The sequence below is a fragment of the Peromyscus californicus genome, unplaced genomic scaffold, assembly GCF_007827085.1.
Source record: "Peromyscus californicus insignis strain IS unplaced genomic scaffold, ASM782708v3 Scaffold_23__1_contigs__length_62951481, whole genome shotgun sequence".
NCBI classification, from domain to species: domain Eukaryota; kingdom Metazoa; phylum Chordata; class Mammalia; order Rodentia; family Cricetidae; genus Peromyscus; species Peromyscus californicus.
Genome location: NW_026294534.1, coordinates 49229824 through 49806539, shown reverse-complemented (window position 1 = coordinate 49806539; position 576716 = coordinate 49229824). Strand labels below are relative to the sequence as shown.

At 37.0% G+C, this 576716-nt stretch overlaps 1 protein-coding gene, 1 long non-coding RNA gene, 1 other non-coding gene and 2 pseudogenes across 3 annotated transcripts; all 5 read right to left on the bottom strand.

Annotated features, from left to right (window-relative positions):
- Positions 1-98291: 98291 nt before the first annotated feature.
- On the bottom strand, positions 98292-145179 carry LOC128119322 (SAP domain-containing ribonucleoprotein-like; annotated as a pseudogene).
- Positions 145180-153084: 7905 nt separating this feature from the next.
- On the bottom strand, positions 153085-405857 carry LOC128119412 (uncharacterized). Its single transcript, XR_008221534.1, has 3 exons — positions 405657-405857; positions 405331-405383; positions 153085-154355 (listed from the first exon to the last, which is right to left on the bottom strand). It is a non-coding gene; the product is annotated as an uncharacterized LOC128119412 (long non-coding RNA).
- On the bottom strand, positions 274133-274288 carry LOC128119411 (putative 60S ribosomal protein L39-like 5). The gene has a single exon (XM_052752806.1). It carries the CDS (start codon positions 274286-274288, stop codon positions 274133-274135), a length of 156 nt encoding a protein of 51 aa, XP_052608766.1.
- LOC128119517 (U6 spliceosomal RNA) lies at positions 313065-313167 on the bottom strand. Its single transcript, XR_008221551.1, has one exon. It is a non-coding gene; the product is annotated as a U6 spliceosomal RNA (small nuclear RNA).
- Positions 405858-551447: 145590 nt separating the features above from the next.
- On the bottom strand, positions 551448-551776 carry LOC128118847 (mitochondrial pyruvate carrier 1-like; annotated as a pseudogene).
- Between the last annotated feature and the right edge of the window lie 24940 nt (positions 551777-576716).

Here is a 576716-nt window from a genome sequence, read left to right as displayed (position 1 = left end):
CTTTTACTGTTCCAAGAATGAGATAAAATAGTTAAAAATATTGTTTTCTTGCTTCCATCGTGTGGTATTAAGGATAAACTATTGAGTTTATTCAAGCATTTTCTCATTTTAATGAAGTTGAAATATAGAATACATTATAGTACTTTACAACAGAAAAAAATCCATTTAAAGCATTTAAAATCCATTTAAAGGTTCCTTTAACTCCTGCTTCATTTTAGCTTGTGGGGTGGCTTTTATTTGACTCATTGTTTTCTGCAGATGGGTTCCCTGTTGTTCAGTAGGAAAACAAGCACCAGACAGTTCTAAAGTTCTCTAAAACTACACAGGAAAAAAAAAATCACGAATAAGTTTTAACATTTACCACAAGGAAATTTAAACCAGGATTTGCGAAAAATTACTAATGGTTTAGAGAGAAGATAGTTTATGGAACAGGAAAATGAGTGAGGATAAAGAAAATATCATTAAAAATTCCTCTTTTTTGTGAGGTTTCAATGGAGAGAATGAAGGCTTTGGGAAAGAAACTCTTCTGTGGGTTTCAGAGTTAATTTACATGCAGCTCATATTTCTGTCTTCAACACTCGCAGTTTAACTCCATATTTAACTGATTAAACCCACACATGATTTGTAGATGCTGACTGTGCTTGATGCTGGACCCACATAGAGATAAGAGCACTGTTTCATGCGTTTGAGAACTTGAGTGACTTGTCCAACTGTGCGTAATGCATAATCTGCCATGTGGAAAGGGGGTGAAGTTCAGCCTTTGCTGGTCCCTGCTTTGAAAGACTAAAATTATTAGTATTTCAAATCACTAAAATTATCACTTTTAGATTCAGTAAATATGATGTGTGTACATACATAGTACAAATATCGTTAAAAGAGGCCATCAAGTTTATATAATTTAAAATAGTTAATCAAGAGTTGTTTGTGTTTGACTGTAGAGATGATGGAATTTTGAGAGACAGTTTGGATTGGTATACTGAGCATACAATTGATTATCCATTATTTTGAAGATATTTAACTATTAAACATACTTGAAATGATAATCCAGTATTAAATAACCAAAGCGGGTTTTCTTAATCAATAAATTACTGTAACATTTCATTTTTTAGAGGTAAGTGGTTATAAAAAGGAATCTATTTTCTCTCTTTTATAGAATTTTAGCCTGAACAAAAACTTATTCTGTATGATTCAAGTGGGGTTATGAGAGGTTAATTCTGAAGTATATAGCTTGAAAGCAAAAATAGAAAATACCAAGGTGTACATAAACATTAGAACCTCCAATTTTGGTGCACAGACAAAAGAACCACAAGTTAGATTTTTAAAAAAATCCTCCAGCCAGGATATTACACAGCTAGAATTTAGAAATCCACAAAGCAGTCCACTCACTCTCCTGTACCATTTTCTTTAATAATCTGAGTGATTAAATATCAGGTTTTTGTAATTTTTCCAGCTGAGGCCCAAGCCCATGCAGATTAAGCTTGGAATTTGGTTTGCATCTTTAATTGGCAGATTTGCTAAATGGCAAAAACGGAATCTTATAAATTTGTCTTCTCTTAGATGTAGTCACTCAATTTAGAAAGATGGATGACAAGAATCTCTTCTGTTGAAGAGAACTCAAGAGCTGAGCCAGATCAGTTTTAATTAGTGAAAGATGATCTGTCTTTGCCCCCTCCAGAACACAACCATCAAATAACTTGTTCCTTGGCAAGAAAATAAATGAGATTCAGTGATTTCGGATAGAGCTTGATTGTCAGCAATGTAAATTCATCAGATTGCTACTAACCTCTTTTTCCATTTGACTGTTTGGGTGACAGGCTTTCTGAAAGATGACGACTTGACCTCAACAACAAACAGACAAATGAGCACAAGGCACACAGTTCAATAACCATAAAGTGAAAACCCAAGAAACTTACTAAGAACAATGATTAAGTCTTTGCGATAATATAGGTTAAACCAAATATTAGAATAAGATCCTCCCAGGCTCATCTGCCAATGACACATCATCTTCAATAACTGCCCACCCACGCAGGAGGCCATCCTCACAAGATCTGAAGAAGTGGGTAAGAGTTCACAGTTTATGTGGCATTAGTAATAAACTGACAGTCATAATAATCTCTCTCTCTCTCTCTCTCTCTCTCTCTCTCTCCTCTTTTTGAGACAGGGTTTCTCTGTATAGTCCTGGCTGTCCTGGAACATGCTCTGTAGACCAGGCTGGCCTCAAACTCAGAGATCCATCTGCCTCTGCTTCCTGAGTGCTGGGATCAAAGATGTGTGCCAACATGCTTCATAAAAATAATGTTAATAATAAGAAAAGACCCAAATGCTAGAAAGAGAAACCTGACTGAATTGTTACAAATTTTCCTCTGACCTCCACGTCTGCATTGGTACCTGAGAGTATTCATACAGACATTCTCTCTCTCTCTCTCTCTCTCTCTCTCTCTCTCTCTCTCCCACACACACACACACACACACACACACACACACACACAATTTTATTTGAAACATCAGAAAATGAGAATGAGAAAAACAAAAATCAAGGTGTTAGGATAGCCTAAACAAAATTATGTGTAACAGTACACCGAAATAAGAAGTGTGGACATGGGGGACATGGAAATGTATGAGGAAGACAGATTCTAAATTCAATATGATATAGGAACTGATGTATGTCAAGAGACTTGGAATCAAACTTAGGAGAGACTTAGGGATACTTTGTCCTCTGTAAAGGAAATCAAGAGAGGCTCTAAAGATGCCCTATTTATGCACAGGCAAGGAACAAGGCTGGCTTAACTGTGGATGCCAGACATAACAAGGAACAAGGGATTTGGATTTTAAACTCAGTTTATCATGACACACAGCAATATGAGAGTGTAGTGTAATGTGGAATTCCTAATCTCAATTACTGCATGTAGCTTATGTATGAGCGCCATATAACAAATACCCAGTTGAAAGCAGGTCTTAAGTTTACAGGGGATTTAACCTGCATCACTAGAGGACTTCTAAGAGCCATGGGGGGTCACTATGGCTGAAGCATCGATTGTTTGTGTTAGTGGTCTTTCTGAGTTTGCAGTCCATCCTCAGGTTTTTCTGCCCTGTTTTCAGGTACAGGTAAGTTTTCGAAATCCATAGGAGGGGTGGGTGATTCAAACAGGGAAACAAAGTATAGAATTTAGTAGTTTTTCATGACATGTTTCACGACAGTCTTAATGATACTACTGTGTTATACTGGGATGACTAGCCTCTGTAAAAATAATAAGACCCAGTAGAACTGGATATAAAATACATAAAATTCACAAACACTTATTGTAGAATATTATTCTAAGGTGTGTTACTTTTGCTTATGTTGCGTTTGTTTAACTCTGTGAAGCTTTGCTACAGTGCTTGTCTAGAACACCTGATGGTCTAATAAAGAACTGAACGGCCAATAGCAAGGCAGGAGAAAGGATAGGCAGGGCTGGCAGGCAGAGAGAATGAAGAGAGGGGAAATCTGGGAGGAGAAGAAAAGAGATGAAGGGGTGAAAGGAAAAAGAGGAGCCAGAGAAGGTGGAGGACACCAGGGGCCAGCCACCCAGCTACTCAACCAGCAAGCCACGGAGTAAGATTTACAGAAGTAAGAGAACAGGCAAAGCCCAGAGGCAAAAGGTAGTTAAGGAAAGCTAGCAAGAAATAAGCCAAGCTAAGGCCGGGCATTCATAATTAAGAATAAGCTGCCATGTGTGATTTATTTGGGAGCTGGGTGGCGGGTCCCTCCCTAAATATCCAAGAAACAAACAACAAACATTCTAGATGTGCCAAATGAAATACAATCTAGAATAAATGGCAAATATTAAATTTATAACTCAGTTCTTGCTGTATGACAAATTACCTTAGATGGGTGCCTCACCAACAGTAGGATTTTCTTTCTCATGTTTATGGAGTCTTGGTGTCAAGGGTGAAGGTTCCAGCAAGAGAATATTCTGGTGAGGGCTCTCTGCAAAGCTGTGCTGTGTCCCCCCATGGTTCAATGAGCACTTCAGAAGGTTTTTTTTTAAAATTAGTGTTTTTTATTCCTTGAGAATTTCTTACAGTGTCCTTTTCATACGCCATTCTATGAAGGTTTTGCTCCTTCCTATTGCTTACTTCTCCATACTCCACATCTCAATTCCATCATTTCAATTGTTAGTATTTCAACCCATGAACAGAAGAAAGCTGCAAACTGATTTCCATTGAAACCTATTATTACAAACAGATACAAATAACGTATTAGTCACCATGCCATGCAGCACTGAATGAAGATGTGACATTCAGTGGTGAGAATCTGCTCTCACATGCAGTGCTCTAGGGTTTGACTCTTTTCTGGGAGACTTCAGTCCAAAGTCATAAAGACAATCAAGACTTTCTCCGTTTTTGTCTCTATAAAGAGAGACTTAAAAAAGTATTTCAAAGTGGTTAAAAATGCTCATTTTCATGAATTAGCTTTTCCTTCAGTGGTTTAAATTAATGAATCAGAAGCCTTCTGATTTTCATCATGAAATGCCCACAGGGCTCAAGCTTAGACACTAGAGGTAGGAAGATACACTTTAGACAGTCACACTCTGATCTTATTTTAAGTTGTGTACCTAAAAACACAACTTTAGCCTCAAAGGTGGCAATGTTGTGGGGCATTCATCATAGAAGACTTCTCACACATAGGTTTAAGCCAATAGAAAGTCTTTATTACTTGGCTGGCAACTACACAGGGTGTTTAGGATCTCTTGTATCACTGCACCTTTCTCAGGGTGAGTTTTTTAAGCACAAAAACCATGTTCTGGGTTGGCATACTTCAGTTAACAAGAACAGTTAGCCAGAAGTGGAACTACAAAAGCTAAAAAGCCAGGTTAATGCTTTCAGAGACTTTCCCAGAATTATGGACTTCCATGGATTAGATCTTTGTTTTTGTTTTGGAAGTTGGTACTGTCTATGTGCTGATTTTTATGGCCTAAATGGTATTTCCATCATGGAGTCAGTGGTGCTAAGGTCTGGGGGCCTACTAAGGTCTTGGACCCTGTTATATAAATATGAGTGACCACAGCCTAGAAACACAGATTTAGGCTACCCCAAATTTCATGTTCTAACACAGAAGCAGCTTCGTGAAGTTTTACAGTAACAGAACAAAGAAAAGTCGTAAATAAAGGCACTTCCCAGCTCATTGGCAGAAGCACTACAGTAAGTAGTTACAGTGAGGTAGAGATAGGGCATTTACAGGGCTTGGATGCTGGCTGAGTGAGGGCTGTGAGCCTTAGGAGTGGTAAGAACCACAGTTGGTTAAGTTGTTGCATTGCAAAAGGTTCTTAGTCTTTTAGCTACTTAGGGGGCTAACATTAGCCTAAGACAGATTGTAACTAATTGCAAGCCTAAACTCTGGGCATGAGGATTTTAAATTCTCCATTATCATTGAAATTCTAATGAGTTAATCAGCTTTGCAGAAGGTTCAAGTTTGAAGGTGTGACTTCTTCCTGTGAACTGTTATTCTCAAAGTGGTGAGACAAAAACAGTTTTAACAACTTGGTTAGCATAATTTCATTCCAATTTTGCCTTCATTCATAATATTGTAAATTATAGACACAAGATAAGAATCTAATTAGGTGATCATTCCTTCTTTTTAAATTTAAAATTTTTACATGACAACAGAAGTATTTGACAATGAAAAATAATTTGGGAGTTTGATATTATTAACAGAAAATTTCTTTAGATATGTAAAACTTTATATAATTTCCTTTCTTTAATCTAATATTGGTTATATTTTCTCTTTGTCTTGTGTCTAAGCTAGATTTGTTTCTCCAAGTAGCATATGTGTCTTGTTAGAGCAATAAAAAGAAATAACATGTACATACTTAACAATATTATTAGTGAAACACTACAAGGTCAAACTCTTTTCATACACTGTCTAAAATGGCTGCTCTTAGGGAGGTGGAGAGTGAATGACTTGCATTTCCTACTCTGTTGCAAGTAAAAAATCGGTGGAGCAGACATTATAGTCTGGATGCTGAGCAACTGTGCTGAAAATGGAGGGAGAACGTGTAAGTTATCCCAAGTATGGTGATATGTCTTCTCTGCTCTGTCATTTGGGTCATGGCAGGGGACTACTTTTCAAACAATGTCATTCTCAGACCCACAGGAGTGACAGCTAAGCCTCCGTCATTTAAGAGATATGAAAAACATCATGATGGTGTATATCGAACTTTTATGTCTAGTCAATGTTCTGTCAAGATTTAGGAAAAGCAACCTAATATAATTTTATCATAGAACAAGCAAAATAAGGAAAACAGTTAAAGGTTTTTTCACTTAAGAATTATACTATTTTTTAAAGAGAAAAATCCACACCTTTTTTTAAGTCAACATGTTCTAGTGAAGTGTCTGTCAATTACTATTTAAATTATGTAACTGGAGTCTATCTTCTGAAACTAGACTAGAAATAGACACCCTCATTTAATTAGCAGTACATATTGAGGAGGGTTATAAAGAGTGGTGGTTTCTGTCTAACAATGAAGTTCTAAGATCCATAAAGGGCAGGGAATACTAAACAGAATTTCTGTGTCTTTACTTACTAGGTTTCAGTATCTTGTTATTTCAATAGTCTAGTTTCACAACATATGAACACCAGTATCTTTTCCCTAACATGTTACTTTTTCAATTTCTCTTTGAAACCCAAAAGACATTGGAATTTATCTATTAAGTTTGTACTTATTTTAAATTCTATTATATTTTATAATGTAACTGCCAGAATGCTTTGAGAGTTATGAAACTATAGTTTTGAAACCCACCAAATTGCAAAATTTGACAATAATTAGAATCCTGTTTATTGTTCTTAATATTCCATTTTCTGTTTACTGAATTCCATATGACTAATGATTTTGCCCCGTGCCAACAGCAGTCAAGTATCTACTTGATTTAACATGTATTCACAACCTTGGGTTACATACATAAGAAATCTGCCTGTAGTCTGTGCATGAAGCAACACACAAACAGGACAGCAAAACATCTTAACTAGTGTTCAGTGGGAGAGGTACAGAAAGCTTCCTGGTAGAAATAATGCATCAACTGTGGCTTATTGCAAAAGAAAGAATTACAACAACATCTTGGTAATCCAAGAGAAAGATGAGAAAGTCTAATTCAGCAACTCAATGCAAATTAGACCTTGGAGTCATGGTGTGAGGATGAGGGAGACAAAATTGAGATGAGTGTATCAGGTGATGAAGAACCCCATATGGCACTTTATAAAGGATACTTCGAATTAACACCAATGAAAAACTATTAAAAGATCCGAAGCAGGGGGCCAACATGATCATAATTGCATTATGTAAATGAGGTGTGAGAATGATAATTTTATGTTTATGTTTATGCTAAAGCCTCAAGACTATAAGTATCAAATCCTCCAAGGAATAGGCCCCCTGAGGAAGAACAGCAATGGGTTTCTCTAGCAACAGCTTTTGCAGTCCTTGCCTGACCATCCACCTGTGGGCTGTAACAGCAGGTGGAGACACTGAGCATGTAGAAAGGAGACTCATGTAGGATTAGTGCGACAGAAGTTACAATACAGCACCTCTCATTCTTAGAAAGTTGACATTCCCACCGAGAACAGTCCAGATAATTTAATTTGTGGCCTTTGTAGTCTGAGGGTTGAAGGCCTGAGAAAGATGAATAATGATTATCTAGTTCTAGTGTCCAGAAACAATGACATGCATGCCGTGGCTTGGGTATAACATGTCCATATGCTCAATTCTACTGAGATTTTTATCACAATACAAAGCCCGGGCAACAACCAGTAAGGTGTAAATGACCCAGTCAAGAGAGATTTTTGTCCCGTTTTATCCTTTGATTTACTTCAGTCACACAAATGCTAAAAAACACAGTGAGAAACCTGGCATTCCTTCCCTCCTGCGGCCTTCCCACACACTGCAGGGAGGGCTGATAAGGAACAGAGCTCTAAATATCACAGCTTTTATTATTTCCTTGGACAGGACAGATTAATGGACTCTTTTGGGGCATTTTAATATGATAGGGCAGAAGGAAGGAGACCTAGCTCCACAAAGCAGCTTTGTAGGGATAGATGGGGAAAGGAAATTTGACTTATCTCTGCAGTTTGTGTGGTGAGTTTCAACACACCGGTTCGAGAAGGGTGTCTGATTGCCATGTGAAAATACTTTTATATTCAACTGTCTTGATGCTGTCTTTTAATGTGTTTATATATTGAAGATTCTTATACCTTTCTAGAGAGATGCCAGCATTATCATTATATAATGCTAACATTATATAATGTTCCTCTCTATCTCAGATATTTTCTTGTGTTGCTCTTAGTGAACAGAGTGGTGCCAGCTTCCTTTCTTGTTTTCGTATCACCATCTTACTTCTTTTCTCCCACCCCTATTTTAAATATTTCAGCTGGGGTGATAGCTTAAGCCTGTAACCCCAGTTCTCAGAAAGCTGAGGTTGGATCACTTTGAAATGCTGGAGGCTATCTAGGAATAAGTGTGAGTTCTGGGATAGTCTGAACTACAAACTAACATCCTGTCTCAAATAAAATAATAAAAAGTTATACTTTTAGAGAAGTTTTGGGTTTATAATGAAATCTAACAGGAAACAGAGTTCCCATCTATCACCTCCACCTACCATCACAATCCTGCATGAGTGGTGGATTTGTTACAAATGATGGGAGCTGCCCAGCCTTCTCAACTAGCAACATTTGCATCACAGTGGTACACTGAATACTAATGATTAAGCATCATTCTGACCCAAAATCAACAATATGTTAGGGTTCAAGGTTGTTGTCTTATATCCTATAGATTTTTAACAACTCTATTGTAGCACATCTGTTCATAGTTTTGTAACACATCATCATAGTACTGCACAATGAGGTTCACTGCTCTAAAAAGCCCCTGGCTCCATTAATTCTTCCATTCCTCTTATTACTGGTGGATGACTATTGACCTGTTTACTGGATTTATAATTTTGATTTTTCCAGAACGTCCTGTGGTGTGTGTCCTAGTTGACTCTGTCAACTTAACATAGCTTAGAGTCACTTGACAAGGGAATCTCAATTGATGGATTGCTCAGGACAAATTGGCCTGTGGGCATGTCTTGATTGTCCATTGATGTTGGAGGGTCCAGTCCCCTGTGGAAACACCATTCTCTGGGAAGGTAATCCTGAACTGTAGAATATTGTGGCAGTCCACAGAAGTTTTTGATCAGGACAGATTTATTAAAGGATGAAATCGATACAGCACACTCACAAATACAGGACAAAGTGGCGCTGCTGCTTCTTCATTCACCAGGGAGAGATGGGGAAACTCCAGATAAGGTCACCACACTGTGGTGTCAGGAAGCCTTCTGCAGTCCAAAAAAGGGGATCCTAATCAATCGTCCTCCTTCGATTCTTAAAGGGTCTGTATCTTAGAGACCATGCCCATCAGGCCAACCCGCTTCATTCCATTGGTCATTAAACCGAATGGCAGAATTCCTACAACACTAGAAGAAAGCTACTTAAGCGTGAGCCTCTTAGAGAGTCAGAAAGCCGAGTTCCTCTGTGGGCTCTACTTCATGATCTGGCTTGTATTCCTGTTCTGACATCCCTTAATGATGGACTGTGACCTGTAACTGAAATAAACCCAATCACCCCCTGAGTTTCTTTTAGTCATGGTATTTATCCCAACAATAGAGTTGAAACTAGAAGAGTGAGTATCTATCACGTAGTATGCATCCCTTTCAGATTGACATCATGGCTACCCAATTTTACTTTTAATATTCTTTGTGTATTTCAGAAATTTAAAAAAACACTGGAAGACAGTACATTGTCTGTACATTTTCTTCTTGAAAGGTATCTTGGTTGTTTCCAAATTTGGCAATTAAGAGTAAAGCTGCTATAAAAATATATGTGCAGCTTTTGCGTGGACATGGTTTTTAATCATTTAGATTATTTGCCAAAAGTATGTTTAACTTTTATACCAGTTGGGCCGCAAGACGGATTTGCAGGTGAAGATGCTTACTGCCAAACATTATGATATGAATTTGAGTCCTGGAACTCACAAGGTGGAAGAAATGAACCAACTCCTTCAAGCTATCCTCTGACTTCCACACATGTACTGTGGTGTGTGGACCCCTGAGTGTACATGATCATACACAATCAAAATACATATAAAAAGCAAAAAATAATATGACAGTCTTCCAAATGTGTGCTTTGCATTTCCACAAGTAATGAGAATTTTTGATGTCCAATATTCTTGTATGCTTGAGTTCTGGATTTTACACATTCTGGCAATGGCATCTCAGTGTGGTAGATTGATGTGTCCATTATTTTGTTGTTTCTGTGGAGGGGCCCCAAAACAGCTTAATCACACAGCTGCCATGACAGGCTAGAGGCCCAGACACTAATTCTGGAAGGCAACACCTGGACCCAGGAAAAGCCATAAGCTGACCCCACCCAGGGAGGGCCTGAATCTAAGGGGAAAAACCTGACATTCCAAACATTCCCTATACCCCTACACAAATGTCAGCCAATCACGGTTCTGAACCCTGGAAATCCCCTCACTCCAACCTCTGCTATGATAAAAACTCTACCCCACCTGAGCTCAGGGCTCTCTGTTCTCACTGCTGCAACGGATACACACAGGGACCAAGCCCTGGAGCTTGAAGGTAATAAAGGCTCTTGGCTTTTACATATGGGATTCTGTCTCTCTGGTGGTCTTTTAGGGGTCCCGACAATCTGGGCATAACAGTTTCAATTTGGAACTCTGATGGCATACTATAAAAAATGTCTCTTCATGTGTTTATTAGCTATCAGTTGAGATCTACGGACTATGCTTATTTGGTGTGATTATTTTGATATTGTTTAATTTTTGAAAGCTCTTTGTGTATTTTAGATAACAATCATTCATCCACTAGGTCTTGTGCAAATGTTTTCTGTAAATCTCTTGCTTTTCTTTTCACTTTGTCAACAATGATCTTCACAGATCATAGTAATAATGCAATCTGAATTATCCATTATTATTATGTTTTACCTAAAAATTTATCACTATGAACAAGATCATCGATGGCACTTCTTGTATCTTCTAGAAGTTTTGTAATTTTGTATATGGTCTGCTGTCTTGTGGGCTACTTGGGGCTATGCTGGTGAAGAGCTAAGGTGTGAATCTGGATGCATAGTTTGCACAGAGAATCACAGCTGCTGAGTTGCCATTTGTTAGAATCTTTTCTGTGGTGATATTTTATTTGTGCTGAAATGTGGTGATATTTTATTTGTGTGTTAACAAATAAAGCTTGCCTGGAGATCAGGGAGAAAAGACCAGCCATTTTAAGTAAACAAAGACCCTTAATCCCTTAGCAGGCAGAATCTCTGTGTGTTCAAGGCCACCCTAGGGAACAGAGTCAAGCTGGTGATACATGCCTTTAATCCCAGTACCAACCATAGAGACCTGGAGGTCTGTACAGACAGACAGTGACAGAGCTGTGTAGGAAGAGGAAGTGAGGTAGCTGGGCTAAGAGCCAATGAGAGGGCAGAAAAGCAAGGCATATAAGCCTGGGTAGATAGGAAGTCACTCCTTGGAAGCTGTAGAGTTGGTGAGGTGAGGTTAGCGGGTGACTTTCTGGATTTCCCTGACCTCTCTAAGGCTTTAAACCAAATTTCTGGCTCTGTGTTTTTTATTTAATAAAACCATTTAGAATTTCGGCTACACTTTTCTTTATTTCCTTGGCTCCCTGTCCTTTGTCAGGTTACTACACTTATGTGGGACTACTGTGTTCTTTTATGTTGACGTGTCTATCTTTTAGCCAATATTATGCTGTCTTGATTACTGTGCCTTTTTAATATGTATTAATGTCAGTCCTTTTACTATTATATTTTTTTTTCTGGTTCTTTTCATATAAATTATCTCATCAGTTTTTCACTACTCACAAAACAAATTCCTATACTTCTTTTTATGAACTTACTCACATTGAATCTACAGATAAATTTAGGAAGGCTTCACAGCGGGGTAGTGTTGATTCTTCTCATTTGTGAATAGGGGACATTTCCCTGCTTATTCCATACTTGGAATATTTTTTATCAGATCTTGTGGATTTTCTACTCCTTTGCCTTCAGTCTGATTCTTTGTGCTTAGGATGTCTTTCCTGTTGACAGTATATAAGTGTTTCATATTCAATGGACACTGAGAATCACTTTAAAATGGTTATCTGGGTCATTGGATCAATATGTACCAAATTTACAAGACTTCTATTTTTTCTTGTGTTTGTACTTCCCCAGTTTTTTTTTTTTAACAGTTCTCCTTTGTTCTGACTTATTTGTTTTGGAGAACTGTTCTTGCTTAAGTGTTATCTTCTTTGATACACAGTTAACTTTTAAAATGCTTTAATGATTGCCCTGAACTTTGCCACATGGAGTTCTAGTTATTCTAACTCTATAGGCCGAGAATATTATATCACTTCACAGAAGTACGGGCATCTCATAATAAAATTATTCTCAATGTTCCCTTTTCATTCCATATGATATTGATGTTTTTATTTCACATATTCAGAAGTATTTCCTTCCATGGTTGTTAGTATTATTCTGAACGGCTATCTTTAAATCAGTCAAGAACAGAAAACAAAAACTTTCCTTTGTCTTCTTTGACACTCTCATTTTTCTATGTGGATATAAATTTCTGATAACTTTCAGTTTCCATGAAGATTTTCTTATAATATCTTTGGTATATTCCTTGATTGGTGTTTTCTTAGCTTTCTAGGTATGTAGACTGTGGTTCATTATTAATCTTATAAAAGTTTCTCAATTGTTTTTTCTATTTCTTTGCATCTAGTTCTTTCTTTTTCTCCTCTAATATTCTCAATTGCACATTTATACAAATATGGAATTATCTCTCAGCTCTTAGATGTTCCATTTCTCTATTTTCTCAGCATCTCAATTTAGGAAGCTTTGACTGACAAATCTTCAAGCTCACTTATTTTGCCCTTGCCAGTCACTGGTGGATATATTAAAATCATCATTTCGGTTACAGTAGTCTAGCATTTTTTTTTTCATTAAAAATTATTTAGGTAAGTTCGATTATTTTGCTGTTGTGGTTTTGTTTTTCAAGACAGGGTTTCTCTGTGTAGCTTTGCGCCTGTCCTGGAACTCACTCTGTAGTCCAGGTTGGCCTCGAACTCACAGAGATCTGCCTGCCTCTGCCTCCCGAGTGCTGGGATTAAAGGCGTGCGCCACCACCGCCTGGCAGTTCCATTATTTTTTAAATCTCATTTTATTCTTCTACCAAAAGCATGACATTTTAAAATCTTCTTTTATACTGGAAATTAACACAGTTGACCACACAAATTAACAGTGATTTGCATGTTCCCTGTCTCCACAGTGCTCTTGAACTTCGAATTCAAAGTCAATTTTGACACACATTTGCACTGCAAATTTGTTTAAATCTAGTTCTAGTTTGCGTTCTCCTGCTGTGACAAAACACCCTGATGAAGAGCAGCTTGACAAGGGAAAGGTTCATTTCAACTCATGGTTTATAATCATGAAGGGAAGCAAAGGCAGGAATTCAAGGCAGGAACTTGGCGGCAGGAACTGAGGCAGAACTGAGGCTGCTTGCTGACTTACTCCCCTTTGCTGGTTCTTATACAATCCAGGGTCCCCTGCCCAGGAGTGACATGACCTGCACTACAGGCCAACCTGATGAAAGCTGTTTTCCAGTTGAGGCTCCCTCTTCTCAGGTGACCCTAGCTGTGTCACGTTGACAAAAGCAAATCAGCACAATCTTAACCAGGGTATTTATTTCCTTCATAACCATTTCTGATACATTTTCAAAGATGTATTCCAATGCCATGTATGAATTCATTTGTGTTGATGTGACAAAACTCTTGATATAAACAACAGAGGTAAGGGAAGCTTTGCTTTGGTTGCTAGTACTATTTATGGGATACTTCCTTATAATTCTTTGGCCAGAGAGAATCCAGAGGGTCCCCAAATATTATAGTTGCCATTACTCTTGGTTAGCCACTAGAAATACTCCATTGCTGAAGATACCACACACTTGGATATGAGACACAGAGAAAAAAAGCTGGAAATGAGCAACTGGAAGTCTCCTCCCAGCTGGCTGTTGTTTCTAATGCTACTGGAGAGCATTCATCAATGTCTTTTCCAGTTATGGGCTTTTGTACACTATAATTCTGATGTGTCTGGCTAAGCATGCCCACTGGTACAGTAATGGCATGATTGTTATGGAGTGAAAAATTGTTTCTTTCTCAGGATTGAGACCTGGCCCATGGGACTGGAAGCATGTATATTACTGTAAACCTGGACACAAGCCTCAGGCCAGTGAGATCACAAGCCCAAGGGGAGATTGTACTACTGATGTTTTGCTAAATGGATGTGTAGCCAAAGTGCCTGCTAAATGAGTGTGTGTGTGTGTGTGTGTGTGTGTGTGTGTGTGTGTGTGTGTGTGTGTTTATACCCACTGACTAGTGCTACTCTCAGTGTGTATCAGAGGTGCTTCTTTTTGCGGAGGATGACAGTTGATGTAAAGATTCATAACTGGTGAGAATGCTGAGAACAAGTGCCTGTTCAGTTCTTGGCCCTAAACTAGATGCCTACATCATCCCTTTCGAGACTATTACATAAAATAAGCAGGAAGGGTCAAGAGGAGCTCTGTGACACTGTGGCTGGAGCAGGGCTGTCACAGTCACCAGTACTGCAGATGTGGCCACAAGCCCAAGATCTGCACATATATAGGAAAGAAGACAGAGGGGGAGTAGAGGAGGAGAAGGGAGTCAGCACAAGTGGGAGAGGAATAAGGACAGAAATGAGGGGTGAATACATTCAGAGTACATTCTACACACCTATGTAGTTATCATCAGATTGATAGCCTAAGCTAGATAGTTAAGTGTATAAATAGATGTATATTATATATACTGCATGGATGTGCATGCATTTGGACACTAAATGTAATTAGAGTTCGGTTGTGGTGGTGCACTACTTTAATCCCAGCACTCAGGAGGCAGAGGCAGGTGGATCTCTGAGTTTGAGGTCAGCCTGGTCTACAGAATGAGTGTCAGTCTACAAGAGAATCTCTGTCTCAAAAACAATGTAATGACAGACATCTTTTCCTTTTTAGTACTACTTAAAATACAATTGCAAAATTTCTCCCTTTCCCTTTCCTAGCTCCAGTCCTTCCATTCCACCTAATCTCGCTTATATTCAGTAACTCTTTTCCTCTATTGTTTTATATAAATACATTATATATAAATACATATGGACACACACATATATATGCATATATATAATAAAAATACAATCCATTGAGTTTCTTTAGTGTTGTTTGTATGTATATGATTTCAGAGCTGACAACTTGGTATTGGATAATCTACTGGTCTCATCCCTAGCAAATACTAATTCTGTTTCTCTAAACCATCACGAATTGCCTATAGTTATTTATCTAGGGGTAGAGAACCTTGAGATTTCCTTGCTCCATGTTATTATGTTAATTAGTGTTGTCATTGTTTGGGTCTTGTGTAGGCAGCCATACAGTTACCATACCTTGGGTGTGGCTTCCCTGTCATTCCTAGGAGACAGCCTCACAGCAGGTTTCCTCCCTTCCTCTTCCCCAATGTTCCCTGAGGCTTATGTGCAGGAACTGTGTTGTAGATGGAGCCATTGGGAACTAGGTTCCCCACCATCACTTGATCTCTGTATTTTGACCAGTTGAGGTTTTCCGTACTGGTCTTTATCTGCAATGAAGAGAAGTTTCTTTGATAATGTGTGAGAGTTACACTTAGTTGTGATTATAAGGATAAGTATGTAGAATTCAGTTAGGAATTATGCAGGTGTAATACAGTTGTGGTAGTAGGCTCTCCTCTAAGAGACATGACCACAGTAGCCCCAAGTAGCTGGCTAGGTTTCCAATACTATACATTATTTCCGTCCTGTTGAGTACGCCTCAAGTCCAGTTAGACAGCTAGTGGTTATTGGCAAGATATGGCAGCCACTGCTGTACATTTAGGGATATCTTACTGTGATGGTCATTGTCATGGTCCATTGTCATGATATTATTTTCCTCCCTTGGGAGCTTGCTTAGCATCTTCTAATGCGCTGAAAGATTGTCAAGGAGGAGGCTTTAAGATCAAATCTTCAGAGTCTCGTGTCTCTGAATTTTAAAAAGAATTCTCAAAAGAAAAAAGAAAGTGTTTTCTTTTTTGGCTCACAGTTTCAGAGGTTTTATCCATCATGACCAGGAAGGGATGATGGATTAAAGAAACTCACATCAGACAGCCAGGAAGCAAAAAGGAGTGTCCATTTCCCTCTTTTGTCTCATTTTGTTCCAATCCTACAAGATGGCGCTGCTCACATTCAGGGTGATTTTATTTCTCATTTAACTCACTGAAAATGTTCTCACAAACATGCCCAGGGGTATGCTTTAGCAATCTCCCAGGTCTTTTTAGTTAAATCAAGTTGACAATTGTGATTAAACACCAGAATTTATGAGTTTGATTAAGAGATTTGGCGATGGGTTGTGCCACTAGGAAAGTAGCCGCCAGCCTCTCTGTGGACTGGGCTCCAATCTGTGCTTGACTTCTATGTGGATGGGAATGGAGCTGCCTCTCAAGAGCAGATCCTCTTTTGCATGACTTACACAGTGACTTCTCCCCCTTCTTCTGCTTGAATTAGTAATATGCTCTTTATGCAACAGATAGATGGCACATGTAGTAGATGAAATTGATCTTGATTTGTCGTAGAAATCTTGGGTCAGTTACTGTGTTGCCATGGATGTTCTAAAATTGGACAACCAATTTGAACTGCTGGTGGAAAGAGGCCACAGGGTGCCTGTTATTCACTTTGTTTCTCACCTTATTTGTTTTTCTCCAATGTCCATCCAATATCTGGTTTTCTCCTGCTTGGTTGTTGTTGAGAGGTTCTATTTATTGTTCAATTTATTTGAAGGGAAGTTCTGATGGCATGTACCTGTAGTCCTAGAATTTGGGAATCCGCGGAATCAGCTTTATCTATGTAGCAAGTTCCAGAGCAGACAGGGCTACATTTTTAGGTCCCATTTCAAAAAAACAGAGAGCAAGGAAGAGAGGGATGGGTAGAGGTGGAAGGATAAAACATATGAATTGATTCAAGGAGACCATTTTCTTACACTTACAAAAAATTTCAATGTGACAATATAGTGCTGTTAGCAATTATATTGATGGTAGTTATGTACTTTGTATTTTCAGATCTCTGTGGTTCTGAGCTTTTATTCCTAAAAATGGTTATGAAGAGCAATTTCTTCCTCCATAGGATGCTCTGGATATTCCTGACTGGAAAATAGGTGCACTAGGTAATTGCTAGTGCTGGTGACAATGATGGTGAATCTGGGTACGTAGGGTTGAAGAAGAAAATGCTTTCACATTTTAGCATGGCAAAGTCCTTATTCTTCTTTCGCCCAGGATTGTTCTGTGCTCAGAATGATCACTGTGACACTTTAAACCTTAAATTTCTAGAGCCTGAGATAGATGGTCAATTTTAACACATACAATTTCGAATCATTTGACAAAAAAAAAGTGAATACTTTTTTCTCACATAATTCGATTTTGTTTTCATTTGACCACACAATCATCACTAACTTTATCACACCTAACTTTTTTTTTTTTTTTTTTGAGAAATCAGGCTAACCTGACCATTCTCTCGAAGTGAGAAATTGAATAATAATGATTATCCCTTCAAAATCTTTCAACCACTTTCTAGGGATTAAGTCAAAGCTTTACACTCTAAGCTCCCTGAAAAACTGGCTTCAGCCTCACTTTCTGGTTTAACCTGCCCCTACTCTGTGCTTTGCCCCCAGGCTATTCTCTGAAGGCACAAAGTTCTTTACATCTCTGCTTCAAAGTTTTGTACAACTTCCCTCTGAAGAAGTGTGTGCCCTGTATACCTTCTGTTCTAGACTGACTTGCCCTCTCTGCCTCCAGTGCTGTTTCCTTGACCTCGTTTCTCAGGGCGCAACCAGGACGATCTTGGAAAAGCATACTGATTGTGCCATTCAGTACAGAAATACTTAGGTAGCCGACTTTAATTTTTTTAAATGTAGTTCGCGATTCTCTCCCCTGTTCTGAGTCCACCTCTGTTTAGACTTGCCCTGTCTTGTCATTCCAGTCTTCCTGCTTTCTCATCTCAAAATGGCCTCTCTTGTTTAGTCCTGGTTTTTAAGGGTAGGATGATTTCTGTTTAATCCTGCCCTTGGATTTAGGGTGACCAAAGATCACCTGCTGGAACTTGAATTTCAGATAAATGGCAATTAGTTATTAAAATATGAAGACATATTTAGTAATTGCTTGCTTTAAAATTCATCTGACTTCCTGTATTCATATTTTCTAAATGCAGCAGCTTGTCTGGGATCACAGCTGAGCCTCACTGCAGAACACAGTCAATGTAATCATGTGACTTCTTGCTGTTAAAGGCACACATCACAATCATTGAAATACTTACCTGTTTCTTCCACTTGCTAGTTTGCTTTTGGGGACTAAAGTTAACTACCTCTCACTGTTTTATCTACAGAATATGGCAGGATTTAGTGCCAGGAATATAAAAATCACTGAAAGAAGTCTTACTGGATAAAGGAATGAATTATAGACAACTGAGAAAATGGATGTGTCAGTAATACTATCACGTGCCTTTTCAGTAAAACTTCCCAGCCATTTTCTAGAGTAAAATAATGATGTCTGAGCTTTCCGAGCACGTTTTTTGTGTATTTGTTTTCTAGCTCTTATACTACACACACCATGCATGATGGTTAAAACTATTTGCTTGTGTATCTACACTCCTTGCTTAGTGAGCACTAGGCATTAAGAGATAGAGGCATCATCTTCTTACTGCTACACTTTCACCTTCCACACTGACTTGCTAATCCCTGCTAAGTACTGAACAATATTATAATATAATAGTTTAGAGAAGGAACTTGCAGACAGTTTTTTTTAAGGAAGGTAGTAATATAATCTGTGATTACTGATAAAGAATATGTTTTACAGTTATGATAAGAGTGTGGTGCCTGTCAGGTTGTTTTTAAAGTAACCTGTACAAATTTGAACACTGTTTTAAGAAAGAATGCAAACTGAACATTATCCAGACAAAGGGTTCCAAATAATCACACTCAATGCATTCCAAGCTGCATGCTGTGATTTAAGTGCCTGCTCTCAAGTAAATTGCATAACAGTCTTATGAAATGAGCACTAATCTCTCTATAACTATGTGTTAAGGTATGAAAATTAGGGTTAGCTATATCCCTAGGGTCCTATATGGATAAGTAATGAGAAACAGCTAACTTCTTGCTCCTTAAAAATCTCCACATTACATTATATGACAAATGCTTGAAGGAATAGAGCTTGTTCAGCAAGAAAAGATAAAGTTCTGCCACACAATTTGATGACAAAAAGGCTTGCATGCTTCCAGGAAACCCAACTGAGTTCTATGAGGATGTATTTGGATAAATAAGAATGGGGATTTCCTAATACCTATTGTTGTTAAGTATAAATAACTGATTAAGAAATGGAATAAATGTGTTAATGTTATAATTGGTTTGAGCCTTTCCTAAAAACTGCTTCCCACATTCCTAGAAACCTTAGGAGGTGATGCAATATAGAAGATATGAACAGGCAGTTTACCTTAGGAGGCTATATCATTTAGATTTACAGATGAAAAACAGACAGTCCATTCGATACTTTAAAGATGTTAGATTTAATGATTATATCTGCCATGTGTTCCCTGGTTGAAACTTTAGGTATTTTTGTAGCTTTCCACAGAGCTGGAAGAATCTGGGAAAAGATGACATTTTCAGGCTGATAGCACTTCAAATCTCGGATGTAAAGACTTAAATACCCCCTATTGGACTTTCTGCTTCACTGTTTATAATAACTATCTAAAAGGATCCTCTATCAATGTGAAGTAAGCCTCCTATTGTTCTGCAGGGAAATTTTCAAATAGCTATTAGCTTTAATGAGGAAATTTAGAATAAGGAGGGAAGAGGTTCATCTAGACTTCTACACAGCTCAGTAGAGCTGAGAATGCAGAACTCCGAATTTACAGGTTGTTCATCTTACCAGGGAGAGAAGTGTCTTTGCTCTATGAAGATTTACACAATCTTTTGACCTAAAGAGTTGGTTTTCATGCTTGTTCCTGGTAGTCTACTGACAGGAAATATGAAGCAATACTCTAGAAGGTTCTAGAAGGAAATTGTGTTAGACTGACATAGTTGAAATACACCAAGAATTAATAAGCATATGAAGATGAAAACAGTAATCAGGAATTAGTGGGATGGTATCATGGTGGACTAGTTTGTTCTGACACTTCTGAGTAAGAATATGTGCACGTGTCTAGATTTCTTTTTCTCTTTTTTTCTTTGTCTTCTTGTGTGTCTAGATTTCTTACAATGAGGACTATTATTTCCCATTACCTATGATTAAACATTAAGGCAAATCTAGGCATGGACCTCTTTTAGCTTTTCTTGTTGGTACTCACAGTGGTGAGATGGATGAAAACTTAAAGGGAAAGCAACACTTTAAATACGTAAATATGAAAGTAGAATTTTTAAGGGGATTTGCTCACAGGATCTGAAAATTGATACAAGTGGTACTGAAACCAACCAGGGACATCCCTTTGATCCCAGTTTTTAAGATGTGATTCTAAAGTTTAGCTTTCTTTTTGGTACTCTCAGTGGTGAGAAAAATGGAATTAAAGGAGTTTAAATAATTAAAGTATGCTCAGTAGATAAGAGCATACTTTGCTCTTGCAGAAGACCAGAGTTCATTTCCCAGCACCCATGTCTGATGGCTGAAAATAAACCATAACTCCAGTTCCATGAGATATGTTGCCGTCTTCTGACCTCTGCAGGGAATTGCATGAGAACATATCCACATACAAACACATATACACATAATTAAATGTAAAGTAAGATCTTAAACAAATAAATATTTAACACATTGCAAATGATTTCCTTCTACATCAAGAGAACTAAGGAAATGATCAATAGCAGATATAGGGTACAGGAAAGGGCAGGTCACAATAAATTACTCTTTTACATGCCTTCTTCATTATCCAGAGACAGTGTGTCAGTAAGAGAGTGCTGTAGGATGGTGGGTACTTTTAGAAATGTCTGGGTTGTTATATAAGGAAAGAACAAACTAAAGGGCTGTATAAAGTCGTAGAATGCAAAAATAAAGGCACAGGTCAACATAGACAAAGCTGTTAGATTCCATCGTATCTATGGACACTATTAGGAAAGACTAGAGGCCTGATTTAGAGAAGAGAACACTACCAAAAAATATCCTGAAAGTCCCATTTTCAGGGACTGATCGGGCCAGCACTGCCCATATGGTTTTATATAGAATGAGTGTCAAAGCTTTGATTTTTACCAGGATGTTCCTAGCCATTTTGTAGGCACAGCTGATGGATGAGTACTGGTCCTTCTCTATGGTACCTAACTCTATCTAATGGATGATTTCAGCTTGATGATGTCACAGTGGACTGACTTTCAGTCTTCTGAAACTTAACTTCAGTCTGAGATCCTTCTGATAGAAGCCTTCTCCCTCTTCTTTTATACCCCTTAGACTAGAATCAAATGCTGAAGACCCTATGTATTTTTGATTCCTTTCTTTTAGCATTCAGGGGGTGTTAATTTTTTCATGAGACCCTGAAGGAGAAACTGACTCCAGGGATACATGTTAATAAATATTGTTAATGTTGAAGAGAACAACTGGAATGTTGGAGTTAACATAAATTTGAACTAATTGAGCTAGAGACTTTCAGTAATAGATACTGTGTGTGTAGCGTGTCAAGTTGAAAAGTCGATTAAAGTTAAAGTTAGTTTAGTAAAGGAGTAGAAAGTTGAAATTGATGTCATTGGTATTACTAAAGAACAGGGCATGCCTGTGGCAAAAATAAATACTGAAATGGGTGAAAAAGACCCATAGATATTAGAAGCCTAGGGCAAAGGGTGGAACTAAGAGAATGTATAGATGCAGAAGAACAAAGAGGTGAAAAAAAGCTTCAAAGTGTGTTGTGGTTCAGGGATAGAGTGTAACAAAGATCAAGAAGATGAAAAGGAAGAAAAAAATCCAGGGCATGGATAAAAAAATAAAGATTCTAGAAAAAATTTAGAAATAGAAAAAAACATTGTGATTTGGAGATATATATATATATATACATATATATATATATATATATGTATATATATATATATATAAAATAAACAAGCATAGAAGCTTTTATCAGCAACGTTGCCTGTGGAAAAGAGGCAGAGAAACTAAAGGACTCCTTGATACAATTACTTTTAAACAGGACAAAATGGGTCAGACTAGAAAGGGTCAGGATGAAGACCAATATAAAGAACAAGAGTGAACTATTGTTTGCAATCCACAATTCATCCTACTCCAGCTGCCCTGGTGGGTTCAGGCTGCATCTCTTCCTATTAATAGATGACAACATGAATGTTAAAGACTTACCGTTTATCCTGGTGCCTTCTTATGTTAGATTGGCATGTTATGAAATGATTCACTTAAGTTGTTAGCTGCTCGCTGGTTTCAAGCAAAAGGAAACTTCTAAATAACTAATGCCAACAATAGCATGGTTTTGGTATAATGAATTACAGAGCGTGAAAATAATGGTGTTTAGTTAGCGCTTCCTTAAAGATAATTTCCTCTAATGGTAGTTTTTTTTGTATACATCTGAATAAACTACTAGCCATTTTTGTCAATTGTCACTTTGTCATCAGAAGTCAGGCACTTGAAGGTTTGGGGTCAGAAGTGAGTAATCAGAGATTCTCTGGGAACAAGAAAAAAATGATCTTTTGAGTATAAACCAAAAGAAATTTGAATTTGCTTGACTGTGTCTGATAAAAGGCATGAATAACATCTAACATCTAATCAGACATAAATTGATAGAATTAAAAGTTTTCTATTTAATAATTTAAAACTATTAAACAAAGAAAAATCTCTTAATCATGCTCCCATATCCACTTTCCTTGAAGTGCTGGGAAATTTTTGATTGGTTTCAAATGACCAGTGAGGCCATGATTTCTGTGACCAGTAGTTTTTGCTTCCTCTGCAGTTAAATGTGGAGCACTGTGTGTGCCTCATCTAGTGAAGAAAAATGCCACGTGGGTCGTGATGACTTACTGAGCTGTTGCTATGGACTTAGGGGGAGTTAGATATTAGGGGTGTCACCAATAAACATGAACTGAAGAAGAAAATGAGCAAGACTGATATCAGGGGGAAACTATAAAAGATATACAGAATAAAAAGCCTAGATCAGAAATTTAAATCAATATCACCAAAACAGGATAAAAACACATACCATCAAACAAATCTAAAGGAGACCTTCTGGAAGAGTGTGTGACTTATGCAGAAGAATGGGCAGTTTCATAAATGTATGTGAAGTGAGAAGGCAGGGGAGGAAGCTTATCAGCCCTGTGAGAGAGATTGAAGTGAATTCCATGACACAGGAGGAAAATGCAATGAGAAAAATGAATGATTTATTTGTTTCAAAGCTCCATGGGGGAGATCTTGATGTGCTAGTGAGTGGGGAATGGCAAACTTCTAAAACCCAAGAACTGGAAAATCATTTACACAAATACCATCTTACTACAGTGAACCACTTCCAAGTTGCTGTATGGAGAGAAATTTTTATTTAAACAATTTAAACTGTAATTACCATTATTAATTGAAATGTCTCGTATCAGCAGTGCTGTAACCTGACAACAGAGGTCTGATGTCATTTGCATAACTGGCCTTGATTTGCATGATTCCTGTTTGCAAGGTGGAAATTGCACCTGGTATTATTACCTGCACACCCAAGTCATCATTCTTGGCCAATCTGGACTGTCTTCCTTGACACAGGACAGACTGTATGTCAAGAAACTGCATGCACTGTGACTCCCCCTACAGTGAAAATCTGTAACTTTGTTCTCAACATTATAGTAGGTGGGTAAGCTGAGTACCAGTTGCACAACAGGTACAGCTTAATAGTTTCTTCTTTTGTTACTAAAGATGAACTTCGTGGGGAATTATTCTAGAGCTACCTGAGATGTCGAGGTATCAGTCTATTTAAAGAGGTCAAGCAAGGTCTTAATTCAAGTCCTCTATTAGTAAAACCTAGGAGAGAGATTTAAGATGCCAAGTAAGTACACTCAAAAGAAGAGAGGTGGCAGAGACACAGGTTCAGGACAGGAAATAAATAAGGAAATGACCCCTTAAGTGAGGATTAATTTAATCCATTCCCAAGGGGAGAACTTGGAGAGAGTGACTTCTGTGCAATCATGTGTGAAGTTTGTAACCACCAGGGAATTATAACTACTCCTTTGCCCGGGACAATCCCAAGATGAAGATAAATAGGTGTATTTAGCACCCATGAGCCAGGGGATAGATCGCCAGTCTAATGAAGTAGACTGAGGCAGGACCCCACAGAGTGTTAATCTATTTTTTTTTTAATAGGTAATGATCCCTTAGGCTGGGTAAGTTTTGAAGGAGTGAAATTCATATTGGCTCACTGCTCTCAAAGTGTGAGGTTGAGGCATTGGGTGATAGCCTTTTTGTTGGCACATTTTCAAGGCAGTGCAGGGCAGCAAGATGACTAAAGAGATCAAGTGTGCACACATTTGTGTCTGTGTTCTTCACTGTCACACCATCATGGTGCCTCCCCTATAACCTTAACAACGAAGTCTCACTTCTAAACACTGCATCCAGGTTAAGAATTATCTTTCTGAACACTTCCTAGTAAGAGTCAGTTTCAAGACAGGAACATTATGAGGACAGATTCAAGCCATACCCAAACTACAGTAAACAGCATCCAATACAGTTTTTTTCCAGCTAATTTTATGCCCTCCATCCTTTCTCCTTTCATTTTTGCCTTTCCTCACTCCTTTTTCTGTTCTCTTCCAATACCATGACATCATTCCTGGGTGTCCAAATATCAGCGTTAATACTTTCTCTTTCTGAGGCACCTAAGTTTTATAGAAAGTAATGTAGTCTCCTGGTGGAGGCATACACACCTAACATTCATTCTTCTTGAAGCCCCAAAGGGAGAAGTGGTTTGATTGATTATAATTTTCAGCATAAGTTTGTTATGATTTTTGAGAGTGTTAGACATGACCTGAAGTCTATTCCTCTGCTGTGAGAGTCAATAGCTTCTTAAATAGACTTCTGACACGTAATGCTGTCTTTATTCTCTTCCTACCCCATGTCTATGCCTCAGCAGTAGCTGGTTTTCCTAATCCTGGGATGATCTAGAGCTCTGCAACAATTGTGATTTTTTTCTCCCTTCCTGACTGCTGGATCAGTACCCAGCTCACTCTTTCCTGTTTAGGAAGTTGCAATGAAACGTTCAGCTCTCTAGCCTCAAGCCTCAAGCCTCTGCTAGATACTAGATGTACTGTCATCTCTTTCCCATTCTCAATTTCCTTTGATGAAGGTTGACTTTAGAAAAATACTTAAGTCATTTCAGCACCTTAAAATAAAGGCACTCTTATTTCAAATAAAAATAGCTTTTTAAAAATTTTTATTACTAAGAAATTTTCTATTCATTTTACATAGCAACTGCAGATTTCCCTCCTCTCCCTCCTCCAGCCCCCCAGCATTTCTCCCCAACCCACCCCCCATTCCCACCTCCTCCAAGGCAAGGTCTCCCTTGGGGAGTCAGCCCAGCCTGGCACATTCAGTTGAGGCAGGTCCGAGCCCTTCCTCCCTGCACCAAGGCTGTGCAAAGTGTCTCAGCACAGGCACTAGGTTCCAAAAAGCCGGCTCATGCACCAGGGACAGATCCCGATCCCACTGCCTGGGGCCCCCCTAAACAGTTCAAGCTAAACAACTGTCTCGCCTATCCAGAGGGCCTGGTCCAGTACCATGGGGGCTCCACAGCTATTGGTCCACAGTTCGTGAGTTTCCACTAGTTTGGCTGGCTGTCTCTGTATGTTTTTCCATCATGATTTCAATGTCCCTTGCTCATAGAATCCCTTCTTGCTCATTGACTGGACTCCTGGACCTCGGCCTGGCGCCTGACCGTGGATCTCTGCATCTGCTTCCATCAGCTACTGGATGAAGGCTCTATGATGACAGGGTATTCACCAATCTGATTACCGGAGTAAGTCAGTTCAGGCACCCTCTCAACTATTGCTAGTAGTCTAATGTGGGGGTCATTCTTGTGGATTCCTGGGAACTTCCCTAGCACCCTGTTTCTTCATATTCCCATGATGTCTTCATTTATCATGGTATCTCTTTCCTTGTTCTCCCACTCTGTCCCTGTTCCCTTATGTTCTCATCCCCCATCCTTTGCCCTCTATTACCCTCCTCATCCCCAGTTTACTCATAGAGATCTCATCTATTTCCCCTTCCCAGGGTGATCCATGCATCCCTCTTAGGGTCCTCTTTGTTAGCTAGCTTCTCTAGAGCTGTAGTCTGGTTATCCTTTGCTTTATATCTAGTATCCACTTATGAGTGAGTACACATCATGTTTATCCTTCTGAGTCTGGGTTACCTCACTCAGGATATTTTCTAGTTCCATCCATTTGCTTGCAAATTTCATGATTTTATTTATCTACCTATCTATCTATCTATCTATCTATCTATCTATCTATCTATCTATCTATCTATCTATTTATTTTTTGAGACAAGGTTTCTCTGTGTAGCTTTGGAGCCTGTCCTGGAACTCACTGTGTAGCCCAGGCTGGCCTTGAACTCACAGAGATCCTCCTGCCTCTGCCTCCTGAGTTCTGGGATTAAAGGCATGCACCACCACTGCCCGGTGATATCACTGGTTTTGAATACTGAGTAGCACTCCATTGTGTATATGTGCCACATTTTCTTTATCCATTCTTTGGTTTGACGGGCATCTAGGTTGTTTCCAGGTTCTGGCTATTATGTATTGGTTGTAGTATTAAGGCAACTGCACGTAGTTAAAAGGGGGATTTATTTTGTGGGGTAACTTACAAGTAAAGGGATACTTTACAGGGTCCAGGAAAGATGTAGCACATTCCAGCGTGTTCTCTGGAAAACTCTGCTCAGTCTACCTCCAGTGTCCAGGATCCAGGAACCAAGAGAGCTGGCACATCCAGATCTCAAGTCTTAAGGGCTCCTGTCTCGGCCCTGCCTTGTAGGTGTGACAGTTACCGAAGTCTCAATGGGGGTAGTATTTCCAGGTCAAAGCTGGAACAGCTACTCACTACAAATATGAATAATGCTACTATGAACATAGTTGAGCATGTGTCCTTGTGGTTTGATTGAGCATTCCTTGGGTATATGCCCAAGAGTGGTATAGCTGAGTCTTGAGGTAGATTGATTCCCAATTTTCTGAGAAACTGACATACTGATTTCCAAAGTGGCTGTACCAGTTTGCACTCCCACCAACAGTGGAGGAGTGTTCCCCTTGCTCTGCATTCTCTCCAGCATAAGCTGTCAATAATTTTTAATGGGCTTAATTTTTTATTTACTTATCAGTAATTACAAAGCAAATTGGTAGTTAGATTTTAGTTACATCTTGAGCATCCTAAGATTGTCTGTGCCAAGCAAAGTTAAATAAAATGATCTGCTCCCTTCCTTAGCAACGAATTTATGAGCAGGAATACATACTTGAGTTGGTGGCAGGAACAACTATCACTTGCAATTTTAGAATGTATTCGTGTGAACAGTAATACTGTCAGAAATCTTGGTTGATGCTGTGTCTCAGAAGAAGAATTCTTTGCGGAACCTCAGTGTACCCAAACTTTGGGGTTTTGTAACATGTAAGTCAAAGTGCACTTACTTAAAAGTAAGTTTTCAATCTTTTGTTCTCAGAATAAAATTTTCCAGACTGTTTCAATATATGTCCATAATAAAAAGCAAGCACTTCCTCTCCAGAGACTAACTCGGCCAAGAAAATTCCATTTTTATGAGAAAGCCGAGTTTCCCTTGAGAGAGTCAGTCGGGTTGGAATCTAAAAACAGCTCATGGTAGAACAGTGACAAGAGCCTCTCACAATGGCCCTGTAATAATATGGTACTGAAATCAATAAAAATTGTTAATAATATGTACAAGATATAATGTTATAGTTTTAGGGCAATTTGCATTTGTTACAATATTCTCTCAGTAGTGGCAAACTTTATTATTTTTATGGTACGGAGAAGAATAAAATGGACTGTTTTTCACGCAGGACAAAGGAAGTTACTGTTGAGTGAGCTGTCAAACTTACTACAGAATGCAAGCAGCAGAACAAAGCCCGGAATTCGGTTCCTTCGAGCTGATTCCTACGCTTTCACCACAGCCCTCTGATTCTTTTCTGTGACCTGCACTGAAGACATCTCACCTACTTTGTTCTGAGATTAATTTATGGGATTAAAAATGTGTCTGTTGATTTAGAACCACTGCAAGTGTCCTTCCAAGCAGTACGATTATTCTCTTGAGAGACTGGATCAGCTGTGTCACTCACGGAATCTGTTCTGTCTTCTGTCAGCAACGGTTAATAGGTGAGCCGTTTGCTACTTACGTCTCCGTGAATTGTGAACTTTATCTTTCTTCACAATTTTGAGGTGCCCGCGTGTATCTGCTACCTAAACTGTTTCTGTCAATTGATACTTATCTCTCTCGTAAGTCTTTCTGGGTTGAGGAAATATCATAAATGACTAAATGGGCAAAACATATTGTACCCATTTTCAAAGAACTGGTAAAAAACCTATATTAATTAAAAAAAATAAATGCCTGTATTCACAAGCTCATGATCTTGTTTGTGGTTTGAGAGATAGTTTAAAGGAAACTAGAAATTTATCATCTAAGACATGTTGGGCATTGCTGTGGGAATAATAATGCCTACTACAATATGGTTTGTATGAGCAGTAAAGAATCATAAAATTAGCATCAAAACTGTTACTAAATGGCTTGTGGAGATTGCTTATTATTAAAAATAGATTTATCAGTAGATGCAGTACCAAAAGTAAAGTTTTTTTTTTAATTTTTCTATTTATTTTTGTGTGTGCGTGCTGGGTGTGTGTCATTGTGCACAATTTCAAGCAACACAAAGAAATGGCTTTACCTTGGAATCCTTACCTGTGGTTTTGGAAAATAGTAGGTTTTCAGCACAGAAAGACTGTCCAAGGTAGTGTTGAGAACATCAGGGTTCCAATGTTGTTTGCCATTGGAGAGGTTGTTTCTGAATGTAATTGCTAATTATTGAGGGGAGCATCCTAACTGGATTTGACTCCTGCCATGCAATCTACCCATCTTCCCAAGTCCTAGTTAAATTGGAAACATTCACCATGGACAAGTCATAAGCTACAGCATTCAGCAACTGTCTCAGAACGATGGGAACAGTTGGTTTCTTAGCTACCATCAGTCCTCCAGGATGACTGTTCATAAAGAGAAGCCCAAGATTATGGCACCGACATCGTTAGTGCCTGTTGGAAGACTGATTATTTTTTATTTATTTAAAACAATTTTTAAATTTAAATACATTTTGATTATATTCTGCTTCTCCCCCAAGTCCTTCCAGATCCTCTCCCTGCTGTAGGATGTTCTGTATGCCATGAATGTGTTGCTCTGATTGGTTGATAAATAAAAAGCTGATTGGCCAGTAGCCAAGCAAGAAGTATAGGTGGGATAAACAGACAAGGAGAATTGTGGGAAGGCTAGAAGGCTGAGTCAGGAGACATTAGCCTGCCATCTAGGGAGCAGCATGTAATGACACACAGGTAAAGCCACAGAACATGTGGTGACATATAGATGAATAGAAATGGGTTGAGTTTAATTGTAGAAGCTAGTCAGTGGTAGGCCTGAGCTAATGACCAAGCAGTTTTAATTAATATAAGCTTCTGTGTGTTTACTTGGGTCTGAGTGGCTGTGGGCTAGGCGGGACACAGGAAAATTTCCAGCTACATCTCTCCCTCTCTAACTACCCAACTTACGTTCTTTCTCAAAATGCAAACAAAAGCCCAATACAACCCTCTCCCCGAAAAAACTAAGAGAACACAATAAAACACCCCCCAAACAAAAACAAGAACAAAAACCCACTGAACTGTAACTGAATAAAAGCATACAAAGTACCCTCCAATGTTGTGTACATTATATGTTGCTTAACTACTCCTGAGCATGAGGCCTGTCCTGAAGTGATTGATATACCCAGTGTCACTATATTGGAGAGGACTGATTTTTCCCTCTCTCAGAAGGCATAAGTGATAGGTCAGTTGTTAACCTTTACCCTAGTGAAGACATTATTATTCATTCACTCACTCACTCACTCACTCTTCATTCATCCATCCATCATTTTTCTAAATATAGCAAAATAAAATACAATATGATAAAAAGAAAAAATTAGTGATAAAATGACCCCCAGTGACAGTGTGCTATATTTATAGATCAGTGCCTTGTTCAGCCATCATTAGAGAAGCTTCCTCTTGGTGCAGATTGGAACAAATATAGAGAGACCCACAGCAAGAGGATAGAGTGAGAGACTTTGAAATACTCAGCCCTAAATGGGATGTCTCCATCAAATCCCTCTCCTCAGAGCTCAGGGTACCCCACAGAAGTGGAGATGTAAAGAGGGTTCAGAGTCATAGAAACGGAAGACACCAAGAAAACAAGATCCTCTAAATCAATGGCACAAAGCTCATATGAACTCACAGAGATTAAATTAGCATACACAGGGCCTGTATATGTCTGCACCAGGTCCTCTGAATATATTTTATGGCTCCCAGTTTAGAGTTTTTATGGAATTCTTGAGTGAGCAAAACAGTGGGTCTCTGATTCTTGTGCCTTCTCTTGGGCTCTTTTCCTTTTGTAAGTTTGTCTTATTCAACTCCAAAAGACTGATTCTTAGTTCATAGACAGAGTTGACTTTCTTCTGGATGCATTCTTGCTATATTTTTGCTGAGGAAGATGTAAGGGATCTCTGGAGGGACTCATTTATGAGTACAGATCGGAGTCTTGAAGACTCTCTTCTCACTGGTAGGCAAAAGGCTCCTAATACACTGGGGACCATGATTTCAAGACATATTTTGAAGTGATGGAATTATCTAGACTATTGGAGATGGGACTAAAAGAACCCTAAGCCATCAATACAAAATTGGATACCTCAGTATTGTTTATGTTACAGATATTCAACATGAATGTTGAAGTGTATGCTTGTTATGAATCAAAACAAACTGTAGTGTAACCTTTTAAAATGTACAGTTCTTTTATTTTTTTTGATCTTATGATATTTCCCTTGTGCCAAGTACAACAGATGTTTGATAAATACTCGCTCTTATTAAAACATTAAGAGGTTCTTTCCATGAGGGATGATATTTTAATGAGCCAATTTTAAAGAAAAATATGTATATAACTCTTTATTTTATTTCTTATATTGTTTTTGTTGGTCTCTACTTATCATTTACAGCTACCCCTAGGCTAATTGTGGACATTGGCCCATTAGCTTCCATTGCTTTGGGAATGAGTAATCTGTTTTGTAAGAGAGCATTTACTCTGTGCTACTTAGTTTCCTCGGGTGGAATAAAATAGAAGATTGCAACAGGATAGCCAGATCATTTATCTATGTTTCCCTTCTGTGTGCCTTGAGTTCAAGCTACTCCTAATGCGTAGGTAATTCTTATGTTTTGTAAATATTCCCTTCTCTCTGAGCTAGATTTCTTTGTATTTATTTATTCTCATCTTTGTACGTTAGCTATTTATGAGGAGAGGCTGTGATCTGCACATGTTATTATAATGATGGCTTCTTTTGTTCTGGAATGCACTTAATTCCAGTGTGGCTACCCACTTCCTTTTTCTTTGTTTCTTTGCTGTTTAGTGTGTAATCTCTCATGATTAGGTTGAAATAAATTTGTTTGTCTGTCAGTTGTTTAGTGGGTCTCAGGACAGACATTCCATTTTTACAATTTACTCCTTTTCCCTTATTCCATTTGTACAATTTACTTCCTCAGTGCAAATATTCTCCAATGATACCTTTTGCATTTTCTATAGGTTTTTAGGGAGATTTGGCCCATTACAGCTAATGGACTGCTCACATCATTCACTAACTCCTGCAAAATTATGTGTGTCTGTTTTTAGGAAATGTAAAAGTTTATTTGCCCAAGTGATGTGATCTTTTTCTTTGTGATTCTTTTCCTTCTGTTTTTACACTTCCAACATGCTGAGCAAACTCATCTTTGCCACAGTAATTCTGGGTCTCATGCTTTGCCATCTGTTGAGTACTCAAGAAAGGAGTCTTGGTGGAATTGAGAAATGCTGGTGTTTGCCTATTTGTTTCTTGAGTTCTGCCCTTTTATGCCTTGGTTTTCACAGATGCTTGTTAAGGTGAATTCATGTGTATGTTTTTGTGAACAAAGCACAAAATATGTTTTGTAAGACTAAAAGCAAATAGGAATATTTTAAAAGGTTATAATTGAGAAAATTGGCAACAATTTTGCTAGAATAATTTTTATAACAAGAACATATAATATTTGATTCATGTAGCTTATATTAGAATACTTAGAATTAAGACCATGAGGAACAAAAATAATTAAAGAAGTTTGGTAAAGTTAGTAAAGTTTTTTTTATTGTTTCTTTGTTTTTAGACCATGTTCATTCTCATAAAAAGTATCTTTCCATTCAAATTGATAAAATATCAGGCTGTGGTCTTAGTTCAGTTTGCATTTCTTATTTCTTTCTTGAACACTCTTATGGTTTTAATTATTATTTTGCTTGCAAGTTTGTGAGTAGTGTGTATATGTTCATGCATGTTAGCAGGTAGATGTGTGAGTGCATGCATGTATATGGAGAGATTCAGGCTTAAAGTCAGATATCTTCCTCCATCTCTCTACCATATTTACTGAAGCAGGGTCTCTCACTGGATCCAGAGCTGTTATTTCTTCTAAGCTACTTTCCTCTACCGATACCTTGTGTCTACCTTCAGAATCCTGGGATAACAGGTGGGCTGATACAGCATCTCTGCTTTTACAGAATTTGAGGGATCCCAACACAGGTCATCACACTTGCACAGCATCACTTTGTCCACTGAGCCGTCTTCCTAGCCCAGGTTTTTCTTAATCATAGATTGAGTGATCACAAGAATGGACAGTACTTCAAATCATTTAGAAGAACTATTTATAAATAGTTCTTATGTTTATTTATAAAATGTTTTCTTATATTTATTTATAAATAAATCAGAAAATAACTTCACCGAAACGAAGTGGGAAAAGTCCAACTAAGATTGCTAAGAACTGGATCATCACATTTCCATTTCTCTTTCCATTTCTCTCTCTCTCTCTCTCTCTCTCTCTCTCTCTCTCTCTCTCTCTCTCTCTCCTTATTTCTCAGCTCAGGATTCTCCTTTTGCTTTTCTCTGTTATCTTCATTTTACTCTCTCCCTACAACCTGAGTCTTTTTTTTCCCTGTCTATAGTCCATCAGTAAGCAACATTTCTCTCACACCAAGCCTGGAGGAGAGCCTTTTAGGACCCAGTCTGCTCTCTAGACAAGGCTCTGAGTCCCTCAGGATCTGGGACTCTCAGTAGAATGGGCTTTAGATGTTCAACCAGATTCAAAGTTAAGGCAATCCAGGCTGCCATCCTTCTGAGCATATTCCACTCAGTATATGTGGACATTCTTGAACATTAGTATTGATATGGGATGTAAGTTTGCAGGAAGTAGATGAACCTTAAATATATGAATGTGCTTTATTGCTTTATTCACAAAGCTCTATATACTCAGGGGGAGGGAGTAGACTATGACTCAGGAGCACTGTGTTTCCAAATTCTTACTTGAAATTTTGTGGGTTCTGAGTATTCTGTACTCAAATATATCACCATAATTGTAGCTAGAGTTTTCCTGCCTGGCCCACAGTCAGGACAAATCTCTCTCATCCGCCAGTCCCAAGCCGCTCAAACCCGATCAAGTAAACACAGACACTTATACTGGTTTCAAACTGTATGGCCATGGCAGGCTTCTTGCTAACTGTTCTTACAGCTTAAATTAATCCATTTCCATTAATCTATACCTTGCCACATGGCTCGTGGCTTACCGGCAACTTCACATGCGGCTTGTCATCATGGCGACTGGCAGTGTCTCTCTCCTCAGCCTTCCACTTCCCAGCTCTATTCTCCTCCTTGTCCTGCCTACACTTCCTGCCTGGCCACGGGCCAATCAGTGATTTATTTATTGACCAATCAGCAACACATTTGACATACAGACCATCCCACAGCACATAATTATATGTCAACATGAGAAACTAGAACATATTTATACTGTGTCTTGGTTAATGCTATAGTTCAAAATATAAGATTCATGACATACAGGATTCTATTTGTAGTTGTCCATTGGACTAACCAAATATTAAGAGGAAGTCATGATGATGAAGATATCTACCATAATTCTTTTGTAACTAAGTGACATTTCAAAATTTTATGTGATAGAAACTTTTAAAAATTTATTAAAATATTCTTTCTTAAGTGCTATACCTATCAAACTTAATTGCCTAAAAATAAATATGTTAAATTGTGTCCAAATGTGATACTTTTACATTTCTTTCATTGAGCACATTTTCTTGAGAATTATTGGAGCAAGATACTTTATTGACCTCTGGGGTAAAAATATTGAGCACATCTGTTCATAACTCTTTTTCAGATGTAGCCTGAAAGAGATTTCAGGTGTAGATTACAAAAAAAAACCCCACCATTTACTTTCTCATCCAATCTTGTTCTTAAAATTATATACCTTTGCACATCTTTTTTCTTGTCTATTATCAGTTACTATTGTTTTACTTCCTAACACTTTAAAAAATATTTTACTCATCTGTACGACCACTGTACTAATCCTGTGTTAATTTATTTTCTTTCAGAAATACTTCATCTTATTTTTATATCTTCATTATTAAATTTTTTCTGAAACACAAGACCATTGTAATACTTCATTTTTATTGTCAACTTGACAAGCCTGAAGTCAATTCAGAAAGGAATATCATTTGAAGTATTGCCCATATTGTCCTGTGTGTCTGTAGGGTATTGTCACGACTATTGTTTGAGAACCCATGCTACTATGAGCAGTACCATTCCCTGGGCAGTTGATTCTGGATTCCATTAGCGAACAAGCTGAGTATGAGTCTGAGAGATCATTCCAGCAAGTGGCATCCTCTTATGTTTTCTGCTTGAGGTTCCTGTCCAAGTTCTTTCCTTGGCTTCCCTAAATGATGGGCCATAACCTGTAAGCTGAAATAAATGCTTCCTTCCCATAACTCACTTTTGGTCTGATTACTATATCACAGTAACATACAGCAAACTAATATACCCACTATCTTACTTGTTATTATAACTATGGATATTTATGGGCTAGTATTTATTACATTACTACATTCACTCATCCACTCTTTCCTAACACAAGTTCATAGTCCTGAAGAAACAGAGGTTTAGAAAAAGAACCAAAGCTTAACTCACTATGGGAGAAACAATCCTCACAGTGATTCTCAACCTTCCTGATGCTTCAACAATTTAATACAGTTCCTCAGGCGACCCCCAACCATAAAATTATTTTCATTTCTATGTTGTAACTGTAATTTTGCTACTTTTATGAATCATAATATAAATATTTTTTGGAGATAGAGGTTTGCCAAAGGGAGTGCAGCCCACAGGTTGAGAAGCACTCATAGAGTCTATAAGCATCTGGCATTTAATCTTGTTCTTCATTCTCCGAGTTATTATTATCTCACAGTATTATTATTGTATTTCCTTTTTAAATTTCTGTTATATTCTCTATTTACCATCTCTTTGTCACCAAGATAGTGTCTTCTAATTTCACCTACCTCATATTCTTAACATGTGTCAAATGGTTGGGCTGTTGTTCTTAATGGCTTTTGTTGGAAGGACTCAAACTCACAAGTTTACAGCATCTGAAATAGTACCTCAACACACATAAACACTATGTATATGTGTGCATGTGTATAATGCATATGTAATATCGTATCTGGGTACAAATTGATACATTTCACAAGCTTTTCACTATTCAAGGAGAAGCACAGCTTTTATGTTAAAGTGTGTCATTAATAGCTAAAGAAATTATTTGTGTAATTTATGGTTGCTAGAGTCGAGCAATGTGTTTTACATCATTTTAAGACTGACTTTGTTGCTTTTGTTCAGTTTGTCATTCTTGTAATAATTTCTCCAGATAAAATGCCGTTGTGTAAGATAAAACCAGAAATAGTCCAGGAAAGAAAAAAAAACTTTAGAAGCAAGCTCAGAGATTTTTCTCACCCAGACTCTTGTGTGTATACTGAATGAGTTGAAGCTGCTCGTCCATGTCCAGAAAAGGTGGGCGGAGGGAGTCTTCATCTTCAAATACCTTCTGCTTGAAAAGTAGGGAACTTCATCTTAACCATCTTAAACGTGTATTACAAACAAACTTTTACCATCACAGGACAAGAGGACTCGCCAAGTGCAATATCTGCAATTGGTGGATCTGTTTCAAGTGTCTGATTAAGTACATGCCTTTCTAGAAACCCAATTCTTTAGTCAGGTGACTTAATAACTCATGGTATTCAGTATTCCAATATCCCTTAGATAGATATCATGTTTTATTCATCTGAATTCCATGAATTGCACCATGATTTGTCTGTTCAATTTGAACATTTAATTCTAAGTACATAAATCACAAATTTTGCTGTGAAGAATTAGTTCCTTACACTTCAAAATACTTTCAAGTTCCCAAATTACAATGCAAGATTACATGGAAGATTATATGAGTTAGCCTTATATTAAGATATAGAAATAATCCTCATTTTGTTTTTACTTACAAGGTAAGGTACATGCAGGTTTTCTTTCTTTTTTTGTCAGAAACTTGTGTATTTTTATGGTTTCTCTCTTATTACCTGTAAACAAAAAATTGGGATTACTAGAGTGATGTCATAGGGTCAGAGGAAGTTTAAGGACTTTGACAATAAAAAGTTTTCATCAAATTTGGGGCATGTGAAGAAAAACATCATTAAAGCCTCACACAGCAGTTTTAAGGCTTCATCTTAATTTAAAGTTCATGTAGATAAAATTCTTAATTACATCACATTATTTTGTAGCATTATACCACATCTCCGTGGGCCTAGAGCCTCCTTTCTGAATACTGGTAATCCCAATCTAAACTAGAGGCAACTTATACAACCAATGAAAGTCTGTATTTCACGAAAGTTTGCACCTCATTCTTCAAGTACGCACCAACCCACAATAGCAGATGTCGATGTGTAACTGGTACCTCCCTAACCAGGGACTGCACAGGCAAAGAGCAATATGGTCTCTAGATAAGAGTATTATTATTTTGTTTTATTGAGCACTTATCTCCTAGGAACTCAAATGATTTACCAGAATTGTATTATTAGTTCACACAATATTCCCACAAAGCAATGAGATCACAGCTGATGTTGTTACCAGTTTTAAACAGAATTCTTTTAGGTATCGCCTGGGAAATTTGATTAGTTAGATGACACCACAACCCAATCTAAGGGATGTTTTCTATCAAATGTGAGAGCATCATTAACGCTCAAAACCCAATTTTATGAGTACTGATGTTATCAGAGAATAACCAGCTAAAGGAAATAGCTGCATCCACTGATGGTTTTTGTCAAAGTACCTTATTATGAGCTGAAATATTTTAATGGATTCTCTGTTAACTGCAATGAATATAATGCAGAAATCTGCCATAAGAACATGGTTTATTTTCAGAGGTATTATTATTTGTAAACTCAAATATACAAAAAAAATACCCTATTATTTAGGACTTCCTACATATATAACTTTCCACATGCGTATATTTGTACATTTATGTATGTATGTATATATATATATATATATATATATATATATATATATATATAATACCCAAGTAAATGTGGTAATCATAGGGAAAACTTTCTCCCTTGATTATATAGACTTCTATAAGCAGATCATTTGAAAGAAAGGTTAAGGTAACTTTTGGTCCTAACAAGGGCACAAACCCCACTAATCATTTAATTAAATTGGTGCATCTTTTCTCAGGAACAGCAAAAGAAGCATATAGCCAAAGATGTGGGTCTAAGAAGGAATAAAGGACTCAAGAGTGCTAGCTACTGTTTACACAGCACGGCAAGGCTGTTGTTTACTGTGTTCAGTTTGTTGCTGTTTATGAAATTCAATGGAGATTCTGTTGCTGTGATCAGACCACAGAGAGCTGGTGTTAGTCACTGTGTTGTATTTTCCCATTGTATCACTGCTTTTTGTGATTATATCATTCATATTCATATCCACATATATGTATATAGTGATACATATCATTCATACATATAGTCACAGATATATTTGGCATATATATGTCAATATATATGAATGATATACTTACAAAAGACAGTGATATATATACTTATATATATATATGTGTGTGTGTGTGTTCACATATGTTCAGAAAAATATATTTTCTCTTAAGTAAATATAGCAATAACTCTACACACTGGTAGAATCAATGAGGCTATTAAAATGCACTGTAATCCAATCATTCTGCTTGTCCTTGATAATTTTAACTAAGTATAAGACTTAACTTTCAAAAAGTCCAGTTGATTCATAAGCAAAGAAAAACTGTTTGATAAGATACATTTCATAAATTTTGATGATTGTTCTAAGATATTAGTTGCTTTATTCTTCTTTTCCAAATGAAAATAATAGACTGTTAAACAATCCAATGCTAGATATAACATTTAAGGATGTGGAGGATTATATCCCCAAAGGGAAGATCAGTTTCAGATAGCTTCAGCCACAAGGACGAAGAGAGACATTTAAATGAGAAGACCCACATGGAGGGTCAAGTCTGTCCAGGTAGATTTGAAATGTGAACTGAATATCTAATGGTGGTTGATCACATTTCTGACTGCTATTTGGGTTTCTCTAGGAAGAAGTTGTTTGGGCAAACACACATGAAGTAACTGTTTAACTTTCTTCCTAGACATTGGTATGTATGATGCTGCTATAAAACTTTTAAAGAATGCTAAAGTTAACCAAGTTTAAGGCAGATATTAGGTAAAGGGATGATAAACAGAATCATATGGAAAAATTCATGTGATGTGGTATGTCATCACTCTGCCTCAGGATGACAGGATGTCGGTCTTAAGTGACAAATTTGATGAGGAGAAAGTAAAAAGATAATTGTAAATAGACAGGTCTAAGGATGACATTTTCAGTGTAGAAAGTCAACGCAGAGATGGTGTAAATTCTCTTAAGTCTGTAATTTTTTCCATTTCTACATCTTTGTATCCACTTCTCTTTATCTACACATAATGAGACAGCTAATGGTGGTGGCTCAAGAGGTATCTTATGGCCAGGCGGTGGTGGCGCATACTTTTAATCCCAGCACGCGGGAGGCATTCTTACATGTAGTCAGACATATATTTGGCACATATATATGTGAATATATATATGAATGATATACTTACAAAAGACAAAGATATATGTGTGTGTGTTCATATATGTTCAGAAAAATATATTTTTATATTTTTATATAGGTGATCTCTATGAGTTCGAGGCCAGCCTGGGCTACAGAGTGAGTTCTAGGAAAGGTGCCAAAGCTACACAGAGAAACCCTGTATTGAAAAACAAAACAAAAAAAAAGGTATCCTATGTCTTTCTTGAATATTTCCATATCTGTATCAGTCAGTGGGCAGAATTTATATGCTTTGAAAAGCAATCATGGCCATTATATTATGTGAAATAAAATGAATTTTTTCATGATTTTTGAAGAAAATGATAACTTAAAATTTTAAATATCAAATTAGTTTATGTACCATATTTGCTCTTAAACACATCTTAAGATGGTATTTTAGAAAATCATGATAGCTTTGCTCATTCAGTAAAAGTTTAGATTACAAAAGTCTTTGAAGGTCTGTTGTCTGTGACTGTATAACAGTCCTGAATCACCTGCTAAGACAACCCAAATCTCTCTCCTAGGAAGAAATCTGATTGCTGTAATAATAATAAATACAGAATATATCATCCTAACTTTCTATTTTCCCCTGTTGAAAGCCTTGGAATGGCTAAAGATCTATCTATCTATCTATCTATCTATCTATCTATCTATCTATCTATCATCTATCTACCTATATATATACACACACACATATATAAAATAGTATTTATATATTTGGTTTGGTTCTCTCTATATATATTTTCTATATATATATATATATTTGGTTTGGTTCCCAGCACCCACACTGAAGGGACTCTAGCCAGTTGGAACATGGCAAACATGGCTCTGGCAGGCCTTGCCCTTCTTCCCCATTCTCTCTGTCTTGCTAAAAAATCATTAGAACACATTCTTAAAGCTAGCCGCAAAGGTCATTTCCTTATTTGGCCACTTCCATGCCCTGAGGCTGACTACTGAAGTTCATCTATCAACATATTGAAGTCCAGTAATCTAAAACCCCCTTTGGCTCTCCTAATTACCATGATCAATGAAAATGAAACACGTCTGGTTCCCTTTTACCTTTATAAACCACCATTTGCCTATGGGATACGTCTGCTTCCTCTTTATCCAGAGGCAGTCCTTTGTCATCCCTTCCCCAATGACAAATCCCCCTCCCCTCTCCCTTTTCCTTTCCCTCATCCTCTATGTCCTGTCTTTGTCTCTTAGTCCCTGCCCTCTGTCCCTCTGGGACAAATACATCTCCTTTGTGCTGGGAACTTGGTCTAGGGGTGTTCTGAGCCAATACTGATCCTTTCACACTCCACATGGCAGCTTACAACCATCTTTAACTCCAACCTTGAGGGATCCAACACCCTCCTCTGACCTCTGCAGCAATCAGGCAAACAAGTGGAACACATACATGCATAAAGTCAGAATGCTTATACACACAAAATAATAAAGTATGTAAGTAATAAAGTAAGTAAATAAATATTTTTACTAAAAGAGATGTTCTCTTTACCCATTTTGTATCATATCTGTCAATGTATTTACTAGATTTGTTTACTTAGGCATCTACAAGGTGTCTCAGATTGACAATATTCCAAGTCATGTTCATTATCTCTCCCCTAAATCTGTTATTATATTTTTTAATTCAGTTGATTAGTGGTATAGTAGTTTGTTCCCAGAAAACAAGCATCATTTTAACTTATAACACCTTCCCACTTTCCTACATATGATTGAACTGGAAAGATAAAAATAAATTAAAGCATAGAGCTGTATACACATCTCAGTGTATTGTTGGGCCAATATATCTGAATATTTAGAGGACATTTATGTGCTTATTTCAAAGAAAATTAGTTTTGATACATTCTGAGCAAATGTCCCTCTAAGCACTAGTCAGTGTTCCTTTAAGCATTAGTCAAAATAATTGGTGCCTGGTTATATTTCAAGGAAGCCAAAGAAACAGGTAAATAGGTGAACACCTGTAGTACCTGCCTATGGTGTTTGATTGCCCCCCAAGATCCATTTTACACCACCAGTATAGAATTATTTACCACTTTTTAAAAGTATTTTTCTAGTTTTCTAGTTCCATATCATTTTATTCAGTGAAGTGTTTTGATTTTATATATTTCTTCGTTGAAAGAACCTAACCTCCTTTATGAAAGGTAATATATCTTTATTCTTACATCTTAGTATTATTTTATGAGTTCCTGTCTGTTCCTTGAATTCTCTGAATGTAGTTACACAGCACAGCTTATAGTAACCAGTTTTGACACAACTCTTTCAGCTTCCCATCCGATGGAATGTGTTTTAAAGTCTATTGAAAGTCTAAAAAAACAAAGTCTATTGAAAGTCTACCTTTGAGGAACAAGACAAGTTCCTTCAGTGCTGTCTTTGAAGATGTTGATATTGGATGATGGCATGCGAGTAATGGCAAGAGCAGGTAGGTGTGAGTACCATCTCCTGGATTCATTCCTTTCTACTTACTAGAGATACTGCTTTCCAAGTTGGTATTCACTATAAATACCATTTTGAAACTTCCTAATGTATTCCTATTCCCAAATCTTACCTATAGAGTGAAAAATTAGAATTTGCTCTTAAGTTACTCAGTTGTTAAAGCTTTTAAATCTTGTATGTAATTTATATGAGTACAAAGCAAAATAAAAACCTTTCAAAAGTTCTTACCCGGCTGCTTTGGCCAAGCTAGAAAAATCATTGTTACACTGTTTTGTTTTGTTTTTTTCTTTCTACTAAGAAATTTTTTTACATTCAACCATTTCACCCATGGAAGATCAGTTACTTTGATGATCCTTCATGCTTGACATGACTTTGAGAACACTCGAAAACTCGTTCTTAAATCAACTGTAGCAATTTGAGATGGAGGGCTGATTATCTTCCTCAAGCAGTGATGGGGCCAGTTCTCCGATACTGTTCCTAATCTTCCAATGTGACCGCTGTACCAGTTGTGCAGCTGACTGAGAGCGTATTACAAAATGTGCAGATATGATATCTGAGATAAAGATGCAGCCAACATTATTGCGGCTTACTCCCAATGCAATCAGATAGGGAATTGCCTATATTTTACTTTATCACTAATCCACTATAATTCTGCTTAAAACTGATTGCTTTGGTTACAGACAGCAGCTCTTCTTATAGTGCACATTTGTTTTGTAAGTACACCGTATTTTGCTGGTGTTTCCAAAAAAGCATTCTCATCTACCTTTTCTGTATAATCCCCGTGAAACACACTTTGTAGTCTCATCCGATAAATACCCACAAAACAACACATTATGTTTATTGTACTCAGTTTTGGCCCTCCAATGTTAGTATGAAAAGGATGAGTCAACAATGCTTTATGGGGCTGCGTTAGTTCTTTGGCTCAGTTCCACTTACATCGGCGTTTCAGTTTGTCAGTTTTCCTCTTTAAAACTTGGCCCAACATCCAAAACATGATATTCTATTGAGCAGTTGAAGAACAAACTTGTGGTTTATTGTTCTTGATGAGCACATGTTTGTGTCATTGCATTGTAAGGTCACGTCAGCCTTTACAGTGACAACATGGCACATTTGACTTGTTGAGCTCAAACAGGACAAAACGCAATTTTATTTTTTTTTCGGATACATTCTGCCATGAATTCAGGTTTCTCTTACGCTCTAACTTTTCTTTCAGAGTAATATAAAAATTCCCTTTTGTTAGTTCAAATTGATCGATCTACCTGTCCAAATTTGTTTCAGTATATATATTATTCTGTTGCAGATTATTTAACTATGAAAGTTGGGAATGGGAAGAACAAAAATGTCAATGCTTAGTTAAAATAGCAGGTAATGCAAGTTGATTTATACATTAAATTATACATTAAAAGTATAGCATTTGCTTTCTATTACTGTTAAGGTTTGTAGTTTGCTCAAGAAAAGAGAAAAAGGATGGAGTGACCATCCCCTCTCAGAACAGCATGACTGTACTTTCTTGGTCCCTCTATGGGCAATCTCTGAACTCATCATTTCCATTGTATTATCCACTGTGGATTCTATTCGTACACTTAAATTGTGAGGACATGCTTAAGCTTTCTGAGATTGAGTTAAAAATGATTGTGTTTGTGCATACAGTGGCCGCTGTTGTGTAGAACTCTCCGTTTGAACCCCTTGGTGACTTCACCCCTTTGCCTTCACGGCATAGCTGGCATCTTTCCTTAGAGTCTGCATTAGTGCCCAACCTCCATTTGGAACCACCGAAAAGATGAGTTAGTTTAAATGATAAGTGTTATCATTCTGGACCCTAAACTTCTGGGCTAAATTTAAAATATGTTGTGTGGTTAGAAATTCAGAATTTAACATAAGGGCTTTGTCATCGTTAGGGTTTCTATTGCTGCGATGAAACACCATGACCAAAAAGCAAGTTGGGGAGGAAAAGGTTTCTTAGGCTTACACTTTCAGCTTTACTCTTCATTGCTGGAGGAAGTCAGGACAGAACGCAAACAGGGTTGGATCCCGGAGGCAGGAGCTGATGCAGAGGCCATGGAGGAGTGCTGCTTACTGACTTGCTTCCCATGGCTTGCTCAGCCTACCTTCTTACAGAACCCAGGACCAGCAGCCCAAGTATGGTACCACCCACCATGCCCCCCACCACCCGGCCACACCATTGATCACTAGATGAGAAAGTGCTCGATCTCACCTAGGCATTTCCTCTTCTGAGGCTCCTTCCTTTGATGACTCTATAGCTTGTGTCAAGTTGACACACAGAACTGCCCTGTACAGGCTTCAAAGACACTCTCCTTGGCCAGCAAATTGTCTTGGTGCTTGTGGTGACACCTGACAACTGTCTTTTGATATCTGGATCCTACATGGCATTGGAAAATAAGTGCCATGAATTGTCCTCTAACCTCCACACACACAAAATAAAATAAAATAAAATAAAATAAAATAAAATAAAAGCAGCCTATGTGACCGCCTTCCATAAGCACTTTTTAAAATAACCACTGAGGGCTTCACTGGCTCTGACCTGTGACATTGAAGGCACTCTAATGTTGTGTAATCAGAACACATTGGAATTATTTCTGAAATTAAGGTTTATTAATGAAACTATGTTATTATAAAGGGCACTAAATATTGTGTAATTTTCTAGTGACAACCTCAAGATAAGTGAAGTCCCAGGTTTATTAGACTTCCAATTAGTCTGGGATTCAGAAAATTATGTTACACTAATTTTTCTTTAGAAAACCCTGAACAAAATTCTCATCTCTAGAATGTTTGACATTTCAGAAGTGAATTAGTAAACGTATAGAAAATACAATGTTATATCTCATGGTTAAAAATAAAATTTAATTATATATATTTTCAAAAGTAGTTGGAAACTATTGCGTTAGCGCAGAGTTCTAAATCATTTTCTTTAGGGTTTCGTTCATGTTTCAGGGTCTGATTTTTTTCCCACAGGATTTCTGGGAAAGTCTTCATATCTGCATAGCCTCCAAGATACTCTAGATTGGATCAGTGTCCTTATTTCTCTATGATTTTTTTAGTCTTTTCAGTTCATTTCTAGGTTCTCATTGGATGAGTAGCTCAGAAATGATCACGTCTAAGCTCATGTTTATTGACAACTTTTTCTCTCATATGTTTCAGTACTGTGTACTTCACTAGATTGCCTTTCAGTTAACTCCATTCTGCTTTGTGAACATAAGAGTCTTGTCTCCTTTTCTGTGCTGTTCTATAACTACAAGGACTCTCAAGAGTCTGTTCACTAATTCTTCCCTATTCTTAACATGAAACAACTTTCCATTTTTTTATCTGGCTGTAGCTTAGATTGTTTGGAAAGAAAACACAGACATATTCCAGCCCAGGGTCTCTCCATTCCTTTTCTTGTCCTCTTGGGAGATCTGTTGTTTTTGTCTCCTTCATTTCCTCTGAAATATGCTGTAGAAGGAAGACTCCACTCTCTCAGTGACCTAGGCTGTGTGTTCTTGTCTCTGCTCTGTCTTAATTCTCTGCTGTTCTGTCTTCAGGGGTTAGAAAACTTGGACTTTGTCTGAATGTTGGAACTTTTGAGTAGGAAGCTGTTCTTCTTGTCCTGATGCAAATCTGTCATTCATGCCCTACAATATCTGTACCCCCCTGAGATGTAGGCCTTTGGATTTCAGAAGTCAAGAATGATGCTTCTATTTTATCTTCCTTCTGATGTGTCAACACTTTCATGAGTGAACCACAAAAAGAATGCCATAGGGACTGCTCTGAAAGAAAATACACACATCCGTAAATCTATAAAAATATTCTTTCCTGCTACAGATATGTTTGGCATATAGTGTGTGAATATACTATTGAAATACACAGATGCTGTGTTCCAACTGTAATGAAAACATAAAATGTCTTGTATATGTCACCGTTAGTTCTTAATATTGCATGTAGAGAAGATGGTGACAAGATCATAGTTGAGTTTCTTCACAGTCAGAAATAACTTGATAGTGTGATCAAAATACATTCCTTTTTATTTTGTGTGTAATTATGTTGTGTGTACGAGTTGATGTGTATGTTCATGTGTAGGTGTGTGTGTGTGTGTGTGTGTGTGTGTGTGTGTGTGTGTGTGTATGCATGTGAATGGCATTAACACACATCTGAAGGCCAGAGGTTGATGTCAGAGGCCTGCTTCAGTCATTCTGAACTTTATTTTATTTTGAGATATGTTTTCAACTGGGGCTTGATAATTTGGGCAGAGTAGAAAGGCACACATCCCTCGGAACTGCCCTGTCTTCAGCTGTACAGTTGTGGGATTGTAAGTACATCCCTTTGCACACTTACCATTTTTACTATGTGTTCTGGGAGACTGAAACTAGTTCCTCACTCATATGACAAACCAATTCACTAACTGGATCTTCTCCTCATTCAGCCCACATTTTACTTTTGATGTACTAAAGAAGATAACACATTTCAAACTTTAAAGTAAGTGACTTTGAGGAAGTACATAATTCTCAGACAGGGAAGCCGTTCTTTGCCTGTATTCTTTCCCCATCTAAGATGTGGAAGCCATGAGAATACACATGCATTCATGAGTTACCTTTGCTTATTGCTAGTCACTGGCATCACCCATGCAAAGAATGTTGATTTGACTGTGTGGCCACCGGAAGTGAATTCACGGTCACCTAATTATGCCTCTGTCTTAAAACTTCCAAAGAATGTCCCTTCTCCTCAGCAGCTTCTAAAGTGGATAAAGCAGGACTTAGTATTAGTTCTAAAGAGGACTGGTCATCTATCCCAAAGGTGCAGTGTTCAATAGAAGGAGAGAGGATTGTATTTATCCAGATATAGAGAATTCTAAAACACATGACCACTTGCTCCCATTTGTTAATATCTCATCATTTCCCCATGGCACATACTTAATGCCAAAAAGATGAAATCATAAGGAATATGTTCTTTAATTGGATGGTCAGAGCCTATGGGTCTCTATCTGAAACCTCAGAAATTCTACCCTTCCCGATTTTACGTCTTAGAGTTTCATACACTTTCATTCTGTAAGATTGGTAACTTTCTAAAGTGGATACTATTTCCATTGTGCAATATAAACAAGAAAATGTCATTCTTATAAATTATTATTAAAGTTTATTATTAATAAAGATAGAGTTGTTAATAGGAATTAGACATATTAACTAATAGTTAGGTTCCATTGGTAAGGCATCACAGAATTAAACACATTTCTAAAAACAAAGTTAAGACTGGGCAACTGAGATATGTGTGGATGCACATTCCTGTAATTCCAACATTTGAGAGGTGGAGGCAGGACTCTTAGGAGCTCAAGGTCATCCATAACTATATAATGAATTTGAGACCAGCTTTGGATACATGAAAATCTTTCTCAAAAGTCAAAACAAAACAAAAAACTTTGAAGTCAGAAAACATGAAAATTATTGTTAAAATATATGTGTATTTCAAGGTGTTATGAATATGGGGTTGCATAGTGCTCCAAGAGATGGGTTGGAGAATATGCATCTGAAAATAATCGATGGATGGTACCTGTCAGAGTCAGGTTCAAGAGGAATGGCATCCATGTGTGCTGCTGGGAGCATCATGACTGTGGAGAGGGTTGGCGATGTTACTTCATTTTAATGCTATGTATGACTCATCACCTCTGCTTTCCCCATCAGACTGTGAGCTTTCAAGTTAATCAGCTGTTACAAGCCTGATGTGGTCCTGTGACACATGATCTGCATTTACTGTTAATTTCCTGCGCGATGCTTTTGAAAGTTCAGAAATGATATGATATTACTAGTCCTTTGCTGTGCCACTCTGCGTCTTATTGGTCGGTATCTTTATTTTTTGTACAATGCTAAGTAATCTGCTTTGTAGTCTGCTTATTTTTTACTGTGCAAATTGCCATTCTAAAGGGCAGTCTCTTAGCTTCACACATGCAGGAAAGGAGCCTACAGTCAAACCACACTCTCAGTTCCAGGAAAATGTTTCTAAGGAACTTCACTTACATTTTACAGGTAGAGTGAAATGGTGTATTCAACTAAGATTCAGAAATTTGATTTAGATAAAGCAGATTTTGATTTTTGGTTAAATTCTATATATAGCAAGCCAGTAGGAGAGCCTTAGTAGAACACAGCAGCATGTCTTCATTAGCACACGATTATCTTACTCAATTTAAAGCATTCTGTAGAAGGAGTTGAGGTCATTGCTTTTCAAAGTGTGCCCTCATTTGTCATAAGACCAAGTCTCATAGACTAAAGTTTATAGCATGCTGTAGGTTGTTTTGAGATGGTTGAATATTTTCTTTTGGCTCTCTATAGTTATACAAAAGCTATGCCTTGGTTCATTGTTCTTTAACAACTGATATTCAAAGGTACAATGTTATATAACATTATTAGACAGATAAAATAAAGACGAATAAATGTTAGGTCCCTTAATTGAAGATCATTATCAGTATCATGGTTCAGCTAGTCTGGCAGGCCAGCAAACCTTAGTCTTCCTCTTGTCCCCAGAACTATGGATACATTATATGTAGTCATATCTGGTTTTCTATGTGGGCATCAGACATTCTAACTTAAGGCCTAATATTTGGATGAGTGCTTTTACCCACTAATCATACCCTTAGCCCTCACTTGGCCTATTTTTTATCATTTCTAAATAATCCACATAAAGGAAGGAAAACTACCCCATTAGCTTTATAATTGATGTCAAACACTGTTTTCCCACAGAAAATATAACTTGTTTATCTAAATTCAAAGCACACATTGTATAACAAAGGACTTATTAGAAAAAAGGCACGGTTCTCTTGCTTGAATTCTTGATTCCCAATCACAGACAGAATGATCAATTCAGCAATCATTCAATGTACTCTTATCAATATGGCCTTCCATATGCAAATCTCCAGTCTGAATAATGTGACTGATTAAATCAATGCAAAACCAAGTTAAAATTTATACTAATTTTCTGAAAAGTATTATTAGTCACTATAATCAATTATTAACATTTAAATATTCCTCCATTTTATAATGCTTATAACACAAAGTATAAATAATTATATATTGGCTCACATAGAACATTAATACTTGGTAGCTATGTGGTAAAGGCATGAATATAGTATAAGGAGAATGCCAATTCTTAAACTGACATCATCTGTTTCTCTGGCTCTGTGTCTGATGTCTTAACCTCTCCTTTTAAGTATCACATTCTTTCCTAGGCATTTTGGATTCCAGGAACAACAGGACGGACTGGTACACATATTTGTGACAATAAATGAAATTACACCTAAGAGAGGTACTACAGTAAAATAGAGGCAATTATCCATGATGATGAAAACACATGCTAGAGAATAAATATTCACCTCTGAGAAGCAGATTACATCTCTTCAGAAATGACAGTGATAACCATTTCTTGGGGACCACCTTACAGATAAGAACGAGGAGAATGATCAGCCAAACCAAATCCTGAGCAGGAGCATTTAATTATACATTGTAGGTGAATTTCTAAATGGTCTTATTAAATAAAAAACACAGAGCCAAATATAGGTATGAAAGCCATAGAGAGATCAGGGAAATAAGGAAAGCCACTAGCCAACCTTACCTCACCAACTTTACCTCTGCAGCTTCCAAATTCGAGATACTTCCTGTCTACCCACATCTATATGTCTTGCTGTTCTGCCATCTAATTTGCTCTCTCTGTTCAGCTACATCACTTTCTCTTTCTACACAGCTCTGTCATTTCCTGTCTGTCTGTACAGACCTCCAGACCTCTACGGTTAACTAGTTTTGGAATTTAAGGCATGTGCTGTTGTGCCCAGATCGAGACCCCCAGAGAGACCACCGAAGACAAGCATGCTAGAATGCAAAAGCAAGGTTTAATTCTGGATATCCAAAAGCAATACAAGCCTAAGCAGGGACTTCGTCCAATACATCCAACGCAGTGGAGGCTGGAGGAAGTGCCCACCTGTCTGCAAGCTCAGTTTTTAAAGTCAAAAACCACAAGGTTACATCATTTAACGGTGCTAGTACGGGTACAATTCTGATTGGCTCACTTCTAGGGACTTTCTAGAAATTATGGCTTAATCTTTACTTCTAAGGGGGTGGTTGCCTGCCATCATCTCTCATTGGTTGCCCTCAGGTGGGGACATTTCTATGGTCATTTATCTTGGAAACCAGGGTTGGAAACTTCTTTGGTCAAGTAGTTACCTAGGGAACCAGGGAAAGGACATTTCATAATCCAGCAGTCATTACCTCGTGACTACCTTGTGATTCTGTACTTTTACACTTCCTGGTTTCTGGAATCTGGACTGACCGGTTTCAGTAACTCATGGCCTATTCCAGTAACTCATGGCCTATACCTAAAAGGAGAAATCTTAGGCCTTATTTTTAGGGTGAAAGCATTTTGGTCTTATTTCAGTTTATCTGTTTGCCCTGTTAGGAGTTTTACAACCCATCTCTGGGGTCTGGTCATGTTATCTCCGGAGAGGGGCATCTCATGGTTAATCGGTCACCACCAGACATCCTAATTTTGTTCTTTTGAAAACACCTGACTTCACCCTCTCCAGGGAGGGGAAACTGACTCAGTTCTGTTTATTTTTAAGATATTTCTTCCCTCAGCTCTTTTTGGGTTTCTAGGGGGACTGTGTCTGGGCTTTTGGTGGGGGTCTTTCATGTGCCACCACACTTGGCTCTGTTTCCAGTGTGGTCTTGAACACACAGAGATCCTGCCTGCCAAGTGATAGGATTAAAGACATGTGCTAACATGACTTCTGTGTTATGGCTGGCTTTTTCCTCTGATCTCCAGGCAAGTTTTACTTATTAAAGCACACATAAAATATCACCACAATGCATCCTTCTTGTCATGGCTCCCAAATTCGTTTTGTACTCACACCTAAAGCTCACATCAGTCCCATGCAGATGAACTCAGGGTCACTGGGCTCTTTTACTTATTGTTCTTCCCAGCACATTGGTTAGATTTACTTTCTGCTTTTCACTGCTCCTCATCTCTTCTCCTTGGTGTTTTAGGACAAGTGGCCAAGCCTACCCTGTTAGCACTGATGGAGCCAGGGCTCTTCCTTAAAACTGCACAGAATGAATCTTTATGAAACATGGAAGGAATGTGATGATTGTATGCTCCTATTTATGAAAAATATTTTCAAATATATAGATCAACTGTGTGTGTATGTGTACCTGTGTGTGTGAGAGAGAGAGAGAAAGAGAGAGAGGTGAATGTGTGTGGTTTGTGAGTACATACATGCTCAGGTAGTATTAGGGTAATCTGAAATATATGAAAGTCACATGTTGCTTAATGACAGGTCATGTTCTGAGAAATGTAACTTGAAGTGATTGAATCATTATGAGGACTGACGTTAACAGAGTAATCCTGTAACTGAGATACATAATGATTATATCTAGGACATGGGCTATAGGTGGTCTCCAACTGACCAAAACATTATTATACCATTCCTGTTTGAATATGTATTTATAAGTTTAAATCAGAGCAATATAAACATTTGAATAACGTGAGTTTTAATTGTGTACCAACTAATAATGCATATATATATATCATAATGAAAAAGAGAACACAAGTCGGCAAAGATGGCTGATCTTACTTATTATCAAATCATTTAAGTAATTTAAGATGTTTTTATAATGGTAACTGAAACTTTTATATTGGAAAATTTTTTACCTCTTACTAAATAAAGAGTAAAAATATAACGTGTATTCCTATGTTTGCATTAGGCACTCCCCAGGTAGACGAACTCCATGGAAAATTTCTAGGAGAGGAATCATGACACATGTGGCCCCCCTTTGCCTTGCATTCTCTTCCAAAGTAGGCTTTTAAATAGTTTTAAAAATTTACTGAGGCCTTCACGCAATAGCATGAGAAAATTGCCTTCAAGGCAGGCTACTTGTGAAGGCCAGCATGCATTTATCATACCAACAAGACACCCTACCCTTCTCCAAATGTTAGTGATCCACTGCTGCCAGACACTTCTAGTTGTCATTCTCCACTCTTCCTCCCAAACATCTAGACTGTAAAATTTGACTCAAGCCTCTCAAGCATTACACGGAAGTAATTATTTCTCAAACAGCAAAGGTGAAGTATGACACTCCTTTCCAATCAACAGCCTTTCCAAGCCTCATAAAACTTTCAGTTTTCTTTTTTTCATTCTTCCCTTACTCACCAGTCAAAAGAAAAGAAAAGTCGAAGTACCCATACACATAATCTGGACACTTGGAGATACCCCTGTGTCCTGTCCCTGAATACCTGATAGTCTCTGTACTCCCGATTGACTGGAATTAAAAAAAAAAAAAAGAAAGAAAGAAGAAAGGAGAAAGAAAGAAAAAAGAAAAAAGAAAAGTCAGAGAAAGTGTAACTGAGTTTCTTTTTATGCTATTGTATTTCTTCCATAAAACTGTTTTCAAATGGGACTTTGTAACAAGCAAAACTAAAACCCAACTTAGGGTTTTCTGGGTTTGTTAAAGATGATTGTGATATTTTATTGCCCTCAAAAGCACCACTGGTTTAGTTGTGTTTCAAAGAATAACTATAACAATGATACAAAAATCTCCATTGCTTGAATTACATAATAGTTATTAAAGAAAAATTCATTGAAAATTAGAAATGTTCATGTTCTTTGTCTTGTGGCCTTAATTTTCACTATACCAATGTTTAAACACGGCAGGCATGTTTTATTTTGTTGGCAGACAAGAGTTAATCATGCAAGTGAAATGCCAAAAAATTCTATTCCTAAAATAATTTACTTAGGAATAACGTGGCAAAATTTTGTAACTTCCATTACAGCACATATTTTCATTGTAAGGTCAATATTTCTTAAAATGTGTAGTTGGTGAGACAGCCACAGGAACGGATGTTAAAATGTACTTTCCTAACTCAAGTATTCAGAATTTGAAGCTGTGAACTCAAAGGAAATTCAGGCATTTGCATTCTTGATGAGATTTATCCTTCGACCTCTCACTGTGCTACTAATGTACACTAAAGTTTGAAAACTATTGATTATGCACAACTCAGAAGTAGCTTTAATAGCTTTAAGAAAAACAAGCATGCTGGATCAATTTACATTCCTGTTAAAATGGTAAGGTTTGCAAATGGAAGAAAAATGGCCTCATGTTTCACTTATATGTATTTAAAAAGGGTATCTTGAGAGTAAGGAGGTACAGGGGAGAGGTTGGAGGGAGATTACTTGGGAAGGTCTGGAAAGAGGAAGGGGAGGGAGAACAGTGGTATAGTTTTATTTCAATTAAAACATATCTTACTTTTAAGGCAAAGTGTGTGCTGGGATTATAAAGAATGGATCTCCTTTGTCTGAACACTGCCACTCACCCTCCTCACATCTCATATTGAGCTCCTTCTTTTCAAGGGCATAGCGTTAGTGGTATCGGCAGCTTTGGTTACTACTAGTGCCCTTATAAAGGAACTCCAGAGAGCTTCTGCACCCCTTGTACTATGTGTTAACTCACTCTATAGAGCATACAGAGAGAAGATGCCATTTATAAAACAGAGAATACACTTTCACCAGAAACCAATTCTCCTACCCTCTAGAAATGTGAGAGATAAAAATGGGTCTGACAGGTGGGAATCTGGATCATGACTCTAATCACAGAAATCAACAAATGGAAAAAAAACCCCTCTAAGTGTCCATCAATGGCTGACTAGATAAAGAAAATGTTCATAAACACTGTGGATATTATTCAACTCTAGAAGAAAATAAAATCATATAATTTGTGACAATGTAAATGGAACCATAGGCTACTATATTAAGTGAAATAAACTAGGCACAGAGAGGAAGATGCCACATTATCTCACTCTTATGTGGATATAAAAATATTGTTCTTGTATAACCTGAGAGTACAGCAGGTCATTACAGAGATGGGGCAGTCTGATGGGGAGGAAGCAATAGGGAAACTTATTTATAGTCTCAAAGTAAAATTAATATAGAAAGGAAAGTCGTGATGTGCTACTATATAATAGAGTGACCATATATAACAAATATTCATTATATAGTACAGTAAGCTATAAAAACAAATTTGAATTATTTCATCATAACTAATTGGAAATATTTGAGGAGGTCCACATGCTTAGTTTAATTTGGATACCACACAATGTGAACAGGTATCAAAGCATGAAGTTTACCACATTAGTATTATCACTTCATTTTATGTGTCAACTAATTTGATTATAATTTTAAAACAGACTCACTTGTTGAGGCAGTATTGCTCTGGAGTTTTGAACTCATGATTCTTTTGTTTCAGCCTTCCCAATGCTAAGAAAAAAGACATGTGCCTGCATATAAGTTATGATTTTCCCAATTTTCTTTTATTTTACTCATAAGATGCCAATAAAACTTTAAAAAATCAATTGTTTTAGTCTTTCCACTGGTGAGTCACAATGCTTAGAGTACACTTGGAATATTGGGAAAAATATATAACTGTAAAATAAATGCCTGAACAATGGCACCCAATATGTATTAGAATAAATATCTGAATATTGGTACCCAATATGTATACATAATGAATATTTATGTATCATTATAGTCACTAGTATTCATCCCTTTGGTTGACTCCTATAATCCTATAATTCCTTGCTTATCATTTATTTAAACTAATCAGTTTTCTCTAAGTTGAATTTTTGAAATTTCCTATTTTTTATTTGTTCTCCACACCTAGGTGAATGTAACATAGATGAACTAAGTAGAATTTCTATAATATTATTATTTAGCTTTTATTCTGTCCAAATTGCTAGGCATTGTGCTTAAGAGTTTGTATAAAGTCCTCAATTATTTCTCATATGAATAGGCATCTCTGTTTCATAATTGTAACCTTCATGGTTCAGATACTTATGTAACTTACAAAAATGACTGTGTAGCTGGAACAAAAGTGGATATTCAAAGAGAAGTGTGACTTACCCACAGCCTGTGTGTTTAAAAATTATTTAACCATGTTTATTGAGTATAAATGCATGGTTATCTCCTGCCTGCCAATTCTTGAATAACCACTCAGAGGCTTGATATTAATTGTAAATGCTTGGCCCATAGCTCAGGCTTATTACTAACTAGCTCTTACACTTAAATTACCCATATTTCTTACCTATACTTTGCCATGTGGTTCTTGGGTTGTTACCTCATTTTGTACATGTCTTGCTTTCTCAGGGGCTCACTGGCATCCCTGACTCCATTGCTCTCTTCCCTTCCACCCATACTTCCTGCCTGGCTACCAGCCAATCAGCTTTATTATTAACAATGAGAGCAGCACACATTCACAGCATGCATCAAGGACATCCTGCAGCAAGTGGGTGTCACAGTATAGCAAGGAAGGGATTTTTCTCAAAACAAGATGTCCTGTTCGTCAGGATCAATTCCATTTCTCCCTGATTCATTTGGCAATCAGTATGGCCTTTCTTTCACTCTTCATAATTCATTTGTTTACTCGTTTAGGTTATGGTTAATAAAAGGAGGTACAGTAGAACACACAGACACACAGACACACAGACACACACACACACACACACACACACGCGTGCGCGCGCGCGCACACACACACACACACAGTTCTGGAGTGCATATTAGAAGAAAAGGTTGAGATAAGGAAATTAAGGAATGAGCAATGCACATCCATGAGAGAAAATTGTTCAAAGAGAAGAGAACAGTACGTTCAACTGCTCCCAGGGTAAGTGTGATTCTTAAGTGTTCCAGAACGAACAGGAGTTGCATTTGCTGAAGTGGTAGAGATAGAGGGCAGTGAGCTAGTAGAAAAAGAAGACAAAGACTTAAGATTTGATACAGACCTCAGGGTTTTTTCTTCTGTGTGAGGCTCAAAGTCATGAGCACATTTTAAACAAACAACCAGAAGACAGTATTATTTCTGCCATGAGGAGACTGTTTTAGGTTGTGTGGAAATGGAGGAACTGTAGAAAGGTTGGAAGCAGAGACAGCCAAGAGGGAATGGTCACTTGACTAAGATGGATGGACCCAAGTGGTTAAAAAAAAAAAAAAAAAAAAAGGATGACCTCTGAATAGATTTTGATCCAGTTTGAAAGGATTAGGCTTAAGGCATAAAAGGAAAAGAAAAAAACAAATTAAGAAAAGTTATAGAGCACCACAACAAGCATAGTCTTGTGTATTAGAGCGCCAGATGGGTTTTTTTTTTTCTTTTTGGAAACAGGGGCAAGCCAGTAGTCCTGGTTTAGACATGTTAGGTTTGATGTTTTCATCATTTGTAACAGATCCAGCAAGCTACTGTCTGTGGGTCATATCCAGCTTGTGATTGTTTCATACAGTCTGAAGCCTAAGAACAGTTTTGTCATTCTTAAATTTCTTAAATTGTTGAGAAATAAATAAGAGTTTGTGGCATGTGAGAATTACATGCTATTAAAGATTCAATTTCAGTAAAGTTAGATTTGAACATAGTCAGACTTAACATGTTCAAGTTTTGTTTATGAAAACCTTTGTGCTGCAAGAACAAAGTAGAGAAGCTGCAGCAATGTTTACACAGTTTACTAAACTGAAAACATTTATTGTCCCTTTTGTGGAAAAATTTGGAGAGTGTGGGTTCTGATGCTCCATGACAAAATATATAGCTCGAATGTTAGGAAAGTGGTGCAACTTCTGCATCTTTATTGATTAAAACACATCACCGCACAGTGTGTGCTCATTTCTTGAGAGCTTATTTGGAGATTCTAGCAGGGTGCACAGCTACTCACATACCCTTGAGGAAGACCAGTTCCTCCTCTATTCTGGAAGGTTGTCCTCTTCAACCTAGACCTCAGCTTTGGGAGGGATGCACATGGAGCAGTGAGGAAGGAAGTGGACACCCACTTAGCCAACCAGACCAGCCTAATCAATGCTGGCAGTCAATGGGGTGACAGACTTTACAGATTGCCCTCACATCCTGTTCATATCCTAGAAAACATGATTATACAAATCTATGTGTGAACTGTCATTTGTACGCCAGCTTTTCAGCCAGAAGTAGATTGATTGTAGGAAGAATACAGTTGTATCAGGTAAGGGAAGAGATGTGGTTTCATAAAAGAATCTTTATTATTCCCCAATTGCATTGTGTAGAGTCTGGTTTATTTCACACAAGGAAGAGCTTTAAGCTCAAGCATGATCACTGCCGCACAGACTGCTTGGCATGCCAGTTTTGCTGTCTGTTCCTGACATTACATGGAATTCTGGGAAGTAGATTAAAGGAGGACTTTGTTTCCATCCATGGACTTAACACAAAGGAGAAATTCATTATTTCAGTTCTATAGAGTTTTTATATTATCTCCCTATACCTCCTTAAATAAAGCATAAGGATTGTGCTTATTTAATTTTAGTAAAGTATAAAATATTGGCATTGCATATTAAAACTTCAACCTTCTGTTGATCCAAACTAAATAAGGCTGATCATTTGGAAGATTGAAAAATGATCTTCCTTGTATGAGAGTTGTTTGGTGTTCTTCCAGGAATGTTAGTATTCAAGGTCAGACATATAAACTGCAGTCTCCTCTGACCTCTGAATCCATTTTAGCATTATTTTTAGGAACTCATCAGCTCCATATATATAGAATCGCTTCATAGAGTCACATGTGCACACCTTTGAAATACGTTCAATATGTGAATAGATATTTTCTTTAAGAGCTTTTGCATCCAGTGAAGTTTTTCTCTCCTTGCTATAAAAAGATACATATGGGTGGAGAAATGATCAAATCCCCAGCACAAAGTTAATACCTACTGAGCTCCTCTGACAGCCCCAAGACTCCTCTAAAGCCGCATAAGTGTGTGAGATCCAGTCTTTGTAAAAATGAGTCAGGGCTTGCTTGGTGACAGGTACAATCTTCGATTTCTTAAGTTATTTTTAACTTTAGAACATGTTTTTGTGAATTTTATTCTATCGAGCCTTCTTACTGCATAATCATATGAGCAGTTTTTGTAAGAATATAATACGCAATTTGCCTTTTGAATATTTGATAGCATGAAGCAAAAGAGGAAAATGTGCACTCATGCACCACAGTTATTTATTTATTTATTTTTACTTTTCTTTTTCCTTGTAAGCATTATATAAGTTTTAGTAATACCAAATGGATATATTCATATAATGGTCAAAAGCTGTGAAATACACTCAAATTCTCCATGAATCAAAATGTAGTCAGAATTCATTATTTGTTGTTGATGCATTCTATTGTGTCAATTTTCATTATGATTATTGACAGGTTCATTAGAAGGCTTGCCATTACTATTCACAAGCTACCGTGTGGACATAATGCTTTCCCACTCACCATAAAGATTAATATTTCTATCTTTATTTCCTTATTTCAGTGATCTATTTAGCTTTCAATTTTAATAGAAGCAAAATTCCATTGATGTTTCATAGCTAAAAATCCCACTGGTAACATTTGATAATTAGGCTTATATGTGTGAAAGAAGTCACGAATCCTACTAACTAGATAGAATGACACATAAAAGTTTAGTAAGTATTAATCAATTTATCTATGCGGGTGATTGTATCATTAATTTACCAGGTAATTGGTAGAGAAGACATAGAATGTAATTGGTCTGTGTCTCTGGGATTTAATAATATGTAAGTGGGAAAAAACTCATCAGATCATCTGGAATCCATTCATATCACCATCTGTTGTGTACATCTTCATTTTATATATTTTCAAGGCATTTTAGAAACATGTGATTAATTCTTGATGACTGTGGTGATGTTTGTAATCTAAGAAATAAAGCTTGCCTGAAGATCAGAGGACAGAGCCAGCCACAGAGTTAAACATAGAGGCCAGGCAGTGGTGGCACACATCTTTAATCCGAGCCCTCAGGAGGCATAGATCTGTCTGGATCTCTGAGTTCTAAGCCACCCTGAACTACCTGAGATTGATCCAGTCCAGGAGAGAAACAAAGCCATGCAGTGGTGGCACACACCTTTAACCCCAGTATTTGGGGAGCACACACACCATTAATCCCAGCACTAGGAAGATTGAGACAGGAAGTGATATGGCTGGGCAGAGAGAGTCATATAAGCCCTTTCAGTTGAGGACTCAGAGGCATTCAGTCTGAGGGTTCCTTGAGACAGGATGGGATGAGGAGTTGGTGAGGTGAGAAGTGGCTGTGGCTTGTTTCCTCTGATCTTTCAGCATTTACCTCAATATCTGGCTCCGGGTTTTTATTACAAGACCGTTTAGGATTCCTGAAACATATGATTTTGTAATAAAATTCTCAAAATGCAATAAGAATCCCAACTTAGTACCAATTTTTAAAAATGTGAGATTTTCTTTTCTGTTTATAACCTCACAAAATAATTTTTTACACGTCAGGGTGCAGCACGGTAAAGCTTTAGAATACTGTTCTTCAAATGGTAGAAGTAGAGGTTTTTGCTGGTTCAGTGCTGCATTTCCTGTCCATCTAGGCTAAGTTGATACATTTCATTGGCACTGTTCTTTTCCCTCTGTTGTTCAGGAATTGCTCTCCCGAATCATATGGACTGACCGTGATTACAATGTAGACATAACGAAGTTTTCAGGAGGTAGAAGGGTCAATGACAGTGGAGAACGCAAGAAAGTTGATGTTCAGGGACAAAGTAGCAAAGAGAAATATCTTAATGCAGTAAACTAGTTGATCAGTAAGATAACCACTTTTAGAGAATGGTGTTCCTGGTTTCCTTGTAAAGACTCCAGTCCTTTAGTACTGTTAGAAGTATGGAGTTGCCAGGGGAGGAGCAGCGTGGGTGTGTGATTTATGCTCATTTGGTGCAAATTTAGGACACAAACTTATACTAAACTGCTCTACATTTTAGAGCCCAATAAAACATGGAGAAGTCTTTATTTCTCACATAGCTATCTCATTATTCTGTATATTTGCAAACCTCAGTGACTGATCAGTTGTCACAATTACATCTCACAGAGATTGGTAACCTGGGTGTACACCAAAACAAGGACACAAGGCATGTGAGATAATGCCTGAATCACCAGGAATATCTGGTGATTTAAACAAACAAAAATAGCATTTTTAGATACACCTTGAGCCAATGGGAAGTAGAGAGCTGATAATTCAAGTATTTTGCTTGTCCAAGTCTCATTTCATACCTAAACACTGGAGAAATCCTGTTGTGGCAGCAGACACAGGTTGCCGGAATCTGTAACCACTTCACCAAATCTTACGAACTTTGGCATAAATTGTGTCATCCACAAAAATGATGTTACATCTTTTCAGACTGATTCATGTTCCATCCTTAAAATTTAGTGTAGGATACAATAGGAAGATATTTTCATTCTCATCAGTAATTGAGTTCAAAGGTAGTTTTCTGATGGAAGTGTCAATGGAGTTCCCAAACTCCCCTTTTTTTTTTTTTTTTTTTTTGGTTTTTCGAGACAGGGTTTCTCTGTGTAGCTTTGCGCCTTTCCTGGGACTCACTTGGTAGCCCAGGCTGGCCTCGAACTCACAGAGATCCGCCTGGCTCTGCCTCCCGAGTGCTGGGATTAAAGGCGTGTGCCACCACCGCCCGGCTCCAAACTCCCCTTTTACACAGTAAGAATCACTTCTCTCTCTGCTTTTGAAAGCTGGAACCTCAGTTTAAGACAGCTTGAGCCACCAAGTGAAAGACTGCTCTAAATAAACATTGGAGAAATCCGGGAGACGTGACAGATGGATTATTACATATTTGGGAAAGTAAATGAAACGTGTGTTATGGAAAACCACTCAAATAGTTTAAAATCTCAGTCTGTTGAGATGGACCAGCAGGTAAACGTTCTTACCACACAAGCCTGATAATCCCTTCTAGGAGAGATGCCACTGTCAAATGTTGTTATTTGAGGTCTATGAACACATCATACACAGAGAGACAGACAGACAGACAGGTACACTCTCTCTCTCTCTCTCTCTCTCTCTCTCTCTCTCTCTCTCTCTCTCTAATGATTAATGAAATTAGAAGAATCTATAGATCTTCTTGATATACCTAAGCCAGAGTTTGAAGATAATTTCATCTCTGAAAATTATTTGTGGACCAGATTTTGATACGAAGGTAAAATGAGAAAGAGGACTGGAAATACGCAGGCAGGATGGGACAGTTGTGGTAGCAGTGGGTAATAAAAAGTGAATGTGCTCCAATCATAACCTATAAGAACAAAAATGCCATTATGAAACCATTATCTTTATTCAGCAAATATACACACTAATATAAAATTAAAAATATTTTTCTTATGTTGATAATACCAGACATTTTCTTTCCTGAATTATTCAAAAATTTTGTTATTATCAAATTCTGTTTTAACAAGAGCAGAACTAAGCCTTTTTTGTCTAAAATATGATATCACAATCATGAAGTCTGGCTTCTGACTTATATGTTATCAATTTGTTCTGATTTGGATATGAAATGACAGCACAAAGGCTGTGGATAAAGGCTTGTATGAGAGCTGTGGGTATCATGGGAGGTGGTGGAACTTTCCAGAAATAGGACCTAATGGAAAGAAGTGGGTCCCTGTGGGCATTCACCCAGGTATTTGCCTTCTTCCATACCCTGCTATTCTCAGCTACTTTATTCTCACTGTGTGTATGCCCTTTCTTCACTACAAAGTGAGGCGCTTCCCTCTGCCACATTTTGCCTGCCGTTATCTCCTGCTTCACCATGTCCCCAGAATCAAGAGACACAGGGTGCATAGCCTGTGAAACCAGAAGACGCTTCTTCCCTTACATTGTTTCGTCAGGTAATATACAGAGATTAAAAGCTAACACATACTTTATAATTACTTTCTTCCACCTAGCTATATGTGTAACACACACACACACACACACACACACACACACACACACACACACACACACACACATTTTGAAACTTATTAAAATGTATGTAACTGGCAACAAATACTATTGGGGTGAGAGAGATGGCCCAGCTGTGACAAGCACTGTTGTTCTTGCAGAGGAACTGGGTTGGATTTCCAGGACCCACATGGTGATTAACAACCACCTGGAACAGCGTTCTCCTCTGGCTTTCACTGGCACTGCATGCTTGTGGTACACAAATACACATACAGGCAACATACCCGTACACATAAAATATCAACAATCACAAGCTAAAATAATGCAACTTCAGAAAACATGACTTTACTGGCTATATAGTTTTGATAAGACTATGCTATACTTACTTAAAATAACTCAGGCTAGATTGAACAAATCTGCATTGAATTGAGAAAATAATATTAGAGAAAGAATAGATCAGGCAAACAACCAATGTTTTGCAACATGAAAAATGAACTTTATGTATTAATGAATCAAAAAATAGCAATACAGTAATGAGCGTTCATTCCTGAGTTGGAAAGGAAAATCAGGCAGATGTAGTTCAGCATGTTGGAACAAAGTCTACTTAGAGAACATGTTTAAGATCGGAGAGGTGAATGTTATTCCAAACAAGATATAAAACCTTTAAATTGATAAAGTAGGGGAAGATTTGATGTTCTTGGTGAGGTTCCATTCTAATCTCTCAGTTTTGACAGTTGAATCTTGGAAAGGATCTAGGATCATAGCTACAATCTAGTTGAGCATGTTGTAGTTGTTTATGCAGATGCCAAATTACTCCCACTAAAAGACCTTCCACACCAGTATCATTCTTAAGTTTGATATGTGTTACATATGTTTAGAGAATTATAAATACCTGACTTAGTAACCTCAAGGAGTTTTAACATCTAAACAATGAAATCTGATTATTCCAATTGACCACCTTTTCTATCATGTGCACTTTACTCTGTGTATAGACATAGCTTTAATTATGCCATGATTTAGCTTATTTGAAAGAAAATTTGATAGTGTTTTAAATTGTCTATTGTTAAACACAAGCAAATTGTTATGTTTTGATATATTCCAGTGATGGCTTTTATAGGCCATGGTAATGCTATGATGTCAACAGTAAGAAGTGATGATGATGGAGCACATCCCATGCGCTTGTAATCCTGGAAGAAACCCCCTGGAGATTAGCATAATGTTTAATTTTTTGGGAATCAGAAGAGTCACAGATCTTTCACAGCACATCATGTTTACTGAGGTTGAAGTCACTTTCTGTGCACAAGTGGTGTAACTCTACATATATTAATTTCTGTTCCTTTATTTTTACCCAATCATCTCCCCTGTCTATACCTCTATCCAAGCAATTACATGAAGACACATGGTTTGAATATGGCTGTTTCCTTAATGAATTTAAATATATGATATGCTTTCTTTATTAAATTACTTAAGGAAAGCAAAAACTTTCAATAACAGATAAGTCCATATCTTTGCATCTACTCCTGTTTTTTTCCTTTTGCTTAGATGTTTCTCCTTTTTAAACCTGTTTTAGAGAAAGAACCATGTGCACTGCTCGCTCTATTCTCCATGGCTCTAGTAGAGTTTTATGAACAGTCCGCAGCTCAATAAATACTGTCTTGTTGATGCCATGGTGTCTGGCCCTAAATCTTTGGAGAGTCTTCCCTGCCTACATAACTGCAGGTGCCCGACACCTAATAAATATGGTTTCCTGACGTTTGCCCTGAGTCTTAGAGACACTTCTGGGTATCCAGCCTTAAACTTTGCTTCCCACTCTGTTTGTTTCTTCCCAGCACTCAGCCATATGTCCTGTTTCTGGTTTATGATACTATGCTAACTGCCAGGGCATTGGTTAACAAGCTACTGTTCCTTGGTAGTAATAGTAACAATTGAAAAACAAACAAAGACACCTTTAAGTGGAAACACTAGGCGATGATCTACCATTTCCAATGAGATTTCACCATCTTCAAGCCTCCAAACTGGAGCCTTGGAAGAACACCGAGCATGAGGGTGGCATTCCAGCTAACAATACTTTCTTCATTGTCCCTTAAAGTGTACTTTTTTTTTATTTTTATTTGTCAAAAGGGTCCATTCTCATTTGCTACCACTGTTTTACCTTCCCGTGTGGCTATACCCTAGATCACTTGAGAGTGCAACTCAACCATTTTTCAGTGATTGTTCCCTGGATCCTTGTTATTTCTGGTCTATGTTGCACTTACTATTTTATGTCTTCTCGTGAAAATGGCTGTTGTGCACGTCTCCCTCAGGCTGCTGATCCCCAAACTCACTTTTGTAATTTCGAAATGCAAGATACTTCTATTGAAGTTCCTTTGCCTTTCTGTATGGGTGTGTTTATATGAATGTATGTATGTATGTATGTATGTATGTATGTATGCATGTGTATGTATGTGCACTCCAGAGAAAGAAAGAGAGAGACAGGGAGGGGAGAAGAGAAAGAGAGAAAGAGACAGATCGAGAGAGTTTTCTTTTTTTCCCTTCTTTTAAATTCACCTATTTATTTTACAATCCGGCCCTAGTCTCCCCATCCCTCAGCCTCCCCTCTTGGTCCCTCTCCCCCATTCACTGCCTCCTATCTCCTCCAATACCCTCCTCTTTTATCTCCATCCGGGAAAGAGCAGGTCTCCCACAAGTATCAATAAAACATGGCATATCTGATGAGATAAAAAGGTAGATTATTGAATCTACTTTTAAAAAACAACTACTAATTTTAAATATTTTACAATGGATTGGGTTTTTGTACATTGTATACAAATTATGTATATTGCTACAAATTTGAGATTGATTTTGCTAGAAAATACTGTACATATATATCTAATCTTGTTCAAGTTATTGTACCTATACAGTTCATTTAACAATGTAATACAATTTCCTAGTCCTTGAAAATTTTTACCAACTTTTTAAGATAATAAAGAAATGCAGGCTAGTAGTATATATTTTAGATAGACAGGTCATCTTCAAATACTTCAGAGATCTACAGAATATGACATTTAAGATGTTTTAATAACAGATTTTTTTTCTTTTTTTAAGACTATGAGATATATCTGCTCCTGGCAGCACCAATCTGCTTCAGAGAAGATGATGGGCATTGAATAATCTTTTTATGGAGTTTATTTTCATTGTGGCAAAAGTTAGCCACTGGGCAAGAAAGTGCCCTTGCCTCGATTGCTGACAGTATGCTGTCCAAAATGGACAAGCAGGACACAAAACAAAGGACTGCCGATTCTTTCCAAGACAAAGTAGGAAAACTCTTTAGAAAATCCTGCTTCACAGATGAGTCTGTCAGATATGCTAGGCCTGTAGGCCAAAGATGGATGCCCCAACATTGGGTGCCAGATGTAAGACGAATTGCTAAACGATCTTATTAATAAAAAACCCGGAGCTAGATATTGGGGTGAAAACTGAGAGATCAGAGAAGCAGAAAGAAGCCAGCCACATTTTTACCTTTAGGAAATCCTCAGCCCAGGAAAGAGCTACTTCCTGTATACTCATGCCTGTATGCCTTTCTGTGCTGTGCCATCTTACTTCCTTTCTCTGCCCAGCTTCACTACTTCCTCTTTCCTTCCAGATCTATCACTTCCTGTCTGTCTGTACAGACCTCCAGACCTCTTTCGTTAACTAGTACCAGGATTAAGGGCATGTGACACCACACCTGCCTCTGTTCTCAGTGTGGCCTTGAACTCACAGAGATTCAGATGAATCTCTGCCTCCCGAATGCTAGGATTAAAGGTGTGTGTGCTACCACTGTCTGCCCTCTATGTTTAATATAGTGTCTGGCTTCTTCCTCTGATCCCCAGATAAGCTTTATTGCGGTACACAAATAAAATATCACCACACATATCAGTTGCAGTAAGACTAAGCACCTACCCATGTATTAAGCCTGGGCAAGGCAACCCAGTATGAGGAGTAGGGTCGGAAAAGCCAGTAAAAGAGTTGGAGAAGACCCGTTCCTGCTGTTAGGAGTCCCATAAGAGGACCAAGCTACACAACTGTAACTAATATGCAGAGGGCCTAGGTCTGTCCCATGCATGCTCCCTGGTTATCCCTTCAGTCTCTGCGAGCCCCTATGAGTCCAGGTTAGTTGATTGTATGAGCCTTCCTGTGGTGTCCTTGACCTCTCTGGCTCCTACACTCCCTTCTTCTCCTACTCTGCAGGATTCTGGAGCTCTGCCTAATGTTTGGCTGTTGGTCTCTGCATCTGCCTCCATCAGTTGCTGGGTGAGCCTCTCCGATGACAGTTGGGCTAGGCACCAATCTGGTCACAGGAGACGGTCAGTTCAGGCTACTTATCTGCTATTGCTGGAAGTCTCAGCTGCAGTCCTCCCCATAGACTGGTGGGAGATTCCCTTGTGCCAGGCTTCTGCCTAGACCCCCAAAATGCCACCCCAGCGTCCCCCTCAGCACTCTCCCCTTCCATTCCCCCTGAACCCAGTCTCTCATGTTCCCATCTCTACTTGCCCTCAGTCCATTCACGAAATCTTTTCTATTTCCCCTTTCCAGGGACATCTGCATGTCCCCTTCAGGAACCCTCCTTGTTACCTGTCTGTGTTACAATCCTTAGTCTGTGGATTGTAGCATTGTTTTCCAGTATTTTACAGCTAATATGTACTTATGAGTGAATATATATCATGCTTGTGTGGTATTGTATTCCCCCAAATATTGTGCATGCTAATAAACTTATCTGGGGTCAGAGACAGAGCAGCCACAATATTAAACATAAAGGATAGGCAGTGGTAGCACATGCCTTTAATCCTAGCATTCCAGAGGCAGAAATCCTTGTATTCAAGGATATAGACAAGCATGGTGACTCATGCCTTTAATCCCAGAAAGAGAGGCTTTAATCCCAGGGAGTGGTGGTAGAAAGCAGAAAGGTATATAAGGCATGAGGACCAGAAACTAGAAGCATTTGGACTGGTTAAGCATTTGGCTGGTTAAGCATTCAGGCTTCTAGCACAGTTCAGCTGAGACCCATTCGGGATGAGGACTCAGAGGCCTCCAGTCTGAGGAAACAAGACCAGCTGAGGATCCGGCGAGGTGAGATAGCTGTGGCTTGTTCTGTCTCTCTGATCTACCAGCACTGACCCCAATAACTGGCCTCGGGTTTGATTTTATTGATAAGAACTTTTAAGATTCATGCGACATGTTTGTCTTTATCAGTCTGGGTTACCTCACTCAGGATGATTTTCTAGTTCCATCCATTTGCATTCAAATTTCCTGGTTTCCTTGTTTTTCACAGCTTACTAATTCTCCACTGTGTAATGTACCACACTTTCTTCATCCATTCCTTGGTAGAGTGACATCTATGTTGTTGATCTCTTTTTGATGTCTTAACTGCATTTCCTCCTCTTACCTCTTCATTTGCTGTTGTTCTTACTCTTGTATATCGTCAGTACCCCACTGTCGTGTGGATACCTAGTAGTCTGGGCCCTCAAATCCTCAAAATATTATTGAATATATGCTTGGAGGTCATGTGTATTACCTCGGTTGTATATGATTTGCATATAAAGTTAAAACATCATAAAAGTTAGTTGATTCTAGTTTTTTATTATGAAAAACATATAGGCAGTACTTTTAAAGACCTCAATTATAAGATATTCAGGAGTAGGGCGTGTCATTCGAGCAAAGTATCAAAAAATCTAGAAGTAACCCAGCTTCAGTAACCTGGGAAATCTGCATGGCTTTGGCTTCACAGTCTGCTTTGGTGTCTAGGAAGGGAGTAACTCAGACTTTCTACAGAGAACTTGCAGAGTTCTATGTGAGTAACTGAGATCTAATGTCGAGTTTATAACTCTGTGTAGTTTAGGGTCGAATATGAACAGATTTGATTGTTTGTGCTTTAATATCTGAAAAATGTTCCAGAGAAGTTGCCAGGTAAGATGAAATGAGTGGAATTTCCAAGCCACTTCACCTAAAAGGAATGATTTCCTTCATAAAGCCCTAGAGCCCTGTCCCTACATTTCTTCCATAGTGCTCCTTACTTTCAGCCAGTTAACAGATATGTCCAAGGACAATGTGCCCTTTCAGTAAGAGAACACACATGCAGATCTTCAAGCTTTGTGACAAACTTAACTACATATGTGCATACATGCACAGAAATAGGTAATGGGCAAATTTCAGTTGGCTATCCAGTTACATGAAGAAGGTTCCTATTTAACCGCCAAGCAAATATGTAAATTTTAAAGATCTGATGGTTGTTTTCCAAATGGGTTCTAGGGTGAAGGCACTATAAGCCTAATTTAGTACCCTTTCAAACAAAGTAACTCCGAGACAACGCCTGGTCAGTGGCTCAGCAAAAGTTTCCGTTAGACTTGATAGAACGAAAGATTTCATAAATGTGGGCATTTTTTAAGTGGAGTCAAAATTTTGGAACTTCTTATATCTTTCATTGTGGTGGAAAATTGATCATCTGGGAGAGGCATTAAGTGAAATCAAATCCTTCCTTTTATTGCTGGGGGAGATGCACTGCTTTCATTTCCTCACACATTAGACTTCTCGGAGGTCTTATGCGCGAAAGCATATTTTTTGAATTATCCAAAAGGGTCCTGTTATTTTCCTCATTTTAGTTATTAGTCTGAAAATTGCCACCATTCTGGGATCTCTATGACATTTCTGTATTATAGCCAAACCCAAGAGCCAATTTACTTATTAGTGGCAAGTGAGAGAAGAGCGAAGAGACCATAAAGTTGGATAATTTTACATTAGGGTTGGGAGTGGTGCCCAGAATTATCACTTATGCAAGACCTGCATTCTATGTCTTGTAGCTACTATTACCTCAGGAAATTCAGTGAAACACCACCTTTACTTGAATTATCACAGTACATTTTCCGTCTATAAAAAATTAAACATGTATGTTAACTTGATAAATATTTTTCCCTCTGTGGAATGAACTGAAATTTTCTTCCTAATTAAGGCAATTTTGCCCTGTACAGTTCATGTACTCATGAAACTATGTCAGATTAAAAAGAAAAAAATCACTAGGATTTTCTCTCTTCTTCTGATATTATTGATTAAGAACAGTTTGCCAAGAAGCCATATATATGCAGGAAGCCAAACCCCCTCACTCAGGTGTATGAAAAAGGCACATGGTGGCTATAATTATGCCGCTCAAGGTACATCATGAGGTCCTGTGCTCCATCATCATGGAATCATTCAGTGACCCCTGGAAAACTCCATGGTAATACATCACAGTGTGCTTTATAGTTTTAAGGTAGCCAAAATTTTTTGGGGGGAAGATATGGCTTGTTTCTACACTTCCTCACATGCTCCTGGTTTCATTAACTCAAAGACGATTTAAGTAAGTGAGGCTATAACATTATGAGAAGGAATAATGGATTGTTGCAGCTAACTGAGAAAGCAGATTCTGAGCTGTTCATTTTTAAGAAATACTTATGAAAATATGGCATGCTTCTTGAGAAAGTTATTAAGTTGCCCCCAAACCAATTGAATTCCAAGAAACATGTGGCACCTCACAATCATCTGTAACTCCAGCCCAAGAGATCTAACACCCTCTTCCTGGCTTCTGCATGCATGTGGTATTCAGTTATACATATAGCAAAACACTACGTGTATATGTGTGTGTGTGTGTGTGTGTGTGTGTGTGTGTGTGTGTATGTGTGTGAATTTTGTTTTAAAAAGCAGTTGAAATATAAGAATGTATTGCCCATCTGTATTTGAGTAGCAATCTGAGAACAAGAAAATAAAGCCATGTCTGATATTCATCTTTGAATAATTGATTTAAAAATAAAGAGCATCAATCATTTATCTTGAATCATAGTTTAACTATGAATCTAGGCAATGTTCCTAAATATATGGCCAACATAGTGTCTAAGATCCACCTGTCTGCCTCCCCTACATAAGGAGTATACGTGCTGTTCTGTGTGACATTGTTTTTTTGCATGGATGCTGGGACTCAAACTCAGTTCTTCATCTTTACCAACTGAGCCACCTCCCAATCCCCATAAGTCCCTCCCCCTCTTTTTTTTCTGAAAAACATTGTCATTATGTCTGCTGGAGCTCCAGGTACAATAACCTCACTTCTAGCTAAAAGGGTGAGGGAAAGAAAGTATTTAAAGGGATTATTTTCCTGAATAATTTGCTCAAAAGGATTTCCTGAGAATCCTAAAACAGTATTTTTTACTGGTTAAATCTACTTCCCTCTTACTATTTGAATGTTTGTGTCCTCACAAAGTTCATCTGTCAAAATCCTAATCTGCCAGAGAGGGTTAGGGTTTGGGGCCTTCAGGACACGACAATCCCTTCAAAATCAGGGACAACGTTCTCTGGCCATCACGCCAGCCTTTGTGTATAGTGAAAGACACTTATGATCAACTCCCAGGTTGCAGCCGAGAGCACAGAAAGATTTGTTACCAGTTTGTTGAAGATCAAAGTTTTCCTTGTCCCAGATGTCAGTGTTTTGTGTTGCTCAGGCATATGTAGCTTAGGCCTCTCATGTTCAGAGAAAGGCAACTTTGATAAACCCAATTAAGAGCAAGAATTGACTGTCAAAAAGGAGTTTGCAATCAAAGGCTTAAAAACATCTGTACATATAAAAGTATGATCCTTAATTCATCATCATTCCATGAAAACTTATTATTTTAAATGTATTTGAACCCCATATTCCTGATATGTCATGTACTAAGGGATTATGTTACTACATATTGCTTGTCAATTCAAATGAGTCTTGAAAATTGATGTGAAGTATCTATAATGCCTGTGGTTTGGGTCATTTCCTGGGTAGTAATAAAATAGTGGGCTTAATGGCCCTTGGCATTTCCATTCTTTAAGGTTATTTATTCGAGATAAGTGGCCAGAGGTGAAGTCATTATTACTTAATTAGTATACTTTTAAAAAATTCTGCTGATGATCTGAGAATAGAATGGCATGGTTTGGAATCCTGGGCTTTTTAATTTTTATCCAACACTGGTAGACTTGATATTTAAAGAAACATTATCTTCTTGGTAGAGGCTAAGTTTTGTTTTGTCGTCCATGTGCGGCTCATGAAGGAGTGATGGGTTCCTTTGTATTACAGACTGAGACCACTTGACCATTTTGTTCTGTACAGTTATGTATGTCTCTAAGTGTTTAATGTGATCAAGCCATATATTTTTGAAAGCATAATATTTACTTAGTGTAGAACTTAAAATAGTACTCATACATTTCTTATCATTTAAAATCCTCTTGGAAAAGTAGAAGTAAATACGTTGATTTTGAAATGTGAATATGGTTTTAAGAAGCTTCCTATACTGGACATATAAATTTATATTTAATTTTAATTATTAATATAATTCTAACATATGAGTTACAAATTATATTGGGTTTTACAAGTCATACTTAAATTTCATTGCATAAATTGTAAAACAAATATTGAAAATTTTAGTCACAATTAGAAATTGCTTGAAAGCTGCCTGCTTTCCTATTTGATCACCCTTCATTATGAATGTCATAAAGCACCACACTTTGTGACACCATTGCACTATTCATCAAGTGTCAGCACAAACTTTACAAGAGTTCACAATCTCAAACAAGACTACCATTTCTTTAGATGTGATCCCTAAATTTAGAAGACCTCAGGTCACTGGTACTTCTAGCTTCAAAATAGGGAGTTCCCATAATTTCCTCATGTTTGTCCCAAAGAACTCAGAGAAACACTATGCTAGTGAAGATAGTTTCACTCTGAAGGATTCAGATAGATCAGAGCAAGTCCAGAGAAGACACCCACATGAAAGGTTAAGAGGTTCACCAAACATAGGTCTACTTTCCTGTCTGCACTTGGATCGGTATGAATCATACTCCCAATGCCCTCTCATACATTGAAGACCTCACTAATTTGGAAGCTCCAACATATAAAATTGTTACTGATGCTTAATTATGTGTGGATGATTGATTGTGTAATTGGTCATACTACTGGGCCCATCCTCCATCTTCCGTCCTCTGTCTTCAAGAAGTCACTTGACTGATGCCACCTAGCTCTAAAGTTCAAATCTCTACTCTCCTTGCTGGTGTTTTAAGGTGATCTGCTTCTGGCTTGAGTCACATCTTTAGCATAGACTCATCCATGATTGAAACACCCACCATGAATAAAAGAAGATGTACAACCAAAGATATACAATTGATTTACTAAGACTAAGTAAAGACAAGGACTAGGAAAATTCCTTGCTGTATAACACATGTTCCACAAATATTTAATCATTACATTACAGCAACTCTCTGGTAGGCATTTGATTGGAAATTGTGTAATTTTGAAATGGAGGCCATAGAAATGTGCTCATTTTATGATTCCATCTCAACTCAAAGTCTGCTCTATTTATGTGTGCACCTATATAGGACTTCAGATTTGTTCCACCTTACTTGATACTATATTTTGCCAGCCTAGTTAGAGTTCATGTATAGTTCAGGCTTAAAAAGATTAAACATTTTGATTGATTTCCTCCAACTAGGGAGGGATAGTGCTCCAATTTGATCCATTCCCTCTTCTACAGTGACTACATACTAACTCTATAAGGAAACAACAATAATAATAACAAAGACCAGACCATACAGGATAGAAATCTTATGTTACAGAAGAAGAAATTGTCCTGTTCAAAGGACATTTTGGCTTGAGTTTCTTAAAAAATTCACTAATAAAATTAACACCTTTCTATTTCCTGGAAAAATTTATAGTCATAGATTGTTAGAAAACCAAAACACAAAATAAAGGTAATTGTTAATGCAAATGAGAACAAATGACAGCTAGAGTGTGGGAACAAATACTGATCTCCTATTTGTAGGAGATTAAGCATAGTTTAACCACCATCTAAATCAGTGCATAGGCTTCTCAAACAACTAAAAGTAACAGCAGCCAAATGATCCAACCTATGGCATTATTGAGCACAGCAAAGGGCTCTACAGCCTGCCATAGAGATACCTGCTCATCTACACACATTGCTTTTCTAGTGACAATAGCCATTAAATGGAATCAGCATGGATGACACAAGAATGGGTAATGATAATGTGAAATATACACACGAATGGAATTTTGTTCAACACAAAAAATGAAAATATGAACATTTTAGAAAATGGCTCACAAAGACAACTGCTACATGTTCTGTCTCATACCTTCTAATCATTAAACATTGATATTTACATGGAAATAAATGTAAGTAAAGAAATTAGAAAGAGGTCAATTTGACTAGAAAAAAAGAGGCAAGGTGATAAGAAACACCAAAAGAGTAAAGGAGAAGGGAGAAAATGGGTTGAAATGCTATAGCATGGAGAAAGGGGCTCTGAGAGATGAGAGCAGAGAGTGGGTATCAACCAAAATGAAATGTATTTGAAAGTGTAGCATAGACATCTATTATTCCTAAGATAATTTCAAGTCTTTTATTTGATTTTTTTTCTCATTAGTTTTCATTCTGCACCTGCAGATGACAAAAGATTGCTCCAACTTACCTCCTATCTACAATATGAAGGTATTGTCTCTCATTCTGTGAACCACTCACTTTAAAGTGATGTGCCTCCTGATCCGTCAACGAAATTAATGGCAGAATTAAGAGTAGAGTTCAAGTCATTATAGACTGAACGGGTTATTTAATCCGAGTTCCTCAGTCTTTTCCTGACTGTAAACCCTGAATGTGAATGCACTTTCCTGTGTGATGCATTGTATGGCTTTCCTCCCAGCAAGGTAGCTATGTGTTCCCCCTTTCCTTGTTATCTATTTGGAATAGCCAGAAAAAAAAAAAAAACTGTTACTGCTCATTTGCTGATGTCATATAAAACAGAGAGTCAGATAGACAGACAGACAGACACACAGGCAGACAGACACAGAGGCACACACATACACACATGCACATACTTGTGCATGCGTGCACACACACATGCGTGTGCATACACAGTTGGGTCTCAGGTTTTCTAACAGTTGTGGAAAGGCATATTTAATACATCAACCAGCAGAGAGTGGCAACTCTTACTCCTTTAAACTTTACTGATACAGTTTCAAAGAGTAGGCACGTCTGTGACTGCCCCAAACTATAGTTAAGTCACTCTCCTGATCTCAGTCAAGTTAATTAGGTTTCCTGCTGATGGTAAGAAATTCTTCAGACCTCTCTGCTTTTGGGATATCTCATCAGGGCTGAAGCTGCTTGTGCTGTGATGCTGCTTCCTCTTCCTCTTCGTCTTCCTCTTCTGTTGCTGCTGCTCTCAATTCCTGGGCTGTTCTAACACAACTTCTTCCCATTTCCATCTAAAGTCCAGATCTGTTCCACAAATAGGAAATGAGGGAGCAGAGCAGTTACACACATTTGAGTGAGAGTTTGCAGTTTTACCTTTTCTCTTTGCCAACCATACTCATGCAGTCCATATTAAAGTACACACTTTGAAGATTTAGATACACACACACACAACACACACACACACACACACACACACACACACACACACACACACACACACACACACACACACCGTGCTCTAGAGGAGGACCAAGTATCCAAGACTATAAGATCAGCACAAACTATACTTTTTTTTTTAAAGATACAAGGTTGGATGTCCATCTGGTTGAAGCTGGGTGGGAGTTGTGAATATGATCAAAATCACAAATATTCTCAAACAACTAATAAAACCTAAGAAAACACACAGCAGTTATGCATATGTTACGTGATAAGAACATATTTCCAATTATAAAGTACTAATTGATGTAGGATTCATTTTTCTAAGTGATTCTGTTTGATCATGAGACTTCCAAGATAGCTTCACAGAAACCATTGGGGTTGCCCGTCTTTTATAAAAATTCTGAAAATGAGAAATTTATCATAACAGGAGGCAGAAAAAAATCTCAAGTTGACAGATTTTCCCTAAATTAGTAGACATTTTTCTCTTTTATAAAAATAAATAGGACCATCAATTGTTAGCAATGATTCATTTTGAAGATACAGCATGGAATTTGCCACCAATATACTGGCCTCATGTCACTGAAGTTAATTGCTGTAGGATTATCATAAAGACAGCAAGGAAGAGAAGTATTTCCCAGGTTCCAAAAAAGAAATTCCCCACTAAGAAATAGAGGAGTACATGAAAGAGTATTGCTTAGAAAACAATATACGAAATAAGGCTATGTTCAGTCACCTTTTCTGTGTTCTTTTTGTCTTCATAATCAGATGTTGAAACTACTCTATACTCATAAGAGATGAAAGAGCAGCCCTTTCACAAGCTATTCTTGTTGGGAGTTAATACCAGCCATTGTTTTCTGTCAACTTTCACTAATGGTCTCACTACACTTTAATTACTGAAATATTTGCAATAAAATAAATACTCTCTGGAATATCAAATGAATACAGACTGTAGAATACTTTGTGTTCTCTTGTTTTATATTCAGTGTATTTTGAACATGTGTTTAGTTGTTTGGGGAATACAATATAATGAAAAATAGAAGTTGAGAGTGTGTGTGTTGTTATCCTACAGATGTGAAGTAGGAAAATGGCATGCTGCCTTTTCACCCTTGACTTACTGTGGTTGATATATTGTACACCCCAATAAACTTATCTGGGGGTCAGAGACAGAATAGCCACTATATTAAACATAGGTTTAGGCAGTGGTAGCACACACCTTTAATCCTAGCATTCCAGAGGCAGAGATCCATCTGGATCTTTGTGAGTTCAAAGCCACACTGGAAACAGCCAGGCATGGTAACACATGCCTTTAATACCAGGAAGTGATGGCAGAAAGTAGAAAGGTATATAAGGCATGAGGACCAGGAACTAGAGCCTTTTTAAGCATTTAGCTTTTAGCAGCAGTTCAGTTGAGATCCATTTGGATGAGGATTTAGAGGCTTTCAGTCTGAGGAAACAAGATCAGCTGAGGAATTGGCAAGGTGAGGTTAGCTGTGGCTTGTTCTGTTTCTCTGATCTTTCAGCATTCACCCCAATATCTGGCTCCCGTGTTTTTCATTAATAAGATCCTTTAAGATTTGTGCTACATATTACCTTAAGGCAGAGAACAGTCTAGTATAAGTCAGTAGAGAAAGAATACAAGGTATTATAGGATATGCATACTTGTGTTCATGTTCAGCTGACATGTGGTCTACACAGGTTACTTAAATTATATCAACCTCATGATTTTGCGTTGCTAATTATTTGTCCCTTAAAGGCCTGGCCCTTATCTTCACCAACAGAAATGTAGACATCATGAACCATTGCAATATACTGGTTAAGAGTATTTTTCTCATAAAATATTCTTCTAGATTTTGTCATCCTGAAGGGTGTCCTTTGCGTTCATGTTTTGGGCATGGACTGCTTGTACAAATGAATAGAAAATGATAACTTAGAAGAAAGGTAATTCCAACTGTTAGGAAGTGTTGTTTTTCTTAAAAGAACAGGGACATAACAGTATGGATGTGCACTTAACTCAGGTACTAGCTCTTAAGGTTTTAATTTTGTTCCATGAGTGTGTGTGTGTGTGTGTGTGTGTGTGTGTGTGTGTGTGTGTGTGTGTGTTCGCATGCTGGGTATTGACTAGGTCTTTACACATGCCAGACAGATGCTTTGCTGTTAAGCCATAGCCATGTCTTCAGTCAAGATATTGGTGTTAAAGGTTTTTCTTCAATGAAAGGAATCAAGACTTTAGGAGACCCATCTGGTTTCATGGTTGGGGCAAGCCCAGTACAAGACAAGCATAGAAAAATCTGTTAGACCAAAAACAATAATTATAATACTACAGCCAAACAGCAACAAAAAAATGCTAAGAGGATATTTTACCATGGCAAATGCACAAAACAACCAGCTTTTAAAAGATATTTAAATCAAATATGGAAAGTTTCCTATCCCAATTAGTAATTATAAAAAGTACCTAATAACTTTCTGAATAAATTATTTCACAGATTTACATTTATATAATTATTGATGCTGTTGCATTAAAACTCATAGAACAAAATGAGTATCCATGAGTCAATTTGGTGAAAGCAAACAATTGAAGAGTCATATTCTATTTTTGGCATAATAAGTATTGGAAAAATAAGATAAAATGTTGAATATAATTTGTACACATTAGATTCTAAATACCTCTGAAAGTATTAATTTATTAAAATTATGCACCATCATTTTGGTGTATTTTTAATAAATTCAAATTAAATATATGAAATATTAATGATGAATGACTCAAAAAGCCAATATAAAATTATTTCTAAATATGCTTCTTTGAACATCCTTGAAATTAATAAAGTTATACACTTTCCATCCTCATATATAATTTGATAACCTCTAAAAATATATGCTGTTTTAATTTATTAGTGAATAGTAGGGAAATAATAAAAACCACAATGCAATTATTTCATAACAGCAGTAAATGAAACTTTCCTTGAAAGACTTTTCAGCTACTCCTGAAACAAAAGTAAATTGCCCAAATGAACATCTGTTGGCTCATACTTTAATAACATATCAACTTTCACTCTGATTATTGAGTGAATACTGAAACTTTTGGTATATGGATAACTAAAATTACTTTAAATATTGTACGCATCCTTTTATCCCAGCCCCCAACTCCAGCAGGCATTCTCTGGGAACCCTCCAGCCAAGACTTCCAGGGAATCAAGGATGTGAGCAAATCAGGAAGGTGAGCTTCAGACCTTCACTCTCTCTCCTCTCCTCCATATCCAATCCCCAGTCTCATGCCCAGCTCTGTAGCAGACTACATGTTGTGACCAATCATTATTCTCTGTACCCATTCCCAGACAACTAAGCAGATCCTGATGGAACATCCTGTTTTCCTCCTTTCTGTGGACCCCTTCATAACCCCTTCTAGTCCCTCCCCATTCTTAAGTGTCAGTTCCCAATACCTAGAAAGTCATTTTACCAGCAACCTCTAGTGACCAAACCTATCAGGATCCCATAAGAATTTCCTACCAGGCAAACAGTTACCACACTCTCCAAGGAATTAACAAAAAGAGAAATGAGAAGGGAAACATAACAACAGACACTGAGGAAATTCAGAAAACCATAAGGACATACTTTAAAACAGAGCAATGAACAAAAATGGAAAATCTAAAACAAATTTATAATTTTCTTGATATTTACCATGTACCAAAGTTAAATCAAGATCAGATAAGCAACCCTTAATAAAAATAGAAGAAGTCATTAAAAGTCTACCAACCAAAAAATAAAAAAAATAAAAGCCCATGGCCAGATGGTTTCAGTGTAGAAATCTTCCAGATTTTCAAAGAACAGTTAATGCCTCAAACATTGCCCAATTTGTCTTAAGAGGCCGCAGTTACTCTGATATCCAAACCACATAAAAACCAACAAAGAGAATTAGAGATCAATTTCCTTTATGAACAGAGATGCTAAATTTCTTCAACATAATACTTGCAGACTAAATTTAAGAACATAACCAAAATATCATCCATCAAGATCAAGCAGGTACTATCCAGGAGATGAAGAGATGTTTCAACATACAATAACCGATAAAAATAATTGACCATATTAAAAAGACTGAAAGTCTAAAATATCATGATCACCTCATTAGATGCAGAAAAGGCCAGTGACAAAATCCAATGTCCCTTTATGGTAAAGGTCCCAGAGTTATTAGGGATAAAAGAAATGCAATTCAACATAATAAAGGCAGTTTCTATCAAGCACATAGCCAACATCAATTTAAATGGACTCAAAGCAATTCCACTAAATTCGGTAAAAAGAAAAGGTTGTCCACTCTCTCCATACCTTTTCAATATAGTACTTGTAATTTTAGCTAAAACAATATGACAACTGAAGGAGAACATGGGAATACTAATTGCAAAGGAAGAAGTCTAAGTGTCTTTATTTGAAGATGATATGATAGTATACACTAATGACTGGAAAAAATTCACTGGAAAAATTCTACTGCTGCTAAACATTTTATACAAAGTAATTAGATATAAAATGAACTAAAAAAAATCAATATCCTACCTATATACAAATGACAAAGAGACTGAGAAAAAAATCAGTGAAGCAACATGTGGTGGTATTGTGTTCCCCAAAATATTGTGCACCCTAATAAACTTATCTGGGGTCAGAGAATAGGACAACCACAATATTAAACATAGAGGATAGGCAGTGGTAGCACACACCTTTAATCCCAGCATTCCAGAGGAAGAAATCCCTCTGGATCTCTGTGAGTTCAAGGCCACATTGGAAACAGCCAGGCATGGTGACACACGCCTTTAATCCCAAGAAGTAAGCTTTGAATCCCAGGGAGTGATGATAAAAACAAAGATATATAAGGCATGAAAACCAGGAACTAGAAGCATTTGGCTGGTTAAACTTTCAGGCTTTCGAGCAGCAGTTCAGCTGAGATTCATTCTGGATGAGGACTCAGAGGCATCCAGTCTGAGGAAACAGTATCAGCTGAGAAATTGGCAAGGTGAGGTAGCTGTGGCTTGTTCTGCTTCTCTGATCTTCCAGCATTCACCCCAATACCAGGCCCTGAGTTTGTTTTTATGAATAAGAACTGTTAAGATTCATGCTACAGCAACACCTTTCATGACAACTTCAAATAGTATAAAATATTTTGGGGTAACTAACCAATTAAGTGAAAGACTTGAATGATAAAAATTTTAAGACGTTGAAAAAAGCAATTGAAAGAAATATCAGAAGATGAAAAGAACTCCAATGCTCATGGATTAGTAGGATTAATATGGTAAAAATGGCCATCCTACCAAAATCAACCTACAGATACAATGCAATTCCCAACAAAATTGTAACATAATTCTTCACAGATCTTGAAAGCACAGTTTTCAGCTTCATGTGGAAACAGAAAAAGCCCAGGATACCTAAAACAATCTGGTATAATAAAAGAACTGCTGGAAGTATCACCATCTCAGATTTCAAGTTGTACTACAGAGCTTTAGTAATAAAAACACATTGTATTGGTAGGAAATCAGAAATGTTGATTAGTGGAATCGAATTGAACACACACACACAAATCCACACACCTATGGACTCCTGATGTTTGATAAAGAAGACAGCATTACATACTGGAAAAAAAGACAACATCTTCAACAAATGTTGTTGATCAAATTGGATTGTTGCACATAGAAGAATCCAAATAGATCCACACTTATTACCTTGCACAAAAGTCAATTCCAATTGATCAAAGACTTCATCATAAAACCACATACATTGAACTTGATAGAGGGTAAAGTGGGGAACAGCCTTGAACTCATTGGTCAGGAAAAGACCTGAACAAAATACCATGATCAACAACTATTAAATGCATCTCATGAAACTGAAAAGCTTCAATATGGCAAAGGATACCATCATTCAGACAAAGCAGTAGCCTACATAAAGGCATAATTACCAAATGTACATTTCTAGAGAGCTAATATCCAAAATATATAAAGAACATAAAAAACAAGATATCAAGAAACAAATAACCCAATTAAAAATGGGATACAGATCTAAACTGATATTTCTAGAAATAGGAAACTCAAATGGTTGAGAAATGTTAGTCACACAAATACAACTGAAAACTTCTTTGAGATTTATCCTACATCAGTCAGAATGGCTTAGAAAAATAAAACAAGTGACAGCTTATGCTGATGAGGATTTGGAGTAAGGAGAACTCCATTGCTGGTGTGAGTATAATCTGGTACAGATACTATGGAATTCAGTGTGGCAGTTTCTAAGTAAATGGAAATCAGCCTCCCTCAAGATCCAGCTATACCACTCTTTGTCTAACACCCAAAGGATGCTTAACTCTACCATAGAAGCTCTTGCTCATCCATATTCATTGTTGCTCTATCCTGTAGTCTGAAGGTTTCTCAGGTCCCACCAAGCCCCAGCAGTCCCATGGCCTGCTTATAGAATAATCACTCAGAAGCTTATATTAATTATAACTGCTAAGCCATTTGCTCAGGCTTATTATTGACTAGCTCTTACACTAAAATTACACTTAAACTCATAATTCTTATCTTTGTTTAGCCATGTGGCTTGGTACCTTTTCTCAGTTCTGCCTTGTCATCTTGCTCCTTCTATGTCTGGCTGGCGACTCCTGACTCAGCTCTTCCTCTTCTCAGAATCCTCACCTGCTTACCCTGCCTATACTTCTTATCTGGTTACTGGCCAATCAGTATTTCATTTATCAACCAATCTGAGCAACACATATTCACAGCATACAGAAAGATATCCCACAGCACTATCTATAATAGACAGAAATTAGAAACAACCTAGATATTCCTCTAGAGAAAAACGGATAAAGAATATGTGTTACATTTACATAATGGAGTATTACTCAACTGTAAAACAAAACAAGACAAAACAAAATGAAAAAAACCTGAGACCATTGAAATTCAAAGGGAAAAGGATGGAAATAGGGGAAAATGACCTGAGTAAGGTAATCCAGACACACAAGCTCAAATATGCTATATATTTGCTTATATGTGGGTATTAGCTATCACGTCAGTGATAACTAAAGTACAATCTGTAGACCCACAGATGTTAGGTATAGAGTAAAGGACTAGGTGGCGACAGATTTATCTCCCTACAATAGGAAAATAGAGTAGATTTGGATGCATGGGCATGGGACTGGATCTGAAGGATCAAATGGAGAGTTTGGAGGGAGGAGGGGGCATATACAGGAAAAGAGGTAAAATCAAAGGAGTATTTGAGTGGTAGTCTGGAAACATAATACAGTAGAAGCTTTACTAAATATATACAATTAAAAAGGCAATCTAAATGAAATTGCCAAATAATGTGGGAGACTGAGCCTCAACTGCCTATCGCTTGTCACCAAATGAAGCTCCAATTAATAGTATTGGGTTATATCTGATTGAGATATTTACGAAAGGGGATCCTTGGGAATCCCCAAAGAATTCAGACTTTTGCCAAGTTGCTCTTCACAAACTGACTCAAGTTCCCATAGCTGAAGACAACATCTACACAACTCATCAAATATGGAGAAGCTGGGTTGGTGTTTACATAGAGCCTTCACCTCTACCTGCTAGCATCTTTATGCTATCAAAGGAGAAACATAAACATCAAACTGGCCACAAAAACCTTTGATCTATAATGGTGTCCTGCCTATTAGACAGACTAGTGCAGTAGTGGCATGAGGTTTGTGGGAGTAATCAACCAATATCTGATTTGGCTGAAGACCCATTCCACAGATGGAGTTCATACCAAATACTACTTTGGTAACTGTATTAGTCAGGGTTTTCTAGGGTAACAGAGCTTCCAGAGTGAATCCATATATATAGAAAGGTATTTATTAGAAGGAGGTACAGGCTGTGGCTCAGCTTTTCCAACAATGGCTGCCGATGAACAGAAAGTCCAAGCATCCAGTAGCTGTTGAGTTCACAAGGCTGGATGTATTGGATGGTCTTCAGTAAGTATATGCCAGTATCCTGAAGAAGAAGGCTATAATACCAGAGAAGGAATGGGTATGCTAGTGAGGGCAAGAACATGCAGGCAAAGAAAGACTTCCTTCTTCCATGTCCTTTATATAAACTTCCAGCAGAAGGTGTGGCCCAGATTAGAGGTGGGTCTTCCAACCTCAAAAGATCTGGTTTAAAGGTTTGTTTTCCCACCTCAAAGATCCAGATTAGAAGTAGATCATACCATTTCAAATGATTAAGCAAATAACCCTTACAGGTATGCCCAGATATTTGAGTATTTTAGGTAATACTGGATGTAGTCAAGCTGACAACCAAGAAAAGCCATCATAGTGCTCAAGAAGCTAAGACTAAATAACCCAGGGACCTAGAGTAAAACCAAATACCACAGTTATAAAAACAAAAGAAAAAGGTAGCAAAAAGATGACATCTAATGACATTCTGTACTCATTGACCAGTGCCTTGCTCAGTCATCATCAGAGAAGCTTCCTCCTGCAGCAGATGGGAACAAATGCAGAGACCAAAGTCAGACATTATGCAGCAATTGAGAGACCTTGAAACCCTCAGTCCTAATAGAGATATCTCCATCAAATTTCTCCCCCTGGAAACCTGAGAAAGATAAGGCAAGAAAAAGTGTAACGGCCATAGGGGATGGAGTATATCAAGGACACATGGTCTTTTAAATCAACATGATTGATTAATGAACATTTGAAATCACACATACTGAAGCAGCATGCTCAGGATCTTCAAGGGTCTGCACCAGATGGGGTCCTAAAGATGAAAGATGTGGACACATGTCCCTATCCTTAACCCAGAAGCAATTTACTGTAGTATGAATTGTTAGAAGGTTTTATTAATAAAAACAAACCCAGAACCAGATATTGGGGTGAACGATGAAAGCTCAGAGAAACAGAACAAGCCACATCCAACTTTACCTGGCCATTTTTTTAGCTGATCTTGTTTTTTAGACTGGAAGCCTCTGAATTATTGTTAAAAGCCTAAAAGCTTAACAAGGCTCTAGTTTTTGGTCTTTATGTCTTATATACCTTTTTGCTTTTTTGTCATCACTTTTTGGGATTAAAGGTGTGTGTCACTATGTCTGACTGTTTTTAGTGTGGCTTTGAACTCACAGAGATCCAGACGGATCTTTGCCTCCAGAATGTTAGGATTAAAGACATGTGTTACCATTGCCTAAACCTATGTTTATTAGAGTGGCTGTTCTGTTCTCTGAGCCCAGATAAGTTTATTAGGATGCACAATATATTGGGGAACACAATATCACCACATATCCCCTTTTTTGTCTAAAATTTAAAAAGCTTAGAACTAATACAAGAAAAACTATATCCAATAAGTGTATAAAATATATACAGTCAAGAATTACATTAACAATGTCTAGTCCATTAACATTTGACAGATTTGGACAAAAAACTCCATTATATACATTAACAATGTCCAGTCTATTAACATTTGACAAATTTAGACAAAAAACTTTATTTCTTAGCCTATTTTGATGAGTCTGATACAAAATTTGTATATAATATTAAAAAAATCCCGATCCAGTGTAAAATACTTAAAACAAGTAGTTTCTTTTTTAAAGTATGTTCAATAACCTACCTTTTTTCATCATATCCATATTATCTCTTTTTTCTTTTCTGAGTAAATTAAACAATCTACCTTTTATCATTTCTATATCTTCTCTTTTTTCATTTTAGAGTAGATTCAATAATCTACCCTTTTATCCTATTATCCTTATATCCTTTTTTAGAATAGATTCAATGATCTACCTCATATCTATATCCTCTTTTTTAAAACAGAAACCCTGAATCTAATCTCTTTGTTTAGCTTTTTTTGACTATTAACAATTAACAAGTTGTAACCAACCATCATAAACAATGACAATATCCATAACTCAAACGACCAAAAAACACCCATCCCACTTCTTGGGAATGTGGGTGTCATGTTTTTAAAATTACTTCCTGCTTTCTGTGGGCAAAGACATCTCTAGGGGATCCTGAAAAGAAAATTTTTGAGTTAATTTTTAAGTCCTGTATCATTGTCTAGTCTATACATAATGGGAAAGTGTGGGGTTGTCTCAAGTTATTGTTTGAGTAGTTTGTCACGCTAGATTATTTTAGCTAGCCATTTTGAAATTGTCCTGAACAATATACAGTAGAAAACCACTTGTAAATGAAAATATAGTTTCTTCCAAGGGCATATCAATTGGGAAACAAACTAGTCTTAAGGGTATGCCATTTGTCCAGCACTAGATGGCCAACAGAAAATGAACTCAATGGCATCTTTGAAGATTCCTTGTCTCATAATGACATGTCAGGGCTTTAAAAAAATATTTTATATTAATTTTATAATATATCTTTATATCAAATACATACAAAATATAAAATTTATATTAAATATGTCATATACACATACATATATAAATTTCTTCTCTCTTTTTTAACATACCGGTCCTTTGTGTTTATATTATGGCTTCCAGTCAAGTCTTTTTATGGGATTCCTGAGTGTGTGAATTCGTGAGTCTGTGTCAGAGGCTCTCATCCAGTGGGTCACAACCACTTTGGGGAGTTGAATGACCCTTTCCTAGCGGTCGCCTAAGACTACCAGAAAACACGATATTTATATTATAATTCACCACAGTAGCAAAATTACAGTTATCAAGTAGCAATGAAAATAATTTATGGTTGGGAGTCACCACAACTTGAGGAATTGTACTAAAGGGTCACAGCATTACGAGGTTGAGAACCACTGGTATATTCAGTTTTTTTGTGCCTTCTCTTGAACTTTTTCTGCTGTTACTTTGCTTTGTCAAATTCTATTGTGTTAGTTTTTGTCTTATCTTATGAAATTATATTATGTTGTATTATTATCATTTAGAATCCTGATTGTTTTCTAATGAGAGACAGAAAGGGAATGGATCAAAATGAGAGCTGATGGCAGGAAGAAGTGGGATTAGTAGAGGGAGGGAAAACTTTGATCAGTACATAATATGTGGAAAAAAAATCTATTTTCAATAAGATGGGGAAAAAGAGAAGAGATTGCAATTTTTCTATACTTTGTAGAACAGTCATGGCAATCCTTTTTTCCAAATAAGTATTGTGTACTAAATTTCCAAATGTATTTCCGGGCCCCATGTTCTCCTTCCTAGCCCACTCTCCAGTACTGTGTTGTACAATGTTTTATTACCAGAGAATGAGTACTGTTCTATTTATACTTCCTCAAAATTTTTTGCCATAAATATTTGATCCATCATCCTCTTGTTGGCTATTTTGTCATTATAATTTGCCTATTGTCTATTATATTTTATATCTAACTATTTTTACTATTAAAACACTACTAATTTTTATTGGATAATTTATATTCAGTATGCAAAGGGGAAAGAGAATAGATATCACAGGTGGAGGGGGAGAGGTCTGGATGGGCTATAGGCATGGGAACAGAGGGATCAGGTGTGGGGAGGATGGAGGGAGAGAGTACTAGGAACAAAAACTGGAATTAGGGGCATCTCTAGGATGAGCTAGACACCCAGTGCAATGGAAACTATCAGGAATTTATAAGGGTGACTCTAGCTAAGACTCCTAGCAATGGGAGATATAGAGCCTGACCCAGCCATCTCCTGTAACCAGGCAAGACTTCCAGTGGAGGAATTGGGAACACAATCCAGTCTCATAATCTTTGACCTACAATTTGCCATGCTTTCAAAATATACCAGTCAAAGATGGCACAGAAATTATGGTATTGTCCAAACAATGACTGGTTTAGCTTGAGACCCATGTAAAGAGCAAGCCCACCCCTGACACTGCCTGAAGGGCTAGGACCCAGATGCTGGACAGCCCAGAGACGTAGGATAGAATCAAACATGACTGGCAAAACAAAACAAAGCAAAACAAATCAATGAAATGATTCCTAATGATATTCTGCTATTGTCATAGATTGTTATATAGATCAATTGTCATCAGAGGAACTTCATCCAGCAGCTGATGGAAACAGATGCAGACACTCAGCCAAACATTAGGCAGAGATCGGGAATCCTATTGAAGAGGGAGAGGAAGGACTGTGGGGAGGCAGAGGGGCCAAGGACCCCACAAGAAAGCCCACAGAATCTACTAACGTGGGCTCATAGTTGCTCACAGAGACTGAACCAACAACCAGGGAGTCTGCATGGGACTGACCTAGGCATTCTGAACATATGTTACAGTTGTGTAGCTTGGTCCTCTAGTGAGAGTCCTAACAATGGGAGCAGGGGATTTCTCTGACTTTGTTGACTGATTTTGGGACCCTTTTTTCCTACTGGGTTGCTTTTTCGAGCCTTAATAGGAAAGGAGGTGCCTAGTCTTACTGCAACTTGATATTCCATGACTGGCTGATATACATGGAAGGCCTATTCTTTTCTGAAGAGAAAGGAGTGAATGGGGGGGGTTAGGGAGAGTGACTGGGAGATGAGAAGGTAGGGAAGGGAAACTGTGATTGGACTGGCAAAAAAATAATTAATTAATGAAAAATAAAAAAAAACTGACCCATTTTGATTTTCTCATTAAAATTAAAACTAAATTTAACTAATAAATAAATAAATATTTTTTCTCTGTAACTTATTTATATTTGCCCTTATTATAAGTATCACACAATTATTTTTCTTTCTTGTGGTGTTTTTAGTACAGTTATAATTTATTTTAATATTTTTAAATATTGCATTGATTTCTTCATGATTCAAATTATTTCATAGCATATTTCCTTTCCAGTACTTCCAAGATTTTACCTAGAGTTTTTATTTCCATAGAAATAAGTGTATAGTTATTCTTCACCAATAATGACAACCTTTAAAATTAAATTCAAAACAGTGATTCTCTCAAACACTGAAAAAATTAAATACTATCCCGTGTTAGCCAACCAACTTAGAAACTTCTTGTACAGCTCAAAACAGGTAGCTAGCTAAATAAACAAATATTTATCTGAGAGAAATGCTAATGCATGTCAACCTATCTAAATTCTACAAACAATTTCCTCTTGTGAATTTATCAGTATTCCTTAGGGATTTAATTTTTCTAAAATATTCCCTTAATGACTGGAGAGAAGGTTCAGCAACAAAGAGTTCATATTGCTCTTGCAAAGGACCTCAATTTGAATACCAGCATTCATATCAGGCAGTTCACCCCTACCTGGAACTCTGGCTCCAGGGATATCTGACACCCACACTCATATATGTACATGAACACCCACCAACACCCACACACAGGCAAATATTTTTCAAAAGTCTTAGTATCTCCTCAAATAATTAATACAGAAAATGTCCTCTCTGTTGAACACACAACAGAGTCTTTCAATCTCAGTTCCCTAAACCTCTGCTCCCTAAGCCTGTATGTTGAAGGGTCCTTAGACAATTTTATATTATTACTAAGGCAGAGCTGAGTCATAAAAACACTGTGTCCTCTTATATTATCTTTTCTCTACACAGCAAACTATATGTTAAATTATTGACATGTAGTTTGACCTCCAATGAGTGAAACTTCACATAATTTGTACTTCAAAAGCATAGGAGCACCGAGAAGTTGGTGCACACTTGCAGGGGAAGGTAAAAAGGAAAGAATTAGTCTACAATCACAATTCATTGATTCAAGCATACTTGTTCAGAATTCCTATCTTCATCTGTAATAAAATTGCATGAGCTAGGGTGAATTTTTAAACTATCTAAAAATAGCGTCCTTTCTGAAGCAACATTGAGTGCATAGAAATAAATAAAGGCAGGGAAAATGGCTTGGTTAGTAAAGTGCTTGCTTTGCGTTTGTGAAGACCTGATTTGGATTGACAGAACCCACATAAAACCTTATGTAGTAGCTTAAGCCTGCATCTAAAGTCCTTACAGCATGAACGGAGACAGGGGTAGGGAGGAGAGTCCTTTGAAAGTCGTGGGAAAACTAGTCTGATAAAAGAGAAGACACCCTGTATCAAACAAAGTGGAAGGTGAGGGCTGGCACTGGAAATACATGAAATTATGTATATACATGCATTCAAAGGATCTGTTCCCAATTAACATATATTAAACATCTACTGTTATTAGCTACACAGATCTGAACCACTACTATGAGCTATACAGGTACAAGAAAAGCAAGGAAAACACGGGCTTCAACATCACTTAAACCTGTTCTCAGTGGACCAGTGAGCTGACTCAGCAGGTAAAGATGCTTATTGTGCAAACTGCCAACCTAAATTTAATCTCTGAGTCCCATGTGGTACAATGAGAGAACACATTTCTGCAAGTTGTCCTCTTACTTCCACATGTACCCACCCACTTCAACGCCCTCCCACCTCCTTACCTCTCTACCCACCCATATACAGGAGCACAGACATAAGATAACCAAAATGCAAAGCTTATCAAATTTGTTCATACTAAGATTTTATTGTAGATCCCAGCTCAAGAGGATTATACATCTGAGATAAACATAATTCTGATGTAGTTTTTGTGCATTCCAGGACAGGATTTTAATTTTTCCAACAAATGAGGACATATGAAATTGAAATAAAATAAAATATCAAAATTGAAATATTCTGGTAAGTGTGTGATTTAAAAAATATTTTTTACTCAACTTCATAACTTATAAAGTATAGACACACCCAGCACTTAGTACAACACTAATCCTAGAAAAAGAGATGTGTTTCTAATTAAGAACTCAATCCACACACTATAGTTTCAAAATAACGGCAAGATAAACAAAAAAGGAAACAATAATGAACTTAGAAATCTCTTTGATAAAATTGATCTAAAAGGATAAAAATGTCAGTCAAACAACAAACTAAATCATACTCAAAATAAAATCAAAATGTTCCTATCAAAAAATCCTGGTCACATATCAATTTAACACTTTGCACATTTTTGATTCTTATAAAAATAAGGAATAAGAAATTTCCCATCACATTTTACAAATTCAACATACAAATTAGAGTGTTTCTAATTATATTCCAGTGTTAGTGGGGAAATAACTTTCAAGAGTTGGGTAACTGTCAGAAATCTAAACCTGTAGGTTGAATGTTTCAGAATATTATAAGGAAGAATAATGGATAAAAGCTTGATTATTCAGCCTAAGACTGCAGTAGTAAGGATTTTAGTTTTATTTTTAAAAGTATATATATATTTGGGGGGCTGGAGAGACTACTCAGCAGTTATGAATACTTGCTGCTCTTCTAGAGGACTCAAAGGTGGTTTCCCACACCCATACTGGGTTGCACAAAAACTCCTGTTGCATCCTCTTCTGGCCTCTATGAATGCTATTCTCACACCAACACACACGCATATACTAATAAATTAATGGTAAAGGGAAAACCTGTGGCTAGGTAGATCATAGTCCACAGAAGGTGTCTCATGACTGTGGTTTTAGCTACAATGACACGGAACCAAACTGCAATATAAATATTTACCTTTGTGCCATAGACAAATGCTACTCTCGTCCTTAGAGAAGTTTCTCTAATGATCAGCACTGAGTGCAGAGATTAGTGCCTGCTGGAGATCTTTATTTTGGGGACTTAGTACTCAGTGCTAGAAAGGATGTTGATAACACTCCCTCCAAGATTCAGGAAATACTGCAGAAGAGATAGCAGAAAGAATGTAAGAGCCAGCAAATAGGGAACAGTGATGAGAAATGTGATCTTCAGGGCATGACACAGCCATAGCAAACATAATCTCACAGTGGTTATGGCTGTGGTTACCAGGCATGACCTGCTGAAATCTGGAAAAAGTCAACACACAGTCAGAGGTAGGGAAGAGATCCACGTGGCCTATACCTTCTTGCTAAACTATTAGCAGCTGATAGATTCTGAGGTAAGGGTAGTCATTCACTTCAGTTATGTACCAAAAGATGCATCCATGGTCTCCAAAGGATAGTTGAAACCTATGACCACACAGGTAACCTTGGTTAAAATCAAATGGTCACAAAAGAAAACAAAAAGGTATTAATGTGAGAAAGAAACCAGCAGGAAGGGTGCAGGGATAACAGAGATGTGGGAGACTAGAAAGTGGAGTTAAGGATAAGCAGACTGTACTATACATGTACAGAATTGTCAAAGAGTACATTTAACCAAATAAAATTAAGTTTTGATCCATGGAATTCTCAATATTTCTTGAAATACGCATGTAGCTGGAATTTTCCCCAGTGTCCCCCCCCCCCCCCCCCCCCGCTCTTGCAAGCTGCTCACACCCAAATAAACACACAGAGACATATTACTTATAAACTGTATGGCCATGGCAGGCTTCTTGCTATCTAGTTCTTATATCTTAAATTAATCCATTTCTATTAATCTATAAGTTGCCATGTGGCTTGTGGATTACTGGTACTTTACATCTTACTTCTCATGGTGGAGGCAGCTGGCAGCTTCTCCTCACTCAGCCTTCCACTTCCCAGCATTCTCTTCTCTGCTTATCCCACCTATACTACACCTCCTGCTTGGCTACTGGCCAATCAGTGTTTTATTTATCAATCAGTCAGAGCAATATATTCATAGCATACAGAAAGATATCCCCAGCATACGTATCACATTTTTTTCTTGGTGTTGAGAAAGTGTTTGAAAACAAGTATATTAAGGCCATGGAGCACATTTCTTAGAAAATTCTTGGATGCAAATAAAAGCACAGCACCTGTCATGGAATGAAAGGGGCCAGGTGAGGGGCTGGAGAATAACATTCCCAGAGTGAGAAATCACAGCGCATTTCTTAGCTATCTGTCTTGTTGAGGAATCAGGAAATGAGATTCAATGTAATGTTATTGATCTGAATGTGGGGAGTTGAGTTTCGTCTCCTATGGACACTAACCTAGTTTTAATATCTGCAGGTCCCATGCTGCCAAGCTGGAAAATGCATCCAGGTATTTGACAATGCTTTACAATGTGAAGGAACTTTTCTTCTCTATAGGTGAGAGACTGAGAATACTGTTAGTATTATAATGTTCAATTGTTTTTAATTTATAAACATGAAATTCTAAAAGTAAGGGAAACTACACCCTTATTTCTTCCTCATAATGCAAAGAATTACAATGAGCTGTTCTGGACTGGATCAATTGTAGGACTTATTCTAAATAAGAATCAGTAACAGTCATTCGAAGCAAGGCACAGTTTGTGATTTTCTAGACTAACATGCTACTGTCTTTTGTAGTATACCTATTAATGTATAATTTTTTTCTGACTCAGAAAGATTTCACAAAATTTACAATTTCATCTACTAGGATGAATTTAATAAATACAAGGAAAAACAGTGAAGGGAGAGGTGCATGACTGAACATGAATATTGACAATGCAATGCTGAACCAGTTTCTGTAGTCTGTATCTGCCCTGTCAGATTGAATCATCAAAGCTTACTAACCACATACCTTAGGATGGCTAGACATACTTTGTTTGCCTGATTGAATCCACAGATCAAATCACACACTTGAGATTATGGAGGTGCTAATCAGTGCAATACATATTGAATAAGTTACATGGCAGCAGACAACATATGGGTTGTATACCATGGAAATATTAGTAGGCTTACTATCTTATTATTGATTTTTCAACCTTATAATAATGTTCTCACTTCCCAGAGGAGAACATCAGGGTCTCATTCATTAAGAGGCATGTAGTTTGCACATTGGCATACTGTTTTATTCTTAACTCCTCTATGATAGGATTTGATGATGGTAGTACTTGTTATTTCAATGAAAACACAGTCAGAGGTAAGTTGAGTAACTTGAGTGCTCTAATTAGTACTTGACCTTATATATCTCTGTGGTATAGACTCTATTTACATTACCTTAACTTTAATAATCAAAAGTTGGAGATTATAAAATATGAAGCAGAAAATAAATGAGAGAGAGAGAGAGAGAGAGAGAGAGAGAGAGAGAGAGAGAGAGAGAAAGAGAGAGAGAGAGAGAGAGAATATTGAACATTGACTTTGCCAAACAATGTTCACCCAGAACCTCAGCCTGTGAACTTACTTGGAAATGGAGACTTTAAATTATACTTCTGAGGGAATCTCAAGGTTAGATCTTTCTCTATCCATTCTGGCTGCAATCATCCCAGGCCCGGATTCAAATCCTGTTGTGTTTGTTGAGGTGAGGGTTAGGCAGGGAATTTATTCTTAGAACTGAGAAGAAGGGAGTGCAAGGCAGGGCATTGTGATTGGAACAATACTCTTGTAAGTTACAGAATGACAGACTCACTGGAAGTGGCAAGAAGCAGGGTGGACTCTCCTTAGAGTGTGTAGAGGGTGATTCTGCTGATAAATTCACTTCAGAAATCTGAGCTTTATTATGAAAAGAAACTGAATTTCTGTTTTGTTAATTTTTTATATAAAACATTTAGTTTGTGATAATTTATTATGGTAGCCTTAGGAACTAGGGAACTAATACATCATAGAAATCATTTTACTCCATGTAATTTAGGGATTGTTTTTAATACAAGAAGTGAAAAAAATGGACTCCATTTTAAAATGAGACCAATGTGTTGTTTGCACAAAATTATGAGTAGATTATGCATTTGGAAAACACTTGTCCATGTACATATGCAACCATAAAGTGCATCATCCAAAGACTCCAGTTCACAGATGTTAAAGAAGCATGGCCAAATGAGTTATAAAATCCTGACATTGACTTAGTGATACACAAAAATTGCAAAATTATTCCTTAGGATCACTATTGCTTTATGGGTGACTTGGCTAGATAGATAGGCAGGTAGATTAAATATAACCAGTAAAGGGAACACGAAGGCAGCTTCATGGTCAAGAGCACTTGCTGTGCTTGCAGAAGACACAGGTTCGGTTCCCAGCGTGTAAATCACAACTGACTAAATTCCAGCCCAAGGGATTCCTATCCTCTCTTCTGACTTCCATAAGCACTTACACACATGGTACACATATATACAGGTAAACACACGCACACACACATCACATACACACATATCATATGTTAACACACACACCACACACACATACTGAAAGACCCCACTTATAGCAAGCTTTTACTCAGCCTAAGGAACGCCATTCTGCAAGGCAGGGAAAACAGGGAGTTCATGACTGTGGCTGGCCACCTGGCCTTGGTAAAGAGAGCTGTGGTCAGCCACCCAGCCTTGGGAGAAAAACCGTTGAGTCAAAATAAGACATCTGTGGTTAGCTACCCGACCTTGGGGAATAAACAGTTGGGCTGGGAAAACACCCACAAGGCCAAGTCAGACACACACATCAAATTCCCAAGAAGTTTAAGAGTTCACCCTGACCTTAATTGAATCCACCAATGGGAACCCTGTAACTATGCCTCTCGCTTCTGTAACCGCACTTCTGCTCCTGGAAACCTATAAAAAGTCCCCCTTACCCTAGGAGGGCGCACAAGTCTTCTGAGAGACTTTGTCGCCCAGGTACCTGTGTAATAAACCCTCTTGCTGTTTGCATCTGATCTGTGGTTTCGGCGTGTTCCTTGGGGTTGGGGTCTCTCCTGAGGGAAGATCTCCTCCGGGGTTCTTTCATTGGAGGTCCCACCGAGATCAGAGACCCCTCCCTGGGACCACCGACCCACCGTCAGGAGGTAAGCCGGCCTCAGTTTATGTTGTCCCTGTCCTAACTGAGTATTGTTTGTCTGTCTTTGTCTGTCTGTGTGCATCTGATGATCTGTCTGTGGCGGTGGGGGCTGAAGGAGCTGACGAGCTTGGACTTCGCCCACCATAACCCTGGAAGACGTTCCACGGGTGTCTGAAGTCCCCTCAGGGGCACAGTTTTTCGGGGCCACTCACGTATCCGAGGGATACGTGGTGTTGGTCGGAGACGAGGAGTCCGGACCCTCACAACAGTCTCCCTCTGAGTTTTTGCTTTCGGTTTGGAACCGAAGCCGCGCAGCGCGTGTTAGTCTTATTTCTGTTTGTCTGTTGTTCTTCATTTTCTGTTTAACCATTCTCCTCATAGAAACAGCCATGGGACAGACTGTCACCACCCCCTTGAGCCCCACGCTCGACCACTGGTCAGACGTGAAGGCACGAGCCAACAACGAGGGAGTTGTAATCAAGAAGAATAAATAGATCACCCTTTGCGAGGCTGAATGGGTCATGATGGATGTAGGATGGCCTTGCGAGGGAACTTTTAACCTCAGTCTTATTTCACAGGTGGAGGGAAAAGTTTTTGCTCCGAGCCCCCATGGCCACCCGGATCACTATTGGCAACCGAACCTCCCCCATGGGTTAGGCCGTTCCTCTCCCCTCCAGTGCCCCAGGCTTCCTCCCCCACCCCACGGCACTGCGGCCCCGCCCTGCCCGGCCTGCGCTTCCCGCCGCCGCCGACCAGGCTTCCTCCCCCACGACACCGCCGCCCCCCCTCGCCCTTCCTACCTCCTCCCTTTACTCCAGAAGGTAGGGAGCACCTACGTCTCTATCGCCAGTTGCTCTTAGCGGGTCTCCGGGGGGCTGCTAGACGCCCTACCAATTTGGCTCAGGTTAGAAATGTGATCCAGGGAAAGGACGAGACACTGGCAGCATTCTTAGAAAGACTTAGGGAGGCCTATAGAATGTACACCCCATATGATCCGGAAGATCCAGGACAGGCGCCGGGCGTCATTTTGTCTTTTATCTATCAGTCAAGTTCAGAATAAGGGCCAAGTTACAGAGACTAGAGGGATTGCAGTCGTGCAGTTTGTCAGATTTATTAAAAGAGACAGAGAAAGTGTTTAATAAAAGAGAGACAGAGAAAGTGTTTAATAAGAGAGAGGCAGAGAAAATTCCCGAAGAGCGGGAAGAGAGGATGTGACAGAAACAGGAAGAAAGGGACAAGAAACGTCATAGAGAAATAAGTAAAGTCCTGGCCGCTGTAATGTCTCAGAGACAGGGCAGAGAGAGAGTTAGGACGGGAGATCAAAGAAGGATACCGCTTGATAAAGACCAGTGTGCTTACTGCAAAGCGAGAGGAACAACAGCAGGCCTTTCAACGAATTAAGAGAACTTTACTCGAGTCACCAGCCCTTGGCCTACCAGATCTAACTAAGTCCTTTGAACTGTTCGTGGACGAGAACTCAGGCTTTGCAAAAGGAGTGCTGGTACAGAGACTGGGGCCACGGAAGAGACCTGTAACCTATCTATCCAAGAAACTAGACCCGGTAGCTGCAGGTTGGCCCCCTTGCCTGCGCATGGTAGCCGCTATTGCTGTCTTGCTCAAGAACGCAGGGAAACTGACTTTGGGACAGCCATTAACTGTGTTATCCTCCCATGTGGTGGAAGCTCTGGTCCGACAGCCCCCAGACCGAGTGATGTTCGGACCAGTTGTCTCCCTCAATCCTGCGACCCTGATGCCCTTGCCAGACCCATCCGAGGAGCACAACTGCCTCCAGATTCTGGCAGAGGCCCATGGTACCCGCTCCGACCTCACAGAAGGGCCGGAGCAGCCGTCACCACCGAATCAGAGGTCCTTCAACAGACACCTTTTCAGGATGGACAGAGGCCTTTCCTACCAAGAAGGAGACCGCTAACGTGGTAACCAAGAAACTCCTGGATGACATATTTCCCAGGTATGGGATGCCCCAGATATTGGGGTCAGACAATGGGCCCGCTTTCGTCTCCCAGGTAAGTCAGAAGATGGCCAGGCTATTGGGGATCAATTGAAAACTACCGCCCCCAGAGCTCAGGACAGGTAGAACGCGTGAATAGAACCATTAAGGAGACTTTAACCAAATTAACGCTTGCAACTGGCACTAGAGACTGGGTGCTCCTACTCCCACTAGCCCTCTACCGAGCCCGGAATACTCCTGGACCTCATGGCCTAACCCCATTTGAGATTCTATATGGGGCTCCCCCACCAATTGTAAATTTCCTCCACCCTGATATCTCCTCTTTTGCCACTAGCCCAACCCTGGAGGCGCACCTCCAAGCCCTCCAATTGGTACAGAAGATGGTGTGGAAACCCCTGGCTGATGCCTACCGGGAGCAACTGAATCGCCCGGTGGTGCCTCACCCATTCAAGATTGGGGACTCTGTCTGGGTTCGACGCCATCAATCCAAGAACCTAGAGCCGAGATGGAAGGGACCGTACACCGTCTTGTTAACAACTCCCACTGCACTCAAGGTTGACGGGATAGCAACTTGGGTCCACGAAGCAGAGAACACCGAGACGTCTACATGGAAGATTCAACGCTCTCCAAACCCACTAAAGATAAGACTCACCCGTGGGCCCCCTAATCATCCTCCTGCTCATTTTAATATTTGGGCCATGCATCTTCAATAGATTGGTCCAATTTGTCAAGGACAGGGTTTCTGTTGTCCAGGCTTTGGTCTTGACCCAACAATATCAGAGGCTAAGACAGTCGGAGATAGAGATGACCCCTTATTCTCCATCCTAAAATGGAAGATTCCATTTTGGGCCCATAAGAAAATGGGGGAATGAAAGACCCCACTTATAGCAAGCTTTTACTCAGCCTAAGAAACGCCATTCTGCAAGGCAGGGAAAACAGGGAGTGCATGACTGTGGCTGGCCACCTGGCCTTGGGAAAGAGAGCTGTGGTCAGCCACCCAGCCTTGGGAGAAAAACCATTGAGTCAAAATAAGACATCTGTGGTTAGCTACCCGACCTTGGGGAATAAACAGTTGGGCTGGGAAAACACCCACAAGGCCAAGTCAGACACACACATCAAATTCCCGAGAAGTTTAAGAGTTCACCCTGACCTTAATTGAATCCACCAATGGGAACCCTGTAACTATGCCTCTCGCTTCTGTAACCGCACTTCTGCTCCTGGAAACCTATAAAAAGTCCCCCTTACCCTAGGAGGGCGCACAAGTCTTCTGAGAGACTTTGTCGCCCAGGTACCTGTGTAATAAACCCTCTTGCTGTTTGCATCTGATCTGTGGTTTCGGCGTGTTCCTTGGGGTTGGGGTCTCTCCTGAGGGAAGATCTCCTCCGGGGGTCTTTCAATACATACCACACACACATACCTGTGGTATTGTGTTCCCCCAAATATTGTGCATTCTAATAAATTTATTTGGGGTCAGAGAACAGACAGCCACTAGATACAGACGCTAGAAAATGGTGGCACTCATGCCTTTAATACTAGCATTCCAGAGGGAGAAATCCATCTGGGATCTCTGTGAGTTCAAGGCCACATTAGAAAGACCCAGGCATGGTGACACATGCCTTTAATCCCAGGGAGTGATGGTAGAAGTCAGAAAGATATATAAGGTGTAAGAACCAGGAACTAGAAGCATTTGGCTGGTTAAGCATTTGGCTGGTTAAGCATTTTGGCTGGTTAAGCTTTTAGGCTTTCGAGCAGCAGTTCAGCTGAGAGCCATTGTAATGAGGACCCAGAAGCTTCCAGTCTGAGGAAACAAGACCAGCTGAGAAGTTGGCCATGTGAGGTTAGCTGTGGCTTGTCCTGTCTCTCTGATCATCCAGCATTTCACCCCAATAACTGGCCCCGGGTTTGATTTTATTAATAAGACTCTTTAAGATTCATGCTACACATACCACACACACATACACACACACCACACACAGGTACACACACATATATATATACCACACACACCACATGCATACACACACATAAAAATAAATAATTTGAAAAGACATAACAAATACAAACAAAATAATAAATTTGCTTACTTGCTCTACTTAATTTCATGTGCATTTATTTTATATATATATATATATATATATATATATATATATATATATATATATAAAAGCTAGGGAAATATTTCTGTAGGTTAACTCTTATTTAATAGTAACTCGATTGGAGTTTAGACTTTATTTTAAGGTAAAGTACAGTGACACACAAACACACACAGATACAGGAATAAAAGATATGGACAGCTTTACTTTTATCCCTTTGAAACATTTCTCTTCCTGTTAATTAATTAATCTGGCTTCAGCCACAGCCAGGAATTGGGTTGCGCTGGACTAGTGAGATGGCTTGCAGGTCGAGAGGCCTGCAGCCGGGCCTGACAGCCTGAGCTCTGTCCCCAAAACCCACATCATAATGAGAAGCGACTCCTGTGAATGCGACGTGACTGCCACATGTACTCTGTCTTAGATAGGGCTTTATTGCTGTAAAGAGACACTGTGACTGCAACAACTCCTTTATTTATTTTCTTTCTTTTATTAATAAGCAAAATAGTTAAAAACAAAAATACAACAACCTTAAATGCAAAATGGCAGTTAAATCAAACTGCAGCTGGAATTCAAGGATACACGGTTTCTTACTTTGATACACATGACTGCATGTAGGTGTGTGTGTGTATAGGTGTGAGTGTGTGTGTGTGTGTGTGTGTGTGTGTGTGTGTGTGTGTGTGTGTGTGTGTATGTGTGTAAACCAAGAAGAATTTGAGAAATGGAAAACACTATGGGTTAGAAAGCATGAACTTTTCATTATGCAATTCCAAAACGCTCTGTGCTTTTCCTTTACTCTGTGTCTGTATTCTCTGTGTTTCCAGTTTCAGGTGAACTTGTCACAATCCCAAATCATTCTTCCTTTTCTTTTCAGATTCTATCCACCCTCAGACTTTTTAGAGATGGAAGAGACATCCAAACAAAACCCTGTGCTCTTTCCTTTAGTCTACCCAGGTTAACCATAGGCTTGCTGTGAGATGACGGATCTTCTGCCGGAAATGAAGAAATTCCAAACCCAACTGCACAAGCATCCTTCTTAGTCTCCAAGCTTACAGGTACACTGAATCCTTCCTTCTCTTCTGCATTCTCTTGGTCTGAGGCATCCAAGATGTCATTTTTCCATGTACTTTTCTGATGTCACATCAACGGCTTTTTCAAGAGGTTCTTCCTCTTTAACAGGCAGTTCTATGGGCTTTGATTCTTCTTCCTCCATATCATCTCCCAGTACATCTTCTTCACTTCCTTCCTCTTCAGCACGTTCTTCAAGATATGCTTGGAGCCTAAAGATAAGATCTTGTTCTATTCCCTTGGTCTCTAAACCAGGAGCAAGATATTCTTGCTTTAGTGCAGCAAGCTTCAGCTTGTGGAGCTCCACTGTCTCACTGTGCCTTACAGCAACTCTTATAAAGGTAAACATTTACTTGGGGCTGGCTTACAGTTTCAGAGGTTTAGTCCATTATCCTGATGGTGAGAAGCATGGCGGCAATGCAGGCAGACATGATGCTGGAGAAGGAGCGGGGAATTCTTCCTCTTGACCTACAGACATCAGAAGGAGGCTGTGTGCACACACGAAGCACAGCTTGAGCATGTAAGACCTCAAAGCCCACCTCCACAGTGACACACTTCCTCCAACAGGGCCACATCTACTCCAACAAGGCCACACCTCCTAATAATGCCACTCCCGATGGGTCAAGCTTTCAAACACATGTGTCTGTGGTGGCCATTACTATTCAAACCACCACAACATGTGACCACAAACGCACACATTCAAATGCATTACTTAATTGGTTGTTTAATTAAATATTAAAAAATAAGAGATACATTTCTCTTCTTTTAGCTAGTTTTAAAATTTCTCCAACCTTTTCAAAAATATTTTTCATTTTGATATTTAATGGTAGTTTCAAATACATGTTATAGTTTCTTAATGAAGTTATATGTCTTATTTTTATTTGTTTGACTGTTTAAGTTCTCACGTGTACCAGGTTATCCTCTAACCCCACATGTAACTGAGAATGACCTTGTATTTCTGTACTTCCATTCTCCGCCTCTCCAATACAGGGATCATAGAAATGATTCACAACTCTTGGTTTATGCTCTGCTCCAGATTAAACCCGGGATCCACACATGCCAGGTAAACATTCTACCACCTGAATTATAGCCAAGACTTTTAATAAATGCCTTAATTCAACACAAAAGCCTTTTTATTATTTCATTTTCTCTCTGTTAACTCACTAATTATCTTTTCATTTGCATTGTTTACTATAGAGATTATAATAATTTTCTTGTACTGTCTTGGTACAATTATATTAGTTTTACTTCTCATCCAATTATTACATGTTTTTTGAATATTTAAATTTGGTAACCCTCCTGTACTGTGCATTATTGCTTTAATTAATTTAGTTTAAGAAATATTAAAAGTTTCCTTATGTTAATTTATTATGTTGCCCTAGGAAACTAACACATCACAGCAAATTTTTATTCCATGCAATTCTACTATTATCACTGTTTTATTCAGTGAGTATGCATTTGTATTTATACTTCTTCTGAATATTTTCATTTTATCTTATAATTTTATGATATTTACTGGAATAATTCTCATTCTTTTTGTGGCTTTTAAGTGGTTTCAGTTCATAATGTTTCTATACTGACCTTTCTAAGAATATTTTACAAAATGTATACTTATTTTATTTTACTATTTGTTAAATACAGTTACTGGGTATAAAACTCTAAGCTGAGATTTTTTCTCTAATTAATTTAAATATGTAATGCAGCTATAATCATCTTAGTAATTACTGAGAAATCATTTGAAAGTCATAAATATTTTTTTAAAACATTTGCAAAACCTTGATTTTTCTAGTCTCTCTTTAATTGCTTGTGTTGTATTGAATATTTGTAAATTTCATTAAATTATTTTGATTTTTCAATAGTTATGCTATGCTTTGCTTAAGTATACATCAAGCCCAATAGAAAAATGGTAACTCCAGCTACAAGGCAAAAAACTGTGTTTTTGCTCATTCTATCTAGAAGAGAACAGTAAAAGATTTCATTTTTAAATAAGGGTAATGGATAAATATAAAAAATAAAACATGCAGTAATACACAAGTTGTTTTTATGAAAGAACAATTTTTTAGGATGTTTTTGTAAGAAGGAAGAATATTAAAGAATATTAAATTTGGAAGAAAGTGTAAAAAACAGAAATATAAAGAAAATTGGTAGAAGTGTTTTCACTTATTGATCTAGCTATGTCTTTTAATTAGATTACAATCATAGATGTTCTATTTTTCATTGTCTAAATTTAAAGGCTTGGAATATTTTTATGAGGTAAAATACCTATAATTTCTCGGTGGATTATATTTGGAGAGAGATGATAGATAAATGTAGATGATAGATAGATAGATAGATAGATAGATAGATAGATAGATAGATAGATAGATAGGTAGATGATAGATAGATGTTATAATTTGTGACTTTTGAAAGAAATCAAGGATCTCAAATGTTTTAAAGTGATTAACACAGTTAATGCCTTTATAAACAAGATGAGCTTACTTCTGAAGGATTTTCATATAGAAAACTGACCGAAGGAAATGTAGATACCAATGATAACATCTATGGTATAACATGAAAGTATAGCATTACTTGAAATGGGTCAAAGGAACAAATATTTAGAAATCAATGGGCTACATAGGGTAATTATATGTAACTGGAAGTTTCCAAAGAGTAGCCAAGTTTATTTGTGAGAAAAATATTTAAGAGTGCTAATATAAGGTTGAATAATACAAAAGAGTATGGAAGACTAAAAGAATATTGAGATGGTGGTAGAGCTGAGCATCATGAACATGTGTAATGTCGTTTTTCAATAGAAGAACCCAGGGGTTTGAAAGCAGCATTAAACTCCAGGAATCTTGACCCTATTTATGTTATGAAATATATGTTAAGAGAAAAAATAGATTAAAAATACTTAAATGTTTTCTTTAAAAATTTCACACATATATGTAATGCATTCTAATTCTCCCACCCTCTGCTTACTCATTTGTATACCTTCCACCTCTATCAACCTTCCTCTTTGTGAAAAACTGTTGCCCATGTCTGTGCCTGTTGCTTTGTTTTGTGATTCATGGAAGTTCACCAGAGCTTTCTGTGTGGCCCCAGACATGGATTTATCCAAAGGAGATTGGTAGACTCATAAGATACTTACTCACTCTTCTGTAGAATCTTTTACTATTAATAGTTCAGCAAATATGGGTAGAGTCCCATGAACTCCTCCTCCATCTATGTCAGATGTTGATAAGTCTAGTCTTATATAAGCCTAGTGTAAGCAACTGAAGCATTTGTGGGTTCATAATTGTGATAGTTGTGTCATACCCAGAAGACAGTGTTATGCTGCCTTTCTCCCTATCTTCTGGCTCCTCTATTCTTTCTACTTTTTCTTTCATGATAGTACCTGAGTCTTAGAAGATGTATTATAAATTTTCTGTTTAGAGCTGAATGCTTAATAATCCATTTTCTCTACATTTTGTGTAGCCAAGACTCTCTGGATTTACTGTTGTTCATTATAGACAAACTTCTTTAATTAAAGCTTAAAGTAGTATATGTCTACTAGCTTAAAATAGATTTCTGAAAGACAGTTTGACACTGTGTCTATTTAGTTAAATGAAAATACTAGGCTCCATTCTAGGGCTTATAGCCTCCTCAGTCATGGGTTCTTGACTAGCATAAGGTATCAGTTTTAAAATTCCTACCAAAGAGCTGACCTGGAAAACAGTCAGAGAGAGGATGGTTGCCCACTAACAGTGTGCCACTATTAGTGCAGTAGACACACCTTGCATGGTAGGTTAGTATATAGTTCCAGTATTTGTATCTAAGTTAGACCATCAATTCCTTCTCTCTCCTAGAAGATCATGGAACACCTTCTGACATTGTAAAAGCAGTCACCTGAGCAGAAGTTTCCAGCTTAGTTCTAGCTTTCTTTCTTGCAACCAAGGTGTATGGTGTCTTCAGTAATATGGGATTACCATCTAGTTCTGTTAGGCAGCTACGAGAGATGGAAAGAACTTGTGTTAAAGCCCTAGGGGGTTTCCTTGGCTAATAGCATATGGAGAAGTATTCCATATCTGGCCTTGATACTTTTGTAGTATAATTTTCTGCAGTTTAAAGACTTAGTCCCTTTCAATTGACATAGCCTTTCATAGTAATTAGAACAGCTTTGATCAAAGTGAATACTTTGCATGTCACAGAAACTTGGAGCTGGAGACCAATCTGTAGAAGAATAAATTTAAGATGGTATGACATCATAATTTTTTAATAATTAAAATGGAAAATATTATTTACTTATTGAAAATTATTCTGAATATTTTAGAAGAGAGACATCTATAATCTCATGCTCAGAGTGTAAAATAGTTAGTAGAACATGTAATTTTGGACTACTATTAAAATGTCCCAAAGCACCACTAAGCTTGGAAATATTGCAGCTGAAATAGAATAGTAGAAGAACCCATTTTTACACTCTTTCATCTTTTTTTGGGGTCTTTTTCCTTGCTTTTCTTTTTGAGGCTAATTTAATAGAAATTGAAGCTAATTTTGAAAGAGGTATTCTGATTTGCTCATTATTCTTCTAAATCCACTAGGGAGCATCCGACAAACCTTTGTAAAGCTTTGCTCTGAGAGTGAAATGCATGTCACATATAAATGATGCTCTGTGATGGTCATGCAACGCCAGAGCCTGGTTATTGGAAATAATAAAGTCTCCAGGGAAGAAAATGCCCTTAGTGATATTTTGGGAAGTAGAATATCTCAAGGCCATAATGTTGCCAGGCTATTCAAACAATGATGAAAACTTATTCTAAAATACTTCTTTTAGGAGGAATGTAAGTTTTATCTTGTTATGCTTTAAATAAGAACATCAGCATATTTCACATAATACAGATGGCAATATTTATAGAACAAATAATTTCAAATTAGATGCAAAATTGTTATTCAGTGATAAAGTTAATTTCTAAAACTTACTCATGATTAAAGTTTATATAATTTACATATATGCATTATAATTACTGATCCTACATACTCATATTTTTGATATGCATTTAATCATCATGAATATCGTTTCATTACCCCACATTGGCATGGAAAAAGAAATTAACTCTGTGAGATCACTGATATATTGTTTAGTTTTGAAACTATACACAAAACAATGAATCAAAGAAACTAAAGCTGATTTGTGAGATTAATAAAATTGTTATAGCTCTAGAGACCCTCCCTTCAAAATAAAGTGAATTTTTATATTAGATATTAATTGGAGGTAATCCTAACTGATTTTGCAGCAATTAAAAGATTAAAAGTTTAATATTAAAAATCTCTGTGACCATACTCTTGAGAGACAAAATTATGTTGCATTCAAGAAGAAACCAACACTCTGAGTGGTCACATGGCTATCAAATATCTAAGTTTGTGTTACAAATCTTTATTAAAATACAGACAAATACAGATGATTTGGTTGCTAAAAATCATTTATTTATATCAATACTGGGGTGTCCCTCTTATTCCCAGGCTGATCTTCAGTTTGAGATCCTACAGCTTCAGCCTCCCAGATGCTCAACTACAGACCTGCGCTGTAGTGCCCTACACAACGTTTGTTTGTAAAAGAAATGGAGCAAATACACCTCACAAACAGAAAAAAAACAAAAAGGCTTCCAAATTGAAATATGAAGCTATTAGTATCCTAATTCCAAAGTCAGACATTACAAGTACAAAGATGATAAAGTCTGCAGTTTATTAGCATAAACACAAAAATTCTTAACACATTAGCAAATCCAATGAATATATACAGGGAGTAACTACGTATAGGCTGAAATAGGAGTCAAACTATTTCTATTAAAACAACCTTTTGAGTCTAGAGGGTCCTCCAAAATTAAACAGGGGCATTAAAATATGCCAGTAGATGCTTGAAAGAAGAGAAATCTTTAATTTTCACTAGCTATTTAAGCAGAAATTTGATTAAGGCACCATTTAATTTAGTTAATATTTATTTTGAGACAAGGACTTGCTGTGTAACTGAACTGGCCTTGAATTACCACCTTCCTGCCTCAGTCTTCCCAGTACTTTGATTCTGTGATGCACCATTATGCCAAGTTTTAACCCAAAATTTAGATCATGCTTTGGGGAATGAATTGGTTAAGGCATCTTCTGCAATCTGGGTGCTATTTCCCACAAGAAAGCAATGAAACATCACTGAATGAGAAAGTGATGATGGCTTTGATGAGAGTAGATAGGGCTATATGGGAGGGGTTGAAGAGAGAAAATGGAAGGGAAAAATGATTTTAGTATATTGTAATCTCAAAAAAATAAAGTAAATAATTAAAAACCCCAAAATGGTACCTGTCTTATGAGTGTTGTATTGCTGTGAAGGAACACCATGACCATGGTAACTCGTACAAAAAGAAAGCATTTACTTGTGGGTTGCTTACAGTTTCAGACATTTAGTCCTTTATCCTTATGTTGGGGAGCATGAAGACGTGCAGGTAGACTTGGTGGCTGAGAGTTCTACATTCAGATCCACAGGCAGCAAGAAGAGAAAAAGAGAGACCCTGGACTATGCCTGTGCTTTTGAAACCTCAAAGCCCATCTCCCAGTGACTCATTTCCTCCAACAAGGTCACACCTCCTAACCCTTTCAAATAGTGCCACTCCCTGGTGATTAAACATTCAAATTTGAATCTATGTGGGACATTTAAAAATACTAAAATCTTAGAGAAGAAATGGAACTCTTCAATCAGAAGGAAGTGAAATCTGCTAAGAGTCCTGGAGATCTGACATGATTGACAGGTACATGGTATGTAGTAAGAGCTCAAGGCAGAGAGAGCATCTAGGGCACACCTACAGAAATCACCAAGTATTGAATGTATGTTTTCTACATTTGTATTAATCTAATACACAAGAATAGAAAATAAAGACAACCTTGATTCATTTCAATGAAAATGGTAATATTTTTTTTCTAATATTAATTTAATTTAATTTAACTAACAAATGACTCCATTCTTATATGCTTTCAGAATGCAAACTTTTTTCAGGCTATTTCTCTAAATTTCTCTGAAAGTATCAATTTAATATCTAAGTGTTAGGGTAAAGGGCACCTAAGATGCCAACCTTGTTGATCACTACATTGTTTAGGGCTGGGGCATGAGATGTTCTGTTTCCTATTGATGTCACTGCTGATTGCCCACAGCATCTTTTGGAAAATAAATTTGGAAATTAACTTTCTTTCTGCACAAATAGAACTTGGTGCTCACTTTTGCAGCCTTCTCAGAAATGATGCTGCCTTATCTGTTTTTTGCTGGATGGATACAGTTCTGAACGATGGCTATGTGGTTTTGGACTCTGGTTTTATAGAGATAAATTTTAAAACATTTTCCCCAGAAGGCACTATTTTGCACTTTCTCAGACAAAAATCAAATGACTTAGCAGAACACTCATGGTGTATTGTTATAAAATTGCAAAAGCATCTATCTTTTATTCCACTATTGGATAAAGATTCTTAATATTCGATATACTGGAGACCTGGCCCAATAACTTATAAGTGCTACATACAGAATTTTTTTAAAAATCTAGCTTTCAAAGCACAACTCTCACATTTCCATTTACTCCAGTATCTGCCAGCACAGATAATCATGTGATATGTTCTTATTGAAGTTTCATTATTTTGCTTTATATCAATTTTAGTTGCAGTGTATGAAATAGTAATGGTTATAGCAATTGTTGCTTTACATGGATGTATTGGCTAGTGAGGTTGAAAATATGAATTCTTACATATAAAATTGAGAACATTTATATAAACAAAATCATGTTTAAGTATCATTTTTTTTAGAAGTGGCACTTGGAAAACTAAAGAAAAACCACTGGCATTTTTGCAAAGAGTTTTAAGAAAGTGACTTGGAAAAACATTTACTTGGACTCTTTGATCCTGGACACAAAGGAAGTATATGTGGCCAGAGTAGTGTATGGAGAAGTGATTTCTGTGTTTTCCTATATATAAAAAAAAGAAACAAAGACAAACAAACAAAACCCAAACAAATGAATAGGAAAAACAAAAACAAAAGAAAAAATAATGAATGGAATATCTCTCTTTCCACCCTTTAAAACCATCCTAATTCTTTCCAGGTTTGGAATGTTAAAGTATAATAAGGAGGAGAATTGAACTGAATTCCCATATAAGGAACTGAAAGTGTAATTTAACATTAAATAAACCTCAACTGAATTTGAGATTACAATATTGCCAACAAAGAGAAAATGTCAGAAATCACATGCCTCGAGTTTCAGCCAATGACAAGCAGCAATTACTCTCACCACGCCCAAATAAGGCAGATGTCTAATTGTGGCTTATTAGGTATCTTTCCTTTGTGTTTATCTTATAAAACCCTCTGTTCATACTGCCTGGATGGGGCTTTCAGCTTTCTGGGTTTTCACTAATTCTGAGCCACACTCTTGGCTCAAATTCTGCTAAATCTAATTAGTTGAGTTTTTTTTTTTCTTTTAACACCCGTTACATGTAGGCTTAGTTCCTGAAAATCTTCAGTTATATAACAGTGAGACAAATTCCCACAAAGAGAAGCAAAACAATTTCTAAGCTTGCTGCATTGAAGAAGCTGCTTAAATGGTTAAGCTCTAAGAGAGGTTGAAGTTTTTCAGAAAGCAGAAAGATCATAATATTTTTAAATTAGTATTACATTGTGTGTGCATGTGAGTGTGTGTGTGTGTGTGTGTGTGTGTGTGTGTGTGTGTGTGTGTGTGTGTGTGTGTGTGTATGTGTATGTGGTAAGCCATGGTACATGAATGGTCAGAAAACAACTTGTAGGAGTTAGTACATTTATTTCACCATGAAGCTTTAGTTATTGGAACTCAGGACATCAGGTTTAGCAGCAAGAGCCCTTACCTAATGAGTCTTCTTCATCCAAGATCACAGCTTCATGTAGTAGAAGAATACACATGTGTAGCTGGAGTTTTCTCCAGTCCTGCCCTGGCCCACAGCCACTCAGACCTAAATAAACACATAGACGCTTATATTAATTAAAACTATTTTGCCTAATGTCTCAGGCTTCTTGCTAGCTAGATCTTAAACTTAAATTAACCTATAATTTGTCTTTATGTTTAGCCATGTGGCTTGGTACCTTTTCCCAGTTCTGCCTTCACATCTTGCCTCCTCTGTGTCTGGCTGGCGACTCCTGACTCAGCCTTCCTCTTCCCAGAATTCTCCTCTCTCTTTGTCTGCCTCCACTTCCTGCCTGGCTACTGGCCAATCAGCACTTTATTTATTAACCAATCAGAGCAACACATTCACAGCATATAGAACGACATCCACAGCACACATGACCAGGCATTTCATCATATACAAAAAGCTCACCACATGTACCAAGGCCTTTTCCCATTTTCACTGTTGGCATAAATCACTGACATTTTTACACCTTCTAGTATCAGTGGTCAGGGAACACCAAAGTTGTCTGAAACATGTCTCAGTAACCCTTGATGGGCAAATGATGCCCACCAGCATATGCTGTTTACTCTGGAAATTCAGAAATGTAGCTGCTTATTTCACTTAAATTTTTGTTGAAACAAATTAGAGTAATCTACATTCTGGATATATAAAAGTTAATATGTTGTTAGAGAAATGTAAGCAAAAGATGATGACGCACACAAACTTTAACTATAATAAAATTCCCTTGAGTGGTAACATGGGACTAACTGGTAATGACATTACACTACCCAATTATCTGAAGAACACAGTTCTTGATTTTCTTTAAAAAAGTGAAAGAATTTTATAACGAGATACAGGATTATTAGAAAAATTTGGAACAACCGAATGATTTATATCCAATATTTTATATTCATTTATTTTATTTTGTGTGTAGGAGTGTTTTGTCTGCATGTATGCATATGCCCACGTTTGTGTTTAGTGGCTGAGGAGGTCAGAAGAGAGCATTTGATCCACTGGAACAGGAATTAGAGATGACTGTGAGCCGTGTTTCTGGTGCTGGGAACTGAACTCGGGTCTTCTGCAAGAGCAGGCGCTCTTCACTGCTGAGATAGCAAACTTTGCTCAAACAAAACTTTGGGTTAATACTCAGACATTTATTTGTCTTCAGTGCTGTGGATTGGATCTAGTGACTGGAACATGCATGGAAAGAACCTTTCCTCTGCTGTGAAAGGGCTACCCACCACCCCCACATTTCCTCCGAGTACTCTTCAGTAGGAGCAGCAGGAAATATTAGTTAGAAGGATAGAGGGGGGAGATACAGATAGAAAATACAGGATAACCTCTAGAGGACCTGGCTCCTAATCCATCGGACCCCAACTGTATCTACCCTAGGGTATATAAAAGAATGCCAAAGAGTGGTACAAAAGACCCCCCCCCCCCAAAAGAACAGCCAAGTACAGATCATCTCAGACACCTGCACTCAGGCCCGTGGTCCAATCATCCTCTCTATGCAGACCTGCTGGGTAAAGCTACTAGGAAACCCAAATGGGCTCCCACACTCAGCAATGTAGCCCAAGCTCCCTTTCCATTTATTCATTTTGAGGCAAAGTCTCACTACGTTGTCTGAGCTAGCCTTGAACTTTTCCTCTGGAATTAAAAACTTGTTCTAACAGCCAGCACACACAAACATCCACACACATTCATACTCATTTATTATTCACAAGACACTTTATAGTCCCTCCTGACCTTCTGCTCGCTCTTACCCTTTCTCCAACCTCCCTCTGCCTCACTGTTTCTCTCTGTAGTCCACGATGCCTTGGGCTTTGCTATTTAGCCCAGTAGGGTCTCAAATTTGCGGTTTCTCTGTAAGCTCTTCAGGGTTTGACTTCAGGCCTGGTCTACCAGACCCAGTGAGAGTGTCTCTTTTGGAAGACAAGTAAATATTTGTTGGTGTTGGTGTTCAAAATTCCATGTATAAATACATCAATATTTTAATCATAACTAGAGGCAAACATAAATCATGTTATGGTTTTCAAAATAATCTTTATTGAATTAGGCATATGGATAGTGTTGAAAAGTTGTATACTTATTTTCTAACAGAGCTATATATTAAATTTTTATAGGTAAACAATATATCAGTAATCATACTATCTCCTAGTGAAATGCAAATCATATTTTCCTTACTTTATATTATGAATTTAATTGGAGTATGTAGATTGAAAAATTAAAACTAAATGTGAATTTTTTTTCTGAAATAGCTGATTGTTAGCATCTGAAAGTTTCTTCTCTGTTCCTCCTGAAGGGCAGTTGATGAGATGTTTGTCTATCTAGGTGGCTCACTGGGTTCTACTTGGTGATTTTCTAGAAAAGCAAAGTTTCGAAGGGTGGAAGAAATTCAAACTACCATACAAAATAATCAAACATGTTGAAATTAAGCTTATGAGAAAAGTATGCCTGGTTATCCAATATAAACTGAAATGTTTTCCCGTGTTGTATGGAAACTGACAGCTTCTCTCACATTCCCTTTCAAACTAAATACCAGGAATCTCTTCGACCATGATCCTTTTGGAAACAAGGAAGGAAAATACTTTTATTCTCATGGAAGCATGAAGCTGACTGTCTTTAAACAATTCTAAAAAGTCACAACAGGACTTAAAAAAAAAACATGAAAAGTATTTAAAAAGCCAGGTGAGCTGTTTTTCTAGGAGAAAGGTTAATCCAACATAAAATTAATTTTTAAACCAAACGGGCACAAAGAATTAATAAAATGGATCAGAGCCGTGATGGTAAGTGGACAGTTAAACAAATGTGGCTGAGATCACAGAAAGTCAGGGAGAAAAAAGACACAAGCAGTTTGGATGGAGCCTCTCTTGCCAGTGACTGACAGCTGATGGCCGGCCACAATGAGTGGTGGCTTCAATCAGCTGAAAGGGTTTTCGTTGCTGAGAGTTGGTGAGCAGTGACAGTGTCTGTCAAAAACAAATGAAAATGGCGCTGGCATGAAAGGAAAACAAGATTCCCCTTCAGGAGGCACTCCTGAAAGGAAATTAAAAGGATGCTTTCCCGGTAGCAGGAAATTATTTCAGAGGAAAGTTGGAAATAGTAATAAAGAAGATGGTACAATAATAAAACCAAGTTCAACAGAGATGAAATATGAGGTGTGTATCTGTGTAGGTGTGCAATAATACATGGCGATTTTTGATAAACTTTATTCAATTTTTTCTCTCCCATCAGAAATGAGAACATAGCGGGCATGAATTAAAACTAAAGTATTTAAATTATATCATGAAAAAAATCTTTTAGTAGCATGCTCTTTTACTTTTGGACTATTTTCCAATGTTCATTTCATGAACATGAAAACTTTGTATAATAAAGTGGTTAGGAAGTATAAAACTGATTAAGCACAAGGATTATTATCATCATTGAGAATAATTAATGGAGTGCAGCCCTAGAATTTTATTAGTAGGTCTGCTAAAGTGTTTATAGTCATTTTTACTGCTTTGGATTAGTTTAGGACCGATGCACATGAAAATACGTTGTAAATGAACAATGTTAAGTAATCAACATGTGTGACTTCAGGATCTTCATTGCTGTTCCAATAAATTGGGACATTTGACAAAGGTGGTCAAAGGACTTTGTCAGAGAGCCTGCCAATAAATGACAGATGTGATGCACTTTAAAATAAAAACCTTCTAATAACCAAACATGGAGACTCGAGTTTGTAGATTTGTATTTAGACAATGATTAGCTTTACTCCAGCATGATTAGTATTAAAAAACAAACATCTATTAGTAAAATTAAGCATTTCTTATATGTACTCATATTTTCAAAGGATGGGAGGGGGCTAATAAGATTCACTTGGATTTCCTCAGGGGGACATTTTGCTATTTGATTAAGAATGACTTAGAAATGATCACTTTTCTGAAATTGGAACTCTCAGTCTTCTAACATGGCTTTATTTGATCGACAGACATTTCATGATAGGGTTAGAAACAGTTTCAACTTTGTGTTCCACTTAATCATCACCGAAGAAATTTACTAACATCACATCAGGAGGAAATACTGGCTTACATATGCAACTTTTATTTTATAGTTCATGAAGAATAAAGAATTTATGAAAATGACATCTCTGAAATGTTTATTTTTTTTGCAGTTCAGCAATGTATTAAGGAATCATGTTTTTGCTCTGTGGTACCTTTCAAAAGGATTTTAAAATTTGGTTTAAAACTTAAATTTGAGCTTAAAAATAAAACTTAAACTGCACCAATATCATGAATAGGCAGGGAAATATACCAGAGATCAGAAATGATTTTGAGATGATGGAAATAATAATTGTAAAATACAAAATAAGATGGTATATAAGAGAATATAGTTCATGGAGGAAGAAACGTGAGTTGTGTGTGAGTAAAACTAAAACAGAGAGATAGAAAGCAGGAATAGCCAGGTTTAAGCAGGGACAGCTGCTGTGGGATGGTCTGTATGTCAACTGTGTTGCTGTTTGGTCAATAAATCACTGATTGGCCAGTGGCTAGGCAGGAAGTATAGGCGGGACAAGGAGGAGAATAAAGCTGGGAAGTGGAAGGCTGAGTCAGAGAGACAAACAGCAGATGACAAACAGCATGTGAAGATGCCAGTAAGCCACGAGCCATGTGGCAAGGTATAGGTTTATGGAAATGGATTAAGTTAAGCTATAAGAACAATTATCAAGAAGCCTGCCATGGCCATACAGTTTGTAACCAATATAAGTCTCTGTGTTTACTTGGTTGGGTCTGAGCGGCTGTGGGACTGGCAGGTGAGAGAGATTTGTCCTGACTGTGGGCCAGGCAGAAAAACTCTAGCTACAACAGACAGCTGTGGGAAGAACGGGGCAATCAGGGTCTTAGGTGAAGTATTAACCCTGAAAGGGGTGTGTGGCAAAGCAATATGGAAGCCTACTCTCTTACAACCCAATTCTAATATATTTGGAGAGGACAGTAGAATAGATGTAATATGAAAAAAGAGGTAGGAGATACTGGAGGTTAAAGATTTATATTGGGATGGAGGTGGGCATGTGGGAGAAGAGGAGGTAGGTAATAAGTAAACAAAAGTAAAAATCCTGGAAGAACATCATGGAAACCCACTAGTTAGTAGGATGTTTTCAATAATCTTTTTCAATGTATGAGTGGATGACACAGAACATTAAACAAAATTGCATTTTCATGTGTGGTATACCTCCCTACAAGTTATTGACCAAGGGGGCCCCAGAGGTCTCCAAAGGAACACAACCTATTTTCACTGCTCTTGCCTACCCAGCATAACTACGTGGTGATACACTGTGACTGAAGATGCCACAGCACATAGAGAAATCACTATCAAGACAACTTAAAAACATCATCCTTCTTGGTATGTCAAGTTGCAGCGAGACTAGACACCTCCTCTCCTATTAAGGCTAGAGAAGGCAATCCAGTAGGAAAAAAGTATCCCCAAAGCAGGCAACAGAGTCAGCGACAGCTGCTGCTTTCAATGTTAAGAGTGTCATAGGAAGACCAAGTCACACAAATGTTAACATGTATACAGAGGGCCTAGGTCAGTCCTGTGCAGGCTCTCTGGTTATAGGTTCAGCCTCTGTGAGCCCCTATGAGGCCAGGTTAGTTGAGTCTATGGTTTGACTTATTGTGTCTTTGACCCCTCTTTGTAGCTAGAGTTTTCCTGCCTGGCCCACAGTCAGGACAAATCTCTGACACCCGCCAGTCCCACAGCTGCTCAGACCCAACCAAGTAAACACAGAGACTTATATTGTTTACAAACTGTATGGCTGTGGCAGGCTTCTTGCTAACTGTTCTTATAGCTTAAATTAATCCATTTCTATAAATCTATACCTTGCCACGTGGCTCATGGCTTACCGGCATCTTCACATGCTGTTTGTCATCATGGTGGCTGGCAGTGTCTCTCTGACTCAGCCTTCCACTTCCCAGCTTTATTCTCCTCCTTGTCCCGTCTATACTTCCTGCCTAGCCCACTGGCCAATCAGTGATTTATTTATTGACCAATGAGCAACACACTTGACATACAGACCATCCCACAGCACCTCTTGGACCCATAACCCTTCCTCCCCCACTTACCCAAGGTCAGTCTAATGTTTGGCTGTGGGTCTCTGCATGTGTTTCCATCTGTTGCTGGGTGAAGTCTCTCTGATGACAGATGGTCTAGGCACCATTCTATGAATATCATTAGGAATAATTTCACTGCTTTTTTTTTCAGCCAGTCATGTTTGGTTCTATCCTAGATCTCTTGGCTATCCTGCCTCAGAGTCCTGGCCTTCAAGTCTTACTGCAACTTATACCACAGCTGAAAGATATTCATGGGAGTCCATCCCCCGCCTTTTTTTTTTTTAAGAAAAACAGAACGATGAGAGAGTAGATGCACAGGGGGAGTTGGGTAAGTTGGGGGTGGGTAGGTGTAGGAGGAGAGTAGGGAGGGCAAATTGTGGCCAGAATGTAAAAACAAACAAACAAACAAATAAATAAAATCCAAGTGATGCCTTGATGAGCTAATCATAAAAGAAAGAAAGAAAAAAGGAAAAAAGAAAGAAAGAAAGAAAGAAAGAGAAAGGAAGGAAGGGAGGGAGGGAGGGAGGAAGGAGAGGAGGGAGGGAAGAAGGAAAGAAATATCCTCCTTGTTGGCTAAATTACACACTACTATTATGGGTTAGCTGAAGGGAAATTTTCTCAAGAGGCCTGAACGAGTCGAATGGAGTCTTGATTCAAAGTTGGTGGAACAGCTGCAACCAGATTAGTGGAAGTAGCCTTTAACTTCCAGTTTGTTCAATTTTTTAAAGGCAAAACCCCCACAACTGTGATATGTATACAGAAAGGCAGTGCAGGACATCTGCAGCAAGCAAGCATTGTTTACAGAAGTGGAGAGATAGCAGTTAAATGACCAAGCAGTTAATCTTTAACTCTGGGTCACTTTGTATAGCAATTTATGGCTGGTTCAGAGACCAGTTTACTATAGGAATTTATAACTGGTCTAAGTGACCAGAGACCAGTTTTACCCAGGATAGTTTTAGCACTTGAAGTATTCTTAGGAATACTTTCATGAGATGGCATAACTATATAGTTCAGTATCCCACTACAATATCACAATACCGACTTACCAAACAAGTTGTAGTCATTGGTGAAATAATGGCATGACTTTTATATGATAATCAATGGCTCTCTGATTGAATATGAGGCCTTCTACACAGGAAAGAATTCATACTTGCTATTGTAAACTTTGTCAAAAGGCCATATATGGTTCAGGAAAGTCATTAGTCCCTAGTGTGGAAACTATTATTCTTATTGTCAAATGGCCTTCAAAATATTTATAATTTAACTCTGAACCTAGGCTGTTCTTAATCTTGATCAGAGGAGCTTCCTTTTGTACTGGGCATCTAGTCACTGCAGAGACTCATAATGTGTCAAAGTGCTAAGAATACATTTTTTTTTTGTGTGTGTGTGACAAAGATGTCAAGGCTCAGAGAGCATCATAGAAGAAAATAAAAACAAAATGATAGCCAGATGATGGGAGAGCGTGCTCTGAAATGTTGGCTTCTAGTCATGATGTGGTTATTGAACTCATGAAGTCACTATAATTGTTGTTACCTGCACAAGACTGGTATAAAATCCAACCTGCCAAACTTCTTCAAGGAACTCAGGACAAATGCATGATGCCCCACTTTGATCCAGTAACTTTCTGTAGTTGTTAGATGCTAGGGATAGGAAAGTCACACTAGTTAGGTGGTATGGATCTTCTTCAGTAGATACCCATTCACCCATGTACATGTGAGCAACACTAATTAGACACAGCAGACTATTAAAAATAATAAAAGAGGACATGAAGCTGAAAAGAAGATGGGGCACATTGATGGGGCATGGGGGAGATGGACTGAGAAAAATGAGGGGCAGATGGGATCATGTTACATTGTATGCATCTATGGAATTGTCAAAGAATAAATTTAAAATGTAAGGTGAGATAAATATTACATCAACCATTTGTGAGGTATTTGTATCAATATTTGTTCAGGTTTAGTGAGCACTCATATTAATAAAGAATTGATGCACGGATATATACTAAATGAAATAATAATGCCTGGTGGAATTAGGATGGTTAAACGAAAGAGCAGAAAGACCAGTGAGCAGCCTTCTCTAATAATTCAGTAGAAGCATATTCTTAGAATAAGAAGAGGAAGGATATGCATAGTGAGGCTGACAGTAATGGCAAGTATAATAAAAAGTTCTTTGAAAGCTGAAGTTACTGGAGGTCTTCAAAAGAGCAAAAGTAGCAACAATTGCAAGAGTGAAATAAAGTATCATATTCTTCAAAATGGAAAAAGGGAAATTTGAGATGTCACAAGTGAATTGGAGGACTTAAGAAAAAGGTTCATTATTCATTTAATCTTGGGTTTATGCCTTATTCCATGAGATAGAACTCATAGCTGATGCTGCCAATGAGGCTAAGAATTCAATTCTCAATAGCTCTTGAATGAAAGGGGAAACTGTTACATAAATATAAGAATAAAACAGCTCTTAATGATATATTGCTCTATCCATAGGTATGTACATTACTTATCCCACATAAGAGAAGATTCTCTTGTAGTAGAGAACTATGACTGAAACCCATATCTGAACAAGAGACTTGAGAGCACTCACTCATAGAGTATCTTCATCAAACTCATCTCCTCAGGTTCCAGATAAATGTGAATATATTTATACATATATGCATATAAATGTGTATTTATGTATGTATACATAAATACACACACACACACACACACACACACACACACATATATATATATATATATATATATATGTAAAAGAGGATGCAGATTGATTGTAATAGCCACAGGTGATGGAGGACTCTAAGGAAACAGCATCTTCCAGGCACAGAATTCATCTACACCTCTCAATCCATGCAAAATCCCAGTGTGAAGGAGGAGACATGGCCACAAAGTCCTACTCCAAGACAAGAAGATATTCACAGTACTAGAAAAGGGAAAATGGATTTTCATCAATGGAATGACACTAGGTATTTCAATCATAATTCAGAACAGACCTCAAGCTGAGGAGTAACTAGTCAACACAAATTGGCCTTCATGTCTTTAGTTTCTGCCCCCGTCTCTCTCTCTCTCTCTCTCTCAAGAAAGAAAGAAAGAGCATGAAGTTGGATGGGTAGGGTGAGGATCTAGGGGATTTAGGGGATGGGAAGGAATATGATAAAAAATGTACTGTATGAAATTTTCAGAGAATAATTTTAAAAAAATACAAAGAAATTTGTCTGAGTAAGCAATGTGGCTGAATGAGTAAAGGTGCTTGCCACCAAGCATGAATATCTGAATTCAACCCCTGGATCCACAATGTGGAAGGAAAGAACCAACTCCTGTAAATAGTTCTCTGATGCCAGTGAATGCCTACATACAGGTCTCATACACAAAGATACACACACACACACACACACACACACACACAAGAGAGGGAGAAGAAAGTAAGAGACTAAATAATGAATGTGATAAAACTGGAAATCTTTTGATTATCAATTATGCACAAAGTTACACTATACAGTTGGAGAGAAAATTTACAGAGATAGTATTTGTCTTATTGGACTTTAAATTTGGTAAGTAAAGAGATCATTATAGCATCAGCCTAGAGATGGACAAATCAAGCTTAGAACAGTAACATTCTTTGAAGCTAGACTAGAAAGCATGATACCGGGGAGATGTGACCTGTTCAGAAAGATTGGGAACCACAACTATAAAGACTGAGGTCACATGGGTAGAGCGACATTCAAAAGAAGTGTGAGGTTGCAACCAAGCATTGAGGACAGTGTCAGTGGAAACAGATGAAAAATGTTCTAGGAAACACAGGCAGGTTGTTCTGTGTGGAAACTGAAGAAACGATGATGAAATTGTGATATATACAACAAAGATTATTACATTCCTCCTGAGCAAATCAGTCACTATTCAACTAGAAATTAATCTTAGAAAATAGGTTAGTTTTGGAACTTAATTATAGTCATGAAAAGACATCCATCTCATAAAGCCCAGACAGCAGAGATTCAAGTTGATTTTGTACTTGTTCTTACTTTCTAACATTTCTCATATATGAATCTTCCATTTTCCAAAAATGTATATAAAATTTCACGCTACCTAGATGGCACAAATATTGCGATTATTTTGCTATTATTTTCTATTATAACATAGTGTATTCTCTTCCTGCCAACCATTTTTATGAATTACCACAATCTTGATGTTAAATGTTATTTTAACACTTAACACTTGGACTCCAGCATAGAATTATATTACTTACTTTATTAGCTCATTTACCACCTACTAAGCTCTATAACTAGGTAATCCCTGGAAGATGAGATATTAGAGGTTACTTCTCATAGTAACGAGCACCCTTTTGGCTTACAATCACTGTCCCTATAAGGCTATATCTTTGTGTCTTCTTGAAAAAAATAAGTCATTAATTGTTATTACATGAGTATATACAAATTTATATCATATCTATGCCTATATATAGCATGTTCAGTCTCTGAAATGTTGTTTGTATTATTCCAGGCTGATCATTTGGTATTGGATAACCAGTTGGTGTGCTGTTCCTCTAGAAACACCATTTCTCCTGCCCTCAGCATTACTTAGATGCCTGTAGTTCTTTGCATAGGATTGAAGCCTTATAATATTTCCCCTCTCCACCATGCCATGTCTACTGTGAGGCAATGAATTTTGGAGAGAACAAAGAAGGGTGTATGGGAATGTTACAAGGAAAGAAAAAGAAGGGGTAAATGGTGTAATTATAATTTCAAAAATAAAATAAATATAAAAGGAACTTAAAATTATGTAAGTAGAAAAAATGAAGGCAAATTAATTATTTCTGATTAAAACATCTCTGAATCCATAATCAGAAATTTTCAGAGAATATTTAGAAAAAGATCATGTGAAAAGAAGATTAAGCACAGGAGTAGTCCTTTTCTAAGCACTGGTTTTATATTTCTTCAGTTCTGCATGGGGAAGCATGTAATACCTTATGCATTCAAAGAACAATAAAATTAATATGCTCAAACATCAGATTCTGAAGTCAGATGCCAAAGAACTCTAGTATTTCTTGTCAGATTGGCATCATAAGGCTACCTGTGTTTTGGCTTTGAACACGAATCTTCGTTCATTTTTGTAGAGGTATTGCTGAAAACAGAACAAAATTGACAAGATACTTAAATACTACCAGGCAGAGTATTCAAATTCTACAAGGTTTTGTGCTTGTTTAAGAATCTTAGGAGATATGTTAAATGCTTGAAAAGCAATATAGTTATTTGCAAATATGTATTTTTAGTTTCCTTCTTAGTTTTCATCAGAGATGTTGGTGTCTTTATGTAGCATATGACACTAGTAGTTGTATGTCACGATGACTCTGGAGTGTTGCTTATGACAATAGTTGTCACATGTTGTGATGACCATGGAATGCAGAAAAGCTTCCAGTTTTTAAAACACTTTTCCTTTCAATATTTGACAGTCATATTTCAAATTTCAATGTGAGTGTATCCTGAGCCTTATGAGAAGATATGACCAAAAATTTTAGACAAAAACATGGTGTTTCATTCTTCACGTAGTTTATAACCTCAAATCACAGGGTTTGTGGTAGGTCAATAATGTTTGTATCAATGGTAACCTTGTCACCCTATTTTGGCAAGATTGTTCCTTTAATTTTTTGGATACATATTGTTAGAGTACCTTAAAAGCTAAAACCCTGGGGGAGTCAAATAACTCCCTTGGATATCCAGTCAAGATGATTTCGAACTAGCTTCATTACACTTTCATATTCCTTAAGCCCTGAAAATTTTTTTTCATCTGAAAGGAACCATTTCCCTTCCTGCTTTTCTGAGAAGTTTCCTGTTCTGGAGAGTCCCTTCAATTGAGAGATCAGGCTTCTTCCACACTGTCCAGGTAACTGAAGTTGAAAAAAAAATGAACCATTGTCTGATTACACTGTTAATCATAGCAGCCATATGAAAATTTTTCCTTAAAAATAAGTTGTAAGTTGATGTTTTATTACCTAAGAGGTTGAGAAATATCAAAAACATGCCATTTGAAACCTTCCTCTAAAACAATTAAATGCTGTACGCTCAAAATTAGACTCAAAAATGAATAAAATAAAAATTTCCTCTCAGGCCTTAATAATTTTTAGTACTCCATATGGTTCTAACTTGTTAAAAAATATGCACGAGTGTTTTTTACTCACTGAAATTTGGAAGTCTATAATTGTTATATACACTTTAAAAATCTGAATCTCTCCTATGTTTATTAGGCTGTTTTATATTTTTCATCCATTTCTTATTTAATTAAAATAATTTAACTTCTTTTCCTGAAGGATTTGTTTTCATTATTATGGTATTTTAATCACACCACAGCTACTATTATTATTATTATTATAAAATACTAACTAAAAGCTGAAATGAAAATCCAAGTAATAAGATTTTACAAGGGGATAATTATAATAAGTCTATTTCATAGTGTCATTATTATGTGTGAACACCATAACTTGATAACCTAGATCCAAATATTTAATTAGCCTACACAAATTATGTTATAATGACATATTGATTAACACATGTGGAGATAATATTCAACTACAATGTATCATAAATTCAAGTCATGGTATAAACATATATATTTAATGCAAGAAATAAAGATACTGACCCTCCTGACACCTGCCAGTGTTGACCATCTGTTTTTGACCTCTGTTCATTGCCTATTATTATAAAATTAAGAAATGAATAATCAAGTATCTCCATTATCTGTTGTGTAAATGCAATTTCTTTTAAATGCGGTGATTGTTCTGACTTTTTTGTTGTTGTTGTTGTTGTTGTTTCATCTTAACACAGATTATAATTATCTGGGAAGTGTGGAATCCCAATTGAGAAAATACCTCCATCCAGTAGGGAATGTTTCTTGATTCATGACTGGTGTTGGGGTCACCAGGTCACAGGGGCTGTTGCCACTGCTGGGCGGATGGTCATGAGTTGTATAAAAAGCTGGCTAGGGGGAAGGGGAGGGGGGCAGGAGGGGGGAAAACAAAGGAATCCCTGGCTGATATGTAGAACTGAATTGTATTGTAAAATAAAATAAAATTAAACTAAAAGAAAAAAAAAAAGCTGGCTGGGCAAGTCATGGTGATAAACCCAGTAGAACAGAGCTTGTGGGTTGTCTATGCTTCAGTTTCTGCCTCCAGGGTCCTGCCTGGAGTTACTTCCCTGAATTCCTCTCAAGACCACCTGTGGCCAGAACATGTAAGCTGGAATAAACACTTTCCTTCCCCAAATGTTTTTTGCCATGGTGTTCCATCACAGCAATAGGAAACCTAAGACTTTTTTTTCAGGCATTTGCCCTTGGCAATGGCTGCTTTCAGAGGAACTAATGATGCAGGGGTATTCCAACAGTAACAAATTGAGTCAGGATTTTGAATAGTTTTATGTTTTATAGTTTGTTATTATATGCTAAAATATAAACATCATTGTAAATTTTTCTATCCTTTGGCTATATTTTTATTATTTTTTTAATTTCTGGTATCTATGGTTTATTACAAAAATCAGAAATTATAAGGGGTACTGCCTAATTCTCTCTGCCAATGGTACTGTTGTCTCCTCACATACTCAAGTATTTTAAGTTAGTACTCTTAATTTTTGCTGAACAAATTGGTGAAAAAAGAAAGTTATTTTTTAAAAAACTAGAATCTTTCATAGTTGGGAGATTGAATAGTCTTTGAAGTGTTTGTATTCACTTTATTTTTTTTTTAAATTTCTTCTCATGTTGGGGGCCATGTGTTTTATACAAGATACATTTATTTTAGAAAGATAAGATCTGATGCTGCTTTAACAGATAGCTTCTTTTTTTTTAAATTGCTGTCTTTGTTTTTCTTTTTGCTTGAATGCTATTGGCTGTGGCAAGAAGGAAAGAATTATGACACCGGTATCATATTACTGTAGTGGAAACCAGTAGAAAGCCTCTTTCCTAAAGGGGATGTATTTTTAATCTTAAGTTTTTTGGGTTTTTTTTTTTTTTGGTTTTTCGAGACAGGGTTTCTCTGTGTAGCTTTGCGCCTTTCCTGGAACTCACTTGGTAGCCCAGGCCGGCCTCGAACTCACAGAGATCCGCCTGGCTCTGCCTCCCGAGTGCTGGGATTAAAGGCGTGCGCCACCACCGCCCGGCTAATCTTAAGTTTTAATTACGGTAAAAGTACATAAAATTAACGATATTTTTAGTGTGTAGTTCAGTAGTGTTATATATATTCACATTTCTGTGGAATCAATTTCCAGATTACATTCATTTTCTAAAAACTGAAACTGTATTAAACAATAAATCCCTATTTCTTTGCCATTTGCTTTCTATTTTTGTGATTTAACTATTCTAGATATTTCATATAAGAACTTCAATAACTCAATAGTTATTGAAGTCTATACAAGTCTATCTTTTGAAAGTGACTAAAATCCAAACTAATCAAAACTCTACTGCTGCTCACAAACCATCGAAATGACAAAGAAGTATAAGCTGAATTGAACTGACTGACCCAAAGGAATCTAGAGTTTACAGCGTTTTATCTGGCTTCTGTTTCAAATAATAGCTTTGTAATTCTTATTGAATCATTTTTAAAGCTTTTGCTTGAAATTTTAAACTTAAGGCATCTAAAGCTTTTCTGTATTATATTTACTTTTCCCATTAAGTCTGCCATTTAGGGCATTAGGAAAAAGTTGTGATGCTTATGACTATCTTGGTACATAAATTACATGTAAAAAGAATTAAAAATCAACCCAATGAGCATTGGAATTATAATTTTATCATATAACAAACTGTAAAGATTTCTAGATTTTGATCCCTTGAAATGATATAAAAATTGTCTTTAAACACAGATATATAAGTGTCCTTCCTTGAAGGTCTTGCTTGTTACTCTCCTTTAAAACTTGGCTTAAGTTTCTGAATATTCTACATCTGGCTTTTGCACACATTTCCTTTATGATTTGCTTCATTTTGTCCTTGTCTAATCCAAATGCCTACAAGTAAATAAAACATTGAAATTTGGCAAAAAAAAAAATCTAAAAATGTGATTAAAGCTTTCTCCCCATTTCTTGATTGTCGATGAGTATCCTCTGCTGTCAACCATCACATAAACCTGTAGCACGAATCTTAACAGGTCTTATTAATAAAATCAAACCCTAAGTCAGGTATTAGGGTGAAAGCTGGAAGATCACAGAAGCAGAACAAGCCACACCTTCCTCACCTCTCCAATTCCTCAGCTGATCCTGTTTCCTCAGACTGGAAGCCTCTGAGTCCTCATCCAGAATGGGTCTCAGCTGAACTGCTGCTCAAAGCCTAAAAGCTTAACCAGCGTAGTTTTCCTGGTTTTCATGCCTTATATATCTTTTTGCTTTCTGCCATCACTTCCTGGGATTAAAGGCATGAGTCACCATTTTCTAGCCTCTGTATCTAGTGGCTGTCCTGTTCTCTGACCCCAGATAAGTTTATTAGGGTGCACAATATTTTGGGGAACACAATACCACCACATAAACCCTCCTCAGTTGCAATAGGCAATTGTCTGTCCTGTCACATCTTCAATGCTGGACTGGCATCCTTGCTTTAGCATAGCGTGCTAGCTGTCCCAAGTCTCTATTATGAATGCCAGGAGATGTTTTGATCACCTTTGAAAGACTAAAAGACAAAATGCTTGACCCCATAGTTACAAAGTTTTCTTTTTCTTTCCTTTGGGATACCATACCATGCCATTTTTTTGAAAACCAAATACTTGATTCTACACCTATAACAGAGATCATAAGAAAATATAGACACTATGGAAATAAATGTTAAGTATAGAAATATAGTCAGATAAATGAAAAATTAGAGAAAAGCAGATTTGGTAAAGATTTGCATTGTGACTTCATTTTTATGATCTGACCGGGAATATACCTGTATTTTGTATAATAGTTATCAAATATTACATAGCAAATACAAGGATATATGCAACATTGACATTTATCTTTAAAATGTGTTCAAATTTACTAAAGTTGTTTGCAAAATATTTTGTTGATTTAAGAAATAGAATATTGCCTGTCTTATAAACTGCCACATTTAATCAGCAGGTGTTCACTTTGCGTAGTCATAACTTCTTCTGAAGAGCTTTTTGATGTCAGTATCTGTTAAATAGACTGTAGGAATCTGGTTCCTGGAGAGAATTTATGGAAATTTTGCTATCCTGTTGTGTTGATGGGAATCGTATCATGTTTCTTCTCTCCAGTGGGAAGGAAACAGTAGGACTCTGTTTAGGATGGAGCGTTTCAGAGATTCAGTAGTTTAAATGAAGCAAAGTTTACTCTGTGCCATTGAAATAACAGTAACTGTTCAGCACTAACTGTTCAATGGATGATTATACAAAATCCTAAATCTCTTTCTAGAATATGCTTTCATTGCTTTGCCCCTGTAATGTTCGTACTTGGAATTATACTTCATCATAACTTCATGGGTTCACCAGAAAATACCTTATTGAGTAGAGAATAACCATTGTTGGCACTTTGACATCTTGTAACAAGAAGAAAATCACTTCCAACTTCCATGTAACAAAAGTGAAAATGTTCCAAATCATATATTTGGCTATTCAAACTTACAATGAAAACAGCATTTTAAGCATTCCACTTTAATTTCTACTTTGTAGTAGTGCACTGAATAAAAATCATGAGAGTCCATTTTCAGAGCATTTAGAAAACTTGTATTTTATGTACACTATCATGAAATAATCACATTTCATTTTTTATCAATATGCCTCTCCTTAAACCACAAGGAATGTATTGCCATTTTACTTTGTGAATTTGACTGCTTAACTTCTGAAGCACAGTATTTTACCAAAATTGTCTTAGTGAGGGTCAGAATATGGAGGTTCAAATCAGACAAAAAAATCCAAGCAAAAAGAAGTTCCATCCCTAATCAAGAAGCTATTGACCAGTGATGATACATTCTGCAAAGGGAAAATCAGTTTTCTGCAATGTAGATCACAGGTCAACCAGTCTTGGGCCAGCCCAATTCCCAGGAGTAATTGGGAATACTAAACATACTTCACTTTTTTTATGTTTTTATTTTGTTTTGGTATTTTGGGTTTTTTGTTTTATTTATTTATTTGTTTTACTTATTGACAGAGAAAATGAAGTTGGTTGGTAATAAGGTGGGAGAGGATCTGGGAGGAGTTGGGAGAAAGGAGGAAATATGGCAAAAATATATTCTATGAAAGAAATTTTAAATAATGAATTATTTAAAAAATTTAGAAATTCAGAACTATGTACCTTCAAAATAAACAGATTAAATATATTGTTATATTTTAAAGTTACTGGATATGGTTTTAAAATTAAGGAAATGAAAGAACAAATGCATTGTTGAAGGCCTGGTTAAGGACTGACTAAAATTGTTCATGTAAGGACCGCACATGATATTGGAATAGCTTGCATTTGTGTAGTTTTTGTGTTTTCCTCTTTATAGTATTCTTTCTGGTTTCATTCTGTTGTTACGATAAAACAGAGTAGAAGAGGAACATCTTTATTTAGCTTTCACTTTCAGGCCACAGCTTATCTCTGAGGGAAGTTAGGGCAGGAAGTCAAGGAGGACATCAAAAATAGACTTGTTTGCTATTAATTCTAGTCAGGAACTCACTCATAGTTAAAGATATACAGCAGAAATTATACAAGAATGCTGCTTGTTCAGAGGGTCATGCTTAGCTGGCTTTCTTATACAGCCCAGGACCACCTGCCTAGGGATGGTTCTGCCCACAGTGGGCTGGACCCTTCTACATAAAATTAACAACCAAGACAATTGCCCATAGATATTCCCATGGGACAATATAATCAGGGTAATCCCTTCACTGAGTCTCCCTTATCAGGTGAAGGTAGGCTATGTCAAGTTAACCAACTAAAGCACAGAAGGGCAATATCCATGACTAAATCATATGTAATAATATTCTTCTTTTAAAAAATGTTATTTTTCATTAAAACATAACTACATCTTTTCCCTAACTCCATCTCTCCCCTCTAACTCCTATCATGATCCTTCTCTCTTTAAAATTCATGGCCTCTTCTTCACTAGTTTTTATTGATATGTCAATTTATATATTGACATATCAATATATAAATATAATATGAATATATGAATATATAAATATATGAATATATAAATATAACATGCTGAATCCATTTAAAGTAACGTATATGTTTTTAGGGATGCCCACTTGGTATCAGATAGCTATTTAGGAACTTATTCTTTGAGAAGAACAATTCTCCTTCTCTAAGAAGTCATTGCTTGTTGCTTGAGATTCTCCCCATCCACAATGACTTGTGACTGGTGTTTTCATTGCTCAGATCTTGGTTAGGCAGACATATTGTTGATATTAGATGGGTGTAGCTCATAGTGCTATCTAGAAGGCACAATCTCATAGCAGATTTCCGGGTCCCTTGGTTCTTACAGACTTTCTGCACTCTTCCAAGTTGTCTCCTAAACCTTGTGTGTTGGGGTTGTGTTATAGATGTATCAGTTGAGAATCTGCACCTCATGCTTAGTCATTCTCTGCACTTTGACTGGTTGTGGCTTTCTGCAATGGTCTCTATCTGCTCAAAATGTAAGTTTCTTTGATGAGGGTTGAGAGCTACTCTTACTTGTGTGGATAAAGATAAGTATTTAGAATGCAGTTAAGAATTATACTAGTTCAAGAAATTGACATTACTAGGTTCTCCTCTAGGATCCATGACCTCAGGAAATTGACTACTTTTACAACAGCAGGCACGAATTCCTTCCTATTGAGTGGGTATAGGTCCAATTAAATAGTTATTGGTTACTGCCAAGGTATAAGCACCATTATTGCACCTTTGGGGATATCTTGCCATGGTGGCCTTGTAGTACTTCATAGGTGTTATACCTGTGCATTGACCACTGTCTTTCTCTGGTAGCTGATAACATTTTCTTGTACTATGAAAGCTAGTCCTCATGGAAGAGGCTTTTGGGCCAGTTCCAGCTTGATTCTTACATGTCTCATGTAAAAGAAGTGTGTCATGTTTTCAGCAATATTGATTCCCTTGAACTTCTGAGTAGCAGTCAAGAGCAACTGCAGTTGCCCGGAATGTTTTGAGAATCTCTTGGATTCTACTGAGCAACAATTTGAAAGAGGTGTTCTCATGCTTGGTAAGAGCGTTTTGGTTAGTTTATGATCTTGGGAAGAGTATTGTCACCCCAAGTGGTATCACCTGGCATTTCTAAAGGAGTTAAGATAGAGCCTCCTCAACACATTTACACTCGATTGTCTATCACAGTTCCCATTACAAACAGCATTCTGTTGGGGACTAACTCAGTCAGTTCCTTTGTAAGTAGAGTTGCTAGGTCAAACATAAAGATCACATGCCTGGTTTGGCAAGGCACATAGCTAACAAGTATTTTAAATTTTACCTTCCCTATTTTAGATAAAAGCAGTACCTCAAATTTTGTGTGAATTGTAGGTTACTGATAAATTTATTGAAAGCAGCTTTAAGCCAAGAGAATAAATAATGTTTATATCAAAAAGCATCCATCATTCAAATAATAATTTATGAATCTTCTGAGATCATACATAATCTCGAAATTGCAAATTCTGCTTAGCATGGAATCAATTTGAATACCCATTCAAAATATTGCTTAAAGTTTATTTAGCATATTCTGTTTGATGTACAAAGGAAACGAGACTTTAGAAAGCAGTTGTTAAAATCCTCATTTATTATTATTATTTTAAACTGAGGCAGCTGGAGAATGCTGTCAATTACTCAAAGTTAATCTGGTGGCTGTGCACAGAACACCCCTACTGGGTAAGTAAATGAGAACCGCATGCAAATTAACTGAATAACTCACTCTCTGGACAATTACCAGTTTAACACTTTTTTTAAAGGATGATTTTTTTTTGACACAAAAACTTTACTTCCTGACTTCATATATCACCTGATTTAGATATCAGCTTGCATTCCAGTGCACAAAGAACAATGGAGGGCTAATTTTAGACCATAGAAGGAACGGCTTTTAGCACATCCACCAGAAAACTGAACAGGAACCAAAGCTCAAGTTTGTTTATCCAAAAGGTTGGTGAGAGAGGAATTTAAAGGAAGGGAGGGAGAGGAAGCTGCTTGTCCATTGGGTGGCCAGAAAGGGTAGTTTTACATTTCTTTCACATAGCCACCACGCCTCTGTCACCATAGGTCACGTGCTTCATCGAGTGGTTTGAGAAGTTATCTTGTCCTATGTAGTGTATTTTTTACCTTAAACTGGATGAGCTGGCTCCATTTGTGCATGTCTATCCTTTGACTAATCCATTTCAAGCCATCCTTGACTAAGTTCTAGAGGCATTTCCTGAAAGACACTTCGTTATTTAGTGAATAGGCCCATGTTGTCTAGGAGGTAGATAGATAATTGCTTGGTTTCTGCATTTCTCTCACCTAATATTGTAGATTACAGTTAAACATATTTCTTTTAGGGAGATGGTTGTCTTAGTTGTTAGAAAGTATCCCAACTGAGATATGAGGAACTTACATAGCCTCATTTATTGCTCAATTAAAATACCAATATATGCTATTATTGAACTCTCAAATATAATGACCTAGTATATGGTATTGTCTGGAGGCCTACCACGCATATTCAGATCTTGATATCTCTGCCACATCATGATTGATAACAAATTGCTTAAAGTCAACTTGTTCTGTCTCAGTTTCCTCATCAATAGCACAAGTATAACAGTTGGTCCCATCACACAAGACTGTAAAACGAGTCAAATGACTTGATTTAAAAATGGCTATTATAATACTCTGAACATGCTAAAATCACTGTTTTAGGAAAACCTATTATTAGTAGTAAGCATGTGTGCAGTATGTGCCTGCCTAAGGGTTAGAATGCTCAATGCAGAGACTTGAGGATGAATTTTGGAATTTAGTTCTCTGCATGCATGATGGATTCTAGGTGTGGAAGTTGGGTTTTCTAGATTGAACAGCAAACAAACAACTTTACTCTCTGATCCAGCCCTTTGGTTTCAAATCATGTATTTTTTAAAATTTGAACTTTATTTTTTTTTTTATTTTTTATTTTTTTTGGTTTTTTTCGAGACAGGGTTTCTCTGTGTAGCTTTGTGCCTCTCCTGGAACTCACTTGGTAGCCCAGGCTGGCCTCGAACTCACAGAGATCTGCCTGGCTCTGCCTCCCGAGTGCTGGGATTAAAGGCGTGCGCCACCACCGCCCGGCTTGAACTTTATTTTTATTATATGTTATCAAATTTTATTTTTACTTTAAAGCAAAATTTTATTCCTTATTTTTATCATAGTTATCAATTTTTTTAAATTTAGTTCCTTCTTTTTGGAAAATAAGAATTTTAAAAAACACTCTTACTCCTTTTCTTCTTATTTATAATATTCTTTCCCACTCATCTTTTTCCTTTCTTAATTTGACCATACTTATCCTTCCTTTCCTGTTCCTGTCTTCCTTAATTTAATTCATTTACTATGTTTGCTTTTAACCTAAATAAAATATAACTTCATAGCACATACTATGTATATTTTTTGTCATTTTCTGTTCTATAGCCATTGATAATGCATGAGGTGGTTTGAGTTTCTTTGTCTAGTCATGTTCATTTTGCTCTTGGTGCTATTGCAGTGGTTAATTTTCTTTTCTTTTTTTTTTTTTTTTTTTTTTTTTTTTTTGGTTTTTTTGAGACAGACTTTCTCTGTGTAGCTTTGCGCCTTTCCTGGAACTCACTTTGTAGACCAGGCTGGCCTCGAACTCACAGAGATCCGCCTGCCTCTGCCTCCTGAATGCTGGGATTAAAGGCATGCACTACCACTGCCCGGCTTCAGTGGTTAATTTTCTTCTCCCTTAATGCTACTGGGGATTGTCCCCTAAAGGGTATGAAGGGGTTAAACTCTCCCACTTTTTAAAACTAAATTTAAGTTGCAGCTCTCTGGAAAGGGCAAAACAGGTGTCTTTTCCAGCAAAGGGCCATTTATGTGCATGGCCTTTACATTCAGGGTCGAGAGAGAACAAACACAGAGGGTCTGAGTCAGCCTTACAGTATCTCAAGGACAAACCCAGCCGCCTGCTTTGAGTCATGTCCAAGCTTATGTAGATGTGTCCAAAAATGAAAAGACTAAATCTTAGCCAATTATAAACATATTAACATAACTTTTGCTTGCTTAACCAATTATGTAGCTGTCACTGAAACTCCTCTTAGCTGTGCTTAAAAGGAACTTGCATGTCCTTCTCGGGGTCACTGCCAATTTGCACAGGTGAATGACCCCCAATGCATGCTGTTATAATAAATGCTCTTTGCTTTTACATCCTATTTGAGTCTGAGGTCTTCCTTCAGCATTTCCTCGGACCCTACAGGCAGGAAGCTTACTGTGAAGATACTCATAAAGTCTTAAAAGATATTCAGTACAGCAGATGCAATAATCATAATACAGAAACACAAAAAAGCAGGGCAGCACCATGTCTCCAAGAGAATATAACTTCTCAATTACAAATCCAAAGACACTGAAATGTTTGAAATGCCTGACCAAGAAGTCAAAAAGCTTACTTCAAAAATATCCCATGATTTCAAAAATGAAACATATACAAAGATGAATAAAGAAGGGAAATCAATTCAAGATGTCCACAGTAAAGCTAATAGTAAAAAGAGAAAGGCAGTGACATGGAAGAGAAATTCAGCAATGAAGTTGAGATCTTGAAAACTGAACAACCAGACAGATGTTAGAGTTAAAAGTTTCAATCAAATAAAAAATACAGTTGAAAACATCACCAATAGATTAGATCTATTGAAAGTGAATATCAGGGACAGACAATAAGAGCTGAGTAAATTCTACATTTAGACACCAATAAACGCAGAAAGCAAAAAAGCAAACAAACATCAGAAAGCAAAAACCAAACAGGTATGGCCACACCATCCAAGATTTCTGAAACACGCAAAAGAATTCAAACACAGTATTCAAGGGAGTAGAATAAGGACCTGAGATTAAAAACTAAAGCTGTAGAAAAATCTATTCAACAATAGCAGAAAAGAAATTGACATCAAAGCACAAGGCATTTAGAACCCCTTTTCAGAACCACCACAGAAAAATTTCTCTGTGAAACTTCATAGTCAAAAACTCAAACTAAAAAACAAAGAAATGAGATTAAACAACGAAAGAGAAAAATGCTAACTTACAAAGACAAACACACTGGAGAGTCATCGGAACTTTCAAATCAAGAAAAATACAGAATGAAATATTTCAGGCCCTGGAAGTAAATAACTTCCAGCCAAGACTGCTCTTTGCAAAAGAAAAAAAAAAAAGTTAAAACCAAATGGGTAAATAAGAACACTAAAGATAAGCCTGAGCTAACATAATTTATGACCAAACCTACTTAAGTGCAGATACTTAATGGAATCTTATATACAGAGACCTCTCATGAGAGCCTCATGAGGGCATAGGAAAGAAAAACATTCTTAGAAGGGAAAGAAAAGAATGTATCATCTCAATCTCATGAAATCAGCAAGCTCTAATGTGACCAGGAGAGAAAGAAAAGAACAAACAATAATTGAATCAGCTAGGAAAGAATGAACAGAATTATGGGATTAGAAAATCCCTCTGGATAATAATTGTATTTATATATTTATTTATCCTTTATTGAATATCTATTTTTTCATACAATATATTCTGATGGTGGTTTTTCCACTGCTTACTCCCATTTCCGTCCATCTGGATGCACCCACTACTATCTTTCTCTCTCATTAGAAAGCAAGCAGGCTTCTAAGTGATAAAAATAAAATAAGCTAAATAAAAAAACAAACAAATCAGAATATAACAAAAATAACAAAGCAAGACAAAGAGCTAAAGGAAAAGAATATAGACTCAGTGATACACACAAGTCCATAAAAACCTCAAACAGGAACCAATAATGTATTTGCAAAAGAATAAAATACCCTGTATGGAAGAAAAAGAAGAAACTGTTGCTGGAGTTTTCCTGCCTGGCCCACAGTCAGGACAAATCTCTCTCACCCACCAGTCCCAAGCCGCTCAAACCCGATCAAGTAAACATAGAGACTTATATTGGTTACAAACTGTATGGCCGTGGCAGGCTTCTTGCTAACTGTTCTTACAGCTTAAATTAATCCATTTCTATTAATCTATACCTTGCCACGTGGCTTGTGGCTTACCGGTACTTTACATCTTCCTTGTCCTGATGGCGGCTGGCAGTGTCTCCCCCACCCAGCTTCTTGTTCTCTCAATTCTCCTCTCTTAGTCCCGCCTATACTTCCTGCCTAGCCACTGCCAATCAGTGATTTATTCATTGACCAATCAGCAACACATTTGACATATAGACCATCCCACATCAGAAACAAACAACAACAATGAAAACCACCACCACCAACAACAACAAAAAACCAATCCAAAACCCCTGACTTAATTGATGAGACAAAGAACCTTGAAACAAAATTTGTTTTGTGTTGGCTATCTATGACTGGGCATGGGGCCTACCCTTAAGAGTAATTTATTTCCCCAGTGAGACTCCCTTGGAAAAAAGGGAGTCTTTTTATTTGCAAGTAGCTATCAAGTGGAATAGCTTTTGGGTTAGAGATGAGTGTGTGTCCACTTCTCTTTTCATCTCTAGGACACCTTCTGGTACAGATCCTGTGCAGGCTGCTTCAGTTTCTGTGAGCTCATGTGTGTACCGGTCCTGCTGTGTCTACAAGGCCCTGATTTCTTGATTTCCCCCATGCCCTCTGCCTGTTAAATTCTTCCTGCTTCTACTTCAGCAGTATTCCTACAGCCCTGATGGGAGGGATTTGATGGAGGTAGCCCTTTTAGGGCTGAGTGTTCCAAGATTTCCTGCTCTCTATGTAAGGTCTGGCTGTGTGTCTTTGTATTCATTCCCATCTGCTGCAAGAGGAAGCTTCTTGGATGATGACTGAGCAAGGCGCTGATCTATGAGTCTAGCGGAGTGATGTTAGGATTCATTTAGTATTATTGTCTGTTTGCAGAACAGTAGCACTGTGCTTCTCCCGTAGGTCCCTGGCCTATCTAGCCTCAGTTTCTTGGCACTCAAGCAGTGTTGGGTATGGGTCCCATCTTATGGAATGGGCCGTCAGTAAAATCAGATACTGATTAGTTACTCTCACAGACTTTGTGCCACTGCTACAGCAGTGTGTTTTACAGGTGGGTCACTCATACAGAGCAAAGGGTTTGTGTAGACGAATTTCTAAACAGTCTTATTAAATAAGAAACACAGAGCCAAATACAGGGGTGAAAGCCGTAGAGATCAGAGAAATAGGAATAGCCACCAGCTAACCTTAGCTCACCATGCTGCCATAGCTTCCCAAGAGAACCAGCTTCTTCCTGTCCAACCTGCGCCTTTATTGCCTTGCTGTTCTGCCCTCTCATTGGCTCTTAGCCCAGCTGTAGTGGGTAGCCATTCCAGCTTTGATCTGGAAGTTCCAACCCCCATTGAGACTTTGGCAATGTCACGCCTACAAGGCGGGGCCAAGGGAGGCGCCTGGGGACCCGAGAGCTGGATCGGCGGGCGCTCTCTCTGTTGCGGGACCCTGGACTGGAGAGGTGGACCGAGCAGAGCTCCAGAGAACACCGCTGGACTGTGATACACCTTCCCCAGACTCCGCGACCTACCTATTCCTTAATTTGTAAGTTACGCCATTAAATAAATCTCCTTTTAACTACGTGGAGTGGCCTTAATAATTTCACCAATATCTGGCGCTCACGTGGGGCAAGTTCCAAAGGCCTGGGTGGCTCCCGCCCTCAGCCTCCTCCCCGGCTGGCGGGTACCTAAACCCGCCTGCAGAGTTCCATAGAACCAGGGAAAGCCTACACGGTTCCATTCCCGAAAAAGGGAGCAGCTAGTCCGGTCTCAGCTCCCTAGCTTAGCCCCCAGACCAGCGAAAAACCGCTGTGAGTGAGGCGATCCCCCTCCTCCCCGAGTGCGGGCCCCGGCTCCCACCATCCCGGCTCCCCGCCATCCCGGCTCCTGCCATCAGGCTCCCACCATCCCGGCTCCCGCCATCCGGCTCCCCGCCATCCCGGCTCCTGCCTCCAGCTGCCGCCCGCCAAGGTTGCCAGCAGGCCCTGCTTTGGAGCTGTACCAGCGCCTCCTGCTGGCTGAAAAGCGCCACTACACCCCCCCCACCACCGAAAGGTAAGATAGGCAAACCAGCGTTTTATTTCAAGTAGAAGTACTTGATAATTTTACACCTTAAAACTGACTAACAAATTTTGAGTAATTCTTGTAATATGGCTGACAACATTACCTCACAAGAATTTGAAAACCTTTTTGCCTGTATGATGAATGACATCTTCCTGGAAATATACGACCTTCCTAAGGCATATCTGGCCTGTACCATTTTGGCATTCATTGTAATAATCCACACAGTGTTCAAACACTGGTTTAATAGCAAGAACAAAGATGAGTCATTATTGGGACTGATACAGGCTTTAAGCGAGAGCAATGAAGGCTTACAGAAAAAGATTCTCTCTCTGGAATCTGCTTTAACGGATAGCAATGAGACCTTAGAGAAAAAGATTCTTTCTCTGGAATCTGCTAACCAGGATTTACAGGCTTTCAAAACTAACAATGAGGGCTTACAGGAAAAGATTCTATCTCTGGAATCTGCTTTAACGGATAGCAATGAGACCTTAGAGAAAAAGATTCTTTCTCTGGAATCTGCTGATCAGGATTTACAAAACAGGCTTGTACCAAAAATTGATCTTATTGATAATAAATGTGAATATTTAATGGACAGAACACTAACTCTCCAGACACTATATAAGGAAGAAAGATTATCATTAATTGATAAGATAAGGTCCATGGAATCATGTGTTTCTGAGGAACATAAAAACTTCTATGATTCCATGAGAAATCTGGAGTCCCTTGCCAGAGAGGAGGTTCACTCCATAGAACAGACTCTAGGTGCTCGTTTGCAAGCCTTAGAAGAAACTCTCAGTAAACATGACAAGGGACCTAATAAGCAGAAGGGCAAGACCATAGAGGTTGTAACATCTCCAAATGGCTCTCACACAATGGCTTATCCTGTTATCATCCATGAGAAGCCAGCGGATGACACACACCCCGAGCCATATACTACATATACAGTACAACCAATTTCAACAAGGGACTTTAAAAATATAAAGGAAGCAGTAGTTATGTATGGGATACATTCCACATATGTAAAACAATTGTTAAATTCGTGGTCTACCTCACATAGAATCATCCCAGATGACTGGCATCAGTTAATTTCAGCTGTTCTAGAATATAGTCAGCAGCTACAGTGGAAAAGCTGGTTGAGAGAAGAGGCAAAAAATTTAGAACAACAAGGTAAAATCAGAGGTTTTGTGATCTCCCAAGATCAAATACTTGGTGAGGGATGTTTTGCTGACAGGAATGTACAAGCCACTTATGATGAACATACAATATCCCTATGCCATACAGCAGCTCTAAATGCTTGGGAAAAAATTCCAGAACCTGGAAAACCAACTGAGGTATACACAAAGATATTTCAGGGACCACACGAATCCTTCACTGATTTTTTACAAAGACTGAACACAGCTATAACAAGAGCTGTATCAGATAAAGAATTAAGAAAAGTATTAACTGAGTCCTTGGCGTTCGACAATGCTAATGCAGAATGCAGAAGAATACTTACACCATTAAAGATCAGATCAGCTCCTTTGGAAGAGTGGATTCAGTATACTAATGGTGTTGAGTCTCGTAACTACAGTAATGAGGCTTGGATAGGAGAGACAAATCCCAGAGGTGAAAGAAGGCCCCGTGTTACCAAATGTTTTAAATGTGGTACACCAGGTCATATAAGTAAAAACTGTACGTGGGGTACTCCTAGGAGTAATACTCCTTTTAGGAATAGCCTAAACAGGAGACCCCAACCACCTCCCGGATTATGTAGAAGGTGTGGCAAAGGCCGACATTGGACCAGTGAGTGCAGATCAAAAATAGATATACGAGGTAACCCTTTACTGGCGGGAAACGCCTCAGGGGGCCTCTTGCAGGCCCCCAAATCAAATGTAGTACGAACATTCCCAGCCACTGTGGAAGAAATTCCTCTCCAAGACAACTGAATAAACCAATGCCTAATGTAAAAACCGATACTGCAATGGATGATAAAACAGCTCTGATGGATGGATCACAGTTTACAAAGAACACTATAAAACAAATATTTTGGCAGACTTCCATAAATGATCAAAGACCAAAGCTTAGAATTCGAATTAATGGCCTGGTTATGGAGGGACTGGTAGACACAGGTGCAGATGTAACTATAATTACACCAAAATCATGGCATCCAAATTGGCCTCTTCAAGAGGTAGATGTCCAACTTTTAGGGATTGGCACCCTATCTCAGATAAAACAGAGTTCGAGATGGATTGAATGCATAGGGCCAGAAGGACAGAGAGGAAGGCTGAAGCCATATGTAGCAAATGTAGCAGTAAATCTTTGGGGCCGAGATCTGTTACAACAGTGGAATACCCAGATTAAAATTCCTACACTTTCAGAAAAAGAATACAGACCAATGCATGTTTCTAGGAATAATATCATCACATGCTATAAAAATCAGGCACCAACCATTCAGGCTGTTCACAAACAGAGCACAACTGCTGTTGAACTCTCAGAAGTACCAACTGCCTTACCTTTAAAATGGCTAACTAATAAACCTGTCTGGGTTGGACAATGGCCTTTGACAAAAGACAAGCTACAAGCTTTAGAACAGCTGGTTCAAGAGCAGTTAAATGCTCAACACATTGAAGAATCTACCAGCCCTTGGAATTCTCCTGTATTTGTTATTAAAAAAAAGTCTGGCAATTGGAGAATGCTGACAGATCTGAGAGCTATTAATAAAGTAATTCAGCCAATGGGCTCCCTACAGACTGGGATGCCCTTGCCCTCTATGCTACCTAAAGAATGGCCTATAATAGTTATTGACTTAAAAGACTGTTTCTTTACCATACCCTTACAAGAAAATGATAGAGAAAAATTTGCCTTCACAGTACCTAATTATAACAATTCTCAGCCAGTCAAGAGATATCAATGGAAGGTTCTCCCACAGGGAATGTTAAACAGCCCTACTTTGTGCCAATACTTTGTGCAGAAACCATTGGAGATAATTCGTGTAAAGTTTCCACAATCCATAATTTATCACTATATGGATGATATCCTATTAGCTGATCCAAAGTTAGATACATTAGAAAGCATGTTTGAAGAAGTAAAGAAAGTTTTACCTCGCTGGGGACTGCAAATTGCTCCTGAAAAAATACAAAGAGGAGATTCTATTAACTACTTAGGATATAAGATAGAGCTACAAAAAATTAGACCCCAAAAGGTACAGCTAAGGAGAGATCGATTGAAGACTCTTAATGATTTTCAAAAGTTATTAGGAAGCATTTCCAACTTACTGGGTATCATGGGAATACCCAAAGAGGGACTACAAAATTTGGCTAATACTCTAGAAGGGGACAAAGAATTAAATAGTCCAAGAGAATTATCAGCCGAAGCTGAGAAGGAATTGGCTCTAGTAGAAAAGACAATTCGAGAAGCACATGTGGATCGTGTGGATCCAGAACTTAAATGCATTCTTGTCATATTCCCCTCCAGACATTCCCCAACAGGTATTTTGATGCAGAGGGAAGATATTATATTGGAATGGATATTCCTACCACGTAAACCAAATAAGAAATTAAAGACTTATATAGAAAAGATCTCTGATTTGATTCAAAAAGGTAAACTAAGACTTCGCCAGTTGACAGGAATGGACCCAGCAGAAATTGTAGTACCTTTAACTAATGAAGAAATTTCATCACTATGGAAAGATAATGAATACTGGCAGAGAGCCTGCAGTAACTTTTTGGGAGAGATTAACAACCACTATCCCAAAAGCAAGAGAATAGAATTCATAAAGAAGACCGAATGGGTCCTTCCTCACATTGTTCGACAAAAGCCAATTTCTGGAGTCCACACATTCTATACTGATGCAAATAAATCAGGGAAAGCAGGATATAAATCAGGAGACCTAAGTAAAGTGGTACAAAGTCCATACAGCTCTGTACAAAAGGCAGAACTGTATGCCATTCTTATGGTACTGAAGGACTTCACAGAACCCCTCAATATAGTCACTGACTCTCAATATGCAGAGAGAGTTGTTTTACATATTGAAACTGCTGAATTTATTCCTGATAATACAGAATTAACTTCATTATTCATACAATTGCAGGAAATCATCAGAAAAAGGGAACATCCTATATATATAACACATATCAGATCCCATACAGGTCTGCCAGGACCTCTAGCACAAGGTAATGATGAGATTGATCAGTTACTAATAGGTAATGTGCTAGAAGCTTCAGAATTTCATAAGAAATGCCATGTAAATAGCAAAGGTTTGAAGAAGGATTTCTCCATCACTTGGCAACAGGCTAAGGATATTGTGAAAAAATGTCCTACTTGTTCCATCTATAACCAACTTCCATTACCTGCAGGGAGCAATCCAAAAGGTATACAAAGAAATGAAATTTGGCAGATGGATGTGTTTCATTTTGCAGAATTTGGAAGATTAAAGTATGTACATCATACCATTGACACCTATTCAGGATTTCAATGGGCAACTCCTATGAGTTCTGAAAAGGCTGATTCTGTGATTACACACCTATTAGAAGTTATGGCCATCATGGGAATACCTGTACAAATTAAGACAGACAATGCCCCAGCATATGTCTCCAATAAAATGAGACAATTCTTTGCTTATTACAATATAAAGCATGTTACGGGTATACCACACAATCCCACAGGCCAAGCAGTCATAGAAAGATCCAATCGAACTTTAAAGGATATGCTAAATAAACAGCGACAGGTAACAATGACTCCTAGAAATAGATTGCATAGTGCTTTATTAACCTTGAATTTTCTTAATGCTGATGAGAAAGGAACAACAGCTGCGGAGAGACATTGGACGACAGACAAAACTCCTGAGCTAAACCAACCAGTTTATTTCAAGGATGTGCTGACCTCAGAATGGAAACCTGGATATGTTCTACGTTGGGGAAGGGGTTTTGCCTTTGTTTCTGCAGGAGAAGAGAAGCTATGGATACCAACAAAATTGATAAAAATTCGATTTGAACAGGAAAAACCCCTTGATGAGGTGAAGTAAAAGATCATCCACCAATGTGACATCTCTACAAGTTGTAAGAAAAATTTAACAATCAAGGTTGGGGTAGGGTTCTATTTTTGTCTTTCCAGGATAATGGAAATACCCATCTTCCAAAAATCATAAGGCCTTGGATATTTGGATGTTTACAGCAGAAAGAAAGAATCTATTGGTACCAATCTACACACGGTAAAATCTCACTGTCTAACATCTATCTCTCTATCAATCTAGAAAAGTTGTGGTTCCAATTCAATTATAAGCCAAGCTGGCTTTGGAGATGGAATTGGCTCACTCCTTCTCTAAACCCAAGCACATTGCTAAAAGAAAAGTTTTTAAGATTCTTCAGTTCCATATCAGAAGAGCCCTCTGGTGTGGGACAGAAGGAAACCAATAAAAGGGACCATTGTCTTCTAGATTCTAATTCTCTCCATGCTTACTCTTGATTTCTCAGAATCCTTTCTTACATGCTATGTCCTCTTTAAATCCAAATCTTCCATTTTGATAACAAATAAGTTTTTCTAATAGCAATCTCAGAAGTCTCCAGAAGGAAGATGGGGCCCCAACAACAACTCTACTCAATCCAGAATGATGCGATGGTAATCATCATCATACTACACTTCTTACCGGAATTTCAGACAATCTTACCCATTACTCTAAGACTTACTGCAGAACCTACAGTTAGTCTAACTGAGATTTAACTATCTGAGCTTTCTCACAGTACCCAACAGAGATAACATCACCCCCTAAACAGCAGGAAGCAATTCTAAGAAAACGACGCCCCTTTTCCCTTAGGTTTCATAATTCTCAGGGTTATGGATGATGGTTATAGGGTTGGGGGTGGAAGGAAATATTAAACTCAGTATTCAAAAAAAAAAAAAAAGAAAAGAAAAGAAGAAATGGAATGGATAGGTATAAGATATTATGTTAGATTATTATGTATACTAGTAAACAAATTTAGTAAAATAGTAGCCTTAAATAATTTGCACTGTAATTTGCATGGTTATGGGTTCTTATATGTTGATACAAATGTAAACTATTTTTATATTCCTGTTTAAGATAATTTGTATATTGATACAAATACGGAACTATATTTGTTATAATGTACATATATTTCTACTCTTATTTGAAATACTTGTATATTGATACAAATGTAAATTTATATCTGTCATACTTTATGTAGGTTCTACTTCTGTTTAGGATATTCGGTATATTGATATATATTTAAGATTATTGTCATATTGCATATCACACTACATACTCCTACCTCTGTTATAAATATCGATATATATTTAAGATTATTGTCATATTGCAATCGCACTATATACTCCTACCTCTGTTATAACATCTTGTGTATTGTCACAATTTTGAAGTCATCGTTCTTTACCATACACTTGCTTATAGACTGTTTACCTTGTTTACGTGAAGCCTTAGTCCTTAGGTTATTTTGGTAGATAAGACTTATAGATTAATAGTCACCTATGCTTGTCATCTCTATAGTTACGTTAGTTAGGTTATCCAGATTTACAGATACATAGGTCAGATGGACAGGTAATCTTCAAACACTTCATAGACCTAGAGAATATGGCATTTAAATAACTTAGAATTCTGTTGATGTGAGACATAATTGCTCCTGGCTGCACCAATTTGATCCCGAGAGAATGTTGGGCTTCTAAGACATTTCCATTTGGAAGTTTGTCTTCTTGGCACAAAATGGCCTACTGGGCAAAGAACTGCCCTTGCCTCGACGGCTGACAGTACTAATGCAATGCTATCCTTTCTGGACAAGTGGGACACAAGGAAAGCGACCACTGTACTCTGCCAAGACAGGGTAAGATGGTCTTTCAGAATTCCTGCTTCTGAAAATGGTCTGTCAGATACTTTAGGCCTGTAGCCAATTTGAATGCACCAACAATGCTGAGAAACATTAGGTGACTGTCCAGGCTGCCAGCTGTCTCCGTCTACTCTCGCAAGATTCCCGAAAGTTGCTTGCATCCATCTACCATTTCTCAGGTACCATTATATTCCTTCTCAGGTCTTTGATGGGATTGAAGACTAGCAGTTATAGTTACAACTTAGTAGATAGAATATATTAAGTATTAGATTCAGGTTCTTTAGGATAGGACACCTTTTGGAATGATCTTTGTAACATGCCATTTACCTATGCTCTATACTTCTCTGGATTTTAGTATGTGTTTCTTGCTTGATATTGTTTGCATTGGTTGTAGTTCCATCTTATCTAGGTCATTATCCCTCATTATTCCTGGACAATATTTGATAACCATTCCTTTGTATATAGTCTTGTATTAGGTTAGAACTTTCTTATTTAGACAAAAAGGGGGAGATGTAGTGGGTAGCCATTCCAGCTTTGATCTGGAAGTTCCAACCCCCATTGAGACTTTGGCAATGTCACGCCTACAAGGCGGGGCCAAGGGAGGCGCCTGGGGACCCGAGAGCTGGATCGGCGGGCGCTCTCTCTGTTGCGGGACCCTGGACTGGAGAGGTGGACCGAGCAGAGCTCCAGAGAACACCGCTGGACTGTGATACACCTTCCCCAGACTCCGCGACCTACCTATTCCTTAATTTGTAAGTTACGCCATTAAATAAATCTCCTTTTAACTACGTGGAGTGGCCTTAATAATTTCACCAATACCCAGCCACCTTACTTCCTCGTCACTGCCTGTCTGTACAGACCTCCAGGTCTCTATGGCTGGTACTGGGATTAAAGGCATGTGTCACCACGCTTGGCTGTTCCCTAGTGTGTCCTTGAACACACAGAGACTCTGCTTGCCATGTGATTGGATTAAGGGCATGTGCTACCACCACCTGACTTCTGTTTATGGCTGGCAATGACCTCTGATCTCCAGGCAAACTTTATTTATTAACATATAAATAAAATATCACCACAGGTTTGTCACTGGGTTGGTATTTATCTTTATCTTTTGGTAATGTACAGAGAACCATCTAATAGTCCCTAGGATTGTAAGCACTAGGTAGGCACCACCTTGACTTTGTGTTCAATTCTTAATACTAGTGTTCTGCTTCCATTCATGTTATTATATCCAATGTTTAGTCAGCTGGTCCTTCAGGAAATTGGAAGACTGCTTTCCACTTTCATAGGCCAAACCTAGAAAATACTATTCCATGAGCTAGAGCAATGGAATCATCAAGTTAAATACAGAATTCTCTGTAGCTGAAGTTTTTCTATGTCCCAGCCTGCCTGCAGTTGAGACAAATCTCTCCCACTTGCGTCCCCCAAGTAAACACACAGAGACTTATATTACTTATAAACTGTATGGCCATGGCAGGTTTCTTGCTATCTAGTTTTTATATCTTAAATTAACCCATTTTTTTTTTTATTAATCTATAAATTGCCACGTGGCTAGTGGCTTACCGGTATCTTACATCATGCTTCTTCTCAAAGCGGCTGGCAGTGTCTCCCTGCCTCAGCCTTCCTCTTCCCAGAATTCTCCTCTCTCTTTGTCCCGCCTCTACTTCCTGCCTGGCTACTGGCCAATCAGCATTTTATTTATTAATCAACCACAGCAACATATATTCACAGCATACAGGACATCCCACAGCAATTCTCCCTTTAGAATAGGTAAGAAAACCATGCCAGAGATCACGGTTCACAGCTTTAGTATCATGATAGGAAGGGATGCATCCATGAAGACAGGAAGGAAGTGTGTCCTCATCTCCTCTTGTCCAAAATCAGGTAATTTTATTGGGCGAGAGATATTTTCTACTTGGGAAAGAGTAGAAGTAAGCTAAGCCTTAGCCTTAGGACTCAACTGTGCAGAAGCTCTGCCTTCTGCACAGATCCTCCCCATTTTGGGAAGCAGCACAGACATAGCTTCTGTCTATGGGTCACAGAGCAGAAATGTCATAATAAGATTCTGAATTTTTTCTCAATGCCAAACAATGTGTATTTCAATTGCAAAACAACAGGGACAATCCAGTTAACCTCTGACCCCAGGGTCAGAGCTTGCAAATGGAGACTGTAGACTCCAGTGCCAGTACAAGATGTGGAAGCCAGTCCGTTAAGCATGTGTGTGGCCAGAATCACCTGAGGTGTATGGCAGCAGGTTCAGGCTAAGAATATTGTGAAGAAACACATAGGCCACAGCAGGCTGTGTATCAGTCCTACTACAGTCCTAAGTAGATATATGTGTGTTTCGTGCTATGAGCGCGAGTTCAATCCTGCCTTATGGTGTTATTGGTCACCATAGGAATTTCATTCAAATGAGGCATCTGTCCTATAAAGGTCAAAAGTAAATTGGATAACTATAAACATTTGAAACAGCACTGCTTTAAGCCAAGAGAAGTTGGAGAATTCAATAGAATAAAATATGAGACAAGAACTTATAAGCACCAAAAAACTGTCTTCAAGTCTATGTGCAGTAAAGCTGTTGTTGATATGCAAAAAAATCAAATTAATAATTTCTATGTGTCTATCTTGAAGAAGATCCAAGAATGAGCTTAGCTAAAGTGAAACACTCTAATAAAAAAATCACTGATATGAATGCTAAATGTGTAGTGATTTGTTGGGTTAAGATAAAGTGAGAGAACTGAGTTGGCTACATTTTTCAACCATGTAGATGTAACAACACTGCTTAAGAATATGGAATCATGTGCATTGAAAATACACAAAAAAATGTACCTGCTTTAAACAATCTTATTTTGCTAAATCACTATGAGTAGTAGTATTTTGAAACTGCTAATAAATATGGGTTAAAACATGATTTTTGAGATATTCTGTTTCTTGGTTTTGAGAATGAGAGTTTCTATGAAAAAGACAAAAGACAAAAATTTAAAATTTTAATTTTGGACAATGAAAATCAGTGTGAATATATATGAGGAATGTATAAAGATATAATATTCTATAAGGCCAAATTCTCTTCTAGTTCTGACCATTAAAGAGGTCTAGAAAAAAAAAAAAGCTTTTTGAGGTGAGCATCTTGATGTCCAAATTGTAATGTTGCAGTAATACTCATTGAAGGAAGCCAGCATTTATTGGATAGATATCCAGTTTATCTCTGAGCAGGAAATATACAAAACCTGCTTGGAACTTCTTGTTATATTTGAGAATAAGAAAGTTACCAAAGATGACCAAAGTCACATCAAAATGACTCAGTCACAACATACTTGAATATTTTTATCCTTGCCAGTACCAGCCACCTTTGAACTAGATATAGATATGTGTAGGTTTATAATGGTTTGAAGGGAAATAAATATGTTCAAGTTCATGGTCACATAATCACATACGAGAAAGAAAACAAAATAAGACAATTTTGGTCAACTTTGGACTCAGGTGTTTAACTTCTGGCTTTATTTTTATGCATGTGTCTTTGTGTGTGTATGCCTCCTGTGTATGGGTACCTAGTGATTCCAGGAGAGAGTGTTGAATCCCCAGGACCCTGAGTTATAGATGATTGTGATCCACTTGACATGGGTGCTAGGATGCTGAGTTCCTATCTTCTCTAGGAGTGCTCAATTCTTAAGCCAGCTCTGCAGCCCACAGATGAACATTTTTTATTTGTAAAGAGAACAATCTTCTATATATCTTTTGAATATCAACTGATCTACTGGTTAAGCTATGAAAATGAGGAAATATTTCAGGAAGCTCTCTTTCTGGGAATTAATGAAGACTAGCAATACAGTGTGTTCTAAAACGTTAGTGAGTTTAAACACTGAATGTGATTTTGGCTCTCAGATGCTGCTGACAGAAGCACTCAGTTTTGCCTGTCATCTTTCCAAAGGAATCAACCATGTGTCAGTTCAAATCTCTGCACATGGCTGCAAATTGTAAGAAATATGAAGAGCAGGTAATTGTGTTGAATTGTAGTATGAGAACACAAGGAAAAATAAAAAAGATAAAGAACGTGTTTAGGGAGATCTGTAGTTAAACACTTTTTGGTTCTTCAAGAAGGAGATGTAAGGAAACAAGAGATGACTCATTTTTTTTTGTCAACTTACCAAATTATAAAGAAAATGATACATAAGTAAAAATACTAGAATATACGTTTCCCAATGGAAACTTTGTTCTTTCCCACAGTGTCTTTCTAATGTCATGTCCTCTTTTTTGTGTGTGACCCTTGGAGCTTAATTAGAGGTGTTTAAAAGGTGGCTACACAATTTAAGGGAAAGATTGGGGGTCCTAATCCTGCAACTATTACCCACCAAGAGTCCTTCACAGCCATGAATGGGTCTCTCGCCTATCCATGAAACAATGCTGATGCGTCCATTCTTGTGCAGATCTTGTGCAGATAACCACAGCTGCAGTGGTTTTATGAGTAGAAGGCTGTGTTGTATCCAGAAGACATCTTTGTGCTGCACACTGCCTCATCCTTTGGCTCTTACATTCTTGTAGCCTCCTCTTCTGCATCTTTCTTTGACACTTGGAGGATGTACAGATGATCCTTTTGGGACACGGTTTTTCTATCACCACTTATTCTCAGCATTTTGACCAGTTACATGGTGTTTCTTCATCAACCACTCTCTGCCGCAATAAGAATCTTCTCTGATGATGGCCGACTGGAACTGACTGTTACCCCCCAAAACATTCTTTATTCTAGAGTGGAAATTATTTCTTGAGGTACTGGAGAGAATTAGTTTAATTTTTGGTCCCTTTCTTAAAATGAACAAGCCTAAAGAGATAAGTATGTAGAAGGTAGAGTGACAATCTGACTATTAAAACAGTGATAGACAGCATCTACTCTGTGGCCAAGGTTGAGCTGGAACTCACTATGGATCACTACCTGACCTCTAATTCTTGGTAATTCTTCTGCCTTAGTCTTCTGAATTGTGGACGTATAAATGAGAACTGGAACATCGGCCTTTTTTAAAATTTAACTTAGTTTAGTTTTTGTTTTTATACAGATTAGCAAAATCAGTAAAACAGATTGTATTTGCAAACACTGAAAAATAACAAAAATAACAAAAATTTATACTTCATTAAACTTGTTAACACAAAAGAATGAGAAAAACAATACAAAATTAAGGAAATTCAAGCTATTGTTATTGTTACAATTTTCATTAATTTGATAAAGATTAAAAGTAAGGCATCTGATTACTAAGGCAAGTAAAATATTCTGAATGAGAATGTGCATCTGTCCTTTCATTCAAGAGGCTGGTAACCTGTGTGCTGTTTAAAGATAGTAGGAAATGCAGCATGGTGGGAGAGGTTGCAAATGTTCCTAAGACTGATGTTGCATTAGAATAGAGGTAAATAGTTCTACTGTATCACAATATTGCTCTTGAGACTGCTCTCCATCATATCACAGTATGCAATTAATGAACCACAATTAAACATCTGCAAGGCAAAATTTTCCTACTGGGTAAATATTTAAACACAGACTATAATTAAATGCTATTTACATATTATTGATTTAGAAATGATGTGGAAATAAACATGGCATTAGGAGTTTGATGGACATTACTGTTATTCCTGAACAGAAAAATCTGTGCTCTGTGTTCTAGAGCAGGGGATTGGATCTTGAGGTCGCTGCACAGTTACTTCTCTTCCTGGTTCCTCCCTGAATATAAACTAGGTACAGACATGCAACTGGTTTTATGAATGGAATTTAATTAATTTAAAACTTAATTAAAAGAATCATGGTTTATTTTCTTAGTTTGTTCTTTTAAAAAGAAGAGCTTGGCTTTTCCATTTGTCTCTATTTTTGTCAGTAGATGGAGAGAATTCTAAATAATTAGGGGAAAGGCCATTAGAGCTATAAAATGATAGGTTCTCCTTCTGTATCACAAAGTGAACAACAGTGAACCTTGAACAAAGAATCTACATGTAGCATTAAATGAAGGAGAACTTAGATTACATTTTATCAAAGCACTGACATCTGTGTGGCTTACTAATGACAAGAATCAGAATTATCCTCATTAAAACATGTCTGACAGATTTCACAGAATTGTTTATATATTTAGGTATATGTACTCATGCACTGAATGAACTACTTTGTAAGCCCTTTTTGTAAAATATGTCTTATAAATATAAAATAGTTATAAGCCATTAATGCATTTTATCATATTTGAGAGGGTATTATTAAGTGACACAGTATTAATTATATTATTTTATAAAGCAAGTCAATTTACTCTAGTAAATTTCTGGAAATCTCTATCAGATAGAAGTGTATATATTTTAAAATGAAAGTATGGTTTGTTTAAGATAAGGTATTGGACTCAGTTATATACACTGAAGTAATAGTAACATGCAAAGGCCTACAGCTTTGTATCCCTGAAGTGTGTAATACAAAGCCTGCCACACAGTAGTCACTGAAACAAAATAAGGACTTATTAGCCATAATACCATGAAAGTCATCCACCCTAGTGGGTTATGAAAATGCTGGGTTAAATTCCTTTATCCTGTTATTAACATGCATAAAATTACATATAACTTCTGTCCCCATGAACTCAAAACAGTTAATTTATATGTGATTTTCTTCAAGAAGTTTCTACAGGTACTTTATTTTATGAGTTATTTCCAATTATTTTCCACCTGGCTTGGAAAAAAAAGATAAAATTCAAATTAAGAACACAGCCTTTTACTCTCTGAATGTAGCACTATTAACCTTGTTCAACCTAGACAGCTTTCTATTCTAAATGCATAACACTTGGGTAGAATAGATCCCCTAGACAGTGGTAATCTTGGGAGTACTTTATCACCAATGTGTACATGTACAATAGAGAGTTAAACTAAGAAGTTACACACTCTTATATTCCATTTTTCCCACTCTGATAAACATTCACCTTCCTTCCAAGGTGATTCTCTTTACTTCTTACTCAACAATCCACAATTATAGCAGAGATTTCAGCCTTTATAATTCCAGAACTCATCTGGATGTCATGAATTATATTAGGGTATGAATTGAGAGATGAAGAGATAAGATAAGGATAGAGGAAAAAGCCCATGATATTAGACTTTAAAAAGAGCTGTATAACTTTAATATAATGAGACATTTTGTAGCTCTCTTGAAAGATTTCTGTTTTATGAACAGTCTTCAAAGGAAAATTATTAAAAGCCTTTGAACAATGTTAGTATGACTCAAAATACACTTTGAGGAAAAAGTTTCCTTTAGCAGTAAAAGATTGAAGGCATTAAAAATGGATTATGTTATTTCAATTATATTTTGTATTCAATACTAAAACGAACAGTATTAACTTAGGTTCAAGAAACTTGGAGTTTTGAATTTTCGTTTCTATTCTTTATAATTGAGTAAGCTTCTAGTAGACACCCAGAACAATAACTAAACATGCTAACTAATAATTTAAGCATGTTAACAGAAGAAAGAGAGACCCTGTTTAGCCATCACAAGCATTACCAAACTTGAAGGCCAATGAAAGTGGACACTGCTGTGAGTACCCAGGATAATCATGGGTGTCTTCATGATCTTTATTTTTAAGAAGCCTAGCTGGGGACTGGTGGGGTTAGTGACAGAAGATACTTAAATGGGCTGTCTAGCTTCATTTGGGGGAATGATGAAGCTATTATTTTATAACCTGCAAATGATGAAGCTATTATTTTATAGCCTGGTTAATAATGCTTTATATTTGGAGTTAGTTTAGCCCAGAAAATGTCATTCTGTCTTAGTTTCAGATGTCTTGGGTCATGACAAAGAAGGCACAGCTCTAACAGACAGGTAACAAGCTAACTTGAGTTTCATATGGCTTGCACAATGTTATCAATAATTAATTGTAATGATTGAGATGAACAAAAGGATCATATCACACTGAAGGAGAATATATATATATATATATATATATATATATATATATATATATATATATATATATATATGCTATCTCTGTTTCTTATATTAAGTGAGTATTGGATTAGGAGAATGATGTTGAATTAGGAAAAGCACATATACTTCAAAACACATTTGAGATGAATCATATTAGCATATCAATAGATAACGATGAAATCAATCTGAGAGATGAAAAATTAACAATATAGGAAAGGAAGGCTGTAATTGTAGGACTAAGTCCCTGATAACAGGCAAGAGGTTTTTGAGATACAAGCATAGAATATTTGAGAGGGAAAACTGAAGACCAGCAAGAAATCAAGGTGCCAACCCACAATTTAGGCAGAGCCTTTTTTTTTTTTTTTTTTTTACTGTATATATACAATATAATAAAAAGAGATAATTGAGTTATTTTCCAATCTAATGGATTATATTTGATTGTATCATGCAGGTGCTTTTTGTATTTTGAAGTATAATTAGCATTAGCTGCACTTCAACTTCTTGTGGTAAGAAATGAGCCAGAAAGACGCATGAACTAAAGGGAGGAAGGAAAAAACAGAGAAAGCAGAATTTTTTGAAGGAAATAAAATCTTGCTTATATGTGTCTCTTTGAAAGTGCTGGGAGTGAATAATTCAGGGCAGAGTTCAATCTATCTTCCAGCCATCCATCACTCTCTCTCTTAGTGCTCCAGAGGAGCTACTGTGAGCATGGTTGTGAAATTTTAAGCCCAGGAAAGAGGAAGGTTGGAAATGTCCAGTAAGAACTTACTTTCTTGAACTAGAAAAACACAGAATTACAGAGACACACACTGACCTTTATAAAGTCTTCAGGACATAGAAGTAAAGTTGTTCTTTCCAAGACTGAGTATAAATCATAACTTAAATTATGGTTGAATGTTAGTTATACCTTATGACATATTAAACTGTGATTGACAGAACCTCTAAAGGAGTAAATAACATTTCCATAATTTGTTTGATTGCTTAGTCTTCAAAGCTTATTGATAAACAATAGCTTTGACAGGAGTTACTTAATTCATGTGACTTTGATGTAAATTATTTTCCTATGGGTAAAATGTTTTTAAAGGTTAATGTGAAGCTTTCGTTTTAAACACAAAAAGAATTCCAGTAAATCAATAAAATAATACATCTTTAGAAAATGGGTATAATATTAAAACAGACGGTTTACTAATACATGAATGGGTAAGTATGAAAATAGAAATTAAAATCACAAGATACCACTGTACCTACCATCCATTTTCATGGCTATGATCATCATCAATGAAAGAAATTAATTGTCATGAGCTGGCAAGGAGATAGAGAACCTGAACGCTCAAATATGCTGCTGGAAACATATTATGGTATAACCACCCTGCAAATAAATTGTTAATTTCTTAGTAAGTTAAGCATAAAAATCATGAACTGCCATTCAAAATTCTGATCAGTTTATGAATTACTAAGTGGAATATATAACAATATAACAGAGCTATAAAGCAATATAAAGAAATTACTAATGTATACTATCACATGATGAACTTCAATTATAATCACAAATGTACATTTTATTCTAAGTATATAAGTAGAAAATTCAAGGTTATCTATTCAGAAATCAGAATAATGGTTCCTTATTACTAAAGATGCAAAAGTATGAAAGAGAACTTTTAATATGGGGCTAGTATTCAAAATGGGATTGCAATGATGATTGCATAAACATGAGAGCACTAAAAAAAATAATTAAATTACAGACTTAACGTAGATGACATTTTAAGTAAATCCAAGCTACATATGTCTTCAAAACCAATAATCCATAGGAGTACTAAAGTTTAATGAACAAAATGAAGTAGTTTCAGAATAATTTGGAGTTGCAATGTAGAAGACAGAACTTATTTTTTAAAGCAGGTCCATAGAAATGCATCATGCAAACATAAAACTAAATTCCTTTTTACAACAAGTGTTAAGATTTATAGTTTTGAAACAGTAAATCTTGTCATCTATAACCAGTTAACTTCTATCCTGTTCATCAATCGATCAGTTTAAAAGGAAAGCAGAATTGTTTTTCTCTAAAATGTCATTTCTGCTAAATCAAAATATATATGTCATAAATGGTTACAAGTTACAAGAGTGTATAAATTTCATCTTATTTGAGGTTAAGTCCAGTTATAATGAACACATTATAATTACCACCTCAATAATTACCACCAGCATATTCTACACCTGAATTTTATTCATTTACTTAAAAGGCTTCTTGACTTTTGGAAATATTTGTGTGAAGTTGCCATTGTGAGACTTTAAAAGAGATATCATTATGTAAGACATGACTCTTAAAGGAGAAAATATATCTTTATAATCTTCAAATAGCCCTGCCTATAATTTATTTTCATCCTGGGAGATTAGAGATTACATACACTTTTATTTTGAGATTAAAATGTATTTTGAGTTACCTTTCATATGTGTGCTCTGTGTTTGTATAAGCCTATGTGTACTTCTATATGTGTGTGTGTGTGTTAAGAATACATACAAAAGGTAATACAAAATATAATCTATGTGTATATCTATTTTTGTGTCTTTTGTGTACACACACACACACACACACACACACACACACACACACACACACACCATCCACATACATACTCACATACATTTTAAGACAGGATCTATGAAAGCCTAGCTGTCCTGGAACTCTCTATGTAGACCAAATTGATCTACTCCAACTCACAGAGATCTACCTGCTTTTGCCTTCCAAATTCTGGGATTAAAGTCATGAGCCACAGCTGGGTGGTGGTGGCTCATGTCTTTAATCCCAGCACTTGGGAGGCAGAGGCAGGTGGATCTTGGTGAGTTTGAGGTCATCCTCATCTACAAGGTGAGTTCCAGGATAGTCAGGACTATTACACAGAGAAACCATGTCTTGAAAAACCAAAAAAAAAAAAAAAAAAAAAAAAAAAAACCACACAAATACATGAGCCACTACACTCAGAGTATGTATGTATGCATGCATGCATGCTTATGTATGTGTATTTAGTGCCTTTAGTGCTGCATTTGGAAGGAAAACATATAGTATTATCAATATATCAGCTGGTGAATTATTTTTTGGCCCTTCATACAGAATTTTTTAACATGGTGTGAGTTTATCTGTACTTAGACAATAACAAACAACAATAAAAAGCCAAATCAAATAGAACATAAGGTAGTGATGGATATGCAGTCTTAATACATATCATGGAGTAGATTTGTTAAAGCCACAAACAGTACTAGTCTCTTCAGTTAATCAAACAGAAAATCATAACAGACTAGGAATTCTATAAACATATTTTTGAGTGATTCTCTATATTTGTTATTCTCTTGTCATGCATGATTGCTTTAGAGATAAAACAATAAAATGAAGGATGCTCAAATTCCTTTTGATAACAAGCTAAATCAGTACACATTTTCAGGTCAGTTGCATTATATTTAATTCCCTTATTTTAAGATTACATTAAAAATATATCATTTAACTCTCCAAAGATGGGATATATTTAACAAAGGTATTTTAAATCCAAAAAGAAATAATCTTTCTTCAAGATGTTAAATAGATTTATTTATTCTCAATTTGTTCTTCCGTGAACATCCATCTTAAAACTAAAAAAGAGAAACAAAAGAAACAAAGATGATAAAGCATTTATCACATTATTGATTACAGAAGAGAAGTACTGTAAAGCCAAAAAGGTATTTTTCAAAACCTTCTTTGTTTTAGTGAATGATGATAAAATGCTGTAGGATGTCTTTCTGTATGCTGTGAATATGTGTTGCTATCATTGGCTGATAAATAAAGCTGTTTGACCAATGGTGAGGCAGAATAAGGTTATACAGTACATTCAAACTGCAGAGGGTGACCAAGAAGCGTGGAGTTGGAGATGCCATCCAGACACCCAAGGAGCAACATGTCAGCAGACCAGTAATGCCACGGCCATGTGACAAAACATAGATTAAAGGAAATGGGTTAATTTAAGATGAAAAAGCTAGCTAGCAAGAAACCTGATATAGAGGCCAAACAGTTTATAATTAATATTAAGCCTCAGAGTAATTATTTTATAAATGGCTGAGAGACCATGGGTAGGAGAGATTCTTGGGGACCACGGGGCTGGGTGGGACCAGAGAAAATTCTGACTATGATAAAACTGTGAAATCAATAAATTAATGAAACTCTATATAAAACCAATGAAACTCATGTAAATACACATCAGTGTTAAAATGAAAACTGGAGCCAGTTCTCAAAAACAGCCAGAGGGTAATGTCCTTGTGTACCTTTTGGAGCACTACTTTGAATGACTCTGGATTTTTCAACAGACCATGGAGGGGCTGCAAGGCAGCTACACATTTTTCAATTGGTAGAAGTAAAGAACTGTCAGAGGTGGATTTCATCTCCTTAAGGAATTAAGGGGAAATAAATCATTCTCAAATTAAAACAAAACAAATAAATTATGAAAGCATTTTGTTACATTATACTTTTTTTTTTTCTTTTTTGGTTTTTTTTTTTTTTCGAGACAGGGTTTCTCTGTGTAGCTTTGTGCCTTTTCCTGGAACTCACTTGGTAGCCCAGGCTGGCCTCGAACTCACAGAGATCCGCCTGGCTCTGCCTCCCGAGTGCTGGGATTAAAGGCGTGCGCCACCACCGCCCGGCACATTATACTTTTCCTTAAAGGATGACTAAAATAAGTTCTTCAGAAAGAAAAGAGATTGTCGAATAAGAAAACTGTGGATGATCTCACTGGAAAAGAAAGAACAAAAGAGAAATATGTTTAAATGATTTATATGCAATGTATCTGATAATGGAACAAAAATGCTAATATTACCAGGTACTGAAAATGATAATATTGAAGTAGAGAAGGCATGGGGGCACATTGAAAGTTAGGTTTTCATAAGTCTACTGAAGTAGGAAAATGTCATTACCATTGTATTGTGACATTTATGAATTGTGGCACCCAGAGCAAGAACTCTAAATATATAGATATACATAATTTACTCAATATACCAAGAACCACATTCTGAAAGTCTATAAATAGTCACGATGAGATCTTGTGAAAATTTCCCAATAAAGATGTAAAGTTGACTAGGTGAAGTGGCTCACACCTATGACCCAGTACTTAGGAGACAGAGACAGGAGGATTGCCTAACCTCAAGAATGCCCTGATGTTTTTGAGACATTGTCTCCAGGAAAATTAAAAAATGAACTGAAATTGGGAAAACAAACAGATGAAACCATAGAAAACAACGAAGCTACGAGCATATCAAGCATTTACCAATATCCAGAATTCTGAATATACAGAATAAAATAAGTTATTTTGAGTATGATGAAAATGCAGGCCTCAACTTTATGTTTTTTTGAAGATATGCCCTGAAAGAGAGATAAAAGGTAAGTAAATAAAAATATATCATACAACTGTTTATTAATATAAATTAAAATAAAATAGTTCAATTACTTCAAATAAGATAGAACAATTCATGCATAACATATCATAATCCCATGTTTACACTTTACCAAAGATGCATATCCAACTGTCTCATGTTTACATTTTACCAAAGATGTCTATACAACCCAAGCTCATTTGACTGGAAGAAAATACTGATGCATTTTCAGTTCTGATCAGGAACCTTAACGCCATCAGTCTTAGTAACTTTTTTATTGATGAGATAAAACACCATGACCAAGACAACACATAAAAGAAAGTACTGAAGTTGGGTCTTATGGTCCCAGCTTAGAGTCCATGAAGATCACGGCAGGGACTTTGGTGGCAGGCAGACAGGCAGGCAGGTAGACAGGCGGGCAGGTAGACAGGCAGGCAGGTAGACAGGCAGGCAGGCATGGAGCAGACACAGTGCCCGAGAGCTCACATCTTGAAACACTAAGAGGAGGCAAAGAGAAAAAGTCTGGGATTGGCGAGTCTTCTGAAATCTCCAGGCACTCACCTAGTGACACACCTCCTCCAGTAAGGCCACAGCTCTTAATCCTTCCCCAAACAGTTTTACCATCTGGGGATCAAGCATTCAAACATAGCAGCTTTAGGGAGGCCTTTCTCATTCACCCTCTCTTTGGTGATTTATAGAACTGCTTTATAGAAAATGAACAATACCCATGAATGGTACAAAGGGTCTTGCTTATTTATATATTCATTGTCTATAGTTATACTGTCATCCACGCTGCAAAAATATTAAGTGCAAAATAACCAGACTGAATAATTAATAAGGTTATAATTGCATGCATCTTAATAGAGTGATGAACATTTAATTTACCTTCTCCATCTCACCTGTAGTATGAAGTAGTTTTGTCAAGCATATCCACACTGGATATACTACATGTTATTGGTCAGTTAATGTAGGTATTGTATATCAGATAAGCTCTTGAGATATCATAATCCTCATGTTCAGGTAATTTTTATTTCACTTTAATAAGTCATTATACTATTTTATTATCATTTTTATTATTTTATTTGTGTCCTATATAAATTAAAACTTTATCATTGATAGATTATTTATGGAGAAAAATATAGTATTTACATTGTAAGGTTTGACACTAACCACAGTTTCAGGCATCTATTGAGAGCCTTTCCAATTCATTTCCCAGAGATAAGGGCAGATTCCTTTATAATATAGACTACTTCACTGAGAAAAATAGAATACAGTTTTATGTGTGCAAATGGAATATTTACCAAGAGAAAATCCCCTGTGCTTTTTATCTCAACAAATCCGAAGTAGTTGAAATGATGCAACATATGAACTCTCACTATAGTGAATCCATTCTATACCAGAGTAACAACAGTCATTTCTCATTTGGAAGTTCAACAACATATTTCTAAATAAATCATGGTAGTAAATAATTCATAAATTAAACATTGAACCTGAAAAACTGCAGAAACTAAAGTAGAAAATGCATTGACCAAGGTGTAACTTTGCTCAGCTGGAGCCCTAACTACTTACAAGGTTGATGCAAGAGGGTCACCCAAGCTAATGTGCCTGAGAACTGCCTGACCAAAATATGAGACCCTATTGAAAGAAGCTCCTAATAAAAATCTCTACTCTAAGAAATCTTTGCTGAAAAATTCTAGCAAATATCCATATAGAATTAGCAGAATTTTTTACACAGGATTTATTAAAAGACTCTTATTTTGTTTTTATGTGTATGGATATTTCACCTGCATGTAATGTCTCTGCCATATGAGTGTGCAGTTTCCACAGAGGTCAGAAAGGGTGATAGATCCTGAGAATTGGTATTGCAGACAGTTGTGAGCCTCCCTCCATGCGCTGGGAATCAAACCCAGGCGCTTTGCACAAGTGCACTTACCACCTGAGTGGTACCACCTCTCCAACTACACACACACACACACACACACACACACACACACACACACACACAGAGTAATGCTTAAATTCAGGAACAGTGAAAGAATGCTAATTTCTTGCTACTTCTGTTTAATAACTTAGTTGATTTTCTACTATATTAGGTTAGAAAAATTATCATCTTGAAAAATAATTTAATACAGATATTATATAGAAATCTTTAGTAATCTATGAAATGAGACAATATAATTCATAGATGAATAAGGTATGGCAACACACGCTTATAATCCCAGAACTCAGAAGGCAGAAGTAGGAGGATCCTGAGTTCAAGGCCAGCTTGGGCCATGGTGAAAGTGTGTTTAAAAAGGAAATACAAACCCCAAACCATGAGTTAAATAAGTACTAGTGTGTAAGATCTATATAATGAAGACTAGGAAGACAATTATAATTTCATTAAATATATAAGATACTTAAATATATATATATATATATATAATAAAAACCATTATACTTCATACTGAAAACTATAAATTATTGTTTAAAAGTTATAAAAGATGAAAATAAATGAAAAGATTTGTTTGGGATTGTAGGAGACTTCTTCAAGAGAATTTTCTTCCATTCAAACTGTTGCTGTGGGATGGTCTGTATGTCAAATGCTCTGATTGGTCAATAAATAAAACACTGATTGGCCAGTGGCCAGGCGGGAAGTATAGGTGGGACTAACAGAGAGGAGAATTGAGAGAACAAAAAGGTGGGAGGAGACACTGCCAGCCGCTGCCATGACAAGCAGCATGTGAAGATGCCGGTAAGCCACGAGCCACGTGGCAAGGTATAGATTTATGGAAATGGATTAATTTAAGCTATAAGAACAGTTAACAAGAAGCCTGCCACGGCCATACAGTTTTTAAGCAATATAAGTCTCTGTGTTTACTTGGTTGGGTCTGAGCGGCTGTGGGACTGGTGGGTGACAGAGATTTGTCCTGACTGTGGACTTGCAAGAAAACTCTAGCTACGAACTGTGCCTTGTTCATTTGAAAACTGACTCCTTTTCATAAACTACATGAAAGTTTGTAATTTTCCTCTCTAGTACTATCAACTTTTTGTTAACAAGCTGTTGGTATTTTCTGGCTATACACCAATTAAGAGCCTAATGCTTTCTCTGTCTATATTTACTGGAGTAGCATCAGAATCTCAGCTGGTCTCTCTGGGTCAAAATTCCCTACCTTGTTTCTTGATATTACTGTACTCACTGTGTATCAATTACATGCATTTTGTATTTTTACAACTAAAGCTCTCCCCTTGGTCTCTGCTGTTCTGGATATTTGTGTGCCACACTGAAATGAGGGAGTCTAGTTTCTTGGCAGCCACTCTTAACAGAAATCCTAGCCAACAAAAAACGACTGTCCCAGAATTCTCTGTAATCCTTAATGATCAATGCAAAGTTCAGCAAGCTTACTATAAAAAAATAAATATTTCATGGCTTATAGTCAAATATTTTTCTTTGCAAATATTTACAATCCTTTAATAATTAAAAATCATTCTTGATGGACAGAAATACAAAGCCAGGCTTTTACCCCCATTTAACCCCAGCCATAACTTGCTGAAGTCTACTTTAATGAGAGAAGAATGAATCTGGTACAGAGAAAGATAATATTTTGTTTTCAGTTGTGTTTCTCATTAAAGCATGTTGTATGATTGTTGTAATCAATGTGATATAAAGTTCTGCTGGACATTATCATTAAGGAGCCGTACCAAAAATGGAGTCTTGCTTACCCTTGGGCATACAAATGAGTAATCATTCTGGAATAATATCCTACAGGTTACATCCAGCATTACTGAATTAAGCTGAGTTCTAAAGGAGATTAAAAAACAAAACAAAAACCTTAAAAGTGAATTAAAAGCACTGGAATTTTCCAAGAAATGAATATAAGAGGCTGGAGAAGCAGAGACCTATTAGAAAAGGGATTTACTGTAAATCAGTTACAATTTAGACGTGGCCATAAGAACATAGGGACGTAAAATGTCACTAAGATTTGGCTTTCAGGCTCAGGAAGGCTTAGAGTCCACACACTCTCATCTCTCAGTATTGGATATATTCTCTGTGGACTGTAATTGGTTTAAGGATACCCTAATCTCTAGTTGTTTAAAGCAACTCTGAAGGAGAAGTTGAGAATACCTTATTTGCCAGTGTGTGGAGAAGCTACAACAAGCTTCCACAGAGATGTCTTGCCTTCTGTGACTGTTTAAGACAATCCCTGCAATCAGCAGAAACAGAAAGCTACCAAGAGGTTAAAGATTTATTGCCTCTTAGCACAGGTAACCTCCTATGTAATCCAAGTCCTGGTATTGACAGCTGGGTTCCTTATTGTACTTGGTAAATAAAATCAGACATGTTTATACTTACTTTTATTCTTTATGATTTTTTAGATGTCATTTTGTGCCTGCTAATGACTTGCATTTATTCATAACATTGTAGGAATATGCTTTTCAGATTTATCTTTAAATTCTAAACATATCTTTCATAATGGGAGAAAACATAATTCCTTTGATGCATATTTTATGGCATCATTTCATGCAAGAATACCAGATATAAGTAACTAAAAAGGCTAGGAGATTCTGAGAAAGGTAATAAGTAGACAACGAACTTCCAAAAGGTTAATGAAATTCAAGGAAAAGTTTCTTTACAGAGAAAGTAGATAAAAGATTGCATTTACCCTGTACTTTATGGATGATAGGATAAAGCTCGGCAAAATGAGCAATACTGACATATTTGTAAGACTTCAAAAGGCCATTTCACCACGTAAAGTAGTCAACGGTGTTTATATTTCTCATAAAGGGCAAATCTACATTAGCTCTTTGGGGGCAGGAGATGGAGGGAACATTGACAGTGATGGGTATGCCTTCAGAGTTTAGTCTAGACTGCATTCATTTTAAAAGACTTATTACTTGTGTCTTTTGTGTAAACTCATATAACTGAAAAAAGTCTCAATAAATGTTCTCAGTCCTGTATTTAAAAGACACAGTTTTTCCAGTTAAAATAGCTGTTTTTCTAACAAACATTCTTTGCCCATTTAATTATGAGTTTTTATTTCATGCTACATAAAGTGAATATATGATCATTATTTATGATATAGAAAAACAGGCTTATAATATTGACAACATAATTTATAAACTAATAATTCTTACCCTTTATGTAAATCTACAAATATAAAGTAATAGTGAAAATAACTAGTGAATGTAATTCAAATTTTGTCAGCTACTCTATAAATCCTATGTAGGAAAATATGAATCCTTATTAAAGAAAATATTTCTGTTTATTTTGTTATCTTTATTTCTTTGTTTTTATGTCAAGATTGAGAGAGCCTTGTGCTAGAGACTTTTTGTTTATGAAGAGAAAAATACCCTAAAAGGGATGTTCAGATTTGACTTTTCAGGTTTCAACAACAGAAGTCAAATCTTGCTGATTTAAGCAATAGTTGATATAAAATTATGGACTTGGGAAAAGATGCAGGGAGGTTTCTGTGTGTTTCCTTAGGACTACACAGGAACCAATGAAGCTTCAAATGTTGGAATAAAAAGATATCAACAAGAGTCTAGTTGTAGCATCCATTGAGAGCTTTGTGTCTCATATGCAGATCTCAATCTGCCTTAGATTGTTCATGATTCAAAGCTTTGGAATAATGGAGAGTTGACCTTGAGGAGCTGTAGGGCAATCATTCTGCAACTTTCCAGCAGAATCAATCAACAGAACTTGAGGTCTCTTATGTAACATGGCCTAGTGTATTTTTGTAAATTCCCTGATTGAATCATCTTCAAATTACTTAAAAGACCCAGAATGATGTAAATGCCATACATGGAGTTGCTGTACTGTATTCTTTGTGATGAACAATAACAAGGAAAAGACTATATGTATTCATTGCAGGTTGATTTTTTTTCTAACCTGTGGTTGGAATATTTTCCAACTAAAATTAGCTGACTGTATATAGACAGCCTTTGTTATAGAGAGAAGACTGAAACTGATTGCTTGGGATTTCGTTTGGCCTTAGTCATCGGCTATCTGGGCTAGATGATGAATGTGATTGGCTTTTGATTGTGCAGGCAAGAATGACACCAAGTCTTATTAAGATCATACGTGATAGAGTACGTGTTTAACTCGAGCAGAAGTGGATTAGCAAAGGTGTTATACAGACTAAACTTACAGCAAACAAATTCCTAGCCAATGACTATCTGATCAAAATACAATGAAATCATTAAGATTAATTAGGTCTAGTGAGCATAAGTTTACTTTTAAAAAATTATAGTGTCTTGACCATTAATAGAGAATGATAATAAATTTGCATAGGTAAGGCATTCCAAAGTCTAATGACTATAATATATGTGTGATCAGTGTTATTAAGTATTTCAAAATAGAAACGGGCCTATCAATGTTTATATCATAGACTTCTGTGAGGATTTTTATTACTTAAATTAGAATGCATGGCAATTAGTGCATCACTTGTCTTAAATGGCTCCTTTCAAATACTAAAGGGCATACCTAAGTGAAGTAATAACATGATTAATTGGAGTACCATTTTTAGAGTTCAATTAACAAGAACTCTCAGATCATGTTGGGATTTGTTTTTAGAAGTGTGGAAATAAATAAAAGGCCACAACTCACAGCTTATTTTTAACAAGAAATCCAGTTATCATCACTTATATTTGGCAGAGAATCAAAGGCTGATCAAGCCATGAAAGGTTGTGGTGAGGAAAAGAAGAAAGGTTCAACCTGTTTAGACTTTATGAAATTAAAATTACAGAGACAAGCCACAGAATAGTACACATACATTTTGGGCTATTATCTCAGACCAATAGCATTAGAGATTCTAGTCCCAAAGGAAGCAATATGGACAAATGGATGCCGAGAAAAATAATGTACACTCAGTTGTTAATAACAGCAGATCGGAGCAATGGTTCACCTGAGATTCTGCAGTTGAATTTCTATTGCTCTTTTCCATAACAAATAATTGGCCTATTACTTCATGAATTACTTCAAATTAATAGGTTTGTAGCTTTTAATTAACGATTATACTAATGTAAATCTATTTTGACTTTAAGTTAAATGTTCTCAAACTCAGATCAGTAGACTGTTGCTACACTTAATCTAAAAGAACTTCCATTCAATGTACATGTGCTCTAAAGTTTCCTCTGTGTATTATTAGTGACCTGAATCTGAATGTGATGGGCAAACTACTGCGGCTTCCTTAGCCAATCACAAGTGGCCATCTGACCAAACTGTACTCCCCTGAGATAGTTGTGAGCCACACTAGTCAGACTGTCTTCACCTCCTTTCTATTTTCTTCATATGATATTATCTTGGCCGGCTACAAATATAATGTACTCATCACGTAAACCTTCACATTTGAACATTTGTTTGTAGTTGTTGACATTTTGGAGGAGTTGTGGAGTCTTGAGGATGTGGCTTCTGCCTGTCGTAGGTAAGTCACTCTGGCAGGTTTTTCAAGGTTATAAGCTGGTTCTGTTCTGAGTCTGGCCCTTTGTTTCCTGGTCTGGCCGGCATGTGAGGAGCCCTAGCACAGGATCACATTGCCATAGCCAGGAGGAACTTTCCCATGCCTTCCCCACCATGCTACACCAAATGCTCGGCCACCATGGGGCAAAACTAAACCTTGCTTCCTTACATTGTTTTGGTGCAGTATTTTGTCACAACAGGAAAAGTAACAAATACATAGAGGAAGGCTTTATTAAGAGCTGTGTATTTTTCTAATTTTAACATAAGGATATAATTGGTCTTTTTTTTTTCTACCTTTACAGAAAATTATTGGTGGCAAGGGCAAGTAGAGTTTTAATAAGTAATGGCTTACAGAGTTATGTTTAATGGTCCCATAAAATGTGTGCCTTGGTCACTTGATATAAAGCTTTTCACAATCCAGTTCAAATGTACATAAATAAAGCAGTTTTTTAGTCTCTAGAGACTGACTATACAGTTTAAGGATAGATATTCTTTAATCCACTTGAAAACTGGCATGTAATATTTAAAAACACTCACATCCCATGAAGGGCAAAAGCAAACTGATATTTTTTGAAAATGTTTAGAAATCCTTTCAGACTTTGTTTTCTGGAGATAGCCTACCATTGTAAGTTTTAAGAGTTATAGTTTTAGCAGATGGCCAAACTCCAAAATAGCTTCTGATATATTTTTAAGAATTTTTTTCACCAAATTCAGATTATGATAGTAACCACATTTTTCTACATCATCCATAGTAGTTTCACAGGCAAATTTAGCTAATATCCATTTCCACCACAATCAAGTGCCAGCTAATATAATGTGCATTACATTACATCAGAAATTTGACTGCCAGTTCTGGGATGAGAAGCATGAAATGGAGACAGCCACAGAAAAAAGTGTTTCTGTGATATATGAGGGGTAAGTGGGTTCCAGATCCCTATACTTGGCTTGTAATGAGCTATCCTCTACTTTTGACACTGTGTTCTTCATGGGTGTATGCACATCTGTCAAAATTCCTATTCTTGTATGAACATTGTTTACATTGTGTTATCATCCACACTATTTAATATCAGTTTGGTTTCATTACCTATATAAATAACCTGTTACTAGTTATGACCACATGCTGAGGTAATGGTGATTAGGGCCATTTCAAGCTTTTAATGTGTGGTGATTGCAAAATTTAACTAATCACTGCTACCTCTCATAAGTTTGTGGAGATCAAATCATTTATGACCAAATGTTTTCCTATTTTTCATTCACAAAATCAGGGGCTGAATGTTTATACTTCCCAATGGCCATTTTGAGTTATCCCATAGACTTTAAGATTTAGTCAAGATCACGACCTTAGTTAATATTTCTTGTTTGGTACATGTCCTGGTTTTCTTCCTGTTGCTGTGGCAAACATAATGACTAAAAGCAAACTTGGAAGAGAGAGGTTTTATTTCATCCAACAGCTTAGAGCTGATCCCTGGAAGAGGGGAGTGCAGGAACTTGAAAAAAAAAAACAATGAAGAAAGGTATTTACTTGCTCTCACTATGGAACATCCAGATTTCTTATACAACTCAAGACTATCTTCCCAAGAATGACGCTAACCAGAGTTGGCTAGGATCTCCTATGTAATTAGCAGTCAAGAAAAGGCCACATGGACATGCCCAAAGGCCACCATGATCTAGGCAGTGCCCCATTTCAGACTCCCTCAGATAACTCTGGGCTGTGTCCACTTGATAGCTGAAGCTGACTAGCAGAGTATACAGTTGGCTTCAGAATTCCTTCAGCTTCTCAATTCTTACCTTTCACAGATGTCTTGTCTTAGTAAAGCCATGGCTGTAGGAACTAACAGATTATGTAGAACTTCCTTGCTTGTGCACATTTGATGGACGTTCTAGCAGTGATGAGAGAAGTCTTTCTTTCAATGTCAATTAGTACACCTGCTGTTTATATATAGTTCTCTGAGTCTTCACTAGGAGATAAGCTCTCATAAAAGCACTAATTTCCATTATCTGAGATTATTTATATTCAAGCAACTCAGTTATATGGGGATTGTCCAAGACATATGGCTTACTGAAGCTTCCAAGATGCAGAAGTAAAGTTGTATCCTCCTTTTAAGTCTATGGCCTTTTTTCTTTAAACTTATTGATACTTCCAAAGAACTAGCTTGAGGATCTCACTTTATCCCAAGGCCCTTCTGCAACAGACATTAATACTACCTGAACCAACTTCGAATATGCATTTCAGGAAGCACATTCAACTCTTATGAAATGTTGTTACTCTAGCTTTCCCACGTATGATTCAAGAGTCTAGAATCCTGCAACTCCCAGGTTCACAAGTTCTTGCTTGAGTTACTAGCTCGAGTAACTTTTCATATCCTTCCTATATTTAATAGTGACTCAATTTTGACAAATCATCTATTATTTGTTTATGAATAGCAACACTAAATTGAAAGTAGGGAAGCTCAAGGATAAGTAAGCACTCATTTAAAATATAGACAAAAGGCTATTGACTCTCCTGTTGTTCAAAAACATACTGAAATGTATAGAACAAGATCCATACCAGAGACACAAGAAAACAGAATGTGAGTTTATGACCAGGTAGCACTTGTGTCGGGCACGGTGAAAGAAAACCCTGGGAAAGAAGCTGTGTCTGCGGAGACTGAGTGACTGAATAGAACTTCAGTACCGTAGAGTGATCGGAATGTTGCAGGTCTGGAGGATAATTACCATAGTTTGGGATATATCTAGCCCTCTGGAGCAGCCATTCATTGCTTTTTATGAACTCTCATCTCGTGACAAATTGAAATCTTTTGGAATTTGTTAGCTTAGCATGCCACTAGATTAAACCAGTGCAAAAACTAAGAATGTCATCAGGTAGCACCTGAGGCCTACAGAAAAGTTTCCACCATTTTGCTGAAGCTGCTTCTCAGATGTACCCACCAACATATTTTAAACTTGCCTGGATTTATGGCTTTCTTAGTGTTCTAAAAATGATACAACTTCTTGAAACTGTTTCCACATTGGAACAAAGAATTTGGGGTAAGTAAATCTACATTCCCTGGCTATGATCACACAAAATAGCTCCAGAGTAAACAATCTCTCAATCCATGTAGGATAAGAGCTATGTTTTGAGTGTGTAGTGTACCACAATGAAATAACTGTTAATAGTTTTGTTGATGTTCATGGGGGTCACGAGCATCTGGATTCTCTCATTTGTGTTTCATGTCTTTGTGCACACCCAGTCTTGTTTGTGTTTAATGGAGTAGAAGATGAAAGTGTCACAAGTTCTCGTGGGATGTATCAGGAAGCCGTTGGAGATGAGGCCTTAAAGTGTACCTCTGTATTCTTCTATGGCTTTTGACCTTGATGTTGAGACAGTCTGAGTAAAGCTTTGGTAGGATTCATCTCAATTTTAGTATCTTGCAAACTAATCATTTTTCTGTTTTTAGATTTTTTTGAATTTTATTATTTCATGTGTATAAGTGTTTTGCACACATGTATGTATGTGTACCATGTGGTCACATACATATGTATATATATATATATGTGTGTGTGTGTATAAGTGTGTATCTAGTGTATATATTGTGTATGTGTATGTGCATCTATTTTATATATGTGTATCCAGTGCCCATGAAGGTCAGAAAAAGGCATCAGATTCCATGGCACAGGTATTACATATGGTTGTGAGCTGCCATGTAGGTGATAGGAATTGAACCCAGGTACTCTGAAAGAGCAATAAATATCCCCTACACTATTTATGTGAAAAATAAATATCCTCGTCTCTATTTGTTTTGCCTCTCCGGTGTAGCAAAGGACGAAATTAATTAGTACAGGACAAGTTTACACACACTTTGGTTCTATAGGTCAGTAAATTGAGAGTTCATTGAGCTAATCTCAAGATAAGAAATTAACAGGCTTGCATTGTGCACTATCTTAAGCTCTAGAGGCTACAAATATTCCCTGAGAAGTGAGTCTCTCCTAGCTTCCAAATGCTCCAGCTGCATCTCTTTGGTCGTGGTTCTTTTGTCTAATTTCTTCTGCTTTGCCCTCGTTTGTAAAAACCCTTGTAAGTTTCTTAAGTCCACCAGAAGAATTCAGTTTCCACTCTGTAGTTCAAGGTCAACTGAGAGGAAGTTGAATTTCTTCTTTAAATCTAAGTGCACTTCATTTTGTCACCCAACATGTGAAAAAGTCAATATGGGGGAGAGTGCAGAAACATTTCACCAGGGCGTTCCTGTGCTGCTTAAACCCTGCTAAGACAATATCCTCGCGAGGAAGGAGTGCTTTCTCACCACAGGTTTAATGTAACTAAACAAAACAAAACAAAACAAAAACCTGGGCTTTCCCTGAATAATTGTCACTTGTTTTGCATGATTGGACCCAGGAAAAGGGACACACACAAGTGTCAGGGTGTAATTATTGTAAAAAGTATAGTGCCTTTTCTTCAGGTCTATTGTGGAATGGCCAAACAGGGGTGTTTTGTTTGTTATTGCTGCTGTTTGTTTTATAGGAAATGGAACTTTTGGATCAATTTCCCCTATGTTTTGGGGTTTATTTGATCCTCAAGTCTATTATATAAAGAAGGATCCTGTAAGTTTTTCAGCATCTAGGAGTTAGCATCTGGGGTTCTGGCCAATGATTCCACAAATCCTTGTTTTGTTAGTCAGTGAACTTCAAGGCATAAGTTCAACAGCATATTCTCCAAAACATACACTTGAACTCTCTGTTATAACTGTGTTGCTTTTTATGGTGAGCATGTTTTAAACACAGTCATGTGCAACAGGGAAGCCCATGCAAGAATAAAAGTGAAAAGAAAGAGCCTGACCCACACTGATCCATGGACGGTTTTCAATAAATGGAAAAGAACAAAAAAAAATCTAGGAATTGAACTAAGAGCTGTTGCCAAGGAACTCAGTGAGAAAATGCAGAGTGCAGAGTTTTTGCTGATTTTCAGTTTGTAATTGACTTTCTAAGCCAGAAACAGTAAGGCACAGCATCCTCTGTGGGTACTTTTCTCCTCAAAGGCTGGGCTTTCAGCAACTTATGCATGAAATTCTTTTGGTTGATTTGACAGGAAAAAAAAAACTATGAAAAAAATTAAGATCATTTGATAAAGTGCAAATAAAGCCTATTTGAAAGAGGTCATAGTATTGCCTGCTTATCACCCTGGCTTTTGGGAAATGGAGGCAGGAGCCCCAGATGCCAGGCTGGCCTGTGTTGCATAGTGCATATGAAGTTTCCCTCTATTACATGGCTGCTTTATACAGTCAAACAAACAAACAAATAATCAAATATACTAAGAGACCAAACAGCAACAACATAAAGCTTATTTGTAGTTGGATAAAGCAAGGGAATTGGCTACCATCTCAAGAACTGTAGTCAGTACAGGGTGGGCAAATGTTATTCAGGGAGGAAAAAAATTTGGTTTCAGGTGGTTGTTACCTTGAACAAAACACGGACATGACATGTGTTTGCTGTAGAAAACATGTCTGACTTTCTTAGATTATCCCTAGCTGAAATGGATGCAGAAAATAAGGAGGAGTCTGGCAAACACTTAACATCCTGATTGTTTCAGAAATGAAGTTACAATTGTTATAATCTAATAATTAAAATTCTACAAATTTATGGCCCCATCCATGACTTACTTATCTTTCTGGCAAGCAGGAGTGTTTAATGGGGATATAACACAAATCAATGTCCATTCACCTTTCACATCTCTAATGACGGCACTTCCTCTTGTAATTGTTGTAGAAATGAATAATTGCGCTAGGTTTACTACCTTGTTGGAGGCACAGCAATTGTGGGAGCTTCAATTTGGCCCTTTTCACCTTCTCTCCATCATTCTGATATCATTTATTTCACCTGAAATTGGAAAGCTTGGTTGTATTGATGAATTATTTTCTGTGCCTTTAATCTCACAGACCTCTCCAGAGATCCTAATGTTCTCACTTCTGTCACGTTATTAAACACCCAAGAAAATTTTGAAAATACACATAGTGGTTGCATGAGAAAAAATAAACTAGCATACCAAATTCAATATTTCATCCCTATTAGACTCCATATCATATTCTATAATATACATGAGAAGGTTTGTTATTTTAACCATGTTTAATATACTCATCATTAAATGTAGGATTTAAATAGCCAAACTAGCAGATTTTAACACCACCCCTAAAAGACTGTGCACCACACAGTAAATTATGTATCCTAAGTGAATGCACCATTACCTATGCACTTGTTTTGAGTCTTAAATTTCACTCCAATACACATTACTTCATATACAACTGAATAGTGACAGTGACACTCTCGAAATTCTAATTTATACACCGTATCTTCTTCAAGGAGATCTTGCTATAATCAGACTCTATTTGTGTCTAAATTGAACTGTAAGGATAAGGAAAAAATCAGCTGAGAGAATTCCAAGATGAAGTTATGATTAAAAAATTACGATAATGATGATGAATCATTAAGATTATGTGAGAGTTGCATGGTGGTCTCTGCTAGCCAAAGCATTTAAGAGACATTTGGAGGATTGATTCTGCTTACATATTCTGTGGGCTATTTTTTTATTTATTGTTTGAGAATGTCATACATAAATATAATATACTTTGTTCAAATTGCACCCTCTCCTCTCAACTTCCCCCACGACCCACTACCTCATCTCTTTTTCCTAACTTCCTGTGAGTTTAAAATCTTACTAGTCCCTTAGTGTTGCCAGCATGTGTATTGTTTTGGTCCAGCCATACTTTTATCCCTTGATCATTAACCCTGTGCCAACAATATTCTTAATTTAAAATAATTGGCATTTTCTATTGAAGTATCTTAAGGAATTTATTTTTCTTTGAAACATCATGTCCTAGACTTAGTCCTTATCCCTCATCAGACTGTTGCTTCAAAGTTTTCATCACATATTTTTATTCCAATTAAATTATAATCAATTATGTCATTGATTATGAAGTTTAATTAATGGATTCATATTTTCTATATACTACTGCTGGTAAGAGGTAACATAAGCACACTCTCTTATCACCTATGTTGCTCAAATAGCAACTACCATATCATAACCCTCTGCTAAGACTTTTGACAGCTTCAGGAAACATGATAAACCTCAGTATATAGATTTGCCTATCCCCTCAGCAAATAAGTTATCTCTGTGTCTGCCAAAGCATGAGCAACACACTTTTATATTCTTACTTTGAAATCCTGGTTTCTGGCTTATGCTGGATTTCAGTAACAAGATCTCAGCAGGAACAGACACTGCTCACAAGATTTTAGAAAGTGTAGATTTAGTAAAAAGACTTTATTAAGCATGTAGTAGGAGGAGGTCAGGTTAAACACAAAATAAAACATATTATTCCATGGCCATAAAAGCAGAGTTGTGACAGTCTTTTGACTAAAAAGGAGAGAAGGCACAGTTCTTGAAATGTAGAAGAGTACTGTAAGCAGTTATATTCCAGTGCTGTGGTATGCAGTCAAGATATCCATTTAAGCAGAAATAATGATATGAAAAGAATGTTAGAGGGCAAAGTGGTACAGTTCATTCTCATTCTGTGTTAGACTTCTACCAGAGTTTTCTATTGCTGAATGAAACTAGAAGGAATGAAAATTGAGGTAGTATGAAGAATCTACTTCCTGGTTCACATCACAAAATTTAAAAGATGCAATTGAATCTGATCATATCTTGGCAGTTTGTGGTGGCTAGGGGAGTGAGCGTCTTTGAAAATGTGGCTTCTGGTAGGATTCTCATACTCTTGTGGATGGACCCACACTCATGCACATATGGGCAGAACCAATTGGACTTAGTGGGTTATCCACTAAGAAGAAGAAGAAGAAGAAGAAGGAGGAGGAGGAGGAGGAGGAGGAGGAGGAGGAGAAGAAGAAGAAGAAGAAGAAGAAGAAGAAGAAGAAGAAGAAGAAGAAGAAGAAGAAGAAGGAGAAGAAGAAGAAGAAGAACAGGAAGAGGAAGAGGAAGAAGAAGAAGAAGAAGAAGAAGAAGAAGAAGAAGAAGAAGAAGAAGAAGAAGAAGAAGAAGACAAGGAGGAGGAGGAGCGGGGGAAGGAAGAGGAGAAGGAGGAAGAGGAGGAAGAGGAAGAAGAGGCATAAGACAATGACTTGAATGTGGAAGGAAGATAACATATTTGGGAAGGAAATGGGGAGGAAGATTAAGGAGAGAAATGGTGGGTAATAATATCATGTACCATTTATATATGTATGGGATTTTGGGGTAATAAAATAACTCTAGGGTAAAAATAAAATTAATGTATTACCCAAAAATGTATTTATGCTAGATTATCCAATACCTCTTTGTAGAGTCATACAATACTTCAAGGGAGACTAATGACTACTTATGTATTTCTTTCTCTAGCCAATTTGCTGCTCCTTTATTATCTCCTGAAAAAGAGCATTGACCCAGCATGTAGGGATATGGCAGAGGATAAAATTAGAGTAGGAAGGAAGTCTCAGAAGTTCTGGTTAATGGTCCTGCATACCCAAAGCTGTAGGATTTCCACAATACAAGGTAACAGCAGGATAACCAAGAGGAGTTCCAGTGAGGGTCCAACATCGATAGTGTAGCAGAAACCCAAGGCCTTGAACCAGACCAGTGACTCTTAGCAAAGAACACTTGCAAGTAAAGATAAATGGACGAAAGGGTTTACTGTGTGGCTCATCGCATGACACCACAGCTTGCATGATGAGATTGACTTTTTTTTTCCCTTTTCTTTTTTTTTCCTTTTTTCTCTTAAATTTTATTTTATTTTATTTGTGGTGGGAGAATGCAAGGGCAGAGGGTGAATACGAAGGTACCGAGAAATGAATGGGATAGGATAGAGATGCATGATGTGAAAGACACAAAGAATAACTAAAAAAGAAGAAAGAAAAAAAAAGAAAGAGATCTGGTTAAGACTGGGAAGGCATCGAAGGCCTTTAGAGCTTTAAGGACCATTGCTACCTCTGACTATAGAGATCAGAGCCAAGAGGACAGTTGGGACTTTGAAATCCATTGAGTGTGGTGGTTTGGATGAGAATGCACACCTGCCAGGTTCATATGCTTGAATATTTGGTCCCCAGTTGGTGGAACTCTTTGGGAAGGATTAGGAGGTGTGGTCTGGTTGGAGGCGGGATATCACTGGAGGTAATCATTGAGGTTTCAAAAGCCCAAGTCATTTCCAGTTAGGCCTCTCTGCTTTATACTTGTGGATAAGATGCAGATTCTCAGATACGACTCTAGTGCCCTGCCTGCCTGCCTGCCTGCTGCCACGCTCCCACCATTATGGTCATGGATTTGGAATTGTAATCCCCCAAGTTAAATGTTTTCTTTTATAAGTTGCCTTGGTCATGGTGTTTTGTCATGGCAATAGAAGAGTAACCAAGATAGTAAGACAGTTCAAAAGATAATGGGGGGCTTTCGGATGCATAGGTATGAGGTAACTGGAGCCAGTTAACACAGGGCTGAGGATGTTTTAGGGATGCACAGGACACTTGTGTCATTAAGTGTTGATTTACAAAAGGCAATGCGATCAATCCTATACATGCAGCAAAGAAAATATATATCAACCTCCTCATTGATGAAGGAAGGAACTGTAAGCAGAGATAGGAGAATTCTCAGACAAACTTTAAGTTCAGTTGTAACTAGAGCTACTTGAATGAGTGTACTGTTTTCAAAGATTTATTTTCTTTTTAATTATGCTTATGTGTCAGCATGTGTAAGTGAATGTAGGCGCCAGGAAAGGCTGGAGGAGGGTGGCAAGGTTCCAGGAACTGGGGTTTGGGGGGTTGTGACCTGGTCAATGAGGGTGCTGGGAAACAAACCTAGGTTCTTTTCTAGAGCAGCCTGTACTTTTTTTAAAATTTATTTTTAAAAATGTTTTTGTTCATTTTACATACCAATCCCAGTTCCCCCTCCCTCCCCTTCTCCTGAGCCCCAACCCACCTTCCCCCATCCCACCCTCCATTTACTCCTCAGAGAGGGTAAGGCTGTACTATTAACCACTAAGAAATCTCTCCAGGCCTAAATGAGTGCTTTTTTATGCAGTTACACAAATGGGTACATAAATTGGTGAATATATAGGTGTAGAGACACACATTATATTCATGGAGGTAAATATACATGGAAATAATAAATTGAAACAGTATGCAAAGAAAAATTTCACTTTGGTGGAAAATATCATTAGTATATTTAGAATGAAAGGAAGCTAAAAATGCCACTAGTTAGTAGCTGTTCTGGTAATAATAAACCCATCAGGTCCATGCAGGGATTTCACTCAATGGCTAGAATTATCTCTCACATACCTCTGATTAATAACAAATGCAAGTACGGTACAGGTCAAGAAGCCTGTTGCTGGTAACTGCTACACTTTCACCTTTGGGGTACTATGAACAAAAATGTATAACCGAAATGCAATTGTGAGGAAATGTCAGAGACATAGAGATTGCAAGTATACCATGCTCCAAATGATTTGTACTTTTCAAGTAAAATCAGGCTTATAAGTAAAACGAAGACTGTAGACCTACCTCTGATTAAAGAGAGTATAATTAAGAATAACACACAAATGAACTATAAAAGGCCAAAAAGGAAAAATAAATTTTAAAGAAATCACTGAGTCATATTTTTTAAATAATTGGACATATTTCAGCTTTCTATCAATATTTAAGAAACAGTAAATGTCAGTTTTTTACATGCATACATGCATACATACTTATATACATACTCAAATAGAATAAAGTGAAAGGGATAGACAGAAAAAAGAGAGGAAGAAAAATATAACATAAAAAAGAGGAAATGCACATGTGTAGTAAAATGTGAACATGCTTGAAAGCTTGAATTGATGCTGTGTGAAAATTCTTTGCCCTGAATTTGAAAATTTTGGTAAATTATTAGTGATTCCATTGAAATCAGGAACAAGGCAAGGCTGTTTGCTCTCCTCATATCTATTCAATATAGTACTTGAAATTCTAGCTAGAGAAATAAGACAACAAAAGGAGATCAAGGGGATACAAATTGGAAAGGAAGAAGTAAAACTTTCACTATTTGATGATGATATGATGGTATACATAAGTGACCCCAAAAATTCTACCAGGCAACTGCGACAGCTGATAAACACCTTTAGTGATGTGGCAGGATACAAGATAAACTAAAAAAAAATCAGTAGCCCTCCCATATACAAATGATAAATGGGCTGAGAAAGAAACCAGAGAATCATCACCCTTTGCAATAGCCACAAATAATATAAAATACCTTGGGGTAGCTCTACCTAAGCAAGTGAAAGCCTTGTATGACAAGAACTTAAAGTCTCTGAAGAAAGAAATTGAAGAAGATATCAGAAAATGGAAAGATCTTCCATGCTCATAGATAGGTAGAATTAACATAGTAAAAATGGTAATCTTACCAAAAGTAATCTACAAATTCAATCCAATCCCCATCAAAATCCCAACACAATTCTTCATAGACCTGGAAAGAATAATACTCAACTTCATTTGGAAAAAAAGAAAACCCAGGAGAGCCAAAAGAATCCTGTACAACAAAGCTGCCTCTGGAGGCATCACTATCCCTGACATCAAACTCTACTATAGAGCTACAGCAATAAAAAACAGCTTGGTGTAAAAACCAACATGTGGACCAATAGAATCAAATTGAAGACCCTGATATTAACCCACACACCTATGAAGACCTGATTTTTAACAAAGAAGTCAAAACTGTACAATGGACAAAAGAAAACATCTTCAACAAATAGTGCTGGCATAACTGAATGTCAACATGTAGAAGATTACAAAAAATCCATATCTATCACCATGCACAAAACTCATGGCATATTGGTACCTTTACATTTTGCTTCTTCTGGTGGCAGCTAGCAGCATCTCCCCTGCTCTGTCTCTTTCCATCCTCTCTTTCTCTTTAGAATGCCCTGCCAAACCTTATTCTGCTTCACCATTGGCTGAACAGCTTTATTTATCAACCAATCAGAACAACACATTTTCACAGCATACAGAAGGACATCACCTATCAAGCTATAGAGCTAAACAGAGAATTCTCAACAAAAGAATCCCAAATAGCTAAAAGACATTTAAGGAATTGCTCAACATCCTTAGTCATCAGGGAAATGCAAATCAAAACAACTCTAAGATACCATCTTACACCTGTCAGAATGGCTAAGATCAAAAGCACCACAGACAGCTTATGTTGGAGAGGATGTGGAGCTAGGGAAACACTCCTCCACTGTTGTAGGAGTGCAAACTTGTACAGCCACTTTGGAAATCAGTGTGGCAGTTTCTCAGAAAATTGGAAATCAGTCTTCCTCAAGCCCAGCTACACCACTTTTAGGCATATACCCAAGGAATGCTCAATCATACCACAGAGAAACTTGCTCGACTATGCTCATAGCAGCATTATTTGTAATAACCAGAACCTGAAAACAGCCTAGATGCCCCTCAACTGAAGAATGGATTAAGAAAATATGGTACATATACACAATGGAGTACTACTCAGCAGAGAAAAACAATGACATCATGAAATTTGCAGGCAAATGGATGGTACTAGAAAACATCATCCTGAGTGAGATAACCCAGACTCAGAAGGAAAATGAATACTTAAAAAAGTAAGAACATTCTTTGTTGGGAAATGGAAGGTTATTGGCAATCAGTCTCTATCACTATTTATATAACAGTGATGTGTGTTGCAATGCACAACTTGCTGAGCATTTTAATAACCATTTTTGTCATCTTTTTATCTAAAATGTCTTATAATACCTTTTTAAGACTTTACAAAATTCCTAGAATTATGGAAGAAGGACAGTAGCATTGAGTGATTTGACTTTTATCACTTTCTTCCAGGGATTTAATTATCTCTCTTTCTTTTATTTTCTAGTGAGATGGAGGATAAAAAGGAGACTTAGTAGTAATTGGTCCCTCTACTCAAGAGCACAGCCATCCTCGATAGTGACAGTGACTTCAAAACAACAAAACAAAACAAACAACAACAACAACAAAAAAAACAGGTATCCACATAGACAACATACAGGAATGCAGCAATATATAAGAACAATTGGGAAAAATCTTCAAGAATAAGGCTTGACTTGAAGCAGTTGTGGTATGTCCTTATCAATCAGAACAGTCAAGGGACTGGATTTTGATCTTGTTGACAGCTAAATAATAGTCCGCTGTGTACATGTGCCACATTATATTTCTCCATCATCAGTTGATGGAAACTTTGGCTGTTTCCATTTCTTTGTAGTTGTGAAAAGGGCTGCAGAAAGCTGGATAGTGTAAATGTCTCTTTGGAGCTCTAGCTTGATTTCTTTGGGATGTATACCCAGTCATAGAATTGATGCAATAGATGGTAGTTCTATTTTCAATTTTTAAAGTATTTTCACACAGTGTCTGAGATTTTAAAAGTAATTTCTGAAAGATCTGGGCTGGTGCCAGGCACACAGAGAACTAAAAGCTAATGCCCTCAACAGAAGACAGGATAAGATCAGCTTATTTCATCTGTCTCTTGTCAGTGCCAGATGATATTTCTCAAAGTACTTTTTCAGATTTTCTTGTCTGTCTATAGTTTATCAGATAGGAAAGTCTGCTGCCCATTAAACCACCATTTATGTTTACCTTGGCTCTTGGCTATCTTGCCCTATAGCAATGAGGTCACAATCCTGTTTTGAAATAAACCTTGGATTGTGAATTGACTTTTAATATGCAGGAAAACTTGAACTTTATCACTTCCTTCCAGTCCTTCCAGTGGTTTATTTATTTCTCCCACTTTTATTTTCTAATGAACTGCAAAAAAAAGAAAAGAAAAAATTGTTTTAGGTCAGTCCTCTCAAGAGCACAGCCATCCTCAAACCACAGGGGAGGAATATTATACTCAATTTCGGCTTTAGATATTCCCAGAAAGGACAGTCCACATATTCCTGTCCAGAGAGGAATTACTCATGCACTTCAATTTCTACTGCAATCTTTGATGTAGTTCAAATCATCGGAAGGATAGGGATCAAAGTGAAAGATGGAGTTTGCCCAGTGTTGCCCGACACTCACTCACCACCAAATTGACAGTAATAGATTGTGACCAGGGTTTTCAGAGTTCACTGCAAAGAATTATGAGTCCTTCCTGTCCTTGGCTGTGAAGTAGCCTGCCTACATAGAATTCAGTGTACACTAGTTTTTATACCATCATTTAGAAGTATCTTGCTCTTGTCTCACCTACGGCTCTCATTAGCATTTCCAATTTTTAAAGTGACCAAAAAAATTATATGACTGAAATTCATTCAGACAACTGAAATGTATGCTAAAAGGAAAAAAAACCCTTGTATTTAAGGTAGTGATTCCATCATAGTACACAAGGAAAGCAAGTTCAAACTTGACCTTCTTTGAGCATTTTAATACCAGATTTGTTAATCTGTTTTTAGTGTTTGTATATTTTATGTATAGTAAAGACTAAACATTTCCATAGATTTTATAGATGAGGAACATGCAAGTGGGATTGGACATAAAACACTTATTATGCAATTATTTGAATTTTGCCACATCTAGCTTTAACTAGTGACTGCATTTGAACTGCTGAAATTCAATCCCTGAACAGACTAATAAGATTTATTAGTAATTTATTTAGACATACATTTGCATGTTTAATAAATTACAATGTACATATATTAATATACATTGTTTTTTTCAGAATTATGAATGTGGATGCTAATTTGTGTAGTTGAATTATAGTAAAAGAGATTACATTATGATATCAGTTTTACTACCACCTTTAGTTTATGTAAGAACAAGCAATTAATATTGTAGAAAATTAAGAGTCCTAAAATTTTTAACATTTTTATGTCCATAAAAACATCAATTTAGTGAAAAATTATATAACACAGTTTGTTTTGTAATACTTCCTTAATTTTAACTCACCTTTATCATATTTTAATTTACAAATGTTGACCAATCATGTTACAATTAATGTATAATTCTATATTAGATGCTTACAAATTCATAAACACCAGTTTGCAATTGTGTCTTAGAAAGGTTAATTTATGTTGGGTGTTGGTGGCACACATCTTTAATCTCAGTACTGGGAGGCAGAGCCAGGCAGATCTCTTAGTTCGAGGCCAGCCTCTACAGAATGAGTTCCAGGACAGGCACCCCCCCAAAAAAAGGTTAATTTATAAAAATACATACAAAAATATGTGTAGCTAACCATTCCTATTTTGATATTTTTTCAAGATCACAATATAGATTTATCTATCACACATTCTTCATGCTTATATGTATTGGCATATTTAAATATCTACATATGTGTGTGTATGTGGAATATCCAGAACTACTTCCAAATCACTAGATAAAAGTAAAGAAGTGTGTAGATGTATCCAACCTTCCCATCAAACAATAAACACAGAACCAATGCAAAGAAGAAAGCCAAGAGGTCAGAGCCAAGAGCCAAAACCTTACCCTTCCTCCTGCAGTGGTCCTACCTCTCCGAACCAGAGCTACCCCTCTGTTAAAGTCTTTATATAGAGTTCCTGTCCTGCCTTCTCATTGGTTGTAAACCCAACCACATGACCGCCTCCTCACAGCCTGTCTGTATAGGCCTCCAGGTTTTCCATGATTGGTATTAAGATTAAAGGCATGTGTATCCAATAATGGCTGTATCCCTGAACACACAGAGACTTACCCAGCTCTGCCTACTAAGTGCTGGAATTACAAGCGTACGCTACCACTGCCCTGCTTTCCTATGGCTTGCTAATAGCTCTGACCCCCGGGCAACTTTATTTATTAACATACAAATAACATTTTAATACAAATAAAATATCACCATATTTCCCCTTTTCTATTTTAATAAAAAGGAAAAAAAAGAAAAAGCTTATAACTAATATAAGAAAAACTATATACAAAAGGAAAATAACTATATACAATATATACAAGTAATAAATACCTAAACAATGTCTAGTCCATTTGTATTTGACAAATTCAGAGAAAATAATTTCATTATCTATCCTATTTTTGTAAGTCCAAAATGTATCCTAATTAATCTTCAACTATAACTAACTAACCTTCAACTATAACTAACTAATCTTCAACTCCCTCAGAGACCCAAGAAGGAAATAATATTAGCTAACAAAAATAAAAACAGGAAGTGCACATAAGCAACCTCCAAAAAATTTGTGAGTTGACAGAAACAGACAGCTGTCTGGACAGTCACCTGAGGTTTCTCCGAAGTGCTGGGGCATCATCTTCAGCCTATAGGCCCAGCATATCCGACAGACTCATTTGTGAAGCAGGATGTACACAAGGTCAACAGTTCAACCTCACATTGAGTGAGAGTAGTCCATGTACCAGAAACACCTGAATTCCACCAGTGTCATGTCATGATTCAGGATTTCAAATTCTGGAAATTGATGATGGTTTTCCAACTCAGCTGTCCATTCTTCCTGGCTGTGTATATATGGCTTCATCTCAGCATCCCATTCTTCTCCATATCCCTCCATCAAATGCCAGTCTACTATTGAGAGGCGTGAGCTTAGTTACTCTTCAAGAATAACTGTTTCAGCTGCTGTTCCATTGCACATCAGAGGCCATCGGCCCACTGCCTGTTCAGCTGCCTTCGAAGAAAAGGGCACTGTACCTTTTTCGAATTGCGAAGGCCACTTCAGGGATGGTGCCATATTGTCCTGGCCTCTGAAGATGCCTTTTGATAAAGCCATAACCACACTTGCTTTGGCAAGAATCAGTAATCCTTTGTTTTATGTCCTGTCTGTCCATTTTGTCCTGTTGATTCGAGGATACTTTGTTGTCCAGTGGCTAACTTTTGCCACAATGAAAGTTAACTCCATATGCAGTTTCTTCAATGCCCATATTTTCTCTGAAGTAGATTGGTACTGCCAGGAGCCGACATGTCTCATAGTCATAACAAAAAAGAAAAATTTTCTAAGTTATTAAAACATTTTAAATGCCATATTCTGTAGATCTCTGAAGGGTTTGAAGATAACCTGTCTATCTAAAATATATCTACTCAATCTTGAAAACATACCTAATATAACTACAAGTTCTATTATAATATCTAACTACTAACTTTCATTTCTTTATATCCTAATAGTTTGTAATAACATTCAAGGATCAGAAAATTGCATTACATTGTTAGATGAACGGTACAATTAGAAAAATATATATAACATTTTCTAACAATATCAATTTCAATATATATAATTTGTATACAATATAAAACAATCCAATCCAATGTAAAGTATTTACATTTTTCTTTTCTTTCTTTCTTTTTTTTTTAATAAGAACCTTAAATCTAATCTCCTTTGCTTAGCCTTTTCCCTAACCCTTGACAACAACTTGTATCCAACCTTCCCATCAAACAATAAACACAGAACCAATGCAAAGAAGAAAGCCAAGAGGTCAGAGCCAAGAGCCAAAACCTTACCCTTCCTCCTGCAGTGGTCCTACCTCTCCGAACCAGAGCTACCCCTCTGTTAAAGTCTTTATATAGAGTTCCTGTCCTGCCTTCTCATTGGTTGTAAACCCAACCACATGACCGCCTCCTCACAGCCTGTCTGTATAGGCCTCCAGGTTTTCCATGATTGGTATTAAGATTAAAGGCATGTGTATCCAATAATGGCTGTATCCCTGAACACACAGAGACTTACCCAGCTCTGCCTACTAAGTGCTGGAATTACAAGCGTACGCTACCACTGCCCTGCTTTCCTATGGCTTGCTAATAGCTCTGACCCCCGGGCAACTTTATTTATTAACATACAAATAACATTTTAATACAAATAAAATATCACCATAGAAGTGTAATTTTTCTAAGAAATATTGGGTAACATAAAATAGAACTTTGATGCTTTATGAATATCTAAAAAGAAAGACTATATGTATATTGCCATATATATATATATATATATATATATATATATATATATATATATATATATGAAGCTTACTTTGAACATAACTATAATTTTAGCTTTATTGGAAACTGGAGAACACAGGTGCTCATAAGGAAGTTATCCTGTAATAGATTGGGAAGAAGGTAGACACCAGAATAATGAACTTTGGAGAAAACAAGCTCTATTTGCATCCTATGTCAACAGCACTTACTGTTTGGAAAGAAGATTTGCACATTGTGAAATGCCAAGATCAAAGAGCGAAAACAGAAACAGAAGAGAGGGTCACTGGCCCGTGAGAGCCAGGTTAAATATGAAGAAAGCACAAAAGCACAGCACACCAGCAAAGGGAGCAAGGCCCAGACATTTGAGAGGTTATGTCAAAGTTGCGACCTTGGCAGCTTCAAAAAGCGAGACTCTAAAGCAATATACCTAGAAGTGTCTCAGGTGGCCTCTGAGGGCAATGCAGGGGAAGAGGTCAGCAATGGAGTTGTATAATGAAGTCCCCAGAGATGCAGAAATTGAAAGAGAAACGGAGAGCATCCTACAAGAAACAGAAATTACTTCTAAAGTTGTATTTACAATTCTCTGCTAAACAAAACAAAACAAAACAAAAACAAAAAATGAAACATTTCTACTAAAAAACATTTCAAATATAAGGCCAGATCTGACATAGGTGATTTTTATGATTGGTCCACTATTGATGAGTGCAGACATAATTAAATAGAATGATTTCTAGTACCTTAAACAAATGCTCATCACCTTTCTTCCAAAGTTGATTTTATTTTTTAAGATAAAGTAAATTAAAATAGACCTTGATTTAAAAAAAAACACTCTGTTTTTATGATATACTTACATGTCACAAAATTGTTTTTTTTTGTTATATTTAGAATTTTAAGTTTGTGGCTATCTTAGAGTTTTCTTGGGGAGAATATTGTCCAGATAACAGGTTTTTACAGTGTGATCTCTCCGATGCTATCTGCCCTCTGCCCACCATTCTATAATCTCTGAGCCTGGGGTCTATGCTGGGACACTGCTCAGACTGGGTGAAGGGAGGAGGGGACTGGACCTACCTAGACTGAATCGACCAGGCTGAGCTGAATCCCCAGGGGAGTCCTTGCCCTGGAGGAGATGGAAATGGGGGGGAGGAGGGAGGACAGGGGAATCCGTGGCTGATATGTAAAATTAAATTAAATTATAAAATTAAAAAATAATTAAAAAATAAAATTAAAAAAAGAGATCACAGCTCATGTGTGGTGATATTTTATTTGTACTGAAATGTGATTTTATTTGAATATTAATAAATAAAGTTTGCTCAGAGATCAGAGGTCATAGTTAGCCAGGAACAGAAGTCAGGTGGTGGTAGCACATGCCCTTAATCCAATCACATGGCAGGCAGAGTTTTTGTGTGGTCAAGGAAATAGCCAAGAATGGTGAAAATAGCCTTTAATCCCAGTACCAACCATAGAGACCTGGAGGTGCATATAGACAGGCAGTGATGAGGAAGTCATGTGGTTGGGTTTAGAGCCAATGAGAAGGCAGAACAGAAAGGCAATAAAAACACAAGTCAGACAGGAAGAAGCTCTCTCTGGGGAAGTGATGGCCGCAAGGTGGTAAGATAAGGTATTGTAAAATAAAATAAAATTAAAAAAAAAAGATAAGGCAGTCATGACTCTCTGATCTCTTTGGCTATTTACCTCTGTATTTGGCTCTGTGTTTCTTATTTACTAAGACTGTTTAGAATTTCATCTACATTCATGGCTGTCTGTATCTTTTTCCCTTAGTTAAAAATTCATTTTAGATCATAAGGAAAATGTTTCTAACATGATTATTTTTCATAATTGCTCACACAATTTATTTTGAAAACCCCAATAATTAAACTCTGTCATTTTATTTCCGTGATTTACTTCATAATATCCCTGACAAATATTTGCTCATGTTTTCCATGCAATTAATGGGAAGGCATCACTTGCTATAGTTTGAAGTAATGAGTATTAGCTCTTAGAATTCCTAATTGTTAGAATCGTCTCCATTTTTTTTGTTTGTGTTTTTTTTTTTTTTTTTTTTTTCGAGACAGGGTTTCTCCGTATAGTTTTGGTGCCTGTCCTGGATCACACTCTGTAGACTAGGCTAGCCTTGAACTCACAGAGATCCGTATGGCTTTGCCTCCCGAGTGCTAGGATTAAAGGCATGTGCCACTGCCGCCTGGCCATTTTTTTTTTCATTTACTATGTGTCTTTTACATTCTGTTAAGCTGTCACCATTTCCTGAAGATAGTAAAAGACACAAGTAATAGATTTGTGCATTGTGACCAAACTACCTGCAAGATCAACTCAAAGTAAGGAATAAATTATGTTGGTAATTTTTTCTAAGGTGTCAGGGAATACTACTATCAAGATATGGCAGTGCAGAACAATCTACACCTTGGAGGCCAAGAATCAGACCAAAACAAACAAACAAACAAACAAGAAAGGGCCAAGGCAAGATAGGCCCCCAAATTATACATCCTGTGACTACTCTAGACACCTGTCAATAATTCCATCATCCCTAGAATCCATCAAGGGATGAGTTCATTTATTAATGAAGTCAGACCCCTCATGTCTAGTCTTCTTTGAAAATACTGTACCCTCAGAGATATGTCCAGAGGTGTGATTACCAGTTATTATTCTTAATCCAAGGAACTTAACATTTAATATTAGCCATTACCAAAAGGTTACTAGGATAAAGGATGTAAACAAGTCAATTGTAGTTACTGCCTTCACAGAGATCAACATTTAGGGGAAGAATAAATAATTAAACACACAGAGAAATAACTGTATTCCAAATGTTGTTGGGGTCTCCATGACCCCTAAGGTGCATTGACTTGAATCACATTCTGTGCCTCGTGGTGTCATCCAGAATTTTCTTCTAGATTGTTGGACATTGCTGGAGCCTTGATGCCATAGGGCTGTCCTCTAATGGAGCTTCTGATGTTTCCTACTATATGCTTGGTTTCACAAAGAAAGGAAAAAAGACAGAAAGAAAGAAGGAAAAAAGGAAGAAAGGGAGGAAGGGAGAAAGGAAGGAAGGAAGGAAGGAAGGAAGGAAGGAGGGAAACAAACAAGCACACATGATGGAACAGACATTAATTCACAGTAAATCACTTAGAGAGTTTTAAAAAATGCAGAAACTAGGCTTAAAGAATCTGAAGAATTTGAACACTAGCCTATTCTTACACAGCAGACAGACTACATGCCACTAACTCACTTTTGTGGACTTTATTTTCTCAAAAATCTCTAACCTTCATTTTGTTTCCTTGATTTTTTTTTGTCATCTTAACCACAGATAAAAAAATAACTTAAAAAACATCTTTATATTAATGATCAATTTATATTAATGTATTCTGTGGTAGGTCACTCACACTATAGGATTCAGAAATTGGTAATGAATTCATTTCACCATTTATCATCTTCAAATCACTGTGGCTGCTCTCATTGGTCTTTCTCAATGACTCTACTCACTCCCCGTCCCTGGCCACTGAGATTATCTTTGGGTCCTTCTCCTGCTCTTTGTCCTTTCTCTTCATATACTCCTTTGATTGTTTTCTTAGTATTAATTCTCAACACATCTTGGGGTCATAATTAAAAAGGAGTATCAATTAAGTAACTGCTTTTTATCAAATTGGGTCTGTGGGCATTTCTGTGAGGGATTATTTTGATTGCTAATTGATATAGGAAGACCCAGGCCACTGTAGGTTGGACTAGTTCATGGGTATGTGTTCCTGAGCTATGTAAGAATACTAGCTGAACCTGACCTGGAGCCTGAGTGAGACAGCAAGCAGCATCCCTCCTTGGTTTCTGCTTTAAACTTCCATTGAATTTGTTCCCTGACTTTCCTTAGTGATGGATTGCGACTTAATTGTAAGCTAAAGAAGCCCTTTACTCTAATCAGTTAGTTGCTTTTGGTCTTGATGTTTACCACAGAAAGAAAATCAGAACTAGAATAATTGTGAAAGGAAATTCCCATCCTTGACTAATAAAAAATAGTGTATGTGTTATCTTTAAATATTTGGTCCAGCCACACCCTAAGGACAGCCCATTATCCTAAAGTAGCTTACGTCTCTCCCTTCACCACACAAAACAAAACAAAGCATCCTCTCAGCTAACACTGGAGAAATTTATTAAAATAATAAAATTTAACCTTTCACATTCATCCATATATCAAACACTGTTAAAATTGCTATAAACTCAGTGAGGGAAAATCAACGTGACATATATACTTGTTAAAATATGTGGCTATTATGCATTGTATGCAGGGAACTATACATTTGTGCTCTCCAATCTCACATTTATAGGCTGAGTTCCTAATCCCAGGAGTAATGGTATGAGGATTTAAGACCTTTAATAGATAATATCCCAATATTCGTACAATTCTGAATGGGATCCTGAGAGGTCTCAAATGTTCACAAGTGTTTTTGTTATTGTTGTTGTTTTTTTTTATGCTATGAGATACTGCAAGAAATTAATACTTTGCAAAGCAGAACCCAAACAAGTCAGGGCCTTGTCCTTTCAACCCTTATTCTCCAAACTGTGAAAACTAAAATTCAGTTTGTTATAAGCCATCCAGGTGTGTAGTATTTTGTAATACCAACCATTGCAAGTAAGGTAGTGGCCTATGTGGTTTCCATGCTTGATGTGGTGCATCTATTTTATGAATATTCATGATTAACTTAGCATAAATAGTTTTGTGAAATCTTTGCAGACTCCTAATGATTTCTCTTTAATTGCTCATTCTTCTCAACCATTTAAAACAAAACAAGCTCATCAGTCTAGAGACTATAGCGTGTTTGCAATCCACAAGCATGACCCCAGCTAAGACTCCTAGCAATAGTGGAGAGGATGACTTAACTAGCCTTCTCTTGTAATCAGATTGGTGACTACTCTAATTGTCATCAGAGAGCCTTTGTCTAGTAACTGATAGAAGCAGATGCAGAGATCCACAGTCAAATATTGGGTCAAGCTCCCGGAGTCCTCCTGAAGAAAGGGAGAAAGGACTGTACAAGCCAGGGGAAGTCAAAGTCATGACTGGGAAACCCACCAAGACAGCTGACCAGAGCTCCTGGCAGCACATGGACTCTGGACCAACCATTAGGGGAGCCTGCAGAAGACCAACTTAGGCCCTCTGCATATGTGTGACAGTTGTGTAGCTTGGTCTGTGAGGTTCCTGGCAGTGAGATAAGAACTTGTCCCTGGGCTTAGTTGGCTTTTGGAAAACTGTTCCCCATTACCTGCCCAGCCTTGTACAGGGAAGGAGCTCTGTCCTGCCTCAACTTGATGTGTCATGCTATGTTCAATCCCATGGGAGGCCCGCCCCTTTCTGAATGGAGATGGAGGAGAAGTGAAAGGGGAGGTGGTAGATGAGAGGCTGGGGAGGGAACTGGAGGAAAGAAGAAGGAGAAACTGGTCAGTATGTAAAATAAATGAAAAAAATGTCAGTTAAATAAAAGAAATATACAACATGAAGAAAAGAATGTTTTATTGTTACTTATTTTTTAGACCACTAGCATTTGATTTACCCTAGGTTTCTGGGCTATCGAGGCTCTGGGTCTTGTTCACCCAGTGTCAGTTATGGGTTCCATCTCGTGGAGGGGGCCTTAAGTAAAATCAGACAACAGTCAGCTACTACCACAACATTTGTTCTACCATACCCTTAGCATCATTTGAAGGCAGGACAGATTGTAGGTCAAAGGTTTTATGGTTGGGTTGCTATTTATTTTTCTCTTTCGGTAGCTTGCAGAGTACCTTTCAGTGTCATAGACTTCTTGTTTTTTTAAAGGAAATTAATAAAAAGAAACGAACTGTGATTAGATTCAGCAAATAATGCTTGAAGTCCTTATTAAGAATTGAGAATTTTATGAGTTTTTGAAATTTTGTTTTTAATGTTTCTACAGAATAGAGATAAAATAATTGGAGGATCAGTAATAATGTGATGATTACTTTTAATTAATTTTTTTACCATCTCTAAGACAAGAATAAGATTATCACTAGAATAAAAATAATGACTTTATAAGCAAAGGCACCAGCTATATAGGTACAATGGAGATTCAGCAATACAATTCAAGACTGTAATGTTTGAAAATGAGATCCAAATGGATGTATCCATTTTCTTTTCTGTCCATAAATGCTTTGCTTTCAAATAAGTAACTGGTCAGGAAAAGCTTAGTTTCATCTTATCATAGTGCAGTGAATCATAGTTTTTCACATGGACACATTTATTTAGATTTCATACATGGTTCTTATATTAGCTTTTGATTTCATCATTTGTGTATAAAAGTTACAATGTTTAGTTTTCATTTCTAGAAGAATTAATAAATTTAGGTCAATTCTTTTTTGTTGCTTTGTGAATAAGTCACTTTCTTGTTAGGTTGTTAATAAAATGGTAGTGGGGAATTTATTTCCTTCCAGTTTACTAACAACACTGACAACATAAATATAGATTTAACTCATATCATTCATCACTCAAATTACTTAGAGTATGCTTACAAGTGGCAGAATAATTAACAAAGAATGCATTCATGGGCTTGTACTTGTTATTTGACACCATTTTCTATAAATGATGGAAGGAACAAGAACTAGATATAAACAACTGACACAAAACTGATAAAAAAAAACCCACTTTGTTAAGTCCAAAATATATTGGAATATGTATTTATTTGTTGCATAAAGAATTTATACTATTATAATTAAAGCAGTAAAAATTGACAAGAAATGTAACTCAGCTTAATTTATAATGCCATTGAATCATCATCATCATCATTAACGTGTCTGGGTGCTTGTGCGTGTGTGTGTGTGTGTGTGTGTGTGTGTGTGTGTGTGTGTGTGAAAGTGAGAGAGGTGGTGGAGTCAGAAGGGAGAAAGGAAGAGAGGTGGGCATCTTACAATGAAGCCCTGTCTGGACTGGAACTCACTATGTAGACCAGGCTAGCCTTGAAGTCGAGATTATCTGCCTGCTTATGACTACTTCATGTTGTGATTGAAGGCATGCACTACCATGTACAGCACATGAATTATCACTTTTTATTTAATGTGTTTTTGTCAAGATTAAGTTAGTATGTCAAATATGGTAAGTTCTTGGTAGGAACTGAAATAATTATTAATTTAAACATTGTCTTCACATTGTGATTATTTTAAGTGGTAGCAATGACTTGAATGTTATGGTATGGCAGCATAGATAAAACTACTAAAATTTATAAAAAGCTTATGTGTAATTTATTAATTTTCAATAATCATAGTTTGTTTTAATTTTTGTCTAAAATTACAAAATGAATAATATTGAATTTTGATATATAATTGTGGTGTGATGATGTGAAAATCAAAACAATGAAGATGTTAAAAAAAATTCAAATATACATGAAATGAAGTGAGTACTTTTTCAAGGAAGAAATAATAAAGTTAAAAAACATTATTGAAAAGTACTTTGTTGTTTGATACCAAATACTCCATAGATGCCTCTGTCTATAGTGACATTTTTGTAATATTAAAATATTTTACCTTGAAAATAAGCAAAGAATCTCACCATTGTTGTGTGGATTTTTGTCTGGGTCTTCAATTCCATTGATCAATGTGTCTGTTCTTATGACAATATCATGCAGTTTTTATTGCTACAGCTCTGTAGTACATCTTGAAATCAGGGATGGTAATGTTTCCAGCAGTTCTTTGATTGTTCAACATGTTTTTAAGTATCCTGTGTGGTTTTTTTTTCATACGAAGTTGAGAATTGTCCTGTCAAGATCTGTAAAGAATTGTGTTGGAATTTTAAATATTGCATTGACTCTGTAGATTGCTTTTGATTAGATGGCCATTTTTACTGTGTTCATCCTATCGATCCATGAGCATGTGAGAACTTTCTATCTTCTGTTATTTTCTTCTATTTCTTTCTTCAAAACTTGAAGTTTTTGTCATTCAAGTTTTTCACTTGCTTGGTTAGAGTTACCCCAATTGTATCTTTTATATTATCTGAGGCTATTATGTAAAGTGTTATTTCTCTGATTTCTTTCTCAGTCAACTTGCCATTTGTTTATTGGAGGGCTACTGATTTTTCTGAGTTAATCTTGTATCCAGCTACTTGACTGAAAGTGTTTATCAGCTGTAGGAGTTTCCTGGTAGAATTTTTGGGGTCACTTATATATATACTATCATATCATCTGCAAATAATGATACTTTGACTTCTTTTCCAATTTGTATTCCCTTGATCTTCCTCAGTTTTCTTATTACTCTAGCTGAAATTTCAAGTACTATATTCAATAGACATGGAGAGAGTGTACAACATGGTCTTGTTCCTGATTTTAGTAGAATTGCATTGAATATATATATATATATATATATATATATATATATATATATATATATCCATTTAATTTGATGTTGGCTATAATCTTGCTAAAATTGGTCTTTTTTATGTTTAGGTATGTTTCTAGTATCCCTAATATCTCTAGTAATTTTATCATAAGGCATATTGAATTTAATCAATGACTTCTTCAGTATCTAATTAGATTATCATGTGTTTTGTCTTTCAGTTTATTTACATGTTAAAAATATATTTATTTATTTTCGTATATTGAACCATTCCTGAATCCCCAGGGTGAAGCCTACCTGATCATGGTGATGATGTTTTGGTATTTTCTTGGATTCAGGGTGAAAGCATTTTATTGTGTATTTTTGAATCTGTGTTCATAAGGGAAATTGATCTATAATTTTCTTTGTTGAGTCTTTATGTGACTTGGATAAGAGGATAACTATGGCCATTTAAAATGTACTGGGCAATGTTCCTTCTGTTTCTATTTTGTGGGATAATTTGAGGAGAACTGGCATTAAATCTTCTTTGAAAGTCTTGTAGAATTCTGCACTAAAACTGTTTGGCCATGGGCTTTTTTTGGTTGAAATAATTTTAATGACCTCTTCTCTCTCTCTCTCTCTCTCTCTCTCTCTCTCTCTCTCTCTCTCTCTCACACACACACACACACACACACACATATATATACATACATAATTAAATATATATTTAATTTGTTTATCTAATCTTGATTTAACTTTGGTAGGTGGTGTGTACTTAGAAAATTATCCATTTCTTTTAAATCTTCCAATTTGGTGAAGTACAGGATTTTAAAGTATGTCCTTATGAGTCTGTGGATTTCCTCTGTGTTTGTTATGTCCCCTTTTTCATTTTGATTTTCTTAATTTTGATATTCTCTGTCTTTCAGTTAGTTTGGATATGGAGTTTGTCTGTCTTGTTGATGGTCTCAAAGAACAACTCTGTCCCACATCTGTCCATGCTCTTTGGCTTTTAGACTCTCCACTGAGAAGTCAGCTGTGATTATAATCAGTCTACCTTCATATGTTGGTTGGTCTTTTTTCCCTTGCAGCTTTAAATACTCTTTGTTCTGTGTATTTTGTGTCTTGATTATTATGTGGTTGGGGACAGTTTTCTGGTCCAATCTTCATATTCTGAATACTCCTTGTACCTTTATAGGCATCTCCCTCTTTAGGTTAGGAAACTTTTCTCCTATGGTTTGTTGAAAATATTTTTTGAGCCTTTGAGCTGGAATTCTTTTTCTTCCTATATTCCTATTCTTCTTTCGTTTGGACCTTTCATAGTGTCCCAGCTTTCCTGGTTGCTTTGTATCAGGAAGTTTTTCAGACTTAACATTTTCTTTGACCAATGTGTCCGTTTCTTCTATTGTATCTTCAATGCCTGAGATTCTCTCTTCTATCTCTTACATTCTGTTGGTGAAGCTTGCTTCTGTAGTTCATGTTCTAATTTCAAATTTTCAGAATTCCCCCAGTTTGTGTTTTCTTTATTGCTTCTACTTCCTCCAACTGATTGTTTCTTTTTTCTTGAAGGGATTTATTGTTTTCCTCCAATTGTTTGTTTGTGTTTTCGTAGATTTCTATAAGGGATTTATTAATTTCCTCCAATTGTTTGCTTGTGTTTTCATGGATTTCTTTAAGGAATTATGCGTTGCCTCTTTAAGGACCTCTATAATATTCATATCATTGGTTTTAAGGTCTTTTACTTGTGCTTCAGCTGTGATGGGATATTCTGGGCCTGCTGTGGTAGGATACCTCAGTTCTAGTGGTGACACATTGTTCCATCTATTATTGACTATACTCTTATGCAGGTGTCTAAGCATCTGGGTTTGGGGTAATTATAGGTCTAGGTGCTGATTTCTGGGTTTGTCCATTTTGGTGGTGTTTTGTTCTTTGTTTTTTGCTTCCTCTACGGTTTTTCATGATTATGATGGCTGTATTGTCTTTCTTTTTGACCTTCTTGGCTCTTATGCTCACAGAATTTTCCTGCTGGTGTTAGAGGCTAGGATGTACTGTAGAGTTGGGGAAGGAGGCCAGGAGGGGATGGCCTGTGGGAGCCACGGGAGACATGGGAGAATGAAAGGAAGAGTCTGCAGAATGTGTTCTGTTGCAGCACTAGGGATGAGCCCGAGGGATTAGGTCTGCCATGGGAACACAGAGAAGACTCTTTATTGTTTCTGTTTTTGCTTTTCATCTCATTAAATCTCCCTGCATATTAATATAAGCTGTTCTTTCTTTATGGTGAAAACATTTAGCATAGCAATCATAGCTATTTTAAAATCATCTTCTTACAGTCCTCTCTGACTGATAGTATTGATTGACTGGTTGTCAGGTCTGATGCATAGAGATTTGAAAGCCAGAAATGACTCCTTTTAACTTGAGATGATAAGCCACTTGGGAATTGACTTGAATTTGCTTTCGAATTCCTTTCTTTTTTTAAAAAAAAATGCTTTCAACACATTGAGGCTACCTTGCTCATTTTGTTTTTTAAAGATCCTTCTGATTTTTCTCCATTTTTTCTCTTTTTTAAAATTTAAGAACTTTTTAATTAACTTTATATACCAACCACAGATCACCCACTCATCCCTCCTGCTGCTCCCCTCCAGCCTCCCACTCCCTGACCCACCCCCCAGTCCCCTCCTCTATAAGGGTAAGGGCTCCCATGGGGAGTCAGCAAAGCCTGGTACATTTAGTTGAGGCAGTACCAACACCCTGCTTCAGGCACCTAGGATGAGCAAGGAGTCCCATCATAGATAATGAGCTCCAAATAGCCAGCTCATGCACCAGGGATAGATCCCGATCCCACTGCCAGGGGCCCCTCAAACAGACCAAGCTATACAACTGTCTCTCATATGCAGAGGGCCTGGTCCATCCCATGCATGATTCACAGCTGTCAGTCTAAAGTTTGTGAGTTCTTACAAGTTTGGGTCAGTTGTCTCTGGAGACAACCTTGCTCTTATGATAGGGACTGGTTCTTGTGGGTAGGGACAGGTTGAAAACATCCCAAATTGTGTGAGCTCCTCTCTCTGTGTTTTGTTTCTCCTTCTGATTTTGAGTCTTATAAGTCTATTTCCATTCCATTATAAATACTATTTGCTATTTAGTGCCACCTTGCCTGGAACTGGAGCACAGGCTATCTCTCTCAGTACTGGCTTAATCTCAGTGTTACACAACAATTAGAACTGACTGAAGAATGGTGTGTGATCTGTCTTTTTATATATAAAACAACCTTTTTAGCTGTTTATCTAATTGCCCTTGACTCATTTAGCAGCAATGTTCCCTCTGTGAATTTTGAAGAATATTTTCAATAATGAATTGAATATTGATCTTCATATTAGAGGTCAGAAAGCCTAATGTTGATCAAATTAGGGAAATATGAGTACAAAACTAAAGTTAAAAGCATTTATGAGGCTTAAAATTTAAATGATAAATCTTTTTTCTTGCACCTCTGTGAATGTTCATTTGTTCACTAATATAATCCTTCACCCATAATCACCATAAGCTTATACAGTCTCACCTGTTACTTATCCATATTATAAGCATGCAGCATCAAAATTATATCCTTTCAGTATTAACATTTCTTGCTAATGCTCAATGAGTTAAAAGAATAAAATGAAACCATTTTTACTTATTTTAAAATATCAGTGAAAGATCCTGTAATTGCTGCAAGATGTAGAGTTCAAACCTTATAAGTCATGATGGTGTTTCTCAAGCCACTTGGAGGAAGGCTGCAGAGATCACATGCTCTCAGAGTGACATAACGTATTGGTCATGTGTATGTGTGTATCTGCTTATTCTTTGAGAATTTTGTACAGTATATTTTATCATATTCTTTTTCATCCCCCAACTCCTGCAAGATTTTCCTGAGTCCTTACTCAGGCAGCTCTATTTTCTTTCTCTTTCTTAAAACATATCAAAAGAAAAATCTAAAACACACTAAAAATATGGGGTCTGACTTGTGTTGGCCATCTTCTAAGCATGGAGCCTCTCCTAGGGTGAGGTTAATTCTTCCTGTCCTATTTCATTGAAGAAAGATGATTTTTCCCTCTCCCAGCAGCTATCAATTGAGAATAGCTTCTTGACTAATGGCGGGACTTTGTGCATGCTTGCCCACTTTTGTGCTGGATTTTCTTTTATTTGGTTTGAGGTTTTGCAGGTTTTGTACATGCACTTAGTTTCTGTAAATATACATCTTTCATCATGATTAAAAGAAGTAAAAATGAATTCCATGTTTATTTTAAGGCTTAAATGAACAAAGTCAATTTAGTCATACAAGGTGATTAGCCCTGAAACGGTACTCCTAACAAAATGTTTTCGTAAGCTCCAATGTTATCAGTGAATGAAAAGGCACCCATAATCCATAATACATTGTTCTTGATGAGATCCAGCTTCTCTCCAGTGTATGACAACTAACCATATCTACTATCTCTACTTTGTTATACCAAAGAATTTAATTATATCTGAAATTCTACCTCACTCAGGCTACTGTGTCTAATAAAACTTTTATTGACATTTTGGCCTCCTGATCCCCATGAAAGGTTATTCCCTAGTACTTGTCCATTCATACCCAAAGGCATAAGCACTTAAACTGTTTCAGTCTTATTTACCTCTATTTACTCTAAATTCCCTGTGAGAAATTAACTTTTAAAACTCTCTTACTATCAATCAAATAAATACAAAATGAAATTGTGTGTTAAAATGAGCGTGCAGGTGGACAGCTTAGAATTGCAGGTGTCGGATATTAATCGTTAAGTGCCTTGACATCTGACTAAGGCCCTGTGCAATCTGTCAGTTTTCCTTCCAGTAGGAATCATAGCAGACTGTTTAATTACTAAAATACTTTCAGCAAGAGACAGACATGTTCCTGTGCATATGAAACATTCAAGTAGTAATTTTCAGACTCCCTGTGTTAATATTGTCTAAATGGAAAGTACTAGAAAACCATAGAACTCATGTGCTTTTCTTTTTTAAAGGACTTTTTTTTTTGCTATATGGAATAGAATTTAATTGTATTTTTACATAATAAATGGACCTTTTTTTAGCATCCGCAGAAAAATTGCTAAACTGTCTTATTAATAAAAAACACGGAGCCAAATATCGGGGTGAAAACCTGAGAGATCAGGGAATTAGGAAAAGCCACAAGCTAGCCTTACCTCACCAACTCCATAGCTTCCAAAGCAAGCTATTTCCTGTCTACCCACGCACATATGCCTGGCTGTTCTGTTCTCTCATTTGCTCTTTCAGCCTAGCTATATCACTTCCTCTTCCTGCCTACCTCTGTCACTTCCTGTCTGTACATAAAATAAAATAATAAATTAAAAACAAAATATTTTTAAAGGCAAGTCCTAAAACCTAAGAGAAATAAAAAGGGTTTGAGCAATTCTTTAAAATAACTTTAAGAGCCTTACAGCAGGGGATTTGTTTTAGTGGTTTCCTTGTTATACTGTATAAGCACTCAGCGAAATTAATAAACTAATTTGTTAGGTCGTGGGGCAGTGCATCAATCTGCATTGATTACAGTGACTCAGTGAATACAACATATCTTCCACAGATATTCCCATTGATCATGCTCAATTATACATGAATGCACTAGTCTCTCTCTGGAATTGTGCATGGGCTGAATCTCCAGTTATGTTCAAAGGAGATGGGAAACATGACTATGTGCCTATAGCTGTAGCTGGAGCTACCCACCAAATCCCACCAGTCCCAGAGCCCACTTATAAAATAAACACACAGACTCTTACATTATTTAAACTGCTTGACCATTAGCTCAGGCTTATCGTTGTCTAACTCTTACTCTTATATTTAGCCCATTTCTATTAATCTATACTTTGCCATGTGGCTCGTGGCTTACCGGTACCTTATATCTTCCTTGTCCTGACAGCGGCCCCAGGCAGTCTCCCCTTCTGCCTTCCTGTTCCCTCAATTCTCCTCTCTGTTAGTCCCGCCTATACTTCCTGTCTGGCTACTGGCCAATCAGTGTTTATTTATACAGAGCAATATCCACAGCATATAGCAGATGAAATTCAAGCTAAACCCCTATGGGTTTGCACTAATGTATGGATGATCACTCTAGTCATGATTATGAGTTAGAACTAAATCTAAGGACATTTATTAGGAATAAGTTCATAATATCATTAAACATTCTTTATAATTTAGATTCCCAATATTTTCAAAAACAATAATTCTCTACTCTGTTTTTAAACTTTAAAAATATAAATGCATATAAAGTCTGTGGAAGAAAGAAAAATTGTATCAATCATAAGTTTAGCTTAATAAATTCAAATGTCAATCAAAATCACTATTTAATAGGTAATCAATTTAATCATATTGAGGATCACAACAATCACACAATTTCCCTAAGGTTTTGAAGCTTTTAGAAGACAAATTTCATATTCAAATTCTAGTTTTTTGAGACTTAGAAACTATGACACTGGTATTAGCAATTCCCAAGTTTAACTCTACCACTTGGTAAGTGATAAAGATTGTTGAAAGGCATAGTAGGAGCTTCGAGAAAAGCATTTTTAAATCTTTATTCTTTAATCTATTAACATAGATGCTCAATAAATTCACACATAGAGATGTAACAGACTTCTTCCTGCCCTGTTAAAGCATAAAGTATACAGAGATTGAAAGCTGACTTCCAAGAATCACAGGTCTCACTGGGGACACACTAGACATTAATAGAAGCTCTTGATAAATAGACTTGCACTGAGTCTATTTCACAATGAGTGCAATAGGTCCCGACATAGATGAAGTGTTCATTTCTGAAGCCAAGAATGCATCTTCCAAATGGACATGTTGACAACTGTATGTATGCTTACATCCATTCTTTGAGATTTGGAGTAAGAACAACATGATAGGAAATGCCAGGTGAAAACCATTTCCTTATGGCAGTATATAAAGTATATCACCTAATTTCAAGTGTAGTAAGTTAAAATTTCATGATTTCAAGGATGCAGGCATCACAGGTTTTACTATAGCCCTAATGAAGTTAATGGTAAAGACTATGAACGGACTATCTCTATCAATGTAATACTTGTTCATTGGCCACTAAATTTATCATCATAAACTCAGTGTCTACTGCTGTGCTTGATGTGCCAATTTTATGGACACAAACCACCACTTGTAGTTTTCATGTATCAATCTATCTGGGAAATGTGTAGCTCTATGGCTCTAAGACTAGAATGTAAACTACAAGATTCAAATGAGTATGCCATGAACCAGAAACATCAAGCTTAAAAAACAACTGGGTAAAGCCTTTTAAAGGCACAGGTTAGCTACCACTCTGTAGAAATACTTTCATTCAGATCATGATATAGTTTTTACTGTTATGGTAAAACACTTGCCTCCAAGAAACAAGAGGGATATATTAATGACCCCATCACAATGAGGCATCCATCGAGTGCTTCTACATACAACAATGCCTATCATTTCATTAACATCTTATAAGCTAGCAAAAATACAAAGCCTTTGATAACACCCGATCATCTCTAATTTCTTTGTTTTTTGTGGATCATAAAGTGAAGGAGTTGTATAACTGGATACTACTAAACCTCATGAACATCTAGGGTAACTGTTATGTAATGTAATCAGGAAAGAATATCTGAAATCCATAGGATTCATGGATGTCTCCAGTTGCTCCTAAGCCCAGCTTAATTGTATGGACTACCCGACTCAGCTTCCAGTTTTTTGAGGGAAGGCTTAAATTATGGTTTGATAGGTTTAACAAGATTTAATAGCTCATGTGTGTGTGTGTGTGTGTGTGTGTGTGTGTGTGTGTGTGTGTGTGTGTGCGTGTGTGTTTGCCTATATCCATACATACATTTCTTGGGGCCAGAGGTTAATATTGAGTGTCTCTATGATTGTCCACATTTTAATTTTATCTCATGTTTTTGAGCCAGGGTTTCACACTGAACCTAGAGTTTATTGATAGGCTGGCTCAGATAGACAGTGAACTTCTGGGATCCTCATCTGTCCACCTTCACCTCTACCAGTACTGAAGTTATAGGTTCATACCAACATGTTCAGCATTTTATATGGATGCTTGGGATTTGCACTTAACATCATAGATATATATGTACATACATCCTCTTACATATATACACACATATTTAGTCACACACATTACAGAGAAGGGGGAAGGAGAGGGAAAGAGAGAGGGGGGGTTAGTTCTGGGGACTGAAGATGAAAGAAACATAAAATGGGTTACAGGGGAAAAAAAGACAATTGAATCATAGGCTGTGCACTTGGCATTGGAATTGGCTTCTTTATTTGCCTAAAATACAGAAAGCTAATGGGTGAGTCAGAGTTATCGATCTTTAGTTGTAGAAAAACTTATTTATAACAAAATGAACATATGTAAAGGATTGGGTAGGAGAAAGTCTTGGCTAATTTGAAAAACTTTAGAATTACAATAGAAATGATAGTCCGGGATAGACATGAAAAAGCAAGAGACTGAATAAATAGTGAGTGACAAACAAAAAAGGAATATGAGATATGATCAATAGTTTGGCTTTTATTCCAAGAGCACTGGAAAACCATTAAAGAGACTTCAGTCGATGAAGACAAAGCTTGCATGGCATTTTATAAAGATCATTCTCATTGCATTGTGGGGATTGAAATAGAGATGAAAACTCAAACACAGAGCTTAACCTTTGCCTTGTCCTTAACTAGGCCTTGGATTAATATGACTGTGGATAGAGTCCACATTTACAGAAATCAATAAAATCTCTGATAAAATCTCCTGAAACAATAATAAGAAAATTCTGAACTAAATATCAGTAACAATATTTATTTCGTGCTCAATTTAAAAGTGAAAAGAACCAAGGTAGAAAGTAAGGAGCAAAAACGAAAGAAAAAAGAAAGATCTTTACTGGATACTACATTGAAATTCTTCAGCCCTACTCACTTAAACTGGTATTTAAAAAGCTAGCAATAACATAATAAGTATAAATCAAGTTTATTTTTTTTAAAAAATCATATTGTTATTAATAAAATTCAACCATGAAGCTGTTGCCAGTGCATGGGCATGCAACAACAATTTACACAAAATGCATATGTAATTGTCATGCTTCAGTTGTGAGGTTAATAAATCCTTACTCTTTCCAATGGAGAAAAATAATTAGCATAAGCATTTCATTACAGTGTGGTATCTCATTACAATGTGGTGAATTTTGCTTGGGAAATGAACTAAGCGAATCAAATTATTTCACAAAAACCATGAAACAGCTGTCAAACGGAAGTGACTTTTGCTAAAAAAATCAGCAAGGGCCTGAGAGACTAATAGCATAGGAATTGGGTGTATGTAATTGATTCTTCCTAGTCTCCTAGTGTCCTAATATTTTCAGAATGTTTCAGGCAGGACAGGACCGATAACTCTTTGTCTGGATCATTATTAAAACCATTGCACACGTTAATTGACACATCAAGGCTATAATCCCAGAACTTGGGAGGCTGAGGCAAGAGGACATAACATTTGAAATGACTCGAGTAGCTCAGAAAACCCAAATCAGAACAAAACCTCAGTCTGGAGAAGGGAGTTAGGCAGAACTTTTGCCCTTGGCCAAGGTGCTCTTGTCACTTTATACCTGCTGAGAGAGGAAGAGTCAATTTTCTCTAAGAGTATAATGCCTGAAAAGTCTCCCATGCTCCAGTGGAAGGCCATATATCTAAGAATGTTTGGAGGAAAAAAGGACATAAAGTTGGGTAGGAAGGGAGAAGGGGCTACATCTGGTTGGAGTTGAGGGAGGGGAAAGTGAATATTACCAATAAAAAATTTCAGAGAATTACTATCTATACATTATATGTATAGACATTAGTTCTCTCCTCTAGTGCTGAAAATGGTCTTTCCTTAGGAGTGGGACTTCTGCCTACTGACACTGTCCATGCAGATTTAATCTGGTTTAGGCTTACAGTGTGACTCAAGCTATCCTCAAATTTGACATCTTCCAGCTTCAGTCTTCCCAATTCTGGGGTAAATTCTCTGATGCATGAAATAGGATGGCAGAACTTTGGCATTCACATCCACTAATCTGTGTGTACACTTTGACAATAATTGTTTTTACTAACATTTGTAATATAGATATAATTTGCATATTATGTTCATACTGAAAAGATGATTGGGTAAACACATTAGCAACATTAAGTGAAAAAGTATGAAAAAAATTAAATATGTAATCCTAAAGTGAGTAAACTGTGGGTAAAACATGATTTTTATATTTTTATTTTATACATTAATGTTTACTTTGTAAAAGCAACTGAAATATGCTTTCCCTCTTTTTAATCGTCTTCTGTCTGTCCTTCTCTGGCCTCCTTTGTTGATATATATTATCCCTATATATAAAATATATATAGGAATGACATATATTATATATAGGGATAGTAAATATTCCTATATACTATTAAAATAATAACAAAACTTCAATTATTTCTCTGATGTATTTATTCTCTCTGGCCCAAAATAAATCCATTAATACTGCATTATTTTATTTAGTTCTCATAATTAATAAACATAAGAACTAATATGATTTAATTTTCCACTAAAGTAACAGTATGAAATAATCAAAGACTTCTCCAAGTTCATACAGCTTAAACATACAGGGTTGGACCTGAATTTTAAATTAATTCCAGATTGTCTCTTTACTCCATTGCCATTGTATAGAAGAATTTTCAAAAGGCAAAAATTAAACAAATAAATGGAGAAAATGAATGAGTTCATAACTAGGACACAAAACAATTTTATATATATATATATATATATATATATATATATATATATATATATATATATATATATATACACACACACACATACAGTATTTGTTCTTTAAGATTTCCGTACTGTATGCAGTATATTTTGATCATTTCCATTCCTTGCTTTCTCTTCTAAATCTCTTCAAGGTTCACCCCGACTCAATTACATTTCTGTTGTATTTACTTATATTATTCATTCATTCATTCATTCATTCATTCGTTTAACCCACTGAGCGCAACAGACATTATCACATGTGCATGGATGGAAGGTCATCCAGTGGGTATGGACAACCTCCCTAGTTACCAAACCCTAAAGAAAAGTGACTCTTTCCCTCAACAGTCATTAACTGCCAACTCACTAGAGGAGGCCTTCTGGAGCCCCATCCCTCCATGCTGGAATTTCAGAGTGTGTCTGTGGGGGAATTTTCTTGTTTTCTAATTGATGTAGGAGGTCCCAGTTCAACATTGGCTGTGGCACCCCTGGGTAGGCAGCCCTGGGTTATATACAAAAGTTGCCTGCACATGAGCTAGAAAGGACAAGCCAGTAAGCAAGCCAGTAAGCATCACTCCTAGATCTCTGCTTCAATTCTTGCCTCTAGATCCATCCATTGAGTTTCTTCCTTGACTTCCCTCAGTCATGTACTGTTGCAGGGAAGTATAGTTGGAGTAAATTTTTTCCTCCTCTGGTTACTATTGATACTGATATCACAGCAACAAAAGTAGCTAGAACATCATTTCAGGAATTAAGAGAAATTTGTTAGAACAAAAATGTCTACAGTGTTCTCATGGCAGGAAAAAATTCCCTTAGGAGATTTTGATAGGAAAATGGCATAAAGAGTTTATATCTAATTCCCTCCTACAGTATGTGACTCTTCTTGTTCCCTTGTGTCTAGGGTATGGGAAACAAGGACATGAAAATGACTAATATTAATCATACCACAACATAGTAAAATCAAACAACAGAAAAAGGTTGACTATTGACCATTAATTTTGCTTAGGGGAGGATTGGCTAATTCAGGGATCATTTTTCATGATGTGGGATCTAAGGCAGCACTCCAACTCTCTCATAAATAGATAACTACCAGGGCATGTTATTTTTTGAGGGAGTTTGGCCATCTGTAGGTTTACCTTGCTGAAGCTAATGGCCTCACACCCATGCACACATTGGTAGCACTCACTGAACTTAAATGGGTTATGGGTTTTTTGTTATTGTTTGTTTGTTTTTGTTATGTTTTGTTGGTGTTCCAGACAGGGTTTCTCTGTGTAGCCCTGCCTGTCCTGGAACTCACTCTGTAGACAAGACTGGCCTTGAACTAACAGAGATCTCCCTGCCTCTGTCTCCTGAGTGCTCCAATTAAAGGCATGCACCACCGTGCCTGAGAGTTATGCTGTTTAAAGTGTATGGAGTTTGGGAGCTGGATGCAATGGGAGAATCTGGAAGGAGGTGGACAAGAGAAATGGTTCTCAAATATCAATATATTTCATTGTCTACAGGTATGAAAATTTCAGGAATGAATTAAAATCACCAATTTTTGAAATAGCAAAAGCATAAATTGTCTTTGCCAACTCACCTCTTCTGTAGTGGACTTGTAACCTAGCTTCTGTGTGCTTTTTTACATTGCCTACACTGTGTTTTACCTGACAATCCTGCCTTAAACCTTAGTTGTGTTCTTAGCTAAGATTCTTCTAGAAAGCAGGGAATAGGAAATTTCCTTCTTGGCATAGGAAAAAGAATTCCAGACAGAAAAGGGTCATAGGGTGTCTCAAAAAAAATGTCTAACTTCAGTAAACAGACTGTAGTTATATATTTGATGCTTATGATAAAGCTATGTCTTGTTATAGGCAAATTATAAACATCACTAATGAAACCGCTAAGATTTTTGGGTAAGGAAAAATCTAAAGTCTATGGATATGCTTAGGAGAGAAATGTCAAGATCAAATTAGTAAAAATTCCAAGTTTTCCATCAACATTTAACTTGTAAGAACTAGGAATGTAAGTAGTTGGGTAGTTCTGTATCATTGTGCACTGTTCCTAATCAATCTACCCTCAAGAAAATAATTGCTCTTACTGCAGTAGTGTACAAGACATTAATTAGACTTCTCTGAGTAATAAATTTTGGACTATTACTACCCATTCTTCAAAATCATTATATGTTCTTAATAAAATAAAAAATCAAATAGAATCAAGAACCAAATTAATAAGTAAAATTAAAAAGCATAGCCATTTGACTCATCTACATGAATGACAAAGATCATTTTATTTCAACCATTTATTTTGAACCATAATGTTCTTAAATAAGTGTACATAAAATTATGAAAATGAAATATTAGTCATTTCAGGAATAATGCCTATACACACTCTAAATTCTTTACACCTTTATATTGCTTCCAATATAGAAGGGAAAACATTGCACCAAATAACATAAAACCAATCAGGCTGATTATTTGTTTATGTGTTTTCTATTTTAAAGATTAAAGGCATCAAGGCATATAGATAACCCCATTGATGAATTTCTTTCAACCAAACTTAAGTTTTGTTAACTCATACACTATATAACTCTAAAAACATTTTATTTGTGACATATGTAAAAAAATCAAAGGGTTTTATATTTAGATTGAAGAAAAATTAGATGGCATATGAGTCAAGCTACATTAGGCATATGTATTAGGCATATAATGATAATTATAATAGATCCTCACTAAAATAAACTTAATAATAAGTACTAAGTACCTTTATCACTGTTGGAGTATGGATTGCTACAAGGAGTTAATTAAATACGTATTAATATTTAACTAAATAAAAATAAATGCGATAAAAATATCATATGATGTAACAAGAATTCATCATCTCAGTTAACACTGCCGACTTCTCCAATTTTTTAAAACCTTTCATTGTTTCATAAAGCTATGGTCAATGATTAATTAATATATGCATGAAAGGAAAACTGAAATTCAAAGTGTGAATTTGAAACCTTATTGCTAAGACACCATGTCTGTAAATCTCTGTGATTTCTTCGCATTTACCATTCTTCCTGCAAAAACCTGAAAGTCAAGGTAAAGTAAAGAACAGGAGGTATTTGGCCTGATATCTGCCTCATCAGAATTGGTAGTGGAGTCTCCTTTAAAATTATGCACAGCAATCAATTTAGGAAAATGGCAGTAGTGTATTCCCAAAGTTACACAAAACCCACATTCTGAGAGGAAGAGCTTCGGAAAATCAATCGCTATTGATAGGAGAAAATCAGTTTTCTCTAGGGATGAACTCCCTGGTGGGTTATCCAATCACTAGTGGTCAACCCTAAATACATGGGCATGCAAGCAATCCTAAGTGGAATCAGTGTGAGTGTGTGTGTGTGTGTATGTGAATAATAATAATAATAATAATAATAATAATAATAATAATAATAATAAAGATCTGACTTTGAGAGTGAGTGGTGGGAAACACAGAGACCTTGGAGAGGAGGAAAAGGAAATAACATAAATACTACATATAAGAAATTCTTAGAATGTTAAATAAAAATCAAAAGTAGATATAAAATTAATATGCAACAGCTGTGGGCGAGTTTAGAAAGAAGAAACCCATGAAGTACTGCAGTATAATGGTATTTTTTTCTTACATTAACATGAATAATAAATACAGCAACATTTGTTTATGATAATAAATGAATTTTTTTTAGGATTTGACTAGAAGCTTTCAAAACTTGCATGAATATATCCCATATTTACTAAGCTTTACAATATAAAATAGAGAAAACAGACCTTGTAATGAATGTTTTGTTCTATACTAAGTAGTTTCTACTCTATTGTGTTGCTGTCTCACTAGTAAATACTTGAAAAACAAACATAATATAAGTGCCCTAGCTCACACAAAAGTCTTGGGTATATTTATGGACTAGTGTGAGATTGGAACATTTCGAACTTAAGTATTATAATGAGACATAAACTTTGGTGAATCTCTAGTGTGTCTATGAGTCTCTAGAAACCCCAGGTTTGTAAAACACATTTATACTCCAATAAAATTTGACTGTGGGATAGAGCATCTACTACGGTTTTCCTCAATTTCCACAGTCTAATGTCAAGAAAATGTCAGCTAATAATCAAAGGTTAAGGTGTCCAAACAATTATTATGAAAATAAGTCAGTGTATAATACAAATATTATATTTGGACATAGATTTCATATATTAGAGTTATCTGAAACATGATATTAGTTTACATATCTGAATTATAAAACATACTTGATATCATCAAAAACAAATAATCATGTAACTGATTTTCAAAATCCCAACAGAGTTATTAATAGAAAAATAACATTTTAGTCTGAGCGATTTCATAATCGATTCTTCTCAGTATAAAATAGAATTATGATGTCATTAGTGGATTAAAAATTAATTTTGAAGATAATACCCATGTGAAAAGGAGCACAAAGGACATGCACAATGAAAGTATTAAGATAAATAAAAAGAAGCATGAGCCTATTCCTCATTTAAGTTCTGGGAAGATGGATCAGAGATTATGTTGATGCAACAGTACATGCAAAGATAATGCTTTTGACCTTGAGAACTAATGAAGGAGAGAATTCATAGGTACAGTCAGTTGAATATACACTCATCAGAATTAAACAAAATCACCAAAATTATGTTGTATCAGAGTAAAATGCCAAATCATCGGGGCCCAAAGAAGTTTTGAAAGAAGGTAACAAAAAAGGACAATTGTAAAATGAATGATTGGCAAGGCATCTTTCAAAGGAGTACTAAAAGTACCTTAAGAGGGAAAAAAAGTCAACTGAGAATTGAGAATCTGGTAAATATAGACTTACAGGAACTAGGGTGACATACAAACACAGGTGGACAAAAATAAAACAGAGTGAAAAATTAACCACCAACTTATTTTCACTAATCCTACTTTCAAAAAGAGGTTGGCCATCTAGTCTATAGCCAAAAAGTGTCCTGAGATTGAAACAAATGAACACAAAACACACACACACACACACACACACACACACACACCAGTCACTGACATGTAAATGAAACTGAACTAACCTCAATTTATGTATAAAGCCTGAATAAGGCAAGGTGATAATTTATAAATTGAAAAACTACAAGTTGGAGTAAAATATTAGCTGATTTTTAGCTTACTAAGGGAAATGGATGTTATATGATTAAAAGTGCCTCTATGCTTAACTATCCCAAATTGAAAGATGATCACTAAGAGTTTGGGAATGAACCCACAGACATAAATGCTGCATTATTCTGAAAAGTAACTTATGAGCACAATTTAAAATACTATGCAATGTCTCACCAAAGGGTGAGAAATGGTAAAACAAACATTAATAAGGGTGGAAAAGATTGAGAAAACTTGGAGTTCAAACTGTTTTATGCTAGTTATACTTCAGTAATTTAGAGGATAGGTCCCCTTTCCTTAGAAATAAGCATGATAATTAATTACCTTTTATCATTGACTAGGAAATCTTAATAATAAGTACATGTTCCTCATAGTATTCATTAATTGAAAATGGTGAAAGCAATAAAATATTTTGATTTATGATATTCAAGATGGATAAAATATGAGACCTGGAAATTAATAGCACTATAGAAGATTGACACCTCTATCATTATATTAGGGTTCTTTACCAGCCTCTCACAGTAATAAATGTATTAAGAAGCACTGAGAAAACCTCAAAAGGTTACAAAGGATTTATTCAGCATAATTGATTTGCTTTAATGAACATATATTAAATGTACTAATAAAAGTTATGAAAATTATTCAAATGTCATTTGTTAAAACATAGCCCTGGAACAAGTCTCAGTGTAGTTTAATATTTGATCACAACTTTATGAACTTATAATCATTAAATTAAAGATTAGCTATGAACACTTATTTTTCCTAATTAAATATCTCATATTTGAAAATACAAGTAAATTCAAATTTTTAAGGCTTTAAATTGGCTAAAGTATTTGTACATTGAAATCTGTGGAACTGCCTGATGTTGTGTTTGCTGACAATATTCAGCTAGAATAGTACAAAAAGGAAAAAGTCCAACAGGGAAATCATATGTATTTCACAACCAATTAGTAAAGGAAGTGTGTTGTCGTTGTTTTTAACTCTTTGCTCTTTGGGGTCCTCCTACCCAACTCCCAAATAAATACATGGAGATTTGTTCTTACTTATGAATGTCTGGCCATAGCTTGGCTTGTTCCTAGTGAGCTTTTCTTAAATTATCTCATCTATCTTTTGCCTCTGGGATTTTATCTTTCTCTATTCTATATACCTCTCTTTCCTTCTTACTCTTTGGCTGGCTGTGCTTCTGGGTGGGTGGACCCTGGTGTCTTCCTCTCCTCTTTTTCTTGCTCCTCCCTCTTCCTGTCTTCCCCCAAGCCTAAATTTCTCCTCTTATTTATTCTCACTGTCTGGCAGCCCTGACTATATCTCTCTCCTGCCTAGCTATTGAATGCTAAGCTCTTTATTAGACCAATCAGGTATTTTAGACAGGTAAAGTAACACAGCTTTACAGAGTTAAACAAATGCAACATAAAAGAATACAGCACATCTTCGCATCAGTAAACAAATATTCCCTTCATTGCCCTCACTCATGTCCAGGTTGTTCATGTAGAGCTCATCCATTTCTCTGTCATTGGGCGATCCCTGTGTCTTTCTTAGGGTCCTGTTTTCTAGATAGCCTCCCTGGAGTTGTGAGTAGCAGTCTAGTCATCTTTGTTTTACATCTAGTATCCTCCTATGAGTGAGTACATACCATGTTTGACTTTCTGAGTCTGGGTTACCTCACTCAGGATGATTTTTTTCTAGATCCATCCATTTGCCTGCAAACCTCATGATGTCATTGTTTTTCTCTGCTAAGTAGTATTCTATTGTGTATATGTACCACATTTTATTTATCCATTCTTCAGTTGAAGGGCATCTGGGTTGTTTCCAGGTTCTGGCTATTACAAACAATGCTGATATGAACATAGCTGAGCAAATGCCCTTGTGGTATGATTGAGCATTCCTTGGATATATGCCCAAGAGTGGTATAGCTGGATCTTGGGGGAGATTGATTCCCAATTTTCTGAGATAGCACCATATTGATTTCCAAAGTGGTTGTACAAGCTTGCATTCCCACCAGCAGTTGGAGGAGAGTTCCCCTAGCTCCACATCCTCTCCAGCATAAGGTGTCTTCAGTGTTTTTGATCTTAGCCATTCTGACAGGCATAAGGTGGTATCTCAGAGTTGTTTTGATTTGCATTTCCCTGATGATTAGGGATGTTGAGCAATTCCTTAGATGTTTTTCACCCATTTGAGCTTCCTCTGTTGAGAATTCTCTGTTTAGCTCTGTAGCCCATTTCTTAATTGGACTGTTCGGCATTTTGATATCTAATTTCTTGAGTTCTTTATATATTCTTGATATCAGCTCTCTGTTAGATGTGGGGTTGGTGAAGACCTTTTCCCATTCTGTAGGCTGTCACTTTGCCTTGTTAACCGTATCCTTTGCTCTACAAAAGCTTTTCTGTTTCAAGAGGTCCCATTGATTGATTGTTTTTCTCAGTGTCTGTGCTACTGGTGTTATACTTAGGAAGTGATCTCCTATGCCAATGTGTTCAAGACAACTTCCTATTTTCTCTTCTATCAGGTTCAGAGTAACTGGATTTATGTTGAAGTCTTTGATCCACTTGGACTAGGGGTAATGAAGGGCAAGTTTCCAGGGAAAGAGAGCTTAGGGAAGCAGGAGATCCCACCTGGATCAAGAACAAAGAGGGAGCACATGGCATAAGAGACCATGATAAATGAAGACCACATGAGAATAGGAAGAAACAAAGTGCTAGAGAGGTCCACAGAAATCCACAAAGATACCTCCACAATAGACTACAATGGGTGAGAGAAAGCCCAAACTGACCTACTCTGGTGATAGGATGGCCAAACACCCTAATTGTCATGCTAGAAATCTCATCCAATTACTGAGGGAACTGGATGCAGGGATCCATGGCCAGGCCCCAGGTGGAGCTCTAGGAGTCCAATTGGCGAGAAAGACAAGGGTTTGTATGAGCAAGAATTGTTGAGACCAAGATTGGAAAAAGCACAGGGACAAATAGCCAAACTAGTGGAAACACATGAACTATGAACCAATCGCTGAGGAGCCCCCAACTGGATCAGGCCCTCTGGATAAGTGAGACAGTTGATTAGCTTGAACTGTTTGGGAGGCATCCAGGCAGTGGGACCAGGACCTGTCCTCAGTGCATGAGCTGGCTGTTTGGAACCTGGGGCTTATGTAGGGACACTTAGCTCAGCTAGAGAGGAGGGGACTGGACCTGCCTGAACTGAATCTATGAGGTTGAACTCAATCCCCAGGGAAGTCTTTGCCCTGGAGGAGATGGGAATGGGGGGTGGGCTGGGGGGAAGGAGGGGGAGGGGGAGGGGAGCAGTGGGAGGGAGGAGAACAAGGGAATCCGTGGCTCTTATGTAAAATTAAATTAAATTATAAAATAAAAAAATAAAAAATTCCATGGCATAAATGAATCTAACACATCTTAAACTAATATTCCACAGCAGAAGAGTATGAAACCAAAGTAGAATTACGATCTAATAAAATAAAATTCAGAGCAGAGTTTCATACAAAAGGAACAGAAAAAATCAAAATGCCAAACAAAGGTCACACTAAACTTCAAAGTTCTGGATAGACAGATCAAGAAAAATAGAAGATGAACTATCAAAATTTTAGAGTAAGGATCCTCTGAGCTTCATAAAATTTGTCATTTTTACAGACCATGGGTAACAAGGTCTAATGGTGATGAGGCTGGGGACCTGAATGAAGGAAGACCGTAAATAGCATGATACACTCACTGCTTAAGTCCCTGCAAGAAAAACAAGGCTGTTTCTACAGCATTGACTGTCATGAGACACCGTGAGATCATGACACAAGTGAGAGCAAGGAGAAGGTAGTTTCAGCAGCAAAGATGGAAAGGGAACTCAGAATAAGAATGGAACAAAGTTCAGAGTTCCTTCTGGATCATGCAGGCTGAGTCTCTGTTCCCAGGGAAAGGAGCACACCTGCAGAGGCTGGGACTGTGGTGTACACCCTAAACATTCAAGGAACTCTCACTCCAGTAGGGTATAAAATATACCTAAAGCTAAACAGAATGAAACATTTCCAACACATCCTTACATATTTCAGTAGAAACTTGGCAACAAAATTCTCTTAGGGGATATCTTGACAAAAATGCCACACTAATTTCAGCAAGATTTACAGCAGATAGCAACCAATATAAATACTTAGGCCCAATTTTAATATTGTCTGCTACAATCTTATTAGATGATATGTGTTTAAATTAGATGATATGAAACCTGTATTTTAAATAAATAAATATAGCCACTAGAAGCAAACAAAATCAAGAACAGTGGAATTAACCATTCTTAGGCCCTGATGTATTTTAACTCCTTATTATTATTTCCTTATTTAAATCTTCATGCTTCTGACAGAAAACTTGACAAGGCTATTCAGCGTGGTTCTATCTCTAGATATGATTAATTTATTGGAAAGCATTATATTATATCACTTTAAATATTTCTCAGAGGTATAAGCTGTTAATGAAGATGAACACAAAGTGTCTCCATTTGTCTCTCTCACTGACATTGTTGAAGTCTGGATTCTGGGGCTAAAAATAGAGACTTAAGACTCCTGCTGTTTGTAGAGTCAATTTACCAGAGGCCAGACTCAGCAGGATAACAGTTTGTGGAATAGAAGACAGCAAGATAAACACATCTTGTGAAAATTCACTTAAAGTAACAGAAGTAATTTTGATTATAGGAAAGGGAGGGGAAGGAAACTTTTATAACAATTACAGGAAGAACTTAATATTTTAGATATTTAGATTAAGTTTTATATGTTATAAAAAGCGACTAGCACAAAAGCAATAGCAGACAGCAAAACTTAAAAACAAGACCAGTTTTCACTCATTCGCTAAAGGTGCTTGCTACCGAGCCCGAGGATTTGAGTTCCAGCCATGGAATCCACATTGTGGAAGGCAGAAACCTGCTCTTGCAAGTTGTCCTCTGACTTCTAGAGGCACATGCATCCCAGCCTCACTCACATGACAAAGTCAATATAAATGCATGAAAATTAATTTACAATACCATAATAAATATACGTATAAATATATTTCTAAACATCAACATATAGTGCTGCTCTGTTAGGCATAGAAAACCTCTTTGCTAATAAATAAACAAACAGGCTTGCAACTCTGAATATGAAATCTATTCTAAAGTAGTATCAAACACAAAGCATAAAAACTTGAAAGTTTGAAATCGCAGCAATGAGGAGTTGACTCTGGGTTGTCACTTAAACTGAGGTTATAAAACAAGAGGGAAAATGAGAAGCTGCTGTAAGAAAGGCCTTTTGGAGAGTCATTGAGATCAAGCTATTTATGAAAAAATAGCACAATATTAATGTCTCTTTGACCTAATTTCATCAACTGAGATTATATCAATGGATTTAGTAATTTTCAGTCCTCTTTGATGAGAGAGATTATTAAGTATTTATACCAAACTTGTTTCTCATTTATCTCTCTTGGGAAACAAACTGTCTTTAAAAGATTTCTTACAATGTAGATCTATTCCTAAATTCATTTCTTTACATGCCAATACTCCAGACTAGCTCTACTTAATGGCCCGTTAGCATAAAATTTCCTTTTTGAACTTAATTTCAAAGACATAATATGTGTTCTTGTCTAAATCTTTCTATATACTAGCTAAAATAATCAGTTTTCTGCTGAAATGATCATGAGTTTTTAACTATTATATCACTATAAAGTTGATTTCTAATAGTTGATGGCTTATTGTAAAATCATTTGCTTCATTCTCATTTTGGAAAATGAATGAGAGATTAAAATTCTAATTAGAACATTACAAATGGAAGCTTGGTAAAGATAAATGCAATTTTTAAAAGATTAAGACCATTTCATGACCGTTGCCGAAGTGAAATACCATGCCTGTCAATGTCTTTTGTATTCATTGTCTAACTATCTTGTTTGAGTCTTTGGGATAAGCCTTCTCTATTTCCCCTTATGCTTTAGTTAAACCTTGAACAAAGCAAACAGGAGTCTGGGAGGTGGCTCAGTCAGTAAAGTGATTCTTGTGTGAGCTGAGTCCCTTAGTTCGATCTCTAAACCCTTATGAAAAAGGTTCCAGGTGTATAATAGTATTTGTGTATCTAAAACAAGAGCCATGAAACTGAAAGAGCAAAGACAGATATATGAGAGGGTTTGGAGGGAGGAAAGGGAAGGGGGAAATTATATAATTATATTATAATCTCAAAGTTATTTTTAAAAATTCCACACAATGGCACATATCCAATCCCAGTGCTAAGGAAATGGGGAGTGGAGGATCCTCTAGGCTGCTAGGTTAGGCAGTCCAGAGCAATCAGATATTCCTAAGCTCCAAGTTCAGGGAGAGACCATTTCCAGAAAAAGAAAACGAAAACAACAACAACAAAACAAAATCCAACTGAAACTGAATGAGAAAAACATTGGTTGTCAACTTTTGTCCCCATATGGATGTACACACAAACACACACATACACACATGCACACACACAGTCATTCATTTACTTGATAGTTATGAACTTAACTCTAGCAATGTTCTTTATACAGCAGCAAAGAAAAGGATGAGTGTGTCTACCAAATGATACATTAAAATGGGAAAGAAAATGATTACTAAGTTCACAATAAGTGTTTGGCATGACAGAGATACTAAAAAGAATTTGATTGCTTTTCAAATAACCCCTCTATTAGCAATCATTATTCTCTATCATTTATGTATTCCTGTAGGTCAGTAGGGGAATAGGCATTTACATAAGAAGCAACAACTTTTCAAATCTTTCTGACTTTATAACCACGTGATTGTTACAAAGAGATTGATTTTATTCTTCTTTTGAGAATTTATACAGGACTCCTGTATTTAAATCATTTCTATGCTTTTGGCTGCCTCTTGCTCTCACTGTGTCCTTCTCACCCCTTCTCAAATTCATGACTTCCTCTTTGATAAGTGTGTGTGTGCGTGTGTGTGCACGCACGTACACGCATGCAACCTGTTGAGTCCTTTTATTTTTGTGTCTAAGTATATGCATTCAGGGCTGACCACTTACAATTGGATAAGCTATCAAGGGACTCTTCTCTAGAGGAGACCAGTTCTCCCTAGTAGTTAATTGCTTAGAGCTCTTCATCTAGGAGCGAGGTCTTGTGAAATTCCTCATCTACAGTTAGTGTCACTGTGCAAGTTTACGTGACTATTTTTTTCTTCCCTGTTTCTCCATCAGCAGTGTTTCTAAAGCAGAATTGCAAATTAATAGCCCCATGAAGGAAGAAGTAGAAAGGCTTGAAAAACTCCCATGCCTTCTGAATGTTGTAGCAATAACTTCTATGTCATTGTGTGCCTCACCATTGATGTAGCTGCAGAAAAGTAGACAGCTGACTCTACTATTGAGAAGAGAAAGTAGTGTTGAATTTGTCTTTTCTGAAACACATCTAAAGTCTGTGAAACATTTCAAATTCTACTTTAGAAAACATAATGAATGATGAGGAAAGCTAGTTTTCTCCTTTGTTTTTATGTTATTTTAACTTAAATGATGGCACATTGTCCATCGTTCTGTGGTTAGAGAGTGACTTGATCTATGGGAAAAATAATTTGATATTACTGTTTGAGACCAGTCGATCACTTCTGAAATCTAGTCAGTGTTTCTGTAACTTGCATATGTTTTTGCAATTCTGCTGTTCACTCTGGAAGTGTGAACCAAGTCTACACTGGTGCAAGCTCCCCATTCAGCTCTCTTATTTCATGCTACATCCTTGGGCTGTATTAATGTTGGTGAACCCCACCAAGTTTTTCCTGTAAGTTATGGAAATTTAGAGGCATTGAAAATGGATAGTGTATAGCTCAGGCTTGCCTTGAACTCATGATCCTCCTGTCTCTGCCTCCTTCAGCAAATTCTACTGTCTTGTGCCACCACAACCTAGGCACTCTGCATATATGTTACCGTTGTGTAGTTTGGTCCTCTTGTGGAACTCCTAACAGGGGGAGTGGGACCTGTCTCTTACTCTTTTACTGCCTTTTGGGACCCTACTTCTCATACTAGGTCATCTTGCTCAGCCTTAATAAAGGGGAGGTGCTTAGTCTTACTGCAACTTGACATGCCATGTTATGTTGATATCATTTCCTAGTAGAAATGGAGGAAGAGAGGATGCTGTGGGGGGAGATGGGCATGTGGAGAGGGACTGGGAGGAGAGGAAGGAGGGAAAACTGTGGCTGGGATATAAAATAAATGAATACATTAATTAAAAAGAAATAACTTATTCACAAAGCATCTCTTTATGTTTTACACAGATATTTTATTACAATGTTTACTAATTGTATAACAGAATAGTAGTAACTTTACAATTGAGATAAGGTCTTGCTCAAATCAAGATTAGTATTGATAGTATTGAAATATTAATGTCTTATATTTTCTGATATGTAATAATGAATATCATTTCTATTCTTGCTAAATCTGTACAACCAAAAGCTAATCATGAGGAAATACCCAAACAAATGCAAGTTAAGAGACACTTAAATAACAAACCAGTGCTCTTCTTGTTTAGATCACATGAAAAAAAAGGCTTGACAATCACCTTAGGTTGGGAGAAATAAAAGAGATATGGCAACTAGAAGCAATGTAGAATTCTGGGTTGATTTCCAAATTAGATGAAAGGAATCAGTAGAGCAAAATTTGAATTACTAATGTAGATTTGACTTAATAGCATCAATGATTTTCCTGTCCCAAAGTTATACAAGTTTTAACATTTGGAGAAATTAAATTATGAATGAAACCTCTTTATACTATATTTATAAATGTTTTGTGTCTGAAGTTATTTTACAATAAAATGAGTTTAAAATAAGAAAAAATAATGAATGATATAATTTCTCTGTGAGACTGTTTCTCTTCATAGATTCCAATTGTGAAGCCCAACTTTTCATTCCGACTTCTGGTTCTGTTGATCTACATTGAATTATGATAAATTATAAACACAGGCCAAAAGAACTTTTGTAGATAGTCTCATCAATGTGTGATTTTCTGACATCTAATTTCCTAATGAGTGTTTCATTGCACATCACATAACCCAGTTCTACCTTTTGAATTTTTTTACTAAATAGAGCTGAGTCATATGTCAAATATCACAAAGGCTGAGTCACTGATCATGTAGATTCAGGATTGCTTTTCTGATGTGAAATAATTACACATATGTGATATGGTATCTTGGGTATGAGACCCAAGTCTAAACACGAAATTCATTTTGTTTCATATATACACAACTTACACATAAAGTATACATCAGGTTTTTGTTTGTTTGTTTACAAATGCTGTAAATTTACAAATATATTGGCTGTGATCCATCATCACCTGAGGTCATATGCAGCATGTACTAGGTAGAAACACAAAATGTCTTGGATTTTGGAGCAGTTTACATTTCAGAATTTTAGGTTAAGGCAATTTAACTATACTTGCTAATATCTTTCCAACTGAAACATGGCGAGATTTAATCTGGATACATTATTCATGCAATTACCATCAAGATAAAGTGGAAAATTTTATCCCCTACCCATTAAAATGTGATTGAGACTCTTTTCAAGGTAAATCTTTTCTATGTATGAAAACTCCAATTGTAATGTAAGTAAGGATATAGTTTGCTTTTGGTCCACTGGACCCTCAGCATTGTAAACATCTGTACTATTCATTAATATATATTAATATATAAAAGTAATATATTGATGAATACAAAATATTATTATTAATAATAAATAATCTAATGGCACATGTTATACATATAAAATATATACATAAAAAATATATACATGTTAAAAATGTGTATATTCATGACCCTGGTATGAAACTTCTTTATTTTTACCATGCACCATGGTATAATAGCTTTTTCATATTAAATTATTTGGTGACTTAAAATATTCATCTTGTCTAAATGCACTTTTGCAGCTATAATCTATCTATTTTTCAGTGATTCTGATCTTTGGAATGATTGAGAAAACTTCTTCACTGGGCAGTTAATCCCATTTATGATCTGAGTGACCTATTTGTATGTTATATTACCTGCATAATATCCCCATTGTACATAATGTATTTTTGATTTAACAGCTATAATCTCACCAAAATGTTCTTTCTCAGTCAAGTGTTTTCATGGACTTCAATATTTAGAGAGAATCTTCCTGGCACTCCAGCCAATAATCATCCAAGAGCACTCTATTGGCTATAAAGCACCCTCACCTCCTATCAATAACACCTTCACATTATCAATATCCTTGTATTTATGTGAATTTTTAGCTGGGCCATGTGGAATGTTAATGAGTGAATTTACTGGTTACAGAATTCCAATTTTAAACCCAAGGTAGTATTATTTTTTTAGTAACTTAATAATTAACACTTCCTTTAAAATCAATTCCATGTGTATTTTCAACATTGGAGATGTAAGAATCATGTTATAGATTCAGTGTATTATTTCTCTTAAGTACTCCAGGTATAATAAACTAACTGCCCCCATTGACTGCCATAGCAGACTGAGTTGATTGAACTATTAGACATCTGTACGGAAAAATATTTCTAGCACCAAAGACTTTCAGTTTCTGTTTCTTATAATAGTCTTGATTAACTCTTGGGTGTTCAGTTTAATAGCAATGTTATTTACCTTTTCATAACTTGGTACAAACAAGATCAAAACTGTTAGGGTAAATGTTTCTATATGAATTGCAAATTTCTAGCAACCATACAAAATTACTCCCATGAGTCTCAATTTATGCTTTATTGAAAGTAATGGATGAATAATAAAAGGTGAACAAAACAAAGGTAATTTAAGTGGCAATTTGGGCTTTCCGTTTGCCTGAAATGTTTTCCCAATTTCCCTTAGACAAATTTAAAAGTCTCTAAAATTCTTGGGCATATACATGATGCATACAACTCTGTGGGTGTTTTAAATTAATGTTTTGAAATAATGGTGTCATAAGGTATATTATAGATTTGTGGTTTACATTATGGGTTATCATTGCAAGAAGCACTAAGGCAAGTCTTACAGAGTCATTCATTACATCCTTGTGTCCCCTTCTCCCTCCTTTTCCCCCTGAAAAACTCACACCTTTTTAAAATTATCAGGTCTAGATCCTTCTTTCATACAGTACATCGTGATCACAGTTTCCTCTCCCTCCACTCCTCTCAGCTCTCCTGCACCTTCTCTTTCCCCCAAACCCACTCCCCCTCTGCTTCTTTTACAGAAAATAGCAGATATCCAAGAGAGGACAGACAAACAGGACAAAACAATGTACAACAAGACAAGGCAAAGCCCTCATATGGATGCTGGATAAGGCAACCCAACAGGGAAAAAAGAGTCCCAAGAGCAGGCCAAAGGTCAGAGATCCACTCTTTCCCACTGATAGAATTCTCATAAAAACACCAAGTAAATTGAACAACATATGCAGAGGACCTGGTGAAGGCCCATGTAGACCCCATGGTTGTGACTTCAGTCTCTGTGAGTCCATGTGAGCCCTGCTTAGTTGATTCCATGGGCCATATTCTCCTGGTGTCCTCCATGACCATCTGACTTAAAATTCCCCACACACACTTAGCTTAGAATCACATCTTGTCAGGATTACTATTTCCTTCTATCTTAGTCTTTGTCAATAAAGACTGCTGCAGCTTCCCCTTTAAACCTCCTAAAGTGAATTCAATATAAGTCTTCATCTTCCTCCTATCTCTTTCTTCTGTCAACTGGAGTGTGAGTGCTGTTGCCCTGGGGCATGTGATGAGAAGAACTAATACATGTCCTTTATGATCTCCACCTCTGTATCTCTATAGGAAAGGAGAATAGCACCCTACACAGTATCATTATTTTATGTCAGGGTTCACAGAATCCACTTTCTACTTACTACCTATTTGCACAGCAGCTGTGAACTTAACAAGAATTATAAATGATTGTGGAAGAGGAACTATGGGCAGCAAATGCACGCAAAGGATCTGGGTGTTATTTTCTTTGGTGATGTGGCCTTGAATGGTTTTCTCATGTTGTAAATAACTTTGTGCTTATGCTCAGGCAAGCAGCCATAATTAAACTCACTAGGAAAAAAAAACACAAAACTCATCAAAGTAGATATGGGTTTGTTGGGAAAAATTAAATTTTCAGTGAATGAGAAGAATGAAAACAAGAAGAGAATGGGTATATAGAATAATCAAAATTTAGTATATTTGATATTAATATGCCTAAATTTGTGATATGCTGTGGATTATGCTCATTGTTAATAGAAACTGATTGGCTGATAGTAGAGCAAGAAGAGACTGAGTGAGATAGAGTGATGCAGAGACAATGGTGGGAAGGACAGAGTCAGGAGAATCGGGGGAGCACAAGCCAGCCACCAGGCAAGCAGGATTTGTAGAAAATGAGGTAACAAGTCATGAGTCACATGGAAAAGCATAAATAGAAATATGAATTAATTTAAGTGTAAGAGTTAGCTAGTAACAAGCCTGAGCTATGGGCTGAGCATTTATAAGTAATATTAAGCCTCTGAGTTAATTATTTGGATGTCAGATATTTGGAAACAGGAGGATGAAAGAGAAATATCTGATTACGATGATTATTAATTAGTTAATCTATATCTACCATGTATACTACAGCCTTAAACTAGGTAAAACCAAGATTCAGGGAGTTTGAAAAAGTAAATATCTTGCTTTAAGCCATCTGTAAAACAAGTAGATTATTCTTAGGATAAAAAAAATCAAACAGGTTCATAGTAGATTCTATTTAGATTCAGAATTCTCAAAAAGGATTTTGGTGATAATACTTCTAAACATCCCTGACATGAACTAAATATTAATGTGTACATTGTATAACAGCTAATATGTGGTAATATGCTATGAGACAGGTATGGTTTTAAAGGCATTTATTTATTAATACATTTAATCATATAAATTAAAAAAATGAAAGTGACTTTCTCCCTAAGATTCCCATTTCTCATTTTTTCTATGTCTTTTCCAGAGCATGATGGAATCCAGTAGCCTTCTTACCTAAGATAAACTTGGGAAAACTGAGTCACACTTCTATCTCTTGACTCCTGGTTCTCCTTCTATGAAATATGGTGATTTGACAAAGGTTTGTGAAGCAGTTTCCTCCCCAAATAAAGAATTTAAGGGAGGGGAAAAATCTCTACTCTTCTGGTGATATTCCTTCTAACTCATTTTAAGTACTTGACCCTGAAATAGAGAATAGCAAACACAAAGGTCTCCTGACTGGCTTACTACAATTTCTCATCATTTCTTCTATTATCCTCACTTTCAATTATTACTTTTCCACTTTTATTTCTGTTATGTTGAGATCTGCCTGACTCCTTGCTCTTTACAACTGCAGGCCCACAGCCTATCAAAAATTATCATTCTCCACTAGAGCAGCATAAAATCCCTTAGGGATTCTGTGTAAGAAGATGAGATTTTTTGACTTGTCACAGTTTCTGACACAAAATGCTAGTATTATTTGTCCAGTGTTTAAAGATACAATTCACTACTTACATATCAAAATCATTGCTGAAAACAAAAGGCTATTCTTCTTCAAATGCTCACAGTGCCGGGCTGAAAAGTGTGACAAATCCACAATCTTATGTTACATGACTTTAACATTCTCCTCTCAGGTACAAATTGAAATGCTAAAGGGAAACTCAGCCAACACAATCAAATAAGAGAATGTAATTGACACATATAGAGTACTTCATCAAAAAGAATCATTAAAATAGATAAAACTCTAACGAGTTGGAAAAGAAATGCAAGAGAAGACACATCAATCAGTGATTTGGATGCCAGAGGGGATATCTTTGTAGATCCTGCAGCCAATTAAAGGCACAAATAGGATGGAGAAATCTCACAAGGTCTCACCCTCCGGTGAAAAGTTCGGGCAATTAATTGCTGCTGTGGTAGAGACCCAGTCTCTTTTGTGGACAAGAGTATTGAGTTTATCCAACCTCATGAAGTCAGCCCTAAACATATATAATCAGTGTGTTTTGATAAATTTATATGTATTTATATGTAGTAATACTATTTAAAGAATAAGACTCCATGGGTTTGAGAAGGAGAGTAAGACTCCCATGGATTTGATTCCATGGGAGGGAATCACAGAAGGATTTGAAAAGAGGTGAGGAGGAATGATGCAAACACAGCAGTCATGTAAAAAATAATAACGTTTTAAAAGTACCAAAAAGACAGTGGAGAACATTATTTAAAAAAAAAATCCATGGTCACTTTTATGGGGCTGTGTTTTGATTGTTTTATTTCACCAGATAACAGACTTAGTTTTGTAAATCTTAGTAGATTCTCAAATAGCTTTTCTTTTCTTTCTTTCTTTCTTTCTTTCTTTCTGTTTTTTTGTTTTGGTCTGAGTATTTTGGTCTGAACATTGACAATTGATATCCATTTTTTTTGGATTTTGGGTAGAATATACCATTTTTCATTTTTATGAAGGTACAGAATCTGGATTTATACATCAATATTCACCTTTCTTATTCTTACTTTTATGTATCCAGTGACCCTTTCTTATCAAATTACTATTAGCTTTAATGACTGAAATATTATTTGTGATAATCACAGATACATTACTACCATCCCTACTGAAAGAGAAATCATTGAAAACTGGAGAATACAACATTAAGAGAAGACAAAATGCCGAAAGAGATCTGGCCTTTAGACAAATTAAATTTACCTTTAAAACTTCATGTCTAGCTGTTTGCATTTTATATTTTAGGAAGCAGCATATCTTGCCACTCATATGTGGTTAAAAGTTGCCTAAAAGTTTGAGTGATGCAATATGCTGTGTCCTTCTCAAATGGGCTGTGAAGACTGATTAATGATAGAGTTTGTAACTGTTTCATAGCATTGATCTATGAAACAAAATGGAGTTTCTAAAATACGCTTAAATGTGGGCTTAGCTTTCATAGTTTTTATGTTGCATAGATGTACAAAAATTGTACAAGTTTGGGGATTCCATGTGTAGTCTCAGTAAACAGTATTATTATTTAAGTCAGAGTAAGTTTATCTTTTAAAATACCTATCGTTTCTTTTTTAAAGAAATTTTTTATTCATTTACATACCAATCACAGATTCCCCCTCTTCCCTCCTCTTGCCTCTCCAGCCTCCCCCTCAACCCACCCCACATTCCCTCCTGCAAGAAGGTAAGGCCTACCATGGGGAGTCAGCAGAGTCTGGTACATTCAGTTGAGGCAGGTCCAAGCCCCTCCTCTTGCCTAAAGGCTGTACGAGGTGCCCCACCATAGGTAGTGTTTCTTTATGATGAAAACATTCAAAAGTCTTCCTTCTATTTTTTCCTGAAAATAATCTTCATCATAAAATGAGCATTTGGTTTGAGTGATGTAAAATTGGGTATGTGATATCTATTCTGGGGATCATCGCAATAAAGATAATGGTCACTTGTCCTGAAGAGATGCTAGTAGAATTAGGACACATTGAGCAACAAAGTCAGCCTAAAAGTATCTTGAATGTTGGATTGTTGTTGTATGAGCCCTATGCCCTTCAGTGTGCCTTCTATTCTTCTAATGCTTCCTGGACCTAAAGAGAAATATGAATTTGAGGAAGATTAGGAAAAATAAATTTGAACATATATATATATACACATATATATGTATATATATGTATGTATATATACACATACATATGTATATATATGCATATATATATATATATATATATATATATGAGGGCAGGTGTGTGTATGTGTGGGTGCATGAGAGAGAGAGAGAGAGAGAGAGAGAGAGAGAGAGAGAGAGAGAGAGAGCATGTGTGTATTATAAGATAGTAATATTGATCAGTCTGGGATTGTAAGAACTTTAATTGGAATATCAAAAAAGCAGCAATATACTTAATCTAAGTTTTCAGTTAAAGTTTTTTTTTTTTGTTACCACAACATAAATGAACATTAAAATGCAAGTAAGACCCCTAATGAAATAGAAACAGTCATTAAAAGTCTCCCAACCAAAAAAAGCCCAGGACCAGATGGTTTCAGCGCAGAATTCTACCAGATCTTCAAAGAAGAGTTAATACCAATACTCTCTAAATTGTTCCACACAATAGAAACAGAAGGAACATTACCAAACTCCTTCTACGAGGCTACAATTACCCTAATTCCTAAACCAAACAAGGATACAACAAAGAAAGAGAACTACAGACCGATCTCCCTCATGAACATTGATGCAAAAATACTCAATAAAATACTGGCAAACAGACTCCAAGAACACATCAAAACAATTATCCACCATGATCAAGTAGGATTCATTCCAGGGATGCAAGGGTGGTTCAACATACGAAAGTCCGTCAATGTAATACACCATATAAACAAACTCAAAGAAAAAAACCATATGATCATCTCACTGGATGCAGAAAAGGCATTTGACAAAATCCAACACCCCTTCATGATAAAGGTATTGGAGCGATCAGGAATACAGGGAACATACCTAAACATAATAAAGGCAATTTACAGCAAGCCAACAGCCAACATCAAATTAAATGGAGAGAAACTCAAAGCAATTCCACTAAAATCAGGAACGAGGCAAGGCTGTCCACTCTCCCCATACTTATTCAATATAGTACTTGAAGTTCTAGCCAGAGCAATAAGACAACATAAGGAGATTAAGGGGATACAAATTGGAAAGGAAGAAGTCAAGCTTTCCCTATTTGCAGATGACATGATAGTATACTTGAGCGACCCCAAAGATTCCACCAAGGAACTGATACAGCTTATAAACACCTTCAGCAACATAGCAGGATACAAGATCAACTCAAAAAAATCAGTAGCCCTCCTATATACAATGGACAAAGAAGCGGAGAAGGAAATCAGAGATACATCACCCTTTACTATAGCCACAAATGACATAAAATACCTTGGGGTAACACTAACCAAGCAAGTGAAGGACCTATATGACAAGAACTTTAAGTCCCTGAAAAAAGAAATTGAAGAAGATGTCAGAAAATGGAAAGATCTCCCATGCTCATGGATAGGCAGGACTAACATAGTAAAAATGGCAATCTTACCAAAAGCAATCTACAGATTCAATGCAATCCCCATCAAAATACCAACACAATTCTTCACAGACCTGGAAAAAATAATACTCAACTTCATATGGAAAAACAAAAAACCCAGGATAGCCAAAGGAATCCTGTACAATAACACAACTTCTGGAGGCATCACGATCCCTGACTTCAAGCTCTACTATAGAGCTACAGTAATAAAAACAGCTTGGTACTGGCATAAAAACCGACATGTGGACCAATGGAATCGAATTGAAGACCCTGACATTAATCCGCACACCTATGAACATATGATTTTTGACAAAGAAGCCAAAAGTGCACAATGGAAAAAAGAAAGCATCTTCAACAAATGGTGCTGGCAAAACTGGATATCAACATGTAGAAGGCTGCAAATAGATCCATATCTATCACCGTGCACAAAACTTAAGTCCAAGTGGATTAAGGACCTCAACATAAATCCAGCTACTCTGAACCTGCTAGAAGAGAAAGTAGGAAGTAGTCTTGAACGCATTGGCATAGGAGACTACTTCCTAAATAGAACACCAGTAGCACAGACTCTGAGACAAACAATCAATCAATGGGACCTCTTGAAACTGAGAAGCTTTTGTAGAGCAAAGGATACGGTCAACAAGGCAAAGTGACAGCCTACAGAATGGGAAAAGATCTTCACCAACCCCACATCTGACAGAGGACTGATATCCAGAATATATAAGGAATTCAAGAAATTAGACATCAAAATGCCCAACAGTCCAATTAAGAAATGGGCTATAGAACTAAACAGAGAATTCTCAACAGAGGAAACTCAAATGGCCGAAAGACATTTAAGGAACTGCTCAACATCCCTAATCATCAGGGAAATGCAAATCAAAACAACTCTGAGATACCACCTTACGCCTGTCAGAATGGCTAAGATCAAAAACACTGAAGACACCTTATGCTGGAGAGGATGTGGAGCTAGGGGAACTCTCCTCCACTGCTGGTGGGAATGCAAGCTTGTACAACCACTTTGGAAATCAATATGGCGCTTTCTTAGAAAATTGGGAATCAATCTCCCCCAAGATCCAGCTATACCACTCTTGGGCATATACCCAAGAAATGCTCAACCACACCATAAGAGCACTTGTTCAGTTATGTTCATATCAGCATTGTTTGTAATAGCCAGAACATGGAAACAACCCAGATGCCCTTCAACTGAAGAATGGATAAACAAAATGTGGTACATATACACAATGGAATACTACTCAGCAGAGAAAAACAATGGCATCATGAGGTTTGCAGACAAATGGATGGATCTAGAAAAAATCATCCTGAGTGAGGTAACCCAGACTCAGAAAGACAAACATGGTATGTACTCACTCATAGCAGGATACTAGACATGAAACAAGGATGACTTGTCTGCTACTCACATCACCAGGGAGGCTACCTGGAAAACAGGACCCCAAGAAAGACACAGGGATCACCCAATGACAGAGAAATGGAATGAGATCTACATGAACAGCCTGGACATGAGTGGGGGTAATGAAAGGCGAGGGTTGAGGGAAAGAGAGCTTGGGGGAGCGGGAGATCCCAGCTGGATCAACAACAGAGAGGGAGAACAAGGAATAGGAGACCATGGTAAATGAAGACCACATGAGAACAGGAAGAAGCAAAGTGCTAGAGAGGCCCACAGAAATCCACAAAGATACCCACACAACAGACTGCTGGCAGTGGTCGAGAGACAGCCCGAACTGACCTACTCTGGTGATGGGATGGCCAAACACCCTAATTGTTGTGCTAGAAACCTCATCCAACTACTGAGGGATCTGGATGCAGAAATCCATGACTAGGCCCCGGGTGGATCTCTGGGAGTCCAATTAGCGAGAATGAGGAGGGTTTATATGAACGAGAATTGTTGAGACCAAGGTTGGATAAAGCACAGGGACAAATAGCCAAATGAATGGAAACACATGAACTATGAACCAATGGCTGAGGGGTCCCCACTGGATCAGGCCCTCTGAATGGATGAGACAGTTGATTGACTTGATCTGTTTGGGAGGCACCCAGGCAGTGGGACCAGATCTTGTGCTCATTGCATGAGTTGGCTGTTTGAAACCTGGGGCCTATGCAGGATTGTTTGGCTCGGCCTGGGAGGAGGGGACTAGACCTACCTGGACTGAGTCTACCAGGTTGACCTCAGTCTGTGGGGAAGGCTTTGCCCTGGAGGAGATGGGAATGGGGGGGGGGTTGGGGGGAAGGTGAGGGGGACGGGAGGGGGGAGAACAAGGGAATCCGTGGCTGATATGTAGAACTGAATTGTATTGCAAAATAAATTAAGAATAAAAAAAAAAAATAAAAAAAATAAAAAAATAAAATAAAAAAAAAATGCAAGTAAGGCTTATACTACCAATAGAGAGAACTTGAGTTTAACAAATATTGCAGTGGTTAATTACTGGAGATTTCCATCTCTTATGGGCTGAGCCTAGGAGGTAGGACTATACATGATAATAATTTGGAATAGTAAAGACACAGTGGAAAGGTTATGTATTTATCCTGCTTGCAAGCTTTCACTTTTACTTTATTGTAAACTACACAGAATATTTTTACTATGTGAAAATAAAACAATAAGTATCCCTGAACTTAGTAGCCTAATGTTACATAATTTGATTTCCATGATTCCATGAAAGTATTGAGGATTTTTCATTTGTATCCCAAATGATAGCTGGGTCTAGACACACACACACACACACACACACACACACACACACACACACAAATTAATGGCCAGTGATCACATTCAGTTGACAGTTGAATATGGATGTTGCTTGTAGATTCATTTAAAATAGTGACCACAGAATAGAGATTGTCATGGGAACAAACTCCTCAAGAATTCCTTAGCATTGAGTAGAAACTTCTCATCATTTATAGCTTGAGTCCCACATAGTAGTAACTCAACCATAACTGATACAGGTTGGTCCAACTCAAGAGAATAGAAATAATCTCTATGCTTTAATAGGGTAATGACAGAAGTATTGGCTCCTTTCATTAATCTAATACAGTTAAAATTAGTGTTTCAAAGACAAGGATTCATGGAAATGGAAGTGCAAAGTTGAGGAAAGAAAAATTAAAGTCAAATAGTGATTACTTCACATTCTTAGGTTTAGGTTTTACTTTATTTTAAACCTCTTTAAAGACTTTTAAAAATTTTTTAGATGTAGGTATTGTGGTTACATGTATGTCTGTGTACCACGCATATGCCTAGTACCCACAGAGGCCAGAAGAGGCCATAGGATACCCTGTAACTGGAGTTCAGATTGTTGTGAGCTACCATATAGATATGGTAATCAAACTGAAGTCCTGTGGAAGAGTAGCCAGTGCTCTAAGCTGCTTAGTCATCGTTCCAGTCCCTCATGTCTTATTTTTTAAAGCATCAAATTTTTGTTGAATCTACTTCATGTTCCTAGTCTCATTCAAAAAAAATACATAGAAATTTAATGGAAGAAAAGCTAGTTAGTATCTTAGTGATACAACAGATTTCATGTATTTTGTAATATCCCACTGCAGTCCAATTAGACTTGTTTCTAATGAGCAGCAGTTGTGATGTTGTTCAAACTAGCTTTTCCATTTTTTGATATAAAGCCAAACTAATATCTGTGCTTAAATGTGTGAAATTGCAAACCAAAGTTGAAAATTTTTAAGGTGAGTAAAATACCTTTAGGGGTTAATTCACAGTCTGGATTAAATTATGCAAAAAATGCACATCTAAATTGTGTTTTATCAAAAATGAAAGCATCAGGAAACATTGAAGACATTTAAGATGAGATCTTTTCTCTTTGTCAAAGATTTCATTCACATATAGAACAGGTTATTGTGTAGGTAGCATTTTATTCATAGACATGACTTCTCTTTAAAGCAAGTATAATGTCAAGCAATGAAAAACAATTTTATATAGAATATAAATGAAACATTAGGGAATATAACCTTGCTTTGATGGAGTTAATCCCATCACACAAACTTGTATGGGAACAGTTCATTTCCAAATAAATGCCAAAAACTTTTAAAATTGTTAAAAACAGTAACATTAGCAAAAACCAAAATTTAAATCTAAAACCTTGTAGATGTAATTCTAAATGGTCTTATTTAATAAGAAACACAAAGCCAAATGCAGAGTTAAAAGCCCAGAGATCAGAGAGCAGTAGCCAAGAGCTAAGACCACCTTCTTACCACCTGCCGCTGCTGCTAGACTTCCTCTGAGAAAAAGACCTACTTCCTGTGTGTCTGTATTTTTATTGCCTTTCTGTTCTGCCTTCTCATTGGCTCTAAACCCAACCACATGACTTTCTCATCACTGCCTTCTGTACAGACCTCCAGGTCTCTATGGTTGGTACTTGGATTAAAGGTATGTGTCACCATCCTGGGTGTATCCTTGAACACACAGACTCTGCCTGCCATGGGATTGGATTAAGGGTGTGTGCTACCACTGCCAGACTTCTGCTTAATGGCTGTGACCTCTGTTCCCCAGACAACTTTATTTGTTAACATACAAATAAAATCACATTTCAGCACAAATAAAATATCACCATAAAACCTTGTAGATAATTTTGTAGTTGTTCCTGAAAGACAGAGGTAGAGGCAGAATAACATGGTCAAGATGAGGCTGAACGTCAATTACTCACCTATTCATATATAAAAACTGTGAAAAACAATGGATGAATTGCTACTCAAAATTTTAGACCATGATGATAAATAATTCATTCTTGAACCTTTGAAATACATAGGAGGAAATCAATAAACAAGAATTGCTTAAGCCCTGAGTATTGAAAATAAAGCTCTCATTTTATTTGGAATGACTACATGCTTTCTCATATCCAAATGCATTCGTCTCTGTCTTACATGAGTGTGGATCGCATTCATCAAACTCAGGCGCGAATGTGAAGCAGAGCCACGGCATAGACACCAGGTGGTGACTGAGTTAAGCTTAGTGTTTCACACAACACTTGACTGACATTTAAAAAAAAAATCTATGTGTGTTTATGTCTGTTTTTTTTAAGTGATTGCAAATATGTACTGCAGTTTTATATATATAGTACTATAGAATCCAAGAAGTATTCTAGACAGTCAAATGCATGAGCAAGACACAGACAACAACAGCCTTATAAACTGGAAAACTTTGTTATTTTCTGTGTTTTATTTATATGCCAGTGATTCAATACAAAGAAAAGATATCAATGGTCTTATAAAATACAACTCTTTATGATAATTATAATACACACAATATTTTCTATTTAAAAACGTGGCTATAGGCCTGAGAATTCAGCACTTACTAAGGATGTGAATAAATGTAGGTCTGATCTATAGCACAGAAAGAAAGAAATTAACTAAGAAAAATTTAAAATAAATAAATAAATTAACACAGTTATAGATCTGAGGATATTTTAAACTATATTAAGCATGAAGGTTATACTATGTAAGTTCTGGGGATCGAGGGTTATATAGACAAGAAAATTTTGTCTTTATTTTGTGAGGCAAATATAAATATTTCGTAAATTAAATCAGCACAGTTATACAATCTTTTGCATACAGTTTTATCAGGTGTCATTTCTATGTGCATGTGCAGGCTGCACTCCACTCACAGGGTACATATTTCATTCCCCTATGCTCTGTCTCACATTTCACAATTACCTACTCATTGGATTACTTATTTTGCATGTTCACAAAAGGAATCATTAAATGTATCGTGTTCGGCTTCTCACTTCTTATCACAGTACCTATGAGGTAGAGTTATATTACTGGGCATATCAGTATTCATTGATGGACTTTTGGGCAACTTCTCATTTTGAACAAATAATTCACCAAAGATGAAAAAAAATGAATGAACAATAAGGACACAAAAAATATTTTGACATTTCTAGGCATCAAAATGTAAATTAAATGTCATAATGACATCATGCCTGTCTGTTAGAAGAGCTAAAATGAAATGACTACACTAAATATTTGCAAGATTGTAGAGTAATCCACTTCAAAGATAATTATAATAGGGATGTAGACTGTTATGAATTTGAGAAACAGGAGGTTTAACTGTGCTTCAGCCATGTGATCTGGACATTTCTTGCTCAGGTAGAGAATTGAAAGCCTCATGAGATTTCTCCCATTAACTCCTTAAAATTGATGTACACCACACAAATCTATGCATAAAGTGGAATATCATGAGGTAATTAAAAGTGATGAGAGTAACAGACCCGTCATTATAAGTAACTATCAAAATAACTGTAGTGACTGAAAGTCATAAAGTATATGCTGCATGATATTGTAGGAAATTCAATGTAATGGTTGCATTTTAAAGATAACAGTAGGTATTGGAGTCCAAGAAGGAAGAAGAAAAAGAGTCAAAACAGAAGAGTATGAGAAATTATAGATATGCCAATTGTCTTCATGTGGTGATAGTTTCATGATGTACACATGTTAAAACAGAACAAATTGTTGAAATATGTGTTATTCATTCCACACTAACACCCTTAAATTATTAAAATAAAACTGCTTCATTTATATGTATAAGGTGCATAAATTCTGTGTGCTCCATATTTTATCATTTGCTACTGCCAAATTCTAAATGTTAGTTTCTCTCATTACAGTTGGATTTTAATTTTCCTGCTAAGCCCTGCTACTTAGGATGAATTATTCCATTTAATTATTATTTCTGAGGTGCCCGTTTATTAGTGATGTCCACTAGTCCCATATCATCCGGAAAATGAACCATAAATGAGGTTTTTGCTTCTTTTAGTAAGAAGGCCTTACATTGTGAAAAATTGGGGTGGGGCATCTATATGTTTAAAGAATTCGAAGAGAAGTAACCATAGGGCTTAGGTTAAAGCTGTGTTCATGAAATACAGAGTGATCTAGACTAGAGGTTTAACCACTCCTGTATTCTCTAACATAGGCAGTTTCCTCTGGCTTTTATGTATCTGAAAAAGGAGAATATTTGTTAATTTATGTGGTTCATATTTTCTTAGTTCTATGTGGGTTTGTAAATAATTGTAAAGTATATTGTTATTACTCCACCATCCCACATGGTTGCCTCTTATGCTGTGGGTTTTATAAGAGATTCACTGTTTTGTAGGAGAAATCTACCATCTAAGAATATGGATATTATCACTGCTGGGCAGCTGTCACCTTCCCAGAGTACTTTCTTTTTAAGTGACTTTCAGGTTTTAGGTTGAAGTGTTTGTCATTTGATTAACATGCAGGTGGGCTTACCAAGCTGTCCTGAGCACATGTGTGCCAACTTGGATGGACCAAGAGTGTGCCGATGACATCGTGTATCTGGATAAGGTGAGGCAGAAAGAGGTCACCTATGTTATGATTGTTGGTGCCAATGCAAAGAGAGAAATCGCTCCAGTTACTATTACCTTCTCCATGATCTCTGATTTCTTCACAAACTTTTATCTACTGCTACATCTGTATCCATCTTTCTATATGGAGACATTTTTCTCACCTCTCAGCATTTGGGCCAACCATCTTCAGAAAGTAACCTCTATTTGCTAGACCTCATTCAGTCACTGAATGCTGTAGCTGCATTTTAGGTCCAGCCAGGCTGGCACATCCTGTGTTAGGGCTAGCCTGGTGAGTTCCATAAGTACTGCACTCACAATCAATCCACAAGGGAACCCGGGTCTCACACTCAGTTTTCTGGCTCAGTGTGAGGAGCACTGCCCACACCTTCTCAGCCTCCAGGTTTGAGATGTAATGCATACAGTACACATATCAGCTTGCTTTGTCCCCATCACACACACAACCACCACCACCACCACCACCAACAAAATGTTCACATTCTTTCCAAGAGCTAGTTGCAGAAGCACAAACAATGTTAAAGGTCAAAACAGAATATCATCTCTAAAACCTACTGGTCTTATAGAAATATTCTCCAATTATAATTGCCTCATTTGAACCCCAACATACATTTCCTAAAGAATAATTATGAATATCATAATAAATATTCAAGGAGTTTAAAGAAGACACAAACAGCTCAGTGAATTCAAAGAGAATAAATATCTTAGTGATGCCCAGGAAAACAAAAGCAAAGGACTGAATGAAATGGCAAAAGTAATAGAGATTCTGGAAACGTCATTCAGAAGAAAAAGAAACACTGAAGACAATCAATCTGAAATGATGAGTTTCTGAACTCTTCAACTGAACAAGGTGAAGAATTATATAGGATGCTACTTACCAGAACAAATATTTGTGAGATTAGTAGGAACGAAGAAGGTTTACATGAGAATACACAATATTTTTTCACAATTTTTGGATTTGAGTAATAGAGCCACCATGTACAAAGTTTATTTTGAATGTGTCTGGTAACAAAACTGTTCAACTTCTCAAAAATTAAAAAAGAATACCACTTCAGGAAAAGTTTCTAAAATTCCTTCTACTGAATTTTTTGACTACTATAGAAAAAATAGTTATATATACACACACATATATATATATATGTGTGTCGGCAGCCTACAAAATGGGAAAAGATCACCAACCCCACATCTAACAGAGGGCTGATCTCCCAAATATATAAAGAACTCAAGAAATTAGACAGGCAGATACCAAATAATCCAATTAAAAAATGAGGTACAGATCTAAAGAGAGAATTCTCAACAGAAGAACCTCAAATGGCTGAAAGACATTTAAGGAACTGTTCAACATCCTTAGTCATCAGGAAAATGTAAATCAAAACGACTCTGAGATACCATCTTAAAACTGTCAGAATGGCTAAGATCAAAAACACTGATGACAGCTTGTGTTGGAAAGGATGTGGAGAAAAGGGAACACTTCTCCACTGCTGGTAGAAATGAAATCCTGTATAGCCACTCTGGAAATCAGTATGGAGGTTTCTCAGAAAATTGGGAATCAACCTGAGAGGACTGGGAAGCCAGACCAGAGCCATGACAGGTTTCTAATAGCCCTGCTAGGGACCAGGCCTTAGTTTCAGTTTACTGGAACTAGCTGGAGCTGAGCAAGCAGTACTCTGGAAGACCACAACTCAGGGGCAACCAATTAGAAGGCACCCCCCAGCCTTCTGCTAGCTAATGATAGCTTTTTTTATCCTCATGTCAACAAGCCCCTAACCACTACATCCTCCAACCAATCAGCTCCCACACTAATCTTTTCTCTACCAATCAGCACCAGGTTAACCCTTCCTCCCCGAAATTCCCCTAACTCCATTATTTGCCACCCTAACAAGCTGGAAATAAATGTTCTTGCTAAATTGAATATGTGACTGTTGGTCTTTCTTGGGGCTTCTCTTGGATCCTAACACAACCTACCTCAAGACCCAATGTTACCACTCTTAGGCATGTACCCAAAAGATGCTCAATCATACCACAAGGACACCTGCTCATTTATGTTCATAGCAGCATTATTCGCAATAGCCAGAACCTGGAACCAACCTACATACCCTTCAACTGAAAAATGGATAAAGAAAATGTGGTACATTTACACAATGGAGTATTACACAGTGGTAAAAATCACTGACAACATGAAATTTGTAGGCAATTGGATAGAACTAGAAAAAATCATCCTGAGTGAGGTAACCCCAACCCAGAGAGACAAACATGTATGTATTCACTCATAAATGGATATTAGACACAAAGAAAAGGATAACTAGGCTACATCTACAACCCCAGAGAAGTTAGTTAAAGAGGAAGACCCTAAGAGAGACACAAGTGGATCAACCCAGGAAGGGGAACCGGTTAAGACCTCCTGGGTAAACTGGGAGGGGGCATAGAGAGGAGGGGATGGGGGATGGGAACATGAAGTATCTTGATGTTCAAGTTGGGGGAGGAGGGATATTACAATCAATCCACCTGAGTCTATTAAATAAATGGGTAACAGAATTTATTAAGATATAAATTGAGGAAATACACTTCCGATTACAAAATGGAGTAGACAGCAGAAGTTGTCCTCTGATCTGACAGGAGCTAATCCATCTACCTTGCAGGCAGGAGCAGGAAGAAAAAAGGGCATGTGACCCTCCTCCAACTTCTCATCAGAGGTCATGTATAATAGCAGGAAGCACTGATTCCTTTAGGCCATATAGCCCAAGGTCATGGGCAGAGCAAATACCACTACAGAGGGACAGAGAGGGAGAGCAATGAAAGAGATACCTTGACAGAGGGAGCCATTATGGGGTTAGGGAGTGTTGGTTTCAATGCAGCCCTTCACAAGGCATGACAAAACCCATGATCAGAGCAGAGTTTTATTAGGAGAAGGGAGGGACAGAAGAGATTGTGACCAGGCCTATGGAAGATATGTGAATGGAGAAAGAGGGTAGGGAGGAGGAGGAGGAGGAGGAGGAGGAGGAGGAGGAGGAGGAGGAGGAGGAGGAGGAGGAGGAGGAGGAGGAGGAGGAGGAGGAGGAGGAGGAGGAGGAGGAAGAAGGGGGTTGGGTCCCGCTTCTTATGGATTCCGCTGCACATGCGCATATGGGCTTACGGAGGAGGTATCTACGCCACACATGCGCAAATTACGTAGGATGTAAGGCCCCTTACTTGGCTACTGAACTGCGCTTGTAGCTGGAGGAATGGCCAGGAATCCCAACAGGGAGGAACCTGGTGCTAGGGAAATCCCCAGGAACCCATAAGGACAACCCCATCCATGACTCCTAGCAATGGGGTGGAGAGAGTGCCTGAACTAGCATTCCCCTGTAGTCAGATGGGTGACTACCTAGTTGTCATCTAGAACCTACATCTAGTGACTGATGGAAGCAGATGTAGAGACCCACAGCTAATCACTTGGAGCTCCTGGAGTTCAGTTGAAGAGAGAGAGGAGGGGTTATAGGAGTAAGGGGGAGTCAAGATCATGATGCGGGAAAAACACAGACATAGCTGATCAAAGCTAGTGGGAGCCCATGGACTCTGGACTGACAGCTGGGGAGCCTGCATGGGACCAAACTAGGCCCTCTGAATGTGGGTGACAGTTGTGTGGCTTAATCAGTTTGTGGTGCCCCTGGCAGTGGGACCAGGACTTATCCCGGGTACATGAACTGGCTTTTTAGAGCCCATTCCTTATGGTAGGATACTTTGTTGAGCTTTGATGCAGGGGGCAGGGGCTTGGTCATGTCCCAACTTGGTATGCCAGCCTGTGTTCACTACCCAAGGGAGGCCTTACCTCTTCTGAGGAGTGGATGGGGGTGGCAGGAGCAGGTGGGAGGATCTGGAGAAGGGGAGGGAGAAGGAACTGTGGTTGGTATGTAAAATAAAAAATAAAACTTAAATAAAATAAAGGTAAAAAAATGTTAGTCATGATAAAATCAGATACACACAGCTTTAGAACGACTCTGGGTACAATATGTATGACGGACAGTTATTTCAAAATGTCACATTTTGCATATAAAAGATAAATCATTATTATCTTACTATTTCTTTCTACAGTTCATCCCATAGAAACAAATGCCTATGTTATCATTTACAAACACACTTTCCAATATAAAAACCTTGGGAATATAAATCTGTAGGCATAAGTTGGCTTGCTAATTAAAACTCTGTTGTCATATTTTATTAAAATTCCTCTAAAAAATCACTTGAAAACATGGAACTTCCTGAATACCGGTGAGAAAATAATAAAGGAGACTCCAGAAACAGCTGCAAGTTTAGTGGCTAAAAATAAAATCAAATAACATAGCAAGCCCAAGCTTAGAGTCTATGAGGTTCATATATAGCATAAGGATTTGTATTTTATTATTTGGTTTTACTGTGGAGGCAAAAGTTTAAATAAGCTATGGCTTTCGTTGCAAAACAAATTCCTCCTGTCTGCAAACAAATAATTTTAAAAGAATTTATTACAAATCGATGGAGCAACATCCCCCTGGTTTATTTCACTTGCTACAAGCCTTTTTAAAAAAGTGCCAAAGAATGGATGTGAATTTATCACTGCACATTAAATCTTTAACAGACCATGTTAATTGGATGTCAACCTTTGTTTCTTACTCTCCTGCTTACTGAGATTAAGGACCATTTGATTTAAGCACACTCTAAAGAATATGCGGAATATTTGTAATAATACTAGCTTATAGGTAAAGCACGGGTCCTCATTCAAACATAGATACTCACAGTGCAGTAAAGAACCGTTCATCTTTAAAGAACAATGTAATAATGTATTTCATTATCAAACTGAATGTTATAAATTTTAATTGTTCAGATCTACAAATATGCCAATGAGCAGTTTTTGGAAAGGTATTGAAGAACGTTTCACAATGGTATATGACAACACATAGGCTTCCTCATATTAGACTAAGAAAATAGAAATGACAAATTGTAAAACAGAGTACACCATTTAAACATGTAAGGAGAAAAAAAAATGGTTCAATTGAGACATCTCAACCCTGTCACCATCTGCTGCCTTACGTTAATATTCTATTTTCTTATTCTATCCTGCTCTACAAATGTTATGTAATTTTTAGCCAACCATGTTACATGTGTATCAAAATCTATCCCACCTTTTCAATTCTTATTTCTGCAAATTTAATCAAGAATTTGAATCAATAGCAATCATTTTGATGCGGTCATTTCTGTGCCTTTTAGATTGCAGCACATGTTAGAACTTCGAAGATACCAATCTTTTTAAAATTACTCTAAACCTGTGAAGTAGGCAGAAAGTAGGCAACAGTGGAGAAAAGAAGTGGCCACTCACTGAAGAATGAACTTTGTAATGGGTCACTAAAATTTACATTTCCTTTTAAAGGTTATAAAATGCTGAGAGAAGGAGAAAGCTTTTCCCAAGGTAAGGCACCTGACCAAGGGGTCAGTCCTGAAATCATATGAGAAACATTATAAATATTGAACAGGTTGTATGTTTATAATCAGAAATATATAAATATGCATGTGTGTGCACATGCATGTATATATGTATATATGTATGTATGTATGTATTATGTTATGCAGGAAGAATTAAAGGAAAGAGGCCATAAATTTGATAGAGAGCAGGGGGTGGAGTACACTGGAGGGATGAAATGAGGAAAGTAAAACAGAAGCTGATATATTATAATTTCAAAAGTAAAAACACCATGAAAAAAGAGTTATTGATACATAAATACACAAACTGTCTCAAGCCACAGCAGTATGGCTTGATGAACTACTCAGATTTCCATAACCAGGATCAGGAACAGAAATGAGACGCCACCACAATCCCAGGATTCACTAGTAGTTTTTCCAGACACTAGTCTTACATATCCAAAAATAATCCTAGTCAACATTTTTTTTAACTAATGACATTATTTTAAAAAATTACTGTATTGGTAAATTTGTCCCTGGATGATTTAATGCAATAATTCCATTTTTTCTATACCATATGAATATATAATTATTTGCTTTTATGTATGGTCAATAAATATTTTTGTGTATATGTATGTGCAATTGTGTATAAATGTGCCTATGTTAATTGGTATGTGGGCTCATCTGTCTGTATGACATGTCCATTGGTGAAAGTATAGTACTGAAGTCTCCCACTATATGACTGTATAGCATAGTTCATCTCCTGATTTTTGTCTAGTAACATTTGCTTTGTGAATTTAGGACAACCCAAAGCTGATGTATATGGTTAGTACTGAAATGTCCTCTCTTAAAAAAAATTAAAACTAATGTGCATATGTGTATGTACTACATGCATGCCTGGTACCACTGAGTCCAGATGAGAGCATTGGCTCTCCTGTGACTGGAGTTACCATGGGTTGTGAGCTACCAGGTGTGTTCTGGAAATCAAATCTTGGTCCTTCGGGAAGAGTAACTAGTGTTGTTAACCACTGAGCAATCTCTTTAGTCCTTGTAATATCTTGATGGACTGTTCCTTTGAGAAGCATGAAGTTACTTTTATCTCATCAATTTGCTTTGGTCTTTTGACCTTTTTGTCAGATGTCAAAATAGCAACTTCAGCTTGTTTCGTGCTTTAATTTGACTGGAATTCCGTTCCCACCATTTTACTCTAAGTTAGTGTCTACCTTAGAGACCACAAAAAAGATGGATCCTTAAAAAAAATATGGTCTGCTAATCTATCTTTTGATTTAACAGTTGAGACAATTGATCTTCAATGTTAGTATTGAAAAATGCAAACAGATTCCTGCCATTTTGTTAAATTTATGACATTTGTTTCTCAGTTCTCTTTTCTTTTTTTAATCAGTGACCTAACATTGTGATTTCTCATAATCAACTCTTGTAACTTCTTCTTCCTCTTCCTCTTCCTCTTCCTCTTCCTCTTCTTCTTCTTCTTCTCCTTCTCCTTCTCCTCCTCCTCCTCCTCCTCCTCCTCCCCCTCCCCCTCCTCCCTCTCCTCCTCCTTTTTCTTCTTTTATCTGAAATGTTTCTTCCAGTATCTTTTGTAGGTGCTGGTTTGATGGAAAATAAATCCTTTAACTTACTTTTATTGTGGGGAATCTTTATTTCTCTTTTTATTATGGAACACAGTTTTGTTGAGTACAGAAGTCTGGGTTGGCATAAAACTTACTGTATATTATTCCAAGCTCTTCTGGCTTTTGAAATCTACAGTGGAACAGGAAAACATTGTTCAAAAAAGTTATTCTTATAAGCTTGCTTGTATCTGTAACTTTATCTAAGAATAATAAGAATAGAGGAAGGAGAAAAAACCCAGGGTTAAAGGCACAGAGATTATTTTTAATATAATCATATATAATTATATTAAAATATGTTATATTTTAATATAATTATATAGTAACAAAAATCATAGAAGAAATTTTCCTTAAACTGAATGAGATGCTTATCAAGATACAAGAAGCATACAGTATAACAAACAGACTAGTCCAGAAATGAAATTTTCTTCTGCACATGAAAATAAAATCACTAAACATACACAACAAAGAAAAAATATAAAGGGAAAAATACAAAGTAATATAAAAAGCAGGTATATTAGAATAACACCTGACTTTTCACTGGAGACTCTAAAATCTAGAAAGACCCAGACAGATGTTCTACAGAACATAAAAGACCACAGATACCAGTTAAAATCACTGTACATAGTAAACTTTCAACTAAAATAGATGTAGAAAATAAGATATTATATAATAAAACCAATTTTTAAGCAATATTTATCTAAGAATCAAGACCCACAAAAGGTGTTGATATCTCTCCAATTAATGGTGTCAATTCTCCAATAAGATGACACAGACTAACATAAAAGATGTCAAAACAGGAGCTGTCTTTCCTCCTTATCCAAGAAACACACCTGAACTTCAAGGATAGACATTAAAAGGTAAAAGGATTAAGAAAGATATTCAAAGAAAGTGCATCTAAGAGGCAAGTCTGTGTAATGATATGTGACAAAATAGATTTCAACCCAAAACTTAAGAGGAGTGATATGAAAGGACAGTGCATACTCATCAAAGGAAAAGTTCACCAAGATGACATTTCAATTAAAGAAATCTATGCCCCAAACACATGGGTACCCAAGTTCATAAAGAAAACACCACTACAGCTTAAATAAATATTCACCCTCATACACTGATAATGGGAGACTTCAATACCCAATGCTTGCCAATAGAAAGGTTATCCACACAAAAACTAAGCAGAAATTCTGGAACTAACTAATGCTATAAATAAATGGACCTAACAAATATTTACAGAAAATTTCTACCAAAATACAAATGAATATATCTTCTTCTCAGCAGCTCATGGAACTTTCTCAAAAATTGACCGCATGCTCAATCGCACAGCAAGTCTTAACAGATGTAAGAAAATTGAAATATCTTCTTATGTCCTATCTGACAGCCATAGATTAAAGCTGGATATAAACAAAAACAGAAAACTTACAAACTCATGAAAATTGAACAACTCACTATTCAATTAAAAATGGGTCAATAATAAATAAAAGTCTTTCTAGAATAGAATGAAAATGAATATTTAACATACCCAAATATTGTGGGACAATAATAGGTGATTCCAAGAGGAAAGTTCATAGCACTCAGTGCTTACATAACAGAATTAGAGAAATATCATACTAGCAACTTCATAGACATCTGAAAGCTTTAGAACAAACAAACAAAAAACAAATTACACCTCAAAATAGGAGGTAACAAGAAATAGTCCAGCACAGAATGGAAACCAATAAAATAGAAACAAACAAGCAAAAATAAAACCAAGAATCAATAAAACAAAGGCTTGTTTCTTGGTGAAAATCAATGAGATTGACAAACTTTTATACAAATTAACTAAGTGCACAGAAAGAAGATCCTAGTCAACAAAATTAGAGACAAAAAGGGAGATAAAACAATGAATACCAAGCAAATCATAAGGGCATACTTTCAAAATGGATAATTTTCTTTATACATTCTACTTAACCAAGTTAAATCAAGAAGAGCAGGTAAGCAATTTAATCAGACCTCTAACTTCTAGTTAAGCAGAAACAGACATCAAATATTTCCCAATTAAAAAAGCTCATGGCCAGAAAGTTTTAACACAGAATTCTAACAGACTTCCAAAGAAATTTTAATGTCAGTCACCAATTTATTCCACAAAATAAAATAGGAGGGACATCCCTCAACTTATTTAATGAGGCCACAATCACCCTAATACTTAAACCACAAAATACCCAACAAAAAAGAGATTACAGACCAATTTCCTTTATAATCATAGATGCAAAAATTCTCAGTAAATACTTGCTAAATTCAAGAATAAATCAAAAGGATGATGCACCATAATCAAATACTGTTCACTCAGTGATGCAGAGAAGGTTAAACATACATAAATCTGTAAATGTAGTCCACCACAGAAACAGACTGAAAGATTAAAAAACACACAATCTTATTAGATACCTAAAAGTCCTTTGACACAATCCCCTTCATGATAAAAGTCCCAGAAATTCTAGGGTTACAAGGGACATATGTCAACATAATAAAGGCAGTTTACAGCAAGCAGACTGCCAACATCAAAATTAGATGGAGAGAAACTCAAAGCAATTCCACTAAAATCAGGAACAAGACAAGGTTTTCCACTGTCTTCAAACCTATTCAACATAATACTCAAAGTTTTAGCTAGAGCAAAAAGACAAAATGAAATCAAGGCAATACAAATTGGAAAGAAAGAAGTCAAAGTACGTTTATTGGAGATAAAATGATAGTAAATATAAGTGACCCTAAATATCCCACCAGTAAACTCCTGCCACTGTTAAATATAATTAGCAATGTAGCTTCATACAAAATTAACTTACAAAATCAGTAACTTTCCAATATGTAAATGGCAAATGGGTTGAGAAAGAAATCACAGAAACTACACCTTTCACTATAGCCTCAAATAATATGGAGTATCTTGGGATGACTTTTATCAAACAAGTGAGAGACTTGTAGGATAAAAACCTTAAGACATTGAAGAAAGAAGCATAAGGTATCAGAAGATGGAAAGATCTCCTCATACTCACGGATCAGTAGGATGAATAGAGTGAAAGTGGACATTCTATCAAAAGCAATCTACAGAGTCAATGGTCTGGGTCCATGATCCTGCTGCAGCCAGAGTTTGTGTTGAACTCTGTGGCTCCTGGAGCCATCAAGAGCTGTGCAACTACCCAGAGTCTGAACTGCCACATGGGGCCAGGATGGAGCCCAGGGACCACACTGCTGCTGAGCCCATCGGGATCTGAGATGCCTGCACTCCTAACTGGCAACACACCAAGTGTTGAACCATGCAGTGAATGATGGGTTATTGGAGACCAAGGGTCCTGCTGAGCTTGCCCCACCCTCATTGGCCCAGAGTGACCTGCATGTCCCTCAACAGGAGAGCTGACCATTAACTATCCCGGCCCTAGGATAATGGACCCTGATGATCCCAGCAAGGAAAGCTAGCCCCACACCCTAATAGGAACGAACTGCCCCACCCTTACACTTGGGAAAGCTGGCCCTACCCCTCACCACAGGCCTGGGCGAACTGGCTTTGCCCCTTACCTGAGAAGAATAGTCCCAGCAGCCTGGATTTACCAACTCAGCTGCCACCTAGGCATACACCCTGGGCTTGGAGTAGGTACATCCCAACACCTAGCCCATTTTGATGACCTGCTAGAGTGTGTGAAGGGACTGGTCCTCTGGAACCATAGACACAGGATCTCCATGACTTGGGACAAGAGCAGGGTTATCAGAGAGGATTGTCGGTAAGGGTCCAGCTTTTTTTGTTTTGGTTTTGTTTTGTTTTGTTTGTTTTTTGGTTTTCAAGACAGGGTTTCTCTGCATAGCTTTGTGCCTTTCCTGGAACCCCCAGTTTTTATGGTGTACCAAAGCCAGAGGCTTGAACCTGACCAACAACTCATTACACAATGAACATTTGCCAGTAAAGCTGTTTGGACAAGAGGGTCTACTGCACGCATGCTACACTCTAACTCCCAATGCCACTAAGATGAATGAAGAAGCATCAGAGACGTAGGAAAGACGAAGGAGTGAAGTGGATTTTTTTGTTTGTCTGTTTGTTTTTCTTTTTTAAAAATTATTGTTTATTTTTATGTTATTTTTACTCTTTTCTTAGCTTTCCTTTGGGGGAGGAACTACAAGAGGGAGGGGCTGGGAGATGAATAGGACTGGGGTGCATGATATAAAATTCCCAAAGAATCAATTAAAACAAAAAAACCCCACAAAAACAAACAACAATAACAAACAGGGATTCCCAAAGCAGGGGAATGTGCTACTGTGTATTTCCTCTAAGAGATTAAGTATCGATTGTCACTTGGTCTGATACATTATAAACTCTTTGAAACAACAGGAATGTATGGACGTGTTACAATAACTGACAATTGGCTAGACTATCTGCTAAACAAAATAGCTCAACCCAAAGAATGGCAATTTGGTAGACTTGACGGAGGATAGAAAGGGAAAATTATGGGGACATAGGAGAGAAAAGAGTTCAGAGTCTTCAGAGTTTTTTGGAAGCCCTTTAGAAGCTGAGAATCAAGGTTGCCTACAAAGAGACAATACTTCTGTTATATAGAAATATTTTTAAGTAAGAATGTTAAAATACCATTGAACTACAAGGCCTGAGTGTATATCTTACCTTGAGTACCACCTTACTTCTTTCCCAGATATTTTGTAGGATTCTCACAAGATGTTAACTTCTGTAAATGTTGAAAACATCCAACTTCTTCACACCTCTTTGTGATCTAGATTTTGTTTTTAATTTATCGGCTGTAATTCTATCCAGTGTCTATCATAATCCTGATAGTAAATCTATCAGGATTTCACTGTAGTCTCATTTATATTCCTTAGGAGCCCTGTGAGATACAACATCAGAAGCCACCAACATTGATTATATATAACTATAACAACAAAGTCAAAATATGAAGGGATTTTTTAAAAAAGCATTAAGATTAACATGAAAGAAGTCAGTTGGCAAAAAGACTGGAAAGCCCTCCCAGGGGCTGTATCCATGAAACAAAACAGAGAATGCTGGAGAAAAGCCCCAGGGATGGCCATCTGAATGTCACAGAAGGATGGAGTTATTTAAATAACCTACAATGGGTATTGACACTGGAGACCCAAGGCATTTGAGGCTTGGTCCTGTCCCACCTCTCTAAACTTCCTCCTTTCTGAGGAGAGCCTCTCTCTTCCGTTATAAAACCTCTATTTCCATCATATTTCTGTGTCCTGGATTAATTTTCTTCCAGGAAACAGGAACCTGGAAGTTCAGCAGATGACCCCAGACTCAGACCCATCTATACCACAGCTAATAAGCTAATAAAAGATAATCACAAGTTTGTTCTCTCCTGAGAAGCAGGCACCCATGTGCTTGGAGGTATGCTTCCCTCTGGTCAAGTGCTTCTTTATTAACCCTATGCTTAAATCTGTGTTAAAAATTCACTTAATATATGCCAACTCTACTTTTTAATTGAAAATAAAACAATCCTCAATAATGAAAGAATGAGGTATTACCACCCCTGATTTTAAGTTGTACTACAAAGCTATAGCAATAAAAATAGAATGTTATTGGCAAAATTACATACACATTGATCAATGGAATAGAATTGAAGACCAAGAAATAAATTCACACCTGTGGACATCTGGTTTTCAATAAAGAATCCAGAAGCACACTGTAAGAAAAGACAGCATCTTCAACAAGTGCTGCTGGCCAAAGTCGATGACTACATGCAGAAGAATACAAACAGAGCCGTGCTTATCACCCTGCACAAAACTCAACTACAAATGGATCAAAGACCTTATAACGACACAACGTCACTGATGATGATAGAGGAGAAAGTGGTGAAGAATTCTGACTCATTAGCTCAGTAAAACAAAACAAAACAAACAAACAAAAACAACAAAAAAAATTCCTGAGCAGAACACCATTAGCACAGGCACAAAGATTAACAACTAAATGGAACAACATGAAACTGAGAAAATTCTGCATGACAAAGGACACCATCATGTGGAAAAAGTGACAGCCTATGTAATGGGACTTTATTTTGACAAGTATATCTCTGAAAGACAGCTAATACTCAAAACTCGAAAGAACTAAAAAAAACTAGATATCACGAAAACAAATAACCCAATTAAAGATGAGATATAGATCTGAACAGAATTCTCAAGAGGAATTTCAAATGACTGTGAAACAAAGAAATGTTCAACATCCTAGTCATCAGGGAAATTCAAATCAAAACAACTTTGAGAGTACTTTACACCCATCAGAATGTCTAAGATCAATAAAACAAATGATTGTTCATCCTGGAGAGAATGTAGAATAAGAGAAACACTCATCACTGGTGGGAGTGCAAACTTGTAACCCACTATAAAAATCAGTGTGGCAGGTACTTAGTAATATGGAAATCTATCTAGCTCAAGATCCAGCTATACCACTCAGGCATATCCAAAGGATGCTTCATCCTACCACAGAAAAAAATTGCTCAAACATTCATTGCTGCTCTATTCATAATAACCAGAAATTAGAAACAACCTAGATGCCCCTCAAAGAATGAATGCATAAAGAAAACAATAAAATATTACTTATATAATGGGATATAATTCAGTTGTTTTAAAAAAGGAAATTTGCAGGTCAATGGATGGAAATAGAAAAAAATCACCCCGAGTGAGGCAACCTAGATACAAAAGGACAAATGTGGACTTATTCTCTTATATGTGGATATTAGATGTAGCTAGAGTTTTCCTGCCTGGCCCACAGTCAGGACAAATCTGTCACCCGCCAGTCTCACAGCCACTCAGACCCAACCAAGTAAACACAGAGACTTATATTGCTTAAAAACTGCATGGCTGTGGCAGGCTTCTTGCTAACTGTTCTTATATGTTAAATTAATCCATTTCTATAAATCTATACCTTGCCACGTGGCTCGTGGCTTACCGACATCTTCATATGCTGCTTGTCATGGTGGTGGCTGGCAGTGTCTCTCCCACTCAACCTTCCACTTCCCAGAGTTCTCCTCTCTCCTTGTCCCACCTTCCTGCCTGGCCACTGGCCAAACAATGTTTTATTTATACAGAACGACATCCACAGCAATTAGCTGTTTAGTTAATGAGTGCTAAGCAATAACTCATAGAACTACAGAGGTCATAGAGGTAACCTACAGAGGTATACAGTAAGGCACTAGGGCAGACAGTTACATCTCCTTAGGAAGGGGAAATAGAATAGACAGACATGGATCTGTGAAGGGTGGGACTGGGTGATCAAGTGGGAAAGGGGAAGAAAAGGAGACAAGGGGGAATACTGAGAGAGGCAGCTAAAAGAAAAAGTAATTTGAGGAGTGGTATGGAAACCTAATACAATAGAAACTTCCACAATACGTACATATATGAAGGCAATCTAAATGAAATCATCACATAACAGGGCAGACAGTTTCCTTTTGGGACATCTATTGGCAACAAATTTAGCTTCCATAACCAATATTGGTTTACACATATTTGAGATGTTGCCAAAGGGTCTTATGTGAGAACCACCAAACAACTCAGGCTTTTGGCAAGACTATAGTTTACTCTCTACAAACTGTTGGCAAGACTCTGTTGCTGAATATATCACCTACACAACTCATTGAACAGGTAGTTGAGCTGGTACCTACATAGTGGCTCTACCCCTATGTCCTAGTGTCTTTGGTACAGGAAGCTACTCTGCTTGCTACCAAAGGAAAACCATAAAACTCCAATACAGCCATACACCCTTTGATCTATTGTGGTATTCACTTGCAAGATAGACTAGTGCAATGGTTGCACAAAGCATGTTGGAGTAACCAAGCAAAGTCTGATTTGACTTAAGGCTCTCTCCACAAGATGGAACCCATACTTGACACTGCTTGAGTGACCAAGAGCCTCGTAATAGAAAGTCCAGGGATCTAGGGTAATACCAAACACACTTGTCTAAAATTAAAAAAAATATAGTAATAAAAATGACTTTGAATCATATTCTGCTATGCTTATATGTGGTGACATTATATTTGTGCTGAAATGTGGTAATATTTTATTTGTGCTTTAATAAATAGAGCTTGCCTAGAGATTGGAGAAAAAGGCTGGCTCAGGTAGTAGAACATGGGACATGTCTGCTCCTGGCAGGACCCATTTACTTCAAAGAGAAAGATGGACAACGAAGACACTCCATATGGTGTTTATCTTCTTCTTGGCAAAAATAGCCATTTGGGCAAGAAACTGTTCTTGCCTGGACTGCTTGACAAAATACATTGACTGAACATGCAGGACCCACAGGAAGGTGACCACTGAACTTTGCAAGACGAGATGGTCCTTCAGGTTCCTGCTTCACAGAAGAAACTGCCAGACATTCTACAGGATACAGAGAGAAGCAACTGAGAGACTCTAGGTCTGTAGGCTAACGAGTGGAAGCCCCAATGTTACAAAAGAATTTTGGGTGACTGTCCAGGTAGCCAGCTGTCTCTGTCATTCTAGATTTTTAGAAGTTGCTTACAATGCTCTTCCTGTTTACTTAGATAATATTGTATCCTTCTGAGTTCTTTCATGTGTTGAAGACTAGATAGTTATAATTATGGTTTTCCTTGGTTATGATTAGTGATAAAGTAGATATGAAATCTTAGACTCACAAATATAGGATAGATAGGATATCTTCTTTAGTTTTGCCAAATACAAATAGACTAGGTATTATAACTATAATTCTTTCTTGATAACTGTTTTGTTATATGTAATTTTACTATGATGAAGTTAAAACATTCCTTTTGAATAGGAAGAAAAGGGGAAATGATGGGTGATATCATTCTAAATGCTGTGAATATGTGTTGTTCTGATTGGTTGATAAATAAAGCTGTTAGGCCAATTGTGAGGCAGAATAAGGTTAGGTGGACATTCCAACTAGAGAGAGGAAGGAGAGCCCACCCCACCAGGATAAAGAAAGCCAAAGTAAGTCCAACCATGTGCTCCAGCCTGAGCTGTGTAACTGGGCCTGAGCCAGGGTCCGTGTAAGCCCATACATGGCTTTTTAATGAATTCTTGCCATGTTCACCACTTGTAGATGAATTTCTAAATGGTCTTATTAAATAAAAAACACAGGGCCAAATTTAGGAGTGAAAGCCTTAGAAAGATCAGGGAAATGGGAAAAGCCACCAGTCAACCTTACCTCACCAACTCTGCAGCTTCCAAATGCAAGTTATTTCCTGTCTACCCACACATGTATGCCTTGCTGTTCTGCCATCTGATTTGCTCTATGTCCAGCTACCTCACTTCCTCTTCCTACCCAGCTCTGTCACTTTCTGTCTGTCTGTACAAACCTCCAGACCTTCATGGTTAACTAGTGTTGGAATTAAGGTACGTGCCACCACACTAACAGATCAGTTCCTTGCTCATCCATCATCAGAGAAGCTTCCACCTGCAGCAGTTGGGAACAAATACAGAGATCCAAAGCCAGACAATTTGTGAGACACTTTGGAACACTAAGCCCTAAATGGGATGTCACTATCAATTTCCTCTGCACAGGGCTCATGGAACCTCATTGAAGAAGAGTTGGAAAGAGTGTAAGAGCCAGAGGGGATGGAGCACATCAAGGAGACAAAGCTCTGGAAATCAACAGGATCAATGCACATATGAACTCTTAGAAACTGAGGCAGCACACTCTGGCTCTGCGTGGGCCTATACCAGGTGTGGTCCTGAATCTGAAAGGAGTAGGGGACACATGCCCTCATTCCTAGCTCAGAAGTTATCTCCAACTGATAAGCACATACAAATGAAAATTTAGTTCCCTCCAAGGGTATCTTAATGGGGAAACACGCTACTCTTAAGGGCAGGCTGCATTTCCAGGAGTAGATGGCCAACAGAAAACAGCTCAATGGCATGTGTGGAGGTTCCTTGCTCATAATATTTGTTGGGACTATCCTTTTTAAACTTTTGTCTTATTTCACACACACACACACACACACACACACACACACACACACACACACACATACTTTATCTTCATTTCCATACAGAGCTCCTTTGTATACATGTTATGTCTTCCAGTTTAGTGTTTTTACAGGATTCCCGAGTGTGCCAAGGAGTGTGTCTCTGCATGTGTATCTGGTTTTACTTTTTGTGTCTTCTCTTGAGCTGTTTTTCTTCTCCTTTATTTGTCCAATTGTGATGTAATAACTTTTCTTGTATTATATTTATTCCTTAGCAACCTGTTTGTTTCCTAATGAGAGAAAGAAAGGGAGTGAATCCAGATGGGAAATAGGGTAGAGACAAATTAGGAGGAGTAGAGAGAGGGTAAATTATATTCAGAATATGTTATGTTAGAAAACAATCTATTTTCAGTAAAAAGAAAAAAATAACATGTCAACTGTGATGGCTAAAAAAAAATAAGGTAATAGAATGACTATATGACAGAGTTATACCACTGTTGGGCATCTAGCCTAAGGATTTTATATAAGTCCACCAGAGAGATACTTGCACATCCATGTTATTTCACCACTAGTCACAGTCATCAAGTTATGGAATCAGTCTATGTATCTATCAATAGATAAATGGATAAATCAAATATGGTGTGTATGCACAATGGAGTTCAAATGAGCCGTAAGCAAGATTGAAATTATGCCATTTGCAAGAAGATACAACTGGAGATAGATCTTCTTATTAAGTAAAGTAATCCAGACCAAGAAAGAAAAAATGAGCATGTTTTCTCTCATTTGTAGATTCTGGCTACTGTACAGACATAAAGACATGACATCATTGGGAGCAACATTGTCTAGGGGGAGGAAGGTGACGAGTAGGAGGAGTAAGGGAGGAGGTTGATACAGAGTATTCAAACAGTACAAGTACAGCACTTGAATGAAACTGTATTTGTGAATCCATTACAATATCCAGTGTGTATATGCCAATAAAAATATTTAAAACACAAAAATATGGATACAGAAAATGTGATGTATATGCAGAATAGAATTTCTTTTATCCATAAAGAATGACATAATTTTGATTGCATAAAAATGGATTAAACTAGAGATCATTATACTAAATTATTTTCTCCCCCTTTTTTTCAGTTGCATTTTCTTAGGAGAGCTTAGTTATTTGAGTCAGGTTCTCTCTATGTGTCCCGAAGGACAGCCTAGAGACCAGGCTGTCCTTCAATTCAAGATCCTCCTACTTCTGCCTTCCCATTGCTGGGATTTGTTGGGGACCGACTCCGGACAGCTGTGTCTTGAATTTTGTGTGACCTTCCTTACTTTATCAAACCTTGCAAAAACAGGTTCCTGGCCTAACCGCGGGCTGTACAACTTCCTGGAGTAAGTGCTAATCAGCCAGCTGCAGAGGCCTGGGACCAAAGCGACCTCACCCTTCCTTAGGAATTTTCCATTCTTCTCTCCTTTTGCTTCCCCTGCTCCCCCTCCCTGCCTGAAGCCCTGCTTATAAGCCTCAATACCCAGTCAGTAAACGAGACCTTGACACGACTCAGACTGACTCTGTCTTCCTTTATGCGCCTGGTCTCCTTTCTCTCTCGCCCCCATTGATCTTTCAGGAGGTGCCTCCTCGGGTCTCCCCAATAACCTGGCCCGCGGGACGGGTCAGGGATTAAAGGTGTTTACCACTATGTTCTACATTAAATGATACTTGAAGAACTAACTCCAAAAAATGAATATCATATTTTCTATCATTTGTATGAGATATATTTTTACATAGGTATATGCAATCATTTATATACAAATATAACATTTATACATATACACAAACATTTATATTTTGAATATACATATGTACTGTATATGTGTTATATGTACACATACACAGACACACATACATATATCTCACACATTGAGATTATGGGACAGAAGGGGAATAGTAGAAGGAATGAATGGTCAGCTTGGTAAAGATATGATCAGTGAAAATCATCAAATTACATGATATACTTGAAAGAAAATATCTATAAAACTCATTACTTTTTAAAATGACTATATGCCAATACAATTTACAAAAAAATACATATATGTGTTCAGAAGCTATTGCAACTGCCAAGTTTGGTAGTTTTATGTTTTCAATCTTTGTTTAGAGAAGCATAGAAATGGTGACCACAGGAGCAGTGGTAGAGGCAGCCTCAGCCAAAGGCTTCCTGCCTATGGAGTGTGGGGTTCTGTGTGTCTCCTTATGTTAGTGTTGCTGGCCTACTTCCTTGATGCTTACTCCTCTAGTATTCCCAACATCTTTCTAAGCATGAAGCACCCTACATTTAATCATACCTCAGATACGTTTCTTTCTTTTCTTCAATTCTTGATTGAGAGAATGAAGATCATTAAAATGTTTAAGATTGCATTGTTCATGAAATAGACATATAAATAATAGTGATGTTATATTTACAATGAAAAAGGTTTGAAATAGAGGAAGCAGGATTGAGCATTTCTACTCTGCAAAAGAGCTCCTATCTGAATTTCTAAGTACTTTCTCAAAAGAAAATGTGAGCAAGAATTTATTTATAGGATATATGTTTTAACCTCATTAGAAAGTTGGACAGACTCTAACATTTTACTGTAAGGATGAAGAATTCTGTAGAAAGATTAAAATCATTTTATCTGTGTGCAGTTATCTATGATCTCTTAGGAAGAAATTAGGGGGACAGTGGCTTCTCTTTTTTGTTATTTTCATTGAGATTATTTTAATCATCTACAAATGGAATGGCAGAGATGGACCATTTTTCCATAATTTATAATGTTTATAATATTAGGCAATAATACAAAATTTGACCAATTTTAAAAATATATTTAGCTTTGATCTCATATAAGGATAGGATTATGTTATTCTCTTCATTTTTTATTAAGCTGCAATTTGTGAGAGTAATATACTTGAAATTAAATAGAAAATAAGCCTACTTTTTAAAGTTATTTAGGGTTGCTTTAGAAGCATTCTATTAAAGTCATTTTATTAAATAACTTTGATTTCATTAACTCAGGAAAAAATATTTAAATCTCTTCTCTTCTATCTTTACAGCAGGTAAAGTAATGACCACTGGTTTGACCAGAATAAATGAACTAAATCAATAGAAGGAACAAATTTCTTAGTTATTAAATTCCTTACATTTCTTTTCCCCCAAATTAAAGGTATACAAATAGTAGTGATACATACAAAACATTATCAGTGCTAATAAATTCCAATATTTCCACACTTGCTTTTATATTTTAAAACATTCTCATCGCTTCATTATACATGGTCAACACATCATTCAAATACTCATTACTACTCATGATTTTAAGAAACATTTTAGACTCTTTTAATAATAGTTTCTGTGCCTGCCATGTGTCATTTCTTCTCTTTCTTCAATTATGTTAGAGAATGTAGCATGTTAAAATGCAGAATTACAGCTCTTCCTATGAAATATTTTTATATCTGCATGTGTTTAAAAACAGTACACATATTTTAATATATTATAATCCAATATACTGTGATACTAGTATTTTATTTTTTATATTCCTGACCACCATAAAGAAAAATCATGTAATTGGTTACCTGTTATTTTTCTGCTGTCTTAGACCTTATGATTTACACATATTTAGTTTTCATGACTGCTTTCCCTAGTATCATTGTAAGAAAGAGTGCATTTGAAAACTTTATTATTTACTAACATGCACATTACATTCTCTCATACTGAATTAATCTTCAAATAGAGATTGAACATTTGGGACAGTGATGAGGTGATGAGAATAACTAAATAGTAAAAGGGAGACTGTGTAACTTGAAGATACTAAGTTAGTTCATAATGTACTTCTCTTTTGGTGTTATTAGCCTGAGTGCAGCACTCTCTACAACCCGGGACTGGGTCACCTCCTAGCACTCATGGTTTTAGGAAGTACCTTATATTTCTATTTGATGAACAGCACAGATAATCTACAATGCTTCATGAGAGTGTACAGAAATCCTCCAGTATTCTCTTTTCTTCCTGCTTATAGAAGAAAATTTATGTCCTTTTCTGTTCCTGTCACGTGTATTTTACCTGACTAAGGATTTCTTCACCCTCCTCACCAAGAGTTTCTTTTGGGTTTCCTAGATTCTACAGGTATGGCATATTAAACCACAAATCTAAAGATTCAACCCTGGAATCCAAATATAAATGGACCAGGGTAAGTCCTCCATGTTCCTGTGGATGGACCCACACACATGAACACATGCAACACATATTGGACCTGGTAGATTATAAAAACACAAGCTCCAAAAACCAGAAGACATGAAGATAGATCTTGGAGGCATTAGGGGGAGAAATATGGGTGGACATGATCAAAATCCATTGTGTGCATAATATTATGAAAGGATTAATAAAATTATTATATGAAAAGGAATTGGAAATTCAGTTAGTTATTTCATTGCATATTGGTCCCTAGGCAATCCCATAGCTCCAGGCTTGGGAAACTTGCTCCTTGATTTTGAGAATGCTGTTATTTTTATTCCCCTTTTCTCCTTCTCATGTTGCTTATACCCTAAAGAGGATACAATAATAAAGATGCACATCAGTAAATTTTAGATTTCTAGCTAATTAAATGGGGAGCCCTCGAGTGTCAGAAAGCATAAAGGAAACAAAGAGTGAAGAGCTTTTGGGGAGTTACCCCGTAAAAATATTGTGACATTCAAACTCGTCTCTAAGAGTGTACTTGATGCTCATCAGATAGTAAGATATCGAGGTTTGAGGCAGCAGGTATGCTGCTGTGCTTCCTGCTCACAGACTGGTATTAACTGCTGGACATGTCTGAAGGATCCAAAGGGCACCATCAAGGATTTGATGTTAGCTATAGTCATAGTAGGTATGGGGACCAGAGAGCTAATTGGCCTTTATAGCTGAATCATTTGTCTATCAAAACCAATCTAAATAGTTTCTGTAGGATTTAAATATCAAACTATAATACTGAAAATGCCTAATATATAGTCCAAAGATGTCTGGTGTTGTACCTACTAGTACTTCAAAACAAGGGGAAATGCTCATCAGTGTGTTTCAGTCAGATTTTTATCAATATAATGAGATAATTGAGATAATTAACATACAATGAGGGAAGCTTGTTTGACTCTCAGTATTGGATGGTGGGGTCCATTATTGGTTGGCATCATGAGTTTGGGCCTCTGGGGAGGCCTTATATCATGACAGGTGCACACACTGGGGGAAAAGTATCATTACAAAGAAGCAACATTTCAAAGCTAAGAAGGCATCATATATTTTGAAGCCACATCCACTACATCCTAAGGATATTTCCATCTGGTTCTTCTTACCCAAGGTCCCCCTACATTCCCATTGTTTCACTGTGGAACCAACTCTTTAACACATCAGCCTCTGTGGATACTCGAGGTCTAAATTTAGAAACATTTAAAATGAAAATAACACTGATATTGAAATTATCTGAAAACATAGTTTTAAAATAACCATTTTGCACATATTCTAGTGAAAGAAATCACTTAAATTCTAGAAACATAACATTAAAAAAAGTAACAAATAAAAGGGAAAGAGAGCAATGATCTTAAACTATAGGATTGTAGTGCATAATATCAAAACTCACAAGCTGCACTGAACAGCAGGACATAGGTTAAAAAGAAGTGCCAACTTCTGGATCATTAAGCTATGAACAAACAAGAAAAAAGTAAAGAGAAATGAACAGAGCTATATATACAAGTAAGTGAATAAGAAACATGGAGCTCATTTTTATATATTTGAACAGAGAACAGTGAATGTGGAAATTATCTGAAGAAATAATATGTGAAAATTTCCATCTTGTATAAGATATATAAGGCTGGCTTCAGGAAAGGTGATTGTCAGGCAGGAAAAATTGACAGAAATCGTAATCCAACAGTGTGAGTGCTCTGAACCTACTGAAAAGTGGTAGTATTTTATTTATTTATTTATTTATTTATTTATTTATTTATTTATTCTTGTTTTTTTTTATTTATTCTTTTTTTTAACTTTTTTTTTATTTTGCAATACAATTCAGTTCTACATATCAGCCCCGGATTTCCTTGTTCTCCCCCCTCCTGTCCCCCTCACCTTCCCCCCAGCCCCCTCCCCCATTCCCATCTCCTCCCGGGCAAAGCCTTCCCCACAGACTGAGATCAACCTGGTAGACTCAGTCCAGGTAGGTCCAGTCCCCTCCTCCCAGGCCGAGCCAAGCAATCCTGCATAGGCCCCAGGTTTCAAACAGCCAACTCATGCAATGAGCACAGGACCCGGTCCCACTGCCTGGATGCCTCCCAAACAGATCAAGCCAATCAACTGTCTCACCCATTCAAAGGGCCTGATCCAGTTGGGGGCCCCTCAGCCATTGGTTCATAGTTCATGTGTTTCCATTCGTTTGGCTATTTGTCCCTGTGCTTTATCCAACCTTGGTCTCAACAATTCTCGCTCATATAAACAATACATACATCCCAACCACAGCCTGCCTTCCCTCTTCTTCTCCCAGTACCCTGCCTTCCTGTACCTCCCCTCCCTCCCAGATCCAGTGCTTCTCCATTTCCATTCAGAAAAAGAGCAGTGCCCCCAGGGATATCAACTGAATACAGCCTAACAAGATGCAATGAGACTAGGTATGAACTCTCATATAAAGACTGGATCAGACAAACTAGCAGGGGTAGAAGGGTCCCAAGAGCGGGTAAAAGAGTCAAAGACATCCTAACTCTGACTTTAAGAGTCCAACAAAAAAAACCCAAGCTACACAAATGACTGGTGTTGGGAATGTAGCTTCTTGGTCAGAGTGCTTGTCTAACACGCACAAGGCAGAGGAGAGTTCAACAGTCAGTACAGCTTAAACCAGGTCTGGTGGTGCTCCCGTTGAATTCTAGTGTTTGAGAAGTTGAGGTATGAAGAGCCAAAGCTCAAAGCCATCCTCAGTGGCAGGTTAAGAAGTCAGAGAGTTGGAGGCTATAGGACTATTGGAAAGCAGCAGCCCTCCCTCAAAAAAAAAAAAAAGAAAAAAGGAAGAAAAGAAACGGGAAAAAGGAAAGAAACTAAATCTGAGAGTTGTGCATTTACCCTAAGGAGATCAGAAACTTGTCTAAAAAGTCTACAAAATACCTTTATATGACATTTACCATATCTCCACTCATGTTTATCTGGCAACACCTTTTGTACTTTTTTCAGTCAGTAGAAAATAATACTGTATGTAATGTAATATTACCTAGAAAAATAAAAAAGTGAAGTTATGACCAATTCAACACCTGATTGAATCTCAATGACAATAAACTGAATTATAAAATCAGTATCTAAAGATTAGGGTGACCCAATTACACAACTTCCCAAAGGGTGAAAATAAATTGATGGGAGGTATAGCAATTTTTAACAATGATAACTGGGAAATAGGAAGGAATTATAAAGGAATAGCAGGCAGATGACGGGGTAATTGTAATTATAGCTATACACACTTACTAAGGATATTTCCAAAAATGAAATTAATTTTATGATCTTAAGGAAAAATCTTGTAGGACTATAAATCAAATAAAATCCTCATAAAAGTCAATGAAATATTTAATATATCTTATAATATGTATAAACTTATTTTATAGCATTGAAAGCATATAGGGATTTATTACCACTGTCAAGTGTTGTAAACTATGTAGTTTTGGGGCTGGAGAGATGGCTCAGAGGTTAAGAGCACTGACTATTCTTCCAGAGGTCCTGAGTTCAATTCCCAGCAACCACATTGAGTCTACCAGGTTGATCTCAGTCCGCGGGGGAGGCTTTGCCCTGGAGGAGGTGGGAATGGGGGTAGGCTGGGGGGAAGGGGAGGAGGGCGGGAGGGGGGAGAACAAGGGAATCTGTGGCTGATATGTAGAACTGAATTGTACTGCAAAATAAAATAAAATTAAAAAAAAAAGAGAGAGAGAGGAGAAAAAATTAGCTGGTTGCCTCGCCTGCCTCTGCATTCAGATTATCGTGTTGCTATATGGACCATGGTGGTGAACCACTTCATCATACCCAGAAAAAGAGAGTCAAAAAGGAAGAGTACAATGAGAGATTTAAGTGTCCTAATAAAATGGACCAGCCTCATTTTTCTCTGTTTTCTCGATGACTAATTTAACATACATGTGTATATAAGAAATACAATAGAAATGATTATAACAAGGACCATTAATATTTAACCTAGAGAAAGAGTGAGTTCAATTAGAATTTTCAAAATAATATTAAAAAGGAAAAAATATAATAATAATAATTGTAGAAGTCTGAAGATAATTGTATTTAAAGGAAAAACCTCAGTGCAGTCAAGATGCAAATATCGGCAGCTTCCTAAAGGAGGAGAATGAAGAACAGAACAAAGAAGAAAGAATGAAACAAAATTATACTGTTGAAGTTAAGCCGGTATGAAGGTCAGACACATGGTGGACAAGAAACCATATGAGGGGAGGTAGCTTTAGAGACAGAGTAAGGTATCCCAAATTGTCTGGAAGGACCTGCTTACAACAGAGATAGAAAGAAGAAAAGGGACCCACAGATTTACCAAACCCAAGGCTGCAGCCCTGTGAGATACTGACAATCACTTTTCTTTAGGTGCTTAAACCAAAGCTTGCCTACTATTAAGAATTCCAGACCTAGTAAATGTCCAGCTGTGACATCTGATTCTGGACACTATATTATATGTATATTAGACAGTTACTCAAAGAGAAAGCTGATTCTTGACTAATAATAAAATACAACTGAAGGATGTGGTTTAGCCAAAACAAATTACTTATTTATATTTGATTAACAATACTTTCTGGTTATCAAAGGATAATTACAGACATGGTCTCAATGAGGAATAAATCAGATTAATTTCATATTTAACTATCTACTAGTATACACATTTGAGTATTGAAAGCCTGAGGTATTTGACTATATGCAGATTAATGTGTATTGTAGAAAAGTGTTCCAGCATATTGTGTTCTTACTAATACAAATCTTCCATTTGCAAATTGTCATTGAAATACCTAATCACTGTGAGTTTCGCTGCAAAAACAGACCTCTTGAATTTTGGTAGTCTATGCTTGAAAATAAACATTCCAAATTAAGAACACAGAAAATCTACAACAATTAGTGGGGCTTAGAAAACTGTATGCACTGCTTCGCTGTATTGTTCTCTTGAGAAGTCACGAATGTGTGTGTGTGTGTGTGTGTGTGTGTGTGTGTGCGTGTGTGTGTGTGTGTGTGTGCGTGTGTGTGTGTGTGTGTGTGCGTGTGTGTGTGTGTTCATGAACGTCACTGAGAAAAATAGCATCATAAAATACACTGCACTGCATTAATATCAGTGGCTTAAGCACTAATCTTCCAGAATGCCACTTTTGTTTGTAACTGTACATGATCAGTGACAAGATTTGCTTACTTAATGTGGTGTTGCGATCCCTTAGTAAGATATTTACTTATGTTATAACTTACATTATAAACAGTTCTTTCGCTGCTATACCATGAGTTTGGCAATTAATAACTAACTAATCTTTCATAGCCAGATAATATTTTCCATTCTGAATGCTAAATTATATAAAATATAATATGTCTATAGTCATTACTAATGACCATTAGCTAAGGTCTTGCTTATTTTCTGCTTTAAAAAAATATTCTTCATCTTAAATTGAATTGAGTGTGTAGATTTTCTAAAAAGTTATAATATTCTAGGATGCTCTCACCTATATGAAATAGAGCTTTATGCAATTACTAAATGTTGCCTTATTATTTGAAATTTTAAAATTACCATCTTGTGACTTTATGATCATCATAAGGTTGTGAAATAATATTACATTCACTATTAACATGTTCACTAATATAAACAGATCTGTTAAAACTACCAGTATTAAAAAGTCTGGTAGGGTTTTTTTGGTAAAATTTATTTATTTATTATGTTTACAGTGTTCTGTTTTCATGTATTCCTGCAAACCAGAAGAGGACACCAGATCTCATTACAGATGGTTGTGAGCCACAACCTGTATAAGCCCCAGGTTTCAAACAGTCAACTCATGGAATGAGCACAGGACCCGGTCCCACTGCCTGGATGCCTCCCAGACAGATCAAGCCAATCGACTATCTCACCCATTCAGAGGACCTGATCCAGTTGGGGGCCCCTCAGCCATTGGTTCATAGTTCATGTGTTTCCATTCGTTTGGCTATTTGTCCCTGTGCTTTATCCAACCATGGTCTCAACAATTCTTGCTCATATAAACCCTCCTCATTCTCGTTGATTGGACTCCCGGATCTCCACCCGGGGCCTAGCCATGGATCTCTGCATCCAGTTCCCTCAGTCATTGGATGGGGTTTCTAGGATGACAATTAGGGTGTTTGGCCATCCCATCACCAGAGTAGGTCAGTTCCGGCTGTCTCTCGACCATTGCCAGCAGTCTGTTGTGGGGGTATCTTTGTGGATTTCTGTGGGCCTCTCTAGCATTTTGCTTCTTCCTATTCTCATGTGGTCTTCATTTACCATGGTCTCCTATTCCTTGTTCTCCCTCTCTGTTCTTGATCCAGCTGGGATCTCCCGCTCCCCCAAGCTCTCTTTCCCTCGACCCTCGCCTTTCACTACCCCCACTCATGTCCAGATTGTTCATGTAGATCTCATCCATTTCTCCATCATTGGGTGATCCCCGTGTCTTTCTTGGGGTCCTGTTTTCCAGGTAGCCTCCCTGGTGATGTGAGCAGTAGTCCAGTCATCCTTGTTCCACATCTAGTATCCTCCTATGAGTGAGTACATACCATGTTTGTCTTTCTGAGTCTGAGTTACCTCACTCAGGATGATTTTTTCTAGATCCATCCATTTGCCTGCAAACCTCATGATGTCATTGTTTTTCTCTGCTGAGTAGTATTCCATTGTGTATATGTACCACATTTTCTTTATCCATTCTTCAGTTGAAGGGCATCTAGGTTGTTTCCAGGTTCTGGCTATTACAAACAATGCTGATATGAACATAGCTGAGCAAGTGTTCTTGTGGTATGATTGAGCATTCCTTGGGTATATGCGCAAGAGTGGTATAGCTGGATCTTGGGGGAGATTGATTCCCAATTTTCTAAGAAAGCCAGCTAATTTTTACCAAGTCAGACATTGTAAGTAAGAGACTTGCAGCCTCCAAGAACCAATTACCTAAGCTAGTAAAAAATGGATTATTCCATGGGGGCTCCTCAGCTATTGGTTCATAGTTCATGTGTTTCCACTAGTTTGGCTATTTGTTCCTGTGCTTTTTCCAATCATGGTCTCAACATCTCTTGCTCATACAATCCCTCCTCTCTGTCACCGATTGGACTCCTAGAGCTCCAACTGGGGCCTGGCCTTAGATCTCTGCATCCACCTCCATCAGTCACTGGATGAGAGTTCTATCACAACAGTTAGGGTGTTTAGCCATCTGATCATCAGAGTAGGTCAGTTTGGGCTTTCTCTCAGTTATTGCCACTAGTCTATTGTGGAGGTATCTTTGTGGATTTTGGGGGACCTCTCTAGCACTTTGCTTCTTCCTATTCCCATGAGGTCTTCTTTTATCATGGTATCTCATCAGGCCCTCTGGATAAGTGGGACAGTCGATTTGCTGTTTGGGAGGCCACCAGGCAGTAGGACTTGGACCTGTCCTTAGTGCATGACCTGGCTTTTTGGAGCCTGGGGCCTATGCTGAGATACTTTGCTCAGCCTAGGTGAAGGGAGGAGGGGACTGGACCCGCCTGGACTGAATCTACCAGGCTGAGCTGAATCCCCAGGGGAGTCCTTGCCCTGGAGAAGGTGGGAATGGGGAGTGGATTGGGGGGAGGGGGGAGGGCGGGAGGAGGGAGAACAGGGGAATCTGTGGCTGATATGTCAAATTAAATTAATTATAAAATTAAAAATAAATAAATAAAAAGATTTTCACTTAAAAATTTTTAAAAATGGGTTATTATTATAATATTTAATTTTACAAATTCCCAAGTTTCAATGTCTAATGAGGACAATATATGTAAATGCACTACCTTTACATTCATTGTGTTTTTTAATATTCAAGAGCATAACAAATTTATTAGTATAAAACATTTGAAAATCACTGGTCTAAGGTGATTGCATCACTGTAGAATTGATCTCATTTTTGAAAATGGAGGTTCAACTGCATATTAATAAACACTTATTAATATGTAATAACATAGTGTCATGAACTAGTAGCTATCTTTAAATTAAATAGTTTGGATAATATATATTCTTTTATAGAATCATTTCTGTTTCTTTGAGAAAAATGTAATTTAGCATGGTTTAATTACTAATCTCACCTTTGACAATCATATTTCAACTGATTTTTTTCAAGCAATACTCTACTTTCAATGGAGTCATTTATTCATTATTGTCTAAAATCGAGTGATAGAGAATATGTATATTTATCTAATTATGTTGTTTCCCATAAAACCTAAACTCATGTGAAACAGAATAGCTAAGTTCAAATAACATGCATATTTCTTACAATGACTTTCTGTCGAAATACTTATCTATTTCCTGTCTAGACAGGAAGAAGCTCTAGAATATGTGTACATGGGTGATGAGGATAAGCCAGCTGAAGGCATTGGGAAATGCTTGAGGCATTTTCTTGCCACTCTTTGCTTTTCCTGGTGCTGTAACTTTAAATGAAGGCTTTAATTTACTCCAAGGTTATCAAAACGAAAATGGGAGAATTATTGGACTTGGTGTCTTCTCAACCTTCTCTGTTGATTATTTTGTGTGAGGAAGATGTAAAGCTGGGCTACTAGTCAGGAAACATCTGTGAATGCGGGAAAGTTGGAGGGACCATGGGGTGTCATGAAGGAACCTTCACCTTGCAGAGGTGAGCTTTCAATTTCAGCATCTATTTTTAGCATGCACACAGGTTCTTCTTTATTTTGAAACTGCGTGATATTAGAATTGTCCAACCTCTGCAAACATAATGCAGTAAGTTGAATATTAAGAAGATTTGTGGATTTACAATTGGAAGAAGAGTTGGATGGTATAATGTTTTCCAGCACATGAATTCTGACTTCATGATGAAAACAACAACAACATGCCCACACAGAAAGTTTATTTCTCCCAGCTGGAGACAGAAAAGCAGTACACAGCAGGCTGGATTTTTCATAGTTCTTCAAAACAGCTCTCAGGAAAGTTTCATTTGAGATAACCAGCCAGGAGGAAAGGAGGAAAAAATATCTCTCAACTATTTAGCTACTTTTCAGGAAAATTTTCTTGGAACACAAAAGTAAGAAATTATATTTTTCTGGGAGCAATTATTCTGTGAAAAAACATGATTTTATAAAATTTACTTGCAATTTTTTAACTGACACATGGGTAATGAATTTGAGTTAATGGCAAATATACTCCATTTTAATATCCAGGTAAATTAAAAAAATATACTCTTGGTAACTGTATTTAGACTATAATTACTTTACAGTAGTCTTTTCAGTCTTGTTGTTTTCCTGGCACTTGCAGTGATTACCAGCCACTCTTCTAGTAAATTCTAGCCAGGGACAGATGTAGCTAGAGATTTCCTGCCTGGCCCACGGTCAGGGCAAATCTCTCTCACCCGCCAGTCCCACAGCCACTCAGAGCCAACCAAGTAAACACAGAGACTTATATTGGTTACAAACTGTATGGCCGTGGCAGGCTTCTTGCTAACTGTTCTTTCAGCTTAAATTAATCCATTTTTATTAATCTATACCTTGCCACATGGCTCGTGGCTTACCGGCATCTTCACATGCGGCTTGTCATGGTGGCGGCTGGCAGTGTCTCTGACTCAGCCTTCCACTTCCCAGCTTTATTCTCCTCCTTGTCCCGCCTATACTTCCTGCCTGGCCACTGACCAATCAGTGATTTATTTATTGACCAATCAGCAACACATTTGACATACAGACCATCCCACAGCAAACAGATAACACAGAACACAGTACCTGGTTTTCAGATATGAAACTAAGTATTCTTTTCATTTTCTAGGTACTGACATTTTTAAAGGTAAGAAAATGTTTTCTATTTTGAAAACTGTTTGAATGCCCTTGAATCCTTGAACAGAAGGATTACTCATATTAATTTGGACTTTTTAGAGATCTAATAAAGGGTATTCTTAAATGTTCCTAGTATAAAGTCAGACTCGACAGGTGTACCAGTGACTCTGATCTAATTATTACGCATTGGTGATGTGGGTTAAAATTCCCCACTGCTCCCTGTATGCCCAACACCAGAGGCCTACAGCATAGATGTTAGGAAAATTTATCATAGCAGGTGCCATGCTATGGGATGTAGTGCATGCCAGAAAACCAAAAAGAAGGTGACATTCACCTCATAGCTTCATCAAGCTCTATGAAGATTTAAATGGTACATAAATAGGAGAATTGAGTCCTAAACTTTTCAGTACCTGTCAGCTACTGAGTGAGAGGAGTCCTGAAATGGAAGCTTAGATGTGAACCTGAAAATAGACAAGGGATTTCCTGGCTTTTTTCTCTGGTCCAGCAGGAAGTTTCTAGGCTGGACTCCCCACCTGAATGATGGACAGAATAGTTGAGCAGACTCAATGGCATGGCATCTTCACACAGTGAGAGATGTAATAAGGTCTTCACCTTAATGACCTTCAGTTGACAAAGACCAAGGCATCCTCCTATGTGTCTCTGAGTTAAAGAAATTGCTCACAGAATCTATGAACTGAAAGAAAACTGTGTTATGAAATGGCAGAGCTTCCCAAATGAGGATGTTACAAAGAAGAGAAAGAGAATGCTGATGTATGTCTGGAAGCTCTGGGCAGCAAGTCGTTGTCAGTAGACAGCCACTATAACCAGAGGCAAGCCTGCCTTCCAGAGCTGCTTTAACATGCCACAGTAGATACTTATCCTAGCTTTGAGGCCACTCGGAGGAATGCAGCAAAATCAGGATGGTGGGAGATGTGAATCAGTTTCACATAGTTTCAAACGGAAAAACATAGGCTTGTGATCTTGTTTTGAAATCAAAGCCAAATTGGGTTTCTCCCTTCGAATTGATAAAATTAAAGCTATATGGGAAAGAAAACAAATAATGACAAAAAAGATCCATCACCAAGCCAGGAAGTCAAAGAACAGCGGCAGCAAGAGGTAAAGAGAGAAAATATGAACAGAGCTGAGCATAAGGGATGGATTCTTTTGTTTGTTTTTGACTCTAGGAGTTGAACTTCATGGTTTTACATTATACACACAATAGGCATTTATCACTGAGCTGAACACCAAATTCTAACTTTAATACCTGGGGATTCGATGTCCTCTTCTGGCCTCTGTGGGCACTGCTTACATATGGTGCACAGTGAGCTGCTTGATGTAGATGCTGGGAATCAAACTCATGTCCTCAGCAAGGGCAGCAAGAGCACTTAAATGCGGGGTCATCTCTTTAGCCACAGCTCAGCTCCAAATACTAAATATTCCTAGAATTTTTTTGAAATGTACCTTATATGTATCTATACTCTGCATTTTCTATAAATAATTATCATTAAGTCCTATATCCAAATGTGATTCTTCATGAAAAATGCAACAAATCATACAGAAATGTTCAAAATATGTATAATCACTGTATTCATTTATTAATATTTATATAAATTATTAGAGTAATACTTAGATCATTGTAATATTTTCCTCTAATAGGAGAAATGCAAATTATTAAAAGATACATCAAATGCTTGTCATACCATTATAAAATATCACAATATAATTAGTTTGTCTACTTCAAAATAGCTAATAGTATATTACAATAATTAAAGGTATAGCATTATAATAAAATTAGCTTTATTCAACTATTATTGTTAAATGCTTTGATGGATTAGTATTTACCAGAACAAATGTATCTTGAAAAAAATCATAATTAAATCTAACTATGAAAACATTGCCTATAAATTTTAGTAGGGATTAAAATCTTTTGGATGTTTTTATTTTATTGTCTTATCTAAGACTTTTGAAATGTAGGTGAGATTTTCTGTCATTGGAATTCAGAAATTATGGAACATTAAAAATTCAAAACTATTATTATTAGACTTAATTACCTAGCTGCTTGAATTATACCATTGCATCATCATATTTTGCTTCTCTGCTCCATTTTCTAATGAGATACACACCAATATTTTTTGTACTCTGTGAATAACTGAATATGGAAAATCCTGAATGATAGGTTCAGTATTTAATTGAATAATAAGATACCTGCAAAATTCTCTTAGAATGAAAGATCAGAGTGATGACCCAATAGTGTTTCCAGTAGACAAGGTACTCAGCATCCAAAAATAAGTAAGGAAAACAAGGGTCCCCACTTTTGTGAAGACTTTGGGGGTGACTCCTTGGAAATTATTGCAGTTGATATGCAATGGTAATGACCTCAAAATTAATGTGAAGAAATAAAGCCAGAAGTTATGAATCTGCTATAAAAGGGAATGCAGAAAAAGATGAGAGAGAGACAGAGAGTAGAGAACTCAGTCTTTAATATTCACTTTTAATATAACAGGATAAATAGCTACATTCTCAGTGTTTTGGAAAATTGAACCATACAACACTAATCCTCAATGATCAAGTATCTCATTTAATTGACAAGCCTCCTACCAGGGCTCCATCAACCACAGCCTTCAAAATACTACTTCAATTTACATAAAATCTTGAAAATTATAAATACTTCAATTTCTTTTTGAAGTTAAGACAGCTCCCTAGCATATTTTAAACATGCAATCTATTTCAGCAACTTCAATTGATGACAATATTTCTATTTTATGCTCTCCTACTCCAAATTCTAGCCTCCCAAAGATGCTTCATCTCCTTTTAGTGCAATTCACTTAAGAGCTTTGAACTGCCTATTCACTCAAAATGCATTTTTTAAGTGATAGATTTTTTTGGCAAGCTTTTTATTTCACCTCTAGTGATAGATATGAACATATTGGCTAAAATTTCTATTTTAAATAGCTGTATCAATAAATTCCAAGTTGCTTTAGAATCATTGAGTTAATCCCCATTTTCTGATTATTGTGGATGGCTGGTCCTACCATCACTGCCAGCTTCTACATTTTGGCCTCCTTTTTTGTAATGCATTATTTCTACTGTGTCCATTAGAGTCTGATCTCTGGGAAAATATTCAGAACTTCCTAACTTTTAACATTATATTGAATTATTAAATTTGAATTTAAAATATGTGAGGAATTAATATTACATTTAATTAAGTCAATCCTAAAACCCTCACCAGGGCCTGCTATGACACCTGGTTTTGAACACAAGTTAACAAGTATTTGTGTACAGTTCAGAAAGTAGGGAGGTAAGTTCAATGTTTTTGTCTTTCCATTCAAATTCAAGCAACTGTTAAGCCATAATGTAAGTGAACATCACTTTTTTGGTGTCATCTGTGGTTTATACAGAGCAATTATTTCTATTATAGAGACAAGATGTATTGAATATAATAGAAAATGATATTGCGGCCAGACTTCCATTAGCTGTTGGAAGCCAATTCTATTTGTAATTCTTGTTGCAAACATTTTATTCCAAGACACTAAGAATCACGCAGTTTGCTGAGTTAATGTTCACATAGTGCTGTAGCCCTCTTAAATCCTTGCCTCTGCTACAATGCTGAGACCAGAGAGTAGCTGAGGAAAAGGTGTGCTACCTGTGGGAAGTGCATTTTAATTCATGCTTCTCGCCTTCCAGGGGGTCTTCATTGTAATATCATATTTCTCCCAACATTCATTCTCTATGTTCTATGATGATTTCACACACACACACACCCTCAAACTCCAGCCCTCCTGTCTCTGTCCTTTCAGCTGAAGATCTCAATTCTCATGTGAAGAACATTTCAATAGCACAAAATTCATTTGTTAGTTTTACCACCACATTTATCTAATAAATCTGTTTTTACCTTTGTTTGGAAAAATTTTCAAGGATGAAATTCTCAAATAGTATTTCTTACCCACCAGGCCCCATGCTCTTCTTATTCTAGCTGCTTCTTTCTTTTCCTCTCCTGTATTTTAAGGTTTCTAATTATAGAATAAATCACATAATTCTTCTGTGGACAAATAGTAATAGTAGAAACATCTCTCCCATTTCTTTTCTTCTCTAGTCTTTTCTTATTGCTGTTGTCAGTGTTATATATTAGTTATGTGTCTGGTTGTTTTGCCTGTATCTATGTCTTTGCAACATGTGTGTGCAGTGTCCATGGAGTCTTGAAAAAGGCATTGGAATTCTTGGAACTGGACTTGCAGACAGCTATGAGCCAGCATGTGGCTGCTGGGAATTGACCCCAGGTCTTCTTGAAGAACAGCCTGTGTTGTTTACTGCTGAGCCATGGCTCCAGCATCTCACTATGGTTTCATTACGGCAAATATCTCCACCCAGCTGTATGTTTGCCATCTCAATTTTTTACCTGGTCATGTCCCTTGAATTCCACTCTCATCAGATACCGCTTTCTCTTTTACACAGAAGCTACTTGCCAGGGTCCCCTGTGATCTTTACACTACTACTAACTGTTAAACCTTTGCTTTACCTTCCCCCAGTAGCATTTGACAAATATTATCATTAATTCCTTCTTGCAACAATTGTGAATAGGGATTAGACATGTAATACTTTCTTTAATAGGCATTCAACACTTAATATCATCTTGATTTTAACCAATTTTGTGGTCATATCCTCTCAGAGACCTTTAATGATCAGATCATTTACTCAACTGACCTACTGACATTGAAATGCCCCGTAGTCTTTGCTGCTCTGTGGAGGATCACAGCCCATGGCAGGATTTCACACTCTGTATTTAAACTGGTGGCTCCAGAACTATAGATGCCACCAAACCATCCCTTAAATCCCAAGATTTCCACCCAATTCCTGTTCAATACCCAGTCTGAAGTCTCATATGTATCTATGTCTTTAAATTAGAGTTACTGTCGCTATAATGAAACACCATGACCAAAAGCAAGTTGGGGAGGAAAGGCTTTGTTTGACTTATACTTCCTCATCATAGTCCATTATTTAAGGAAGTTGGGGCAGGAACTCAAGCAGGGCTGGAACCTAGAAGCAGAAGCTGATGCAGAAGTTATGAAGGAGTGTTGTTTACTTGCTTGCTCCCCAAGGCGTGCTCAGCCTGATTTATCTATCTACCTATCTATCTATCTATCTATGTATCTATCTATCTATCTATCTATCTATCTATCTATCTATCTATCCATCCATCCATCATCTATCTATCTATCCATCCATCCATCTATCCATCATCTATCTATCTATCCATCCATCATCTATCTATCTATCTATCTATCTATCCATCCATCATCTATCTATCTATCTATCTATCTATCTATCTATCTATCTATCTATCATCTACCTACCCATCTCTCCTCTTTGGCAGTGCTGGCCACTTGGCCATTCACCAAATACTCCACATGTGTTTTCATGTTGGAGACTTACATTTGCAGGGCCTTGCCTGAATGCTGTTTTACAGATACCCATATTCGAGTTTTGCTCCCATCTTTAGTGATAACTTCTCTACTTAAAATTAAATCCTAATATATCTTGTCACTTCATTCTCTACTAATTAAAATTTCCTTTGTACTTATACACCTTTTTCCTTATATGGAACAAGATACATGTTCATGTAATCCTTCATTTCCTCTTCTTATCATGTAGGATTAATATAGAAATCTCCTTCATACTAAGAATAAGCTAAGATGGTGTGTGTAAAACCCTTAACACACAGTAAGCTGGGAAGAAGAATAGCGTACTGAAAAAGAAAAAAAATGAACTAATGTCTGTTTTACTTTTACATTATTATTATTTCTTAAATTTTTGTGTAACTTTCACTCTGAGATACCTTTATGTGAATACTACTTATATACTTTCAGGAGGAGTTGGAGAAGCATTTTATGGTGTCAGGCACACTTTCCTCAGTACTTCCCCTGCTCTGTGCATAATTTTATATGCTATATACTTTATATCCACATTAGTTATTTTTTACATCTTCATTCCTATGCATTGCCTCATATACAGAGACTCTTAATGCACTTGTTCATGTATAAATATAAAGAACTCCTGATACCTTTAACAATTATACTCCATAAACTGGTTATAAAATTCCACATTTATGAGAATATACAAAGGAAATTCAGATTTCCCCAACTTCTGAAAATATTCTATAAGCCACAGTATGATATGCAATGGTAAAACAATATTCACAGCCCATTCATCATATCCATTTATAGGGCCTGTAGTTCTTTTCTTTCTCTTTAGGCTGGAAAGAAATTTGAATCATTTCTTGTAAGAAAATGCATTCTTTTAAATTAAACAAATTTCTAAGAGCAATGTTTTACATGTTAAATCATTACCTCATGTTAAAAATTGTCTTTCAGATTTAAATAAAAATATTCAGTCACTGAGAACATAAAATTCAGGGAGTCTTCCCATACCATTCTTCCTTGTATATATCTTTGTGATATGAGAAATTGCTCCTTTTCATTATGGAAATCCTGGTGTGTGTCCTTTACATCCAACCTCCACAAATCATATCAACATTGGGCAACACCAAAGAAGTCAAGTAATACAATTTTGGGCTTTCAAAAGTCAATTTACAGAAACTATGCCATTAAGTTCAAACTCCACCAAAATGTGCCCTTTAGAGTTTTGCCACTGTGTATTCCTGAAAGCATTGCAAAACAGATTTCGTGTGGTGAGGTAGCCTGAATCCTGCCCTGTCTTGCACAGCAGTATTTTTCTAAAAGAACATAGCAGGGAGAATGCAGGCTGAGCTGCTTCCTTGAATAACTTTCCACATACTGCTGAAAAAGATACTATCCTTTGTACAACTTTCTCCATTCTTGCCACAACTGACCCCTTCAGCACTCCTATCTGAGGAGCTATTAGCCATTGATTGTTGCTGACAGAGTGAGAGAGTCGCTATTTTTAGGGAAATGGTCACTGTCAAGTTGTCCACACCCATGTGGACAATTCCACATCCATGTGTGTATAGGCAGAATTTATTCAGTTTATGATGTTATGGAAAAAAAAGGATATGGAGCTGGAAGGGAATATTGCAAACGGAGAGAGCTAATGGGAAGAATGGGAAGGAGTACTATATACGATTAAAATGTGTTCTATACATGCCAAGGGGCTGTTCAGCAATTAAGAGCATGAACTAGCTGCTCCTGCAAGGGTACACAAGTTTAGTTCTCAACAACCATGTTGGGCAGCTCTCAACCACCTGTCACTCCAGGTCCAGAAGTTATAATGACCTAGTTTGACTTCCATAGGCACCTGTACTCATATTTGCTTGCCTACTTATGACTCATGTTCATATACAAAATTAAAATAATGCAAATCTAAAAATATCCATTCTATACATCTATATGCTTGTCAAAAATAGTAAAACCATAAATACAATATCCACTTCCCATCAATTGAATCCTTTAAATAAACCACTGTTCTTGTTGAGGAAACTAACGATTTAAAGTTAAGTATCTGTATAAATCTTCAGATAAATGTCAACTAGGCAACTTTACCAATTAGACAACAGGATTATAGAAAGTTGAGGCAGCCTTTTGCCTCACATATTTTACTCACTTGCTGCAATAAGTAGAAAATGGCTGCTTTTCTATCATGCTTATTTCATATGCTTATGATAAGGCTACATTATTTTGTAACATTTAACATTCTAAACTAATTCCCTCCCTTCCTAATGATTTTTTTAGTTGTATGTTCTGGGGCTTCCCAAAGGTTCACTTTTGTGCTTTAACGTTCTGAATATAAAATGTTACACAGATCCATTATTAGAGTCTGCTACCGAGTAGCTTCACCACTCTTAAAAAGTCCCATGAATTTGTCTTTTAAAATATCCTTTATCTCTCAGCCTTTAATAACCACTCATCATTGTTCTTGATAATATTTTCATAGTACTTTAGAATGTCATTCCGTTAACATATAGTGTGTAGTAGAGCCTTTTCAGACTAGTTTCTTTTAATTTTAAATATAGTTTTAAAGTTGGACTATGGCTTCTTGTGTCTTAATGTCTTACAGTAATCTGTCCAGACCCTTGAAGGATATGCTTGTAGATTCCAAGTGGATTTCTCAGACCATTGATAACACTAGACCATACACACACACACACACACACACACACACACACACACACACACACACACACACAAACACACACACTGTTTAGTCCTGCATTTGTGTAACTATAATAGGCTTATTTATGACTTAGTAACATGTCATAAAGTTGTTCAAAACTACAGATTATTCATTCCTGAAATTTGATACTTAATATAAAACTTAATGTAAAGTTATTACATTTACCTATATTTGCCTCTTTAGAAACTGAAACTGAGGCTGCTAAACTACCGGCCACCCTTGTTAGAAAACCAAGTAGGCTGCCTGCAGACATTCTCTTCCTTCTCTGTTCTCCCAGATCCAATTCTCCAATCTTTGTGTTCCAGCTCTGCAGCCGAACACCTTTGGCAGCCTTTCTTTGCCTCATGCTCCCATTCTGTAAGGATCTCACAGATCTTCCCCTTCTAACCTCCCTCCTTAAACTCATTGTTTTTTCCCAGCCACTAACATTAGCCAGCATCACCTGCTGACCCACAGGCCATGCTATCTAGAAAACCAGGTAGGCTACATGAAGACCTGATCTCTCTCTATTGCCCCAGATCCAATCCTCCAGTCTCAATTCCAGTTCTGTGGCTGAACACCTGTGGCAGTACTCCCAGGGTTCCCCACTCATCTCTTGTGGATCCCACGAACATTCTCATTGCAACCTTCCTATCCCCACTTAATTGCTTTGCCTGAGACCCCAACCTCAGCAGGTACTTCCTGCTAACCCAAAGACCACTCCCCCTAGGGCATCAAGTAGGCTGAAGTCACATCCACATCTCTACTATTGCTCCCGAGATCCAACAACCCATACAACCAGTCTCATCCCCAGCTCTATAACAGATAACCTGCTCTGGTCTCCCTTTCCTCTCTGACCCCATTCCAAATAGAGGACAAAGATCTCCTCCAATCTTCCTTCTACTAACCCATCCCATTATCTGAGAGTCCAACACCAGCAGGCATTCACTGGGACCACACAAGCTAAACAGAACAGGGATACAGATAAAGGAAATGAGCAGCCGTACCATTCCCTCTTCCCCTCCAAACCTAGTCTCACTGTCTTATCCTTAGCAATGAAACAGAACACCAGCTGCAGCCTTCCTTCCCCTTTGCCATACCTCCTGGGGACCCCACAATCCATTCCCTTCTAACCACCCATCTCCCACTCAGTTTCAGTATCCCAACCTCCAACTAAACTACAGGCCATACCAGCCAGAAAACAAAGTAGACTGCCTGCTTACCTCTTCTCTCTCTGATTCCTCAGATCCAATCCTCTAATCTCATCCCCTGTCCTGCAGCAGAACACCCATGGCAGCTTCCCCTGCTCCCATGCACTCATCATACTTTCTGAAAATCCAGAAAGCAAACAGAAACCACGAAACAAACACCCATCCCAACAAAGACAAATTCAGAAATCATCACCTAGATCTATTATCATCACAAACACAGATGTCTAAATACCAACATGAAAAATAATCAATGATCATGAATAAAAATCAATAATAGCCAAGGCAATATTAATCCCCTGGAGCCAGGATAGCCTACCAGAATATTTCATCATAGCCAGAACTTATGCAGAGAGAGATCTAAATTGGAGGTCTCCATCAAATCTCTCCCTTGAGGGTTCAGGGAATCCAGCAGAAGACGAAGCAGAAAGATTTTAAGAGCCAGAGGGGATGGAGGGTACCATAACAAGACCATTTGAATATACTAAGCTAGGTTCAAAGGAGCTCACAGAGACTGAAGGAGCAAGCACAGGGACTACTCAGGTCTGCAGTAGGTCCTCTGCAAATATTTTATGACTATTAACTTAGCATTTTTATGGGACTCTTCACTCTGAGAAAAAGTGTGTCTCTGATTCCTGTGCCTGCTCTTGGAATTCTTTTCCTCCTGCTGGGTTGCTTTGTTTAACTTTGATATGATAGTTTTTGTTTCATCTTATTATATTTTATTTCTTTTATGTTTGCAAAACACAAAAGAAGTTGAAACTGAGGAACTTATAAAATTAAATATTATAATAATGAGCTAATTTTATGCTAATGTAAGTAACTGGCTTTTGTAACCTTGATAGGAACATTGAAAGTAAAGCAGCAGATAAAATTTAGTATTGCCTTGTTTTAGATTCTACAAAGAAGTACACTGAATAACTGTTGCACAGTTTGTCTTTTAACCTGTCAAAGACATACAAGTTGTTTATACTTTGTGTAGTTATTAGCAAACCTGCTATAAACATTTGCATCCGGTGTTTATGAGTATTTGGGTTTAAAATCTATTCACAAAAAGCCAATATCTAAGGAATGTTAAACTCTTTTCTAAGTTGGCTAAATCATCATGCACTCCATAAGCAATAAGTAAGTTTCCTTTTGCTGTGTGATAATATCTATTCTTAACTAATAAATACTAATTTATAGTAAAAATCAACTATTTCATAAAAGAACATTTGCAAGAATTGTTGAAAATGAGTGGATTACCCCACTGTATACAGATAGATATTAGTATAATGTATCTGAAATATATGCATCTTCCTCAGAAGTTTAATGGTCAGCTCAGAATTCCATTCTTGCACTGGCAAGAATATACATATTTTCATCAACTGAAAAGATTGCATAGTATAGCAACATTTTAACAAATTAAAATTGAGTAGCTATTTAATGTGTTTCCTGTCTCCAAGAAAATGTTTTTCTGGTTTTCTGTATTATTGAAGATTTTCTACTTAAACTCAGCTTCTCAAATAAATACTGCTCTTTACCCTGGAATTTGAAATACTAGCTTTCTGTCTCATATGATTTCTTTGCTAAGTATAAAACTTTAGCAATAAAATTTATGATAACCAAAATCCCAGGAAAGAGAAATCTCTTCAACTCTAGATTTACTGTTTGTTAAATTCTCTACTGAAAACATCATGAGGGATCACTTACGGATTTTTTTATTAAAAAAAAATAATGCACAATTCTGTGGAATTGAATCCTTTTCTACTTTCTGTGAAATATTTTTGAAACTTTATAATGATCAAATAATCCTCAAAACACCACTGAGAGGTGAATCACTGGGGTTACATTATAATGGCCCATAAAATACATTTTTATAAAACCACAAATGGATTTTTGTTTTCAGCTTTGAACATTCATTGGGCCTGACTTTGACTAGAGATATATGAATCCTGTTCATATATGGGATCTCTCTTAAATATCCTTTCTAGAGCACAGTACAGCCACATTGAAATGAGCATTTGTAAGTTGGGGTAGCATTGCTGTTTTAAAAGAATGTAGTCTCTGATATTCTTTAAATCTAAAATAATCATTATAGTATAAACTAATATCATGGTTATTCACAAATTAAAATATTACTTTCAGCTTTGGCACTCAATGAAACACATGTTGAAGATGTACATAATCTGCAAAATCAGAATATTGAATGTAAGACAATAAGAAAGAATCATTGATAGCGACAAGTGTAGTTTTATAATATTTTTCTCTTTGCTATTGGCTATTCATCATGACAATAATTTACTTCTCCAAGGTATGTGCCTGCCTGTCTTATGACAACAATGATCTTTTTTCAGCTCATAGAGCTTAAGTTTTCCTAAAACCATATGAATAGAAACAGTCTCACATTGTCCTTTGATCAAAGTGCTTCCTTACCTAAATTGCATATAACACTATCTCTGTAATTATGAACACAAATTCTTCATAACTTTGTTTCAGCATTCCAGTATATAAATTACAGCATTTGGCCTATCTGTATATTTGATGCTATTTTTGTCAATTACAAATAAATAATTATGAATGCTTTTGATAAATGTCTAAGTTTTTGCATTAATTTACTGATACCTATGGTGTGGTTGCTGGCTCTTATTTACTTTGAAGAGCACAAAACAGTTTGTCCTTATGACTGTTTCATTTTCTGTATATAACAATATGAGCTTTCCAACTGTTCTGAAACTTCATGACATCTTGGCATTCCTTTATCTGTATACATTTCATTGCAAGGTGCATAATACGACCTCACTATGATTTTGAATTGCACTTCCATAGCGATGATGTTAATTATGTTTTTCTGTTTTTAGGTGAGGTGCCAAATCAATTCCCTAATTTTATTGGGATACTTTATTAAATTTCAGATTTGGAAGGCTTTTTAATTCAAATGATCAGTTATCACTTATGTATTTTAAAAATATATTTTCTATTCTGTGTTTTGTCTCTTTATTTTCTTATGAGCATAAAATGTATTTTGAAAAATTTGATGACATTTATCTTTTATAACCTGCACTTTCAATGATAAATATGAGAGTTTGTTCAAAAAAAGGTAATTTTCTGTATTTTTTTTCTTGGAAGAGGTAGCTTAAAGTTTGTCAGTATGATCATGTTTGACCAAACTTTTCAGCGGGGTATAAGGATAGATTGTTATTCTTTAATCATTTATTTATTTATTTGTTTATTTATTTACTTATTCACTTACTTACTTATAAATAAATGTGTGGTCTTTGCAACTCTTTGCTCTGAGTTGATTCTAAAGCATAGTCTTAAAAATAGCCAAAATGCCCACAGGGCCTGTGCTGAGCTAATGTCATTTTATTATCCTTTAATTTTATTTTAATCAATTATCTTATAATGTAGGATGTTCTGCTGCTGTTAGTTCAATGTATGACCCTTTATTTTGTGTAAATGTCTGATAAAACACCTGCTGAGTCACACCGATTTGTTTTCTTCCACAGGGGAAGCATTAGAGAAACAGAGGGACATTTGGAGCTAGTTGCATTGTCTTGGCTGCTAGGGCAAACTCATTAGCTATGAAGGCTGACAAATGCTGTGGTAGCTGATCTTGCTTTCTTCCATGTCTGTGTAATATGTGGTTCCATCTAGAGATACCATGCTGTATACGTCCCTGATTACAGGATTCTAAATGTAATGCACAAGCACGTGAGGATTTTCCTTGGGTAATATAATCAGCATGTGGTAGTTTGATTAACAGATGTCAAGCATCCTTTTCCCCCAAATCAATGAATAAACCAGAAAAATTATTCCCCTTAAAATTTTACAAGGTAAAGAGGGGGTCAATAATCATAAACACATCAACAAATATATTAGGTACTTCAGAAAAGATGATAAGCCCTATAGACAGAAGAAATGCTACAGCAGGATATGGGTTTTTGGATTTAATTAATTAATTAGATGACATTAAATTCAAAATAAATATTAAGGTTGTAAATGCTTTTAAACTTTCTGTTCTATTTTGGTACTATATAAAAAGAGAATTACTCTATATTACTTTAATGAAATAATTTCATATCACCCATGAAGAAAATCAATTCTAAATAATGAAATAGGAATAACTGCCTCATTATTTACCGTAATTGAGTCCCACATAATGATTTTAGCTCTGAATTTACAGACAGAACGATGGCAGATTGAACAGTACTTTATGTTTCATTAGTCTATGCTGATATGATTTCTAAGGAACATTGAAATCATTCAATTCTTCAAAATAATATATTTTCTATTCAAAGACATTATAATTTTAAATCAAAGAATGATAATAAAAACATGATAATAAAAGAAAGGGTTTGAAAACCATCAAATCCATACACTAAACATGTCACCTCTTATAATACCTAATCTATGAGGAAAGAAGCTATTTAGAGAAACACCCAAATTATTTTTAATATTAAAGTGAAATGAAGTGTAGCTAATGCCTATGTTTGCTACTATATGAAGTAATAAGAAAGATAAAAGATAAGCAGTCCATATAAAAATAAATGTTTAAGTTTCTTAATGTATTTTATAGAAAAACAAACTGTATTAAACATTTTTGGAAAAAACTCAAAGATAATTGCGTGGGAGGTTGAGTCACAATTTCACAATTGAAACATATTGTACACATATATGAAGGTCATTTGCTTGCATCTAATTTAACAGTAAGGAATTTTGCCGTTACTTTAAACAAACAGTAATTTGGCTCATAAAGTTATGTGAATATTAGAATGTATCTGAAAAGCAAAGGAGTTCTATGTATTTAGAGTATTCTTCTGTAGAGCATTGCCTTAATTTAGTGAACATTCAATAGATTAAGATGATAATGATTCCAGTTTACTTATCCCAACAAGATTTTTTTTAGTAATTAATTACGTTTATCAACCTCCCTAAAATACTTTCTTTTAAGACAGTACTTTATCATATAAATATACAGCTATGTTATACTGAGTGTCTAATATGGTAAAATTAAGTTGATTACTATCTCTAAAGAAAATTCAAGATCAAAAATCTTGGCAATGAAACCATGTTTCAGATTACAATAGGAGAGAAAGATTAGACTCAGATCTACTATTTTGATATCAACCATGAAATATTTGATTCTTTCTGAATTTTAAAAAAATGTATAAGAAACTGATTTTTCCCTTCATCGTGATTACTGATGAATGAATAAAATATGGAATGAGGTTTGGAGAGATGTCTCAGTGTGTAAACTGCTACCCCAGGTATAGGTATTCAGAACACATATAAACGTTGGCAGATGTGCCGGTCCACGTATAATCTCAGTGCTCAGGCTGCAGAGACAGTGGCTCCCAAAAGCAAACTGACGAAAATGCTGAACTCTGGCTTCAAGTGGAAGGCCCAGCCTCAATAAAGTGGAACATGGTCAAGGAGGACATCTCTGGGACCCATACATTACACACACATACATACATGCACATGCGCCTTCTCACCTGTAGCCCATATGAACATAAATATGAATGTACACATATTGTACATATGCAGGAAATCCTGAATGATTATGGACTTTTTTTGCATTGTCTGTATACAATTCATTCAGAAAATCATAAATTATCTCAATTGATAATTGCTGTTTAAGGGCATATATAATGATCCATGGACTGTTAATTATAGAATATGAAAGTTATGGTGTTTGAGTGCTCATCTGAAGGCAGTTGAAACTCTTTAGGAGTATAGTTAAGATGACTATAGAGTATAATTATTTTCAAGAACAAATACTACTTTCAAAAAATATAGAACAAAACTGTTAAGGAACACTTGAATTTTCTTCCATATATAAGAGGCCAGTTCATTTTCATGATTCTAAGAGCAGATTAACAGGTTTTCTAGAGGGCGGTGTTACAAACTACCAATTTTAACTGTTATGTGTCACAGAGAGACCCCTAGGCAATTTGAGCACAAATTTCTCAAGTTTTATAAGAGCCAATAGTCATGATGACTCAGAAACACTTGAAAGATTCCCACTTAAAAATTTCTGTGGTAGAGAAGCGGAGAAATACAGGGAGAAATAAAATATAACTTTTAATATGTTGCTGTTTTTTTTTAAGGTTCTACATTTTATTACTGGAGAAACTACTCCCCCGATTTAAACATGACTTTGTACCATGGATTGATCGATGACCATGACTCAGTATAAACTCTCAGTCTACCATTGTGAATCCTTACAGACCCAACTTTGTTCTCCCCTGGTGTTGTATCTTGGAGTTGTATCTGATTTTATTACCGGTTTTCATCTGAATAAACTGAGGAATAGGATGATTTTGCTTTTGTTTCCTCACCAGAAATTGCTTGATTCTGAAAGTTTGGAGAGAAGACATGGCAAGAAGTCCAGTCAGGTGTCCTGCTTTTTGTAATACTCCTGTCCAACCATTGTCTGTTGATGACCACCATCCCAGTACCAAAGTGGAGATCTTTCTCTCCAAACCTCATGTTTTTTTATCTAGTCAATGAATCAGAGTTATAGAAGAGCTTAAGGTGTTTCACCTGAAGAAAACACTTTCCTAGGATGTAAACACAAATGGGGGAAGCATCAAAGCATCCAAATAAAGATTATATTTATGACTTCATCAAGGGCATTGCGGTGGTTTGGGATGATGTCATTAAGAATTAAGTAATTGTCTTTGGTGAAGAAAACACTCAACTTTAAAGGATTTGTCAAAGATGATGAGTTTGTAAAATTCAACCTAGCTTTGGTGAAGATGGACATTTTGGACTCAGAGAGCTTCTACAATTGATTTCTGGGGAATTGACTAATGAGGGACTATTGCAGCTGAAACATGGGGAAAGGTTGAAGAGGAGGCAAAATAAAAGAGATGTATAATATATAAAAAAAAATATCCCAAGAAGATTTACAATGAAGGGTCCAGCAGAAGCTTTTTAAGGCTTATCCAAGCTCCTTTAAATATGTGAAATCATGAACTCCAACAAGGAAAATTCTTTATTAGCCAAGAAGTATGTTCATACTGCATTATTTCCACAAAAGCAGATCTATAATAATAATTCAAGTAGAAACCAACTAACTGATCTCCATTATCATATTTATAATGAGATTCACATTTCAGGAATTTCCTCAGGCAAGTTCCTCGGGAGGAATTGGACATGATATCCTCATTGCCTGTCATTGCCTCTAAGATATTTCAGTAGACTAGGTACAGGCGAAAAAGACTGAAAAGATTGATATTGCAAAGCTAGGCTATTGTGTGTTTCTTAATTTTATCCAAACATTTAAAAAGTAAATATAAAACAAAAACAATATTAAATAAGAAAAATCTTATAATGCAAAGATTAAGAAAAATGTTTTGTATAGCTGATAATATACTCATATTCAAGCTAAGTAGCATTGTAGTGATTTACTGAAATTTTAAAATTTATAAATAAGATGCTACAATAAACATAATTGAACTCCATGGTTTTTTGTTTGTTTGTTTGTTTTGTGTGTGCATATGTGTGTGTGTGCTTTTATTTGGTTAAACTTTGGTGGATTTTTTTTTCATTTTGGATGTGGTTTTATTTTTTGGTTTGTATTGGGTTTTTTGTTTCTTTTCTTTTGATAAAGAACTTAAAGTTTGGTGGGTAGGGAGGGAGAAAAGATCTGAAAGGCCTTGAGGAAGGGGAGGAATATGATCAAAATACATTCATTAAGAAATTTTCTGTTCATTTTACATACCAACCACAGGTGCCCCTCTCCTCCCTCCTCCATCCCCCAAGTCTTCCTAGCCAACACACCCCTCATTCCTACTTCCTGTAAGGCAAAGACTCCTATGGGGAGTCAGCAGAGCCTGGAACATTCAGTTGAGATAGGTCCAAGCCCTTCCCCCTGAACCAAGGCTGTGTAAGGTGTCCCACCATAGGCACTGGACTCCACAAAGTCAGCTCATGCAGCAGGGATGGATCTTGATCCCACTGCCAGGGGCCCCTTAAGCAGATCAAGCTACACAACTGTCTTGCCTTACAGAGGGCCTAGTCCAGTCCCATGCAAGCTCCACAGTTGTTGGTCTAAAGTTCATGAGTTCCCATTAGTTTGGTTTGGTTTCCTCTGTAGGTCTCCCCATCATGATCTTGATGCCCCTTGCTCATAGAATCCCTCCTTTCTCTCTTCAACTGGACTCCTAGAGCTTGGCCTGGTGCTTGGCTGTGGATCTCTGCAACTGCTTCCATCCGTTACTGGATGAAGGCTCTAAGATGACAGGATATTCACCAATCTGATTACCAAGTTAAGCCAGTTCAGGTGTCCTCTTCACTATTGCTAGTAGTCTAAGGTGAGGTCATCCTTGTGGATTCCTGAGAACTTCCCTAGGACCCTGTTTCCCCCTGTTCCCTTGATATCTCAGTTACACTGAACTCAATAAAAGAAAATTGCTTTAAATAATGAAAAAAATGCTAATAAAAATAAAAAAGGATAAATATTTAATCCTAAAAGTTTGTACAACATGGGGCAGGATAAAAGTTTCTTTCTTTAAATATTTCTTATTTCAGGATGAGAAGACTGCAGGTCTATATTTTCCTGTGTAGTGACATTAAGAGTGAAGGCCCACAGGAAGTCTGTGGTTCCTCATATCCTGACTAGCATCTTCTTCAATATCTCAAAAATAACTCTATTAAAAGCTGCTCTTCAGTAGGGTAAAGCAGCGATAGAGACCGATAACTAAGGACAGCAAAATGATATTCCAAATGCAGATATAAAGAGCATAGTGATAATGAATGAAAATGTAAAGGAGCATTATAGCATTTAAGACACAGAAGTTTGGGTTTAAATTCAAAACAGACTGATCGAAAGATACACAGGATCTAATAATACCAAGGCAAAATTATTTTCACTAAAATCCATTTGAAGCATCTATCTTTAGTCACATACTGACTTCCAATTACTCTAATTTGGGCATCACTTTGACGAGCATGAATCATGATTCCTCAATTAATTGTACTTAACAGTTTCAAGGAAATTAAATCGTGTAGGGAAAATGAAAGGATGAACTATTGAACAGGTTTTCTCAAACTTAATGCATAGAAAAATGAGAATAAATCAAATTTATCAAAATAAATTTAGGTGGCAGAGAAATAAGATTAGCCTGAAGGAATGTCTACCCTTATTTATTCATGTCTAATAAAGTCCATCGTGCATCCATGAATTATAGAATACCTCAGTATTTCTCATTAAATTCCTCTACTGTTTCATATATATCAGAAGATGACCAATTTTGTATGAAATCATCCAAACTAGAGATAACCTTTGTTGATAAAGGGATTACTAAACCTTTGCCTTGATAAGAGTATTGCAAATGAGGAAATCTGGTCAAATTCTCACCTATATAAAAGAAAAAAATTAAAGACATTGCATATTAAAAATAATAACTTATCAAAAATGTAAATTATATTTAGAGTATCTATTTGTAATCATTATTCATATGAATTATAGTAATTGAATTTTAGAGTGAATCAGTCAATAGGGCCTGTTGCAGTCCTTGAGGCTTTATAAGCCTTCACATTTTGCCATTTGCGTAGTTAAAGTAAAAACAGCAAAGCATTTCCTCAACATACACAAGAAGGTAGTGACACTCAGGGATTACATCAACTCTGAGTTTCTTACACATCTCTGGAAACCAACTTCTGTGCTTGAAAGTCAAGGACAGTTAATGAAGGAAATGGAACCTACTGGGTGAAGTTTGACTTGTTTTCTGAAGTGGAGGTTTTTCCATCAATGTATCAAAATTTCTGACAGGATTAACTCCAGGTTGGAAAGGTTTACTTGTATTCTCTAGTTCAGAGAAGTTTCAACCCATCAAGAAAGAGATAACCGTGGTAGAGCACATAGTTTCAGGAATGAAGCACAGATTTTTCCTACTGTAAGGTGGGAGGTACAGAGCACAGACTAGAACCAGAGAGTGTATAATTTTAAAGATCCATCCCACAGTGAGTCACCTAAGTACACAGCGCATCCTAAAGATACCGCAGCAGTCTTCAAAATAACACCCTAAGCTCAGAACCAAACACTTAAGAAAGGGGCCTACAGACTGCATTTCAGAGTTACCCAAACCATATAGAGACCAAATCACATCATAAGGTAATTTTTACATTACCAAATTACATTAAGTGCTAGTGGCATACTCAAACATTTGAAAAATCAAGAGCTTCTTATACCTCAGGATAACTAGGTTCATCTTAATTGACGTGAATTTTCATTTCTTTTTGAGCTGATTTTGCAGGGGTGCAGTGATAAATGTGTAGTGATCACTTCTGTCTACTCCCTACTTCTGCTCTACAGTTTGGACTTACAGCATTGGTTGATGTCCAGAGCAAAATAAATCTGTAATAATGCATTTCTAATTTTCAAAATGGCATCATTAAGTGCAATTTCAGTAGACAATCTGAGCTAGCTTTACCACAGCATGCTACCATATAGTTTATTGATAAGTGTTTTAATGGCTAGCAACTCTGTTTTCAGTTTTTTTGTTTTTTTTTGTGGTTTTTTTTTTTTTACGAACACAGTGTGTCATGTTTATTGGGCTGTTCACAGGTAGCTTAAAACAGGAAAAGACTGGATGCCATCAAAATCTCAAGAAACAGAAGCTTTAGTTTTCTCAGCTGCAAAGGCTGCATTCCACTGCAGCCAAGGACTACACAGGCCATTTGCTCACATATCTGTAATGGGCACAATTCACTTTTTTTTTTTTTTTTTTTTTTTAGCAACAGGAAGCAAATACATTGAACCAATGACTTTTTAGAACAAGAAGAAAACTATCTTTATGAGTTATGACAAAGAAATCAGTTATACAAATTAAATCGTTTCAGTTTTAATGGCTACCAACTCTGTTTTCAGTTTTAATGGCTACCAACTCTGTTTTCAGTAACGAGTGTTTGGTACAGGTCAAAAGTGAGCAGAACTCAGACTCACAATCATTAATACTAACATGGAATACCTCACCTCAAATGGTGTGCATGGCGTATTTCCATATATTTCATTAAAAGTATTATGATTAGTGACTAATGTCAGTATTTCTAATGATAGTATAATTTTAAGTTTTGAAAGGGGTTATTTTTAAGGTAACATAAACACAAAAGTGAAAATAGACTTTAATATCTTATCAATATTGGATCATATATTCATTTTGTGAACTCTAAAAATTATATACATCATAATCACTACAAAACATTACTTGAAAATTGACCTTTCTAACTTAAGAATTTCAGCTACCAAATTCCCTGATCAGTTGACAAGCTCCACTATAAACTCTAATAAGAAAGACATTTCAGTGATTAGTAAGTTGAAAATCCCACCCCCCAAATTAGAAGTGTTACTAAGTTGTTATATATATATATATGTCATATTCTGCCAATATACCTAACATTTTACCCCCATATTATGATGTTCATAATATCTAAATAAAATTGATTTACCAAAAGAAAGTTTCAGTCTATTAGAAAGCAAAAGAATTAAAGCAAGAACTTTGAAGATTTTAGTTTTAGTATTCCAGGAACAATGCAGGAAAATATAACTATAAGGCATTATAAGTAATACACTCTCTCCATCCATTTTAATTAAAATAAAAATCTCCCATTTCCATTCATTCTAGGTGTCCACAAGTATGCTTCCTTAGCCAAGCTGTATTTCTGATTTCTGGACAGTTTACAGTAGAGCTGTAATAATATTATCAAAACCTTTTAAAGGTAGCTTAAATTTCAGGAAGAACAAATTTAGTTTTGAAAGTGATATCACCAGAACACCTCTAAGAGTACAGAGTTAAGCTTGTTATAATTAGATTTGAGGGCTCTAGCTGATTTTGTAATCCCAATATGAATTGTGCTTTGCAAGCACAAAAAAATTATAGCTAGAACACTAGCCATTGATTATCTGTCTAGATATGCAGGATTCTTTTACCATTTAAATATATACAGACTCTTGTCTAAAACAAATTTGAACCTGGATGGCAATGTACAAGATGCTATGTGCTTTGTTAGTCATAGAAATCAGATCAGTACTGTTTCCTTGAAACAATTTATGAGAATATGGAGTTTTAAAAAATGTTTAGCCTTGAATAACTCAATACTCCCAAATGTGTTCTAACTTGTCCCATTTGATTATGTTTCAAAAATGTATTCTTTAGTTCATTTTTCCATGCATATTGTAGGCAACAAGGAACAACTATGGCTATTTCCTGGGGGGAAAAAGTGTTGTACTAGGTGCAAGTTCCTGAGGTGTGAAACCACCTTGATATAATCCTTAAATAGATTACTTGGCTTTTTCCTTCTCAGAAAAAAAAGTGTGAGCGTGTGTGTTTGTGTTTGTGTGTGTGTGTGTGTGTGTATGTGTGTGTGTGTGTGTGTGTGTGTGTGTGCCTGTGTCTGTGTGGCTGTATTTACTTATCAGTGTAGTGCTTGCAACAGCCAAAGGTGTCAGATCCCCGAGAGCTGGGGTGACAGGCATCGCAGTTGTGAAGCACCTGATTTAAATTCCGGGAACCAAACCTGGGTCCTATGGAAGTACGTGCTCTTAGAAACTGATCTGTCTTTCTAGCTTCAGAAAATAAGCGTCCTTGACAGAGAGTTGAACCTGTGCCTCATTGCTTTTTTTTTTTAATATTTACACAAGATTGATACCTAATATACAGTTGAAAGATAAGGTGTTGTGAGCTTCTAAAGTAGGTATCTTGTCTATAATGCTAGAGATGAGAAAGCCCATGAAGCCTGGAAACAGCTCCTGCATCCTTGCTTGCCACTGGAGAATAAGGTTTATGCTCAACCATTCTATTCCTCCTGCTAACAATCAAGGTTGCCTCCTCACTCAAATATGATACTCAGTGAAGAATCCATGCCTGATGCTCTAAGACTTGCAAAATAGCAATAAGGGTGGCTGCAAAAGTCATGTGAGTGTAACATCAAGGAAAAACATGACAATTTCTGAGAGCTTCCCTGGCACCCTGCCTCTTCCCACTCCCATGATGTCCTCACCTTGGACTGCTGGCAGTGTTCGAGGGGGTGCCTGGACTGGTCTACTCTGGTGACCGGTCTAGTGAATACCCTAACTGTCATCATAGGGCCTTTATCCAGTGACTGATGGAGGCAGATGCAGGGATCCGAGGCCCGGCACCAGGCTGAGCTCTCGGAATCCATTCCATAGGAGAGAGGAGGGATTCCGCGGGCGGGGGATATCGAGATCATGATAGGAAGAAGTGCAGAGATGACTGGCCACACTGGTGGAGACCCATGAACTGTGGACTAATAGCTGTGGAGCCCCCATGGGACTGGACTAGGCCCTCTGGATACGGGAGACAGTTGTTTAGCTCGAACTGTTTGGGGGACACCCGGGCGGGGGGAATGGATCCATCCCTGGTGCATGGGCAGGCTTTTGGGAGCCAGGTGCCTGCTGTGTGGCACCTGGCTCAGCCCTGGTGCGGCAGGCAGGGGCTTGGACCTGCCTGGGCTCTGTGTGCCAGGCTCTGCTGACTCCCTATGGGAGACCTTGATTTGAAGGATGTGGGGATGTGGGCTGGGGAGTGGGAGGAGGAAGGAGGTGGGATCTGTGGGCGGTATGTAGAATAAGTAGAAAATTTCTTAATAAAAAAATGGAAAAAATACATGAAAATTTCAGAAAATTGTAGCTTATTAAAAAGCGTGGAGGTTTTTCTATTAAAATATTGTTTATTTAATATGATTTTGACCAGAATGATTGATTTGTGACTGTAATCAGTCACATAAGTGCATGCTAGTAATTGTGTGTCCAGATAAGTAAGCCATATGAAATCTACCATATTCAAGAAAGTTGCTCATTTAAACCAATTTAATCTCATAATCATACTGATTTTTTAACTAGGGCATTTGTGAATGAGAGCATCTTGTCTCTGAACTTCTTCACAGCTTCAAATGATAATTAGATTTTTTTTTAAAACACAAAATTCAAAATTATTTATTAAATTCAAAGCATTTGTTTCTCTATTTCTTTTTTCTTAATGCTTTCATCTTGCATTCAGAAAGATTTTATCAAATCAATTCTGAGTTACGTGTGTTTAATAGCTTACAGTTACCAAGAAAAAGTCTACGAGCTCAGCATCTCTGTGTGCTTTGAAACTGTTAAAGGAATTTCTACCCCATCTGTGTTGTGGAATATCTCTGCAGAACAGGAAAAGAAGGCCATCAATAATATTTCTGAACTTGTACACCTTCTGCACTAAATTTGTGTTTATCCTTTGGCAAACAGCATGTAATTTTTAAAAGAAAAAATGTATTATTGTTTCTTCCTGGACATACTGGACATTAAAAAAAAGAAAGATGCAAAAAATATTTTTGTAACTGTATATTTATTCAATTGCAATGATAAATAATGTAGATTCAAAGACGTAGAATCATTTTCCTGTTTTTCCATCGATTTTTTTTTTCACTAAACATATAACAAATTTGTGGACTGGGAGGATCTATAGCCTTGGATTTTCCTTAAATTTACTTGAGTAGTATTTAATGCAGCTCCATAACGATGATAACGTTTGTCTCTTATTATTTATTCTTGCTACCCCTATCTGCTAGTAAGTCATTTGTGACTGGTTGGCTCACCAAATCCAAGTGACATGCTGCTATTAAAATTCAGACCTGGAGTGACAGTCTGCTGGTTGCCAAAGTGAAGGAGGAGCCTCTGCTTGTGAGGCGGGACATAGCCTAGACACCCATGTCAGCACAGCTGACCTTTATTGTGTCTTTCCAAGTGAATCTGAAACTACTACATTTATACTGTTTCTTGTTTGGAAATAAAAAGAACACACTTTCCAGATCGATAAAAGCATGCCGAAAATTAGAGTACGTATTGATTTCTCTAGTGATGATATTACATCAAGCACAGGGCAGCAATTGATTTCCCATGTGCTTAATTTTGGATTTAACCCAGGAAATCATGTTTCTTTGGACTTATTGTTCCAGGACAGTTGAATATGGAGTTTCCAAGGCTCTCATCTGTGCCTTGCTTTCATTTTGGACCACAGACTGTTGTATAACTTTTCATAAACATATATTCACCCCACACAGTGTCCTGACACCTGAAAAAGAACAATAAAATTCGCTCAAGTCCATGAAACAATCAGTTGATCAGGTAACATACCAGAGGTTAGGGGCGGAATCACTAACCAAGGCATGCATGGGTGAAAGGCAGGTATCACCACAAAGTCCATTCTGGCATAGTCCTGACTCACTAATGCCTCATTTTTGAAGCTCTCTGTCCAGCGTGTAGGGCACCCCACTGGAGTATCTGGCCTTCCCAGGAATTGTTTACTACAAGCTTATCTATGGGGCTGGGCCTTGTGAACATTTCAACTTTCAGAGTGGTCAAAACACTGAATCAGCCAATAACAGCAAAAATAACTATAGGCAGAATTCATAATCTATCATTGCTACTATGGCTATACTCTATGATAGGTTCTCCTCAGGACAGGGACAGTATCCCCATGACATAATGTAGGCATGAGTCCAGGAAAAAGAGGCCACTGTCTCCAGCCACTGAAAGTGAAAGCAGCCAGAGGTGACATCAGAAGAGGGATGCGGAAGGGTTGGAAGCACAATGTGTCAACAACACCTTTCTAACCCACCCTTCTCTCTTCTCATTGGCCCTCTTTCTACTCATCTGCTTTCCTGTCACAAATGAATAAACCAATATTCTACACGGGAAGGTAACAGTGTTTTCCCTTGCTCTCCTATTACCAACCCTTGTTCCTCATTCCCTTCCCTTGAGACCCCTTTCTTCCCTCACATTCTCTAGTTCCGTTGTAAGTTGATTCTTCCCAGGAGCCTTCAGATGGGAACACAACCTGCTGGTGAGCTTGATGTTGTGCTCATGACTCTCAGCAGCAAACAAACTGAGACACGCCAGACTGCTGACCTGCAGTACTAAGAGCTAATTTGTGTTTAGTTCTCTATATATCTAGTAATTTGGTAACACTGAAGTATAAAAGTAATATAAATAGTAAAACACAATATTATGTGCTTTGCAATCAGACAGTGTTGCAGAATACATGTGAAATATATTAGTTAATATACACTTGAATAACAGTTTTACTTGGCGCTAACTAAATTCATAACATGAATTAACAAAGTCTTTAATATTAATAAGGAAACAATAGTAATCGACTTGATAGTATCTTGCTGGTTCTTTTGACAGTGGTTTCAGTGCAGAAAACAAAATCCACTTCAACATGAGGTGCTTGTATTTGTGTATGGTGTGTGTATGTGTGTGTGTGCGAGAGTGAATACATGTGGTAAAATTGAAAACATGCTAAACATTAGGACACTAGGATATATGGAGACTATAAGCTCTGTTCTTTTCTTGCATCTTCTATAATGTGGAAACAATGCATTTTACAGACTCCTCTGGAAGTTGAAGGGGGCCATGTGATTAAGTTTGGCCAAAGAGCTTGGAGTAGAAATGGCCTTTCTTTTATCCACACTAGCTAATTCATCATCAGAAAACTATTGTGTCCATTAGATGTTGCCATAATGATTTTAAATCTACAAACTTGCTTACTAACTAAATTTCCTTTTAATAAAGTATTCAGACCTAATTTATACTGAGTTATATCCAGACCTTGTTATACTGATCAAAATTCTTTAAGATAAGTGTTCTTTTTGTATTTGCACATAATAATGGGGGCTAGAATACATTACACAGTATCATTTCCATTCAAAAAGAATATAATTTTTATACTTAACCTATCCTTCATACATATTTGTAAGTAACACACATTATTCATTATAATTGACAATTATTATTTAATTTTAACTTGTAGGACACAATTAATATTAACAAACCATTCCAATTGCATAACAAAGGTATATGAGAGGTTTAGAAATATCAGCTACATAATCCTGTATAGAAACTAAAACTCTATCACAGCATACATTTTTGATGGAAGTATTTGGCAAATATTTGTACATCAATTTCTGTAATACATCATTTCATTTAACCTCAGTTACAGACAGTAACAGAGAATTTTAGTCAGGATGGTTGTAGAGAACAGATTAGAAAATGTTTAATTCAGCCGGATGGTGGTGGCACACACCTTTAGTCACAGCACTTGGGAGGTAGAGGTAGGTGGATCTTTGTGAGTTCAAGGCCAGCCTGGTCTACAGAGCAAGATCCAGGAAAGGCGCAAAAAAGTTACACAGAGAAACCCTGTCTCGAAAAACCAAAAAAAAAAAAAAAAAAAAAAAAAAAGAAAATGTTTAATTCTAAATGTTAGGTATATTTTTATATCCCTAATATGCCTAAATAAAATTGATTTGCATTACTGGAAAGTCAAATTCTAATTAAACAAGAATGCTAACATGTTTGTTTTTCTTTGTTTCAAGGGTACTAGAATGTTTTACCTCCTCTTGCAAACACTGCCATGATCAAATGAGAAAAGCCAAGGCAGAAATAAACTTTTCCCAGGTATGTGGGATTTGGGTACCACATTAGTTAGAATATTTAGACAATATATATTTGATATAGTTATGTAAATGGCTGTAGTTAGACTTTTAATTCATTTGTTTACAATGCATCTCATTCATTCTTTGCACATTTTACTTCCTTGTCTTTCATGTTTTAATTATGTTCTTAAAATAACTTAGCTTGATCACCAGTGTTTATATTTTATTAGCATGTCTGTATTTAATTACTTAATTATTGCTCTAGTGTTTGAAAGAGATTTTTTTGTTATTATAATCTATTCTCTGAAGTCATTATATCAACTACTTATAATGTCTAAATCTCAAACCTTTATCTCTATGGATAGTTTCTAATCTTTTGGGAATGCTTCTCCTATATATTTCATTGTCTTTCTAAGTTATGGAATAGCCCTGTTATCATTTTCTGGTCATAATTAATTATAAAGTACATATATCTGAGTAAAATATTTTATAATGTATCTCTAATATTGTCCAAATTGTGTTTCTGCATTCTCTTATGTATACCCTGGTGCAAGGTCAGCAAGAGTTTCCTTTTGACTATGAAACTTTCTTAATATTTTCTTTCTATTTATTTTTTATTAAGAATTTTTTTATTCATTTTACATACCAATCACAGAGCCTCTTCTTACCTTCTCCCACCCCTTCAGCCTGCCCCCCCCCCCCCCGAACCCTCCCATTCCCTCCTACAAGAAGATAAGGCCTCCCATGCCTCCCATAGGGAGTCAGCAGAGCCTGGTACATTCAGTAGAGGCAGGTCCAAGCCCCTCCCCCTGCATCAAGGCTGTGTGATGTGTCCCTCCATAAGTAGTGGACTCCAACAAGCCAACTCAAGCACCAGGAATGGATCCTGATCCTACTGCCAGGGAGCCTCTTAAGCAGATCAAGCTACACAATTGTCTCATTTATGCAGAGGGCCTAGTCCAGTCCCATGCAGGCTCCACTGCTGTTGGTCTAAATTTCATGAGTTCCCACTAGTTTGGTCTGGTTGTCTCTGTACGTTTCCCATCATGATCTTAATGCCCCTTGCTCATAGAATCCCTCTTCTTTCTCTTTGACTGGACTCCCAGAGCTCAGCCTGGTGTTTCTCTGTGGATCTCTGCATCTGCTTCCATCAGTTACTGGATGGAGGCTCTATGATGACAGTTAGGGTATTTACCATTTTGATTACTGTGGTAAGCCAGTTCAGGTATCCTCTTCACTATTGCTAGTAGTCTAAGGTGTGCTGTGGATTTCGCTCTGTATAAATAAAATGCTGATTGGCCAGTAGCCAGGCAGGAAGTATAGGTGGGACAAGCAGAGAAGAAAATTCTGGGAAGTGGAGGCTGAGTCAGAGAGACACTGCCAGCCGCCATGAGGAGAAGCAACATGTTAAGATTCCGGTAAGCCACAAGCCATGTGGCAACTTATAGAGTAATAGAAACGGGTTAATTTAAGATATAAGAACAGTTAGCAAGAAGCCTGCCATGGCCATACAGTTTGTAAACAATATAAGTCTCTGTGTGTTTACTTAGTTGGGTTTGAGCGGCTGTGGGACTGGCGGGTGACAGAGATTTGTCCTGACTGTGGGCCAGGCAGGAAAACTCTAGCTACAAAGGTGGGCTTATCCTTGGGGATTCCTGGGAACTGCCCTAGCACCCGGTTTCTCCCTATCCCTCATGATGCCTCCCTCTATGACGGTATCTCTTTATTTACTTCACATGTGGCTGTGATTAATTTTCTGTATTTCTCATTCCAAAATTCTTTTTGTGAGGGCTACATTTATGATATTTTTGCAATTCTGATTTTAATCAGTATTTGAAAAGTATAAATTCATGCTTATGCAATGTGTGTTTTACCACAAATACTGTCCTATCTTGCTTTGTCCTTCTGTAAGTGTTTTTCTTGGTGGTGGTGATGTTGCTGTTACTAGATGTTCTTTTATTTATGTGGGATGCTTTCAGAGAAGGATGAAGAGAAAGCTGGGACTCCTGTTTTGTTCCATGATAACAAGCACAAGTCTCTTTTGCAGTACTGCTGGAGATGTAGTAGGAACTTGGATTTCTACCTTTTCTAACAATAAGGACGTGTTTCTACCTCTCCTGAGAGAGTGTGGGTATATCTAGAAGAAGGCAAGGTATTCAACACAAGCTTCCCACAAAGTCTCCATGTGGAAGCAGCCTGAAGTTTACATTCCACACACAGCTAGAATATATAAATGGAGACCATGCTAAACTCAAATCTTTGTTCAGAAATAGGACAGTACTTCCCAGGACACCAATGGAGGTCAACTGATAATGGTGGATGCTGTTAAAACTGGACAACAGAAGGGGGAATATTTCCTATATTCCCACTTGTACGTAGTATAGAAAGCTAGTTATGCCGGGAGGTGGTGGTGGTGGCACATGCCTTTAATCCCAGTACTCAGAAGGCAAAGCCAGGCAGATCTCTGTGAGTTCGAGGTCAGCCTGGGCTACCAAGTGAGTTTCAGGAAAAAAAAACTAGTTAAACCAGAAAATCTGAAGATTTTTGAGTTCCATAATACATCACCCCAATGTCCAGGAATCAATGCAAAATGCCCATCATACAAAGAAATGAACATTCCCAGCTTGAACAACAACAAGAAAGCAGTAGATGTTCTTATAGATGAAGCAGATAAACTTCTCTGCTCATGAGGCTTCGCAGGTGCTACATGGGAAGGAGGACATGAATAGCTCATAGCTACCTAATGAGCAGATCTCCTCTGTTTATGGCCTCACTGAGTTTGCTGGCAAAGCGCAACTTTGAGTATAAAAGCACTAGCGTTTTGAGGACAGCAAGGGTGAAGTATTGAAGTAAATGTGGCACTGAGACTTCAGGCATCATATCTACATTAAATAAGCAAGCCACTATATGTTGAGAGAGCTTGTGTATTCTCTTGTGTCATTTTCCAAAAGTTACATGCAAGTCATGGGCTATAACTATATACATCAGAGAAAGAGTATGTGGATATGAAGAAGTCAAAATAAGGAATATTATCTAATGGCTAGTGAGGATACCTTTCTGCTTGTGTTTATTGGCCATTTGTATGTAGGTACATCCAATAATTTATGTGTACGTGGCCTGAGAGTAGCAGTGAGGCTGTCTAGGGAACAAAGTTACTACAGGGACTGGGAAGAAGGAGAGAAAGATGGGGAATGACACGGGGAGGACATAGGGAATGAGGGGAAGGTGCTCCGCACTGAGTATGTACTTGAGTGTGAATGGATCATCACGTAATACATTGTCCCATACAATTAATATATACAATAAAAATTAATAACAACAATGATAACATGAATAGCAGCTAAAAGTATATTCAGCATGCCTCTGAAGGAGACCCTTGCATTGATTAGGAAATCAGCACTGCATAAGGTTAAAAAAAAAAAACTCCTGTATCCTTTTCACTGATTTCCCTCCTCTTAACCTTTGCCATGTTGGAAGATAGAATAAAATCAGAGAAATAACCCCCCAGTTAACTTCAAAGCAAGATGAGTTACTGAAATGCCCTAGTAACATATATACTTAGGGCCTCTTTCAATTTTTTATTTGGAACATATTCACCTAATTTATGCCAAATGGAATTGTCTCTTAATTTAGTTACTTCAAATTTTGTAGGAACCAGCTAAAAGGATTCTTAGAAGTAATCTTTATTTCTGTAATAATATTACTTAGATGCATATGTATTGTCCCATGTAATTGTGTTCTATCAAAAATCACTGTGAGAAGTTCCCATTGGTATTTTTAAATATTTTAATTATTTTAAGGCTCCAAACATTTATATAAAATGCAATGATCTATAACTTCATATTTAAAACTTATTTTTAATTATAACGAATTGCAAGCTTGCCACCAAGCTAGTAGAGATTTATTTACCTCAATGCTCTAAAGAAATAGAATTTTCTTCAATATACTGTTGATTTGTAATTACTTTGAATTAGTGGAATTCAGTGTCCAAATGCACTACAAAAACCATTCAAAATAAACTCATATTGCTCTTTAGAGAAATTTTGAGTAATTTTTAGTCTATCTTCATTTGCCTAATATTTTTCTTCAGATAAGAACACTCATTTTTTTAAATATCATGTTGAAATATTCTGGAAACTACAACAAAAATATTGTCTTTGGATTGAAATTGGAAAAATTATCATGAACATATGGCAAAAAGAGAAGACAGAAAAATACAGAGTGATTACATTCGTATAGAATTATTTTCTCTGAGGCCCTAGAGTAGGAAAGCAGTGTAAGACTAGCACATGAGCATGATCTGCTCGCTTCTAACTTGCTACCCAATTATAGAGTTGTCATTCACTGTTTACCAGAATTCATACACAGGCAACTGTGTCTCTGCTAAGTCACTGCAGAAAGCGATTGCTGTCACCATGGCTTTTTAAAAATGAGGGCTCTGTATACAGACAAGCCCTCCTGACAGCCTGTACTCATGTCACTCATTACTGTCAACTTACCAGGAAGTGGGTTTTAGCTCAGCTTCTGTAGCCAATGATCCAAAGTGGTGACTTCTAATCAGGAAACAGGCGGTGCTGTGTGCTCTATGCTTTTTCCAATATATGTTTTCACATAAGGTTAATACAAATTGGGGGAATTTGCCCTTCCTGGAAATATTCAAGAATGGTATCCTGCATTACATTTATACTATGAAGATAATGTATTTTAACCCATACAGGAGGGTATCAAACATCCTGTAGTCTAGGGCAGAGTATTCAAGGACCCTTATGAGCACATGACTACAAATATGCATGGCAAAACAAGGAATTATGATCAGTGAGTTTTTCTAAAAGAACGTCTCAAAATAAAAACAAGGTACATATCGAGAAATATGTCAATTTCTTTTAGATTGTCCAATTTTGTGGAGTACAGGTCTTTGAAGTATGACCTAATGATTCCCTGGATTTTCTCAGTCTGTTGTTATGTACCCCTTTTCATTTCTGATTTTGTTAATTTGGATATTCTCTCTCTGCCTTTTCAAAAGTTAGTTTGGATAAGGGTTTGTCTATTTGTTGATTTTCTCAAAGAAGCAACTTTGTTTAATTGATTATTTTTATTCCTCTCTTTGTTTCTATTTTGTTGATTTTAGCTCTGAGTTTGATTATTTCCTGCTGGCTACTCTTAGATATGTTTGCTTTCTTTTGCTCTAGAGCTTTTAGATGTGCTATTAAGTCACTAATGTGAGATTTTTTCCAAATTTTTTATGTAGGCACTTAGTGCTCTGAACTTTCCTCTTAGCACTGCTTTCGTTGTGCCCCATAAGTTTGGGTATGCTGTACACTCATTTTCATTTAATTCTAGAAAGTCTTTAATTTCTTTCTTTATTTCTTCCTTGACCCAGTGGTGATTCAGTTAAGAGTTGTTCAGTTTCAGTGAATTTGTAGCCTTTCCGTAGTTTGTGTTGTTATTTAACTCCAACTTTAATCCATGGTGATTAAAGATACAGGGGGTTATTCCAATTTTTTCGTATCTGTTGAGATTTGCTTTGTGACCGAATATTTGGTCAGTTTTAGAGAATGTTCCATGGGTGCTAAGAAGAAAGTATATTCTTTTGTATTTGGGTGAAATGTTCTGCAGATGTCTGTTAGGTCCATTTGAGTGATAACATTCGTTAGTTCTCTTATTTCTCTGTTAAGTTTCTTTCTGGCATACCTGTCAATTGGTAAGAGTGGGGTGTTGAAGTCTCCCACTATTAATGTGTGGGATTTGATGTGTGATTTTAGCTTTAGTAATATTTCCTTTACAATAGTGGGTATCCTTGTATTTTGGGACATAGATGTTCAAAATTCATCTTGATGGAATTTTTCTTTGATGAATATGAAATGTCCTTCTCAGTTAAAAGCAAAAATTGTATTCTCTCTCTCTCCCTCTCCCTCCCCCTCTCCCCCTTCCCCTTCCCTCTCTCCCCCTCCCCCCCTGTCTCTCTCTCTCTCTCTCTCTCTCTCTCTCTCTCTCTCTCTCTCTCTCTCTCTCTCTCTCTCTCTTTTTCTCCCTCCCTTCATCCCTGCCTCTTGCTGAGTATGAAATGATGTTGGCAAAGAGATAATCTGTATCTCTAACAGATGTGTATCTTCAACTCAATCATTAGGTTAAAAGCCAAAGAGCCCAGTTCAATAGACTTTTTTAAATGTATTCAAAAGGGGAAAGTATGTATTCTAGAGTTTGAGTTTATCATCTCTCTGAAATAGAGACTACATAGTATATCTCTAAATTTCTTTTTCCAATGCTCACTTCAATTTACTATGTTTATCAGATTTTAATTTTTAGAAAGATATAGATAGGTAATATCCTCAGACTAGGAATTCTGAAAATACCAACTAACACCTTAAAGTAAAAATGAAGGGAGGAAGAAAGGAAGACTGGAGGGAGGGATGGAAAGAGAGAGGGAAGGAAAGAAGAGCTCTTAGAGTTCAAGAAGGAAATACATGATTTTCTCTTCTAGTGAGTGAGTGACAGCAACAAGTTATACTAAGAAGAAATTATTTCATGCAGACTATGTTCACTAATGCAGTCTCAAGGAGCCCTTAGCTCATAAAGACCTCGCTATAGGATGGAATGACTTCGAAGAACACAGGATACATTTGGGAAGTCAACTGAGTAAAAATAAAGAGAAAAACATGCCACCAATATGAAACATGACATCAATATAAAATTTTAACTCTACTTAAGGGAACTGGTAAGCTCTTTGTAGATTACATGCAATCTTGTTCTGTATTTAAAAGTGAGAAAAAGCTTTACTAGCTAGAAAATTTATTTAGCAGATTTTCTTTGTTTGTTTAAAATGAAATAAAGCTTCTGTTACATTGTTGTTTAAGAATCCTGCAGTTATAATTTGTGGGTTTTAGATCAAGACTTTAATAATTAAAAATAAACATATTTATAAAATTAGAAAATAGTGATATTATTTTACTTAACATTTCTTTATGGTGAATATTTAATGCCTATGAATTAATCATTGGATTAATATTAAATTTGCATTAAATATTTAAAAATACTGAGTTTCAAGGAAAATTCAGTTGAAAGGTTTCCTCAACTTTAGGAAAAACAAAATTAATTAATCCTATTGGGGTTTGATTTTAAATAATATAGGTCAATAATTACTAGATGAAATAATATTATCTTTTAAGAAGTGTGAAATTCAAGCACACTATCTAAATTCCTGTACTCTATTGCAACACCATGCATGTTACATGCCTGCTCAAGAGCATAGTTCAATTAAGCAGTATAAAAAGGAATTAAATCATTGCAATTTCTCTTGGAAAAGAAAACAGAGCATGAGAACTTATGAAAATATCCATTTAAAAACTGGTAAATGTGATAGATAAATTTATTAAAGATTACAATGTGTACTTTACAAGGCAATAAGTGAAACCTCTGATTAATAAGGAAATAATTGGTTTATAAGAAATTCAGAGAACATATAAAAAATAAAATCTTTATAAGTATATGTATCCAAACATGCCTGTTGATGTTAACAAATTAATTGCTAAGTTTGAACTAATGGAGAATCAATTCATTTTATAAATATTCAATTTTTCTGAGAACTTCATACGTGAGTACTGTGTTTACATAGTTTCCACTTCACACTCTTCCTACTGCAACTCTTTCCATGTCCCCACCACTCCATTTCAAATTCATGACTTCTATAATTATTATTTTTACAAATACACACACACATATCCTTCAGAGTCCATTTAGTGTTGTTCATATGCATATGTACCTAAGGTTGGCCACTTGGGGTTTCCTGATCTCTCAGAGGGCTCATCCCTGAAGAAGCCTGATTATTTGTCTCTTAGCTCTTCATCTGGGGGAAGGGGTTTGTAAGATTTCTCCCATCCATATTGGAACATCAACTGATGTTGTCATTAAAAAGCTTTTATATAGGTGACCATATTGTTGAGAATTTATGGATGAGCTTTCATATCATATATGCAAGACACTCGATTGCTATATTACAATCTATAACAGTGTTATATTATAAAGTCAGTATTATCATAATCATAAACATATGTTATAGACAAAATAGGTGTATTATTCAAAATTTATTACAAATGCACAGCATTTATGTGATAGAATGATAGATGATAGGTAGAAAGATAGATAAATAGGTAATAGATAAAATGAGCCATGAGGTCATGTATTTGGTTTAATTGAGAATAGGGCATTGTGCATATCTGTGTCCAGACTAGTTGATTTCTTTTCTCCTTAGTGTACCTGTGTCAGCTGAGTAGTCTCACTGATAAGTCTAGTGGTTGGTAGCTGTCGGTGAGGAAAATGGGAAATGGATTGACTTTCATCATCTATGGACTGGCATGAGTTTTCTCTTAAAGTTCCTGGGCAAGCATTGCAAAAGAATGAACCAAAGTAAGGGAAGCTTAAGACATACATTACTTCCATTGCATCCTATTCATCAATGAAAAACAAAAGTCAAACAAACAAACAAACAAACTAGTCATCTGTATTCACAAAAGAACAAAAACATTTAAACTCCATTTCTAGAAGGAAAAACAAGGAAAGGCACACCATAGATCTGAGAGATTATAGATTATAAATAAAGAGGTATTTCCCACTTTCCTGGATAATTGCTCATTGTTTTGTTCGGTATTTTTGGTTATGTTTTATTTGTTGTCATTTTCCAGACAAGGTTTCTTTTCTCTGTGTAGCCCTGGCTATCCTGCAACTTGCTTTGTGGACCAGGCTGGCCTCAAATTCATAGAGATTCACTTGTCTCTTCCTCTTGACATTTTTTTCTCTTCAATGTTTCCTTTATTCGATGCATTTAATGGAATGTTTACTTCTCCAGTATTCAGCTGTGCACGTGATCAACCTTTATTTACATTTTTAAGTGGGTGATGTGCCAAGGTTTGGAACTATTGAATGGTAAGAGTTAAATCAGAATCTTATTACACAAAGAAGAACTTATGGAAGGCTTCTGATAGATTTATTTATTTATAATTTATTTAGGCTATTTATGTATGCTAAGCACTGGTTACAGCCTAGTTTATGATTAGCCACATTTTGAATAAAATAGAAGCCAAGGCCAGAACCAAAAGTTCAAAAGATGATTAAATCTGATCTGAGAGTTCCTAAAATATATCTCAGATGTAGATAGTGCTATTTCACTCACAGATGAACTTTTGGTGCTGACCTTGACATTTTATTTTTTCTTAGCTGTGTTTTTGTGCTGCTTTGAAGACTTTAAAAAGTACATGAAAGTAAGCAGATTATAAATTGCAATAAATTCTAAATTGGACTTTCTCTTGCAGTTTATCAAATGTAAAAAGACTATACCTAAAATAACTGCTGTATCCTGGTACTGTGTGAAGTTGTTATTGAAATGACATATTATCTCTCAAAATATAAGTAAACACAAATACTGACCAGAGTTTGGGAAAAGTAACAAAATCATTCACATGGAGAAAAGAACTTGGACCAAAAACATATATCTGGAAGTTACCACCTTAGAAGTGAAAAGTACACATTTGAAAAGTCTAATAATTTTAGAAATAATTAGAATATTTACAACTAGGAATTTGGAATTTACAAAATATCTTTAAGAATATAGAAATTTATACAATTACATGACATTATATTATTTTCGCAATTTAGCTAAAAATGTCTTTTGGAAGATGATTGTAATTTAATTATGATCTGGAATTCTGAAAAGGAATAGACAACAATGATAAGGAAACTGACATTTTTTCCACTTCTAGGACATTTCCTCACTTACTAGACTACAATATTAGGATTGTAGTTTTGAACTGTTGGGAATACACTGTTTATTCACATATTTACTCTTTTGGGGAGTACTACAGTGTGAACCCAGGATGTTGAGGATGGCTAGCAAGCATTCTATTGCTGAGCTATTTCCCTAGTATAGTCTGGCCTTGACTTGTAATATTTCTGCCTCCACATCCAGAGTACCCAGGGTAACATTCTTGTACCACTTAGGGCCATATTATGTAATATATTTTTCAATAGCTTTAATTTTTATTATGTTTATCTCTTTAGTTATGTGTGTGTGTTCACGCTTATGCATTTGTGTGCATGTGTGCACGTGAGTTGAATATGTGTATTCATGCATTTGTATATATGTGTGGGGGTGTGAATGAATGCATATGTGGGCATGTGTGTGAATGTGCATGTGTGTGCATGTGTGTGTGTGCATGTGTGTGTGTACCTGTGCATATATGCCAAGTCTCAAGTGAGAAGGTCAGAGGACACCTTGCAGTAGCTTCAGTTCTGTTTTTCTCCCATGTGTGTCCCTAGGATTAAACTCAGATCATCAGCCTTCATGCCAGGAGCCTTCATAGGCTGAGCCATGTTGTCAACAACAGTTATGTACTTAATCTGACTAATATTTTCATAGGCTACTTTTGGGTATAACTTTATTGAAAATGATATTCACTGGTTCAAGGCATTACATTTCTTTTATATAGTGCTCAAAAATCTCCCCTTAGAGATGGAGACATTGTTATTCACGTTTATGAAAGAGTTAATCACGTCTTAGAGAAGTATAATTACTTTGCAAAAATCATGTGGTTAGTCACTGGTAACATCAAGTTTCACACTTTAGTAATCTTATCCTTAAAGTTGTATTAGTTGCTCCTTAGTACTGCTACTTATCACTTGTTAATTCATTGGTTGCCTTTATGATTCAGGATATCATATAGGCCAGGTCGGCCAGCAACTTGTTATGTAGCCTGGGCCTTGCTCAAACTTAAAAATCTTCCTGCCTCTACCTCTCACGTGTTAGGATTTCATCTATGAACCAATATCCACTGATCCAGGAGGATGATGGTGATATGAGTGATGCATGATTTGGAATTTTGGTTGTCATTTATCTGTATCCAAATTTGGCTAAATTTAGGAAAATAAATGATAAACGTTGTAGGATTAACCTCTATGTTGGTAACGAGCACATAAATCAAAGATTCTGAAGTCTTTCTCTTCATTGGTTGGCTTTCTCTATTACCATGTTATCTTTCTTATCGTTTCTCTTCATAAATACTTAATAATTCAAAATTGTTTTAATTAAAATATTTGTATTTTTGTCTATTTTACCCAGATTCAAGCTTAGTCTTTGTGGGTTTTTTTTTTTGGTTTTTTTTTGTTTTTTGTTTTTTTTGTATTTGAATAGTCCACAAAAACTTTATTGAAAATCATTTTTAAAGATTTGTATAAATTGAAGAATACATTATGTTCATGAATAAACTTACTGTGTTTTATATGGAAAATTCATATATACATATATATTAGCATTCATTGTTTTTCTTTTCATTTTCTGATAAGATCTTATCTTCCAAATAATTATATAGCCATGTTGGCCTTGAAAGCATGAATATCTACCTTTCTTTTTTTTTTTTTAATTTATTTTGCAATACAATTCAGTTCTACATATCAGCCACGGATTCCCTTGTTCTCCCCCCTCCCGTCCCCCTCACCTTCCCCCCAACCCCCCCCCCCCCCATTCCCATCTCCTCCAGGGCAAAGCCTTCCCCACAGACTGAGGTCAACCTGGTAGACTCAGTCCAGGTAGGTCTAGTCCCCTCCTCCCAGGCCGAGTCAAACAATCCTGCATAGGCCCCAGGTTTCAAACAGCCAACTCATGCAATGAGCACAAGATCTGGTCCCACTGCCTGGATGCCTCCCAAACAGATCAAGCCAATCAACTGTCTCACCCATTCGGAGGGCCTGATCCAGTGGGGACCCCTCAGCCATTGGTTCATAGTTCATGTGTTTCCATTCATTTGGCTATTTGTCCCTGTGCTTTATCCAACCTTGGTCTCAACAATTCTCGCTCATATAAACCCTCCTCATTCTCGCTAATTGGACTCCCAGAGATCCACCCGGGGCCTAGTCATGGATCTCTGCATCCAGATCCCTCAGTAGTTGGATGAGGTTTCTAGCACAACAATTAGGGTGTTTGGCCATCCCATCACCAGAGTAGGTCAGTTTGGGCTGTCTCTCGACCATTGCCAGCAGTCTGTTGTGGGGGTATCTTTGTGGATTTCTGTGGGCCTCTCTAGCACTTTGCTTCTTCCTATTCTCATGTGGTCTTCATTTACCATGGTCCCCTATTCCTTGCTCTCCCTCTCTGTTGTTGATCCAGCTGGGATCTCCCGCTCCCCCAAGCTCTCTTTCCCTCAACCCTCGCCTTTCATTACCCCCACTCATGTCCAGGCTGTTCATGTAGATCTCATTCCATTTCTCTGTCATTGGGCGATCCCTGTGTCTTTCTTGGGGTCCTGTTTTCCAGGTAGCCTCCCTGGTGATGTGAGTAGCAGACAAGTCATCCTTGTTTCATGTCTAGTATCCTGCTATGAGTGAGTACATACCATGTTTGTCTTTCTGAGTCTGGGTTACCTCACTCAGGATGATTTTTTCTAGATCCATCCATTTGTCTGCAAACCTCTTGATGCCATTGTTTTTCTCTGCTGAGTAGTATTCCATTGTGTATATGTACCACATTTTGTTTATCCATTCTTCAGTTGAAGGGCATCTGGATTGTTTCCAGGTTCTGGCTATTACAAACAATGCTGATATGAACATAGCTGAACAAGTGCTCTTATGGTGTGGTTGAGCATTTCTTGGGTATATGCCCAAGAGTGGTATAGCTGGATCTTGGGGGAGATTGATTCCCAATTTTCTAAGAAAGCGCCATATTGATTTCCAAAGTGGTTGTACAAGCTTGCATTCCCACCAGCAGTGGAGGAGAGTTCCCCTAGCTCCACATCCTCTCCAGCATAAGGTGTCTTCAGGGTTTTTGATCTTAGCCATTCTGACAGGCGTAAGGTGGTATCTCAGAGTTGTTTTGATTTGCATTTCCCTGATGATTAGGGATGTTGAGCAATTCCTTAAATGTCTTTCAATCATTTGAGTTTCCTCTGTTGAGAATTCTCTGTTTAGTTCTATAGCCCATTTCTTAATTGGACTGTTGGGCATTTTGATGTCTAATTTCTTGAATTCCTTATATATTCTGGATATCAGTCCTCTGTCAGATGTGGGGTTGGTGAAGATCTTTTCCCATTCTGTAGGCTGTCGCTTTGCCTTGTTGACCGTATCCTTTGCTCTACAAAAGCTTCTCAGTTTCAAGAGGTCCCATTGATTGATTGTTTCTCTCAGAGTCTGTGCTACTGGTGTTCTATTTAGGAAGTAGTCTCCTATGCCAATGTGTTCAAGACTACTTCCTACTTTCTCTTCTAGCAGGTTCAGAGTAGTTGGATTTATGTTGAGGTCCTTGATCCACTTGGACTTAAGTTTTGTGCACGGTGATAGATATGGATCTATTTGCAGCCTTCTACATGTTGATATCCAGTTTTGCCAGCACCATTTGTTGAAGATGCTTTCTTTTTTCCATTGTGCACTTTTGGCTTCTTTGTCAAAAATTATATGTTCATAGGTGTGCGGATTAATGTCAGGGTCTTCAATTCGATTCCATTGGTCCACATGTCGGTTTTTATGCCAGTACCAAGCTGTTTTTATTACTGTAGCTCTATAGTAGAGCTTGAAGTCAGGGATCGTGATGCCTCCAGAAGTTGTGTTATTGTACAGGATTCCTTTGGCTATCCTGGGTTTTTTGTTTTTCCATATGAAGTTGAATATTATTCTTTCCAGGTCTGTGAAGAATTGTGTTGGTATTTTGATGGGGATTGCATTGAATCTGTAGATTGCTTTTGGTAAGATTGCCATTTTTACTATGTTAGTCCTGCCTATCCATGAGCATGGGAGATCTTTCCATTTTCTGATATCTTCTTCAATTTCTTTTTTCAGGGACTTAAAGTTCTTGTCATATAGGTCCTTCACTTGCTTGGTTAGTGTTACCCCAAGGTATTTTATGTCATTTTTGGCTATAGTAAAGGGTGATGTATCTCTGATTTCCTTCTCCACTTCTTTGTCCATTGTATATAGGAGGGCTACTGATTTTTTTGAGTTGATCTTATATCCTGCTATGTTGCTGAAGGTGTTTATAAGCTGTATCAGTTCCTTGGTGGGATCTTTGGGGTCGCTCAAGTATACTATCATGTCATCTGCAAATAGGGAAAGCTTGACTTCTTCCTTTCCAATTTGTATCCCCTTAATCTCCTTATGTTGTCTCATTGCTCTGGCTAGAACTTCAAGTATTATATTGAATAAGTATGGGGAGAGTGGACAGCCTTGCCTCGTTCCTGATTTTAGTGGAATTGCTTTGAGTTTCTCTCCATTTAATTTGATGTTGGCTGTTGGCTTGCTGTAAATTGCCTTTATTATGTTTAGGTATGTTCCCTGTATTCCTGATCGCTCCAATACCTTTATCATGAAGGGGTGTTGGATTTTGTCAAATGCCTTTTCTGCATCCAGTGAGATGATCATATGGTTTTTTTCTTTGAGTTTGTTTATATGGTGTATTACATTGACGGACTTTCGTATGTTGAACCACCCTTGCATCCCTGGAATGAATCCTACTTGATCATGGTGGATAATTGTTTTGATGTGTTCTTGGAGTCTGTTTGCCAGTATTTTATTGAGTATTTTTGCATCAATGTTCATGAGGGAGATCGGTCTGTAGTTCTCTTTCTTTGTTGTATCCTTGTTTGGTTTAGGAATTAGGGTAATTGTAGCCTCGTAGAAGGAGTTTGGTAATGTTCCTTCTGTTTCTATTGTGTGGAACAATTTAGAGAGCATTGGTATTAACTCTTCTTTGAAGATCTGGTAGAATTCTGCGCTGAAACCATCTGGTCCTGGGCTTTATTTGGTTGGGAGACTTTTAATGACTGTTTCTATTTCATTAGGGGTTATTGGACTATTTAAATAGTTTATCTGGTCTTGATTTAACTTAGGTATGTGGTACCTATCCAGAAAGTTATCCATTTCTTTTAGGTTTTCCAGTTTTGTCGAATAGAGGTTTTTGAAGTATGACCTGATGATTCTCTGGATTTCCTCAATGTCTGTTGTTATGTCCCCCTTTTCATTTCTGATTTTGTTGATTTGGATGCGCTCTCTCTGTCTTTTGGTTAGTTTGGATAAGGGCTTGTCTATCTTGTTGATTTTCTCAAAGAACCAACTCTTTGTTTCATTAATTATTTGTATTGTTCTCTTTGTTTCTATTTTATTGATTTCAGCTCTCACTTTGATAATTTCCTGGCGTCTATTTTTCCTGGGAGACTGTGCTTCTTCTTGTTCTAGAGCTTTCAGGTATGCTGTTAAGTCCCTAGTGTGAGATTTCTCCAACTTATTTATGTGGGCATTTAGTGCTATGAATTTCCCTCTTAGTACTGCTTTCATAGTGTCCCATAAATTTGGATATGTGGTGTCTTCATTTTCATTGATCTCTAGGAAGTCTTTAATTTCTTTCTTTATTTCTTCCTTAACCCATTGGTGATTCAGTTGGGTATTATTCAGTTTCCATGAGATTGCAGGTTTTCTGTAGTTTTTGTTGTTGTTGAAATCCAACTTTAGACCATGGTGGTCTGATAGAACACAGGAGGTTATTCCAATTGTTTTGTATCTGTTTAGATTTGTTTTGTGGCCAAGTATGTGGTCAATTTTAGAGAAGGTTCCATGGGGTGCTGAGAAGAAGGTATATTCTTTTTTGTTAGGATGGAATGTTCTGTAGATATCGATTAAGTCCATTTGAGTCATGACATCAGTTAAGTCCTTTATTTCTCTGTCAAGTTTCAATTTGGGAGATCTGTCCAGTGGTGAAAGTGGGGTGCTGAGGTCTCCCACTATTAATGTATGGGGTTTTATATGTGATTTAAGCTTTAGTAATGTTTCTTTTACATATGTGGGTGCCCTTGTGTTTGGGGCATAAATATTCAGAATTGAGACTTCATCTTGGTGGATCTTTCCTGTGATGAGTATGTAATGCCCTTCTTGATCTCTTTTGATTGATTTTAGTTTGAAGTCTATTTTGCTGGATATCAGGATGGCTACACCCACTTGTTTCTTAAGACTGTTTGATTGGAAAGTCTTTTCCCAGCCTTTTATTTTTAGGTAGTGTCTATCTTTGAATTTGAGATGTGTTTCTTGTATGCAGCAGAAAGATGGGTCCTGCTTTCGTATCCATTCTGTAAGCCTATGTCTTTTTATAGGTGAATTAAGTCCATTGATATTGAGGGAAATTAATGACCAGTGATTGTTTATTCCTGTTATTTTTTGGTGGTGATGTGTGTGTGCTTCTATACATTGGGGTTTACTGCTGTGGCTTTATCTGTTACCTGTGTTTTCGAGGGTGTATCTGACTTTCTTAGGTTGGAATTTTCCTTCTAGTGCTTTCTGTAGGGCTGGGTTTGTGGATAAGTATTGTTTAAATCTGGCTTTGTCATGGAATGTCTTGTTCACTCCATCTATGGTGATTGAAAGTTTTGCTGGGTATATTAGTCTAGGCTGACATCCATGGTCTCTTAGTGTCTGCATTACATCTGTCCAGGTTCTTCTGGCTTTCAAAGTCTCCATTGAGAAATCGGGTGTTATTCTGATGGGTTTGCCTTTATATGTCACATGGCCTTTTTCCTTTGCTGCTCTTAATATTCTTTCTTTATTCTGTACGTTTAGTTGTTTAACTATTATGTGGCGAGGGGACTTTTTTGGGGGGTCTAGTCTGTTTGGTGTTCTATAAGCTTCTTGTATCTTCATAGGCATTTCCTTCTTTAAGTTGGGAAAGTTTTCTTCTATGATCTTGTTGAATATATTTTCTGTGCCCTTGAGTTGGTATTCTTCTCCTTCTTCGACCCCTATTATTCTTAGGTTTGGTCTTTTCAAGGTGTCCCAAATTTCTTGGACATTTTGGTTCATGACTTTGTTGGCTTTAGTGTTTTCTTTGACTGATGAATGTATTTCTTCTACTGTATCTTCAACGCTAGAGATCCTCTCTTCCATCTCTTGCATTCTGTTGATTATACTTGCATCTGAAGTTCCCAATCGTTTTCTCAGATTTTCTATTTCCAGCATTCCCTCTGTTTATGTCTTCTTCATTTTTTCTATTTCCCTTTTCAGGTCTTGGACTGTTTCCTTCATTTGTTTCATTGATTTTTCTTGATTTTCTCTCAGTATTTTATTGTTTTCTTCCAGGACTTTATTGATTTCTTCTAATTTGTTTGCCCTTTCCTCTAGTTGTTTACAGCGTTCTTCACATTTTTTTGTCTTTTCCTCTACACAAGCCTCTAGCTTCTTCATGATGTCATTCATAAGGCTGTTTTCTTCTGCTTTTTCCAATTTCTGATGTTCAGGTCTAGGTGTTGGAGGAAGGCTAGGGCCTGGTGATGCTGTATTGCTATTCATTTTGTTGTATATGTTTCTGCCTTGACGTCTGCCCATCTCCTTGTGGTTCGTTCTTGGCCTTATCCGCACACTTGGTTCAGACAGACCAGTGTTCCAAAAGGGAAGTCTGTGTTCCAAAAGGGAAGTCCGGGGCAAAATGGGAGCTGGGGGCCGGCCTCTAAGTCTCAGGAAGAGGCTTGGGGCTCAGGCGGATGGGCGTGGGGGCAGGGCGTGGAGACTGCAGGGTCTGCCAGGGGTCTTGGAGAAGGGGATCCTTCCCTGTGTGGCTAGCAGGGAACCTGCCCGGTGGCCAGAACCTGGGGCCAAGTTGGGCAGTTCTTCCCTGGATTGGCTGGTGCCCAGGGATGGGGTCTGGGGCAAGGAAGGGCACTCACCTGTGTTCCAAAAGGGAAGTCCGGAGCAAGATGGGAGCTGGGGGCTGGCCTCTACATCTCAGGAAGAGGCTTGGGGTTCAGGCGGATGGGCGTGGGGGCAGGGCGTGGAGACTGCAGGGTCTGCCAGGGGTCTTGGAGGAGGGGATCCTTCCCGGTGGGGCTAGCAGGGAACCTGCCCGGTGGCCAGAACCTGGGGCCAAGTTGGCCAGGTCTTCCCTGGAGTGGCTGGTGCCCAGGGATGGGGTCTGGGGCAAGGAAGGGTACTCACCCGTCGTCTTTGCGTTTTTTTAAACATATTTTATTTCATACACATTAGATCTAATAGTTATTCACTTACATGTTTCTGTCTTCCTGGTATTGGTTTTTCTGATAATTCTTTATCATTTACTTCAGACTTACTGTATATCTAAGGTTCTTCGGCTCTTTGATACCCATCTGTGCATCAGCAATCTCTGCAGGAATAATTTTTGACATCATATCGATATGTCTTCCCAGAGGGAAATCATATCTGTCTCTATGGTATTCATTCAGACAACGTCAACATAGGGCAATGCTAGATGAAACTGCAACTTGCAAACCTACGTTAAGGCCAAAGCTGGCCTACTGTGTGTGCCTTTCTAATATAAACACAGTTTCATGACACAGCTTACTTCTGAGACAACAGGGAAAGACTGATTGCCCTATATAAGAAACCAGGGATTTACTTCTTGTACAGCCCATCTGAAACACGTTTTATAGTTTCACTTTAAGATAGAGTAGACCCTCCTATTTCAAAATATACTTCGAAGTGCTGGGCAAATCTTGTAGTTATTTCTAGAAAGCAGATGAACATTGAAAAAACACATATAGGACTTTCAGGTAAAGAGCTAACTTTGGAGCCCTTGGTTCTTCAAGGTGGGTGTGTACAGTTTAGCAGTGGCCTACATTTTTCTAACCCTGTCTCTGTCTCTGCCCTTTGCTCCCTAAATGTATTTGTAATGCTGTTTCCTCATGTGCTGAGTGATAATCACTGCCTAGTGATTTGGAACTTTACCAAGTGCCTTATTGATATAGTTTGTAGTCAATTTCAATGCAGCTAGAGTTTGAAATGGGTTTGCTTACAGGAGCCTGTATCCTGAGACCCTGAATTCTCCCTTGCCCTGTATCTCGGGCAAATGAGATACACATGGAGCAGTGAGAGACATTCCAGTTAACTCAGCTGAGTCTAGCTTAGACCAGTTGATGAGCTGCTCATTCCGGCCTATGAGTGGTGGCTGCCTATCCTGTCACCCTAGATGTGCACATAGATGACATGAAACTGAGATTATGTGACTATTTTTACAGCAATAATTGCCTTAACATCGAGCTCCTAATTTATAGCCAAATAATATCTAATTCAGTGGCTTTATAGGTATGGCAAACAAATAATTTTGTAACCAAAGTTTACTCAATGAATGTGAATAGGAAATATAGAGGAAGTTACTATCAAAATCTTGGAAAATTGCATGTCACAAAATGTTAGTTTCAAGAAGTGTCATTTGGACATGATGGATAGCAATGCAGAACATTTGGAAACACTGTTCTAACATTCAAATTTACTTGCATACATAAATTCAAGAAATTATTATCATCTGAGCTGATGAAAATCACTAAAATATACTTACAATTTTACCTTCTGGACCAAGAGTTTATATTTCAATATGTACCTTTCTATAGTGCTTTGCCAAGGATGCATGGAGTTCTTCTAAAGTACATTAATCTTAGAACACGGCTTTTACTATTATTTATGCAGAGCACATCATGCATTTAGAACTGAAGGCTACCTATCAAGTGTGATTTAGAAACTTAACAGTGCCTGAGAGTGCTCCTCCTCAGTGTCTCTTCCTGTTGTCACATTGTAAAGCTTAAAATCATTCATTACAGCTATTCCTCTGAATGAAAACACACCCTGAAACTCTGCTGATTTGCTTCGATGCCCCTGTACGTGAACAGCTACTGCTTCATCATCGTTTGATGAATGAATAAAACACTGCCCCCCACCGGGGTCACAAAACGTTCATGAATAAATCTTCAAACCTGGATCAATATTATGTACGATGAAAAGGAGAATTAAACCAGGGAATAGAACAAAGGCCTCCAACCAACCAGCTGACCTCAAGAAGGAAGAGAAGCCTGAATGGATTATGAGCCACTGACATGGATACCAGGAAATGTTTCCTCTGAGTGCTAGGACTCTGTCGGGTTTGAACCTGTGCAGGCCTTGCTCTTAACAGCTGAGCCAACTGTATTGCTCCAAAGGTTTGTATTCTGGCCACCAGACTTAAAAGTCATTCATTTATATTTTGTTAAGTAATTAATGTAGTAATTAGCATTAGCAGGAGCACAGACTAATATACCAAAGGAAAAAATGGCATGACTAATGTCTTGAAGAGGAAGATCAAGGGTTAAACAATGGTGTAATTGGGTATGAGAAACAAAGACATAGACAGTACCATGAGAAAATTCAAAACTATAAGAAAACTTTAAACCTTGTTTTAAATTCAGAACAATTGGCAGAGTGTCTCTAGAGAGCAGCTTTATGTAGGAGTCTTGAAGATGTACAATGCAGAAATAAAGGCTGTTCTGAAAGGGACAGAAATGAGTGAGCTTAAAAGATGTGGCTTCACATAAAAGTATATTCAATATGTCATACTGTCGGGTAGAATGTAAGTAATGTGTATTGAAATGTGTTACAAAAATTCAGAACAACATAGCCATAAATACTGGATTTCTCTTAATTAGTTATTCAGGCTGTGTCTGTAAAAAACAGAAACCCATAAAAATATACTTTTATGTATCTTAGCTATCTATTGTTAAGAACTAAAATCTCTAAAGGAGTGTATTATTATGCTTCCTGTTTTTGTGCATATCAAGTTAATTTTCAGCATAGAAAAAGCTTTTGAACTTGCCCACTCTGTAATATGAATGTTCACGTATGGACAGAGCCCTTGTTCATCCAAAGGAGACTAATTACTGAAGCTAAGGTTTTGAAAGAGTCCCACATATCAATCAAAAAATCACTCCGCATAATAATGATATGGAAAAATGGCGTTTTTTCTATTTTTAATGATATAATTGTAATTTAAAATTTTCTTATTGAATCAAGGCAATAACTTAGTGTGAGTATTTGTAATCTGTCACTTATATAAAACACAAATATATTCATATCATTTATTTCAGAGATTTAAAATACTTCTCATCTTTGACACTAACAAAATTAGTAGAGGCATGGCTGCTTGTCTCATGTTATTTGATTTATTATTAAAGATACTCCACTACTATATCACATACTTAAATTATGACATTGTATTTCAAACATACAGCTACTTGCATAGTCTTCTATATTTTCTATGTAAATGACTGTAGGGCTTTTTTGAGAGCTCTCAACAGGCTTTCGAATGAATTCCTGCCAATCCAAATACTATGATCCTATTGGTAAAGTTGTCTTTCTAGAATTTTACTTGATTATTATTAGGCTTTACATTATACTAAATACATGCTTTGCTTTTAAAAGTTGGTTTATTAAATCACAAAATAAGAAATTCAGTGTAATTAATTTTAAAATGTACTCTCCAATTACAGAGTCTGCTTTGCTATATAGTGTTCAGAAACACTAACCACATTTATATTTAATTCGTCTAAAACCTAAATGTGCCTCTAATAAAACATATATTAAAAAGACTCCTGGGATTATTTCTCTGCTGTAATAAGTATAATTTAAGCACTAATAGCCTTCAAAAAATAATGAAACTAGGCACACAATAAGAAGTGATTTCCTCAAAAGAAAAACATTTCACAAGAGAACAGCAAGATTATTGATATTTTTTGAGATGGACATTTTCCTAAATGTTTAATTACACTGTCACCTTCTTTTATTTTTCAAAAGTTGTTAAAATGAGAAGATAAATGACTTTATTTTGTATCATCACTACCCTTTGACATTTTTAAGATTTATAAAGCAGTGAAAACTACTGATAAATGACAGAAAGGCCATTGAACTGTTAACCAGTACCCCGTGGGAGAGGATGCCTACTAAATTCTTGGCTCTATTTGTAAAGCCTATTCACTGGACAAACACATGCCAGAATGCTCTTTTTACAATCAGCTCTGCTATCCCTCTTTCTAAGAAAAGTCTGCTTTGGGTTGATTTTCTTATAGGTACAAAAAAATTAGCTCATTACTTCATGAAAAACTGAATGATTCTGATGATTCTAGCCTCTTTAAAAACCTATGGAAAGTCAGCAAAGCTTTTTGATTCTCTCTTGACAAGCTTAGATTACTTTGAAATTCATAAAAAATTGTTCAAACTATTTTAAGTTCCTTCTTTGTCAATATTTACATTTTAAGATGAATGTGAACAAAATGAAAGTTTGTAATACCATACAGAAAATGATTTAAGGGAATTATGATATATGAACAGTGATTAAATAAATTGAAGTTAGTCCAGACGTAAGAATGCTGAGACAAAAGAAAAATGTATTTGAATAGGCAATGAATTGTTACATGAATACTGATCAGCTGATTTATTAAAGTTAAACCAGCAGTGGTTCTGTCTGGGGATAAAATTGCTGTACACAGGTTCTCACTTAGTGTTCATTTCCCTCTCTGTATTTTTTTTTATTTTGTAAAAAGAAACAGCTCTGGTGGCCCTTCCTATGACTAAGACAATGAGAGCACAAAGGATTTATTCGCAGTAATAGACTGAGACTGTATGTTACATCAAGTACCATAACTTTGGCTGGTGCTGAAGTCTGCCTGGCCAAAGTAATGAGTCTCTTCTCTCACAAGCAGAGTTCAGCCTGTTGAGAAAGATGCTAAATTAAGTAGTACAGACATTTCATTAGTAGCCTAATCTCTCTTCTCTCTATTTTGCCTCCATGACACCTTAGTTTCTTTGAGTATCAGCAACAGCTGCTCTGTTTCCAGGCATCACAAATAGACTCTTCCTTAACTTGCTTGTAGAAGACAGTTGATGCCCATGATTCTAAGAAAGCCTTAATGGACAGCAATTTTTCACAATAATCAGGATTGCACTGATCACCTGCATCTAAATGAGTCAATAGTAAGAAAATACAATATTGAAGATGATTCATTTTTACCATAAGTCACTTCTCCTAAAAGTGGTATATTGGTGAAATTATTAAGGCCACTCCACACAGTTAAAAGGGAGGTTTAATTAGTGCTGTAACTTACAAGTGAAGGGATAGGTGGGTTGCAGGGTCTGGGAAAGGTGTCTCGCAGTCCAGCGGTGTTCTCTGGAGACCTCTGCTTGGTCTATCTCCAGTGTCCAGGGTCCAGGCACCAAGGGAGCGCAGCGCATCCAGATCTCAGGTCTTCAGGGTCCTCTCTTGGCCCCGCCTTGTAGGCGTGACAATTACTGAAGCCTCAATGGGGGTTGGAACTTCCAGATCAAGGTTGGAATGGCTACCCACTACAGTGGTCGAGTGCTAAAATGCATGCTTTTCTATTAGAAAGGAAGAAGAAACATTGTTGTAGGATATTTTGTTTGTGATCTGACAAATAAAGCTTCCCTGGAGATCAGAGGACAGAGCTAGTCACTAGTTAACCATAGAGACTAGGCATGGGTGGCACACATCTTTAATCCCAGCACTTGGGAGGAGGAAGCAGGAGGATCAGGAGTTCAAGTCCATCCTGGGGTACATGAGATTGAACCAGTGTAAAGGAGAAACAGCCAGTTGGTGGTGGCTTATACCTTTAATCCCAGCATTAGAGAGACGGAGACAGGAATATAAGGCTAGTGAAAACAGGATTCCCAGCCCATTCAGTCTGAGGATTCATAGTGGCAGGATCTCCCCTTTCAGTCTCAGTTTTCCTAGAGATGAAAAGTCTTACAGTGGCTGGCTACTCCACTTCTCTGAAATCCATGCCAGCTTTATTTGTCAGAATACAAACAAAATATCATACAATAAAACATGACTTGGAAAATAATCATATTGCCCAAGAAGTCATTTATTAACAACTACAGGGAAACTGGAAGCTGAGCACTGTACTTTCTTTCCTCTGAGTCTGATAGATACTTATAGAGCATGGCCACAGGTAGCATGAATAAATGAGGGATAGCTGAAAAGGACATAGCAAAGTGTACATAGGTAACATGCAATAATCTTTTAAATAAAAGTCTAATATCCACGTCTTTCCTATCTGTGGGGACAGCTGGCACTAATCCCCTAAGTGTGAAGGAAAAGGTGTATTTGTAAAGCTGTTTAAGTTTTGGATGAGAAAAAAAATCCCAAATAATACTTGTAACTGGTTATTTTCCCTTTTAATTTTGTATAACACAATGCACATTGTTGAAGATGGAAAGTTGATGTGGATTTAATTCCATACCCTAAATGGTTTTGTTCTTTTCTCGAAGACCTTTCACTTATTATTGAATAAGGGACTTTTGAAGATCTCTAAAATTCTCTTAAGGTCAATTTACAATCTCGATTACTTCATATGAAATGGAATACCTGTGTGTATGTTTCCACATATTGAAACTAGCTTTTTTCCTTATCACATAATATATCCTGATTTGGTTTCCCCTCCCTGTACTCCTCCAAGTTCCTCCGTACCTCTCTTTCTGTCTAGATCCACCCCTTATTTCTGTCTCTTATTAGAAAACAAACAGGCTTCTAAGAGATTAAAATCAAATAAAACACAACGAAAACAAGCCAATCAGAACAGGACAAAACAAAGAGAAGGAAAAGAGCCCAAGTAAAGGCACAAGAACTGAGTTCACTCAACTGCATACTCAGGAATGTCATAAAAGCACTAAACTTGAAGCCATAGTGTATATTCAAAGAGCCCGTAGGATAAAATGAGAGAAGAAAACATATGAGTAAAATACAAATGATAATAAGATAAAATTAAAAATGGAAAAAGCTCTGACATGATATAATGAGACAAGGAACCTCCAAAGATGCTGTTGTTGTGTTAGTTTTCTGTTGGCTATTTACTGCTGGGCATGCATCCTACTCTTAAGAGTCAATTGTTTCCCCAGTTGACCTATGAGTTAGCGGAATTCAACGAGGAGTCAGTTTATTGCTATGTTTTTATATAACAGAAGCCTTTTCCTATGACAGTGAGTTCAAGGCCATTATCTAGTTTCTCTTAATTCCACTGTGTATTTTGGCTTCTTCATCAAAAATTATGTATCTGTGGAATTTGTCTGGATCTTCAATCTGAACTGGTTGACCAACATGTCTATTTTGGGCTAATAGTATGTAGTTTTTATTACTGTAATTTTGTAGTTACAACTTGAAGTCAGAGATGGTAATACTTTCTGTAGTTCTTTTATAATTCAGAATTGTTCTAGCTATCTTGGGGTTTTTGCATTTCCTCATAAAGCAGAAAAGTATGTGTGATGTTGTATGAAGAATTGTATTGGATTTTAATGGGGATTGTGTTGAATCTTTAGATTGCTTTTGGAAGTATGTCCATTTTTTTGCTATATTAATTCCAAAGATCCATGATCATGGGAGATCTTTCCATCTTCTGATATCTTCTTCAATTTCTTTTTTCAAAATCTTAAAGCTTTTTTATCATAGCAGTCATTCCCTTACTTGGTTAGAGATACCCCCAAGACTTAATATTCTAGCTAAGACTGCAAGTACTTTATTGAATAGATATAGAGTGAACAACATTTTCTTGTTCCTGTTTTCAGTGGAATTGATTGGAGTTTCTCTTTATTTAAGTTGATGTTGGCTAGGAGCTTGCTGTAAACTGTCTTTATTTTGTTAGGGTATGTTCCTTGTTTCCTCAATCTCTCTAGAACTTTTATCATGAAGGGGTGTTGCATTTTGTCAAAGACCTTTTCTGCATCTAATATGTGGACCATGTGGTTTTCTTCTTTCAGTTTATTTATGTGGTGGGTTATTTTTATTCATTTACATATGTTGAACCGATATACTTGATCTTGTTGGATGATCATTTGGTGAATTCTTAGATTAGGTTTGTAAGAATTTTATTGAGTAAGTTTCATTAAGTTTATTTTTGCATCTATGTACACAAGGAAAATTAGTATGTGATTCTCATCCTTTGTTGAGTCTTCATGTGGCTGGATGTCAGGGTAACTGTGCCCTGTAAAAAAGATTGGGCTAAGTCTCTTCTGTTTCTATTTTCTGGAATAATTTGAGGGGTATTGGCATTAACACTGCTTATTCTGCTTCAAAAGTCTGTTAGAAATCTGCTCTAAAACCATCTCTCCCTGGGCTTATTTTTGGCTGGGAGACTTTTAATTATTACTTCTATTTCACTGGATTATATAAGTCTGTTTAAATTGTGTATCTGGTCTTGTTTTAACCTTAGTATGTGGTGTTGAGAAAATTATTTTTTTCTTTTATATCTTCCAACTTTGTGGAGTACAGACTTTTAAAGTATGTCCTTATGTTCTCTGGATTTCCCTGGTGTCTGTTGTGATGTCTCCCTCCAACAGAACCACACTTATTCCAACAAGGCCAAACTTCCTAATAGTGCCACTCACTTTGAGCTTATGGGGGTCAATTACAGTCAAACTACCACAAAGTTTATATTCTCAGATAATAATAAAGTGGCTATACCAACTTGTTCTGTAGATCCATTTGATTTGAATATCTATTTTCATTCTCTTACCCTGAGTTGATATCTATCCTTGATGTTAAGGTGTGTTTAAAGTAGATAGCAGGAGAAAGAATCATTGTTTTTACAAGCATTCTGCTAGCCTGTGTCTTTTTATTGGGGAATGGGGAACAGTTATATTGAAAGATATCCATGAGTAGTGTTTATTTGTTGATTCTTGTTATTTTATTGTTGTTTGGTGGGGGTGGGGGTGTGGGGACGGTGTTTCCCCCTCTTTGAATTTGAGATCTGGGATTATTTATTCCTTGTGTTTTCTTTTGTATAGTTAATCCCTTTTGGTTGCAGTTTTCATCCTAGCTTTTCTGTAAGGCTGGATGTACAGACAGATATTGCTTAAATTTGTTTTTGTCCTGGAATGTCTTATTTTATCCATTTGTTGTGATGGAAAGTTTTTCTGCTTATAGTAATCTAGCCTGGCATTTCTGGTCTCTTAGAATATACAGAATGCTTGACTTTTAGAGTCTCTATTAAGAAGTCAGGTGCCATTTTCAATGTGCTGCCTGTATATGCTAATAGTCTTGCCCCAGTGATCGTGCATGCTCCGGGGGGGGGGGGGGGGGGGGACAGTCATTTCTGCCCAGTCATTTCCACATCATACGTCCTATGTAAACCTGTGTGCTACATGGTCTCATAATTTGCGTGCAGCGTGACCATGTAATGTATGTGTATGCGTGGAGTAGCCATGTGGACCCAAGTGCTGACCCAAGTTCCCATGTGCAGGTTAGCCTTTAGAAGGCTGCCCCGTACCCTCTCTTTTTACAGGTTTTCCACAGGCCTGAGCACATCTTTTGTTCCTTTTTCTTTTGGTAAAACTTTTGTTAGCAGGTTTGCTGTGTTTGAGTCTTTTCTTTGCAGGGTAAGTGTGCCACAAAAACCAACATATGTTACTTGGTCTTTTTTTTTACCCCCCTTTGAGCTTTTAATATTCTTGCTTTCTTCTGTGTGTTTACTGTCTTCATTTTATGTGCCAAGGAGACTTTCTTCTCAGATATACTCTATGTGGTGTTCTCTATATTTGTAGCTTTGTAGGCATCTCCTTCTTTAGGTTTAGAAATTTTCTTCTGTGATTTTATTGAAAATATTTTCTGTGTCTTTGATCACTGACACTTCCTGTACCCTATTATTCCAAGATTTCATTTTTTTAAGTGTCCCTGGTTTCCTGGATGTTCTACACCTGGATTATTTTAGATTTAACCTTTTCTTTGTCTAAGAAATCCATTTTTTTTCTGTCATGTCTTCCATTCTTAAACTTATTTCTCCTTTCTCTTGTATTCTGTTGGGGAACCTTGCCAACAGGCTCTTGTTTGAATTTCTAATTTTTTCATTTCTAGTTTTCCCTCAGTTTGGGTTTTCTTTATTGATTCTATTTCTACTTTCAGGTTTTAAACTGTTTTATTCATTTAAAAATATGGAATGACTCTCAAATTTGCCTAAAATCCTTGATCAGGTACCAAGTTAAGCTTCTCTGTATAATTTCAATTTTAGTATATGTGCTTCTGAAGCAAGCAGTATGTGTATTTTTTATATAGGCAGAAATTATTTTATTTTTAATTTCTTTTTATAACTTGCAGGGTTCAGGTCACTATTTCTCTTCTGGTAGTAGGATGGATGGCTTCCCTAAATAATAATTGTCTCTGTCTCATAAATACCTACATTTCATAGGCAATAATATATCAAATAGTTCACATTTTAAGTCTCTTACATTCATTTTTACAGTATTTCTCTTCTGATTAATCCTGACTGTCTCTATCAAACAATCTTTAACAAGATTAAGAGTCTAAGATAATGCTGCTCCTCCAGTAATACAGGATAATTTACCTATATTAAGGTTTATATTCTATTTATATTTGAACTATATCTTTGCCATAGTATATTCTTCAGTATATCCTTCAACCTAAAATATCTACATGTTGTTTACTTATTCACTGAACAAAAGTTCAATGAAAATATCACCAAGCAATTTTATTTTTAGATAAACAAAGGCTCATTTGATATCACTTGTCAAAAGACAGTTATCACATAGTCCCCCAAACTTTACTCAGAGAAAAATTAGATAGCACACATTAGTTTCTCTTTCCCAGCCTTGAATGACAGTTTTATGATGTGACTTGGCTATAGTCAATAAGCTGTGGTTTACCACAGTATCACTGGATTCCATGTCTCACTTTTTGTTGGCTTCATAATCTCTAAGTCTGACAACTGCTGATCATATTCCCAGTGTAATTAAGATTGGCATTTTACCAAAGGTCAAATAGTTTAAAAAGCTCTAGGTATAAATGTAGAATATTGAAACACATTAAATTTTAAAATCATAACACTTCAAATTTTGCATGAAATGTTGGTAACTGGATTTATAAATCACACAAAGTCATGTTTAAGTAATGAGTAGAAGGAGAAATGTAAAATTGTGCGGCATGGATGTAGGAAATAATATCCATTATCTTATTAGACTTAATGTCTAGTAACCTAATTGTCATTATCAAATATATTTGTTATTTAGTGAAGTTTTATTGATTGTCCATTATGAGTAATTAAATTTTAGGCATTTAATTTACAAAAAGGAAGCAAGTATTAAAAGTATTATGAATGCTAATTTTAAAACATGCAAGTAAATCCTACAATCCATTTTCTACATTAAACATTTTGGTATCAATCAACTATGCTATACAACCAAATGAAGAAGAATGTGGTTCACAGTAACTCATTTCACATGGTATTATCAAGTATACATCCACTATGTATAAAATTATTCTGTGTTTGTACAAGTCTACATGAGATATATGTATATATCAAACATGAACTACAATTAAATGTGAATTGACCCTAAATTCAGAATTTATAAATAATTATGTTAAATGTTTTTATAAATGAAGGCTTTTCTGTCCTGCTGTGTCTCACAGCCACTTTTAAAATAATCACTCAGAGACTTAATATTAATTACAAAATGTTTGGCCTGTTGTTCAGGCTTATTATTGACTAGTTCTTATAACTTAAGTTAATCCATTTCTATTAATCTGTATTTTGCCACATGGCCTTGTGGAATTACCTGTTTTCTAATACATCATGCTCCTCTGGTGGCTGGCTCACATCTCCTCCTGGCTCCACCCTTCTTTTTCCTGTATCTCTGCTTGGATTTCCTACCTGACTCTATCCTGCCTTGCTATAGGCCAAAGCAGCTTCTTTATTAACCAATGGTGATAAAACATATTCACAGCATACAGAAAGATCATCCCATAGCAGTTTTTATTTTCAATTTTTAGGTTTTGGGATTTTCTTTTTTTTAATATGCCAGGCTTTATTATGCTTTTACCAGCATATGTTAATGATACATATATTTTATTATCACTTTTCCATGCACATACATATGCATATATATATACATACACACACACACACACACACACACACACACACATATATATATTTGAAAAGTTTTTCTTGCACAAGGAATACCTCAAAGTCATACCACATCACAAATCTCACACACAGATTTGTTGGAGAGAGACACAGAGTGACAGCTACCTCTGAATGGAAAGAGAGACAGCAGAGGGAAGGCTGGGCAAAAAGCGAGTGAAAAAGTATAGGAGAGCAGAAAGTATTATTTGACCATTATGCTGTATGATTCCCAAGTCTTAAGAGCCCTTGACATGTTTTTCCTTCAGAGCTTTCGATCAAGTCAGGGAAGAGTATTCTTTCCATGGCCCCTTCCCCCTACGTTCTTCCTATTTTTTGTTTACTATTGATAATTAATCAGGGGTCAGAAAAGAGGGTGATATATCATTGAACTACTTCCTGCTGTGTGGGAGCCTTGATATCCATGGGGCAAGCTGACAGTTATATCAGGGTGTAATTTGGGGGTCATGGCCTTTGATCCAACAGTTAAGGGCTGATAATCCTGTAACAGCAACTGATTAAAGGTCTGATTATAAATCTTTTGAATCTGCTATTGAAGAAATTGAGACAGAAAGTTTATAAGACAGGGTGTAATTAATAGAATTAGGAAAAAGAGGAGAAAGGGGATTAGGATAGCCAGTATCTAATTCCAAACTGGACTGTCAACAATTCCTAGGCCAGAGGCATTAAGCTGACGAATGATTCAGGTCCTACCCCTTCTCACCCATAACCACTGGCCTCACCACTGGACTGAAACAGTGGTACTAAGCACATATTATCTACTATCAGTTTTTCTCTTAGTTCATCCAAGACCTCCAATGGGTGGCTCAGACCGTCCTCACCCTCCAGGGCCAAATAAACTTGCTGTATACCATGGTGCTACAAAATTTGGCAAGTATTAGATCTACTCATAGCAGAGAGGGGCAATCTTCCACCCTTCCTCAGGGAGGATTGTACCTTCTATGTCAGCCAACCAGGTATAGTAAAAGACAAGATCAGACAACTCCAGACAGAACTCTAAAACATAATGCCAATATGGGGGAGGCTTGTTAGCTAGAGGGAGCTGGGTGGGAGAACAGGAAGAAGAGAGAGAAGGTTTGGAACAGAGATGGGAGAAAGCTTGGATGTAGGGAATCTCTTTCCATTTTCCCAACTGCTTTCAGCAGTTGTAAAGGGTCAAATAATATCGGGATCTAGGGTGCCATTAGGGAGCCGTTTGATGGGTTATCCAAGGGATATTGAGACAAAATTCGTTTGCAAAAGCAAATAAGTTTGGGCCCTTCAGGTAGGGTGCCAGGTGTAGAGGCTTGAAGTTTTCCAAGAGGCATCCCAAGGTGGAATGAAAGGATATCATTGTTCCCATGGAAGTAGGGAGGTTTCTTAGCAGCCTGTAGTCAAGGGCATCCCCAGAATTCAGGGAGGACTAAATGCCACCAAGCTATTTAGTGGGTCATCACTGTATTCAACGGTATCAGGGATAATAGCCCAAGGAGACATGGAGCCTGATACCAGGGTTTTTGAACAAGGCCCAAAGGCTTGCTAGAAGGCAATAAAAATCTGAGCTCAGGAATGAGGTCTCATCCATAGAAAAGGGATGGGGAATAGGGTTGCATAGTATCATAAAAGCGTGAGGGCAGAGAGGAGCTGAAGGATTACAGTCAGATATGAGGCAGATGTGAAAAAGAGAAAGGGAGCAGGAAAGGGTAAAAACAGCCCAGTCAGGCCTGCAGAAGCTGCAGAACTGCAGCTTCCACTGTGGGGTGGCTGGATAGGGTGGGTGAAGAGGGTGATCTGTAGCCTTAAAAGGCCATGGCTATGGGTACCTCAGCCTCCAAGAGTACCAGAAGGGTCTCAGATGCCAAACTGTCACTTCTATAGACTCAGGGAAGTGTTTACACCAACTAAAGGAGAAATTTGCTAAATTACCACTGGTGGATAGAGTCTGCTGTGGGTGGACCAGAGATGAGGATTAGGGTCTTGAAGAGGAAGCACAGGCCCCAGGAGAGCCTTTCTGTGTCATGACATTCATGAAAGGTTTTTCTGGCACAAGGGTATCTTGGCAATGAGAGCCAAGGAATACCATAAAGTCACAGCGCACAACAAACTTCACAAGAAGATTTATTGGGGAGAAACACAGAGTACTGGCTGCCTCTGAACAGTAAGCGATACAACAGAGGGCTGGGAGAAAGCCGGGGAGGGCTTTCATAGGGTTCATGGAGCATGTGCAGTGTGTTGATGGAAAAGTACAGAGCATCGGGAAGTATTGTTTGGCTGTTAATGCCGAGTCACTGGTCAGAAATTTCCAAGTCTTGGGATCTCCAGGTCAAGCCAGGAGCAGGGTGTTTTTCCCTTGACCTTGATCTTGGCCTTGAGGTAAAGTCAGTGGCAAGGTCTTCTTTCCCTGCACATGTTTCCCTACCCTATTCACCCCTCATTACTCTCTTGGTCCATCCCACTTCTTCTGATCCCCATCTTCTCATCTATTTCCTCTTTTGCTTTTGTGTATTTTCAGTTTATTATTTCATGTGTATGGGTGTTTTGTCTGTATGTTTATCTGCATTATATGCATGCCGTGTGCTTATGGGAGCCAGGAAAGATTGTCAGATCCCTTGAAAATAGAGTTACAGACAGCTGTGGGCTGCCATGTGGGTGCTGGAAATCAAGCCCAGGTCCTCACAAAGAGCAGACAGTGCTCTTAACTTCTGACTAATTTCTCCAGCATCAATTATCTTATTAATAAAAAGATATTGCGTTTTGTTTTTAGTTATATGTTTGTGTGTGTGTACTCAGTGTATGTGTTTGTGTATGTGAATACATTGTCTGTGGAGGCAGAAGAAGCTGTCAGATTCCCTGGTCCTAATGAGAACTGAACATCCGTCCTTTGGAATAGCAGCTTGTGTTCTTTACAGTTGAATAATCTTTTTAGTCCTTGTATCTTAATTTCTATGAAGTAAAACTGTTGCTTTGAAAATGCCATTCATGATTTTTTTAAGATATCTGACTCTCAATAAACTCATATTCTCCTGGGGAAAAATATTTTCAAGTTGTTTTACAATATTATGAGCTAGGTTTCAGATTACAAATAAAATAATTAAAAGTAAAAAAGAGTATAGCAATTTTTTGTGAAATAGTGGATTTTAAAAGGGAAATATTTTATAAAATTTGGCTACAAAAGAACAAACATTTTCCATAAAAGTATGTTCTAATATATGGGTTAAAATTGTATTTAGAATCATGTGATTTTTATCTACTTTCAAATGCATTTTCATGTGTGTTAAGCATGTGTATGTGTGTTTATATGTGCATGAATGTGGGGGTGTCTATATAGGTCACATGAGGATATGTAACTCTCTAGAGCTTGATTTACAGGTGCTTGTAAGCTGCCTGATGTAGGTGGCCAGATCAAACTCAACTCTTTTCTACGAGCAGCTAGTGAAGTCATCATTGGGGTAACTCTTATCATGTCATTCTTAGTTCTTTGAAACTGTGGTGTGGGAGAAATGAAGAGGAGTTTGAAACTGTGGGCTAGAGAAGCCTAAGGTTCTATAATATTGGCTTGGTAGGCAAGTTTCCTGAGTTTGAAGACAGGATGCAAGTGATGCCAAGTTGATTAAGAAAGGTAGCTGAACATGAAGCAGAGAGAATGCTGTAATGTTCTCTGCTTTAGTTCCAGATTCCTTGTTTTTGATTTAGTTTCTCTGTAATTGGATGTTTCCTATCCTAACAGCTTATTCCCAAATATCTGGCAGCCACTTCCCAAATTACCACACAGAGGCTTATATTAATTATAAAGGCTTGGTCAATAGCTCAGGCTTACTACTAACTAGCTCTTACACTTAAATTAACCCATAATTCTTATATATGTTTAGGCACATGATTTGGTACCTTTTTTCAGTATGGCATTCTCAGTTTGTTTCTCTGTGTTTTCTGGCAATTCTCTGACTCCACCCTTCTTCTTCCCAGAATTCTCCTAGTCTGGCTCTCACTCTCAATCTCTTCCTGCCCAGCTATCAGCCAATCAACTTTTCATTAGCAAATGAGAGTAATACATATTCATAGTGTAGAAAAGGATTGTTCCACAGCATTCCTGTCCTGACTTTTTTCAATGATGGACTATGATATAAAAGTATAATCCCAAATAAGTCCTTTTCTTCCTAAGTTTTATTTGTCACTGCTTTATCCCTGCAACAAAGAAGCAAACTACATTATTAGAAATTGGTTCCAAGAGTGCGGAATGAGCATGATGGACCTGAATGTATCCTTTTCTAGGAAGATTATGGAAGCGTTTGGAATTTTGGGCTGCATTGTTATAGTTTGAATGAGAAATTACCCCTAATGTCTCAGGCATTTAAACACTTAGTACTCAATGGGTGATGGTGCTTGGGAGGTTTGGGTAGTTCAGCCTTATTGGAGGAAGTATGTCCATGGGGATGGGATTAGGAAGCTAAAATGTGCACTCAGCTTTCTGCTCCAGCTGCCACGCCTGTTGTCTGCCGTCATGTTGTCAAGGCTATTATGCCCCCCAACCCTCAATGCATTCTTCTGTAATTTGCCTCAGTCAAACTGTTTTTATCTCAGCAAAAGAGAAGTAATTAATACAAGCTGAAAAGTTACTGCTTGCTCAGAGCATCAAGGCTGCTCCATGGTAGCTTAGAAGAAAAGTATGCTGAAAGACATGCAGATGCAGAGGCCTAGCTTGTGGAATTTCAGCGGTAAGATTGAGAGTCTTTCAAAAACTCTATTGGGGGCCATTCATGCAATATATTTGAATTAATGGTCTGTGGAAGTGAAACTTTCTATGTTTTATAGGAACAATTGATGCTGGTTAACTGGGCCTGAAAAAGTAGCTATGATAAATAATCACTGAGGAAAAATTGCATAGGAAATATTTCCTCAGGTCAACACAAAGAAGCTTCAATAAGAGATGGCCAAGGCTGCATCTCAAGCTATTATGTGAACTTGAAAATATGTAAGGGAGCCCAAGTGGTATTGGTTTTAAAGGTATTTGAGAGGATTATGGAGATCTGCTGAAGGCTGGAACCATGTGGCATAGTTGGAGTTCCCGAGGAAAGTCCAGGAGAGGCAGTTGTTGAGGGTGAAGCCTCAGATATAGTGAATACTCCAGGATGGAAGTGGACACAGAGAGAAACTGAGGCAAGACTCCATGTTGCATGGTCAGAATCCCTGAAGGTCAGCTAGGAGAGGGCATTAGTGAAGGCATAGCATCAGTAGCAGTAGAGTTCTTGCAGTGTTATAGTTGGTCATCATGGGATTGAGAAGGCCAGGCAAATACCATGACAGTCTCCTAATAAGTCAGTTACAAACTAGGCCTCAGTTCCTGCCTCTTGAAACTGAATAGGCAGTTTCTGAGGAAGCCCCAAACAAAGGACAATCAATCTACATCAATCTACATAATGCTCCCAGCTGCTGGGGAATGGAAGAAGGGGGAGTGTGGGCGGGGGGTGGGGTGGGGTGGGGGGGTGGGGGGTGGGGGGGGGTGGGGGGGTGGGGGGGTGTGGGGGGGGGGGTGTGGGGGGTGTGGAGCTGCAAGTATCAGGTCTGGCCTGAGCCAGCCTCCACATAGCAGCTCAAGGTAATAACCAAGTAAGGACAAAGCCTGAGATTTGTCCAGACCTGCCCCCGAATGGAAAAATGGTAACCTTAACCAGGTCCAGCCCATTAGAACTTACTAATATGACTGCCACTCACATAAGCCAATCATATCTGAGATGACCTAAGTTTCCCTGCAACTCCATTTAGCTGTACCTAAAAGGAGCCTGGAAGGCTCTTTCCAGGTAGCCATGTTGTCTTTGTGCTGGATGTGCATCCCCAGCATGCTGGTACCTTTATTCTTGAGGTAATAAAAACTCTTACTGATTGGTGGCCTTTTGTGGGACTTTTCCAGGACCCTAACAGGGATGACCACTGAGACAATGGCAGACATGGAGTTTAGCCACCCTGTGCTTACTAGACAAGCTGTATGTGTGGCAGATGCCAGAGACAAAGCAGAGTTTATCAGATCCTCAGAGCCCAGAAGATTTTGATGAAGTGTAGGATGTCAGATGCTGGGTTTCTTACCCTGTTGGGTTTTAGTTTTATTTTGATCTGATTGTATTGCATCCTTCTTCTCCCCTCTTGGAATAAAAAGGTATACTATTTGGGTTTGATTTTTCAGCAATACACAGTCAAGAGAGTTTGAACTTTTAAAATTTGAAAAATGTTAATACTTTGGTCAATGTTTTATCACTGCAACAGAGAAGTAAACCAGAACAGCCTTGAATCAACAGCCAAAGTCAGAGGATGACTTTCCCCAGCATTCTGTGTAGATAATGGCCTAGGTTGCTATATGTAATGGATGTTTGGCACCTTTTCACTATATGGGTCCCATAATATATAGACAGGTACCTTTTAGATTCCTCATGGCACAGAGAGAAGTTTGCACATTCTAATGTTTCATTTTTCCTTAAAACTTATAAATTGAAGGTAATAGCATTAAAAACAAATTGCATGAGGGCTGGGACTGTGCCTTGGTCTTCAAGAATACTTGTTACTCTTGAAGTGAAACCAGGTTCAATTCCCAGCTTTCACATGGTGACTCTGCTCATGACTGTCTGTAACTCCATTTCCCATGGAATCCAATTATCTTTATTTTGCCTCCACTGGCACCAGAAACATATGTAATGTACAGATAGATCCACATGTAGAGAAAATATCCATACATTTAAGACAACAATAATAATAATAGTTTTAATTCTTAAAAAAGAATAAGGGTGCCTTCAGGAAGGGAGATTTTACTTGTCAATCAATGTTGGGAAATGACAGTCACTCCTGTAAGATTTAGTGGCTAAGCATAGCTAAGGTATAAATATCAAATAAAAAAAAAGAAGACTTTTCTCCCCAATATTTTTGGTCTAATATTTTGACTTATAGTCTCATTGCTGACATTATTAATATGTGTCTTTTGAATTGTTTGGTATTTATGTTGTGACTACTCTTCCCAAGATGTGATTTGACAGTATATTAATCTCTATTAACTATATTTCTTTCTAAAAAAAAATAAACTCTTACCAAGTCTATACTCATGTTTCTTTGTCCATCTGTCTATAACAGATGTAGAAGAACTTCCTTTATTTTCTTGGTTCGACCATAGATAATTATAGAAAAAAAATATCCACAATAAAAAGAGAGAAATATGGAATTAAATCAACATAACTAAAACATGGGTTTTTGATAAAGGGTTTCTTAGATGGGCTATGTCCACCATTGGAAATCAATTCTGTTATTAACAGGACTTCACAATTATTATCCTTCCTTCATGTTTTTTAATTCTGTATTCCTGTCTCACATCATCTAATATTTTTTGGAATCTAGACATTCATGCATCAATAGTTCTTTATAAAACATCTCATAAAATCACCCAAATTGAGAACACTATATAATTCATGCTGTAGAACTTATACTTATGTTCTTTCTATGTTAAAGGCATATTTTAATCATCTCTACATAACTTTTAATATCCACAATAAAACTTAGTAGGAAGTATCATTACTTTTAAAGAAACTTTGACATAGGGAAGCATTTTCCCAAGGAGAAAGCATTTGAACTCCATGTTAATTTTAACACTGTATTGGAATAGTCTATGTACTCTAGCTAGTGTAATGTTAATGATGAGATTTTCATCCTTACCAATAGCATGTACATGAGTACAATGGCATTGCAATATTATGGTGATATTTTGTGCTGAAATGTGATTTTATTTGTATGTTAATAAAGTTGCCTGGAGATCAGAAGTCACAGCGAGCCATAAGTGCGAGTCAGGCTGTGGTAGCACACGCCCTTAATCCAATCACATTGCAGGCAGAGTCTTTGTGGTCAAGGACACATCCAAAGCAAGGTGACCTGAACTTTTAATCCCAGTACCAACCATAGAGACCTGGAAGTCTGTATAGAACAGACAGTGACGAGGAAGTCATGTGGTTGGGTTTAGAACCAATGAGAAGGCAGAACAGAAAGGCAATAAAAAGATAGGACACAGGAAGAAGGTCTCTCCCACAGGGGATGGATGGCAGTGAGTGGTAAGATAAGGTGGTCTTAGCTCGAATGGTAAGATATGGTGGTCTTAGCTCTTGGCTACTGCTCTGATCCCTGGGCTTTTAACTCTGCATTTGGCTCTGTGCTTCTTATTTAATAAGACCGTTTAGAATTTCATCTACACAACATTAATTTTAATTCTTCTGAGATGTTTGAATTATAAAATGCCCCATAATATTATGAATAAAACTCCAAAATATTTAAGAAACAAATTTTATGTTTTGCAAACTTGATTTGCATACTTGATTTGTCTGCCTATTTTAAAATTTATGTAATTTTTGCATCCAAGTGATTCAGTATGACTGAGAATTTTAAGAAATAATTATTGGTATGACTATGGCCATTCTGTGAGAAAGAGAAAATGGGAAAACATGTAGGAAGGATCTTGCTTTGTAGTAAATCACTTTGTATACAGCTGCCTATACACTTTCTTTTCTCAGCCTGATGAAGTATCATATTTCTATCCAAGCAGCATTTTTATTTTAAGCATGTATACTTCCCCCAAGGAATACTGTTTATATTGCTATCTAGTGTCTGGTTATTACAGTTGTTTTGAATTCTGACAGAAAATCCTGACCTCTGAAACCTTTTTTATTAAAGATGCTTTGAAACTGTTTCTTCCCATTATATTAAATTAGGATTTTCCTTCTTCAAATATCATAATGCCATGTATGCCTAGCAGTAAAGATTCTATTCTCTGCTCAAAGGATTCATAACTTCAAACAAATCCTAGACCAAAACAACAGGAAATTTAGTGTCAAGGGCACAGCATAGAAGCCTAAGAGAGGAGAATTCATTAAAGATCTTTGCTGCCTTTTTCTAGCCAACCTAGGAATCACTGAGGCTCTCGTGGGACACAGTTGTTCTATTTGTTCATCCAATAATTTAATTTGCTTTTCATGAAACAGAAATGGACAGGACTGAAAGGCTAAATGATATTTTTTAGATTCCAAAACAAACATTGAATTAAATAACTTATTTGCTTCAAATCATAAATTTAATAATGCCACTTCTGTCTTTGAAACATGTGGATAGGCTCCTTATGTTCTCAATAAAAAAATCCTTCCAAAACTGACAAACTCTACTGTTCATATTTATTTTTTAAGTTTTATTTTTTCAGATATAATGTAATTAAATCATCTCCCCCTTCCCTTTCCTGTTTCTGAACTCTTCCATGTACCCTTATCAACTTGCTCTTGTAACATAACATGAATTTTAAAAGGTCTTATTAATAAAAACAAACCCAGAGCCAAGTATTGGGGTGAACACTGAAAGATCAGAGAAACAGAACAAGCCACATCCAACCTCACCTTGCCAGTTCCTCAGCTGATCCTGTTTCCTCAAACTGGAAGCCTCTGAGTCCTCATCTGAATGGATCTCAGCTGAACTGCTGCTAAAAGCCAAAAGCTTAAAAAGCCTAAAAGCCTCTAGTTCATGGTCCTCATGCCTCGTATATCTTTCTGCTTCCTGCCATTACTTCCTGGGATTAAAAGCATGTGTCTCTCCCAACCAAGACATGAGGTCTCAAATGCTGGGATTAAAGGTGTGTACCACCATACTTGGCTCTGTTCCTAGTGTGGCCTTGAACTCACAGAGATCCAAGGATCTCTGCCTCTCAAGTGATAGGATTAAAGGTATGTGTGCCACCATTTTCTGGCCTCTATGTCTAATCTAATGGCTGTTCTGTTCTCTGACCCTCAGATAAGTTTATTAGGATACACAATATATCAACCACATGCTCTTTTCAAATTTATGGTTTCTATTTTTAATTTGTGTATGTGATCCTAATACATTCTAAAGTATTGTCTTTATTTCCACAGATAAGTGTAGTATCCACTCCTCATCATCGAAACTTCTGTTTGTAGTAGTCAACTACCACCAATCAAACTGGAGAGTTTTAGAGCCCAGTCCTAATTGCTATATGTTCAACATAGTTTCTTCACTAAAGGCTCAGGGATCATTGTAGAAGAGAAGGTGGAAAAGATTGTAAGAGCCAGAGGAACAGGGAGTTTGCTGTGAAATGATGTCTCTTAGAAATGTCAGAAGCTACACCCATGAAGTTTCATCTGTATGGCCTCCTGAAAAGGATCTGAACAAGGATAACACCAGTAGACATATTAATGAATAAGTTGAGGCTCAAGGGACCTCAACCTTAGACGAAGAACTACAAACAACTAATTTATTCTGTAAGCAGGAGAAAGTCTCCATATTTTTATCCTTTTATCTATGCTCTATAGTAATTCTTTCTTATTCTAGGTTTTTGTACATTCTGGTTTTTTTACAAGAATTTTTTTTATAGTTTTTCAAATAAATTTGAGTTGATCTATTTTCAACTTCAGCTTTCATTTTAATAGTGGTTTAGATTATAATTCTTGTTACTATGAAACTATGCTTAAAATTTTGAAAATATATCTTCAGAATCCACACCTCAATTTGTTTTATACAGATTTATAAAAGTAATTGTTGGTCGAATGTTTATTTCCCTAACTAGTATGTAAACAACTTCAGAAGAGATGTCATATCCTTTTATCTTTTTCTTCATCTTTTACTTCTGGATAATGCTCAAATGTGACATGCTTATGTGGCAAAGTTCAGGTTCAAATGAGGATCATAGTTGATCTATTATTATCAAATCAAATTCATGTCTGAACTCCCAATGTCCTATGGCCCATGGACTCTGTAAGCAATCAAAAAGGGCAGCAAAAGAGAAGCAAGGTGAAAAGAGGAGGTGTATGAGAATCTTCACAGAAAATAAAACTTGATTTTATATGTATTATACTCACAAACAGTAAATAACTATTTTCACCATTTTATGGTGTCAATATTCCCTGAAAATGATTCATTGAATAAACTCACAAAGTGTAATTTAAAGAGCATGATAGCATTATGCAGACTGAACACGTTATATTTAGACTATAAATATATATACACATATGCATGTAATAAGAATTAGTGAAAAAAAAGAGGCTATGAATTTGAAAGAGAGAGAGAATATATGGAAGAATTAGAGGGAGAAAGGGAAGGGAGAACTGTTTTAGTTAAATTATAACCTTAAAAATTAAAAAAAAAAAAAAGAGAGAGCATTCTCCTGTATGTAAGTTGTTGGTTACTGTGGTGGTTTGAAAGAAAATGGCCCTCACAGGCACCTAGGGAGTGGCACTATTAGGAAGCATGGCCTTGTTGGAGTGGGTGTGGCCTTGTTGGAGGAAGTGGTTACTGGATGCAGGCTTTGAGGTCTCAGATGTTCAAGCCATACTCAGGGTTGCATTCACTTCTGCAACCTGTGGATCAAGATGAAGAATTCTCAGTTCCTTCTCTGTGCTCCATGTCTGCTTGAATGCCACCATGCTTTCCACCAGGAAAACAATGGACTAAAACTCTAAACTGTAAGTTAGCCCCGGTTAAATTTTTTCCTTTATAAGAGTTGCTGTGGTCATAGTGTCTCCTCACAACAATAAAATCCTAAGACAGAAGTTGGTACCAGGGACTGGGGTATTGCTGTGATAGGCCTGACCATGTTTTTGTTTGGAGGAATGTGGACTTTGGGGCTTTGGGTTAGGAAAGGAACATAATGCTTTAATTATGGCTTAATGGGCCTTATTAGTAGGAACATAGAAGACAGAGGTGCTGAGGGTGATTTGAACTGTGGGAACCTAATTCAAGAAGGTTCAGAAGAGGAGAATTTTAATATGTGGCCTAGAGATCATTCTTGTGAAAATGTGGTGAAGAATGTGGCTGCTGTTTGTCCTTGGCCAAAAAGTCTGCCTGGAGATAGATAGATTGAAGAGTTTTGTAGTAATGACTTTGGCAAAGGAGATTTCAAAATGGCCTGTATTGACTCTGTGCTTGCTTTTATGGCTTTTATGAATATCTATGATGAAAAAGAGCAAGTTGAGCAAGGAAAACTGTACAGCTCAAGGAAAAAGGGAGCACTAGGAAGTGGAATGGGACTTAATCACTCTTCAAGGTGATAAATAGATTAAAGAAAAGCCTCATGTTAGATGAAATAAAGGGAGTGGTGACCTCATGGCAAGACCCCACCCAGCTAAATTTCCAACTTGTGAAAAGGAATTAAAGAAAAGTTTAGGGCTGGTTGCAGTGGTGCATGCCTTTAATCTCAGTACTCTAGAGGCAGAGGCAGGTGGAACTCTAAGTTTGAGAACATCCTGGTTTACAGATTGAGTTTCAGGGTAGCCCATCTTGGGCAGTGAAGGAAACCCTCAAAAACAGAATGCTGGTGAAGATGTAGTTAAACAAGGGGGCCATGTTTCAGCTTCAGTAAGGAGCAGAACTTGGCAGCTTTGGCCACCTGTTTCTGGCTTTAGGGTCAAGGAAAGAAGAAAGGGGTCATGGAATGTTCCTCCACAACTTAGGAAAGCCACTAAGGCTGGCATATGTTAGGGGTGTTCCTGTATGGAGGCACAGAGAGGACATTGTGTGAAGTTGTGAAGGTGAAGTCTGGTTTGCCTTGGAGACTCCAAAATGTTGGAGATGCTAGAGCTGTGGGATACCTGCCAAGGAAAGCTGCCAACAGGAAGTAGAACTAGCCCAAGAGAAAGAAATGTGTTACAGTCAAGAAAGCAGAAAGGAGTTCTGAAGAGTATGTTGATATTATACATAGAGATGTGGAGTTTGGAGTTTGCACAGCTGGTTTCTTTGGTTCAGTATTTCCTTACTTGTCAGGGACTATGGGGGTCCAGCTTCTTGATAGTCCCCTCCCAGGGTCCAGGAAGAATCTACAACCAGCTGATAATTTGATGAAATGAATCTATGTACACAGAAATCTTTGTTCCCATACACTTTATTCTTCTGATTTAGTACTCTTCTATACAGCTTCTATTCTGCTCTCATTCCTAGCTCCTTTCTTGCCTGATTCTCTCTATATATTTCTGCTGTTCCCTCTAAGACTATATTAATTCCTTCATCTTAGTTCTGTCCCATCTAGGTTCTTATCCATCTAGTTCTTTCCCATCTTAGCTTTTCTCTCATTTCCTTCTTTCTCATCTTGTTCGTCCTCATCTTGTTCTTCCCCATCTCATTCATCTAGTACTCTCTTCTCACCCTTCAGTCTAGTTCCTCTCCAATTCTTCCTCCTCAAATTCTCTAGGGTATTCAGTTATAAAGCCAAGCAATAGCAATTCTCCCCCTCCAGCCAGGTCACCAGACTTGAATTCTGACAGTATCATAAGAATTATCTTCAGGCAGTGACCTTTTACAACCTGGAAATGGAGTGGTTAAAGGAGGTCAATTGAGAGCTAATGATCAGTTAGTGTATCAAGAAGGGGATCTATGTGCTCAGTCAGGAGGGTCTCAATTGCACAAGAAATAAAGCTATCCACCTGACCTAGGGAACAGGTGTCATTTCTATAGGGGTGTTACCTTAGTTCAGGAGATCATCTGGCCTTGGATGCTTGATAGGTATTTTAGATAAATACACTGTTAGGAGTTCTTGGAGGCATGCATAGTATTTCAAGAAAATCACTGTAGGAACCAGTTAATATATATACACAAGCTAAAATATCACCAAGACTTCTTAAGCCACGGCTTGACCTTCAGAAAAGTCCTTGACCTTTCCAAGTAGTTGCTTTTGTGATAGTAGCTGAATTCCAATACATTTTCCTGTGGCTTGCGGCACTTACTATGCTCCCTTTCCTCCCTTTTGGAATGGAATTGTATATCCTGTGCCATTGTATGTTGGAAGTTTTGATTTCATAAGGGATTACATATAAGAGATTTCATGAGTCTCATAAGAGTCTGAATGACTTTTAAATACTGTTGAGACTGTTAAAGACTATGGGAACTTTTAAAGTTGGACTTAATTCATTTCTGCATTATGATATGGCTACACACCTATGGGGGTCACAGAGTAGAAGGTGGTAGTTTGAAAGAAAATGGCCCCCCACAGACACATAGATTGGCACTATTAGAAAGTACGGCCTAGTTGGAGTAGATGTGGCTTTGTTGGAGTAGGTGTGGCCTTGTTGGAGGAAATGATCACTGGGTGCAGGCTTTGAGGTCTTCTATGCTCAAGCTATGCCCAGTATGGACATAGTCTCTTTCTCCTGCCTGTGGATCAAGATATAGAACTCTCAGCTCCTCCAGCACCATGTCTGCCAGCAGAACACCATGCTTCCCACCAGGGTGATAATGGACTACACCTGTGAAAAGGTAAGCCAGCCCAATTAAATGTTTCCCATTAGAAGAGTTGCCTTGTCAGAATGTCTCTTCACAGCAATAAAATCCTAACTATCCTAAATAGGACAGTTACATACACACAAGTGTTAAGACTTTTAGGTCCAATATAAAAGGATAATTCAATAACATTTATTTTTATTATAATTTCTGCACCATATGCTGCATTTATTGGATATATGAGAACATAGAGAACTTTATTTAGCCATTGACTGAAACTTTCTAAAAGGAAAATGTTAGTTTTGTAATTAAACATCTGAAAAAAAATCCATGTCTTATAAATAATAATGTGCCCAAAGTAAAACCTCAAGTTAAAAATATTCAGCCTATAAACTGTCAGATAACAAATCTTCCATTAGCAACAACAAAACAGCTAATTGTATAGTATAGATCTTAAGTCTCTTTGGTTAGCTCTCAGGATAAGAATGTACCCCAGACTGATTTTCACTCAATCACTAAATAGCTTCCATAGGGACTATCTCTCACTCAAAGGATGTTCAAGCATTGATTGTTGTATTTACTGACTGGCAAGAAAAGTATTAGCCAATCATGTTTCAGAAGTAAATTAGCAAGACAGTGGAGATGGTTCAGTCAGAAATGTATTTGTTTCACAAGAAGGATGACCTGGATTTGTACTCACATTAAAAATAGGTGTGGCAGCCCACTTCTGTAATGAAAGCGCTTATAGAATAGAGATAGAACTCTGTAAGCTCTCACTCTATCAGTCTGAAAAGTCAGTGAGTACTAGATCCAATGATATACCCTGTCTCAAAGAGTAAATAGAGAGTAATGTTGACCTTTTTCTTCTACACAAGCACACACACCTCTCATATATGTACACTGTGCATGCACACATACACACAAAAATACATAGTGAACAATAAAAATCATTTAACTTTACTTTTATTAATTCACTATATACAGATTCTGTTTCTGGTCTTCACAAATATAGAATGTCCATTTTAAAATACTTAGAAATCTGGTTAAAATATCAAGGAAAAAGTACAGGAAATCATAACTAACAAATATATGAAAAATATTATTCAAGAACCAAAAGGAAAAGAAAATAAAAAAAGGAGAACAAGAGGGAGATTTTCACACTTGGAGTCATTTAAAATTACAGTCCTATGGGGCACCCAAAGAATGAAAAAACAGGTCAACTTATGAACTAGAAAGACAATTTAAAGTTCAAGTTTCACTGACACTTGGGCATTAGTAGTCACCCTCTCCTGTGGGTTGTGCTCCTAAAGTACTAGTTAATAGGACTAACAATGAATTGGGTATAGATTAGCCTTTTCAGAGACTAACATTAACATAAGCTAGGATTGTTAGGGAATCTGCTAGATAGCTATTAGCTTTCTGAGAATACAAAGTTGATCTTGTAAAATGAAAATATAATTATACTAGGCCTAAATTATGTCTGTTATTCTCATCTGCATTATGAGAGTTGTAATAGAAAAGGTTTATGAGAAAACAAAAAATAAGAAATTGGAAAGTATAACTGAAGTAAACAAAAAGAATTCATAAAGTGCAGTTATTATAGGTAGCCCTTTAGCATGTCAATGAATAAATATATAAAGGAAATCTTGACACTACTGTCCAGTAAGAGCTCAAGTCAACATAAATGTAAGACATGACAGCTTTCTAGAGTTATATAGTTAAGAAAGCAGTAAGATGTGTAGGGATAGGACAGAGTAAAATATAGGTCTAATTAGGTAGAAGACTGTATGAACAGAAAGAAGCACATGTGAAAAAATATAAAATATGGGAAATAACACAAACAGCAATGATATAAAGTCAACATATGCATAAATACATTGACATAGGAATAAAAGCGAGAGAATGAAAGTAATGTCATATTTGAAAATATTCTGACCATGTTTTCCCATGTTGTAAAGAAAACAAAATGTAAATTTTCAGAAATACTAAAACATGAAATAAAAAAATTGTAAGGATTATTCAACATGAACTACACTTAGACATACCACACTAAACAATATATTTAAATGTGTGTGTAAAAATAATGTTTAAAAAAGAAACAGTTTGCAATAATAAGACATAGCACTTTATTAGTTATAGTAGGCTAAATTAAAAACAGAGGGACTTCTTCTTAATGCATTCAAATACTTAAACTCTAGATATAAATACTACAGGCAGCAAAACAGCTTTTAGGAATTAAAATTGAGCAATAATGAGTCAGAAATACAAAAAATGAAAAAAGTTGTTTGTTGTTGGCAGATTTTCACTCTTTTGTGGGGGCCCACCACCCAGATCCCAAATAAATCACACATAGAGGCTTATTATTACTTATGAATGTCCTGCCTTAGCTTGGCTTAGTTTCTAGCCAGCTTTCCTTAACTTAAATTATCCAGACTGCCTTTTGCCTCTGGGCTTTTCCCATTCTCTTACTTCTGTAAACCTTATTCTAACTCCATGGCTGGCTGTGTAGCTGGGTATTCCACAATAGTTGTTGCCAGAAAGTCTCCACAAAGAATATACTATATTGATCAAAATAAAACAAATTCCAGAATAGAGTCTGAAGATACTAGAAATTATGGAGAATGATAAAATTCAAATAAACTATGATTGCTGAATTTAAAACTTCTGTAGTTGGAAGTTTTCCTGTATCCCACCTGGTCCCATAGCTTCATGGTTCTAATGAAACACCCAGAGGCTTATAATAATTACAAACTTTTTGACCTATGGCTCAGGCTTCTTGCTAGCTAGCTCTTTCATCCTAAATTAACCCATTTCTATTAATCTATATGTTGCCACATGGCTGTGACGTTACTGGTCTGCTGGCATCTTGTTGCTCCTTGGGCAACAGACTGGCATCTCCCCCAACTACACCCTTCTTTGTCTCCATCTTCAGTTTGAATGTCCCACCTAACCTTATTCTGCCTCGCCATTGGTCAAACAGCTTTATTTATCAACCAATGAGAGCAACACCTATTCACAGCATACAGAAAGATATTCTACAACAGTTCCCCTTTTCTGTCTCATCCAAAAGGAAAATTTTAACTTTAACATAGTAAAATTATGTATAACAAAATGGTTATCAAGCAAGAATTACAGTTACAATATCTAATTTATTTGTATTTGGTAAAATTAAAGAAAATATTTTGTCATTTATATCTATCTAAAGTGAGTCTAAAATTTTATATCTAATTTATCTTTTATCATGATTAAGGAAAGCTGTAGCTATAACTATCTAGTCTTCAACTCCATCAAAGACCCCAGAATGACATAACATCACCTAAGTTAACAGGAAGTGCATTGTAAGCAACTTCCAAAATTCTAGAAATGACAGAGACATCTGATTACTTGGACAGTCACCCAAAGTTCCTCTGCAATGTTGGGGCATCCATACTCAGCCTACAAGTCTAGAGTCTCTGGCAGACTTTTCATTGAAGCAGGATATTTGAAGGACTTTTCTGCCTATTAGCAAAGTTTATTAGTCACTTTCCTTTGTATCCTGTGGAATGTCTGACAGTATCTTCTGTGAAGCAGGAACCTAAAGGACCATCTGACCCTTTTTAGGCAAAGTTTAGTGGTCATTTTCCTATGGGTTCTGTATGTCCAGTTTATGCAACATACTGTCAAACAGTCCAGACAAGAGAAATTTCTTGCACAAACAGCCAGTTTTGACAAGAAGAAGATAAACTATATATGGAATATCTGTGATGCCCATCTTCTTCTTTGAAGTAAATTGGTCTTGCCAGGAGCAGACATGTCTCACTGCTCAGAAAAGTCTAAGCTTTTAAAACATTTTAAATGTCATATTCTGTAGGTCTTTGAAGTGTTTGAAGATTACCTACCTAAGTGAATTATATCTATGTATACCTAGAAAACTTAACTAAGTTTTCTCTGACTATAATTTTGATTATCAAATATGACTAATTATTAATCTGTATTTCTTAATTATACATTACAATTTTACATGAGTTGCATAAACATAATACCTTAAACAAGAGTGTGTATATATATAGTGTAACAAAATTAACTTTAAATTTATATCAATAAACTTAAATCCATAGCAATGTAAAACATTTCAAACAAGTTGTTGCTCTTTAAAAGTAGATTCAATTGTCTATCCTATCTATATCCCCTTTTCTTCTTTTGAAAGAGATTGCATTTATAATCAACCCTCTTTAAAATAAAAATAAACATTTATAAACAATATTTGGGGATTTGGGGATTTAGGGTGTAGCTTTTCATACTACTTTCTGCTGAATGGGGATGCTGGCAATTTTATGGGGATCATGAGAAAATTCAAATAATGGTCAAGTCCTGGGAAGACTGAATATAACCTTTGTTGATAGATACTATCTGTCAATGTTCAGGAGGTCTCACTTGATCTAATCTGATACATCTTAACCTGGGACGAATCCACAGCCTCTTGCTTCCTGTGGAAACAAAAGCAGATCCTTCTTTCCAAAGCAACATATTCTTAGATGCAAATTTTGAAGTCAAGATTCCTTTAAAAAAAAAATATATATATATATATATATATATATATATATATATATATTGGTTTAAGTTAGCAGCCTTTACAATCAAATGTCTTTCTGCAGTTAGCTCATTAACAGTAAAAAAAAATTAAAGAAAACACAAAATACATTATCCAGACCCTGTTTATTTTCCATCTTTGTGTGACTATTTCTTTTATAATACTTTTATTGTCCCTTTAAAGACTTTATTTTTTAAAACTATGTATTTCTTTATATAACTGCCTATACTTATTTTCCTCTTTCTTCCAAGCCTATGTACATTTTTATAAACACTGTAAACCGTTTAGAGGTTTATTCCATCTGAATCTGTCCTATTGTGTATCTATAATCCTTTTCTGACCAGGGGAGATGTTAAACTGCTAAGCTGTGCCCCATTTAGTTTCCCAAAATGGTGGAGATACGTTCCCCACCAGCTCTAAGAGCCATGCTCACCGCCAACTCTGGGAAGCAGTGGGTCTATGCCTCCATCCAGCAGCGTGTAGCCCAGAAAACTTTTTGTTTATTTGTTTGTTTGTTTGTTTGTTTCTATAGTAGCAAAAACTAAATCTACCATGTGGCTTGGAGACGCCTCTGTGTATCCTGGCAAGAATCCAAAATACTGTGCTCCAGCTCAAATGCCACACAACATCTCTGTTCTGAGACCTGCATGAGAGACACAAACTAGGAAGCTGCTCTTGGATCCATTTTTAAAGCTTTCTCAGGTTTTAGGTGCAAATTCTTGCCCCACGTAGGTTTACTTGGTTCTATATTCCTGGGTGCAATTCCTCAATTTATATCCCAATAAATTCCCTAATACTCCTTAAGCAGACTCCCGTGGATTTTTCGGTTTAAACTTTTTAAACTACAATTCCACCACAGGTATTAATTCTCCTTATTCTTAACAAAAACAACAAAACAAAGCTGCAACCAGATAAAAAGTATGTTTGATCTGTGCATTGTTTGTTTTTTATCTTACTGAAGGGATCAAATGGCAAAAATATAAATGTTTTGAACTTGCTTCTGACCTTATGGGAAAATGTATATAGTATTTAAATGTGTCAGCCCTAGTATTTTGAGTGGCTTTTCCCTCCGTTCCTAGTGTGAAAAAAATTAAAGAATAGATATTAGGGTCGAAATGGCGAGATGGATCAGCAGTTAAGAGGGCTTAAGCTTGGTTCATTGCACTCACATCCATTAGCTCATGACCACTCATGTCGCCAATTCCAGGGGATCCAACACCCTCCTATGGCCTCCACTGGCAATTTTATACACACACACATGCACACAGTTGTACACATAATTTACAACAACAACAAAAATAAAAAGAATAGATATTGAGGAAGAGTAGATTGCTCAGTGGTTAAAGTGCTTGCCATGTAAAGAAAGAATACGGGAGTTTCAATTCCAACAACCCACATGCTAGGTTGAATGGACAATTCTTGCAAGGTGAACACAGGGTGTTCCCAGAGTGAACTGTCTAGGGTGCTAGCCATCTGGTAATGGTCTTTCTGTCAACCTCAGGCCTCTGCTTAACCACACACATGTGCAACCACATGCATGTGCATACACACACATGCGTGCAAACTACACACATACACACAAGAAAAAGAAAAATATTTTTTAAAAAAGATTGGACTTTGTAAAATGTTTTATGCAATTGGCATTGAGATAATAATGTAATTACTTTCTGTATCTGTTCCTCTGCTGAAACGTCCTTAGCACTTTTTGAAAGTTTAAATTACTGTTGCACTGTGGATATAAGCCCCTGTTTGCTCTTGCTATATCTGTTTGACACCATGTTAGATCTCTGAAATGTCACGAATCTTCTGAAGTATTATAAACATCATAAAATTATTTTCATTCATGTTCCCTAGTGTTATTGATCTACACTCTTTTCTTGCTAAAACTTTGTCTAGTTTCAGTGTCAAAGTAATGTGAGCCCTGTAGGTGAGTTTGAAGGTAAAGTTTTACCTATAATTTCCTGGAGTTTGATAATATTTCATTTAGAATGTATTAAAAACTCTTCAGTAAAGTCAAGTTCACTATGATGATCTCTGTAGGAATGTTTTTAACTAAGAAGCTACTAGGGTGAGTGGTATTTAGTTACATGTCTTTCAACTAATGTATTCATTATACCTAAGCTATTGAAGTTTTTACATGCAGTTTTCCATAGTGTTTCTAATTTGCTATATCTGGCTTTAATCTTTGTTAATACATAAAAATTAAACATACATTTGGGATGCCCCATAGTATTTCAACACATGATGTGAATCCTGAGAAGGCCAGGAAACTGCTTTTCCATTACTTGATCATTACTTTATGTTTGAACATTATTTCTCTTCTGGCTACCTATCGACATGACATGTAGCACTTACGCTACACAGCAGTTTCCTCCCAATGGAAACATTCCACCTGGAGCGAGGGGAGGTGTAGAACACTCAGAGCATAGACAAAAGTCATGTGTCTGGGAGAATTAAAACTTGGAGGGTTCTCAAGGGCTGCTCTCCAGTAAACAACTGTTCCAGGGGAGATTTTGAAAATTTCTACTGCTGAGAAAAGTGATTCTGGGAGGTCTTAGACTACCTGACTTTGAAATACAGTATACAGCAATATAAATACAGCAATATGAATCAGTTTAACTTGATACTTGAATAAAAACAGGCACAGAGACCAATAAAGAGGTAATCTATACACAGACTTTTTCCACTTTCTGTTCATCTAGACCCAATGCCTTAGGCTTCTCCCTAGCACTTCAATGGATCACCAGCTGAAGCCTCCCTTCCCACCTGCCCACATCCCATGTGAATCCCACAGACCATGTCCTCCTAACCTCTGCCCCCTGCTCTTCATTGTATCCCAGCTTCCAACTCAAGCAGATGCTCCCTGCTCAACCACAATGATGCAGAGACCCACAGACAGACAATGGTATTGAAAGTATTCATCAGGTCCCTTTCTTTGGTGTTAGGAAAATCCCTCCTAAGAGGGGTGTGTGTGTGTGTGTGTGTGTGTGTGTGTGTGTGTGTGTGTGCGTGCGTGCGTGTGTTCATGTGTGTGTATGTGGGGGGGGAGTGGAAAGATTGTAGGAGTCAGAGGGGATGTAAGATAGCAGGGGAATTAGGCCTGACAAATCAGCTAAGCAGGGCACGTATGGGCTCACAGAGACTGAAGGTGCAGGCCAAGGTCTGCATGGGTCTGCACCAGGTCCTCTGTGTATGTGTTGTGGCTGATAGTGGTTTTGCTGGACTCCTAACTATGCGAGTGTTTCTCCGACTCTTGCCTGCTCTTTGGACTCTTCCTACTCCTGAGTTGCCTTGCACAGCTTCCGTGGGAGGGCTTTTGCCTTGTCTGATTGCATTGTATTCCGTCCTGTTTGTTTTTGTCTCTTGGGGACCTGCTCTTTTTTCCTAGGAGATTACAGGGGAGTGGATCTAGGGGAAAGGGATGGTGGTGGGGATTGGGGAGGGGGAGCTGGGAGGAGTGGAGGGAGGGGTTACTATGTTCAGGATGTATTGCATGAGAGAAGAATCTATTTTCAATTAAAAAAAAAAGAGTAAAGAGTTCTCAGAGATAGTCACATGTTTTCCCAACCAGTTGATTCTCCACAAATATTTCAAAAACGCATTGGAAGAGACAGCCTTTTCAATAAGCAGCACTGGTAAAACTGCATTTCCATACACAGAAGATTACAACTCATTCCTCACTATGTATGAAAATAAACTCAAGCTGGATCAAAGGCTAGAGGGTGAGCAGGAAAGAAGGAGGAGAGGGTTTGACAATCGGTTATATCAATCTCATCCACAGGTCGGGAAAGCTCAATGAAACCCACGTAATAAATGTGGGGAAGATTACAGAGAGGCACAGCAAAGGAATTGAAAAACTACAATGAATCATAACCATAGTTATTGAAAAATCCACAGTATGAGGCAGCGCAGAAAATATCAACTTTTGACCTTTTGTCACTGCAGAAGACAGTAGAGGAACATCTCTAAAATAAAAAGTAAAACTGTCAGCCTAAAATACTGCACCAAATAAAAGTGTCTTTCAGTCAGGAAGACAAGTTCTTTTAGCTTCATCACTGACATTATCGGATGGCTGTCCCAGAAACCGATAAACAAATTTTCTATTAGGGTAAGTGCTGAAAATAAAGAAACCAGATTGGTAATTTGTAACAATAATTTAGAAGAGATAGAACCAAAATAATACCCTAAGTTATTCTGGGGAAAGTGGAGATCAGAACATATTTTGATGTGGCAGAGAAGACTCTAAGAAAAACTTAAGGTAGGAATCAATATTGGAGGTCAATGGTAAAACATGGACCATTCTTAAGATGGGGAGACCAGGGTTTTTGGAAGTGTGCTTCTTGTTAGGGGATAGCACTTGGTTTTAATTGAAAGTGTCAAAGGACCATCAGAATTCCTATAGTTGGAACTTTGATATTTAAGGTCCTCCATCAAAACATACACTATTTTCTTATAAAATGTAATATGTGAAGTAAAAGAAGGGGCTTAGGCTAGAGAGAGGGCACTCAAGTGGCACAAAGTGCTTCTTGTTTCTGGAGATAACTTGAGTTTGGTTCCTGGAACCCATGCAGAGTGGGTCTTAACTACCTGTAACTCCACCTCCAGGGAATCACCCATCCTCTCCTGGCCTCCACCAACACCCATATACACATTGTACACACTCACACAGACACACACGGACACAGATACACACACATACAGACACACACAAATATACCGATATTTTCAAAAATAAACCTCAAAAAAAATAATAGAAGGGACTTTAGGCTAGGAGCATAAACACTGAGATTACATCATGATTTCCACTGGTGTACTGAAAGCTATGTACATGCTGGAAGTTGGTGACCTTTGGAATTCATTGAAATTTATGCAGCTATCAGTCCACCATACAAAAGGACTGTATCTTTTCTTCATACTCTGGATTTTATAGTTTATTATTGCTTGCTCTTGGACAGAGCTGGGGAGCATACATGGATGTATGAGTGTTAGAAGAAAGTGTTAAAATAATCATACAAATCTTTACTTAATATAAACCACTTCTTAAAGGAACAGGAAATGACTTCTGATGGGTTTAAGTTATGTATTTCCTAATGTTCTTTGAGTTATTAATACATTAATGTAATTTAAACAAAAAAATTGTTTATATTATAGAGCAGGTTAGCATAAACTTTTTTAGCACAGCAAAACAATTTGCACAGCAACATTTTCACAGTGAACTTGATAAATATTTCAAAACTAAGTCATCTTCTGTTTCCTTTACTAATTTAAAATTAATTCCACATTACACATTTGTTTTATGTCTAAGTTTTTTCAATTTTTTTTATTTAAAACCCATGTTATACATAGCAGAAACAAAGCAAATATCTATTAATTTAATAAATATTTTCAAACAGCCTAATGTTTTATTAATATATATATAACATGTTGTATATATCTTATATTAATAATATTATATATTATATAAATCATATTATCTATTGGGTTATTACATTATTGTGGTAATTTATGACTTTTAAAGGAGAATACCATAAAACACATGGAATTGAAGCTTTATAGGGAAAAAAATCTGCAAAAGTGGGTGTTGCTAGCACATCCCCAAAGTGGAAAATTTTATCATAATTGGATAAAAGGAAAGCTTACATCAAACTTAGAGTACTAGGTGCTTCACATTACATCTAAACCCAGTTATTTAAGACCTAGGTTTAAGATAAAATTTTTATTCCAAAGACTTTTAAAAAAATTCTATAAGTGTGAAAAGTCAGGAGGAATGCTTTTGTTTCTCAGGAAACAGGCCTTGTTACTGATTCTGTTAATATCACTGGAGAGTGACCTTTCCTAGGTAATAAATTTTCATGTTTGCTGGAGCCTAACATTTTACTAGCTCTGAAGATTATTATATGTTTTATGAAATTATAAAATTTAACATTTCTTTTCTTAATAAAATACAACTGAAATCAATTTATACCTCTGTCCCCTGGTCATCATTTTAAAAATTAGTTTAATGTTCTTTCACCATGAGACAGTAGACACTGGTGCCCTAGGACAGTCATGAAAATCAGCAAGTTCAAGGAGTTGATTTGAAAGGTGACTTTCTTTTCTGTTTTTCTCACATCTTCCTACATCTCTGTCAGACCTTTGCACTGTGAATTCAACAGGTTGCCTGAAAGTCAGATTTGGGGAAATGAAGTTGGAGTATTTTGGTGTTCCTAAACTTCTAGGTTTCAACGGACAATCTGGCAAATATTTTCAGAGTCATCTTAGTGTACCCTAACATTAGTTTGATAATCCTAATGATCAGAATAATAATGTAATAAAAGTGAATAATTGTTATGTCTTTTAACAGTCTCATATCATAATGAAGACAAAAGATTTTGGATATAGACATAGCAATTTATTTCATAATGCATTTTTTGACTGCCATGGTGATCAGCTGGGACTATTCTTAACTTGTACATTAAATATTACTGAGGTATAATAAAACATTTTTATTCAGTATATAAAGATTCAGTGCATTAAATTCAAAAGCCTGAATCAGGCAATACCGATATCCTAATATATTTGTTGCACACTTAGTCTATATTTGCTAATGATAACTCTTATAAGGTGGTATACCAGAATTTCAGAGGAATTATTTTGTCTAACAAAGAAAAAGTGACCAGTGTCTAAAGAGAATCACCCCACATAATTGAAATATAGAATTTGTTCATTCATGCATTCATTAATTTAACTTTACTAGGTCCTGGTGGTAATCTCAAATTGTAACTATTTTCAATGGGTTATACAGGAGAGATAGGAATATTAGAAGTAAATCATGGATAGTCATAACAATATAATTATAATTTACAGCAATAACTAATAATGGTATTATTTGATATTTTTTGTAATTAAAAATGTGGTATATAGAACTTTGGCACTAAAATCCATTTCCCATTAGTTTTTGAAAACACAGAGAGAGCTGATCAGTAATTCAAGAGATGCATAATTATTATACTATATATACACAAGACAAATATATATAGTAATAAAATAACAAGTGAATTGACTTAATGTACATTTTCCAATTTTGAAACCAATCTAATTTAAAATTAATTGTATACATATTCTGACATAATCACTTTAATACTTTATGCACTAGAATTGGGTATTTATGTACTTTTGATGTTACTGAATTCTATCCTAAAGAAAGTTTATTTTTTGAAAATATTAAATGCACAAATATTTAAATAAATCTAATATTATATTATAGAATAAAGCATGAATTAATAAAATAGTTAACATCATTTAATATTAACTATACAGTAATAAATGTTTGGGAAGAACTTGTAAACATAAATAACAGAAGTACTATAATCATTTGTCACTTAAAATGGTGTGTAAACAACATTATTTTACTTTTCCTTTTGCAAACATCTGCATGGGATTTTTTTGTTGTCTAGTTATTTTGTTTGGTATTTCTAGTGTGATGTGGCAGCCTCGAGTTTCCATCTTACTTACAAGTTGGCGTGCTCTGGACAGGCTGTTGGTCTGTTGGCAAACAGTGACGAAACAGGCAAGTTGGCTTTCTTGTCTGCTTTTATCTGTCCCTTTCTCTTTTCTCCTGGTTTGTAAAGTCCTGTCTCTAAAAGGTTTTGGTAAAAGTGGTGTTGAAGCAAGAAAGCCAGGAAGGTCCTGCTGGGTGAAATGCTCACACACTATCATCTATCTGTGCTTACTGAACTTACAAGATATTTAAGTGGACTCTGGTACGAGTTTTATTCCCAAAGCCCTGTTTGTCTTTAGGCATTTCCCATCTGTGTTTCTCTTGAAAGAGATTCGTGTTTTTCTCTAAATGGTTCCTAGTGGTTGTCAGTCTCTCTCATTTGAGACCTTCTCTTTCCTTCAGTGAAATTCTCTAGGCTGTATAGCAGGCATTTTTGGACTGCCAGCCCCCAAATTGTGACACAGAGACTTATTATTAATTATGAATGCTTGGCCTTGTCTTATGTTTGTCCCACTACCTCTTAGAACATAATTTAACCGGTTTCTCTTCAGCTATGTTTTGCCTTGGGAATTTTCACCTTTCTTTCATTACGTATGTCCTACTTTCTTGCTTCCTCCATGTCCGTCTGTCTGGAGAGTGCCTGCCTGGCTGGCCCTGGATCTCTCTCTCTCTTTTTCTCCCTCATTCTCCCTTTGAGTGTAGATTCATCCTTCTACTTATTCTCTCCGTCCATCAGCCCCATCTATCTCTCCATCACCTACCGATTTGCTGTGCAGTTTTTTATTAGACCAATCAGGTGCCTTAGGCAGGCAAGGTAAAGCAGCAACACATCTTTACATAATTAAACAAATGCATCATAAACAAATGCCACACATCTTTAATAGTTAAAGTAATATTCCACAGCATAAACAAATGTAACACATCTTTGGCTAGTTAAACAAATATTCCACAACAAAGCAGTTCTCAGTACAACTCCTGCCATCATTCATGGAGAAGAAATGGTATGTCCTTGATACAGTGACTTTCAGAGAGTGATACTTCATTTTTTTTGTTCTTCAGTTTTAGACTAGTTCAGGATTGTAATCTGTACCAGGAACATGCCACTCTTCAACTTAGTCAATGTTCGTCAGTATATAATTTATAAACATTTTATAAGCACTCATGGATGGTCAATTTAAAATCCTATATCATAAAACTATTTCACCCCTGTCAACAATATAGTGTACATTAATATCACAGAAAAATCAAAAATGCGGATTCTGGCATTTACGTCATATCTGTTTGAAAAACAAAGGCATAATTTTATGTATATTGTATAACATATGCAGTTTTAAATATCCAAGCCAGAAACATTACCAAGCTGTCTGCAAACACATTTGTTTTAGTCCTGAAGAAGAAATGTGTTAAAATTGTATTTTACACATATGTAATACATAAAAAGAAAAGTCATTTCTGGCGTTTCCACTTCCTTTCCTTCAAACTTCTACTTAAGTAAATAGAGCTGCCATCCAATTGTTCTGACATTTTCTGGCTTCTTATCAGGACATTAGTTTTGTGGCCCCTCCCACATAAACACACAAACACACATACCCAAATAGACACATATGAACATACATCCATATCTCTATACGCAACTTTTAAATGTCATCTCCCATTATGTTCTTTTTATTTAATTATATTAAAGGATTGTGGAATATTACTTTAACTACGTAAAGATGTGTTATATTTGTTTATATTGTGAAATATTATTTTAACTATGTAAAGGTGTGTTACATTTGTTTATGTTGCATGTGTTTAATGACGTAAAGATTTGTTGCTTTGCTGGTCTAAGGCACCTGATTGGTCTAATAAAAAGCTGAATGGTGAATAGCTAGGCAGTAGAGGAATAGGCAGGGCTGGCGGGCAGAGAGAATAGGTAGGAGTGGGAATGTAGGCGGCGAGAAAGAGAGAGAGAGAGAGAGAGAGAGAGAGAGAGAGAGAGAGAGAGAGAGAGAGAGAGAGAGAACAGGGGTGATAAGAATGAGGGAGAAAGAAAGGGAGACACCTGGGGCCAGCCAGGCAGCTAACAGACAAACAGACATGGAACAGGACATACAGAAAGAAAGAAAGGTAAAAAGCCCTTAGGCAAAACATAGATGAAGAGAAACAGATTACTAAATTATAAGAGCTGGGGGAATAAGCATAAGATAAGACCAAGCATTCATAACTAATAATAAATCTCCCTGTCATGATTTGAGGGCTGATTGGTGGCCAACAAGAAAGCCTGCTACATTAAAGTTTTTTAGTCTAATCTACTTAGAGAAGTTATATATACAAATTAAGCAATGCTTGACATCAGTCTCTGACCTCCACACACATGTCCACACACAAACATGCTACTCAATGTTTTATCTCATGCTATACTACAAGTAAAAATAAATCTACCTCCTGTCCTGTTTGTAGCAAATTAAACTATGCACTAATAAATAATTTGGGGCAGGAAAAATGGCTCAGCACTTCAGAGTGCTCGCTGTTCTTGCAAAGGACAAAAGTTCAATTCCTGTCACTCACATGGCAGCTCGCAGCTGTCTGTAAGTCCAGTTCCAGGGGACCCAACACTCATGACAAAACACCAATGGACATAAGGTAAAAATAAATAAATTTTTAGAAAGACATTTTTAGTAGTATGGGATAATGTGTGGTTAATGTATGTTTTTCAACACCTCCATCAAGAAGGTGATCATTAATAGCATATAAGGATAACATTTGCATGTACCCATTTTTGCCTTCGAGGCCCTATCTCCAAGGAAAATCACTGTCTTGAGCACTAAGAACATAGATTGTGGCTGAGCAAGATGGCACAGTGGGTGAAGGTACTTGTCACCAAACCCGACAACATGAGTGTGATCCCCAGAACCGATACTGTAGGAGAGAATTGACTGATGTAAATTATAAGTTGTCACTCGACCTCCACACACATGCAGTGGCACATGTACACCCCCCTTAATTTTTTTTTAAATGTAAAAATCATCACAGTTTTTAAAACAATATAGGTTATATTTATCTCATTACTCAGTTTTATGTGAATGATACAATTTAGTGTGTACTTTTTGTGTTTGGCTTCTTAGTATATAGCTAGACATCTGTGATATTCATGTACATTATTGTAATTATAAATCCTTTGTTTTCATTGCAATATTCTTTAATTAAAAAACCCACACTTTATCAGTTTTGTTCCTTGTATTATGAAGTGCTGAAATAAAACGCATAAAGTTATTAATCTTTCTCCTTAAATTGACTCCTTTTTTATTAGGAGGTCCAACTTGGTATCATAAGTAATATTCCTTATCTGATGGATGGCTGCTTTCTTTCTAAACAATGCAGTCATGGTGGTGGTTTGAATGAGGATGGCACTTACAGGCTCATATATTGGAATGGTTGGTCACTAGTTGGTGGCGCTGTTTGGGAAGAATTGCAGGAGGTGACCTTGTTGGAAGACGTGTATCACTGGAGCTGGCTTTTGAGGTTTCAAATGTCCACATCAGGCCCAGTTTGCTCTCTGTACCTGCTGCTTATGGATGGCATGTAAACACTCAGCCATTGCTCTAGTGTTATGCCTGCCTGCCCGTGCCAGGCACCCTGCCGTGGTGGTCATGGACTCACCCTCTGAAACTGTAAAAAGGCCCCTAATTAAATTCTTTTTTCTATAAGTTGCCTTGGTCATTCTGTGTCTTCACCTCAATAGAAAAGTTGCTAAGACAGTCACTCAACTATTGATTAGTTTTCTAATTTTCTGGAGTTTTATTCCTTCACTACTCTCCTGTGGCTTATTTTGGATTAAGATATATGTCTAGATTTTTATTTTTATCCTTATTATTGAATTTTACATTTATCTTATTAATGCCTTCATGATTTAAATGGTTTTAAATATCGCCGAAAAATTCAAACGCAAATTCTCTCAGCTTCTGCTTGAAAAGTTCTGTTTGTATTTCAGAAAACTATATTTGCTGTGTTGTAAGGTTTTGTTTGATTTTAATTTTTTAAAATTTTTTTGAGTCTTTATTTTAGCTCCTTGACAATGTCTATTTGCTCATCATTTTCAGCGTTTCCTTAGTTTCTGATGAGTTTGCAGCATCTTCCTGATCCTCACTGTATCTAACCTGTTTGCCTTCATGGTTTCCTCCACAACGTTGATTTTTACCAGTGTGTCTCTGCCGTGGCTTGGTGTATTTTTCAGGGCTTGGATTCTGTTGGCAACTATAGTTTCTGGGCATACATACTTAGCTTCTGTTTCAGGATCTGGATATTTTTTCCAGATATTTTTATTTGCTCTTCTCTTGAAATTAGCATTACATCTGTTAGATCAGTTGGCATCAATCCACACATAATCAGTTGCTATTCTTTTCTCTGTAATTATCTCCCTTGCTGCTGCAAGTGAAGATTTTCTATGGATTTGTAGATCTTTGTGTTTGTTTACATTTTCTTTGATATATTAAAAATTCCAATGTTCCATTTCCATCATGGACTTCCCTCTTATCACATTTCACTGTATATGTTCAAATTTCATCTTCCTTATGTACATGTTTCTTCTAATCACAAATATTCTAATTATCTATTTGAATAGTCATTTCCTACACCTGCTAAATATTTCCTTTTCTTTATAATTTTTAAATGGATTGATGTTCTAATTATGGATCATATAATCTGTTTTCTTTAAGCATCAAATACATTTAAAATTATTGTATAGTGAATAATATGTTATTTATATTGATAGATGAATATGATACATTTCAAGATTTGTTTTTCCATATATCTCTATAATTTATTTATGAAATTTATTACAATTTGTGATCTAGCCTCCATGAAACTGTCAATGTCAACACTTGGTTATAAATAATATTATTCCATATAGGGGATTCATTTCTAACATTTTTATTCCTTTATTTACAATAATTCAAAGATTTTCTATCCTTTCTTTTGATATGTGTAGGAAAGATATGCATTCTTGGTACATGTGTATATTAGTAATATTTTATAAAATATGTTGATATTTCTTTTTTATTTTACACATTTGTATTTTATACCTTTTCATTTTTAATCTATAATATATTTTTTTCTGGAGATCTCTAAACTCCTTGTAGCCTTACTTTCCTATTTTGTGTATTGTTTACTTCATCATTGCTCTGGTTACTCTGGTTTCTTAGAGACATTTCCTTTTGAGTATGTTCTATTGTTTGCTTTTGCTTTTTTGAATCCATGTGATGGAATGTGAGTTTCCAGGTTGGTGGTACTGAAATACTCAATTCTGAGAAGTAGAATCTGGTTAAGAGGTCTTCAGCTCACTAGAGTTCACACACTAAGTGCCCCATGAGCCCCTCCCCCATCAGTGAATGAGTGAACATTCAATGAGTTGGGTTTGTGCAGGCTACGATAGGTTCATAATGACAGAGTCATGATATGCCCACACTACAGCATTTCACAGCCATCTGCACTATGATTTGGCTTTATATTCTTCTAGGATATTATCTGAACCTTTAGTGGGGAGATGTGAGTTTCCTATTTAATGCTAAGAACTTAAAAATCATTTGCTCTCAGCACATTTACCTCCCATAAATTTGTATTAACTTCTATGGAATGCAAATAGAATCTTCTTTTTGCCAAGGCTGAGGGCGGTACTGGTTGAAAGTATGAACACAATTTTTAAGAGGCTGCTTGACAGTATGATCATTTAGCAAAGCAAAAACTGTAAGTTCACACATGATGCCTATTCTCTCTCCAGCCATTATCCTTTGGCCAGGACCACAGTACCATGCACAGTCTTTCTTCTATGGAATCAAAGAGTAGTTGGATAACTTTATAATGGCTATGCCAATATTGTACCAGGAAGCTCCCCTCGGTCTAAGTTGTTGGTATTGTGGCATGCAAGTTCTGAAGTGGGGAGATAATTGCTGACTTTTCTTCCCCAGCCACCTGCATAAACCTACTGGCCACCAGGGAGAAAGCTTCCAGCCCATTTTCAACTAAGTTTCTCTGTATCTATAACCAAATGCCTCAGTTACTATTCTACAGCTGTGAAGACACATCACGACCATGGCAACTCTATGAGAGAAAACATTTAATTGTGGACTTGCTTTTAGTTTTACCAATTTCAATCTCCTAATGTTCCAAAATAAAGAGAAATTATACATCTGATTTAATGATGCTAAGTGTCCCAGTAACACTGTCATATGCAATGTGGGGGACACACACTCTATCTCTCAAATGAGACTTGTTATGATCTATAACAAGGGATACTATAACAGAAATTGATCAAAAGAAAATTTGACCTCAGTTTCTTTCCCCCAGAAGTTGTGGAGTATAAAATACCCACTGAAGATTGTTGCTGTTGTTTACTTTTGAAGATAGGGTCTTAGTATGTAGTCCAGCCTGGCCTCTAAATCACAATCCTTCCGTCTTCAGCAGCAGAATGCTGAGAATATATGAGTATACATCTTTGAGTTTTCAGGCTTAGCTGTTTTTTATCCTAATATTCTGAAACAGGAATGAGATAACATATTACCAACAATCAGATAGTTAAATAAAAAATGAATAAAATTGAAAATGGTTAGGTAGATATCTCAGTGTAAAAAACTTACCACACAAGGACCTGAGCTCAAATTTCCAGAAGCCAAGTAAGGCCAGGTTGGGTGCCATGCATCTGTAATACCAGTCGGACTATGGTGAGTGGGGAAGTTGAGGAAGGGGTATCTCTGAAAACCAACTGTCTATCATATTGAATTGGATGTGGGGTCAAAAAACCACAAAAGACCCTGTGTCAAACAAGTTGCTAGGTCAGAACTCATACCTGAGGTTGTCCTCTGACCTTCACATTGTGCTGTGACATCTGTACACCTGTATACACACCTGTATGCACACACAAACACACACACACACACGCACGCACGCATGCACGCACACACACACACACACACACACACACACACACACACACACAAGATAATGAACATAAAAGCAAAACAAAATGAATAAAAACAAACACAGGAACAACGAATGTTTAAAAGGAGAACGCAGAAATGTATTTCCCAAAAGAAGAAAATTGCTTGTAGTAAGAAGCACATAGATGATTTGAAAAAAAAATAATTGCGAGGCCATTAGCCAATACAAGTTATTTTAGAAAATCAGCAATTTGTATTTATGTGTGTGAATAGCCTGAGGGGAGTAGAGAAGAAGACATGGTAATTTTAATTACATGGGCTTTTTGAAAACGTGATTCAAACCGAGATCTATTTTACATTATATAAAATTGTTTTCAGCTTATTATTAAGAGTAGAAGAGCAAATAATTATCTTTGTTATGTTAGAAATTACAATGCAACTATCCTTACCAGTGATTTTTTACTTCAGCTGTATAATACCAGATATTATTCTCCTTAAATCTTCTCTCTTCCAAGTGAGAAAAGCTAATTTCCACTATGGGCAATACATAAACTTTATAGCTGAAACTTGAAGCCTGTGATCTTTAATTATCCCTTAGGAATCCAGAATGTTTGTTTCAACACTCAATGGCATAGGGACCTTCTCAGGTCATCATCTGTCCAGGATCTTCTCCTCTTTGTACAAAGGCAAGAGGCCAGTGTTTTCATAAGCCAGAAGTTGGTCACTAAGGCATTTGTCATCCACAAAGCATTTCAGGATTAGTTACACAGCATTCCTTTACGTTTTCTAACAATTATAATAACTAGCATTTGTCACTAGGAATTGTTCTGAGTAATTTGTACTTATTGTTTTTATGTAATACAGTGTCACTCTAATACAGACATTTTCCCATATTTTGAAAATAGTACCCCAGAAAGCAGATGATTAGATGACTTCTAATGCACTACTTATATGGATGACACATTTTGTCCACACCCACTTATTTTCAGTTCAGTATTTTTCCTCTAGGTTTAGTACTGTAATAGTCTTAAGAATCATCCAAATTTGCAACCATCATCCTCATTAGGTCAGGGGTTAGTGTCTCCACATGTGGTGGTACACACTTGTAATCCCAGCAATGGGGTAACAGTACAAGCAGATCTCTTTGAATTAGAGGTTAGCCTGGTCTACACAGAAAATTCTTGTTCACCCAGGGCCAAGACCACACAATAAATCTTCTTAACTTATTTCTCTTCCATTTATGACACATATGTCATAAATATGGGTCAAACACACCTGTCAAAAATTTCTCTTAACATCTCCTAATTAGATGAATATTGAAATCGTACTTCAAAATATAGTGAGTACTTTAGAGTTATTAGATCATTCTCTAACAGTTTAAGGAATACAGCAATGTATCAAGACATCTTTTTCTAGTGCTGAATACGGGTCTGAACTCTTAAAGCATATGGCTTCATTATACCCTGGTAACTATAATTACAATTGTGTGAATATATATATATATATATATATATATATATATATATATATATAATATACATATATATATATAATATATATGATTTCTGCATTTAGGTTGCCACTTTTGATTTGGTTGCTAAAGATAAGGTCTTGGAGCTTGGCAAACTCCTGTCTTGATGAAAAACACACTGCCTTTTGCTACATAAACTCAACTTCCCTCACTCATTGCAAGTGCAACTGCTTCTAAGTATCACTTTGAAAACCATCCACTCATGGAAAACTTTCTTGTACCTTCTATTCCTGCACGCCTCATCTCTATATGTGGCTCCTTATTACTCATCTTCTATATACAAATCATATGTAAATATATTTGAGCATCATTTTACCTATTCTAACTTTATCTTTCTGTATAATGCAATTTTCATGAAGTTAGAAACCTCATCCAGCTTGTCAATTTTTATGCTTTCAGCACACAGCATAATCTGCAGATACAATATGTGATTAAGGCAATAATTGAATGAAACAATGAGAATGATGGGTGGAAAAATCTATATCAAGACAGAGTAATTTGTTTCTTTTCAACTCTCCCTGGAAAAAATGAATACCACACTATGATTGCACGCAGTCAGAAAATTTCATGTATTCATTTCACTTACAAGTAGGGTGACTGCAAGTTCAAAAGTAATAGGCTAAAAGTGTGGTAAATGAAAGAAAAGTAGGAATTCCTAAAAGTCTGATGCTCAGTTATGTTTCTGTCTAGCCTTCAATACTTAATTAAATAGCACAATTAAATACAAAACAAACATGAAAAGAAGTCCAGTGCATCTTTCATCACTCATTTGTTGATGACTGATCTTCCAGCAGTAGATTTTTCATTGTAGAAGATGTACATGAGCATGAGAGTTAAATCAATAATGAGGTGACAGGAAACAGATATTAATACATACGGTCTCTATGATAGACTGCAAGAAGCATTCCATTGTTTTCACTAAATCAATGTTAACATACTGTAGTTCCTACGTCTGCCACTTCTCCCTAAGTTTTTTTTCCCCAAAGAGCTGTTATTAATATTGTTGAGAGAACACAGAACCATCAGGAAGGGAATCCATAACTTATAAGAACTAATGCTTGGTCCCTGCTCAAATTTATCCTTGTGAAATCTCTCCAGAATCTGGGCGTTAGTGATAAAGGCTAATTTAAGTCAAATACAGAATGAGTTGTTCAAAAGAGTCTTGTTTCTTATTTTTTATAAAGAGTTCGTTGATGCACTAGCTATATTACCTGCTTATATTACATCATCTGAAGTGTGTACTCATGCACAGTGACAGAAATCAGGATGGAGGTTGTACTCAGTGGGGGTACAACTGATAAGAGAGGCATGAGATAACTTTCTGAGTGGACCAGAAATGATATATTCAGATAACACTATTTGATTTTTTTTAAAGAATTGATTATATTTAGTGTGAAAGTAATGATGAAACAGGAAGACAACCAGTAAAAATATCACATAATGCTAGCATCAAGTTCCTCAGGTTCTACAGGCCTTGGTTCAGGAATCTTCATGGAGTGGAAGTCTGTGGGGAAAGATTTTGATCTACGCCAGTTCTATCTTAACTGTGTGTATGTACATCTTTTCAACTTTTATTTCAGTTTGGCCAGAGTTGATCCCATTGATGATTGATCTCCTCATGAATTAGTTAATTTTGTTATCTCTATAGTGCCACAGTTTGGAAGACACATAATATGGGCATATTAGAATTAATTATCACCAAGTGTAATATGAATCCTAGTTGACCTGACAGAATTAGTTAACTTGACAAGCTCCTCAGTATACTTCACACAATTTACATAATTATCCTGTCTCCCTTTACTGACACCTCATCCCTAATATTCTTTATTAGGATACACATCAGAGAAATTCGATTGTGCACACTTCTCCAGACAGCTGTCTGTTTTCATTTTCTGATGTATGCTTTCCAATCTCTTTAGTTAAAAGGAATGCACCTGAATGAATGAGACCAACACTCAAATTAACATAGGAGACCAATCATTAAACTATTTAAATTTAATCAAATATAAACACCACTCAACATCTTCCTCCAGGAATCAGCTTTTCTCATACTATATAAGATTGTTGAGCAGGTGACAATATATTATTGTAGCTTAAAAACATACAAAAATATAATCACTTGACGAGTACAGAAGTGTGTTTCTTGCTCATTTATTTTTATTCCTTAGCTATTGTTACTGCTGAGGAAAGAGTAATTCTGCATGCAGCATGGCCTTAGTTTGACTGCCATTGCTAACATGTAACATCCAAGTCCTGTTTGAGTTATCAGTGAACCAGAAATAAGACATGTAGCGAGGAAGAAGTGACAATAGACATTGCAAGATAAATATGCATTGGGTGTTTAACACTTCTTTTCAGGTTCGATTATTTGGGTCTCAATCAGATAACCAGAAAAAGGTAAGCAAAAACTCTTAATGTAGTATAGATATGTGACAGGAAAAGAGAAAACATACATTTTGATAAGCAGATAAAAAACTCTATAACATGTGATGATAATATCCCCTTATTGGCCTTCTCAATTCTGCTTTTGCTATGATATATTATTTATATAACAGACAGAGAGTTTTAAGAAATATATATATATATATATATATATATATATATATATATATATATATATATATATATATATAATATATCTTTTTTGGCTTTCTATTAGAGATATTCCATAGTTCAGGTTCTGATTGACTGACTGTTAAGCTCTATAACAGTGCTGAGGAGACTTTCACACCTCATACTCCAATGATGTTTCTTTGAATGAGTCTTTGATTTCCAGTGTAGCGTAAGGTCTCTGTATAGGATACCACATTAAGTTTCCCCATGAAACAATTATCATTGTTATAACCGAGTCAACAGTCAGCAATGTGTCTATCATAGCAGTTAAAGTATGAGTGTGTGTGTGTGTGTGTGGGGGGGGGGAGCAGTGTTAATCTCATGCCATAATGTTCCTCTGGCTTCACTTTATCCTACAAGATTCAAGATTTTTTATGATTGGAATTATCATGTCTTTAGTTGTCATGAAAAGAGTCAACTTGTCTACCTTTGGACATCCCATTCATAAAAGACAAGGAGGAGGAAAGAGTTCTCAAAGAGTTCTTCATTTGGGAATTTAGTCTTTCTCTCTCTCTCTCTCTCTCTCTCTCTCTCTCTCTCTCTCTCTCTCTCTCTCTCTCTCTGTCTCTCTCTCTCTCACGCACACACACGCGCACATACACACATATAATATTTCTATACTTTATAAAATTTCCATACTTCCTTCATTACATCATTTAGAATTGTTACACATTCACACTTTCACATGCCAAATAGGTTGGGCTTTTTAACTGTTACCCCAGTGAAGGTAGGAATAAGAAGCATGATATAGCATTTCTCGGTCAGTAATTCACATTCTCTTCTTGTTCTCAGATCTCTATAACCATACTTTCTGCTTGTAGTGTGGTTTTTAAATTAAATGTCACCTATTTGCAGAGGACTCTGTTCCGATTGTTTTCCACGTCTCATGCTGTATCATTCTTTACCTTACCATGTCCCTAAGAGACTGACCTCTGCAGAGGACCACAATTGGATTCCAGACCTCTGACTGTTGGTCAATGAGAGATTTGGAAAACTGTCAAAAAGCTAATCACAGACCGTTCACTCCCATTTCACTCCCTGCCTATCCTACGGCTGTCTCTTTCCTATCCATTATGCATTCTGTATACTTCATATTTTTCAGGATCTCTGTTTTCCCCAGTGTTTTTTCAGGCTTAGGGATGGTAATGGCTCTGTAGCTCTTACTCCCAAGAAATTCACCCAATTCTGTTTTTCTCTTAATGTCTTTATCCACATCTTTCTTCCTTAGTATTCATTCTATTACTTATTTTCTATTTTCCCAGTTGAGAAGGTCATTTATTTCTTTCCAGAATCTTGACTGACATGCATTTGAACTACCAAAACTAAATTAACAAGTAGATTTCAACCCCATCATCCTATATATATTATGGTGAAATTTTATTTGTGCTGAAATGTGATTTTATTTGTACGTTAATAAATAAAGTTGCCTGGAGATCAGAGGTAAAAGTGAGTCATTAAGCAGAAGTCTGGAGGTGGTAGCACACGCCCTTAATCTGATCACATGGCAGCCAGAGTCTCTGTGTGGTCAAGGACACAGCCAAGTGTGGTGACACGAACCTTTAATCCCAGTACCAACCATAGAGACCTGTAGGTCTGTATAGACAGGCAGTGACAAGGAAGTCATATGGTTGGGTTTAGAGCCAATGAATAGGCAGAACAGAAAGACAATAAAAAACACAAGTCAGGCAGGAAGAAACTCTCTCTGCGGAAGCGACTGTGGCGAGGTGGTAAGATAAGGTTGTTGTGACTCTCTGATCTCTTTGGCTATGTACCTCTGTATTTGGCTCTGTGTTTCTTATTTACTAAGACTGTTTAGAATTTTGTCAACAATATATGTAATAATAATTATTATTATTATTAATAAGAAGAATAAAAATAATAAAGGAAAAGATTATCAACTTGAGAGTTAGAGCATGGGAGGGATTAAAGACTACTATGAGCAGCTGGATAGAGAAAAGGGAGGGGATGTGTGATTTAATTTTATTTCAATTAAAAACATATTTTTAAAAATGCTAAAAAAAATTTCATGGTTGTTACAGTTTTTCCCTCAGTGGTACTCCATGGGCTAAACTTAGGATATGATCACCAAAAATGGAGAGGGAGAAAGACAGGGGTACTATATAGACTTAATGAAATAGATGCTCCAATTATTTTACTTAAAAAAAAAAAGCAATGAGGTGAGTCTCAAACTATCTCAGTACTAGAAAAGACTCCAAGTTTCAGATTAAAGCTTTCTGATAATCTAAACATTATAATAATGATGGAAAAAGAATACCTAAGAATAAAGTCTTGTAAAGTGTGGTAGATACAGAAATGGGCAAAACATTAATTTTACCCAAGTCCAAGGCTCAGAGAACACTGTGATAGAGGAGGTTGAGAGAATGGAATTGTCAGAGGATAGGGGGAATACAATGAAAGGCTATTTTCTGGGTATAGTATTGCTTTGTTTTAAAAGGTTATGTGGGGATGTAGAGGTGGTTCAGCAGCTATGGTTATCTGTATAACACACACACACACAAGTTCAAACCAGCTTAAAAAAACTGCAGCTTGGATACAGGGGATGGAGCTTCTAGGCCCCACCCCTACAAGAGGAGAAACTATTGGCAGTTGGTGGCTGCTGAAGGAGAGTCACTTCCCTTTGGGAATATGTCTGTTAGTAAGTTACCCTTGCTACAAAGGTAACATGCACATATGGTGAGCAGTAAATGAACTTAGAGAGTTAGTAATATAATAAAAACAGAGAATATGAAGTTAGGAAGGAGACAGGTTATGGAGTCCTATTGGGAGCTGGAGAGGGTACTGTAGAGTAGATGTCATCAAAATAGATTGGGAGCATGTATTATATTTCATGATTTAAAAGGACATACTTGGATAACAGCAGGCAATGATCCTGCACGCTCTGTAAATGGACTGTACTTACAGTACAACGGATAATGACATTTTCCCTTTAGTGTTCAACATTTAAATTTACTAGCACAGAATTATAAAGAAAAGAAACACTTTTGTCTTCTTTCATGACGAAAAAGTTCACTTTATTATTTTAGTTACTGTCAGTTAAACATAAATGGAGATATGAGTTTTATATTTGCAAAATTATATTCTTCATTGGGATGATGGTTTGCTGATGGACTTCACATCTGACAAACTCTAATTGATAAACTGAAGAATTAAAATGCATCTGTGGATTCCAGACAAGTGAAATCTTGGTTCAATTGTGTAAATGGAATCTTTTCTTATTGGGGTTCTCTTTTTGGTAAACAGGCTTGATGACAAGTGGAGACGCTTATTAACTTCATCAATGTGTATTGGTTGTACTTTGTAAAGCTAGTAATAAAATACTCATTTGAAGAACCAACTTATTCATATGCAGCTCTGGTTGTCAAACAGGAAATGTATTAAAATGAAAACAGTGCATTTAAGTATTATAATATGATTTACAATTACTCAAAAATTAACATGGGATAATGTCTTCATATTTAGAAAGATTTATAGGAAAATGATGATGACTGTGTTGGTGAGTTTTATATTTCAGTTGTGTCTGAGAATGTTTATTATATATCAATTATATACCACTTCCTCCAATTGAAAGGGTGTGTTGGAGGGTGCTGCAGAGGAAATTCAATACATTTTCTAAGAAGAATGATAGCTAAATATGTGTAAAGATCAGAATGCCATTAGAGCTGTCAACTGTAGAGAAAGTAAATGATTCTTTCTAGCTGAAATATAGTATTATTATATATTAATAAAGAGATGCAGTACAAAAATGTTTAAAAGATTCAGAAAATAAAATGTGTCTTTATTAATAAGATATGAAGGTATTTTTAGAAGTATGAGCATTTCTATGTGAAACATTATCTTCTAGTAGCTATGTGTGCTCACCTTGCGTTTTATGAAAGCAAGAAACATGTGGCCATTATTGATTTTTCAAATTTCTATAAGAATATAATTACTATTTATTCACCTTGGTGTCATTCCTTTAAAACTAAACTTACACTTGGACAATCAACACAGTCGTTGGTAAACTACAGTTGTGTTCCTTTTACACCATGTGACCCTCTTTATGCCTCAGCCCTCAGGGAGCAGAGTTAGTGCATACTGTCACCTGTTTACCTACGCCATGTGACCCTCCCTGTGACCCATCTCTCAGGGAATGGAGTTAGTGCTTACTGAAACTTGTACACCTACATGCTGCAGAGACTAAAGGTTAAAAATACAGAGACCTGTCCCTTGTTGTTTTTATTTGATTCGATTTTTGATGTGGGAGGAAACATTACCTTGAGAACCACTGTCAAACTCATTGTTACGTCATTTGTTGCTGAAGTATATTTCCTTAAATACACCCCACATGTTTCACTCATGCATCTGTTTACTCTGAACACTACTTGGGAAGTTTTCCATGTAAGTACTGCCACCTTCCTATCAAATAATTCTTTTTTATAGGTTTCTTATTTATTTATTTATTTATGTTTTCATTTTTCTTTATTAAGAAATTTTCTACTCATTCTACATACCACCCATTAAGGATGACAGTTGCTTTTATGAAAATAAGACTAATATATAATTTCATATTCTTTAAAGTGAACTGGGATATTTTAATTAAGATTATTTGATCCTACCTCCTCTTAAGGTGGGATCAAATAATTCTTTTTTTCTTTTATTAAGCGATTTTCTATTCATTTTACATATCAACCACAGATTCCCCTGTCATCCTTCCTCCCACCCCCCAGCCTTCCCCCCCAACCCACTCCCCGGGATCAAATAATCCTTAATTAAAATATCCCAGTTCACTTTTAAAAAATATGCGATTATATATTAGTCTTAATTTTCATAAAAACAACTGTCATTCTTAAGCAACTATTCCAAATTAGCATTCTTCTTAAAGCAAAATAAAGCATAAGACTGGATTTTATGTACATGTATTCTGTAATAGGCCTGAAAATGAGACCAGAATTATAGCAGTGTTTCTAAATCTGTTCTTATTTCATTTAGCCTCATTCCCACTGGAATATGTCAGTTTTACTCCTTATCTCTTAAATTAATATCATAGTTATTTTCAGCCATTCAGCATTTTCCCTTTTTTCTTCTCCTTGTGTATAGTGTGTGTGTATGTGTGTGTGTGTGTGTGTGTGTGTGTGTGTGTGTGTGTGTGTTCCTGTTTGAGTGTTTGAAGGTACACATATGTGTGTGGTTATACCTGTATGTGTGTGATTATGAATGCAGAGCCCCAAGGTTGGTAACTGGAATCTTCCTTGATTGTACTTCCTCCATATTTTTTGAGGCAGGATCTCTCAAATCACACCTAGAAGTTGTCAGTACAGCTAGTATCACTAATCAGCTTGCTTGTGGCTCTTTACTAGGCCCTCTAAGAAGTCCTCAGTCAAGGAATGGCAACAATTACATAATTACCATATCACTATGAACAGGTATCCAATTATTAACAAAAATTCACAAGGAATGGAAAGAAACAAAAGACCATGGCTTACTCAAAGGGAAGGAAAAAAGAAAGAAAAATCAACAGAACTTTTTTGGGAAGACCCAATAGTAGATCTCCTATACAAAGACTTTTAAACTGTCTGAAAAATACCAAAAACTCTAAAGGGAAACCGGAAGAAAGCATATATATATATACCAAACCCCAGTGTCAACAAAAAGATGGAAACCTAAAAGTAAACCAAAGAAAGGAACTTTTACAGCAGAATGATTCATGAACTTGAAAACTCAAAGGCAGATATAAGTAAGTAGCCAAAATGATTATCATACTTGAAGTTAAGATGTTGGCAAATGAATCTAAAGAACAGATAAACAGGTCTAAGAAGAGAAAACAGAATCGGGCAGTTGTGTGAGACACTTATTATAACATTGTTGACATTCTGGAAGTTTCAGAATGGTAAAGAAGAAAAGGAAAAAGGGAGGGAGAACTGTGTGAAGAAATAATGGTCAAAAACTTCCAGAATTTGATGAAATACAAGAATATAGACACCCAAGAAATTCAATAACTTAGAGAAATGAAGTCAAAGTGGTTCACAGAAAAAATGTTACACTTTCCATTGCTCAATGGTCCTACCAATAGTATTTTACTAAAAGGACATAATATTATTTTTTACTTCACAATGATTATCATTGAACATATAGACTAGTGCAATTCTCACCTTTTTGCAGAGAAACTTCTTTATTTGGGGCATGACGGTTAACAGAGAACTTCACAACTGTCCTAGGTTCAGAGAACAAGTGACTTGGAGTGCTCAGCCCTAAAGGAGACGTCTGGGTTACAATGTGGCACACACATGCTCAAGGCTCAAAGAACACTGAGAAAGAAGGGGCAGAGTGATTGCAAGAGGTCAGGGAAGATTTCTGTGGAATAGTGTCATGTGGATGTGACAGGGTATTATATTCATGAACTCACAGCAATTGTGATTGCCAGAACAAAACCAACTCAGTAAACACTGTGTTATGGAGCGGTAAGGGACTCATGATACTTAATTATAAAGAAATTCTATGTGAAAACATTTCATCACTATCCTGGGAATCTACCAAAGGGTTTTTCACTTTTACGGATTCTCAAAGCACTGTTGAAAAAAAAAGTTAGCAGAACAGAGAACAGATGAATTATAATAATTTGCCCCTATGTGCTTCTTAATGCTTTCTCTTACTCTATTTTAGTAGATGCTTGAAAAACTTGAGGGATATATTTTGGGGAGGATAAGGGTGAAATTAAATGGTTAATCCTTTTCAGGCCATGAGTTTTGTCTTAGTTAGGGTCACTATTACTATAATGACACACCGTGACCAAAAGCAACTTGGGGAGGAAAAGGTTTATTTCACTCATAGTTTCATATAACAGTTTGCCATCAAAAGCAATGTAGTCAAGAATTCAAGCAGGGTAGGGTCCTGGAGGCAGGGGATGATGTAGAAGTCATGGAGGAGTGCTGCTTACTGGCTTGCTCCCTGTGGCTTGCTCAGCCTGCTTTATTATATAACCCAGGACCACCAGCCCACAGTTGTTACCACCTACCCATGGGCTAAGCCCTTCCCTCTCAATCACTAATTAATAAAATGCTTTACAGCCAGATCTTATAGAGGCATTTTCTCAACTGTGGTTCTCTCCTTCAGATAACTCGAGCTTGTGTCAATCTGGCATAAAACTAGCCAACACAATTGTACCCTTGTCAAATTGACACACAAACATATCACTGTTAAGCCATAAACTTCCCTTCCTTGTTCATCCCCAAGATCATGCATGCATATCCACATTACAATATAAACATTCCAAATTCTAAATACACCACAGTCTTTAAAAATTCAAACATTAAAAATCCCTTCTCTTTAAAATATTTGGTCTTTATCCCTGGTTCATGAGCTGGCTTTTTGGAGCTCATTCCCTATGGTAGCATGCCTTGCTCATCAGCCCCAATTGATGCAATGGGAAGGGTTTTGTTCCTGCCTCATCTTAATGTACCAGGCCTTGTTGACTCCTCATGGGAGACCTTACCCTTTTGGAGGAGTGGATGTGGGATGGATTGGGAGGGAGGTGGGGAGGAGGAGCAGGAGGAGAGGTGGGAGGGGGAACTGTGGTTGGTATGTAAAATGAATAAAAAATTAAAAAATTCAGTCTTTTAAAAAATCCCAAGTTGAAATCTCAAAGTAGTTTTGATTTGCATGTCCCTGATGACTAAGGATGTTGAACATTTCTTTAAGTGTTTCTCAGCCATTTGAGATTCCTCTGTTGAGAATTCTCTGTTTAGATCTGTACCCCATTTTTTAATTAGATTATTTGCCTTGTTGATGTGTAGTTTCTTGAGTTCTTAATATATATTGAGTATTAGACCTGTGTCAGATGTGGAGTTGGTGAAAAACTTTTCTCATTCTGTAGGCTGTTGTTTTGTCCTATTGACAGGTTCCTTTGCTTTTTTGTTTGCTGAGGTCCCACTTATTGATTGCTGATCTTAGTGGCTGCAACTTTGATGTTTTATTCAAGAAGATAACTCTTGTGCCAATGTGCTCAAAGCTAGTTCCTACTTTCTCTTCTATTAGGTTTAGTGTATCTGGTTTTATGTTGAGGTCTTTGATCTACTTTGAGTAGAGTTTTGTGCAGGGTGGTAGATATAAATCTACTTGCACTTTTCTACGTAGTGACATCCAGTTGGAACAGCACTAATTGTTGAAGATGCTTTCTTTTTTCAATTGTATATTTCTGGCTTCATTATAAAAAATCAGGTGTCCATAGATGTGTAGATTTATGCTTGGGGGTCTATTGATCAAGCTGTCTGTTTCAATCTACCCTAATACCCAGCTATACCACTCTTGGGCATGTACCCAAAGGACTCTCCATTCTACCACAAGAACACTTGCTCAATATGTTCATAGCAACTTTATTCATAATAGCCAGAAACTGAACCAACCTAGATGCCCCTCAACCGAAGAATGGATAAAGAAAATATGTCACATTTACATAATGGAATATTACTCAACTGTTAAAAGCAATGACATCATGAAATTTGCAGACAAATGGATGGAACTAGGAAAAAAATCATCCTGCATCAGGTAACCCAGACACAGAAAGACAAACATGGTATGTACTCACTTATAGGCAGACACAGCTGTTATGTAGAGGATAACCATGCTACAATCCACAGACCCAGAGAGGCTAAGTAACAAGGAGGACTCGAGTGGGGACACCTGGATCTCCCTGGGAAAGGGACATAAAATAATTTTGTAAGTGGAATGGATACATGTGGGCATGTAAACAGGAGTGATCAGATTGGGAAAGAGAGGGATGGATGGAGAGAATACTGGGAGAGACAACTGGAATGGCAAGGAGGCAAACCTAGAACAGTGGAAACTCCATGGAATCTACAAGACTGACTCTAGTGAAGACTCTTAGTAATGGGGGATATAGAGTTTGAACCAGCCATACTCTATAACCAGGCAAGGCTTCTAGCAGTGGGACTGGGACACCAACCCAGCCACAAAGCCTTTGATCTACAATCTGTCCTGCTTGCAAGATGTGCTGGGGTAAAGGTGGCACAGAAGTGTGGGAATGGCTAAGCAATGACTGGTCCAACTTGAGGCCTACTCCATGAGAGGGAACTCATGAACACTGGCTGGATGGCCAGGAACCAGAGGTTGGATAGCTCAGAGACACAGGATAGAACCAAACATGACTGAAAGAAAAATTCAATGAAATGATTACTAATGATATTTTGTGGAGAGCTCATCAGATTCAGCATCCACCAAGAATGAGAGCACATCAGATTCAGCATCCATCAAGATAGAGAGTAATCATCAGAATGTACATCCAAGGGAAGGGCACAGTGTGAGCTCTGAATGGTTTTCCCTTCTCTTCTGTTTGTTTCTGGCTCATTCTAATTCCTTAAAAGGTCCCAAATATGACTTGCATGGTACTTTTTTATTTTTTAAAGATGTATTTATTTTACATGTATAAATGATTTACCTGAATGCATGTATGTATGTACATCATGTGCATGCCTGGTGCCCACAGAGGTCAGAAGAAGGCATCAGATCCCCTAGTGGACTTACACATAGTGGACTTACAGATGGTTCTGATGCACCACATGGTTACCAAGGATCAAACTGGGTCTTCTGTAGACAAATTTCTAAACAGTCTTATTAAATAAGAAACACAGAGCCAAACACAGAGGCAATAGCTGAAGAGATCAGAGCAATAGCCACGACTAGACTTAGCTTACCACCAGTAGTAGTTTCCACAGAGAGAGCTACTTCCTGTGTAACCTGTGTTGTTATTGCCTCCTCTTCTGCCTTCTCATTGGTTCTAAGCCCAGCCACATGACTTCCTCGTCACTGCCTGTCTGTACAGACCTCCAGGTCTCTATGGTTGACACTGAGATTAAAGGCTCATGTCACTACGCTTGGCTGTGTCCTTGACTACACAGAGACTCTGCCTGCCATGTGATCAGATTAAGGGCGTGGGCTACCAATGCCTGACTTCTGTTTATGGCTATTTGACCTCTGATCTCCAGGCAACTTTATCTATTAACATACAAATAAATTATCACATTTCAGCACAAATAAAGTATCACCACAATTTTGCTATACTCATAGATTGGTGCCTAGCCCAATAGTATTCAGAGAGGTGTCATATAGCAACTGAGGGGAGCAAATGCAGAGACTCTCAGCAAAACAGGAGCCAGGAGAACTCTGCAAAAGATGGGGAGGGAGGATTGTAAGAGCCAGAGGGGTCAATGACACCATGAGAACAAAGCCCACAGAATCAACTAAACAGGGATTATAGGGGTCACAGAGACTAAAGTGACAAACATGGACCCTGTATGGTCTGTGCTAGGTCTTCTGCATGTATGTTCTGGTTGAGTAGTTGGGTATTCTTGTGGGACTCCTAACAGTGGGAGTGTTTCTGTTCCTTTCTCTTGCACTTGGGACCCTTTTCATCCTACCGGGTTGCCTCATCAGGCCTTGACATGAGGGTTTGTGCCTAGTCTTTTGTAACTTGTTATGCCATGTTTGGTTAATATCCCTGAGAAGCCTGATATTTTTTAAGGGGAAAGGAGGAAGAATGGATTTGAAGGCCAGGGGAAGTGAGGTGGGGGCTGGGAGGAGTTAAGGGAGGGGAAACTCGTCAGTATGCAATGTATGCAACAAGAATTTTTTAAGAAAACAATAAGTAAAATAAAACCCAAAGACTATAAAGTTCCAAAATCTCTTTAAAAGTTCAAAGTCTCTCAACTGTGGCCTCCTGGGAATTCAAAAATATGTCAAATGCTTTCTTCCTTCAAGAGGGAAGAACCAAGACACAGCGACAATCTGAACAAAGCAAAACTCAAAACTCCAAAACCGAGCTCCCAACACGTAAATAACTAAATGTCCAAACACCTGGGATTCACTCGGCGTCTCTGGGCTCAGCCCTTGACAGCGCTCACAGACTGTCTTCTAAGTGAGGCCTGGGTCCACACTGCTGCTGCTGCCATTCTGGCTGGTTGTCCCACGGTACTGGCATCTCCAAACTCCAGGGGTCTCCTGCTGCAACTTGGCTGCACTTTCAGCCTCTTCTAGGCTGTCTTCATGGTGCCAAGTTTCAGCTTTTCTCCATGACCCCTTCAGTTCCAGGGTTTCAACTGTTACTGTGGTTGCACCTTCTCCAACACCATATCCTGGCCTCTCACAGTGCCAAGCCTCAGCTTCATTTTATGACCCAATCATGTATTCAAAACCAGTACCACCTAGGTGACTCTTAATACTACCAGTACCTCCTGGGTGACCGTTACACTACCAAGTCTGGCTGTCAGAACAAGCTACAGTCTTAGCCACCTCAGGGACACAGCTACTGTGTTCAGACTCCGAGAAATCACTTCTCAGAAAATCTCTCTTTAATGATGGATATTGGTTTCTTTTTTTTTTTTTTTTTTTTTTTTTTTGGTTTTTCGAGACAGGGTTTCTCTGTGTAGCTTTTCGCCTTTCCTGGGACTCACGTGGTAGCCCAGGCTGGCCTCGAACTCACAGAGATCCGCCTGGCTCTGCCTCCCGAGTGCTGGGATTAAAGGCATGCGCCACCACCGCCCGGCATTGGTTTCTTCTTAATCACTGCTAATTTCGTAGCTCCAGCTGACCCACATCTATTGTCCCAGAAAAGCAAAGGTTTTACCTTATTGGTTCCAGTCTCTTGTTAATCACAGCCCCAGTTAAACAGAACCACAGATTCTTAACTCAAGTGGCCTGGTAGAGTCTTTGCCTCTCTCTGAAACTTCACAAACCAGGAATCCATTATCTGTACTACTTTAAATATTCTTATCTTCCAAGTTTCTCCAGAAGGGCACTGAGCTCTCAACACTCAAGAACATTTTCTATCCCAAAGTTCCAAAGTCCTTCCATAATTCTCCACCTACAAACAACAGAATCAGGTCTATCACAGCAATACCCCACTCCTAGTACCAATTTGTCTTAGTTAGGGTTACTCTTGTTGTGATAAAACACAATACTTGTATTAGTCAGGGTTCTCTAGAGTAACAGAACTTATAGAATAAATCCCCTCTACATATATATGTATATATACATACACACACACACACACACACACACACACACACACACACACACACACGGATTCATGAATGACTTACTGGCTGTGGTGCAGCTAATCCAACAATTGCTGTGTATGCACAGAAGATCCAAGAATCCATTAGTTGTTCAGTCCATGAATGTGGATGTCTCAGTAAACTCTGGAATCCTGAGGAAGTAGGCTCTAATGCCAGGTAAGAATTGAACTTGCTAGTAATGGGTGAAAGCAAGCAGGCAAAGAGAGAATGCTTCCTTTTTCAGTTTCCTTTATACAGGCTTCCAGAAGAAGGTGTGGTCCAGCATTATGGTGGATATCCCCACCTCAAAAGATTTGGATTAAAAGCCTATCCTCCCTCCTCAAAGATCTGATTTATAAGTGGTCTTCCCACTTTAAATAATTTAATTAGGAAAAATTCTCTCACAGGTATGCCCATTCACTTGGATTTTAGTCCATTCCAGATGTAGTAAAGTTTACAAATAAGAATAGCCATCACAATTTTCCTTACATCTTACCTAGGTGAATCTAATGTAATCACAAGGAGAAAAGCAGGTCATGGGATGCAGTAAGATGTGAATATAGAAGGGATAGGATGCAGCTAGCAAGTGATGAGTTAAGTAAACATAAATGCCATTGCCACACTGGAAAATGGTAAAGTAATGATTTCGTGGGTCTCCATTAGGAACCAGTCCTGATAACATGTGGATCCACATTGGATCTAATCCAGACTTTGATTTTCAGGAACACAAGAAAATTATTTTTTGTTATTTTAGGACAATAACTTTGTGGTGACTTGTTACTGGCACACTGCTGAAAAAATATGTGATTTCCTATGTCTAAAATCATAGTTAAAACTTTTTTAAAGTTTTATTTAAATATCAAAATAATACAATGACTGGAAAACAATTTTTTGTATAAACATTCTGTGTGGCTTTATAGAAAAAAACATACATTCCAATAGTGCCTCTGCTATCCTGTATCCAAATTTCAAATCATTTTATAAGATAGGTAGCTCCTCTGGTAAAAATGTATCAAGAACTGTGAAGGGCATGATCAAGATGTATGAATTTTTAGAGAAAAAAAATCTCAGCTGTTTCAATAAACAGTGCTTGTTGAAGCATGCAGTTTATTTTTTGTATGAATTATTAGAGTAAATGGTGAAAACTGAAGGAAATTATGTAACAAGGCAATATTGACTACTAAATTCAGAAGGGAAGTGTGCAAGAAGTTGTTCACCAATATGTATCTAAAGTTTTTCCTCTGTTTACTCTTGAGACAGCCCTGGACCTGAAATCCAGGTTGTGTCAAATGGATTGTGCAGTCTTCTTAAATGTTAGTGTACAAAGGGGTGATAAAGAGAGCAATGTGTGCTAGGATCACTGCGACCTTGCTAAAAATGCCTAAAGGATGACTATACATTAAAATATCGAAAATGAGAAACACATGCACAGGCCCCCACATACATGAAACAAACAGTCATCTTCTTAACTGGAAGGCTGATTCCTCAAAAGACCCAGAAACCCATTTTCATAGTTATTGGACACCTAATACTATTGCAAGGACTTCTACAAGACCATTCAATACAAAGAAAGCATAAGACAAACATAGTGAGAAATTATGTCTATCAGTAGTTGAACCTACCCTAGAGGCAATGAAAGGGTTAACAAATCAATTTCACCTCTCTAAATTAATTTGTTATATTACCTTGTATTGATCTTTTCTAATGCAAATGCATCGCCAGTAAAAATACATCAGAGATTTGTCTGACCTCTTTATTGTTGTAGGATGTGGCAATTAATTTTTTTATTGAGAATCCAATTAGCTTTCTGCTCTTACAATGTTTTACCTAAATCCTCCTTTTAGACTCTCTGAAGGTTACCAGAAAACGATCAACTAAGCATGACTGTGTTAAAAGGTAGAAATAAAGAAAACATTACTTATGTTGTGTACAAAATTGAGGTTAAGGGAGGTTAACTGAATCAGATGCCTTGAAGAGATAAAGATGTTCTAAATCATGAAGAATTAATCAGAAAATTCTAATTGAAACACAGGACCACAGTAGTCTATTATGAAAGAAGAGCAAGTGTCAAATTAGCACAACAAAGCTGGGTGGTCTGGAATAGATTTTACAGGCTTTTGCCTTTATGACCCTTGTAAAAGTGTTGTTAAAGAGAGAGAAAAACAAGGGGAAAGGCCCAAGGGTAGGTAGGGCTTCATGATTAGGACCACCCAAGGAGAGGTGCTAACAAAAGAAAATTGAGTTCCCTAATTGGAGGTGGTCTGCATGTAAAGAGCTCAGATGTCCTGCAGACACCAAGGACAGAGGATGGAGTCTGAGTAATTACTGCAGGGAAAATGAGAGGAAGGTTAGCGGAGGAGGATGTTCCAGTCCCCCAGGTCAGTGGCTGAGGCAGGAGCTTTCAAGTACAGCTCTGTAATAATTCCAGCAAGTCCCCACCATTCAGGTTAAAAAAAATTGAAAATTACATTAAAAAGCCATTCCGTTTCTATTCATGATCTACCTGGCTTTTTCTGACCTTGGATCAAAGGAGGATGACAGCGTGGCTGGCTAGAAAAGGTAGGACAATTCTGAAATGTTCCTGGTGTGAACAAATGAAACTCTACTGCAGTCACAGCAAAAATGAACATAGGGACTTACTCACGGGAACCATTTTCTCTGTACATAGGTAGATTCTGTTTGCCAGACTCTAATCCCTGTACTGGAAGACAGAAGACAGGGCACCTAGGAAGCACAAAATCTGCCAAGGGCTGCTGCTCCCTATTAACTCTATCTTGAGACTGCAAAGGATAGAGAGACTGAATTCAGATTAAACTGAAATCTCATGAGGTTTTCCTCAATATGCCATTTTCAAATCCTCAACTAGTAGGCAAGTGTTGCTTTTAGGAGGGGGCATTAATAGCTTATTATTAAAATACTGAATGCTGAAGAAGAAAATATGAAATAACTTAGTTTTTGTGTTGCCCCCATATCTTGGATGATTCCTTTATATCTGTGTTGGTGCAGGCACACAGAAGTGATGGGAATGTCAGGGCTGTGTGCTTTGGATCAGACTACATGCTTGTTGTGAGCAAGAAGAAGGTAGATACACATAGTTGATATAACAGAAGTTATATTTTATTATGCTGATGGTCATTACACAAGGTTCACACTCTAAATTCCTAACTACAGTCCTAAGCCTATCTCCCCAAGGCTGCCCACCTGTGTGACGTATCTTAGCTGAAGGTCAGGTTCAGTCTCTAACAGAAGTCTCTGATTCAAAGGTCAGGATGGGGGGGGGAAGATTCTCCAGCTGCTGGGGGGATCAAGATGGCCTCTCTCCAGATGTGCAGAGCAGAATGTTGCTCTTGGTCTCTGCTTAAATACTGTTCAGTATGTGTCATGGGATCTCGGGCCGTGTCTGGTTATGATGATTGAGTGATGTTACTAAGTTCTGGTTATCAGCCTTTGGTGTCGTGGGGCTCCTGACTAAGCTATTTTACATGTCTAAGAAGCATTTTTTTTTTTTTTTACTGTGCTCATTACATTGCTAATCTTGGATATGATTTAAACACCAAAATGGTTCCTACAAAATTGTCAATGATTTCCCAGTAGTTAATAACGTGTCATTATCACCGTGGCATTAGGAATTGTTTGCGTATTTGACATCAGTGCTTTGTGATGCTTCGGGCACATTTTTGATTCTTAACATTTTACAAACTTAATTAAGTGTGCTCATGAACTATGTCTCTTATGCCCTCAGACCCTCCCATTTCTAACACAAGACTTAGTTTTAACACATTTAAAATCTAATTTATAGATTAATTTAGTGGTTACTTTCTGCTTGAATTCACAGAATTCACTTTTTATATTCTAACAAATTCATACATGTTTACCTGGATATTAATAAGTGTAATTTGGATATTTTCATGTATTTATTATTCTTTTGTGCAATGATTTCAGATTCTGTTTGAGGAAATTTAATTATTATTTCTCCTATGATACTATTGAATCTTGGAGTACTGGTTTATTCCTCCACCAAAATATAATATTTTTATTTTCCAATTTAATTTTTGTTTTATGTACATATTATGGTGTTTTTGTCTCTATCTGATGTTTCTGGTTTGAATTGAATTGAATTGAATAATTGGAATTGAAATAATTTTAAAATCATATTTTTGTTGTAGATAAATTCAATGATAAAAATGTAGAGACACTTACATAATTATCCCTGTTCTACCATTAAGATTTAATAGTTCTTAATTCATGTCTCAGAATTTTTGTTTGCTCAGTAACCAACTCAGCTGAGACTAATCAGAAGAAAATACATTATTGAAGGCCCGACCCAGGACTGTGTGAATGTATAGTTCCATTGGTGTTCCTTTAGTCTGTAGGCTTCCTCTAGTGATCAGATATCAATGTCTTATAATTTATAATTATTTTCTAAGAAGGAGCCCTGCAGTTCAGTTTGAATTCCTGTTAACTCAGATCTGAGATTCCTTGACCCTTTAGAGTGTGCAAGTGACCCTACAATTAGATTTAGCCTTTTATCATAGAAGAAGAGTTAGCATAACATGATATTAGAAAAGGAATTATGATTTCCATTATCATTTCCCACACTTTCATTTTCATTTGTGCTCAGTAAGGAGATACAATATTAAGTATATTTGTATATTTAAGGGGAAAATGGCATCACTCAAACTATACTGAGTTCAGGTCAGAAGGCTGTAGCTTTCATTGTGTCTTTCTTTATCTATGAGTCTCAGTAAATCTTTCTTGGTCTACCCTCTTATGAAAAATGGACAGATAATTTCTCTCAGGCAAAATTATTAGATAACATACAAAGTGTTTTGAATCCTGCCTTATATGAAATACATCTGTGATTCAGCTTACTGTTTTTCTTGTTTGTTTTATTTTGTTATTATTATTATTATCATCATCATCATCATCATTATCATTTTGCTAAAGAGCAATGTTGCCAACAATTAATGCGGGTTACAAATGAGAAAGTAATATCCATGTGATGGGGAAGTGGTGGTCAGCATCTGCCTGGCCCTTCCTTCTCCTACCACTCTCTAACAGCGCATGGAACTGAGAAGGCAGAAAATGAAGTAGATGAATTAGGAGCTCTATAAAATAGATGAATAGATGTGAACATGAATAATATTTTGGTTACAATAAAAAGAACAACTTTATTAACTAATCAAATAGATCACATCATTTCAAAGCTTAAATTCCTTGGGAGGCTGAAAGTGTGACTCTGAAAACAAGCATGAACCAAGGGAAGCTTGAGCTCCCAAGCACCATGTGATAAGAAGAAATTGCCAAGGAAGGAGCTTCTGTATCCATGGCCCATGCTCCAACTTAGTCTACTGTGAAGATGCATTCCAAACCACAACTGTGTCTTCACTGTATTTATGGGTGTTGCTAAGTTATATGTTGGAAACAGTAATATAAATAAAATACCAATGCAAGTTATTTAAATAATACAGGAAAGCATATTATGATGTTTTGAACTTGATAATGAAATTCTATGGCTCAGCTCTAGATATTGCATACATGTATGTCATTCTTTCTGTATAATCCTAATATATGATTACTTGTAAATCAAAAACAAAGATGAACATGGCCTTTCCACATATTCCTTGAGGGAGGAAATGGAACTATTCTATGGATGGTAGGAAAGGAAACTCAGGACGCCAGAGCCAGGAAACATCTAAAAAGGGTATTTTAAATATGTTTTCAAATGACCCCAAAGTATCACTTCTGATAAGTGCTACCTACCCTGCATTAAGCACTGGTTATCTCATGATAGGCTATATGAATTTGATAAAGGCAAGAAACACAGGGAACAGGGAAAGGCTCCCTATGACCAGGTATTCTACAAGTAATTGATTGAAAATTGTGAAGTGAGTTTTGTATGAAGAGTAGTTTTGAGAGAAAGTTGTAATGACTGTAGGTTGTAGAGACTGCAAGTTCTTTAGAAATAATCTTGATTTGAAGTCATGCTTAGCTAATAAGAATTGCAATTGTTAATCGAAATGAAGCTGACAGAAATCAAGTCAAGCAGAACAGGGTGGGTACCTGAAAGATACAGAGCCATGAGCTTTTATGGAGCATGGACTCCATCAGATCCTATGCATTGCTTTCTTGACCTTGGAAACTAATAACTAAAGTATACCAAAAGCATCAGACACTAGCAAAGAGCAGGTATAGTTCATGTAGAATCACAAGACAATGTCACTTCCTAGACACTTTGGATCAGACATTAATAATTTAGAGAAATTTCTACTATAGTTTGAGTTTAAGGTTTCTAACATGAAAAAAAAAATCAACCCTAGATCATCATTGCTAAAGAGAGTGTGGTGGTTTGAATAAGAATGACCCCCCCATATATTTGCATGCTAAATCACCAGTTGGTAAACTGGGAAGGGTTTGGAGGTATGGCCTTGTTGGAGGAGATGTGTCACTAGGTGTGGACTTTGAGGTTTCTAAAGCCAGACTCAGTCTCTTTCTCTGTTTCTCTCTCTCTGTTTCTTCCTGTCTCTGTCTTTCTGTCTCTGTCTCTGTCTCTGTCTCTGTCTCTGTCTCTCTCTCTCTCTCTCTCTCTCTCTCTCTCTCTCTCTCTCTCTGATGAATGAGACTGTAAAGTTGTAAAGTTCTCAGAGACTGCTCTAGTGTCTTGCACCCCTGCTTCATGATGTGGACGATCATGGATTAAACCTCTAAAACTATAAATGAATTCCCAATGACATGCTTTCTTCTTATATATTGCGTTGGTCATGGTAATATTGTATTACATTGCAATAGTAGATAAAACAGAGAGATGCACAGAAGGACTTTGGGATTCACTTTGATTTTACTCAATATGCTGGTAAATGCTTGCTTCAAGAGAAAGGATGCTGGAACCTAGATGCAAAATTCCCAACATGTTCTTCAATAACATAATGAATTTACTTATTGATTTTCCTTCTTGTGTCTTGATGTCTGGGCACGGATTTAGGCTATATATTAATCACCGAGGGAAGAAAGGTGTTTGAAAATTGTACTCAGTATGCAGATAATCAAAGGGACAGGCTGCATGAATAAGTGTGGTTAGTTACTATATCATTGATCAATGTAAAGTGGAAGAAACCCAGAATAGAATGATGACAGACTGCTATCTAAAGTGCTGTAAGACAGCAAAATAGTCAAGATGTTCCCTAGATTATGCTCCTGTTACAGAAACTCAAACTCACAGCATGCAAAGTGCCAACTTTTTCAACTCATGAAACATGTCCATTTGTGCTACCTACTGGTTTTTCTCACCTTTATCCTCCAATTTTGCAGGCTTCAGGAATAATCCCAGTAAGGTGTGCTGTCCATTATGATGAGGTGAACACCAGTGTTTTTGTGATTTCTTCCTGTTGCTGTAGAAAAATATCCTGACAAACTCAGCTTAAGCGAGGGTTCATTTGGCTTACAGCTCAAGGCTGTTCTGTTGTCCAGCAGTGGCAGGAACGGGAGGTAGCTGTCCATCCTGCACATATTATCAAAAATCAGAGAGCACAGACTGCTTTTGTTCTGATTCTGGAATAACAGCCCTCCTGCTCAGCTGTCTTGGATAGATAGCTGACAACCATACCTTATCCCTGGTTACATTAGCATCCTGGTATCACAGCTTCTTTGGACAATATAGTTTCCTTCAGGAAACTATACTCCAACTGTAGCTATTACCCTGCTAAAGACAGCAATTTCTCTTTCAGGTAGTCTTACGCCAGTCATGATCTCACTTTACACTTTCTAGTTGCTTTGGAAGACTTCATTCCAGGCAAGAAAATCTTCACTGAACTTTAGATAACTGTGTTCACCCCACAGCTATTTTTATCTCAGATATGAAGAATAGTTCATACAGTAACTCAGTAGAAATGCCTGTGACAGCTACAATGCAAATCTCGTGATTGTTCCCATTTCAGGCCTTCAGTTGGTAGAACTGATAATCATGCACATGCAAAGTTTGACTGGTGGAATTATAATTCCAGAAAAAATGTGTCATGTCTCTCTTCTGGCTATATAAATTAGCTATTTGCCACTCTTTTGGGGTCTGTCCAGAAAGCTTTTCTCATGTATACTGATGTTCTTTTACATCAGGCTCCAAGGGAGACATCATCTAAATGGCTTTTTGTCTCCTTGTGGTCTTTATTACAGGAAAAGTGCTTTGAACTTGATGCATGAAGAGCAGACAACAATTTTAATACTGTAGAAATAAAGCCAAAGGAAGTGAAGGCAATATTTCTTGCATCACCAGTGGAGTTAGGTACACTGCCTACTGGACTATTTGGCTATTGCCAAAAGAATAAAATTTAATGGAGCAATATTATTCACTTAGAAGGTAAAGACATTTAACACTACAGGGATCATTTAACAAGAGGGCACTCTAGCAGATTAATCTGGTGGCTATGAATGAAGCTGAAGGCAAACCAAAAATGTCTACTATAGAAAGAGGACTATAGTAATGGTGGTTTTACTTTATGGTCATAAATAATTTTAATATTCTTGAAGTAAATTGGCACTTATCAAGATCATAAGTGACTTTTGTACTGAAAATTAATGGCTATGTCTCCTTCCTATTATTCAGCTTAACAGGCAAATGTTATTAAGTTGATTATATCTTTCTAAAATCACTTTCATCCACTGGCCACTGTTTTGACACTTTGTCCATTTCCCTAATACATCCTGAGGGTTCACATCTTTGCTCAAGCTCTCTAGAAAACAAAACTTGACACAAAGATTTTTTGTGACAGTATTATATCAGGAGACGTAGTTCAAGAAGGCAAGAAGAAAGAAAACTCAAGAGATGACAAGAAAGCAAAAGGGATAAAGTCAAATTAGTAAGAGACAGGTTTTTGTTTTTCTGGAATGACACAGAAGGCCGAATGCAGTTTCTCAAGAAATACATCTTGTCATGTTTGTGTCCCCCATAAAATAGAGGATTACAAGAAAAATAGTTTAAACTTGATGCATTGTCATCAAAGTAAAGGGATGATTTTATCCAACATCCTGTCTCTCTCTTTTTCAAGTTGGCCTTAGGGGAAATGACCTCTTCTGGATTTGAGGAATATGAGCTAGCCCCTAGAGGCAGCTGTCTGAGAAGATAAGCCTTCCATGCTCAAGTCTGGTAAGGAGACAGTCTGTCTGACAGCAAACTTTTTAAGGACAAAGGAAGGCATTCTGATTAAATCCCCAACTTGATCATAAAGAGCAATGCAACAGCCTGGGTTGTTAGGATTCCCATGGAGTCCCCTTGGGCGATTAGATGTCACTGACTACCTGGTACTAAAGCTTCATTTGGTGATGGGAGATGTCCAGTTAGGTATCAATCTCCTCCATTATTTGGTGATTTTGTTTAGATTTCCTTTACACGTGCATGTAATTTCCAAGCTTCTACTGTGTTTGGTTTCCACACAACCATTCAAATGGCCCTTAATTTTAGTTGTACCTGACACTATCCCCTCACTCTTCCATTCCCCTCTACTCTTGATTCTCCCTTTCCAACCCCCTAATCTAATCCATCCATAACTACCCATTCTATTTATCTTTCTGTTCCCCTAGTTCCTTACTGCATACCTACCCTCTCTGGTGCTATGGATTGTAGCTTGGTTATCACTGACTTAACAGCTAATATCTGCAAATAAAATCATACCATATTTTTCTTTCTGGGTATGAGTTACTTCACTCAGAATGCTTTTCGAGTCCCATCCATTTGTCAGAATTTTTTTCAAATGGCTGAATAATACTCTCGTGTGCAAATATACCACATCTTATTCATCCATTCTTCTGTTGAGGGACATCTGTGTTGTTTGCAATTTCTGGCTATTATGAATAGAGCAGCAATAAACTGGCTGAGCAAGTGTCTCTGGGGTGGAATAAAGTGCAATTTGGATATATGCCCAAGAGTAGTATAGTTGGATCTTGAGGAAATGGATTCCTATCTTTCTGAGGAACCTCCACACTGATTTCCATAGTGGCTGTACAATTTTGCATTCCCAACAGCAATGGATAACAGTTCCTCTTACCCCATATTCTCCCCAGCATGAGCGGTCACTTGTGTTTTGATCTTAGCCATTCTGACAAGTGTAAGATGGAATCCGAGAGTCATTTTGATTTGTATTTCCCTGATAACTAAGTATATTGAACATTTCTTTAAGTGTTTCTCAGCCATTTGAGTTCCTTATTTCTAAAATTTTCTATATATGTATATCTGTACCCCATTTCAAAAATTGGGTTGTTTTCTTGACATCTATTTTTTTAAATTCTTTATATATTTTGAATATTATCCCTCTATTAGATGGATAATGTGGTGATATATTGTGTACCGTAATAAAATTTGCCTGAAGATCAGAGACTAGAACAAGCCATTAGATTAAAAATAGAGGCCAGCCAGTGGTGGCACATACCTTTAATCCTAGCACTCGGGAGGCAGAGGCAGAGATCCATCTGGATCTCTGTGAGATCAAAGCAACCCTGGACTACATGAGATTGACTCAGTCTAGGAGAGAAACAGAGCTAGACAGTGGTGGCACACACCTTTAATCCCAATACTTAGAAATTATACACCTCAATCCCAGCACTTGAGGTCTCATGCCTTTGCTTGGGAAGCACACATGCCTTTAATCCCAGCACTAAGGAAAAAGGTATATAAGTCATGAGGAGACAGGAATGAAAGGCTTTTCCACTGGAGGTGCTTTCGGCTGAGAAAGCCCCTTTGAGCTGAAGCCCTTTCAGGCCAGAAGCCTTTTGGCTAAAGAGGCTTTTAAGGCTGAGGAGTCCTAGAGGTAAGATGTGGCAGTGGCTTGTTCCTTTGTCTCTCTGATCTTTCAGCATTTACCCAAATATCTAATTCTGTTTTTTTGTTTTGTTTTGCTGTTGTTGTTTTAATTAAAAGACCATTTTAACATTTGTGTTACAGGTAGTCAGTAAAACTTTTTTCTAATTCTGTAGGCTGCCATTTAATCTGAATGATGATGTCTTTTACTGTGTAGAAGCATTTCAGTTTCATGAGCTCCCATTGTAGCCAGAAGATTTTCTGTGTCCTAGCCTGCCGGTGGACTGGACAAATCTGTCCCACAAATTAACACACAGAGGCTTATATTAATTAAAACTGCTTGGCCACTAGCTCAAGCTAACTACTGACTAGCTCTTACACTTAAACTCAGCCCGTTTCTGTCAATCTATATGTCGCCACATTTTCCGTGGCTTTACCTGTGTGCCATTACGTGCTGCTCCCTGGACAGCGGACTGGCGTCTCCTGTCTCAGCCTTCCACTTCCCAGAATTCTCCTTGTCTGTTTATCCCACCTATACTTCCTGGCTGGCTACTGGCCAATCAGCATTTTATTTATCAACCAGTCAGAGCAACACATTCACAGCATACAGAACATCCCACAGCATCCCATTTACTAGTTGTTGATCTTAATGCTTCTGCCAATGAGTTCAAGGCTATTTTCCACTTTCTCATCTATCAGGTTCACAGAAAATCTTCTGTCTACAATGGGAGCTCATGAAACTGAAATGCTTCTGCACAGTAAAAGACATCATCATTCAGATTAAATGGCAGCCTACAGAATTAGAAAAAAATTTACTAACTAGTTGTAACACAAATGTTAAAATGGTCTTTTAATTAAAACAACAACAACAAAACAGAATTAGATATTTGGGTAAATGCTGAAAGATCAGAGAGATAATGGAACAAGCCACTGCCATTTATGTAGAGGTCTTTGATCCATTTGGAGTTGAGTTTTGTACAGGATGGTTAAGTATGGAAATATTTGGAATCCTCTACACGCAGCCATCCAATTTAACCAGAACCATTTGGTGAAGATGCTGCCCTTTCTTTTTCAATGTGTATTTTTTGGTTACTATACAAAAATAAGGGGCCCATATGTGTTTGGACATACATCTGGGTTTTCAATTCCATTCCATTGATCAGTATGTGTATTTTTGTGTCAATAACATGCTGTTTTATTACTGTAGCTCTGTAGTAAATTTTATGTCAGAGATGATCATACCTACAGCAATTATTTTGTTATTCAGGATTTTTTTGTTGTTGTTATTCTGGTGGGTTCTTTTGTGTGTGTGTGTGTGTGTGTGTGTGTGTGTGTGTGTGTGTGTGTGTGTGTTCCATATGAAGCTGAAAATTGTCACAAACTGATGGCAATGCCCCATAGATGATGACAACACATACAAACTCATTGAGTGCGCTGGTGCCTATGTAGAACCTTCACTCCCACATAAGAGTACCTTTGGTAGAGGAGGTACTCTATGCTCTAATAAGGGGAAACAAACAACTCAATCATATACCCTTTGATATACAATGGTATCCTGCCTGATAGACTAGTACAATTGTAGCACAAAGCTTTTAGAAGCAACAAACCACTCTCTGATTTGACTTAAGACCTACTCTGCAAGATGGAACCCATATATTTGACAATGCTTGGGTGAACAAGACCTAAGAGACCAGATAGCTCAGGGCCTGTGGTAAAACCAAATACCACTGTTCAAAAAGAAAGCAATAAAATGATTCCTAATGATGTTCTTCTATACTTTAAATGAGTCCCTTGCTTAGCCATCCTTACAGAAGCATCTTCCTGCAATAAATGGAAACAAATACAGAGGACTGTATCCATATATTATGCAGAGAGTGTAAGAACTTGGAAATTCAAACCTGAACTGAATTTCTCCATCATATTCCTCCCTCATGAGTCCAGGAACACTGAGGAATAGGAGGCATAAAGAATGTAAGAGGCAGAGGGGATGGAAGACACCATGAAAACAATGACCTCTAAATCAATAGAACTGATGACATATGAGCTCATGGAGATTGAAGCGGGATGCACAGGGCCTGTCTGCACCTGATAGGGGCCTAGATCTGAAAGGAGAAGTAGAGCCACGCCCTCATCCCTACTCCAGAAGCTAGCTCCAATCAATGACAACTTGCAAATGAAAATTTAGTTTTCTCCAAGCGAATTTCATGGAAGAAACAAAGTACTTTTAAGGGTAGACTGCATGCTCAACAGTAGATGCCCAACACAGAAGAACTCAGTGGTCTCATTGGAGAGGTTCCCTGTTTCATTATGTTTATGTCATGTCAGGGCTTAAAAAAATTATCTTATTTTCAATTTATTTTATTTATATATAGATTTTTCTCTTCTTTAATTCTACAAGTTCGTTGAATATATATTTTGGCTTCCAGTTCACTGTTTTTATTGGACTCCTGAGTGTACAAATGAGTGGGTCTTTATTGGTTTCTTCTGCTTTTTCTTGGGCTGTTTTCCTTCTGTTTTTGTATTTTGTTATATTGTGATGTATTAGGTTGTTTTTTTGTTGTATCTTATTATATTGTGTTTTATATCCCCCAATGCATGTTTGTTTAGTAATGAGAATCAGAAAGGTATGGATCCAGATGGGAGGGTAGAGGGAGGTAAAACCATAATCGGGGTATATTCTATGAGAAAAAAGTCTGTTTTCAATAAAAAGGAGACAAAAGCAGTGCAATGCAGTGCCATGATGACAAGGGACTAATAGTTGGATCATGACATTCAAGGATACAGTGGTATGTTGCAAGAGTGGAGATAATATTTTTAGATACTTCTTATAATCCCATTACTGGTTGTCCATCATCATAATTTCAAGATGCCTCAGTGGGGGCTCTTTTGCTCTTTCTTTACAGAAATAGATGCTAAAGGAGTAGCTTCCTCATCCTGCAAGGTCTTGACTCTCAGAAGTCCATAGCCTGGCTTCCAAACTTAGAAACTGCTCTTCTATACCCTGAAAACTGAATTTTTGAAGTCATATATTGTTTTGATTTGTTGCTCATTTAAATAATTATTTTACTTCATTTAATGTGTATGGGTGCTTTGAGAACATGTGTCTCAGTGCCCCACATGAGTACCTGCAGCCCAAAGAAGCCAGAAAAGGCCACCAGATACCCTGGAACTGAAGGTAACATACAGTTGTGAGCTGCCATTTAGGCACTATGAATCCAACTCTGGTCCTCTATTCAAGCAGCAAGTGCTCCTACCCACTAGGCTATCTCTCCAACCACATTGGCTCCATGTTTCAAAGACAGAGGCTCAGAACTCTAGTTCCTCCAGGCAAATTTTTATTGCACAGGTCTCAGAGTACTAACACTTAACAGCCAGAGCCACAGAACATGAGCTTTGTGAGTTCAGACCCTCAGTTCTTCTTTTTTCTTTTCTTTCTTTCTTTCTGTTTTTTGTTTTTTGACAGGGTTTCTCTGTGTAGTTTCAGGGCCTGTCCTGGATCTCATTCTGTAGACTAGGCTGGTCTCAAACTCACAGCGATCCACCTTGGTCTGCCTCCCTAGTGCTGGGATTAAAGGCGTGCACCACTGTCGCCCGGTTCAGACCTTCAGTTCTTGATCCATTGTTCTTTCAAACTCTAGCAACTGATAATTTTACTCTGCCTAGTCTTAGTTCCTGGCTGGTTTCTTCACAGCCTCTGTCCTGGCTTCATCTCAGGTTTCCAACACTTCACAGTCCTTACCTTCTTACAGAATCTTTTCTAGGTCACTGCCCAGCATTCTTCAGTTAAAATCTAGTGCTATAACTAAGATCTTCATTCACGTGCCAGGGCTGTTATTATTTGAAGCTGAAATGCCCGTTCTTAATAAGTTAGTGTTGAGAACTTATTTCCCACCTCATAGTTCTATTTGGGGAGGCTCTGGCACCTTTAGGAAATAAGACATAGCTGGTGGAAATAGGTCATTCGAGGTGAGTCTTTGATGATTATATACACATCTGGTTCATGCCATGCTGGCTGCTCCTTTATCCATCATTTTGATGGTTAGTTTTAAGTCAAAATGACTCATCTAGAACCACCTGGGAAGTGAGTCTCAATGAAGAGTTGTCTGGATTCAGAGGGCCCGTGAAGGATTTTCTTGCCTGGGTTAATTGACATGCGAAGGCCATCCTTGAATGTGGCTGATATCATTGTGTCATCTAGGCCCTGGGACTGACTGCCAAGAAGAGAGAAAGCTGTACACTGGTGTGCATACATTGCCCTTGTTCGTGACTGGGGATGTGATGTGCCCAGCAGCTTCCCGTTTCTGCTGTCGTGACTGAGCTGCAACGATGGATTGTAACCAGGGATCAGCACACTTTGACCTTTCCGTCGCTTTTTTTCAGAGAATCTTATTACAGCAACAGGGGAAGAAACTAGGACACACATGATACAAACTGCTTGTACCATGGGCTCCTGTCACCATGAGCTGAATTGTCACACCATGTCTTCCCTGGTTTACAAAATGCTGGGCAGAGAAAACAGGGCTTTCCTCCTGAAACGGACACTACACCAATTGAGCTACATTTGATGCTTTGGGGGGAAAATGTCCTGCTTTTGGGGTTCTCTTTCCTTGTGTGGGTGTGTCATGCTTGTATGGGGGTCGGAGGACAACCTGAGGGAAAAGCAGTTCTCTCTTTCCACCATGTTGGTCCCAGAGGTTGAACTCAGTTTGCGAGATTTGTTGGCAAGGGCCGGCAGCCACCGAGTCCTCTCACAGGCTGGTAAAACTCCTTTGCATGTTTCTTTCCAAAGCAAAATGGGACCAAATAAATCAATTGTAACACATAGAAGGAATCTGGTTCTGATTTTTGGCTTCTCCACAATCTTTGGAAGTGATTTCTACTTTACATAGCTGAGAAATATTGGCACATCAATATACCCATCAGGTTCTTTTATTAAATGTACAGATGTGACTCAAATATCAAATATCATGCAGACCTTGTACTAGTTTGGGGATACAGGTGGTTATTTAGAGCTCCCACTTGATCTTCTAAAATAAATCCCAGTTAACAGATGTAAAAAAGATATTGTTTATTTATTACTTATTTTATATCCTGGCCACAGTTTCCCCTCTCTCCCCTCTTCCTAACCCCTTCTCCCATTCCCCTTTTCCCCCCTCCCCCCACCAATCCACTACTCCTCCATTGCTGCTGTTTAGGAAAGGGCAGGCCTCCCATGGATATCAAGAAAACATGGCATATCAAGTTATGATAAGAATAAGAATGTCCTCATGTATTAAGGCTGGGCAAAGTGATCCAGTATTAGGAAAAGGATCCCAATAGCCAGTAAAAGAGTCAGAGACAGCCCCTGTTCCCACTGTTCGGAATCCCACAAGAGGACCAAACTATACTAATATAACATATGTGCAAAGTGAACTGTTACTTCTTGCCATCTTTAAAAAATTATTTATTATCTATTTGTGTGTGCATGTATAGGCATGTTCCTGTCATGTTATACAGGTGGTGCTCAGAAAACAGCTTTCAAGAGCCTTTGTTATGCCCAGATCGCAACCCCCAGAGAGATCACCAAAGACGAGCATGCCGGAATGTAAAAGCAAGGTTTAATTCTGGATATCCAAAAGCAATACAAGCCTAGTCAGAGACTTCGTCCAATACATCCAAGGCAGTGGAGGCTGGAGGAAGTGCCCGCCTCTCTGCAAGCTCAGTTTTTAAAGGCAAAACCCACAAGGTTACATCAGTTAGGGGTGCTAGTACAGGTACAATTCTGATTGGATCGTTTCTAGGGACTTTCTAGAAATCATGGCCTAATCTTACTTCTAAGGGAGTGATTGCCCATCACCATTTCTCATTGGCTGCCCTCAGGTGGGTACATTTCTGTGGTCAGTTACCCTGGAAACCAAGGTTGGAACATTCCTTGGTTAAACAGTCATCACAGAATGAATGAATACCTTGTGACTCTGTACTTTGCACTTTCTAATTTCTGGAATCTGGGTTGACTGGTTCTAGTAACTCAAGGCCTATACCTAAAATGGAGAAAGCTTAGGCCTTATTTCTAAGATGGAGACATTTTGTTCTCATTTTGGTCTCACATCTTGTTATCTCCCACCTTGTTGTGGCATGGTCTCTCCTGTTTTGTCTCTGCTGTGTACTCCAGGTTGACTGGCCAGTGAGCTTCCAGGAGATCCTACTGTCTTGGCCTCCCATTTTTCTAGTGCTGGGATTATAGCCTCATGTAGACTCATTTGTCTTTTTTACTTGGGTTCCTGGGATCAAACCCAGGTTGTCAGGCTTGTACCCAAAGCACTTTTATCTACTGAGCTGTCTCATTCCAAACTTTCTTACCTCAGGATGCTGTTAAGCACCCAGCCATGAAATTCAAAATTGTCACACTCATTTCTTGTCTCTAATTTCTTACCCTGTCCATCAGAAAATCTTATAGAAATTAACCCACATACATCGCAAATATGCTCTTCTTTATATTTTGTCTGGAGAGAGTAATTAATGACATTTCATCTTTGCTTTGAATTTGGTTCATGTATTTGTTCTCTGCATATGTATAAGGTTGATTTATGAAATATGTGAATCAAAGAAATTTATTTTCCTTCTTAAACTACAGCTTTCACTATCCTCCTCCCAACATTAAAAGCTTATATTCAAATTTAGTATTGGCGTTCATAGTGCAGATCTGGGGCATGGCTGTGGCCAGGCCTTCCTGTGTACTTATTCCTTTTTGATACAGTGATATAGTCTTTTGGCATTTCCTTGAACTGACATTTCCAACATAATCTCAATACTCTCTCCATTATTATTTTTTATTTGCAGTTTTTCTTGTCTTGTGATAATTTTGTTACAACTACAGAAAAGCCTGTAGTAACTGCCAACATTAAACTCTTCTTTAATTGCTGTCAATCTTGTATCCATAACAAAATAATATTTTCATTTTATATTAGCCCTTAAACATATTTTACATGATATTTAGCATGTACTTGTTCAGTGTATGCACCATGCTGCTATATATAAAAGTTTTATGATCTATAAAAGTTCTAGGGTATACTAGTGATGTTCTTTGGTAAACCAATTAACTACCATTCACCAAGACTTGAGTCCAATCGTTAACACTGGAAAACAAAACAAAACAAGTTTTTGTTGTTTGTTTGTTTGTTTTGAAAACTTCATGGTGTTTCGTATTTGTATTCCAAGAGTAAGAATGGTCCCTAATATATATTAGTGCTTAATAAATTTTAACTCATTAAATTTTAGTTATTTGGTAAATTGTTTCCTTTAATGACTATGACAGTTATATTGGGAACTCAGAAAAAATTTCTGTTTGTAAAGTTGCTTTTACATTTTCTTACTTAATTCCTAAATATTCTTCCAAAGTGATTTTGGATTTCAATAAGATTATAGCTTTTCAAGACTCTGAAGGGAACTCTGGGGAAGATTTAGTCTTTCAACTTGGGAATAACTTCATTTTGTTATTTTTTTTATTCATTTCACATATCAACCACAGATCCCCCTCTCATCTCTCCTCCTGCTTCCCCCATCTCCCCCTCCCCTCCAACAGGGTAAATTCTCCCATTGAGGGACAGCTAAGCCTGTTACATTCAGTTGAGGCAGGATCAAGCCCCTCCCTGATTTATCAGGGGTGAACAAGGTATCTGACCAGGTAATGGGATCCTGAGAGCCAGCTCATGCACCAGGGATAGATCATGATCACATTGCCAGCAGCCCCTCAAACAGACCCAGTTACACAACTGTTTCCCGTATGCAGGGGGCCTAGTCCAGTCCCATGCATGTTCCACAGCTGTTGGTCTAAAGTTTGTGAGTTCCTTTGAACTTGGTTCAGTTCTCTGTAGGTTTCCCTATCATGATCTTGACCCCCCCCCCCCCCTTGCTCATGTAATCCCTTTTCCCTCTCTTCAGTTGGACTCCCAGAGCTTGGCCTGGTCCATGGTTGTGGATCTCTGCATCTGCTTCCATTAGTTACTGGATGAAGGCTCTATGATGACAGTTAGGGTATTCACCAACTTGATTACCAGGGTAGGCCAGTTCAGGCACCCTCACCGTTATTGCTAGTAGTCTAATCTGGGGTCATGATTCTCTTAAGATATAGAGGATGAATTTAGGCCAGCGATTCTCAACTTCCTAATGTTGTGACCCTGTAATACAGTTTCTTACACTGTGATAACCCCCAACCATAAAATAATGTCGTTGCTACTTCATAACTGTAATTTTGCTATTATGAATCATAATGTAAGTATCTGATGTGCAGGATATCTGATATGTGATCTCTAAGGGTCATGATTCACAAGTTGAGAACTACTGATCTAGGGGCTTAGTAGTTCATTACTTACTTAGTCATTAGTAGTTAGGAAATTACTATTAATCAGTCTGTAACATTTACAGACACCAGTAAAAGTCATTTGTGTTTTTGCTGTTATTTGAGTTCACATCCAAGTGACCCTTGTTCAGTTTGTTTCTATCCAACAGCATTAAGTCAACAACCAAACCATGAACTAACAATATTGGCAAACAGTAAGCTGTGCTAAATCACAAATTTTCTCCATAAAGATGGAGAATTAACTTTATATGTTTGCAGTATTAAATCTAAATAATTTCACTTAATAAAATAGGTTCTTCAATTTAGAGTAACTTCATATTCTAGATGAAGGAAATATAATTAATGAATTACAAGTATTGCATTAGGATGCCTAATTTATTACCACTATTCCAAAATTCTTTAAATATATATTTATATAAACTCCTTTAATGTATGTATATTAATATGGAAAATCAGTATAAACCATGTAGCTTTCAATAGATCTACAAGCACTTACCCTGAAATTTGATGTTTAGACTATATATTTAACTTAAAATAAGTTATACAAACATACTTTCTACTTTTTATAAAATAATTGACAAAATTTAATACATTCATGGCATAAAATAAAATGTTTTGATATAGGTATAGATTGTGAAAATTAAAGAAAACCACACCTTATGAAAGATACTTTAGTTTACTTAGTAGCTATTCTCAGGGGCCTGGGTATCACTATGTAGTTGTGCCTGACTTCGAACTCACTATGTAGATCAGCTTATAGCAATCCTCTTACCTCTGCCTCCATATCTCCTAAACTTGTGCCACCAGGCCTAGCTTTTGTTTTTCCTTTGTGCCAAATATCAAGCCCAGAGCTTCATGGGGGATAGGCAATCTCTTTGTCATTGATCTCTGTCCCTAGGCCTGAGCAACACACTATTATTAACATTGGTACTGTGCTGCTCCCCACACCTTCAGAATCATTCATCTTATAAGATTCAGCTTATCTCATTGACCAACATCACTCTGGTTGCCTTTTGCTGTCCAAGCCCTTTATGCCCAGGAACCACCATCTGGTTTACCTAAGTTCAGCTTTTTCAAACTTTACATAGGAGTGAGATAACTTCGTATCTGTCTTTCTGGAGCTGACTTATTGCACTTTGCTTGATGTCCTCCACGTTCACTTTTATGGATGCTGACGGTGGGAACTACTTTTTACTACAGTTGGCTTGTGATTCATCTCATAGGTATGCCGTACATTTTCAGCATTCCTCCATTGATCGACATTAAGGTGAAGTCCATTTAATTTTTATTGTGAAGAATGATTCAACAAACACAGAAGTGCAGATATCATTTTGTGATGGTGATTTCATTTCCTTGGAAGACAAACTTGGTAGAAGGAGAACCAGCTCTTATCATCTTTCTTTTCTCTTTCTTCTTTCCTTTCCATTTCTTTCCATCTTCACTTCCTCCCTCCCTGCTTCTCTCCTTCCTTCCCTCCCTCCCTCCCTCCCTCCCTCCCTTCCCTCCTTCTTTTCCTTCTTTCATTTTTGTATCCGCCGTAAAGTTTTCTATAACAACTGCAGTAATTTATCTTCTCACCTTCAGAAACTCTTTTCTTCATGACCATGCTAATACTTTTCTTTTTTTAATTTGCTCATACATTGTATTGCAAAATTGATAGCGTAATAGACCTGCCACTCAGCTTCACCAGCCACTAATCATATACCTTTTATTCTTGCACAATTCAACTAAACCCTCATGTCTCAGTTTATTTTTAGGTCTTTTCTTTTTGATAAGACGAAGATATACACATATTGAAAAGCATAAATCTTAACTGCACAGTTTGACAAATTCACCCATATAACCTTGATTCCTCTAAAGAAAGGGATGTTTCTATTCTCTCCAGGGTATTTTCTCATTTTCTTTCTTATCTTGACTTTTGATAATCACCCACTAGCTGGAATGAAGTGCTATCCCACTGTGGTTTCGATTTACATTTCCCTAATCACTAGTGATCCTGACCACCCTTTCATATCTTCGTTTCCCATGTCTTTTGGGATAAAAAAAAATCCTACAAAGATTCTTTATCCACATTTTAAATTGGGTTGCTTGTATTTTTAAACACCAACCTGTAGAAGTTCCTATATCTTAGATATGAACTTGTCTCAGACACTGTTTACAGATCTGTCTGGGTTGCTTTTTCCATTGTGCTAATTGTTTGTTTCCTGTGGAGAAACTTCTCAGTTTATTGTAGGGTTACATGATTACCTTCGGTTTTGTTACTGAATTTTGTTGTCAAGGGCAGAAGTTGGAGACTGATCATTGTCATAGCCTGAGGTGCTGGTACAGAATTGTATTCTCAGCATTGCAGAAACTGAGACAGGAGGATCTTGATCTCACAGTTAGCCTAGGCTGCATAATGAAACATTATCTCTAAAATAAAAATGAAAATAATGAGACCAAAACAAACTAAAACATCAATTTTATGAAGGTTTTCTCCTTATAATTTCCCATTGTTGATTTTGGTCATATATAAAATTTTAACCTATTATAAATTTATGTTTGTACAAGATGTTATATAAGGAACTAATGTTACCATTTTGCATATAAATTACCAGTTTTTCTCCTGAATAGTTATGGACCACATTATTGCTTCTGATTATGTATGGATGCTGCAGATTAACTGACCATGGACAAGAAAGCTTATTTAGATTTTAAATTTTGTTCTATTAGTCTAGGTTTCTATGGGAATAATGGACTATTTTGTATAATTTGTGTGTGTGTGTGTGTGTGTGTGTGTGTGTGTGTGTGTGTGTGTGTGTTGTGAATGCAAGTGTCCTCTGAGGCCAAAGAGTATCAGATTGGTTCTTTGGAAGTGGGAGTTACAAGTGGTTTTGAAGCACCCATTGTGGATGCTGGGATTTGAATTCAGGTCCTCTGCAAGCATGCTATTAGGCACAGAGCCATTTCTGCAGCCCCAAATAAGCTTTATTGATTTCTATGCCTCAGTGTTGTATTCATACTGCTTCAAAGACTTCTATGGCTTTTCATAAATTTGGTTTGTGTCTTTCCCCTCCCCATTTCCTTGAAATTTCAATTGAAACTGAGAAGGGATTGCTTTAAATACAGCTATCTTTGGGCAGTATGACCATCTTTAATATACTAATTCCTCTTATCTGTGGGCAAAGTGTATGCCTTTATGCTCATGCACTTCAATTTCTTTCATTGATGTTTTATGGTGTTTGGTGTATGGATCTTTTATGATCATGCTTAAATTTGTACCTAAGTATTTTATTCTGTTTGATGTTATTGGTGAAGGCTTATCTTTATTTCTTTTCTGAATTGTTCATTGGGTATTGTAAATGGAAGTTTCTGTCTTGCCAGCAACTCCAAAATACCTAGCAGCCACTTCCCTAATAGTTGACTTGGAGGCTTAATATTACTTATAAATGATTGGCCAGTAGCTCAGGCTCATTACTGACTGGCACTTACACTTAAATTAACTCATAATTCTTATCTGTGTTTAGACACATGGCTTGGTCCCTTTTCACAGTGCATCATTCTCATCTTGCTTCCTCTGCATCTGGCTGGTGACTCCTGACTTCAACCTTACTCTTCCCAGCATTCTTAGTTTGGTTCCCTTGCCACTGGCCAACCATCGTTTTATTAAACCAATTCAAGTATCGAATCTTTACAGTGTACAAGAGGATTATTTCACAGCAGGGCATACCATCCAGAATAATCTGTTGTCCTGACTGGTTTAAAACTCTTATGCAGATCAGACTGAACTCAAACTCACAGAGATCTTCCTGTCTCTGCCTCTGCCTCCTGAGTGTGGGAATTAAAGGTATGTACCACCATACCTGGTGAATGAACTAATGTTTAATTTATATTTTGTGATTTTCACTTAGTTTAGTTCTAATAGATGTATATGGCGATCATTTAGCATATATATGCATAATTATATACACTTATACAATATGAAAACAGAAAATTCTACTTTCTTCCTTCTTCATTTCAATGTTTGATATTTCTTTCTCTTGCCTAATGGCCATAGCTGGAACTGTATTGAGTGGAAAGACATAAGTGGATATCCATGTCTTCATGCTGATCTTGAAGAAAACTCAATTTTCCCCTTCATTGTGACATTAACAGCATATTTAAAATGTTTCTTTCTTATTTAAAGGTTTTATTATTATACAGCAAAGATTCAGCTTTTCATACGTATCTTCTACCTAGCCCAGTATATTATAGAAGATGGAAACACATCTTAGCTTTCTTTGGAGCCATGAGAGAACCTTTTAATTCCCCGCATACTGTAAATGTTTGACTTTGCTCTACTGCATCATGGTTTATGCCTGAAATCACTTTAAAAATGAACAATGTATAAAAATAAAAATACAGTTTTCATATTTTATTTAACTTAATAATAGATTGGCTCCATTACTTACTTTCAACTTTACTTCATGGTTCACTAAGTATAGCACATTGGGTGGAATCTGTTTAGGGTTTCTTTGAGATTTTTTTTTTTGTTTGGTTTTTCGAGACAGGGTTTCCCTGTGTAGTTTTGGTGCTTGTCCTGGCTCTCACTCTGTAGGCCAGGCTGGCCTCGAACTCACAGAGATCTGCCTGACTGTGCCTCCCGAGTGCTCGGATTAGAGGCATGTACCCCATTGCCTGGCTTCGAGTCCTTTAACCTCAATGGTTATATCTTTTCTGATGTGAAAGGAGAATAAAATGGCATTTATTAGAAGCTGAGAGTAAGAAGAAGGGATGGAAAAAAGTGTTGATCAAAGAGCTGCCCTAGCTTCCTTCCTTTTTTTTTTCTCTTGTTTACTTTTAATTTTTTGCTGTGGGATGTTCTGTATGTCAAATGTGTTGCTCTGATTGGTTAGTAAATAAAACACTGATTGGCCAGTAGTCAGGCAGGAAGGATAGGTGAGACAAGCAGAGAAGAGAATTCTGGGAAGTGGAAGGCTGAGTCAGAGAGACACTGTCAGCTGCCACCATGACAAGCCGCATGTGAAGATGCCGGTAAGCCACAAGCCATGTGGCAAGGTATAGATTTATAGAAATGGATTAATTTAAGCTGTAAGAACAGTTAGCAAGAAACCTGGCACAGCCATACAGTTTGTAAGCAATATAAGTCTCTGTGTTTACTTGGTTGGGTCTGAGCAGCTGTGGGACTGGTGGGTGATAGAGATTTCCTGACTGTGGGCCAGGCAGGAAAACTCTAGCTACATTTTTTTAATTTTTTAAATTTGTTTATTTTATAATTAATTTTACATATCAGCCATGGATTCCCCTGTCCTCCCTCCTCCCCCCTCCCCCCAGCCCACCCCCCATTCCCACTTCTTCCAAGGCAAGGTCTCCCCTGGGGATTCAACTTGGCCTGGTAGATTCAGTCGAGACAGGTCCAGCCCCTCCTCCCTACACCAAGGCTGAGCAAAGTGTCTCAGCATAGGCCCTAGGTTCCAGAAAGCCAGCTCATGTACTAAGGACAGGTCCCAGTCCCACTGCCTGGGGGCCTCCTAAATAGTTCAGGCTAATGAACTGTCTCACTTATCCAGAGGGCCTGATCCATTTCCATGGGGGCTCCTCAGCTATTGGTTCATAGTTCATGTGTTTCCACTAATTTGGCTACTTTTCCCTGTGCTTTTTCCAATCATGGTCTCAATATCTCATGCTCATATAATCCCTCCTCTCTCTCTCTTGCCGATTGGATTCCTGGAGCTCCATCTGGGGCTTGCCCGTGGATCTCTGCACCTGCTTCCTTCCAAAAGGAAGGAAGAATTACATCACTTCCCCACTTCCCTTTTCTCCCAGCAGTATCAGTGGGCATATTAACATGGAAGGTGAAAATTCTGTGGGGCTCTACCCATAGACAATGTACTGCAGGAACCTAATGACTACTGGAAGAAGGAGAATTATCCTCTCCCAGGGATGAGACCCTAACAGTGCAAAGCAGAACAGCCAGACCCCAAAGCATATGTCCTCTGGTAATGCATGCACAAGAACTCTAAGATGTTCTTTGGACTATAAAAGAATCAAAACCCCTTTTCCTAAAGACTGCTGTTTGTCTATAACTCCTCTCGTTTAACAAAGCTAATAGCCCCTTTCTTCCCAGGAAGATCCGTTCTTTACATTCTTCTCTGCTGCTCACATTAGCCCCTGATGGATACTCAATAGTGCCGTGCTGTGCTCACCATAAAAGTAAGCTGTAGTAATGACAGTGTCTCATTTAGTGAAGAAAGGAAGTTATCAGACATCCAAGTAGTCAAGAAAATTTACATGAAAACGAATTTCCATGAAATTAATAGGTGTTATAATTTACTTGTAGAAAAAAAGATGCATAATTCTAGTGATTGGGTTACATTTTAACTATACATACATATGTATAAGGAGTTATAAATTGTGAATAATGTCTAGATATCGATATAAATGTGGATACAGATATAGATATAAACAGCTTAGACACCTTTAGAATATAATTTGAAAAGTGACTGAGAAAGGAAGCATTTTGAAATATCCATAATATTTGGCATTATTTATAGTAATATAAAGGTGAATTTCTTTTTTAAGATTTATTCATTTATTTATTTTACATCCTAGCCAAAATTTCCCCTCCTTCCTCTCTTCCTTTTCCTTCCCCACATCCCCCCTCTGTTTCCATCCCCCCCCCCCCCAATTCACTCCTTCATTTCTATTTAGAAAAGGCAGGTCTCCCATGAGTATCAACAAAACATGGCAGATAACAGTGCAGTAATACTAAGTACCCCTCTATGTATTAAGATGGGCAAGGCCACTCAGTATGAGGACTAGGGTCCCCAAAACCTGTAAAGAGTCAGAGACAGCCCCTATTCCTGCTGTTAGGAGTCCTACAGGAGGACCAAACTACACAACTGTCACATATGTTCTGAGTGCCTAGGTCAGTCCCATGCATGCACCCTGGTTGTTGGTTCAGTCTCTGTGAGCCCCTATGAGCCCCAGTTAATTGATTCTGAGTTTTCCTGTGGTAGCCTTGACCCCTCTCCCTCCTACAATCCTTCCTTCTCTGCTGAAGGATTCCCCATACTCTGTCTCATGTTTGGCTGTGGGTCTGCATCTGTTTCCATTAGCTGCTGGATGACCCCTCTCTGTTGACAATTGGCTAGGCACAGGAGATGGCCAGTTCAGGCTGCCTATATGATATTGCTAGGAGTCTAAGCTGGAGTCTTCTTTGTGGATTCCTGGGAGACTCCCTTGTGCCAGGTTTTTACCCGACCCCGAAGTGTGCCCCCCTTTCCAGTATCTCTTTCAGTACTTCTCAGCAAATCTGATCACTCATGTTCCCATCCCCACTCACCCTCTGACCACTCATGAAATCTCTTATATTTCCCCTTCCCAGGGAGATCTTGGTGTCACCCCCATGAACATTCCTTTTTATTTAGCCTTGCTGAGACTGTGCATTTAGCAAGGTTATCCTTTACTTTACAGCAAATGTCCACTTACAAGTGAGTACATATGTTTGTCTTTCTCAGTCTGGGTTAACTTACTCAGAATGATTTTTGTCTAATTCCATCCATTTGTCTTCAAATTTTCTGATGACATTGGTTTTATATATATGTGTGTGTGTGTGTGTGTGTGTGTGTGTGTGTGTGTGTGTGTGTGTTTGTGTATGTGTGTGTGTCACATGAGTATGTGAGTATGTTAGTTATTCATTTTATTAAGAAATTTTCTATTCCCTTTACATACCAACCACAGATCCCCCTCTCCTCCCTCCTCCCAACCTCCAGCCTTCCCACCCAACCCATCCCCCATTCCCACCTCCTCCAAGGCAAGGTCTCCCATGGGGAGTCAGCAGAGCCTGGTACATTCAGTTAAGGCAGGCCCAAGACCCTCCTCTCTGCTCCAAGGCTGCACAAGATGTCCCACCATAGGTACTGGGCTCCAAAAAGCCCGCTCATGCACCAGGAACAGATCCTGATCCCACTGCCTGGGGGACCCCTAAACAGTTCAAGTTAAACAACTGTCTGGCCTATCCAGAGGGCCTAGTCCAGTTTCATGGGGTCTCCACATCTATTGGTCCACAGTTCATGCATTTCCACTAGTTTGGCTAGACGTTTCTGTATGTTTTCCCCCGATGGCCTTGTTTTTAACAGATGAGTAATACTCCATTGTGTATATGTACAACATTATCTTTATCCATTCCTCAGTTGAGGGATATCTAGGTGATTTCCAAGTTCTGGCTATTACAAATAAAGCTTCTATGAACATAATTGAGCAAGTGTCCTTGTGGTATGATTGAGTATCCTTTGGATATATGCTCAAGAGTGGTATAGCTGGGTCTTGTGGTAGGTTGATTTCCAGTTTTCTGAGAAACTGCCACACTGACTTCCAATGTGGCTGTACAAGTTTGCACTCCCACCAGCAATGGAGAAATATTCTACTTGCTCCATATCTTAGATAGCATGAGCTGTTGCTTGTGTTTTTGATCTTGGCCATTTTGACAAGTTTAAGATTCAGAGTTATTTTGATTTGCATTTCCCTGATGGCTAAAAATGTTGAACATCTCCTTAAGTGTTTCTGGGCCATTTGAAATTCTTCTGTTGAGAATTCTCTGTTTAGATATATGCCCCAATTCTAAATTGGATTATTTGATTTGTTGATATCTGGTTTCTTGAGTTCTGTATATTTTGAATATGAGCTCTGTATCTGATATGGGGTTATTGAAGATCTTTGCCCATTCTGTAGGCTACTGTTTCATCCTATCAATAGTGTCCTTTGCTTTACAGAAACTTTTCAGGTTCATGAGGTCCCATTTATTAATTGTAGATGTTAGTGCCTGTACAATTAGTGTTCTGTTTAAGAAGTCATATCCTGGCCGGGCGGTGGTGGCGCACACCTTTAATCCCAGCACTCGGGAGGCAGAGCCAGGTGGATCTCTGTGAGTTCAAGGCCAGCCTTGTCTCCAAAGCGAGTTCCAGGAAAAGCGCAAAGCTACACAGAGAAACCCTGTCTCGAAAAAACAAAAAAACAAAAAAACAAAAAAAAAAGAAGTCATCTCCTGTACCAGTTTGATTCAGATTATTTCCTACTTTCTCTCTTATCAGGTCCATGGTTTTATGTTGGGGTATTTGATCTACCTGGACTTGAGTTTTGTGCAGGGTGATAGATACGATCTATTTGCATTCTTCTATATGCTGACACCCAGTTAGATCAGCACCATTTGTTGAAGATGCTTTCTTTTTTTCATTGTATAATTTTGGCTTCTTTGTCAAAAATCAAGTATTCATAGTTGTGTGGATTTATGTCTGGGTCTTCAATTTGATTTCATTGATCTAACTGTTTGTTTTTATGCCAATACCATGCAGTTTTTATTATGTAGTAGAGCTTGAAATCAGACATGGTGATGCCTCCAGAAGTTCTTTTCTTGTACATGATTGTTTTAACTATTTTTGGTTTTTTTGTTTTTCTATATGAATTTGAGTGTTGTTCTTTCAAGATCTGTAAAGAATTGTTTTGGGATTTTAATGGGGATTGCATTGAATCTGTAGATTGCTTTTGATCAAATGGCCATTTTTTACTATGTTAATCCTACAGATCCATGAGCATGGGAAATCTTTCCATCTTCTGATATCTTCTTTAGTTTCTTTCTTTAAATACTTGATGTTCTTGTCATACATGTCTTTCACTTGCTTGATTATAGTTACACCAAGATGTTTGATATTATTTGAGGCTATTGCAAAGGGTGTTGATTTTCAGATTTCTTTCTCAGCCTGTTTGTTATTTATTATAGGAGGGCTAGTGGTTTTTTTTTTTATTTTTTTTTTAGTTAATCTTATATCCAGCCACTTCACTAAAGGTGTTTATGAGCTGTAGGAGTTATGTGGTAAAGTTCTAGGGATCGCTTATGTATACTATAATATCAACTGCAAATAATGATATTTTAACTTCTTTTCCAATCAATATCCCCTTGATTTCATTCAGTTGTCTTGTTGATTTAGCTAGAACTTCCAGCACTGTATTGATTCATTGTGGAAAGAATGGACAACCTTGATTGTACCCTATTTTAATAAAATTATTTTGAGTTTCTCTTCATTTAATTTAATGTTAACAATTGGCTTGCTGTATATTGCTTTTGTTATCTTTAGGTGTGTTCATTGTATCCCTGACCTCTCCAAGACTTTTATCATGAAGGGGTGTTGAGTTTTTCATAAGAGTTTTTCAGCATCTAAGAAGATGATCATGTGGATTTTTTTTTTCAGTTTGTTTATGTGGTGAGTTACATTGACAGATTTTTATATCTTGAACCATCCCTGCATCTCTGGAATGAAACCTGCTTGGTCATGGTGGATGGTCTTTTTGATGTGTTCTTGGATTTGGTTTGTCAGCATTTTATTGAGTATTTTTGCATTAGTGTTCATGAGTGAAATTGGTCTGTAATTTTCTTTCTTTGTTGAATCTTTGTGCGGTTTGGATATTAGGGTGACTGTGGTCTCATAAAAATAATTTGGCAATATTTCTTCTGTTTCTATTTTGTGGATAATTTGAAGATTATTGGTATTAGTTCTTTAAAAGTCTGGTGGAATTCTGTGTTAAAACTGTCTGACCCTGGACTTTTCTTTTTAGTTGGCAGACTTTTAATGATGGCTTCTATTTCCTTAGGGGTTATAAGTCTATTTAAATTTTTTTCATTTGATTTAACTTTGTTAAGTGGTATCTACCAACAAATTTGTCCACATCTTTTAGATTTTCCAATTTTGTGGAATACAAGCTTTTGAAGTATGACCTAATGATTGATGTATTTCCTCAGAGTCTATTGTTATGTCTCTCTTTTCATTTTTGATTTTATTGACTTGAATATACTCTCTCTGTCTTTCAGTTAGTTTTGATAAGGCTTTATTTATTTTGTTGATTTTTCAAAGAACCAACTCTTTGTTTCACTGATTCTTTGTATTTTTTTTTTGTTTCTATTTTATTGATTTCAGTCCTCAGTTTGATTATTTCTTTCTGTCTACTCTTTTTAGGTGTATCTACTTCTTTTTATTCTAGAACTTTCAGGTGTGCTGTTAAGTCACTAGTATGAGATCTCTGCAAATTCTCATGAAGGTCCTTAGTGCTATGAAATTACCACTTGTCACCTCTTTCATTGTGTCCCATAAATTTGGGTATGTTGCACATTGATTTCCAGTGAATTCTAGGAAGCTTTAACTTCTTTCTATTTCTTCCTTGACCCAGTGTTAACTCAGCAGAGAGTTGTTCAGTTTCTGTGAGTTTGTAGGCTTTCTGTTGTTGTCAAAATCCATCTTTAATCCATGGTGGTCTGCTAAGATACAGGGGGTTATTTCAATTTCTTTGTATCTGTTGAGATTTGCTTTGTGACCAAGAATATGGTCAGTTTTGGAGAAGGTTCCATGCAGTGCTGAGAAGGTATATTCTTTTGTGTTTGGATGAAACGTTCTGTAGATATCTGTTAGGTCCATTTGAGTCATAGCATATGTTAGTTCCATAATTTCACTGTTTAGTTTCTGTCTGGATGACTTGTCCATTGGGGAGAGTAGGGTGTTAAAGTCTCCCACTATTATTGTGTGTGGTTCTATGTGTATGATTTAAGCTTTAGAAATGTTTCTTTTACAAATGTGGGTACCCTTACATTTGGGGCATAAATGTTCAGAATGAGATATCACCTTGGTGGATGTTTCCTTTGATGAATGTGAAATACCCTTCTCCCTCTCTTGATTAATTTTGGTTGGAAGTCTATTTTGTTATATATTAGGTTTGCTACACCAGCTTTCTTCTTAGGTGCATTTGATCAGAAAATCCTTTTCCAACCTTTTACCCTGAGGCAATGTCTATCTCTGATGTTGAAGTGTGTTTGTTGTATGTAGTAGAATGATGAATCCTGTTTTCATATCAAATCTGTTAGCCTTTGTCTTTTCATTGGTGAATTGAGTCCATTAATATTGAAGGATATTAATGACCAATAACTGTTAATTCCTTTTATTTTATTGCTCTCAGTGGTAGTGTGTGTGTGTGTGTGTGTATGTGTGTGTGTGTGTGTGTGTGTGTGTGTGTGTGTGTGTATGTGTGTGTGTGTGTGTGTGTGTGTGTGTATGTGTGTGTGTGTGTGTGTGTGTGTTTTCCTTTTTTGTAAACTGGTGTGAGATTATCTATTGCCTGTGCTTTTGTGGGTGTAGGTAACTTCTTGGGGCTGGAGTTTTCTTTCTAGTACTTCCTGTAGGGTTGGGTTTGTGGATAGATATTGGTTAAATTTGACTTTATCATGAAATATCTTGTTTTATCCATCTATGGTGATGGAAAGTTTTACTGGGTATAGTAGTTTGGGCTGGTATGTGTGGTCTCTTAGAGTCTACAACATCAGTCCAGGTACTTCTGGATTTTAGGGTCTCTGTTGAGAAGTCAGGTGTGTTCTCATAGGTCTGCCTTTATATGCTCCTTGGCCTTTTTCCCTTGCCACTTTTATTATTTCTTTCTTTCTTTTTTTTTTCTTTTGGTTTTTCGAGACAGTGTTTTTCTGTGTAGTTTTGCGCCTTTCCTGGAACTCACTCTATAGTCCAGGCTGGCCTCAAACTCACAGAGATCCGCCTGGCTCTGCCTCCCAAGTGCTGAGATTAAAGGCGTGCACCACCACCACCCTACCTATTTCTTTGTTCTGTGTGTTTAGTCTTTTCTGATCCCATCTATTTGTTGTTCTGTAAGCTTTTGTATCTTTGTAGGAATGTTCTTATTTAGGTTGGGAAAAATTTTTTTTTTTGGTTTTATTAAATATATTCTCTGGTTTTTTGAGCTGAGTTTCTTCTTCTTCTTCTATTCCTATTATTCTTAGATTTGATCTTTTCATAGTGTCCCGGATTTCCTGGATGTTTTGTGTTAGGAATTTTTTTTAGATTTAACATTTTCTTTTACTGATAAATCTATTTTCTCTGTCATGTCTTCAATGCCTGAGATTCTCTTGTCCATCTCTTGTAATCTGTAGATGATGTTTGTATCTATAGTTCTTGTTCGCTTACCCAAATTTTCCATTTCCAGGATTCCCTTCATTTGTGTTTTCTTTATTGCTCCTATTTCCATTTTCTGCCCTTGAACATTTCCTTTATCTGTTTGTTTATTTTTTCTTTGCTTTCCTTTAGGGATTTATTAATTTCTTCCAATTTTTTTGGCTTTTCCTCAATTTCTTTAAGGGATTTGTTCATAACCCCATTAAGGACCTCTGTCATCTTCATAAAGTAATATTTAATGTTTTCTTGTACTTCATTTTTGTTGGATTGCTCAGTTCTTACTGTTGTAAGATAGCTTGGCTCTGGTGATGCCATATTGCCTTTTCTGTTATTGATTGTTTTCTTACACTGGCATTTAAACATCTGGATTTGGAATGATTTTAGATAGGCCTAGGTGTTGATTCCTGTGTTTGTTTTTGTTAGATGTGTGTTTTGTTCTTTGATTTCTCTTTCCTCTGGTCTTATGGCCTAAATGGCCAAGAGTTCTGGTGACTAATGTGTCTTCAGGTCCAGTGGTTTGTCCTGTCTTGGGTTTTGGGGCCTAGAGGTTCCTAGATCTGGCCTGGTCTCCGGTAAAGCTAGACTTCTTTCAAAATTGTAGAGTTAAAACATTTCCTTTTTATTTAGACAACAAGGGGCAATGCTGTGGGACATTTGTACATTGTATGAAGATGTATTTGTTGTGATTGGGATATAAAAAGCTGAACAGGCAGTAGCTGGGCAGAAGCTATCGGCAGGATTTCCCCCGGGAAAGAGGAATTAAGACGAGGAGACTTGAGGTGCGTAGAGACACCAGGGGACATGGAGAAGAAACAGGATGTGCAGGATGAAAGAGAGGTAATGCCATGTGATAAAACATAGATTAGTATAAATGGCTTAATTTAAGTTAAAGAGCTAGTTAGGAACAAGCCTAAACTAAAGGCTGAGCTTCACAATTAATAACAAGTCTCGCTGTTGTTATTTGTGAACTGGAGGTGCAAAGAAAATCCGACTACAGTAGACCAGGATATGGAGCCCAGGGGAGGGGATATGCAGACTGGGGTCCCTAGATCTGGTTATGCTTGTGGGGTCCCTAGGACCAGCCTGTGATCCAGTAAAGCTGAAATCTTCTTCTGAAGTTGTAGACCTGAGATCCCTAGATCCAGCCTGGTCATTGGTAAAGCAGAAGTCTCCGTCTTGAGTTGTAGACTAAGACATGGAGCCAGAGGAGGGGGGTGTGGTGGGAGGGTGTGGAGGGGGGACATAATCTAGGGTTGTTGGGCAGGCTTTAAAGGGGTTTTGTGGGCAATCGGCAGTGTCTTACTTGGGGTCCCTACATCCTGCCTCGCCTCTGGTAAAGCCAAAGACTTCTTCCGAAGTAGTAGGCCGGGATATGGGGCCCAGGAGAGGAGTGCACTCTGGGATTGTTGGACAGGCTTAAAAGGGTTTAGTGGGTGATAGGCAGTGTCTTCCCTGGAGTCCTTAGGACCTCTGGTTTCTGTTAAAACTGCCATCTGCCGGGGCTGTGGGCCCTACTGTGGAGCCTGGGGGTGGGGGTGTGTGGGGTGATGCAGTTAGGGGTTGCTGGGAGGGCTTTAAGGAGTATTAGAGGGTAGTGGGTGGTATCTTACCTAGGGTCCCTAGATCCAGCCTGGCCTCTGGTAAAGTGGAAATCTTTTCCTAAATTGTAGACCAGGATTTGGAGCCTGGGGTGGGGGGTGGAGGCAGTATATGCAGTCTGGGATTGTTGAGCAGGCTTAAATAGGTTTGTAGGCAGTGAGGTGGATGGTATCTTACCTGGAGTTCCTAGGACCAGCCTGGCCTCCTGTAAGGCTGCCTGGGCTGTGGGCCCTAGTATGGAGCCCAGGGGAGGGGATCATAAAGGTGAATTTCTAATGAAATTTTATTCATGTTTATTTTGAAAAAAATAAAGTTTTCAACCAGTTCCATGTCTCTGTGTCTCTGTGTAAGTTCTTGCATATTTGGTACTCAGGGCTACTGCAACTGAATTTACATAATAATTTTAGTGTTCTTCATTCATGGTTCATTAGATTTGCACTTTCTGCTTTAAACACTAATGAAAGTGCTTTACATATAGCTGTTATGATGGGCATTCCACAGACTATATTAGTGAACTCTAAATAAATAAAATTTCTATGAGAAAAAGTGGAAGGACTTTCTATTGTTCTCTTCTGATTCACTTTGAACTGTAAATTTTAACAATATCCTACCAGAAAACCAAAAGTAATCTTATTCTGGTGTACTTGAATTTAGTAGGAAATAATAATTCTTTGCAGCTCTGTTCAAATGAATTCAAACACTAAAATGTCAGTAATGCTCTTTTCATATCAGATGTAAGGCTTCTGATATGATACCGCAGTGCGTAATGTTTTTATACGGTGATTTTCTGCTATCTTTTGGAAGAAGAGGCTTGCTGTATAACTTCATAACTTGGAGCCACCTGTCCTCATTCTTTTTCTGAAATTTCTACCTATCCTCATCTGTATAGGCTAATGTAAACCCCATGCCTTGTAAATGATAATCTTAATCCCCCTTGGGCTACCATTATATTAACTCTGTACATATGTCCTTATCACATAATTTATTTGGAATTTTTAAGGAGATACCAGTACATCCACTCTTTTCTTGAGTCTCTGAGTGTATGGTTGACATTGGCTGAGGAAATTGGCTTTCTGTTTTCTTTGTAAGTCCAGCCAAGACAGAAGAAAGCAAGAATTACTCCTCCAGCCTTTGTTCCAGTTCTTCTGAACCCATGCACACCCAGCTTTAGATGATTTAAGTTCACAGGTTTAGATGAATTAAGTACACAGATTTAGATGATTTAAGTACACAGATTTGGCTGTTTAGAATGCATGATAAACCAGTACTCCCTATGTAATGCTCTTTTCTGAAAGGAAATGGAGGGGGAGTGGATCTGGAGCAGAGAAGAGGTGGGGTGGGAGCCTGGGAGGAGCAGTGGTAGTGGATACTATGGTGGGGATGTATTGTACGAGAGAAGAATCTGTTCCCAATAATAATAAAAAATAAAAATAAGAAATCTATTCCCAATAAAAATAAAAAGTAATGTATTATCTCCATTGCAGAAGTCAGAAGTCCAAAGCCAAGGTGTAGGTACAGTTCACTGTTCCTTCTCCATGTTGAACATTTCCTCCTTTTTGCCTTCTACACATTCTACTGGTTCACATGTATTGTACTCAGTGAGTCACTGTTGAATAAGTTACAGATTGACTTGGTTTATGAAATCATTGCATGATCTTTGTTAAATGATTCAGTAGAATCTGTAGGAGTTACATGAACACAGCACAAATAAAAACCCTTTTGATGTATTAAATGAATCATCCATATACTTTCAGTTGCCTTTCTAGATCATGGTGAAATATCTTATGAAAACAGAACAGACAAAATAAAGAAAAATGATTGGAATGTTACTCTTGGCAAGCTGTACAGCTGAAGTAGCCTTTCCCCACCAATGACTTTCATTTCTTATTAATGTGACTCAATATGTTTCTATTTCCCTGTACATTCCCAAGTAAAGTTACAACTAATGTTTGAAATGGTTGAAATGAATCATATTTTTTACTGGTTTTTAAATGTTAGTTGATACTAAACTATTTCCACTTAAACTTCTTATTTTGATAAGAAAAAATGATTCAGAATTAGAAGTTTTCAAGATTTTTATTTTGGGCTCAAAATATATGTCTTAGTTCTTAATGCATTTTAATATGGACAAATAATCTTTAACCATCACATTATTTGTACATAGAGTTGGGAAATAATTTTATTTTTTCCTGCTATCTCACATAACACATGAGTAAGTATTAAAATTAAATTGTTCCTAAAGATTAAAATAAAGTATTTGTTTCCTAGAGAATGTTAAGTGATTGATAATAGGAAAAGATTTCATGACAAAATTTATTTTTTGTTTACTATTTCTATTACATAATTCTAAATTACCTATGGAATTTACATTTTAAAATTTATTGTTCGGTAAATTTATCATGATGCCATTTTCTGTCCATCTGACATTCCTGAGATGATTTTCACCTCTGCTTTGTGTGGTGTTATAGTTTGAATCTGAAATGTCCCCCAAAGGCCATCAGCCAAGGTGTTTGTTCACCAATGTACAAGGGTGCTAGGAGGTGATGCAACCTTTCCAAGGTGAGCCCTAGTGGGAGGAAACATGTTACTGTGGGTCCCAGGCTGGATTCCTGTACTCTTCCTGTCTGTTTCTTACTTTGCTTCTGTCTGTCCCCCCACCCCCTGTGAATGTTTCTCTCTGTCATCTGTCTGTCTGTCTGTCTGTCTCCTCTCACTCTTCCCTGGCATAACTGAAGCAAATAGGCCCTTCTACCACACACTCCAGATCTGCCTTGCCACAGTCCTGAAGAGAATGAAGTCAGTTGGGAATGAAACTGAAATTGAGTATAAATCAATTTTTCTTCCTTTCAAATTGCTTCTCTTGTGTATTTTGTCACATCCAAAGCAGTTTACACAAATTGTACACAATACGTGGTGCAAACAGACCATAACTTTTGGTACTTTAGCATTTAAAAACACACATAACTAATAAATCTGGGGTGAAATGTGACAACATAACTTATGTATTTCACACCTACTCTAAAATGTCATTGAATTTGCTAGAAAAATAGCAAAAATCGGGTTAATTTTTTCTTAGAGGAAAATTTAAGTTCTATGCACATTAAACATTATAGTCAAGTATGATTTTCCTTCCTGTGGAGTGAATTTAGAACATGGACAAGAAAATAGCCACACATGTGAACAGGAAAAAGTCCACAAGATGTCAACCCTACACAAAGAACTATAGGCAACTAAGAAATGTTGAGGGCAGGAGAAATTATGTGTATATTGGGGGGTTAGCAACAATCAATGGAGAAAGAGGCCACAAGTGTGAAAGATCATAAGGAAGGGAGTGTGGGAGGCTTTGGAGGGAGGAAAAGGAAAGGGGAATGATATATTTATAGTCTAAAAGGAAAAATTCAAAAACCTGTAGCCAAAAGTTTCTGCTTTTGCTTTAGTTTACAAGTCTGTTTACAGGTTCCTTTTTAGTTGTGACAGAGTTGTTAATACTTTGGTATTTTAATAACAAACTTGGATAATTCTCATCATAGAATATATTCTTCAGGATGCATTGAGTGGAGTAAACATTTTTTCTTACATAATTGGTGAGTGCTGTTTACTCTGATGGAATATCACTGTAGACTAATTCATGTGAAGGCTGTATTCTTGCTGAATTATGTTTTTAAGCAGCTAATATTCTTTCAAGCATATTGCATTAATCATTTAATTAGTTTATGAGACACTCTGCTCTCTCCTTCCCCAGTCACTGTGCAATTAAAGGGGATTTTAACTGATGACAGAAAACAAGTAAGTTCAATTGTAAATGAAGCCAGCTAAGAAGAGACAAGAATAAATAATTGATTATATAATTATTTATTATAAATAAATATTAGTATATATATTTCAAAAACATTCCAGAGAATTGACATGAAAATAAAGTAAATTAGTTGTTAATATATCTATTTTGAGGTTTTAATAAATGAAAACACACAATATTTTGTACTGGCAGTTCAGTTAAAAAGAGAAATCTGGGAATAATTTTGTGTATTATCAGGATTTAGTTGATTGGCATTGGTAGTAACCAATGAATTTAAAATTTAAAATCTGAGAGTCATTAAAATTTACTCATTTAAGTAAAAGTCAAGTTCTTTCTCTGTTGGATTTGCAAATCATTATTGCTATTGAAAAAAAACCTTGTGGAATATTTTATTAAGGTTAAATACTGTATAATTTAGGAAATATTTGTGTTTTGGAAATTTTCGTAGATGTAACTGACTGTCTTATAAAATAAGAAACACAGAACCAATGCAAAGAAGAAAGCCAAGAGATCAGAGCTAAGAGCCTTACCTGCCTGCTGCAGCTAGCCTCTTCAGCCAACAGACGTCTCCGAAAGAGACCTACTTCCTGTCTGTCTTTACATAGACTTTCTGTTCTGCCTTCTCATTGGTTGTAAACCCAACCACATGACTGCCTCGTCACTGCCTGTCTGTACAGACCTCCAGACACTCATTAGAGCATGTGTCTCCAATGCTGGCTGTATCCTTGAACACACAGAGATCTACCTAGCTCTGCCTACCAAGTTCTGGGATTAAAGGCGTGTGCCACCAATGCCCAGCTCTGCTATGGCTTGCTATTAGCTCTGACCCCCAGGCAACTTTATTTATTAACATACAAATAAAATCACATTTCAGTACAAATAAAATATCACCATAAATTTTTATTTTTGTTATCTTTAATTACGTGTGTGTGAGTATTTGTGTGTGTGTGTGTGTGTGTGTGTGTGTGTGTGTGTGTGTGTGTGTGTGTGTTAAATGAATATAATTGCAGTTGTGTTCAGAGGACCTTAAAAGGTATTGTATCACCGGAGTTGGATGATGGAACTGATGTAAGTCAGTTGTGAACCTGTTAAAGTAAGGACTAAGAACAAAGTTGGATCCTCTGTAAGGTCATCAGTACATGCTCAACCATTGAGACATCTTTCCAGGTCCTATAAAAAATTCTTTGAAGGCTAATGTCTTATTTCATGAGAGGATTTTATATTGATGAAGTCCTAGAAAATCTGTTGTTAAATAATTTGCCATTTAATAATCCAAACACATTTCAAAAGTATTTATAATACTTAAGTATCATCTTATCAATTGCAATGCAGGGTAAGAAAGACCAGCAGATACATGAGTGACTAATGGGTACTTTCCACCAAACCAATCTACCCGAGTTCAATCACCAGGATCCAAAAGGCAGAGTAGGGGACCAACTCTCACAACTTATCCTCAGTTCTCCACACATTAACTGTACAATGCCCCCCGCATCATTCCAGCAATGCACACAAATAAGTATATGAAAATAAGAAGTGTAAAATATAATGCTTCATCTCACAGTGTTGTGTAAATATTATAAGCTAAAATAATGTAAACAAAGTGTTGCTGGCATATGTCATATTTTATTCTAAATGTATACTCTAAATTATACTCTAAAATTAAGACGTACTTCCCACAAGGCTCTAAATCAAAATATATTTAATATATTGGAAACTTTTTATGATAAGATCAAATGTTATGAGAAGCTAAGGAATATCAGAATGATGCTTATTCAACTTTTAAATCTATACAACAAAAGATACAAAGGGAAGTATGAGAAAATAAACAGGAGAAACAAAAATTAGAATTAAACACTGCAAAAAGTTTTGTCTCTCTTAGTAAAGAACTGGATTCCAACTGTGTCACTGAAGCAGTACTGATGAACAAAGACTTCCTCGGTGTAACAATTATTTAAGGAAGTACATTGCTTGATTCAGATAAAGTCACCTTTTTCTTGACTTTTCCTGCTAGGTTGAACAAAAAGAAAATCACATAATAATCATCCAATCATCTTTCTGTTAAATATGTCATTGATTACTGTAATCGAGCACAGGAGAGGATGACACCTGATTGGAAGACAAGAGAAAAGCAGACAAGAAAAACAATTTCCTAGAATAGGAAACTCTTGAACTTCTGAGTTATACAAATGCATGTAAATACAGGCTCTGTGCTGAATGAGTCAACAATATTCAGAATTTCTACAAGAAGACTAAATTCATTTAAAAAGCATATGAAATGCTTCAATCAAAATTATAAATTATTAGTAGAAGTTAAATGGCCAGAGGATATGTTTAAGAGTGTATTGGGTGCTGCTGAAATAAACAGAATACTGAATTTTAGGATATTTCAGACCCAGTGTTGATATTGTGGAACAGAAGAGAAAAATCTCGTGCAAAGCAGCAGCCGCCTCCATGCCAGAGATGATGTACAGTACATGTAATACAAAGGAACTTTTCAGGTGGATTAAGATCCTATGACTTTAAAAAGTGCTACAAAGAACAAAGATATGATTGAAAAACTTGAGTCATACTGTCTTAAACGCAATTCAAATGTTGCAACTAATTTGCAGGACACTACCAGTGGTTAAGCTCATCAGAAACGGAAATTATCATTCAATGTAACCAGATCATCTAAATTTAATTTTCAGATTTTTCACTCTCCCAACAGAATGACTTCACACACACACACACACACACACACACACACACACACACACACACACACACACAGAGAGAGAGAGAGAGAGAGAGAGAGAGAGAGAGAGAGAGAGTACACACACATATACACACCTTTTTATGTGTGAATGAAATAGTGTCTAGCATCCAAGCTGTTATTTCATGTTCCTCATTGGAGAACCATTAGCTTATAGATACCCCCCCACTTTATACTGAAGCTTTTGAACTCCTTTTTCAAAGCATAGATTCTGCTTCTTTATTCTTCCTTAACCCAAAATCACTCTGATTAGAGCCTGTTATAAATGAAGAGCATCCATGAATACTGTAAGACTGCTAATGTTTACTACTGTCAGTAGATTTTGGTGGATGCCCTCCTTTCCTGGGCTTCCTCTAGGATCATTTTTTTTTTCAATAGCATATGATCACTATTAAAATGGTGATTAACAAAACTCACTTTCTGGAATGCAGAAAATTTTCAAAATACTGTAATTATTTTATTATCATTCATTCATCAGTATATTCATATTATTTATCAGCTGAATTACAAACCTGTATTGTTCATAATTATCACATCTTAGGATGTATTAGATTCTATGAAACATTTTAAAATTCACATTCATTTTAATTGCTTTTTTTCATAAGTTTGTATCAACATGTAACTCTCTTACCTTCCAATGGGTTTTCTCATCTTGAGTATCAGGGTGTGCATAATACAGGTTTCCTGGGGAAAAATAAAATTCTTCATTACTGTTTTTTTCTGACAAAGCTATTAGACTAATATTTTTATACTATATGTTAATTAGCATTACAAAATATTTTATCATTTTCCAATAAAAGTAACATTTTCATATTACTGTCAGGAATGACTTGTTAATTCTAACACACAGTATCCATGTTGTATGCATACTTATCTGGAATATAGAAATATACAGAAGTCGTACAAAACACACAGTGGCTGAAAAGCTGCCTGAAGGTCAAGTCATTAAGTTCTTACCTTGTCTTTCACTGACATCATTTTGAATCTGAGGATATCAGTGGTGTCTTAGTTTGCTTTCTGTTACTATAATGAAGGCCATGACCAAAAAACAACTTGGCGAGGAAAGGACTTCGTCATACAGCTTGCTTATCATTGAGTGAAGTCAGGGAAGGAAGTCAAGGCAGGAACATGGACACAGGAACTGAAGCAGATGGCATAGATAAACAATGTCAATTTGTTTGCTCATCTTTGTTTGTTCCTCATTTTTCTTATACAGTCTAGGACCACCTGCCGTGAGGTGGCACCAACCACAGTGTGATAGACCTTCCCGCATCTATTATGAATCAAGAAAATGCTTTCCAAATTAGTCTATGGAAATTTGATACAAACATTTTCTCAAGTGGAGTCCCTCTTCCCTGATAACTTTAGCTTGTTTTGTATTAACAAAGGAAAGGAAAAGGATAATTGTTCCCTTTTCAACTTGACACACTAATGCATTGCTTTTAAACCACAATCTTTCTAGTTTATCCCCAACATATCAAGTCAATATCAATAGTGCAATATAAAACTTAGTAATAAACACGACAGGGTATAAAACAGATCCAAATGGCCTGAAAAGTAAAGATAGAAATTTAAACTTGGGCTACTTGTTTCCCTAGAAACAGTAAGTTCCACAGAGTTTAGAGTGACATACCATGATTGAATTTACCAGAGTTTTTCTATAGATACATGGATTTGATATGGCTATTTAAGACACAACAATGGAATTTTCTAAACAGTGTTACCTATGACTTCTGTATGCAATAACATATTAGAAAGTAAGAGCTACTTTGGGACTTGTCGATATGTAACAAACAAACAAACAAACAGTTGTTCTTGATTATTTCATTCAATCCTAAGTGTGCTTTCGCTCTCCTTACATAATAAATCGTTCTTGGAATACTATTAGGTTAGAAAGTAATGTCCCTCCAAATACTATAGTATTTTTTCCAGACATGTTCAGTATTTCAGAACTGTATCATCACCAGACATTTGATTTCTTGATTTTCAATGAATTAGCTATCATAGATTTTATTTAGTGCAATATTACATTTGTAATATTGCTCACTTTGGGAAAATATCTTGAACATTTGATGTTGGTGTTGGAACATTCTCAAAAAAATGACCCATAGTGAACAATGCTTTGGAAAACTGTGAGAGAGGCTGTAGGAAAGAAAAGGCAGAAGCCTTTTACCTCAGATGCGTTTTGTTCCCTGGATTGTTCTTAGATGTGTTTTTATTCCTCATGCAACAAATATTTGCATTCAATTTATAAGACATGTTGATCCTTCTTGGATGTCAGAACATAGCCTTAGAACCCAATCTGGAAAGGGTATGCTGAGTGCTATTCTCAGTGTACTCTGAATCTGGATATAGCCTTCTGCCGTAAACTTTCCTGATTTTCCAGATATAATCTGTAGTACATGCCAGGCATTGTGTTTAAATTGGTCTGTCCTGAGAAAATTCTGGGGAGGGGCTGCTCTGTCAATATTTAGTATGTGCTTACTGGCATTTATTGACATGTTTTTCTGATCATGTTCTTTTTCTACCACATTTTTCTGAACTCAAACAACCTTCCTTGGATCATTGTTTTCTTTTACATTTGTGTACAAACGTACACTGAAACTGAAGTAAGGTTGTCTACAGCATTAGACTATAGCCTACTCCATTCATTCAGGTTCTCACATCTCAGGTCACACAGACACAGATATGCAAAGGTAGATTAAAGCTGACAACTGGAGATCCACAAACCTTTCATAACACTCATTCTATCTCTAAAGACAACTTCATCTCAAAGTAATGAAAGTGTTCACTTAAAAGTAATTTTCCTACTTCTAGAAGGGAGATGTCTACATTGTCCCTTTGCAGAATCACACCCATGGTTAACATCCCTTAAACTGTCAGTATTGCATTTCAATTGTTTTTAGATGAATTCTATGCCAATTTACATTTGACTCAACAATATGATCCTATTAATCTGTGGCATACTAGGTTGGCAGCCTCATTCTTCCCTCTATCACATCTAGACAGCTGCATTATCTTGATTTATGGCTTTAGAAATGACAGTGGCTCCAGAGCATCTTACACTTTGTCCCACTAAATTGACTTTGCCTCATCATCAGAGTGATGCACAATACATTGCATCCTCAAACTCAAGTAGAATTTTTAGAAGATACTTAGAAATGGGATCTTAGTATTGTGGCTATGCAGTGAGAACTAGATGCCATATGTAATTCATATTTGAATTCTCGTCTTCCCGTTGTTCTTCCTCTGTTTTCAAGACATTCAGCTGGATGAGGAAGTAAAATATGCAGGGTGTTTAAACCAACAAATAGTACTCTGTTTCAAATCCTATTTATCTTCATAGTATTGTTCCAGACAGGGTGAAGGGATTGTCATGAAAAGTAGTTCACACCCAACAGCAGTGGTGATAAAGTTTTACAGTAATCCATGAATATAATGCATGTAACTGCTCCCTGAGAACAGTTATTTTTCTCTTTTGACTTTTAGTAGTGGATTACTCAGGAACTTAAAAGTATGAAGGCAATGAAATGTGTATGATTCGAGAAGTACCTCATTTCAAAAAAGGATAGCCTGCCAGTTTCCAGACTTATTGTGGTTCCTTTGTAGACTTAAAACATGAAACAAATGTAAATCTGAATAATTACCTTTATTCTGTGATGTTTATCATACTTCAGTGATCAGTGATCATTTCTTTTGTATTTTGGTCAGAAGATTACACAGAGGAGTTAGGGAATATCAGCAATTTCCTTCAGCAAAGCAGTGATTTCTTTTTGTCATTCTGCTATTCTCTTAATTTTAGTATTTACTATTAAGTAGATCTAGGAAGATCTCACTTCACGTGTTCAATTGAAACCAGAAGAAAAAAAGTGACTTATATATTCATGTACATAAAAATTATAGTTTGCATTAATTGAATTTGAGTTGAATCTAATACAACATGGTAATTTTCTAGCAATGTAAATGTGCATGTTTTATGGGAAAAGCTGATATTCCCTTAGTTCCCTGAATGAGAAGACTGGATAGTCCATGATACAGATTCCTAACTCAGCCATGACCTGCACAGAGCATGAGTAATACAACTTTTTTTTTTCTGTTACATGCTTTTGGGATTTTGCAGCCAATTGTTACTTTATTGGCTATGATTAATATGGTATAATAAACTTCTGATAAATTTCAATGAGTTGGAACATCAAAAGATCACATTTCATGTGAACTAATAATTTTCTCCAGATAGTTTAATAATTTAATTACCTTCTTTAGTTAAAGTGTTACTAAATTCTCTGTTACTACTATCACATATCATCACAAGTCCAGCAGCTTTGGTAGTTAAGAAAGCTTGCTGCGATTTATTCCAGAAGACGAAAGTTCAATTCCCAAAATATGTGAGATGGCCCACAACCTCCTATGACCACAGCTCTAGGGACTCCACTGCTTTCTCCTGGACTCCCCTAGCACCAGCGTAGAATTGCACATACACACACAGATTTATACACGTACACATACATAAAAAGTAAAATTAAATATAAACAAACCAACACAATAATTCACTTATTTGCAAACCAGAAGTCCAATAGAGATCTCACTGGATGAAAATAAATGTATTAGCAGGTTGCTTTCAGCAAATTAGACTTAGAAAAGTTTCATTTGCATTTTTCAGATTCTACCCTTGATCTTTTTCTTCATTTCTCTCTAACCAGACTGACACCACATATAACCAGAGACTTTTCTCTGTCCTGCCCCATCCCATAGCCACTTTTAAATAATCACCCAGAGGCTTTTATTAACTATAAGTGGTTGGCCAATGACTCAGGCTTATTACCGACTAGCTCTTACATTTAAATTAACCTATTTCTATTAGTATATGTATCACTATGTGGCCTGTGGCTTACCAGTTAATATAAGTCTCTGAGTCAATTATTTGGGAAGCAGCTGCTAGGTACTTGGGAATTGCTGGTGGGACAGAAACTTCTACCTACATTTCTCCACCTTCAAAGCTAGCCACATCACACTGAGAATTTTATGTTGCTATCTGATTGTTTTAGTCTAACTTAGGACAATCTCTCAACCTCAGGTGTTAACTTACCACATCTGTAAGGTTGCTTCTGGTAGTAATGCCACACATTGATGTGTCTCAGCGATTATGGTGTAAATTTTCAGAGGTATTGTTTTGTCTACCACAATACTACTATCCCAGATTTTAACCTTGCATTAGTTCAGTGAGTGATTTTTCAATACTGCCAAAAGTTACCCACAGAATAACAATAAAAATAAGTAAACAAACAAACAAAAAGTAAATAATGTGATCTGAGTTTTAAGAGGAAAGGCTCACTTGCTTAACAAAAATCTATAAATCTAGGGGCTGGAAAGACTATGTAGGTTAAGAACAATGGATGACCCTAGATTAGACTACTAGCAATAGTGGAGAGGGTACCTGAACTGGTCTACCCCAGTAATCCGATTGGTGAATACCCTAACTGTCATCATAGAACCTTCATCCAGTAACTGATGGAAGCAGATGCAGAGATCCACAGCCAAGCACAAGGCCAAACTCCAGGGATCCAGTCAAAGACAGGGAGGAGGGATTCTATGAGCAAGTGGGCATCAAGATCATGATGGAAAAATCTACAGAGACAACTGAAGCAAGCTTATAGAAACTCACAAACTTTAGACCAACAGCTGTAGAACCTGCATGGGACTGAACTAGGTCTTCTGCATGTGGGAGATAGTTTCATAGTTTGGTCTGTCTAAGGGGCCCCGGGCAGTGGGATCAGGACCTGTCCCTGGTGCATGAGCTGACTTTCTGGAGCCCAATACCTATGGTGGGACACCTTGCTCAACCTTGACGCAGAGGGGAGGGGCTTGGTCCTTACTAGGCTTTGCTGACTCCCCATAGGAGGCCTTACCCTTTTGGAGAAGGGGGTGGGGGTTGGGTCAGGGTGTGGAGGCTGGCGGGGGTGGGGGGCAGGAGGAGGGATGAGAGGGGGAACTATGGTTGGTATGTAAAATGAATAAAAGAAATTGTTTACAGGAAAAAAAAAAAGAACACTAGATGCTCTTCCTGAGGACTTGAGTTTGATTCCCAGCAGTCCCATGGTTGCTAACAATCTTCTCTAACTCCAGTCCCAGGAGATCCTACATCCTCTTTGTGTTTTCACAGACACTGTGTGCATAGGGTGCATAGACACACTTGCAGACCAAACACCAATACTCTATCAATAAATAAATGGATTAGTTAATTTGAAAGATCTACACATTTGATGGACTTGTGAGAAATTTATAAAGGTTCAGAACATTGAAGACACAGCCAAATGGTTTTGAGTTATCTTTAACCTTTTTAGTAGGCACTCAGTGATCACACCTGTGTCTGACTACTATCTTTGTGACTATCAGGTAGCACTAGCTTTACCCAACAAAAGCACTAAGACTAACACCAGATAGAACCTGAAAACTTTAGCCAGATTTCCTCATGCGTGGTCACCCACCTACTTCCTGTTTCCACCAATGTATTTGAAAATTGCCTTGGTTTATGATTTCCTTTTGACTACTAATATAAAAGTATCATGAAAACATTTTTGTAGCAGGAATCTTAGAAAGTCTTATTAATAAAATCAATCCTGGGGCCAGTTGTTGGGGTGAAGTGCTGGATGGTCAGAGAGACAGGACAAGCCACAGCGTATCTCACTTTGCCAATTCCTCAGCTGGTCCTGTTTCCTCAGACTGGAAGTTTCTGTGTCCTAATCCCAATGGCTCTCAGCTGAACTGCTGCTCGAAATCCTGAACGCTTAACCAGCCAAATGCTTAACCAGCCAAATGCCTCTAGTTTCTGGTCTTCATGCCTTATAAACCTTTCTGCTTTCTACCACCACTCCCTAGGATTAAAGGCTGCTTTCTGGGATTAAAGGTGTGAGTCACCATGCCTGGCTGTTTCCAATGCAGCCTTGAACTCACAGAGATCCAGAGGGATTTGTCTCTGGAATGCTAAGATTAAAGGCGTGTGCTAACATTTTCTAGCCTAAGTATCTTGTGGCTTTTCTGTTCTCTGACCCCAGATAAGTTTATTAAGGTACACAATATTTTGGGGAACACAATACCACCACACATTTTCATATTGGAACAAGTTATTTGTGTCAACCCAAATCTTTGTTTGCACTCCATGGTCAATCATATTTGGTTCCCAGTTTTGATTTCTTATTTCCTTTGAGTTGAAAGCTGTGGGTTTTTGTTGTTGTTGTTTTTTTTGTTGTTGTTGTTGTTCCTTTGTATTTTTATAATAATAGCTAACCCCCTGTGAAATGATCGTGAAGCTTCCACAGGCAGTGTCTTTGATATCGGGATCTTACCAGTTAGCGTAGGGAAAAGACTGACAGTCTTATATACTTGTAGAGTGTGATTAATGTGGAATGATCCATAAAGGCCAAAGCTATTAATAATGCTGGCATTATGCAGCAATAAACAAACCTATTTACAGCAGCACAGCTTTATGCACTTTTGACTGAGATAGAGGCTCCTGATGCCAAAAGAATTGGCTTGAGAATCTCATTGAAATTAGAAAGATTAAATACTAATTACTGGAAGGAAATGGGGGAGCTCATCCTAATCCTTGCCTAACTATGGCTGTGTTCTCCCTGCAGTGCCAACCCATACATGCATTGTTATGCAGAGCTGTGCCCTCCTATTCCATAAGAACTTCATAACTGCTTGAAAATAAGAGTCAGTCTTTCATTTTACTCCATTTTTGAGAACTAAAAGACATAATTTCATTAGTTGACCTCCCACATGCTAAGTCCTAAGCAAATTCAAATTATTGCTGTTACTCTTTGATTGTTGCCTTTGATATTATTATACTAATTAAGATACTTAATTGCATCTTAATGTTATAATCAACTAAATCCATTTCAGTCTCTCTATAAAGGTCCTATTATTCATGAGAGAGAGAGAGAGAGAGAGAGAGAGAGAGAGAGAGAGAGAGAGAGAGAGAGAGAGAGAGGAGAGAATAAGGGAGAGGGAGAGAGAGGAAGACAAAGACAGAGACAGAGAGATTTAGGATTAATGGCTAGAGTCTCTTATTTGGCTACAGATGACTAGATAAAATCAGCAAAACCTTAAGCAAATGTTTTCAGAAACCAGAAAACATGCAGTGCTGAGCTGTAACCCTAGACAGAAAGCCAGCAATGAAGTGAGCTCCAGGGTTTTACCAGTTTAGTTCCAACCAAGCTTCATTTCCAAGATGTAACTCTGGTTAGGAAATCACAGAAGTCGAGGGAGCTTGCCGCATTCAGCAAGCACAAAACAGGGTCTGTTGAAACTGAAACACAATACCTGACATGAAGACTAGAGAAGAGGGGGAGGGAGAATCAGGAGAGGAGGAGGAGTCTGAATATTCTGGTTGTCTGGGAAGCAGTGGTGCTCAACCTTCTAGGCTGCGACCATAAAATTATTTTTGTTGCCCCTTCATAACTGTAATGTTACTACTGTTATGAATTGTAATGTAAATATTTTTGGAGACAGAGGTTTGCCAAAGGGGTTGCGACCCACAGGTTGAGAACTGGTGTTAGGGGATAAACCAAATTTTTAGATAGCAAAGGTTCAGATATAAAAAATGGCAAAAGGACCAATAGATGGAGGGTAGACTCTCAACAGCATGACTGAGGGGAAGCTGAGCACATAGTGGTTGGAAAGCAACTTCAGGAAGCTACTCTTGGCTGGGTGGCCAAACAAGCCTAGACTAATGACTGCTCTGGCTGTGATTAAGCCATAGGAGCCAATGGGTTCTTAAGTTGGATTAAAAGCATGCCATATCAAAATGTTTAAATGTTTTATAAGAACTGTGGAACTCAACAATCTAAAATCCTCAGTATAACACCTTCAATTACAGGAGCTGAAAGGGTACTGCAAAGGAAAAAAAAAATCCTGAAGGCAGGAAGAGCAGGGGAAGATATTCTGACCTTAGTGTGCCAAGAGGCAGAGAGTAGGGGACATGAGAACTCAGAAAATTCCTTGAATTTCCATCCACCCTAGTAATAAAAATCTTGACACCAAGTTGTACCCCTGACCTCCTAGAAAAACGGACACATTGTCAAGTCTCTATTGCCTATGTACGTGGCCCAGTGTGTACTTCATGGATAATGGAGCTAAGCTTGAGTGGTTTGTATGAATTAGTTTTCTTTTAATTTTTGTGTATATGCATATTTTTGTGTGTACTCTCCAGACGTGGCTTATTAGCTCACTACTTAACAACTGGTATTCTGTTCAGTTTTCCAAATATCAGTGACTGTGAATCACCATTCATAATTCATTAGTCTTTGCACAGCATTATAAATCTATTTTTCATTTTCTACCTGTTCTTCAAATTATAATCTTTATTCTAAATTACTTGATTTTTCAAAAATATAAGTAAATATATATGTATGTATGTTTCACTTAGAATATACAGTGAATGAAATAACCTTATCACAAAATATTATTGCAGTTATTCAACAAACATGCATTCTGTCAGGAAATAGTGCCTATTTCTTTTTCTTGGTGATTGATAATGGAACATGTTCTACTTCTCCTTTCTATTACAGGATGCTGTTCACTGACTTTAATTTTGATGAACACTTGTCAGAGCTTTATATTTTTGTATTGGTACAATGTCATGAATATGTTCCATTTTTACTGCCTCTTGTGTCAATTGTTTAAACTAAATAGTGGAAGTTATTTTTGCATCAGATATTTGAATTAAAATGTGCTATGTTAATGTCTACATGTCATTTAAATATTAAAGTTTTCCATTTATATGCCTAATAAATTCAGAAGAGGATCAACACTTAACAGTGAATATGAGGGTGGATTAAGGATAAGAGTTTATAATCATATGTAACAGAACCACGCTCTACAATATTTATTTAAGTCATAAAATTTCTTCTGCCTTAATTTCTCAAACAGGAAAATCAAAGAAATTGGGTCTATAGGACTGTTTACTGTTGGTATACTGCTTATAGAATGTGTTATACCTTAATACTGTTAAGTTATATTCAAGAGTTTATTGTATTAAATAAGATAATAAAGTGCTCAACATCATTCTTCTACATGTGGCCTTTCAGAAACATTTGTTGAATATGATGACTTTTTTCCAGCATATCATCTTGGAATCTGTCATTCTTCTACATGTGGGCTTTCAGAAACATTTGTTGAATATGATGACTTTTTTCCAGCATATCATCTTGGAATCTGTGTCAGTATGAGACGGTAGTAATTATTGTAATCATATTTAAGCCTTCTATATTGCTCTATTGATATACATGTCTGTTTCAAGCAAGTTTTCACAACTATGGCTCTGTAATACAGCTGTGTTTGGTATGGTAATCCCCTTGACATTGTTCTTTTTGCTCACAATGGCTTTGGCTATCCAAGAGCTTTTGTGGTTCCATATAAAGAGTATTGATCATAACAGTGGCCAGCATGGCAAGATATTCCCGAAGGTGGAATAGTGGCACTTATACAACAGAGTTAACCAATAGTTACATTATTGTACTTAAAGCCCACTAAATTGGACAGATTTGTTCCTGGTGCTATAAATCTACTGTAGCTACCTGTAGCTTATGGATGTCATAGATTCCAGAGAAGAATTTATTATTGCCATGTTAATAAACCAGATTAATTCCCAACTGCACTCTAAATACCTGATTTTGTTTATCCACAGAGTAGTGTGCCTTTTTCCCATCACCAAAGAAGCTCTTATTGTGGTAGATGAAAGTGAACACGGAAATCAACAACTGGTCAAAATGTAGAGAACACTGATACACATACAACACAACTTCTATACCTAAGTTCAGGGAACACAGTCGAAGAGGAGGGACCAAAGATAAAACCAGGAAACCAGGACATCTTCTAAGAGTGTGAATTCTATCTATGACCAGAAATATGTCCCGTGAAATCTCAACACTATGGCTGCCTAAACAAGACCTGCTCAGTGACAATAGTGGTTGATATTCCAATGTGGACAGGAAAAATCTTACAAACCCGCTTCCCTAGATAAAGATTTACAGATAATTAATGGCTGCTAAGAGCTATTTTTTTCCCCTGGGATGAGCTCCTTGATAGGCGTTCCAATTAAAAGTGGTCATTTCTAAACACTTGTACATATATATGAGCTAGACTAAATTAACTCATATGCTATATATATGAAACAATGAAAATTAACTAAGAATTCATTAAGTTAAGAGGGAGTAGGGTAGACACAGAAGGGAATAGGAATGATATAAATATAATATATATATATATATAATAAAATAACAAAATAAATGAATAAATGTCAAAACATAATTCAGACAGTTTAAATACACAGAAAAACATTTAGCCAATGAAAATTATTAAAAAGGGTACTCTTATTGTCAATAACACTAAAGATTTTGAAAAATACCATGACAGTTTTGATAGAAAATACAAATTATTTGCATCCCTGCTACTTTTCATCATTTTTCTTCATAACACTGTACATTTAATTTTATCAATTATTTTATTTAGTACATCATAGTTTAATATTTATATTTAATATATAAGATAGCAGCATTATTTAATTTTGCTTCCTGTTCATTTTAATTTTGGGTACATCTTACTATGTAATGAATTATTTCTCCAGACTGCAAATAGAGGAATTACTATAGTTTAATATTTTATCCATTTTGAAGTTATATATTTTGTTGAGAATTCCCTATATGTATATAAAGCTTTTTTGGTCAAATCAACTCTCCAATCTGCCCTCTAATTTTCCTCTTCCTCCTCCTCCTCCCTCTGATGTGGGATGCCTTTCTGTACACTGTGAATATGTGCTGCTCCCGTTGTTTAATAAGTAAAGCTGCATTGGCCTATGGCCGGGCAGAGTGGAGCCAGGCAGGAAATCAAAGAGAGATAGAGAAAAGAGGAGTCAGGCAAATGCTGCCAGCTGCCACCAAAAGAAGCAAGATGTGAGAGAACAGTTAATGTCACAAAGTCATGAGGCAAAACATAGATTATTAGAAATGGGTTGGGTTAAGTTGTAAGTGCTAGCTAGCAAGAAGCCTGAGACAGAGGCCACACAGTTTGTAATTAATATCAGCCTCTGTGTGTTTACTTGGGACTGAGCAGCTGCAGGACCAGGTGGGACACAGGAAAGCTTCTGGATACATCCCTCCACTTTCCCCTCTAAAGTTTATGTGCTTCGTGGAATGTGCTCACTATTTCTTTTAGTTCTGGCAGTGTGGGCAATGGAGTAAGACCATGTACTGTAGCATGGAAGCCACTCTTGAAGAAATCTTATTCTTGTTCAGCTAGCAGCTAGCAGTTACCAGTAACATCTCACCTAGGAGGGAAGCTTCATGAATCCTCCTCCATCATCACTGTGACTGAGGCTGAGTTGATATCATGGAGGTCTCCTGCATGTCATAGCCTCTGTGAATTCATGCATGCAAGGAAACTGTCAGGTTGGGCAAATACTATTTCCTACACATGTCTACTACCTCTTACATTATTTCTATTTTAGTTTAAATTTCTTTTATTTTTTTTTTGAGACTCCCATACACAAGGAATGTTAGTACTAATGTTAGCACCACTTTTACCCCTCCCTTTTATTCCCTCCAACATCTCTAAGGTCCCCACTAGCTTACTCTCAAAGTCATGACATTTTCTTCTTTAATGATTATTTTCACACACACACACACACACACACACACACACACACACACACCCTGCTTAGTCCAGTGTTGCTCATATGTATATGTGCTTAGAGATGATTCTTGGGATTTGACAAGTTATAAGGGAGCTCTTCTCCAGAGAAAACTAGTTTCCCCTTCTCAGCAGCCATCAGTTACCCACAGTGCTTCAGATAGGGGTGGGGTCCTGTGAAATTTCCCTTACTTGCATTGATATGTTAACTGGCATCAACGTTATGCACATCTTGTTTATGCAACCATTTTTTTGAGATTTCATGGATGTTTTCTGCTTTACATGATTTTATCAAATCTTACATTCAAAAGTTACTTAGTTCAGCTCTCTTTTACTGTTATTCTCTTATTTCAGTTATACGGTTATAATTATACCCCAGCTAAATTAGTTTACTACCCTTTTAGATCAATATGTGTAGAATATAAATAAATAAATTATATATATATATGCCTAAAGTATAGTGGTTTTTTTTAAAATAGGATATTTAGATCATGCACATAGATAATTTTAATCAGAAAAAAAGGCCTGAAAATGAAAATTCATCTGAGTGTTTGACGAGAAAACCTTTCTATGGGTGAGACTTTAGCTTTCAAGTGTTGGAACCAGTCATCTCAGATCCTGTGCACATGAAGTATTATGTGAAGAATGGCATTTTCAACATTTTCTCACTCAGCAGCTGGTAAAAGCAACCTAACTTAACAGTAGGTTGAAGTTAAGCCATATGCTAAAAACCAGTCTGAATAATCGTCGGTAGTTACATAACTATAGATCATGAGTAAACTTCTCAGAAACTGTTTAATATTTGTTAAGTCAAAAATCATCCCATCACCTTTTCATATGCCTGGGATTTTTTTAAAGTATTATTGCAAGTATTAACTTTTTATACAGGATAACTCTGTTGTTGAGAACAGTGTTCTGTGTCATATGATTTCTGCTTTTGCTGCTTTGGTTCTTAAAAGTCATGTGGAAATGCCCTCAAATTCTCACAGCTGCTCTCACATCTGCGTGTACGTGTCTCCAGAGGACACTGGCCTCAGTGAAGACAGCTGCCTCTTCCCCTCACATCTGTGTGCACTGTCTTCAGGGGACAGTGACCTCCATGATGCCGGCAGCTTTCCTGACTCATATAAATGTTTCTCATTAGTAAACTCTGCCCATAAGCCTTCTTGGAGAAAAAGACACGGAGAACAGAATGTTAATTCAGCTTCTCATAGAGGAGGATGGAGAGCAGAGAAGGGGTGAGATGAAAGATTATTTATTGATAAAAAATCAAGTCTATCTCTTGATAAATAATCAAGATAGAAAATCAAGTCAGAATTTGTGTATATTACTTTCATTATTAATAAATTCACTATAAAATAATAAGAGCCTTTCATCAGCCTACAGCAAGCACTTGCACAAGTAAATGCACTCTGAGTTCCATGGTGGTAATTTCATGATGGCATCATAAATAGGCTTTCAAGCTCTGGCAATCCTCATTAGGTCATATCATTTGGGATAAGGAGACTGTGAAAAAATTATCATTTTATCAATTGCTATACTCCTTCATATGGTGAGTTTATTTGTCAGATAGCATCCTGCTTAGAAAATAATTATGGTATATGAAACAAAAATAAATTGGCTATAACAATTCATCCTTATAGAATTATGAGTCCTAGTGTAGATAATTGTCTGCCACTTGTGCTATGAACCATCTGCTTTAGTAAACACACCACTCATGGACTGCTGCTTCACCAAGAATAGCCTACCTTGTCCACAAGGATCTTAATTCACCGTGGTTTTCATTTTAAGAGTCTGGATACAGACACAGATACTTGGGTGTCCATCCTTAAAAGCCTATTAAAATATCCCCTCTTGAAACCTACTTGTCACCCAGTTTTCAATCATGACACTTGTCAGCTCCTTGTTGGGATGGTGCATTTTATGTGTGACCTTGGGTAGGAGCAATGTTCAGACATTTGGAGACGCATTCTAATCATGAATACTGCAGTAAGTTTGTCTTGATGATTTGAACATTTTCAGGAGTGGGCTTTGAGTAAGATAGCAGGATACAGAGAGTTGAAATGAGTATGATAAACAAAACAAGGCAAAACAGAAAACACAGCTGCAACAACAGAAACAGAAAACAAAACAAAACGAAAAACTGACCTCCCTGAGCAAGGAGGAACTCTGTGAGAGTATGCCTGAGAAAGGAGGAACTCTGCCAGAGTACGCCTTTTGGACTTTGCTTGTAACTTCAACTTTTACTTCACTCTTCCTTTTGTCTCCGATCCATGGTTATATGCCGAAAATGTTCAGTATATCTGCATCCATAATCATATATGCAAATCAATTCCATAAACGCTCCTTCTATTCCTCTCTGTCTTTCTCACTTACATATACCTTTCTCTCATCTCTAAGTACTATCTATCTATCTATCTATCTATCTATCTATCTATCTATCTGTCTATCTATCTATCTGCCTATCTATCATCTGTCTGTCTATCTTCCATCTATCTATGTATCTATCATCTATCTATCTATGCATGTATATATGTATGTCTCTATCTATCATCTATCTATGCATACGTATATGTATGTATGTATATCTTTATATATGTATGTATGTATGTATGTATGTATCTATCATCTATCAACAGCCTGTCTATCACCTAGGTATATATGTATTTGTGTTGATTTAATTTTTATTGAGACACCTAACATGTGCCATGATAGTGAATTATTGCAAATTTGTGTTTCTACACCCACTTCTTTTTTTCTGGAAGACAAATATCTTAATACCCCATGTCTATTTCTCATTGCTTTGCAGAGGAAACCCCTGAGTGAGGCTGTGGCTTTTCCCTTCTGATGGGGTCATCCTACTAGGCAGAGTCTTGTGAACACAAATCCTTGGTTTCATATCCTGCACATACCTTTGCTCTGTTTTCATTCTCCAGGTGAAACATATAAATGAGCCAGAGGTATTAGATTTAAAATAGTCCAATTTATATCAATTGAGTTACAATTAGTATCTTTTCATACATAAGAAATCTTAGCATATCTTATACCATGAAAGTATTTCCCATGTTTTAGGCAATGAAACTAGAACTTGAATAAGTCCCTAAAACCATCACAAAAGTAGACATAATTATTTCTCAAAACAAATTTTGTTGCACTAAAAAATCAACTAAAAATGTTGCACACCAAGAACTGCTTACACAAGCAGCTGCTCCTGGAAACGCATGGACTTCATGCCTGGGTACTTCTGCATTTTGTTCCTTCATCCTCACCTTTGGCTCAGGCTACAGAAAGCCCTTACATATTTCTGGAAAGGTGGGAAAAATTCCATTTAACATGGTTGGCTGAGCAGCAAAGGTTTATTTTTGAAATGAAAGGCTAGACAAGTTGTGTTAATACATGCTCTCTGTATTTCTCTTGGCTACTAAGCAACACAAGCATTTCACAAACCACAGATAAACTAGAGACACTTGGCAATACAAATAGCTCTACAAACTTGATTGAAAACGAAAGTGTGGACATCTTATTGACATTGAATATCTTAACATTACTGCTACCCAGTTATGCAGTCACAGGCAAATACCTGGAGGCACAATGCTTAAACCAAACAAACCCTGAATGCTCTACGCATGTGTGAAATTCTCAAATCATTAATAAAATATTAAATTAAAATAAAAATTAATTTAATGGCTACTAATTAAAGAACTAATGAATGTGATAGAAATAATTTATAAAGTATTATGTGATAGCCACATGAAAGGAGAACCATTTCTTTACTTTAGGTCATGGTTCTTACACTAATCACTACATCTAGACAGATTAAATAACTCACAAAATTTAACCAGTATGGGAAGATATTAAATCCAGAATATGACTAATAACATATAGATACATTATTTGAACAAATAGACAGTACTTTTATATTCAGGGTATTGGGGAATAAAATTACTATCCTTTGGAAAAATAAGACTTAGATTATATATTGTAAAATCAAAGACAAAATGAACCATAAGCAAATATTTGCTGCAGTTAGTAAATTTGACTCAGCCTGGAACATGATTTAAGAATTGTATCTGCAGAAGTATGAAACAAAAAACAAGCTTGGATAATTGGAAGCCTGTTTCTCAAAGTCAAGAAAATAAATGTTAAGTTGAGACTTTAGAATGAACCTTCTGATTTTGGATGAGTTTTGTTAATATAGATATATACACAAGTTTTTCATAACATTTTAAAGTAGAATTTATACATATAAAATACATGCATATATGTAAGGTTTAATATACATATTTATACTTTCAAGAGTCATCAGCTAAAATTAGACTCAATGACTTCTTGGAATTTAGTCAAAGTCTCAGAGGGGTCTACAAAAATGATGTCCAATTAAAGACATCAGAACTTTTTAATGTCACAAGAGATCAGTTAAACCAGAACATGAACCTGGGAGATTTGTGGTTTCACAAAGAAAGCAAGTTCTTAGAAATGATGGTGACTTAATGAAATGACATGGCAGGGAATCAAAAGGAGGTTTTGCTAGTCAAACCCAGAAAAAATTATAAAAAATAAAAATGTATATAAATAAAATGGTTATATGATACAAATATCAATCAATAAAAACCTTTACACTGCAGTGGTAGTCCACTTAGTGGATTCAAAATAATGAGGATGATAGAAAATTATCATGAAGCTAAACTTATGTAATGCATATAATAGACAAAAATTAATGGATTTCTAATGAGTTAGAAAATATGTCTTCTGAAATAAAATATTTGCGTAATGGAAAAATCTTCCAATAAACTATTTATTAAAGACAAACATAATATTTAAGCATGGAAAAATACATCAAGTATCATATATATATATATATATATATATATATATATATGTGTGTGTGTGTGTGTGTGTATGTACTCAAGTATTATATATCACACCCACACATACCACACACACACCACACACACACACACACACACACACACACACACACACACACAGGGCAAGCAAGGAGCCATGTATTTATTCTCTCTCTGCTCTTTACTCTGCTTGTGATGCTTTAAGTTCCTGCCTTGACTCCCCCACCTTCAATAATGGAATGATGGACTGTAACACAAAATTGTAAATCCAATAAGTCCTTTCTTCCTAAGGCCTTTTTTTGTGTCAGATATATGGCACAGCAGCAGGAAATAACAAGAACACACACATACGCATGTATATATATGGTGGTATTTTACTTGTATTGAAATGTGATTTTAATTGTATGTTAATAAATAAAGTTGCCCGGGGGTCAAAGCTATTAGAGCCATAGCATGAGCGTGGCGGTGGTGGCGCAGGCCTTTAATCCCAGCACTTGGTAGACAGAGCTAGGTAGAACTCTGTGTGTTCAAGGATACAGCCAGCATTGGAGACACACGCCTTTAATCTCAATACCAACCATAGAAGACCTGGAAGTCTCTACAGACAGGCAGTGACGAGGGCAGTCATGTGTTTGGGTTTATAACCTATGAGAAGGCAGAACAGAAAGGCTATAAAGACAAACACACAGGAAGTAGCTCCCTTTCGGAGAGCTCTCTTGGCTGAAGAGGATCGCTGAAGCAGGAAGGGTGAGGCTCTTAGCTCTGACCTCTTGGCTTTCTTTTCTGAATCAGCTCTGTGTTTCTTATTTAATAAGATGGTTGGTTACATCTACATATATATATATATATATATATATATATATATATATATACACACACACACACACATATATACACACATAATACATAATGAGAGTGTATGTATATATCAATATATAAATAAGGTTATATTTTAAGGTATCTCTGTGTTTGTTCCATGTTTCCCCTCACATCATTTTTTTCAAGATCTTCCTTCCTTTTGAAAGGAAAGGAAGCCACAAAATGTCCTAGGTTCACCTAGTAGTTTCCATGATTCACCATGTCTATAAGAAGTTTTGACATCCTCAACTGGATTTCATGTTTTAAATGAAGCCTAAAACCTAGATTTGCTTTTGAAGGACTATATCCCCACAAACATCACACTTTTTGTAAGGAACAATGCCCCAGAAACCAACCCATGTTCGCATCACGGAATTCTTTCTAGAATGGAATCAGAAAGGCTGTTTTGTCTTTATGAGACATTTGTATGTCTGTCTGAATGCTGAAATCATTTTTGTTTTCAATTTCTTTGAAGAATTACATTGGGAATTTGACTGAGATTGCATCACATCTGTAGATTACTTTTATTATGATGGCCCATTGTACACTAGTAATCCAACCAATCCTTGAGCATGAGAGGTCTTTCCATCTTCTGGTATTTTCTTCAGTTTCTTTTTTCAGTGTCTAAAAGTTTTCATTGTACAAATATTCCACTTTCTTGGCTAGATTCATTTCAATAATTTTAGGCTGTTGTGAATGGGATTATTTTCTGATCTCTTTTTCACTTACGTTTTTCATTGTTACATAGGAAGTCTCATGATCTTGATGTGTTAATTTTGTATCCTGCTAATTTGCTGAATGTTTTTATTATCTGTAGGGGTTTTCTGGTGGAGACTTTAGTATCTTTCATGGATAGAGTCATATCACATTCAAATAAAGATAATTTGGCTAGTTTTTCTATTTGTATACACTTTAGTGTATGCTCCTGTTTTATTGCTCTATCTAAAATTGCAGGAACTATATTGAACAAGAGTGGAGAGAGTAGGCAACCTTGCTTCTGATTTTAGTGATAACGCTTCCAGTTTTCTTCTCTTTAGCATGATGTTGGTTGTTGTCTTGCTGTATATTACCTCTATTATATTGATCTATGTCCCCTGTGTCCCTATATTTTCAAGAGCTTATAAAAAGAAGGGATGCTGAATTCATCAAAGTCCTATTCTGCATCTAATGAGATATCCATGTGGTTTGTATTTTTGAGTCTATTTATGTGACAAATTACATCTATTGATTTGTGTATGCTGAACCATTCCTGCATCTCTAGGATGAAATTGATCTGAACATGGTAGATAATTTTTGATGTGTTCTTGAATTCAATTTGGAAAAAATTTATTGAGAATATTATGTCTATGTTATCAGAGAAATTGACCTATTAATCTGTTTTGTAGAGTGTCTCTGTCTGGTTTGGGTATCATGGTAACAATAGTTTCATAAAAAATGGCTGTGTTCTTTCCTTTGTTCTTTTATAGAAATTGAAAAGTATTTTGAAGAAGGATAAATTCTTTTTTCAAAAATTCATGACCTCACACTGCTGTCTGAGATACCTGAACTTATCTTGGGTAGCAGGCCCCATCTCTACCATGGTACCACAGAATGAGTACTTTATATAGCTTCTGCACCTCTCCCAGGTATCACTGCCCCAAATTATTGCCTCCCAGGCTTGCTCATCTAAGGACCAGATGTAGAAACCTATGAGACTTCAGAGGCACTGTAAAGAGAGCCTAGTGCCCTGATTGTCTTTTTGTCAACATGACACAGGCTAGAGCTTTCTGTTTCTGGTGAGCTGGAGCTGAAGAATTAGGCATGAATAACAAGAAACCAGAATTGATAAAGTGAATCCTTTACTTTGCTAAGACAATCAACACTGGTCATCTGGGTTTGAAGAATCAGCTCTGATTAAGAAAAGACCAATAAATGAGACAAAATATTCTGGAAAGTGTTTTTGCAGGATCATCACACAGAAGCTGTGGTTCAAAGTGAATGGAGGGCAAGCTGATATCTCATGCCGGCAGCTGGGGTTCATATTGTGTAAGAGTGTCCTAGCTAAGGGACACTAAGAAAATGCCTAATAGAAGAATCAGAAGAATACCATAATGAAGGCAAGATGGGAATGGACAGGGGGAGCGATTGAGAGAGTTAGAGGGAGGAGAAATTACAATCAGAATATTTTATGTGAGGAAAAATAATCTTTTTTCAATAAAGAGAAAAAAAGAATATTTTCATTGAACTAATGGAAGAATATTTACCTTACCAAGAGAAAGAGATGTACATCCACGTGCAAGAGGACTATAGAAGACCAAAAAGAAAAAAACAAGATAAGAAATCACATAAAATAAAGGACATTAAAGCTTTAAGAGAGAAAGCTGAAGTTATAAAGTCAAGCCCATCAGAATAATACCATATTATTTGACTAAATCTTTTAAAGCCAAAATGGAAAGCAAAGATGCATTCTAAGTTCAGAAAAACCAACAAAAACAAACAAACAAAAACCCTCCAAACCACATACCAAAACTGTACATTAAAATTGGGGAATAAGTAAAAACATTAAAAATTAAAAATCCTACAATTAAAAACAGGTTGGAGGAAATTATGGACCACCAAACCCCAACAAAGGGATTGTGAATGGCTTCAGTCCTCTATTCCTACTAACAGACAGGCCACTTGGACAAAACCTAAGCAAAGAAACACTGGAGTTAAATGACATCATAACCATATGGACCAAACAGATAGTTATAGAGGATTCCTACAAATTATAAATGAATACACTTTCTTTACAGAAGCCCATGGAAATTTTCATAAATCAACCACATATTAGGACACATTGACTTAACAAATAGGAAAACTGCAATAACATTCTTAATTCTATCTGAAAACCATGAAATAAAGCCAGATATTAACAGCAATAGAAATAAAAGATTATACAGAAATGACTTAATTTTCAACACACATTCTAGTTTGTTTACAGAATACAGAAACTTAATTGAGAGTTTATGTTTTCACTGAAAGACTTATGTATGTTGGTCTTGGAAAATTCATGGAGATATACTATGTTTATGTTAAGGAAACAAAACACACACACACATACACACACACACACACACACACACACACACACACACACACATACACACACATACACATTCAAATATTAATTCTACCTCTTAGCACCTGGAGGATTTCAAGCTTGAAGCACATAGTATTAGGGCTGGAGAGTTAACTCAGCTTCTAAGAGTCTCACTCTTCTTCCAGAAGACCTAAATTTAATTATTGGTGCCCACATCAGGCAGCTTACATGTGCCTATAACTCTAACTCAAGACGATTTGATACCCTCTTCTGACTACCTTTGACACCCACACATGGAGCATGCAAATTCATACACATACAAATAAAAATAAAATAAATCTTTAAAGAAATGCAAAACATAATTTCAATCATTTCTGTTCTTCTTTTTTCTTTTTCCTTTTAATTAACAGTTAAAAATAACTAGTGCTTTTAAAAGCTGTAATTTCATAGTACTTTTTTATTTTCTCAGTGATTAAAAATACTTTACAAAGCAAGCATCCCAGAAGTCTCATATTCCATAATCTCTTGGTAATTAGATCATATTTGGAGTAGAATATGATTTGCTAGATGTCTTATTAAACAAACACGATTTATTTCCCCGTACTTGCTTTGTATGGCATTCATTTGCCCAAGACAAGTAATAAAGCATCTTATGATTATTTCTGCATTTGGATGAAATTATTTGGAATCAGAAATTTTTAAATGAAAATATTTGACATACATAATTGCTGATATTATTTCCTTGAGTAAACACACCTCTTTTATTAATGTCCTATACACAGTCAGTACCCCTGAGGATTATTCCTAGAACATTTCATATTGATCTAAACCAAATTACAAAAATAAATGACATGCCTTGATAGCCAAGAAATAAAATATCTCATATATCTCATACATCCTATTATTTCTTTAAGATTATCCTATTATGATACCATGAAGTATTATTTTTGGTACTGAGAGAGTGACTGAGAAAGATTCCAATTGAATCCAGCTAATGAAATGAAAATATAGATTAAATCCAGACATTTATCTAGGAATTATAGCAAAGCCCTAATAAATTCACAGCCTTAAACTAAAGGAATTACCACATTTCAATAAATAGAGACACAGTGTATGTGTTATTGGTATTACTGATAAATATGATATCTAATATAGGACTAGACTAAGGATGAAGAAAAAGTGAATGTGAGTGCAAAAAATATACTGAAATAGAGGAAAATATGTAAAGAAACATTTGAGTGACAGTATAATATATTCAGCTTGCTAAAAATTATTTATATTATCCCAGTGCTCAGCATGCAATATTTGAGTGGGAAGATATGGGGCTGGTCGACAGAGTATAAATGATGATGTTTAAAATGCCAAGGACTGTGCACTTAATCCTAAGAATAGTTGATTCTAACAAATAAAGAATGACATGATTAATCAGTTTCTCAGCAAAATTGCTACCTGAATAATCCAAAACAGAAAGCCAGATAACAGGACAATGTCTGTTTCAGAAGTCCTGTGTCTTAATTAGGGTTACTATTGCTGTGGAGGGACTCCATGACCACAACAACACTTACACCTTATTGGAGGAGGTGGTCTTGCTGGACTAGGTGTGGCCATGTGGGAGGAAGCATGTCACTGGCTTTGGGGTTTCAAATGCTCAAGCCAGGCCCAGTGTAGAACTCTTTTTTTTTTAACATTTGGTTTATTTTATTTTATTTTTTTATAATTTTTTATTTAAATTTTTTTCTTTCCTTTTATATACCAACCCCTGTTCCCCTTTCCTTCCCTTTTCCCACTCACCCGCACATTTCACCATCCCACTCTCATCCCCTCCTCATAGGGGGTAAGTCCTCCCTTGGGTAGTAAACACAGGCTGTCATACCAAGTTGGGGCCAGACCTTTCCCCTCTTCCCTTCATCAAGGCATTGCACCATTGGGAATGGACTCTAAAAAGCCAGTTTGTGTACCCAGGAGGAGTCCTGGTCCCATTGCCAGGGGACCCACAAACACATCAAGCAACACAACTTTCACCCACCTTTAGAAAGCCTAGTGAGGTCTCATGCAGGCTCCCCAGCTGTCAGTCTAGAGTCCATGAGCTCTCACGAACTTGGGTCAGTTATCTCTGTTTTTTTTTTCCCCAATCATGATCCTGCCCCATCTTGCTCCTATAATCCTTGCTCATCTCTTCAACTGAACTCCAGGATCTTGGCCAAGAGCTTGGTTGTGGGGTCTCTGCATCTGCTTCCATCCATCACTGGATGTAGGTTCTATGATTACAATTAGGGTAGACACAAATCTCAGTCAAGTACCCTCTCTTCCATTGATAAGAGTCTTAGCTGGGGACAATCTTGTGAGTTCCTGGGGTTTTCCCTAGGGGAGGGGAGGGGAGATGGGAACATGAGGACCAGAGATGGCCGAATGGGGGGAGAGGTTGGGAGGGAGAGCAGTAAAAGAGTTATCTTGACAGAAAGTACCATTAAGGGGACGGGTAGAAATCTGCAGTGTAGAATTCTTGCTCCTTCTCCAGCACCATATCTTCCTAGTCACTGTCATGGGGAGCAGGCAGACATGGTGCTGGAGAAGGGGCCAAGAGTTCTACATCCAGACAAGCAGGTAACAGGAAGAGAGAGACACTGGGACCGGCTTGAGCATTTTATACCCCAAAGCCTACCCCCAGTGACATATTTCCTCCCACATTGACACACTTACTCCAACAAGGCAATACCTCCTAATGCCACTTTCTAAGCATCCATGTATATGAGCCTATGGTGCCAATCTTATTCAAAACACTGAATTGCACTCCTTGGCCTCCATAGGCTTGTATCCATAACATAATGCAAAAATGCATTCAGTCTAACTTCAAAAGTTCCCATAGTCTAGTACAGCTAGACTATGTTTAAAAGTTCAAAAAGTATTTTGTAAGACTTATGGCAACTGTTAACTGTACAATCACTATAAAATCACAACTGAAAAACAAAACACATACATCTAATATACAATGGCACAGAATATACATTACCATTCTAAAGCAAGGAAAGGGAACACAAGGAAGAAATACTAAACCAAAGCAAGACCAAAAACCAGTTGGGCAAACCACAAACTCTGCATCTCCATGTCCTATGTCAGAATGCTCTTCAGATCTCTAACTCCTTTCAGCTCTGTTGACTGCAGCACAATTCTTTCTCTGGGGCTGGTTCCACTCCCTGTTAGCAGCTTTCCTTGGTAAGTATCTCACAGCTCTAGCATCTCCAACATTTTGGGGTCTCTAAGGCATTTCAGGCTTCATCTCCACAGCTTCATGAGATGCCCTCTCTGGGCCTCCAAGCAGGAACACCTGTGACTGGTACCTGGCCTCTGTGGCATTTTTAGTATCAGAGGAAGATTCCATAACCCCTTTCTTGTATCCTTGACTCTAAAGCCAGAACCACATGGCCAAAGCTGCCAAGTTCTGCTGCTTGATGAGGCTGGACATGGTCCCCTCATTGAAATACACTTTCACCAGCTTTCCTCTTTCAGTAGTTACCATTACTGCCTGAGCTTAGCTGACCTGGAGCTTGATCTGTAGACTAGGCTGGACTTGACCTTAGAGATCTGCCTGTCTCTGCCTCCTGAGTACTAGGTTTAAAGACATGAGCCATCATGACTGGCCCTAATCTTTTCTTTAATTCCTTTTTAGAAATTAGAAGTTTAGCTGGGTGGAGTCTTGCCCTGAGGTCACTACTCCCTTTATTTCTGATGTTCTTTTTCTTCTTAAACTGTATATTTTGTGTTTTTTCTTGCTCAGCTTGCTTATTTTCGTTATAGATCTGTACTATATCATCTTTATAATGATGTTGTTCAGGATTCAGAATGGCATTTAGCTCGTAGATAAAAATGTTGAAGTGAGCCAGGTGGTGGTGGTGCATGCCTTTAATCCCAGCCCTCAGAAGGCAGAGGCAGGTGGATCTCTGTGAGTTCGAGGCCAGCCTGGACTACAGAGTGAGTTCCAGGAAAGGCGCAAATCTACACAGAGAATCCCTGTCTCAACAAAACAAAAAACAAAACAAAACAAACAAAATGCTGAAGTGTACAAGCAAATAGAGGCATCCATCAACATCTTTTATTTTAAGATGACATTTTAGTTATGAATTGAGAACTCTTTTTTTTTTTCTTTCCAAAAGTAAATTTCTCAGCTCTACTATGTTGCTCTGTGAGAATGTGAACTTGGGAGATCTGGTCCTGCCCCTCATCTACCATATGTTGGCATGATGAAGAAGAGACAACTCCCCACCACCACCCCACCCCACCTGTGGCTTCTGGGAATGCTGGCCCTCATAAGAACAGAAAAGCTGTTCCTGCCCCTCACCAGCTGTAGAACTCAAGAGAGTTGCCCCTGCACCCTGCAACTCCCCTGGCAACAAGCAAAATTGGTCCTGATGAAGTAGGTATAGGTGAGCCATTCCTGAGGGGATGAAAGAAGCATAACCAGCCCTGTTCCTTGCTCATTGCTGTATAGGGTGAACTAGCCAGGGCAATGCCTGAGAGCTCACCCTGGTGGTGAGGATGAAGGAGTGCTGGTGGGCTGACCAATCCTGCAACTACCCAGGCCCAGAACCAGGGTTACAAATTGACCCACCCCATCTGTGATATGCTGCAGCACATAAAGGGGCACATCCTGAAGATTAAAAGATATAGGATCTCCACAACAAAACAAATACAGGATATCCAAGAGGAGCCCCAGTGAGGGCAAAGTATTGATGATGTAGGAGAAACCAGAGGCCTTTTACCAGACCAATGACTCATTGCAATGAACACTTAAAAGTGTAGCTGGAATTTTCCTGTGTCCACCCAGCTCCTGCAGTCACTCAGACGCAAGTAAACACATAGAGACTTATATTACTTATAAACTGTATGGCCGTGGCAAGCTTCTTGCTATCTAGCTCTTATATCTTGAATTAACCCATTTCTATAAATCTATACCTTGTCACATGGCTCGTGGCTTACCAGTATCCTTTACATCTTACTTCTCATAGTGGTGGTGGCTGGCAGAGTCTCCTGACTCAGCCTTGCACTTCCCAGAAATCTCCTCTCTGCTTATCCCACCTATACTATACTTCCTGCCTGGCTCCTGGCCAATCAGCATTTTATTTATCAATCAACCAGAGAAACACATTCACAGCATACAGAAAGACATCCCCAGCATACAATTAAAGCTATGTGGATGAAAGGATATACTTTTCTTTTAAATTTAACTTAATGTTATTTACGGGGAAGGTTGCAAGAGCAGAAGGTGAAGAAAAAAACCTTTATAAATATAGTGTGTAGCAAGAATGTGAAGAAGAAAAGCTGTTCAAAGCACTTGTTCTTACTCCTGTAGGGAAGGCTCTTAGGAAATAACTGTGAGAGAGACAGAGAAACCAAAGGAGCTGATAATGACTGAATATGTTGGTAAAAAGATAATGTGCTACAACATATATAAACAAATATTATATAAAGAATATATATATAATAAATAATAATAGTAATATATATGATTATGTAGTAGAATCAATATAAATAAAAATACATTATAGATATATTTTCAGTAATAGCTTTTCTAATGGAAACCTTGTGCTGTAATTCCTTACTAGTTTGTGGAGCCTTCCTGTTCCTGAAAACAGCTCATAGACTGGTTACAAAAGAGCAGGTCCTCATGAGGATTGGCCCTTCAGTTTTCCCAGGGAAGTTTTTTCAGTTTATGAATTTCAGAAACATCTATTTTGCACATCTCCTTCATTTACCTCCCAAGATGATTCTTATCCTCCTTTTCTTCAGGAGTTCTAGAGTATAATTTATGACTCGCTGCTACTTTATTTTCTCTTTCCAAATTAAGATGAATCCTTCTCTGATCGTAACTAAAGTCAGAAAGCAAACAATAACAAAAAAAAGAATGTACTTTTAACAGAGAGACAGACATCATTTGTTTTCCCTAACAACACAATGCTAATTGATATATCATCTTTTAGATCATTGGCTCCTGTACTGGCGGCCATTCCAGCTTTGACCTGGAAGTTCCAACCCCCATTGAGGCTTCGGCAACTGCCATGCCCACAAGGCAGGGCCAAGGGAGGTGCCTGGAGACCCGAGATCAGGATGGGCCAGTGCTTTCTCTCTGTTCTGGGACCCTGGATGGTGGAGGTGGGCCGAGCAGAGCTCCAGAGAACACCGCTGGACTGCGATACACCTTCCCCAGACCCCTCGACCTACCTATCCCTTCATTTGTAAGTTACGCCATTAAATAAATCTCCTTTTAACTACGTGGAGTGACCTTAATAATTTCACCAATAAGCTCCAAAGTTCATTAGTTTTCTGTTCTGTTTTTTAGTAAGAATTCAAGGAAAAGCATTTTGCTTTCTCTTATAATATGTGTGTATAGTGAACGATAATGGAGAATAGGCTGCTTGCATTTTCCTTTGAGTTGATGTAAATTAGCAGCAAAACACAGGGCTCAGAAACAGTTAGACCTGGGACACCATCATGACCATTTCATTTCTTAGTTGTGGCTTTTAAAATGTCATTTGTTTTCAGTGAGGATGTATTGTTACCTGTCCCGTAAGAATGCTATGTAAATGGCACGTTTCCTGATGTCTCGTCTCGGTTTTTATTGATTTAGGTTTCTTTTTCCTGCCACTAAAGGAATCTTCCTGTCTACAAGGTATTTCACAAATGATTTTTATTCTAAGCTGATGACCATGGTTGTAATAACACAGTTCTCTATCTAGTACAACCAAGAATTTCCACCAGGAAATTTTCCTCTGGTATCATCCACATAATGGTATGTGTTAGTTCATTCTTATTACTTTTCAAAACTGTTTCTCCATTTGAGCTCACTCAGACAAATTTGTGAAATTATATTCTTTGTATGAAGGGAGGCGTGTATGGCCAAATATCATTGTTGTTTCAAATTGGCATAATACACACACACACACACACACACACACACACACACACACACACACACACACAATATAGATATCTTTTGTTGTGCATTTAACCAAATGTTTCTCTCAAGATTTTATTTTCAGTATGATATTATACCACATATGTTAAATACAATATGCTATATACAATGTTGTACTGCAAAAATTTTTAAGTTATATTATGGCAAATTAATCTCTGTTCACATCCATTCCAAAACAAAAGAATGGAGTAAACAAAAATGAAGGCTAGGAGTGGTGGAGAAGTGATGTATGCCTATACCTCCAGCCTTGGTGGGACTATGGGAGACACAACAAGATTCCCAGTTCAAAGAGAGATATTTGAAAGAGCAGAGGTTCGTACAAATGCCAAGTCTCTTTGGTCTAAGAACCGAATGGTTTTAATTCCATAGCGTGATATGTGAAACTACAAACAAAGCTAGAGGCTCACACTTGAGAGCTGGTGTATTTGTGAAGTTAAGGCAGAGTTTTCCTCTGAGAGACATGAAAGGTGGAGCATAAAGATGAGAAATAACAATTTGGGTTATTTTAGAAACTCCTGAGTAATATCTCATATGCCAAGCACTGTGTTATTTATGAAGCAACATTTTCCTAATGTGTTAGCATATAATGGGTTGAAATAGAAATAAATGCAATTCCTTATGAAAAATGCTAATTCATATAATATGGCAAAAATTTTATGGGAATAACCACATACAGTATGGATATAAGGCCTATTCCTCATGATAAATCATAGCTGGTACTATAAAACTAGTCAAAAATGCATAACTCAGGTGAACATAAACCCCAGTGGGGAAGTTACTACTGTGTTTTACTATTTTGACAGGACTTCAAACTGCCTTCTAAACATTTATGTTTCTACTCATAGAAAAATGCTTTTCTCAGCTTTCATCTGTGAAACTTCACTTTTTGGTGAATAACTGACCTTTGAATTCTTTCTCCTAAACCAAATGTTTACACCACTCAACTTCAGGGCTCAGGGAGCATCACAAAAGAGGAGAGGGAAAGAATATAAGGTCTAGATTGTTGCAGGATATTACTTTAACTAGGCAAAGATGTTTTATGTTTGTTTATGCTGTGGAATATTACTTTAACTGTGTAAAAGTATGTTACATTTGTTTATGCTGCATTTGTTTAAAGATGTAAGGATGTGTTACATTTGTTTATGCTGCCTTTGTTTAATTATGAAAGATGTGTTGCTGTTCACCTTGCCTGCCTAAGGCCTCTGATTGGTCTAATAAAAAGCTGAATGGCAAATGGCTAGGCAGGTAGGAATAGGTGGGGCTGATCGTCAAAGAGAATAAATAGGAGGAAATACCTAAGCTCAGAAGATAAGAGAGAAGAAGGAGAAGAGAATGAGGGAGATGCCGGGTATCAGAAACCAGGCAGCTGCCAGCCAGCCAGCCATTAGAAGTAGTGAATGAAAGATATACAGAAGGAAGAAAGGTAAAAGGCCTGAGGTGAAACATAGAAGAAAAACAGGTTAAGTTATAAGAGCTAGCCAGAAACTAGCCTAAGCTAGGCTGAGTATTCATACCTATGAAGTAGGCTCTGTGTCATGATTTGGGAGCAGTTTTGTGGCCCAAAAGGAAAAGCCTGATATACTAGATGAAAGGAAGAAAGAATGAGAAATTCTGTCAACTAGGTATGACACCACCATCACAGTCATAAACTGACGGGGATGGGCTCTGCAATCGTCATTCATAGGTGAGAGGAGGGCTTACAGGGTCCTACCCCTCCCTGGGAAACTACTGGTTGTGGATGGATGAAGTCATTGTCTCCTCAGCTAGAGCTGTGTTCCCACTACCTCCCCAGCCTACAATGCTTAGTTCCACGTCAATGGGCACATGGATGACTGTGGTAAATCCCAGTGGTGCATAAAATAAACCAAAAAGGCATGGGTGTAGGGAAGAGACTTGAAGGGATCTTAAGGGGTGTAGGAGACCTGTAAGAGATCGTATGAGATAAGAGGAATCAGAATGATAAGAGGAATCAGAATGCATTATATATATGTTTAACACTGTAAAATAAATTTTAATAATAAAATACATATTTTTTAAAAAAACTTAAAAAATACTTCAAATGATTTGTGACAAATGAAATTGTTCTGGGCTATAAAATGTAAACTTTCTCTACTTATATTAAGCACACAATATTTAATTAGTACATTTACAGTCATAATTGTGATGGGCACAAAGTAAATTCATGGATAGTAAAATTCATTTTACAATAAGGCCACCATGACATAATACATTAGAATAAAGGATGGAACATTCATATATTATCTTTTGATGTATAAGGTCATTAAAACTGTTGGGTATTTAAATATAAGGCAGGGCACTATGACTGGCCAAGCAGAATCTCTAGAAGAAGGAAGAACATTCAAAGTTGTTTATGGGCCTCATAATAAAGGCACATGATGCTGCAAATGCAAACACCGTTGTTGGGGCAACCCACCTGCTGTGCAGTGGGATTTTGTAGCTGGAAGTTTTCCTGTGTCCTGCCCAGCTGGAGGTTGGGACAAGTCTTTCCTATTCACATCCCCCAAGGTAAACACACAGAGGCTTATATTATTTGTAAGTAATAGGCCATTAGCTCAGGCTGATTACTGACTAGCTCTTACACTTAAATTAACCCATAATTCTTATTTATGTTTAGCCACATGGCTTGGTATCTTTTCTCAGTTCTGTCTTGTCATCTTGCTTCCTCTGTGTCTGGCTGGCAACCCCTGACTCAGCCCTTCATCTTCCCAGAATTCGCCTTCCTTGTCCACTCACCCCACCTATACTTTCTGCCTGGCTACTGGCGAATCAACATTTTATTTATTAACCAATCAGAACAACACATATTCATAGCATACTGAACGACAGCCCACAGCACTTCCCCATTTCTGTCTAATCAAAAAGGAAGGTTTTAATTTTAACATAGTAAATTTACATACCAAAAACCAGTTAGCAAGCAAGAATCACAGTTACAATATCCAGTCCACTTATATTTGGCAAATCCAAAGAAAATATTCTATTTATCCTATATTTGTGAGTCTAAGGTTTCTTATCTAACTTGTCTTTTATCATAACCAAGGAAAATTATAACTATAACTATTTAGTCTTCAACTACATCAAAGACCCCAGAAGGATACAATGTTACCTAAATAAAAAAGAAATGAGTTGTAAGCAACTTCCAAAATTTCTAGAAATGACAGAGAGAGCTGCCTCCCTGGATAGTGATCCAAAGCTCTTCTGTAATGTTGGGACATCCATTGTTCAGCCTACAGGCCTAGAGTCTCTCAGTTGCTTCTTCCTGTGTCCTGTAGAATGTTTGGCAGTCTCCTCTATGAAACAGGAACCTGAAGGACCATTTCACCTTGTTTTGGAAAATTCAGTGTCATTTTCCTATGTGTCCTGTATGTCCAGTTTATACAACATACTATCAATCAGTCAATGCACAGGCACTTTTTTTTTGCCCAGTGGCTAACTTTTGCCACAAAGAAAGCAAACTCCATAATGAATTTCTTCAATGCCCATTATCCTCCTTGAAGTAATTGATGCTGCCAGAAGCAGACGTGTCTCATTGTCCAGAAAGTCTAAATTTTTAAAACATTTAAAATGCCATATTCTATAGGTCTTTGAAGTGTTTGAAGATCATCTATCTAATTGAAATATATCTACGTATACCTAGAAAACTTAACTAACATGACTGTAAGTGTGATTATCATAGATGACTAATTATTAATCTGTATTTCTTAACTATACATTATAATTTTAAAACAGATACATAAACATAATACCTTAAATAAGAGTAGAAATGTATAGAGTATAACAAAATTAACTTTAAATTTGTATCAGTAAACTAAAATCCATAGCAATTTAAAACATTCCAAATAGGTTGCTACTCTTTAAAAGTAGATTTAATAATCTACCTTTTCATCCTACCATATCTATATCCTATCCCCTTTCTTTTTCTTTTAGAAAGATTGACTATGACCAATAACAATTTGTAACCAATCTCTAACAAAGACAAATATCTGTAATCCATTTTGGGGGAATGTGGGAGTAATGTTCTAGGCTACTTCCTGCTGATAGGGGCACTGTAGTCTTATGGGGATCCTGAGAAAATTATGTATTATGGCCAAGTCCTGCCTGGGATAGTCTGTGACACTGTGTTTTCTGAGCCAGTTGCCTTGAAGCTAATCTGGATGTTGGAACATCTGGAGACTTCTCAGGGGGTCTTCCTTGATCAAACCGATTAGCCTCGAAGCAATCCACAGGTTCTCATCTTCTGTGGAAACAAAAGCACAACCTCTTTTCCAAAGCAATGTATCCTTAGACATAAATTTTGAAATCAAGATATCTTTAAAATATACATATTGATTTAACTCAGCAGCTTTTACAATCAAATGTCTCTCTGCAGTTAAAAATCCCAAAGACAATATAATCCAGACTCTGTGTGATTTCCATCTTCACATGGCTTATTTTTTTTTATATTTCTTTTACTGTCTCTTTAAAGACTTTATTTTGTGAAACTATCATTTCTTTTTATAACTGTCTATATTCATTTTCTTCTCTCTTCCCAGCCTATGTACATTTTTACACACACTGTAAACCATTTAAAGTCTTGTTCCATCTGAGTCTGCCTTATTGTGGATCTATTGCTTTAAACTGCAGTGGCTAGTACTGAGTCTGAAGCCTTGGCTGCTGGCTCCTCCCACTTCAGCTTCCCAATTTGGTGGTGGTACATTTACTGCCAGCTCTGGGGGCCGTGGACACCACCAACTCTTGGAAGCCTCCATCAAAGCGGTGTGTAGCCCAAAACCTTCTCTTTCTTCCTTCCTTCCTTTGTTCTCTTCTTTCTTTCTTTCTTTCTTTCTTTCTTTCTTTCTTTCTTTCTTTCTTTCTTTCTTTCTTTCTTTCTTTCTTTCTTTCTTTCTTTTCTATACTAGCAAAAGCTAAATCCTTATGCAGCATACTACACAGCTTGGAGACATCTCTGTGTACCATGACAGAAATCAGTCATGCTGCAGGTCAAGCCCACACACTGCAAACCTGCCATACCACAGGTGGCCTGAGAGACAAGTAGGAAGCTGTTTTTAGCTCCATTATAGAATCCTTTTTTTTTTTTTTAAGTTCTCTCAAGTTTCACATGGAAACTCAAGCCAACATGTTGGGCACCATTTGTCGTCAAGATGATTCTCAGGTCCTGCCAAGCCCCTGTAGTCCTGTGGCCTGCTTATAAAATAATCAATCTTGGATGTTTATATCTAGAAAATGGGAATGCAGAGCAATTTGCTATTACACGTTTCAGGATTAACACTCAAGTAAAAATACCACGTGTGCATTTGAGATATGCAAAGTTCATAAAGACAATTTATTTGCATAAAGACAAATTATTCAGCTTTAATATTATTTTTTTTTGTCAAATTATTGTTGAGTACTTTCAGTGGGCCTAGCTTTAACAGGTAAAATAAAATCAAAGAGAACTTTAATAAAAGTGAACTACATGACTGAAGAGTATGCATAAAGTAAAAATAATAATGTTTTGTCATTGTTTTCTTTGGGATTTATAGGAAAAGAATCAATGTTTTGACTTGTAAAATCAGTTCACATATTAATTACTTTCCTGTTGCTGTTCTGGTAGAAAGGCTCACAGGAGAAAGGGTTTGTTTTTGCATACAGTTCCAGAGGCTAGACAGTCCATCATGGAAGAGAAAACATGGAAGTGGCTTGTGAGTCTGGCCAGGCAACAGGAAGCAGAGAAAATGGGAAGTGAGGCCAGGCTATGGGACATCAAAGACCATCTTGGTGATTTCTTTTCTTTCAGTGTTTTACCTTCCAAAGGTTTCACAATCTCTCAAATGGTGCTATCACTTGGGCACCAAGCATTAAAACACAAGAGTCTGCTGGGGACACAGTTTTTATCACCGGATGCAGTTGGTGACTGTGGTGAGATGTAGTAGTCAGTATCTGAAACCCTGCATCCATTTCTGACTTAGGTTGGAGGCCAGTATTTCAGTACTTGATCACCAATCTGCATTTCTACTCTGTGGAATGAAACATGTAGAGAATTTCTTTCCTTACCTTTCATGAAAGAAGACATATTGAGTGATCTTTCTGAGTAAAGACTGGAAATTTTTAAAAGTATGAGGGAATGAGGTAGCCACATAAAGATCACACTTATGACCTTTGGGTATTTATAGGGAATCTTACTTACATCATTTTTCTTTCCTCTTCCTTTCTACCTTCACTGTCTACTTTTCTGCCTCCCTACTCACCACTGATATCCTGCTCTCTTGTCATTTTATCAAAAATTATAACTCCCTTATGAGGTAGCTGGTATAACATGAGTGTGCTCCTAGCCTCAGAAGTACTTACGGAATGCTGCCCATGTGTATAACCTTGAGTTTCATGAAACAAACAAACAAAAAATAGAGGGTTTCATGGCAGGAACAAGTAACTGAACATGTTATAAAGCAAATAACCTTTAACAGAGATTATAGGGTAGAAATTTTAATACAAGAGAATGAGATAGGGAGGGAGGGAAGGAGGAAGGGAGAGAGAGAGAGAGAGAGAGAGAGAGAGAGAGAGAGAGACAGAACACAGAAAGACTGAGATTCTAGTTATTCTACATCAAGAAAGAGATGTGAAAATATTTTACTTTTGAAAAGGATTTGCTAGTTTTGTGGTGTAAGAGAATAAGTATAAGAATGTGATTTACGGGGATATTATAGGTTATTTCCATATTGTGAATGCCTTCATTTATCATATAGAGCAGCTGGTACTCTATAATTTAAACAATGTTACAGATTCCTTTTTTTTTAAAAGAAGGATACCTGGACTGGATTGTGTACATGTGCCTTGTTTTCTTGTTGTTTTTCTCCCCCAAATGTTGATACTTAAATGGGATGGCAAATCCCCATATGTCAGTGAGAGCACTGCTAAATGGTTCTAGCACATGACTGGATACATGTTTCTCAAGGACAATGGTTAGGAATAGGATGGGTATAGAGTATGGGAGAATAATTGCTTAAATATTTGGGAGAATTGTTTATTCCATTTGTGGGTTTTTCTGTTTGTCTTAAAAAAAAAACCCAAAATTTATAACTGACTATTTCTCAGATCTCAACAACTCTATAAGAGTCTGAAATTGTGGCCCACACCTTTTACCCCAACACACACGAGTCAGAGATTTTTGTAAGTTTGAAGCCAGCCTGGTCTGTACAGCGAGTTCTAGGCCATCCAGCACTACATAGAGAGATCCTGTCTCTAAACACCAATAATTAACTAAGTAGATAACTAACTAAGTAAACATACAAGAAAATACTGTAGGTAGTTATGATGCAAGCTTATTGTTCTGTGTCTCATTGCCAGTGGCTCAGAACTAGGTAAGTATAATCTTAATCCTTTAGCAGTGGATAGTCACAGCAAAAATCAGTACCAGCTAATGTCATAGTTTCTAGGCCCTGAATTTCAAGACACTTCACCCGTTACCAAAAGATAGCATCACAGCTCTCAGGCTTTGGTTATTTCAAACCTTGGTCCTTAAGGCTTCGTGGTCCATGGAACTATTCCACTGAGAAGTTTGGCCTTTCATAGCCTTTAGCCTTCCACAACATTATGTTGTACCTTCTCTCCCTTTCCTTATCTTCTGCTTTGGTGTGAGCTACTTTGACTTCTGTGGTCACTGTCCTGGTCCCTCTATGGAAGTTCCTGTCTTCTCTGGGGTTACTTTTATGGATGCCATTTCTACCACCAATGTCTGTTGTTCACAATACCAGTCCCATGCACTCTAAGAATGATGGAGTCTGTGAGTTAGCAAGACAAGACTCAGTGTTTCGTTGGTCCAAGTATTGCAACATCTCCTAGGTGACACAAAATATCTATAAACAGGCTGTTCATAGAACTGGAAGTAGGTGTGGTGTGAGCATTACATGAAAATGTGAAATTGTAACTTGAACTCATCACAATACAGCTCCCAGTGGTTCAGTGCATAAGCCAAACGTAAGAACCAATCACAAGCCTTACATTGTATCAGCCACAGGCTTCAGTTGTATCAGTAAGGGAAGTTATCCCTTCCCCAGTACAACTAAGTGAATGTGATTTCAGAGTAGCACAGGACATTTATAGTTTACTGAAGCTTTCCATATTTGTTATAAAGTGTTCTCAGGCCGGATCAGGTTATCTAAGGTAGTGATGGCTGGAACAAGGCTTTGTGAAGCAGGAGATATGGTCCCAGTGACTGGGATTTCTGTATTTCTTCCAAAAGGAATATCGTTTTCTTAAGGCAGCTGTGTAGCTTTCAAGCTATCTGAGCCACTATATTGACAATACAGATACTGCTGAAAGAGGAACTTCTTAGTTGACAGCTCCATGATCAATGCAGCTGGGCACAAGAGAAGAGTCTGATGACTGTCAATCAAAAGTCAAATCCACCTGGTTTCTAACAACAAAGAAGACATCCCACTTAGAGCTGTACGTTTCAAGGTCTCTCTCTAAGGGTAATGTCTGGCTGTGAGTCTCTGTGTATGTTCCCACCTGCTTCAGGAAGATGTTGTCTGACGATGGTTGAATAAGCACTGATCTTATGAGTACAGCAGAAAGTCATTAGGAATCACTTTACCACTACGCTTTTCTTTCTGACCAGTAGTATTTGGTTTTATGCTAGGTCCCTGGGCTATTCACATTACATAGAAACACACATACACATACACACACACACACACACACACACACACACACACACACACACACACACACATACACACACACACACACATGAGAGAGAAAGAGAGAGAGAGAGAGTTTGAGAGACATACAGACAGACAGACAGACCTTGGAACATATAACTCTAAATGGGATGTCTCTATCAAATTCTTCTGCTCAGAGCTCAGGGAACTCCATAGAATAGGTGGCAGAAAGAGTGTAAGAGCCAGAGGGGATGGAGAACACCAGTAGAACAAGGTCTTCAATATCAACTGAGCAAAGCTCCCATGAACTCACAGAGCCTGAAACAGCAAGCACAGGGCCGACACTGGTTTGCACCAGGTCCTCGGCATATACATTATAACTTTCGATTAGTACTTTTATAGGACTCCCAAGTGTGAGAACAAGCGGGTCTCTGATTCTTGTGTCTGCTCTCGGGGCTCTTTTCTGTCTGTTGGTTTGCCTTGTCCAAATTTGGTGTGATGGTTTTTGTTTTTATCTTATTATATTTTATTTCATTATTATTTTGTTATCTCTTAAAAGCCTATTCTTTTCTAATGAGAGACATGAAAGGAGTGGATTTGGATGGGAAGGGATTTGGGAAGAAACTGAGAAGAGTAACAGGAGGGGAAAGAGTAATTGGGATATATTGTATGAGAAAATAATTTATTTTCAACGAAAGGGGGGAAAGAAAGTGAAGAAAACATAAAAGAGTACTTACTGATAGTAAAGTCCTTTCATAATCTTAATACTCTTAATATTATTTAGAAGGGGTTGCTATGGCACGAATTCAAATTGGTCTTAATAATAAAAACTCAGCCAGATACTGGGGTAAATGCTGAAAGAACAATAAATGAGCCAGCCACTAAAGAGACTTCTTACCTACACCAAATCCTCAGTGAGAAAGAGACCAAGCTCCTGTCTCCACCTCGTCTTATTTCCTCTCTCTGTCCCACCCTATTGCTTCCTGTTTCCTCCTCCCATGCTGGAATTAAAAGTATGTGTCACCACTGCATGGCCTCTAGTGGCTAGCTCCTCACTCTGATCTCTAGACAAGCTTTTATTGTGAGAGTACAAACAAAATATCACCACAGGTAGCTGAATAAACTTCAGAAAAGTTGAGTCATTCTATGTTTCTGTGGTAATAGTATAAAAGCTTGTGTGGAGGGTTAGATTTCAATGTGTAGGCGTCAGATGTACTTTCACTATGGATACCATTGAAATATTCATCATGAAATACATGGCATCAATAATGAGTATAGAAAAAATAACAGATAGGTTACTGGTTAAAAATATGTATTCAATAGAGAAAAACCAAAAAAATAATAATATGAAGTTCCACAGCTTATGATTGGCTGTAGTAAATGTATAGAATTTCATTGAAATGTATATACACTGGGTATGATTTATTTAGGAGCATGATTTTTTGCAAGTTCTTCATATTAAAAAAGATTCCCTTGATGATAGTAACTAGAATCCTGGTAATCGCTGTCATGACCTTGTCAATGTTACCATGAAATATAAAGAAAATGCATAGATTACTATGAAGTTATTTTGTATATGTAGAATATGAAGCATAACACTTGGATAACTACATTGTAGAATATTAAATGTAATGGTAAATAAAAACAAAATTTCACACACACACACACACACACACACACACACACACACACACACACACTGTCTTTTGTAGAGCTATCTAACCAAATGTATTGTAAGCATTGTACGTTTTTAGGTCTTAATTATTTATTTATTTATTTATTTTTAAATTTTTATTTTTATTTTGCAATACAATTCAGTTCTACATATCAGCCATGGATTCCCTTGTTCTCCCCCTATGGCCCCCCTCACCTTCCCCCCAGCCCAACTCCCATTCCCACCTCCTCCAGGGCAAAGCCTCCCCCGCGGACTGAGATCAACCTGGTAGACTCAGTCCAGGTAGGTCCAGTCCCTTCCTCCCAGGCCGAGCCAAGCAATCCTGCTTAGGCCCCAGGTTTCAAACAGCCAACTCATGCAATGAGCACAGGACCTGGTCCCACTGCCTGGATGCCTCCCAAACAGATCAAGCCAATCAACTGTCTCACCCATTCAGAGGGCCTGATCCAGTTGGGGATCCCTCAGCCATTGGTTCATAGTTCATGTGTTTCCATTTGTTTGGCTATTTGTCCCTGTGCTTTATCCAACCTTGGTCTCAACAATTCTCGCTCATATAAACCCTCCTCATTCTCGCTAATTGGACTCCCAGAGATCCACCCGGGGCCTAGCCATGGATCTCTGCATCCAGATCCCTCAGTAGTTGGATGAGGTTTCTAGCACAACAATTAGGGTGTTTGGCCATCCCATCACCAGAGTAGGTCAGTTCGGGCTGTATCTTGACCATTGCCAGCAGTCTGTTGTGGGGGTATCTCTGTGGATTTCTGTGGGCCTCTCTAGCACTTTACTTCTTCCTATTCTCATGTGGTCTTCATTTACCATGGTCTCCTATTCCTTGTTCTCCCTCTCTGTTCTTGATCCAGCTGGGATCTCCCGCTCCCCCAAGCTCTCTTTCCCTCGACCCTCGCCCTTCATTACCCCCACTCATGTCCAGGCTGTTCATGTAGATCTCATTCCATTTCTCTGTCATTGGGCGATCCCTGTGTCTTTCTTGGGGTCCTGTTTTCCAGGTAGCCTCCCTGGTGATGTGAGTAGCAGTCCAGTCATCCTTGTTCCACATCTAGTATCCTGCTATGAGTGAGTACATACCATGTTTGTCTTTCTGAGTCTGGGTTACCTCACTCAGGATGATTTTTTCTAGATCCATCCATTTGTCTGTAAACCTCATGATGTCATTGTTTTTCTCTGCTGAGTAGTATTCCATTGTGCATATATACCATATTTTGTTTATCCATTCTTCAGTTGAAGGGCATCTAGGTTGTTTCCATGTTCTGGCTATTACAAACATTGCTGATATGAACATAGATGAACAAGTGCTCTTGTGGTATGGTTGAGCTTTCCTTGAGTATATGCCCAAGAGTGGTATAGCTGGATCTTGGGGGAGACATCACCATAATTTGGGTCTTAATTTTAAACTTTTTGAACTATGTTACCCTATCCCATCTTTTATCATATATTTTTGATCATATTAATTAAGTACAAATTAGTAACAATGTATCCACGCCTTGATGACTAGCATATAAGAAAAAAAATCACTATGACCACTGTTTTCTAATCACCCATAATTCTAATTTTCTAATTGATATGATAAATATAATCTCTACTCAAAACTGCTTACTATAGTATAGTATCTGCAACTTTTAGAATTAAAGTTGCATGAGAATATTTATTAATATACTGATATATATATATATATATATATATATATATTTTTTTCTTTCATGACAATAACAAGTGGCCACCAATTCTGTGAGATTGTTGGTACTTGCTCTTTGCTTTTCTTGGTTATATATGCAATATCAAAATCCTAAAAATCATGTAGTCTTTTTTGTCTGGGTTTTGAGGGAAAACATGAAAAATGTTCTTTTTTTACAAAATATGAAAAAAATTTCAGGGGAAGTGAAATAAATATTTTGAAAAAAGTCATTTGTTTTTAGAAAGGTTCCTTAAATTCACCTGTCATTTAGCTTTGAGCCTTTTCTCACTCTTAATCAGGAAGAGAAGAAGCAGTAGTGAAAAAAATTTTATATTTGACACGGGATTTCATTGAACAGCAGTGTGTATCCCATTCATTTCCTCTGTACTTTGTGTTTACTTGCTCCAATGTCATGCAATTCAAAGCAATTTTATCTTCACTAAGGATGGTTTAAGTCATTTTTGCTTTTGACTGACACATAATGATATGAAGTGACAGACTCTTTAAAAATGACATATATGCATTCCACCAGTTATTTATGAAAAATTCCAGTTTCCATATCTTCTCAAAAACATTTCACACACCACACACACACACACACATACACAAACACACACACACACATTCACAGACACACACACACACACACACACTCACTCACAGACACACACACTCACACACATACACACAACACACACATACATACACACATACACACTCATACACACAAAAACATGCACACACATACACAAACATACACACACATACACACACATACACACACATACACATACACACACATACACACACATACACACACAAACGTACACACACATACACACATACACACACACATACACACACATGTACATACACAAACACGGTTGGAGTTTCCCTTTTTTGATAGTATTATTATTATCAACATTAAATAATTTCACTAGCATCTATTTTATGCACTTGTGTCATCTATGGTCTTTGCTCTTTAATGTTTTACCTTAAATATTTGCTCTTTTAAGAAGGTGTAAGTTGGATATGTGGGGAAGTGGGGGAGTTCTAGCAGGGGACTGGGGAGGGAAGCCATGATCAGAATACATTGTATGAAAAATCGTTGTTATTATTATTATCATTATTTTCAAGACAAGGTTTCTCTGTGTAGCCTTGGCTGTCCTGGAACTCACTCTGTAGCCCAGGCTGGCCTCGAGTGCACAGAGATCTGCCTGGCTCTGCCTCCCGGGGATTAAAGGCATGTGCCACCTTCGACCAACAAAAAAATTATTTTTAACAACAACAACAACAAAAAAAAATCATCTGCTCTTACATTTTTCCAAAAGTTTGAAGTATTTATATATATATATATATATATATATATATATATATATATATATGAGTAATTTAATTAACATCTGCATAAGTTTAATCATTGTCTCACTGATATACAGTTGTCCCACAAAAATAGTGTGTGTATGTGTATGTATGTGTGTATTATGTCTCTGTGTGTATATTGTATGAGCACACAATTATGTCATATGTGTATGAGATACATATTATATATCTCTCTTATATATATAGTGTATATGTGTATAGTTGTGGCTAAGTGCACATACTTGTTTATGTTCCAATGCCAAGCACTGATGTCAGATATCTTCCCCTCTTACTGTCTACATTTTCTGAGTAATAATCTCTGATAGAATCTGGAGCTACCAAATGGATAGAATAGATGGTAACGAGATCTTTGTATTCTTCTGCCTCTGCTTCTTAGCATGAGAATCATGGGCATGTGTCATCACTTCTAGAATTTTCTATGAATGCTGGGGACCTGAACTCAGCTCTTCATTCCTGAGAAGTAAGCACTTTACCCCCAGAGTCATTTCCTCCATGCATACATTTAACATTGATTGAAAGAATTTCCTTCCTCATTACATTTGCTGGTCCTTTTTATGAAAACAGTTGATCACAATGTGTAGGTAATTTACGTATCCCAATCCCAATCCATTCTTCTGTATGCCAGTCTATTTGCCTGAAGACACCACAGTGACAATTCCTGCTTTATGATAAATTTGAAATATAGAAATAATAGTGCTATTACTACCATGAATTTCTTGCAATACTATATAAAATACAAGTGAATCACATTTAGAAAATAAAAAGTTGAAAATACAGCTGTGTTTTTGATAGATTATGTATATTAAGTCCAAGAACATCACCATTATAAAAATAAGTATTTCCATGATTAGTTAGGCATTCATTAATATTTTCCATAATTTCTTTCAACAATGTTTTATATGTATAACAAATAAATCTTGTAGCATTAACTATACTATGTAGCATTTTATTATTTTGATGATCTGTAAATGAAATTGTTCTGATTTCATGTTTTTTAATATTTTTACTATTAGTGTATAAAAATAGAATTTTTTTTCATAGTAATCAGTTACTGACACACTTTAGATTTTTCAAATATCTAATTAAGTTTTTCTTATTCAGAGTCCATCACCTTCTTTCAACATCTATTTTAAGCACATCTCCAGCTAGTTTCCAAGTGATGATGCTCCATCTAAATCATTTGAGGTTGTAGATGGTTCTAAAGGACATGCTATTATAGAAACTAGATAATAAAATAAAATAAAAAATGTGTTTTACTGAAATAAAATACAAAACTACATTAAAACACAAAGTTTAAAAATGTCTAAAGAATGTTTAATATCTAAATTATCTTCATAGCTGGGCCAGTTATATTAGATCTATTTGTAGTGAAAATATCAAAAATATATTTTGGTGCTATTTTCCCATTCCAAGGTGGTGTTATTCACATTTTGTAGGATCATGAAGTACTAGCACTCACCTCTTTAATATACACACACATATACACCACACACAAACACAGACTCACCACACACACATACACACACACACATACACACACACACACACACACACACACACACACACACACACACACACACAAACCTGACCTCATCTACTGCCCACCCCAACCAGGACAGCACAAAACCCACAAATATATAAACATTGAAGAAATAGTCATGATTATAAATGTGAATTTTTTTCTAAATTCTCAAAATTTCCTGTGATTTAACTAGGCCCATGGAGTCCTATCTCAATACAATACAGTTTTAGTTTTGATTCACTTATTTTAGCTAATTCTTTATATGCTACAATAAAAGATGTATTTTGGCTTTATGAAAGTTGGACTGTGCATATTTAAGCAATAAAACAATTCCATCCAGGAAGATACCTGGGCCCTCCATTTTGAACATAGACAATTTTGTTCTGCATGGTCTGGTACCTCCATATTATGTACATTTGCTTAATTTCCCATGGTGATACAAATTCTCCGTATCTCTAAAAATCTCTAATTATCATGTCTAGGTCTGTTTCCAGAATCTTTAGTGTTGAATATACATGAAATTATTTTTAGCATGTCCTTCATATAACCTCAAAACTGCAAAAGTTGAATTAGCTTATATCATACTTATTTATTAACATTCTGATTTATGTTATTTAGTATTTGTGTATCATTTCTTGCAACTCATAAGTTTGAAGACTTTTTACTTTTTTATAGACTCATATTTAGAAAATAACTTATTTTTTCTTTCATTATCTCTATGTTTATTACTAAAATCAAAATGAAAACAACTTAAGTATAATCATTATTAAAAAAGAAAGATAATAAAAAGGTTTCATTAAAATTTCAAGAACTAAACAAATTGAAATTATTTTATACTTTATTATTTTCCATAGATTAGAGTGTATTAGAGGTTATGTCAAATGAAAATAATAGGTGCAAAACGATACTTGATCTAATGCTCTAAGATCTAACATTTCAACAATTGAATAAAAAAAGGAAGAAAAAAGAAAAATAAGAGAGTTAATTTGAAGAAATATTGAGAGACTATCTCTGAGAAATAAGATTCTGACATTGATACCAATGGCTGTCAGCCACTAAAGTATGATTAAACATATTAGGTCAAGCACTGTTTTATTAGCCGTATTACAAGGGAGATGACATATTGAAAATCTTTAGCACTGGTTTCCTGTCAGTGGTGAAAAATTTTATGTTAACATGATATCAACCTCTCCGTTCCAAGAGTTATTTGTCACCTAGAATATATTGAAGTGGTGACCAGATGACCAGCAAAGGAGATTGATTTTGACATAAAATAGTCTGGATAAAAAGTGAATCAGACAAGAAGGTGGATTGATACCTAAGCTGAAGCCTGAGTCCAGAAATGAGGAACGTTTAGCCAGCAACTAAGAAATAAGTAGAAAGTGTCCTTTGAGGACTAAAATATACTTTTGTACAGCCATTGAGCAGGGCAGAGGTGGCCACCAACTGAGGCAAGTACTGAAGTCCCTGCTCCGTATCCCAAAGACAAGCAAGATGCTCAGACAAAGCCGCTGTTTCAAATTGGCTTGTATGGAAGGTATCTGTGATCTAGGGTCCTGTTAGCATCTGTAACCATCATGTGTAACCTTCAGGAAACTTTTATTACTGGAACTAAGGGGCCGGGAGTTATGCAGATTTCCCGACAAGAAGACAGAGAGGGAAATATGCTATGACTAGGTAACAAGGATAGTAACAAGATTTCCAAGCTGCCCGGCTTCTTTCCCCCCATCTTGACTTGAGACAGAAATCGGGCAGTTTACAACTTTAGGTTTAGGAGGTTTTTTTCCTACCATAGTAAGGCCTGCTGCTGATGAACTGGCTCAGCAAGTTCAAGGACATGTTTATACGGCATTTTTGAGCCAATCAGTCATCCTGCCTTTCTTCAAAGTGACCAACTCTAACGACTAAACCCTTTGAAGATCCTTCAGTGACTGGAAAACCACCAGCCCTCAAGGAGAGATCATATTGACTTCTGGAGTCTCGTTTCTGCTTTGTGGAGGGTCTTGCTCTCTCCCTCTCCCTCTCTCCCTCCTTCTCCCTCTCCCTCTCTCCCTCCCTCTCCCTCTCCTCCCTCTCCCACCCTCTGTCTCTCTCTCTGTCTCTCTGTCTCTGTCTCTCTCTCTCTGTGTGTGTGTGTGTGTGTGTGTGTGTGTGTGTGTGTGTGTGTGTGTGTGTGTGTGTATGCTGAGTTTGGCATAGTCTCATCATTAACAAAAGCCTTTCTTTACTAGCTGGTTCTGCCTGCTCTTGTTTCCCTTGCTTGAGAATTTCTCCACGCTACCCATTACACTGAGATTTTTCCTGTCTTTCAAAGGGCAGAGAAAAATGACACGATCAAGAGCCCTATATGGTAACAGCACATTTTCTTTCCCATGTCTTTAAATCTCCAGCGTTGAACTTAATGTATGACTTACTTTTCATAGGTGTCTTCCTCTCCCATCTACCTTGATAGTCTTGAACTTCTTCTCATTTTTCACAGGATGCTGTTTCCTTCTCCTTATCACAATCGAAATACAATTTCTGCCTAAAACTGGTCTTTACACTTTTGCTTTGGGCCATGTTCCTATAAACAGAGATTTGTATCAACCCTCCCTTCCCTGTTCTTTGCATGCACTTTCCACTTTTTTAAAAATCTGGTTCCATGCTGCCATTTGAATGTGAAATATCCCCCACAGGCTGATGTGTTTTGAACATTTGCTTTCTCAGTTAGTGGTGCTGTTTTAAGTTGGGGTGGGAGGCTGACTGACCTGGGCCCTCGGGTAAGGCTTGGAGGTTATACCCCTCGATTCCACATACATTCTGAAGTCTCTGCTTCTTGGTTGGTTGTGATGGGAAACAGCTACAAACTCCCACTGGCATGAGCCAAATCACAATGTCATGCCAAACTCTTTATTGTGTACTATATATCCTGTGAACTGTGAGCCAAATAACTTCAGCTCACTTAAAGTGGCAATGAAAGGTAATTGATTACAGAGACATAGGAGCAACAAATCTAATCTAATACAAATAAGTTGAGTTAATCAACATTTATTTAGCACCCTTCCTTTCCCTCTGTTTCTTTCCTTTCTTCCTATCATGCTTCTCAACAAAATCTCTGAAAGGAACTACTTAGCATCTCTGACCTTGTCATTTACCATTCACATCTCCACCCCTCTCCTCCCCCAGTCTGGCAGTCAGCAGTCTCCACCTCTGCCATGGGGAAACATAATCTTCCCATTTGTCAAAATCTTTTCAATGACATTGGATAAATAGGCCTCAGCCCTTCATATTCTTAGTCATTTTACAGATTGGATTATAGTGTCCAAATGCCCAGAGGCTCCTCTTCCTCTGGTACCCATTCTATGGCTTGTTCCACTCTACATTATGAGACCACTGCCCCCATTCTGTCATTTTCCTTTTGTCTCCCTAGTGTTCTGACCATGCTCTTTATTTTCTCTTTCATCTTTTAGATATTTTATAGAATATTTTTATAGTTCTATGATCTCAGTCACCATTACCTTACTTTTGATTTTTCATCTTAACCTCTCATGAAGATAACACTAAGGGATTTAGAGGACCATGTGGAGCTGAGTAGGATGCACAAATGAAGCAATATCCCAGGCAAAACCCAAATGTGCATGGGAATTTCACTGCAGGGCACTTCCTACTCAGTGAAATGACAGGTTCAAAGCCATTTGCTAAGGGCTGTGTACCTGACTGTGACCATGACAACTATCAAACAAAGATGGTGATTTTGTCTGACTTCAGTTGCTAATGTCCAGGTTAACCTTCTTGGTATTAGGTTTTATAGTTCTTATTAGCCTCAACACACACACACACACACACTTACAGCAGACCTTAATAGCACAATTTGAGGGCCATTGTTTTAAGACTTAAGTGGGAAAGGACTGTAGCTAGAGTTTTCCTGCCTGGCCCACAGTCAGGACAAATCTCTCTCACCTGCCAGTCCCACAGCCGCTCAGACCCGACCAAGTAAACACAGAGACTTACATTGGTTACAAACTGTATGTCCGTGGCAGGCTTCTTGCTAACTGTTCTTACAGCTTAAATTAATCCATTTCTATAAATCTGTACCTTGCCACATGGCTTACCGGCATCTTCACATGCTGTTTCTCATCATGGAGGCTGGCAGTGTCTCTCTGACTCAGCCTTCCACTTCCCAGCTTTATTCTCCTCCTTGTCCCGCCTATACTTCCTCCTGCCTGACTACTGGCCAATCAGTGTTTTATTTATTGACCAATCAGAGCAACACATTTGCCATACAGAACATCCCACAGCAAAGGACAGTCTTCATCACATGCAAATACGTTTGCCATTAGCTTCATAAAACAGAACCATTTAGTAAATGGTACTCTTTCACACATTAGTCAGCTCGGGTTACCATAACACAAAGCCACAGGCTGAGTAGCCAAAACTTTCAGACATTTCTCACAGCCTGGAGGCTGTGAACCCAAGATCACATCAACACCACAGAGGGCTTTATCACATAGGGTTGCTTTCCTCTGCATTCTCAGAGAGGAGAAATCTAGAAACACGAATGTCCCCTCTTACAGGAACTAATCCGTTCATGTGGGACTGTCATGATGGCAGTGTCTCCTTGTCCTACATACCTTCCAAAGGCCCCACCTCCTAATGTCATCACAATAGAGATAGGACTTCAGAACTTGGGGTATGACACAGACTAGTTCACAGCTAGGAATTAATATAAATATTTTAGTATAAAATTTTACTAATTCTTTGAATATTTCATGGGTTTTGGTCATATTTACCCCTATCCCTTTTCTAACTCTTTCCATGTCTACCCAAAACTCTCATATATATTTTAAAAGTATTATTTCTTTGTCCAGCATCACTAATTTAAAATTAAGTTTAATATCTTTTAGAGAAAGAGTAAGGGAAGACGTAGTTTTTTGAATTTCATTTTTTTCAAAGTGATATAAAAATGGTTTAAATTATCTGAAAATACACATGCACACATATTTCACATACATACATATATACACATATGAAAACAAGCACAATGCATGCATGCACAAACCTACACATCCACGTATATGCACATACACATACACACACTCACACATGCACACACACAGATTTACATTCATGAACACACACACACACACACACACACACACACACACACACACACACTCTCTAGAATAGTAATCCTTAACCTTCCTAATGCTGTGACCCTTTAATACAATTCTTCATGTTGGGGTAACCCCCAATCATAAAATTATTTTCATTGCTACTTCATAACTGTAATTGTGCTACTGCTATAAATTATAATGTAAATAAATGTGTTTTCTCATGGTCTTAGGTGACCCCTAGGAAAGGATCTTCAATGACCAACAGAGTCATAATCCATAGGTTGAGAACCATTTTTTAAAGCAAACATCTGTAGAACCAGAACTTGTGCCCTAGAATTTTAGCATTGGTTCACAATTTACTTAAAAATGAAACAAATTGTTTGCATGTGTGTGTGTGCATGGCATGTAATGTGCTTGTGTGTATGTGTGTGTTATTTTTTTCTTCAAACCCATCTGAGTAATAATTTTTTAACCGATCTTTTAGATCATTTTTGAGCCAGAAGCATTTTCCATGTTTACCAGCCCGACAGCAAATAGTAGGGAAAAGGATGTCTGACTTAAACTGATGTCTTCAAAGGGTGTTTAATTTGAAGAAGAAATTATGAAATCAATTATTCTTTCATAGGACCAGCTTTAATTTATTCTTGAATTACATTTCTTTTTTCATAACTGCTTCTTGAAGTGCCCTACAAAAATATAGTCACAATGAATTTTGATTTTTCAGATTGTTTCTCTTATCCTTAAGACATTTAGCTCTTTCCACTCTGAAAGTATAGCTCCCACTGTACTCTTCCTTTATCAGAAGCAGAAACAAGCTAGAAAGAATCAGTGGACCCCAGAAGTCAGCATCCCTCACAAGTGACAGGAAGTATGAATAATGAATAGCTCTGTTACCCTGTCTCAGCGGCATCATAAGCTGAGCCACAGCCCCCTTTAAAGTGGGAGCATGCTCACTGCGGCTATCTCCCGGAGCAATTTTCAGGACTGGCTATCTTTCAGTGCAGCCAGACTATCCTCTTCATAGTGTGGGTCCCATGAATATCAGCAGGCTTGTTACAGCTCCAAGTGAGCTGACAGCTGCCAAGCTTGCTAACCAGAGATTTCATTTTCATTACCAGTAGGTGAACTGCTCCATGGGTCTCTTATTAAGGTCAGTCTGATTCAATAGCCTTGAACTCCTTGAAGCCAGACTACTTTTTTTTCGTTTTCCCTCTCTATCTTTTTATGGCTATCATCTGTTAACCAGGTAAATGCCATAATAAACTAGCTTTTTACAACAGGGGACATAAAAATTTAACCCTGGTCTTTCTTATGAAGCATTTTCAGATATTTTAAAATTAAAATTGCATTGCTCACAATAACTTAAGGGTTTTCTAATTACGGAAAATATCATCATCTACACACAAGTCTTCCATACCTTGAGTATGCACAGCATAGAATTATAACATATAACAAAGAAAACATATCAGTTTGGGTGTTATAATTGATAAGATAAAGAAATAAATTCCATGGCTGGGACCAACCGCAGAACAGAGAGACTAAAGAAAATAGTTAATTGTGAGACTGCAAAGAGAATTACAGAAGCTAAGCCAAAGGAAAATGAAATTGACAGATAACAAACAGAATATGAGAGAGAAGGAGAAAAATAGTAAAGAAGACAAAGGGTGTGACTGAAAAAAAGGAATAAAAACATTGTCTTAAAAGTTCTGAAATTCGATAATATGTATAGTCAAATAAATTTTAGGGAGCTGAGTACACTCTAAGCAGTTTCAGGAGTCCCCAAACAGCTCCCTCAAGTAACTAGAGAAATGTCAGTGATTCTACTAAGTCTTTTCCGTAAGACAGAAAAGGAATACATACTTCTAAAGCCCTTTTATGAACCCAGAACTACCTGGAAACAAAACTTAGACAAAGGGAATGAGTAAGCCTGTACTACAGAATGAGAAAATAAAACTCCATTACAAAAGAAAATGAAAGAAATGGGGATAAAATGCAATATATTCAACACTGAACGTAAAAATAAGTTTATTTTAGCATGCAGCATTGGTCCAACATGTAAAAATCAATAATGTTGCTTACTATATTAACAAGTTGAAGAAGAAAAATCATGTGATCATGTCAAGACAAAAATTGCATTTGAAAAATTCAGCTTCTATCTGTCCTTAAGCACATGAGGAACTAGGAGTAAAGGGTACCGCCTTCAGTGAGATAATGCACATGGCAGACTGGCAATAGGTAATACCAAAATTTGTACTTAATGACCAAATTGTGTTGTTCCTAAAATCAGGAATAAGGCTAGAATGCACATTATCCCCTTTGTTTGTTATAATATTGTTAAATATTATCGTGCTATAAGTTATAGTTGAACTAAATCAAAATATAAAGCCTGCATATGATAAAGAAGAAAAAACATGACCTACCTGTGAATGGTATGATGGCACTGATAAAATCTACCAAGAAAAGTCACTTAGAACTATAAACTGCAGTCAACAATCTCAGAGCTTAAAAGGTGAATAATAAAAAAACTAATTTTTGATTATTGCAACAGGATCTTACAATGTAGCCCTGGCCAGCTTGGATCTCATTATATAAAACAGGGTGACTGAAAACAGACAGAAATCTGTTTGTTGCACCTCCCACATGATGCAATCATATTAATATCAATAATCAATTTGATCTCTATATACTAACAATAATCATGTGATATATATATATATATATATATATATATATATATATATATATATTATCAAGATGAAAAAAATAAAACTCTTAACAAAATACAGGAGGTTTATGCTAAATATTATAAAATGCTGATAATTTAAAGAATATAGGAATATTATTCCTACAAATGTTCAACAAGCTTTTGCATGTTAAACCAGGCAGGGGTGGCATATGTCTTAATCCCAGAATTTGGGAGGCAGAGGCTGGCAGATCTCTCTGAGTTTCAGGTCAGTTCATTCTACAGAGCTAGTTCCAGGACAGTCAGAGCTACACAAAGAAACCCTGTCACACACAAACACACACACAAAAAAATTAAAAATAGATTTTTCATTTTGATTAGACTTTGTGAATCTTAAAGACTTCTTTAGCAACATGAAAAAGCAATGTGCCCACTGCAAGATGTATTTTATATAGTTATAGAAGTAAAACTGCAGTTTATTGGAGACAGCGATACAAAATTCAGTGTGTCATGGTAGTAAACCAAGGAATAGACCAATGACAGCATACCAAATTAACAGAAATCCAATAAAATATGAAAGAACACTTTCAACAATAAATACCGCAAATACCACTGAAGATACTAACAAAAACAAAACCTCCAATTGTCTTACAACTTTTTAAAGTTAACAAAAATTAAGGGAGACTTAAATGTAAAATTTGAAAATTATAGGAGACTGTCTCCAAAGTCTAAGACTGAGTTAAGAATCTTCAAATTTGGTAAGGAACGAAGTATCCATAAAAGACAAAGCATTTGTTTTAAATTTCATTCTATTAAAATTTTGGTCCTATAAAATATTGTTATGGCAACACAAAGACAAGCTATTGCAAAACACATTTCCAACAAAATATTGTCTTTAGTTTCAACGTATATAATTGTTAAATTTATGTATTTTTTTAAGAAGCTCAATCAGAAATGGTCATTTTACTGAAGTGGAGACACAAATGTCCACAAAGGTTTTTTTAAATAATTAGCATGCTTAGATGATAGAAAATTATCATCTAAACTCTAATAGAATATGATCTGCTCTTAAAATGGCTAAAGTGAAGTTGCTCACCAAATGTGCATGCACCCTCTCACACATTCCTGTATGAAAAGAAAAATACAGTCACTCAAGAAAAGCAGGTGTCTGGCGATATTTTAATTGTATTGAAATGTGATTTTATTTGTATGTTAATAAATAAAGTTGCCTGGGAGTCAGAGCAAGCCATAGCAGAAACTGGGCAGTGGTGGTGCATGCCTTTAATTCCAGCTCTTGGGAGGCAGAGCTAAGCAGATCTCTGTGTGTTCAAGGATACAGCCAGCATGGAGACACATGCCTTTAATCTCTATACCAACCATAGAAGACCTGGAGGTCTGTACAGACAGGCAGTTAGGAGGAGTTCATGTGGTTGGGTTTACAACCAATGAGAAGGCTGAATACAAAGTCTATAAAAAAGACAAACAGACAGGAAGTAGGTCTCTTGCTGAGGAAGATAGCAGCGGCAGTGAAGGGTAAGGTTTTTAGCTCTAAGCTATCGCTCTGACCTCTTGGGCTTTCATCTTTGCATTGGCTCTGTGTTTCTTATTTAAAAAGACGGTTTCATCTACACAGGTGAATTTTCTTAAAGCCTGAACATACAGTTACCAAAACTAATGAACAATTTTGATAATGCAAATGTTCTAAATTGCGGCTACTTATGTCAATATCCTTGTGTGAAACTGCACTGTAATGTAATAAAGTATGAGACTGTAAGGGGCTCAGGCCGTCATTCCTCCGTGTCATGGCTTACAGATACACGTAAATCTACAGTTCTCTTAGACTAAAAATAAAGGTCATTAATGGGAGGGAGAAAGTGAAAGGAGGAAAAGGTAAGTGGGTGGATGTTAATACATTCAAAGTATTATATATATATATATATATATATATATATATATATATACATATATATTATATAAAGGTATGAAAATGTCCTTATAGAACAGAGAATGAATACAAATTATTAATAAAATAAAATTTTAGGTTCAGTTAAAAATAAGTTAAATTAAATTCAGGTATGAAGCCTATTTCATATACCTTTTAAGGACACACTTGTACATTTTGAGATTTGAGTTCTAATTTGGGGTGCATTAAGATGATTGAAGTGAGGGAAAGTGATTACAACTCTTAGATTCAATATCTCCATCAAGTCACAGATAGCCAACTAATTGGAGGATATTTATAGCAAAACTGTATTCTTTGATTGTCCTGAGTTTCTGTCATGAATTTTAATAACTTTGCCTGGCTTTGCTTTTAGTGCACCCTCAATATGGTGGGCTGAATACCCTGAATACAAATTCTTAAACTTTCCATTAATCATTAAGAAGATGCTTTTGTTAGAGTGACAGTACTTTTTCATTTTTCTATTTGTTGAGGTTATAAATGCATCATTCCTCCCTTCCTTTTCCTCCCCATAGGCCCTCCTTACTCTCTTTCAAATCTATGACCTCTTTTATCATTAATTGTTATTACATGCATATATATGTATATATGTATGTGTGTGGCATACACATACAAACCACTCAGTTTGTATAGAATTACTTCTATGTATCTTTTCAGGGCTGACCTTTTGGTACTGGGTAAACAACTGGTGTATGTTTCCTGGGGGAAGACTATGTGTCCCATTCCTAGCATTCATTAGTTGCCTGTAGGTTTTTGAGTTGTGTTGACGCCTAACGGGATTTTCCCTGTAAGTACAGTCTTCACACATCATCAAGGCAATTTTTCTTTGCCACAGAGTGAGATCATTTGCAGAAAATCACAGCCAATCAAAATGCAGATTTGTGGAGTCCAGTTTCAATGGATGATACATCTACAAAACAATCCTACAACTAAGTCTCAGGGAATATTATGGAAAGGGGGGTGAATATTTTAAGAGACAAAAGATCAGGAAATTTGTTGTGAGATTTTTTTCCTAGAAATATTAGAATCTACACCCTTAAAATGTCACAATTATGACCACCTAAACATGAAATGAACAAGGATATCACAAATATACATGATGGTTCTTTTGAAGGCATCCTAACACAAGAAAATTCAAAGCAACACATCACTAAGCAGATGTCCGTGTTTAATAATCTGCTTCTGAAGACTGGGGTTGCAGGCTGAGGCAAAAGATCCAGAGTTCAAGGCTATCTGTGCTACATACTGAGAAAAAAAGCACCTTGCTGCTATGCTAGACCCCCCCATCCTTCCATATTCCATCAATCATGGAACATGATTTTTCCTCATTTCATGTCAGAAGAGGTTCTCTGAAAGTGATATTTATCAGTAGTCAACTTTCAAGTTGTCTTTATATTTTTAGACAGTCTTTTAAAAGTATGTTTAACCTAAAAAATGAATCTGCAGATAAATTTATTTGCCAGATAAATATAGTTTCATAAAAAGGTGAGAAGAAAACACAGAGGCTAATCTATTTATGACATGTAGTGATTGGGGCTTCAGTTTCAAGTGAATATCTTGAAACATTTTGCAACTGTCTTAGACATTCACATTATTCTACTGGGATTTATTTTGAATATCTAATTTGAAAGTATTGGCATAAATGAAAAAAAGTATAATCAATTTGGCTCATTTTATAATTAGTTATCCAAACCAGACTGGCCACTAGAATTATTTTAGTAGACTAGAAACACTTAAAATAGAAAACAATGCTGGAAAAGGTTCAAATATTGCTCTTTCTCATACAGGCTCCCTTCAACAGAGAATTTGAAATAAATGTACTTTGAGATTTTTCGCTTATCATTTTAAATTCTGTACTGTTTCATACTAGCAAGCAAAGATCACTGGTTGATAAAGATTCTCACTTCAAAATGCCAAATCTTCTTCTATGGCTAAAGTATTTTTTATCACTAAATGGCCTTGGTTCTACCATCACATCGCCCATTGGTGACTACCCTAATTGTCATCAGAGAGCCTTCATGTAGTACCTGATGGAAGCAGATGCAGAGATCCATAGCCAAGCACTGAGATAAGCTCCAGGAATCCTTTTGAAGACAGGGAGGAAGGATTGTATGAGCAAGGGCATCACCAGGAAACCCACAGAAACAACTAACCTGGGCTCATAGGAGCTCACAGACACTGGACTGCCAGCTAGGGAGCCTTCACGGGACTGGCCTAGGCCCCCTACATATGTATAACAATTGTATAGCTCGGTCTTCTTGTGGGAGCAGGACCTGTGTCTGACATGTTGGCAGGCTTTGGGGAACCTATTCCTCATACTAGGTTGCCTTACAAAGTCTCAATACAAGGGGAGGAGCTAAGTCCTACCTCAACTTGGTATTCCATACTTTGTTGACAACCCATGGGAGATCTGTTCCTTTCTGAACAGAAAAAGAGGAGGAGTGGATTGGGGGAGGTAGGGTGCAAAGATGAGGTGGGATGAGGGAATGGGAGAAGAGGGAGGGTAAATCGCAGTCAGGATATAATTAAATGAATAAATTTAACTAATAAAAAAATAACATCAGGGTGTTGTGGCCAGATCACAACCCCCAGAGAGACCACCGAAGAAGAGCATACTGGAATGCAAAAGCAAGGCTTTATTGGGGAGCAATGCAAGCCTAGGCAGGGACCCCATCAAGCACACCCAACACAGTGGAGGCTGGAGGAGGTGCCCGCCCCTCTGCAAGCTCAGTTTTTAAAGGCAAAAACCACAAGGTGACATGAGTTAGGGGTGCGAGTACAGGTACAATTCTGACTGGCTCACTTGTAGGGCCTTTCCAGAAACCTTATCTTCATCTTACTGCTAAGTAGGCAGTTGTTTGTCAGCATTTCTCATTGGCTGACTCCGGGTTGGGACATTCCATGGTTAAACAGTCACTACCAGATGGTTAACTTGATATCCTGTACTTTGTACTTTCTGGTTCCTGGAATTTACATCAGCAGTTGTGAGAATTTGAAAATCGAGCCTGTTTCAAACTGGGGTTAGGGACTTGCTTAAAATGGAGGTGCTTTGGTTCTTCAAGGAAAGGAATGCCAAAGCCACGGGATAGATGAATTTACCAGTAAGAATGGAGCAAGCAGGCTGAAAGCAGTTTCTTCTTCCATGTCCTTTTTTTCTTGGCTGCCACCAGAGGGTGACACTCAAATTTACGGTGGGATTTCCTGGTTAAAATAATCTGATTAAGAATGTCCCTCAGGGAGGGTACACTGGCTGAAGGAAAGAGCCAGCAGCTGGACCCCATGCCCAGCCCTGACCCAAGAAGGCACAACAACAGAAGAGCCAGCAGCTGGGGGTCAGCCGGCCATGACTATGACCACCTGTGCTCTACTCAGCCGAGTCCTGCTGGGGCCTGGGATGATGTCTATGGCACATGTTACCACCTATGGCCATATTGAAGCAAGTGGCCTGCACTGTCGCCTGAGACCATGGTGATGCAGTTCCACACGAACGTGAGTCCTTGCTGGCACCAAGGGCCACACGTGGGTCTGAGGCACCGATGCAGCCAGGGTCTATGTTGATGTCCATGACCCAACTTACCACCCAAAGGCCATGCAGAGGTCTGTGGGCTAGGTTCCAACCCAAAGTCACAATGACATCCATGGGTGATGCTGCCTCCAGGGGCCACATAGTTGTAAGCATCCTGCCCTGCCACATGAAGCCATGTTGAGGTTTGGGCCGGTGCTGCCACCAGGAGGCATGTCTGGGTCTGTGGTCCTACAGCAGCAGAGGGTCATATGCATGGTCTGTGCTACCACGAGAAACCTAGTGGAGGCCCATGATATCTGCGTTCCCACTGCTGACCATGAAGGGTAAGTGTTGGTTTATTTATGGCGCTCTTACCCTGTGAGGAAATGTCACAGAAACACAACAGAATCCACTAACAAGAGTTTTATTAAGATAAGGTAGAAAGACAGATGTGCATAGGCCTGTGGAAAGACACATGAGTGAAGTGGGGCCGGGAATCATGGTGCAGGCTTATAAAGGCTGGGACACGCCTGCGCACAAAGGCACATGTGGCTATTCCACGCGTGTGTGTAGATCACATGGTTGCGCTTAGCGCTTTACACAAAGCCACAGGGTCCTGGTCACGCGAGACATTTTGACCCAGAAATGACAAGGCAGAAGTGACTAGGTCCCACCAGGCATGCACGACCATGCCCAACCGTGGGGGCATGTTGTGAGTCCATATCAGTAAGTACACTACCTTTGATGAGCTCCAGAGAACACCACTGGACTGTGATATACCTTCCCCAGACCCCGCGACCTACTTATCCCTTTATTTGTAAGTTACCCACTAAATAAATCTTCCTTTTAACTACATGGAGTGGCCTTAATAATTTCACCAATATCTGGCACCCAATGTGGGGCACGAACCCATGACCCTGAGATTAAAAGTCTCATGCTCTACCGACTGAGTTAGCCGGGCACATCTGAGAGGGAGAAACATGCAAGGCTTCTGTGATAATACCTACTGTCACCCCAAACTCCACCCCAGAATAAAAAAAGGAAAGAACAATAGCCTAGGCAGGAAGTCACCAAAGAGAACTCTTAAAAAGTGTAAGGGACATGCAGAACTGTAGCTCTCCATAATTGACGGCTTCTAGCAGAGATATGGAAGGGGGAGGACTCAGTACTATTTAAAGGGTAAGACACTAAGAATTTGACCATGCTCCAGCGATTACGTAGATAACCATTTTTTTGTTTTGCTTTATTATTTCTTTGGGAGGGTCATCAGGAAGGCAGACATGGAAGGACTGCAACGGAATTATGATCAGGTTGTATGATGTAAAACTCCCAAAGAATCATTAAAAAATGTTATGTGGGGAAAAAAAAAAGAATGTCATTCAGATAAATACCTAGAATACTGGATTTTAGTTGATTCCACATCCAGTTAAGTTGATAACTAACCTTACTTATCACATCAGGATAGTGTCTGTGTTGGAAAAGAAGAACACATTAGGAAAAGAGTTTTAGATAAAAATAATAAAACATTTAAATATGGTCTTTTATGGTTGTTACTTTATGTGAGGGGGTCAACATGTGATATTCTCTGAGCATTCTGTGCATATATGCTATACTTAAATTGTTTTAAAATTACTGACTTTAAATTATATTTGGAGTATTTTTTCTTATTTAAATCATTTTTTCCTTTGAATTTATCATTTCTGACAACTTCATACATCTACACAATATAGCGATCATATTCATCCCCAGTATTCTCTTCTCCATTCCAGCCCTGCGTCTACTAGCCCTGCTCTTCTTTTCAAATTTCTCCTTCTTTCTTCATGCTCTTCCTTTTCATTTCATTTTTCTTTTTTCCTTCCTTCCTTTCTCCTCTCCTCCCATCCTTCCTTTCTTGCTCTTGCCTTCCTGCCTTATTTTCTTTCTTCTCTCTCTCTCTCTCTCTCTCTCTCTCTCTCTCTCTCTCTCTCTCTCTCTTTCCTTTCCTTTTTCTTTTTATACACACCGAGTCTAATTAGAGCTGCTTCTTTGAAATTGTGGTTTGAGATTCTTTTTGAATAATATCAGTTAGGAGGTTCAGAAAGTTTGGAAACCAGTGCACTTTCTATTTCCATTTTATTCTCATTTGAAAACAAAGTCAGAAGAAAACTGATTCTACTGCATTATTTCTACTCTTCCCTACATTATGTTGTGTGGGCTAGATAGATTTATTTACTCGAAGTTTGTGAGGTAGCTGCCTTAACTACATGTAAAAATGGCATGTTAAAATACCTGAGAATCATTAAAGTGAACAGTAGTTTTGTTTGATTCCTTTGCCATCATAAAGCCCCTTAAATTGTACAAGATTTCTGGTAAGCCAATAGTGCTCACAAAGGAAGCAAAATAGCACCCAAGCAAAGCAGCTGTGTTTAATGGACCTGAGGAAATGCTTTAATGTTTTTCAGTGGGTTTTGGATGGGTGCTGTTTCTATACTTTTTTTAAATATGCATATGATTCTGGGAAATCTAAAATGAGAGACTATTGGCACAGAGATTATTTACAGATGAGACTCTTTACATCTAAATGTTTCATACAACATTGTATGCTTTGAACTAGCATTTTGAAGAATATTGTTCATTTGCTTTGCAAAAATGACTGAAGTTGAAGAGGCAAATTTAATGAGTAAATCCATAAAAGTAAAAAGTTAAAACAATGAAGAAACACTAGTCATTTCAAGGTTTTTGTCCCTCTTCATTAGATACATCAAATACCAAGTGCTGAAAGGGGGTTTCAATCCCAATAAACATTGTTTAGCATTTTATCTTGATCTGCATATTATTTTCTTTGTATATATAGTCTGCTGGGAATAGAATGACAGCTCACTAATAAATTCAGAGGAATAGCTTTAACCTCTGTAACATAAAGTGGCAATCAAGCGACTATACTAAAGTGTATGCACTGATTCTTTTAAGATTTAGCTTTTGAACAATTACTGGCTGTGATGCACACAAGTGACTGACACACATATGTAGAAGGACATAATGAGGACTTACTGCATTATCTGTAAAGGCTTCTCTTGCTTTGGAAGCTGAAACCAGTGACAGTAGAACTTGGTAGTCTTTGAAATCTTGTCTTTTCCCCTTGCAATCAGGCTGTGGGCATATATCAAAAATAGCTACGTTAACATGAGCCCTGATTGCAGCACCCAGGCCTCCATCATTAGCACTCAGATTTCTTAGCAGGGTCACGTTATTAGAAGGTGTGCTTTAGGCTATCCCATTTTTCTTTTGTAGCTAGAGCTTTTCCTGCCTGGCCCACAATCAGGACAAATGTCTCTCACCTGCCAGTCCCACAGCTGTCAGACCCAACCAAGTAAACACAGAGACTTATATTGGTTACAAACTGTATGGCCGTGACAGGCTTCTTGCTAACTGTTCTTACAGCTTAAATTAATCCATTTCCATTAATCTATACCTTGCCACATGGCTCGTGGCTTACCGGCATCTTTACATGCTGTTTCTCATCGTGGTGGCTGGCAGTGTCTCTCTGACTCAGCCTTCCACTTCCCAGCTTTATTCTCCTCCTTGTCCCACCTACACTTCCTGCCTAGCCAATGGGCAATCAGTGTTTTATTTATTGACTAATCAGCAACGCATTTGCCATACAGAACATCCCACAGCATTCTTTCTTTCATGTTCCTCCTGTTCATTCCATTTGAGTTGCTTGTGTAAGAGAAGTTTCATCATGGAGGGATAAAACTGGAAGCATTGAGCCTCAGTCATGTGATTGACATCCTATCTCACCAGCTTTGGTCATCAGCTTGGCCAGAGTAGAATTGAATGTGCTTATTATGCTCTTTCTTTACCCCAAAGAAACCATTCCATCATCAAAATCTAGAGGAAGCAGAAATAGTATGAGGTTCATCAAGTAGCAAAAGACAAAAATGTAGGAAATCAGCTGCAATTTCAAGTGAAATTACATATTTAAACACAGCCAAGAATAGTGACAGAACAGTAACAACAGATGTCTTTTTTTATTAGAATGTATAATGTGGGTCCTGAGTGTGTGTGTGTGTGTGTGTGTATGTGTGTGTGTGTGTGTGTGTGTGTGTGTGCATGCGAGTGTGTACATGTATGCTTTTTTGTAGATTAAAGAACAAGATAGAATGAGATTTGAACACTACTTCATAACCATCTCTCTCTCTCTCTTCACATCTATTGAGAACAAAGAAATGGAAGCAAGGCAAATCTCACTGTCAAGATTGGATATCTGTGAAAATCAACACTGATCATCTCTTCTAAAGTGAAATCAAATGGAATAATCAGTGTCTCATCTACGATGAATGCAAGCATATATATGTATATTAGTGTTTACACACAGTAATGTTTATATCTAAGAAATGATAGATTGAGAGAAACAAAAACATCATTCCCTGAAGAGGTAAACTGTAAATTTTGCTACCTAGAGTCTTTCAGAAGAGAAATGGGAACATATTTTTATTGGTTGTAGTATTAAGGCAACTCCACGTAGTTAAAAGGGAGGTTTATTTTGTGGGGTAACTTACAAGTAAAGGGATAGGTTACAGGGTCCTGGAATGGTGTAATGCAGTCCAGCAGTGTTCTCTGAAAAACTCTGCTTGGTCTACATCCAGCATCCAGGATCCAGGAACCAAGATCTCGGATCTCGGGTCTTAAGGGCTCCTGTCTCAGCCCTGCCTTGTAGGCATGATAATTACTAAGGCCTCAATGGGGGTAGTACTTCCAGGTCAAAGCTGGAACAGCTGCCCACTGCATATTGTTGGCACCAAAAATAAGAGTATGAAGATGCAGAAGAGTGAACGGTTCCTTGCTTTGTTCTTCCTAGGCAGAAGCATTCTTCAAGGTCATTATTAAAAGCAAGAGCATCAGTGGTTTTGATTTCAGTTTCACTAGTGATTATGAAAGACGAGTAGCATATTGGAATCCCTATGCATGCTTAATTACACTATCAAATCTGTTAAATTTTTGTTGCCAGCTAGGGAGAAATAAGAAGACAGAGGGAGCAAATCACAAGACTCAAATAGAAAATGTTCCTCTCCTAACTATTCTTTTGTCCTCAATTTTTAATCTAAGAGTCAAATCTCTCCTCCTTCTTACTGAAAAAAAGTGTGATTAAATAAACAAGAATGATAACAATGGAATCTAAATTGTAACGTTAGGTTTCTGTAGATATGTAAGTTAGCATTTCTTATAAAATTCCCTCTCTTCTACAGGTAAAGCACTGTGGTGATCATAAAGGAAGATGATGCTGGGCACCAAGCTGCTACCTCTTACGTTCTCCTACACTATTGCAATATTGGCATGTACTCCAAAGTTCTACAGAAATAATATATTTTATTTATATACTTACATATAGGATATAAAAATGTATGAAATAAAATAATCTATAAAATAACTGTCACTTAAAAATTAGCATCATGTGGTTCAGATGATAATGATTCCTTTAATAAATGTGAAGAATTTTCTTTTTCTTTTATTTATCTTTTGGTTTTTGACAGAATATCTCATAGAACATAAAGTGTCATATAGTCCATGATCCTCCAGCCTTTAATTACTGACTACAGGTATTAAATATATCTCAGCACACATGACCTAAGAATTTTGTAAACTCTCACTAATGTTTTCTGTCTTTCTTCATATCACCATTTTGTGGTTCTCTTAAAATACACTAGGAGGTTGAAGAAATTCCACTGACAACATAATCTTTACATGATCAGCTCATCTTATTCAGGAGAAGATAATTTTGAAATTATAACTTGAACTAATTTTATTCATACCTGCTAAAGTGGGAATATATTACTGAAGTGATCTATAGAAACCACAGCAATACCCATACTTTGAAATATTGAAATAATTGTAGCTACCATTTAAAAAGCAATGGACTTCTTATTGATTGTGGTAATGGATAGAGGTGAGAGTATTTTCTTTGTATCCTAAGAAGGTTTAATATATAATGGACTATATTACTATGAAGTGTTGTGCTAGGGAAATAATTTCTCACCATAGAAGTGAGAAAATGTTATTAAAATCATATGATACCATGAGCCTTTCTTCCAGTAAGATGATGGTTAATCAATTTCTGGTAACAGACTGTATTAATATTAGTTGTTATCTTATTATTTTACTACTTTCTAGATGGGTTTTAGCACTTAGAATTCATTTTCTCTATTTTAAAAAGTCATCTGAGCATATTGGCTTGCCCTTCTGGCTCACTAAGTATTTCTGTGGGTTGCTTAGTCACTCTCCTGCCAAAAAAGTGCCAGAGTGGTTCTTCATATTCCTGAGAACTAAGGCTTAAAAATTCCTAATAAGTCTCCTATTAAATTGCTGTACCTGGTGTTATATTTTAATGAAATGCTTGGATCAAGCAAATGGACCCTTCTACTCTTAAGAGCTTCTAATTTGTACTTGGAGGAGAGCATATGAACTGGACAGTATGAAAAAAATCACAGCTAAAGTTTTACACTTTCATTCCCCTCAATAAGGGATGTTTCCATACAAACACCTTTAAGGAAGCCCTTCAAATCCATTTGTTCATGTCTTTGTCTGCTGTCCTTTCTCTCCTGTATGAACCATTCACTTAGAGAGAAATGCAGAATTCATTTGAATTCAAATGAGATTGAGATTAACATCACACACACACACACACACACACACACACACACACACACACACACACACACACACACAAGAGCCACATAAAAAGATGAAATTTTACTGTCATTTCTAGAAATAGATAAACTCATTTCTATCTCTGTATAGACAAATTTGATCTTGAGTATGAAAGAGCCCTGATCCTCTCCTCTGCCTTCTGTTATCTTTCTCTCTCTGACTGCAGAAGGTATTTTGATAGTGTTTGAAACGCCTGGGAGGGGTAACCAAGGCATCTTTTCTTTGCCAATATGAGACCTTAGTCCACTTACAATAAAAACAACTGCTTCTCAAGTCATTGAAAATGGCAGATTCTCACTACAGTGAGACATATCTTCTCCATTCCTTCATCCTTCCTTCTTTCCCTTTTCCTTTCCATCTCCTACCCTTCTTCCCTCTTTCCTGAGATCTTTTATATGTATCACCATGTGTATATATATATATGTATATATATATATATACATATATATATATTTATATGCATTGTAACTCAGTATTGTGTTATTTATTATGTATGTATTTACACACCACTGTATGAATGATGTTGTGAACAATAATTGGTTTATAAATATTGACATTATGTAGCCTGGTTACACATGAATAGTCTCAAAAGTCCAGTTGATGTCATTTCCTTTTGTAGAATAAATGAAATCCATAGCTTGGAAATATCAATATTTTGCTTTGTCTTATATTACAGAACTTCTAAATCTGTTACTTTGAACTTCTTTCTCACCTTATCTCACCATGTAGTGACTGACAGTGGCACCAAGTTCTCTCCCTTCTTCTTTCTAACCTCATAGAACAAATTCTCTCCATTTCACCAGCAATGTTTGACACTGAGAAGCATCCCGATGTGAAATCTTTCTTAGCCCAATTGTTTTCTGCTACCTAACTTTCTCTTATATTCTCATGATTCTTCTGGCCAGTCCTTGTCCTCTGGATGAATCTGTCTATCTAATAACATGCTACTATTGTTTCTAGAGCTATCTGCACAGAAACAAAAGCGGATCAGAATTCACAACAATGTACTATCTTGCTCTTTAGGTAAAAACAGCAGCTGCACAAGTTAGATCAAGCAGTTCGAGGGAGGCTCAGTTGACTGTGGATTTACTTGCTATAGATAGATACTAGTGTTTGGAACCCCAACAGATTCATTTTTTTGTCATTTTCTTATACACTGTCAAGCAGTTTTGCTGGGGATCATGTTAATTATGAGGCTTGCAAAACATCGTGCTTGAGTGAGAAACAGCATTTGTACCAATATCTCCACTTCTGAACTGCTGCGGGCTTTCACATGATCTCAGCAGCTTTCTTACAAGATGCTGTGTGAGATTTCATTTTGAAGTTAATCTTATTTTAGCATCAGATGCTCTCAATTAGCTGCTGTCTTTGTTTCATGAGGAATTGCTTTTGATTAGCAGATTTCCTTGTTTACATGGTTGCTCAGACCATATGCAGCAAGGCAACTAATTTGCTGTCCAACTGCTTTATTCCTACAGCGGAGATGGCAAGAGCTGCAGAGAGTTTTGTCTTTATTTAAGATATTATAGAGTAAACTATGCCAAAAAATTATTAAATAGAAGTAATTCTTACCTAACCTACAAATTGTGTCTTTACTTAATTCAACCACAACTACTTAAAAATAGGAAAACAAACAGGAAAGAATAATGTATTGAGAATTTTTAAAATAATGTTATCTTAATATTTACAAATTATAATTATAAACCCCCTAGATTCAGTATTTGTTTTTATTGCTTGGTAAAATAGACTCTTAATCAGAAATTGTAAATGTTTTATGTTTTTATGACCCAGAGCCAATGATCAAAATACAAATAAATACTTAAATACTTATTAGATAGTAAGGCTATTCAGGTTACAGCTATTGACATGAAATCTACACTATTCAATCTAAAATTCACAAGCAAGAGTATCATATGACCAAGAAAATTGTAGTTAAAATATTTAGATATTTTCATTAGTTTCAACTTAGAAGCATAGGCTGCAGTTGTTACTTCTAACCTTTTATTTTTTCATAACTCAAATAAAAGCAATCCTGTGCTGAGCCAGACTCAGTCCCTTGGTGTTGGTCATAGGAAAGTGTGGTGTCTTCACAGTGTTGTTTTGCAGCTGTTTGATTTTTGTAACTGTATTCAGTATTGTGTCTTTCAAGAGCAACATGCTGATGTCTTAGTTGTGATCCAATGAACTAAAGATTAATGAACTGTTTCTCATTATAGGGTAATCACAACCCTTCACTTGTGAATTTGAAAAGTAAATTTTGCTCTTAAAGTATAATACCTAGAAGTCTGATCCAGGTAAAATGCTTTGCAGATCACAATTCATTGTAACTCAGCAGCTTCCTGTAGCAGAACCGACACTGTGAGATCATTACCATCTTACACACTGCGAATCAGAAGTCCTACCTGCGTTTTGATGAGGTTGTACATCATGATCAACAGCTGAGTCTCGGGTTTCATTTCCTCACTCATACTCAGCAGCTGCTGTTTTATTATTGTTGTTGCTGTTGTTTGTTAAGTCCCATTGGACATCACAAGCACATTGATTAAAATAGCAAGAAGGCCTCTTCACCTTTCTACACCGCTGGCTTACTCCCGGTGGGACAACACAATGCATTACTAACAGTCATTGGTGAGAGAGACAGAGGAGATCTCAGCTAGGTCATTTGTGTTTAGGATTTGTTCCTTCTAAATCATGTTAAGTTTTAACAGCTCACTTGTCCAAACATTGGCAATCCAGTCTTCTGCCTCACCTGTTTCATGTACACTGTAGGAACTGACCTTGAGCCCGGGAGAAAGCTTGGCAAGTATGTTCGAGTTACAGAAACCACGTGGAAAATAAAAACTGGGTATGGTGAGGTTCACTTTTAATCCCAGTGCTGGAGAGCTGGGCAGAGCCAAATACTTGGAGCCTACTGGCCAGCTAGATTAGCAGTCATGGTGAGTACTTAACAGAAATTGTGAATGGCACCCGAGGAATGACACTTTGGGTTAGTCCTGAGACTCTGTATGCATATGACACATGCAGAATTATCTGTACACATATGCGCGCGCGCGCACACACACACACGCATGCACACACAAATGCACACAGATGAAATAAGATTGGACTTCATTTTCTCATACGTCAATTCCAACAAAGAGGCAAAGAGATTGTGGACATGTCTGCTTTTCTAGGGCAAAAGACACCATGAATCATATAGAGAAAAACAAGTGGACTTGAGTCTGTTTTTCTCACCGGCTTACTGCCTGAGGGCTCATTCCTTCCTCCAAGTTGAACGTTTACCTCACCAACCCTCTGCTGTATACATAAAGACTTCCTTGCTGTTTTTTTTTTTTCTGAAATTATCCCCCCCCCTTTTTTTTTAACATGCTGTTGGTCTATACAAATATATTTAAACATTTAAAGTGACTTTTTAATCTTTTAAATCACTACTATTTAACCTGCAAAATAAAATTATTGTTTTTTTTGGTTTTTCCTTATAGAGTGTTTGTTTCTTAATTCTTCTTTCATATATTACATCCTCATCACAGTTTCCTCTCCCTCTATTCCTCCTATCTCCACCCCCGAAACATTCCTTGAGGTTCACTCTTCCTCAGTTTCCCGTCAGAAAACGGCAGGCCTCCCAGGAATATCAACCAAACAAGGCACTTCAAGTTACAGTAAGTTTAGGGACATCTCCTCATATTAAGGCTGGTCAAGGCAACCCAGGAGGAGGAAAAGCGTGCTCAAAGCAAAATGTTGGCTATATATACATAGTTACATATAACAAAAATAAATAAATAATATTTAACATCTCACTCTCACTAACTTATTTTGTGAAAACACACTTGAAATTTCCTTCTTCAGTTATTTTTAGCATGCCATATTATTACTAACTGTAGTTACCTTGCTATGCATTACATACAAGTTTTAAAACCAACTAAACACACTAATTCTTTCCTTAGAGACATCTTTGTGCTTTCCCTCGGTGTGTGTGTGTGTGTGTGTGTGTGTGTGTGTGTGTGTGTGTGTGTGTGTGTGTGTATGTGTAGTTTGTTTCTAGTAGTTAATCAAAAGATAAACTCTTATCTTGTTAATAATATAAACATTTTCTTAAACAAGAAGCTATTTGGACAATTATTCATTCTTTCCTTCATTCTTTTCTTTCTTCCCTTGTATCTGATAAACATAGAATGCCAATGTAACATGAAATATACTAAATTTTATTATGGGTTCACTTCTGAAAATATTAAATTCTATACCAAAGTGAAAAAGTTTCTCAAAACATAGTTACACTGAGTCAATAAAACCCCGTATGATTACTTGTTAAATCCCAGTGTTACTGCGATCATACAAATAAAACCTTTCTTGTTGAACCTGTTGTAGTGTGAAGTCATCAAATATTTAGACTACTTAGTCCACTTTAACTCAAGCATTCCAATCATCTGTTTATACTTCTTTCCCTGTATTTGACACTATGGGACACTGACAAAATAACTGTCATTATAACCTAAGCTTGGTTTCAATTTCTATTTTCTGGCAAAAATCACCACGTCCCCATATCTAGAAAAACGCAAATAGCAATGCAGAGGCATTCAGTCTGAATAACTTCATTAACATTCAGTTATCAGACTGAGGTACTTCATGGGACTCATTGGGAACAAACTGTTATAATAAACCTTTGAGTGTGGTACCTCAGGAGAAGCACTACTTTAAAATGCTTTTAACAGTTAAAATATTTCTGAGTAATAATACTTTGATTCAAACGGAACTTTATATGTTTTGGTAGGTATAAAGATGCATATTTAAAATCAAGCTGTTTTACAGTTATTTGTTCAGTAAAACCTAATATGTAACTTATACTACAACAAAGCAATGTCCCCTCAGTTTCACTGTCATTAATAAAGAATAAGAGCAGTTGATTGTTGTGATATTTTCCTGGTAGAGTGTCTTGTTCTCTTTTCATCCTTTGAGAATCACAACTTTCAACTGACACTGCCAATAGAAAGTACTTTAAACTTTGCTTAGAAACATAAATTATTCATTCTTCAATTGAGATGAAAAGTTATCTGCATGGATAGTCTGCCTATTTCACAAATGAATTCTGGCAAATAGACCCTAAGCAAATTTTAGCAGTGTGTTTTTTCATGGCAAGTTCTAAGTAAAATAGAAAGTAAAAATTCTTTTTTTCCCCTAACACTTTCTTATACTTCCTTCTATTTTCTCATTTTTCTATTATGATTAGATAGTCCACCATATTAGAATAATTATTCTTCTGATGTTTCAAAGAAAAATTTAAATACTCAAAATTATTAACTATCAGGAATACAGTGTTAAGCACTAACAATCTTGGCAACAATTATCCTATTTTTCCATGAAGGCTTAGTGATTTCAAAATAGTACTCTTCTGGGTACTTCATGTTCTTACATTCATGAATCATCTCTTAGTCCTGCTTAAATATAAATAATTCTGGTTTTGACTTTCTACAAAGAAACAGAGAGGTAGGGATAACAGCATCCTTCACTAACTGCTTTGTCTGAATCTAAAGTGGATTTGGTGAATATCACTCTTCTTCTGCCAGAATTGTCATTGATGATGAATCAAACCAAACTCACTTATGAAAAAAATTGCAGATTTTTAACTTGACACTCTTTTGTGCTTATATTTTCTTTGGATACTTCATAAAGTGTAGTGATTATGGCCTGATGTGGAAATTGATGCTGTCCTCATTTGAGAGATGGATTTTTTTTTCAAACCAAATTTGCCACTTTTGTTTCCAACTTGAAAGTTTTTATTTCTTATTTTTCAAAAACTTTCAACAATTACTGGGAATGGGTTAATTACCTGAATTTTCAGTTCTATCCTGAACTGTGGAAGTGAATCCTCAAATCAAACATCTTTGTGTGTGTGTGTGTGTGTGTGTGTGTGTGTGTGTGTGTGTGTGTGTGTGCATTCATGCATGATTTCATGCACATGTATATGTATGCTTCTGCATGTATTAGTGGGCTTTTTCTTGGCTTGTTTGCTTGTTTTTCTTTTGAGACAGGATTAAACTGTACCCTCAGATATCTTGGAACTTACTAGGTAGACCAGACTGGCCTCAAATTCTCAAGTCTCCTGCTTTTGCTCCCTGAGTTTCGAGTGCAATGCTTACAGATGTGCACCAATGTCCCCAGTGTAGATGCAGATTTGACATCAGTTAGAAAGCAGCCATTTTACTCATGAATTCTAAATTTTCTTTCTTTGTTATTCATGATAATTTATTCTAGTATAAAATTATTATTTTGAGTTAGGTCCAGTTTTGAGGTATTGACATAAATATATTATAAGGAAATGTGAAACTAAATTAAGTCAAGACAGAAATGTCACTCTCCAATTTAACTAAAAATGCCTGACATCTTTGTTACATATCACTGAATTAAATTTTATTTAAATACTGTTGCTATTCTATGACATTTCTATGGCTTTCTGGAACAGATTTCACCCTTTAATTTTTCTATTTAACTAACTTAACAAATAATTGCATATGTTTACCTGGCACAGTGTAATATTTCAATACATAAATACTATTTATATTGATACAGCTATGTTATTTGCATGTCTTTGTTCATTGAACAGTTATTTCTATTGTGATGAACCTTTGAATCCTCCTTTTCTAGTTTTTAAATAAAATCAACAATTAATTGTTGCAATGCATTGTAATTTAACTGTGCTGTAGGTCAGTAGAACTTACCCTCATCTCTAATTACATAGAAAAACATGCCACCAAGAAATATAAACACATGTCAAACACTATCTATAACCAAAACATGAAATTCTAAAGTTGGTAATGTGATGTTGTAAACCTAAGACAGTTCGCTACATCATCACTGCTATGTGAAAGAGAAAACCCTTGTTATTAGAAATTAAACTTACTGTTTTTATTTTGCTATGTTAAAATTAAAACCTTTTTTTAATTAGACAAAAAGGGGGAAATGCAGCAGAATAATCCTTTTGTATGGTGTGAATATGTATTATTCTCATCAGTTAATAAAAAGCTGATGGGCTGAGAGCCAGGCAGGACATTAGATAAAAATGATGGAAAGAAGGAGGGCAGAGTCAGAGAGTCACTGGAAGATGCAGAAAGAGCAAAGTGTGCACACCACGCTGAGAAAAGGTACCAGGCCACATGGCAAAGCATAGGTAAGAAAAATGGGTTAATTTAAGTGTAAGAGTTAGCTTTTAACAAGTGTGAGCTATCAGTTGAGCATTTATAATTTAAAAAAAAGAAATTAAACCTATTCAGCATAACTATTGTTCAGTATTTCAATATAGAGGAGCATCTCATTTGCACTTCCATCTTCTCTTCCTAAGCCTTATTTTCACTTCCTCCTTTGTCTTTTTCTGTTTTTAAATTGCTATTGATTCTGCATCACTTGAGTAACTGAAAAAAATACATATATAAACTCAAAAAAAACCCCAAAAGAATTATTTTACTGTTTTTAAAATAGATAAGTAACTATTACTATAGTATTCAATTAAATAGCCCTAGAATAAAAAAGAGTGTTTTTTTTTCTTTATTTTAAGTCACTTCAAAAATCTATTCCTAGAGATATGATGACACACATATAATCAAGCACCCTAGGAAGCTGAGACAGGAAGATCATAAGTTTACTGCTGGCCCAGATACCCAGCAAGCCCCTATCTCACAACTAAACAGACAACTGAAACAAAACAAGCAGCTCAAGTAATAATATTTTTCATGTGTTTGGATGACTTTCATTAAACAACAGAAATAAAAAAAAAACACCTTTCCTCATGACTTTTATATGGAAAAACCATAGCAATAAGGGAACCGTCATTGTTTTTAAGTTGGCTTTCCTCCTCTTCATTCTAGCAAGCAGCTGCCTAATTCAAGAAATGTCTACCATAACTCACTGAATTTTGAGTACCAAACACAAAACAATTCATCTTCTAGGAAATGTGTGTGGTAAGAACAGGGAATTTCACATCTATGAAAATATCTTTGGCAAAATAGAATGAGGAGACAGACTTTATGTTTGAAAACATTGCAAGATTACATAATTCGGACCCACAAAAGGAGGAAAGCCTGAGTTTTAAAGGAAGTATGTAGACACAATGTGAATGTTGGTAGAAGTTTTCAAAGGTCAGTTTCCAGTTGTTCTGCACTGGTTTCTTGTATTAAACAATACTCTTTAGAAGGTTGGCTTTGCTCTGTGTGTCCATGGGCACCATCTAAACTCTAGAACTGAGTACATGGTAAAAAAAATTAAACAAACGAACAACAAACACCCCACTGATTTTTATCAGGAGTAGTGATGATCTCAGTACGTTTATAAGACACTTCCAAGGAGTCCTGGAGATGAGAGCAACAGAAAACGTCTCCTCACCGGGAACTTTAGTAAAGATGATGGGGAAAGAATCAACACCACAAGAAAGCAAAGAAGTACGGGGAAAGAAAACGACTCCTAAGTACAGTTTCTGACTCAGATGTGACTATGGAACAGAAGCTAGACCGATCGCAGCAGCAAAGTTCACATGGTAATTTATGCAGTGTCTATTCAGAAAGGGTCTGGTGGCAATTCAGCTGAATGAAAGCACACAGTGTGATGTCATGGGATGGGAAAGGTCATGATCACTGACAAAGCTAGACCTCAGAGAGTTGCTCTTTAGACAAGTGGCCCAAGGACAAGTTCCCAAATCAAATCACATTTACAGTTCAATGATTCAACTCACAGGAAATTTATGGGGAGTAATGGGGGTTGGCTGTGAATAGAAATAAATGATAGAAAACATGATTTTAGAACATGTGAATTGGCAGACAAAGATTCACATATGACACATGTTTTGTAGGCTTCTATCTAGTTAAATAAAAATTAAGTACACTTTAAATTTTAGGTAACTCCTATGGAAGAGTTGGGTTCTTTTTTTAATTTGTTTTTGTTTTTGTTTTTTGAGACAAGGTTTCCCTGTGTAGTTTTGGTGCATGTCCTGGATCTCACTCTGTAGACCAGGCTGGCCTGGAACTCACAGACATCCGCCTGGCTCTGCCTCCCAAGTGCTGTGATTAAAGGCATGTGCCACCACTGCCCAGCTCAGAGTTAGCTTCTTAAAGAAATAGGTTATATGAGATGCAATCTTGAGGCAAGAGACAGATGAAATATTCTGTCAAAATTCATTTCAGATTAATGATTCAGTAGTGTTTGCTTTTATGTTCAATATAAAAGTCAGTATTTTTATTTCAAAACCAGTGCCCTACATGATCGAAATATTCTGTGACAGGTTATTGCTTATATAAGAAAAACCTCAATCTTCCTATGCATAGCATATTGAAAATTATTATGTATGGGAGAATTAATTTTCTATCTCATCTTTAGTCATTATTGTTTTGGATAATAGGGTAGAGTTAGCCATAGCCCATAAAAAGATAAATTGTACAGAACATAAAATCTTTTAATTCTGTTTGCTTTAAACGTGTCTGGGAGGGTACCTACTGTTCTTATAAAAGCTAGGCATCTGTGAGCACCATCGTAGGTTTTAGAAGACTTCATCTAAGTACAAACATGTGTGAGTCTGTCGAGATTAAGGACATGTGCTCCATCACCTAATTATTGTCACAAAAGTGAAGCATACTATCAACTGTGGAATTCTGTTTCTTTTTAAGCAAGTTTACATAAGGTTTAATTCACTAAATAAAATAAAATGTACAAAATAAACATGAAAGTCCGGCCCTTATTTTCAAATTCTTCTCATTCAGGAGCCATTGAACATCACTTAATTCACACTATCTGTGAATGATACACAAATCAATTATTTGATTTAAGTGGGATCTTTAAGCTTTATGGAGTGATCCCAGTTTCTCTATCAAAATATTTCAAACAATAACTAACATGGGGGTCAGGGATTCTCACTTTGCCTCAATGTGCTTAGTATGCAAGAAGCCTAGGTTTAATCCATGGAACAACAGTAAAAATAGTGATGGTAATCTCAGCGAGTTGGAAGCTAGCGTGATCTGCAGAGCTAGTTATTGTACAGGACTACGTAAAGAAACCCTGTCTCTAAAATAAAATAAAATAAAATAAAATAAAATAAAGAAAACAACTGAAAATAGTGACAGTGAAGACGCTTCTAAATGCTTTTAAATCACATCTGTGTCTCATCATCTACACAAGAGCTGTATTATATTAGTATCACTATATCATTATTTCCCCTTTCATACATGTGAAAATATAAGTACACTAAATTGAATTGTTTGGCCCAATGACCCCAATCTCTAAAACAGATTCCCAGCTGTGGGCTTTGCTGTGACTCTGGGACTATTTTTAATTAATATTGTGTTGAAAGTAGTCCAAAAATTCTCCTTTTTCCTCAAATTTCTTCTTTGTAATTAACATGAGACAATGAAAATGTATTTATTTATTTACTTTTATTTATTTAATTATTTTTGAGACAGGGTTTCTATGTGTAGCCATGGCTGTCCTGGAACTCACTCTGTAGATCATGCTGGCCTCTACCTCATAGATCCACCTGCCTCTGTATCCCTAGTGCTGGGATTAAAGGTGTGCATTACCACTTCCTGGCTTTTATTTTTTTAATTTTTGAGATTATAATATAATTATAATTTTTCTCTCAACCCTCTTCTTTTTTCAAACTGTCCCATGTAGCACTCCTTGCTTTCTTCTAAATTCATGGCCTATTTTTTTAATTGTTATTACATACATATACGTACATAATGTGTTACATACATCTACACATATAATGTATATATTATATACATATATATTCCTAAATACAACCTGCTCGATCTGTATGGTACTTGTATTTATGTTTCTAGGGCTGAGCTTTTGGTATTGATAACTAGCTGATGTGTAATTGATCTATAAATCACTCTCTCTGTTCATGTTTTATTCTCAGTGCCTTTCTCCATAACATTCTTTTCCACGTGTGTCCTATTATTTTTCTAATGCTAACTGCGTGCATCCGAACACTGCCTCCTACCTTCAAGGAAGGATTCTGTCAAAGTGGTGGTGAGTCCCCTTAACTCCTCACTTCCCACAGCATGAGGTTCTGGTGCTCTCAAGCATATTACTGACAATATTACATGGATCCATGAAGTGACTCAGAGCAGCTTCCATGATGTCTGACGAAAATATCCATCAATAATTAGAGTTAGTTGGGTGGTGAAGATGTCCTCACCACAATCTCATTATCTAGGAGTGTGCTCTGAAAGAAAGTTTCTAAAGAAAAGGTGGCAGGGATCATTGTGCCAAGATGTCATTGGTAGTAAAAGCAGCAATGACTTGAAAAGGAGGATTATTATTTAGTTCAAAGGCCTAGATTGTCCAGACTGCCCCCTGAGGAAGAAGTGTTCTTTATATTGCCCTGATATGGCATTTCAAATTTTAGTTTATATTCTGTTAGGAATTGTAAGTCTTATTTCTAGCCGAATTAACTTTCCCTTTTGAATATTTATGGTTGTCTCTGAATTATTCAAGATGACCAACCATTTATTTCTTATAAAATTGCTTTCAGAAACATATTGTTTATTTAATAAGATTTGAATAGAAAAATCCCATTTTCAAAAGTTGTGCAGTCTGGTTAGCCAGAATAAAATATTAATAGCAATAATTCCAGTGTTTGGCAATGAGAACACTCAGTGAAAACATTATGCCCCCAAATGACCCAGGCTGATTAGGTGTTTTAACAAGTATGTGATACTAATATCTTTGATAAATATTTCTTTTGATAATGGCTAGATATTTGTAAGGCCAAATATCAAGGTGAAGTTTAAAATGTAAGTAAGTCTGAAGTCAAATTTCTCTCTGCATGCAAATACTATTAAGGAACAGGAAGCAGACACACACCTATTTCACATCTATGGGGATTTCCTTTTGCTGAAGAAAGTACTATAATTAGCAATTTGCTTGAAGAACACTCGAAGATCAATGGAATTCTGCATAAACAGAAGGACCAGCTAGACTTATAGCAAAGTGGTGATCATTCATGAGAAGGCTGGATACACTGCTGCCAGGATTCTGGACATGGAGTTGTGCTCCACAGCATTGATCTAGGCAGATTCTGTATGTTTTGTATGTATATTTTAAAATGCGAATGTCATTTCCCATAGTACTTTAGACTTGGAAATCCATTCTGCTGTTTAATTTTTTCTCTAATATATGTTCTGCTAGTGAGCAAATTTAAATCACAGTCCATTTTATTGCCAAGCCTTAAGTAACCAATGGCACTGATTCTATTGTTGTGATCCTATTGATTCTTGGTTGGAGATTAACATTATCTGAAGCAATGATGATTCTTAATCTGTTTCCCTCATAAATGAAATTCTAAACGGACTTATTAAATAAAAAACACAGAGCCGAATACAGAGTTAAAAGCCCAAGAAATCTGAGCACTAGTGAAGAGCTAAGACCACCTTATCTTACCACTCGTGCCATCCTTCCTCTGAAAGAGAGACCTTTTTCCTGTGTGTCTTGTGTTTTATTGCTTTCCTGTTCTGCCTTCTCATTGGCTCTAAGCCCAGCCACATGACTTCCTCTTCACTGCCTGTATATACAGACCTCCTGGTCTCTATGGTTGATACTGGGATTAAAGACTCAAGGGTCACCACACTTGGCTGTGTCCTTGACCACAAAGAGACTCTGTCTGCCATGTGATCGGATTAAGGGTGTGGGCTACCACCACCTGACTTCTACTCCTGGCTCGCTAATTACCTCTGATCTCCAGGCAAACTTTATTTATTAACATACAAATAAAATCACATCTCCGCACAATTAAAATATCACCACATGTTAAATTTTCCTAAACTATCAAAAGAATCTGAGCAATTTTAAACAAATATGTGTTTGTCTATAATATGCTCCATTCTGAAATATTTTTATTAGAATCACTATAAAAGTAACATAGTATCAAGAACTTGCATTTGGTAGAACTTTTATAGATCTAAACTTACTAAAACTTTTTGTTACAAATGAAACCTAATCCTGGTTGAGAAATACTCTGTGTTCAGGATGAAGTTCTAAGACCCTGCAGTGCAATGGAGATTTCCTAATGTGCACTGACTATGCTTCCATCTGTCACGTGATTCCGGTTCATACATTTTTAATACATCATAGTTTCCTGTCTCAACACTTGGATACAGCTTCAAAGGCATCAACAATGAATTCCATAAAATAGGTGCTAAGTAGGCATACTTAAAATCTTAGACAAATTCTGCTTTCTCCATGTCCTAACACTCAAATTTGTGGTATCTTCAGTGAGAGGGTATTGCCATCCATTTCTTGATAGTAACCAAGAGTGTAGGCAATAGCGTGAAATGTTAAAGATCTATGGGACCTCATGACCTATGGCCAATGACTCAAAAGAGGAAACCTTGGCCTCATGCTAGGTTAATTTTATATGTTAGCCTGTGCTGTCTGGAAGGGACATTGTTGCCTCATTATAAAGCAACTCCATTAATACACACACACATACATATATATGTATATGTGTATATATATGTGTGTGTGTTAATATCTCTATATAATACATGCTACTGTAGAAGATTCATATATGTTACTAATATTAATATGATTGTATATATGTATATATGTTACTAATTATTAATATGATTGTATATATATATGTATATATATATATATATATGAATCTTCTACAGTAGTAGGTTTCCATATGACTTTTTCTAAATTTCTATAGAGTTAGTCATCCCTTCCCATATCCACTCCTCTAACCTGCCCTTTTCTCCCCATCCCAATTTAAAGTGTCCGGTGCTGTGTTACTATTCCTCCTTAACCCTTTATAAAACTACATTCTATTTTCCTTCTTTCAAAATAAGAGCCTATGACCCCCTATTCATTTCTTGACCTTTGTGTGTCTTCCAAACAGAAGACACGTATCTGAGAGTTCAAGGTAATATATAAAAATGCGAGAAAATGTGACATTTGTCTCTCTAGGTCTGGGTTACCTCACTCATAGTGACTGTTTTCAATTCCACCCATTTATCTGGGCATTTTATAGTTTTGTTTTCTTTTCTTTATTCTATTCTCATACAATATATCTCAACTGCAGGCTACCCTCCCTCCCCTTCTCGCAACCGCTGCCCCCTCAACTTCCTCTACCCCCCAGATCCACTGCTTCTTCTTGCCATTCAGAAAAGAGCAAGCCTCCCAGTGTTATCAACCAGACATGGCAAAACAAGATGCAAAGTGTCTATGCACAAACTCTCATATCAATGCTGGATAAGACAATCCAGTAGGAGGAAAAATGTCCCACAAGCAGACAAATGAGTCAGAGATACCCCCACTCTCATCTCTCATCTTTAGGAGTCCTACAAACCCCCCAAACTAAAAAAACCACAGCATGTATACAGAGGACCTAACAAAGACCCATGCGGGCTCCATGGTTGACAGTCTCTCTGAGCCTCTATGAGCCAGGTCTAGATAATTCTGTGGGCTATGGTCTCCTGGTATCCTTGACCACTCTGGCTCCTACAATCCTTCCTCCTCATCTTCTGTGGAGTTTCCTGAGCTCTGCCTAATGTTTGGCAGTGGATCTCTGTATCTGCTCCCATCAGTTGCTCTGGCTTCTTTATCAAAAAATCAGGTGTCCATAGGTGTGCAGATTCATGTTGGAGTCTCCAATTTGATTCCAATGATAAATGTGTCTGTTTTATGCCAATACCATGCAGTTTTTATTACTATAGCTCTGTAGTACATCTTGAAACCATGGATTTCAAGATTGTTCAGGATTATTTTAGCTATCCCATTTTGTTTATGTTTTTGTTTTTTTTTTTCATGGGATTGAGTATTGTCTGTTCAAGGTCTGTAAAAAATTGTGCTGGAATTTTGATGGAAATTGCATTGAACCTGTAGATTGCTTATAGTAAGATGACTATTTTTACTATGTTAATTCTATTGATCCATGAGCAAGGAATATCTTTCCACCTTCTCATGTCTTCTTCAATTTCTTCTTTAAAGACTTGAAGTTTTTGTCATACAAATATTACACTTTCTTGGTTAGGGTTACTCCAAGGTATTTTATATTGGTTGTGGCTATTGCAAAGGTTATTGTTTCCCTGATTATGGTTTCCAGCCATACCAGAGCAGTATGAGTTCATAGCAGAATACATGTGAGTTCACAGCAATTGAGACAGCATACACAAGACCTGTGCAGTGTTAAGTCAGCCAAAAGCCCAGCATTGAGAGCAGTGGTGGATGTGAAGTTTCACCCCTCACTTAAGAGGTGTTTACAATTAGTTGTCAGCTGCCGAGGGCACAAGATTTAGTTTTATTTAAGGGTGTGGCCCCTGCTGTGTTGACCATGCTCCAGTGGAAGAAAAGAGGACACAAGTTTGGGTGAATAAGGAAGGAGTGGAGGTGGATCTGGGAAGAGAAGGGGGATGTGGAAAATAGGATAAAAGTTCATTATACTGTTTTCTTAAAGAACTAATATTAAGTGATATTAAATCAAGACAAAACCTTAACCTTGATCATTTAATATAGATAATGTTCTCTTATCAGTTTCATATATTAAAACCTTTGCAATAAGAGTTGCTGGAATATTAAACTTGAATCCACTTGAGTTGTGTCAAGTAGAGTTCCACTAGGCCAATATATTAAGGTATTTTAGAGCAGATACTCCCTGCGGGGCTTTTGTAAAAGCCAACCAAATGTTCTCTTAAATGAGAAGTCAGTTCTAAGCAAACTAAAATGTTTCCCACAGAACCCTTTCAATAAAACCTTTAAAGACACTTTTCCACCCGTTCTCTCGCTTTTTGTGAGTTTCTGCTAGTCCTTTGTGGTTGACACAGTTTCACGATGTGTTCCCTAAGTTGTGCTTTGACGTGTTGTAGATTCATCCCATTCAGTCGCCTCTTTGGGCAGCCTTTTAGAACAGCTGTGCTTCATAACTCTTTCATTTGTCCAGAGAATACTAAGTGGTAGCCTGCTGGCACAGCACTGCCAAAGAAAATTAGATGCTGTGATTCCTGTGCAGTGTCCCAATTACAGCCAGGAACAGCTCTTACCAAGCTGTACATGCCCCTATGTGTGGGCATCCTAAGTTTCTGCCGGGAAATAGCTGTTCCCAGGAATGGTAGTCACCTATGATGACATGAATTTTAGAACATTTCAATACCAAAAATTTTAATCACATATAACTGCCTAAATTTTTCACAGCAGTGTTCATAAAATGCTAAATAAAATTTGCTAAGTATTTGGATGAATCGAACTAGGAAATGAGCCCATAATTTGTCACTGGATCTTTACATATATTTAGACCATCTTTGTGAAAAATGGAATGATGAGCTCATATCTACATAAGGAATATTTATATATGTGAACAACATACATTGAAACATTTGTAAGTATAAATACTTGAAAAATAATTAGGCAAATAAATGATACATATATATGTTGGATACATATATATTTTTATATGTATTGTACATGCAAATATATATGTTTATATATTACTATGTACATGTTTATGTTTTAAAATTTATATATATGTATATATCTATCTATCCATCTATCTATCTTTATATATATATATATATATATATATATATATATATATATAGAGAGAGAGAGAGAGAGAGAGAGAGAGATTCACATCAGAATAACTAAATAGTTTATTTGTTATTAATTTCTTGACATTCACAATCAGTTCAATTTAACTTTACTTTTTGGATTGCTGTTGATTATTTTTTAAGCTATTGATCACGGAGGCCAGGATCTTGCTATGTAAGTACTCTACTACTGAGCCTTTTGCTAGTGCTGTTGATTTTTTTCTTGAAATTTTGCTTGTTTCTGTTTTTTGTTTTTTTTCCTTTGAATCATATAAAACACATAGTTAATGATTATGTAATTATTCCCCAGGAATTATGGTAGGAGACTTTATATGTATTTTATTCTTCATGAAAGGCTATGCATATTCTATTAATTCTATTTTATAGATTGAAAAGTAAGGATTGAATAGGTTAAGTAACTGGTACTAAATGCAGTAAATATGCCTGAATTTCAGAGCCATAACCTACAGCCCTGCTACTCATCCTTGTGACCCCTTACTCTAGAGCACATAGATAATTTTGGTACAGAGACATTTTCTGATAAACCTTCAAACTGACCCTGGTTGCAGAAAGAGGCTTTGGTTTCAGTTCTTCAGGTGTTTGGCTGTCCAGTGTGTTCTGGTCCACACTGAATTCAGTTTTTCTACATGTAATATGATCTGCTCAACACTGCATCCCAAGGCACTTAAGTACCATTAATCCTTTAGTGGCCTGCTCATAGTTCATTTCTGACTTGAGAGACCCAGATGCCTCCAGATGTCTTGTATCCCAGTTTTCCAGAACTGTTGCTGTTGTTTTCAGAATGTCTAAACCAGCAATTCATAATTCTTCTGAACATTCTTACTTACTGTAGGATTATTTTTCATGATATAAAACTATGGACTTAAGAAATAACATTTTGCACAGTGATACAGTAATATTAGATTTCTGACTTTTTCTACCATATTTTACATAGACTTATCTAGATTGGATAATGTGTGAGTAAAGATTATACTCCCTAATTCTTTTTTAGCCCTGTAGACTTTAGTTAAACATTATCACAATAAAATATACCCTGAAGTATTTGATTGATTGAAATAAAAATGGTTCCCAGTCACATAAAAGTCAGGCTGATACTGCAGACACACGATTGCCCTACTTATTATGCCAATAGGATTGACATTAAACTTTGCAAGCATGTACATGAGTGGTTTAGAATAATTCCCAATGTAACTCAAGTCTGATGACATTTGGTACTACTGCACTTTCCAGAAACTCATGGAAAATGTCAATTCTTCCCTGTGGCACTTTTGCCAATTTCAACTAAAGTGAAAATTGGTTGTTACTCAGAAAATAAACTAATTTCTTCTAGAAAAATGCATCTGTTAATAACCAAAACTCTTTGTGTTGAAAATTCACGTGCCTCCTAAGTAATACAGTGCTGAAAATTGGCTGTTTGAACATACGAACTTGGAAATATTTTAAGTCAATTACCAGGCTGTGTCAGTGCTTTGACCAATGAAAACTCACCTCACCTTTTCTAAGTATAGATTAAGAGTGGTTTTATTTGATCTACTCCAGAAAAAATGAAAACAAAAACAAATAAGAAAACCTGCCATACAAATACTTCTATGCCCACTGTGTGACACCAGTTCCTGAACCTGGAGAAAGGTATAAAAAGACAATAGAGAACTTGGTGTTTCACTTAAAGATCTCATACATTCATAAAGAAATATAAATCGATCCTCATAAATTTAAAATGTTCTGTAGATTAAAGGACACCATTTGAGCAAAGTGGTAACCCACAGAATGGAAAAAAAATATTATCCACTATTCATCTGATAGAGGGTTAGTACCTAGATTATACAGAGAAGTAAAAGAAAGGAAGAAAGGAAGGAAGACAGAAAGAAAGGAAGAAGGAAGGGCCGCACATCAAGAAAACAAGTAACCCAATTAAAATTGAGTTATGAAACCATACAGAGGGTTCTTCAAAGATGAAATATAAATGGGTGAGAAACACTTTAAAAATATTCAACATCCTCAGCCAGCCATCAGGGAAATATGAATTAAAACTACTTTGAGATTTCATCATACCCCAGACAAAATGATCAATGTTAACAAAACAAATGACAGCTGATATTAGTGTGTGGGGGGGAGGAAAAAGCTTATTCATTGGTGGTGGGAGTGCAAAAAGGTACAACCACTATGGGAATCTCCAACAAGCTGAAACTAGATCTACCACGAGATAAAACTTTACCATTATTGGGCATATACCCAAGACTCTACATCTTACTATGGGGATACTTGCTCATCCTAGATGTCCATCAACTAATGAATGGATTACAAATGATATATATATATATATACACCATGAAATATTATTAAGCTGCTATGAAAAATAAAATTATAAAATGTGATGTAGGAATAGGATGGAGTTCTGTGAGGAGATTTCTGAGTGCTTGTGAGAAAACTACAAGAAACCAAGACATGAGTCTTGTGACCTCAGGTTCTTCAGATCACAGAATTGTCTTTGGAAAGTGTTTTTGTGCTCTTCCCAGGTGTAGTGGATAGGAGTGCATTTACTTTGGCTGTTGTTATTCATATGCCTCTTTGAAAAACGTATTTTTGGCCAGGAGTGGCTTGTCCTTGTGAGTGAACAACTTACTCATGTGATTATTAACTCTCAGAGTAAAAATTGTCTGATGCTCTGAATAAAGCTGGCTATTGCATGAGACTTTTGTCTGTCTGTTTTTTAGGCCCCACTCTCCCAGGATCATGCTGCCAACTAGAGTGATGAACAATCTGTAAGTAAATGGGTATCACTAGATGCAAATCTTGAGTGAGGTAACTAAGAAACAGAAAGATAAACTGAATGTTTTATGTTATATATACATATTAATTTTTAAACTTTATACATGTTTCCTTTAGAGTATCTACCGAGGTGAAGTAGCTCCTAAGGGACTGGGGTGGGGGGCATCTTCAAATGAAGATGAAATAGTATAATTTTATAAAGAGATCAATAGTGGGAAAATAGAAGAGGGTGTTTAGAGGAAAGAAAGGCAAGGTAAAGGAGGGAATAGAGGGAGAAATTACTAATATAAAAGTTTTTTTTTTGAAATTCCATATGGAAACCTACCACTCTAAAAACTTCCGAAAATATATAAAAAGGTATTTAAATGGATTTACCATTTACTAAGGGAAACAATGTACTAACTGGACACCCTATTCAACCAAGTTAATACCTCAGAACCAACAATGGGTTGCATCCTGTTGAGTCCTTGGCCATAGGTTTGTCAAAGACCTCCAGTGGATGATATTGTTGATTATTTTCTACAACATGATGGTAAGGTTCTATTGCTGAAGACACCTCTTACTTAGGTCATTGAACATGGAGAAATCAAGCTCGTATGATCCCAAACTAGAAACTTGCCCACTCCTGACTACTAGGATGCTGGAAAATACTATACACACAACTAAAGGAGAAAAGTAATCAACATTCCCCCTCAGCTAGGAACCCTGTGGCATACAACAGTTTCCTGCCTGCAATGTACACTGATACAATAGCAGCACAAATGTTAGAGGAGCAACCAACCACTTTTTGATTTACGCAAGGCCCACATCGGAAGATGGAATTCATACCTACCAATGTTAATGAGGCCAAGAACCTGGGACTAGATATGTCATGGGTCCTACTACTAGTCTACTAAATAAAAAAAAAAACTGCTTTTTATTTATTTGAATTGTTTTTTTCATTTTATATGCCAACCCCTATTCCCCATCCCTCCCCTTTTCCTGTTACCCCCCAATCTCCTCCCCATCCCACCCATATCCTATCCTCATAGGGGATAAGGCCTCCCTTGGGTAGTCAACACAGGCTGGCATATCAAGTTGGGGGCAGGACCAAGACCCTCCCTCTGCATCAGGCTGATTAAGGCATCTCATCATAGAGAATGGGTTCTAAAAAGCCAGTTCATGTACCTGGGACCCACTGGTTCCAATGCCATGGTACCCACAAATACATCAAGCCATGCAACTGTCATCCACATTCAGAGGGCATAGTGCAGTCCCATGTAGGCTCCCCAGCTGTCAGAGTCCAGGAGCTCCCACTAGCTTGGGTCACCATGATCCTGACACCCCCTCATTCCTGTAATCCCTCTTCCCTCTTTTTAATTGAACTACAGGAGCTTGGCCAAGTGCTTGGCTGTGGGTCTCTGCATCTGCTTCCATCAGTCACTGGATGTAGGTTCTATGATGACAATCACAGTAGACACCAATCTGAGTACAGGAGAAGGCTAGTTCAAGCATCCTGTCCACCATTGCTATGAGTCTTAGCTGGGGAAATCCTTGTGAGTTCCTGGGAATTACCCTAGCTCCAGATTTCTTCCTAGCCCCTTAATGGCTCACTCTGTCAAAATATCTCTTTCATTACTCTCCTTCTCCATCCCTCTCCCAACTCAACCATCTTGAGCCATGAAGTTCCCATTTCCCATCCACTCCTCTCTACTCCTCCCTCCCAATTTACCTAGAGGAACTTAACCCTTTCCTTTTCCTGGGGTGATCCATGCATGTCCCTCTTAAGGTACTCCTCTTTACCTAGCTTCTTTGGGGTTGTGGCATGTAGCCTGGTTATCCTTCACTTTGCATCTAATATTCACCTATGTATGAGTACATACCGTATTTGTCTTCCTGAGTCTGAGTTACCTCATTCAGGATGATTTTTTTCTAGCCCAATCCATTTGCCTGCAAATTTCATGAGGTCATTGTTTTTTTACAGTTGCTTAATATTCCATTGTGTAAATGTACCACATTTTCTTTACCCATTCTTCAGTTGTTCCAGGTTCTGGCTATTATAAATAATGCTGCTATGAACACAGTTGAGCCTATGTTCTTGTGGTGTGGTTGAGCATCTTTTGGGTATGTGCCTAAGTGCAGTATCATTGGGTCTTAAGGTAGGTTGGTTCCCAATTTTTTGAGATACTGGTATACTGATTTCCAGAATGGCTGTACAAGATTGCATTCCCACCAACAGTGGAGGAGTGTTCCCTTTCCTCTATATCCTCTCCAATATAAGTTGTCATCAGTGTTTTTGATCTTAGGCATTCTGACAGGCATAAGATGATATCTCAGAGTCCTTTTGATTTGCATTTCCCTGATGGTTAAGGATGTTGAAACTTCCTTAAATGTCTTTTGACCACTTGAGATTCTTCTGTTGAGAATTCTCTGTTTAAATCAGTACTCCATTTTTTTAATTGGATTCTTTGATATTTTGATGTCTAGTTTCTTGAATTCTTTATATATTTTGGAGATCAGACCTAGTAAACTTACTCTGAAAGGTATATTGTTACAAATAAATGACCGCATCACTCAATTTTGTAGCAGATGGTAATTAACACAGAGAACTACACAGGACAGTGTGTGGACAGTGCTCTCACTCACTTTGGGGCACTCAGCTCTAAATGGAATGTCTTTGTTACACCATTCCCTCAATCCTTAGGGGGATCTGCAGAAAAGTAGTTGGTAATATTATAAGAACCAGAGTTTGTGAATGACTCCAAGGAAACAGTGTTTTCCAACATAACATGACTGATGTGCATAGGAACTCACAGAGGCTTTGATAGCATGCACAAGTTCAAGACAGACAAATGATAATGGTGAAGAAGAATGCCACAAATTACCACAGTTAACCAAGAGGCTATTTACTATTGATACTGTTGAGAGTGGGAGAATCAATTTTCTCTAATGGGATGTCCTAAGTATATCAATGACAATCCATGGCAGGCCTCATACTCAAGAGCAGTTATCAACAAAATGTGGAGTAAATGTTTTTGTTTTTGTTTTGTGTGTGTGTATGTGTGTGCTTTCTCTTGTTATGATTTGTTTTTTTGTCCTTTTATTTTTACTTTTGTTTTGTTGAGGGGGGGTCTTTTCTTTCATTTGAGAAGGAAAAAGAAGATGAAGTTGGGTGAGCAAGGAGATGGGGAGAATCTGAGAGGACATGGAGAAGGAGAAGCGATATGATCAAAATATATTAAATGAAACATTTTAAACGTAAGAAACAATTAGAAACAAAAGAAAATAAAGGAAACAGTGTGGTGATATTTTATTTGTCCTGAAATGTAGTGATATTTTATTTGTACTTTGATAAATAAAGCTTGCCTGGAGATCAGGGGGAAAAGGCCAGCCATTTTAAGTAAACAAAGTCAGGCAGCACATGCCCTTACTCCAATCACTTAGCAAGCAGGGTCTCTGTGTGTTCAAGGCCTTACTAGGAAACAGAATCAAGTGTTATGACACATGCCTTTAATCCCAGTACCAACTGTAGATACCTGGAGGTCTGTACAGACAGACAGTGACAAGGAAGTGAAGTAGCTGGGCTAAGAGCCAATGAGAGGGCAGAACAGCAAGACAATAAAGGCATGGGTAGGCAGGAAGTAGCTCACATTTGGAAGCTGCAGATTTGGTGAGGTAAAGTTGGCTGGTGGCTCTCTCTATTTCCCTGATCTCTCTAAGGCTTTCATCCCTATATTTGGCTCTATATTTTTTATTTAATAAGACCATTTAGAAATCATCTACAAAACAGAAAGTGAATTTGAAATTATTTTTCTTTTGATTACAGTATTTAATAGCCATGCAGAGAATGTCCACTGGCACAGACATCATTACCCCAAACAACATATCAGTTTGTGGCAAGGCACTGGTTTCCATCTTCAATGTGAATATGAGTGTAATAAGAATTTCTAGCAGTATCTTAATAATATCATTAGAACAATGTTGCCATGTGGGCCCCTCACAAAGTCTTTTTCTTGTTATCTCTAATGCAGACTGTGAAAGCCACTGCACTTGAGAAAGTTAGGAAGAACCTGGACTAATAAATCCCACTCACATACTTTTTATGGCTAAAAAAAGTGCTCTGTTATGTGAACACAGTTTGTTTATTATCCCTCTATTGATGGTTCTCAGATAGTTCCAGTTAAAAATATGTACTCATAATACTGTTATAATTCTCCTGTGTAAACAGAACTTTTTATTATTCTTGATAAATTTCTAGAGATGGGGTTGTTGATAAATTAAACCCAGGTTAAACTTAGTGAGGAATTGCTTAGCCATCACACAATTTAAGTTCTTTTGAGCAACATATCAATATGATAGTAGAATGGAGCCTAACAGACATGGTCAGAGGTGGGAACAGAGGGCATAGACACCAAAGAAGCAATGTGGAAGTAACTTGTGGCAGTTTCCTGCTTTACATTCAGATTTTAGCAAATTTTCTTAACTCTGCACTTTTATTTTAATTTACCATACACTAATAAAAAAGTCAATTCAATTTTAAGTTGGTGTAAAAAAAATGAAGCAAAACTAAATGATGACAGTGTGGACAATTTTTTAAGTGTATCTCACCTGGTAATGTCCAATACCTATCAGCACAGTTATTTATTGTGCTGCTATGTTTTTTTTGTTGTTTTTTTTTTGGTTTTTCGAGACAGGGTTTCTCTGTGTAGCTTTGCGCCTTTTCCTGGAACTCACTTGGTAGCCCAGGCTGGCCTCGAACTCACAGAGATCCACCTGGCTCTGCCTACCGAGTGCTGGGATTAAAGGTGTGCGCCAACACCGCCCGGCTTGTGCTGCTATGTTTTAAAGGCAGAAATATAATTAATTTTATGATTACACTGCTAGCTTAAACCAATTCTTTAGAGGACTGCCTCAAATAGGAAAGTGCAGAGAATCAATAGAGATATCTCATTCCTTTTATATGTGTTTATCTGAACTTACACACAAGAAACTGAATACAGGCATAATGCCATCTACACAGATGTGCTTATTTCCCTCTGAGGCAAGTAGATATGTGTACATGTACATCAAACAGACAAGTATACCTGCCCCTGAAATCACAATTTGTTACTTGAAAATTGTCCAAATATTTTCAGCATGTGATTTGATGATGTAGTTATAAAGGGGAAGAAAATAATATTGCACACTTAGCTAATGGCTAATATGTGAGTAGATTAGCAAATATAAGGAAGTTACTTCCAGGCTGTGGTGAATGTTGGGTATCTTATCAGTGCCATAGTGCTTTGAGGAGAACTACCAATATAGTTGTCATCACTTCAGAGAATACAATTTCAAAAGTTATTCTGGAACATAATTTAAGTTTATTGGGGTGTTATAGATTTTTTTCTTTTTTCATTTTATCAACTTGTCAGAAGCTATAGTTGTCTAGAAAAAGAAAACTCCAATTGAAAAGAGTCTCCAAGGTTGGCTTGCAGAAAAGACCATGGGGCATTTTCTTGATTAATGATTGATATGGGAGAGCCCAGCCTACTCTGGGTGGTGCTACCTAGTGGCAAGTGGTCCTGAGTTGCAGAAGAAGAAGGAGGAGGAGGAAGAGAAAGAGGAGGAGGAGGAGCAGGAGGAGGAGCAGGAAGAGGACAAAGCAGCAGCTGAGTGAACTTTGGGATGCAATCCAGTAAGCGGCATTCCTCCATGAGCTTTACATAAGTTCCTGTCTCCAGCTTCCTACCTTGATTTCCTGCCTAACTTTTATTTATGATGGACTGTAAACTGTGAGCTGAAATAAATATCTCTCCAAGTTGCTTTTGGTCTTGGTGTTTATCACAGCAATAGGCAACAAGATAAAACAATTGTTGAAGTCAGTGGGAACACTAAAACATGGTCTATGAGTATGTGGTGGTCTGGAGGGTGTTCTGTATCAGGAGATTGGCACTTACCAGCACTTTGCCATTGTAAATAGCCAAGACATAAGTAAAGTATATTGTGATGTCCTTTCATTTCCTCTCCTGTCTTCATTACTCAGGGTTAAGATGAGTCATGACAACCCTACCTACTGATGTGGACAGTTTCATCTTTCTTTCATATTCGTTTCTTTGATGTGTTTCATGCACATACGACCACCTCTTGATGTGTATTTCTCTGAGAATCGACATATTGATAAAACAATAAACTTTCATTTTAGTATTTCTTATCCCTTGAGAACACACAATGAATATTCAGTGTTCAGGAATGGAATCAATGTGTAAAACATTCCTGCCATGTACAACAGTGTAATGGCTGTGTTGAAGAAAGATTTCTATGTGACATCTGAGCAGAACCTAACCTAATCACTTAATTCATGCCCATTACTTAAAAAAAAAAAAAACTACTGAGAAAATTGTACACCCATTCAGATAGATAACACACACTATATCAGAAATAATTTTTTATTTTAAAAACTTTTTAGAAAATCAAAGACTATAAATAAAAATGAAAGTTTTTAAAATTTGTGAAAACTATCATAATCTTCAAAGTTTCTCAAATCATAAAGGATTTTCTGATATGATCAGTAGCAAAATTAATCAATATGAACTTTTGTAATTACATAATAAAACACAGCAGGATATGTAATTGGGAAACTCACTGAAACAATTTTTTTCACTTCACAAATAAGTAAGTTACACCATCTTACATAGTTTTAAAAACTATCATTCAAAGGCAAAATAGAAGAACCTACCTGACTAAATGTTCTAATATATTTGTAGATTAACAATATATACCTACATGCTGATGAGATATGATAAATATTGCTCTTGATTTTTTTAAACTAAAATTTAAAATTTTAGAATAGTTTTAGGTAAAAGATACAGTTTGATGAACCCCAGCTTCATATTATTCTACTTAGCAGCTCAAATATTATTGTACTACAACTAATGAAATTAAACCATTTACAAACATACTCTTTTTTTTTTTTATCAATTCTATACCCCATGTTCAAACAAATGTTGATGGAAAGTGTTTGGAGAAAAACATTTTCCACCTTTATGTAACATACTTAACCTTTTGCTTTTAATTGATTCTCTTCAGTCACACAGTCTGAACCTTTATACACCATTTAAATTACACTAACTTTTATATATTGTTTTGGGGTGATTTTAAATATACTGGAAGTTGTATGTAGGTTGCATGCCTACACGAAAATCATTTTTATATGAAAGACTTGAAAACCCATGAATTTTGGTGTTTCATGAGAATCCTTAAATCAATCTACCCAAATCCCAGGGTGTGATGGTTTGAATAAAAATAGCTTCCATAGACTCATATATTTAAATGCCTTGACCCTAGAAGAGGAGTGTCACTGCAGGTGGTTTTGAGATTTCAAAACCCATGCCATTTTCGGTTACCTCTCTCTCTGCCTCCTGTTTGTGGACCAAATATAAGCTCTCAGCTACTGCTCCCAGGCCACATCTGCTGTCATGATCCACAGCATCATGGTCACGAATTCTAACACTCTGGAACTCTAAGTAAGCTCTCGATAAAGTCTTTCTTCCAAAAGTTGCCTTAGTCATGGTGTCTCTTCACAGCAGTAGAAAAGTAACTAAAGCACCATGGGTGGCTGAATTGCATACTAGTTTTGAATATAAACCATACTCTATTCACAGCTCTTCTCTTTTCCTGGGTCCCATTCGGGGTGCTATTCTATAATTAACAGTTATATTGTCATGTATATTTACCCTTCTATGACTGTGACAGGTTCTGAGTTTCTCAACAATGCTGCACATGTGTGAGCATGTGTGAGTATGCATGCTCATGTATAATCAAAAAGTTTACCTGTATATTTTGTGCAATATTTCATTGGTTTTCTGACAATTGCATACAGTGTATTTGAGCATATTCACACACATCGTATTTCTTTCCCTTACCATACTCCCCACCCTCCCATCCTTTCCCATGCAACTTTGAGATTACTTATTCTTTAAGTTATTTTTTTACCATTACATTCTGTTTGTAATGCCCAGATAATCATATTTTATAAATTACTTACCTATGTGAAGTATGAATAATGTTTTTCTTACAGTTAGACATCAATCCTGATACATACTTAGTACAGGGAGGATGCACAAAATATAAAGTGTCATTTTCAGCAAATGATTTCAAAGGTTGATACCTGACTGAAATCAGGGTTCTAGGATTGTCCACTATGAGGTTTCCCTGTCTTTTTCTTTTCCAAATGTATTTTTATGAAAAAACATTATCTGTAGCTAATATCTTTGTGTACGTGCACATTTGTATGTCTGGTATACTTGGTCAACATTTTTATTTATTTATTTATATAAATGTAGACTAATGGAATTTTTCATATTTAGGCTGTCAAGTAATATTTTAACATCATTTATTTTGATGCTCAAATTACTCCTTTTTAGTTGTAGATGCCTCTCTGACAGTGGTTTCTGAGATTGAAATACTGTTCACTGATAGACTGAGTGGTTAGCATGTAAAAGGCTGTAGGTTCAATAACCAGCTCTAAATAAATAAACTGATAAATAAATAATAAATAAATAACAAAAGTAAATTATTCTTTGAATCCCTTTGATATATCTTCATCACTGTGTATTTATATGTGTGTGCATACTTGGTAGCATTACATTATACTCAATTCACTGTGAATGTTTTTTTTTTTTGACTCTATAAACAATTTCTCAAGAACTCCTGCTTCTGCTTACAAGACAGTACTGGTAGAAACATACAAATGAATGCCAGATGATTTATTTATTTTAACTTCCCAGAGTAGAAAGTTTTTTGATATGGTCTCAGAATAAACCTGATGAGTAACCTTGAAGCATTTACCATATGATAAAACTCTCATATAAAACCCCCAAATCCTTCTTGTTTAACGTAAGTATAGAGAAAAGATGGCAGATACTACAAGAATTGACTTTGAAAGAATAGAAGAAGATAAACATGCATGAAATTGTCAAACAACTAAATATAAAGGATAACTGGAAAAATAAAAGATATACTTGCAATGAATAAAATGTCATCACTGGTACATTCCTCCAAATATGGGAAGATTTACACAATCCTTCTCAAGACATCGAATAGATAAAAGAGAAATAAGTACTCCGTATGCCACATCACTTGATTTCTAAATTCATTTTTTTTTTTTTTTTTGGTTTTTCGAGACAGGGTTTCTCTGGGTAGCTTTGCGCCTTTCCTGGAACTCACTTGGTAGCCCAGGCTGGCCTCGAACTCACAGAGATCCACCTGGCTCTGCCTCCCGAGTGCTGGGATTAAAGGCGTGCGCCACCACCGCCCGGCTCTCTAAATTCATTTTAAGAAATTCAAGGGGTAAATACACTGCCAAATTTTTGCCTATAAATAGTGACAGGGGCAATTAGCCTATTAGGAATTCAAAGGAGTTTTTCATGATCATAAATATCCTTTATGAAAATTGGGGAAAAGAAAATCTAACTAACTAACCAATGAAACAAAATATCCACAAACTGAGTATCATGTTCTCTCATAAAAGTTTGGAATCTTTCCTGTGAACAACATGAGAAAGTTGGTTGCTTTCAACACCGCTATGAAACATTTTCTCAAAGATATTTCCAAAGCAGCCAGGAGGAAAATAAAATTAAAATACACTGAAATTTAAGGAATACATGAAATTATTTGTCCCTAGTTCACATAAGCCTATATACAGGTCATACAAATTCCACTGACAGTAATTTCCTAGTTTTAACAATTCCACAAAGCTTCAGGACATAAGCTCTGCATATAAAAATCAACTGTTTTCTTTAAAGTAACAATAAACACTTCAAAAAGAAATCAAGAAAATAATTCAATTTACAGTTATATCAAAAAGAACTGTATATGTACAAATAAATCTAACCACAGTGAAAAAAATGCTGTTTACTCAACACTATAAAGCATTATTTAAAGAAGATATAAATAAGCTGAAAGATATTATGTGCTCTTGTATAAGATGATTTAGCACTGTTCATGTGTCATTGCTACCCAAAGTGACATACAAATTAGAAGAAATTTTTATCAAAATTCAAATACCTTCTTAGTCCAGTTATTGCAGTACTGGGGATGAAGCCAGAGCAAAAATTAAAAAATGATAAGCATGCACTGTGCCATAGACCACTGGCTTGCTTTCAGGAAGAATAAATATGTATCACAAATTCACTTGGAATTAAAATCAACATCTATAAACAAAGTAATCCCAAGATAACCATAAAGGACTCATGTTTCTTCATTTCAGAACTTAAAGTATTGTTATCAAAATAGTTTGATATAAGAATGGACATAGAAAATGGAATATAATTGTCTATAAATAAGGATACATCTAGAGCCAATTATTTTTGCCAAGGTTTTCAAGACTATTGAATGAAATAGAAATAGTGCTTTCCACAAATGGGACAGGAACATATAAATAGCTACAACCAAAGAATATACTTTGAAGCATTTTGTTAAAAATAGATTTTTTTCATAAACTGAATTCCAATTACACTTTCCCCTCCCTCAACTTCTCCTAGATTCTACTAGCCTCTCCCTTCACCCCACAGATCCACTTTTTTTCTCTTTCTCTTTAGAAAACAACTCTGTCTTCTTAGGAAAAAAAAATGGGCATTTAAAGAAATGAAAATAATTAAATTGAATTAAATAGAAAAAAGTAAGAATAGGACAAAGGCCATTTTAGGGTTTGTATTGAAATTTAATATAGTAGAAACTCTTTAATATACACTCATTTATGAAAGCAATATAAATGGAGTTGGCATTACAGGGAGATGAAGCCCCAACTAGGCATCTCTATCCATTCCCGAAACCTCCAGTGGCAGGAATGTGTTACAAATAATCAAGTGTAGGCAAAAGGCCCTATGAAAATCCCCAAATTACCAAAAGATCATTTTCATCGATTCTCACACTGTGAATAAAAACTAACTAAAATTTATTAACTTAGATACCAGAGCTAAAAATATAAAACTATACAAAAAAACATAAAGAAAACCCATAAGATCTTGGATTTGGCAATAAAATCTTGGATATGACATCAATATCCATAAAAGTGTAGTCAAATTAGATTTTAGGAAAATTAAAAACTTATGCATAAAAATATTGTGAAGAAAGAAAAAAATACAATGAAATGGGATAAATTATTTGCAAGTCACATACCAGAGAAGAACTCACTCTTAAGATTATGTCTACAGGAACTGGAGAGATGGCTCAGAGTTTGCAGGCTCTTGCTGCTCTTGCAATGGACCTAGGTTTGGTTCTCGGCACCCACATGTAAAATAAATCTTAAACCCTCCTCATTCTCGCTAATTGGACTCCCAGAGATCCACCCGGGGCCTAACCATGGATCTCTGCATCCAGATCCCTCAGTAGTTGGATGGGGTTTCTGGCACGACAATTAGGGTGTTTGGCCATCCCATCACCAGAGTAGGTCAGTTCGGGCTGTATCTCGACCATTGCCAGCAGTCTGTTGTGGGGGTATCTTTGTGGATTTCTGTGGGCCTCTCTAGCACTTTGCTTCTTCCTGTTCTCATGTGGAGGGTTTATATGAGCGAGAATTGTTTAAACCAAGGTTGGATAAAGCACAGGGACAAAGAGCCAAACGAATGGAAACACATGATCTATGAACCAATGGCTGAGGGGTCCCCAACTGGATCAGGCCCTCTGAATGGGTGAGACAGTTGGTTGACTTGATCTGTTTGGGAGGCATCCAGGCAGTGGGACCAGGTCCTGTGCTCATTGCATGAGTTGGCTGTTTGAAACCTGGGGCCTATGCAGGGTTGCTTGGCTCGGCCTGGGAGGAGGGGACTGGACCTACCTGGACTGAGTCTACCAGGTTGATCTCAGTCCGCGGGGGAGGCTTTGCCCTGGAGGAGGTGGGAATGGGGGATGGGCTTGGGGGAAGGTGAGGGAGGCCGGAGCGGGGGAGAACAAGGGAATCCTTGGCTGATATGTAGAACTGAATTGTATTGCAAAATCGCCTTTAATCCCAGCACTCGGGAGGCAGAGCCAGGCGGATCTCTGTGAGTTCGAGGCCAGCCTGGACTACCAAGTGAGTCCCAGGAAAGGCGCAAAGCTACACAGAGAAACCCTGTCTCGAAAAACCAAAAAAAAAAAAAAAAAATTAAAAAAAATTAAAAAAATAAAAATTAAAATTAAAATTAAAAAAAATAAATCTTAAAATTTAAACATTAAATAAATAACTCTTATACTTAGCAAAAGAAAAAATGCACCATTTAAGTACTGGAATAGCCATCTATACAAATAAGACATGCAGATAGGGAACAGATAAAGAAGATGCACAAACCATTGGTAACATTAAGGTAAAGTTATTGCAAAAAACAATGCACTGCCACACATCATTGGTAAAAATATGAGAACTTAATTGTCATCATTAAATATAGTCACTGTTAAAAAAATCTTACAAGTACATAGTGATGTCTCATTGTGACTTTAAATAGAAAATATCTAATAACTATGACACTGACCATATTACCCTACACAGATGAATGCACATAAGTTCCATGTTCAGTAAATAACACAATTTTCTGTGATTTGCTACTAGATATTAGATTTCTTAAAAAAGTGAAAAAAAACCACGAGATATATTTTACTGCAGCAAGAAAGGTGAGTTCTAAATTCTGTGATTAAAAAAAAATACATACGCTTTGGATAGGTACAATAGATACGCCATTTTCTACAGTCCTCAGGCCTCAATTTAATATACTTTTATGTGGCTTTTCCAAAAGGAAAAGACACATTGCACGTATGCTTCCTAATCTGAATTCTTACTCAGACAGCTGCTGTCGTGGGCTATGTATTTTCCTCTACATTTTCTTCCTGTTAGCTTTTTATAACCTACCAACTCTCGTTGATTCATATAAACACATTAGAGATCATAACGTCTCTTTAAGGCAAATCTAAGAGGATAATGGAAGGATGGGCTGGATAGACACCTATTCAGAGCTGTCTATGATTTTCCAAACTTCTATTTTTCCAAATATGGAGGTGAGAAAAAACAGAGCTTAATTCCACAGTTCTTTTGCCAGAAGAGTCATTGTCAGATTACAGCAGTGAATGGCCAATTGCAGAATAGGACTATGAGGAAGCAGAGATGCTATGATTCTTCTGTGGCAATTTTTGGAAGTCACCAGACTATACATTGTGATGAATCGCCCATTTAAAAGTAGTATCTGAAAACCATCCAGGTTGATATTATTGGTGGGGGATGCTATCGATGGTGGTTTTGAGTGTTTTTGCTAATCCCTCAGAAGGGGTTCCGCTCTCTGAGGTCATCCATACTCTTTCTGTAACTCCAGACTCTCTAGCTTGCATTTCATCTTCCAGCTGTTATAACTTTGATTTTTCCTGTTTTAAAATTATTTCTCCAAATGCTTGAAGAATTTTCCCCAAGTAAGCAGTAATTGATATGTGTTATGTTACTGTTACTTTCAGTGAGCAGCTCCATGGCTCAGACATATATTTATTGTCTGAGTTAGATGAAAGTGTTTATTTATATTATTCAAATTACAAGAATGATTTTTTTTATTTTTCCCCCTGCACATTTTAATACATTTCCACACATGGAAATGGGGAAAACTGGGAAAAAAGAAAAGGAAAAAAGAGCAGATTGTATTTCATATATGAGAATAAAGTTACATTTTTTTAAATTCAAGATTTGCATTTTTATGATTTGATTTTTCTACAACTGTCTCTGTGTATGAGCTTCTACTTCCATCATTCTGAATATTTATTTCCCCATGGTTTTAAGCTGAATAAAAGATTTTCCCACTTACTGACAAACATACCCAGAAGTTGTTTCTTAGGTTTCAATTGATAGAGGCATCCCATTTAGGACTGAGAGTTCTATCCTTGGAACACTCAGTCCTGTAGATGAATTGCTAAATGGTCTTATTAATAAAAAATACCCAGAGCCAGATATTGGGGTGATTAGAAAAGCAAAAAGAAGCCAGGCTCATTCTCACCACTTGGAGATCCTCAGCCAAAGAGAACCACTTCCTGTATACCCACGCCAATATGCCTTTCTATTCTGCATCTCATTTCATCTCTGCACCCAGCATCATTACTTCCTCTTCCTGCCCAGCTCTGTCACTTCCTGTCTGTCTGTACAGACCACCAGACCTGTATAGTTAACTAGTGTTGGAATTTAAGGTGTGTGCCCCCATGCCTGGTTCTGTTCCCAGTGTGGCCTTGAACACACAGAGATCCAGACAGATGCCTGCCTCCCCAGTGATAGGATTGAAGGCATGTGCTACAATCGCCTGACTTCTATGTTTACTATAGTGGCTGGCTTTTTCTTCTGATCCTCAGATAAACTTTATTGGGGGACACAAATAAAATATCACCACACAGTCCTATAAATTATTTCATAATAAATATATGATATATAATATGGTTTCTTATATTAGGCTCCACAAATACTTCATATGCTCTCCTCTCTATCATTGAATACCATTCATTTATCAAATAGAAGAATTTTACTTACAGTAACAGCTGAGAGTAGTTACATAGCCTCATATCCTAAACACAAAGGAGTGTGCTTTGTTCTTTCTTGATTATTTAAAGACAATTATAACATTGAATTCTAAATAAAAAGATGTTGAATGCACACATGAATGTTTAATTATTTTCAAGTATTTTTATTATTCCAGATATATTAAGAATATTTTCCTCCACTTTTAATAAGACTTATATATAGAATAATTTGGTATGCTTGATATAAATTCATATAGTGTTCCCTCCTGATTCTCTATTTCTGAACCTGGGTAATCTTTGCTTTCCTTTCTGAATATATTAAATTTATTCCCCTCATAAAAGAGAGACTTTGATGTTTTCAAACAGAACAGTCAGCAGTTTGGGCTTGGCTATATTTACAATAGAGCTCAAAACATCATTCAGTCATATAGGAGGGATATACGCTAATGTAGCTAATTTAAATAGTCACTAGGGAGGAGCATTTAAACTCACAGACAATTTGTTGGCATTTGTATCTTCAATCACCTAGTTATGAACCATAAAATTAATTCCTGAATCATTCTTATTTTATGATGTAGACAAATATGTTCATGGTGACCTTTCTCCAAACTGTAGTTAAAGTACTCAAAGTTACCTCATTATCAAGAATGCTGAACACTGAATCTCAAACAAGTTATGAAGGGCTTTACCCTGTCCTAAACTGTACCTATACCAATAGCCAATTTGTTTACTTCAACATTTCATTGGTAAAAACAATCACAGTTAAACTGAGTTGGAATTCCATTTTTTTGGGGGGTATTAAGGAACCTTGGACTTATCTATGGTCATAAGCTGTCAGAGATTTATCTTTCCATAGCTCATTCACAGTTTAATTCTAAAAAGATCTAAGTGATTATAAGAATAAAAATACTATCATGTATACTAAACACACAGAATTTCTCTTTTGAGTTTATAGAGTTAGTATATGTAAGATATTCAGTAAATGAGTGATTCATTTGTATTAAACTTAAAAATAATCAATGTTGACTTGTCAGATTGTATTTTATATACTATAGCAAAGAAAAACTAAAGCATGAGAGTAAAGCAGGATAAATCCTATTTTTATTAAAGGATTATTACAGTAAGTAAAAAGAGACCTTGATTGTGGAATTAAATTGAAGTTTAAAAAACTTGAAGAATAAAGCCAAGTTTTACTGCTTTTACCTATTTTTTCTGGCTTCTTTTTTCTAATGTTGTTATACATACATACCTACATGCACATAAATAAATATATTAATACAAACTATTGATACCATTAATTGTCACTCATATGTTTATATATTTTAGAGCTGATCACTTGTTGTTGAATAACCACTAAAGGGCTCATTTCCTAGAGGACTGATTGCCCATCTCACTTACCATTAAATACCTGTAGATCTTCATCTATGTGTGGGGATTCCTGTGAAGGAAAGAGATAGAAAAATGTACTCCAGTCAAGCGGGACCAGGAAGCAAGCAGAGATTTCTGTCTTAATATCTGATAAAAATAGACTTTAAATTAAAACAAATTAGAAGAGTTAAAGAAGCCGGGCAGTGGTGGCGCACGCCTTTAATCCCAGCACTCGGGAGGCAGAGCCAGGCGGATCTCTGTGAGTTCGAGGCCAGCCTGGGCTACCAAGTGAGTTCCAGGAAAGGCGCAAAGCTACACAGAGAAACCCTGTCTCGAAAAACAAAACAAAACAAAACAAAAAAAAAAAAAAAAAAAAGAAGAGTTAAAGAAGAACGCTTAACTTAATTGAGGAAACAATTACCCAGGAAGACATTACAATCCTAAACATATACACACCAAACTATGGCACACCCAGTTTCACACACAAAAATGTTTGCTACCGGAATTAAAGATATAGGACAAATCAGTAACAGTAGCTGATATAAATACCCACTTTCTCTAATAGATAGGCCTTTTGAAAAAAATTAGAGAAACTTCTGAATTACATACATAATACTTCAAATAGTTCAAATACTTTAAATACTTCAATAGCTACAGAATGTTCTACACAAAGAGCAAAGAATATATATTGTGTCCAGCAGTTCACTGAAGAACCTTTTAAATAAACCAAAGAGACACAAAACAAATCTTAACACAATCACAAAATTTGAATAAACTCCTTCTGACTATACTATCTGACTGCAATGCGGTAAAACTTAAACCCAACAGCAAGCAAATATCTAGTAATTACACAAACTCATAGAGATTCCATTACTGAATGACCAGTAGGTCAAAGAGGAAAGGCAGAAAGATCCCTAAAAAATTTTCTTTGACTAAATGAAAATGAAAATGCAATACAACAAAACCTCTTGGACTCAGTAAAAACAGCCATAAAAAGGGAAATTTGTAGTTCTAAGTGTCTACATTTTAAAAACTGGAAAGGTTTTTAGGGAAGAGAAAAATATTGTAATTAAATTAAAATGTCAAAAATACAAACAAAACCGGAATGTGAACAATAAATGATTGAATAAAGCAACACAAGAATTTGGAAAAATAAGAACAAATCAAATCCAAATTCAGTAGATGGTACATGCCTTTAGTCCTAGCACTCAAGAGGGAGAGGCAAGTGGATCTCTGAGATCGAGACCACCCTGGTCTACAGAGAGAGTTCCAGGACAGCCTGGACTGTTACACAGAGAAACTCTGTCAAAAAAAAAATCAGCTTTTTACCTATTACCCAGCTTTGATCTCTTTGTCAGTTACTGTGTTATTTTGTTGGAATCTGATTCACCACTGAATACCTGGAACACTCACATAGAACCCAGCAGACACCCTTTAAGGACAGTCTGGCATTTGAGCCAGTACTCTGGATGACAGGCCACTGAAGAATAAGGGCAGATTTTTGGTTCCCCAGATTCTTGAAAGTTGTGGCAGATTTCAAAATACAGTGTGAGTTAAGGTCATAGGCTTCCATTTTTAAGGGGCTGTGTGAGTTTCTTTTTCTATTTCTGTGCTAAAACACTTGACCAGGAAACTTTACAGAGGAGTGTTTTACTTGGGTCTTAACAGTTCCAGAGGACTAGAAGTCCATCACCATCACTGGCCTGGACCGTGGTACCAGGTGGGCAGGCATGGTAGTGGAACAGCAGCTGAGAGTTACATCCTGATCCACAAACAGGAAGTAGAGAGCAGACACTGGCAATGAGAAGTGTTTGAAACCTCAGAGACTGTCTCTGATGACATACCTCCTCAAATACGGCCACACCTCCTACTTTTTCCCCAAACTGGAGAGTGGAACAAATTGTTTCGCCAAAGGGGACCAAGTATTCAAACTTATTAGCATATAGGGGCTATTATTACTCAAACCACCACGGAGGCTGGAATTAACATCAGTTAACCCCCTCCACTATGCATATCCCTGACCATGTCGCTTAACACAGTGCAATCTCTACTTACTTTCCCATCAGCACGTTTATAAAGAACATTACAAAAGATCACCATGCCCCTTAAAATGTCAAGATGCCCTGAAACTCCCTCCTGCAAGACATTTCTTTCTTCTCATACCCAATCTTTCCTTTTATTTTTTCTCCAAATCAGAACTTACTCTGTATGTCTGCACACCCCTGCCAGACTTTTCCACTCAAAGTTAAGCTCCTCAAGTAAGTATCAGTTCAAACTTTGAAATGATGGCATGCATAGAAACTATCCCAAATGGAGTTTAAAACCACGTGTTTGGAGGAAGTCTTTGAAAAGTAATTTAATAATACTGGTTGACTAGAAACAGCTTTGATTCTGAGATCCCATCACTAATTATAATGTGAATATAAGTTCTTATTCTCCTTTGTTTTATTACATAAAGAAGGTTTCATTATATCTAATATATGTTTCTATTATAAAAGTTGTAAGTTCAAAGCCAGAACAAATGCAGAAGTAGGACTCAATATCCATCACTCCACATACCTCCACCATAGCACTAGAAGTTAAATTGCTGTATTTGACTTTTATTGAGATTTCTTTCCTTTTATTGGTTTTTCCTTTGGTGGCATTTACCCAATATTCATGCACTATAGAAATAGTCAACCTAACAGGTAATGATATAAAACTTGATGCTTGAATTTATTTAATGGTATATAATTAATACCTACTTAAAATAATTTACAAATAATGTCTAAGATAATCTATTGCAATTAAAATGACTAAACATGTTTCCATTTTTCTTCTTCTAACATCTAATTGTAATATAGTATAGATACATTTAGGATATTTGGGTTGCATTATTTTGTATACTGAAAAACAACTTTTTGTGAATGTAGCTAAGTGCCAGATGACTTGACCACCTTGTTTGAGGTCAGAGGTTCAAAGCCAGAAGTTGAACAAACAGTAAAGAAAGCAATGATGAGAGGGTATATTTGTGAAATAGGTTTGGTATAGAACGCTGACACTTTCACTTTTCTCTGTTTCTTTAGGAACAATCATCAAGTTTGCATATGATATTTCTCACTGTCTAGCAAATGTATTCTAGCAAGTTACTTCAAGAGAGTCAGCTAGAGAAATGGAAAATTTATAGGAGAGGGATGCTGTGGAATGTCATTCTGTATGCTATGATTGGTTGATAAATAAAATGCTGATTGGCCAGTAGCCAGGCAGGAAGTATAGGTGGGATAAGCAGACAAGGAGAATTCTGGGAAGAGGAAGGCAGAGTCAGGAGTCACCAGCCAGACATAGAGGAAGCAAGATACAAGGCAAAACAGAGAAAAGGTACCAAACCACATGGCTAAACATAGATAAAAATTATGGGTTAATTTAAGTGTAAGAGGTAGTCAGTAATAAGCCTGAGCTACTGGCCATACAGTTTGTAATTAATATAAGCCTCTGTGTGTTTACTTGGGGAATGCAAGTGGGAGAGATTTGTCCTGACTGTTGACTAGCCAGGACACAGGAAAACTTCTGGCTACAGAGGAAGAGGAGAGGAGAGGAGAGAAAGAGAGAGACAGAGATACAGAGAGACAGAGAGAGAGAATGTTACTCATTCTTTTGAGTCAGTTTCTCAACTCAAACTTGACCCTGAGTTCTGTGTCCATCCTTATGCTTTTCATGTGCAACAATACTCCTACTGTGTAAATTGAAAGAGCACAAGCTCCTGGTACCTGATCTTCCTCAAATGCACCCCAGTATATTTACACCCTCTGTGAGATTGTACAACCTTTAGCCATTTTGCATCTCCAGCTCCTCCACTCTGCTTATGCAAATGTTCCCTTAGTCTCGTATTCATAGTTGAATCTGATCAACCTCCTCTATTGCATTAGTGTAGTTTTTTATCACAACAATTCTAAATGAAGTATTTCTTGCCATTTAAATAAGTGTGTGTATGTACAAAATTCGTGTCAACTTTGCAGGAGATGCCTATACTTTTTTCAGTCATTCTTTCTGTTGCCGTGTTTTTGAGTATCATATAATTGTTTTTATGAGATGTGCTACATGTCCTTAGCTTACCAGGCTTCAAGGAACTATGAAAGTTGTTTTAGTTTATCTCTTAAGAATCCTGTGCACTTCCCTCTCAATTTCAAACTTGAATTTCATCTTGGAATGCTTTCATTCCCCTAAGGGATTGCTGAGCTAAAAGATAATGTTGTCAACCTTCAGTTTCAGAATAGTGATGTGATAAGCTGTACTCCAAAGATTTTACCAGTTATGTTTCCCTATAATCTTTATTCCCTGTTCATATTTTGTTTCAATAAAAGTTGATTAAGGATACACTACAGTGCTATTTGAATACTCCAATTTCATAAGAAGTTAATAAAGATTCTCCATCAATTTGTCATTGTTACACAGATACTTCTTAAGCTTTTAAAATGCCAGAGAATTTTAAAAACTTGCATGTTTGTCTACAGTTTTAGTTTCCAAAACATATGGACCCAAATACACAAACGCACTTCTTTCTAGAATAATTATAAATAGTGGATAAATAGATTAGAAACTTATTTATACACATCTAAGTTATACACATTAAAAAATCTAAAATCAATTTAGATTTCATATGCATTTTAACACTAATATAGTTCATTTATTCATCCTCTATTGTCAGTGTGTTCATGGCTCATTAATGTGGCATCATTTGCTGTATTTAATATCTTTCATATCTGTATTATATAGTGATGATATATACTCGGGAGGCAGAGCCAGGCGGATCTCTGTGAGTTCGAGGTCAGCCTGGGCTACCAAGTGAGTTCCAGGAAAGGCGCAAAGCTACACAGAGAAACCCTGTCTCGAAAAACCAAAAAAAAAAAAAAAAAAAAAAAAAAAAAAAAAAGATAACAAATGTAAAAAATAAAATGGAAGTTATTTGTTTCAGTGGTTCCTGACAAAATAGGACATTTAGAAAGCAAAGGCATGTTAAGCTCAGCTTACTACTATATTTTTCTAAGTCTGCTTAGAAATGATTTCTAGAAATGACAGAGAAAGAAAATTAATTGGGTTTGGAAGATTAAAACTGTGGTGTCCAATCAAGTTAGAGTCACAAAGACTTAATTTATTATTCTGTTTTATAGTTGTTAAAATGCAAGTGAAGAATCTTTAGAGATTGAACAATCGAAAACACATGATACTTACCTCTTAAGCGTGGGAACGTGTGTGTTAAGCTCACCTCACTCTCTACCAACATCTGTTTCGCTGCCTCAGGAAAGTTCGCAGGGAACAGCGCAGGAGGGGTGATTTTAAGCAGGGCTGGTTCTATCACTGGCTATTGGTGATTGGAATCAGGCTCCAGGATGTTTGTCTTCCTGAAAATCTGAGAGGAAGTCTCACATTTAATTGTCTCTTTGGCAACCAGCTCTCATCCTCCAACAGTGACCTTGTAGGATAAAACAGCTTTAATTGAAAGGAAGTTATTACAAATAACAGAACTCGTTCTTCTTACTTCTATCCCTGCAAATAAGAAGGTTAGTTATGTGCCCAGAACATGTGACCCCCACACAGAGAATATATATATATATATATACACACATATAAAAATAATTTCAAAGGCTATGGTATTTTCAGTGGTTGCAATCATATCAAGTTAAGTACTCTGTATTTTAAAAGTGCAATAGAACATTAGAATTATCTTAATATTCTTATAAATTAAGAGCAAAATAAGGATGTCTTTGCCAATTTTTCAATACACTTTATGGGTGTTACTGGATTTAAATAGATTTTTAAAAGCAGTTAAGCAACTTAGAAAAAATACTGTGTAAAATATTTGAATTAATAATTTGTTTGACACTATTACGTGTGCACTGTCTATGGCTTTGCAATGCCTATTTAATTAGAATGGAAGGTATCTAACTTGAATGACACCCCCTTGTGAAAATATAAAAATAGAACTAGGAATTATTTAACTGGTAGTAATTAGGAATGTGGCCACTCCAGCTTATAAGAAGGGAGTCACAGAAACCAATACAAGGAATACAAGGTGGCTATAGGTACCGGGAAAACAGGCCCTCAGCTCTGAGAACAAAGAGGTTTTACTCTGAACTCTAGAGAATCCTACAAAAGTCCCTACTCACCAAGCTGTCAGGGGTCACCCAGCTTCCAAGTTATTCCTCCCTAGAAAGCATTGGCATTTGTCATTATTAAACCCTGGCTCTCTTGATGCCTGGATTTTTTTGGTCCCTTCTTACTCTTTCGTATTTCATACCCACTTCCTACAGGTGGATTTTTTTCTGAGTCTATGCTCTTCTACCACATCCCATTCCTCCACCAATTAAAACCCCCCATTCACATTCAAATTAAACAACCAGGTCCATCCCAACAGGATGCCTAAACGGCTAAATTACAAACAGGTAGGACCTAATTGTCCTGTTTTGGGCAAACATTCTATTTTCATTCTTCATTAAGGCTAAATAAAGCTCTATTATGTGTGGATGCCTTCTGCTCATTTTCCATTCACCTATTGCCAGACAACTTTAATAATTTACGTAGTCACAAGCACATTGTTTATACATTTTTCTAAATCATATTTCTTTTCCCTAATGAGAAATGTTGACATAACTTAAGTGCCTAAGGTATTAACTGCTATTTTATTGTCTTAATCACCTATTCAGAAATGTGAAAAAAACAGCTAGAACACTGCAGCAGATACACGTTAGCGGAGTGACTATCATGTTTTAGCGAAGAAGTTAGCATTCATTATATAAAATTTTAGAATGACTCTTTTTGACTTTGAGATGTTTATCCAAGTATTTACCCCTGGTGGCTTGTTCTTCTTGACTGGCATTGTGATGATGAAATAAAAGCTCTGTCAAGATACAGTGTCTGACAGTCAGTGTTTTGATAAAGTTTAATTAAGATAAATGAGGCTGCTTAGCCATTCCTATGGCATAATGAGCCCACAGTCTGTAAAATAATGTTAAAATTTTGCTTGTCTTATTGAAACCCCAAATTGGATTTAGAATTGGTCCTTTGCCACTGTACTGCAAGCGGGCACCTCTTCAACAGCATCATATTACTATTTCATTACAGTGGTATCTTGATGGCATGGGTTAGACATTATAAAATATCATATCAGGATGCCAGTCACCAGACTCTATTTTTTTAAAAAAACACTTTAAACCTCCTTGTTTGTTATTTGATAATCCCTTTTATTTTTTTGAATAGTGCAATCAAAGAGAATGCATAGTACATTAAAATTCAACATTCACCAGTTGGAAAAATTTAGAACAATTTTTCTCCTCCTAATGCTTTCTACCGTTGTATATAAATTTCCACAACCTGGAGGCTATAGTATAACAAAATTTTGTAAGAGTTTTGATGGGTCACCATTCCAGGCACGAGCTACCAATGTACTCAGTCTCCATGTTGAATTCTATGTGTCAATTTATCCATTATCTAGTCTGATGTCCGTTGTGTACTTTCTTGTCTATTTAGATTATTGACAAAATAGATTCCTTTTGCAAATGAAAACTAGGCACCTCTGTTTTCCTGCAAAATAAAGTCTGGGAAGCTCTCACCTCCTTGAATGTCACACTATCAGCCTAGTATGTTATCTGTAGGAAAGGGAAAGAAATGCAAGGCATTATTTTAAATAATAAAAATGCAAAAAACAAAAACAAAAACCAAACCCTGAAGGATTGAATTCTCATTTCATAGAACTTAATATTTAACAAAATGCACTTTACTTTATCATCAGCTTCATTACATACTTTGTATGTTCTGTCCTATTAATTACTAATGATTTTCTTTTTTGAATGGTGTGAAGCTTCAGAAGGACTGAAGGGTTTCAAGAGCTGCCTTGAAGACAGAAGTGGGAAAAATGAGGACAAAGACTTCATAGGGAACAATACCCTGCCATTGTGCTAACTAGAACTACACAAACGCTGATTCCTAGGGTTATCCGAGAAATGACTGGAAATCACTGGAGAGGAATATCCCAAGAATTGCGCTGTGCTTGGCCCACTCGAGAGCTAATGCTGAGGGTTCTACATTTGAAGACACCTTAACAATGATGTTTACTAACAGACAATGGCGGACAAAGTGGCTTACTCATCATTTTTGTTTCAAGTGAGTCTCCCAAGTCTGCATAATCCTAAAAGACACAAAACTGCAGGAACACATTTAAAGTGAATAGACACCAGAACTAAAATGTCATTGGTCTAAGCAATTTATGAAAATGTACATTGATATCTATACCTAAGTTATTAATCTATATTTATATCTACAATTATTTGGTGTCTATTCTCACATACTTTAGAGCACACACTTTGAAATGCACATAAGTCACATGTCTTGTTTCTGACACATTTTGCTTTGGAATTAAAATTTCTTTTATAGTACTCTTCTGATTATATTTTATTTTATTGTAAATACAGAAGCAGTTGAAGTAAGCAGAAGCAGATCAATAGCCTCTTATTTCAAAACAGCTTAGAATTAACAAAAACCTAGAACTCATTTAATTATTTGGACAAGGATTTCCATGACTATGAAAAAGATATCTGCTTTTAAATCCCCAGCTAGGTAGTGGGATTGCCTACCAATTACAGATCTCTGTAAACTCACTTAATATAGAAAGACTGTGGAGAACAAAATGATTTAAATTAATTGCTATTACTCTGTAAACTTTTCTTCTTATTTATTTATTTTTGATTAGTTAGTTAATCAAATTCTCACAGCCAGAACATGGTTTCCTCCCTCCCTCCCTCCCTCCCTCCCTCACTCCTCTTCTCCCAGACTCTACCCCAACCTCCTTTCTCCCCACCCTATCCACTCCTCCTCCTCCTCTGTTTCTCTTCAGAAAAGGCTTCCCATGTATATCAGCCAGCCATGGCATATCAAGTTGTAGTAAAACTAGACACCTCCTCTTCCATTAAGGCAGGAGGAGGTAACCCAGTAGGAGACAAGGGTCCCAAAAGCAGGTAACAGAATCAGAGACAGCTCCTGCTCCACTGTTACTAAATGTGACAAATGCTCTTAGGCAAATAATGTATGCCCCATTGAAAACACATATTTTAACAACCAAGCTGGTGCACATGGATTAAGAATTTACTTTTAAAATAAATCACTGTTACCTAAAATGTAACAAATGAATTCTTTTTTTTTTTTTTTTTTGGTTTTTCAAACAGGGTTTCCTTGTGTAGCTTTGTGCCTTTCTGGAACTGACTTGGTAGCCCAGGTTGGCCTCGAACTCACAGAGATCCGCCTGGCTCTGCCTCCTGCGTGCTTAAGGGAGAAGAAGTTATATGGAAGAAACTGGTATGGCTACTTTTAAAGGGATATATTACTTTCTTAATAAGGACAGTTCACACTTACTTTAGAGGACTGGGTGATAGATATGTGTAATATACCAAAGAAATTAATCCTGAAAAAAATATTTGAAAATAATAGACAAGGGTTTAAAATGTACTTGAATTTTGATTAATGGATAACATTTCCCTTAATTTTAAAAGAACCAATTAATCCAGTATCCATTCAGCTAAGCAGTAGCCACATAAATTGGATCTTTGAAGATTAAAACTAATAGGATTCTTTAAAGTGTTCATTTGTTAATGCTAAGAAACATTTCCTAGGTAGAAATCAGAATATCTGTTAGACTTCTTTGTAGTGTTAATTTTTTAATTAGTTGGATTAATTCAATTAATTAATTGTGTGTGGTACGTGCATGTGTGTGTGTACGTATTAGTGTGTACATGTGCGCGCGCGCACGTGTGTGTGTGTGTGTGTGTGTGTGTGTGTGTGTGTGTGCACCCCTGTGTGTATGTTTGGGCACACGTGTGCTACAGAGTATGTTTGTAGGTCAAATGACAACTTTCAGGAGTTGCCTCTCCCTCTGTACTATGGGACTGAACTCTGGTAGGGAAGAAGTCTTTACCTGCTAGGCTATCTTTCTGGCTCTCTTCAGTATTGTTTTTACTCAAATTTTCTTTGAAAAAGCTCATTCTTCTTTTTATCCTACTTCAGTGAAAAGGTGCCCCTCACAGTAGAATTGCTGAAGATAAGCAATCAAATGAAAAAAAAAAAAACAAAAAACGAAAAACATCCAGGAGAATAGCTGAAAAGAAGAGATGTATAATTTTGCATGGCTTAACTGAAAAAGCAGAAACAATATCATGCTGATTCTGGAACACAGCAACATGTACGTGATAGAAATGTACATGAAAATTCATTCCAGGAATCACAGTAAGTTTCCTAGAGGAAGAAAATTTTGCATGTGTTAAAATATATTACCTATAAAACTGATGAATTGTGATAAAATGTAGATTTATAGACTATTACTTGAGATTCAAAGTATTTTCAGAGTAGCAATGGGTTTTTCTTTTGTGTCCTATATTGAGTTGACCCATGAACATTTCAGTCAATTAACAGTTAAGCCTCCTGCATTGGACCTTTGGCTATGGCAACCCATTGGATCCTAAACACTTAGCAGCCCGAAATTGCCTTATGTCAGGTGACAATAAGTAAGGAGGAAGAAGATGACATGCCTCCAATAACCTAAATCATTCCCAGGAAACTTTGCCTTTAAAGGTTCTATTGCCTTAGGCACCAAGTTAACTCATGAGTCCTGCGAAGGTGTTACTCAAGCAAACTATAGCAAACAGTATCACCAAAAATAAACCATAAAGTCCTAGAAAATAAATGTTATCTAAGACCTCCATGCCTTGTAAGATTTACTTCTTATAGCTTACTATATCTAGTCAACAATTAGTCAGACGACTATTTCTCAACTTACATTCCTTACTTTTCCTTTGACATATCATTTAGGAACAAATCATACTTTTTTTTTTTTTACTAGAATTTCCTTCATATTACTTTTTTGCCATGTGATTGCACACTGATTTAGTGATTTTTCAGCTCATTTCTAAGTGCATTTCTCAGAAGTATCTTCAAAAATTCTCTATATAATTAGGCAAAATAGTATTTGGATACCTATAATTTCACTGTCTCAACATTTATCATACATTGCTTCAAATTGCTGTATAATTTTCTTTCTTCATTACAAGAAAAGGCACAAGAAGAGAAGACTAGGCAATGTCTTCATTAGATTTTTTCCCACAGTACAGAATGAGACACACACAAGAACAAACAATGTAGTTCTTTGGAAATCAAAGGGATGGAACAAGGTAAGAAAAAAAATTAATCGGAAAGCAGAAAAAAAAACTCTTTGATATAGAATGCTACATATTTGGTAGGGTATTATTATTTAATAACTGGTCAAAGGGAGATATTAAAGATTTTTTGAGAGGAAGGTATGCCTTAAGATATGGCTTTTTTCAAGTTCAGCTTATAATTTAGATAGATAGTCTATATTTCTTGACTCTCAATGAGGTGAGGATTGAGTTTGAATTGGGCAATGGAATCAAAGTAGAAAGGAGAGAAATTGATATTGATGATGTAGGAGGTAAATTGATATTTACAAGAATTTGAATAAAGATTGGTATTCAAGTGTCTTGAAGTACTTTTCCAATTTTCTTAGCAATTTCAAGTTTGCCTTTTAGACCTTGAAGCCACTGTGATCTTGTTTATGTGTATGAGTTAAGAGTGTATTCTCATTCTTCTGCGTGCAGATATCTAATTTTCCAGACACTGTTTATTAAAAACTCCTTTTTCCCCAATACATTCTTTAGTGACTTTATCAAAAACTACTTGCCTTGTTAGTAATATAAACGAATCAGCTACTGGAACAACATACGATATGAAAGAAACTCACACACTGTACCAGGAAAAAGCTAGACTCAAAAGTGTGTATAGTCTATGATTCCATGTTTCTATTGGTCAAAAATAGTCAAAATGTATATTTTAAAAAATCAAAATGCATACATATTGAATGAGAACAAAACACAAGAGAACATTATAGTATGGTAAAATTTCCAAATTCTTGAGAATAATATTTGCTGACCAGCATTACAGCATTAGCATTAATATTGTATAGTCTATGAGGTTTGTCAAATGTATAGTGTTAAAAATTCTCCACTATAGTATTCAAGAACTTTTACTGTGCCCTGAGGACTCTGTGTTCTGCCTAGCCCTTCCTTCTTGAATCTGAGCAACCACTGAGCTTTTTACTGAACCCACGGTTTTGTTATTTTTCAAGATATGTAAGTTTTCATGGTGTTCTGTTTTGACTTCACTACATGAGAAAGAATTTGAAGGTTAGGAAGTATAGTAACCAAAAAATAATATGATGTTATATTTCAAGACTGGGGCAATGTTAGTACATATAGAAAGGAGTATAGAGAACACTAACAATATATACTGAAGAATCAGACATGAGTGAAACCCAGAAAGCAAGACAAGGTGGCTCAGATGTTAGACCTGAGCAGCATTGATTAGGTGAGGATATGAGAAAAAAAAGTTTCAGTTGGAACATATTTTAGGTTTTTAAGGTAATTTTGAAGTTAATGCATATTTTATTTATTCATTTATGGAGGTATTTTTTAATTGAAAATAGATTTTTCTTGCCTGTCAAGGCTCCATTACCCCAGGACAACCAGAAGACACCCAAGCACCCACCCCAACCCCTTGGCCTAGGACAGCATGTGTCACTTTGATGAAGAAATATGTGATGGAGAGATGGAAAGATAGATTATGCAGTAAAGAGATGGGGGAGAAGGAGAAGTGGAGCAGTTTACATGCTGCGGAGAGAGGTGGAACTGGAGACGGGAAGGTGGTGAAGAACAGGATGACCTGAGTGGCCTGCACTGTCCCCTGAGGTCATGGTGATATCTAAGGTCTGGGCTGCCTCCTGAAGCCATGTTGATATCTGAGTGCCCTGCTGAGCTGGCCTGACCCTTACAGACAGCCACGCATCCGCCTAGGCAGTGGTGTGGGCAAGGCAAAGCCCAGACTGAACAACTCCGCTACCACTCAGGCCCAGATACAGGGCCTTGAGTTGGCCCACCCCAACATCTAATCCATCTATGAACTGCTGGAGCACATGAAGGAGCTGGTCCTGTGGAACCATAGCCATAGGACCTGTATGACTCTGGGCAACAGCGGGATATCTGATAGGAGTCCCAAAGATGGTCCAGTATTGATGGAATAGCAGAAGCCCGAGGCCCTGAACTGGACCAAGGACTCATTGCAATGAACATTTGCAAGCAAAGCTCTTTGGGGAAAAGGGTAGACTGCATGACACACCGCAGCTCCCAAGGCCTCTATGACCAAGAAATTTGCGATGGAGAGGCAAAAACCCCCGAGGAGACAGGGCAGCTGTGACTGGTGTGAGAGAAGGCTGCAACTGACAGAGGAGCAAGTTGTTTCCCAGAGGGGGCAGAGAGATTTTTTTCCAATTTCAATTTTATTTTTTTTTTTTTTAATTTTCTTTTTTTGGGGGAAGGTCACAAAAGTAGAGAGGTCAGATATGGAAAGACTTGGAAATGAGTGGGGTTGGGGTGCATGATGGGAAATTCCCAAAAAATCATTTACAAAATTATATTTAAAAAAAGAAAGAAAGAAAACGGATTCTTCTCTCATACAATACATCCTAACCACAGTTTCTCCTCCAAGCCCCCCCTTAATTCCCTTCTCACCCAGATCCACTCCTGATGTTTCCTTTTCAGAAAAGAGCAGAACAGCCAAATCGGGCAAAACACAATACAATAAGACAAGGTGAATGAAAACCCTCATAAGGAGTCCGGACAAGGTAACCCAATAGGATGAAAAGAGTCCCAAGAGCAGGCAAAAGAGTCACAGATACATCTGCTCCCACTGTTAGGAGTCCTACAAAACCACCAAGTTAACAGCCGTAACATACACAGAGGACCTGGTGCACACCTATGCAGGCCCCCTGCTTGCCATTTCAGGCTCTGTGAGCCCATGTGAGCCCTCCTTAGTTGATTCTGTGGGCCATGTTCTCCTGGTATCCTTCCTCCATTCCCTCTCACTCCCACAGTCTTTCTTCCCCCTCTTTTATAGCATTATCCTTTTTCCAAGGGGAGGGACCCAATGGAGACTTCCAATTTAGACTCTGTCTCCACATAATGTCTGGCTGTGGGTCTTGGCATCAGCTTCCATCTCCTGCCTCTCTGAACAAGGCACAAATCTATGAGTGTAGCAGAATATCATTAGGATCATATTCAATGTTTGAATCTACTATAGATCTCTGTGCTACCCATCCAGTCTGCTGACCCTAGACAGTCAGGCAGTGTAGGATGTGGGCTCCTTCTCATGGCATAGACCTCAAATTAAATTAAGCATTTGATGGCTACCAACTGAGGGTTTCTATTGCTGTGAAGAAACACCATGATGACAGCTTCTTTTATAAAGGAAAAACATTTAATTGGGGTGGCTTAGATTTTCAGATGTTCTGTCCATTATCATCATATCAGGGAGCATGGCGGTGTACATGAAGGCACAGTGCTGGCTACAACTTGATTTGTAAGCAGCAGGAAGTGGTACACTCGGAGTAGCTTGAGCATAGGAAACCTCAAAGCCCACCCCCACAGTGCCATACTTTCTCCAATAAGGCCATAGCTACTCCACAAAGCCACACCTCTTAATAGTGCCACTCTCTTTGGAGGCCATTTTCTTTCAAACCATCACATTCTACACCCTGGCTCCCAAAGGCTTGTAGCCTTAGCATAATGCAAAAATCATTCACTCCAATTTCAGAAGTCCCCATAGTCTATAACAGTATCAAACTTTTCTCAAAGTCCAAATTCCAGAGTCTCTTCTGAGACTCATGGCAGTCTCTTAACTGTAATTCCCTGTAAAATTAAAATAAGAAAACAGATAACATACTTCTAACACATAATGGCACAGGATATACATTACTATTCCAAAATGTAGGGAAAGGAGCATAGTAAGAAAACACTGGACCAATGCAAGGTCGAAAACTAGGTGAGCAAATTCCAAACTCTGTATCTCCATATCTGATGTCAAAATGCTTTTTAGATCTCCAACTCCTTCAGCTTTATTGACTGCAACATACTTCTTTCTCTTGGGCTGGTTCCACTCTATGTTAACAGCTTTTCCCAGCTGGTGTTGCACAGCTTTGGCATCTTCAACATCTTAGGGTCTCCAAGGTAATTCAGACTTCAAATTCACAGCTTCATGTAATATCCTCTCTAGGCTTGCATTCAAGGACACCCCCAATACATGCCTGGCCTCAACAGCTTTCCTTAGTTGTGGAGGAAGGTTTCGTAATGCCTTTCCTCTATCCTTGATTCTAAAGCCAGAACCACATGGCTAAATCTGCCAAGTTCTGCTACTTGCTGGGGCTGGAACATGCTCCCCTCATTCAACTGCATCTTCACCAGCTTTCTGTTTTCCACCTTCACTGCCTAAGCTTGGCTGTCATGAAAGTTTAACTGTAGGCCAGGCTGGCGTCATACTTGGAGATCTGCCAGCCTCTGCCTTCTGAGTACTGGGATTAAGGGTATGCACTAACACACCTGGACCTAAACTGTTCTCTAATCCCTTTTTATAAGTTGGAAACTTAGCTGGGTAGGATCTTGCCCTGAGATCATCACTCCCTTTATTCCATTCTTAATTTGTTTAACTCCTTGAACACAGGACTTAGCTTCATTCTGCTAACTGGTGTGCTTTTTCTCCTCAAAATATATATTTTGTAATTTACCTTGATCTGCTTTCTCCTTTTCATTATAAACCTTCATTAGACTTATCATTAATAACTGCACAGCAGAGACTATACTAGGCTGTTTTGAGATTTCCTCTGCCAACAGAATTAATCTAAAATTCTTTACCTTAGCCTCAGGCAGACTCTTCAGACAAAGGCAAAACAGCAGCCATATTCTTGACCAAATTAGCACAAGACCAGTCTCTAGGTCACATATAAATATTCTCCTTGGAAACCTCTTGAGCCAGTTCATCATGTGTACCACTGTATCCCATGCACCTACTAGTATGGTCCATTAAGCAGCACTTAGAGCACTCAGCTGCTTTTCTAATCCACAGTCCCAAGGTCCATATTCCTTCAAATGAAAACATAGTCTGGCCTATCACAGCAATACCCCAGTCCCTGGTACCAACTTCTGTCTTAGTTAGGGTTTCTATTTCCATGAAGAGACACTATGACCACAGTAACTCTTATAAATGAAAAGCATTTAACTGGGGAGGCTTATATTTTCAGAGGTGAAGTCCATTAACATGGTGGAGAGCATGGCGGTGTGCTGGCAGACATGGTGCTGGCTACATCTTGATATGCAGACAACAGAAAGTGGATTGTGACACTGGGAACAACTTGAGCAGAGGAGACCTCAAAACCCACCCCTACAGTGACACACTTCCACCAACAATGCCGTATCTACTCCAAAAGAGCCACACCTCCTTATAGAGCCATGTAGTTTGGGGGCCATTTTTTTTTTCAAATTACCACAGCCACTTCTGTGCTACCATTGTCCCAACACATTTCAGAGGCTAGGCATATTGTAGGTGGAGGGTTTTGTAGGTCAATTGGTGTCAAGATTAATGTTTTAAAATCATCCAAATAATAAAGCATAAAGAGAGAGTAGATACTGTGAGTACATATGCAGGTAGGGTGGGAAAAATTCCCAATACCAAGTATTGACACAAAAGTCTCCTGGAGTATATGAGAGGGATTATCCATTAAGACAAGAAGGAAAAATTCATGGGAGGGTACATGGACAGAGTGTGAGTGTTCAACAAATGCATGAATGTTTTAACAGGCTTTTCTCTAATTTAAGTGATGCTGACAGATGAAGGTTACAAGTGTCCTGACTACTCAAAGGCTCACTAAAAGTATCAAGGAGAATGTCACTTCTGATCTCTATAAGATCTGGTAAGGAGAGAACTGGGACCTTCAAACCAGAATTAGACCTGAAATCCAACACAAAAGTGCACGCGAACACACACACACACACACACACACACACACACACACATACACACAAGACCATGACTATCATTCTGAATCCTAAAATTAAGAAAATTTTAGACAATTAATTGCTTCCTACTAATGCAATTTATTAATGTAAATGAATCCACAGGTTGTCAATTTAGCACCTCTTTTGTCTTTAAGAAAACAACATTTCAAAGGGAAAAGGGTTTTATGACAGAAGAAAATTGAGTCTTAGATCACAGAGTACATCCAAGATATTTTTATAAAGATAATTATTATGTGAGAAAACTAACTGAACTAAAGGCATCGTTTTGAAACTTATTCATTTTAAAAATAGACAATCATTGAAAATATATAAAGATGAAAACTTAACAAAAAAAATTGGAAGATTACCCATCAAAAGACCTAAACCCATATCCCGTGCCCTATATAGATAATGTGCATCACCCACATAGACATCACTGGGGAGTAATTGCAACACCTTTTAGCCATTATGTATTTAGGTGGCTTCTTGTCTTGTGCACTATCTTTTCATGTGGAAAAGGGAATAAAGGGACTGTATGAAACCCCATACTCTTTGTATATATAATACACATTCAATAAAATGGTCATATAAACAATCTTCTCTATATAATATGTAAGTTCAATAAAATGGTCAAATAAACAGTTTTTTCCCTCCCTTTGTTCCTCTTGAGCATCCCTACCTGACTTTGAAATCCTAGCAATGCTATTGCCTCATCCTTCATAATCCTGAGATTCCAAGCATATGCCATCACACCTTAGTTCTATAACATCAAATCCTAATATTTGCTGAACATATTGATTCAAGGAAAAAGGCTCTTAATGTTTACAATTTATTGTACAACCAGCCTCAGTGTCTGCAAACTTGTCTGAGCTTCCTATGAGATTGATCTTTATTTTCTCAGATAATTATTCATTATTCTTAGAATGAATGATTTTACATTCTTACAAAGAATGATTTTAAATACAATAATTTGATAAAGAATTTCACAAAACTATATCTCATGTGAATGTAAATATTAATTTTAACTCACCTTAGTTTCCCCTAAATAGCACAACTGAAAATATCTTGTATAATTTGTGGAATAAAGACACTTAACATATTGAATTTTCCAGTTCTCCAGCTTTAAAAATGAGCCTGGCTTGTTCAAATCTCTGCCTTGTGTATTACTATAAACTTGAAATCAGTTTAAAAAGTTCAATATATACCCTGTCATATTATTCTGTTTGCTTAGGTCAATGGTTAATGGCAATCAAAGCCATAAGAAATTCACAAACATGTTCCATCTCTAAACTCATTTTTCTTAATTTTAACAGCTTTAGTCTCCCAGACAGAATATTCTGAAGTTCGCTTTCCATTTTCTCTAAAATTAGACCAGCATCAAACATTCATGTGAGTTACTGAGCCTGACATCTAATTAACACAGTCTTTACAGGTTTAATGAGCAGTGATAAATTTCTATCCTTTCTTTGGCACATTTTAATTAGTTGTAATTATGAGTGGAGTGACCTGAAAAGATTGTTGTCCCACAGAATCACACTAAATTTGTATAATTTATATTTGCAGGGACAGAATGTGTTTTTATGACTTGAAAAACCAAAAGGTTATTTAAGCCATTATAGCCGTCATATAAAATCCCCCATAAAGCTCAGGTAACTAAAACATTGGACATTCATATTTTACCAACATCCAGAGACATGCTTCATAAATCACATTTATCACAGATCATTCCTGCAGCGAGTTGGCCTTTGCAAATTTTGTACAGCCAGGACTCAGATACTCAGATATACACACACACACATATATATGCTACATTTTAATATTCTTTATAGAGGATTATTTATTTTTATGTGTTATAATTGTGAGCTGGTATGCAGATACTAGAACCCAAACTCTGGTTCTCGTCACGAGAAGCAAATGCTCTTAACCACTGAGAAGCATATCTAGACCCTTTCCCTTTCATTTTGTCAATAATAAAAACTCTATTTTCTGTTATTCCTAACATAATTAAAATCACAATTGCTAACTCTTTGTTAAGCATAAAATATGTTTACATACATAGTGTTTCAAAAACATCAACTATGACTTAGGAATGAAGTTACAACCATGGAAGTTCTTTTCTCCCCCACCCCCCAGTTTCAGGAATAAATTACATCTTTTTTTTCTTGAGATACTTTTAATTACAAATTTTTTTATTCATTTTACATAACAATCACAGATCCCCCTCTTATCCCTCCTCTCACTCCCCCCAAGCTTTCCCTTCTAGTCCACTCGCCATTCCCTCCTCAAAAAAGGTAAAGGCTCCCATGGGGAGTCAGCAAACCCTGGTACATTCAGTTGAGGCAGGGCTAAGCCCCTCTCCCTGCATCAAGGCTATGCAAGGTGTCCCACCATAGTTGATGGGCTCCAAAAAGTTATAAAAGTAAAATGTTTGGTTAAGACATCTTGAACTTATTGTTAGAAAACGTGAAAAAAATTAGCATGGTTTCTGATACATTTTCACTTTTAGAAAATAAAGGATTAACTATTAAAAAGTAACAATATGACAGAATATGAAAGTCATTTGCATAAACATCTACATGTGCATACCAGTCATACCAGTCACGTGCAGTAAGAGAGTCCATGTTATTTAATATAGTTTATATAGTCCTAATCCTTCTTGTGACAGCAATTGAGGGCTCACTGAGGCCTCTGAGAAGTGATAGTGATGGTGATGATGAGATAAAATATTATTACTCACTGTATACTTACTAAATTTATCAAAACATAATTATACAAATTTATAATCTTTAATACTTAACATTTGGAGTAATAGAAGTACTAGTCAGTGGTAATTTCTCATTGGAAGCAATAACCATTGTAAACAGTAAAAGAAAAAAAATCTAGTTCATAGTAGACTATTTTTAGAATCATACATACAGTCAAGTTCACAGCGCATGATGCCACTTCTATAATGGAAAAGCGAGTATTTTTTCCTTCTTTTTCCATTTTTGCATTTAAAAATTTATTTTCTGTGTCAAGCCTAAATTAAGACTTCAATTCTCAAGGGTTCCATCTACTGGCTCTTCCCCTACTCATGAGCCTCTTTAGGATTATGCCACTTGCACAGAGTGTTCTAGTATCCTACTTATCACAGGAAAGTTGCAGAAGCTTATCCTCATACATATTTTTCAGAAGAAAGATCTAGTCATTTATCTACCATTGTCAGGGGCGCTTGTGTTATACCAATAAAGCACACAGAGATTGGTTTCTGCTACATTTTCACTTTCAGAAAATAAAGGATTAACTTGTCTGACGTGTCATAGGAAGCTATGATGTGAAGGAGATTATTAAATGGTATTTTATATCAAGCTGTAGTGTGCTCTCCAAGAGGTCTTTGAATACTGTACTTGTCACAAGACAATTGTCAAACTCTTTCCCTGTTCCTTCACTTTTATTGTACTCTCCTAGTGAAAATTTTCTTTTAAAACACCATGTCCTTAAGTAGAAACACAAAAGGCAAAATTACCCTTGCAAAGTTGCTCTCTTGATTCCACTCCCAATAGATACTGAGCACATTTGTGGGAACCAAGGGCTTTCCTGACCAAGTTCTGCTTGTCAACTGTCATGCACAATGGCTGTGGAAAGTCACTTAACATCTGTGTAACAACTTTTTCCTCAGGAAACAAAAGTAATAATGCTTACCTGTTCCACAGGGGTGTTGTATGGTTTAGACAAAGTCATATTTTGAACACATAAAACATTGCAAATCTAAAGCAATATTGTAAACATACTACCCATTATCATTTCTGATTGTTTGGAATGGTACCCAAGAGGACCACTTGATATTTAGTTTTCAGAGTTTCACTGTTAGAGCATTACCATTCAGCTCACTACATCCCTCACTAACCTTTTAAATGCTGAAAAGTTTGGTTAAATAAAAACTCATGTGTTGTCTAGAAATGGATGCTATTTCAGTCTATTTTCCTAGCTATCTAGAAAAATTTTAAGGATTTATGAGGCTCTATGTGTCTCAGTCTGTCTTGGTTCTGCTGGAGAAATTTTACTCTTTAGTATTCAGCATCAGAGAATGATTTACTATGGAAATCTATGTTTGGAGTTACATTTTAGACAAGTTGTCTTAGACTGATGTACCCTAGGTAAAAGAGAATAGCCAAACAGGCAGGATTAAATTAGAATGGGGGATGGAGGTCCATGGGAAAATGGGGAAAAAGGGAGGGTTATATAACACTAAAGATCATTTAAATTTTTTATATGATTCCTACTATGAAACCTACTTTTGTTGAAGCTTCCACGTACAAACACATACATTCACACTCTATAAAAGTAGCTAAAATGCACAACAATGCCCCTACTAGGTACTACATCTTAACAAATAAAAAGCCCAGCATAGGTGGTTTTCCTGTCCCAAAGCTGTTCTTAAATAATCACTCAGAGGCTTATTATAAATGATAAATGATTGGGCAATAGCTCAGGCTTGTTACTATATCTTACAACTTAATCCTTTTCTATTAATCTATGTTCTGCCCTTTGGCTCATGACTTTTACCTCTATTCCATTTTGTGTGTCTGACTAGTTCTCCATCTGGCTGGTAACTCTTCTGACTCTGCCCTTCCTTATCCCATCATTCTCATTTTGGCTTTCCCACATAACTTTATCCTGTTCAGCTACTGGCAAGTCAGCTTCTTTATTAAACCAATCACAGCAACAATCTTCACAGTGTACAAAAGGATTAATCCACAGAAGCCCAGTGCCAGGAAAGTGTTACCACCTTTGGAATGTTGCCCTGTGAGGTCCCATCAACTATTAACCATTACAGCTTGTTATCAATGATGTAGATTCCCTCCCATAACTTGACAATAAAAGCCTATCATTGAGACATAACATACTTAAGCCATAGAACATGGAGAAAACCTGCTGGTATTGATTTGGAAGTTTCATCCCTAATGGCTAGCCTTCATAGTACTGGAAGATACATGGATGCTACTGGAGGGATGAAGTAATCATCAACTGTACCCAGCTATGAAGTCTGATACAGTAAAGACTATCTAGGCAAGATGTGCCCACCAGTGCAATATTGGCATGAGAGCCATAGGAGTAAGTAACAAATTTCTGTTGGATTTAAATACCATTCCAGAACATTAAATCCATACCTGGTGCTATTATTTCCTCAAAAACTGTGGTTAGATATATCATAGACCCTAGAGGAGAGACCAGCATAATTATTATGCTAAATGAACTTAGTATTAAACATACTCCTAGCAATTTTAATCCCCATAAATTAATACATCCCTTGAGACTCTCATCACAGAAGTTTCTCTTTGCAGTAAATGAGAATTAACATAGGTACCCACAATTGATCAAGGTGCAAAGAATGCCCAGTCCTAAATGTGTCATCTCTATCATATTATCTTCCTATGATGCAAGAATCATTGCTAAAGAGTAGCCAGAAGCACTACTTATCTACAAAGAAACATGTTTTCTTGACACAGCAGGGTAGTGCACAAATGAATTCACAACAGTTGTTACAACATGTAGAAGACTTGTTCAGACTGAAGCCAGACAAAAATCCCAGCATGAAGAGGAATGGGTGAGCAAAGTCCTATCCCTAGCTGGGCAGCTTTTGGCAACTGATAGTTTTTGGGAGAAATAGATTATATTTTCTCTAAAAGTGTAGCCCCTGATACTCCAACCGCTCTCCAGAAGAAGGACACACATCCAAGAATACATGGGCAGAAAGCCTGGACTTGTTGAATAAAATAAACAAACAAAAAACAGAACAAAAAGAAAAAAAATCCCACAAAGTTGATATAAACAGCGAGAATTTTATACTTTCTTCATTATAGTACTGTCTTAGTTAGGGTTACTGTTGCTCTGATGAAATGTCATGACCAAAAGCAACTTGAAGAGGAAAGGGTTTATTTCACATAGAATTCCTTATAACAGTTGGTCATTAAAAGCAGTGAGAGCAGGCACTCACACAGGGCAGGAACCTGGAGGGCAGAGCTGATGCAGAGGCCATGGAGGGTGATGATTACTGGCTTGCTCCTCATGGCTTGCTCAGCCTGCTTTCTTATAAAATCCAAGACTATTATCTCAGGAATTCACCACCCACAATGGGCTGGGCCCTCTTCCATAAATTAAGAAAATGCCTCAAAGACTTACCTACAACTTAGTCTTTTGGAAGCATTTTCCTAATTGAGGTTCCCTCCTTTCAGATGACTTTAGCTTGTGAAGTTGACATAAAACTAGCCAGTACAATGACCCATTTTGGTAAATATATAACTAATAAATTTCTGAGTCAATGAATTTATTGAAACATATGCTACTTACAGTAATGTACTTGATACATACATACATACACATATATGTATAAATATGTTGTTAATTTCTATCTGCCACCACATAGCTTATTTGGGTCAATAAAATTCCTCATCAATACTCTATTCATAAAAAGTTTAACTTGTAGTTTCAACTCACTGGACTCCATATAATCATCTACAAAATAAACTTGGTAGAAGTTAGAAAGTTTTCATTTTCTCTGTCTCTCAAATATCTACCATTTTGATTATTTGAAATTAAAATTTGATAGAACTACGTTCTAAGTATCTTCTAAGCAAGTGCTGTGCATGCTTAGCTGATAGTAGTGGGAATAACTCAGTCTGCTCCTCCTGGTCTTCTGTCCTCTACCTAATGCTACCCATTGTCACCAGCCACAGGCCAGTGAAGCTTCCTCTGAAGGAAACCCTTCAGAACTTTTCTCTGAAGATTAAAGCCAGAAATACAATTCTCTGAAACAGTCTTTGCATCACAGAAGACTTTCACGGAGCTGGGAACCTGAAAAATAGTGTTGTACAGTAGTTATGCATAGATGTCCCTGAGCACAAGTAGAATGTATAACATCGTAAGAACAAGAGAGTATTTATAATTATCTTCTTCATACAAACTATCACTATATGCTCTCAGAATCAATAATGTTCACCAATAAGAAAATAGGAGTCCCAATTCTTATTAGGAATACAGGGATCAGGTTTCTTTACTACATAGATGGGCTTCCCTCTATAGGCATAAATATTTGGAATAATCAGGAAAACTGGCATGCTGAAGACTCTTATGAAATAGGGAGGCAAGAGGAGAGACAGGCTGGGTAAGAGAGAATGATAAAGAAAAAGAGAGCAAGATAGAGACAGAGAAGAGAAGGGAAGAGAGAGGAGAGGGAGAAATTCTTCACTGTGTTAATTGTAGCTAGAACACACAGCAGTATCACAAGGTGTTGTTTTCATCAAAGTAACTACTTTGGCACATTAGAGTTCAAAACTTTGAATAATATGGATTTAGATACCAGAGATGGTGTGTATAAAAATGACTAATAAAGAACATGGTTTTATATGGTATTAAATTGAGTCTGGAAACTTACTTTTCAGTTTTGATTTGCTTAATTTTTTTTCTTTTCTCAGATCAAAGGATCAAATTCAGAGCATTACTCATGTTAGTCAAGCGCCCTACTAATTACCTTCACCCTAAACCTATCCCTAACCTATTTTTCAGCCACTGTATTCTTTGAATTAATGGCTATGTTGTCCTGAGCATCTGTGACTACAATCCTTTATAAAACTGAACAATGAAATATCTGTTTATGTGTTTACAAATAACATTAAAAAGTAGATGCTTTTTTTAAATGGTGAAGACACCTAAGTATGAAAACAAATTTATGGTGAGTTAAAAATGAAATGCAAGTCTCCTTGACTGTCACTTATATTTCAGTGACAAATCAGACTTGATGTTATTGACAGATGTTCTGACAATATTAGCTTTAAATTTGACCAACTAGACATTTTATTAAGGGAATATTAAGCATGTGAGCTGTACAACATCTGTTCTTTGGTGATATAGAGGATGAAATGATGACATTGTATGAAATACTAAGGTTGTTACTTAGTTCTTTAAAAATGCATAATTATAAATGAGAACAATTAATTATCTGAGTAGTAATTACCTATATAACAAATAAAATATGTTGATTAAAATTATGTTTTTGCTTACATTTGCATTATCATGTACCCTTTCTTTACAGAACATATGACTATAAAAATGGTCATCACGATATCTTCAAGCATATTCCCAAGCTATTGTTCATACTACATAGTAATATTTTCAAAGGGGCATTGCAACTTCTGTATCAAGTTTAAATGTCTGCCTTTATTATGTATTCAGTGACTTGTGAACGATGTCAGCCCAAGTGGCATGACTTCCTACAAAATCTGTAGTGTAACATAAACTCCAGTAATGGCCACATGACTGCAAAACAATATAAACTATTGACACAGCCTTTGATTGCCTCTCTGAGGATGAGGATGGAGCCCTATTACCAAAAAAATTTCTCATACTATGACACAAGACTTGGATAATTTGAGCTGAATCTAACCTGAAACCCTCCTTTCTGAAGCCTAGTTTCAATAGTATCAAAAATTACTAGGAAAGCTGCAAGGGATGCAAAGAGATTAATAGTCCTACCCATTTGCATCACCTATGAACCACAAACATCACCAGCATATGGCAAGATATCCATAAATAAGTAATAACTGCCATTCATCCATATGTTGTTGATAGTCAAGGACTTTCAAATTGGAAGTAAGGCCCATTCACTAGGAAGGAAATCATCCCTGGTATTAGAAACAGAGCCAGCCACCCAGGGACAATGAGGTCATGAGCCTTAAAAAGAATATACCACTGCCACTTTGATAGACCAGTATAATTTCTTACTATAGTTTAAATCTTCTCTTCACAACAGATAAGTGTAGCTACCAGCTTTTATCAGATAAGCATCTCTTTACAGTAAATGGAGATAATCACAGAAAATCATACCTGGACACAATGTATAGATCAATATGTTATGGGAGCTCCAGTTCCAATGGATACAGCTACATCATAGTTCCTGCATCCATTGCTTAGAAAACATCATGGGAAAGGGAGTGGAAAGAATGTAAGAACAAGAGTATCAGAAAGTCTGTTGCAAATATGTTTCTCCTAGAAACAATGCCAGAAAAAATGATAATTTCATTGGAAATGCTAACATAGATGGGGAAATTTCATGAGGTCCTACCCCTTGACAAAAAACTAAAGGCAACTAATGATTGTGAGAATAGGGAAAATTAGACTCTTCCTTGAGATGAGCTTCCTTATCTGTATCCAATACAACGTGGTCAACCCTGAAACCATATACATACAAACAACAAAATAGACTCAATAGGTTGTATTTCTATATTTGTACATATATATAAAATTATGCATATATATAATAAACTAAAAAGAGGCTATCAATTTGAGAATTGAAATTAGTGGGGAGAACATGGGAGGGGTTGCAACAAGGGTCCATGTGAGGGGTGAGAAAGAATGGAAGAAAGAAAAAGGAGAGGAAATTGATATCATTCTATTTTTTTTTTTTTTTTTTTTTTTTTTTTTTTTTTTTTTTTTTGAGACAGGGTTTCTCTGTGTAGCTTTGCGCCTTTCCTGGAACTCACTTGGTAGCCCAGGCTGGCCTCGAACTCACAGAGATCCGCCTGGCTCTGCCTCCCGAGTGCTGGGATTAAAGGCGTGCGCCACCACCGCCCGGCGATATCATTCTATTTTAATAAAATGTCCAGAAATAAATTAATTTGCAAAATAACTTTTTAGAATAATGGCACCATTATGTAACTTTTTTTAATCTTTGAAAAACCATATCTACACATATTGAAAGTTTTCTTATAAGAATAGATTTTCAAAAATTCTAGATTCATGCAAAATTTTTAATCAGGAAATCATTTCAAATTCACTCAAACACATCTACTTTTCAATTCTATAAAGCAAGAATCTTGTTTTTCCTTTTCTTAATATCTTAATTCTTACCTCTTTAATATTTTAGGGTATATCCCATTTACTTAATTTAAGTTGCTCTAAACATACACCAACTTTTCAGTTGCTATAAATTTTAAGTGAGTAACAGAAACATTTCCAACTTAACCTGTAATGCATATTTTTTTAAGGAAAATCAATTGTATCTTCTGTATTTTAGAATTAACCAGAAATAGGTTCATTGTGTTAGGGACAGCATATGAATAAAAGTACCTTAAATGTAATATAGTTCAAAATAGAATTGCTGATGTCATAGCTATGGAAACCTAATAGGAACAGCAGGTAAATTTCCTGCTATAATCTAATCATCACCTATATTGTACTTAGGCAAAAAGCATCACTGTGGAAGTCCTCTGGATAATTCAGAGCCTCAGAGGAATGCATAGCAGGGGCATATGACTCACATTTCACAGTTTCATTATCAGATTTACATATCTGAAATTTGATTTTAACCTTCTTCCAAGACATTCTAACCCTTCACCACTGATCCATTATTTTTGAAAACTAAAGTGTGTGCATCACGCTCACAGTGACGATTTCCTCTAGAACAGTTAGTGATCAATACCAGCCACTACTCAGTCTTTGTTTCTGCTGAAGATGGATAATGTGGACAGGGAAGCTGCACTGAGAATCCTTTTTGGAAGAAAAACAGGAGCTTTTAGTGCAGCACTCTTCAAGACTACAGATATGGTAGCTGATAATGGTTTTTGAGCGGTGCATGATAAACTGGAGCCTGCAGGCCAAACACTGTCTGCAACTTTCGCAGAAAAACTCACAGGAGGAGTGGGGTTTTACCTTTACCTGTGGTGGAAAGAGTCAGAGCTACATTAATCCCTGACACACCGTGCTTGTATGTCTCTCAAGTTTCATTGCCCGTTGTGCCGAGCTTTATGTTCCTTTGACAAAATGCCTGACAATAATGGCTGGAAGGATGAATGATTTGTTTTGACGCAGACTTTCAGATACTTCCTTCCGTAATTCTCAGCTCTGCTGGTTCTGTGCTGAAGATGATGTAAGAAAATCATGTTGGTAAGAGCAATTCTTCTCATGGCTGACTGGCGACAGCAAGAGAATAAGGAACTGAAGACCACGTAACTTTCAAGGCACAACTACAGTAACTTATTTAGTCCAGCTAGACACCGTAACCTATATTTGTCACCACCTCCCAATATGGCATCACGAGCTTCTCCAAGTGCTGCATGCGTGTGTCTCTAAGGACACTACATCTTCACAGCTAGACGCCCATAAATGAAATTTTACAGGGCTGCATTTGCATAATATCTGTGAGTGCTACCATTACCAGTTGAAGGTTTGTGACAAAAACTACGTGGAACACAGAGCATAAATTGTTATCAGTATATCTCTTCGGTAAAGGGTCTGGTCAATACGCCCCCTCGCCAAGCTTTTCAAAAGCAATGATGTGTCTTCTAAACACAGAGCTTCATATTTTAAGCCAAGGTAGGCTCTGAGTCTGCATTTCTTGGAACATGACACTTTATAAGACTCTAGAATGAAGCCCTACAACTCACTGCACTCTGTATCTTTAGAAAGATACTGATGTTTGTGCACACAAAGGATCAGTTAGAAGAAATAATAAGACTGCTTCCAGGAGTCAGTGTTCTTTAAATATTATAGTGACAAAGAAGTGAGAACGGAGGGTGTGGTGAGTGGGTTAGATGTTCAAGGTTGGTTCGATTTATTACATCTTTGTGTTTGGATGACTCTCTGAAATGCTGTGGGATTTCCGAAGAGAGCAATGGTGTTTATCATTGCTAGATACACCATGTTTAAGAAAAAAAAATTCCAAACATACTTGCTGTCATTCATGGACAACTATACTGAGGAAACATAAAATATGTCCTTCTGATATTGAAGTTGAAGTCAATAACAATATGTCACCATTGCCATTTACTCATTCCCTCTATGCAATAAATAATCCCTTTCCTCGGAGCTAGAATGATGTGCTTTATCACTTAATTACAGTGGAAAGGGATAAGTGGGGTATGTGATTTGTCTCTAATAATCACCCCGAGAACAGAGCTTGTTTTTATTGATTTCTGAAGTTCTCACAATTACGGTGAGGATAGAGTCCCCTCTGCAGATGAAAGCCCTCACAAATCCCACTTCCATTATTCTCTTCTAATTATTAGAGGATTTTAGGCATTGATATTTGGGGTTTGGTAAGGCAACTTACTCATTTTCATGGACTCAGTGCATTAGGTGCTACACACTGAGTAGCTTGTAGTAATGGGAACAGCACAAAATAATTCATGTAGAGGATGATAATGATATGAACTAAGACTACATTAATACTAAAGACCACATTTAAATGTACATTAGCTAATTCTGAAAAATGAAGGAAGCATATACTTTATTTCAGAGGCTTCTGGAGTGGCAAGACAGATATACTGAGAGACTGGCTACCTTACATAGAGGCTGAACTGTGACAATATGTAATTCCATGTACCATGGACAACTGGGTGAATTATGAGGGTGAGAAAATTTAAATAGTCACGGTACTGACACAAACGCAGTACATGTACATGTTCACTGGTTCTCCTAGAAACTCCTAAGGAAAGCAGAGTGGTGGAAAACATACACCTGCATTAACTTAATATTCATTTATTCTTATGCATCCCTTTGTCTCAACTCCCACAACCTTTCTTTGGGAATCTGATAGCCAGGCAGGACAGGGAGGAAGGTAAGAAATCTTGACTTTCCTCCAAACCCAGTCCCAACTCTGTAGCAGTCCAACTGCTGTGGCTTCTCCTCTCTCTCAGCCCCCATGCTCAGGAGACTACACAGATTTTGGCAGCAAAATGTGCGTTCTTCATTCCTGCGGACTTTTTAAGTTCCACTGCTGGCCAACCACCATTCCTAAGTGTCAGCTCCCAATACCTAGAACCTGTTTGCCTAGATGCAGAATCATAATAGGAAGGACAGTATGGCTGCAATAGAGTCTAGCAACCCTACTATAGTAGGCCCTGAGCAATGCAATACAGCTGGAACTCAAGACAAGAACTTCAGAATAGCCTTATGAATATGGTAGCGGTTGTTAAAGAGGAAATGAATACCCTTAATGACATTTATGGAAAAATAAACAACAGTGGAAAGAAATGAATAAAAACATTTGAGACACGAAAGTAGAAAAGAATGGATAGAAAAACCCCAAAGTGAAGGAAAACTGGACTTGAAAAATTAAGAACTTAAACAGGAAACTTAAAGGCAACTCTCACCAACAAAATAAAAGAAATGGATGAAAGAATCTCAAGCAGTGAAGATAATGTAGAATAAATGGATATGCCAGTCAAACAAAACATTAAATCTAAAAAAAATAATCCAGGCACAAAACATCCAGAAGATCTTGGATACTATGAAAATTCAAAATCTATGAATAGTAGGAACAGAGGAAGGAGAATAAACCCATGTCAAAGGCACAGAAAGTATTTTTTAAAAATAAATTAATACATGAAAATTTCCCAAATCTAAAGGAGGAGATGCCCATTAAGATACAAGAAGCACACAGAATACCAAATAGATTGGGTCAGAGAAGAAATTCTCTTCTACATATGAATAACCAAACACTGAACATAGAGAGCAAAGAAATGATATTAAAAGCTGCAAGGTAAAAAGATCATTAACATATAAATGCAAAACTATTATAATACAACACCTGACATTTCAATGGAGACTCCAAAAGCCAGAAAGGGCCTAGATAGATATTCCACAGTCTCAATGAGACCAGAGAAGCCACCCAGACTCTTCTAACCAGAAAAACATTCAAACAAAAAAAAGGCATTCCATGATAAAAGTGAATTTAAGAACTATCTTTCTACAAATCCAACCCTACAGAAGGTGCTAGAAGGAAAACATCAACCTGAAGAAATTAACCACACCCAAGAAAATACAAAAATAATTCATATCAGACAAGCAAGGCATAAGAGGGCAACAAAACCCATCACATCACAAGAACAAAATAATGGGAATCAGCAAACACTACTCTAATAAATCTTGAACCCAGTGGCCTTAATTCCCCATTAAAAAGTCACAAACTAACAGAATAGAAGTAAAAATGCAGAATGGATGCTGCAACCAAGAAACTCCTCTTAACATCCAAGACAGATATCACCTCAGGGTAAAAGGATAGAGGGAGATATTCTACAAAATATACTAAGAAGTCTCGAAAAACCAAAAAAAAAAAAAAATATACTAAGAAGCAAGCAAGAAGTAACCATTTTAATATCTGACAACAGACTTCAAACTAAAACTAATCAGAAGAGACACAGAAGGACACCATATATTCATCAAAGGAAAAATCCATCTAGAGGATAGTTCAATTCTTAACATCTATGCACCAAACACAAGGGAATCCAAGTTCTTAAAAGAAATGTTACTACATATTAAATTACACATTGATGCTTAAGCTGTTACAATGGGTGAGTTTGATACCCCACTTTCATCGATGGACAGGTCATCCAAACAAAGACTAGGTAGAGAAATTCTAGAACTAATAAACTAAACTGACCTAACAGATACTTGCAGAACACTTCACACAAACACAAAAGGCTATACCTTCTTCTCAGTACCTCATGCAATGTTTTCCAAAATTGACCACATACTCAGACACAAAGCAAGTCCCAAGAGATACAAGGAAACTGAAATAACTCCCTGAATTCTTTTAGACCACCATGGATTACAGCTCGATATCGACAACAACAACAACAGAAACAACAGAAAGATTTAAGAGTCATAGAAACTGAAAAACCACACTGTTCAATATAGAACATTAAAAAATATCTCTTTAGGATTGAATGATGATGAAAACACAATATATCTGAACTTTTGGGACACAATGAAAGTGGTTCCAACAGACAAGTTTATAGCGCTAAGTTCATACTTAGTTTTGAAGAAAAAAAATTGGAAATACATTAGTAATTCAGTACCACTTATGAAAGCTCTAGAAAAAAAAAACAGAAGAAATCCCTATGAAAGGGGGTAGATGGCAAGAAATAATCAAACTCAAGACTGAAATCAATATAAAGAAACAACAAAGAGAACAAGAGTTTGTTCCTTGAGAAAAACAAGAATATTGACAAGCCTTTGCTAAATTATCTGAAGCTCAGAGAGAGAAGATCCAAGATAAAATTAGAGATGAAAAGTAGGGCATAACAACAGACACTGAGGAAATCCAGAGAATCGTAAGGACATACTTAAAAAACTATTCTACCAAGTTGGAAAATATAGATGAAATGAATAATTTTCTCAATACATACCACCTACCAAAGTTAAACAATTTGTTTAGTGAGATAAGCAATTTACATAGACCTATAACTCCTAGTAAACTAGAACCATTAATTACAATTCTTCCAATGCCCCCCAACAAAAAATACCAGCCAGGCTGAGGGGACTTTTTGCAGAGAAATCTACCAGACTTTCAAAGAAAATAAATATAAATGCTCCTCAAATTATTCCATAAAATAGAAAGCAGAGGAATACCAGCAAATGACCAAATCATGATGAAGTAGGCTTCATCTCCAAAATGCAGGGATTATTCAACACATATAAATTGCTAAATGCAATACACTGTGTAAACAGACTAAAAGATAAACATCACATAAACATCTCATTAGCTATAGAAAAGCCCTTTGAAAAAATCCAATACCACTTCATAACAAGAGTCCTAGAAAGAAGAAAGGTGACTTACAGAATGTCCACAGTCAACATCAACCTTTATGGAGAAACTCAAATCACTTCTACTAAGCAAAAACAAAATGATGATGTCCACTCCCTCCAAACCTGTTTAATATAGTACTTGAAGTTGTACCTAGAACAATAAGAGAACTGAAGGAGATCAAAATGGTACAAATTGGAAATGAAGTCAAAGTATTGTTGTTCAAATCTTAGATGGTCTCATAATAAAAATCCTGGTACCAAAAGCTGAAAAATCAGAGAAGCAGAGCAAGCCACAGCTACTATCTATTACCTCACTGACTCCAAGAGTCCTCTGACTGAAAGCCTCTGTGTCCTTACCCGAAAGGGTCTCAGATGAACTGTTTTAGTTTCTGTTTCCTCAAGCTTTATATGCCTTTCTCCAGCCTGCTGTCACTTCCTAGGACTAAAGGCATATATGCTTCCCAGTACTGGGATTAAAGGTGTGTGCCACCACTGCCTGGCTCTGTTTCCAGTGTGGCATTGAACTCAGAGAGATCCAGATGGATCTCTGCCTCCCAAGTGATAGGATTAAGGGTGTATGCCACTATTGTCTGATCATCAGGCAAGCTTTATTAGGGTATACAATATACTACCACAAAGTATCTTTGTTTGCAGATGTTATAGTAATATACACAAGTGACCTTAAAATTTCTACTGATAAAGCCTTAAAACAGATAAACACTTTCAGTATAGTAGCTCAACACAAAATAAACTCATAAATAGCAGTAACCTTCCCACATACAAATGAAAAATTGACTGAGAAAGAAATCAGTGAAACAACACCTTTTTACCAGCAGCATCAAAATAGAAAATATCTTGGAGTAGCTAACCAAGCAAATGAAAGACTTGTGTGATAAAACCTTTGAGACACTGAAGAAGGAAATTGAAGAAGACATAAGAAAATGGAAATATCTCCCATGCAATGGATCAGTAGGATTAGTCTAGTAAAACTATCTATCCTACCAGAAGCAGTCTATAGACTCAATGAAATTACTATCAAAATTTCAACAAAATTCTTCATAGAACTTGTAAAAAAAAATTCAGTTTCACTTGGGAACACACACACACACACACACACACACACACACACACACACAAAAAAAAATACAGTAAAGCTAAAACCATCTTAAACAATAAAAGAACTGCAGGAGTTATCACCACCCCCAACCTCAAATTATACTACAAAGCTATAGTAATAGAAACAGCATGGTATTGTCACAAAAACAGATACTGAATGTAATTGAATTGAAACACAAAATATAAGTCCACACACCTATGGACACCCAATATTTGATAAAGAAGCTAGAAACACATGCAGGAAAAAGAGTCTTTAAGAAATGGTGCTGGTCAACCTGGATGGCTACCTGTAAAAGAAAGCAAATAGATCCATATCCATCACCCTGCACAAAACTCAATTCCAAATGGAACAAAACTTCCACATAACAATCAGATACACTAAATCTGATAGGAGAGATAATGGGGTGTAGTGTTGAACTCACCGGCACAAGAAAAAACTTTCTGAACAGAACACAAATAGTGTCCACCCTAAGATCAACAACTAATAAATGGGACCATATGAAACTGAAAAGCTTCTGTACAGCAAAGGACATTATTATTTAGATAAGGCAAAAGAACACAAAATGGAAAAAAAATTACCAACTACATATCCAATAGAGGTTTAATATCTGTATAACTACAAAAACTGGATATCAAGAAAACAACTGAATTTAAAAATGGAGAACAGATTTTGAACACAGGATACTCAAAAGAAGAAACTCAAATAGCTTAGAAATACTTAAAGAAATGTTCAACATCCTTAGTCATTAGGGAAATGGAAATTAAAACTAATTTGAAATTTCATCTTACTCCCAACAGAATAGAAAGTATATCTATAAAGTATATCATAACTCATGCTATTTAAGATGTGGAGTAAGGAGAACAATCATCCATTGATGTTGGGAGTACAAACTTGTACATCCATTATGGAAATCTGTTTGACAATTCCATAGAAGGATGGGAATCAGTTTACTTAAACATCCAGCTAGGTTACTCTTGTGCATATCCCCAGGGAATAAGTGATCCTATTACAGAGGCACTTTCTCAGCCATATTCATAGCTGCTCTATTCATAGTAGCCTGGAATTGGAAACAACCTAGATGTCTATCAATGGTAGAACAGATATAGAAAATGTGATCCACCTGTTGTTGGTGGCGCACGCCTTTAATCCCAGCACTCGGGAGGCAGAGGCAGGCGGATCTCTGTGAGTTCGAGGCCAGCCTGGTCTACAAAGTGAGTTCCAGGAAAGGCGCAAAGCTACACAGAGAAACCCTGTCTCGAAAAAAACAAAACAAAAAAAAAAAGTGGAAGGGGAGGTAGAAACAGTTTAAAAGCCAGAGGGGATGGAGGACACAGAGGAATCAAGGCCTTCTAAACACAACAGGACCAATACACATATAAACTCACAGAGGCTGAGGCAGCATGAACAGGGCCAGTGCAGGGCTGCACCAGATGAGGTCCTATAGCTGAGAAGTGGACACACACATACATCCCTAATGCTGAAGCTACCTCCAACTGAAAACCACTTACAAATGGAAAAAAATAGTTTTCTTCAATGGAGTATCACTGGGTAAACAAAGCTCTCCTAAGGGTAGGCTGCATGCCCAGCAGTGGATGGCCAACACACACCAAATTCAATGGCATCTTTGGAGGTTTCTTGTCTCATAATGTCATGTCAGGGCATTTTTTTTCTTTTTATTTTTTTGTCACTGTAAGTCCTATGTATATACATTATGACTAGAATTTTTGTGTTTTTAGGGGATTCCTGGGCATGCAAGTGTGTGTGGTTCAGCATCTGTTTGTGTTTCACTGGCTCTTTTACTTTGTTTTTTGTTTAGTTTGTTTGTTTTGCCCTATTCTGATTGGTTTGTTTTTTGTTTTATCTTATTTTATTATTATTCCTTAGATTCCTGCTTATTTTCTAAGGAGAGACAGAAAGGTTATGGACCCAGTTTGGAAGAGAGGTCAGGAGAAACTGGGGAGAGTTGGAAGAAGGAAATCATAATTGGAGTATATTTTATGAAAAACTAACTTTTCTTTCTTTCTTTTTCACTTTTTATTGATTGTGTGAGGATTTCACATCATGCATCCCAGACTCACTCATCTCCCTATCTCCTCACTTCTGCCCTATGTCCTTGCGCTGTGGAATAATGCTTTTGTACACTGGTTTAATAAAACACTGATTGACCAGTAGCCAGGCAGGAAGTATAGGCAGGATAGGCAGATAAGGAGAATTCTGGGAAGAGGAAGGCTGAGTCAGGAGACACCAGTCCACTGTCCAGAGAGCAGCACATAATGGCACACAGGTAAAGCACACACGGATCATGTGGTGACATATAGATGACAGAAATGGGCCGAGTTTAAGTGTAAGAGCTAGTTAGTAGTAAGCCTGAGTTAGTGGCCGTGCAGTTTTAATTAATATAAGCCTCTGTGTGTTTACCTGGGGGTTGTGAGTAGGGAAGATTTGTCCTGACTGAGGGCCAGGCAGGACACAGGAAAACTTTCAGCTACAAATGGCGCCAAAACATGGGGCAAGAGTTTCCACCTAAAACCTGAGAAAGCTTAAAAAAAAAAAAAAAGATTCTAAAATGGAGCTAAAAAGAGATTCCTAGTTGTCTCTTTCAGGCCAGCCACAGCCTGCGGGCTTGAGCTACTCTATGGCAGTTCATGGCTTGCTGGCTTGCCCTGCAGCATGGCAGCTTGCCCTGCAGCATGGAGGCTTGCCCTGCAGAATTGTGGCTTCTCACCACAGTACACAGAAGCATCTCCAAGCTGTGCATTATGCTGCATGGTGGATTAGCCCTTACTAGTATAGACCAAAAAAAAGAGGTTTCTGGGCTATATGCTGCTTTGATAGAAGCATAGACCTAGACCCACTGCCTCCCATAATCAGTGCACAGCACGGCTTCCAGAGCTGGTGGTGAATTATCTCCACCATGTTGAAAGGCTGAGAAGGGTGGAGTCAGCAGCCAAGGCTGCTGCTTCAGTACTTGCCACTGCAGTTTAAAGCAATAGATTCATAATAAGGCAGATTCAGATGGAATAAGACTTTAAATGGTTTACAGTGTGTGGAAAAATGTATGTAGGCTTGGAAGAGAGAAGAAAATGAATATAGACAGTTATATAAAGAAATAGTTTTCAAAAATAAAGTCTTTAAAGAGACAGTAAAAGTAATACACAGAGAGTCTAGATTATACTGTCTTTGGGATTTTTTACTGCAGAGAGACATTTGATTGTAAAAGCTACTGAGTTAAGTCAATATGTATATTTTAAAGATAAAATCTATGTCTAAGATATTTTGTTTTGGAAAAGAAGTTCTGCTTTTGTTTCCACAGAAGATGAGAACCTATGGATTGCTTCCAGGTTAATATGGTTTGACCAGCCAAGACTCCCTGACAGGTATCCCATGAAACCATGGCCCAGATCATCCAACATCCAAAATCAACTTAAAGGCAACTGGCTCAGCAAATACAGACTCACAGACTACTCCGCCAGGACTTGACCATAATTCTTAATTTTCTCAGGATCCCCATTAGATTGCCAGCACCCTCATCCAGCAGGAAGTAGTATGAGAAGCTATGCCCAAATTCCCAAAATATTGTTTTGTGAATGTTTATTTTTATTTAAAACAGGTTGATTATAAATGCAATCTGTTTCTAAAAAATGGGATAGTATGGACTTAATAGGATGAAAGGGTAGATTATTGAATCTACTTTTAAAGAGCAACAACATGTTTGAAATGTTTTACAATGTTATGGATTTTAGTTTATTGATACAAATTTAAAGTTAATTCTGTTATACTGTATGTATATTTCTACTCTTGCTTAAAGTATTTTGTTTGTGCAACTCATTTGAAATTGTAGAATATAGTTGAGAAATACAGTTTAATAATTAGTCTTAGATGATAGCCAAACTTATAGTCATATTAAGTTTTCTAGGGATGCATAGATAAAATCCTATTAGGTAGGTAATCTTCAAATACTTCAAAGACCTACAGAATACGGCATTTAAAATGTTTTAAGAACTTTGACTTTCTGGACATTGAGACATATCTGATCCTGGCAGCACCAATCTACTTCAGAGAAGATAATGGGCATTGAAGAAACTTCTTACAGAGTTTGCTCTCTTTGTGGCAAAAGTTAGTCCCTGGGCAAAAAAGTGCCCTTGTGTTGACGGCTTGATAATATGTTGCATAAACTAGAAATGCAGGACCCATAGGAAGGTGACCACTGAACTTTTCAAGGCAAGATGGTCCTTCAGGTTCCTACTTCACAGAAGAAACTGCCAGACATTCTACAGGATACACATACACACACACACACACACACACACACACACACACACACACACACACACACACACACACATGACTGAGAGACTAGGCCCATGGGCTGAAGATGGATGCCCCAATGTTACAGAGGAACTTTGGGTAACTGTCCAGGAAGGCAGCTGTCTCTGTCATTCTAGATTTTTGGAAGTTGCTTACAATTCTCTTCCTGTTTACTTAGATAATATTGTATCCTTCTGAGGTCTTTAATGTAGTTGAAGATTAGATAGTTAAAATTTTCCTTGGTTATGATAAAAGATAAATTAGATATGAAACTTTAGACTCACAAATATAGAATAGATAGAATATTTTCTTTAATTTTGCCAAATACAAATAGACTAGATATTGTAACTATAATTCTTGTTTGATAACTGTTTTCTTATATATAATCTTACTATGCTAAAGTTAAAACTTTCCTTTTTAAATAAACAGGAAAGGGGAAATGCTGTGGGATAATGCTTTTGTACACTGGTTTAATAAAATACTAATTGGCCAGTAGCCAGGAGGAAGTATAGGCGGGATAAGCAGACAAGGAGAGTTCTGGGAAGAGGAAGACTGAGTCAGGAGACACCAGCCCACTGTCCAGGGAGCAGCATGTAATGGCACACAAGTAAAGCCATGGAACACATGGTGACATATAGATTAATATAAATGGGCTGAGTTTAAATGTAAAAGCTAGTCAGTGGTAGGCCTGAGCTAATGACTGAGCAGTTTTAAGTAATATAATTCTCTGTTTACTTGGGTCTGAGCTGCTGCAGACCAGGCAGAACACAGGAAAACTTTCAGCTACAAATGGTGCCAAAACCTGGGTCAAGAGTAGCAGGGTCTATTAAAAGAGCCACCCATTTTTGCCTCTAGCACTGAGCCAGGAAGCCATGTCTTAATTGAGCCATACCTCTGCTCACTGCCAGCAAACAGAGCCCACTGGAGAAAAGGTAGCTACCAAGAAGCCATGATTGACTACATTCTTGTGTGTCTAAAAACCTTTTTTAAGATTTGTCAGGTTTTATATTGAAATTTTGGTCACATTGAAACACCATATGTCATCAGATGTTTCTCTCCCACCTGCCTGTTCCCAAATACCTGGTAGCCACTTCAAAAACAATTGACTCAGAGACTAAATATTACTTATAAATGCTCAACAAATAGCTCAGGCTTGTTACTACTTAACTCTTACATTTAAATTAACTCAATTCTTATCTATGTTTAGCCTCATGGCCTGGTATCTTTCTCAGTATGGCATTCTCATCTTGCTTGTCTATGTTGCAGGTGACTCTCTTACTCTGCCCTTCCTCTTCCCAGAATTCTCTTGCTCTGGCTCTCATGCTCAATCTCTTCCTGCCAAGCTATCAGCCAATCTGTTTTATATTAGCCAATAAGAGTATACATATCCATAGTTTAGAAAAAGATTGTTCCACAGCAGTGCAGGCCACTGAGATCAGTATGCTCCTGGTCGCAGCAAGGCCCTTGGACACTAACATGGTCTCAGATAGCTTTCAAGACCCTGGACATCTGCTTAGCCCCTATTGGCAACAGGAACCATGGACATCAACCCAGACCCTGGATGCTAGTAGGCTACAGACCTAGACATGGCCCATGGCAGAAGCTCAGGCCAGGACAATACTATGACTTCATGTCGCAGCTCAGGTCACCCAGATCAGTATGGCCCCAGTGGCAACATGGCCCTTAGACACCAACATGGTTCCAGTTTGCAGCCTAGGTCTTGGTCATCTCTGTGGCTTTTGGTGGTATCATGGGCCATGGACATCAACACCGAACCCAGCAATGGTAGGACCATGAACCCAGATATGGTCCTTGGTAACTGCTCAGGCTTAGGTGTCACCATGGCAGTGCAGGCCAGTCAGATTGGCATGGGCTCCAGGGTAGCATGACCCTCTGACATGAACTTGGCCTCAAGTATCAACCCAGACTCCTGGTACTGACAATGTCTTTGGTGATAACAAGAGCTGTGCCATTGTTACCTGCATAAACTGTGACTGTGGTGAGGCCATAGACCAAGACATGGCCCTTGGCAGTAGCCCTGACCTGGTCAAAACCATAGCTCCAGGTGACAGTAAGGCCCTGGAGGTGGCATGGCCCTTGAACACTGTGGTGGATTGAAAGAAAATGGCCTCCAAAGGGAGTGGCACTATTAGGAGATATGGCCTTGCTGCAAGAAGTGGATCGCTGTGGGGGCAGGCTTTGAGGTCTCTTTTGCTCAAGCTTCCCTTAGTGTGACAGACAGTCAAATTCCTGTTCCCTGGAAGATATAGCACTCTCAGCTCCAGCACCACATCTGCCTGCACACTGTCATGCTCTCTACCATGATGATGATGGCCTGAACCTCTGAAACTATGAGCAAGTCACTCTAAGTAAATGCTTCATTTATAAGAGTGGCCGTGGTTATGGTATCTTTTTATAGCAATAAAAACTCAAACTAAGACAGACACCACATGGCCACAAGATGCAGCTTAGGCTTCGGGCATTTATGTGGCCTTTGGTGGTACCATGGGCCATGGACATCAACACAGACCCTGACTGTTGTAGGAGCATGGACCCAGAGATTATCCTCAGCAGCAGCCAGGGCTTGGATATTACCTTAGCCCCAAGCAGCAGCTCAGGCCACTCAGATGAGAACGGCTCTAGTGGCAGCATTGCACTTGTACACCAACATGGCCCCAGGTGGTGACCCAGACCCCTGTCACTGGCATTACCTTCGATGGTATCATGAGCCACAGACATCAACACAGACCCTGGCTGTCATGGGGCCACAGACCATACATGGCCCTCAACTGCAGCCCTGGCGTAGACATCACCATGGTACCTTGTGGCAGTGCAGACTACTCAGATCTGTAGGCCCCAGCTGCAGCATGACCCTCAGATCCCCATCTAACCTCCGGTGAGGGCCCAGACCCTGGGTATCTGCATGGTCTTTAATGGTGTCATGAGCCATGGATATCAACCTAGAACCTGCCTACAGTAGAGCCACAGACCCAGACATGGCTCTATGCCACAACCCTGGCTCAGTTATCACCATGACTCCAGGCGACAGTGCAGCCTTCCAGATTAACATGGTCCTGGGAGCAGCATGGCCTTCAGACACAAACATGGACTCAGGTGTCTGATCAGACCCTGGTCATCCACACAGCCTCCAGTGGTTACTGCAGACATGAACATCAACTTAGACCTTGGCTGCTGCAGGGCGATGACCTCAGTACTATGTTAAAAGAACCATTTCTTGTGTGCCTCACTTGTCTGATGGTATTTATGTAAAAACAAAACAAAACAAAAAACAAAAGCAAAAACAAAAGCTACCTTGAAAAAGTGAAGAAAAGAGGCTTGAAAACAAGACCAAGAGCTGGGGCTGCAGTTCACTAATGATACCCTAACTATCTGTGAGGTGTTGAGTTGCAACTCAGCACCAATAAGAAAGCAGAAGAAAGGCAACATTGCTTGGGAACGTTATAGAGTCTGTGATGCTAATGACTAGGGTTTTATAATTCTAAAACAAATAGTATGTTCTGACTCTATACTTTAGCTAATTTTAAATTAGTGTTGAGTAACAATACTATGCAACTTTTAGCTCTCAATTCTCTTGTAATAATCCTTTCCATGTATTAATTGTGCAGGTGAAGCTTTATGTGAAATACAAAATGTCCAAGCTTTAAAAGTTCACCTAATTTTATTAAACTTTTCATTGTAGCCAAAATTACTATATTGCTAATTAAAATCTTGATTCAGTGAGAAGATTGGACCATGGAAAACATACATTTCAACATTGGTCTTGCTCTAATAAGTGAGAAAAGGCTTTTACACTTACATGTTATTTTCATCTCAGTGCTTTTAGCAACTTTGGAAAAGAGAGAATCAGGGCTGGGAATTGAGTTTCTGATATAAACTGTGTGATTTACTATCTTGAGACTGACCTAAATAAAATTTTAAGCTCAGATTTAAAAATCACAGTTTCTATTTTTCTCAGGTGTGCAATTAGATGTTCTATTTCTACTTTTTGTAATTTTTCTGACAAATACTTTTATATAGCTAGCTTTTATTTATACATGCAGCTTTAATTCAAAGCTGAACATTGAAAGAACATTTTTATATCATCTAAAACAAAGAAAGCAAATAAGCAAAAGGAATCATTATTTTTCATTTATACCAAATTGCATATAATACATGTAAGTGTATGTTTGCATATATACATAAATAATTTAAACTATGTTAAACCACTTAAGTTGATAATGCTCTTCCCAAGATCCATAGTCTATCAAAACAAACAAATAAAAGTACCCAGTATGAGAAACCCCCTTCAAGTTGTTGTCAGGGTTACTCTCGGAATTCCCCAAGCAATCTGGGCAATTGTTGTTCTTGATTGCCTCATAGAGGTCAACCACAAGGTCCTATGGCTGTGGATACCACACAGTTTGGACATAGGACTTGGAGGATTTTAGTTAGATCTGACCTGAAAGCCTCCTTCCTAAAGTCTAACTTTAAGAGTCCCAGAAGGTTTTATACAAATTCGCAAGGGAGGGAAACAATCAGTAGTCCTAGCCATCTGTGACTCCTATTAAAATACAATAGCAACCAGCATGGTAACATATCCCTTAGCACAAAAATAACACATGTTGGAGTTTTCTCCAGTCCCACTCAGGCCCGCAGCCGCTCAGACCCAAGTAAACACATAGAGACTTATATTACTTATAAACTGTATGGCCTTGGCAGGCTTCTTGCTATCTATTTCTTATATCTTAAATTAACCTATTTCTATTAATCTATAAGTTGCCATGTGACTTGTGGCTTACTGCTAATTCTCATGGTGGCAGCAGCTGGCAGCGTCTCCTAACTCAACCTTCTACTTCCCAGAATTCTCCTCTTCGCTTATCCTGCCTATACTATACTTTCTGCCTGGCTACTGACCAATCAGCATTTTATTTATCAATCAATCAGAGCAACACATTCACAGCATACAGAAAGATGTCCCCAGCACACATGTTTTGGTGGTAACCAAGAGCTGTCTAAAGGGACTTAAGGAACACTCAACAGGATGGAAAAATGCCTGCTACTAGAAACTTATCTACCTACCAGGAGCTCATGATATCACAGATCTTAGAAGAGAAACTACAACTATGACTTTACTAGACCTGCATAATTTCTAATTGCATTATAATTAATTATTGTCCTTTACCACAGGTAAGTGTAGCTCCCAAGCCTAACCAAAGAAGTTTTTCTTTGCAACAGAGGATGCTACAGAAAACCACAACTACTCAAAAGTGCAGAGAACAGCTGATTGTGGGGATCCCAGTTCCAATGATACATCTACAAAACAACTCCTAAACCTAAGGTTCATGTAATATCACAGAAGAGGGACCAAGAGATTGTAAGAGCCAGAGAACCAGAAACTCTGCTGTGAGGCTGCATCTCTAATAAACGACAAGGGAGCTTTACCCATGATGCTTCAATATGGCTACCTGTAAAAGATCAGAACAAAGATAACACCAATAGACCTGAGAACATAGGAAAAAAATATCATGGGACCTCACCCATCGACAAAGAACTACAGGTGACTAAGGAATGTTATCAGCAGGGCAAATTGTTATTCCTAGGAATGATCTTTCTAAATGGTTACCCAATACCAATTGATCAGCCCTGAAATCATATACACTAACTGGATTCAGCAACTCAGAAGGATTTATTTATATATTTATGACTACACATACAGAGCAGTAACCAAAATAACAATATAGAACTTGAGAGGAAATGAGATGGGGTGGATGACATTAGAGGAATTAGAAAAAGGAAAGGTAATGGGGGAAATATATTTGTAATATTGCTGCTATGCATTCAAGGTATTATACTTGAGATTAAAATAACTAATAGCAAAATATTAATACATAAATTTTCTTAAATAAATTATCACTGGGTACAATGAAAATAATACAAACACTGATCATACTGTTTATTAAATGGAAGTTTTATTTTTTATTAGTTTTGTATTAATAACTGTATAACTCATATATTGTTCTGTTCTGCACTTTAAAATCCAGATCTGACCGACTGGGATAATTCATGGTTTCTACTGAATCTCTTCCTTTATATAGGTTCTAGAGAAGTATTCATACTTCAGGCACTAGTGACACTCATGTTGGCTCAAGACCTGTTCCTCCATCTTGAATTTTCTCTTTTCAGAATGCTGTGTTTTTCTGTGTCTTTCCCCCACATGCTTCCAGCTCTCTATTTCTTGATCCTTTTCGTTCCTGCTTTCACTCTTTGACCTGTCTTAGTTGGTTTTTAACTGTCAACGTAGAGTTAGTGGGAAGGAAAGTCTCACTGGAGGAACTGCCTAGTGCAGGCTGACATGTGTCTGTGTGGGTTGCCTTGATTGTTAGTTGACAATGGAGGGCTGAGCCCTCTGTGGGCTGTACCATTTCTTGATCAGATGGTCTTGGGCTCCATACAAAAGCTTAACATGACGCTGAGAAGAAGAATGCAAACAGCATTCCTCTCAGGTTTCTGCCATGACTTACTTGTAAACTCAAATTAACCACTTCATCCTCTAAATTTCTTGTGGTCAGGCTTTTTTGTCATGGCAACAGAGTTGAAACAGAGTAGGACTTTTAATATTGCATAGTACCTATCAAGATAAGAAAGGCCTGTCTCTGCTCAAGTTCAACTAACTTGCAAATAATTGTCTTTTAACTCATTGCCTTATTTGTCTTTAATATAACTAGTCACAGGTTTCTGAGATTAGCACATGTACATATTCAGAGGGACATACTTCTGCCTATTACTCTTCCTTTGAATTTAAGGATTTCTGATCTTAGATTATTTTGTTCAGGCAAAATAACAGCTATCAGTATTTCTTTCTGCTGTTAGTTTTATTTTTTTCTCCTTCTGTGCAGTCAATCACAGATATTCAAGTAACAAAATATTCTCTGATAGGACAAAGAAGAATGTGTATAGAGTTTTTGAATAGATTGCAAATGAATCTCAGTGATATCACAATAGACTTCATTTTCAAATTCATTTTATCAGTAGCTATGACATTTAAGAAATAGATATTTTGTAGTATATTTGCTTCAATTGAGAAGAAATATGTAAGGTACATGTCAAGTGGGTATAGTGTCTTTATTAGGCAAGTGTGAATTCAGATTTAGGCCTAGTGTGAAACTGACAAGAATGTACTTTGGATAATGGAAGCATTATATTGATAGGGCAATTTATTTCAAATTATCATTAAACTGGTCTAAGCTAATTTCATGACTTAATAAGCTGTTGTAATCAAGAATAGAGCAATTATAGATACAGTGCTACCCTAATATGAGCATATACAGGCAATGAGCCCTCTAATTCTGGAGAACTATGGTTTTAAGAGCCTTTGGGCATTCTCTGAGAATATGCTTATAAACCACCAAAAGTGCAGACAGAGAAGTCTTACAAAATATGGAAAACACTCATTTTTTTTTTGCCCTATCTGGCACATCCATCTCCAGAAAGTCTCTATAGTCTCCAGAGATTTGAGATAATCCTATCTCAGTTTTCACCTCTAGGACTACAGCAAGCCAAAGTTTTTTACAATAGTCTAGATTCAGTAAAATCTTTAGCTGTCTTTCATCTTACATTTAGGTGGATGCTTTTGTGCTCCTCATCTCAGGGATTCATCATGCACACCTCTGTATTCTTAGCTATTTATAGTAGAATACTTTCAAACTTCTGATTACAATTTCTTACTATGCTGTGCCCTGGAACACCATGAATTAACTATCCTCAAGTTCCACTTGTATTTGCAGAAAGATATCCACCCACATAGAACACTCCCATGGTGTGTTATCTACTAAATAAACAAGGCTTTCATTAACACATCTTTTTACAGCATGACACCAAGACAAGAGTATGTCACAGAACACAGATATCTTGACATAAAGAGGTGCTTGTAGGACAACATTCTGTACTATATAACTTTCCCACAAGACGCTGACTCAAAGCTTGCTCTAGGAATGTCCTCATACCTTAGCACTCTAATGATAATTTAACAATTCCTCTAGATTTATCAGCAAGCATACCAACAAATCAACAAAAGACTGATTTTCAAAGAAATGGCTAAATACCAAAATAAAATTAAAAAAAAGCATTTCAGAAGGATTTTGTAAAAGAAAATAGGGTGTACACATGTTTAAATTGTTCAAGTAAAGAAGAAATGATCCAAAAATATATCCAGCCAAGCAGCCTTTTTCACTTTAAAGGTACCCAAAACAAAACAAAACAAAGCAAAGCAAACCCCCAAAACATTAAGAACTATAGGAATCTATGAGGGTGACCCTTAGCTAAGGCTCCCAGCAATGGGAGATATGAAGACTGAACTGGCCATCTCCTGTAACCAGAAAAGACTTCCAGTGGAGGGATTGGGATATCAACCCAGCCACAAACCCATTGATCTACAATTTGCCCTGCCTACCAGTTATGCTGAAGTAAGTGTGGCACAGAAATTACAGGAGTGGCCAACCAACGACTCTTCCAACTTGAAACCCAAATCATGAGAGAGAGCCCATCCCTAACATTGCCTGAAGGGCCAGGACCCAGATGCTGGACAGCCCAAAGACCTAGGATAGAACCAACTATGACTGGCAAATCAATCAATCAATCAATCAATCAATTAATCAAGTCAATGAAATGATTCTTAATTATATCCTGATATAATCATAGATTATTGCCTAGCCCATCTATCATCAGAGAGCCTTCAACCAGTAACTAATGGAAACAGATGCAGACATGCAGAGCCAAACATTAGGTGGACCTCCAAGAATCCTGTGGAAGAGGGGAGGAAGGATTATGGAAGCCAGAGAGACCAAGGAAATGAAAAGAAAACCCACAGAATCAACTAACTTGGGATCATAGAGACTCATAGAGACTGAACCAACAATTAGAGAACTTGGAACTGACCTAGGCCCTTTGTATATACAAACAGTTGTGGAGCTTGGTTTTTTGTGGGACTCCTAATTGTGGGAACAGGAGCTATCTCTGACTTTGTTACCTGCTTTTGAGACCCTTTTCTCCTACTGGGTTTCCTCATCCAAGCTTAGTAGGAGGAGAGGGGTCTAGTCTTACTGCAATGTGATATGCATGACTGGCCAATATACATGGGAGGCCTGCCATTTTCTGAGGAGAAATGAGGATTTGGGGTGGGAGGTATCAGGAAGAGGGACTGGAAGGAGAGGAGGGAGAAAAGGGAAAATGTGACCCAGTTAGAAAAATCAATCAACCAATCAATCAATCAATCAATCAATTTATTTATTCAAGATATTAAAGGGGGGAAAAGAACTGCAGAAACATTCTGCCTTTGAGTACTTCCACACAACACACACATAAAGCTGTTAAAGGAAAATCTCATATAAGAACCCTACACTGTTTCAAAAGAGAAGTCCACATCTTAGAAGATCAGATACTCTTGATCTGTTAAAATCATTTCATATATAATAAAAAAAATAATTCATTTTTATATTTGTAAGTTTGAGAAATACTATATCATAGATGATAAAACTTATCTTGAAAGTCCACATATATTCCTATTAGATATATTCAATATGACTAAACACATACATTCTTAATCTAATTACATGTGTTTTCAAGTGTTTCTATCTGTTAAATATATTGGTCTTAATGAGCAGCAACTTTTTTCTTTTTTTCCTTTAACAATTATTTAAATCTTTTATTACCATTAGCTACAGATCTGAATCTACAACAAGACTTTTCACCACTAGAAATCATGTATAGGCATGTGGACAACTGAGGGATATACCATAGTCATCAAATCAATCAAAATCAGGAATTTTGAATACTTAAGTGATTGTAGTTTCAAAATTTTGTTCCCTTTGATTTTTTTATTGCACAAATCCCAGTAGTTACTATACACACTACTAAAATTACTGGGGACAAAAGTATGATTTAAAATTATTAAATTAGTTTCATAGTTTAAGCTACTTGATGAAGACAAATTTTAGCATGATAGGAAGCAGAAAGTTGGTCTAGAGCAGTGGTTCTCAACCTATGGGTCCTGACCCCCTTGGAGTTGAATATCAGATATTTACATTACAATTCATAACAGTGGCAAAACTACAGTTATGAATAAGGAATGGGAAATTTTTTTGTTATTTTATGTTTTCTGTGGATCACCACAACATGAGAAGCATATAAAGAGTTGCAGCACTAGGAAGGTTGAAAACCACTGGTTTAGGGTCTCATGGCTATTTTATAAGGCTGATATGGTTATTAAACATAGCATTCTATATTTTCCCCTCAGCAGCAAGACTATTTACACTGATGTCTGTGGCTTGGCAACAGGGTTTGGGTGCTGTCCCTCTCAAGACCAATTTCTCACACTGCTATGCAGTTGCCGGCTTGCTCATCTCATAACTGAGAAGCCATTCTCCTTGAATGAGCTGGGCTACTTCATTCATTACATGACAGGCAAACAGAAGCCACTTTTGAGTGGCTTATACCTTGTAGGCAAATCTCATGAATGTTAAAAAATAGCAACAGAGGGCCAAAGCCATCCACTCACCGACAGTCTCAGGAGACTTTACGTCATTGATGTTGCAATAGGGAGACTCCAGTAGGCAACTGTGCACCAGAAGTGCTTACTCATGACGTAGTCATGGAAGTTCTTGCTTCAGACACAGTCTGTGGCTTTGCAAGCCAGCCCTCCAGCCATGGCTGTGCTACCTGCAGTGGAGCAGGTCTTCAGGAGGTTGACCCTAGGGACGAATTGTCTGCAGCATGCAGCAGCTTTCTTAGTGGGGAAGCACAGAGGCCTCTTCTGCAAGAGCAGGATGCTCATTGTCACAGTGACAACTCAATTTTCTATTAGGAAGAGAATTCATCATGATAGGTATGAAGGAGAAAGGAATTAAAAATAAATGAACGGCTCTCAGCAATAAGGTCATAAATTCATAATGTTGGTTATTCCCAGTAATAAAGCACTTCAAAATGATATTGAACAATCTAATTAAAGTATCAATAATATTTCCCTTACATTTTATATGTTTATGAGTGGGTACCCTTACCAGATTTTAACATCAACAATAAGATGTTGATACAGGCGTCCCTCAGGACCCATGACAGATGGCTTCTATGACTTTTCAAACAATTATCAGGTAATTGACAGTTATTTGACATGATGCAGTGCTGCATATAACCTATGAGTATTGTCCCATATGCTTTAAATAATATCAAGATTTTACCTATGATGCCTAGCATCATAGTGTTAATGAATTGTTACTGTATTTTATTGTGCAGGAAATGAAACCTATGTCAGGAATAGATTTCTTCTCAAACATTTTTTATCTGGAGTTTGAAACTACGGAAGTAGAGCGTGCAGGTATATATGGATGGTATATTGCCAGCAGAAGGTACTAGCCCATTTATAAAGCAACAACCATCAGTCAGAAAGAAAAAGAATTAAAAGATTTAAATTATTTTCAATCAAATATGTAATTATGCCACATTTCATTTATTTCAGTAATCAACGATAAAAAAGCTTCCATATCCAGGGAAGAAAGAAAATATATTTCTCACAGCAATTACCACAGTATCATTGTTTGATCTGTTTCTTGAGCTCCAATACCAACAAGGCTCTACACACATTGACACTCAGTATGCTCCCTCCAAGCCCTCTCAATAGAACCTGTCATACAAGCAAAGAACTGGGAGTTTAGGGCACAACTTTATTTTAAATATATTTTTAATATTATAATATAATTCAAAAATTTCCCCCTTCCTTTTACTCCTCCCTCAAACCCTGTCATATTCACCTCCCCGCTTTTCCTTCAAATCCATAGACTCTTTTTTCTCTAATTGTTATTGTACACACACACACACACACACACACACACACACACGCACACACACATCCTGTTCAGTCCATATAAAATTACTTATATACTTACATGTGTATTTTCAGGGATGATCTTTTGACACTGGAAAAACAACTGGTATATGGACATGGAAAGACCAGGAAGCCTTAACTGCACAGAAAGAATTATAGGAAACCCAGGAAATCTGGGAGCAGGAAAATACACAACTTCTTAAACACAGGTTGCGATTCCATATGGAGTCATGTAATTGAATATGAGAGGTTGTGAAAAATTTGACAACAGTAAAATGTTTCTGAATATCAGGAACCAAAGGTTAATTCAAAAATCACACATGAGACAAATCTTCCATGCTTCAGAAAACACTTACCTATATTGCATGATTGTAAACAGAATTTTCTGTGTGATCATGAACTTAGAACTATTCATTGGAACCTGGTGAGCACATAGGTAGCCAGGTGACCGAAGGGAGTGACTTCTTCACCTATAAAATCCCACCAGATTGCAATAGTTCAGCAGAGAAGGGGAGTGGCATTGCTCCCTCCACAATTCATGATTGTCTGTTGATAGGCCCAGTCTCCTGTATGTCTGTCAAAGGCAGCCAGCTATGAGGTCAGGACCGTGTCGTCACTGTCATATCCAGGAGTCACAGGTCAGCATTTCACAGCCCTTCTCCCTGTCTTGCTGCCTTTGTGTTTCTTCTGACCTATTTCCAGGTAATCCCTGAGCCTTAGAGGTGGTGGTATAAATGTTGCAATTAAGACTGAGCCCTCCACAGGCACTTATTCTCAGCACCCTGAGCAGCCGTGGATCTCTGCAGTCATGTCCAATAATTTCAAACTTGGCACAGTAACCCAGGCAAAAAGCCATGCCGGGGGAGCCTGGGTTACTGTGCCAAATGTTAACTCTTTTTGTGGAGTGGGATTCAAATCTGGACACAAGCAACAAAAAAAAAATCACATGAGATTCTAAGTAAATATTAAATAGTTCTTTCACAAAATGAAACGTGTCTTCATGATAAAAGTCCTAGAGAGAGTAGACCTGGAGGGGACATATCTCCACATAGTAAAGGTTAAATAAGGCAAGCTCACAGCAAACACCATCTTAAATGAAGAAAAGCTCAAAGCAGTCTATAGGGAAAGCTGGTCTGGAACGTGTGTCTTCTATCTCAACTGCCTGGGTGCTGGAATTACGCATGCACAGTTAAACAACCCCAAATGTATTTCTAAGTATAGAATCGTTTGCTGTTTTTCCTTTTCCATTCCTCACAGAAAAGCTCTTAATACTAACAGGAATAATAAATACTAAATGGAAAAAGGTAATTATGAGAAAGATAAAAGACTTAATTGAATTATGTATTGCCAAAATAATTAAACTAAAACAATTTCTGCTAGTAGGTAAGAGGATGTTATTTCGGAAAGGAAAAAATTGATTACACTTTTTAAGACAATTATGGGTAGATTCCAAGCAAGGTATATTCAACAAGCCATTATTTTTATCTTGGGTTTACTATAGGGACTTCTAAAAAAAGGCTTCTTGTATTTCATGATTATATTTTCCAATATATTCCTAAGATGAGACTATTTTATATTTTTATTTTTACTTTTTAAGACAATTATGGGTAGATTATGGGTAGACACATCAAAATACATATGTTCAAACTTTTGTATGAAAGTTTGTATTTTTTTTTACAGTTCATTTTTCTTGTAAATAACTATGTTCTGCTAGCAGAATAATACTGGTGTTGTCAGAAAGGATGGAGAATATTTCTTATTCTTGGAAACAATTTTAAGTCATTAATTTTTCTTACTTATTTTCTAATTAATTAATAATTTAAAATACACAACTATCTCTGACTGGAATTCTTTTTCATTAAAAAACACAAACAAACTGAAGTCTAGAATTTTGAAGTAATGTATTGAAGATTAAAGAGTGACAGGGGCTATCATTTGAACTCCAAACCTTTCATAGTCATTGACAACAATGACTGCTTCTCTATAAGTATTTGTCAATCCTGAATGCATATTACCCTTACGTGAACACTCTTTCAAAAGACTCCAATTATTGTGCCCTATCCCTATAGCTTATGAAAGCATTAATTTGGGTTGGCTAGTGACAATTTTTTAAACACACTTGATTTTTTAATATTTTGCACCTGAGATTGATAATCTGTAGATCTCAATAGTCTATAAAATAGACTATCTCACACAAAATTTTGAATACTTGCCTCAAGCATTTTTCATTAAGATATAACTTGTTTATAATAATTTTTTCTGTTGCTCCCTTTATGAAGTATTACCATGGTAAAACAATTGATTTCTCCTGCCTCACAAATAATTTTTGTATACAATTTAAAAGATCAATATTGTGCTACGCTGTTCTTCACATTTCTAAAAACTTCATAGCAGTCTGTACATCACATTCTTATTTCATGACCTTTATAAAGTCGCATGTGTGTAAGTTGTGTGTGTGTGTGTGTGTGTGTGTGTGTGATATTTTTATGTTATAGGTCTATCAAAATGTATAAGCATTTATTCCACTTTATTGATATAGAGGTATGTTTGTTATACCTCTAAGAACATTTCATACCAAAATTGTTCAAAGCATAGTTATAATCATGCCATTTGGAGCTATGAAGAAAACAATACTAAAGACAGGCTGAACCGAAGCCTCAGTAGTTAAGGGCATCTGCTGATCTTCCAGGGGTTCTCGGTTGGATTCCCAGCACCCACATGGCTCACAATCCAACTTTAAATCCAGTTCCATGGGATTTGATGTTCTTTTCTGGTTTCTGTGGGTACCAGACATGCACATTTTGCACAGATACACATTCTGGTAGAACAATCATAAAACAACATGAAAACAATAATAATAATAATAAAAATAAGACAAAACAAAGCAACAGTAGGAGTCAAACACTAAACATTTGTGCTGAAAACACATGCATCTTCCCATCATCCTCAGTGCCCTGTGCCTTGCATTTCTCAATGAACCAAACATAAGAAGATAGAATATTTTTTAGTAACAGTTCTTTATTGATTTTTTTTGGAATTTCCCATCATGCACCTCAATCCTGCTCACCTCCCTGTCCCTCCGTATCCTTCCCTCACACCTGTAGCATCCCTCTCCAAACCTCCCCCCCAAAATGAATTAAAAACAAAATGAAACGAACAAAAACCCACCCCACTTCTCTGTCTTTCCAACATCTCTTCATTCATCCTAGTGGCATTGGGTGCTGTGGTGTGTCATGCAGTACACCCTTTTGTCCAATTGCCCCACCCACAAAATGTTCATTGCAATGAGGCATTGGCTTGTTTCAAGGCCTCTGGCACACCATCTTCACTGGATCCTCATCCAAACACTTCTCTGCAATCTGTGGCCGTACTGGCACATCCATGTGGCCTTTGGTAGTACCACAGGCCATGGACAACAATACAGACCCCAACTGTTCTTTTAATTCACCAGTGTGTGTGTGTGTGTGTGTGTGTGTGTGTGTGTGTGTGTGTGTGTGAGAGAGAGAGAGAGAGAGAGAGAGAGAGAGAGAGAGAGAGAGAGAGAGACAGACAGAGACAGAGACAGAGACAGAGTGAGGGAGGGAGAAGGATGTGGATGTTTGAACATATGTATTTTGATGTGTCTGGGCACACACATGTGTGAGAATATTTCATGCATGTGTGTACATGTTTATTCAGTCCAAAGGATGACTTTGGGTGTCTTTCTTAATTGCATTCTATCTTATTTATTCTCATTTGAAACCAAGATTCACATTTGATTAGTTGTGCTTTGCCTGATAACCCATCCTGATCTCCCCTGGATCCTTGGGAGATCTTGTATTGGCCTTTCTCTATGGTTTAATTCATAGAGAAAATTAAATATTTGTTTTCTAAAAGAAATTTCTAAAGTTCTAAAAAAAATATCCTTTTTCTACTATACTGCTTTACTAGTCAAATGTTACCTATTTTATGTAGCATTTTGAATTATACAAAGAAAGAGTTGCTCTTGTTTTCTGTAACCACTTACTTAGATATTAGTTATAATTCCTGCATTAAATTTTAAACCAACTTAAAACTCAGAATCTTAATTTTCTAAAAGTTAGTTTTAGTAATTTTACACACACTATTCTTAAAATATAAATTCAACCCATTTGGCTACACTTTAAAAATCATTCACAGAGAACTTCAATTGAGAAAATGCCTCCACAACATCAGACAAGCCTGTAGCTAGAAGTTGTCCTGGTCTCACCTGGCTCCTGCAGTCCCTCACTCCTGCAGCCACACAGACCCAAATGAACACACAGAGGCTTAATATTATTTATAACTGCTCAGTCATTAGCTCAGGCTAACTATTGACTAGTTCTTACACTTAAATTAACCCATAATTCTTACTTATGTTTGACCATGTGGCTTGGTACCTTTTCTCAGTTCTGCCTTCACATCTTGCTTCCTCTGTGTCTGACTGGCAACTTCTGACTCTCTTCAGAATTCCCTTCTCTGCTTGTCCTGCCTATACTTCCTGCCTAGCTACTGGCCAATCAGCATTTTATTTATTAACCACTCAGAGCAACACATTCACAGCATACAGAGTGATATCCACAGCATAAGCCTAACGAGCACTTTCTTTAATTAGTAACTGATGCAGGAGGCCTCAGACTATTGTCGATGGTGCTATCCTTGGGCTGGAGGTTCTGAGTTCTATAAGAAAGCAGGCTGAGCAAGCCATGGAGAGCAAGCCAGTAAGTAGCATTCTTCCATGGCCTCTGCATCTGCTCTTACCTCCATGTTCTGGCCCTATTTGAGTTCCTGTCCCGACTTCCTTGAGTGACTGACTAAGATGTGGAAATTTAAGTCAAATACACCCTTTCCTCCCCAAAGTTGCTTTGGTTATGGTGTTTCATGACAACAATAGTAGACCTAAGACACTACTCATTTGATTATACTTAAGATTGTTGAATAATGTCATTGTATTTGCATGACTGTTTTAATTGTACCCAGTTCTCAAGTGCACAATTACTATAGTCATGTTTGTTTCAAACTTCAAACTACTTGCAAAACAAGCCCCTCTAAAAGAAGCATAACTTCAAAAGATCTCATTTACCTTTAGAATATTAACTGACAAGATCACCACACAACAAACATCTTGATTTTCATTGGCTTTAAATGAAAGGGCTCTTAACCACAGAACCATGGTTCCATAACTATTTTAAAGAAATGATAAATATACTGAGACATTTAGAGATAAAGATGTAGTTTGAGTCACTTTCTGTACTCTGATCAAACAAGGCTTTTATGTAATGAAGTGTTTTGGCATCCCAACACCTGCAAGATTCAAATTAACTTTAAGCCTGGATTTTCAACTTAATGCAGCAGATAAAGCACCATATTCAATAATCAAGTCTGTACATCATTTGAAAGTTTAGACCTTTTCTGTCTGTCATTGTCACTGATTTCAACCGTCTGCAGATTCATTTTTGAATGTTATTTCTAAACAAACTCAATATTTTCCAGGGTATTAAAATTGTGTAAATTTTAATAGTCAGGTGATCCCAAAAGAAAGAAAATGCAAAGGAAGTAAAAAGGCAAACATTTGGTACCACAGTTGCCTCCTTACATTGAAACATTAGAATAATGGTATCTAATCACATTGTTAATCTCTAACTGTCCATTTTATCAGATAGATCTATTTTATTAGTTCATACCAAATATGAGTAAATTAATAAAATATATGCCTCAGAAAATAGTTTATAAATATTTATGGTAAAAGTAGCACATTCATTATTGAAGAATATAAAGGCAGTCAACTGAAAGAAAGGGGACAGGTGTTAAGATCAATCTACATGAGTCTATTTAATGGGTAATAGGGATTTATTAAGATATAAAGTGAGGAAATACACTCACAAATACAAAACTGAGTAAACAACTGAAGTTGTCCTGTGTTCTGACCAGGAGCGAATCCACCTGGTAGTTTGATCAGACCAGGAAGCAGGCAGGCAGCTGGGAGAAGAGGCTCGAGACCCTTCTCCCATTCATTTTAAGAGGTCACGTACCACCTCGTTTGGGCCATATAGCCCAAAGTCATGGGTGAAGCAAATATCACTACAGTGGGGTATTGCTTTTATTATTGTATTTGTAATCCTTACATAAATCACACAAAATGTTGGCAATAGTGCTTGGTACTGTATTATCTAGTCACTGTAAACAACAATTCTCAAATGACTGACAAAGTTGAAGCAATGATATAAAACCATATTTTCAAATCTGACTGTTCTTGTAATGATCTATACAGTTCAAATATTGAATGGAAAGAACCTGAATTATTCCTGTGATATTCACATAAATTGCTTCTTCTTCTTAATTGGAGCTTTGAAAGCTCCTGCAGACCGCTCTCTCTCTCTCTCTCTCTCTCTCTCTCTCATTCTTAAATGAAACTTTACTGAGCTATAGCTCCGCGCTATAGCTCTTACTGTGTTTCATTCAACAGGTTTTAGTATATTCACTTTTCTTGTTTTTCATCTTGTTCCTTCTGTTCATTTATGAGTCTTCCCCTGGCCTGCTTCTCAAGAGCAAAGTGTTTTTATTAGAAAGCTAATGATACGAAATGGCTTGGCACTGTGATTGGTAAATTGCTACCGAGTCAGCCCTAACTGAACGGCCTTGTAGTACACTTGGGTGGCTGTTATCACTTCTTCTTATTAAAACTCATATTGACTAAGGGATAGGTGTAATAAAAAGATGTCATGAGGATAATAAGAAAATATCACTGGGCATGTTTGCCTCCAATAGACTTGGTATCCAAATTAAAAGTACTAAAGGGAAAGCTAGGGTCCCTTTATGTCATCAGTAGTGGTGATTCTCATCAAACTGAAATTCATAAATGGCCTGGGTTTACCTTCCATAGTAATTTATGAATCAGATGATACTAAACTTGCACTGGATAAGGTTTTTATGTATTCCTGACTATGACACAGAAACATATATAATGTGACAGGAAATAAATTTCATATTAGTGATGCCACATTTTCTAAATCCATAAACTAAATAAAAAATTCCCTATTTCATAAAGGTTAATTCATAGTTCTCAGGTTGTTGTCATTCTCACAGACATTTAATGAATGACAGTAACTTCTTCTATAATATTATGACCAATGAATACAGATAAGTCTCTGAGACCCTATAGCATAAGCATTTTTATTACATTTGCTATCATCCCTCAAACTAATTTACAATTGCCCAATAAATTAATGTCATCCTAATCACTATCGCAAATCCATTGCACATTCTATAATGAATAAGTCCAGGGAGGTATATATTTCTGTGATTTGTAACTACGTGAATTATATTCATGCATGTAATCATGTATAATTAATCTTAATTACTTCAGATATAATGTTTTTATTGTTCAGTAGAATAATGGTGAGTTTATTTGGAATGAAGATTAAAGCTAGCATTCATACTAATGATGCATTTGAATATTCCCTGTCACAGAGGGATTCTCCATGAGTAGTAGGTATAATCTAAACACTATGCATAGACTTCATTCCAGAGATCAGTTGTGTAGTGCTACATGAGCAACATTATTTGAAATCTATTGAAAGAGAATGTGTGAATCAGTGGGTCTGAGTATTTGACTTATCTTGGGGCTCTTTTTCTTCTGTTAGTTTGCCTTGTCCAACTTTGATACTATTTTTGTTTTGCATTATTTATTTATTTTGTAATAAAATAACTTTTATTACAAAAGGAAGAAGGGGAACCCATCAAATTGTTTCTTACAAACGTATGGAAATAATTTTGTAGTGAACAATACATCACCAAACATGCAGTAGAGTATGTTTCAACAGCACATTAAAGAAAGTCTACAGAACTGGCTTGAAATAAACAAGGACTTTGTCATTTCTAACTCTTCATTTCTGAATTCATAATAAACTCAACTTAAGACATCAGAATCTAAATCTGTCTCATCTGTCTTGGTATATAGTATTCCAAACCTGTAATCTCAGCACTTGGAACACTGAGGCAGAAAGATTGTTGTGTATTTGTGGCCAGTTTGGGTTAATTTGTAAATTATATATATATATATATATATATATATATATATATATATATATATATATATATATATACAATCATATATATATATATATACGATCATATATTTATACACATATATGGAGAATACCTGTCTATCTATCTATATCTAAGGTCTCTCTATATGTATATACATACACACACACACACACACACACACACACACACACACACACACACACACACATATACTTTTCTGCAAAAATTTAAGAAAAAATAGAGAGACAGACAGAAAGACAGTAAGAAAGAAAACTAAATCTCCAGTGCAAACTTTTTCCTTCCCCCTGAACTAAATCTAACAATTTCACTGAAAATTCTGGGACAGTGATTCCTATTGGTTTTTGTAGCAGATTTTCCATTGGGTCACCAACCGGCTCCCAAATCCTGACACAAAGACTTATTATTAATTGTGAATGCTTGGCCTTGTCTTATGCTTGTCCCACTAGCTCTTATAACTTAAATTAACCAGTTTCTCTTTATCTACATTTTACCTCAGGGCTCTTTACCTTTCTTTCATTTTGTATGTCCTACTCTGTATCTGGCTGGCTAACAGCTGCTTGTCTGGCTGGCCCCGGGCTTCTCCCTTTCTTTCTCCCTTATTCTCCCTTCTTTCTCGATCCTAAATTCCACCTCCTACTTACTGTTTCTGCCCACCAGTCCCTCCTATCCCTCTACTGCCTAGTTATTGGCCATTCACATTTTTATTAGACCAATCAGGTGCCCTAGGCAGGCAAGGTAAAACAGCAACGCATCTTTACATAACTAAACAAATGCAGTATAAGCAAATGTAACACATCTTTATATAGTTAAAGTAATAAAATTCCACAACAGGCTCTCAGTTTGATGATGCTACTCTAGATCATGAGGATTAAAAAGTACATTGTATATGAATTTTTCTCTGACTTACTTCCCATTTAAACTGCTATTAAAAACTAAACCTTGTGGCTGCTTACATACATAAACGCCTATAATCACACATACACATATACACACATATATACACATAGACATACATGCACATTTTCACACATATGTACACAATTGTATGCACACAGGCACACACACAAAGGCATTCTACTATCCCTATCACATGGTCCCTTTGTTCTTGCTTGAAATTCTTGCTCTTAGGGTCTATTCATAACTCATTTCTACCGTAACTTCGCTGTGATTTCCGAGAAAGTGTAGACTTATTTTTTTAAGAAAAATATTTGGAAAGAAGTTTCCTAAAAAGTAAAATCAGTTGTTAATCAGATATTGATTAGGACAAATAAATTATATATTACTGCTATCTCTAAATAATCCGTCCTTCCACCTTTTATAGATGAGTTACAGAATAGAGTAAGAAAAACGAGTGAAGAGTGCTAACAGCCAAGTGAATAGTGCAGGAGTTAGGCTGGGCAAGATCCAATTTTCTTGTCTAATTTTTATCAGGGATAAGAGGTTAAAAACAAGCCTTCCTGTAGCCTGATCTATATATTTTTGAGCTACCAGAAATCCTAAAATCCACTTTATATAAAATCATTGTAACAGGAAAAAAAGTTTTGAGTTACATTGGAAAGGTGGGACCCAGTGGAAGTATTTGCACTAGTGACCAGTGTTGAGGGATGGAAAGGCAGCTTTGTAATTGACTTCTTTTTTCTCACACTTTAGGGGTCAGACACTGAGCTCCCAAATAGATACACAAGACTTATTCTTACTTATGAATGCTAGACCTTCTAGTGGGTAGCCATTCCAGCTTTGATCTGGAAGTTCCAACCCCCACTGAGACTTTGGCAACTGTCACGCCTACAAAGCGGGGCCAAGGGAGGTGCCTGGAGACCCAAGATCTGGATGGGCCAGCGCTCTCTCTGTTCCGGGACCCTGGATGGTGGAGGTGGGCCAAGCAGAACTCCAGAGAACAACCCTGAACTGCGATACACCTTCCCCAGACCCTGCGACCTACCTATCCCTTAATTTGTAAGTTACGCCATTAAATAAATCTCCTTTTAACTACGGGGAGTGGCCTTAATAATTTCACCAATAAGACCTTAGCTTGGCTTGTTTCTAGCCAGCTTTTCTAACTGAAATTATCTTGTTTCTCTTTAACTACATTTTGCCTCTGGGCTTTTTACCTTTTTTTATTCTTTATAACTTTCTTTTCTTCTTATTCCACGGGTTGGCTGTGTGGTTAGGTGGCTGGCCCCTGGCATCCTCTGCTTCTTCTCCTTTTCTTGCTCCTCCTTTTATTCTGAGCCTAGATTTCTCATCCTATTTATTCTCTCTGCCTGGCAGCGCTAGCTAACCCTTTCCTGCCTAGCTATTGGCCATTCAGATCTTTATTAGACCAATCAGGTGTTTTAGACAGGCAAAGCAACACAGCTTCACAGAGTTAAACAAATGCAACATAAAATTATGTAATTCATCTTTGCATCATTAAACAAATATACCATAGCATAAACAAATGTAGCATATCTTAAAATAATATTCCCCAAAACAACTTGGTCAAGTGTGGTGTATCTGGGCCTGTCTTGCACAGGATTTCGTGTCCTCTCGGAAATGAAATATACATGATAGTTTATAATAGGGTGTTGTGGTTTGTTCTCAGGTTCAGGAATCAAATCAACTGTCTTTAAGTCAGTAAATTCAGAATAGTGTATTGCCGTCTAAGGAATGACTGTCTACAGGACATCAGTTAGTGCTATTTGAATTATATTAACTGATACGTTTTCTTCCTGAATGTAGAATGCTCATTTGACTCAATTTTTAAGCAGCAAGTTATCAATAAATCTGCATAGAGAATGATTGGGTTTAGGTAACAATAGAATTCTATCAAATAATTTGGTCACTAGCATGAAGAAGCTCTCTTCTTTTAATTCTATTTTTAATGCTTGCTTAATTGCCTGGACTTGTCTAAGGGTTACTGAGCAAGTTTTATTGGAATGATTGAAGAGAATGTTAACTCATCTGCCAGAGGAGGGGTCTTCATGGCAGCCAGATCAGCTCCTGTTTTATCATTTCCTGGGGCTCTGGGTAGCTGGAGACAATTCCTGATGATAGTTTATACTAAATCCTCAGAAGCTCAATCCAGGAGCCATGCTTACTTCAAATCCACATGTGTGTCTATCATCTTCTAAACCTATGAGCTCTTTCAGGTTAGTTCAGGGTATGGCATTATTCATACTTAGGGCTGCAAATCATACTCCAGCCAAGTGTGTTCTGAAATATTTCTTTACCCAAACTTCACCATGTACCTGCTACCAGTTTTGGTTGTTGACTTATGATGGAGAGTTTGAAATTTTATTTAATTGCTATCTTTATTCATTAATTGTAACTTGGAATTCTTAGCTTCCATTCCTTTTTAAAGATGATTTTAAAACGTTTTCTGAGTGGAGACATTGTTAGTGTTGCTGATCAATGTGTGTAATATAATTTTCTACCAATTCTATTTTATTTTCAATTTATTTGGGCTTTAAAAACAGCAAAGCTGATATTTGTGGAAAACAAGAACTTGTTTTCTTTGAGTTGTTAAGTGTCTTTCCCGTTCTTCTTAATAGAAAAAAAAAAGAAGTCGAAACATTTAATATAATCATTAAGGAAGAAAAATTGCAGAAATAATATAACAGAACACAAGTGACCTGAAGTGGTAATTACGTTGACTATTTTAAAGTAAATATACACAGAGTTCTCCTGGAGAATTACAATACTAATGTGGAACGTGTGGTTCCAAAGGTCTAATATACTTCAGGACTGAAGAGGCAAGCATTTCTCTCTCAAAGGCATCATAAGTGCTGGGAGACAGCTTGACATAAATGCAGACACCCTGGCTATACATCCCTAGCATGGGACCACTTAAAGGGGCTGATGATGAAGGTGGTGCTTCATCTAAACTGTCCAAGTCCCACAAGGGGGGAGGCTCTGTTTAATGCCATATAGGATTCACAAGTTTAAACAGCAAGAAATTAATTATAAGAGGGAGAAAACTATCATCCTTTTCTTTACCAGCCATCACAATGAAAATTATCTCCTCAATGGGACAAATTTTCCACATGGTTTAAATGAAGCCATTACTTTTATACTCATTTGAAAAGATCCCTAGATCACTGTTGACATTATCAACTTGGAAGCTTGATAAAACGATATATCTGGATCGCATATGGGCCTCCAAAGAATCAAATATTTTCAGATTTTAAATTTAATAACTGAGATCATATATATATATATATATATATAGTGAATATATGTATTCATAGTTATATTTAGTATGTTTCTCTATGCATCTAGAAATCTTGAGAACCTGTGCTTCAAACTATAGAGTCAATGATCACAAGAAAAAAATGCTTGTACAAATTTTAAATCACTGCTTAATTGTGTACTGTAAAATGGGCTGTAGTTACAAAAGGAAAACCATTGTTATTAAAGAGACTATGGCTTTGTCATCAGGAAATGACAACCCAATTCTCCTTTCTTGTAATATATTCTTGATGGTGAGGTAAAGAGAAGAAATGGAGGGGACTTAGTTGTTCCTAGCTCATCTGGCTTATTCATTTGTTTATTTTTATTTATTTAAAAATACGTATTGCGTTTTCTCTGCATGTATATCTGAACATTAAAAGTGTGTCTGGTGCCCAGAGAGGCCAGGAGACTGCATCAGGTCCCCTGGGGCTTGAGTTACAGACATTTATCACTGCCATACAGGTGTTCAGAACTGAACCACAGACCTCTGGAGAGCAGAGAGTGCTCTTAACAACTGAAGAAACAGTGACTTACTGTTTCAAAGACAGAAAATTCAGGGTGGTATCACACAGCCATCTTTCCATTTTACTATATTGACTTCAGATAAACTGACCCAATGAATTTTCATTTGAAAAATAGTAGGGCATGAATTATAAACAATCTGAAAAATGAGGTTCAGGAATGTGAATAGAGAAGATAGCAGATAAAGCCTGTACATGATGGCATATACCTGTAATTCAAGTGGAAGACAGGAAGGTATATAAAGGAATATTATACAGATATAGAATAAAAATAGCAGATAAAGAAAATCTAAACAAAAAAGTAGAAACAGTTGTGTCTTAATTGTATGGAAATTTAAAAGTAATTTTTTTGTGTGCAACTGATTGTGGTGTTACGTTGCTGGTACAAAAAGGAGATAGGGCTGTATCCAGAAAGAGAAGTATGTTCTAGTTTAATACATGGTTCAAAGTATTTTCTATTTTCATCTATCTATCTATCTATCTATCTATCTATCTATCTATCTATCTATCTATCATCTATCTATCTACCTATCATCTATCTATCTATCTATATTATATCCCATTTCAATAATCTGCAAATGTCTGTTTCTAAAATATAAAAGCTCTGATCCAAAACAAATAAGCCAGGGGCTGGAGAAATTGGCTCAGTGACTAGACGCATTTGAGGTAGTTCAAGACATCAAATATCCCTCCAGAAAAATCTTACCAGAAGAAGTTAAAAAATGAATGGGTTGCATAATTAGAATATGATTAGTTAAGGTTAACATATGAGGACCAAAGATTCAGTGGAGGGGAAAGGAATGGGAGAAGAGGAGATAAATTATTTTTCCTTCATTAGATCTGATGCTTCCCTTCCAGACAACCCATTATCTATCTCTCATCTATCTCTCTACCTTTCTATCTCTATATCTATATCCCTCTATCTCTCTATCTTCTATTTATCTATCACCTCACTATCTCCCTAGCTCTGTATCTCTCCATCTCTCCATCTCTCTCTATCTTCTATCATCTTTTTTATCTTTCTATCTATCATCTATTTATGCATCATCTATCATTCATCCTTACAACAGTGTTTAAAAGGAAGTCATATACAAGCTATCCAGCTGTTTGAAGTTAATAATAGTATTATTTAGCCTGATATGTTAGGTCTTTGAGTTGCAAATGTCAATGTTTCCAGAATTTCCTCTGGTTCAGAAGAGTAGTTCTGAGTACTATTACATCAATATTTTTGGAAATCTCAGCAACTGCAAAGCAAACTGTCAGGCTCACTCCATTAAATGACTATTATTGTCAGCAGAAGAAATGTTCATGGAGTTGATACTTATTGTCTGATCCTATTATTTTCAACAGGGTCCATAGATGGTATTTATAATCTGACAATATTTCTAAGTTTACAAAGAATAGAATGGTGATTTCCAGGGCAACTTGCCAAGAAAGCTTAATCTCACAGGCTCTATACAACAGAATTGTGGTTTACAATAATGTACCTCTGGGATATCTGAAAGAATGAGTAGGATAATTTTTACTTACAAAGTTACACATTATGGCACTTAGCTGATCATTCGTATTTTACTTTCTGTTGGTCAAATGTCTAATGTCACTCATCTGATTATTAAATGTTCCCCCTGCCTAGAATATGACTGTAATTGATATCAGAATGGGTAATAAATAGAATTGTAAATCTCTCGCTATGGGGTTTATTGTGGAACATTTTCTGTTGCTTCTTAAGTAAAGGAAAAGTAAAACAAAAATCCATGTATACTGCTTGTTGAAAATGGTCCACGTTTTGATTCCATCTCCAATTAAGGACAATAATCAAGCCTTGTTCACTGCAATACATTTAATGTCAATTGCAGTATCTAATCACAAAGAGATTCATTATTGTTGTTTGTAGGGTGAGCACATCGTTGAATGAATGAGTCTGAAAGAATTTTAAAAGATGTTCCTCTGTGATACAATGTAGTTTACTAAAGAACTTTTCAAACTTGAATGTGTCTATGAATCACCTTGGTGACTTGGTAAAGAGTGGAGTCTAATTCATAGCTCCAAAGTAGGTCTGGACATTCTTTTTGTCTTAAAAATATAATTTTATATATGTAAATTTAAATTTATTATAAAATTTTTAAAAAAGAAATTAAAACAAACAAAATATAATTTTATTTTTCTATTTTTCTTTCATTGAGAATAGCTTTTTTCTCACATAACATATCTTGTTTATGATTGCCTCACCATCTACTTCTCTCAACTCCTCCTTACTGCCTATCCTACCCATCAGGATCAACCTCCTTTCCATTTCTACTAGAAAACAAATAGGCTTTTATGGAATAAAAATAAAATAAAATAATAATATAAAAATTAACACATTAGAAATGGACAAAACGAGCAAATAGTAGTGTAGGAGCCCACAAAGATTCCAACTTGTGGTTTGATTCAAGGTCAGAGAGTCAGAGTTTATGTTGCTCTCCAAGGCTGCATAATAGGGTGCATAAAAGGCGTGGCTACCAGGTGTCTTATACTTCAAGGCCTAATCACAAGATGCTTTGTTGTGGGGCACAGTTACCAGGTGTTTTGAAGGGTCTACACTTGGTTGTAATTTGTGCTTTGATCTCGAAAGGGGGAGGTCCTCTGTCTCTCTCCTTGCTAGTATATAAAAAGCCCATTAGAAATAAACTTGAGCCTACTGGGTATTGGCCCAGGGCCCTCCAGAAACTATCCTGTCTACTTCTATATTTTTTTTCCCAGTATTTCTCAATTCTTCACTCCCCTCTTCAGGGGACTCTTTGATAGGTTGGGGCGGAACCTCAACAATGAATCTGACACAGAAGGAAAAGATGCCAAGAGAAGGCACAAGAAACAGAGACCTACTCTTTCACACGCTCAGACGCCCCATTTAAACATTAAACTGGAAGCCGCAATTTATATGCAAAGAACCTGCAGGATAAAAGAGAGAAGAAAAATGTGTGTGTGTGGTGTGTGTGTGTGTGTGTGTGTGTGTGTGTGTGTGTGTGTGTGTTTGTATGTTTTGAAATGTAATAAATAGTAAGAGAAAACCAAAAAACATTAAGAGCCATGACACAGCATTATGAGACAAGATATCTCCAAAGACGCCATGGAGTTTTCTGTTGACCATCTACTGCTGAGCATGCAGCCTACTCTAAGGAGCAGTTCGTTTCCCCAGTGTGACCTCCTTAGAGGAAACTAAATTTTGATTTGCAAGTGGTTATCAATTGGAGATAGCTTCTGGGTTAGGGATGGGGCATTTGTGCAATTCTCTTTTCAGCTACAAGACCCCATCCAGTGCAGATCTCTGCAGGCACTGTGCATGAAGCCTCAGCTTCTGTGAGTACGTATGTGTGTTGATCTTGTTGATTTAGAGGACTTGTTTTCTTGGTGTCCTCTGTTCCCATTGCCTCTCATACTCTCTCTGCCTCCTCTTCCACAGGGTTCCGTGAGCCCTGAAGGGGGGAATTTGATGAAAACATTTGCCTGTCTGTATTTGGCTGAATTATAATGTTGCACTCCAGATTAACAATTATCACAATCTCAGAACTTCACCAATTTTTAAGGCAAGATAATAGTAGGCCTCCTTTCTGCTGTGTGTGTAGGCATGATTTTGAGAGTTACATTTGGCTCCTGTTCATGTGTCAATCTCTGATCACTGCTCCCAAAATGATGTTTTTCTTAAACCCATTGTGTCAAGTAACCATGAAGGGAACCCTTTAAACCCTAATCCAAAATGAATCTCTCATCCTTTAACTTGTTTCAACAGATATTTTGGTCAGAGTAACACAAATACAGCCTGTACAGTGTGTTAATTCACATTGTAATTCTTTGAAGATTATTTTTTCCTAAACAAGTAAATTATGCTCCCACTAAAATGGCTCAGAATTTTCCTTTTCACTATGAATCTGTCGAAACTTATCATCTTTCATCTTTTGGCTTGAGTCACTTTAACTTCTGTGAAATGGTGTCTTATAGATGTTTTAATTAATATTTAATGATAATAATGATACTTTGTACTTTTCATGTTTATGTTGCCTCTTTACATCTGTTTTAAAAATCAGTTTCTATTCAAGTACTTTATGTGTATTTTAAACGCTGTTATTTGTTTTCATGTTGTCTTTAGTTCCTGGTACAGGTGGTCTCTGATTTACTGATATCCACTCAACTTTTCAAATGTGTCAACACGCTGTGCATTCAGCAAAAGTCGAATTTCTATCTTGAATGATACTTTCTCTTGGGCTAGTGATGTAAAATATTGGTACTCTATTATGATGATGGACAGTCACAGTGGTCCTCAGCTTCCAGTAATCTATGAGATCATGTTAACATCTCTCTAGTGTGTACTATGATGCTATCTATGATGTCCACTACGTTGTCTATTGAGTGTATTTTCAACTTACGATATTTAACTTATGATAGTCTTATCTAGATGTTTCCCTATCATAAGTACAGAAGTATCTATACACTTTGAGAATGAGGCCTTTATCTGATATAGCATTTGGAAATGTTTTCTTTCATGCAGTGAGATATCTGCACCCTTTTAATAGTTTCCTTAATTGAGAAGACTTTTTTTAGTTTAATGCAATGCTGTTCATCTATTTTGATTTTGTTACACATGCTTTTGACATCATACCCAAAATTAACTGTGTAACTGAAGTTGTTCAGCTTTGCTTTTGTTGCTTCCAGGTGTTTGTACTTTGGAACTTTACATGTAAGTGTTAATCTATTGAGATGATTCTTTTGCATAGGTTGAGATGAAGGCTAATATTCTGCCTATTTATAGCCCATTTTGAAACAAGAGTTTTAAAATAGATTCTACTTAGTGATTACAGTGGCTTATGTCTGTGGATGACATTTAAAAAAATAAAGATGAAAATATTATTGCAGTCAAAAATATTCCCCTAATAATGGACTTTGTCAATGGAATGAACAGTTTTTCCATATCTAAAGCAGATGACTAATGCTTTAACTTAAAAGATAATTAATTGATTTATTAATAAAATATAAATCTGTAAATTAAGAAAACAAACCCAGGTCCTAGTTATTACCTAATATTCTTAAATATACCTGCACTATTTTATTTTTGAATGCATCACAACAGACTTGCATGTAGTATAACATTTATGAGTTCTGCAAATAATATAGTATTTTGAATGTTCACAAATATTTTCTCTACTGTGCTGTAGGTGTGGGTTGAAGCATATTAGATGTTTGGGAAATGAGATACATGATCAAATTTATATTCATGTGAAAAGTAAGAATTTTTTTAAGCCATTGGATTTTTGTTGTTAAAATTAGCTGTTCTTCCATTTCTTTTTTACTGACATTTTTGTGGATTTCACTCATGATGATTTCCCCTAGAGTCACAGATATTGCATGAAATGATAGGACTTTCATCATTTTCAAAATATAATACTTTAATTTGATAATTTTAGAAATGTATACAATATATTTTGGATCATATTCCTATTCCTCTACTGTAGGCAGAAGTCTCTGTCCCACCAGCAACTCCCAAATACCCAGCAGCTGCTTCCCAAATTACCACACAGAGGCTTGTATTGATTATAATCACTCGGCCAGTAGTTCAGGCTTACTAACTAGCTCCTACACTTAAATTAATCCATAATTCTTATCTATGTTTAGCCATGTGACGTGGTACCTTTTTCTTAGTATGACAATCTCCATTCTCATCTTGCTTCCGTTAGGTCTGGATGGATACTCCTGACTCTGCCCTTCCTCTTCCGAGCATTCTTAGTTTGATTGCCCCACCTATACTTCCTGCCTGGCTGCTGGCCAATCATGTTTTATTAAACCAATTTGAGTGCCAAATATTTACAATGTACAAGAGGACTTTTCCATAGCCTTCTACTTTCTCCCAGCTTCTTTCAAACCCTGCTACTTCCATTTCCCATGTTTCTTTTGGTGTTATAAAAAAATTCTTTTTATGTTATAACACATTGAGTATAATTAGTGCTTTATATATGCATATGGGTGTGGGGCTAGCTATTGGACTATGGTTAACCTACCAAGCACCACATGGCAAATAATAGCTGACTTTCTTTCAACTAGAAGCCATCTACTGTCCACAGTATCTCAGCTATTAATGGCAGCTTAACAACTCCTCCAACTATCTATGCTGAATATGAATTTGCTTGATCTTGTACAATTTCATCAAGGCAACCACAGTTGTTACGTGTTTTTAAATGCAATTGTCTTGTTATGTACAACAGACAATATTTCTTGGTAGCCATTTCTGACATTTGGCTCTTTCTTGCAGTCTTTCCATCTCTCCTTCTTAACAACCTCTGAGCCTTAGGGGAGGTTAGTGGTATGGATGTCCCATTAATGGCTGAGTAATGCAGGGACATACATTCTCTGCATTCTGATCAGTTATGAGATTATATATTAATCACTGTAGCATACTGTGAGAAGAGATGTCTTTTGAAGACTAAGGGCTGCACTAATTACAGGCATAGAAATATGTATACAGAAGGTGGTTTGACTCTCATCCTTAAGACTCAATAGTGCTTCACTGTGTGAATATAGTTGACATCTTCTCTCCATTCATTTTTTTGATGGTCATGTAAGTTACAAAAGCACTATTCTTATTGCAAAAATAAAATCACTGTCACCATTTAGTTACTGAATATTTGACCATCCTGCACTCATGGTAAAATCATTGTCATTTTACTGATGAAGAATATCCTTAATAAAGCAATTCATGTTATATCATGTTATGTTTTGGCCACAAATTAATGTTTCATATGAACGAAGATTGACAAGTACAGCATTTTTGCCTGTTAAACTCAATCGCATACCTTAAGGAAAACTGCTCATATAATTCCTTGAACATTCAGAAAAACTAGTTATGATCTTCGTCAACAACTTAACTTGCAGTGAAAGAATGACGAACTGTTAGGATTCTGATTTGGGAGAGTGGCAGACATCTCTTTGACAATGAGAGAAGTGAATCTGTCATGCCAAGATAAACAACTAAAAGCATGTGCTGCTAACGACAGAATTTGAGCTTTCAAAGAAAATCATATTTTGGAAAATTCCTCTGCCTGTGAAAACTTGACAGCTTCCTTGTTCCTAACACATTTCTGATCAGAAGAGTAGTGATATTTAAGCACGGTATTTTATATTGTCTAATGGAACCTGTCAACTTGTGGAGATATGAATCATGTACCAACTGACAATTTATCAAATGACCACTGTTTTCTGTATTCCACAAAGTAAAAAATAAATCAAGTCACAGGAAGGAAAGATAAATGAATTTTAATGCAAAATTTTAATGAGTTTATTGGTGTTATTTCAGATCACATACGTTTCTTTTTGTTCCTTTCTTCTTCTTCTTCTTCTTCTTCTTCTTCTTCTTCTTCTTCTTCTTCTTCTTCCTCCTCCTCCTCTTCCTTCTATGTTATCTACAGACTGGGCCAGTGTAAGCTACATTAAATAGATTAAATGGATTCCACATGTGATGCATGGGTCAAAAAAATGTGAAATGACTTTGAAGTATTTATTCCTCTGAAGCATGTCACTGGATGGTTTCAGCCTTTGACATAACTTCAAAGGTTTTGTGAGACAGCACCTGGGTGTGTCAGCCCTTTTACATTGTGATATTATATTATCAACAAGGCTCATGATAAAGATCTAGAAAATGAGTAACAAAATAAATTAAAATCACATAATACTGGGCTTGGAACAGTCATGTTATTAAAATGCTTCACACAAAAAGATTACAGATTGGTGGAAGTTATTAATGATTTTTTTAATTAAAATTTTTATCAGTCTTTTTATTTTGACATTAAGATATAATTACATTCTCTTCCCTCTTTCCTTTCTTTCCTCTAACCCTTCCTCTTATTATTATTTTTTTTGATTTTTTTGAGACAGGGTTTCTCTGTGTAGTTTTGGTGCCTGTCCTGGATCCTGCTCTGTAGACCAGGCTGGCCTTGAACTCTCAGAGATCCGCCTGGCTCTGCCTCCTGAGTGCTGGGATTAAAGGCATGCTCCACCACCGCCCGGCTAACCCTTCCTCTTATGCACCTTCCTCTTATGCACTCTCAAATTTATAGCCTCTATTTCTTTAATGTATATGTAGCTCATCAGTATAACACTGATTACTAGTAACCAAGTGACAGAGTTAATGTAAGGCTGTCTTGAAATATCCTCTGCCAAATAAATTAGTCCCCACCTCTCTGAGATGGGAGGGTTCCTCCATTTTCTCCCTGTTACAGCCATCTAAGTTCTGACTTAGAGCTGTCCCCTCTCTTAGACTTCTTCCTATAGGGAAATCTCTTAAAATATTACCCAAACCTGTCCCATGGACTTAAGTTCAAGATACTCCAGCTATAGTTTTTGCTTTTTGCTCTGGTTAAACTGTTTGCTTGCTCTACTTACCCTTGGAATTGCTAACCAGGATGTAAGTTCTTTGCTTTTAAAAGCTCCCTACAGAAAGCAGTCAGAGTTTCTTTGTGAGAACTGTCTGTCTCCAAACAGTCACTTACAGACTTAATAAAGACTCTCAAATTTGTGCTCTGGTTTTGTTGAGTTTTCCTTGGATTCTTTGCCCCATCACATTTGGAGGCCCCAGTAAGATCCCTCAAGGGACCATAGCCACTAGACCCTTGAACCTCTGAGTGGGTTTTTGGGCTGCTGCAGGTGTTGGAGACTTCCTATGGGGGTGCTCAACCTGAGATATTCCAGGGCTCTGGGAGAAATGCTGTCAGTGCTCACGGCAGTCCCGATCCCTCTGACATCACCACCTAAATTCTCTTTGATAGTCACCAAGTTCAGACCTCTGGAGGAGAGTCTAAATCCCTAGATTACTGCCTGCAACATTGATTTTGGAAAAGGGATGATAACTTGTTTTTTGTCATGTTTGATGATCACTAACCTATAATACTACAAGACTTTTTGCATTAACTCAAAACCACCATCTCCTTTTCTGATAAAGACTATAAAGATGCACAATTGGACCTGCAGCCACCTAGTTAAGCTTTATTGCCCTGCCCCCTTCCCGATAGAAGGCACTATCCTCATCCTGGGAAGGTAATCTAACTATCTCTCAGATATACAGCAGAGATTTCCCAGTGCAATGGAAGATCCCAAACCCCCAGGGCTGGCTAACCATAAAGAATCCATAGTTGCTCAGTTAACAAGTTCAACTGCACATATTTGTTTCAAGCAATACCCAATGGCTCTAGAAGCAAAGTAAGGGATTGCCATTCAAATCTCCCAACTTGAAGGCAGGCTTCATAGCCACTGCCATTCAACCTGAAACACATCCCTCTTGCCCATCAAGAAACCTAGATTCCCTGGCTAGGCCTGTCTAGCCCTAAAGCAGGTAAATAAGAGGATCTAGAACATTCATCCCCCAGTCCCAAACCAATATACCCTCACAAATTTGATGCATCTAGAGAAACAGGTGTATAGAATCCTGGAATTAAAAGATATTCTACTGGCAGAAGTGAGTCAACCCATCATTGCTTTCAAATAGACAGTCCCGGAGGAGGATATAATGGACAGCCTACTTGGAGCTGGTTACCCCAGGGACTTAAGAAGTCATCAACTCTGTTTGATGAGGCTCTGAATGCCAATATCATGTCATTGCAGCAGAGATTTCCTCAGAGAGTACTTTTACAGCATGTAGATGATCTGCTTTGACCTCAGAAACTGAAGTAGACTGTAGATGGGCTACTGAGGGATAGCTGCAAAAAATTTGAACCTTAGGCTATAACGTGTCAGCCAAGAATACCCAGCCTTGTTCTTCAGAGGCCACTTCCCTTAGTTACCAACTTAAAAAGAGGAAAAAAGACCTTGTCTCAGAGCCAGATTAGTGACTTTCCCCAATTACCAAATTCAGAAACTAAGAGACAGTTCAGAGAATCCTTAGGAGTGGCTGGGAACTGTCCCCTCTGGATACTGGAGTTCACAGAAATAGCAAGGCCTCTACATGCCAGTGTCAAAGGATTTCTGAGCCTTTAACCTGGACTCATACTGAACAAGAGGTGTTCAGGGTTTTAAAACTGCCCTGACCTTAGCTCTAGCCCTAGCACTTCTTCCTGTCTCAAAACCATCCCATAGGTTCATCTATAAGACTAGGCACATCATAAAAGGGTTTCTAACCCAGACTAGGTGGCCATGGAAATGCCCTGTGGCATCCTTGTCCAAAAAGTTGGACCTTGTGGCCACTGGATGGCCCACCTGTTTCAGGACAGAGGCCACTACCCTTATCCTGATAAAGGAAGCTTATAAATTAACCACTGTACATAATTTCACATCTCTCATGCAGTGAAAAATGTCCTCAGAAGACCCCCAGAAGATGACTGTTGGATGCCCACATAACCCAGTACTCTGAAATTCTGGTTTTGTCAAGTAGTTAATGGAGTTTCTGCCTCACAACAACTTTTATTTGCCCTCAGGCAGATTCTTAGGACAATAGAAAAACAACCAACCTTCTTTACCAAAATATCACAAGAATGGTTTCTAGCCCATTTTCTAATATTGTTCCCTTCTTAAACCTCTTGAGCTGGACCTCTGTATTTGACATTGCTCTCAGAATTATTATTTTCCCAGCCCCTACTAGGATGGTCTGTTGTGTGATATTTCGTTTGTGTTCTGACAAAGTTTGCTTGGAGTCAGGAGGCCGAACTAGCCACTAGTTAACCATAGAGTTTTGAAGGACTGAAGAGAGAGGGACAGGAAATAGTAAGGCAGGGCTGAAACAGGATCTCAGTCCTTTTTGGTTGGAGGAACAAAGAGGTAGGAAGTTACTGGTGGCTGCTCCCCTGCTTCCTAGAATCTATAAAGGTGACCCTAGTAAGGACTTCTAGTAACAGAGCATACAGAGTCTGAAACGGCCATCTTTTGTAGCCAGGTTAATTTTTGAGATAGTAATTACATTTATCTCTTCTCTTTCTTTTCTTAAAATCTTCCTTGGTCTATTCCATATGAATAGC

What these genes read in the sequence shown, in the direction of transcription:
- LOC128119411 (XM_052752806.1), bottom strand. Translation starts at nt 274,288, where the DNA reads ATGTCTTCTCTCCAAACTTTCAGAATCAAGCAATTTCTGGTGAGGAAA.